Source organism: Athene noctua, chromosome 5 (genome assembly GCF_965140245.1).
Source record: "Athene noctua chromosome 5, bAthNoc1.hap1.1, whole genome shotgun sequence".
In the NCBI taxonomy this organism is placed as follows: domain Eukaryota; kingdom Metazoa; phylum Chordata; class Aves; order Strigiformes; family Strigidae; genus Athene; species Athene noctua.
In genome coordinates, this window is record NC_134041.1 from 50,705,084 (window position 1) to 51,281,799 (window position 576,716).

The 576,716-nt window shown below is 40.4% G+C and overlaps 12 protein-coding genes across 24 annotated transcripts in view; 6 read left to right on the forward strand and 6 right to left on the reverse strand.

Moving 5' to 3' along the window:
- Positions 1 to 2,681: 2,681 nt before the first annotated feature.
- LOC141961026 (adhesion G protein-coupled receptor A3-like) lies at positions 2,682 to 293,297 on the reverse strand. Of its 3 annotated transcripts, XM_074907509.1 has the most exons (20): positions 292,543 to 292,858; positions 249,359 to 249,430; positions 192,310 to 192,381; positions 188,400 to 188,471; positions 179,581 to 179,652; positions 178,681 to 178,844; positions 158,235 to 158,448; positions 145,739 to 145,903; positions 142,230 to 142,428; positions 140,710 to 140,859; positions 137,511 to 137,672; positions 132,544 to 132,741; positions 85,181 to 85,198; positions 56,919 to 57,126; positions 55,775 to 55,983; positions 46,348 to 46,475; positions 45,278 to 45,401; positions 37,647 to 37,792; positions 9,258 to 9,353; positions 2,682 to 6,090 (listed from the first exon to the last, which is right to left on the reverse strand). In XM_074907509.1, the coding sequence occupies exons 1-20, from the start codon at positions 292,761 to 292,763 to the stop codon at positions 4,869 to 4,871; spliced, it is 3,912 nt and encodes a 1,303-aa protein (XP_074763610.1). In that variant the 5' UTR covers positions 292,764 to 292,858; the 3' UTR covers positions 2,682 to 4,868. The 3 variants fall into 3 exon arrangements, with proteins under 3 accessions (XP_074763610.1, XP_074763611.1, XP_074763609.1); XM_074907510.1 differs by lacking the exons at positions 85,181 to 85,198; positions 292,543 to 292,858 and adding an exon at positions 293,289 to 293,297 and having other exon boundaries at positions 132,526 to 132,741; XM_074907508.1 differs by lacking the exon at positions 85,181 to 85,198 and having other exon boundaries at positions 132,526 to 132,741.
- A 63,118-nt stretch (positions 293,298 to 356,415) lies between these two features.
- On the reverse strand, positions 356,416 to 404,158 carry LOC141961474 (gamma-aminobutyric acid receptor subunit pi-like). The gene is made up of 10 exons (XM_074908403.1): positions 404,034 to 404,158; positions 395,806 to 395,886; positions 391,134 to 391,237; positions 381,783 to 381,850; positions 380,157 to 380,374; positions 379,421 to 379,503; positions 374,877 to 375,014; positions 364,624 to 364,776; positions 363,558 to 363,751; positions 356,416 to 357,974 (listed from the first exon to the last, which is right to left on the reverse strand). The coding sequence occupies exons 2-10, from the start codon at positions 395,859 to 395,861 to the stop codon at positions 357,663 to 357,665; spliced, it is 1,326 nt and encodes a 441-aa protein (XP_074764504.1). The 5' UTR covers positions 395,862 to 395,886; positions 404,034 to 404,158; the 3' UTR covers positions 356,416 to 357,662.
- A 27,257-nt stretch (positions 404,159 to 431,415) lies between these two features.
- ENTPD1 (ectonucleoside triphosphate diphosphohydrolase 1) lies at positions 431,416 to 466,922 on the forward strand. 2 transcript variants are annotated; one of them, XM_074907512.1, is made up of 10 exons: positions 431,416 to 431,491; positions 456,073 to 456,206; positions 456,589 to 456,706; positions 457,956 to 458,106; positions 458,996 to 459,155; positions 459,804 to 460,040; positions 460,419 to 460,679; positions 461,741 to 461,860; positions 462,059 to 462,196; positions 462,352 to 466,922. In XM_074907512.1, the coding sequence occupies exons 1-10, from the start codon at positions 431,476 to 431,478 to the stop codon at positions 462,556 to 462,558; spliced, it is 1,542 nt and encodes a 513-aa protein (XP_074763613.1). In that variant the 5' UTR covers positions 431,416 to 431,475; the 3' UTR covers positions 462,559 to 466,922. The 2 variants fall into 2 exon arrangements, with proteins under 2 accessions (XP_074763613.1, XP_074763614.1); XM_074907513.1 differs by lacking the exon at positions 431,416 to 431,491 and adding an exon at positions 441,612 to 441,802.
- Positions 466,923 to 470,716: 3,794 nt separating this feature from the next.
- On the forward strand, positions 470,717 to 482,923 carry CPN1 (carboxypeptidase N subunit 1). Its single transcript, XM_074908404.1, has 9 exons — positions 470,717 to 471,204; positions 474,213 to 474,409; positions 475,097 to 475,252; positions 475,738 to 475,920; positions 477,425 to 477,536; positions 478,255 to 478,394; positions 478,697 to 478,796; positions 480,703 to 480,821; positions 482,672 to 482,923. Exons 1-9 carry the CDS (start codon positions 470,982 to 470,984, stop codon positions 482,801 to 482,803), a joined length of 1,362 nt encoding a protein of 453 aa, XP_074764505.1. The 5' UTR covers positions 470,717 to 470,981; the 3' UTR covers positions 482,804 to 482,923.
- Positions 482,924 to 487,322: 4,399 nt separating this feature from the next.
- On the forward strand, positions 487,323 to 523,154 carry DNMBP (dynamin binding protein). 6 transcript variants are annotated; one of them, XM_074907515.1, is made up of 19 exons: positions 487,336 to 487,380; positions 494,138 to 494,357; positions 494,477 to 494,638; positions 496,116 to 496,294; positions 498,642 to 498,764; positions 499,293 to 501,218; positions 514,150 to 514,337; positions 514,910 to 515,009; positions 515,545 to 515,692; positions 516,221 to 516,238; positions 516,894 to 517,093; positions 518,507 to 518,637; positions 518,877 to 518,981; positions 519,195 to 519,323; positions 519,785 to 520,117; positions 520,574 to 520,756; positions 520,832 to 521,030; positions 521,121 to 521,575; positions 521,900 to 523,154. In XM_074907515.1, the coding sequence occupies exons 4-19, from the start codon at positions 496,150 to 496,152 to the stop codon at positions 522,083 to 522,085; spliced, it is 4,569 nt and encodes a 1,522-aa protein (XP_074763616.1). In that variant the 5' UTR covers positions 487,336 to 487,380; positions 494,138 to 494,357; positions 494,477 to 494,638; positions 496,116 to 496,149; the 3' UTR covers positions 522,086 to 523,154. The 6 variants fall into 6 exon arrangements, with proteins under 6 accessions (XP_074763618.1, XP_074763616.1, XP_074763617.1 ...); XM_074907516.1 differs by lacking the exon at positions 487,336 to 487,380 and adding an exon at positions 489,979 to 490,359; XM_074907517.1 differs by lacking the exons at positions 494,138 to 494,357; positions 494,477 to 494,638 and having other exon boundaries at positions 487,323 to 487,380.
- Positions 523,155 to 524,001: 847 nt separating this feature from the next.
- ABCC2 (ATP binding cassette subfamily C member 2) lies at positions 524,002 to 542,203 on the reverse strand. 2 transcript variants are annotated; one of them, XM_074907523.1, is made up of 33 exons: positions 541,675 to 542,203; positions 540,931 to 541,104; positions 540,322 to 540,447; positions 539,115 to 539,249; positions 538,594 to 538,716; positions 538,193 to 538,248; positions 537,713 to 537,944; positions 536,913 to 537,094; positions 536,171 to 536,348; positions 535,479 to 535,733; positions 534,926 to 534,991; positions 534,276 to 534,413; positions 533,785 to 533,931; positions 533,420 to 533,508; positions 533,267 to 533,329; positions 532,949 to 533,075; positions 532,607 to 532,783; positions 532,336 to 532,503; positions 531,855 to 532,041; positions 530,872 to 530,997; positions 530,744 to 530,765; positions 530,324 to 530,417; positions 529,827 to 530,046; positions 529,194 to 529,348; positions 528,082 to 528,237; positions 527,780 to 527,979; positions 527,025 to 527,151; positions 526,550 to 526,651; positions 526,311 to 526,454; positions 525,880 to 526,038; positions 525,448 to 525,614; positions 524,902 to 525,096; positions 524,002 to 524,466 (listed from the first exon to the last, which is right to left on the reverse strand). In XM_074907523.1, the coding sequence occupies exons 1-33, from the start codon at positions 541,714 to 541,716 to the stop codon at positions 524,337 to 524,339; spliced, it is 4,662 nt and encodes a 1,553-aa protein (XP_074763624.1). In that variant the 5' UTR covers positions 541,717 to 542,203; the 3' UTR covers positions 524,002 to 524,336. The 2 variants fall into 2 exon arrangements, with proteins under 2 accessions (XP_074763624.1, XP_074763623.1); XM_074907522.1 differs by lacking the exon at positions 530,744 to 530,765 and having other exon boundaries at positions 530,324 to 530,429; positions 530,865 to 530,997.
- A 2,660-nt stretch (positions 542,204 to 544,863) lies between these two features.
- Positions 544,864 to 549,875, reverse strand: CUTC (cutC copper transporter). 2 transcript variants are annotated; one of them, XM_074907525.1, is made up of 9 exons: positions 549,805 to 549,875; positions 549,419 to 549,490; positions 549,279 to 549,338; positions 548,837 to 549,046; positions 547,533 to 547,568; positions 546,979 to 547,112; positions 546,353 to 546,380; positions 545,850 to 545,955; positions 544,864 to 545,294 (listed from the first exon to the last, which is right to left on the reverse strand). In XM_074907525.1, the coding sequence occupies exons 2-9, from the start codon at positions 549,486 to 549,488 to the stop codon at positions 545,183 to 545,185; spliced, it is 756 nt and encodes a 251-aa protein (XP_074763626.1). In that variant the 5' UTR covers positions 549,489 to 549,490; positions 549,805 to 549,875; the 3' UTR covers positions 544,864 to 545,182. The 2 variants fall into 2 exon arrangements, with proteins under 2 accessions (XP_074763626.1, XP_074763627.1); XM_074907526.1 differs by lacking the exons at positions 549,279 to 549,338; positions 549,805 to 549,875 and having other exon boundaries at positions 549,419 to 549,583.
- Positions 549,837 to 554,311, forward strand: COX15 (cytochrome c oxidase assembly homolog COX15). Its single transcript, XM_074907524.1, has 8 exons — positions 549,837 to 550,206; positions 550,720 to 550,842; positions 551,087 to 551,273; positions 551,498 to 551,665; positions 552,182 to 552,263; positions 552,592 to 552,746; positions 553,622 to 553,735; positions 554,015 to 554,311. The coding sequence occupies exons 1-8, from the start codon at positions 549,863 to 549,865 to the stop codon at positions 554,144 to 554,146; spliced, it is 1,305 nt and encodes a 434-aa protein (XP_074763625.1). The 5' UTR covers positions 549,837 to 549,862; the 3' UTR covers positions 554,147 to 554,311.
- A 213-nt stretch (positions 554,312 to 554,524) lies between these two features.
- Positions 554,525 to 556,348, forward strand: LOC141961033 (V-type proton ATPase subunit e 2). Of its 2 annotated transcripts, none has more exons than XM_074907528.1 (4): positions 554,525 to 554,689; positions 554,776 to 554,823; positions 555,088 to 555,238; positions 555,507 to 556,348. In XM_074907528.1, exons 1-3 carry the CDS (start codon positions 554,586 to 554,588, stop codon positions 555,179 to 555,181), a joined length of 246 nt encoding a protein of 81 aa, XP_074763629.1. In that variant the 5' UTR covers positions 554,525 to 554,585; the 3' UTR covers positions 555,182 to 555,238; positions 555,507 to 556,348. The 2 variants fall into 2 exon arrangements, with proteins under 2 accessions (XP_074763629.1, XP_074763628.1); XM_074907527.1 differs by having other exon boundaries at positions 554,527 to 554,689; positions 555,088 to 555,234.
- A 694-nt stretch (positions 556,349 to 557,042) lies between these two features.
- Positions 557,043 to 562,446, reverse strand: ENTPD7 (ectonucleoside triphosphate diphosphohydrolase 7). The gene is made up of 12 exons (XM_074907529.1): positions 562,320 to 562,446; positions 562,069 to 562,242; positions 561,756 to 561,961; positions 561,499 to 561,649; positions 561,004 to 561,107; positions 560,874 to 560,930; positions 560,237 to 560,385; positions 559,987 to 560,153; positions 558,909 to 559,233; positions 558,719 to 558,804; positions 558,436 to 558,597; positions 557,043 to 558,270 (listed from the first exon to the last, which is right to left on the reverse strand). The coding sequence occupies exons 1-12, from the start codon at positions 562,325 to 562,327 to the stop codon at positions 558,042 to 558,044; spliced, it is 1,818 nt and encodes a 605-aa protein (XP_074763630.1). The 5' UTR covers positions 562,328 to 562,446; the 3' UTR covers positions 557,043 to 558,041.
- A 547-nt stretch (positions 562,447 to 562,993) lies between these two features.
- Positions 562,994 to 567,326, forward strand: SLC25A28 (solute carrier family 25 member 28). Its single transcript, XM_074907531.1, is given in 4 exon segments — positions 562,994 to 563,482; positions 563,639 to 563,867; positions 564,756 to 564,812; positions 566,210 to 567,326. Coding segments are annotated over 4 exon segments (1,293 nt in total). The 3' UTR covers positions 566,728 to 567,326.
- An 8,873-nt stretch (positions 567,327 to 576,199) lies between these two features.
- NKX2-3 (NK2 homeobox 3) overlaps positions 576,200 to 576,716 on the reverse strand; it is a 2,305-nt gene continuing 1,788 nt past the window's right edge. For both annotated transcript variants that reach the window (XM_074907533.1, XM_074907532.1), the window contains exon 2: positions 576,200 to 576,716. This exon is cut by the window's right edge. In XM_074907533.1, coding sequence (XP_074763634.1) covers positions 576,623 to 576,716 — 94 coding nt within the window. In that variant the 3' untranslated portion in view covers positions 576,200 to 576,622.

A 576,716-nucleotide genomic window follows, 5' to 3' on the forward strand; every position in this document is an offset into this window, starting at 1 on the left:
GCATGGCCAGCTGCACAGCCTTAAGGCAGGATATTTGTCTGAGGTTGAACTGCTCTAGAGCTTCCAAACCAAATTTCAATCCTCCTTGCAGAGAAGGGAACTCTATAATACTGTCCTGAATTCACTGATACTTGCTTGTTTGGCTTCTGAAAATCTCAGCTAATAAACTGGTAGGATAAGGGAATAGGGATTCACTTGCATCTTCACAGATCTAGTAACAGGGAACCAAAAAGCTAGGGTTTATATGGTCAAGGAAATTCATAGAATAAGTTTTCTTTTTAGCAATTCAATTGTTAATTAAAAAATGTGGTCAGATGGGCACAGCAAAAGAAAACAACCAACCAAACCAAAAGCTCCCTTCTCTGTAAACTAAGCAAGTAAAAGCTGCCTAGAGCACAAAGTTAAAACTGAAATTGCTTGACTGAAGTCAGCCAGCCGGACTTTAAACCCAGCTGATGGATCCTGATTGATCCAGCTGCCTCCTACAACTTCTTTCTGAATTAGTGGATACTGGTACAGAAACTTGAATTTATGTTATGGTAAGGAAGCTGCTGAGCTGCTAATGTCTTCATCAGCCTGACATTTCTTGTCATAGGCAACTAAAACTCAGTGAGAGTACAGGTGGTCTCCTTTACAGAGGACCATACTCACCTCCTTCTCTTCTGTTTCCAAGCAAAGAAAATTCTATGTTGAAAAGGTTACCGGCCTGATCCCAATGACAGATTTCTTCTTCCCAAATAGTCAAATGGACAAGCCTTGTCTGTTGGACAATCTCTTTTTTTGTGAAAAGGCATGTAATTTACAGCAGAAGCTACTTCCAAATTTGTGGAGTCATGGCCAGCTCTGTAAGCCTTAATAATGACTGCACAAGAATAATTTCAGACCTTCAGGGCATTCATGATTCTTAGACCCATGTCCCCAAATGTGATGAAGCAGCGTTGTGACAGAGCAACCAAAAAGGTTTCCTCCAGCTTGGGCTTTTCTGATCATAACTCTGTTGTGTTGTTTCACTCTCATTTCAGCTAACTAGGAATTTTAGGTAAGATGACTAATTCTTCCTGGATTTGTCTGGATACGTCAGATGTATGTAGGCAGCAGACCTACTATGCAGGTAGTTTTGGCAGAGAGCTGGAGGGAGGAGGAGTTATACTGCTTAAAGACACTTCCATTAGGTTTATCTCCCTTAAGCCCTTAGTGTTTGAGTGGAGGCAGCCCGATTGCCTGTGTTGTCTATCAAAGGTGGCCTTGACTTTACTTTAAGCACAGACTTTTGCTTTTGGTTTAGACAGCAAGACTGTTTTAGAGCTGCAGCGAAGGCTCCTTTGGTGGCTTAACATCTGGACAGGCTGCCTGCAGGGTAGCTGGAAGGCAGCTGTGCAGCCAAAGAGAACATGTGTTTATGGCCACTGACAGCAAGTGCTCAGCATATTAGTGCAGACACCACCCACAGACTTCTTGGGAACAACACTATGATCAGGCATAATGTGCAAAAATGTATGCTTTCTTTTTACACCAAAACTCTTTATATGAGGCTGGGTAGGAATTCTTCTGGTAAATAGTCTACGTGACATAAAATGGAGTCACTTACATGATCTGAAATTTAGTAATGAAAACTGGAATTTCTATATGCAGAGAAGAACAGTACAGCATCAGAGCATATTTTCATCCTGGTAGTACTGTAGTAACAACCCTTCAGATTTCTGTTGATTGCATCATTCTCCAAAAATTACCTCTTTTGGATGAAATTTCTCTTGCTTAGTCTCAGACAGAAAGTCAACACTAAAAATCTGTTCAGTCATTTTTATGTCATCAAAACTAATGGTGACTTTGAACCATGTTATATGTGTATGTCCATGAGGAACTTACTAGGACAATTTATCTCTTATACTCCAGTTATTTCATTGACTTTATTTTTATAAGAAAGAAGACCAGGTAAAATAGTAATGGTTCACTGACTATAATTGACCAAACCCCCACAACAAAACAAAGCCAGACTCCCAAAGCATTGAAATTATCTCATTTATCTTAAGGAAAAAAAAAAAAAGTCAAATCACAAAAAGCATTTTGGTCAAATTTGATGTTACAAAACATTTTTATATTTATTTAATATCACGTTCTCCTACTCTGTAGTTATACGGTATATTTTCTGAAAAAATAATATGCAAACAGATTATTGCATAACACATCTCTTCCAAATTAGCCCAGAAATATTCACTAAATTAATTTTTAACACAATAAGAAAAGTGTTTTAATATTTTACTTTTAAATTCCAGAGAGTTTTATCACATAAGATATTCTGTGGAAAGCAGCACCTATTTACTTCTTTGTAAGCCATTACGAAGATGGAACTGGCCTCTCAGACAAAATAACAGAGGTGATTAAAACACAAGCTGAATAAAGAAGCTCACCAAGTGGGTTCTTGCAGAGTGAGTATTTCACTTGGCTGTGCGTGTGGAATATTTTGCATAATGGTCTACAGACCTTCTAGGATTTTGCTATTACAGAATATACATATACATAGTGCTGAGACACAGAGAAGTGGTATTTCACATTATGTCTATGCTTGTTGAGGGCTCACTGTCTATGTGGAATGAGTAAAAGTAATATTAAAAGAAAATAATTATTAAACAGAAAATATTTCATTATGCAAACAAAGAGAAATACTGTATTTTAGTTTAGAGACAGTTCAAGCATGTACAGCATATACATAATAAAGCTCAGGCGTTTGGTTTTTTTTTTGTATTAGCTAAAGAAGCAGTCATGAAACTGTTGTATATTGGCTTAAAACTTGACAACCACCTAGTGCATTCTTCTTGCTCACCTTTTAAAAATACACAATCTGAGATGGATACATTGCACTGCTGGAGTTTACAATATATATTTCAAATTTACAAAAATACAGAAAAACAAGATTTCTTGCACTCAGATACTGAGCATTAACCCTTTGAGTACTAATTCCCACCTGCAACACTGCAGAACACATTCATCTGACTTACATGTTTTTATAACATTCTAACAATTATAATTGTCATCTTTATGTACACTATTAGGAAATGCATTCCTACATATTAAAAAAAAAAAAAGGTAGAGACTAATAAACTGCTAGTAACAGAAAAATAATGGGCTGAAGTATGTGAAGATTTTTTGCAACATATACACAGAGAATCGCAGGCTGATGATCTCTCAAGGGAATTTTCTATTTCCTCTCTGCAGCAATGTAGCAATTACATAAGCCTGTGTGAAGACATGACAGCAAACTTTCTCATGTGGCCATACAGAATTGTGCTTTTTCTCTTATTTATGGATGCACTGCTCGCTTTCCACTGTAGACATTTTTCTCACAGCTCTGTGCTCCTATTCGCTTTCTATGATCCCTTATTACTCTGCACCCTTCCTATTCGAAAAAAGGTTTATTTCATAGAGGGTTAATTATGATGTGGTTCTGTACTGTGAGTTGAAGCTTTGTGTCCAGATGTTCATGGAAACATGAAAAAATCTCTTGCCAAGAGCCTTGTTAATAGAGAATGGTGCTGACCCTGGAATGCCCTACAATTCCGCAGAAATCATGAACATAAAGAACTTCTCTGAAGGTCAAATTTGCATTCAAGGATGAAGACAATCTGAAATTTGCTAGGGGAGGAAATGGGTTTTCAGAAAGCAAGTGGTGAAAATAATAGATGGACTCTAAGAAGGTGTGTTTTTGGAAAATTACTGAACTTTCTCTTTCCTGACAACTCTGGACTACATTGATCATGTAACTAAATAGACAATATCATATATACAGTGTCTCTGAACTAGAATAAGCTACTTTAAGAAAATAATTGTAGTCCTCAAAGAGTTAATGATAAAACTGCTCTACCTTAACAGAGTGGAAAGGTTATCATGAAACAGCTTACAGATTTGTTCAAAAGGCATACTTTACAAAGAAGTGTAAAACTTGTTGAGACAATTGCTATTACACCGCACAGTGTCACATACAATGAGTAGTGCATGCTCTGTAAAGACATTAGAGTGGACCCTTATCAAAGCTATCATATAACCTTATACAAAGGATTGTGCCACTTAAACTAGTGCAGAGTGATTTTTTTTTTCTGTAGATTTATAATGCTCTAGATTAATATCAATAGGGTTTTTCACAGCCTTGTACAACACTCTTTTTTTTTGTTCTTTTTTTTAACACATGTAACACTAGAAAACAGCAAATGGTATACCCTGACATATGTCATGCAAAATACAACCAATACAGCACCATAGATGTAACAGAGACATTACCTAGCACTTCTCTCCAACAAGGAAAAGGACAGAACAGAGACTGTACATTACACGACTTTACAGGCCATATGCTACAGAAGATCTTTAGAGGCAGTATCACTTTTGTAGATCTAAAAAGCTGTAATTTTATAAAATACTGTTTATCAATTCTACCATAGTCACTTCTGATTAAAATCCATGGCACAGTAATAGTATTTTGCTACAAAAATAAATAAGTAAAAGTTTAAGATGCTGATATGTTTATAAAAACTGTCTGAAGTTACTACAGAACAAAAGTGAAAACAATGAATGAAAGTGATATATTTCTGAAGGAATGTTCTGTGTAACAAAAGGATATTGCCTCTCATATTCAATTGTCTAGACTTCATTTTCTGATTACCTTTCAGTATAATTTTATAACTTTCTTTTAAAAATAACTTTACTTTAAAACTGTCACTATCTCTCTCTTTTAGACTCTTATTAAGAAAATGGAAATAAAGATGGAAAAGCTGTACAGTTTACTGATGAGCTACACAAATATTTCATCTTACTTAGTTTGGAATGAAAACAAAGATAATGATGGCTAGGGGAAAGAACACATTATGAGGGCCCATGAACTACACAGTAGTTTCATTCTTCCAAGGGCCAGTTTTGATATTTCCTGTACTATCTGAGCTGTATATCATGGCTTCATGCACGTTTCCCTTGAGAATTCCATTGTGATTTGTCGTATTAAATGGCAATGACTGTGTCCGTGGGTGCATTTCAAAATGAGCTGGATGGTGCACAGTGTCACTTTCTGGCATTTTAGCACAACTATATATTACAGTACTTGCATCGCTACTTTCGGGCTGGTTGACAGTAGGATATGGATCGCTTTTTGAGCAGCAGGCCCGTCTGTGACCTGACTGGCTATCATGTGTACTGTGGGGACTGTCTGTATGTGAGCTGTGGATGCTGCCATCGATACTTGAAGGAATGTGATAGGCGTATTCTCTTTCACCTGCAGACCTATGCCGACTGAAATAACGTGGCTTAGTTCTGCTTTTCAGACATCTATGAATGTGCATATTGGGTCTGAAGGTTCCCTCGTTGTGGACGTGAATGTGAGCTTCGTCATCAAGTAGCTGATCACAGTGCATTTTTGCACAACATGGTGTCACAGGCGAAAGGCAGTTAACATGATTTTGAACTGCTTGTAGGTTAGTAAGTTTGCAGTGGCTAGCTGCTGGATGATTAAACACAGCTGATTTGTTGGGACATGGTGATTCCTGAAGACAAGGTGCATGAACTTGAGTGTCACCATTGACGTTAACCTTTGGGCGCACATTAACTTGGACAGAATAGGTATTTCTTCTAGATGGGCAACAGGACCACCAGCAATGCCACACATCATCTCGCTTTGCACAGTGATGGATCAGGATAAAAAGCCCCAAGGTTACACAGAAGGCTCCGTAAAGACAGCTAAATATCATATCCAAGAAATGACCTTGAGATACTGCAAGTGCTCCAAAGGTCCAAGTGGCAGTAAACAGAAACAAAGTGAATGCTGCAGCTCGAAGCTGAGCCTTAAATGAGTGCTCATTTTCCAACAAGGAAGAAGAAATCATGGAGCAGGTTGCCTGGGGAACAGACACAGAGTCTGTAATATGACCGTGGCTCACTTCAGTACTTGGCATTCTCTGCGGATCTTCTGTCTTTTCCTTTAATTCATACTTGCGTTCAGGATGGCGCTTCAGTTGCACATAAGTGCAGAGAAAGTAAACACAGGTGACTAGCACAATGAATGCTACTGGCCCATAAAAAGCACCGAGACTAGGCTCCCATGCCATCCAGCAACTGAAAACAACAAAAAAAGAGAGTCAAGAACATTTTATAGCCCACGTTAGACGTGATGAACAACTGACTGATGTGAAACTGGGCTTTCTAACTTGTATGACCCAACAGTGTCTCTGAAGTTCAGATATGTTCGTTGTAGAGAAAGGGAGTGCATCTTTAATAGCAATTAAGCTGACACATCACTTTCATATTTTTAATAGAATAAAATGTCTAATATACTTTACAGGATATAAAAGCTGAAAATTTCTAAGAAATGTGGGTCAGTTTATAATCTAGAATTGCAACAAAGTATAAGACCATTTATGTGAACACTTTTTTCTACTATTAAAAATGTCAGTGCTAATACTTTGATTTAAAAGGAAATGAGGCATATTTTATACAACCTGTATGAGCAATAGAAATGTACAGATTTCATTGGATTGTATTGATGAACATTGATATAAACTCTTAAGCCTGAAGATTGTTCCTACAGAATTTTCTTGTTGCCAAAGTAGAGAACAGCCTGAGTAATAAGAAAGGCTGAAAAAAGACTTCCAGTTGAACAGTCACAGTGTTCAACAATGTTCAGACCCAAAAGATAGATGCAATTTTTCTGTATACTCCACCGTTTCTGAAATTCCTGGGAGTTAATTTTCATCAATTTGAATGTCCTCAGAAAAATTAAGGAAATTGATGGTCTCTTTGTGATACACTAGTAGCATAGTATTTTTGTAGCATGGATCATTATTTGTTAGGCTTTAAATAATATAACCATAGCTGTTTTAAAGCAGCCTAAAGTAGTTCACAGGCCAGTACGAACTGAGTAAGTGTCAGTCAGCTGCATAATTCAGTAGCAGTCTAACAGGACTGCCCTGAGGATGAATTATCTAATCAAATAAACATGGGGGAAGAAAACACCTCTGGCTATTGAAATCCCAGATGGAAACTGGGACAATTTGGGTCAGGGGGAGAAGGAATATTTGCCTAGTTTTACTCTTCTCTATGATCTGTTTTTAGCCATGGTTACAGTCAGGGCACTGAGCTGGTGGCATAAGCTAGTACAGCTGTTATTAGGTTCTTATACTCTATATATAGCATGGATTTCTGGAAGGAGGAATAAGTTATTTTCCTTAGCTGTTGGACTAGGACAAGAGGCAATGGATTTAAACTGCAGCAAGAAAGGTTTAAATTAGATTTTTCAGAAAGTTTCCTAGCTGTTAAGACAATTAGGATAATGAGCTGTTGGAATAAAGTGTGGTCTATCCATTATCAGATCATTTAAAGCACCTCTGATAAGTGTCAGGAATGGTTTGGATATAGCTAATTTCCCACTGGGTCAGAAAGACATACCAGGTGATCTGTCAAAATCCATTCCAGCTCTAAAAGTGACACTGTGTGACACTTCATACTCATTTAGGTGTGTGTGATTGCAGTCCCTCCAATACAGGGAGAAACCATCTGATTCCATATTCTTGTCAAGCCAGGAATCATCTACCAGTTACTATAAAAAGGGCAAAATGAATTTTTCTCCCAGGCTGAAAACCTCTCAGCTAAAAAGAGACAGTACCACTGGGTATTTATCACAAGTAACTGCAGAATAACTACTTTTAAAATCTGAACTTTAAACAAAAACATACACACATTTATTAATGAACTTAGAGACACTCCAAGGAGTATATATTTTGCTGTTAGTTGTGCACATGAAAAGATTCCCTGAGAGATATCTGTGAAAAGATAGGTAAGTTACCACCTATATTTAACTGGATAAGCAGAGACCACAAAGCTACATGGATACTTCAAGTACATTTGAATGCTGCATATTTGATGCAAAGTGGTGAATGGAATGCTCCCTGGTGGAACAGTTTCTTAGAATGTTCTTATTTCACATGGAATGTCATCATGGATCACTTAAATCAGTTCTGTAATAAAAAGTTTGTGCATCTACATTTACTGTACTATTAAAAATGAATAAGACATATAACTCACTATGCTGCTGTTGAATTAGAAGCTGTCTTTTTATTCAGTCTTATAACCATCCCTCACCTGCGCCTTGTTTTTTGTTCAGACTGTGGTACCAGGTATTGGTTTGCTATGATTAATATGATTAAAGAAGTATAACCTCTGTAACTGTGCCAAAATGAAAAATGTCTCACATTTATGGACACAGATAATTGAGTCTTTTAATATACTGTTGATTATAAGTGATTGTCTAACTGGATAAGTTTGAATAAATATATGAATATGAATTGGGCCCTAGGCAGAGCAGTTAGCCATGGTATGTACTAATTTATACCCAGAATTCAAATTTCAGTTATCTATAAAAATGCCTTTAACGAGCCAAATGATCACTTACAAACAGTTGTCCTTTGTTTCTACTTTTCTTACCCAGAACATAACTAGTTTCAAACGTATTACAATAGATGCTCAAAGCAGTAAGAGAGTGATGTCCTCCAGAATACCAATGCTGGCAGAGTAGTAATATATCCATCAGTGTGCCAGTCATTGCCATGATGGTCATTTACATAGAACGTATTTAACTTTGGAGTCTGATTCGTTTTCTGCTATATTTTTATGGAAAGACTTATTGTACTTTATTGATCTCATGTTTCATGCCAAGAATTAACAATGTGATGCCCAGACAGCTTGTGAAGGTATACTGAACACTAAAACACTAGAGGGCTATATCAGGATTGCAAGACATTGTGACTGGAACATTTCCAGGTAGTTAAAATCCAAACTAATTGGTTTTTAAGGGAGGGATGGGGGTGGAGGAGGAGGGACTTATACTTGTCCTTTTTTCACATAATTATTTGTAAATTACTTTAAATAAATCACCTGAAGGATATCAATTCAAGGTAGATAACTAAAGTATTTAATTAATTAGTTGCTCCATTCACTATGCTGTCCGTTAGGTATTTTTAATATCTTTTCACTTATTTGGATGTAAATGAGGAGTAATTCTGTAAATGAAAAGTGATTCTATTGACCATAATGTAGTCAGATTCATAGAGCTGAAGCAGCAAGCCCCAGATTAAGACATTGCTCTTTCATAGCTATTTAATAAAATTTCATAATAAATATAAACCCAAATGGCACGTCTGTATCATTTATGAAGTCAGTTACATTTACTGGTGTAAGAAGGAGAGTATGTTTTCCTTAAAAGTTTTATGATAATAGTTTATACTTACTATGGTGCATTGCCTTCAATCCCATAATTATTGATATTGGTTGCTGCTGTAATTCCACATATAATAAAAGGAACTCCACCACTAATCAGGTAAAATCTGTTGAGAGATAATAACCAATATTTTAATTTGCATGACTTGTAGTTGAATACAAATAATTATACCTTCTTGAAGTATTTTGGGTATACAATATTCCTGAAATATTAAAGATGTCCCTAAAACCAGAAAAGCAATAGGTATTGTCACAATAAACACTGTACTTTATGAAGCAAACAGCAGAAAGCTTAATATTTAATATTTATATGGACCCACTTTTAACAATTGATTGACTTACATCTTTAGTAAATGTAGTTACTATTGCAGTCATATGAAGAACAAAACCTTGTCTAAGGAAAGAATCTACATCCCAAATAACATCATTCCACTCACCTAGATATTTATATTTAATATTTATTAAATTTATAACCATTACAAATTAAAAATATTCAGACAAAGCAGCTGTATTCACTTTAACCTGAAAATGTTCCCAGGGAAATTCGGTGAAATCACAGAAACACTTTCCTAACTCCTGCATGACAAAAGAAATGGAATTCAGTTAGGCAAAGAGAAAAGGGGCTATACACTTGGCAAAATGTTTTTGTTTATGTTTTTGGTTTTTTTTCCACAGAGGAGCAATATGGAGAAATCAGGAGGATTAAATAGCCCTTTGCATAGCCTAAATTTTTCTTCACTCGTTCCATACCCAGCCTTGCAAATGCATTAAAATGTGAGGGCCTCTAAGACTTCAGCAAGATTTCATAGATATCCAAGAAGAGTGTTTACCTAAGTGTTATTGTTTCTGTAAAGACTTGTATTCGAAGACCTAGAGCACATAGATTCACACCCCTTTACCCGGTTAAATGCCACCGAACTACTCAAAAGTAGCAGTCATTCCAATGTACAATCATTAGGCTAGATTAAAGTCCTAAGGGATGTCTCACTGAACTTGGCATCCTGCATCAAATTCAGCAAAATAAACCATCATCACATCTTCCATGTGTATAAGTAAAACACAAAGTTATGGATGGAGCACAGCACTTCCACCTCTGTGGTCTCTGAGGTGGAGGCCGTGCATGTGAGGTTGTAGCTGGAAGGAATGCTGCTCAGTGACAAAAGCGAAAATGTTCCACTGCACCGAGAAGCTTCAGCTGGTTCTCTGAACATCCTGACTCATTTCCTGGTTTAACCAATACTCTTCTGTCAGTAGACAAAATTAGTTTTATTTCAAGCCACTCCTCTAGTGCGGGAAACAGCATGCAGGGATACAAACGCTTCCCAACCGCTGCTATTATGTTGTCCATCAGGACTAAGAGGAACCTGATAATGTGTGGGACACATTCTGGCCACTCGTTTTCTACAATGTGTTATAAATATTGGGAAATTTCAGTCAGTGCAAGGCAAGATTTTTACAGAACAAAGTTACAGTAGGACTAAATAAATCAGCATTTAAATCAGACCCAAAATTAGTGTTAGAATTTCCTAACCTCTTTTCCCCACCTCCTTCTGAAGCAGAATTAGAGCCCAGGCCTCAGAAAATTTCATGTTAACATTTACAGTACCATCTTTGTCCTAACGGTCTAAGCTGTAAACAGAGCAGAGAAAATCATCTTCTACATTCATCAAAAAGCCCTTCAGATTTTATAACTTCAAAGTCATTAAGTATATATTTTTTCTTCAAACTGGGCTTATTCTGTGGAGCTCAACAAATTCCAATGAACAAGCTGCCTCCTTACAAAATCCATTCAATCACTGCAGTTTAATGATTGTACATATCTTTTGACTTGAGCATGTTGAATAAGCTAGCTTAATAGCTTATTATTAATTTTAACAAAGACATGTTCAATGACATTTCTGAAATTCAGGAAATTACTAGGGTAAGCAATGAGGCATAGAAAAGTTAATCCAAATTTATCTAAGAAATAGTAAGGAGCAGAAAAATAGGAATACAGAAGCAAGTATAGGAAACTGCACTTCAAACTCATCTGAAGTGATTACACCATAGAATTTACCTACAATACAACCTATAATTTCATTTTTTGCAGTGCCACCACTTTTTACAGATTGGATACACACATTTAAATCATATTCTTATCTCAAGTCTCAGACAAGTCAGTATTTGGGTGTTAGATAATCTACTTCATATCTCACACTTTCAGCAGGCTGCTGAAAACAACAGTAGCATCAGATGTTCTGGAAGCACTTAGCTACACGGTGCTTCAGAAATGTGGCAAAATCTAGCCAAATTCCTGTCCTGGCTCATTGCTAGAGAAAGAAAATATATTCTAGAAATAACATAACGTGAAGTCAGATGGTTTCAGTGTATTTGAGGGGCACTGTACTGATAACCAGCACAGCACACTGCCTGCCCTGTCTCACTGGAAAAAAAGAAAGTAAAATGGCAAACAGAAATGACAGTGTATACCAATGATTCTTCATTGGTGGACTTAGAATGTAGGGTGAAGGGAAAAGAAGTCTGCCAAATAGAAGAAAAGTCAGCAAGAGAGGAATGGGATGAAAATAGAATGAACAGAAAATATAATCAAAGAAATGGAAGTTCAATTGTAAGAGCAGGACTACATACTCTTGCCCATTTGTATGAGCTCATGTATACCTTAAACATCATACAAAGAAAAAAAGACCACACTGGAAGTTACCAAAGAGAAGAAACATTGTTCAAGAGGATCCATATACATGTTAATTGTGAGGAAGTACACTTAAAATTAAGAAATTTTGACCAGTCTCTCCAAACATTAGTTTCTATGCAATCATTAAGTTTTATTTTTTAAATTTCTTCTTTTTCACTTAGATGAGTTGATTAGGCCAAATAATTTTGAAGAAAAAGCTGAAGTAGAATTGATAGGGCATGAATAAAAAGTGAAGAAAATGCAAGTAAATAGCTATGCTTCATACTTCTAGAAAACCTTTTATCTAAGAGAATCAAAGTGCTTTATAACATTAATTAATTTAGCCTTACAGCCCCCTGTGTGGTTGATAAACATTATGATCCCTATTGTACAGATGAGTCAACAAGCAAGGAGAGATGAAGCATTCAAGGTCATGAAGAAAATCTGTTACAGAACAAGACTTCTTAATTCCCATTCTATGTTTAAACACAAGGCAGCTCGCTATTACTGTAAATGAAGGGACTGGGCAAATCATGGCACCTAAGAATTTGTCTCCAAGCCCAAGAAACATGATCCCCTCTGTGTAAATTCAAGCAGGAGCAAGAAGAATATAATCTTATGTGAAGGATCCCCTGGTTAGGGTGGCCCCTCCCAGTATTCACTAAGCCTTGCCAATGACTGTTACTCCTTGCAAAGCCTGACTTGTGGAGGAGGAGCCTGTGTGCACTCTTCCCTGTGCAGCCCTAATACTAACATCCACTGGTATTTCCTATAGCACTGCCTGGGCGTGTACACAGAACAGCTTTTCCAGACCAGTTAAAGTGGTCCAATAAGGGTTGTAACTGGAGAGACACTCACTTCTGCTGCTTTTGCTGCTGCAGCCAACTTTTGGTGACTTTCAGCCATACAAGAGCAAAAGTAAGGGGCAATACTCCTGTCCAGTAATCCTCATTTACAGAACAATATAATAAAGCAGTACTGGAAGGATGTACCTTGTAGACTACTGAGCAAGTACCTGCTTTCAACCATCTTTTTTCCCCACCTCAAGTATATTTTCGTATTTTGAAAATAATGATCAATCTTTTTCCTACACTGTTTGCCTAACTTACATTTACTATTTCCACATGACTATCTGTTGGTTTTAAACCTTTAAAGGTCTATCCTTTGGTTCAGTAACCGGCTTTTGTCTTCCAATTATGTTTTCTACTTTTGAGATCATTTTCCTCATTAAGCCAATGGGCTGTCTCCTCTTCACAAAAGAAGATGCAGTAACTCAGGACCCAGACCCAATTTCATGTACTTGTGTTACTCTTCTACCATTCAACAACGCAAACAGTGAGACTTCAGTGAGTCTTCTGTAAGAAGACAGAAGAATCCTGCTTTGACAGATGTGATTGTTACGATGGAGCCAGCTAACGCTGTAGTCAAGATAGCCATGCATGCAAATCTCTAAAGACTGGGAAATTACAGGGAGGAAATTAAAACTTTTTTCAGCCAAAATTTGATTTTGACAAGCAGTTAATTTATATGATATTTAAAAATTGTTTTACAGGGAAAACTGTAAACTATCTGTGGGATGATTTGGGGCTTTGAAGTAATTGCCAAGCTGTTGCTTCAATAGCCCTTGGGAAGAGATTTTAAAATTTTTACATTGTTGCTGCTGACCACCCAGGGATGTCCTGATGATTCCTAGCAGGGTTTTTCATCAGCATACATTTATTTACTGAAGCTCATTCTATCACATCCTCACTATTATTGTTATCCAAGCTAATTAGATTAAAGCTAGCCTGGTAGGCCTCAGCTGCACTTGCACCTCTTAGTTGCAGTGTAGGGAACACCTACAGCCTCAAAACCAGGCTATGCAGACATGCTCAAATGGTGTGCAGTGAATTGTGGGGGGAGGAATCATACACACTGAACATTAGAGGGTGTGAGAGACTGAAATGTCCTATGACTGTCTCAAAGCTTGCTTGTGTCTGTGCAAACCTCCAAGAGAAGCTGCTGTGGCCTGTGAATTGGTCTGGGGGATGCTGCCCAGAGAAGCGGGAGTGTATTGAAAGATGCTCTCTCCACTTCTTGGCAGTTGCATTGTCAGGACTCTTTACATAAGCCTCAAAAAGTCCAGACATGGACTGAGCTGGCCCCATCCTGGAGCCGTTTGTGGCTCTATTGTGTAGGGCAGACCCCGTGCATGCATTGCTAATGAACAGATAAGAGGCAAACGTTCCTGCCCTTGAAGCAGGATGCAACAAAACCTGTTGGACCAGAGGAAAAAAAACCTAAAGGCGAGCAGATCTGCTGATCAGCTGGTACGATTAACTTAAAAAGGCAGCAGAAAATCTTGCTCTTTGTGCATCTACCATTGAGGCCTGATCCGTGTGCACCCAACCACTGCACAACTGAAGGCTGAGGACCAACGGGACGACGCTGGATCCATGGTGGTGACTATTCTTGCAGCCCTAACCCGCGACCTGGCTTTATTTCTGCCTTTTCCTTCTATTCTGTCCTATTGCTACCCCTCTTCACTTTTTTTTTTTTTTTTAAATAATTAAAACCCCATTTTGGATATACAGCAGTTGATCTCGTTTGTGTCTTAATCTCACTCTTGGGATCATATCGAAACCTCCCCCGACATTGGATCGGGACAGAGGGAACCCCTAAGTTCCTGCTGCAGCTGCCGGAGACCAATAAGTAAAATATTTTTTATTACATACACTGACATAAACACAGAAAACCCCCAACAGAGCAGCAGACACTGCTTGCTTGACGTGATGTCCCTCTGTCGACATCATGGCCTACTCTTTTCCAGCTTCCTTTCAGCGACAATTCCTCTTGTAAGGCAAACCCAGCCACAGAATACTGCGAGCTCCATAGGAAATCTGATATCAACAGGATAAAGTCAGCAAAAATGACTGCAATAGCCTGCAGGCAGCATCTGTATCTTTATACTTAACATATAGTATATTCTTCTATTTCCATAAATATTACTCAGTAAGTCAGCAAGTACAAGGAAAGTTCTACGCAGTGATGAAATTCTTGCTTGAGTGTCTCGCTGTTCTCTAAACCAAAATTGTTTCCAGATTAACAACCCTGACTCTGGAATGAATTCTTCCAAAAAAGGACCAGACCTTGGCTTTATGGGTATAATGCAAGACTGATTTTAATCTTTTTTTTTTTTTTTTTTCCCTGCAGTGTGGCAGAATGGTGATGTACCGGTAAGTGATTAATAGCTTCAAATAGTCTTTATTGCAGACATTACTTGATTAAATGTATGTATATTTAAAAGTATTCCTCTCTGCATGCACAAGTCTAAAAAGGTACATGTTATATATATAAAGATACCAGTGAAACATTAATTTCTTTCATTTTCCTCAGCACAAAAAAGATTCATCTTTTTAGCTCTTCCTATATGAACTGTACCCTGGAAGTAGAGATGTCTATCTATTAACCACTTGCAAAACAAACATGAAAATAGGAGTCACAGAAAGATGATTTCACCTTTATTTTTCCTTGAGCTGGGTTTTGATTTTAACATCTTTGTGAAAATAAACCATATAGAAAATGGTCATTAATTTCTGAGCTAACCAGATGCCACAGTTCAAGTACCCGGCAGCCAGGCAGACATATAAGTAGCTGCTCTGTAGAAAGCTGAATTTATGAGACAGATTTTCAAATTATTCTTCCTGAATTTTAATGGTCCTTTTTCCTTGGAATTTTGATAAAATAAAAAGACTTTGTAAAAATGATGGGATTTTGAAAATATACTTCAAATTTAAGAAAAAAAATTGTCATTTTGAATCCTATTATGAACATATTTACAAATAACATGTTAGTTTTGCTTCATGGTCTTGCTGAAGAAATAGCTTATGTTTCTTAAGTGCTTCTTTCCTGTCTGCAAGCAGAATATAAACACAGAATACACTAAAAAAAAAGAAGAAAATCTACAAGAAATGCTAAACTTTAATATTTCGAGTCAAAATCTAAAAGGTAGATAATAGCGGAATTAAGAGTTGTGTGAAAACTCTTTAGCACCTTTATGTGGCAATATTGTTATTTTTTTTAACTGCCTGTTCACAGTCCATTTTTTTTTTCTGTAGGATGTTTCACTCATTCAGCATCAAAGGAACAAAGACACTGGGCAGGTAGTTATTAGTTTTTATATATATCCCTTCTTTCTGGATCTTATTGTAAATTAAGAGCTTCACAAACTTTAATTGATTAGTCTTCATAATGTCCTTGTGAGAATATGTATAATCTTCTCCATTTAGAGGCAGAGACTAAAACACAGAGAGATGAATGACAAAACCATTAAGAAAAGTCTCTGCAGATTTGTTTGCTCAACTTAAGATGTCCAGGCCTCCATTTGACAAAACCAGGCTCTAATTTTTTATTAAAATTAGCCATGAGATAGGAGTTTAAATACTTTGCTGGATCTGCCCTTAGAAATTCATAATATGGGAGGCTGGTCAATAAAGTGGAAGAATGTTAGTCAGTGTCAGAAGATACAAAACCTCACCTATCAAATAGCCTCAGAAATCACTTGCTGCTCTTCTGCAAGGCCACTACACTAGATATTCATATTGAGCTTCTCTTCCTTATCATTCATGCCAGATGATGTCTCGTGCACTGTTAGTTACGTAGTGTGAAAGTTAGGTGAGGCCCTGCTAGTGGAGGAAGCTAAGAGAGTGTGTTGAAGCTATTCAACTTCCTCGGTGAACACCCTTCATGGCTAGTGTAGCCATTCTGTCTACTTCGGTATTTTGCAGGTGGAAAGGAATTTATAGGCTGGCAGTATAGTTGCAGTTTGCTTTACCATGGACCTATAAGACGGTCTGAGCCAGCAGATATGACAGAGAAACAAAAATGAATAGACCAAAAAATTAAAAAAGAATTCAAGAAGTCAAAAAAATGCTTAGAGAAAATTCAGAAGTAGGAGAAGGGAGTTTTATTTACATAGAGATACTCTATTGTCTCTAGGTGAGCTAGATCAACCTGAAGAGAGACTTTGCCTCTTTTTTTTTTTTTCTATTTTATTGGAGAATGCCTCGGGGGCTGCTGGAAATCAAAGAGAGAGATGACTCTTACAGTGCATTCCATGCTGCAGTTTAGCTCTATTGACTTCTACTCCTGCTCAGACAATGAATAAATAACTTAAGTCAGGGTAAGGAGGTACTCATGATGAATGTACTTCTGAAGGAAAGAAGTAAGTAAAATATTAAGCAGCATGTTGATGAGAATGAAAACATATTCATTAGTATTTATTAAAGAATATATATTTTTAAAGGTTTAAAAAGATCACAGAGCTCACAGAGACAACTGATTACGTTAATGGTTGGAGAGAAATAATAGGTGGAGAAATAATACTCACATTTCGAGTATTTTCTATTTGCACAATCATTTTATCCCTAGGAAACACAACAGACCTTTCAATTCTGTTTCCACAGTTAATTTCTAGCAGTAAAATGGCTGATACTCTTGTTCGGAGCAATTCATTGCTACCTCATTTTTCCAGGCATTTGACTACTCTGGTGTAGAGCTGTTAGCTGAAATTATTTTGCCGTTCCAGCCTACTGAATCAAACACGACTGCTTCACTGAGCATTGCAGCACACCTTTAGAAAGTCAATTACCATCAGTATGTCCTTCTGCCTTTTGAAGAGGAGAAAAGAACCATTAACCTATCAACCCTCATCAAGACAAGAAATTCTGATAACAGCCTATATATGACAATGCCATTTTATATAATATGAAAGTGAAATGAAAAGTAAAGCATGCAAAGATAGGGATAATAAGTGCTGTACCCTTATATTGTCACATTTAATACTTGATTCACATTATATTAGTATCAATGTTTTACGACTGTCAGTAGAATCACCTTGAATTTTAAGTAGAAAATACAGATTTCTTTGGTTTTACTTGATGTAATATTTCATTAAGCCTGCCAAAAGAACCAAATTAAATGACTAGCAGGAGGAAATATATTTTAATTTGGATCAACTGTGAAAGTCACTGACACAGGGTTCTGGTCTACATTCTCCTATGACTAAATTTTGAAATAATATTTTTAAAAAGGAATTGATGTCAATACCATATTTTATTATGGTTGGCAGTCACCAACACAACTCTCTGAATCTCCCTGTCTTTCATGCATTGTTGAATTTGACACTTACTTGCTTTGTAGGCAAAATTTTTAAAATCAAGAATAATGCTTTTTCTTCAGTAGTAATTTTTAAAAATTTCAAACGGACCAGTCAAGTCCTTGTTTTGTAATTTTCCCATCACCTGAAAATACACTATTTCCAACTTTCTCAGGAGGAGAACCTTTTAAGAGTTTATTCAAATGTTATTTATTCACTACTTTGTATAGTCAGTTTCAGGTATGAAATCTATTTGTATTAAAAAGAGATATTCTGTAAACTTATTTTTTGTTATGAGCTATGTCACCAAGCTACAGCTGAAAAATTTTGATTGCATGAGTTTCACAGTAATAGGTGAAACTGTCCATTTTCCAGAGAATAATACTCTTAGTTTTATTTTCTGTTCTTTCACTATACATGCACAGAATGATTCAGAAGATATTCATGACCAAGCAATCAATGTCGTGAAGATAGGGACTTTACTGGTAGACCCAGGTGGCTTATTCTTAGATTTGCTAAGCTGAGCATTCAAGACAGATGTGTGCAAACAGACAAGGAAAAGAGAATACAGAAACTCCTGGGAAATATCTCTAGGGAGGATACATTAATTCTCTTATCCTAAATTTGTATCTTCTTTTCCTTTTTCTCTTCTATAAATCAATGATCTTATATGAAGGGCAAGATCTTTGCCCACAGTGCCAGAGGGAACTGAAATTGTTTAGAAGAGAAAAATACAAGAAATACTTCAGAGATGTGAATTTCCACAAAAACTATATTGTTAATGTCCACATTTTTTTGCAATCCTTGTATCTTTTGATGTAATATTAAGCCCCTGTTCCAGAGGGCAGGTGATAAAGAATCTGAGCTTTCTCTACTGAACTTTTTTGTGGGCACAGAAACAACTGAAATCTGATTTCCTACAGATTTTGTCTTATGATTGTCTTTGGTGTCTAAAAAGGTTCAAGGTCCTCTTGAGATCTTTCCCATAGCTGTGCCATCTCTCTACCAGTTCAGCCTTTTTTTAAGTTGAGATATTTGTCTTTGTTATTCACCTGCCCATCTAGTAATGTGAAACATACAGGAGCTTAATGATCTCTATCCATCTCAGGCTGACTACCCAAGTTATTAGACAGGAAAAGCCTCAACCACAGTCACATAATTCAACAAACTGTTTCCTGAAGGAGATCATAATATAAGTAAGAATAAATGCCTGTTTTTCCATGGCAGATAATTATAGGCAAAATGTAAAAACTGTGAACTTTAATGGGTCAAAAACTAGGAGGCAAACAGGAATCTTAAATTCACCGTTTTCAAAAACTATCCTGTTTTTTTACACTAACACCACAGTTTTTACTTTAGTTTACGATTCTTGAATGATGAATGATGGTGTTACTACTTACAGAGATAAAACAGTACCAAGAAATCTCCAACAAACTGAAAAGCATTTTTGTCTCTTCTGCTGGCCCTGAAACATTTCAAGCATCTTATAAAGCCTGTTTGATTGATACAGGCCATTAAAATAATGTGTTTAGGAAATCTAACGGTGCCCAATGAAATCTGCCATTACTAAAAAAAAAGCCTTCAACGAAAATGAGAATTACAGCTTCACACATAATTGTATGTAAAACTGCTGAATGCGTCCGCTGGTTTCTGTCACATAACAGTGATTGGGTGGTTACTGTTGTACAGACTACTCTCAGAAATACTTTAAAATGATACATGTTCTGGCCACATACTTTTAATATGTAATAGATTAATATTTAATATATTCATATGTCCTTATAAGGGCTTTCTTACAGAGTTTACAGGACAATAGTAAATTTCATCACTTTATCTAGATTTGTTCAGCATATCCTATGCATATTCTTCTTAAATGATACCCATCCACAATACTCAAGACATGGTTATACTGCCTGGGCATAGATAATATACCGAGGTAGCTCTATTGGCTTTTAAATATTAAAACTTCAAAGCATTAAAGCATTCTTACTGTTTCTGATGATTTTTACCAATAAGGTATTAAACCCCCCATATTTATAATATTGTTAAGGATTATGTGCTACATCCCCAAAATTAAACAGAATTAGTGTTTCAGGCTTCTGCATCTCTGGTTTTACAATTATGTGCTAATCACAATTTACTTCTACCTTCCATCTATTTAGGTAATTGGGTTTATTTTCAACTGCATGTATCTAAAATCTAATCACACAGCTAGAGCAAGATGTATCCTCAGGCAAAGTGAGAGAACAAACAGTCTTGTTTAAGACATGAAGAAACCACACACTAAATAAAAATAATATCATTTTGATTATTAAATTCTCTTGGTCTAAAAGAAGTATTCAGTCACAAACCCAGAGGGCCATTTAAAATCGAAAAGCATTTATGCCAAAGATCCATGGAAACCACAAAACACTTTCTGTTGAATCTTTCCAGCTACCAAGCTTTTGTCATTGACAAAACAAACCCACATTTTTAGAGAAAAGATTAAATACTTTCCTGAAAGGAACTGCTTCTAATGTGAAAGGCATACAAGCAAGTTTTGAATTCCCCTAAAGTCCATATTCAGCGCACAGTAAAGGAAGGGACTCTGTGTTTTCTTTTGGCTCTTATTTTAAAATATTTTGAATAATTTTTTGGGAATATTTCTAATATTTTTAGGATTTGCCACGGGTCATGAGTTAAGGAGGGGACATCCCTCAAAGTTAAGAAAAATTAGGAGCTCAAACATCAAAGACATGATTTTCATTCACACAGAATACTGCTTTCAATATAAAGAAAAACATACAGAAACACTTCCAGTTGAAGTTAGTACAAGGCACAGATGTCAACATCCTAAGATACATCCTAAATGACTTGACATATAGATTCTAAAGGCACTACATTTTTGCTTTATTTACCAAGACTGTATAATGAAAAATCAAAAAAAGAGAGTATTAACGTGTAAGATGCCTGTATAAGTTAAACTTGGGGCTCTTTCTTTTTTTGTATTTCTACCCTCGCATTTGTCTTTGTTCACAAATACTTGCTGAGAAAAAAATCTCAGTACTTATAAAGAGCAGCAGAACAGAATAGAGTGCTTGCCTCAAGAACTAACTTGCATGTCACAAAGGCTAGAGTTACTGAAAATTTATGCACCAGAAATCTAAAATGGGAAGCTGCAAAATATAGCTCAGGTAAAATCTCCAAACTATTAAAATAAAACATTTCAATTTTTTTCCAACCAAAAATTTTCCTGAATATCTATTACCTAATCACTTCTAAATATTGACTTTAATTTCCTTTTCACAGTAAGAAGATATATCAAAAATGTTGTCATCTCCCATGAATGATAATTCAGCTTTACAGCTGGCCACATTTGGAACATATATCTATAGTATATGCAACCACTACTTATACCACAACAGACTCATACAGAAAGAAAACATTAGAAATCCAAAACCTATTAATCTGATTAATTGTGAATAACTACTCTCCTTGACTTGGTAATTTGATGATATTCCAACATTTTTTAATGCACCGTTTATTACTTCCTGCCGTTTTTCACTTAGGAATCCTTAGTAATGACAGCTTCATTTTCATGTATTTCAATACTGAAACATATTTCTCAGTTTTGGCTATTTGAAAGAAAGCTGCGCTTCCTTTCTTTTGTGGCTTAAATATTAGCTGAACCAAGTAATTTTAAACCCATGTAGCAATGATTAATGTATTTAGATAGTTTTCTAGAACAATAACCAACAGCCTTCATATCACGGAATACATCACATTCTTGTCAGGGCATTATAAAGTTCCCTACCTTCTTAATGCTATACACATTGACTGGTTAGTGTACACTGACCAGGGTGAGAAAAAAAATACTATTGATAACAGCATGCCCTGAGCCAAGAAACAATTTTGAAATTTACTTTGGTACAGTGAACTATTATACCAAGTGAGCCTTCTCCTTTAAGTGATAGTGAGAGAAAACCATCTCTGAATACTCAATGATCAGGTGCCCGGACTTTCTTCTGTGATGTGGAAGACAGATTCTCTTTCCTTGAATTAGACGATTAAGGGTCAGCCATCACATCTGAGTGCTGTGAGCACTGGACATTCAGTATTCCAGTTTTAGCAGAAATGGTGCTACTTTCCTCATGAGGTAGGGATACTTTCAATTTACAGGGATGGAAAATTACTACCATCACAATTCTATTTTATTCTTATTTCTGAAGCTTTTTAGAAATTTGTTAAATTTCTGGAAAGGCTGAAAGAGTCGGGACTAGAGAATCAGCATCCTCATGGATTGTGGCAGAATGAGATGGCCACCACATGATGAGTTTCTTTTGCTATCCCTTATACGCTCTCATTAATAGTTTATATATACTATCTGCAATTTGATGGGAATTTCTTGTGTTTATAAACATGATATTTATATATTTTACATTATGTAGCCATGAACTTTAACTTTACATTATATACCTATGTACTTTAATGATGTTCTGTTAAACTCGATGGGTTTTGTTCATGGGATCAAGAGTGATGTTTCTGTGTTTTGTTTCAGACTATGTTACAGCCCTTACATTTCATGTTTGTGGTCCACTCAAGATGAAAGCTAAAAGGAAACAGAGCTAGGATGGGAAGAAGAAATAAGGTCCTTGGAGATTTCCAAAACGACTAGATGAGTCCCTGATCTAACTTTTACGTTGGATCTGCTTTGAGTGGAGAGTTAAACTAGATGACTTACAGATTTTTCTGCCAAACTTATTATTTTTATTATTCTACGATTCTTATTATTCATTGGCATTTTTTCCATCTTATGAGGGTCCATCCATACCAACTGTCAATGCTGAGAGACAGGCTCTTTAAACCTACTGCTTTTCTAGTTCATATCACTCTGTAAATTGAAACATACGCACTACTCAGAGTAGACTGATTCACAGGTGAGTGAGCATAGCTTGAAAATTCCTATAGTTAGAAGTCTATGTGCCTAGAGCCAGATAGAGTTCTTTATAAAAGTACAGTGCATTATTAAAATGTAACAGATAGGAAATGACTGAGGTCAGAAAGAGATACCACTTCCCATACCATCAACAATGCCTAACGCTGTGGCTCTAGCCAAGAATAGTTGTAACAAAAGAAAAAAATGCTATGTATAAAATCAATCATTTTATCAGATAAATTGTGTATCCATTATTTAGGTAAGTGTTCCTGCTTGCTTTGGTCAAGCTCCATGTGAGTGAGATGAGGCTTGATTTTGTACTACACAACTGCACTATTCTTTTGCAGAAGCTAACCTACCCTCTTAAGAATCTTAGTGAAGTTTCACCCTTACAGTTTGTGAAAAGGAAAAAAGCTTACTTTTTCATGAAGAAATTCTTATATTAGGATTTATGCAATGTTATCCACTTCTACAACTTTCAATTTATCATCTTGACAGATATCCAGGTATCCAAGAACTTAAATTCGCACCAAGTATGTGTTTTTAAATGTAAAAAGCAGTAGTAAAGCATTAAAGCACGATGGAAGTAACTTTCCCTCATGGTTTTACTTTCGTTTTCTTTCTGGAACACTTTCTCCTTTATATTCCATAAGAGGTCATTAAATCTGCTAATCTAGAGATAGCAAAAAGCATTATCTTCTAATGCTATACATAAAAGAATGATCATGGATTACCCTGATATTAAATCACAGACAAACTGTATTCAATTAAAGTCTTGACTCCACAAAACCATGGAGATTTAGATTTGTTGATAAAAAGTCAGGTTGACACTTTGTCCTTAATTCATCCTATTGAAAAGTAAGAACCAAAGGTACAATTGCATGAGTTCATGAGTGTCAACCCCAATTTTTAGCTTGAATATAGAGGTTTTTTGCCCTTGTCTGTTTTAGTCTAACTAAGTTGAGCTATGGGAAATATTATATATATATATATATATATATATGATGATGGCATGAATATTTATGTTTTCCTGTTGTTTAAGAACTGACATACACAGAAATTTATTTTTGGTGAGCCCTATCCCAGATTTTAACCAGAATCAAAACCAAAGCTTTTCCTACAAGACTCATATATAAAAAGGTCAAAGGGTAAGTTTCTAAAAAATCACAGGGCTTCTTGCAACACTCAGTCAGAAGTGATCATGAAACTTTAAAAGAAAAGGACAAGCAGAGAAAGAGGTGAATTATCTTTATAAATAATAATTGAGAAATATTAATCAAAAGCTAGAAATGACACGTCATTTCCAGAATGTTACTGTGTTAGTAATGTGGAAAAGGAGATCTGAAAAGGAATGAACAACAGTCATTGCCATCTTCAGAAAACTATAAGAGCATCTCATTGCTTTACTTTCCAGGTCAAAAGGCTGTCTGGCTTTGCTAGGTATGATGTTATCAGATTTGGCAATGCCAGAACCTCAGAAAGAAGTAAAGTGTTCTCTCTAGTTGGAAAACACTCTCTTAAATGCATGAAGAAGGAATACAGCTAATTGGTTGATTTTTCAGTATCACTAAGAGAGGACTAAGAGTCTGTATGAGTAGACAAGTTTAATGTCATTCTTATATGAGACAATGAGTATGATATGCCACATTAAATGGTCCAAAACGTCTTTCATATGAATTACAGACAGCATGGGGTAGCTATTCTGAAAATAGCAGTGGTAGTAATTTGCCCATGATTCCTGTTCCTTATCTTTTTGATTCATGAGAATGAGTTTTACTGACATCAGTAATCCCAGAAATCCAATTCCAAAGTGTTATGCATAAAATTTCTGGGAAATGAACTCTGCCTGTTTAGGTATTTTTTTTCTGAAGATGTCTGTAAACTCATGTAGTATGAAGCAACAAGATCCTATGAGTGACCATTCATGACTCATATAGTTAGCAAATACCACAAATTCAGGGACCATCTATGATCAACGTATAAACCAATGACAGTAAAAGACTGGGAGATAAACTAAAGCAATAAATATATCTGCAGAAGTTGTTATTTGCTCAGAGATTTCTAGGCATAAATTTGTGGATAATGTTCTTGGTGAATTACCTATATCTACTGATGTGACTAGTAATAAGCACAGCTACTCGTCAAGGCATGCTGGAACAGGGAACTAGTACTTACTTTTCATACATTTTCCACAAAAATCATATAGAATATTTGAAGATAAATCTCTGAAACCTCCAATTTCTTGGCATTGCTCATAAATATGGAGAGGCAAACAAAAATGATCTTCCATAATCATAGTTCTCCTACCTCCTAATCAATAGATAAAATAATAACTAGGTATCTTTCATAATCAATAGATAAATTAGTCAGGTATCTCAGGGGCTCAGGATTTCTTTCACAGAAAACCTAAGCCAATGTTCACTTTCAGATAAAAGAGTTAAAAACTTGAATGATTCCCAAGTATCAAGTGCGATCCAATAATAATGGCATCACCCCTTTATCTGCATGAGTACTCAATCAATATCAGCATAAAGTTTAATCTGGACATTCTATTTTGCTAAGGTATATTAAATATTATATATTTAAATTATTTTAATCTGTATTATTAAAATTAGTAATTAAAATTACTAAATTTTATTTGTAAGTAGCAATAAGCAATAATTTCTATCTATGAACCAAAATATTATTGTGATTAAATATGTGTAACTCTCAGTGATTCACTGAAACCCATTGTGGGTGTGGATGTTTCAGAGCAGAAGCTGGCCTAATTTTTGTTATGTTTTATATAGTAATGTGGTACCTGAATAAAAATACCTGGAGGATCAGCAGCCAGTTTCTACAAGACTCATAACATTTCCAAACACTGAAGGCATATTTGGAACACATTAGTTTCACAGTCTCTTCTGTCAGAATTTGCTTGAATAGTACCACAAGAATTGCATAAAAACACAAGAGTTTCTTACGAGACCAATAAGGCTATAGGAATTCAGCAGTAAATAAAGGTTTGAAAAATGAGAATACTGTTAGGAAAAATGCTTGTTTTAAGAGTGACAGAATTGTAGGGTGGGAATGAACATCAAGAGTTCATCTAGTCTACTCAGAAGCTCTGAGGCAGGGTCACATTAAGTATCTATCATGACTGGCTTGGCCTTACCTAATCTATGTTAACAAATATCTTAAAACAGTTTCCACAATCTCCCAGGTAAGCTGTTTTAACTGTCAACTATACTCATAGTTTAAAATCTTTTTCTAATACCAAGCCATTTACCCCTTACTACAATTTAAGCTTATTATTTATTGTCCTGCCTTCAAAAATTTCAGAGAATTTTGTTATTAATGCATTTTAAAACTCTTATCAAGGTTGTTATTAACACTCATAACTACCAGTGAGGGTCCACAACTTCAAAGTGATTTGAGTTCATGTATTCCCTCTTTTTTCATGTTTACAACTCTCATTGCAAATAGGGAGTCAGAAGCTTTTTAAAAAAAAGATTAGGATGAGGGTTTCAAACAAAATCACATGAGTCCAGAAAGTCAAGCTTTAAACAGAATATGAAACGTCATACTCTGATGGTACTGGACAGATAACTCTTTTTCCTTTTCCACCCTTTCAACTGTGTAACCTCTCAAGGGGCGTGTCTCACTGATAGGGAGGTGATTTACTATCCCATTAAAAAATATCAGGAATAGGATTTGAACAGAAATTACAGAAAATAGATAAGGATAGATATGGACTTCTAAAGTACATGATAAATTTTTTACCTAACTTGGGTTTGCTTGTCTCTTACCTTGCTGCAGGCCAGTGTTTTTCCATTTCCTTTATTAATATTATTGCCATCTCAGATATCCTCATGACTTCTCCTTTCCTGTGTTAGAGTCTGACTGATCTCTTTGAGACTTTCTATCATTCTGTCTGTATGTTGGTTTGCACGTTGTTTCAAGACTCTTTCTTTGCTTAGTTTTCTTTAAAGCTTTATTTGGACACTTTTTTGTGTCATTTTCAAACTAATGCTCTATTTTATTCTGAGTCAAAATCTCATCTCCTGGTGTACCTCTTGAACTCTTCTACTTCTCAGTTTCTATACTTTCAATCATTCCACTCAGTTTCTCTCAGTCACAATGTATGCTGTTCTGCACAGGCAATCGTTCAACTGCCTCTGTAAAACACAACACATACTCATACCACTTTGTAACAGTGCAAGACAAAGGTTTAAAAATCAGAAGATCAATAGTCATGAAATTCAGAATGCAAATTCTGAATACCTTGGCTGTACTGGAATTGTAATTTTTCCATGGAAAAATAGAATTTAAAGTGTTCTTGAGAAACAGCAGAGAAAAATACTACACATGTACAAGACCTGTTCTACAGAAAAGACTTGCCTTCCCTCTGCTATCATTTATGAATCATTGCAGGAACTCCACAGTAGGTAATTTTGGAGTACTTAATCCAGCAAATGTTACTCTAACCCCAACAGTCAATGGGTGGCTTTTAATCTAATGTATGAGAGCTCTATCTACTCTGGAAGTGATTCTTAGTACGTACTTTATTCAGAATACTAAAATTATAAAAGTTACATAGGAGAACTTTAATTTCCCAGCCTGAATTAACTTAGCTGCTGTGATTCACTTTTCTGCATATGTCAAAAGGAAAACTGATGATAAAAGCAAAAGGCACAACTCTGAGGCATTGCTGTATGAGATGTAGCTTTAAACAATGGTCTGCCTTTCACTCTACAACTTATGCTTGCTCCTGAAGACAATTTCACTACTTGCAGCCTTAACAGTTGAAGAACAACTAAACCGGCCTAAAGCCTGCTCAAAGTTCTAAACTGGTTTCCTTTTATAGCATTTTGAAAATCGAATTAAAAATACTCAGTCATACCCCAGGAGGATGCTAACTTTAAACATCCCTACTTCAAAACTGTAAAGACAACTGTGATATTGTCTTTAACATCTTCTCATTTTGAGTCTTTAATGACAACTGAACTGAAAAGAATCATCCACATTTCCAGTAATGGGCTTCAACTATTTAGGATGTGCAAGGTCAAGGAGATCAATAGAAGTATAAGTGTATTTTTCCATGCTCTCTTAACTCAAAACCAAGTGATTAAATCTAATGCAACTTTTTCTCCCAAGTCTTCTGAGCTCTCCTTCCAAACAGGCATAAAACAGAGATGATCACACATATTTGGGAGGAAGTATGCATGGAATGAGTCAGACCTGAAGCTGAATTTACAACAGTTACAGTTATATATGCTCCAGCATATTTAATATAATAGGCATATCTGTAGATTTCACCAGTCTTGTTTGTCCAAGGAACATATATTTATTTCCTTGAATTTTTCCATTCATTAATAAAATATTCTGAAATGTTACAATTAGGCATTTAAAACTATTATTGATAAAAACTTATATATGTGCATAAAAAGATATAGTTGTTTTTTATTGCTAGTTTACTTTTAAGATAAGTCATGTACTTTTTATTGTTTAGTATTTCCTCTTGTATTCTAATAATATCTTTAAGCCAAAATTACTTTATGGAGTAGTGTCAATGCCTTTGGTAAATGCAAGACCTAATAAGACCCATGCCAGCTATAATTTAAATGTTTAGTGATTGTACTGCTGTTATAGACTACTGAATAATTCTGTAGTACAGTAGTTGGTTGCCTGCAGTGTTCTAGTTTCTGTGACATTGCAGTTTATCAGTCTGCACAACATACTTCACAATTCTTCATGTCTTATGTTTTCTTGTAACATCATTGTTTTCATTACAGTTAAGCTGGAGGTATACAAACACCCACTTAAAAGAGAGGTGTGCTGTAACAAGCTTTAAGTTCCCTCTTTCTCACATTACAGTTCTCATAGGAAAGAATTTGTATCTAATTTGACTGCGGCTTTATTTAAGTAAAATACATTCTTAATTTTTAATTTTTCTTAATAATAAATAAATGAGTACAATCATTCACAATTAGAAGTCAGATAGCCTTTTCTGTAACTGTGGTGAATATTATTTCATGCAGAGGGGAATGCTTAGTTCTTTGTCCACACTGTGGCAATAAACACATTTGAAATTATCTTATGCATTTCCCTTTACAGCTTTTTTGCATAATCAAATTTAATCTATATGACACCAGAGAATCATCTGAGAAAATATTTAGCTCTTTCAAATCTGATAAAGTTTTCTACAAAGCCCCCACTGGAGTTTGAATATATTATCTTCAAGGATTTTTAGAACTTGCAAAATTTCCAATCAGCGTTTTACATTTTGCCTGGAGCAGCATATCAAAGCATGGAGCATTTTATCAAACTTACCCTACCTCTAACTTATCCTCTACAATTATGTATATGACTAGCCTGAATTCTAGAAAGTGTTGAGGCAAGGAACAGTGTGACAAGAATTCTGAATTTCCAGGAAATACCTAGAGGAGAACTCATGATAAAAGCCGCTGAAAATTCAACCTAATGCAGATCTGCAGATCAGCACGTGCAGTTACAGCCTTTCAAACTTGAAAATGTTAAAGAAATCATTATAAGTCTTCCTGAAGCTCACAGCTTTGAAATCTTGCAAACACCATAATGCATGTAGTGAAAATTTCTAATTCCCAAGATCATCATTCCCTCATTAAATGACCAGATAACATTCAGATGTCATTTTTGGGTTTTTTTTGGCTATGTTTTCAATAGCTTTAGAACTGCAGGGTTTCAGATGAATGGGTCTTGATATGTGACTTGCTATGCTGTTTAAGAGCTTGTTAACAAGTATTAAGTTGACATATATTTCTTTTGTAATAACCACAAACCATTTAATTTCATCTATACTAAGTAGCTCTGACACTGTTCTTTAGACAAAGAGGATAAAACTTCACCTTCTACCTCAACATCTCTTAAAGATTTGTTACTTTCTGATTTCTACTCTCTAAAGTGTCAACATTGTGTGTATCTGACCCATACCTTAGCTAATGAAGTTATGGCAGTAACAAAATCCTTTTTCTATTTTGATTGTAAAATGGTCTTGAAATAAGATCAAATCAAGGAGAAAGTTCCAGGCATCATTTACTTAAAGTATTTCAGAGTATATTCAGGTGAGATTTGAAGAATAACTTTGCCAAATAGGAAATTAGAACAAACTTTTGAAATACTTTCAGTTTGAGTCTTGATTCACAAGCCAGATGAAGTGAAACTAAAAGCAAAGCAGGTGGCTCTGTTGCCATCTTGGTCTTAGTAACACAATAATTCAGTCACCCTGAAGGTGTAGAATAGAGTTCTAATCACTCATCCGTTTTGATTCAGAGTAGGCAGGAAAGTACCTCCACACTATGACACTATACACTGGCAATCCAGTGCCATCTGCGATGAATATTTACATGGCCTATGCAAAGTGCCACAGCTTCCTCAGAGTACCACTGACAATATATTGCTACCAAGAATTTCCTTAATATTTTGATATTTTTGATATTTTGTTTTTACTGAAAATATTATTGTGTGGAACAATTAATTCTCAGCTTCAGGCTGAGATTGAATAAGAATTCATGAAAATGTTTCCCTTGTCACCATTTTATACCCTTTTCCACTGCAGATCTTTCAGCTACATTGCTAGCTAGCAATAAAATGGTTCTGGCTATAATCCGTTACTCCATCTGACCACATATCAGTCTTTTAAGAGTGATCATGTTAAATAGCTTGTAATATCAATATGTCCCTGAAGTATCAAACCAATTCCAAGCACCTTTAGGTTCTGCAATCCTCTCCCTCCAACTCATTCGTGATGAACAGACTTAATCTGCCTGTTTTGTACTTAGGCCTCTCTTTTTTGCTATTTCTAGCTGTTATGTCTCCCGTAGCAGAATCTTTCTGGTCATTCTGGCTAAGGTCCCAGCATTACAATTCTTTTATTTGTTGGTTTTGAGTTTTTTGAGAACTTGCTTAAATTGATGGGCAGATAAGGCACAGGTCAGTCTGACTGATAAAATCCTTCAGAATACAGCATTGTTCAAAAGATGAGCTCTATAATTAAACCAAACTAAAACTCTGAAATGGCTCTTATCCTTAGATTATTTTAATATCCAATATAATAATATACTAGCTTATTTTGATGTTGATTATAAGCCTTATCTTGGTGAATAAAACTAAAACATTAGCTGGAAGGAAAACATGGCTTTTCTTCCACTCGTTAGCAAATGCAAAAATTTTTTAAATGGTATTTCAGAAATATGGCCTTTCTCCTTCTTGGGAAATATGATAAATACTGAAACATGAAACATGAGAATAGAGATTTGCAGATATGTATGAAAGCAGCTGTTACACACTATGTCCTTTTTAGAAACTTACGGTATTGAGGCTATAAGTGGCCTTGAGAATACATGAGGATTGCATAAACTTCCATTGTTCAATAATGAATCAAACTAATTACAGCACAATTTGAAAATTATCTAAAAATATACATTGGAAAAGACATTTTTCTAGGCTTAATTTCCAATAACTAAAATAAGAAACGTTGATGATAATATCAGAGACTTCCTGATGACTGACCCTGCCCACATCAAAATATTCTGTCCTCTAAGCAAAGCATGCAATTGAGTATTTAAATTATACCCGAATTCCTTGAGCATGGAATAGCATATTTTCAGTGAGACTGTTGGCTTACCATACCATGGTTCATTCAACCAAACCCTTACTCACAGGGAGACATCACTTTCACTTACTCTTCAATGACAGAACTGCATTTATTCTAATAGTAAAGAGTGAACTACAGAGATCTCCTCAGGGCTTCCAAGAATTCTGTCCTGTGGCATTTCTCATTTATTTCAACATATGCAAACTACAGAGAGTTGTTAAGGAAAAGTCAGATAATCCCTTGGGATAATCAGGCCTAAATTTACATTTTATAGAGGACGTTTCGTATGTTCACTGTGGGAAGGAAAAATGGGTTTCCATGGATCAAGATTAGAGGAATTAATATTTAAGGGCATACCATAAAGAAGAAAACAATGGATTGTAATCGATGATTTTCATCTGACCTCTTTCTCTCTCCCTCTCTCTCAATCATTGTTTGATACTAGAAGACATGAATTCATGAGAGCCAGTGCTAAAGAAAAATGCACTAGAACTTAACTGCATTTTAGAGCTGATGGTGTCAAGGGGACAAGTAATGTCTGTACCTGTCAGAATGTAAATTAAGTCACTTCATATCATTCACACACTCAAGATCCAGAAAAGACCATGACAAAGGAAATGACATGACACATTTGGCAAACGATGTTTAATACAAATTTGTTATCATGATCAAATTTTGATCCCAAATTGCACTGCTATTATGCTGCAATAAATTATAGCCAACTTGTTTTAACTAATAGGGGAGATTTTCTAGACACTGGGAGTAACTAAGATATTTTCTGAAGACCCTTTCAACCTTGGGAACATCAGTTCTTTTTATTCTAGGGTTTTTCTCTGGTAAAGGATATAATTATTCTTTAAAAAACTAAATGTAAGTACTCTTTAGTCTTTATAACTGAGGTGTTTTTAGCACCTCCATTATGATGCAAAAACCTCATGGGCCTGTTTTCAATGACATCATGAATACTCTTTCGTGCAACTCAAATTCAGGAAATAGCCTGCTTTATTGATAACTTACGCAGTAAAAATTCCTACATCATCAATTTGTAATGGAAGTCACAACACTTCCAGCCAGGTTCTATTGGGACCTGCAGCTAGGCAAACGCAGCAGTACATAGCAGTAGATCCATTTGTGACCATGAGTTGGTTTCCAGCTTGTCATTAATTCAGATCAAGCACCTAAATGTTCATCCTAAAACAAGAAGGGTTAACAGGGTGAACAAAGCACTAAACAGATGCCATGACCCCTGTAGTATCATGCAAGTCTCCAAAATCTCACTGCAAGGCAAGAGGCTCATCACAGGATTGGTTGACACAAACTGAAGGGAAGTTTTTTCCTGGATTTGAAAGTTTAGCATGGTTTCTCCTTTTTGCAATAAAAGAATTTAACATAATTCAGTGTCACAAAGATAGTTACTGTTTAGCTGGATACTACTGATTAATGTTCAGGTAGCTGAGAGAAAAAATGAGCCAGGGACTGACTGTGAGGAGCTGATGCCACATTCACAGGAGAGGGGGAGGAGGCAAGTGGAGCACTATCGCATCTTGTGCTTGTGATGGGGGTGTAGATTAGTCATCGCTACACCAGAAACAGCCCACAAGGAAGACCTCTGTTGTTGCTACTTCCAAGATATCACTCAGTACTCCGGAAGTGTATGGATAATGTACATAAACTTGCCCATATATAAGCTCATATTGAACAGCAGACACACACACACACATATATATGCATGTACACATCCATTAGCAGGTATTACGGTTCAACTGAATCACTTCAGTTTTCAACTACTATTTCTAGGTCTGTTTTGTGTGCAAGTTAAAGGACAGTTTCAATAAATATATGAAATATGCAAACAGTTTTCTCATTCTGAAAATGATTCTTAACTTCTAAAATTATTTGAAGTTGAAAACAATAAGAGAATGGAATTGAAGCCAGTGGTATTGACTGTACGTGCTCTGAGTGTGCTGCTGAAAACTGATTTAATTTGCCTGAGTAATGATCCTCCCAAAATTTTCTATGTTCAGTTTTAATAGCCATAGTACTAGCCTTAGTACTTTGAATACAAAGGAAAGGACACCAAATCCATTCCTAAATTGCTACTATGGGTCCTTGCACAATTTTTCTAAGGTACTGCATGAGGTTCTTTTCCTAGAAGCCCCACAACTTTAGCAAGAACCTTTTAAAAAGCTTATCAAGATATATTACATAACAACAAAAAAAAAAGTTGTTCAGCAGAGCCAGTGACATCACCCATTATCTACTTTGTAGTTGATTCTGCAACCTTATTTATACACATTGATGTTTTTTCATGACAGATATAGGATATTGGACTGTCTGTAATCTGAAGTTTGCCATATTAGTTACCTTGCAAGATGTTCGTTGAATAGAAGGGAATGGAGGAAATTAGGAAACATATTTGCACCTAACCCTGAGATAAAAGGTAACTTAATTATCTGTCTCCTTAACACCAATCTCTGGCCCAGCTGGTAGCTTATTTATTTTTTATTTTAAATGTTTATAGGGCAATTGTGCTCAGTAGTTATCTTATTAAAAATTATAGAATCCTATTTTTTTTTCTTTCTGGAAAGGAGTTATTTTAACAGAGTATCTTTCAGGAATATTTTCTGCTTGGTCTGTACTCCTGTCTAATCTGTATGTGCAGAGAGTGTCACATGAAAAATGCGTACATGTATCAGGTATAAAAACTAATACTGCCTGTGCCTCAGCTTGGTCTGACAAGAAGTTTTGTACATTGCAAGTAATAGCTGAATCTTCCATGCCCCTTTGTCTTTGCTGGCAAAATCTAACTTCAGATGAGTCAGAAGCCAAACTCTGCCAGGTTTAACAAATGTCCACAGAGGATGAACAGATAGAATTATTTATTTCTATTAAGAATACCAGAGAGTATATTTTACAGGAAGTAATTTCATTACCTGTTGAAGTGCTAGGGTTCAGCATTTCAAGACACAAAATTCAATGATGCATTAATTTGATCCACCTCATTAGCATCCAGGCACATTTAGTGAAAAATGCCAGAATTGTTACAGTTGGTTCCAGTAATCAAAGTAATAGGCCCTGAGAGCTTTAACTCTATAATTAACGGATAATATATCTATATCATGTATAATATATATAAGAAAATATATATAGTGTATAACGTATAACATATATAAATGTATCATATAATATATGATTAATCTACAAGAAGAGGCAATATTCAAAATCATATTGCCATGAAGAACAAGTTTCAGTAAAATTACAGATTTCAAGTTTGATCACTGTATTTAGAACAGAGAACCACAATTTTACATAATAGGATACATACTTGAAGAAAACTAGGAGAAAAAGATCAAATGTGCCTCATTTGTCTTGCTTCTGCAAATGAATATGCAAATAGCAGGCAGAGGAACTGAAGCAACTGTTACAAGCAAACATCCTTTTCTACTAACAGTTAAGGTCTCCTTTTAGATATTTTGCTATTTATTTCCACTATTTCACCTACTTTTTAGACTGGATCAAGCTCCTTGAAAAAAAAGTGTTGAGAGAATTTTTATCATTTCTTGGTAATTTCCATGTCACAGATTTATGTATTGATTTTTGGCAGTAGTCCCTACTTACTGACTCACAAAAGATATCCTTATGTCTCACACAGCAAGTACATATACAAGGAATACAAAACTACTCATATGTGAAGTGGAAACCTAGTCTATCATATATATCCATTACCAAAAAAAAAAAAATGAAGAACAGCAAAGTGTATGGTTCTTGCCAAACACATTCATATATTTGTGTTCAACAAAACCTGAACAGAAGTCTATAGATAGGGATTTCTGACAAACTACTTCTTCTTTAAAAGTGTCTTGCAGATTGTATTACACGCTTCCTAGCACTGATGGTCCTGACATATAAAAAAGCTTAACTCCATTTGAACAAACTTTGTATCATTTCGCTGTCTACTGGGGTCAAATGGAAACAAAGATGAACATTCCCTCATCCAAACACGGACCCAGGCAAACTGCGATGTCATCTCTTACGTACCTGGGGCACAGTATGTATAAAGTCTGGCATCAGCTTACAGTCACAAGTGAAATGACTAACACTGAAATATAAGCATCTTAAATGGATTTTATGGAAATAGAATGATAAAAAATAATTCTGGTTTTAATTTTATTAAAACTGAGAAAGATGAGATGCCCATAAAAATGATCATTATTGCTCTAAAAGAACTACAATTACTAATTAGGAGTTTGGCATTTTCTTACTTAAAGCATTTTTTTATTTTCCATATACTATGCCCATTTTCTACATGAAATTGATCCTTACTACTCTGAATCTAATACTAACCATTATGAGATCACATTAGACATTTCAGTGCCTGTGTCTCTAGGACATATGGTACTGAGTGAGAAAAATAACAGAAGCATTTTACTTAGCTATTAAACAATTCTACTCATGTTCTCTTACAGCTAAAAGGAGGTTTGTAATTTCTGTTACTAAACTTAAAATATTACTGTTTATTTTTCATATCTGAGAGCCTCAACATGACAAAAATTCTAATTAGAGTAATCTTTCCTGTAACCTGATTGTCTATTGTTTTCCAACTCAAGATTTGAATTTGAAGAACATACACTATGCTGGGTCTATGTAACCTGTAACAATTTTCTACCTTAGTAGCCACGCTGCAGCCTTCGAAAACTAGCAATGATTAATTTTGCCATGAGCTAGTAACTGAAAGAGTGAAATTCTCATTTGTGAAGAATGGTATAGTAAATCACAGATTAGCAGTCAGGCACTCTCAGTGAAAGTATATCCTCTTGCTTACACCTAACAAAGCTTATGTTCAATATGGCTCTTTTCTATACAAATCTTGTGTTGACTTCAGAAAGAAAATGTTTTAAAACCAGAAAACTACTTATGTTAATAAAGATTTCACTCAGCAGAATCAGACAGCAAAACACAATCCATCTTCCTACAAACTTTTAACAATTGTGACAACCTCACACAGCTGTCTACAAATGCTATTTAATAAAAATATTGTCTGCTTAAAAGAATACACTAATCTAGATTTTTCAGAGTAAAGTAATGAAAAGTACAATTCACACTTCCTGTCCTTCCCTATAAAGCCGAGGTCTTTAGTCTAAATTGACCATTCAGGGTTTTTTTCATGATCTGTGGTGAAAGAGTGGCACCTCCATAAAATAATTTATCCTGTCCTCACACAAACATCCGAGACAGATGGGAGGAATTGTTCTTTGGAAGTCCCTCTCTGTCTCAGTCTCCCTCTAAAATCTATACAGCGACACTAGATAACTTTGGCTAATACCTAACTTTTTGATAGCTAAAGTCAAAAAAGATTAATCCATCTTCTCGTGCCCTTGGTCAGAAATCCTAGTTTGTGGTAAGTTGTTTGGTGGGGGTTTTTTTGGTTTGGGTTTGGGGTTTTTTTTGATGCAGACTGACTATTTTGAAGTTTCAGCATCTCATAGGCATCTGGTTAAAATTCTTACTGCATTACACCTGCCATGCTGTAAGAGACACATTAGTTAGTCTGCTCCATCTAGAAAGCTGATAGAGAGTCCAGACTTTCAGTTGCACCTGTAACAGCATCAGATCTCTGATGTGGAATGAGGAAGGTTGCTATCAAGTTACTAGGCAATCAATACAAGTGTGGGCAAGATTTACTGCAGAATAGATAAGGGTAAAGGGAGAATCATTATAGCGTAATTTCTGATGATTAAATAATGCCTTAACCTGGAAGCGAGCCACGTTTTTTTCCTCCATAAGAAACCAACAGAAATATTTGAATTGTTCCTGTTCAAATAAAGGTATCTGAACATAGCCAATACTAGTTCTGCATATTTCCATTTCCTGAGTAGAGATAACTATTTGCATACAATAAATATTCAGATTTTTATATATATCTACGTGACTCAATTCTTTATGGATCCCACTTATAGACTGTTAAAAGTAAAGAATATGGAAATAAAAGGGAGAGTTTGTTTAAAATTTATATGCTTTAGGAATACATTAAAAAAAAAAAATGAGTATAGCTAATATTCCATACCTGAGTAGTGGTTGCTTTGGATAAGAAGGTTGGTCAGTGTTCTGGCATGGCTGAGGTTTTTTTGTGACTTGCTTATAAATATTCCTGGCAGTTACTCCAATCCATAGCATAGTAGAGAGTGTAGAATAATGTAGTACTATGCCAACCTAAAAAGAGTGGACAGTTAAACATCAGTAAATGGATCCATAAAAGAAGAGTTTTAGAAAAATCTTACTGCATAAGTGTACAAACAAACAGATTTTTTTAACTGAATTTATAAGTGCATCATTTTTTTTTTCTTTCTCTCTAGTTATTACTAACCAGGGAAAACACTTTTAAAAAGGAGATGGACTCTGTTATTTAATCTATTAGAGATAATATCTGTGATACCAGATGGTATGTTATGAAACCAAGACTGTAAAGACATTTGTTTTCTAAGAACCTGATTAATGACAATTTTTTACACCTGAATTTAAAGTGACACAAAGCTTAGTTCGTGTTGTAAGCTTTGTTAGTTTATCATGACAATCCAATTTAAAAATTAATGAGAGGTCAGCATTTTTGCCTGCTATTACAATATTATTTCCTTTCATTTTTCAGGAATAACCTGCTGTAGTTCCCTCTCAGCTGCATATAGCTAAGGTTGATTTCTTGTAATGGGATCATTGCTATTTGCCTAAAACCACACATATTTTAAGGAGTTTATAAACTTGGACATACAATTTTTGAAATAAAATTAAGATCTTGTCATCCTCCCTTAAAAGGAAATACAAACTGTCATTAGTGTTATTAACATTTTGTCTCCAAGAAACTTGTATGTTTATCACTGAAAGTAAAATAAAGTACAAACACCTATAAAATACTAACATCTTTGTTATGACAGTAATTGTTATTCATTACTATGGAAACAGTAATTGGAATTTTATCCAATCCCCAATGCTTTATTGCATCAGCTAAGTCTCCATCTGATTATATAAAATGAGGTTACCTTTGAAGCAATAACCTGACATTTTGCAGTGACAAGTAAAATATTGCTATAATTGGAAAGCACATAAAAGTTTAAGGAATACAGAGAATTGCTGAATAAAACTAACACAAATCTATTATAATGATTTATTCGAACCAGTGTTCATTTTTGCTTGACTTAAAATAATTGATGGGTAAAGAAAAAAATTTAATTATTTTTGTTTATATTTAGTAATATAGCACAAAACTTGAAGATAGCAGCAAATATCATTAACAGAAAACCCTTTGTAATTTTCTCTGGGACTTGTCTCACACATTATACAAGGGAGTATAAAGCCTTTGTAGCTGTTGTTGCTTGAGGTAAAAGAAGCGGAAATAAAAGAATGAGACAACTATGTACCATTAGCTGGCAGACGTTGCCAGTTCACTGGCTAGTGCTGTCTGGACTTAGTTCATATGCAGCTTGCAGCATTTCTGTAGGGACGCAGTGAATATGACTATGAGCTGAGGGACAAGTGAAGGAGCAAGACAGGAGGGAAAAGAAGGGGAGGAGAAAGGGGGAGAAAAAGGAGGTAGGAACCATGAGAAAGAACTGGAAAAGTTCTAGTGATTTGGTTCATAACCTTTTTGTCATTTCAGCATAGCACTACTAATATATATTCTGTAATTATTCTACATAAGTATGCCAGAGTCCATAAGAATATGAACAGCAGGGATGAATTCCATGTGAGAAGGCACCTATATGTGAAATTTTGAAAACATAGATGGCCACATGTACAGAAATGATCAGACACTTAACTGAATGAGATTCTTTATAAAAGTACAATAAAACAGTGTTATTGAACTTTCAAGGAGGAAACTGAACTGAAAACATCATTGCCATGCCACACCTTAGTCACATTAGTTTTCTTCAGTGTGCTCATTTCAGCAACTTAGTTCCTTCTGGTAAATCAAACAAATACGGACAAGAGACAGAAATATTATAATCTTTTGTACTAACTCTTTAATAATATGCCTCTTTCTGTTGCCCAAAGAAACCCCCAACATTTGCATTTCTTGCTTAAAGGAAAAGAGGATATATCCTAAGGATACAGGACCTCCTCACAACTCACAGATTTAAAGGACAATGGTGACAATCTGGAGATAAAACATATGACACAACAATGTTGAATTTGGAAAGGTGTGTTGAGCTGTTGTACTAAATTCCAGAAGAAAGGATACCCTTTTCTCTGCGGGGTGATAATTTTGTTTCTCAAGTCTTACCATAAAATATGCTTTCTGGAGTAGAATTTTTGCTCTTATTCATACACCAGTAATAATTAGTGAAGAAATGATTGTCACATCTCATCTTGAAAATTCAGTGTTTCAAACTGGTGGGCTTTGCTCTCTGCCTCTTCCTTTTCCACATCTCCACAGTGACATCAGTCATGCCACGGAGATGCATTTTCCTTAGTGTTGCACTTAGGGGCTGTGGCTGCATGCTCTTTTGTCCCCTTCAGTGGGACCACCTCTTTCTAGCTTTCTTAAGCTAGGAAGACATCTGAGCCCTATGCTAGAAATACATGAGATATCAGCTCATGACATGGAAGGGGAAGACAAGGCTCAACAGAAAGGGGAACAGGTCAAGGATAGTTTCGTCCTCTAGACTCCCTTAACTCTTCTCACAAATGTAAACCTTAGGTTTATGCAATAAAGGTCCAGGGTACAAATTTATCTGTGTACATCTTGTTACTGGATTTGTGTCTCTGTAAAGCTTAAGAGGTCAATAAACAGATACAAATTAAATAACCAGGTTTTTAGTTTAAAACTATTTTCATTATAAGTAGAACTTCTGTATTTCATGTAAAATTGTGTGGGAAGGGTCAAGTTTTCCACACAGAACAAAGGATTATGACTGAATATATTAAAACGATGACCCTTATTTGTAAGAAGGTTGTCCACTGACAGGCCAAATGGTACAGAAAGAGCTGTCAGGACATACTCATTGAAGACAGCATTGGACCTAAAGTTATTCAATAACTGCAGTTATATGGTGAAAATTCTGTTGTTTCCTTGGACTCATTTTTCCCATGTCCTTTGTTCTTAGAACTCTTATCTTTGGGAATAAGCACCAGCCTACTGAATAGAAGATTACAGTTTCTTACGATAAGAAGATGATGCCTGTACATGCTCCTTCAACATATTTCAATACCTTAGGTGTAACTTAAGTTCCACACCATGCAGTTACCATGGTAATGACCAGAATACACATTTATGCAAAGCATTTTGGCACAAAAAGCTTTCTTGATCAGCTTTAGCTTGCAAACAAATGTCTTCGTTTTCCCCATGTTTTTAATTTAATTTTTTTTTTCAATTGTAATCATATTTCAGATAAGATTGTCCTTCTTCAGCCAGTTCTATTTAAAGGAGGATATGGATATGCACTGACGTTCTGGTTAAACTATTAATCCTGCATTGAAAGTGATTCTTTTCACTGGAATGAAGGGATTCAGGAACTTCTTTGCAGTCTATAACATCACTGGATGTGATTATTTAATGATCTTAAGACATTTAGCCTTAGAACAACCCCCTGCTCCCTTTACAGGTAGAAAAGAGCAAAAAGTTGAGACCCACAAATCAGATACCTGAGACCAGGAAGGACAATCTTCAGCATGCACATTTAACTCCACACTGTGAAAACTCTTTAGCTGTCATAGGTGCCTGCTAGTAAAGTTTCCAGCCACCTATGACTAGCTCTGTTTCTCATCTCAGCAGAGCTGAACAGTGCAGCACCTTTCTCACCAGACCAGTCAAGAGCTCTTAAAGAGCATTCTTTGCTTAAGGTATTCTAACTGACAAACTTGATCACTGTACATTAGTTTTACACCCATTCTTTCAAAGAAGTTATAGCTAGAGCAGAAAGAACTGCTCTTTTCCTCCTCTTTCTATAATATTTTTGTATCTACAGCTCCTACCCGAAATGTGGCACATAGCTCTAGGATGTCCTTAGTTTAACAGGACTCAAATCCAGATTTTAGACTTCCAAGGGTAGCATGCTGATTTCTAGGCTACTGGTTAGTATGGAATGGGCTTCGCCTTTCTTACTGAAGATTTACTGCCCTACAGAAAGGAATTCACAAGCAACTTCACATATAACACTTTTAGGGAGGAGAAAGATCAGAGGCTTGCCAAATTTTACATGGAAGCTTTTATTTGATGCAGGAGGTTTTTGGAGATGTGATCTAAGTGATCAAGCCACTCAATGACTGGCCACTAGGATGAAAAGTTATGACTTTGTCTCACCTTCTGACTTTTCTGTCTTCTGAATCTTGTGCCCCTAGGCCTATTCTTCATGCTTTGACATGTTGAACTGACGATTTCATCCCCTAGCATCCATAGCCTCATGGCTATCATAGTCTTCTGGAAAGTAGGGGCCATAAGACTGAAATGTTTTGGACGGAGAGTACAGAATCAATGCCTCCCACACATGGACAGTAATCCAGCTACAGTTGTGTCTCCTTCTGTCTCATTCCTTACATGAAAGGAATAAGCCTTCTTCTGTCCTTTAAAGGAAAATAATCTGAGACTCTAACTCTGGGAGATGGAAGGGGCTGACTACATCACCTATTGGCTGGCTCAAGCAGCTTTCTGGCCAGTGTACTGGCTCTGATTAATCCCATTTTGCTGTTCCTAACACAACCTTTGCCTTGCATGAAAAATTTAGCCATAAACTCAAGATTGTATTCTACATCAACAGCCAGCATTCAGACACCCAGAATCAAATTTGTGGGTAATCTAAATAGTCTGTAGATATAACCTCATTCACACAGGAAATCTGTGAAGAAGCAATCAACTCTTCCAGACCAGCACTGTAACATCAGTTTTCTCTGTAAATCATAAAAACCGCATAGCACATATGCAAGTGAGACTATACAAAATCCCCTCTGAAATAGGTATGCAGGTTTAAAAGGGAGTTTTAGATTTTCAGATTGTAGATAAAAATAAATAACTTACCATCTCTGAAAACAGATTTTTTTTGTGTGTGTAACTACTTTGCCTTCAAGGGGATATGAAGGTTCTTCTAGCTATCTACCACAGAAAATGGGTCCATTTCCATAGTATTAACTCCTGCAGCTTAAAGTTAGCCTGGGACACCTCATTTAGAGAGAGAAGGTGATCCAAATGAAGTTATTTTAGAACCACCATTTTTTTGGTTAATGATGAAGGATAAAAATTAACTCAGTCTATTATTCCACTTGGGTGAGGATGTTGCAGTGTAATTTGTGTGAAAGTTTTGGGGATAATTACAACAAGAAAGGTGGAGGTTCACTGGCTTTAACACTGCATTTCAGTGACTAGGACAAAAAATGCTTGCACTTAGAATCTTCCCCTGTGCACTGAGGAAACAAAAAGTGGAAATTACATTGCTGCACAGTGAAGCTGTGTTTTGAATTGTAGCAGATGGAAAGATACCTGTGCTATAGCAACACTGATGGTGCTACACATGGAGTATAACTAATATTTTAGTGCTGCTTGAAGCAGTAATATCCTAATACCAGTTTTTTTCCACAACTGGAAAAAAAAAAAAAGGGGGGGGGGGGGCAGGCAAGAGACAAAACTTAGACTTGAGGGACACACAAGCCCAAAACTGCTATATAACTATACCTTTCATTAGGCTGAGTGATTTAAAGAATTGCTATATTCCATACACAGGAAAAAAGGAGTGCTGTCCACCCCACCACCACTTATGCAAGCCACAGGAAATGTTCAAATATGTGAGCTTTTAGGGAAACCATTAGTAGGCCTGACCTCCCTACCTCCTAGCTTTGGCATCCGGAATATTAATTCACAGAGTAATTCTCTCAGGGTTATCACAGGAGGAGATAGGCACTGGGACTCACAGAATTTTGCTGTCAGTAGGCAAGAAAGGGTCTGTGGTGGCGTACAGTTTTCTGGGAGTGAACATTTGTTCGGCCTCTGTTACCAGCGTCCATTAGCCCTACCTAATTACATCAGGAACATTAGCCCATCCTAATTTCTACCAGGAACCAGAGGACTGTGTGTGTTGGGTGTCCTGTATCTTTCCTATATTTTAACTGCTGATGATATTGTCTGTTGATGTAGCATGGTGTCAGGTAAATAAATAATTCTATGAAGCTGGTTAGAAGGCATATGTGAATGGATCCATTCAGTTTCTCTAAATGTGCATGTTTCAGCAGCTCAGGATCTGGTCCTATACCATAGCTAGAAACCGCTGTCACTGATAATGCATTTTATGAAGATACCCCTGTAGTTTATGTAATACTCAAAACATTATTAATAACTCATTTATCTCAATCAATTTTTCATCATGGCTGTTAATGCTGCATTGTTACCATGCAATCTTCAAAGTAAATAACCAGACAATGATTGCAACAACAGATGGTCATCTGTGATCATGTAATTACACAGCCGTGGCTGCCCTACAAACTAATCTGCCACCCTCACTTGCAAACTGCAGATAGAGACAATGGTAAGTGATATTTCAATTTGCTAGAACTCACAGATTAATTATGACACAATACACCAGATATTGTGAGATATTTATCTCAGACTAATATAGTGGACAACTAAACTATTGTCATTTAAATGAATACCATATAATACACATAGGTAGACTTTGCACACAGAACGTTACAGGTGCTTACAGATCTATATATGCTGTTTATTGACGGTCATGCACAAGTACACATAAAAGGCTTCCAAAGCATCTCACTGAAAATTAGAATGATAACTCTCACACTAGCTATGCAAGTTTTGCAGTGACTAAGCTATTGGCTGGTGACTCTTGCTGTTTACACCCATTCAAACCAATCAGAAGAACCAGATTAGTGACAGGCAAAATATCTGGGAGAATGTAATAAAGTGCTTTACTACAGGTAAATGCCAACAACATTCATGAGATCTGGAGCACTTCTACAAAAATCTGAGAGGAAGAAATATTTAAGACAAAAAAATGGCAACAAGTCCTCATCAGGCATTCCAGATGACTGCAATGACTCTCTTTACACACTGTACAGACTCAGCTTCTATATTCAGAGCAGCTGAAGCCATGGCCTCTCTGTGGATCTCATGGCACTATACTCCCAGAAAGGATGAAGCAAGAGATGTGAAAAAGTCCAGCAGTGCAAAACACGGGTCCATAAATTGCAAGGTTACTGGTCTGCTTTGTCTCTTTATCTTGAGTTTTAATTAAAAGACATAATCATACTATAAATATTAAGCTGCCCAAGTGTGTATTTAGAGATCACTCAGTGAAGTCAGGGCCACCCTCAGGCAAATGGTATATGTATTACAAAATCACAGCATTGACCTTAGTTCCCCACATTTGATGGAAAGATCAGAAAGGACAGAAATATTTGGGAATCATAGTTTTCAGCTATTCTGTAAAAATAATAATATTTCTCTGTTCAGGGATTTTTTAAAATAAGGAAATCTGAGCTGCAGAGAAATTAATGCATTGGTCAGACTCTCACAGAAACTCAGGCGACAACCAAACACTGAACATTCCCAGTGCTGGCCTTTAAAAGACATAAAGATGACTTATTCTGAAGAATTTAAGATTGAGGAACAAAATATGAAAAGAAAGAGAACTATCAATATTGTGTTAAAAGATACAGTTTCAGGTTTTCATTCTATTAGTAAGAATTACTAAGGCAGATACTTACAGCTTGACATATAATTGGATATTTAATGCGATTGATTCCACCAGCAAAAACAGCAAACGTAAGAGCAGTATGAAAACAAAAGTTGAGAAGCATGTGCCATCCTTTTCTACTTATTCGGATTGTGCTGTTGAAAAATCACGTTTTAAAATTAGAAACTAACATATTTATTATGAAAATTACAATTTGGAAAAAATTTTTAATATGACAGAACTAAATTCTCTAATTCTTGAATACCTACTTAGAAATATACCTATAGGAAAGAGTCTGCTTTATACAGCACTGAAATCAATAGCAAAAAGGTAAAATCAATGGTAAAAATTGTAAAGACTCTAGTGACAAGGGTCTACTGACTTATAAGTTTCCTCCCTCAAATCAAGCATTTAAAGTAGAGTAATAAAAGCAAAAGGCTTATTGCATAGCTTCAGATATGCAGAACCTTAACAAGACATCTCTAAAGGATTAAATGGAAGCTGAAAATCAAAAGTCATTGCATTAAGTTCACTCAATATTTAGGAGCTTCTACAGTACAATACATTCCTACTCTTTTAAATTGCTAATAGTCTTTAACAGAAGTATGTAGTCAAAATGGCATTTATATAAATCCTTCATATAAAGGAAAACACAAGTTTCCTAAAATCAAGAAGATTTAGAAGTCAAAGGAAGTTTCTTTTATCCAATGATAGTTGCCAGGCTTTCAACCAAACTTGGTCTTAGAAGCCAATACCACCAGCATAGCTGTCCAGAGTGCTGCTCATCTGGAATTTGCCAGAAAGCAATTTGATAGTGCTCATGGTTTTATAGTGAATTGTCAAGTTAGAAATCTTAGAAACAGCACGTAGACCATTTAGAGATACATCTCTGGACAGACAGAGCTTGGGAACAGCTTGAGAAAGGTTGACATAAACTTTTTACCTTTTTTGATTTCTCTGGTGTAAATCACATTGCTGGTTTTACTATGCAATAGTTATTCTGATAATTTTAAGTGATCTTTTCAGTGAAGATTAGAAAAATTAAAGTGCCTCAGCGTAATGCTGACCATTTAACACAAGTGCTTAAAATTGAATTCTTACCTGTGATGGACAATGTAGGTGATAATAGAAGCAAACAGGCACAACAACATAACTGCAGTACATGCATATACCACAGGGTGCAGAAACTCCCCTGGGTACTGAGGGAAAGACAGCACTGTCTTAAAATCCTATGGAGAAAACAGAATGATTTAACATCATTAGGCATGTGTGAAACTTTGAGACTTCATTTCAGTATGTCTTGTCATTTCTAGCTGTTCCCTTTAAAGAGCAGGAAAATAAGATTATGAACTTTTTATGTAGATATAGTTCATGAATTTACAATAACATCAGACTGCTCTTTCCTCATCTGCATATACTTTGCAAGACAGAAATTAACCTTTTTTGTACAAGCAGACATATCTTAATTTAAAAAAAAGGTCTGAAAAAATACACAGAATATTACATTTTCCATGCATTAACAATATCTGTTTCTTCTGATAACATGAACTTGATGTGTATTTTACTAGGATATTAAGGACAAAATATCAAATTACCATAAAGGTCTCTAAATGGCATATACATGGTTGCAGAAGAACCACTCAAACAAACAAAAGCCATGAGAATACACCCAAAACATTGACTGACTTGCTCCTATATTCAAATATAATTCCCAGTTGATACACCTCCTCTGACCCAGTGACCTTTACACTTAGTTGTAAATATTCTACACTACCTACGTCAGTTCAAAAGCAGCTTGACAGCTACATTAACAGCAGAGTAAAGATCCATGCATTCCTTTTGGACCTGCTAGTGCCTACTGTCACAATTCTTCATGAAAAATATAATGAAAAACTATTAATATCTTTGTAAAATTAACAATATCAAATTCTCATTTTAAGTTACTGGATCTCACAAGTAAGAATTAATAAGGGAGCTAAATCTGCAGGTATGATGGATAGAAAGCAAAAGGAGCCCATTACAGAAAACAGTATGTCTTCAGACTGTTTGAATTAAACCAAACATTAGAGGTTCATTGTAATACATTAAGCCACGTCTATTTGTGACACTACACTTCTGCAAACAAGTAGTATAAATTGGACACATAAACTATCACCTGAGTGCAACGTGTTGTCTACATGCCAGTTTCCACGTGCAGTGGTACTTACTGATTGGACGTATATTCATTTTTGCGTGCATACAGAAAAAGCGAAAATCTGAAAACTATTGAATATGACAATCCAGCATACTCTAACACTGAAAATACTGGCACACATTTAAAAGTCTTTTCCTTTATTTGTCAGTTTTAGATTCCCCTGGATAACGAATCAATACATTATTTTCCTGAGGTGAAATCTACCCTTTGGAGACTGGGATTGTAATGCTAATACATTTTAAAAATTGCATTTGCATGCAGAGAGCTGATTTCCCACACCATTATTTATGTATATGATCTGTGCCATGTACAAGCAGCTAATGTTCATGAGTATATGCAATTATTAAATCATGGGGAAAGGTACTGTTCTGTTTACCTTCCAGAAAGGTCCTTACAAGTAACAGATGCCCTTAATAGTCATTATTTTTCTTCATACTAGCTTTAAAGTTCCTAAAATTGACTGTATCAGTTCCTCCAGATGCATATTAATGTCAGTTCTAAAACAGAGCAGCTTAAAACATACATAAAAATACCATCAAAATGAATAAATAACATATGAACAAGATGGCAAATACATGTCATCACACCCCATTTCTCTTCAAGTACTTCCTCAGCTTGTGTGTGTACCTCAGTTAAATATGCTTAGTCACCACTTGTCCCATACAAAAGTCCTCTCTCAGTCCTACTCAGTTCTCCAAGACTCAGCCAGAGGTGGAGTCACTTGTCACAGAGGTATGCTTATGGTGTCTTCTAACACCTCTTGCTTCTCTTGCCTCAACCACAAGTGGAATGGAAGAGGAAAAGAACTCTGTCTTTTGATGTGGTAGCTTTTTAATGTGACAGACCTATGCTCTTGAGGCCTTCTCTTGTTTTTTTTAGTATGCATGAATATACATTCAGGATATAATGAATTCACAAATTCAAATAATTCTTTAAAAGTCTACTGTCTCAGAACTGCCACTGAATCTTCATTCAAACATCCTTTCTTAATGACCATCTTTTTGCCCATGTTTTTATTTGCACCATCTCCCCATTAATTCTTTTACAGAGTAAATTTCTTGAGGTAGACTATTATTTAGCAGAGATGTTCAGTAAAATTTTGGCTCATATTACTACAGTAGTAATGTAAAGACTGTACAATTTAAATAGAAATACTTTGCTGAATATGATAAAATATTTACTTCTAGCTCTTACTATATATTTCAGTATACCAATAGTACACTTTGTCATAATTCTATGTACACACTTTCTTCATTTCTGTGCATTAAGAAAACTGTTACTGAAATTAATATAGTAGTAACAATGCAGCTGTTTAAAGAAATAAATATTTCAAATATTTCTGAAAAAAGTCTGAAAAGTTAAAAGTTGTATAAAAAGAAACACAGTGAGGCTACACATTTATGTAGCAACAATGAAAATGATTTTACTTGAGGTAGCATCATTCGGTGTACTAAAGGGCTAGCTTGCTTTTAATAGTGTAAATGCAAGGATCAACCAATCACTATGTTTGAACATCAATATAAAAGCAAATGCTGTATGTTCTACAGGAACAGAGCCATTTTGCCTGCAGAATAATCAAGAACAATCAGCACCTTAAAGTTAATTCAATTTTTAAAAGCTAATTTTTTATTATCTATTTTCTAATCTTGTACAGTAAATAACTGGGAAAACTTTTGAGTATCATAATGCATTATTGCCAAAGTAGAATATGTTTTTAAAGAGTTTTGTATATTGAAAATGGATTTCATTATAGATATATAATAAACTTATCTTGTCTGCTTTTTGACGATAATTAAACCTTATTGATCTCTCAACCTCCTCTGACTAATCCTCCAGGGAAGACAGCATGCAGAAAAAGTTATTTTTTTTAATGCTGTACGCAAAGTACCATAATTGTATGTTACATTTTAAAAAGGTGGGTTTGATTTTATTTCCTAGAGGAGATTCAAATTATGATGATATTGAAAAATGGCAGGAATTGTCTACAGGAAAATGAACACACACATACACACACACAAGACTTTGACCATTACAAACTACTATCTACAACTACAAGGCCAGTAAAATGTTGTCTAATGAGAATCTGTCATTCATTCACCCTTATAAGAAGGTGTGAAACCAGCTTCTTTCAGCTGTAAATGCCACCATAGTATATAAGGAACAATAGAATTTAGAGATGGAAATTAGTGACAGAAAATATTTTTTATCAGCTATTTCAACCAACAATCAGAATTATAAAAACATCAAACTACAAATGGGTCTGTTTCACTTTTACTGAAAACTTAATTCCAAAAATCGACTAAACAAGACACATCCACCATACTGATTAGTTAAAACTGAATATGAAAGTATGAAGAGAGTATAGACAAATTACATACAGAAGGTAGCCCTGAGACATCTAATAGCAGATGCTGAGAAAGTTGGGAAGAAACAGTGAACTAATACTAAATATCTAGTATTTTCACAAAATTACAGCTGCTAACAAGATCTAGTTTGTGCTCTATATTTTTGTAATCCATCTACTTATATTGGCAAATTAAACATTTATTTTCAATATATTGCTTGTAATAGTATGATGTTAGAAAGTATAGTCTAACTGATTTCTGTGTTTAAAGCAGGACACCTGAAATTGCATTTCCTGAAGAAGTGATATCCAAGCACCAGAGACTTAGAAACACAAGTGCATTTCAACAATCAGTTACGTTAAGTTTTAGATTCCTATTTGTATTTAGATTCCTCCCACTTAAACAAAACCAAACTTAAAGATTATGTGCCAAATATTAGGATGGTTAGGAGCAACAGAATATGGAAATTATCCATAGAGTTGGGTCTCTATGGAGAGCTGAAAACACTGCAATGCACACTGAGTGGAGCAGTTGACGTGCTGGAGAGAAGGACTGCTCTTTGGCAGGATTTCAACAGACTGGAGAAATGGGTTTATAAGGAAACTCATGAAGTTCAATGAAGACAAAGTTTCCTGTCTCTGGGACAGAGTAACCCTGACAGCAGAACAGGCTACGGGACAATGGACTGGCAAAAAACTTTGCAGAGGGTCCTGGTGGACAGTAAGTTGAAAGCAAGGCAGTGGTGAGCCCTTGTGGCACTTAAGGTGAACCACATATTGGGCCTTATTAACAAGAGGGAAGGCAGCAGGCTGAGGGAAGTGGTTATTCCCTTCTATTCACCACTTGTGAGACCAAATCTTGACTAGTGTGGCCAGTTTGGGGCACTTCAGTACAAGTAAGAGACTGATGAAATGGAAGGAGCCCAAGTGGAAGCCACCAAGACAGTAAGATGGATCAAGACCTAGATTCTAGGTCTTTAACTTACATGTCCTATCTCCCAAGTGTTGGCCCAATTTACTGAGCTCCTTTATAGTCTGGATTACTTTACCCTCTGGCTGAAGGTGTACCACAAAGAATGCAATATGTATTAAGCCAGTAGAAAGCAACAGCAAACAAAGAGCTTGAGCCAGAAGCTTGACTTGTATTAAAGTTAGTGCATTTTGAGGGAGACAAGCCTGGATTTTTGTCCTCAGTACCAAGCCAAATTTATGCATTTTACAGAGCAAACAATACATGTTATTAAGTGTAATTTAATAAAAAGCAGATGTAATCCAAGGAGAAAGGAATAAAATAGAGATCTTGATCTTATGAGTATTCTAATTCCAAGGCTTCATGCAAAATATTGGCATATTCAGGAATATTCTGAAAAAAATCCACCTCTTCTGGAAAGCTGGACTCAATACTGTCTATATGGGCTGGGCTAAGCATTCTCTGTTAGGTGAGCAGTACATATCAGCTGAGGACTCGGATGAAGAGTATGTGCCTCCATGCCAGACGTCTGAATGACAGCAGAGCTTAGAAATCTATCTGTTCACACTGGGAAGCATCTATGCACATGCAGAGAAATCTAATTCCAGGGAATTTTCCAGTCCCCACTACAACAAATGTTAATTTTGCAGATAGCAGGCAAACTTCCTGAATCACTTTCATAGTTTTTGTTGCTTAAACTCTGCTAAGGTCTATTCTGTAGGTGTAAAAGTAGGTGTTTAAACACACACAAAAAATTTGAAAGTTCATTCTGAAACCTCTCCTGGTAAAGAGTCTAATTTTTCAAAGTACTGAACCATGTTTCCACAGCCTGTTATGAGAAAACCCTGCGTTCTCTATGGGGAAAATGTCAAATACTGTAATTATGTCAACCTTCTAAATGACATCTCTGTAATACTTCCCCAACTCATGAATTAATTTCTCAAATGGCTTAGACAGGCTGTTTAATTTGGAGAAGATCTGAAACATGGAAGTTTAGAAGAATGTTTTCAGAATTCACAAATAGGTCTAAGAAATTCTGCAATTGTCTCCAGTCACACTGAAAACCTTGAAAACAGCTTTTGTGGTACTGTGATTCTACCAATTTGGAAAGACTTAAAAGATTCAGGGAATGCTTGTAAAACAACAGGAGAAAAATCCTGTAACTTTTAGCATGATCCATTCCTAGTATCTTGCCTCTCCTCAATTTCTCATTCACACAGTTTTCCAAGGTTTGCTTCCAGAATAGTTTCAAATTTGCTCTGTTTTTGCCAGCTGTCTCCTCAGCACTAATTATCTCCAATAGCCATCCACTGAATGTATGCTACTTTTGCAAATAATGACTCCTTACACTCACAGAGAAAAAAAAAAAAATCCAACAAAAAACCCGCCTATGTTGTTTAGAATAATGAGACACATTGTGACAAAACAGGAAAGGAGTTGTTTACGATTTTATGTTAATTTAACGTATCTTCAGGATTACAATTAAAACCACTAGCAATATTTATTAATCCATTTTATGTTAATTGAGAAGTAGCATGCTTAGATTTAAGAATTTTGCTCGTGTTTATTTGGCAGATTTGAGGAAATCGTTATTGACAAAGCAGTCTGAGGGGGGAAAAGGAAATGCTGTATACAATTACAGTAATATCCATCACTACTGAATTGCCATTCTGTTCTAAGAAAAGTGGAAGGAAGAACAAAGGACACCATATGCCAAAACATATTTAGCAAATTTTGAAATTCAATGTTGTTGTTGGATATTTTTGTTATCTCCTTGAAGAGTTTTTACTCAGAAACACTATGGCTAGAGGGCACTAGATTGGTCATAACATACACAAACACTGCCCTGAAAAATTACAATATTGATATACAGCTTATTTCACAGAAGAGCACAAATACAAAGTATTTATAGAGCAAATACTTAAATATACCAAAGCTTCAGAATATGTAAGTTCATAATTTTACTCTAAAACAGAAAATCATATTGCAGAGGTTCATAGTTCAAGACCCTAGAGGACACCTTCAAAAGAAACTTGAGTGTGACTGTCTCTCTTTCTCCTATAGATAAAAGAAGAAAAGACAAAATAGGGGACTGGTCTAAAAACAGAGTATATGAAGGGAAAGGCAGGAATATAACTCAGGAGTTTAGTTATCAGTATTTTACTCCCACCCCTAGGACATACCATTCAAATGCTGTATTACATCTGACACTACTAGTTTACTTCCATCCACATTGGCCCAACCCAGAGCAGAATGAAAGTGTGAGTGTGTGAGGAAAGAAGCTTGTAGCTCCTTTCCAACGCAACCTCCAAACTTTCTCTCTCTCTCAGATTACTTAAACGACTGTCACAGACAGAAATCAGATGGATCTACATGAATGCTCTCACTTGAAGTATGCTCATGCCTATTAATTATCAATCGTAGCTGATAAATCCTTGATTGCTGCCTTTCTAAAAAAGGACTCTATGAAACCTTTATTTTAACACTTTTATGGTACATAGGCAGAAACAACTTTTATAAAAGCAGTTCAGGGAACTTTGTTTTACTATTTTAAAAGATGACAATCAGAATATGTGTTGTACTAGCTATAAAATGGACATTTGAATTGAGACTTGTATTTCATCTTGTTCCACATCAGGATATAGATTATTCTAACGGTAATGTAAATCTTCATCACTGTTGCATTATTGCTGCTCTTCAGTTTACAGCTGCTACTTCAGTTTTCTGCTGTTACCCCAAAACATAATAATCAATTATGAATTTGTATGGTTTAATAGATTACAGAATCATAGATTAATAATATGTATCACGATATTGTAGATAATTTCATTGGCTGCATACCATATACTAGCTATTTTGAATTCACTGTCATTTTGATAGTATTTTAAAATTTATTAGACACTCAGGTGTGAATTAAGAAGATACACATAGCAATTTACATTGTTCACATTATAAATCAATAGCCAGGAAGAACAATGAAATATTTTTCATTTCTGGTATAAGAACTGAACTGCCTAGAAAAGTATAGCCTCTATCAAATAACTCTATCAAATGACTTTATGTCACAAAACACTGTTTAAGAAATAACGAATGGAAATGGTTGCACATAACAAAGCTACAAAAGTTTTCCAATAGCTGTTTAGAAAGACAGCTGTTGGAAGACATATGTGTGTGTGTGTATACATATATTAAAATGACTTATGGTCAGGCATCTTTTTCATTAAAAGTGACTGCAAAACATAAGCTAAGGAACACATCATATTGTTTGCTACCATATCAACTACAAAGCAAGGGTGAGTCTAAGATTCTATTTTCTTGTCTTGCACAGATAAAAATGGAAGACACACAGAGGAAAAAAAGCAAAGTTGGATAACCATAGCAAAAACCCCACAAGACCTAAACCAGAACTACATACCAAATCCAAAAGCTGCAGTAAAATGTGCCTCAGTTGCCTTTATGGTTGTAGAAAAAACAATATCCTACATCTCATCAAAGATAAATGGGCATTTATCTTTACAAACCAAAAATTAACTGTAGTCCTTGTGTCAGTATACAATTAACAAAATAGTAAACAAAATGAAACTGTGGAATTGGTTGTTTGCAAGCAATTAGTTAACATTTAGTAACTACTCAAAGTTTAACAAGACCAGGCTGAACCCAAGCAGTTGAAGGAGGAGGAAGCCATTTTGGGCGTGGCACCTGCAAAGTCAACAGGTGCATTCTTTGACGAATTTAGAAGAACATCCTCAAAGTAAAATGTTTCAGATTTTGGGAAAAAAGTGGCTGGGGGAAAAAAGGGAACTCACAGAAGCTGTAGAAAATGAGGTATATTTGAAGTCTTCAAGTCTTAGGAACAGCTCTTAAATTCTGAACAATTCTGGAATGGTGAAAAAATGTTCAAGTAACTCTGAGGGAAATCAGTTTTTACGAAGTGGACGATAATATCTGCATTTAACTCATGGGTGCCACAGCCTTGTGCTATGATTGGCTGCCATCTGGGCTCCATCTGACAGTAGCAGATTGGTATTCTCTGCACACGTCCTCGCAATTCCTGTCGCCTATGTTTGCTGTCCCTTACACATACACACAATACATTATTTACTCAACTATAAACATTTCTGCAATGTACACAAGCAGCATCTACAGTGCAATCATACACCAGCATCAGGATCAATCTCATATTAATAGTACACATCTGCCTAATCTTTTTACAACGTTTATAAGAAATATTTTTAATGGTATAAACATTTTCTCACCTACATATATTAGAAACCTCTGATTTTTTCTTTGCTTTCCTTTATTCCCTGGACAATAACAGGTCATTATTGCATGCATAATATTTTTGCTTTCATGAAGGTAACTTTCTGTTAAGCAGGATAGTTAAATAACTGCAATGGGAACTGTAAGTGTGACTGAGAACAGACCAAAGCAGGCTGATCTGTTAGCACTGCACAGAAATATTTTTCTTCACAAACAGCAATTTCGTAAGAGGGCTATCAGCATCGGTATACAAACCAAAACTCCTACAGAATCAACAAGGACAGCACTGTCCTTACTTAAAAGAGCAGAAGATGTTATTCCTCTCCATGTATTAAATGATTCAACATTGCGGTATGCCTGCAACTAATTAGTATGATCAACACAGTGCAGGGCAGGAACAAAAGCAGACCAGCCTCTGAGATGTGCTGATGTAAAGGCACACAGGAGTGTACATTTTTAAACCCTGTCCTATAATTTATAGCCATTACATACTAATTGTTCCTTGATGGAACTTTCATTTGTAAGACTGAATTTAATGTCATTTCTGATTAGGCCCGTCTCTGGATATTAAAACTGACCACCAGGTTTATTCACTTACTAGCAGTTAAATAACTCACTTTCTTTAAGACTGTCTTATAATAAACATTACAGAAAACAGAAGATCAGTTACTGACAAGTAAGAATGATACAGATGCACGTAAAAAGAACATATATGTATGGCAAAAGAGAGAGAAATATATTTGCTAAGTCATATACTTACCATTAGCACTGCAAAGTTACTGAAGTGTGTACTCTGAATGGTGGTAATATTGCCTGCAGAACTAATTATGTGGCACCCTTCTCCCCACCAGCCTCCATGTCCATCTAGAAGGTCAAAATCCCAGAAGGCTGCAATGGGGTCTATACCCCGTGCAAAGTGCCTCAACCCTATAGTAAGAGGGCTGGTGAGGTTTCCAAAACTGCACCCATCTGCAAAAGCAACAAACTGAATCAGAGCGATGGAGTGGAAAACCCTTTATTGATGAATGCTGTGTAAAGAGATCAGATACTCTCAACTATGGGGGGAAAAGCAATAGAGATACACCCTTAATGGTCAAAATCATAGGTAGTGCTCACATTCAGAGAAGTTTGCAATAGTATAAATAAATCTGAACATCTCAGTCCCATAACGTGTCCAAAAGATCTAATCATCCTTCACAAAGCAGATTTTTTTTTTTGTCTCAGAATCTTCAGTTACAGCCAGTGTTACACTGTTGCCCATGTAACTGCAGAAACGGCTCAGTTTCATGGTATGATTAATAGCTGAAACAATTCTGCACTTTGAAAGTCACACTTAAACATTTAAAAAATGTTAATAGAAATGAGAGCACTATTCAGTACCAAATAAAATAAGTAAAATTGCCTGGGTGAATAATTAATCAAAATAATGACTCACTAGCACATACAATATATCACATTTAGACAAAAGCCTTTAACAACACCTGTTTTACGTCCATCACATCAGAAAGTATACTGCTATCGATACATGCAACAGGGCACTATTCCCACTCCAAAAGCTTTATTTTTATCAGTGTCTGAGACATTAACATTGCAATTTTCAGTGTAAAGAGTAAAACAAGATTCTCTCGTATAGCACCATGCTTTAAGAAAAAGCATCTGTAACAACACTGTCAACAATCAGTAGTCCAAAATTTGCATTCTAGTCATACAGCAAGTGCATTTCTTTACTTGCAGGATAATTTCCATAAAATAATGCAGATAGGAACAATTGCAAACATATGTACTAAAGAAAGAGACTATTTCCAGCCTCTCGGCACATTGTACACTCTACTCCTCTATTCTCTACATAATCAAGTACATTGTAGCTTTTAGATTAAAGGAAATAATGCATAACAACTCCTCACCTATTTTAGCAAAAACAGCTGGTGTGGCAACCGTCCTACGTTTCCCATCATCTGCAAGATTTGATGAGTTTCCTGTGCTAGGAAAGAGTTTTCCATTCCGAAAGACAATAAACTGTAGCTTGCAAGTGGAGTTATCAACAGATTGCCAGGCTGAAGACTGAGAGAAGACAGACTGTGGCAAATGAACTGAAGCTACCGCTACAGCATTCTGTACAATGAGAAAAAAAAAGAAACATTTAAAATGCAAATCACAACAGGGTTGCTTTCATGATGTTTTAAACTCCTGTACAAGATATGTATGCTGCCTTCCTTTTCCAACAGACTGGAAGCAACCAAAGAAGCACGAGCTGTAACCATGGGAATAGGATTGGTACAGTGCATATTAAAAGGGAAAACGTTTTGATTGAATGTGAGAGTCTATATGGTCAAGCTCCCTGCTGCAGAGGTGAGAATGGTTCTTACCGTGCCTGCTAGAGGGTCCATCAACACTGCAGATCTGATTTAAAGAGACAACCTCTACCAGGTTTTCTCCTTCACTTAAAACAGAATCAGACAACTTACATTAAAACATTTCTCCAAAAGGGTACTTAAAGAGTATAAAAATCATTTTATTAAGACAAAAAATTAGATCAGCAGAGAATTGCAAGTGCAGTAAACAACACATTTTATGAATATGTTTTTCTTGCTTCATATAAGGAAAATCAGTTAACTGTGTTTTAGTAATGCAGGAATAAAAAATATTACAAGCACTAATGTAAAAGAAGAAAACAAGACAGCACTAGGAGAAAATGAATGAAGACTGTCAGATCACTATAATAGCTTTGAGTTGTGAGGGTGTTATACACCCGTTTACAAGCAGATAATTCCCTTACAGCAGAGCTATAAAATACACCAAACATTATGTTGAGGACTTCACTCATCAAGCACTTTTTTCCTGCCAAAGTAGCAAACTAATCATCAAAGACAGATATTTACAAGAAAAAAAAAAAAAAGATGAGCAATGGGAAAATAAACAGGGAGTCTGTCCTAAGCCTTGAAGTGAAAAGTGTACGTATTTAAAAACAAACTACAAAATGTTCTAATTTGCATTTCCCCCAAGGGCAAAGTGTAGCTTCTGTGTGCATAATTTACATAGATTATCACACAGTTTACTCATAGCACGTGTAAGCTACCTCTTTGAGAAGAAAAACAATAATCTTCACAATCACGTAAACAAACATGACACTAATAATGTCCATGTGTTGGGAGAAATATACATGAGTGATAAAAGGTACAACAGAGATCAGGGAACTAAAAGGAATATGAGAATCATCATCACGATAAATATGGGAGAAAAGCATGAGTAGTGTGTGATGTCACTGGGATGCTTAAATAAACAGATAAAGGCTTCTGTACAATCTTCTCTTTTATTATCATGTGTATTTTGTTAAGGTTTTGTGATTTTAACAACAAAACCACAAAAAATTCCTTTTAAAAACAAGTTTCAGTCTAGGTGATGTCACATTAAAAAGACTCAGGAAAAAGAGAACAAAGAGCAACAGGATATTTCTACATTAGATTTTAAAATTATTGTGAAGGCTTTAATTGGAATCAACTGAGCTAAATATCAAGCATTCGTCCTTAGATTGTTTCTACTGCATAATTCACTAAAGCTGTCATAATTGGCTTTATCTCACGCTTCTGAAAAAGACTTATTTTACTCTATGATACCCCAAAGTACCTCTATATGCTGAACCTCTGATGATACCATTTTGGCCATAAAATTGTTAATAAGTATGTACAGAAATTTTTAGAAGTGTCATTTGTCAAAACCAAGAGCACTGTTGAGGACTTACCTGGAGATGTACAGAAGTGTAAGAGAAGTTACGGTGTGATTACCTTTACATTTATATTGGATTTTTATTATTATTCTGTGCTAGAAAGAGCAACAACAATCACATCTTAAATTACACTAATTACTTATTATACACAAAATGAGAAAGCTAGAAGCATCTATGATAATGAAACCAACAGCTAAAGGCACTGGGATAAGCAACAATGTGCTATGACTTGACAAAAGCAATCCCACACAAGACACAGAAAACAACAGGTTTACATCACTTTTGCTAAGAGGGGAAATTGTTTAATTCATTGTGGTTCTCTAATTTATTCTCCATTGGGATTTATTGATACCAATGGGAAAAAGTAATACTGTAGACAGCTCGACTGTGAGACAGGAGGTGCAGAGAACGGGCTGCACACATCTGAAGCATAGAGAGCTGGTGTGCAGGTCTGATGACAGGTTGTACAGCTGGGTAAAGACCAAGGTGATGTCCACCCTTCTCCTCCTATCAACCTGTCTCTGCTCACACAGAGACCCTTCACTATGAGCATAAAAGAAAGGAACCCCATCGCGGTGCCCAAGGGGCAAAGTCAAATGCCGTGAAGAAAAGCTGTACACAGCCTACAAATGGATTTTAGTGTGCACTGGTTGCACTCCTCAGGCTGACTGAACAAATCTCACACATGCAGCAACATCAAATTACTTACATGACAAAAAGACACATTTACAGAAAATTATTTCCTTATTAGACTTCAGTGTTCTTCCCTATTTGTCTCCTCAAAATGTACCAAGAATATGAATACCCATAACATTAACTATTTAAAAATCTTCACTAAATAGTGTCTACAGACACTTTCTGGGATACAATTTAATTGTGAATACTGCATTATGTATACCTGTTATTTCAAACAATTTATTTGGAGAGCAGGCAGTCTGGTGGAGCAAAGGGCAAAGGGACAGGGCTGTTCCATGTCTGGACAAATGTGTGCATAAAGTCAAACTACTCACTGCACATAAAATATTTACTTTACGTAGACATTCCTCAAAATGGAACATCAAACTGTCTGCTACAGCAACATGCCTGCCAACAAGCTCTTGTGCGAGGATATTAATGAAAAATGAACACAGAGTGCCCACACATTGACAATGCTGTTTAAAAACATGAATAAATATTTGTGAACAAATTTTACATCTAAGATATGTGAGAAACTTCTTTTCATTAGCATTAGTCATTATTCACAGGAGAGGGATGATCTGAGCACTCAGGCAATCCCTTTTATTGTAGAGGATGGATGGACCCTTGACTGGAGGCTCAGTCTTGGATTATGCCAATCTTATATGTGGTGAAGAGTAAGTCCATTCCCCACTTTACCTCAGTTTCCCTCTCACTTGGTGAAATAAAAATGATGGTATTTCCTTTGCTCTGTATGGTACTCCAGAGTCCAGAGATGAAACACAGTATGGGAACAGATTATTACTACAACCAATGACGGTAACATCAAATTTTGAGTGAATGGCTGTGCTTCAGATGTTTCAAAATCCACATAAATAATTTCATTTTTTAAAATTTTATTTGGACACCATGTCACCACATCAGATAAGAACTGACATTTCCTATCGTGCTAGTGGCAGCATCTTGGGAAGATGTTCCACCTCTAAGAGGGAAGAAAAAGCACTAGACACAACCACCATCAAGTGTCCTGCACAGGGGCTGCAGCTTTGCAATGACACAGGTCAGCGCCAGCATCTCATATTTTCCCTGGAAAAGCTTAGAGTCTGTGTCAGCAATTTTCTAGTCAGGATTTAGATATTCTGTGAGCATTTTCAAAACAGAATGTCAATAATCCGTTCATGACTCCATTTCACTTTTAGTCCTATTAACTGGATTGTACTGGCATTGATTAGAAAAGAAATCCTGAACGTACTGTAGAATTTTCTAAGGAATATTTTTCTGCTGGAAAATGCCAGTATTTTAAATGTAATCTATCCACAGACATCTACCCATTTGAACATAAATATGACAGAAATTATGCAAATTTCAAAACCTCCCAGTTATCTTCCATTCATCTACCCAGATATTTGAAAATCTGCTGTATGACCTGCAGCCAGGGAAAGAGGGCTTATCAGCTCTAAAACAGCTCTGAGGATTTTCCAGAAGGGCTCCTAGGACTCCTGGCTCCCAAGACTTCTTGGAACCTGGGAAACTTTCCAAAAAGCCAAATGAAAGGATGGTTTAAACACTGAATCATAATTTGGTAAAGTACTTTTAAAGTTTCATTTTTTGTTTCCATTTCAGAGCTATTTTTTTGGTGTGTGGATTTTTTCAAAATATCTAAGGAATGGAAACAGCACAAATATATCCAACTGGATCCCTGAAGTTTTATTTTTGAAGGGAAAATCTCATTCTAAAGAGGAAATGGTCCTCAGGATATTGAGACCTACGGACTCTTGACATTTTTGCAGCTCATGCATGTGTGACCCTTATTAAAAATTTTTAAAGAGAAAAATGAAAGATTTAAAGTGAAGTTTTTCTCCAGGAAATTTTATTCTGGTCAGCAGTCATTTCCTTATAATCAATGCTAGAATTTACAAGGAGTTTTTAAGTGTTTAGGAAAGACATTCTCTTGCCCTAGATGTCTTTGTGATATGTTGGCCCTTCGACTTTCATGATTCTTTTAAGAGACCTGCTCCCATTTTCAACATTGCTTCCCCATAATCTCATTCTACTTGTCTAAAATTTAGAATAATATTGAGAGATACACCCACTGTCAGACAACCATTAGCAAGGAAGATACTTAGTAACCACTGTGGAATGACGTAAATCAAATTATTTTCTATAGCTCTTCCTTGCATATGCTTTGATATTAGATGGAGTTTGAGTTCAAGCACAGTATTTCTGTTTGAGATAAAATATATTTCATAGGAAAGCATCCAATTTTGAGTCCTATGAAGAGTCATCAGTTATATTTTTCCAGCTGGCAATTTCCTTGACTTAACAACAGGTCAGAAGAAAACTGGACAAAAGAAAAGGAATAAATGAAATAACCTGAACACCTGGCAGAGAACTGGAAAAGCAGTTCCACTGCTGCCAGGTTTTAAAGAACCTGATGAGGTGTTTTGTAGATTCAGATGCAAGACACCATATATTATATTATTAAAGGTACAAGGGTGTTGCCAAAATAGGCACAAGCTATATAAAGTTGCAGTAGCAGTAAACAAAAAGTAGAAACTAAGCTCTACAGGTAATAGCCTATATTACTAAATATGTACTGACTGAGTTAACAGTGTGGTCATCATAATAAAATCAAGCAAATACATTATTTATATATATATACAATAGATTTTATTTAGTCCGTCAAACAAGACAGCAGCTTTTTAGAAGCAACTGAAGATTTCAGTTTGGAGTTTATGTTAAAGGTTTGGCAGTTAACATACCAAAAAAGTGTAAAATTGTTTTGTCAGCTACCTCTCCTGGTATATATTTAAATAACACTCCTTTGGAATTATCTCAGAACATGATATGTGAGATAAGGACAGGCATTTGGCCCATCATTGTGAGGCTTTAGGTAGACTGTACATGAGTAGTGATCTCTTTTTCTGGTATGAAAAATATCAACAACCCCAAAAATTTAGACTATCTGGGAAAATGACAAATAAAGTTTCTGTGAAAGAATAGAAACAATGTCAGTTTGAAGAAATATGGCTATATGAGACATACTCAATGATAAACAATCTGAGAGGTCCTGAAAGAGGTAGGATAATCTTATTTTTTTTAATGGGAGGATACCAAGCAAGGGAAGTAGGCTGCGTTAATTTACCTACAGAACCTGATTTGTTGCAGTTTAACTACTCCTTTTAGACTGCTGTTTAAACACAAGTCTAGAAAGGGTCAGAGATGACTAGCAAGTGAAAAATAAAATTCATATAGATTCCCAGAGAGAAATGAAGAGCTACCTCCAAAAATGCAACACAAAATCACCTGGCTACTGAGATGAAATTACTAAACTTGTTAGGATTATTATGTGATGATAAAATCATTACATAGCAGTGCTGCAGTCCACATCCATCTCGGTATCTGGAAACCTAAGTACAGAGTTCAAGATATCTTTGTTCTAGCCAGGCATAAATGCTGGTTTAATGCATAGTGAAAATATGGTATCAACAAGAAATATATTCAAATTGTGTGAAAAGGTACAAACCCATCTTAATGTGTGCTTAAAGTTCTCACTAATTAATAATAAAGGTTTTCTAGAGTCATGATATAGAAATGCATCCAAGCACAGAGCATGGAAATTTTAGAAAAGCTGGTAATATAAAATAACCTTGTAAAACCCGATCATCAGTAACCCTTTTCTAATAAAAATAAAAACTAAATGTAGTCTCCACATTAGGATTTTGTATTTCAAATCTGAAAACATGGCAAACTCAGGAAATTAATTGATAAATGTTAATGAGACTTACAAGGATCAAGAATAGATAAACTGATCAAAAAGGACAATGAATATAATCAGAAAGCCAATGAAAAGGAAAAAAACCCCACTGATCAGTAAAACAAAATAGTATTTTAAGATTCAAGAAATGGAAGGATACAGTCATAATTGCCAAAAACATTTTACATACAGCAGTTAAGTTCTGCAGACCTATATTAAAAAATAGGACGAGGAAAGAAGTAGAGCTGCCATACAGAAAGATTCAAGAAATACATTTTTTATTTAACCTCAGTGAAAGTGTTGTTTACATGGAGACAATGTTAGGGTCAATAATGAGAACAAGAACATAAAAATTACCACAAATGTCAAAGCAAAATTCAATAAGAGCTGAATACTGTCATACAAATCTTTGAAAGAACTGACACAAGAAATCAAATTACAATTGTGATTTTTTTTTTTTCCTTAAGAATCTACCAAGTTGGCCATAAAGCACTGATGACTGCTCTGTAAAATGACCTGCAGTTAGGATGAATGAGTGAACCAAGTTTGGCATGTAAATAATGGTACAGACTTATGCATGAATGAACAACTTTATTGCACAGTTCACAACATAACTCACAGCTGCTGCTGCTGCTGTTTTAGTTTGCTTCTGTGTCCAAAGACAGGTTCCCATGTTCCCATGTGATGCACTGAAGTGCTTATGTATTTATGCATTATTCCTCCAAACCACAGGTTAGCATTTAGGACTTCACTGTTAATGCATCCATGAAAATACAGTCAGAAAATGTAATACTTTTTTCTAAGAGAAGGAAAATGTATGGAATTCTACAAGCAGCAACTGACCTGTTAATTTGATATCGTGAGGGAAAAAGAGAAAAAAAAAATCAAAGAAAAAGATAACACAAAGAGAGACAGATTAGGTTTACCAAAGTAAAAAATTACAGATCCACATGATAGGCCTCCTTGACAACTGTTTTTCTAGATAAGGCAATAAATCCAACTAATTCCTTTGGTCTTCAATAAAATATTGGATGCTACATAGAAAACTATTAGCTGAGACATTGAGAATTAGTAAGAAATAGTGTCAGGTGAATAAGGAAGAAGATAAAACAATAAAATTATTTAATTTGAAAGAGGAACGCAGGCTGGAGTGATTATATCTGAAATTTCTATGAAAATAATTTTAGAGACCTCTCATTTTTATTTGATGACCTTGAAACAAAGAGGAATGTCACCTAAGACAGTGTTCAAAATCATATATTTTACAGATTTATAATGAGAATTTCTATTATAAGCTGGTGAAATAGACCACTTTGGAAAGCAACAGACAAGGAAAAGGACCTGAGAGCACTGGTTGATCACAGGATGACTCAGAGCCACTATGCTTTAACAATTAAAAAAAAAGACAAATATAGTCCAGAACATACAAGATGATGAATTTCAATGGAAATACACTGATTTTAAAGGCCCAATCAGAAACATAGTACAGGCTTTTGATCAACTGGTCTCAAGAAAAATCAGTCCAGAATAGAGTGGGTGTAGGGGATGGTTAATAGGGTCACCATTAGAATGAATAATTTATTTCACAAGTGGAGAGTAAAAGAGTTTAGCTTTGTTAGCCTAGCAAAATGAAAGAACAGGTTGTGCCTGCTGTCTTTAAAAATACCAGAACAATAGCATCGAGGGAGGAAGAAGAGTCATGTGAACAAATAGCCAGCATGAGCACAAGGACAAACAGGACATTAGTCAAGAGCAAAAATGCAAACTTAAAAGTATGAAAATGTTTCCTAGACTTTTTAACAGAGGAGACTGGATAGTTTTCAAAGATTATGGACACACACACAAAATTATCTACTCTTGAGAGAGTATTTGAAAACCTTATGATAGAAATACACAAAGCAGTTAGAAAAGTTTTGGTTTACTTCTCTGTTTTACAAGAAGTGTCTAAAATTCCTTTTGAGAACTCATGAATTTCCAGAATAAAGGAATTTCTGAAGTTCCTACTTCTACTTACATCCCCAGTATGCAGTTAATAGATTTTGTAAAAATCTCACTAAGAAGAAAAAGAATTTAGAAAACTATACAGTTGTGGTAGAGTCAAGTGACTCACATCTGCAATAAAGAACATTGAGCCGAGAAATGATATTATCATCTTTTTGAGAAACAAGAAAAAATTCTGCACCCATGTAAGAGCTGCAGACAGCCAGGCAGTCAGCAAACTTGAAAACTGACCCATTTATTTAATGTAAACATCTATTTTAGAAAACTTAAAATAAGTATCTAAAAATAGAACAATTAAACACAGATCTTGCATGGAACAGTAAAAAATGAAGACAGAGGCTTATTTCTATTACTTGTCTTCCTACTATTTTACCTCAGAAGTGAAGAGATCTTTAGCACTTAAGTTACAAGAGCTCAGTCTCCCATAATGGATGATGGTTAAGACAGCAATATCTGTCACAGATAGCTATTAACACTCAGATGAAGATTCCTAATACAGAATCACAAAAATATGGAATCACCCTAATCACTACACTACCATTCTTAAACAGATTTACTCTGCCTGAAATAGAATATAAATGAAGATACCCTTCTTTGTGGTAGCACCAGTAGTAGCACTATTGCGTAACCTTGTGGTTCTGTATAAAAGACAAAATCCTTTCTTTACACTGCTCAAATGGCTAGCAGTCTCCCATACACTCAGATTGCATCTATAGGTAGGGCCATAATACTTAAATCCAATACTGTGGTGACTTCAAAGAAAGCCTTTGAAGCAACTCAAGTATCAACTGAAACAGGTGATTCTGCAAAAGCCTCAGAAAACAAAACGGATCTGCAGACAACCTCAAACATTATTGCTCCAATAGATACAATGCAAGAACAAGGATTAAGAACCACATTCGTAAATTTACTGCAGATAATTTGTTAGTATACTTTTTCTGTATTCAAAAATTCCACATCAGCAATCTGATTTTAAAATTTTGAAGTTTTACACAAGTTTTCAGCTTTTATGGTAATGTATCTTTTGGCCAAATATTGCCAACAGAAAAAACACCATAAAGCGCAAAAGAAGTCAATAATGAGTGAATAACATTATATCAATTGAACTTTATATAAGATACACAACACAATTTTGTTATAATGTTAATTATTATTTTTTATATTTAACCTAGATTCAGTTTTTATTTTAAGGATCTTTTTAGATTTTTCAAACAGCGCTACATGACTGCTTCAATTCAGGGTTCCTTTATTGTAAGTCAAGCAGAGTCCTCAATGGACTTGCCATAATGCAGAAAATGATGCCAGAGAATGCATAAAATTGGGTCTTCTCAGGAATGTAAGCAGTCTTAAGGGTGGTTTATAAGTTTTCACCTGGAATTTAAAAGGGGGCGGGGGGGGGGGGGGGGAAGAAGATCCTTGAAGTCTTAAGGAATTTTGGACACACCCCAGAATTCACACTGTAACTTTCCGTTGTTTTCCTCTGGACCTACAGAGACTCTCTGAGCTTCATTTTTAAAAAGGATGGCTTCTGGCAGTGCGCTCTACAGGAAGACTCACCCTATTAGGAGTTTGGTTCACTAGGCCCTTCAGGGATGCATTAGCTCCTAGAAATACTACATTTTCCTTTGAGCAGCCTGGGAGTATTTTCTTTTTATTTAGAAGCTCAGTTCACTTTCAGGCATTAAATATCTAAGATCTTTTTGGAAAGATGATAAGCATATTCGATTTTATTATTACATTGATGAGACTGTGGTTTTAATTGTTGCAGATGCAGCCAGAGGATGGGATGGGCATATGCAAAATTGTTAGAATTTTAAAATACAAAATCACAATAAATAATCTCATGAGCTGTCTAGGTGGAACATTCAGGTACATAATTGCAAAGCTATCACAATGGATCTTAGGAAGGGCATCATAATTATATAGAATACCTAACTAACCAAATATCTTTTACAGCTCATTGATCACGGAATTCAATTATACACATATATTACCAGTTTAGAAGAAGCAATCATGTGAATTCTAGCTTCAATATACCGGCATACATGAGTTCTTTTGCCATGACCACTTTTAATTTATTTTTTGAAGTAGGTGAATTGTGTTAATGTAGGGCTCATAAGTCTTACTTTCTGCATGGTCCATAGCTTAGTAATTATCATGTAGAAGAAACTGTTAGGAATGGGAACAAAGAGAATATTTCCCACTACTCAGACATAAAGTGTTAACAAAGATTTTTCTAAAGTTGGAGAAACACAATTTGATTAAAAGGAGAAGGGATATTATGTGGCTTATATATATAATAAAAACCACTCTAAACAATATTCATACGTATTTTAAAAGAGTACAGTACATACATTATGGATTTTATGATTTTTCTAAAGTCTTAGACAATTTGTGTATATCCACTTATTGAATATGAGTACACAGTGATGCAACCATTAGGTAATACAGTAATTCAAAAAGACTGAATATTGCAACTATTTAATCATACTAGATGATAGGATTTCTAATTTCACTGATGTAGTATTCACACTTAGTTAAACTAGATAAATAAAAAGTTCATTTAGTAACATACGTGAGAATGTAGTGAAAAAGATTAATTCAGAAATTTTTAATAAACTATTTTGATATAATTTTCCTGAGGCAAAGTGAGCTTCTACATTGCATATAATGTACAGAAATGTTTTTCTGGTGCTGCCTTTTCATAAAGATGACTGCAACGAAATGCTGACATTGCGGTTTGATGACTACTGAAACATTGCCCCTGTCTGATAATGGAGGAAAGCTGAAACTGCTGAAACTAATTTTAGCAATTTGGGTCTTTTAGGAAGTGAATTTAGAAGTTCTGCACCATGAAATGACTCTATATTCTGCAGATTTGAATCATTTTCGTATTATCCTCAGGAATGGTCCTTATTGCCTGTAGCCATTTAAACAATTCAGACCCAGTATTATTCTTGCAAGCCATAACTTCGGCAAGGCACACTTTTCTAGAAGAGGATATGGGATCACTACATTCTTCTGCTTTGCTATTTAGAGACAGTTAAGTATTTGAAAAAGAAAAGGGATAAGATTGCCTTTTCTTTAGTTCACGTATGCACAGTCACACCTTCCTTCACTCTATGATGAGATACAACTTCACTATCCTCACAATAGTCAAGAAAATATGACTCCACAAGAGGAGCAAATATGATTTTTTTCCTCCTCCTGTTCCCAAACTCAGTTTTCCATTTTGAAAAACTGATATATTTAGTCTCCAACTTGCCAAAATAATAATCTGCTTCCTGAATTTCAGTCACTCAGTCTATTAATTAGCTTCTACAGTACAGTCAGGAAGCATGTATTGTAAGAAGAAATGTAAAAAAATTAAGTATAGTTACACCAGCAAGAGAGAGGTTCTGAGTCACAGAAGTGTCCACATTTGAATTAAAGTACCCAATGTCTCCGGACCCTTGAGTGGCATGGTGGTAAAGTGGATGTATATCAATGATGGCATGTGACATTTTAAGAGAATTCTTATAACTGCGATGTTGAATATGAAGGATAAGACAGACACTCCACTACTGCTAGTCCCTGTAGGTTTTAGTAGTTGCTGCTCTCCTAAGCTCCCATGCAAAATCACCTACCCTGCACTGTAAGTCTCACACACATCTTCAGGATTCTGATGCACCCAGTGTGGACACAAAAGGCAAGATAGTGAGCTCAATATGACAATGAAATGGTAAAGTCAGAATTTCAGCTTTAAAATTCAGTTCTGGTCAAATGCAATGTTGAACACCTGGTTAGAGCAAAACCAAACATAGATTTGGTACGTATGTTTGTGTGTGAATGAAGAGACCATAGATATTAAAGGGATTTATCCAAGGTTACATTTACACAAGATAATTATCAGCACTAGTAGGTCCAAATTTGTGCCACAGTCACGATGCAAGCCTTTGTTTCTGTCTTACTTTCTTGACAACCAGACAGAAAAGGAGTCCATCTGGAAAGAAAGCTATCAGTTCATTAACAGCAGTAACCTCTTCCAAATCATTCTATTTTGGAGTTATATATAGAAAATTTATTTTTTCTAAGGAATAGTATATTTCCCCATTCCTTTTTAAAAGAAACAATATATAATTGTTCTTCTTGCAAGTAATGTATTTGCAGGTATGTTTTCACCAATAATCTAAACTAGAGTCATAAGGAAGCTTTGAAAATAAAACACTGCAGGATGCATACATAAGTACATTGTATGTATAGTTCATGTGAAAATCTGTTGTGTCGGTTCTTTGGTTCAGCCAGAAGGCATTCAGAGCCAAATGGAACACTTTTACCTCCAGCTGAATCACATGTACTCTCATTGTCCTCATCACAGATTATTAGTTTATCTGGACAGACTCCTTAGCCCAGAACCCATCTGTTCTAACAAGTGCTTAGGGACAATCTATCTTGATTCATTCTACTAAGTTTTTCTAAAGGATTTGTCACAGAGTTACGTGGACATCAAAAATATTTGCTAGCATTATCCACAAAATCCACAACTGCAATGGAAGTGAGGTCTGAGTGAACATTCCATCAGACCATGTCTTCACCAATCTAGTGATCACTTTATACAGTCCCGCTAGTTGAACAAGGTTGGACGAAACCTAATTCTTATTTCTTAACATTTCACAGATGCTATAAAACCACCTAGGCATGTATGCAAATTTTTCTTTGTTACTATAAAAATAGTCACTTGACATAGTCAGTGTTAGGCATTTCATTTATAAAAACTGACTGAATTCAAATCTTAATCCTTTAGACAAACCAAGTTTTATATCAGCTGCTATGAAACAGTGATGATGTTCTTATTAAGATTTTAAGATACTAACACACTTTATCAGTTCTTATCATCAGTCATCAGTACATGAAAACTCATAGCTTATATTGGGTGAGGATGGTTTTATATTTCTGGGACAGTATGCACTGTATTGACCACACTCAATCGAGCACCTTTGAGTTGAGATGCCAAAGGTCATTTGAGACTTCTTATACAGTGCATGAATCCAACTGAGGTCTGAAGTAACACCAGGAGGAGCATCCCCTCAATCCCATTCAATGACTGTTGGAATTAAGATTCCTAATATAATAGCTTTCTAACGTAATAGAATCCTTTAGCTAAAATTAGATGAGATGAAACTCATATAGTAATAAATGAAGACTGCAAAGTAAGAACTTATATCAGTCTTCCCTCCCCATTTCTTAGATCAAACAAAATGGAATAAAAATAATCTTAATTCTTCCAAATGCAAAGCTACTTTCAGTTTGTAATGTACTACAGGAGTGGATGAGAAAGCACAGCCTTTTTGTTTTGTTCATGGCTTTTGAATTAATACAAGTTTTCAAGTATTAGTGCTGCAGGGCCTGTCTACTGAAAAAGCAACAGCAATATGTTAATTAAAAATAGCGGTCTATATGCCAGAGTGTTCACTTTTAAAATCTTGTAAATTAGTTATATAATCAGCAAATCTGCAATTTAATATTTAGGAAATGAATTATTTTCATTGTTATTATAAGCAAGCATTTGCAACAGTTTGAATATTTTTGGTCTTCCCCTCTTGCTCTACTGATTTTCTAATCTTTTTCAGTAAAGGTCAATTCTTCTGGCATCAGTATATTTAATGTGTTCACAAATTTGTACCAAAGGCCTTTATTATAAATGGCTTAATTTTATCAGTTAGACACACCAACAGTGTACAATTCAGACTTTCTCAAAGGCTTCCACTGCCAAATTTAACTGATTTTTTTTTCCCAAGTGTGTTATCATTCTTGCTGAATCACTTCCAGTCTCCCATTAAACTTATATGCCTTTATTTTAGGCAGTAGCAGTGCTCACTTTCTAACACAAAAACGTAATATGTTAATGATTTCACTATCTTTTTCTTCTAGACTCCCCAGTTTGTGCATTAAATAGGATGGGAGTACTTTGCTGAATCCTGCACATGGATTTCTGGACTCTTACTACTGCTACTATCAGACGCTGATATGAGTACCTGAGTGTATGAATTAATCATTTAGGAGCGAGGATCTGAAAGAAACGTGCTCAAGGAGGGAAAAGGAAAGAAAATCAATACAGAAAAAAATTGAGTGTCTCATGCCAACTGAGGGACTAACATCATGTAGAAAATTAATAACTAACATTATTAGCTGAAAGACAGTGTATTTGAGAAAAACTGGCAGAGTCCCAAATTGTCTATCTCAACAATGAGCAAGACTTACATTTTTTTATCATCAGGCTTTGGAGTCCTGGAAGCTCTATATATGTACAAGGATATGAAAACACTGCTGCCGACGGCACAGACTCTACTAAAAACTGTATTCCCATTTTTCTCTGACTATTGTCTCACATAAGGAAGAAGCATTTTTATAGCAAGTATGAGGGCCTAGATAAAACTAGTGAAGACTAATTTAGCAAACTAATGATAGGATTTTTCATCCTATTTCCCCAACTACACCTAGACTTACTGTGTTTTGTTTATTTCATGCAGGACACATTACCTGAAAAGCAAAGGTCTTCTCTTGAAATCTGCATTAAGTAAATGTCTCATGAAAGAAATTCAGTTAACGTCCTATTTTCTTCCAGACATAAACACAAACATAAACATTGATTGGCCACTTTGTGCTCTTCTACCATTCTAAATTTTATATTACCACATTTCTTCAATAGATCTACATTAAAAACACAGCAACAAATACATTAATAAGAAAACAAAACTGTGTTCCGTAGTTATAAATACCTTACAGTTTGTCTCTTAGTTTTATCACCTTGTTTGGGCTCTTTGAGGGACACACCAAAACATTCTCTGTATAGTTTTGATATCCTCTAGCTTTTTAGATTTATTTTTTTAAATGTCTCTATTCAGAAGCAATAAGCCAAAAATTATGCAGTCTGAACAACAGCACTTTCTTGCTTTGTAGCCTTGACACAGAGAATGCAAGATACTTGTACTTGCTAAGCCATGGTCTATTCAGCATCATTGTGTTAGCATTACTCACCAAGTGGAATTAAAAACTGCACTACAGTTACCATGACAACCAGCTGTCTCCCACATACAGCATCAGTTTGAATTTGTGCAGAACATTTCTAACAATGATTTAAGTCAACAAATTCAGTATTACCGTAAGGTAAAAATCTGGTTTAAGAACAAATAAATATTTTCAGTTTCATAATACTACTTAGCTCAATACATTAATTCCAAGTATGACTTGGGAAATCTTCAGAGTGCTGCAGTGACTTTTCTTAGAAATTAAAGGCAAATGGTAATATTCTGGTCAATATACAGTTGAGGACCACTGAAATTCTTGACCCAATGAACATGTAAGAAGAATATAGAGAAGAGAAGAAGTAACATTCATAGAAGAGTTTGTGGGGAAAATGCATTAGAATATTTATTTAATCTTTTTCTAAAATTCACATGCTGTTGATTACCTTGGGTAGTATCACTAACATTATCAATGTATGCTCACTATACAGATTCTTATAGAAAATAAAGTCTAATCCACATTCATCCAAAAGGACCATCTAACATTTCTCCGTTGGTAAAATAAACTGAAACTTGGAATATAATTTCTGGGCCCAAGAATTCTGAAATAAGTTCCTTTTCTAGTAAACTTGCAGTGTTTCTTTTTTGTTTTGTATTTGTTTTTAATCATCAGTTTATATGCAAGGAGAAGTCCCAGTTGCTTTTGAACCAGCTGAACTATAAAGGAGAGAAGGAATAGGAGTATATAAAATTTATATCATATTTCCAATTCTGGTGAAACATCATAAAATTGCATGTCTGGTCACCAGTATGAAGTAGCCACCTGGCACTTTTCAGATCCTTTTGATCACCAAGCATTCTTTTAGTAGAGAATGGTCAGTTTTGATTGGGGTTGTTTAGCCTGCAGAAAAGCAGGCTCAGGGGAGACCTTATCACTCTCTACAACTACCTGAAAGGAGGTTGTAGCAAGGTGGGTGTCTCTTCTCCCAACTAACAAGTGATGCAACAAGAGGAAATGGCCTCAAATTGTGCCAGGAGAGGTTTAGATTGGATATTAGGAAAAATTTCTTCACCAAAAGGGCTGTCAAACATTGGAACAGGCTGCCCAGGGAAGTGGTGGAGTCACCATCCCTGGAGGTATTTAAAAGACACATAGATGTGGTGCTTAGGGACATGGTTTAGTGGTGGACTTGGCAGTGCTAGGTTAATAGTTGGACTGGATGATCTTCAAGGTCTTTTCCAACATAAATGATTCTATGATTGTCACTGCATAAACACATAATGGCAATGATGGCCAGGTCTACTTTCAGATGTACTGTTATGAAGAAAGGGAATGGCCAGGTCTACTTTCAGATGTACTGTTATGAAGAAAGGGAAAACAAGAACTTCCATAACAACATAAAAAACACATATCAATTGTGCATTTGTATACTGAGTGTGGGGAGAGGGATGAAAGTAAATGCTGAAAGAAGATGGTTAAGCTATTAAAAATGTAATGCATGGTCAAACTGAAGATAATAAAGTAATAACACTATTTTTTATGTAAGAAACTGTAAAAAAAATCAAAGACAGAAAACTTAAATAGAGTCTATACTTACTAAAAAACCTGCTAATGTTACAAACTGAACTATGTGCATATTAACAATACATCCTATTCTCACTCATATTTCTGGAAGAAGGTGCCACAACTAAACACTACTGCAAATTTCCCATTTAGTATATGGTATAGCACTTGTTGCATCACAGAACTTAAAAACAAATCAGAAAAGAAAAATAGACAAATAAGTGTAATGCATTTAAAATTAAAACATTCTGAGGCTGTAAGAAATCTGATGTTATTCTTCATAGTTTTAATGTGTGATTGAGATATACTGAATCCTAACCCTGAGGAAAATACATAATAATAAAAAAGTTTTAGTTTGAATATAATCCTTTCAGTTTTAAATAATTTCATTTATGTGGGAATGCTAGTCAGAGGACAAAGACATAAAAATAAGTATAATCACAGAATGATATCTAGAAGATTGAGGAAGGAAGTAGCACACAAATGCATTCAGTCCCGGACTGCTGTGGACACATTCCATATCAGTGACAGGCAATGTGAAATCAAGCACAAACTGAAATCAAACCCTTCTTTAAGGTTACACTAAACTGAACTGACAGGAACACAACATGCAAGAAAGAAAAGGAAATGGATTTCAATATAACACTTTGATATTCAACAATGGGAATGCATAATGTTTAAATGTTAAAACAGAAGAATTCAAGGCAGAAAAGAGGTAGAAAGCAAGAGAAGGAATAAAATATAACCTGGGGCTCTAAATCCACAAACTCAGACAGGAATAATTTTTTTGCCAGCAAAAAGGCTGCACAAAGGTAAATGACAATGAGAAAACAAATATGACAGTTACTGGAATTTAACAGATCTGTAACAATCCATTAACTCGTAGATTGAGCTGCAATGTAATATCATAAAATAAAATACAAATTAAAAGTAAATCAACATGACAATATAGGCTGATGTGAATAATTTTGCCCTGAGGCTGAATCTATACCCTTCTGTCAAAGATGCCGTACTGGAGTTAAAGTAGCATTGCTAACAATTAATGGATGTTTTCTGGTCACATTTCAAAAAGGTATTGACAACACCAATAAGAAAAAAGATGATAATTACTTATCCTAAAGCCAGGGAAAAGGTCTTTGAGATAGTTATTCAAAAAAATAGGAAAAAAAAAAGTACAGCTTCACCACCGCATTCCTCTAAAATAGGTCTCAACAAAATTTTCAAGTAAGTTTTTAAGAAGTATGAGATCCATACTTCTTGAGTACAGTAGACTTATGGGTGTGTCCATATTAACATTTCAGTTTAGATTTAGAATACTGGTCTGATATTCAAAGATTATTTTTGTCTTTTCACATTCATATGTGAATGTTAATTTTCAGACAAATTCCCTGATGGGATCTCTATTACCATGCTTTCACAAAGCACTCTCACAGTGCACAATGTGGATTCCATTTGGATATTAGTCACAAAAGGTAACTGATGAGTTACATGAGACCAGACTAGAGCTAATCTGGAAGACTCTTAAATACATAGAACGTTGATGATGGATTCTCAGTACCACTCGTTTTGCTCCACAGATTTGAACCTATTGCATTCCACTACTTACTAAAGTGGGATGAAACAATTATCACTTTTTACAGATTTCTTCTTCCCTTCTGTGACTCTGGTCTCTCCTGGTTCTCTTCCTCTTAGGGGCAATTGACCTGTCTTCTCCTAAGCCTTAAAACTAGCTAGAATGGAGATCTTGCTCTTCCCTACACCATAACCCTCTTCTTTTTTTCCTTCTTTCTAAAACTGTGGATAGGTGTGCAATCCACACAATAATTTCAACCTCCACATACAACAAGTAGAACCTCTGTAAACTCATTATTATAGCTTACAACAGGTAACCTCACCTGTTGTCTCATTCAAGGACAGCTAACTGAAATGGCTTTTCCAAATCAAAGGGAGTCAACAAACATGAGCTGAGATGAAAAGCTTAATCTCTAGACATTAATCTCTACTACTATATCTCCTGAAATAGATCTCCACTGGGCAAGTAAAACCTACTGAAAAAGACAGTAGGAGAAAGAAATGTGGAGAAACAGGAAACAAAAAATGTGTGGCTCCCCATATGGTATAGGGATAGCTGATTTGATCTGCCTGTGAGAATGATTTTATTAGGATAATAGCATTCTGACACAAAATCTTTTACCTTACATATTCAGGTGGCTAATACAATACGAGCTTGTTTAAGAAAACTGCCTTACCGAGCTCGTTTAAGCTCTCATGTCAGAACAAATTCAGCCCACTTTTGTGGGGCCCTGAAGTTAAGCAAATGTGTTGTAACTGCTACATTTAGCTTTAGGTGGAAGAACTCAGCTGGTGGAAGGGAAAGCAAGCTCAACACTCTCCAGAAGTAACACTATGGTCTGACTTAAAGAAATACGCAGGATAGTATTTGAAAAGGCCAGGTAAAAAGCTGGAGCAAAATCCCAAAAGTGGCTTTACCCTGTTACTCCTGATTTAGATCTGCAAAAAGCAAGAAAAAAGTCTCCCATTTCGCAGGATACATAGTTCAGTAAGAAGGAAATAACATTAGTTTATTAGAATGATAAGGAGAGGAAATCTACTGCTTGACATGCCAGCAGCCTTTCACCTTGTAGGAAAGTTCTAGATTTGTTTCTGAGGCTGAAACACACTCCAGCACCCCTTGCCAACCCAAAAGCTGAACAGACTTACAAGACTTTTCTGTCTTTACTCTATTCCCACTACTATTCTTATGGCAGTTTCAGCAACCAGAGATTTCAGTACCCCTCTTTTATCTACTGAGGCTGGCATTTCCTCCCCAAATATAAATATTCTAATAAAAATACACTGCTATTTTCATAGCTGATTAACTACTGAAGGTAGATAGAATGCCTCAATTCTACTGTCAGTCTCATAGTCCTTAAAAACACTAACCTTTTTAATGTTTTAAAGTATGTATTTATATGGTCACATTTTAATCTAATCCTGAAATACATTTTCATCTGAAGCAAGGGAATGATACATTTAGAAAGAAGTTGTGATGTCTGGCTAGTTAGTGGACTGAATCAATAAACAGAGTAAAACAAAAATGTTTGTTCTACTCTGATCAGTTAACCTCTTTTCAGATATACATAAAGAAATTGATACAATTTCAATTGGCACTTCATAGATTCACAGAATGGTTTGAGTTGGAAGGCACCTTAAAGATCATCTAGTTCCAACCCCCCTGCCATGGGCAGGGACACCTTCCACTAGATCAAGTTTCTCAAAGCCCCGTCCAACCTGGCCTTGAACACTGCCAGGGAGGGGGCATCAACAACTTCTTTGGGCAGCCTGGTCCAGTGTCTCACCACCCTAACAGTGAAGAACTTCTTTCTCACATCTAACCTAAATCTACCCTCTTGCAGTTTAAAGCCATTACCCCTTGGCCTGTCCCTACACTCCCTGATAAAGTGTCCCTCCCCGTATTTCCTGTAGGTCCCCTTTAAGTACTGGAAGGCTGCTATAGGGTCTCCCCAGAGTCTTCTCTTCTTTAGGTGAAATAACCCCACCTCTCTCAGACTATCTTCACAAGAGAGGTGCTCCAGACCCCTGATCACCTTCATGGCCCCCTCTGGATCTGCTCCAACAGGTCCATGTCTTTCCTATACTGGGGGCCCCAGAGCTGAACACACTACTCCAGGTGAGGTCTCACAAGAGTGGAGTAAAGGGGGAGGATCACTTCCCTCAAAAAACATATTTTATTAAATCTATGGTCTGATTAGAAACGAGACAAGCACCCACCATTGCACTTCTGCAGTGACCCTCTGCAAATCAAACATCTATCTACAGGGTAACAAACTACAATTTTAGACTTTTAAGACTGCATCATGGTGTTCAGGCCTACAGAATTTACAAACCAATGTGCTTCTCATTAATATAATTACTATATTATTCTGTGTTATTTAATTAATTTCTTGAAAAAGATTCATCTTTTCACATTCTTAAGTGTATATATGAATAATATGATGATATTTCTACTTAGATTGATTTCCATAATCATACTTGATAAGTATATATGTACAGTTTATACTAATAATTCCATGGTGCTTATTACAATAATTTTGACAACTGCAATAAACTTTATGCTTTCTTTTCACACAGTATTGCTCTTTGGAAATAATTCAGTGACTAAAATAATTAGTTATGAAGCTAACACAGAATTATTTAACAACAGACTTCTTCACCTGTAATTTTCAAAAATTGTTACATGTGAAGCCCTACTCTATCTTTTCAATATGCATATAGGTAAACATTTGTATAAAATAGCATATTAAGTACAAAACTGAAAGTTAAACAATAGAAAACCTGGAAAGAGTAATTTTTAAAATTGTAAAACAAATTATTGGAATAGCTGAAAAAGTACTTTTTCATACATACTCATACTGAATTAAAAAAAAGCAACAAAGGTCTTGTATATATAAGGCATGTGCAATACACATTTTGCAGTAACTTGATACCCTGCTCAAAATGTACCGTAAGCTTTAGTCAGATAATATAGCTGGATTTGCACCAAGCAAAAGTTTCAGCTAGAGGTAACTCTGGCAGAATCTGATTCACAAAAAACTATTTTTGCAGTATATTCTGTTGGGTGTGAGGGAGAGTTAGCAATTTCACACTGTGAACTTTAATTATCACTTGCCTCTATATGCCTTGTGGAAACAAAATCATCTAACAAAGCAAACAGAACGCATGCAAGTTAATATCTGCCCATTGTTTTAAAGAAAGAGGAAACATGCACTGTTCATCCATGAAATACTGATAAATGGCACCTATATAGTATTAACAGTTCAAGAAAGGATGCAGCAGATCATCAGCCACTCAAATCTACACTGCTATGCTGGTTTACAGCAGTTAAGAATTTGCTGCAGTCTCTTTCCTGCTTCTCAGTGAACATACAGGAGTTAGTAAAAATATTGCATGATTTCAAATCCAGGCTGTATTTTCACTTGCTGTAATTTTCAGCAACAAGTAGGTTCGTGCATCCTAAACATTGAGAGTCTTTCCAGCTTAATCAATGAGCAACTTCCACCGGTACTGAAAGAGGCAGAAGCACCAAGTGTAGGCCAAAGTTTGTGTAAGATAGAATTTTTGTTGTTGAAAACCAAATTTCTTTACTTTGGCAAAACAGTAATGGAGAGGATGGCTACATGGATTACGACAGGCTTAAGAACTGTTTTATTATATATGTTTCAATTCCAAAGAACCTCCAGCGTGCATCCTTTTGCTCACATAGTAAATGACCAATCGATTTTCTCATCTCCATTCAGCAATAAGTCACTTCACATACACTGCAAGGTAAGGTAGATATCCAGAAAGTCACAGTTTTGTACAGATGTTTGTGTTTGCCTCATAGTAACTAGGTGTTAAAGTCACATCATGAGCAGTTGAAACAAATCAGGAGTGTAGGCTTTCTCTCAGTACTGCAACGGGGTACAAAATGATATGAAATAAACTTGCCTTTGAAATTGTTTTTCCACAGATCTAAAAAGGTTGTAATTTTCATGCAGATACTTTCTAATGTATGATATACACATCTGCTAACCTCTTTACTGTCATTACATCAATTCATTACAAATCACACCAATGTATGTCCGGTATTACAGAGGTTCAGCCCCTTTCATATGCTCCGAAGCCCCCCATACTTTAGCTCCCACAAGCTAAACAACTGAAATTCATTAAAGAAAATGCCCAAACAACAAAAAAACCCCACAGACACTAAATTTGGGTGGAAAGTTCAAACCCACAATTTTAAAGACCTTTCTTAAAACCTATGACTCAGACAACAAACTGTACAGTTTACTAGCTCTTTAACAATGAAACAGTTAAAAGGAAAGACTGCTCCTATACTTGCATATTTTCTCACAATATTCTGATGTTCTGAAAACATGGATCAAAGGATCACCATTCTCATAGGAATACACAATATTGAAGCTCAAAATCATGGGGTAGATGTCAGAAAAGAATTTTGCCCACTGCTCTGTTAGAGTATTTAATGTGTTGAACAAAGGATTATATGACAAGAGATAAAAGAGAAGGATCATCTCTATGGAAACACTATGGTCTACTTCATCGATAATGGATAGCTCAGAAATGAACTACCCAAATGTTACAAGGCAGTCCGGTAATATAATGATTTGAAACTAGTGCCTACATAACCAAAATGGAGCTATAAAATGGTTCACACAAATTGCCTGGGAGATTTTACCAGCCATAAGCACCACAGAGTTGATTTTAATTGTTCTTTGGCCCTACAGTGCCTAAGTCCCCAAAGTTCCTTTCACTGTACTATCTGTTTCAAGAATTAGAAGTAAACTGTGATAGCATAATTTTTGACACATTAATTAATTTTACAGATTTAGTACAGTCTTAATAACTGACTAGCTAATTTCAGCTTTACATTATGAGTATTTGAAATGAAATTCCACTCAAAAAAAGGGCTATGCTAAAATGGCACTGTTTAAATCAACTGCTTGACTCTTAATCATGTTTATTCAGGATGCAATTTCTTAGTTTTGTGCCAAGGCATTATTTCTGATTTTGTATTTTTATCAGCCCAGATATAACACAGTAAAAGACAGAGCAAACTGGCTTCTGCTTCTTCTTGTGCATCATCAGACCTGTACAGTAGAGTCCAATAAGTTGAAACTACAAAAATCCATTTAAGACAGCGGTGTCAGTAGCGGCTTAATCTGTGCTGCTAAAAAAAGTTGGATTTTGATTTAAATATACAAACGCATACTTTAAAGTACTTCACAACTGGTAATAACTTAGTCCAGAAAAAGGTTTAATCATTGGTACAGATTCAACGTGCTGTACAAGAACACATTAACTGGTCCTTATTTTTATAAAGGATAGCTAACATATCTGAAGACTGGGATGAGTTAAAACAACAGAACTGGAAAAAGGACACCTGGAAGACAGAACCTGGACTAGGCGAAGTTCATAGAGAAAATAAGAGCTAGGAATAGACAAAGCATATTCAATTCAATTCTATTGCTGAATTAATTTTGGTCTTGTCCTCTGTATCTCTTCAATCTGTCTGCTGCACTCAGTGATAGATTCTATAACTGATATACTGCATACTGTTTTTATAGCTGCCAGCAAAGATGGTGATTATAGTGTGCACAATTATCTTCAATCTCAAATCCAAGATTTAACATGACTAAATTTTTCTTTAAATGTTAACTACATTACTCTCTTCCTTTTTAACTCATCAAATATTTTTACAGGTTTGCAGTTTAGGGATAATGCATGCAGATTACAACTATTTCTCCTACTTGTCTTGTATTTGTGTGGTGCATTTAAGGTTAACAAATTTATATAATAGATATAGCTAATATAATAAAAGAAGCATAGAAGAAGAAATCCTGGGTACACTGAAGTGTATTTTACTCTGTGTGAAAAGTGAATTTTACTTTGTCTTCAGTGAGACTAGTATTTAATCCATTCTTCTGTTTCTCAAGGTTTAAATATATTGTTGCATAGTTATTTTTCTTGGGTTCAAAATCAAATAGTTCATGTTTCAAAGTTTAGCTATCACTAAGAAACACATCTTTATTGTGTTCAATGATAATTTGGTATGAAAGTATTGGGAAATCATTCCTTAGTATGTAAAATAAGCATTTTTTCTGAAGATGTCTGAATGCCTCTATATTTATTGAGAGTGTGATGAAAGGTAAACTTGAGCTATCTCCACCTCAATACTGTTTCAATCTTTTGTACTATTTATTACAGCCTACATATGGGTTTTAGAACTCATATGCACATGAAGAACCAGCAGCTACGAATAAGTAGACTATGCCTTGAGGAAAATCATCCTGCTTGTACAACTGAAAATTTTCTTCTCAAATTAACAGTTTACAGTGCTTCCTTTCTAGGAATGTATAAGGAATTTTTTAAAAAATCTTATGAAACACACAACATTCAAGATCAGGAAAACAATGTCAGAGTGAAAACTAATCTTCAAGATCTTCCATTAAACTTAGTAATTAGGCCCATGAAATAAGTATGTAATTTCTTAAGAGAAAATCAGACTACTGACACAAAGTTAATAGTAGAAACCTTCACAAAGAGAGATATTTTCTGTTACACATGTGATCTGTACTTGGTATCCAAGGATTCTTACACTGAAACATATTTAGAAAGGGTATTTGGAGAAGTTCAGTTGCTCATGTTTTAACTGGAAAATTACAGACAAAAATGAAACTCTGCGCTGCAGTTGTATACCTTGTCTATGAGAAAATCCAAATTGATGGGCAATCCACACCCACATGGTTTTCTGGTACTTAAAAATTCAAAACTCTTAAAACAAATTCAATTTAAGGCCCACAGGAGTTCTTTGTGAGCTGCAGCTTGACTTTGCATCAGTGTGCCCATCACATTTACATCATGCCAAATTACTGAGCATACATTGGATTCAAAGCTTTGCAGATGCAGCTTTAGACCTATATTTATACTACAATTTTGAATATATCCAATAGGCTGTATGAAATAAACAGTAAGTTATGTTGGCAACTGGCACTTTTTAGGGTACATCTGGGTCAGAAAGAGTCATCTATGTGGCTTAATTATGCTTTTCACATGAGTTGCTTTCTTGGGAATTACAAAATGAAAACTGAATGCCATCAAACATTTTTGTTTCTATTACTTTTGCTGTTATTTACATACTTTTATTTTTGGTACAGTTTCTATGTATGTTATCTATTTGAACTTAGTCATTTTCATGAAGCATTCATAATTAAAGTACTCCTCAACTGTCTAAGAGATAACAGTTACAGCATCTACATCTAATTTTAACTAGGCAGGCTACTAGGTAGTCTGCTATGTGCTTGACCAATTATCCACTGCCTATGCCCATCTTAAGATGGAGGATCTGATTTCTAATTGAAACTCTATACCATATGGTTAAAATCATAGAAAACTGAGGACAACAAAGACAATCAGATTCCAACATTCTCAAACTCAGTGCTGTCAGCATACTACTTAACTGGTGAGCATTAAGACACCTGGGACAATTAGAAGATGCGATACTGAGTAATTCCTAATAAACTAAGCAGACCTTGCAAACACCTAGCATTTATAAAAAACCAAGAACATTCTGTATGTAGTCTTGCCTATGGTGAGTTCTGAAAGTATCTTGAGTGTGATACTCCTTCACAGAAGTCCAAACAGAACCATATGATACTTCTAAGTATAAACAGCATTAGTAAAGAAATCTGAGGATAGAAAGGTTAGTTGCACAAATGAGTTGCATATCAGAGAAGTACTGGAATGCCCCCAGTAAAACCATAATTGCTGGTCCTGACAATGCTTCAGTCAATCATGACATAAGACAAACAAGACGATTGCAGGTAGCTGGTATACAATGTGAGTAAACAGCCTGAAGCCATCTGTCTGCCATACTGACAGCAAAAGTCTTAATTCAATGTATGAATCTTCTTACCAGGCATTTGCAGACCTTGTGATAGATCCTTCCTCATTGGTACTATGGACAGGTGCAGTAAGTGATAGAACTGTTACAGTTTTCCACATTTACAAGGCAACACCAATAGAAGATACAAGATGGTACGGGAAACGTTTAATGTAAACTTTCACTTTGCAAATGCAGGTCACAAGAAACAAAAGCAGAGACAAATGTATATGAAGTCAAGGCTCATTAAGCCAAAGGATGTCAAGAAAAAGGGATCACAGAGTTAAGCCATGAACCACAGCTGAATACCTCTGCTTCCACATAACTGAAGACCACGAGTGTAAATTAAACTTCTCAAATCATCTCAAGAAGAAGCAGACATCTGAATTATTTGGCATAAAACCCCTGTCTTGAATGTTGAGTATGAAATGGTTCTAATAACTTCTGAAGACAGTGATTTCTTTGCACTTTGTCTTAAGTTCATTATTGACACATCTTGGTGAGAATATCACATAGTTATAACAGATAAATACAGAATACAGAGGCATACATATAGAAGCATATTCACTTGAGATGATGCATCACTGAGCACTGACTAGTCTGCACAGCTCTGGTACCCAACATTGTTAGTGCTTTTGCAGGTGAAAGAAAGCTGCAGGACTTAAAGTTGTGCAGGAAAAGTAGCAATATCAAACTTTTCCAAGCTTAAGCAAAGACGGAGGCCTTCACACATTGAAAAAATTCACATGACATTATATATATAGCCTTAGAAGACCAATAATTGATTTAAAAAAAAAAATTATTCTAGCTTATCTGTGCCAAAACATATTACTTCAGTCAGCATTTGTTAAGCAAAGACCAACTACTCCAACATGCACTATGTGCAAGCGGAATTCAAGATGAACTCACTCTACCGGATTAAAAAGTTAAAAGAATAAAAAGCTAAAAAGAACTCAGCATTTTATAGATAATTAGATGACCAGTACCCAAACCTGTCTTGAAGCATAATGAAGGCTAATTAGCTCATTCCTGAGAAGCAAAAATGTATGTATTATATTTAAAATGGAATTAAGTGCATAGACCTGATAATAATTGTGATGTTTGTCTAATATCTATGTGTCGCATTATAAGTGCCTTAAAACACCACTTGCATACTTTCATCAAGGAAAAGATTATCTTATTTGCCTGTGGTACATTTAGACAATGAATATAATTGTTAGTTCCTTGTTTATACTTCAGATCTCATTTTGAGGAATAAATACTTAAAGTTTACATTATTTAATACAAAATAAATTTATCACCAAATTAAAGAATGTTGTCATTACAATATTCAGCCATCATTCAGAAAAGTTTATCAGAGCTAAACAAATTCAGTAAACATAAATGTTTTCAAAAAGAATTTTCCACCCTACACAGTACCAGTAATTGAAATTTCTGATCTTGGCTTATTAGCTGCTAGTAACAGCAAGCCTACATCTAGAGTAATTAGTGTTAAAACAACCTTTTTATTTGATATGTGGCTGACAGATAAAAATCTAATTGTACATTCCAACATGTTCCACATTTCTCTTCATGCAACTTGATTCTGTGAAAGAGCATGGTATATAAATTACATTGGCTTTCAACATACTCCAGTAGCATTTCAGACACCATTTGAGTTAACTGATGAGTTGTAATTTATGCAAACTGACTGTAGATATTTTTCATCTGTTATCTAGATCATTACGTTATTCATAATAATAAAGATATTTATTATCTTTATAATGGAAGGCTCTAGAGCAGAAGTAATAATACTAATAAACACAAATACCAAAGAAAAGGAAAATAAGCCTTTTGTTCTTTTTTTTTTCAGAATTTATGCATATTATGAGAAATACTCTATCAGGTTTTGTTTGGTCAAAGCATTATTCTGTTGGGCATGATGGTGGATAACATGCGATGGCATGGCATGGCATGTAACATATAAAAAAAACCCAAACACCTTAAGAAAATAAGTATGCTACAGAGAATAAAATAAAAATCAATCATATAACCAGTTTGAAACACCATGCAGAGTCAACATAAAGAACAAAGGAAAGACACAGAGGGAGCATGGCAGATACATATTTTCCTTTGGATATCTTCCAGACTTGAACAATGCTTTGAACTAATTAAAAGGGTTTTAACCCAGAACTGCAAACTAGCTTAGAGTTACACATGATATAGTTTTGGTCAATACATCACCTGTGTGAAAGAAAATTACCTCAGTTTAATGTTGATTGTAACATACTTTTCTCAGTAATACAGAGAAACCCAGTAACCTACTGTAACTCAGTAAAAGATGAAAATACGTAGCTGTAAGTACAGAGATATGGATAGAAGACACTTCCTGACTGTTTCATGAAATCACAAACTACTTTTTGCAAATGAGTCCTCAAGATGGGAGGACAACAGCGAATATGTCAAGTCAGATATTCTGGAAGCTCATGTGCTCCATAGCAAAGAATGTGGTTTTTCCAATTTTTTTACATGGTTACGCTGGTGCATCCAATTACTCCTACAGAAGCAATAAAAATATGTGTAGTAATTAATCTTCATAGAAGAAGCTGTATTCATATCCTACAGATAATATCACAGTTGCGGAATTATGCTCTTTAAAATGTTAATAGAGAAATGACAGGTGAAACTAAGTGATTTGCTTAGCCAGCAATTCTGAACTTTGTATTTTAACAAAGGGAAAGTTAGAGATCAGAATATCAATTTCAAGCTGCAAATTTTGCTATGGTCTCTTCACTAGTGGGAAACAAAGCCAGTTAATTTTTGTAAATTTTACTTGCTGGATATTTTGGCATTTCAAAGATTTTTTTGATTCTCTTGTCATGGAAGTAATATTTTCTTCCTTCCTTAAGGATCAGCAAAACTACACAGTGGCCTAAGCAGCTATGAATGGTACAGAGATGATAAAAGATTCAGGACAAGATGCCGAAAAAGCACTGATTAAATGGTCACTCATGTGAAGACAAACGTACAGTTCAAATGTGGAGCTACTGAGGATTATATATTTGTGAAGAGGCAGAAAACCAATCTACATATAGATCTTTGTAATAGCAGTTTTGATCCTACTCCAAATCTGTAGTGCTCTCACTGAGTAGCTCTTACAAGAAATACATGAAGTCCTTGATGAAATCTCCCAAACAATTCTGAATGCTCAGAGGAAGAAGACAGAAGCCGAACCTCAGAATTTATATCATCATATCACTGTGTTCAACACTCTCATGGCTATAAGAGAACAAACTGTCCAACCTTTTCTGGGGGCAGGCAATTGGAGAAAAAGAATTAATCTCCTAGCAACACTTTAAAACCCCCATTTTTATTGCTCTAAGGTAGAACTCACTAGCATGAAAGTAGAATGTTGACAAAAGCCATTGAATTCATGTAGAAGACATCATATCTGTGGTTAATTAGAAACCCCCCAACTTCTATACATAAATAATGACAATTAACACACATTTGATTCCAAAGACACGACATGAACTTTTTCGGAAACTAGTAGCATGTATTGTAATATGAGAAAGGGGAGTTTATGCAATTTAAGACCCATTTACAAGATATCTGGATAAGTGTAACAAATCTGACTTCAAGATGCCAGATCTACAGTGCTGTTCAGTAGTCCTGAGGGTGGATTTGAGAATGGGTTTACAGTTTGTCTACACCATTTATTCATTAGAGCATTTTTGGGGCAAGCATTATAGGGACACTCAGCCAAGCTCCTGGGCCCTTGGCTAGGCAATATGCCTACCTGCCTCACCATATTCTGTCTATCTTTTTGCTGATAGTACAAGACTGATGTCACAGGCGGTGATTCTGGCACTGGCAGTCAGAGTAGACATAGCTAGAATAACACTGCTTTTACAAAACACAGGATAAGGAAGTCTGCACTTAAGAGAAATCTGTTGATCTTTCAAGCAGAAATATCCCCCAAATATGTTGTCTTCATATTGAAGACAAAAAAGCACAGGTTTAGAACAAGAGAAAAATAATCCTAAAGATCAGGGAAGATCACAAGCTCCGCATAGAGTTCCAACTGAGCAGGATGTACACAGTCTAATGTATGACCGTGCAGAGAAAATTCTCAAGTAACTATAAAATAATAATAATAATTATAATAATAATATTAATAGCATTCTGCTGAGTGAGGAGTATATTCTTCCAGTTCATACTTTTTACTGGAGAGAATTTGCAACTTGCAGTCTCATCTTAACTAATGCCAAGTAATTCACACCCCTATATCTTCCTATCTAAAGATAACCAATGGCAACAGTATTTATACAAAAGAAGAAAAAAAAAATCAGCCAATTTTAGCCCAGGACTAACAATTTAATGCAGTTCATATACTCTGGGAACAAGCGTAGCACAAATATAGACAGAAAACATTTCCTCACCTGACAAATAAACGATCAAATAGGAATGCAAAATTTCTATTACAGAACTTTTACATGTTTAATAACAAGCTTCCCTTGAAATCTTGCACTTGTCAGAAAGCATAAGTTTATGTCATTGTTTGAATTACTTTAGTTGCTCTTACAGTAAAGATAAGGAAGTTTGTATTGTATATTCTGAAGTTAAAATTATTTATATAGTTTGCAAGATTGGCAAGCATGACCTTGTAAATTGCTTTATTTAAATATTTAACTGTAATGAACTCATGGATTTGTCCCGCTTCTCAATGAATTAATTTGCAATCAAATGCAGTAAGAACTGAACATTGTAGCAAACTTCAGCAAAACAAAAATCTAATGTTAATAGAAGAACACCTTCCATCCCTATAGTGTATTCTATTCAAACATTTGAAAGTGCTTCATTAACATTTTACATAATCAAACAAGGTAGTAATTATCTCTTAATTGCTCAGGTTGTAGAACTGACTCTCAAATAATTCATGTGATTTAAGCATCATCATGCAGAAAATGGCGTGCAGGCAAAAAACACACCCCAACTTCCCATGTGCTAGTCTGAAGCCGTACCCAAAAGACCACATTTGTATTTATCTTGTGCCTTGTGTTAAACTAAACAATTGAGGTACTAAAAACTATCTAGCCCTAAAGTGAGCTATAGGTACCATTAGTACTGGTTTTCTGTCTTTTTCATGTCCGGTCCCTTATTCATCTTCGCAGCCCTTTACTGACCCAGTATATCCATATTCTTCTTGTACTGGAAAGCCAAGACCTGGAGTCAGCACTCCAGCTGTGGTCTTACTAGTACTGAGTAGATCATGTGATGCAGATAGTATCTAGCTGGGGCATTTATGGTCTCTCATACAGTCTAGTGATCCCAGTATTGTAAGAGTGTTGAGCACACTAAAAATACTTCTGCAAGCCTCATTAGGGAGATGGCTGACTAGACATAGGAAAATTTAAGAGGCAAATGCAACTTATGCTACAAAAAAGCTCTAGTATTCAAGCACTAAACTTCATACACTTTTCACAGAAAAGCACTGGAATAGGCCCGAGGGCTGGTTCTACTTGAAAGGCTGTAGACAAAACAATAAATTCCTACTCTTTTAGTTAAGTTGTCATAGTAGAATCACAGGATTTAGTGATATTTCTACCACTGATCTTTTAAATTATGAATGTACATCAAAGACCATCTTTAGTCCCCATACTCTGGAAGCTTAGAATAAATTTGCAATAACTATCAAATATGCACTCAGATCTGGAGAGAATTAGATGATGATGGATATACTAAATATAGGTTTTCACTCAGTTCCAGAAGTTTGAGAACATATCCCCTCACATCTTTTCATTGTTTATCAATGTCTACTCACTGTTCATGCTATTTATTAATGTGTTGCTTAAACGACAGTTGTACAATTAAAAAAAAAAAAGCATAATAAATGTAGTGGAAAAAAATCTGGATTTTTTTTAATAGATATTTTGAATATAAAGGAATTTAATGAATGTTGACATACTTTTTCATAATTATCTATGCCATACGATATTTTTCCCCAAAAGGCTTTAAGAAAAAAAAAATGCAAAATTTACCTGAGACTCTAGTCTGGAATTTTGATTGAAAAATTAATCTCTTTGAATATAGAAATAACTATGAACAGTCCTACTGAAGTCACTGGGTGGTATGGATTTGTAATGAAAATACAGGATGGCCACTAATGCAAAAGAAACAACGTAAAATTCCCCAGGATTGAAAAATATTTTTAATAAACTCCTGTAGATAAAAAACCAAGGAAGTGGAGAACAGTAGCAGTAAGGATACTCAAGTCTCCTATAAAATCAAAGTGTGTGCTTTATATTTACTATCCAAAAAGAGAACAGTAACCCAAAAATCTATATGGCTTTTCATCTGATAAGGTGTATTACATATTTATTATGTGATGCAGCATGTAAGTTATTATTCTTGAATAAAACATTTTGTGTAGTGAGATTTTCACAGACTGAGTAACAATATGAAGTAGTATACAGGTTATTATGTAAAAAGCCTCCAAACCCTTATTGTTAGAGAATTCTGAGAAAGCACTTCAGAAAAAGGTAATTGAAGGCAATAAAAAGTCAGTCTCTTCACCACAGTAAAAACGTACATATTGGTTTAAGAGAGATTAAATAAACCCAAATATAAACTGTAAGAGTCCCTTTATGACCTTATGAAACATGTTAACACTTCAAAGAATATTTGTGGAAAGAAACAAACATTGATATACACAAATCATAGCATGATTCATAGAATAGTTTGGGTTGGAAGGCATCTTAAAGATCATCTGGTTCCAGGCCCCCTGCCCTGGGCAGGGACACCTTCCACTAGATCAAGTTGCTCCAAGCCCCGTCCAACCTGGTCTTGAACACTGCCAGGGAGGGGGCATCAACAACTTCTTTGGGCAACCTGGTCCAGTGTCTCACCACCCTTACAGTGAAGAACTTCTTACTTTCTCACATCTAACCTAAATCTACACTCTTGCAGTTTAAAGCCATTACCCCTTGGCCTGTCCCTACACTCCCTGATAAAGTGTCCCTCCCCGTATTTCCTGTAGCCTCCTTTTAAGTTCTGGAAGATTGCTATAAGGTCTCCCTGGAGCCTTCTCTTCTCCAGGCTGAACAACCTTACTTCTCACAGACTGTCATCAAAGGAGAGGTGCTTCAGCCCCCTGATCATCTTTGTGACCCTCCTCTTGACTCGCTCCAACAGGTCCATGTCTTTCTTATACTGGGGTCCTCAGAGCTGGATGCAGTACTCCAGATGAGGTCTCACAAAAGAGGAGTAGAGGGAGACAATCACCTCTCTCACACACTTCACTTGATGCAGCCCAGGATAAGGTTGGCTTTCTGGGCTGCAAGCATACATTGCTAGCTCATAGTCAGCTCTTCACCCAATAGCCCCAAGTCCTTCTCTGCAGGGCTGCTCTCAATCCACTCTTTGCCCAGCCTGTAATTGTGCTTGTCATTGCCTTGAGCCATGCTCATGCACTTGGCCTTGTTGAACTTCATAAGGTTTGCATGTGTCCATCTCTAAATCCTGTTAAGGTCCCTCTGGATGGCACATCCCTTTCCTCCAGTGTGTTGATCGCACTGCACAGCTTGGGAAACTTGCTGAGGGTGCACTCAATCCCACTGTCCATGGTCCCAACAAAGATGTTAAACAGCACTGGTCCCAACACCGACCCCTGAGGAACACCACTCATCACTGGTTTCCACTTGGACATCAAGCTGTTGACTGCAATTCTCTGAGTGTGACCATCTGGCCAATTCCTTATCCGCCAAGTGTTGCATCCATCAAATCCACATCTGTCCAATTTAGAGGCAAGGACAGTGTCAAATGCTTTGCATAAGTCCAGGTAGATGACATCAGTTGCCCTTCCCTTACCCACCAACACTGTAAACCCATCATAGAAATGAGTGACTGGCCTGTAGTTTCTCAAGTCTTCCTTTCTTCCCTTTTTAAAAATGAGGATTGCATTTCCCCTTTTCCAGTCAGTGGGAACTTCGCTAGACTGCCACAACTTCTCAAATATGATGGATAGTGGCTTAGCCACTTCATCTACCAGTTCCCTTAAGACCTTCAGATACATCTCATCAGGTCCAATGGACTTGTGCACCTTCAGGTTCCTAAAACAGTCTCAAACCCGATCTTCTCCTACAGTGCGTGGTTCTTCATTCTCCCAGTTTCCGCCTTTGCCTTTTGCGACTTGGGCGATGCGGCTGGAGCACTTGCTGTTGAAGACTAAGATAAAAAAGTCGTTGAATACCTCAGCCTTCTTCATATTCCAGGTAATCAGGTCTCCTGTTTCCTTCACGAGAGGGCCCACATTTTCCCTAGTCTTCCTTTTATCACTGCTTTTCTTGTTGCCCTTGACATCCTTGGCAAGATTTAATTCTATCAGGGCTTTAGCTTTCCTAACCTGATCCCTGGCTTGTCAGATAACTTATCTGTATCATTCCCAGGCTACCTGCCCTTGCTTCCACCCTCTGTAGGCCTCCATTTCATGTTTGAACTTGTCCAGGAGCTCCTTGTCCATCCATGCAGGCATTCTGGCACTCTTACATGACTTCCTCTTTGTCAGGATGCATCACTCCTGAGCTTGGACAAGGTGATACTTGAATATTAACCAGCTTTCTTGGGCCCCTCTTCCCTCCAGGGCTTTATCCCATGCTACTCTATCAAGCAGATCCCTGAAGAGGCCAAAGTCTGCTCTCCTGAAGTCCAGGGTAATAAGTTTGCGGGGCACCCTCCTCACTGTCCTAAGGATCTTGAACTCCACCATTTCATGGTCACTGCAGTCAAGGCTGTCCTTGAGCTTCACACTCTGCATCAGCCCCTTCTTGTTGGTGAGAACAAGGTTCAGCATAACACCTCTCCTCACTATCTCCTCTATCATTCTGAGAAGTAAGTTATCATCAGCATACTCCAGGAATCTCCTGGATTGCTTATGACCTGTTGTATTGTCCCTCCAACAGATATTGGGATGGTTGAAGTGCCCCATGAGGACCAGGGCTTGTGAACATAAGACTGCTCCTATCTGTCTACAGAGGGCCTCATCCGCTTGGTCTTCCTGCTCAGGGGGCCTGTAGCAGACCTCCACTATAACATGACCTGTCCTTGTCCTCCCTTTAATCCTGACCCATAAGGTCTCGGTTGACTCCTCATCCATCCCCAGGCAAAGCTCCATGCACTCCAGCTGGTCCTTGATATAGAGGGTGACACCCTCACCTCATCTCCCCTGCCTGTTCTTAAAGAGCCTGTGTCCTTCCATTCCAACACTCCAGTCATAGCAGTCATCCCACCATATATCTCTGTGATTCCAGTAAGATTGTAGCTGTGCAGGCGTATGCTGCTCTTGTTTATTCCCCATGCTACATGCATTTGCATAGAGGCATTTAAGTTGGGCCCCCTGTGAAGCTGACTTACTGGCTGGAATTCCTTTGTGCTGCTCTTCACGTGCTCTCCTGCTGACCTGTGACTCCTTTCCAGGTTCTGGACATCTATTGCTGGCACCGGCATCAAGCTGGGAGGAGTGGGATAGATTGAGGTTCCCCTCCCCTGGCAACTTTAGTTTGAAGCCCTCTTCACCAGCTTAGCCAGCCTATGACTGAATAAATAATTTTTAATGGCTACAGCAAATATATCTGATATGTACATGACCATGTACAATTTCTGAGTTAATTTTCTATTCATAAGAGAAATTTCATTTTCAAGTATTTAGAAGCAAATTCTAGATAGCCTTGCAATCCAAGTAAATTAGCTCTACATAGTGCAGAGTAAAAGGAGAGAGCAAATTCCTCCCCTAGGCTTCATAGCACTAGAGCAGCTGTTCTGCAGTCATTACTGCAGTCCATAGGCAGCAGCAGCCACAGCTGTCACACATTACCCTAAACAGACATCTTGGCCAGCAGATTCATGTAATCACAAACTTAATGGTCATCTTCCCTCCCTCAGAACTCATTAACTCCTCCTGACTGTTACTGGGAGCAAGAACACAGAGATTTTCCTAATGTGAACAAGGAATGCAGAATTCCTGGTATGCTTTTGATGGCTTTCTCCTTAGCAAAATATTCCATATGTACTACCATGTGCATTGCACACAACAATGGAAATTTGCCTTCTAAGCAATATCTTTTATCTATATCATCTTCAGTTCCCCTTTATTCTTCTGTATAAACAGACTTGGTTTTTGAAGTGTACATACATTTTTTATTATATTCTGGACATGTATTTGAGATGTGCCTTTTAATCTGCTCAATAAATGTATAATTAGCCAATATTTATTGCTAATCTGCACATGTATTTCATACCAAATCCTATTTAAAATTTCTGTCAACAAAGCAATTCTCTTTCAGATTTCAATTCTATTTTTAAATTATTCATTATAATAGTCTCCAATAATTTAATGCCCCATATTCAGACTTGTTAGAATCCTTCTAGCTGATCTTACAATTTCTAAGCAGTATCTTGGTACATTTCCAGTTTACACCCTTTTCTCAGTATTGGACATGCCCTAAGAAGACTAATGATGTTCTCTTTTCTCATTCAGGCTTCTTTTCTCCTTTCTCCCTCCTGTCACAAATGCTGTACTCAATACATTGATCATGACATACTTCCCAGTCATTTAGCACAGTTCACTAAAGTCACCAGATTTCAGCTTATGAGCTCAGATTTTTTTCATGTAGATAAAATGTAATATTATTCTATCGGTATATTACTGTGATGCAGTGTCTCCTCAAGCTATAAATAAAACACTCCTAAGAAAGGACCACAAGTGAAAAATGGAGGCAGGGTTGCATCACATAGCTATAATAACTATATTTTCTCTGCTGTTTAAGAACAGGTGAGCTAAAAGAGACCTTTCAATAAAGATAATAGAGACCTTTGGATAAGGATAAAAAGGAAGGAAGACTGAACCAACCTCATAATAGGGATCAGTGATATATCAAACCCAGTCAGAGAGTGAAAAACACTTTTCCAGAGCAATTAACAGAAGCAATCAAAGGATAGGAAGTGGTGATGATGGCAAACTAACTACCATAAGTGTGCTAGGTAAGTCATGCTGGAAGATAGGAATTGTCTAACGAGTTCTTGGTATTTGCTGGAAATAGCCTCAGAGAGCTGAACAAGTAAGTAGGTGTGGGTAAGGACTGCTGTTTCAGTTCCTATTTATATAGAGAAGTTGGTCAAAAGTATAAGAGACCAGGTAGTTTGAGTGAAAGTTATCGTCAACCAGAGTTCTTATATTAGGAAAGGAAGGAATTGCCACAGTGCATTAATAACAATGACATCCCAAAAACAGACTTCAACAAACAGAGGAAACAAGAGATAGGATCTCTTGGGCAAACATTCAAAGTTTGGTTTGGTTTGTTTGTTTTTAAAAAAAGGTTCAGCAGAACATGAAGCTTTAAATAGAACAGTACTGGAGGCAGAAAAACAACTTATCCCAAACAGGAAAATAAAAAGGAAGTACCTGAGGAGACTTAAGAGTCTAAATGAAGATCTCTTGAATGATTCACATTCAAAAAAGAATAATACCAAGAGTGTAAACAAAATCACCTCTAAAGGAATAGTATCGATTTCTCAGGGAGGGTGGTGAATTAAGATTCTAATTAAGTAAGAATAGGTAAGGTGTCTTCAACCAACCAAGAAAATGTTATTAAAAACTGCAAGTAGAGAAAGCACAAAAGGGTCATTAAGAGGAAAAGGCCAAATCACTGAATTTTTATATATATCTGAGGATTCACAGACTAGTTGATTAAAATGGGATATCTGAATATTTACTAGAACAAATTATTCAAAAATCAGTTTCCAAGCACCTGGGGATATTAAGATAATAGACAACACAGATTTGTCAAGAACAAATCATATTAAACCAACCTAATTTAATTGGGTTTTTTGGTCAGAACAATTAGTCTAGTGGATAAGAAGGGAGAAATATTTGCAATATATCCTAATCTAAGCAAATAAGGGAAATACAGTCCAGCTGAAAGTGCCAAAATATAAGCACACATGAGGTAGAAATAAGGAATGCAAAAAGCAGGATTTGACACAAGATTACAGCAGAGAACATTTCCACTTAAATTCCAAAAGGCCTGTTTGGGTCAGTCACTGTTATTTGTTGTCATGAGTGATTTAGATATTGCATAGAAGACATCAACATTCTAAATAATTTAAGAATAGATTATTCTAAGAATATATAAAATTATCTTGATCAATTCTGGAACAAGTGAGAGATTTCATGAAAGCAAATGCAAACTATTACATTTTAAAAGAAAACTTTCCTAAACACAAAGGTGATATAACTGGTTAATTCAACAGAAACAGAAAATTCTAAGTCATCTAACTTTGATGCTCAAAAAATGGATATACTGTTCTGAAATAGGTGACATCAGGTAACCAAACTGTTATAAGAAAATGCAAAATGTAGCTTTCGCATTTTTTTTCAGGCCTCAGCTAGAGTCCATTGTCGGGCATGCCACTTCCAGAAGACAAATGATCAGATAAAATGGCTCTTGATGTGATTTGATTTGTTAAATCTAAAAAAGAGAAGGTTGAAAAGCAACATGATAATAAAGTGTGTTTCACATTGCACGTGATCAATCATTTTCACGATATGAAGGGAAAACTGGCTTATTTGCAACAAAGAAGATATGGTTCTGTTACCAGGAAAACCTTTTCAACTACCAGAAGAAGTAAGTTCACTACTAGTTGTGCAAGGCTGTGATCATCAATGGCTCTTATGAAAATAAATAAATTTGTGAGTACAGTCTACATATACTTGAGGTTGCCAAAAAAAAGGAATTATGTAGAGGTGATAGCTCTGAGGTCACTTGCCACTTTCTTTTTGTTTCTCTGTAGTTAAGCAGTTTGAAACTAATTTTGTTTGGTTTTAAGATTTTGCTTCAACAAAGAAGGAAATAACTTTTCTAGAAGAGCTTTGTACTTTCAAAGCCAACAAATACCACGGTCAATGGACAGGTCAACAGGCCAGAAAGGGAGGCGGAAAAAATTAGTTAGCTTTCAGGAAGAGAGGACTTCTTAGAAGAAGTAGTACTGCTGATGTGAGAAATACTACCAGATAGGAGTCCCATACTCCCCTCTCATTGTTCCCTCCTGCTACAGCATCTAGAACCACTGTACTGAGAGTCACTGAAGCTGAAACAAAGCCAAACTGCATAAGAAATCTGGTTATTCAGTCTATGAAATGAAATTTATACCATTTAACTGTAATTTTTTGAGTTGACATTTGGAATCAAGCCTCTTAAGAGGCTGCTAAAGCGCAGAGTACTTTGGTCATATAATGCACCTTTTTAGTTTATAAATAGATGATATGCTGCAAAACCACTAACAAAAATTCCAAATGCCCCAACTCCCAATTCAATGTCTGGAATTTTGTTGCAAATTGAAAGTTTAGAAAGGCACAATCCAATTCAGAGAAATACAGAGTACCTTACCACCTACCAATTAGTCAGCTCAGGTTATTGCTTGTTCAGCCAAAGTATGCTTAGATGATGGAACTAAAAAGACTGTCATGAAGAGCCTATCTTGTAGTCAAGTATGTATTCAAAGTATACATATTCATTAAAAAGAAACAAATTAAAACCAACAGGAACTTTGTTGATTCTGGGAGTGATTTTTGGTAACACTACTTAAAGATAGAAATATGGAGATTAGGGTATTTATACTGAGAAACTTTAGCACATGACAAAAGTTCCATGAAAAGAAAAAAAAAAGGTTTTCAAATTTAAAGCCTAAACTTTTGAATAAAGCAATAAAGCATATGCCTGGAATTTAAACAAATAGATCACCTTTGTCAGCTTTTGTTAATAAATTTGAAGGTCATCCTTTAAGAGATTGAAGAGGGCATGTGTCAGACTGAAACATTAAAAAGCCCTTGATTGTATTTACGTTTACTAGATAAACTGATGACAGCAAGGGATCTCAGCATCTTCACCTAAAACAGTAAAATCTTCATTAAAAGTGTTTAACTTAATTTTCAAAAGTTAATCAAATCATAAAATGCAGAATAAAGTCAAATTTTTAACACAAATAGTCTTACCATATAGCTATCCCTCTACTGCACAAATAAGTGCTGTGCTAACTACCATGGCAAACTCTTTGCTTTACAGTTTTTATCAGTGAAACTATCTGTATACTGACCATAAAGACTCCATCTTGTCCAAAAGTAAATTCAATTTATCCCAGCTACAGTGTGGGTGTTTAGGAATTTGTGCCAGCTTGTGCATAGGTCTTCACTGGAATAAAAAAACCTAACGCAATCAGAAGCAAAGATATTACAGATTTTGTTTCAATATTTTAATACAACAGTTACAGCTCATAAGAACATCTTAATGTTTTAAGAAGCATGTCCCCTATCATGTTGTATTGCCTGCACATGGGAAAAAGGTTTATACCACTTAGTTACTTTGCAAAAACCAGAGTGCTTTCAACACAATTCTAATGAAGACCTTTTATTCATATGAACTTTATGTATTTCCTGGTTACATTTTATAATCTTACAGGTCCCTCTTGCAAATGATTACTTAACACAAGTTAGTTTAGGCCTCTCTAAGTACACATTACTCAAACAAGAGGTGACAGCAGAGGAACCTTTATTATTACATGGTAATAACACCCCAATCAGCTATTTCTGCATAGCAGGTAAATGCATTTTATTTTAGAAGCTTTAATGATTCTTTTATTACAAACCATATATTTATCAAAAGCTAAAATACCAGTTTTTTAGAGGATAGCTTTTTTAAATTAAAGAAACCAGCATTTTTTAAACCTCTATACTTTAAAAAAGAATCTTTGTCTATTTTTCAAAATATCTTTGTAGGATTAACTGTGCATTACCTACATTTTGAGTTCTTAACCTATCCAAATTGTTGCTTGGTTCTTTGATTAGAAAGGTGGATTTGTTACAGTTCAGATAGGAGTAATCTCCTAAACATTTTGAGTTGTTCCAAGGCATCTTCATGCCTTACTGGTTTGGGATTATGTACCAAAACAATTTTTATTTTTTTTTAAAAACTATTTCAGCTGAAAAAAACCCATATTTTTCCTCTGGGTCCTTGCAACATGATATTTAGCTTTGGTGTTAAGTTTACTCAATGTTTATAATTAAAATGCAAACTCTGTGTTTGCATATATATATATTTTTAATAATTTGTATAGAAAAGGAGCACAAAATTCTTCTGATGGTACAGATACCTATGAACAATGAAGCAGAAGACCTAGATATTGCTAAAACATAGTCTTTCTATGTCAGTTAACAATCAAGTCTGTGTGATTAAGGAGAGTTCCACTGGAGGGATTGCAATTCACATATTACCGAAAAAGGCAATGGAATACAGAAATAAGTTACTTAACTTCAAATAACATCCATGCAAATGATAATTGAGAAGACACACTGCAACATCAACAACATTTGGCAGTTAGAGTACATTTTAACAAATCTTCAACTCAGACGATGTTCCCATCATACCATATGGATCTCATAGCTGGAAATTCATCAGCAGTGCCAACAGATGTCAAAAAGCTTTCAAGGCAACTGCCTTAGAAAAGATTATATGTATTAATTTAAACCCATCTATAAACATGCCAAAATTTCTCAGAGTTCATCAACCTTCTCTCCTCCATGTGCTTGCCCTGAAAGACCATGAAAATATTCTGAGACTCACATGAAGAATGAAGCCTGGGTATTTTCCATTGCAGGACCACAAAATGAAGATGCAATGGGCCAAATTAAATTCTCTCCAAATGAGAGTTCTTGGAATAAAGAACTGGATTTAGCAACACAGAAAAAAAATTCTCAACAGGACAGTGGTGGCATAACCTTATTAATGCCATAAGCAATATTTGATTCTGTGGAAAAGACTAAATGGAACAAAAATGTTTCACAAATACTGATGTTATGCTGGGGGAATCTGAACTTTTCAACCTTTGCAACAAAACTTTCTGAAGAAGGGTGTACACAGGCAGAGAAAAAAGCACCAATTTCTCTTTTTTGTCTAATACCCAAAAATGTTTCTCTGTTGCATATAAATGTTCCCTCCCTCCCATGCCATGCAGACAAGAAACTTTCTGACCAACTTAGTGGCCTCAGATGGAAGGGAATTATTTGACACCAACTGAGAGAAGATAGAAACACTCCCCTTCCCCAGCCTCTTCATTAAAATGTGGCTTGTTGGCTCATGCTATGAGAAAACATGGGAAGTTCTCCTGAAATATTATTAAGTATTTCTAAATATAATAGTTCTGTTTATTGCATAAGAATTTAAAGTAATCTTTGTATTTACTCTATGGCAATACTGAAGCCTGTTTTGCATCTCTTCTAAAAAGGAATTCTTAATAAATTCTGTGGAAGTGAAATATAACATTAAGATACAGTGGTGTGATCACATGGAACTTAACTGAATAATCTGAAGTCATTAATTCTTTGACATTTCTCTTTAGAATGAGATAGAATGAAAATTTACCTGTCATAATAAAACACAATAAAGGAAATACCCGCTAACACAGAGGTCATTGTAGTGGGCTTGGGTTTTGGGGTTTTTTTTCTGATAAAAGATCATATTCTCAAACAAATGAGATAAACACCAATATTAAGGGACTATTTTTTACAACTAATGGATGTCTTTTGTTAGCAGTCTTCTTTATATGGGACACTTGAGATTTACGATATGTCATTATTATAGTGGAAGACAACATTATGAGTAATTAAAGACTTCCAATATCAAAATACACATTTCACTCAAATAGCTGAAGTACTTATTCATTAAATAATGAATGATATAGAACTAATAACTAATGTGGATTTGTTAGGTTTTGTGGGTTTTTTTCCTTTTAAATATGTTAGAAGATTCACAAGATGACAATCAGAGAAGGCTAAGGATCTACTGCTACACAAAGCACAATTTCTAGTAACAATCTCTGGATAAGATTTTTATATATTGTTTACTGGGACACTTACTCTTCCTGGAGACAGAAGACCACTGTCAGGGTATTGTAACTCAATATATACAACTTATGGCCTACCAGAGTGAAATGCAGTATTTTGTAGTTGCCTATAAAATGAATTTGTCAAAGGGTATAAAGAAGAGTTTAGCCTATTTTTATAGAAGAGAGTTGTGTTTTATGATATGTTGAAGCAACCATCTATCTGATACAAAACATGTCAGTTTTATAAAAGGCGAGCTAGAAAACTAAAAGCACTCCACCTAAAAGTATGGAAAGCTTATAAAAGCTGATGTGTTAAAAGAAAGATATTGTAGCTGCTAGCCCAAGAAAAATAAAACATGAAGAGAGCTAATTTTGCCTCTTCCCTCTCTGAGCCTTCTTCACAGGCAAAAAGCCAATAACCTAAATGTCACTGCCTGGCTAGCTGATGAATTATGTCAACCGTATTTAGTCAACGGATTTCAACACATGGACCATGGATCCCCAAGATTCTGTGGACTAATTCTAAGAGGTCTATGAAAAAGTACTAAAAAGACCAAATTCACAGGTACTGTATATCAATCAATGGAAGTAAATTTTCTATTTGGTCTACACTACCAGTAAAACTATACAAATGTTCCAGGAACCAGAATGGCTAAATATCACTGGTACTCGATCCTGAAGGATCACATAGCATTGTATACATGATGCTTCTACATAGAATTAAAATTAATTTCCCAAAATAACAAATAGTAATGTAAATGTTAGTCTATGTTTTGCATTTCCTGATCTACTGAGAGAGCTCTAGTACAATCTTAAAGATTGTACAATCTCTAAAATGCTACCCAAATAAAATCTAGTCAGATTGCACTGAATGAATCCTCAGTTTAGCTGCCAACAAATCATACTGAAATATCAGTGGAGTAAGTGACAACTTCCACCGATAACAGACCATGATGACAATATTTCTTAAATCATGAAGCTATTCAGGAATGTATTTGTGAACAGTCAAGGATTAAGCATAAATTTTTATACTTTTGCTATTACCATACTTACATATATAGATATTTAAGTGTATATATATATATATATATATATATATATATATATACATTTTAAAAAGCCCTAAGTCAAAATTCTCCGTGACAGTTACAGAAAAGCAAGATAATTTCTGCAGAACTCGGGAAACAATGTATCACTGAATCTTTACTGTATATTGTATCAGAGAGTAAATTTAGTAACTTCAAAGCCAGTACAGCTATTCTGTAGTATTCGAAAGATTTTTTTTGGCTACTCATGTTAAGTAGTCACTTTAGGAGCCTACAAGAATGGCACAATTATATCTAATTTAATAATTAATATTTTAGTAATTAATTATTGAATTAATTTCTCAACATAGGAACACTATAAGCTTTCTTTACATCCTAAAATAATAAAAAGAAAGTACATATGAGAGGGAGCTCCTTTGACATAGTTCTGTCATGACCACTTACAGGCAAGACAGTTTATATCAGGCCTTTCAGACAAGTGGATCCGATCACACAAGATGCTGAATACTAGATCTTAAGTATACTATTTAGGCAGAATATGCATTATACAAAGTGCTGTAATTTTCATTAGTAACTGTAAGACTTTCAACAATCTCATTTTTTATTCAGAGAAAGTCTCTCAATTGTCATTTACTGAAACACAAACTTTATTACATATTTAGCATCTGACTTTAACTGAAGTCTAGTGCTCTACTCTGTTTTCTAGCTGAGCTGTACAAAAAAGTACAATAGTGTGCCTAACAGTCACAGACCAAATCCATGCTTCATCTGATGTTTAAAAGTTTATCCTAAATCACAATTCTGCCATTTTCTCTAAGAAAAAAGCCTCTAATAATAACAACTCATTATATGATATTTCCCTAGTCAAGACTGTGCAAGAAAACCCAGGGCTGCAAATCATGAAGGCTGGAGAAATGTTCAGGGACACTCTCTTCAGGCTAGCCCTGTTCTGACACCCTTCCCTAAGCACTTGCTTTTAGCTACTGACAAGGACTACATAACAAATTGATTATTATTTAGTCTGGGCCACTTGTATGTTCTTTACCGATGTATCCTAGGTTAAGCATCAGTTAAGAATGATACTTGTACAATCCAAACACCGTATCTTTACGGACGCCTTTTAAATTCATGTGCTCTATTCTACATGAAGAAATGAACACAGGCCACGTAGAAGACCTACCTTCTCCCATAGTATATGCATAGGTTCTGACTTCTCAAGGTCTTCAGGGGAACAGGAATAGGATATTCTGTTGTGAAAGAGCTGAGGTTATTTTCACTTCAGGCTGTTTTCACTGTCTGCACTGCCTGGTGCAGAAAGACATGTCCAAACCATTGCTGTGACACTCAGGCATGTTTGTAGTTCACAAGCATCATTACAGTGCTCTGAACTGTATTCAGGGAAGGATGTAGATGTAAACACAGTATTTGTTAAGTCATTTGAGGGAAATATGGGTATGAAAATCATATGCAAAAAATTGCAAAGGAACTAGCAGGTAGTTTTAATTTTGTGACGATAATTAATGCTGGTATATTTATGACATTAAACACAAAACTGTCTTTTACTTTTTTGCTTTTGTTCTTACTGACAGCCTGTTAACTGCTTTGAATAGTACCTCCTTCCTTAGACATAGAGACGCATGCTCCTGTCAGTAGTATTTTCACATAGGTGTTTAAAGGCCAGGAAAAAGTTTAACTTCTAGCTACATTTCAAGTGTGTGTACGCCTGTACTTGACTTTCTCAGCATTGACTTCTGCAGCTCTCTCTTTTGGAGACTTGAACAGTAAGATATAGTACGCATTTAAGTTCTTAACCATTCACATAACTGACTGAAGGTCAAGCCTATTAGACTCGCTTCAGCTCACATCAATTATCCCCACCATTGAAGGTGATGTAACTACGATTCCAGCTAATTAAGTCTGTAATAGTGAGATAGAGTGCTTAATAAGGCACAACATAGGAAAATCAAGTTAACTCTGTCAATCTTCTTTGTAATAATGCATTCTGTCATATAAAAAGTCCAACAGCCTAACATTTGTAGATTTGCATTTGGGTGCCTTTTTCTGATAGGCACAGGCAAATGTGTTCCTCTTGTGCAAAAATATCCTTCAACAGCATTCAATGGCATTGCACTAAATATGTCCTAATACTGAAAAAAGTAAAGTTTATTTTACATTCTAGGAATAATTTATCACCTGTAAATGAGAAAACCAGAGAAATACCCACCAAGCAGCATCTAGTTAATAACTGTAAACAGAGAAGTATCTATCAGTCATTCCTAGCAATCAGTATTAATTTTCACAGTCTTTGCATAACTGTAATCACATTCCTGTCAATTTACAGCAGTGTTCTAATTCCTAATTTAAAACTCTACTAAGATATGGTTTTAGCACCAACAATCATTTGACAATGTGTGAACTGGCAGAAGAATACTAGAAAGCCCAAGACCTAGATTTTGTCCAAGGGTAAATGTTCAAGGAAGAAAAGTATGGAAAATTCCTAAGGGGACATTCCTACTATGACCCCATTTGAGGGTGGCTGGTCATAGTCTAGCCCATGCATGTGGTTATACAGCACTCCTCCAACTCCTGGTCTCTGGTCACACCATGTGAAAGGATATAGATGCTGGAGTTCGGAAAAGCTGACACCACTTTTTCTTCCTTTCTGGTGAGGCTTGGGAAAATTCCTGCACTTTTCCTTTGTCCTAAAGCTCAGGAATTGGTGAAGACAACTAACTGAAGTAATTTACATGCAGACTCAGCTCTGCTTGAAATACATATCAGAGGTAAAGTGGACCACAATACTAATCTCTGACATATACGCACACCCAAAGTTTCAAAATTGGATTACACTGCATTGTAAATTATGGTTAAAGTTTCTTGAAATTGAAAGGGGAACAGTTTGAATCAGGAATCAAACCCAGAATAAACCTCAATTTAATATTGAGTGTAAATGTAGCGACTGCAGGTTTAGTCTTCATAGATGAAACTTCCACTGGTATAAACCAATTGACAATATATGTGAATTAAAGATGTGAATCTGAAAATTAACAGTGAAACAGGATCTTACACAGGAAATTCTACATATTCTATTGATGTCTTTACATAAAAAAAATTAAATTTAAAATCACTAGGACAAGTAACCTTATTTTCACATTTTTTCATGATCTGTGTACAATAGTATTAATGTTAAATGTTACTAAATCAGTAATTTATAATTGACAAGACAGGATTCCATGCTGTCTTACTCATTTGGGGTGTTATTTAGCTGATGCTTAACATGAAATAATAATTACATTTTCTAAACATAAATCTGCAGCTACAGTAGCACTCTGAAGTACAAGGAGTGCAAAACCCTTCTATCAAGCTTTCTATGACAAATTAGCATTCAACCCTTGCCACTAGGAGAGTGCCATTAATTATGCTTAGACAGCACAACAAAGACAACAGGTGCTTGTAGGAAGGTCATACAAAGGGCTTCACATGGAACTAAGAAGTGATTATGATAATGCAAAGCAATACACAGTGTGAAGAAGAATGTATTTCTTGAAAACTGTTAATGGTCCTAAACAAGGAAACATTAGCTAGTATCCCCCCAAAATACCCAGGCTTTTAGATTAAATGTAGTAATAAAAAAAAATATAAGCACAGATGTGCCAAGCTGATCCAGCTTGAGCAAATAAAACATTTAATTAAAGATGTCACAACTTCGTCTTCTTTAATTGGCTTTAACTACTTTTTTTTTTTTTTTTAATGTACAAAAGAAAGCCTTACACTATATAGGGACAAATAGCAGCTTTTATGATGTATTCTTCTGAACATGGTACTTATAAAAGTGATGAGTAGTACTTATCAGCAAGAAATAGGGGAGGCCTACTTCACTTCTAAATTTGTTACTAAAGATGAAATGATGAATTACTTCATCTGTCCATGGGACAAGAAAACTTAAAAAGAGGTTTGATGAATATGGCTGTATTTGTATAGCTGGGATAGACTCCTCATCAAAAGGCAGAAGAGACACCAGGAATATTATTAACGTGGCTACAGCTATATTTTGCAACTAGAAGTATTTGGCAGTCCTTCCCATTTTCATCTGTTCCACTTTATGGTAACAGATTTCTTCTACCCATCTCATGCCCATTGCAGAGACTTCTCTAATTTTCTTTTCCAAAAGATGCAGTACTAGACCTTTTTTCTAGTAGTTATAGAATTTGACTGTGTTGAACATTCCTGGACACCTAGAAGTAAAGAAAGGAATCTGCAGAACAGAAGTTTTCTGGGCAGTAATAGAAATGCAGCAACTATCTGTCCATCATTCAAACACAGTATTTTAAAAGGAAGCTCCTGATGCTTGAGCTCCTGTCCTGACCATTTTCTACAACTGTGATGAAACACAGCTCAAATACCATACTCACATTTAAAGCATTTTGTGTTGTCTGTTGTACAGACAATACAATGGCCATTCCCTGTAAAAACAAAAGGCAACTTCTCTCTTGCATCCCATTAACAGCCACACAGAGCTCATGATTATCCTGGTGATGCTAAGTCACAGAACTAATCTATATGATGGTATCTAGCAGTGGAGCATGATTCTGAACAACCAGCTACACCTTTGTAATAAAAGCTGAGTTGTACTTGGAATAGCCAAGATCATGTGTTTTGTAGCTCTACTTTATTAGTCCTCTCTGGTTTTTAGCAAGAAGAAAAAGATAACAGACCAAGAATGTTCTTTCCCTGTGTGACCCACACAAAAGACTACCCCTATCACCTCCATCTCTGACACCATGGGGGAGTGCACATCTCTGCCTGTGAATGAGCACGCCAACTTTATCTTAACTAAAGGAGAGTGCTTCCTTGATTTCCTAAGCAGTGAGATTGGCTATTATGATAGCACCAACTGGTACGTAATATGGGCTGCTAAAATCCTAACACTACCTCCACTTCTGATTTAAAAAAATATATATTGTTTTAAAACAAGTATTGAATATTCCTTAAAACTCTCTTTTATATACAGATTAACATATTTACAATTGTGAATCTGTTACCCTCCTCCAGGCAAAGCACTTCTAAAATCATTACTACTAAAGTGTGAAATACAGTTGAGTCGATATTTCAGCAGATGACTGAATTTTAAAAAATGAAATATACTTGTCCTATTTTAGATGAGCTTCAAAGTTTTAACAAAAGCATTACACATTTATTCAAGGTTTCTGGGACACCTGAGAGGGGAGAGCCACCAAAAAGAACTGCAAGTCTATCATGGGAAAAAAGTACAGACATCCTTACAAAGGATTCGTTATTAAGGTCTGGTAGACCCTTGTTCACTTGGAATTTTGTTCATTCTCTGAATAAATATGTGATACAAGCCATAGGAATGAAATCAAAGGAGCTGTGATGGTAGTAAAGGGAAAATATGGACTTGAGGAGTAGATGATGCGACCCAAGGTTCACATTATGTGTTAGCATTTTTCTTAAGTACTTTATCAAATGGTACAATCCCACTTTCTAAAAGATAATATTTAAGGTTCCTGTAGCTTAAACCAAGAATGCAAGCAAAGATCAACAGATCCCTAGACATTTCCGTGATTTATCTACTATACTATATAAGTTCTTGCTCTGGGCATTTACAATAACCACGATCAAGTCACGATCAATATATATATTTTCAACTTTCATGTCTGTATCAATATTAAACTTATGTTTTTATGCAGTGATAATAATCCCCAAAGTATTATTTTTTAGTCAACTATTAAGATAATTTTTAAAAATCAGTAACAAGACTGACATACAATATATATCATAAAAGATCCATAAAAACGTATTTAAGATTTCACTCTTTTTTCACTGGGATAGTAAATGGATAGTTCTGATATAGAGCAAAAGATGTGCAAGTTTAATGGAATGTATATTAAATATTCAATTTCTATAGAAGAGAGGTGAAAAATAACATCAGCATTTATAAATCGGTGTCTGTACACAGAAAAAAAAAAAAAAAAGCAATGATACTTGTAAGGACTACAAAGGCTATTTCAGCTGCTTATATTTGTTACCATCTCTTGTACTTCTATTACCTGTGATCATTCTCATCACTCTTTCAAATTTCTGATTTAAAAAAACCCCAACCTTCATCTTGGCCATAGCACTAGAGACATAGGAGGGAAGCGAATAATGTCCCCTCTGCTTGAGTATCTCTCATTTAGTCTTGACTGGAAAGCACTTGAACCCTTGAATACTTAAATCAATCCTCTTCATATCAAACAGGCTTCATCTTCTCAATTAAAAAAACCCAAGGATAAATAATACTTATTAGCCTCCTAGAGGTATTTTGAGACTAGCTGGTTAACCCTTACACAATACGTTAATAATTAATGTACTATTACATGTTCACTTACTATGTATAATCACCACCTACATTAGAGGTTTGCCCACTGGCAAAACAGAATTATTTCTAAGCTTAACAAAAGGTTAAATGAAAGCAAGAAAATGCATAAACAGCTACTTCACATATAAGAATTTAAAACAACTCTGATAAAGATTTGGACTGCAACTCAGTGATTCCCCCCACTTATTTAATTTCATTTTAATCCACTTTTAAAGCACATTCTACAAGAAAAGAAGCCCTTAGTCCTGTGGGAGATAAGAGTAAGAACAAAAATGGAACAGATCCTGGAAACATTAAAATTAATGATGTCTGAGAAATCATTATGGTTATAAACCTTGAGCCTGACAGTTTTAATTCAAGGCTCACAAAAACTGAGAAACAGTTAAATAAACTGAAGAACCAGATGGTCTCAGCCTTTGGGGAATTCATTACAGACAGATAAATTGGGAAACAGGAGTCAACAGTCAGAACCTAAAGATATTCTGAAGTGTTTTGAAGGGTCTGACTTCTGATGAAAAACTTGAGAAGATAATTTTTCTAGAGAAAACCTAAAAAGAAACAGTGTTCCTGAAGGCCATTTTCTGAGATTTTTCCACACTTACATGCCAAAAGGTTCAGATTTGGTATCTCTATCCCCAAGTTCAGATCCCTGAAAGGAGTTATTTTCATAAGAACAGGCATCGAGACTTACATCTGTCAAAGGAGAAGGAAAAATTCCTTCCTCTTTGGTTGGATTTGTAACTTTAACTTGTTAAATAACTCAAAGTGATTAATGACCAGGGTGCCAAGCAAGATTGAAACACTGAAGATTTAAATTAATTGCAGTATATTATTTCATTAAATTCAGTAGCTACAGTGAAGAACAAGCACAGAATTAGTTTTAATTACCCCAAACTCATTAGCTTTGTAAGGAAAATTTGTGTATTACCTTCTCTCTCCTATTTACTTTCCATCTGGATTAAAAAAACCAAACCAAACCAAACGAAAGGAAGGTTAAAAAAAAAAAAAAAGTCACATCTGCATGAAGGATTATTTACTTCGTGTTTGTGTTCTTAGAGCCATAGTCTACTGAAATTCTTCAGGTTGTATAATGCCATGGAAATTTAAGATTAAGGTAATAAACTAATTTCCTTGGTAAATATGACAGTTACCACTATCTTCTGAAAAAAAAAAAAAAAAGTTTACTTTTATTTCAAAAGTAGCTGAAAATTATTTGAAATTATCAAGTTTTACTTTTTTAATTTGAAAAGGGTATTCTGACAACAAAGTGGCATTAACTTACATTTTGTATGTCAGTGCACCTGAAGCTTTAAAACAAATTATTTCTAGAGCCTAGTCTGCAAGTAAGAATGTGACTTTCAGAGTGTAAGTAGCTATTCTGGTGTATCCTCTCATTAAGGGGGGAGCAGAAATTAGGGGAAGTGATAGCTTTTTTCAATATTTGTCTGCTAGAAATGGAATTATTCAGGAATTCTCATGTTTATACTACCAGACTGAATGTAGCTTTAAAGGTAGTAGTCAAACATCTCAATCACCTAGCCTGTTCTACATAAAATTACTTACTTACATGTTTTCTAACATTTTTAATTCTTACTGTTCATTTGTTCACACAGAAATAAAACATTATCACAACGGGATCTGGCAACCATACTGCCACTTTGTCAGAAAAAAAGATTAAATGGATACTAAAACTGAATTACCATTTCAGTTTTTAGGGGGCTCTCTTTAGGTCAAAACTCACATTTTAGTGACCGTGCTGGGAAGCATGTACTATCTAGGAGCTTGCCTGTGGCCTTTGCCTGTTCCTTATACATAGAAATGATTTTATTTTCTAGGACTTCAGTTGTGACAAGCATCTCTGCAGTTCAAATGTACCAACATAATTCATTCAACTTCTAGCATATATAATTATAAGCAAACACAATGTCTTTCAAGTCATTATAATCTGAAAAAATTATGGGAGACTGAAAATTACACTACATTTTCTTGATTAAAAGAAGAGAAATTTAGTTCAGATGTCTAAGATAACGTCATTAATGATGTGTAATGCATCAGTCACTCAAAAAAAGAGCCTTTTTTAGCAAATATTGACTCATCACTACACTCTGATGATATTGTCATTCTCATTAATATAAGTCAGTCAACAAGAATATCCATGCAATTTTGCTTCTAAATGATACAGACTGAAACAAATTCTAATGCATTCTTTTGTCTCTACTGAGAAGCAAACAAAACAATCTGTGCATTAAAACTTCCACTGTGTCTTGTGACTTATAAAACAGTGGAAGAAAAGTCAACTAGGATTAGAGCTAGTATTTTATCAATCAGATTCACAAGGAAGAGATTAGGATAATAAATTCTGCTATATATGTGATCATATTGTTTGAACTCCTCCTTTGGTATGACTGCGGTCTCTCTTTATCTTCCAACAGTTCAACAAGGTTATTTTCTGTTACATGGGGTAGGGTTTTTTGTTCGGTTTTGAAAATGCTATCCAACAGCTCAAAATTCACAAAATATCCACAACTGAGGAAAATAACTTCTGGTTAGTGGAATATAAGGTAAGAAAGAGGAAGTTTGGGAGGAGATTCACCAGTCCCTCCCTAATAGTTTGAGGTAACAACAAGAACAGACCAAGAAACAGCCAAGAATTCCTGCTACTTCTGCAGAGTTAGAGAAGTGTGGAAAGAAGTTCCCTATTAAAGGAAGCTACTGTATAGTGTGGTTTGTGACCAATAAGGGGAATAAGAAGTCAGAAAACAAAATTAAAGTATTGGAAGACTCACCCCAGTGATGGCCTGAGAAGTGTTATAAGGGTGGCACACGAGCCCAAATGGGTTCACCATCAAGAAAGATTAGCTACACCGTTCTGGAAGACATTAAAAATCAAAATGAAAGTACTCAACTGTTTATTTCAAAACTGGCAAAAAATTTGACCAGTTAGTGAGTAGGATAGATAATATCAAAATTCAAACATGGAAGGAAGAGAATGGCTTGCAACTACCTGCTAAAGAATATCCATGACTTTTACAAAAGAAAACCAACCACCAACCAAAACCCCAAGCACTGCAAACAAGACTAAAATTATATTAACCAAAGTCAAAGTGCAGAAAATCCAAATTAGGATAAACCTTTATTCTCGAATTTTTCTGTTGGCCAAAAGCAGATGATCCAGAAGATCCAGAGCAGTCCTTCACTATTCTATTTTGGGGTTGGTTTTTTTTGTTTGTTTGTGGGTTTGGTGGATTTTTATTTTTATTTTTAAAAAAGAAGATAATTTACCGGTAAGGTTATCTGTACTGAAAAGGAATGCAACAGCACTAGTGAGGTCACTTGGGTTCAGTATTGGCATCACTGACACTATGGGGCACAAAATTAATCAGAATTTATTTAAATTCCTGGAAGAGACTTTTCACCAAGAATTTCTCTCACACATACACACACATTTATATCCATTCTATAACACAAATCTAAATCATTCTACAAATGACATTTTTTCACTGCTTTCCCTTGTTTAGTATAACTGCAGGTAGACAAAACAGTTTATTCAGTTTTCAGTCCCTACATCCCTCGTTGTCATGTCTACAAATCTGTCTCTCTTAGAGGGAGATGAAATGACTTTTTTTTTTTCCCCCTGCTTGACTGACAAGTAAATAGATGCTGCCGTAAGATGCTAACTAAAAAAAATTCCATGTACACTGAAGAGTTTAGAGAAAATGACCCCCAAAATTTATAAATCACTTGTGGTACTTTCAGACTTTCATATCAAATAGATTTTGACAAAAGGGACTAATTTTTTCTTTTCTCAATGACTTTTAAGACAGAAGTTTTAATTTTAATATATTAAGACAGATAAGTAACTGCTTAAGTAACTCGTTCGTTCTCCTCTTATCCCAGTATGTTTCTCACAGCTTCTTTATATATTATAGTAAACCACAATGCATTAAAAAAATGAATTTGTTTCAAGCTTTCAAAAATATATGGAACTAATCTAAAAATGTGGAAGAAAGCAGCAGTAAAATTTCCTGCGCTATGAGATTGCTAGCTGCTCACCATGTGAAAATAGTTAGGGCATACTATAATTTGTATTATGTAAATATTTCACATCAAAACTATGCCAACTACAACAGTAAGGTAATCATTTACATAAAACTTAAGTCAAATTCTAATGCTTTTTTTCTGTGAATAGACTTCAATTTTATTTGCACATCAATTATGCACCCCTTTCAACGATGCATCATTTATAGGTTAAGTACTGCAAGCATATTTTAATACTTTCATCCCTATTTTCTGTTAGTGCAAACTAATTTTCTGTAAGTAATCTTGAAAACAGCCATCTGACATCAGACAGGCCTAAACCATGTATAGATATATATGATTTCACAATAACAGACCTGCTCACACCTGAGTCCATTGATTCTTAATATGGAGAGAAAGGTAGATATTTCTAGAGACAAAAGGCAGTGACAAATATCTCACTTCTAGAACTGTGGGTATCTAAAGCTCAGGTTTATTTCTCTGATAACAGTAATATTGAGGCTTTAAGAGAGATTATATTTTATTTCAGAGTATGATTTTGTCCATCACTTGGTTTTACTGTTACTAAATCTCTTTAATCCTGATAAGATCAGCACAGAATGCATCAGCCACACCAAGTAAATAATTATTTATTTCAGCTTCTCCATCCAAATTTGATGTAGTGAACATTTCAGAAAAAGAAGAAAACGTCAGACAACTTCTAACAAGATTAATGACACAACAGACCTCTATTTTCTACCACCTGCAGTGGTAAGAAAAACGGAAAGCACCAGCATAGAGTTATTTCTTGCTCTTCATCCTAACATCAACAATGCAAACAAACCAAGAGCAGACACTACCAGTGGGCACACCTTCCTTAATGACAGTCCTTTCAAGAAAAGGATCTGTAAATGTTGGTAATGTGAGTAATTTTTCCCCACACATTACCAGTAATCAGAAAAAGAAAAGATTTAATATTTCTCTTTGGCTGACTTGCATGAATATCTGACAGTTTAAAATTATTAGCCTGATATGAACTAACCTTTGTCAAAGAAAAGCAGAAAAATAAGCAAGTGATGATTAATATAAGTTACAACAATTATACAGAATTGTTGCAAATATTCAAAGAACCTACAGAAGAACCCTTAAATTACAAAATAACAAAAAGAAAGATATTCTATTGTTTAAATATAGGACCGTGGAAGATCTGACTGGCAGAATGACTGAATAGATGCTTTACAATAGCTGTACAACATGTCAACCCTTGTATTCTTGGTCAATTCTTGTTACCCACTCCAGAGGGCTTTTAGGACTACTTTCTAGTAAATCATGCATGGTAAATGCACTGTGAATGTGCACATCTTTTATCCTATTTCATTACAATAATACATCTATTTTGATTGATTTGTATATTTAGGACTGAAGCATGTTATTATAAAAAAACTCTGAAATATTCCTGAAGTTTTATCCAGCTTCTCTTAACTTATGTCAGTGGTAGTAGTTACTGTAATTTAGGTATTTATACAAGTTAATGGAGCAGCTGCTGAGCTGTTTTTACATGGTTTATATTGCACATATTTAAACACAAAAAATTTGCTAAGTAAAAAATTCTATAGCAATTCAACAATAAAAAGAACTTTTGGCTCAATGTGTAACTAATCTAGTTATTTTCTAATTATTTATCTAGGTGTTATTGAGATAGTCTCCAAGGAGACTAATGATCATACATTGAATTTCTTCAATTTGAAGAAAAATAATTAGTGTTTTCACAACGAAAACACCAGTGATGTGAAAGCAAACAGGTGAATACTAAACACATGAACTGAAGGCTGCTTCTTTAATGTTGTACATAACATAGGTGTAATATTTTGACTGGTTTTCCAGGTTTGCTGCAAAGATTTCACTGCAAGCTAAAGAATTTACCTGCAAAGTCTTAAAGTCTTATCTTTAAGACATCGTTATCTTGGTTGAACTGTTGGAAGATCATGGAAAAAAGAAAAAGAACAGATTCCCCAAAAGGAAACTGAGGAAAGATGTAAATGGTAAAATTTACAATTATTCTGATTGATCATTAGAATTTCAATCTCTGTCAAAATTCATGCTCTTTTTTTCCAAACGTGAAAGCTAAAATCAATTGCACATAATTTAATGTTATTAATTGTATTCTTTATTTCCTTTATTACTGAAATATACTTTGCATATGGCTCCTACTTCGCAAATTCTCCCAAAACATCTAGAAATACTACTTTGTATCCATTCAAGTTCCTCCCATGAACTCCTGGTAAGGTGTATTACTGGTATACAGCAACAACTATACTATCCCCTTTTTTCCCATTATACTAGACATGCATGATTACTCATAATACTGAGGCCACAGGTCAATCTTCATATAAAATTACTGGAGCAGTAAGTTAAACTCTGAACTATTTTGCTAAAAGGAGACTGTACCATGCCTCTCTCACAGACTTCTTGAATCAGAATGACATCTTACTTCCCTGAAAATGATGAGAATCCTTGCTATTCATTAAAAGGCAGATTTTAACCTGTAACTGTATTTTAAGAAACCTCATTAAACTATGTTTAATTTTTTGACAGAACATTATATGATAACCTAGACAGCTAATAAAATCCTCCTTCCTTTTTCAGAATGATGGGTGTTATTTGTCAAAAAAATTAAGTTGCATCTCCATTACTCCAAGCTTACCATATATTTACCAGAGGTAAAAATGGACTCATCCTCTTGAAGCAAGAAATTTCTCTTGTGTCCTCCAAGTGGCAGTAGTTTTTATCTCAGCATCAATCTGTTTTTAAAGCACTTGACAAAACCAGTTAAAATTTACACCTTTATCTATTTTACATGCATTATCCAGTGCATTTACAATTCTAAAAGCATACATATATTGCTGAATAGAATGCTAACAAACATATTGCTGTGTTCAGACAGAATCTGATTCTTTTTCTCAGTGTTACAGGGCATTTCTTGTTATACCTAACTTGGACGCTTTCAACATTTAAATAATTTTGTCAATGTTATACTGACCTTTGTCAATGTCTTATATTGGGCTACCTGTGAAATGTAATTCATGACAAGATTTTGTCCATAACAATGTGAATTAGGCTTTCATTGTATTAAAAAAAAAAACCAACAAAAAAAAAAACAAAACAAAAAAAAACAGAACAAAAACCAAAACCCAGCATCAATACTAAGTATAATGGAGGCTTCCCTAATTCCTGTTTTTTGAAAATTGAGATCAGAATCACCAGATAGTGAAACATATTCTGTCACCTGAGAAACCTTTGTTGACTTCTTTGAAGCCAAAGAAAAACATGGAAGTGTTTGGCCAATAAATTTGACCAAAAACTTCCCCTCAAACCTGTATGTTAATAGTTTTATCAAGTAGGTGCATAAGCTGCCATTATTATTGCAGTGACAAATGTAATTTGGGATCTTTGTAACAAACTGTATCTAAAGTGACATCATAAACATCATGGTAAAGGAAGGAGAAATAAAAACATCATGGAGGAGAGCGAAACAGTAGTGAGAAAGAAATGGGTGAAAACAATTCTGATTATCTTAATTTGTATTGATTATTCTGGATTTACTCAATCAATTAGCAAACTGCTCATGGCCAAGGCCTTAAAAGGTCTGACTTAAGTTCTAAGGAATTCTTAGGTAAGGTAAAAAAAAGAGCCACAGATTAAATTTTAAAAAGACTAATCCTTCCAAACATTGTGGGAAGTAGTATTTTAAAAAGAAAGAGGATGGCAGTGTGACTTGGTGTCAGAGTGCATGGATTTCATAGAGTAGCAGTTTTAAAACAAGTTGCAACTCCTTCATAAAAGATTCTTCTCTTGCCATGGATTTGTGTGTATCTAATGCTCTGAAAAGTCAACTAGGAAAGATGGCCTATCTATCCTATAGCAATAACCACTGAAGAAGGATTTATTACTGTAATGCTCCTGTACTTTGCCATGGATTAGATAACAGATAACAGTGGATTCACCACTCTAACTCTCCTCCTATTCTACAAGTCTCACAACCTGTAGGAATACAACAAATTTGAACAAATTTGTCTGAATACAGTTAGATATGATGAACCTGAAAATGCAGACACTTCTTTCAATTGGTATGAGATTTATGCCTCTTTAGAAAACAGCCACATAGCCAGCAAAGCTGTCTGTGATTAGGCAGGAAGGAACAGGATTTATTCCAACAAATAACAGTCTAACTGAATCAGCTCTAAGCATTTATCTTCCTCCTTAAGGTTTGTAATGTGCTTGTACTACAAAATAAGTACTTAGGAGTCAATACCATAGGAAAATATAAACAGATATAAGATGACAAAGCAGCTGGATATCTTGACACACGCTGCCAGAAGCATTATGAAAATTTTATGTACCTGAGGCTCCTCACCGATAAGTTTCCTTTCACTTAGCTCTGCAGACTTACGTGCTTGTTTACAGAGATAAAGTTTGAGGAATTAATATGTATTTTTATTAAATTTTATGCTGTGCTCTGCCTGGGTTGGCTGCATGACCATGTTATGACACAGAACTCCAGTAAATTTATATTTTCATTTTATTGCTGTTTATAGATCATAGCAAGGGACTGTAAAACAATTGCTAAGAAAGATACTATTATGTAACAGAATAAAAATTATGATAAAGGCATCTCAAAGATGTCACGGTCAAGCAAATTACCCTTAGTATGTGTTTAGACTCTGAAACCTTCCCAACAACTTCTGAACATTGTGTTTTGCAAATGTCCATTTCAGCTGTAAGGCAGCTTTTAGAGCTATAAGGATGCCATGTGATAAAAAGCATACAGCATTTTTCAGTATGTTGTTCCACAGTTAAAGTGATCTACCTTATTCCTTATTGGGATAATGAGAGGTCAGTCAGTTCTCCTGCATGGCTTAACTGAAGAAAACACTCAACCAGAATACAGTAACAAGGTGAAATGGAGAAAGAGGGAGAGGAGAAATATCTATGAAACAAAGTCAGAGCTGTTCTATGCATCAGAAGTATTATAGAATGAGCTTATTAGACTCCACAGGAACATTTTGAAAATCTGAGGAGTGTTCATGTGTTGAGAATGTATGCAAACAGTGATCAAGAAAAGTTAGAACAATTTGACATAGCGCTTAGGGATATAGTGTAGTTGGGAACTGTCAATGCTAGGTAAATGGTTGGACTGGATGATCTTCAAGGTCTTTTCCAACCTAGACAATTCTGTGATTCTGTGATTTATTAAAAGTCTTAAAGTAAATTAATAAACTGTACTTAGACATTTCTGTTGATACTTTCATTCATAACTGAGTGACCTAAATTCAATTTAGCTGAATTCATTTCCAAATTAATTCAATTCATCTGAACTGAATTAAAACTACTCTGATTCTGGATAAGGGTGCCTACTTAGGGTTTCACTTTAACACTTTCAAAAGACATTCAGATTAATTTTCCCCAGTGTCTGCATGTAGACAAAACACTTAAACTGATTACAAAGGAAAATGAAGAAATGATGCATGCAGTGCCACTAGAAACTGTTCTTTCTAAAATAGTATCTGCAGCAACTCAGAACTTATTAATTTTTAATGCATTTTTTATGCATTATTTCAAAGTTGATGCATTATTTCAATATATACATATTGAAACCTACAGCAGAGATAGGCTTGTGCTCTCTCTCAATCCCTTTCAACTGTTAAGTAAAATAGAGCTGTTATTATTTCTTTGCAATTCAGCATGCTTTCACACCCGCACAAGAGAACATACTAGCAAAGCTAATGACACAACATGAGAAAAAGTGTTCTAGTGCTAGAAAAGTTTTCCTACACCTTTTTCTTCTTCATAGTTGTGTGAATACATCACCATAGCTGTATGGGAAATCTGTAGCCTGTTCCCTTCTTCAGCTGCTGATGTTTAATTTAGTCTCAAAGTTGTGAACCTCACTCCAGTATTTGTTCACTGAGCTGAATAAACATCTCCTCCCTGACTCTTCAGGTTATGTAACAACTTAATGACACATCTGCACATTTTGCCTACAGAATGTATATTTCATTTTCTGATTCTCCTTTCCATATCCCAGATGCAGAAGACCCATTTAGTTTTAAAGGAAGCTTATTCTCAGATACTAATAATTGTTAAAAACTTTCATTATTTGGACTGAAATATAAGGTCAACCAATTTTACTATTGTACCACTTCGAAGGATACTGCAAAACCAGCAAATACATGGTAGCGTGTATCAACTGTATACATGTTCCTGAAAACAGAAGGCATATTGGAAAGAAAATAATTATTATGTAGATAACTTTTTCTTCCTAGTGGTAACAGTGTTTTAGAACAAATAGGATTGCCTGGGCATGTCTACTACTTAAGCAACTAGTAATAGCATAAGCCTGAACAAATACATTACCATCTATCAAGAATGAGCAGATAATCAGGAGAAGCAATTGGTTACCAGCTCATGCTTACAGTGTCTAAGTACTTAGCAAATTATCTTACTTTCACTGATGATTTAAGTTTGACATACATTAAAACATCCCTGACCCCAATGTCAAGAGAAAAAGATAACCTTTTAAAGTCGTAAAAATTAAGATATAAAATAGTGGTTTGCTTTTGCTTTTTTTTTTTTTTTTTTTTTTAAGTGATAACAAACTGGTTAAGGTATTTCCAGGGATTCACAGATCATTAGCCAAAATAAATACAGACTCTTTTCAGTGCAGTGATTCCACCGGGATTATACAATGGTAAATCAGGCCCAAATAATACAGCTGTAGGTTTTCAGAGTATTTATTGCAGATAGTGAGTTATCAGTAGACTTTAACATTCACTGCTAGTTTTCAATTATGTCTAGACTGATGTTCCACACTTTAATGAATCCCCAAGAAACAAAAAAAAAGAACCACTGTGGCAAAAGGTACCCAGTGAGTCTGATCCTCTTTGAAACTTCCTTCCTTAAAGAAATCCTAACAATTGCATTGTGGAGAAAATCAATGCTGAAGCTTGATTTTGCCATTTGATTTGATTTGGGTTTTTGACAGAATTAAACTAACTCTAAGGGTAAGATGCACTTTATTTCAAATACACTACATACATTCTGACATATACTTCATTAGACATTTACTTACTACAGACTTCACTTAAATCAGACATGAAATTTCTGAAAAGGAATGATTAAAATATAGATACCAAATCAATCAGGTACACTGAAAGCCCACAGAGACTGAAAATCATTGTTCCAGTTAACAGGAGCTGTTAACAAAAGAGTTTGGAATGCATATGTAATCCTATTTTACGTGGAAATTAAGAATACGCTCAGCACTGGTGAGGCCACACCTCAATTACTGTTCAGTTTTAGGCCCCTCACTACAAAAAGGACATTGAATTACTCGAGTGTGTCCAGAGAAGGGAAGCACATGTTGTACAAGAAGAGGCTGAGGGTACTGGGGGTGTTTAGTCTGGAGAGGAGGAGGCTGAGGGGAGACCTCATCGCCCTCTACAGCTCCCTGAAAGGAGGTTGCAGAGAGCTGGGGATGAGTCTCTTTAACCAAGTAATAAGCGATAGGACAAGAGGTAATGGCCTCAAGTTGCACCAGGGAAGCTTTAGACTGGATATTAGGAAGCATTTCTTTCCAGAACCGGTTGTTGGGCGTTGGAATGGGCTGCCCAGGGAGGTGGTGGAGTCCCCATCCCTGGAGGTGTTCAAGAGTCGGTTCAACATAGCGCTGAGGGATATGGTGTAGTTGGGAACTGTCAGTGTTAGGCTAATGGTTGGGCTAGATGATCTTCAAGGTATTTTCCAACCTAGATGATTCTGTGATTCTGTACGCATTTAAACGATCAGTACCACTTAAGTAGCATATTTGATGTTCTGTGGCATTTCTGTAGATGACTGCTATCATCAGAAGTGTGGTGATAAAGGCTGAAGAAACACAACATAGCTGTAAATAACTCTTCAGTTCAATGAGTCTGATAATTACATGCAACTTTGGTAGACTATATTTAGTAAGAGTTTCAAATCTGTTAGACACTTTAGACAGTACTGATCAAAGTCAGTTTATTAAATACAGGAGACTTTCTGTAATATAATGTCACAGCAATGTGATTTTTTTTTTTTTTTTTCTAAAAAGGTGTCAAGTTTTCTTTTAGAGTAGCAGCATATGCTGGTCAGTGAAGCATACACTACACAGCTGTTACATCTACTGTATGACCTGTACATACTGAATTAGCCATTGTTCTTTTCAATTCTGGTTCATCAGACTTTTGGTCTGAGGGGCTTTAATCTAAATTTAGCAAAAGAATACAATTCAGTGTTATCTTGTCTATTCATAATTCATAGCCTCCAGCCTGGTTTGCTCTAAAACAATTAGCCAACTTTTTTTGGTTGTCTTTTGAACATTAACACAGCATTTATGAAAAAATTCAGTACACGGATTAATGGCAGAAAACCTCCAGGACCGCAGTTTGGTAGTGTATGAATATCTATTTGCATGTACACAGAGACGCTTTTTAACAATCATCATCACTCCTCAAGTTTTTACATTTGCGTTCATGGTACTGAAATGCTAAGGCTTGGACAATAGGCCCAAGCCAGAGTTGACCTATAGATGGTAACTATAACTGATATTATAATGGTTATCATAACTGGTAACCATTATGCTAACAGGTATTATACCAAATTACAATAAACCACCTATTCTGATGTAAAAGGTGGAAGTGTTGAAGCCTGAGCAACAGGCCCTGAACTGAAACTGTTAACTCAGAATGTAAACCTTAATGAAATATGCATGGTGGATGTAGCTATGTTGAATGTATCTTTCCCTTCCTTTGTATGTGAATAGAACAGAGTCATGGAGGCAAGTGTCTGTCCCCAAGACCTGATGTGAGACCTTGCACATAATCCCATCAGATAAGCAGAGAAACTCCCTTAGCTTCTTCCTGAGCCCTGGCCAGGCTCTGCAGGGAACCTAATGTGAGATTGAAACCAGGTATTTCTGCTTAAAACAAAAGTGCAAGCTATTCTGGCTTGCTGATTTTGGAGTATATAATGCTGGGCCCGCTCACAGTGACTCTGGAAGCCTCACCTATGGGTGGATGCACTGTGCAGGATTTCCTACTTGCAGGGAAATGTTCTCCAAACCCTCACTGTAACCGGGGCTCCCCAGCGAATGCGGATCTGGATGATAGTAAAGTATGCCAGTGGTGATGTATCTTTTCTTAATCACTATTCTCTCTCTCTCTCAGGTAGTAATGATTTGATGCATTACCCTGTATTTTCCTATTTAAGTGCACTATTCTGTCTTTTCTTACTGTATGTTTTCTGTATCATTCTGTAATATTATTTAGTTATTTCTAGTAATATACACCCGCTCTTTTCACTCTGTTGTCTGAGTTTAATTGGTATCCCTAATCAGCAAAACAGGTACATTAAGAGAATTATTTCTACATCTAAGAATAAATATATTATAATTTAGTGAATAAATAAAAGTAAGTGTGCTGCTGTAAGACCTAAGATATTAAGATGTCTCAGAACTTCAGATAGTTTTTTTTCAAAGAAGGATACAGTATGTTGTTGAGGAAATCCACAGGGCATAAAAAGGTGGATATGAGAGAGAAATACCACTGCATTTCCTTTTCTCCATATATTTTTCTCCCACATCTAGCCTATCAGAATCCTACTAGAGGCAGGAAACATGGCTAAATTGAGATTTGGACTGACCGTTCAGGGCTCTGCTTATATCCCTAAATTCAACACTTTTTACTAACATTTGAAAGAACATTAGATTCAAGTTTCTTACTGAAGTACTGAATCTTTGTAGTTATTTTAAGTAAAACTGTAACTTCTGATTAGTATTTTTTTACTTTCTAGTCACTCATTGATTCCAATAGAAGAAAGTGGTACAATACCTGGATGAAGACTCATTTAAAACCATTTGTTTTTCTCAAGTTCATTAAAGAAATATAATTGTCTGTATTTCATCATGAAGTTCTCTCAGAAAGAAAGAAAAGCTGTATATGAGTTTTATTCCCTAAAAAAATGATTGTGAAGCAAATTAACTTCATTTAGAATGACTGTCTGTGTATAAAGTCATACAATGATTATCTATTTAGAATTCCTTTCTCTGTAAAACAGAGCATAAGTGCCTCATTAAAAACTAATCTGGCATTAAAACCAGTAAGTTTGTTCATTGACAGTTTAGAAACTCAATTAACACCTATAAGTTCCTTCACCGACAGTTTGGGAGTACTATAACAATAATTTAGAATAATGAATTAATTCTTCTGCAGAACTATGGAATTTTGAAGATGTGATTTTTATAACTCACAATCAGGAAGTTATGCTATGATCACATCTGTACTTTTCAGGTCTGTATGTACTATGTTCAACAACAGTCTGATTAACTTACAACCTTCCCTTGATATATTTAAAATATATATTATGTCAATCATACATAAATCAATAACGCAGGAAGAGCTCTCAGTATGAACATGAGTCACCATATCAACATTCATTTAGTTAAAAATCAATTTCTCATTGAGATGGGTTCAAGAAATACTACATACGTCTTCGTGAGATGCTGACTGGGACAGTAGTTTTGCATCCTATTTTAAAAGTGTAACACATGGCATTCAGTTTAAAATGGCCTACAAGAATGAATAATTACAGTCTCAGTCAACTCTCCTAATAATACAAGTCATGTCACAAAGTTGGAGTTTTTTTAAAACAAATAAGGAACTCTCTCCTTCTATCACCAAATCTCTTTCTCTCTTCCCACACCCTCCAACAATACACATTTTAACAGATCAGAGAACGATCTCAGGAGAACTGTAAACCTAGCAAACTGATTCTACTAAGTTAACTATTTATCCCTTCTCCTTCTCTCACTTTTTTTCTACTTAATTTTCCCTCCGTATTTTTTTAGAAGACATTCCCAAAGTTCAGAAAATAGGTCAAACTCAAATAGCCTACAGGCACCATAAACACATAATATTACTTGTCCATGTGTGCGTTATTCCTTACAGAATACCTGTTACTAACCCGATACACAGAGAAACCAGGACTCCAATCCTCAAAATCGTGAAACTTGCTTAAAAATTCCATAATAAAGTTATTTATATACACACAGGTATATGTATGCATGTGTGCTTGTAGGTGCGCACAAGTTTACCCTTCTTTATATAGTAAAGAATGCCAGAACTTTACCCTAATTTTTAAAACAAATTTAAAAAAATCTCACATCATTATTTCTTCTATATTTTTAGTGAATATCCCTGTATTATGTCAGCAACTACTGCAAGAAAATTTATTTCACAGAATTTTATATCTGTTTTTAGACTGATGAATCAGAATACGCTAAGTATTTCTGAATTCACCATGATAAAGAACATTTCTCAAGTTCTACAAAGTAATAACAGTCAATAAAATTTAAAAAAAAAAAAAATCCTTTAACCCAAAAAAAGAAACTTGACAGATGTCTACTAGTATCTCCATGCTTTTTTTTGAAGCAACAAAACAGTAACAAAAAAATCAGGGGGGAATTCCTTCTTCCAGCTAAGCTCACCAAAAGCACAGAAACAGCACGCTGCCCAATTAAATAATTTACTCATAAACAGCAAACAACAAGGCAATATTGGCAATAATACTTTTACTCAAATTTCACTTCCTGTGTCATGGAGACAGTTCTGAAGTCTTTTCATGAATCAACTCACTGGTACAGTAGTCTCTTCATAAGTCACTTTAAAAGAGATATTCTACAAAATTGCACCCTTAGGTCTACACTGTGCTTTAAATATAGAGGTAACATACCCAATTCCTGGACTGAAAACTTGCGTTCCATTGCTGACTTCCATTACATATTCAGTAATGGAGATATATATATATATATACACACACATATAGTGCTTCTGGAAAAGTCCCACAACATAAAAATTATAGTGTCCTAACCACATAGAAAAGCACACAGACTAATTCCTCTCCATCCACAAAACCAAAGACCACTCAAAAAATCTCTGATATGTGACCTCATACACTGTTGCATTTTCCCTGGGCAGATCAGATCCTTAAGAGGACCTCCAGCCAACACTGTCACTTTTCTAAGGAAAAAGACCATACCTTTCAGTGACCACCCTTATGCCTTGTGCAAGGTTTGAATCCTCCAAAAGAAACCTCCTCACCTCTGTACCATTTGCCATGTCCCCCTAATTATCACATACAGCTGGAGACTGGAAAGGCAGGAAACAATTAACAGTTTCTAGGAGAAGAATCCACGTTCAGAAAAAAAAATTCCAGCTATATCATCTACTGATCATCAAAGCAATCTATTGTAGTGAACTCTGTCATCACCAAAATATTTGTGGTCCTATCCAGAAAAGAACCCAACAAAAACTTTTAAACACACTTCTACAGTTACTAAAATTGCCCGTTTAAAAATTGGAAATGCCTCCTGTAACAGCAAAAATCGGTAACAATCGATTAGCTAAACAACCATGTAGAGAAAAAGGTTTTGAGAAATAAGAATTATTTATTGGATGCTGAAGTATGTTTTGTTTGATGGCATCAATCTTCCTCAGTGAAAGTAAAATAGGCATTAGAAAGAAGAATTTAGAAAAGAGTCATTGAAAATATTCAATTCACAGTTTTATAAAAAATGTAAAAAGTTGATTATTAGTATATTAAGAAAATTAGAGTTGGGCTATAATTCCTCAAATGTCAATGCAGAACTGGGAATTTCACTAGTACTCAGTATTCTACTTGTTCATTATTACCTTTGTACCATTAAGTTAACTTAAAATATGTTCTAACAACTAATGTACTGTGTTATTAACTGTTATAGTGTCAATGTGGTTTTGCTATGAGATTTATCTTAATTAGTATACAAACCATTATTTAACAGCAGAATGCACATGAAGGACTCTGATAGTTTATAATAAGAAAACTAATCTTACAACACCCTTTGGGAAATCGCAAAGAGAACTTTTCTATAACAAGAGCAATGGTGCAGAAAATCAGAAGAAAACAGTCTTTTACCCAACCATTGTGGATGAGATAGTGACAGCATATATCTCAGATATATATTGACAGCATACATAAAATCAATATGATTCATGCTTGTCCAGGAAAAGAAGCTTATTTCACAAAAAAAAAAAAAAAGCAAATGTGAGTTGAAATAACAGAATTTTATATCAAATACAAGTTGGTAATTTTCATGTCCTTTTGTCCTTGTATTTATTCTCTTCTAACTATTCAGATTTCTTTCACTTCTTCATATATAGAAGTTAGAAGTCCAAACTGTAGACAGCATTAAAGGAGAACCAGTTAAATAACTTCTAAGTTTTAAACATGATACATGTCTCTGAAACATCAATACCATGATCAGTGAAAATCAGAAAACACTTCCAGGTGGCTGATGTTATTTGCGGAATAAGCTTTTTATCTGCTAAAGGAGAAGTGGCAAAGTGCATGATAATAAGAAGGGACACAAGCTTGTAATTACACAATTTAAAGTTTGTTCTAAGCACCTATGAAACAGAAAAACGTAATACAATGAATTTTTCCTATTTTCAAAAAACAATGTATGTTATTTTTATATGTGAAAACATATGTTAAACAAATATAAGAATTGTAAAAACCTTTCTTTATATGTAAAATAATTGACATTTGCCACGCATGCATTAAGGTATTTTGGCACTGTTTTATTTTCTCAATGTTTAGAAAGATCTGCAAGAGCAGGATTGTCATCCACATTATAAAAGATCATGGAAGAATGTGGAGAGAAAAGAGGTATATTGACTATAGTATACCAAACTACAAATGTTGAAGATATCGTAGTAGGCATAAATGTATAATGACTTTGTTTGAGAAAGACTAGTAGTAAGAGGTAAAAACATACAAATGTATGATTTGAGCATTTTGGAAGAAGAAAAAGAGGGACAGTTTGTCTTACCTGTTTTTGATTTCAAAATTAAACCCATCTAATCAACTGAACGACAGACATTTCAGCTTTTTCCACAGCTAGTGCTCAGTGTACAATCCAAATGCAAGCAAATTAAAGCCCAGGCAGAAAATAATAGTTTATATATCATATTGCTGTAATTCAAAATAAGTGGAAATTCTTCCCAGATCTTTTCTTAGTACTAAATGCTTTTACTTAGTTTAGATTTTATTTTAAAACAAGGACTCAATGGCTGTAATAAGAGAGATATCAACAGCTACTTTTCTATACCTCCTAGATATTACGTCTAACAAAGAGGAATACAAAAAATTTCTTTTAAATGTAAAAAATGTTATGAATGTGATTATTCAGAATACTGAATAGATACTATATGTCTGGATAGAATCTAAAACATGATAAAAAGCACTGTATGATAAAATTTAGAACTATATTTTAAAGATAAAAATACATGTAGGACAAATATATTGGGATGAAGCAGCTAAAATATAATAAACTTTAAAATCCTTGCATCACATAAGATATCCCTTTGTGACAGTACCAACAACCTACCCACACAGAAAGAAGAAACAGATCTAGAATGTTTACTGTAAAAGCAATATGCAGAATTTACACCCAAGCAAACTTTCCCTTAAGTTCCCAGAGCAAATTCTCAAATTAGTATCAACGGCCAGTACAAGATGAGCAAAATGCTTTGGGCACTAAGACACACAAAGAAAAAAATAGGGAAGAGAGAAAAATGGGCAAAACTGGACAGTTCCCAAAATAAAAGGAACACGGAAAATTCTGATGTGTAACAAGAAATATCTTGATCTGGATGTTTAATCATGAAATATTTTAGAATACTTGAAGGAAAAACTATTTTAAAACCAAAATAAGTCATGATATTATGTATTCCAGCATTGAGCCCAGTGTCTCACTGCAACATGCCATGCATATAAAACTGAGAAAATAACTTTTGTTTGGTGGTGTCCTGCTTCACTTGGCAGTGTTTTCTTAATTGCATGTTTTCTCAAGTTGTAAAAACTAGATTCAGAAAAAAGAAAACTATAATCTTGTACTAATGATACAGACATACTCAAAGTTCATCATATCTGATGAGGAAAGTGCTGTAACACTCTCTGAGAAGCAATGTGCACTGGGAAATTAGAGGAAATCATGATAGAAATGATGATGCCAATGTAATTCATGTTACATTTATGACACCTATCAACTTACTACTTATTACACTCTAGGAAAAAAAATTACAAAATTACCCTGTGGCACACTGTAGTATAGTGGTATTGGGGGTGGGGGGGTTGGGGTGTTGGCTGTCATTTTGTTAATATGGTGTGTGTGGTTATGGAACATTTTCATGTGAATCTTCTCAACAAGAGACTGGAAAAAATCAGTCCAAATTTTTAGTGAAGAAGTGAATGAAAGAAGATCTGGATTGGGGAACATTTAGTCTGATAGACTAAACCATAATAATGAATCAAAAGTAGCCATCTTCAGTGCAAGTTGCAAGAAATATTTTCATATTGTATTATATTTTAATTGAGTTCACAAATTTTGTACCTTTGAATTCTAAGCTTCCTTAGCTGATCTTATTGTCTTGAAAACTTCTGTACACATGTATCCTGAATATGGAAAACGTATCTTAAATGGATAAGCAACCCAATGAAATTAGTAACATTAAGTACATGCTTAAATGAAAGCACCTTCCAAAACCAGGTTCACAGGTGATTAGAATATACATACCATTACAAATTGCCAGTGCAAGAGGAAGGTCCCTGTTAACGAAAATGTATGATCTAGAGAGCTAGAAAAGAAATTTTTTAATGCTGTTGCTTTTGTTTAAATGAAAGAGGATAAGGTATTGCTCAAATCTTAGTCAAAACTAATTGTTTTCGCAGAAGTACTGTAGAAAACCATTTTGGAACCTATAGCTGGCAATGCACATCTTACTCTCTGGATTCGATGCTTCCAACGTCAATTGTCATTCTTATTTATATAAGAATTAGTTTTTGCATTAATGAGAAAATTATTGCACACTCTGCTAAGCAGCTTTCAAATGGATATAATTAATTATCTATAAAGATACTGAACATATCACATACAGTAGATTGTAAGAAAAGTACTTTCATTGTAAGACCTATTTTCTGCACCTTCAAACTTTCCCCTTCACTATTCCTCCTTGGGTTTTTAATTCTGTGCTTTATCCTACTCCAAATGCCTTGTCACATGTTGGTGGAAATCTTTGTATTAAGTTGTTTTCTGTTCCCTTTCACATATAAGTTTACAATTATTTATATGTTGTTTGTATGATCTGACATTCAAAATTTATTTTATGCAAGAAAAAAAATTTCTTACATACTGATTGTATATTTTCCTGTAAGTATCTAAGACAAAAATATTTCTAAAATTGTGTGGTGTCTCAAAGTAATCATAGGATTTTGTCAAAGCAATTTAGAATTTTTTTTCATGGTTAGCTTGTTTAATACCAATCATAGTACAAATTTAACTTTTAACATTTTATCACACAGAAATCACCTGTAATACCACCTGAAAAATCAAAAGGTCAATCTGGCTCAGAGTATATAGGAATAAATAAAATTGAAAAATTAAATGGAACACATGGAGAATATTATGAGGAATTCAAATTTCAGAAGTCAGGGATTACATGTGAAAATACAGATTATTGAAATTTTGAGACTTAATCTTCTAATTCGTGTGTCAGAAAAATAATTAAAATGAGGAAAAGACTTTTACTTGGCAAGTGTTTTCAGTGAAGCTGGAACTGTAAATTATGTTAATAAAATACTTTCCTTAAAGTCCAAGCATGAATACTGAATTTACAGTCCCTTATACACTACACATTTGATTATTATAGTATAGGAGGTTTGAAAATTCATTTTATGTTGAAGTCATTTTAATGAGTCAGAGGAAGAGTTAACTGATTATCATTGTTCACGGGAGATAATTTACAGGATCAGGATGGAACAGAGATTAGGTTCCAAGTACACTTCAGGTCTGATATGAAATGGGAACCAGACACTATACTGAATAGCACCACAATTTCATAAGCTATTCTCACACTGCCTGAGTTCAGATGTTACAGCAGCCGTGTTGGTGTGTCATTATAGTGATATCCTTAGACCACAGGCAGGTCATGGGACAGAATTGTGCCTCGGGAGCATCACAGGCTGGGATGATGCTCTTAAACCTGCTTAAACAGAGATGAAAACAACCACTATGTCAAATACAAGTCTACTATCCGAAACTAGGAAGATATAGCTGACCCACTTTTTTCAACCAATAGAGCCCAGTCAGGCAGCAAAAGCTCCCTATTAAAAGCAGAAATGGGATCTAAAAGACAGCATCTGGGTCTAAATCCTACCAGAAGAAACTTTTGATCTGAAATAGTGATAAATGATTCTTTTCAACCTTTCAACTTGGTTACTGGATACAGAGTCACAATTAGATTTAAAGATAAAAATTTGTGTATCAAACTGTAATAATATTTAGGATATCTGGAAACACTTCACGTCAATCTATAAAATACCTACCACATATTTGAACCATAACTGCATATAGGTATATATTAAAAGTTATCTCCTGAACTTCTCTGAATGGTGGATCTCTTTTGGTGCCTTTTAAATTATTTAATTTTCAAAGTTTATTCTTTTTTCACCTGTTTGTTTTGTTGGGTTTTCAGGTTAAATTATGTACAGACAACAACTAACTACACGTGTATCAATTTTCTACCATTGCCAGGAAATATCACTATGGGTAAACCACAAAAACTTTGATTGTATTACGATAGTTTGTGATCATCTATTTCAGTCTTCTCCCATCAACTGCCCACAAATTGCTTCATAAGTATTCACTTTTTTAGATTATTAGTGCAATTGGTTAGTAACAGACAGATGGCATAAACAATTGTTTATGCTTAGTGAGCAGATGATTTGCATTTGAAGAGGGCTACACTTTCTAGCACAAAAATATATAAATATGCTCTCTTAATAAGCTTTTTAAAGACAAGTTTTCACATTTTTATTAGAAGTTAATTAAATTTGTAATTACCATTTGTACTTAGTGATTTTCATTAGATTTTTTTCTTCTTTATGATTAATCTTATGCTAAATAGAAGAAGATTCTAAGAATAATCTCAGCATCTCAGATAAACTTCTAAAGAGTCAGACATAATAATGAGTATTAGTTTAAAATATAGTGACTAAACACTGGTAACTAAAACAAGCAACTCCCACCCCATCACAAATTCTCTACTTTCCTGAACTTTGCATAGCACAATCGAGTAGGTTTTCTGTTTGCCTCCATTGAGCAAATACAGAAATAATTTTGCTAGTAGATGATGATAAAGAATCCCATTTTCTGTTATCAGTTACAATTCTACAGATCATTCCATTAATGTAGAAATGCAACTCATTTCAGAATGAACTGAAGGAGCATTTACCCTAAAAGTTTCAGAGAACAATGAATGAAAACATACTGCTTTTCAGGATTAAGTTAAAGGAATATATTCAGTCTGTTTATTCACGTAACACATTTTAAACCTGAGTATACCTTAGTGTTAAAACCTAAAGCCATGAAACTATCATTTAGGTGAATCTATAATCTCCTGTTCTGTGCTATTATATTTACAAATTCATATACAGGTGATAACTTGTTATCCACCCAATAAAGTCACTTCTGTCAGAATATATATCATATACTTCAAAATTGCTTTGCATGGTAATGTTTACTTTTGTTCTCCTAGCTTCTCTCTCTGTGTAGTCAGTAGAGTTTCCCTTCTGTATGTTGTATAAAGTCAGCTAGGTTCAAAATACAACAGGAAAGATTTTACTGGGATCTTTATATGGTGACATTCTGCCAACATTTTAGAAAGGGGCTTCAAATAAATATTCTAACTTACTCTGTGTATCTGACACATGAATGCTGATAGGAGAAATGCATTTATGGTAGAATTCTTTATAGCAGCAGAGAGACACCAGTGTTTGACCAATCAAGAGATTAATTTACTAGATATGTTGGTACTCAGTTTCTGAAGGAATACAAAATATATTGGTATTGCTGATAAAGAAAACTTTCCAATTAATGTAATCCCAGGTGTATTTCTATATCAATCATACTATCCCATACATTGCAGAGTGTTCCAGGGTTGCTTCTTGTATCTTGTATCTAATCTTGTATCTTTTAGATCTCTGACATTTGTTTTTCATCTTATGGATGTCAAACTCTTCTCTTTTCAGAGACAACTTTCTCCTTCATATAGATAGACATCTTATCAGTGTCCACAGAAGAAATGAACTCCATTGCAGGAAGCAGATTTAACCTGTTCTTCCATTATTAAGATGACTCCTTTTTAACAGAAGATCTTGAGAGCACAAACTACCATATCACTGACTGCATAGTCCACCAGAAGATTAAAATGCACCAAAGAGAAAATAACTTCAATCAAAATACTTTCAAAGTTCAATAAACTAGTAATATCGTCCAGAAAAGTATCCTTTTGTCATAGTAAGTATTTCAAGAAATAAGCCTATTAAGCTGAGATTCAGCTGAAGGATAACAAAAATTCAACTCTGCAATACTTAAATTTAATAACACGCTCAGCCAAATGCAAAATTCCATTTTCTGCTAGATCAAAATTTAATTGTTCCACTTCATTATTTGATAATAATGGTGCATTCTATTAAAAGGCTTATTTATTATTGTTTTTCTTGACTACTACTCAAAAACTCCAGTATAACACCCTTCCCCTCTTTAAAGTTCAGAAGATAGAGAATGTAATATTATTTAATAGATGTAAAGGTAATTCTCCTAAAAAACTCATTTTTGTAACATAAAATCACCTAACTAAAACAAATATTCCCAAATTACTTCAAAGAGATTGCTTACACATAGAAAGTTTGTAGAACTGGAGCCAGAGATAGGAAGATGACATTTACTTATTTCTGTTCACATCCTGCATTCCTGCATTCTACTGATTACATTAATGAAATATCTGTGTGAGAGACGACTTGTAACTCCCTGAAACAGGGCCTCAGAGAAACAGGACTGTGAGAAAAAACAGCCTGAAGAGATAAGGGATGGGGGGGAGTAGAGGCCCTCCGAGCCGAGGAACGTCTCAAACACTTGCAAGTAATGAAACTATCTATAGTCATGGATTGAATAGTGTGGAGTTTGGAGCTGATAAGGCTGCCTGGATAGCACAGGATGCAGCTGGAGGAGGGAGTCCTGTGAAGGCTCTGCACTGGTATATCTTATAAATTTTCAGTGGCCATCTGTCCAGTGAATGACCTTTTCTTCATCATTGGTGAAATACATATTAAAGTTGACACCCCCTTAATATACTAATAAAGATTAACAAGATTATGCTAATTACATCATCCCATGGAGCACCTTACCCCTCCCCATACATGGGATACATAGGTATGTTGGTTGACCTAGGGGATGGTGACAAGGGAAGTGTTTATAAATTGAGAGGGTCAAGGAGTGAAATATAGAAAGAAAAAAGAAGTGAAGAAGATGGATGCATCCCTGATGAACTCGGATGAGACCAAAACAGGAACCTGGACCGGTGATCTCTATTTCTCTCTCTCTCTCCTTTGCTTTTTCCCCTTTTCCCTCACTAACATTAAGTAATGCAAGGCACACTATATTGCTTGCCATAACTTGTTATATATGTAGCCAATTATTGTGTATCCAATTAGTGCATTGTGGGAAGTCAATAAATGTCTGGACTCTGAGAACTGTCTCACTGTTGTCCACTCCATTGGGAATGCACAAACTTAAGCCCCTTGACTTCCTTGTCCGAGTGGGATGTGACAATCTGTTAGCACAAGAAAATATGCTATGCCAAATAGACCAGTTTAAGACCACTTACATGTTGAAATTATTAACCAGTTTTCAATGCAAACAACACATAAAATACACATTTTCTAAATCAGTATTATGATTAAAGGTACTACTGAAAACACTGAAATAGGTAAGTTACACTCTTCATTGCAGTGACTTACCCTGGTAGAAGAATTCACCAAGGAACCATTCAGATTGCCAGTGTTGCACTTGAAATTCAAATGTTGATCAGGATGGTGATTTGCTTCCCAACTTCCCAAATCATGCACCACTGATTTGTCATAATTTGAAGACACTTTCTGGAAGGCAGTGCAAGTCATTCCTGTGAAACTAGATGGTTTGATCATAAAGGCCTCCAGAGCAATATTACGAGATACCTGTGAAAACATCAAGAAGCAGATGTGTTGCTAACTCATTAAGTGTAATTACATTATTATAAATGCATTGTATAGATATACATATATATATATGTACTACTGTATATACTTTATAAAGGATTGTGCATGCACACACTTCTATACATATTCATAGGGTAAGAAAGAAAATAGAACTTTTTTTAAAAAATGATCTAGAATTCTACAGTGGCATAGGGGGTTTCTTTGAATCTTCTTTAGGAATATATCAGTTTATATCATTATTGTATCAGTTTCGCAACTGTGTTACTATCAGCTTCAACGGAATGAATCCTGTTTTAAAGCAATACAGTTATAAAGTGAACTAGCAACAGCAGAAGTAGAAAAAGGATGTCCTTTGTACCTCTGAGATGAAACAGAAAGCTTCTTAACTACTCGGTGGATGGACTAGGTTTTTACAGACCTTGTTCAATTAGAATACTGAACATGACTACATGGTTCAATGCATCACCATGTCAAAGGTCTTTGGCCTACCCTTTAGTGAGGTGATGTCTCTAGATGGAGATTGTAGCACAGATACATGCATCTCTATCCTTGAACTAGTATGTTGATTTCAGCACAGTCCTGTGCATGAGATAAATAGCTCATGCATAATCAGGTTCCCTAGCTTAGACTAACACCACACTGATTGGACTATATGGTTTCTCCTTCCAGGCATGGATTGTTTAGTGACCTGTGAGTGTATGTATTTTGCACATTGATTGCAATGTAAAGGTAACTGAGTCAAGCCACAAACTAGCAGGTTTACCAGAAGGATAAATGTAAAAAATGGCAATTTTATATTACTGTACTTTGCTTCTGTTATGCAAGCTAGCAATACAGAAGTACGTTAAATCCACTTAGTAAAAATTGGTGTGAAATCCTCAGAATTTAGGGCATCCTTCTGAGAGGAAATTACTTCACTGAGGAAAATCACATTAATTCATACTAATAAATGAATCTAAAGAAAACATTTTGCATAGAAAAATAAAGGGTAGGATAGAGGGTAGCCTAACTGTGAAAAAGTCATGATACCAGAACAAATTAAATCTTAGCATGAAACACAGTGTATGACTTGCTGGTTCTCTTTTGAACCTATGAAATGGTTTTCAAATGTACCTTCTTCAACCACTGATGATTCTGCATATGTCCGGAATGAAAGTACTAAAGTCTCATTAAGCAATTTATTTTACTCTTTGTCAAAATTAGACAAAAAACAGAAGCTTTCAGTATATTTTTATATACTTTTTATGTAAGAGTAATATATATATTACTTTTAAAGTAGAAGTAGCCTAAAGATTCCTTTCAGTTTTTTCTAAATTTGTAAAGCATCCTTTTTTAGATTAGATTTCCACCTCTTCTGTCTTTGCCTGAAGATTTTTTTTCTACACTTCAATAAAAATGCCAAAGATCATTAAGAATCAACTATTTTTTATATTAAAAATCCAGTGGTTGTTTATTGAAAAGTCCTAAAACCAAAACCTAGGTTTATTTAGATAAATTTTTATACCAGCTGTAGATAGCCTTTCAAGGAACTAAAAAATTTACTGCTTGCAGAATACTATTATCCATATCACAGGAATCAAGCTACCTGACTCAGTTAAACTCCTGTGCGGTAACATGTTTTCTTTAATCTTGGGAAAAGCCATTTAATTATTTTCAGCTTCATGTTTCCTGCTGTCGAATGGGCATAACACTACTTCCCTCTTTCACATTTGTGAGGTGGTAGTGAATAAGACGTTTGTTAGATAATGTTGTAATGAGGATTCAAGTGATTTCACAACAGTGAGCCCTATTTTAAAAATTTTGATTATTAAAGTCTTTAAACACTTGGGGTTTTCCATTCCCAAAATATACCTGTAAAGGCTTGACAATGTTCAGTGTGAACATGCCACCCTCAGCATATAGAAACAGATGGGAAAATGCAAAGTAAAACAATGTTCATTATGTAGGATTTTAAAATGAACTACAAAATGGATACAGATGAACTCAGAGCAAAATTATCCATGGAAACAAGCCACAGTCAGGTGCATGTTATGAAAAACCACAACCTAATCTTGTCTCTCAGCAGTCCAGATACAGAAAATTTATAATTTGGTGTCCATTTCATAAACCTCAGATAAAGGTACCACTCAGCAGAAGGACCAGTGGGGATCACTACATGAGTAAACTGAGAGCAGTGCTGAAGGCTGCAAAGACTGAGAGCACAAACAAAAAGCCACCTTGCAATTAGCCTAAAATATTCAGACGGTCTCACTGGCTGAAGAATAAAATGAAAACTCTTCAGGGGTGGGTTTTAAAACTCTTGTACACACCTGAGACAGGACCACTGAGAAAAGATTTATCCTCAGCAGGAAGTTCTCCTTTTCAAACTGCACATCTGACATGTATACACAGACATAAAAGCAGGAGGGCAGCAGTGCCTCAGAACAATACTGAAGGGAAAATAATCTGGGGGTGCTGAGGCATCCACCCTGGGAGCTCTCAGTTGCCTCCACTTCTCTGGCTGCTCCCAGGGCCTCTGAGGGTCCAAGCGTCAAGCTGAGGCTCCTCCAAGGCCTCACTTGAATTCCCAGTGGCTGCGTCGGAGCCTGGCCACCAGCCCTGTTGCCACAGGCCCACCACTGACCTGGGGCCAATCTCCTCACCATGGCCTGGCCCGGCAACCACTGGGCTGCAGCTGGGCCCAGTTACCATCTCTGGGCTTGACCTTCACCCCGACCTGCAGCCTCGTGTTTCCTGCCTGGCCTCAATATCACCGATGATGTGCCCAGGGGTTGGGGCTGCCCCCAGCCACCCCGGCCTGGCCTACTCTCCAGCTGGGGGCAGTGGGGCAGGCCTTGGCTAGGGAGGCACTGGCCCTTGTGGCATCCTGACATGAACCTTATGTCTATATGACTTCTCTAAGAAACATTAAACTTTTTTTTTTTTTTTAATATAATTATCTAATATTTGAAAGTTGCTACTGGCAGTTCTTCTTGCAGCATGTTTGGTGTGCTATCTGACAGCAAGGGAGAACTAAGAAGATCAAAACAAAGGTATCCACCCTGGTGTTTTTCTGACCTTGAAATTAGTCATTCCACAGCCCCATGGAACTGGAAAAACATTTTTGTCTTACAAAAACGATGTAGGAGTAACAGTCATGGCTCCCAAGTAGCTTTTCAATGTACAGAGAACACAGTCATGCATATGTTCTATGACTGACAACAGTTTATAGAAGTTTTTTTCAGGAATTGTATTATAAGCTGGTGGCTATCTAAGCTTTGGAGGTTTTACTTGCTGTTGTTTAAAATAAAGAAAGCAGATGCAATTTCTGTGAGACAGTTTGTTGGCTGGTCTCCCAAAGGAACAGAAGTGTTTGGTATTTCATGAGATGACACCAGAAAAACTCCACAGCTTTGTTTATTTACAAATTGCACTCAACATTAAACTAATTCTCCTACAGAAAACTATAAGAAGCAAAAAGATAAAGCATGGCAAAAAGGTTACTGACACAGATCTACATTTGAGTACACAGAATTGCTGTTTACAATAATGTCAACAGCTTCCTGAAGAAGTAACAAGAAAAAAGAAAGACCTTTGGCGCCTGACATTTATAAGAAATTGAAGTATAAAGCAACAGAGCCTTCCTAGCTGTCACATTGCAAGATACTTCTAAAAGGCACATTATCGTCTCCATGTATTGAATACAAATAAATAAATATTTTTAACAAATTTGATTCTTTTATGTAAAAGGAAATAAAACAAAAAACTTCCTTTAGAAAAAGTCCAATGTATTTTTGTCTTTGTTTGAAATACTGCTTTTCTATAAAAATATACAGTGAAGGAACTAAGGCTATTATGCCTATAATTGAGCTCAGCCTATAATTCTTTTTTTTTTTCTTTTATACCTTATTGCTGTAATTGAACTCACTTTTAAATAGCATGTTCATATAAATGTAGTGGACAATTGAGAAATAATAAAGGTTGTTTAAAATCAAGTAAGCAAGCAAATGAGCCCAAGAAATGATAAGGCTTTAAAATATTTATCGAAGATTCAAAAAGGATGAGTTTCAAGTTTCTGATTTAGATGCATTTCTGCTACTTAGATGTTGAAACCAACAAAACCCCCAGTTTCTTAGTGACCAAAGGAAAATCCCTCTGTATTTAAGTGACAAATTCATGTAGGTAAAGGCCAACAAATAAGAATTATTTTATGCTGCTACAGTTTTCTTCTAAAAAACTAAAACTAACCACACACTAGTAATCTTTATGAGAAATACACCTTTTTTGATCAACTTCTAAATGCTTTAAGCAACTATTGTCTAGAATCCTCTCTGAAAGGCATATTAAAATCTTCAAGCAACAAGGGAGCACACGTTGCCTTTTCTCTTATTAAAAATTTCAGTCACTCACCTTGGGCCCTTCAAAATAAATCCATATACTATAGTGACAAGAACAACAGAAACTGACTGAATAGTAACACTAGAAAGGTAGTGTTGTGAGAATCCATTGTAAGAATAAATACAATAAATCAAAGTCAAGAAAAAACACTTTATAATACCATGAGTGATACTCAAAAAAATATTTTGGTCTTCCAAACAGAATCCAGGAGAAGAAAAAAAAAATCACAGAATCCAAGTATATCTACATAAATCAGCTATGCCGTGTAACTGGCTTACACAATCTCACTTCTCTATATACAAGGTGGTTGTAAAAATTGTAAAGAAAAATTGCATGTTTAAAATAAATTCTGACTACAAGCTTTGTAATACCTTTGATATAACTTGAATATTGCTGGTCAGTATTTGACTTGCAATGTGTTCCACACATCGTACAATCCTGGTGCAGGCTTTGTCTTCCTTTTGAGCCATCCACAACACATGGTCATCAACCAACATTATATTGCTGGCAATTTCAATAAGAGCATCGCCAATCTGGAAGAGAAAAAAACCCAACAAACCCAAATTGGTATTGTTTGGAAAACAAAAAAGAGAAGTGTACACGAGAGTATAAGTAAAACTAGGCACCTTACTTCTCTTGGTAATCATCATTCAAAGACAGTTTTTATTAAGAAGATTAAATGGACTGAAAAACAAAGACCAAGAAAAGAGAGGTGCAACTAACTTCAAGGAAAAGCTTTTTTTATTCACAGTTTTAAAGCTGAGTCTCTCACTGGGCAATAAATGGAATCCCAGAATTATCACCCTCTTTCTTAAACTAAAATTGTCCATGCCCCTCTAAAGAACTGCTTCATGTTTAATCAAAGGACCTTGGGGTGGAAAAAAAAAAAAAAAAAAAGAGAAAAAAAGGGAAAATATATTTGAAAGACATTTTTGTTACAGATATAGTGGGGTAAATATGATATATAACTCAGGTGCTGAAAGAAAACTGTATCATCTCATTGGTATACAGAAAGCATGGGCTTATAGCTTTGGAAGTTTTAACATTTAACATTCATTCTTGCGGATGATCACCCAAAGTGATAAACCTTTGATTTGCCAGATGACATTTTGCAGATTTTGGTAAGTATGACTATGTGTTTCAAATTTTTGTTAGTATATTACATTTAGAAAGAATAATCATCACTGTGAATAGTTTTTTGTGATTACTTCAAATTTAAATGCAAATACTTATTTTCTTAAATTCTAAAACTTGAGTGAGATTTAAAAATTAACATTACCACATTACTATTATTTTTGAAGGCAAAGGTATGCCAAAGATATACAAAGTTGCCATGAATAAACCTGAATATAAAGGTATATGGAAAAGAAAAAATGTCAGAAAGAAATATAGCTAAGGAAAAGTTCAAGAGACTAAGAAGGCAAACTAATAGAAACAGAAAAATAAGAAAAATACACAGATAATTCAGTGGGAAGGAAGAAAGAAATTCAGCAACAATGAGAAAGGTTTAAGGAACGATGGAGGTTATTAAGTTAGTTCTGTGTTTTTGATAAAAAAATACATAAATTTCACATGCATTGCAAGGGACACAGAAATAATGAGACTATATGTGAAATTTTATGTGACTGCTCCTGAAATATTTTATCTATTTTTGAGAACATAATTACTAGATAATTCTAGATGGCTTTTGACAATGTGACAGAGTTATTGATACAATGAATAATAATAAAACACATTAAGAGACTGGAGTGATTTATGAGAAACTATTAAAGCATACACCAGTCACCTAAGCAGTAACTTACTGAGTGCAGAACAATAGTCTATAAATATACAAAAGGAGAGAAATAAGAAAAGGAAGTAATCTATATTATAATTAAATGCATTAATGAAGAGTAAAGGCATGGCATTAAAAAATACAAAAATTTGGGCTAATATGTGTACGTCTTCCTGGCAAAAAGTTCCTGCAAAAATTTCAAATATGTCCCCAGTGCAGCTGCTGAAGATCTCTTGTTTGAGACATGCTCGACCAGATGGGACAAAGTACCACTAACTTGTATAAAAATGAATAATCCTGTGCTGACTGGGAGAGGCACTCCACAGAGAGGATGTACAGCGACTAGTTTAAAATGGTTTTAAAATTATTCTGATAAATCACAGAAAACCTCTGTGTACATATTTTCATTTATTTCTAATGGTTTTATATAACTGTAGTTTCAGCTGCTAGTCAATTCCAAACTAATATACCTTTCTTCATATGTTGCCTTGTACTAAGTAAAGGTCAATCCTATTTATAATTACATGACTGCAGCCTCGTGTGAAACTACTGACACTTTAACTTCATGTGTATTTTTGTACCTTATGAGTGACAGCTAGCACTATGGGAGTTAGCAAATAGCCCAATGAATGAGGAATCTACTTGGTGAACTTGAGAGAGAGGGAAGGTGTAAAGTTCAGAATAGAAGGAGGAAACAGACAAATTAAGAGAAATGTTCTAAATTATGAAAACAATAAGGGATTACAAAATAAGAGTTTGAGATAAGTGGTGGAGATGGAGATGTTTTGATACCAAAACTCAGAAAGGTGGAAAAAATCAGTTAAAAGATTACAGATGGTGCTCAGTTTTAATGGATAATGCATCAGCTGCTAATAAAAATAAAGAGGCTTTATGGTAAATCCAACAGTTTCTTTTGGATGGTAAACTTTTGTTTTGTCAGAAAGCAGTAAGACCTTATTAGGATTTTGAAATACAGTTGTAGCTTTGAAACATGATTCTTGGAGAACACTTAATAATACACTTTAGGTCTGGCATATAATGATGAAATTGAAGGTGAAGGCTTTCTCAAATTGGCACTAAAATGTTAACTGTTACAATCCCCAGAGCCAGAATGGAATGACTATTGCCAAACCAAAAGAAAACAAATGTTTTAACTATAGCTATTATATGTACAAAAATTATAGGTTATGAAATCTTTATGCAAGCAGTGACTCTGAAAAATAACAGTGAAAACTATGATGAACATTGCTGCTCTCTATAAAATCCTATTTTTCCCATAGGATTTGCATAACTTTCTGATCAGATTTCCCTGTAAAAATACATACATTATGCTAAAAGTTTCTGTAGAAAGTTGCACTTAAACACACATTATCCTCTCTTCACATAAAGTGATATATGCTTTCAAAACTCAGTGAAAACCTCCTGATGAAATGGAGAAAACAAAAGAAGCGTGTGTAACTTCAGTGGCCAGATGGAGAGGTACCTTCAGTTCATTCTAATATGTTTGACATAGTAGAAATTAAAATAAAAATGAACATTAAAGAAGTGGCTTGTTTTCAACAAATTTTTATTCCTAAACAGCAATGCTTTTGTCAGTCAGATGAGATGGCTTAGTTGTCCTTTCTGGCATAAAGAAACATATCACAGCATATTCAGAACATTTGCAATCAGAATACCAGCAAACAATTTTATAAGCTACAATTCAGTGTCTGCCTGCATACATTAAGAAAAGGGCCATATGTGAAGACTTCAATTCTAAGTGATAATTTTTTTTCAGCACAGAGAAGATATCTTACATCTTCAACTTCATCCACGAAGACAATTAACTTTTCCATTATATAAGCCAAATATATCACATCCATTTTATCTGTGAAGTGGGAAGCACCTCTCGTGTAGGCTGTCAGCTGGCGGGAAAATTCAAGCACGGTCGTCAAATTGATATGCATCTGAAAATATATCAGAATTGTTAGGCAAAATAAATCAGATCGCTTCATTCTCTTTTAAAAACTGGGTATCACATCCATTTGTATAATGCTTTCTATAATTTCACATGGATTTATGTGCATCAGTCGTACCACGGACATAAATTTCAGGAGCATATGAATGTATCTTTGGCATTAGGTCTTAGATTTCATTGCTGTTAACCTGAAGACACCACCACAACAGGCCAACAAATTTTGAAGATTTTTGACTACTTTTTCTAGACTGCAACTAAGCGGCCTCATAAAATATTATACCAAGCTACTAACCTTGCCTTGCCTATATCTTTAGATCATCATGACATCAACAGTATCAGTTAGGGTTCATATATACAGTGGTGCATGGTGGAAGAACAAGGCATACTGGTAGTAAGTTGAAAGAAGAGAAGTTTAGACTGTTTATGAAGAAAATCTTTCCTTGCTATAAGGAAACTATTTAAACTGGTATTTAAACAGGTTGCACCCAGAGGTTGTGCAGCCTCCATTCTCAGAGGTTTCAATGACCTGAGTGGTGAAAGCCCTGAGAAACCTGGCCTAACCTCATTGCTTACAGGAGAATGGACTGGATTCTAGAGACCTTCCAATTATTTTATAATCCTATAATTGCACTGGCTCTCTAATACAGTAATTACTCTTATTTAAGTATGAACACATCTGAAAACAAATGTTCTGTGGCTACCTAGTACTACTGATCGGTAAAAGATGATCAAGGAAACTGAAACTTGTAAAATTGTGGCAGTTACTACTACTGCTATGTAGTAGTAGTTACTACTACTACAGCTCTGTGCCACCCTCTATGTTGCTCCCTCTTACGCTCTTTTCTTCTCATTAATTTCTACCCATTTACTTTTTTATCTCATTCTCTCTTTTACTTATCCGTAAGAAACCATTTAAGCACTGCTTTTCTGTAAGACATCAAAAAGGCATTCCAAAGCAGGCTTCATTTCTGCACTCTTAAATATATTATGGACAATAGCAACGAGGAAAGGCACTTCAGCTGAAAAAACTCTGATAGAAGACTTCAAGAGAAATTAACATCTTTCTGGTAAAAATTCATGAGGGGAAGACAAAGAAGGAACTTAAGTAAAGCAATGATGACCCTGCCAACATTACTAATGGTCATTTAGACTCCAGGCACACAGAGAGGAAAAATATTAACATAAAGGCAATAAATGTTGTGCATTTGTTCCTACTATAACTTCCATTACCAAACAAACAGGTTGTCTTTCAAGTTAAAAATCCAGATATCCCAAAGCTGTGGCTAGGCAGACATTTCCTGCGAGCTAGTCAATAAAATCAGTACTAGAGAAGGGAAGCCCTTGATTTCATAACATTACCTGACTAAAAGCATGAAGAACTTGAGTTACTTCTTGTGAATAAGGACATGCAGAATAGTTTTCTTCATCCCAACGTCCAGTTCGATTACATTTACGCCATGCCTTAGACTCTTCTGCACCATTATGAAATGCAATGGAGTTAAATGAATACTGGAGACAGGGATGGTAAGCAGTTATGCCAGCCAAAGTTTTGGGCCATCTATGAACAACATGATAACAAAAAATTACAATATGAAACTTCTTATTTAAAGGCAATTTACTATATAGCAACAGTATGCAGAATATATGAGAAAAAAGGGCTATTTTAAATTTTACTTCATTAAGTTTTGTAATGAATTACTTTGTTTCCTTGGAATATGTCAAAATTATACAAGTTCAAGTCTGGCTGTTCACACATTAATTCTGCATTAATTCCAGGAAGGCATTTGATGTCAAGGGAAAAAGCATGGATGTAATTTTCTCTACATTCATCTTTGCAGACTGCACAAAGTAGATCAGTAAACTCCATAAAGCAAAAAAATCCAAAACACTATTACTAAATGCTGTAACAGGTAAATGCTCAAAATGTACCTGACAATCTTTACTTTTGATTTTGACTGAACACTAAAAAGCCCTCTCTGCCACAAAGCCCCAAAAAGTAAAAATCCCTGAATGTATCAGAAACCAATAAACAAGATTTCAGCAGAGATTATATCTCATGGAGGAGGAAGGAGCTAGCCCTCAAAACTTAACTATTTAGGTATACCCGATTTATGTAGTCTGATTCCAAAACAGTCTTTAAAACCAATATTTCTGTGTATCTGCTGCATTCTCTAAAACAGCACAACTGGGATTATTTTTTTTGGTACCAAATCCATTGTCATTTCCAGACTAGTATGGACATAGCAGGATCAGGTAATTGGGAGAAATCAAATAAAACCAGAAGCGTATCATCAGCAAGTCAGCATGTCTGGAAAGGATATGGTTCTTTAATTGCACTGATGTAATGACCAAACCCAATCAATCATAAAAATCTGCTTGCCAGTGAAGCCACACCTTGCCAATCAACCTTTGTTCAAATATACATACTAGCTCCTCTTAGTTAGACAATGCAGGTCTATTTGCACATTGTTGCATAATACATTGACAGGTTTTGGGCTATGTAAGTTTTCCTCATTTATAACAAAGAAAAGCTAAGAAGAAAAATGCTTTTATGTGTCATAGCTAACTATCAATGGAATAATTCATTTTGTGATGTGAAAACAGTTGATGCAACATGAACCATGAACGAAGCTTCACAAAAAATCAAAATACGTACGGTAGTATATTCTCCTTTTGCCTCTGGGCTGAAATATTATTTTTAGTAAAACACTTGCATTAATGCAATTGGGCCACACTGAGCAGCAACTTACCTCAAAAGTAAAACTAAAGAGATAATTCTGAGACTAGTATTAGCACAGTTAGTGGAATATGGCCTTCATGAATAGAAATGACAAGGCATAACAACATTACCATTTGCATTTCAGAATGATCGTACAGAGATATGGAAAACAAAATTGAGCAAAATATGGCCATCATGGAGAAAAACTCTTAGTACATAATGTCAGTTCATTCTGACTCACAGTGCCTAATTCTTAATGTAGTTGTGCAATTATAAATACCACCTAGGCTGGTCAACTGAAAGAACCACACTTCCCTAACAGTTGATGCTTTTCTTCTTTTTTTCCCAATAAAATAGTTTTTCTAGCTTTGCTTTTGTGGTTCAACTCTTTCTACTTGCTATGTTGCCAAAACTTAATAGACCTTTGTAAGAAAAATTATTGGTGTGATAGCTGAATCTCTGAGGATAAACCTTTGGAACAATTTCAAGTGCTAATGCTGAATGTGAGCCTGATAAATTCTCTGTAATTTAAATTAATTCCCTCAAATGCCAAAAGAACCTATGGACTCAGCATCCTTTTGATACACATTTAAAAAATAAATTTATATGGATTTCTAGAAGGATAATCAATAGGGAGAGAAATGTGCATTCCTGTTCTTTTGATTTATATAAAATAACAAAAATGCCCCTGGTGTTAGTTTGTGCAGTCTGTAGAATTTATATATACTTATTTACGAAAAAAAGGATATAATTTTATGGCATGAACATGAACTTCACGAAGCTGTCATCTAAAAGATTCAGTATGTGTTATCTGATAGGAACTATATATATTTTAAAAGACCTAATTAAAATACATATAAGCACATCCACTGAAAAAACACACAATGGCATTTTTTGTGATGACAAAAAAAAATCTATAAGATTGTCAAAGATCTATAATGGATTTTAATCCATATATATGGTTTAAATAGGTATATAAATATATGTTTAGTAAATGTGGCATACTCACTGAAACTGAGGTTAACACATAATAAAACAGCTTTGTAGTAAATGGAATACAGATTATATGAGTCAGTTTCTCCACTTCTTTCTAATTAATTCCTTTATTTTTATTCAAACACAAGAAACAGTAGTAAAAGTCCTTTAAAAATGTTTTAAAGGTAACTTAAAAATGAAGGGAGGCTTTAGGTCAGAAGTATTTGCAGAAAGTTCTGGCATTTAAGAGAAGCTTCCTCTGTCATCGACTTTTTCTTTCATTAACTATTCAAGCTGAATTCTTAATATAATTCACTTGGTAACAAATTACCTTCTTGATTTCTCAATGGAAATGCCATCATACATCAGTGTTATTGTCAAGCAGGTAATTATAGTTTGTTTAAGAGCTTTATGCATAACATTGAAGTATTTTAGAGCTAACTGAAAACAATACCAAATTCTATAGAATCCTTAAATTTTTCCAGTTTCTGAGGACTACAAATAAAGAAAAAAACCATCAGCATACATAGATAAAAGTAGAGATGAATCTAAAATTACATTTAGTCAACAAATTGTGCAGACTCTAAGATTCAGATAGCAGGACAGAAGTGTTTTCTAATCATGTGATATATTGGTGGAACTGTGTGTGTCAAGTTCACCTCAAATCATCTATTTGTTTTACTAAGTAGTTTTACTTGCTATTTTGATTCTCTTCAGTGAAGTATTTTACTAATAGTTTTATGTTATTTGTTACCTCTAATCTCAGCTGAACAAAACCAGCAGAACTGGAACAGATTAGAAAAGTAATGAAAATGTGATCTTCTAATGCTTTAATGCAGTGTTATCATATTCTATAATTTAGAAAAGACCAAGAACAATTTTGAACCCTCTCTCATTTAGCTGTAAAGAGCCTACATTCTTTGAAATTTTCCATTATCTCACACTGAGGAATTAGAAGATTCTCTGACTTTCACAAACCACTGCTGCTGTTGAAGCACTATCTGTCATTTCCCATAAAAATCATACAGTGCTCCTCTTTCCTACTATATTACATAAAAATGACAAGTAAAATAAGTGACATCTTCCTAACTGGCACTGAAGTATCATGTAAGCATGATTACGGTCCATATCTATGTTAATATATGAAACACACTCCAAAACCAGAAAATCGTACCTGAAATCTCCTTTGTTGTTAATAACTCTTTCTGCAGGGCAGTAGGGTGCAGCTGTTTCAAGTACCACAATTTCTACTTGTTTAGTGCTATTTCCATAGGAATTGTTGACTAGACACTCCCAGTCTCCAGTTGCATCAATGTCAATGCTGGATAGGATAAGTTCACTATAAAAATAAAGATTAATTATTTTATGTAATTAATTATATAGATATTTGCTTTCTGGCATTAATTTATTCTCAGAGATTTTCTATAAAAATATAAAACCAGGCTTCGCTCTATGTTATTATAGGGACAGACAATATGTGAATGATTGGTATTAAGATTTTAGCAGCACCAGTTTGGACTGACTCAGATTGTAACAGGCTATAACACAGATTACAAATCATCACAACAGAGTATCAATTATGCATCAATGCCCATTCTCCTTTCCCCAAATATTGTAAAATGTTGGTTTTGTTGCTTAAACAAATACTTGAAAGCCAGAAATGCATTTCAAGTTGACAATGCAAGCAACGAACAGAGAATGAGTCCCTTCAGCTGCAGTTTCAGCTCCTATGGCATCTCAACGGCAGAATCTGCTGCTCCTGTGGCAGCATAGGAAAAGTTTTCTAGAACAGCCATTGACTTTCGAAACCATACATAATTTTCCTGATGAATGCGAAATGAAATGTGGCAAATGCTGATATTTCGTTCAGTACTTTACTACTCACAAACTTCTTTCACACATTCTCCCACCAAATATGAAATGTAGTTATTAATATAAATAAAACATAGTTGCATTAACTCTTTATAATGAGTGTTAGACAAGTTAAATAGAGACCCTTTGTGGCTTTTCTTGCAATAAAACATTGTGCATGACTGCACCACCATGTATAATTAGAGAAGAGGGAAATAATTTCAGAAACATTTAAAATTGTCTAGAACTGTTCTGGCTAGTATTTTCTACATATCTTAAATCCACTGAGAAGCTTTAATTCATCTAATGGATGTAACCCAGGCTCTAATGCAGACAAATAAGTGTAGTTTTTCAATTGACTTCATCAGGGATAGGATTTTATCTGACTACTTTATAGATCTCTTAGACAAAAATAATGCTAACTACTGCATTTCAAGAAGGTAATATATTAGATCTTAAATCTGCTGTTGGGTTAGAAATAAATTTTACTACAGTTTTAAAGAAAGTACAGCTTTTCAAAGTAGTTGGGAGAGGAAAAAACAGTAATCTGAAATATTTACTTTGTTTTACACAAATGGCTCATCTTTGAATATGCCTTGTGGTTTAGACAATTAGAAATTACGTGGGAAGGAATGGAGTACAGTCAGAAAAACGGAGAAAGTACATTATAAAAACAGAAGCACAGAATTTTAAACTGATTTAAAATCTATATTTAAAACAAAATCTTAAAAAATTATGCTTGTGGCCTTTGGCACTTTTGTAAAGAGCCTGACATTTTGAAAGATATACACAGAATAATTATACATAATTTATTTTAAATTTTTTCCTCTTTTAAACTTTTCTAAAAATGTTGTTCTTTTTCAGTTTAAACCTTTGTATATTATACATGCACTTTTATTAACTTGGCTACAAGAAAGTATCAAATCTAATCTCCTTGTATATAGACTACTTCTGATACACATGAAAGGAGACCACAATCAAGGTAAGAAGTGATTAGACAGCTGCATATGTAATTTTCCCTCAACACATGCATACAATGAAAGATGATTTTCTCAAGTACTTACTACAGGACCATTACCCTGGTCCCCAGAAAACAAGCAAACCATGGTAAATAGCCTTTTATTTGAGATAAATTGCTTTAGAATTTTTGTGTAGTTCACCAGATATTCAGGCAAATTTATCATTAAACAGTCACTTTAAAAATCTCACTATTCCTATTTATCATGACTTTGAGCTCCAAGTACCTTGTAACCCCCCCCTATTTCATTTTTACAATGACTTCTAACATGTTTTTATTGCAGAAAATACAGAAAAAGCTTTACTACACATTCTCAGACAGAGCAGCTGAATATTTTCATGTCAAAAGAAGCAACTGTTCTTTTAAGAAGTTTCCGATGAGAAAGTCCAGTATCAGCAGCCTCTTAGCTAACTCTTAATTCATCTTTCTACATCCAGGTTGAAATACCTAAGTGAAATTAGCCAGTTGATAACAATTTCTTAATTAAATCTTGTATTTCAAATGTCACAACAATCTCACATCATCTTTATAGACAGCTGAAAAGGAATATATTCCTAGAGTTTATAAAAGCAATTATCCATAAAAGCTCTTTTTCAATGAAACAATAGGCAGCATAAATATTCACCTGTGGCATCAAGACCCAGAGACTTCCCAAGTGAACAGAATGTATGATAGATGTTCTGATTGCTGATCTTTTGATATATTTCCTATAAAATCTCTGTATCATTGTTAACAATAAAAATTTGATGAAACTGGGAACCATCGTGATTTTAGGTAAATACAATACTTGAGCATATTATCAGCTTTACAGGTAATCAATATGAAGATAAATAAATACCAAAAAAAAAAAAAGGGTACATTTTCCATTTATTTAAATTGCTGAAATGTGTTCCAATGCAAATTTATCCACCGCTAAAGAGATCTCCTGTCATTAGATGAAGTATCCCAGTTTCCCAGACAAATATTTACTGGTACATCAGTGTTGTTTCTGGTAAAAACACAATACTTGAACACTGGTTCAAGTTCTCTAAAATGATTAGTAAATCCTCACATTCACATTTCTAATCTTCTGTGGCCCTGGTGAACCAAAATAAACCAGAATAGGTTTATGCAATATAGAAGAAGCTGTATAATGACTAGAACATGGAATTGTCTTCTGAAATGCCATCTGGCCACTGTAAATGATGCATTAATTTATATTCCTCTAGGAATATTTTGGATAGCAAGCCCAATGGTGGAACTGTTCATTTACTTACCATCTGGATATGACAAATGATAAATTGATCTTATACCCCTGGAGAATTTGGGAGACTGGATTAAAAAAAAAACAACAGTTTTTTTAATTCTCAAAAAGAGCAGTCAACTTGATTCTTTAACATTTTCTGCACTTACAATCCTTGGCAACTTCACAGTCCTGGCAGACCAAAAGGAAAGGGTGGACCTGTATAGAATTCTAGACCTCTTCATGTAGCTTTCTAGTAGGCCAGTTACGTATTTTAAGCCTTGGCACTGTTACAATAGCACACCCAAAAGTTCCATTGTTTTTTTTACTCTTAGTAGAAAGGCATCCTTGATCTCTTGGCCATGGCAACAAGTCTCAATAAAAGTCAAGAGCTCTCCTGTGACCTGAGAACATGGCAGAACTCTCTGGTTTAGGAGTTTGACAAAAGCTCAACAGAATTAAGAGAGGACAGCACCTTTGGCCGTATAATTTCCTTGATTATCCTATGTCACAGAAGCTAATAAATGTCAGGTCACAAATGAAAAGATCTTGCCTCTACTGTGCAACTTTCCTAAGGATAGAGTATGAGTCAGAGAGAGTTCCTACTCCCTCTACATTAGTAATCATATCCCACTCCTCAGGGGTGTGGTAGCCACTACTTCTATGGAAATTTTTGACAAACCAAGACATAAAAGAAAGTCAGACATTCATGAGATGCTGTCAAGACAAACTGAATATGAAGACTGCTGCCTGATAAGAACAAAAATATGACTAGTAAATTTTTCTTAAGTTTTCTTTTTAAATTTACTAGTGGCCTTCTCACTGACCTTCAGAATATATACATGTTTCTTTTTTGCACTGGGAGATTTCATACATGGTTGGATTCCTTTTTCAAATGTGATGACTGACATATTGAAAAATTAATTAAAATGTACAGCTGATGCAATTTATGTAAAAGTTGTTATAATATTCAATAGAAGCCTGTGACATTTGTCATTACAAAGAGAGGAACCATAATACAGGCGGAAGCCATACTCATGTAATCAAGTAACCTATGACAATAGATTTCTATTTGAGGCATAGTTTTGCATTGCTACAGCTATGCATAACTAATTAGACAATCAGATGTAGGTCTCATTATTCAAATTATTCAACCATGTCCTGAAGTAATACCTTAGTGACATTTACTGTATGCCCCAGCAATCATTTGCATGCCAGGAAACAGAATAACGAATATAGAGGAGACTTTAACACCATATTTTGATTGGCTTTCCACAAGAAACATTTTAAAGTCTGACTTCAGTTCCTTTAAGACTTGGGAAGAACCAGCTACTCTTTCTGAAGAAAAATAAAAAATAATTACTTAAACACAGATAACATTTAGGTTTCCTCATATTCTTCTTCAGACAGATAAAAAGTGAATGCTTTTCTACAGTTCAGGCAGAAGGCCTGCATAACCTGCATCCAACCCATACCACCTTAAATTATTAATACTAACACAGAATTTTAAAAATGAGTGTTAGTCTCCAGAGTATACTCCTGCTTGGAATACAGCCTTTCACAGGGGATATAAGGTTAAAACATGGAAAATAAAGAGAGAATGTGTAAATCTAGGCACTTTAACTGAACTTAAATTGCTAGTCTGATCTCTCTGACAAAATTACTTATTTATCCATGAAAGAAACAGCTTTACAAGGCTGATGGCCTTTAAAGAAAGCTTGTGTCCAGGCAACATCAAGAGAAAAGGAAGATTAAAGTCGGTACTCATTTTATGCTAGATGACTAGCAAATATTTTCAGGTGGAATCAATCTGTCATACACATAGGAAATTCAATACACATTATTTTCTGGTTCTTCTGATTGAATATAAAACCAAAGGATAACATCATTTAATGCCATCTGTAGCTACCCAAGAAATGTAATGTGCCATAACATACATTTACTATCAATTATCTATCAGTTAATTTGTTTACATGCGTATGCCAGGACAACAGTTGGATTTAACTTCAGAGATGCTAACGGAAAGGACATAATTTTAATGATATATATTGACAGAAAAAACCCCAACCTACTTCCAAAATGGGAGAAAAGACCTGTCACAGTTAGTAAACCATCTCGCTTTATTTCCTTTGTATTGCTCAAATTACCTTGACTAAAATGGAAATGTTAAAAAATATTGTCACAGGCTAACATTATCCATTTGTTATGCAAACATCTGCTCAACAGAAAAATGTGGGTTTTATAGGTGGATGTCAAAGAACCTGTGACCTAACATTTTTATGTCATCAATTTGTTTCTTAAAATTGAGCACAACCGGTTCGGTTTGTTGTATCATCCTTTGCTCTCTCACTGAACTTCTCAGGTAGAGGCAGACTACCAGCTACTGTGCTGCATTGAAGGGTGTGCTTAAAGATGTTTGCATTCGTCTTCATACTCCCACAGTCCTAGAGTCAACACATGCCATTCTACCTAGCTGAGAACATAACGTGGGAAGCTCTAGAGCACTCAAAGCTTTCTCTTGCTGGAGAAACCTTCAGACAGCTGGCAGGTCTGTGATGGCCCAGTGCTATAAAGCTATCTGAAGAGAGTACACCTGAGCTGGGTCTTATTTAAAGTACTTCATGAATCAGCTTCTGTCATCGAGCTGCTTTGTCAGTTGGTGAAAGGTGTAGGGATGCTCAAATGTGCATGTTGTTATTAAGTTTGTTCTACTGGCAAACTGCTTGACGGCAGGATGTATATGACTGCGGTCTTCTGGGGAAATGGTGCTACACCTGCTGTATGCCTTTCATCTGCCCTCAAGTAGTCTATAGGCTGCAATGTTACATTCAGAAGAAGTTTATTTCGTTAGCATAACTCCTGTAATCTGTACACTATCAGAGGTTCTTAGACAAAAATAACACTATGACAATTGTTCCAATAGCCAAAATTGCATAAAAAGCTTTTAAAGTAAAGTATTTCCCAGACAATTGAGAAGTGTTAACCTACTTATGGCAATTCTTTATTATCTAATTATGTGCCATTGGGGTGAGCAGAAAAATACCCCAACAAAACCCTACACAAAAAACCCAAAGAACACACAATTCCCGCCCCCCCCCCCCCCAACTACACTATTTTTATAATTTCAAATTATTTATCAAATGAACACTAATTTGACAGAATCTCCCACTCTCCCTAGTCAGTGGTCATGGTACAAATGCAGCAATTAACTATTTAATGAATACTTCATGGGATAGAGTAATTGTATGTTCGGGATAGAATACTGACCTGCAAGACATTTGGGAAGATCTAAAAATGAGGTAAAACATAGCAGATTCCTAAATAAGAACTTCAAGAACTATCTCTATTCTTTCTCCACTATATAGTATATCTTCAACAGTGTAAACTTTATTTTGTGATAGGCAGAAGTCATCCAATCAAAATACCATAAACAATTAAAAATAGGGTTCATTTATCCTGAAGGGAGAAATAAGGGGAGGGGCTGGGACCTATTTTTATGGAATTCCAGTGCAGTGGAGTAAAGAAGCTTTTTTTATGTCCATAAGGAATATGTCCTACAACACATTCTCTGTGTTGAATAGATTGAAGTACATGAAAAATAAAAAGTAGTTCAGTTATTTGTTTTAATATTTTTAACATGTTTTGCTTTAAAGAAATGGTTTGTTTCACCAGTATCTGGGGTGACTGACCTATTAGGAGGAGTACATCAGTCTGGACATAAGTCAGAATTGCTCTCATAATTACAGCTGATGCACAGGGTTACAAACTACTGCCTAGACTGAGAGAAAAATGTATAATTATACCCTACTATGGTGTTGACAGGAAAAGTAATTTAAAAGAAGTCAGTCCTGAGATGTTCACTCCAAACTGCTGCTGCAGTGCAGCATCTCCTCAGCTGTATAGCAGCAGATGTTTGAAGGAACGCATTAAAATCATTCTAGCTCTAAAAAGTTGAAGCAAAACTCTATTGATTCCCCTCTGTGAGGGGGGAGAAAGTGCAAAATTTTGTTCTTAATAATGAGCTTAACATTTAATTTCAGTGGTGTGGCTGGATGGACCTCTACACAGCTGCAGGAAATAAGCAGAGATGGAAGTGAGAGGTCTAAATTTTGTGCAAGGCGTCTTCTTAATCTGGTCTCAACATTAAAAAAAGGATACTCTTAAAGTTCTTTGGGAAGGACTCCAAATTTTTTTTACAGCTCTGACACTGTCTTTCTAGGGATTTTTTCTTCTATCAGTTAAAAATAGGTATATTTTCTGTGAAAATATCTATTTCTCAATCTTATTTCAATAAGCACAACACAAATTAAGCCTACAGTTTTTATGGCACAGCACAATTCTTGCATAATAGTCTATTCTTTTAATGGTAGAGGGTATTGTCATTGCTACTTTTCCTTTTCATAGTATTAGTATATTTTTCCACAGGTTATATTTTAAATTATTCCCCAAACTGATTAGTAGTAAAACTGTCATTGAGTTTTATTCAGATAATTGAAAGACTTTTAGAGAAAAGGCCTAAATTTATTCTTCCAAATTAATTCACATGATTATCTTAAACTCAGATAATGAAACCCTTAGCCTGTGCATTTCATAATATTCTGCAATAATTTTAAATATTATCTTCCTGTCTGATATATGAGAATGTTTCTGGTAAAGATGCATCTGTCACTACTCCTTTGCTGCCTACAGTGCTTGAAGTAAGCTGTAGACCACTGACTACAGGGTTTAAAGTAATCTCAAAACAATACAGAAACATTGACTTACTATTTAAATTATTATTTTGCTTCATTTCTTTCCTAGCTGCTTGACAGCAAAGGGTCAGAGTCAATTAGGTGAATCAACAAAATACCAGCACTAAACAATTTCTGCTTTCCCTTGGCTTCTCAGCATGATCCTCATCTGCTCATGTCCAATTGCTCATGACAGGAGGACACAAAATTATTATAAAATATCTGCATTTCTGAATCAGAATCTTTGGAATTGTTCTAACATGTATGTTTGATAATCTTTTGTGGAATGAATCTTCAATATTTTGCCATGACTTGGCACATATCTGAACTTCCAATTGTATATGCAACCTAGCAACACACTCATCAGTGATACACCATTTTCAGACTGTTCTTAACCTAGTATCAGTGCAAACTGCTACCGCTTGCTTCATATCTTTTCCAGATGTATTCCTGACACAAACTGTTAAGAGAGTTCAGGGGTCATTTGGACGCCTTCCACAAAAAATAAAAACAACAAAAAAACAAATAGAATTTCTGCCTTTCTCCCAGTTCTGGAAGTGTTTTGTTCTTTCTTACACAGAATGTCTGTCTGGATCTCAAACTCGTCATGATACCACCTGTCTACTCCTGGAATCAATTTTATTTCAATAATCTTAAACAATCCTTATTCTTTTAGTGAAATTGTTTCAGCCAAATTCTAAATTCTTTACTAATAGCTGCAGATCATTTAAAACACTTCAAAATTATTAATTGGACTCAAACCCCCCTTTAGATTACAGAAAGTATGATGAAAATTTTTAATCCACATTTCATTTCTTTTTCTTTTTTTCTTAGTTTCTTCACTATTAACAGTACAAGTTGATCATGATTTGAAGACGGAAGTTGCAGATGGAAGTTTTGGAGATTTTCACATAATCATAGACCCCTAAAAGCAGCTTTCAGAAATTAATATATATATTTTATGTGTAAATCTTAAAATCAGTTTTCTTACTATTGACCTTATCCTTGTTACACCTAAAGGATTAGCTGTAGTTCCATATTCTCTTATCTCAAACATTACTACTTCTTTCATTATTTACTTTGACAACCCCATACTGTCATTGACTGCTGTCAAAATGTAAGGAAGCACTAGATGTTTTAAAAAAAGCCCAGATTCTTAATCTTACCTCTTTTTCAAAAAAAAAATTTAAAAACCCAAGCCTGTATTTAGCAGCCATATTTGGAAGACTGAAACGCTTAAGACAGAATTTAAGAGAAAAACACTATTTCTGCAGGATCACAGTTGAGACCTAATAGTCTGTATTTCCAGTTGCAAATCTATCTACGTAACTTAACAAAAATTACATGTGAAAAACACTTCTGATACTAGCACCTGCTATCCTAAGTTTAGCTGAGAGCATGTTAGTGTCTCCAATTGTAGCACTCCTTTTTATGGCTTCTTAACTTTCTGCACATTTTAATGTGTTCAGAAGGAGCACTTGTGAACTGTAACGGTCCCAGAGCAGCCATTACAGCTGTCAGAGGTGTAAGCACCGTTAAACACTCTACACAAGTATTTGCAGGATAGAACTAAAAAGACTTTAAAATTGTTACTATAGTCTGTGGTAAATAAGAAACTTCCTGAAGATTACAATCTCTCTACTACTGTGGAGTTGCTTTGTTCATAAAATGAAAGTATTTTCCTTTTTTAGTTTAATATTCTAATAGCTGTCCTGCTAGCCTCTCCCAACACTGAAAGGGAACAGTGGGGAAGCTGGGAAAGGTGCTGTGCTGCAGAGAATCATACATAATCTGCCTTCTGTGCAGCTTCAGGGATATGGATTGCTTCATTGCCACTTATTGTGATCAAACTGATAATCAAACATTCCAGGCTTCTGAAATTAGGCTGTCTTCATGGAAACACAAGTAACAATTTCAGCTAGATCCATTCACAGATGATAGGAAATTAGTTCCACATCACATTTACATTTTCATGTATGACTATGACATTTATACACAGGCATAATGACAGAAAATTCCACATAGGCAAAATCAAATATTATTATCATTGGCAAGAAATGATAAATGTGAGCTAGCAGCAGAATTGAAAACACCTTCTTGAGATCTCCTATAAGGGAATACTCTTTGCCAAGAAAAATGTCACAGGCCGGAATACAGTTCAAAACTAGTTTAATTATTGTAACAAAAACATTTAGTTTAGTTTATTCTGCTTTATCATAAGAGACAAAAAATACACATTTGGATATTTTATCCTTCTACTGTGCCAGTTAATAAAACAGAAGGGTTTAGTATGATATTTGTGTTGTAAATCCACGTCCAGAAATATCTGGAACTACCCAATAAAATAACCATCTAAAAATGTTTGAATAAGCAGCTTTTGGGACCGGAATACACCTCTTTGTTCAAAGCTAGCATCAGAAACCTTTAATTCGCTAAGCAGCACAAGTCAAAGACTGTCCTTTAGTTCAGTCACAGAAAGCCACAGACAATGCATATTTGCTGCAAAGAGTAGGTATAGGAAGGCAAAATATGACAGTGTAAGAACAGATTTTAAATCACCTTTATTTTTACTCCAAATCCTATACTTAAGATAACCTCAAGGAGGCATAGTCTTTCTGATGTTTCACAGTGCTTCATACAACTGTGATTTAGCCTTCAGAACTACCACAGATTAGTGTGTAATAACCAATTAATACATACTATTGCAACATGTAATGAGCATGTTATTACATATTGTTTTAACATGTAATAATAATTATATAAATGGATTTATAGTATACATGGTCATGATGATGGGATTAAAATTAAGACATGCTGAAGAGTTTTTACAATGATAACTAGGCCAATGTTTTCTCATTTGCAACATAAAGAGACAATACATCTCAATAATTTATATTTTAAAAAATTGACTTCAAAATAATATGGTTTTTAAAGCCACTTTCAAAAGTATAGGTCCCTCATACCTTTATTAAGTTATTTTTGGTCAGCACCTTGATCAAAGCAGAAGCATGTCTGCTTGTGGACGAGCATTTTGGACTGATAAGGACTATGCAGTACAGTAAACGCAGTGTTGATGCCCTACTATATTGTGAAGTGAAACATATAGTTCAAATAAATAAGCAATTAAAATGTTGGATGCCTTTAAATAACTGTTTAAAGATTTTAATTCAAAAAATATTTTGTCTGATTCTGACAGTCTGTATCGCATAACTTGGACAAATCAAAGTATTTTTCCAGCCTATAATAGCAAATATAATCACATATTTAGAGACTATTCTTTCTGAATACCTGGTCCCAGTACATACTGCAACATGAGCATCAAGGTCACCTATTTAATGGCACAGTAAATGAGGTAGGTAGCAGATCAACCATCCTTACCAAAATATTGCTATGGCAGACAATGATTTTTATTTTATAGTCTCGCAAAAATTAAGCAATATAAGGTAAAATTCAGTCAAGCTACTTCTAAACTACCTTTTTAAAAAGGACAGGTATTTTGAAAATGTTAACATTTTTAGACAATTTATTTCAGTTTATTACTATGCTCTACAAATTGCTTATATAGTGCAAAATATAATTCAGTTGAAAAATGTAATGAGGTAGTTAACTGCATGTCTTTTAATTCTGATATCATGGAAATAAGAAGAACATGCTTTAATTTAAGTGACTTGGCAGTTATATAATAGCTCGTGCACTTGGCATTACCATACTAATTGGTCTAATAGCCTTTTTCATTATCCACTATAGCCATACACATCAGTATCAGAAGAAAGCCAGTAGCCATGAGAATAGGTCAGATCTATGCCTCTAGATCTATAGGACTCCAAAAGGGGTCAAATAATCATTGAGTAGACGAAATTAAAATCAATAAAGCCAAAAGACCCCAGTGGAGAGGAATTAATTTGACTCCATAACTTTCATTTTATAGTTCAAGAAGCATTTCAGGTCAATTATATTAATAGAAACTGGTTGAGTGAAAAGATGTTAATGATGATCCAGAGGTAATTAGCATAGCTATTTTCACTCCATCTTCTGCAAAGAGAAAGGCAGAACATAGACACAGAATCAGCCTCTTTTTGATCAATGATGGAAATTGGCAGAGGACAAAAGGATGCGTGCAACAGCTTGGCAGCTTTTAGTGAAAAGCCAATACTCTATGATGAAAACCAAAAATAAACACAGAAATTTATAATAATTTATTAAATAATATTTAAAAGGGAAAACTGAAGCAAAACTGGAATGATATGGTCACTGCCAAATACTAGTTGTTACTTCTTTTATAGAAGTAGCTTCATTCCTCTTGCCTTTTTCACATCAGTCTCTCTCAAGCACACAGAGGCACACAGATTGTAAAAGCCATAGGAAGCTGAGAAATATTTTAATAAGAAACAAATATGGGATTACCTAACTAACTAATATAGGATCTGGTATATCAGAACCTACAGAAATTAATTCAAGCCTTTTAAACTGATAGTTCTTCACAGGTAGATCACAATACAAACTTCCAGATGGTGTCAGGAATTAGCACTCTGGCTGTTAAGTCACACCCATATGCTACTGAAGCGATTCTAGGTGTAGTTTCTTCTCATGGTTTACTGCATAAGAAACTGGTTTTTATGTTTCAAACCCCTAGTTGCTTAAATCTGGATCCTCAGACACAAGAAATATGATTTGGAACGAAGGCCATTCATAGCCATGAAAAATGTTTACCTGTGTGTGTTCAGATTCAAGCATGCAACTGAATTGTTTCAAACAAAACTCCTGATGCATGTTTTAAAAAGGCTTATTGCAAGTGTTGAATCTGTTTACCTTGCCTACAAATCTGACTATTACAAGGGGTATACATTACCGTGTAATTAAGCAGCAGTCATGAATGATACTGTCCTCCACAAATACACCACTCTCTTCATCTGTTTCAATCAGGCGACCAGCATGGTACCAATGTACTTGGGTGGTACTGTCAATGTATGTTGCAGTACACTGAAATGGCAAGCGGTCTCCATGAAAAACCACTTGTCTTTGTGATGGGATCAGCTCAAAAAGAGGAAGTTCCAGAGGCCCAGCTGCAGGGAAAACAAAACAAAACAAGACAAAAGGAAAAAGAAAGGTCACAATTAATTACTCTCTCATAAATATTGTAAAGTGAACTAACTGTACACAATTCTAGCTTCCTAGATCTTCACATTTAAAGCACTGATATAAAAGACTTGCACACAAAGTATCCACTTAAGTCTGATCATGTGGTCAGTTTTAGAGATCACATTTCTTTCATTGGTGTGAGCCCAGATAGCTACAGGATTACTAGAGTATCTACAGAAAATGGGTTTCACAGAATAGTTCACAGAACGTTTGAAGTTGGAAGGGAACATCTGAGATGCTCCAGACCAGCCTCCTTCTCAGTGCAGGATGCTTTACTACAGAGGTATACAAAAAAATATCCGTCTTCCAATAATAAGGCTAATAACAAAAGTTAAACTTTTCCCTGAAGTTCAACTGTCCCTATGATTTTTCATTTCCCTGTTCCTTCTACCTCTTCCACAAGTCGTATTTACTCTCTAGATGTCCAGTCAACATAATTATATTCATTCATTTACATTTCACATAATTTAATATTTTAATAATTATTTACATTTTACCATCATTTTAAAATGAATTTTCTCTCTCCTGTCTTTCCCCAAGAAATAACCCAATAACAGGAATATTGGATATTCTAGAGCAGAATATTACTAAAAGCAGCTGCAACAATTACACACTCAAATGCCTAAGCACAGTTAAAAAATACATATCATTGTAAATTTGGAAGGCATATGCATTTTTGGCACTGCTGAAAGTCTGCTAATTTCATACAGTTGACAGTGATTGAAGGCTATATCCTTCAATCCTACAGTCTCTATAGAGACTGAGTCTAGACAGTATTTGTTTTTTTCCATTTTTATTTCTATAACCCCAAACTACCTTAACACAACTTCTGTAAAATATTTTCTATACATTATGCGATTAATTCTATTTCTTTAAATCAGTAACAGAACATTGAAAAGGAGCATTTTAGGAAAAGTAATTGAAAGAGAGACTCTGCATCTATATAAAGAAGATAATCTTCTGTGGGATAGTAAGGAATAAAAGAAAAACTTTTTTTTTTTTCCTAATATAGTCTTCTTAGACAGGAGAAGAAAACTACTACCTCTGATACTTTGTTGTCATTGCACAAAATTCTAATGGTAATGAAAATACTAGAGACTCACAGATGTGATTGATGAACACACTACCATGAACATCCTGTACAACAGTTTCCAAAATACAACCTTTGCACCTCAGCATACAATGCCCGAACAATTGACTTTATGACTTCACTACTTCAATCTCATCTTAGACCAAATGTCTAGTCTTGCATTTTGGAAATCCTCTATCTTGATGAGAAAAGTGAACTTTTAAGATAGATCATCTCCCTTACTTTTCTTCTGTTTTCATGTAAAGGCCTCTCATCATTAATATCTATCCAGCTTACAGGATTATCAGTTGAAAGGTCACCCTTCCACATTTGCACCACTAGTAACTATCTCAAACATCTATTTTTCTGATAAGTACTCTAACATTTTTATTCCCATTTCACTGCTCACCATTTTATCTTCCTTAAACTTCCTCCTTAAAATCCTCCATTGCCCATAATAAATACAGATTAATTTAACCATGCCTAACCAGATTGCAAGCCATAATCACTGGTTCTACAATTGCTAAAATTTGTGGACAACCAATAGTGTTTGGTCTTCTCCTCTGGAACACTTAAATTGTGAGAAGCTGCATTTATAAATCTAGTTTGAGGCCTTCAATACTATTGGGTAATTTGAATGTTAAATACTATGTTCATCACCTGCTTTGAATAAACTGTGAGAGGGATGGATCACTTCTACTTTTTTACAAAGAATGCTGGCCAGCATAATAAGCAGGATTTGTACATGAGTGAATATGGGATCTTGCTGTCTGGGAGAAGCACACAGAGGATTAAGAAGCTAGGTATTATCTACTGAAATGTTGTAAGTCTGCTGCAACTATAAAGGGCAGGCTTCAGAAATCCCTCCTTACTTGGATATACTGGGGTATACGTCTTGTATACATCTTCTGGTTGAGCCTATTATTTGTGGACACGGATGTGTTACTAAAAATTCCTCGGAACATACCTAGTATGTTTATATGATCTTTGACTTCTAACTAAAAGAAGAGAAAGTAAATCAGATTAATACCTCATTCATAATAGTTGCAGGCTTGGTCTCAGTCATTTAGTTTTTACTAGGAGATGGAGAGAACCTCCCTCTGCAAAAGGCTGCAATCGTTGTATTGCGTTACTAAGTCAATTATGAAATATAAGGAAACATTATGTTACGGAAATGTAGCCATAAATTAATGGAATTATTATGAGAATGGAGTCCAGAAAAATTAAACATACAACAGCAATATATACCACTCACAGGAAAGAAAGTATTTCTCATGAATACAGTAATTTTTAACTGAGAATATTGTATCTTGACAAATGTTTTTGGTCATACAGTGAGTGACACATTGTGTCACCAGGCTATGAAATAGTAAGAGTGCGAATTATAGTATCAATATTTCTTAAGTCAAGCTAAATAACTTGCCTGGCATATGGATGTAGTGTAACACTATCACTTTGAATTTATCTCTGCCTTTTTAGCTGGTCTCTAAGGCTCTCCCATTATCACTTCTGTTGCTCAGTCTTGGGAACCATCATACCCAGAAACAGAGTGGGAATGAAGTGCTCTGTACAGATTTTGTCAATTAATGATCAGAAGTAAATGGAAGCTTTTTTTAATGCAGCATATCAATAAAGGAGAAGACGATCCTTTTGTTGACATCAGTCATATCAACGTACTTAGCTTCTTTTTCATTGCAAATCCCTCTAAGTGCCAACAAAGATGCAAAGTGAATGAAACGTATCTGGTTTACCACTGGGCTAGGATATCCTTCCAATCAACTGAACCCTTTGAGAATGTACCTGTTTGGGTTGGCAAAATTGACAACTAATGCTGCAAACTCATTTTCAAAGTGAAACTGGCAAGATTTCTATGGATTATAACATTTTCAGTCCACGGAAGGTACACTTAAGTACTTCTGCAAAGCATCTGCTTTTAATCTCAGTGATGTCTACAGAAAAATGATTACCAGAGCTAATCTTCAGTTGTTTTCTAAGGATAATAATAATTATTTAAATGACTGAGGCTGGTTCTTCAACTATTACTCATGCAAAAGTTCCAGCTGACTTCAGTGACACAGCTCACAGACGTAAGGATTAATTGCATCAATCAGAGTTTCAGGATTAGGGCCAATATCCTTTATCCCGAATGGCTATAAAATGATTGTATAGTTCCATCAGCATCAGATGGAAATACTTATTTTAAATCCAGAATCCAACATTCCTTCAAATACAGAATAGAAATGAAAGTATTTACTAATGCTGTACACACATTTGCAAGTTTGACTTTGCAAATAAGGTAAGAAGCAAGAAATTCTGAAAGTATTTTGAATTATTTTTGCATCAGCTTGACAGCAGTTGAAATATAACAGCTCTGGAAAGCATATCCCTACACAACAGAAATTTTCTCTTTGATTATGTGATTACTAAAGACCAAATAAATATATCATCGCTGATGCTCATATATATACATGTGTGTGTGTATGGCAGATACATCGGGCTTATAAGATTAAGAATAATTTAAAGTTTATTTTGTATCTTGGGAGAGGAGGCACTAAATTAAGATTTTATTTACTTAACTTTTACACATACAAAAAATATTCCAAGATTCTCCTGCCAAGATAATCCACTCTGCTTTCCTCGAGTTTGGAGCCAGCACCACCATCTGCAAGTGAGAGGTGTGACTCTCCTATAGGCACTTAGATCAACGGCTGCTGGAGTGTTTTATAGTCTTTACCTGTCTTGTCCCTCTAGTCAGCATTAAACCATGATTGCAGCAGAGCACCACAGGAATCACTGATTGCAGCATGAATCTAAAGGTCTAACCCATCATTACAGTAATTACATCTTTATCTTTCACTTCTCAGCAGAAAAAGGTTTTGTTGACTGAAGGCCAGAGTCTTTATGCGATCCAGTCTTGTATTTCAGATTAGCTTTAGACTAGAATGCTGAGGACATATGGAAGAGGAATCAGGTTACACAAAGACCACTGAATTAGAATATCACTTAAAAGTCCTTCTCACAGAAAGTATATCCCTGCACATTTTAATCCATGTAGTGCCCCAAGATGTATATAAAGTTGAAAAAGAAAATATAAATTATTTTAATAACAATTAGCTTAAAAACCAGCAAAGTGCACTGAAGCTCTAAGGAAATGTTCCAATGCGTATGCCCTTAGTATCTTTATAAAACAATTTATCTCACACACATACATACACATTAAATACCTTCTGTCTCTTACTTACAATTAAATTCTTGAGATTTTAAAGATAGTTCAACTTTCCATCTTTTTGGTTTACTGTTTTAAAAGATGGAAAGGAGAAAAATGTGAAGGAAATACTGCTGTCACTGGACATATATGGAATACAAATGCTTGTAAAAGACCTAACATAAAATGCATTTCTACCTGTATTTTAATCACATTTTAAATACAATATGATCACATTTAGAATGCATGCACTTCTAATGAATGGACACTACTGTTTACACATTTGCATTTCATCCAGAAAACACAAAAGCTGGCCCACACAATAGATTTGTCTAAACACCACAGAAAGTTGGCTAGTCATTGGCCAGCATGACCAGCACAAAGTATTGGAGACCTGATCAAAAAAAAAAGAAAGTACATCCTACCTCCAGCCACATTTGTTACATTTTCTGTTGCACAGCCTATACCCTGGGCAGCAGAACTCTCTACAGCTAAATAGCTACTAAGTGCATAATCCTGGTTACTACACAGTGCATTCTGCTGTTCAGTTTACCATAAACACAGTTTTCTGCTATACATTTTCTGGTCCTCATTAACTAGCTTTGTTTGATACTGGCAGCTTTTCACAGTCAGAAATAGGAAAATCCACAGGTTTCTCCAGGCTGCCCACACATCAGTGCAGTATTGTATCCTCATGTCTCAGGATACACCATTGACTTCTGTCTCTTGGTAGAAAATTCAGTTTGCTACAGTGAACAAGCTTTTGGGACAGAAAAAAGCCAGAGGCTGGCATTTTGCTTCTTGTTAATCACTTGATTTATTGTATTGCCAATGGGCTTTTTATTTGAACTGAGCGTGCCTACAGAGTGAGGCACATCCCACTGACAGAAGTGTGAGTTAGAGCTCTAATATTTGTATACAATCTCAGTGGGAAAGAAATGTGCATTGAAAGCACAGTAGGGGAAAGCTGGAAGTAAGGACAAAGTAAAGGAACTGGTCCAATAAAAAGGACAGATGAAAATGAGGAAAAACAAATTGAAAAACATTATTGTGTTTTTCAATAAAACCTTAAATTGCTGACACAGCAAATTATAGCTGTTGATATTTACTGAATGGAATTGAAGAAAAGAGAGTGATTTGAATTGTTCTGAAGGCCAGTTCTGCCAAGAAGGGAAGGTGCCAGTATACCAACTCCAGTTTCTGTACTGTAAAATTTGCTGACAATAACAAAAGGTTTGGTGTAGAAGGTCACAGACAGTGTCATATGCCAAGGAAGTCAAGAATGAATACAGAACTGGAGCCAAGCTTCAGTTTTAATAAAAGCTTTGCCTGGCTCCAATTTTAACATAATATCAAGGAAATACAGATGCCAACATGTATTAAACACATCAAAAAAAGTCTTTTGGGCTTGGGACAAGAAAGCTTTGTATCATATTCCTCCCTTACGAGGACAGGCTGAGAGAGTTGGGGCTGTTCAGCCTGGAGAAGAGAAGGCTCTGGGGAGACCTTAGTGTCCTTCCAGTACTTAAAGGGGGCTACGGGAAAGATGGGGAGGGACTCTTTATCAGGGAGTGTAGGGACAGGACAAAGGGTAACAGTTATAAACTGAAGAGGGTAGATTTAGATCAGATACAAAAAAGACATTCTTTACAGTGAGGGTGGTGAGACACTGGCACAGGTTGCCCAGAGGGGCTGTGGCTGCCCCCTCCCTGGCAGTGTTCAAGGCCAGGTTGGACGGGGCTTGGAGCAACCTGGTCTAGTGGAAGGTGTCCCTGCCCATGGCAGGGAGGGTGGAACTATATGATCAATAAGGTTCCTTCCAACACAAACCACTCTATGATTCCATGATTCTATGATATTCATCTGCCAGACATTGCATAAAAAGCAGAGCTTCTGTTTGTATAATAGCTTATTATTTCCACCAGCTTCATAATGCTGGCAGGGCAAAGCATATTCCACACTATTTTTTCAGTACCTTTCACTGTCATACATGCTTTTCAGACAGGAACATAAAGTTGATGTATTTTTTTTACAACATCACATAATTAAATCTCAGGTTTATATTTATTTTGTAATGCTAAGTGCTACACTGAAATGGTAGCTAGTAACCAAAGAGCAAGATTTCAGCATGTATGCTGTTTTACTTCAAATTACAAATTTTATATTGCATTTTACTCCTTCAAACTTCTGTAAAGCTGTCAAAGCTTAGAAAAAGAGAGAGAAAGGGTGTATGTCTCATGAGCAGGCATAGCGGAGTCAGTGGACAGATAAGAATGTAGATACTGCTGCAGGGAGCTGAACATAAGTAGCAATCCTAGGATTTATCCTGAGTTAGAAGTACAGCAAGCCCACACTGTCACAGTCCAATGCTACTGGTGCTTCAGTTATCTAGGTTAGCTAACCTCATGAATATATTCTATATCTACAAAACACAAGATTAAATTCAGTGCAGTTATGCTAAGAGCTACAATCAAAGCTTTGGATGATGGCCTCAGTGAGGAGCACTTGAATTCCGTAACTTCTCAGATTTATTAAATTAAACTAAGTTATACCTGTGTAGAAACTAAAGAAGGCTGAGCTGGAAAAAGAAGAATTCAAATTTAGTCACTTTCAGCAAATCCAAATCATGCAAGTTTCAGCCAGCACTCAGCAGGTGGATGACAAGTCCAGCCATGACAACGTTATTTAACCTGTCTTTTCCTACAGGAGTTTCCCCCAGATTTATAAGCCCAAGTGAAAGTAAATTATTATTATTTTTGCACTGGGTCTAGGGAATGATGCATGCTGTGTCCATTACAACCATTTTAAGTGATAGAGCAGTGGAAAAACACTTTCTTATTTACTAATGATAGCAGTGATTTACTTAGTAGGAAAGCAGAGGCCGAAAAATACAAAGGTAGCAGGTTTCACTTAATAGCATTTAGTATAAATGCCAAATATCATAACATTAATTTGTAAAATGGCAACAGTTACTTGAAAATCTCCACAACAGGAATTTCAAGGTTTCAGTCCAGTTAATCAATTACTCAGAAATGTTATCTGCATGCAGGCAAAATAAAGCTCCCATCTTGCATTGGCATATCTAGCAGAAATGTAAAAGAAAGGGCAAAACATTTTTTCAGCTCTGATTTCTTTCTTATCAAATAAAACTGCTGCCACTATTGTCAGATTGTCCCAGAAGCCTATTTTAGAAGCTGGGGAGCATTTCATTATTTGCCAAATCCTGAAGATCATGACATATTGACAGCTATGGTATTAGAAAATTTGTCAGCACAAACTTCTTCACTGGCAAAAATGTTAGAAGCCATTGCTAGAAAGCTAATTTTGATTACTCAAATTATCCTTATGGCAATCAAGCTGGCAGGCTCATGGCTATGCACACTCATTACAGCTTGTAGTTAATAAAAATGGCTGAGTGGTGGCAAGGTAAGGCACCTAGCTCTACAAAAAATATTGATTAGCTTTAACTGGGAAGTGCAGTGGTAACACTCATCTTTCCAAACCTTAACCACAACTAGCCACCTTCTTTTTATTTTCGTATCATCACTACACATTTAGACCATGGAAACACAGCAGCAGGCAGGTCCCAAGGGTGGCAGCTGATTGCCTCTAATTGCCCAGAGTCCAGCAGACTGCAAGAATGCCAAACAAAAAAGAAATGTAAAAGTCATAAAAGATGCTGGACAAGTGACAGTTCTGTTGAAGTAAGAACTTGTCCCAGTCATTGTATGACATTTTTCCATTCCAAACTCCTCTCAGGCCAGTTGACAGTGTCAGAAACTGCAGCTCTCAACAGCCATTTTTATACATAAAGAAAGTGCTATATGATAGAATGTGCTATAAAAAATGTGGAATACCACTATGTTATACTCCACTTAATTAGAACAGTGAATGTTAGGATGGAGGCTTTACAAGGAACTTTCCCATGAGAACAATGAAGATTAACTATAATAAACTAATAAGTGCTGTTAACTGGACAATATTAACATAGGTTTGGTTAAAGAATCTTATATAATTTTATCTAGAAATTACCAGTATAAAATTTAACCCTTTCAATGTACACTGTACTATGTTAAGAATAAAGAATATATCTTCCATGATACCCCATGGGCCTTAGTCAAGGCTGGCTGTCTTACCACTGCTTTGCTCATAGCAACTAGCTTTTGGAGATGGCCAGTCAATTCTCCAAGGCACAGGTTCTGAAGATTAAAGAGACTTAACTTTGCTGATATTCTCCTCACTACATCTTAGCTAAACCCTCCTTCAGTTATTTAGCATGGTTTTTGGAACAAGCAGGCAAATAAAATGTAGAAAATAAGACACAACTGTACATTAAAATCCTCTGATGTAGTTTAAGAGTAAGCTATGGTAAGAAAAACAAATTGGTTACATTTTCAGCATCACAGTCAGCAAGATTTCAGGGATGAAAAGTTCTGTTGAACTATATTTTCATGTGTGAGCATAGATGCAAGAAAATAGTGGTAAAACTTCATCCTTTAAATTTCTCAAATAACCATTTAAAATATTATTAATTTTGTGCCCCAAATCTTGCAGCAGTGATCTAAATTACCACTAAAGAAATTAGATAATAATGTTTAATACTAAATGTAGGCCAGCATATTCATTTTTTTCCCCAGTTTGAGACTGATCATATTAGAATGAGAAATCTAGAATTTGAAGCCAAAAGGTTAGAACATCATTACATTATTGTTAATTTTGATATACAAAATGGCCACTTAGCCTTGACAGAAAATGAATCTACCACACCTTTCTTTGAAAGATCAAAAATGTACAGTTACATTATTTGACTTATAGACATTCTGTTATTACATATGTTTTGATATTAGAGAAACTCTTGAATTGCTAACATTGTAAAATATAAATAATTGAAAGAGGATTTAACTACAGCTAATTGTCTCAATATCCATACCTTGCAAAACCTAATCATGTGAAAGGTTACCAATGTGAATATTCCTATTTCAATATAATTAGACCTATTCATACAATTAGGCAATCCCTGCAGGATTGGAGTTTAAGTCTTGATCCCACATATTCTTGAAGACAATGATGCTCTGCATGAATGCAGCAGGCTATCTGTAGGCTGCCAAGAAACTGCAGGATGGAATCTAAATCTGGATAATTAATCCATCATTCTTTGTACTTGAGATTTGAGTTTAGTCAGTTACCACATATTGAAAAAAATCTCACAGTTCAATATTTACATTGTGTTAATGTAGTAAGAATGACTTGTTAATGAAGAAAAAAAAAATGGTTGCAACAATGATGTCAAGGCCATCCTTAAATTTAAGTAAATAACAAATGAGACAAAAAAAATGTTTTGTGTACACTAAGAGAAATAAATGAAGAAAAAATGTTCATTGTTAACTGAGACAGTATTTATTACTAAAATATATTTTATGTGGGAAAGGAAACTTTCAAGAACAATCTTTGTACATATAAACAAAATTGTCATTTTAAGACTCAAATGGCAATGTAAGTATTTAATTTTTGTTACCATATGAAAAAAGAAACTTCAAATCTCATTTCTCACCCAATATCCCTAGCACAAAGTATTTGACAATACTCTTAAAAGCTGATGCAGAATAAGGCTGAATGCATTTAGCTGATTTCAGGCTTAAATTTAAATGTTGAAAAAGTCTTCAAAGATAAAACTTCCCAATATCAATCTATTTTTTCTAATTTTGGCATTTTAAAAGTACATAAGTGTTTCAGACTTCTTACTACCAGACAGTGGAAACAGACTTGCTCTGCTGGGGATGAAGGGCAAGTATATCAGGTAAAACTAGAAGTACATTTCAACATATATAGCATGTAAAATATCACTATTCCACCACTGCCGAGAAAGCATTTAAAGACACACTATGTTTTAAGAGTCTATGTCAAGAAAAAAAAAAAAAAAAAAGAAAGTACTTCATAAAGGAAGCATAGAAAATAAAATATTCTCCTTTTTCCCCAAAGGTATTACTCTAATTGATTTAAAATGCCTTGAATGTTCTGAATTTTTGTAGTATTTTCGGTAAGATTGAAAAAAAAAATTATCTGTGAAATTGGACTAGAGAGCAGCATGCAGCCCAAGAGAAATATGCCTTAATGTTCTGCTAAGCATGAGAAATGCAGATTAGAAAATGTGACAGTAGGTAAGTAATGATGAAAGTGCTTCATACCTTTGTATGTAAGAGATTAGATCTTAAATGGTCAAGATATCTCTAAGATCACAAGTAGAAAGAGTGCATAAAGAATATAAATGTGCTGTCTTCTTTTTTTGCTTTGCATCAGTTTCAATATGAATGAGTACAGTGCATCAGAGCAGAAAGTGCTTACATTTTAACCTCACTCTACCCCTTTAGAGAATGAATACTCTGATTCTCAGTGAAGTGAGGCAAACTACAAAAGACAAGGTGCTAGTTAAGTATAAACAAATCCCTAACAACTATGTCCCCTCCCTCCTGATATATTATTTACATTTTCTATTAAACATTTAATGAATTGTATTGCAGAGCACAGAAGCCAGAAAAGGATCTATTCCTTTAATTTGTATCCCTCCCATTGAAGTACTCTCCCTTCCTAAGTAGGAAGTCTATTATACCAAAAAAAGCGCATTTCAATAATATTTTACGAGTCACAACTTGCTAATTTCACTCATGAACTAATGTTTTAAACTAAGGTAGTTTACAGAATTCAGAGACTGAGTAATAATTCAAACACCGCTGGACACTGTGGTAGTGCAATTCTACACCCACCCCTCCCCACTGTCTACGTGCTGTGCTGCGCAGTGCTTGCTCTGACTCTATCCCTCTTATGGGTCATACCAACCTGGGGAAGTAAAGACTACCAATGGTTGGGAACCAGAATATTAAGACACCCCTTTGACGGGCCTGGCTGCTACTCTCTCTGAAGTGGTTGTAACAGTCCATCACCTTCTGACAGCTTAGTACATCTGTACCCGGATGTGGTTGAAGGAAAACAATAACAGAACTGCACATCCATCAAGCTGCTGTGTACCTGGTGAGAACACCAGAACAACCCATTGTCCAAGCTAGGCCAGAGTGATAAGCATCTGACAAAAGTCAATTATCTTGGACCCTATAAATTGCGATCCCACGTGAGACCGTTTGAGTTCTCCTGGATTGCAGAGGACCTGTGACCAGCATCACCCCTGAGCTGGTACGCCTCTCAGGTATCAACCCCTCGAGGTACTGTCTGCTGTCAGGGCCAACAGGAGGCCAGGGCAAAGTCGACCCACTTGAGTCTCAATTATTGCCAATTGAGGAATGCCAATGCATTGTGAGTATTCACTCCAATCTCTAGAAAAGGGAAATTTTAACTTTGAGCTAGCTTCTCTTTCACCCACTCTCTTGCTCTGCTTGCTAATGTGTTTGCACATACACAGTTATTTTCACTAGTATGAGTACTTACTTATTTTACTGGATCCAAGTATTTTTGCCTACCATTTTGTGTTTGTGAACATGCATGCACGTATATACTGATTTAGGGTATCATACAGTAAGCTAGAGTGAATCTTGTCATCCCTGAATCTGTAGTTAAGTCACCATATAACATATTTTACTGAATTATTCTGTAAATCTTTAAATTGGTTAATGATTACGTGCTGCTAGTTATTAATAAATCTTGATTTGCTGCTAAAACCATTACTGTGTTAATACTTTCATCCACAACACACACACAACTTGTAGCTATTATCTTCCATTCTTTCTCACCTCTATTTTCAGTAGGATGGATTTCTATTCTTCAGTGTCAACACTTTTCTCAGTAGACAGCCCCCCAAGGCATTCTAGAAACCTAATCATAGAGATTTCATACAGACAAAACTCTAGTTCTGTATTTTGAGTACTCATTTCCTGTCATCCACAGTGAAAGTCTTAATTGACTATTAAAGCTATATGTAAATTATGAACCAACCCAAACAAATTCTCACTACAAGTTTGATGCAAAAAGTTACAATTCTATTCATCACAACCACCTGGCACACTACCCATGAATAGAATACACTTTTTGTCATAATACATACTTTCAAAATAACAGACTGTAACAACCCCTCTAAGACATGTGAAGCACACTACGGTTGATTTTCATGAACATGGAGCACTTAGAGCAACAAGAGAATTCAAAAGCAGCTTCTGAACCCTCAAAGCCTCTGAAAAACAGGCTCCTGAGCCTAAGGAGGCCACCCTACTCCCCTTAAGGTAGATGAGACACTACATAAAACAGATGCTATCTCAGCCGCGTTAATACAAGAAAGGAAAAGGACTCAGCTACGATATTTTGTTTTGTATTTTGCCATTACTCTGTGCTTTGCAAGTTCTATTCCCACCATATTTTCTCCTGAGACTGCATCTTAAACCGAATGCATCTAACATTTGAGCTTATAACTATTTCCTCACTCTGGAGGTGTATAAGAAGGTGGAACTGAAGGTACTCTGAAGGTAGTATAGAAGAACATTCATTAATATTAGCTTTGCTAACTGTCTCTATTTGCCCTTGTTGTTTGTAATTATTGCAACAAGATGGGTTTTTCAGAGATGTGTACAATACAGGTGAATAAGTAATACTGTATCTTAGAACATCTTTTTAACTTCTGGTCCTATAATTCTATGTTGAAGCAGTTCGACATGCAAGGAGATTTTGCTCACATTCAATACCACACAGCAAATAAGGAAGCAGGAAACAGAAAAATTCACTGAAGAAGCATAATAAAGATACAAACAACCAATTAATTTATTCCAAGAAAAAGACTTGTGCATAGCTTTCCGTCAACAAAGATAAAGAAGGTAAACATAGTTTGGGGGGGATTACATTTAGCCGATTCCTCATGAAAAGAACTGAATCTATCCCCTCTCTGCACAGATAAATGCATAATTATAAGGAATAATAATGTAATTTATTATGTATAAATGCATTAAACTCTAAGCTAAAAAATATATTTCTTAATATCCTTTTATATTTTCTTACTTTTGAAGCAATTTCTTTTTTAATTAAAAAAGGTGATAGCATGGTCCCAATTACTTATTTAGAAACATTTGTATAGAAAATGTATATGCAAAAGCAATACTTTAATTCGTAGGAGACCTGCATGATAAACAGTGTTCTGACCCAGGAGAATTAGATAATTGTCTTTGTGGTGGAAATAAATAAATAATATCTTAAAGCACTATAAAATTATTTTTATACTTTCACCTTACCAATATTTTTTGTATAATTTCATAAATATTTAAATCATTTTAATCCGAATTGCAGGAGATATGGACATGCACACGACCCGTATGATCAAGCAATGCCAATTTATCGAAGGTAAACCAGCCCTTTTATAATGCTTTCTCCTGTGCATGCGAATGGTATGTGGTACAATCCTGATGATTGGATAGTTAGCTTTGTCCACATGCTTCAAGCCTTCTTGCGATTGGATAATAAGCGCCACACTCAATGTCTTTCTGGGCCCAACCCATCTCCTGGAGGTTTTTTTTGCTGAGTTCTTTGTTCTCCCTTCAGGGCTATGTCCATGTTATGTCCTTGCTGAGGCGTGCACACATGCAGGATTGCTCACATGTCCATTATCTCCCAACATATCCCTCTTTGTTTTTGAGCAATCCACATTCCTTGTGGGCTTTTTGGCAACGATTGTTTAATACAACAAACTAAGCATGGTAAAGTAATGACAAACATAACAATTACAGCAATTCCCCATTGTAACAACTTCAACTATCCTGTGAACATAGTTAACTTTCCTATGTAACACGGGCCCCCTACTGGTCTGGAAGGGATTTCAATAAACACGTTCAGAATGTATGAGCATTAATCACTGTCAGAACCATTGCAAGGCTTAGGATTGTAAGCTTGACCTTCTTTCCAAGGCCGCACCCAGCGAGATGGAACCCACCGTAAGCCATGATCTGTAAGCAAACATACATAACCCCTGCATGTTAATTGTACTTTAACAGGTCCTTCCCATTGCCCAGTATTTAAGTTTTTGAACATAACGGTTGCTGTGTGCCCATAGATTGTTCAGCATCACCTTTTATTGCTAAACTGTGAATCATCATTGGTGATTCTTGACGTTCTCCTGTAAGCCTGAAAAAATTCAAAACATATAAAACTTTGTTTAATCGTTCAGCTGGCATCATACCTGACATTCCCCCTTTTTGTTTTTGAAGCATTTGCTTCAGAGTTTGATGAGCCCGTTCGATGATTGCTTGTCCAGTGGGAGAGTGTGGAACTTCTGTGCAGTGTTGGATGCCCCATAAGATACAGAAGCATTGGAAGCGTCCAGAAATATATGCTGGATCATCGTCTGTTTTGATCTTTCTTGGCACCCCAAGTACAGCAAAAGAACTATATAAATGTTTTTCAACATGTTTAGCTGTTTCTCCAGCTTGAGCTGTAGCCCAAGTAGTCATGGAGAAGGTATCAATAACAACGTGTACATATTTTAACCTACCAAATTCTGCTATGTGAGTAACATCCATTTGCCATAATTGCAAAGAGGATAGGCCCCATGGGTTAACTCCTGTTTCCAGGCCAAACCCTATTTTTTGACAGGCAACAATGCCCTTTGCATCCGCAAAAGGAATTTTAAATTGTTTATGCAACGTTTTTGCTGACTGATGCAAAAAATTGTGAGATTCCCTAGCTTGTGCAAATAAATTTGGAGAGGGTCCAGACCAGGCTGGAGCAACTAATTGATCAGCTAGTTCATTTCCATACCCTAATCCTTCTTTGGATTGGTGACTTCTGATGTGAGTAATAAAGTAGACAATGCTTCTCTGATCAAGAGTGTGAACTAGTTGTTTCAACAGTTTCCCTAAGCGTTCATTTTTTATTTCTTTTACTTGTCCTCATTCAATCCTTTTTTACTACTCCTACTACATAGAGTGAATCAGACACTACATTTAATCCCAAAACTGGCCAGGACAAAAATGCCCACAAAACTGCTTGGAGTTCTAGCAAAGCAATTTCATGTTTACTATCATCTGGAACAGTAGCGTTCAATAACGGCATTAATGGTTTGAGATTATTATGGTTACATCCGCATTAGTATTTAAAATGCCCGTCAGTTCAACAGACTCTTTAGCTTTAGTGAGGACACCTTTTACTAGAGGTTAACCTTGTGTTACTGTTTGAGCTCAAAATATTTAAGGAGTACCTGTTGATCTAAATCCTAAGTCACTGCAGCTTCTTGGCATGCTATTAGCTGAGCAATTTTTGACCTTTTTGTTATTGAACACAGCCTCCTGCTAGAGGAGATATTTCACTTAAGACACTTAAAACACTTAGCCCGAACAAACAGCAGCACTGATGACCCAGCAGGCGGGTACTAGGGCCCTCTGCCACTTCCCTGGAGAGTCAGAGAACTCTGCACTCCACTGCAGCTGGGCTGCGTCTCACACACGAAAAACAATCACACAAAGAGGCCTCTTACACTTATTACTTACACAACATAAAATGACAAATATTACAAATATCAAAGCACCATTGGTCTGACTGGATTGGTAGTAGGTACTGGAACTGAATACTTAAGTGGTGGGTCAGGAGCAGATGGTTGCGGTTGCATGCTAGATGAAAAGGTATACGATTTGTGCTTCAACTTTTGCCCCTGTGTTGCAGCCAGTATTTCAAGCTTATCTACCAGTTGCAGGAGTAAGGTTTCTGTGTTTGAAAAGCCGACTTGCGAGGCAGGGCTCTGCTCTCCTTGCAGAGGCGGCGATACATCGGTTCCACCCATGTTCCCATCTGCGCTCCATCCACTGCTGGACTCCGGAGACTCCTCCAGTCTCTCCTCACTCTCCTCTCTGATGGTGCCAGGCGCAATTCTGGCATCTCCAGCTCCTGGTCTAGCCCCCGTTGCCCACCGTGGTCCCGCCAGCGCAACCGATGAAGCAAACGGGTTTTTCGGCTGACGTAACGCAATGAGATCTGCTAGCAGCACAGGCACTGGAGGCGGCATATCAGAGTTAGAAGTTGCTCCTACAGCTGCAAAGGCAGAAGCGACAGCCACGCGGTTGACAGCCAGGTGATCGCCACTCAGCTCCTCCATTGTCTCATGGATCAGCTTCCAGAGCATGAGATAGCTGCTCACTTCTGCTGACCTTCCCCCCTCACTGATTGAGTCCCAGAGCTGTTTTCCTATGGATTCCCAGGTAGATATCTCAAATGTGAGACCTGTACTGGAGATAAGTCCTCTTTCCTGGCTCCATTTAACCAAACCTTCCAGGGTGGACTTATCATATTTGATCCCTCTCACGGAGAGGATATTTTGGAGGACTTTCACCACTACTTGCTCGTCTTTATCGAGTGTAGACCCCATTCCTCCCCTGGCACCACTTCTTTTTGCCGATCTTCAACCCAAAGTACAGCGCGCTGCTTCTCATCTTCAGACTCCGGGGCAGAGTCTGGATCAGTTTCGGCCGGCTTTCCACCCTAGATTGCACCTCCACCGAGTCCTCATTGAAGACTTGTGCCAATCTTGAGGGTCCCTGTACGGATGCCACTTTGTGGAAGATATGGACACACATGCAACCAATATGATGAAGCAATGCCAATTTATTGAAGGTAAACAAGCCCTTTTATAGCTTTCTCCTGTGCACGTGAGCAGTACGTGGTACAATCCTTAGGATTGGATAGTTAGCTTTGTCCACGCGCTTCAAGCCTTCTTGCGATCTGATAATAAGCACCACACTCAATGTCTTTCTCCATCCAACCCATTTCCTGGAGTTGTTTGTTTGCTGAGTTCTTTGTTCTCCCTTCAGGGCTATGTCCTTGTCATGTCCTTGCCGAGGCGTGCACACATGCAGGATTGCTCACATGTCCATTATCTCCCAACGCCAAATCATTTATCTAAACATTATTGGTGTTATGTCAACTACTTTCTAAACTTTAAATAAAATCTAATTGGGAGTGACAACAAAGTCAGCACTCTTCCAAAGATCTGTTTTGATGAGTCATCATTTTCTAACAGAAAAAGGCTTCAGAGTTATTTGCAGAACAATTGAACTTTTACTACTTAGTGCTGTTAGTTCAACAGTATCAATAGAGCTTTGAGACTGAGAAACTAAATTCCAATATCTCATTCATCAATGTAAATAATCAAAACCCAGCTTTAAGAGCAATCTTTCATAATCCCCTTAAGGCAAAAACTAATACAAGTCTTTCCTGAGTGAAGAATTTGGCCTAAAGAATCCATTTCTGCTGATGATGTGCGCAAGGGAAAATCACAGACTCCTATCAGGTGGAATTTATGGCACTAGTATTCAGGAAAATGTAATCTTCCTCCTGTAAATTGAGTAAGTTTTATTTGGAGTCATGGAGAAACAGTAACAAGGCACTGCATAAAACCAATTTCACAATCCTTTTTCAGAAAGATACTCTATCCATGCCATTATGAATTCATTGCAGTCCCTCATAATTAAGGCAGAAGACAAAGGCAAAATTATCTTTTATCATCAAATTAACTTTTTAGGTTTCATTTCCAACATTGTCAAAAATTGTTTTATAGCTGAACATTTCTGAGAGTTAGAGACTTTTGTTAAAGAAGACTTAAGTAGCTCTTATAAGCTGTTAATGAAATATCCAAGTAGAAGTCTGTGAATTCCAAAATTGTGCAGTTACTTCAATTAACTCTTATAAAAATCCCAAAAGCAGGTTTTCAGCTGTGTTCAATGGGTAACTACTTTGGTACCGTGAGTTATCAGATGCATGAAAAGATTTGCCAGAAAGAAATTTGAAAGATGATTTCTTCTCCCATAAAAACACAAAATACATCTAAAAAGCTCACAGCAAACTGCTTCCTGTAGTTATTAAGAATTTTTTACTATCTAGTTTCCTCTCTACATACTTTGACTTTTTGGTTCATTCCCTAGCTTGCCTGAAAAGATCTTTACCATTTCCCTTCTATTTTTATTTTTTCCCTTCCATTGCTCTTTTCTTTGCTCATCTTGTGACTCTGATACCTCAGAACGTCTTCTAGCACGTAGAAGGAAGATCGTTAACTGTAAGTACAAATGTCCAACTCTATGGAAGATGTTCGCATGTAGGAGCTTTCAATTTTTAAATCACTTAATATTTTCTTTATGATATGCTGAATTTGATTAGCTCTATGCATATTTTGACACACGTTATTTTTAAAACATTCTCAATAGCTGTTACTAACTTGGTATCAGACACCCTTCTATTACGCCTAAATTCAAATTCAGTTACTGAAAATGAAATTGCTAAATGCTGTGAGCATTGTGAGCTGCCCAACAGATATTATGAGCACTGTGTAGTACCTGACAGACATTACAGAGCTGGTGGAAGGCTCAGCAAATATAACCACTGTGAAGCACTCTGTGGATATTAAAAGCAGTATCAAGCTATTTGCAGTCATTAAAAACCTTGTCAAGTGTTCTGTGGACATTATAAATAGCAGTGAGAACTAGATGGGCATTATAAATTCTGTATCAGACGTGTGGTAAGAAGTCGTATGAGGAATTAAAGTACAACATTCTGAGAAATTGCTTTCATTTCCTCTATAAAACTTACAGGCTCATATTCTTTGGCAACCTGGAAATACCAGTTCAGTCTTTAATCGACTGTTCTGATCATTCCAGCATTTTCAGAAGAAGGCCTTTTCCTCCTGGGAAATGGATCTCTATGAAGATGCCCATGCTGGGTCTCTATAAAATGGCACCTTGATATTTGAGAAGTATTATAGATTTTCAAATGTTCAGTAATACAGGCTACTGGAAAATTCTCTGCCTTTTGGATACAAGAGCTCATTCTTTATTTGCCTCCAGACAGATATCTGTTTTTCCTTAACAATTCAACCAATGGACCATCTGTAGCTGGTACTCACATCCTTTCACATCTCTCCCAACTTGTAAACATCTGTATTTGCTGTTAAAACCATATTTTTTATTGCTCCAGTCAACTCTGATCTCTCTTCTGCTATAAATGTGTCAGCAGCACACATCATTCCTCTCATGGTTATTAGGATAAAAGTGTGAATTTCCTTTTGTTTCCGCAAGACATTAGCAAAGTCACCATCCCAGCAATTTTCTGTCATTCAAGAAAGTCAAAGATTCAAAGATTCTGTGATTAATCAAGTATGTGTGAAATTATACTTCTGATTATGGAACCCATCAGCATCATTTTAGGCAATGATTTTTTTGTCTGCATTATGCGATACTTTTAAAATCCCTGTTTTAGCACTGCTCTTTGCTAGACAGTGTTCTGAGAGATGAATTTTCTTTACTCATTTGTCTTTTTTTTTTTTTGTTTCCTTCCCTAAACCATATCTGTCATGTTTGCTGTGGTGAAAAATCTTTTCTAAAGCAATTCACTTATAGATATTCAAACACTGATTTCACCTAACTGAAGCTCACTGTAAAAATTCTATTCATTCCCAGGAAGCAGTGCTAAAATATATAGTTAGAGGTTTATAAAAATTAAAAATACAAGAATGAAATCTGACACACTGTCACACTGTCAGAGATATAATTTTAAAGGAACATTCTATAAATCCCTGTAGGAATCCTCAGTTTCATGCAGTATACAATGTAAAGCTACCATCATGGATTAATGTTTTAAATCATAATTACATGCTACCTAATATATAGACAGGACAGCGGTGTTCTTGCAATATACACACAAACACAAAATATATATATAATTTTGTATGAAATAAGACACTTGTATTTTTTTCAATTCTCTTTCAATATTAATTGTATTTTCTGTGCCATATACCTGAATTTCTTGTGGCTATAAGGAAGTCAGATTTATTACTCTTTATTTTTTGGCATAATTTCTGGTTTTTCATATTTTCTCTGGATTCCACATCAATTTATATTGTTAAATGAAAGTACAGCTCACCACATATCAGCTGGTTTTCCTTCAGGTTACGAAATGACAGTCCTTGTAAAGCACTGGGGTAAGCACAAACTGTTTCCTCTGCTATTCGAACTGAAGCATTTCTGGCCCACTGCAAGACCCATTTTAGATTACAATCACAGATGAGTGAATCGGTGTTGAAATGTCTAGAAAGGCAAAGAAAGATCACAACTGATACACATGCAATTTTCATAAATATACATTCTTCTGTTCAATTCAAATTATCTAACTCCAAAGAGAGCTAATTCTAGACAGATGCATAAATGTGGATGTATAATTATAAAGTTATCCTGAGACAACTAATATACATTATCCCACTGTTAATGACTTCCAAGTCATTATGCCAAAAGTGTGGGTTTGGTTGCAGAACAGCAGCGCTGACTACTGAATTAAATTTGAGTACGTGCTACTGTAGAAAGTCATACTATAACATACTTTCACTTACTAAAAACTCTTTTAAGTAGAAACTTGACCATGGAAGCAGCCAGTATACTTTTAAATCTCAGAGAGGTACATTTAATACAAATAACTGGGAAATGTTATTATAATTGCAGGAAAAATATTTAACATGAGCAGTTTTTTGTATTTAGAGTTATAATATGATGTAAGGTGTGAAAACATGGAAACGTCTAAGATCATAAAGGACAAAACCCAGAATGGCTAGACAAGGCTAGTCAGGAACTGGGTCAAGTAGTCAGTATTATCTATTTCACTGGGACAGGTAGAAGATGGCAGCTCACCAATAGCGAGACAGACATTGATAACAAAATACTGCATATTCTACACCTGGAATTCATTGCTAGAAACAATCCTGTTTGAATTCATATTCAATTCTGCTATGTTTATTCTAATGTCTTCCTCAAATACAAGAGTGATACTTACAGTGCTTTAAGAGCTAGCAGCTCAGAAAAAAGTCCATTCATGAGACTTGAAAAAATATTCCCTGACAAATTCCTAGAAAAAAGCAATTTACAGTCAGGTGTAACAAATAAAAAAAACAAAGTTGTCAGAGTATAATTTTCCCAATGCTAATTAAGAAATTCTGCTTTCTTAACAATAAACAGGTATTTAAATTTGTACATTGCATTTTCATAAATGACAGTAATATTCAAATCAAATCATACACTTTTACTTCTTTTAATTTCAGAACAGGTATATATACAATTCGCTTGGGACTAATAAACAGGAATATTTCTACATATTTAATAGAATAGAATTCTAGAATTTAAGGGGAAAATATTAATACAATGATTAGTCAGTGAGACCTATGTTGTATTTTTATAGTACGTGTGGAATGCCACTTCAAGGTAAAGAAATGAAAACAGTATCTTTATTTAGTAATGCTCAGAATTCAAGCAATTCCTTAAACTAGTAATGAGTTTTCAAAGTAACTACACAAATAGTTTTATTCTAAAGGACTATAAAGCAGCTGATTTTTTCCATCTTTATATTAAGGACATTTACATTTTAGCTACTGTTTTCCTATTATTTACTTGATGGCTGTATGGATTAGGCTGAATACTTGCAGAAGCAATTTAATTTTGCCTAGTTTAACAGTATTGCTCTGCCAGTGCCTTAATAGTATAAAAGGTAAATGCTTAATTTCAAGTAATACTTTTCCTGTATTACTAAACTTAAAAATTAGTGCAGGATCCAAGATTAACATTCCACAGCATCTGAATTACCTACTTTTGAAATAGTGATACATGCTCCTTTCTGTCTAATGCCTGAAGTCTACATGTCTGAATTCAAGGATGGCTAAAAAATTTCAGCTATCAGTGAAATTTCAGATCTCTTCACTGGAGATTTGCTGTTACATATAGAAAAAAAAATGTACACTGGCAAAGAAAATGGTTTCATTACTTTTTCATTAAAAAGGGTGGTTTTATAATTATTGATTTTATTTCTCTTATGTCTAACAAAATAAAGGTATACTAAACTGAAGAGACAAGTTCAGATCAGGAGCAATGTCCTGACAGTGAGAAATATACCAAGGTACAGAAGATCTGAACCAGTTATATAAAGTAAACAAAATCCCAAGAACCATGCTTTCTACATAAACCTGTACAGCTACATATGGATGAATGAAATCAAGAAAGAAAATAAATATTGCTAATTTATAAATTAAGAAAGTGATGGATCATTCTTGAAACAATAACTAATCTTACTTTAGTACACATTTTTTCACCACTGAAATAATGAAAAAAAAAAAGCGTGGGTATGTCTAAAGGTGGAAATGAATGTTTGCTTTAGCTAACTATTTCTATACCTTTAATATTTTGCATATATCAACAGGAACTAAAAATACTGAGCATTTCAGAAAGACTCAGTTACCTCTTTACTTAAAATTAAATGGATTTACTCATGTGCTTATTGACAAGGCACATGCTGAAGCAGCTCAGTGAACTGGGACGTTAAACAGACTACATCAGGAACTGATAACCCTGACATTTACACTGAAGTAAATCAGAAGTGGTTGCACTAATATGAAAGCAGCTACAGTAGTATAAACTTACTGACAAGAGGACAATCATGCTGAACTGAAGGATGGAGAAAGCAATCTGTCTAGCTTTGCATGGATGGCAGCCAGGAGGCAGAAATACAAGGTTTTTCTTTGCCTTACCCCACTGCAGTATGACAACGTTGCCAAACTGATGCAAATCCTAGCTTTTCCCTTAAACAGCTAGCCCGGCTTCATATAGCAAAACTAACAGAACATCAAGTCTGAAGTTTAGTAATTAAATTTGGACCAAAGGAAGGCTTTATGTCTGATCAATATTTCAGGAAACAGAAAAACTAAGTCATTTCCACAGCTGATGTAGCAGGATTCAGCAAACGTATGGGCAGTGGTGCCCATTCTGTGTTTACCGAATCTATGCATTTTTTACAAGTCCTACCAAATCTACCAGGATACCTAGCCAGATCTCATTTACGCTGTGTTAACCCAAAAATCCCTGAGTCATGTTCCATTTACAGATTTTTGGTGTCTTTTTATCAGGACAGAGAAGTACGTAACCCTTTTCTTCAGGGTTTTGCCAAGCGCTGGAATAACTGATTTCCTGACAGTTCAAAAGTCAGCACAAAGCCAGCAAGCCAATTTTTCATATTCTTTCATATTCTTCTGGCAATGACATAGTTTGAAGTTTCCATATTACTGCTAATAATTCGCAAACTAGGATCATGTTCACAGGGCTGTATAAGTCATAAAGCAATAAATTTCTATCCCTAAGAAACACATATTTTCAATATCTGGATCTCCAACTGTGGGAATAGCTTTTCTAACAAAACTTTCATAAATCTACTCAAATCACCCCAATAACCCATGCATTTCTAAGCTAGATATCTGCAGCACCCTGCAAGTCCCTGGCTATGTCAGTTCACATCATTTATGTGAATATTAAACTATCTCCAAATGCACAGTGTTGTGAAATTCCACCATCTCAGATATCTTAAAAACCCACTTTAGCTTAATTTAAAAGGACATTTGTTCTAAAAACATCTGTATCACCTAGTTTGCAAACATTTCAAACGTAACAAATTAATGCACTCCAAAGCTGATAGCACTTACCATGCCATTAACTTACTCCATTAACAGAAATATGTTCTTTCTGTTATATTAGAGGTAAAACATTTTAGTCTTACGTATAAGGTCCTACACTTTTTTTCATATACCAAATACTCTTGTGCTTTCACAGAAATTAAAACGCTTTTGCCAAACGCTGTAACATAAATGACAAATGCCATAAAACAAAGGGAGTTATGTGTCTCAAAGGACCATTTTGAGGCAAAATACAGGTAGAAGCAGGAGTGTATGAATATGAAGGTTGTTTCACTCATGAGCAGTATCAAAAAGCAAAAGCTAAATGCAAGGGTGACAGATTGATCCTCTGTGCCAAAAGACTGGGACAGGAAGGGTAAAACCCAACAAATAAAGATATGGCAGGTTACAGCGTATTTTCTTGATGTTGCTAAAGTAGGGTCTGTTTGATTCACTATGTTACTGGTTTTGTGCTTTATTTCTGGCACCATACAAAGTGACAGCAAGAAAGTAACACAAGAATTTATGGTATAATAATATCATAAAGCTAACTGATTATGATGATTCAGAGGAAGGATGAAGAATAAATCAGATATACTTTAATAAATCAGATATATTTTAACCAAACAACCAAACAACTGGAAGTAAGGACAAAGTTCTGTTTCTAACTTCCAAAAAGAACATCGAGCAGCTCTAACAGGTTTAAGGCTACATTTCAGAGTCTGAAGAACTAACTTACGGGGGACTAAAGAAACAATATCTGGTATATCTGTACAGTGGCACCATCCCAGTACTCCACAGCTCTTGATATTTAGATTAAATATAAACAGAATTAATGTGGACGGCAGTTCTGTTACCCAGCAGAAATATATTTGCATGTATAATTCTGGAATAAAGCACTGAAACATGGCCACTGAGGGGCCAAAGGAGATTTGGAAGATTTGTTGCACTCAGTTAAGTCACTCCTAATTAGAATATGTGCACCTCATCACAGCATAAACATGGACAAAGGGTAATATATAAGCTAAAAATGTTAAGTTAAAATCTTAGAAGACATAATAAATCTTCTCTTATACTGTCTGAGGCACTGTCAGCAGCATCTGTCATACGATGTGAAAGCATTTTGGAATCATTTTCCAGAGTACAAATCATCAAATCCAAGAAGGTGTAAAAATTAGATCAGTCTCAAGGAACATAATCACAACTCACTGGCTGCAATAATTTCATGAGCTGTGTAAAATTTTAGATTTCATTAGTAACTTGAAATTCAATTCCTATTTAGCGAAATATACATCCTGACTGCAATTGGAGTAAAAGTCTTCTTTTCCACATTATCAAGAGACTTAGAATTTTTTGTGGTTTCTGTATGTATGCATGTTTTCACAAAAAAAAAAAAAAAATATACTAGTAATTAATTTTTTCTTAACTCAAGAATCCTGTAGGGTTTTCTGTTCTAAAATAGACTGCACAAAACCACCAAGACCTCTGGAGAGTGTTTGCATTATCCCTGAAAGCTCAGGAAGTTCTCATCCTGCATTTTAGTGAAGTATTTAAACATGCCTTTACCCTACTCGGTTTAGATACATGCATCACATCATTTGGTTAAACATTCTGTGTCAGTTCAGGCCTAGAGCTGATTTTTCAGCTCTATTTCCATTTTTTCAAACTGAATTAGACTCACAAGGTTGAGTGAAACACACTGTTATTTTGTTCCACCCGGTACTTGTGCTTGTAAACAGTATAAGAAAATCTCATCTCTACTTCACAGAAGGTGCATGAAAAGATTCATATCCTTTCCTCCTTCCAGTGGACTCACGGCTCTCCCTACTGGTTTTGATAACAGCCTGCAAAGATACTTTTGTACTTCATCTCTGCTAATGTAACACAAGACAGCTCTAATTACCACAGTCAACAACTGCATAAATCAATGCATATGTATATATCTTTATATTGCCCCTTCAATAATCTAAAGCAAATTTGATGGCTCTGAAACAAGTTCCACGTTTAAGAACTTGCCATCTTTTCCTTGGTAAAATTACATACGCTGATATTACACTACGTGTTTCAGTGAACAGTTTTCTCATATCCCTGAAATCACAAGTAAACACAATTCAGAGGTATCAGTAGTAACAGAAAGGTGACTTACTGCATTTCAAACAAGCTTAAAAGGTTTGATTCTGGGAAATTTGTATCAGCTTCCAAAGGGAAAAAGCTAGAAAGTGTTAGAAAAGTACCAGGTGGCATTAGCTTGCAGTCAACAATCATCAGTTCTTATACCGGAGGTAAACTGAGATACCAGCTCAATTACCGTCAGCATTACGTCATTATATGAGGTTTCTGAGATCAAGGAACAAATGACAGTATGAATGGCAGGGAACAGTTCCTCTTGATTGAGATTGTGGTTGTATTTCTTCACAAAATAATCGCTGACCCAAGAAGAGTAATGGTAATCTTGAATTTGGTTTGGTAAGGAAGACAGTCCCAACAAAAGAGAAAGTTGTAACTTTTGACATAGCAATCATGAACTGATTTACTTCAGATGAAAGGGGAATTTGGACTCATTTATTAATTTGACTCATCTATTAATTTAGACTCATCTATTAATTTGCCTCTAATTTCTTCTGACTTCTGAAATTAAAACAGAAATAAATAAGAAAAAATGGAAGATAGACTAAATGGATCGATAACCAAATCTTAAATGTTGAAAAATAATAAAGTTTTTAAAAAATCAAAGTAGTAGAGAGACTATAATGAACAGGAAAAGGTTAGCAGAAAGACAGGAAGCATTGAAAGGTGATGAGAATTACCAAAAATTAAGTTAAACTTTGTAAATTATACTGAAACAAGGTGCAAAAGACACTTTAACAATACACCTATAAGTAAGAAATTAAGAGTTGATATTATATATAACCTAAATATATCCCATTACTACTATTTTCTATTCTGTTCAGTAAGGTTGGTCATTTGGATTGCAGGTAATTATGGGAGAAGCATACACTAAATTCTGGAAATGATCTTTCCCAGGACCACCTACAGACTACTGATCTGCAGAACTAGTTAAAATCAAAAAAATACCTGAGCAACTAGGGGCCTTCTAGGCTAATTCCACTCACATGAAAACACTAGTATAGATGTTAATGGTTTTCTCCTGCTTACACAGTATCATGTTAGATGTACGAGAAAATTAGCGATCTTTTTATATGATTGTATGATACATCTTCAACAGATGCCTATTGATATTTTTCCCTATTCTGATTTGCCAACATTTTTTTCATTTTTGTTTCTTTCAAAACTCACTCGGTTATGGCATGAAATATTACCAGAATAATCATTTTTTCCACTGATGCATGGACATAACATCCATAAAATCATGAAGAACCTCGCATTATGTGCGTTTATTGTAAGACACTAAGACAATGGACAGGATAGAAAGAAAGGGAGTGAGACATTACTGGTGCTCTGCAAAAATGGTCTCATGACTGTATTTAGTGCTTTCACTAATGACTCTGGCTCAGAAAGGTAAGCATGTGAAAATGAAATCTGGTAATAACAAAACCAAGGGTTGGTCAATATTGAGAGAACTATCATACAAGAAGAGGTGAACATTCTTGAAGATGAAAGGTCTAGTAATTTCATTAAATAATATTATTCAAAGTGAAAAGTGTAACAAGAATATCACTTCAGAATTATACTTAAGACAGGTCTGGTACAAATTCCTGCTATAAAATGGGGCCTCAGAAAGCAGATGATACAGAAAGCCCTGGATCTACACCCACTTGGACATGAAAGTTAGCCCCATCTTGAGGAAAACATGAGTATTTATTTAAGATGCACAAAGGCTAGACGCAAGAAAATTCAGTGTTAATGATAGAGGAAACTGGTGAATCTTCCTCTGGATCTGCATGCTCAGAAAAGATTTGTCAACACTGGGACAGGTACACAGGTTACTAGAATGGATATGGCAAATCAGTTTTACAAAAGGAAATTGTAACGGTGTGGTTTGATCAGCCCAGTAACTATGGGCATTCAGCATGCATATTGTACCTTTTTCCGACAGCCACATTCTTTCCTGGTGTTCAGCAGAAAGGGATAGTACAGCCAAACACTGTCACATAACAAATGTTGTGCGCCCGCTGTGAATGGATTTCTGTTTCTTACAATCACTAGACTGAAGTTCTGTATTTGACTTCTAACTAGCCTTTAAGATGGAGTCTGGAAGATTTACGAATGGAGCGTTTAGACATGTTTTCCTGAGAGAGCAGGGTTTTGAACAGTTTTATTGCAGGTGTTCCTAGCATTGACAAGCACCTTCCATTTAATAAGGTGACTTCACTATTTTGAATTAAAGCTAGATCCTATGGTAATCTGGCTATACAGTCACAGTCATGTTCACTGTGCACAACAAAAGGAGACTCAGCAACCCTCAATAGGTGAGCTGGACTTGCCCAATTTAGCAATTCATCTGAGTAAGAAGAGGGGCAGTCTGCACCTGTTCATCAACATACTATTATATCAAAGCTCTTCCCAACACCTGTTCTCACTTGTTTCCATTAGAGAAGATCTGGCATAGCTACTCTCATTAATGCTATCAGTAAGCACGTCATATTTCAGCCTTTTCCCTGGTGTCATCTTGACCTCAGAGCAGATCTTTCCAGAAAGATTTCCCTATTTTTTTCAAGGAAATGCCAGACTGGCTGGAGAGGATGAAAATAAAGTACGAGATCTGTAACACACTATGATGCAGTATGGGAATTTATTTCCCATTCAGGAATAAAGACAGATGTGAATGAAGATACAGAAGCCCTTCTGGGTTTGGCCAAATGTCCATTTAAATCCAGATCCTTCCTGTGAATTGTCCATTTCCCAACCAGGAAAGTCACACACAATTTACTTATTCCTAGGAGCTGCCTAAGCTGTACCACATCTTTGGCCATTCCTTTTTGTCCTTTTCTGAACCTTTTCTAGTTTTGGTCATCTTTTTCAGATGAGGAGACTGGAACTGCCCACAGTATGAAAACTGAAGGTTCTTAGCTTTTTTTCCCATAGTACAATGCATATTCACAAATTTGTTCTCTCTTCCTTTAATAGTACTTCCTAACTTTTTTTTAATGATACTGAGCACTGAGCAGATTTTTTCATGGCATTATCCACTATAATCTCAAAACATCTTTCCTGTGTTTTAATGGTTAGCCTAGAACAGATGGCTTTTTCTCCCTTGCATGACTTAATATTTATGTACCTTAAATTTCATCTACCATTTTATTGCCCAGTCACAGACTCCTGTATATTACCTCTGTCCTTCAAAATCAACCCTTGTCTCCAATTCTCTGATTAACTTAGTACCTACTAGCAAACTTTGTCATCACATGTTTTATCTCTTCTTCCAGGTGATCTGATTCTCCCTAAAACTGAACAGCCTGGATGTACTATCATAACCTCATGCTTTCCGAGTGCTCTTTCTAGAACAGCTTGATAATCTATTGATCTCCCAGGTTCTCTGGCATGTTTGTGGATATGCAAGTTGATTGCTTTGCTCCCTATAGCATATTCCAGTGGAGTTGCATATGATAAACTAATGACTCAAAAAGTACTATGACAAAGTGTACAACACACCACCCTAAACAGACAGTCTAAAAGTCATATTTCTGAAGCAATTTGAACTACTCTGATATTTCAAGTTTACTTGATACTTCATAAATTTTTTTCTCAGTATGTGTTTACTTTTTTATGTAATACACTTCAGACAAAAAAATTATAAAAGTCTAATTGATCTGTAATGGATTGAAAGAGCAAAGTATCTTTTTTAACCAGTATAAGTCTTATTTGTGTGCTTGACCTTTAACTGCTTCTGAGAAATGCAAACAGAAATGCATTCAAACAGAAATGTCATGTTCAGCCTCTTTTCAATGTGAAAATGAAATTTAATTCCTTGAAGTTCTGATAGATTTTACAATTAGAAGTAACAGTAGTACTTCACTAGAAGTAAAGTAGAAACATCTTTAAAATATCAAGTCATCACAATCAAAGGCTCAGGAGAAGGGTTTTTTTAGTACAAAACCTATCATTTTCTCCTAATGAAAGTTTATTGCCAAGTGTACTCAGGTAAGCCATGTGACAGTTTGGATTTCTCCTGTTTAAAACAAAAGTGGTATTATATACTCACAGTTTGTGAAGACTGTTAAGTCCAACAAACATTTCTGGTATTAGGCAACCAATTCTGTTATTTGAAAGATCCCTGAAACAAACAAAAAAAAACCCAAACAAAAAGGTGAAACACTAGTTCTGTCTTACTCATATAAACACCTACATAATCACATACAGCCTCTTTATTTCTAACTCTTAAGGAGTTACAGACAAATGAGAAATAAAACCTTCTTTCATAATGTAATATCACTGAATTCAATAGATTTAACAACTTTTATATTAACATTATTGAGCAATATTCCACAATTAAACGTACCATACTGCAACTTATATCAATAAAATGATTTTATATATGTAGCAAATAAAAAAAAATTATTTCTAATATTAAGAATTTTCTTTATCAAAGTTACTAGCACCTGTTTATTTATGAAAAAATACTATGCATTTTGTTACATGCAATATTCAGCCAAAACTGAGATTTTTACTGTTTCCTAATGCCTCATCTCATTGACAGCACCCTTTCTTGCTGAAGAAATTTAGAAACCAGACAACAATTAAATTTTGAACTAGTAAGAAGGTCAGTCTTGATAAGCACTCAGCTAGCTGTTTTAAGAGCAATACTGTGGCTGTCTCAGGCCACAAACAGTACAAGGCATTATGATCCATAACTCTTGCCTGCAGAAAGGTGAATGGATGTTTTCTGTACAAGTCATACCTACAACATAATGTACAGAATACTAATAGGAATGAAACAAAAATATGTATGAACAATTATGTCGCGTAATATTGTCCCTTTGTGCATTCTGAACTGGTGTTTAATTTTTACATATTTGGTTTTCAACCTTGACTCCAAATTTCCTTCTTATCAAGTATTTTTTTAAAATAAATGCAGTAAAGTAAGGATTTTAAGTGATTATACATCCATTAAAATGTTAAAATCGATATGAATATATTTTTGTTTTAGAAACAGTGGTAGTCTTCTGATTCCTTTGCTACATCTTGCGGATTTCCTATTTATCTGTTGTTACGTGAGAACTCAAAGTAATCAAACAAGAGAATAAAGGTTGCAGTTTGACAAATCCAGTCATTGCTTTCATGGAGACATAACCAATTAGGTAGCATGTGAAGACAATTTCTTCAGAATTCACTACAAAGTCATCTTCTATCAGACGAGGAATATACTGTTGTACAATTAAATGATGAAACATCACATTAGAATGAAAATATTTCTTAAATGTTTTCAGGGATATTAAGTAGGCAACAGCTGAGAAAATAGGGTGAATAACAATATAGTGCAATATTTGCATGCTTGAACTATTCTTTAAGTTCTCCTAATGAAAGCTACATAGAAACTCTAAAAATGCAAGTTTAAGATAAACAAATATACATACATACATACATATATCTATACATTTTCCTATTAGAAGAGATAAACAGTAAACAAGAACCTACCCAGAATTCTTGTTTGGGTAATACTTTGCCTCTGTCTAAGCAAAGTCTGGATACTTATGGAAAAAATGCATCACTGTGGGGCATAATTTGGGCAGCATAAGTAAATTTCATCTAAACTAACCAAAACAAGCACATATTTCTCTAAGTGTGGTACACAGTAAAAGTGTATTTTTTAAAAAGTGAAAGGCTACATATCCTTTTCTCAAAGATTACTTCAGTGAGTGTTATTTTCACAATAAGATATATGGCAGCAGCTGAAATCTCTGTATTGTAAAACATGTTTTCTAAAAAAGCATTTGCAGAAATAAAAGACAGCTTGCCGCACAGTCCTCCATACTAATATATATTAGACATATTTCAGTTCATGATATGCAAAGCTGGTATTAATTTTCAGGAGTAAGACGTTTAACTTACTAATGCTGACTTCTAAAACTGATGTTAGAGAAAACAAAACAAAACTCCCCTTTGTGGAATAACCAAGCGCCATAATTTTAGTGCTTCAAGAATTTTCAATTTTCATCAATTTTGTGTGTACCTTTCTGAGTAAAACTTTTAAATAATTTAGTTTGTCATTCAAATACAAATTACAACAGTTCTCCAAATCATTCACAAAAAATCATTTTGATGTTGACAGCCTGCAGGTTGTCTTTGACTTGCCACAGCAGTATCTCTTGCAGTTGCCCATATTACATCAGTTTCTGCTTCTCACAGAATCATTTATATTTTACATGTGAAACAAGATGATATGAATGTAAAGTACCGTCTTAATCTAATTACTGTATTCAGCATTCAATAGGAGTTTATACTATTTATTCCTTTTGCTGAACCGCCTGCTACCGAACAATTACACAGTGAAGGAATCCAGAGATTTTGTTTACCATGAAACTACACTGATTCATATAAAAAATGTGGCAGTCTAGCAATTAATCAATTCCCTGTCTCTAGATTGCTCCCAGTGTTACTTGTTCATACCATCAACAAGATTGGTTTTGAGATCTAGCATGATAAATCTCAACGTTGCCATTCCTAATTTGCTGAAGAGTCTTCCCACTTTTCCCAGTGCCTAATGACCTCCTCTTCTTTGACTTGTCTGCTGGCTGACCTAAGGCTCCACCTGCACAGTCTTCAGATGTGCAGACCATGACTCGCACAGGTTTCCTGGTTTTCCCACAAGAGGTCAGGGTTGTGTTATTACAGTGTGCGGCCCAAGCAACAATTAGCACTCATTTTGTTCATTACATTGTATTGTTATCCTTGTATACAGAGTGAGCAAGAAAGTTTCAACCTAATGTTTTTCTTCACATTAAAAATGTATATGCCACTCCAACTTCATCGTTATTATGTCATCCAAACACACTAAAATTCAGTGGCTGGTGTTAAAAATACTGCTACCTGTATGATCAGAAATTGTAATCTTTTACTTGAGTTGTGTAGTATTCCCTGTACATACCAGTTGACAAATTTAACCTCAGAGCAAAAAAACAGAAGTATTTGTAAATTTCTTTTTCTGTGGATTTGCATTCCTTCTCGTCTAAATCTTCCCATTGCACGAAAGTAATTCCTGTTTTCTCATACGTTTTCTCATCACGCATAACACAGCACACACAAGGGCTAGGCAGATTTCTGGCGTGTGCTGATAGCCTGGTTAGCCAGTACACGGACATTTGGATGCTGTCCCTTGGAAAACTGTAGTTAAAAAAGGGTTCATCCCAATTTTCCTTTAGGCTGAGTAGAACTAAGGAGGGTCTGCAGTGCTTGTTAATTAAAAAGAAAAAGGCCCACTTGTAGTATCTTAGTAACTTAAGACATTTTTGCCCTCTACAAATGTAGGTTAAAAACCAGCCAGTGCTTTCAAAAGTACTATGAGACCATTTTCAAAAACAGGAATGCAAGAATGATGGACAGGGAATACATTGCATAAGTCTTGTTTCCTTAGAAAACCATGCTAAAATTAAAAAATATCAAGCATAGGAAATGTGAGAGGTATAAAAATGGTAGACAAATTCTAAAGCATGACAAAGTTTCCTTTCTAAAAATTTATTTTATAGACCTGGTCTATGGTAAGAGTAAAGTACACCTGACATGACGAGAAAACTTAGTGTAGTACAAAACATTGTTTACACATATTTAAACCACTCAGTTTTATTTCCAATTAATGTCTATAGTAATATATTGTCTGCTAGCTCATTAATTAGATGAGTTTTTTAACTTTGTAGATGCACTTGTTAGGACATTTATGGGTGAGTAAACAGCTAATTTTAAATTGGAAAAGGTTAGGAAGAAGAGGGAGATGGAAAACAAAGAAGGGAAAGAAGAAAAAAAGGCACGGTAAATTTAAAAAGCACAGGTGTGATTTTCTATTTTACAGCTGGTGTCCTTATGTGATTATTGCTTGGTGGCATATCTGAGTTGCCCAAGGATAGAAATGTCAATACAAACACAATTTTCAGAATAATTCAAATGGAATTACTACTCACAGGCGCTTCAGTTCTGAAAGTCCATGGAAGGCCCCTGGCTCAATTGTGCTGATCAAATTATTCTTCAGATCTCTAGAGAGACATAATAGAAGGAGCAATTAATTATCACTTTACCTGCTGTACTACTGTTATAGACAAGGAGTGTGAAACGCAATGCAGTTCTAACCTTTATTGGTCTTAGCTAAAACCAAGAATTAATTTCTTTTAGAGAGTAACATCAAAAACATTACCTCATTTGAAGTTTATAAAATTATATTTTCCCAAGATGGTTAAGATTAGATGTTAAAAAAAAAAAAATCTGCATGTTTTAATTCTTCTCCTATTTATACTTTTCAAAACAAGCTTTCCAGCCATTCTTGCCTCAGGAAAAATGTTTTAATCAATGAGTGAATAAAATAGTCAGCAAAGTAAGAACCTTTTAGTTTGCTTATTCATTGTGCTGTGCACTTTACACTTAATAAATTTCTCATTTCCACCTAATGTAGGCAAAGCAGCTGGCATGTGAGACATAAACAGATAGGTCAGGTTTCTGTCCTGAAATACAAGCATTTTCTCATATTTGGCAGACAGGTGCTTAATTTTGCACTTGGTGACAATCCAGAGGATTGGTTGTTGCATATAAAGACTATTTCACTGGCATTAGTAATCTCATCTGCTCTTGGCACAGTGCTTGGGGCCATGACATTGCTCTCAGCTCAGTCCCCATAGAGATTTACTGCTGAATTGTCTCAAGACTCTTGTGATGTGAACCCTGAGGAAATGCCTTCAGTACAATTAGTTAAACAGGCCTAGGAGATAAATGCTATAAATTCTTATAGAATCAGTGTTCATCTTCTGACAATCTGCAATTCATAGGAACAACTGGTACATGGTACTATCAGTGTTGTTTCCTAGACTGGCCACTTCCAGGATATTACAGCACATACACTGTTCAACTCTGCTGAAGTATGGATGTATCAACAGCCACAAGTCATCTTATTTATGACTTTTTATGTTACTGCAAATAAAATGCACACTAGGTGAAATCTTGGTTCCACTAGCTGCGATTGCCCTCAATAGAGCAAGAATTCATTCCAATGTTTAGATCACAGTAGGATGTATTTTAATTTCAAAGTCAAAATCATAAATAAGTATGTCTGTATTTTGGTAGTAATTTTTGCAGATCTTTCTAATACAATTCCATAAACTTGTGTGTCACACCCATTTAATTTTAGTGATGATGTTGATGAATGATCTGTCCCTAACAAAGATCTCAGACTCTTAGCAGTGAAGGTCAGCTTTCAGCTTGCAATATGGAACACTAAGGGTCCTTAAGAAGGTGATAAGAGATTCTGATTCCTTATGTACAAGATGCTTTGTCTTACATATAAGAAATGCAGAGCTATTAAATGCACAGCAGACCAAGACTTCAAGTTTGATGGAAAAAAAAAAAAGAACTGGAATATCAACTCAGTTTAGAAAATATAGATACTCAGTTGCTTAACTTGTAAAATCCTAACAGTAAACAGGATTTAAGATAATCACTTAGCATTTATTAAAGTCTACTCAGCTCAAAGAGGGACCTGGGGGTGTTGATTGACAGCCAGCTGAATATGAGCCAGCAGTGTGCTCAGGTGGCCAAGAAGGCCAATGGCATCCTGGCTTGTATCAGGATTAGTGTGGCCAGCAGGGACAGGGAAGGGATCTTCCCCTTGCACTTGGCGCCGGTGAGGCCGCACCTTGAATACTGTTCAGTTTTGGGCCCCTCACTACAAAAAGGACAGAGTTACTCGAACATGTCCAGAGAAGGGCTACAAAGCTGGTCAAGGAATTTAAGGAATTGATATCCCCATGGAACACATGTCCTATGAGGAGTGGCTAAGGGAACTTGGGGTGTTTAGTCTGGAGAAGACGAGGCTGAGGGGAGACCTCAACGCCCTCTACAGCTACCTGAGAGGAGGTTGCAGAGAGCTGGGTTTGAGCCTCTTTAGCCTAGTAGAAAGTGACAGGACAAGAGGTAATGGCCTCAAGTTGCGCCAGGGAAAGTTCAGACTAGATATTAGGAAGTATTTCTTTACAGAACGGGTTGTTAGGCGTTGGAATGGGCTGCCCAGGGAGGCGGTGGGCTCCCCATCCCTGGAGGTGTTCAGCCCTGTGCTCACCCCTGGAGTAGGGGCGATTTAGAGCTTAAGGATATGCTGTAGGTGGGAACTGTGCTAGGTGAACAGTTGGACTAGATGATCTCCAGGGTCATTTTCAACCTAGATGATTCTGTGATTCAAAGGTTATGCTGCATAATCAGCAAGGTATACTACACAGGTATAATATGTGGCAACATCACCTGGCCAATAATTTTAAATTACCATTCCTTTGTTCCAGCTTGATCTGCATAGTGTTTTTATCATGACTATGTGTTGCACCTGATTATGTGACATTATTGAAATAGGACTAGGAGAAAAGTAGGAAAATTTAAATCAAACAATACCTATGCTTTGAGTCTTTTTAGAATGTAAGTATTGCAAAGCATACAGGTTTACTTATTAGGAGTACCTGTGATTAAGTAACAACTGAAGTTACAAGCATTCACCAAACTGAAATATTGTGAAAATTTTTAGCCATGCATGTCTGAAAATCAGTGGTTTTGTTTCTTATTGTTTTTATCATAGCTTGTTTTAGATATTTCTGAGTTCCTTTTTCTCAGTTGCCTTTTTCATTAATAAACTATTATCTGTTCATTATGCAAATAAACTCACTAAAATATGCTAATCTCAGCACAAATACAGGGGATATTACACAAACATATTAAAAAATGCACCAGCTATTCCAGTTGTCCAGTACTGATGCAACATTTAAACAGTGATGCATGACTGTATGCATGTACAGATACTTCAAGCATATGCATTACATGGCGTAGGTTATTTCTACTTGGTGGAGCACCAGTGGTAATCCCTCGTTTGTTGCTAAGCTAGTATAAACCATAAAGCCCAGAAGTGCTTCTTTTTCCATGCTACTGTGCCGTACAGAGATAAGTATGCCTGTACTGCCTGGGAAAGGGAGTGAGTCAGACAGAGCCCATGAAATTCCCCATGAATTTCCTCAAGAAACCAGCAATATGAGCCAGAGGCAAGGGAAGCAAGGGTGCCACACAGGAGGGGAGGAAAAAATGGAAAATCAAGTTCAGTAGACAGGTAAATGTGCCAGAAAGGGGCAGAGCTTGGGCAAGGACCTTGATGGTGATTTGAGCATTCATAAGAAAGTGGCACAGTCTATGACTAATTTTAGGCATAGGTCTAAGCTCTTTCCTCTCTCCTGGAAATCACATAAGCAAAACAATGGCAGAAATTCAGATGTCAAGGTTGGTGCTTGCACTGATTCTTATCTGGCAAAGCACACAACCACCCCATGGACAGCAGCGAGGAATCAGAGTTTACAACCATCCTCTTGTGGGCATTCTGCCCTTCTCCCTATTCCCCAATCCAGGCAAAGCATTTTTCTTCCCTGCTTTGTCCCCTTCCCTTCCATTGGGTTTGGATAAAGGTGACTGTAGCTGATTTAATCACAAATGAAATGCAAGGGATGATGTTTGTTATCATGAAAACACTTTAAGAATTGGGAGAAACTTTAGGGTTGTTTTAATTTTTGTAGTCAAACATTTTCATCTTAGTTCCATGGTACCAGCAGTAGCGACTACATTCATCTATCTTCTGCCTTCATCTGCTCAAGGAGTTGTGCCAATTCCTTTGACTCCAAATTTTCCACACCTTCTCATAAACTGTTTGTACAAACTTCTGTAGTCTCTTCTACAGAGTCCCATCAACTTGCAAAGATAAGCCAGTATGTTTGGTAAAAGTTAATCTACATGAGTGTATTTTTCTTTTGATGGTTTAGGATTTTTGTTGTGTGGGTGAGCCAAAGCCACATTTTTTTCAGCCTTCAAATTTTCAATACTGAACAGTTTTGTCTACTCTGGTTCTGTTCACACCAAACATCAGGGCTTAGCTTTCTCTAGACAGCACTACTGACAATATCCTCATGAATGAAATGTACAGCCTTTTGCTTGTACAGTATGCTAAATATATACCTACTCAGGTTGAACAAGTTCTTTAACTTGCAGAAGTGAGTCCCCATGAAAAGACTGAAAGGACACAGTTCTCGTCACATGGACTTCTGTATTCTTAAAACTTGAAAGAAAAACCAAACCAAAACAAAAACCCCAAGCCAATACTATAAATCCTTTGGACATAAGATGATTTGTCTCAGGCTTTATACTGGCACACATTTCAAAACCACTTAGAGGCATAGTTCGGAGCAAATATCAATATTTGATGCAGGGGAAATTGACAGTTTTAATCATTAATCTTTGTATCAATTACAGACATTCTGTGTCAACTGACAACTCATCTAAATGCTCCACAAATTGTAATTAGGTGACATGATCATCTCATAGCCAACAGCGGTAGTGGCTCATAACAAGTATTAAAGAGTCACTGTGAGTGGCAAACTGTTGGCAGGTGAGTTTTAATGCCAGTCAAAATAACCAAATAGACAAAAGGTCTTCCATTTACTGAAATGTTCTAGTTCATGGAAACTTGTTTCCCCATAGCTTGTAACCACAGAGGGAAAAACAGCATAATCCTAAACTATCATCTACAGGAAGAAAAAAGGCCAGTTTAATGTTAGTAGAAGGCAGACCATTTCAAGGAAAAGTGTCTGCTGTCCCGAACAAGACATCTGTCCTAAACAAGACATCTGGTCTTCTTATTTTGAAAATTACACTTAAACTAGGTAAGTCATTTTAGAAGGATATTCTCAGAAAATTGTAGATGATTATACTACCCACAATCCTGGCACTTTCTTAGTGATCAGTATTATTCCATAATGTTTTCAAATACCTCTGGCCTAAAAAAATAGGTGTTTTACTTCTTGTAATCCCTGAAGATTAAAATGAATAAAAACTATCACAGCTGTTAATCACTTACAATTCTTACTCCTACATTAGGAGAATCTATCTGCTTGCCTCCCATTTGTATTTTTTACAAAATTACTTTTATTAAAATATTAAATTAGCTTCTTCCATTTTCTAATTTAGCAAGGAGTTTGTAATATTGATGCCTTATAGCAGTAAGTATCAACTTTCACTGAGCTAAATAAAGAAAGCAGAGTAAATTTGGTTGTATGTTTACATTTTTTCCCCAAGAGCTACTGCTGAGGTTTGGCAAAAGGTCATGATCCAAGCTGTGCCAAACAGCATCCCAGACTGGGCCACACACATGCACACATGCATACATACCATGCAAGCGATTTTATCATCAACCAAAAGTAAGAGAAAAGGGAAAGAATCCCATTATCATAATATTGAATGACCACAGCATGACCCAGTTAAAGTCCAAAAAGAAAGCATTTTCTAACTAACAGTTATGGTTTTGCATCATTTCTGATGCAGCATTCTAACTTTAAAGTATCTATTCTGAATCTGAATGACGTGTCATTAGTGGTGTGGGTGTATATATGTAGTGGCGTGACCTGAAAATAAATCAAAACCAAGTGCCTTGTACAAGTACAGATAGATGGAAGCTACATGAAGTTAGCTGTAGTTCTAACAACTGCAGCACTTAACATCAAGGCTGCAGAGCTGCACAAAAATAAAATACAATATTTATTGAAATATGTTTCCCCTAATTTTATTACAGTTGCCAGATGTACTTGCTGCATGGTACTCTGATCTTAACTAGACCTGAAAAGGTAAAAGAACAATATAGAATGGACCATGTTCTCATTAAAAAACAATCTCAAATGCTTACAGTAAGTTAACAGAGGAGAGTTTCCTTTTCACTTACAAGTCTGAACTTATATAAACTACATACAATAACCATTAAGCCCTGTTTTCCTACATGTATGTAAGTAATTTGTATGTATATGCAAATAGTAGTCCCACAGGTAAAAACGCTCAAGGATTCTTTTACTAAGTATCACAAGCTGCTGGGAGTTTATCATCTTACATGTTAATCTTTGAACTGATTTTCAGTTACTAAAGACATTTAAGAGGAGTTAACTAAAACAGCTGACTTAAGGAGGGGAAATCTGTGTTTGAAATATTCACTTCCTGATGGCTTAGCTGAGAGGTAAATGAAACAAGAGGAGAAGGCTGCTAATGGGACTTAGCAAGAACATTTATAGCTACTCCAGGCCTCTCAGCTATTAGACATCTTCTGTGGCCAAATCCTGGATTATCTAAATGTGTTCTTGAGACTCTTGATACTTCAAGTTCACAGTATGGACTTATATAGTATAAAATGTAGTGGGGGAAAAAAATCACTAAAATATAATACAGTCTATTAACAACAGAATCAATTTACCTTAAACTAACTTCTGACATCTTGGGCATTTAGTACCAACATCTATGCCTTTGGTCACTGCAGATTCTTCCCCCAACTTACAATATATGTACTGTAGATGTTTTGAATACACATTCATAACAAGAATGTTCAACTAATTCCAGTACTTCGTTCAAATTCCTGACATCAATACATCTTTCATAAAAAATTATAGGTTGTACCAAGAGGACATCTGTGTTTAGAAAGCTGTCATTATGGTGCTGCAAACTTTCCAAAAAAGCTCTGAGAAGAGCAATCAGTTGTTGAGCAGATGCCAAATACCAGTGAAATATGACTGACTTTCCACATTTTGCATATTACTATGAAACAATAACAACAACAGGAAAAAAAAAAGTCACATCTTCCACTTCTTTCTCATGTAAAATATTCCAGCTAAACTAAATGGCACTTTTGCCCAAGAAATGAATGCAGATTCAGGCCCCTTGAAGAAGATTCACTTTTGAAACATTATTATGATCAGGGTGGTAGGCAAGAGGCACAGCCAATGATGAAAGACAACATTTAGCACTTACCATGCACTCATGATAGTGACTGTCAGGGTTAGCAGTCCTGGATACAGGAACAAAGAATTACGTGATATTGGTAAAATGTGTTTATAGACATTTCAAACACATCCATCTGTGCAGTACCTATCAGGAGCCAGTCACTCATTATTACACTTTGATGGCCTGGATATTATCAAAACTTATTTTCATCTCCATTGTTGGTGAATGCATTGTCAGTCACACACTGTAGACTTAGAAATTGGCAGGTTAAGCAATATCTATTACCTGGTATCATCACCAATAACTAAAGCACTCACATGAAACTCCAGACCTCTTGGTTTTGGGGGATTTTTTAATGAGGAGAGAGGATATTTAATCTACTTACATAATCAGAAAAGTTATGGCTGCATTGCAGTTAACTTTCAAGACTAAAGATAAATCTTTTTTTGGATTATTGCCACAAGATAATAAACATAAACATGCAATAAACACGGACAGTAATTGTCCAACAATTGTCTGCCTTTGCAGACACAGAGGCTACAAGTCTTTTGTTTGTTTAGCATGTTGGTACATGTTGATTATGCATTTTCCTTTAGTTTTCTTTTTAATCCAAGTCATTACTGGTTGGATTACCTAAAACAATAGACCCTAAGGACTGGACAAAAAAATAACTGCTGCACGTTCAAGGTACTAATGACTGGAAATTTCAAACCAGTCACTTGATGGTAATAATGACATATAGAACAACAGAAAGGTCATCACATTTTTTTTTTTTAGTTTAAGAACGATGACTCATTCACATCAAATGTGCTGTGGTAATTTGGTAGTTATTCGTTATTTAGGAACACGCGTAAAAATGTTAAACAAAGTGCGAATAATGGCAGCTGAAACAAAACAGATACAGGCTTTATGGCAATTTGCTTGCTCAGAGAATCCCACTGTATCCCACAGAATGTTACAATGATGTATTTCATCTTAATGGTAATAATCACAGAGCAAGAATATAAGGCTCAGAGTATTTTAATTGAAGGAGCAGTATGTCAAATAAGGAAACGTGAATCAAAAGCTTGGTAAATCAGGATGAACTTTCATTACAAATTTTTTGTTGATACATTTTTCTACATGTATATGTTAGAAAATAACATTTTGAAGGATTAGTTTATCCAGTATAAACTCTAGTTTCATTCTAAATATAGCATCAATCAGAATCCGGGATGCGGGATGCAAAGATGTTTAATACCGGTCTTTAGTTTAGCATTTTGTTAGCTCAAAATGAAATGCATTTTCTAATAAAGAAAAATCTATGCTTTCCAGATTCTTTATCTTTGGCCTGTTTTCAAGAAGAAAATAATTCAGTAAAATATTCAAATTCCAAACATACACAACTGTTCCTAAATATGTTTTCTTTTCCTGAAAAATGCCACAAAAACAGATATATGTTAGGGTTATGTTAGGTCTGAAAGTTATTGGCTATGTAGGTGCAAAAGCACATGCTTGGCAGTTGTAACTTGGGGATTCAAGACAGAGTGGCTGTGCTGCCCAGCAGAAAGAGTCCCATGGATCAGTTCCACAGGGCTCAAGCAGGACTGAAAGGTCAGAAGCAATAAATGCCGAGGGAAGCACATAAAGTGGACTTCAGCGTACACAGCTTTGCAGGCAGTTCTGCAATGCCAGCAGGACATACCTCCATGAGTGTTAGCAGTCATGCCCTGGTGTACGGCGATAGATCTGGCAAAATGTTGATTATGATAGCAAAGCTTGTGTCTATCTATAACTATGTAGAGAAGTGATGAGCACGGAAGCCTTTGGTGGCTGAAAAGAGCCAGAGGCTTCCTTAATTTCTACATCCATTGGGACTTCTCTGTGTGTTCATGCCTAGAAGGCAGTTCAGCATGGGTTAGGTTCCTTCACACATGCCCCGCTCCTTTTGAAAAAAGGCTTACCACTGGGGAAAAAGAGAAGGGGGGGGGGGGGGGGGGGAAGGCAAGATATCAGTTCTGAGCTGAATTCCAACAGAAAACTGCTTGTAAAGGAAGTGGAAAAGTAGGGGAAAAAGTATCCTCAACTTTTTTAAAATGAAGTGCACAGACCAAAACAAAAAGTAAAACAGACACTTAGAAAATGAATGAAAAGTACTGTGTATTAAGTTATGTTTAAATTCCAGTGTAGGAATTGTTATTCCACTTTCTAAAACTGCACTTATTAGCTTGTTACAGATTTCCAGCAATGTGTATTCAATCTTCTTAGGTCAAATTTCAAACCCTGGAATCACAATTTAAAAGCATAATTACAATTCTGAAAATGAAACACTGGAAATTTATTCAGTATTTTCAGAAGTGCATCTGAATTATTTTTCCATAAGAAAACGGTGAGATTTCCATTTTTACACCAGAGGTATCAGGGTAATGAAAATGTGAGAACTATGAAATATACAAACAATTATATCATGGAATTTTGGGTGTTTGGGTGGTTTTTTTAAAGAAAATGTTTGATTCTTTTTCTGTTACTAAACCAATATTGACTTGGAAAAATACAAGCAGTTCTTTATTGAATTTCAATCTGAACTTCAGAGAAATATTTTCTTTCATGACTTAAACCATCCAAAGAAAAGAAGAAAAAATTCCACCCTGAACTGTAAAGGAAAAATAAGTACCTGCAGACAGCCCACAGATTAGTTTAGAGTAGTTCTGAGCCAAAAATTAGATAGTTCACTACTCAGTGTAAAATATGAATGATCTTTCCTATAATATTTATTTTATTGTGGTGTTTTCATAAGACAGAAGTAAAACACTTCTTAAAATAAGGTGATTCAATTATAAAATGTCAAGGAAGGACTCCATCTTTCTGCCTGCTTACTATTTCTAAGTAATCTCATTAAAAGGGTAAGAATCTTCATTAATGATATCACAAAGAACACAGTCATCGATCATATACTGAACCCCGAGGGACCTCATGATGGGAGATGGACAGGACATCACCACAATAACCACCCGCCTCCAGGAATGAGCATACTCCAAGCCATTCTTCCTATTTACCTGGGTCAGGGTAATGCCCAGATACACTCCAACATCACCTAGAGCAGGAAGCCTCTTCCAGAAAAGGAGTGGGAAAAAATTTGAACACTTAATTCAGCCAATGCTAGAGGGAATATTAATTACATAGAAATACTGTCAGTTTAAACTGTTGGTAAGAAGTGGCTTAAGGATAACAGGGGAGAATAGCCTACAAGCAGTTTATCTCAGAGGAATTAAATCTTGGCAAAAGACTGGTCTGGGAATTCTTCCCCAAAGCCTCTGTTTTCTATAAACTAGGGCCTTGGTAATAACTTAGACAAATTTAAGTAATTTAAAAAACAATCATGCATGCCAATAAGAATGCATGCAGAATTGTCTTCTGCAGAAATTAGTTAATGAGCATCCTCTTCAACTACTCTGGAGAATTTCCTCGAGTATTTTCACTGAACAGTTTTTACATTTGCACTTTTTTGTGGGTACTCACCAGAAATTTTAAAATACTTTTTGCTAAAATTTCATATGAAATACAGATGACTGATAGAGCAAACTAGGAGGCTGAAAAGTAAGGAGACTAGAGAATCTATATGAACGTGTAATTTCTACAGATTCTTTAAGCTCATCACCATATACTTTATATGCTATACAATGCATATGTTGTGAGATTTTCAAATAAAACTATTTTAAACAAACTAACAGATTATATTTCTTCTACCTCAACGCGTCCAACTGATACTAATTTCAAGCCAAAATCTCTCCTATTATAAATAATAAGTTGGCACATACTTTACAACTTATCCCCGTTGGTCCCATTTAAAATGTTCTTTTTCAATTATTTCCATGCTTTGTTGTTTTTCTCTTAGTGTTACAGGGTTTTTTAAAATAAATTCTTTTGTTTATATAAATATCTCAGTTATTCAGCTCTAGAATATGCAAAGATTATTAAAAAAACCACAAAAAACAACAAAAATCAACACAGCCATAATAACACACAATAGTAGCTGGGGTCACAGGAACACCCACTGGTCTTCAAGCCCTAAAAGTATATTAAAAAATGGAGGAAACGGGAAAGAAAGCACACAAAAAGGATGCAAGGAAAAAAGGAGTATGTTATTGTTGGAGGTAATTACTGTTGAACACTTAATATGTTTTGTTCAGTTAGGTATCACTTCCTTTTCTATCCTTCTCACCACAGAGTGATAAAACTTCTTTTCCTAGATTGTTTTTTCATACCTTCCTTCATGGCATCCCTTATCCTACCTTTTTGACTTTGTCTCTCCCTCAGCCCCTTAGAAATGGTGCTTTGTTTCCAGTCTCACTACGTAAGGCCAGGGACTCAGCTATTCACTCCCACAAATAAAACAGTTTATTTGTCAAAACCTCATTTAGACATGAAGGGGGCAGAAAAGCCCAAAGGTGCTTTGGGGAGCCACAACCCAATTTATCTGCTCCCTGCCTAGCCAGCTGTGCCATGCTGGTTTCCTAATGGCTTATTTTCAGTTAGTTGTAGAAGAAAATTAAACACTGTATTTCTCAGTAAAGCACACACGCTACACAGAGTAGAAGCATACAAACAGGGTATTAATCAGCAATGGATATCTCACTTTAAATCTCAAAATCATGCCTATATATGATAAATCCTAATGCAGCTATTTCCCTGTCAAAAAACCTGTTAATACCTTCCAGTGCTGGTAGAGCTAGAAGTATTAACAAAGAAACTTTGGTGTCAGCAAAGGTGCTTTATGGGTGGTTATTTTAACACATGTATTTATAGATCTGCACTTGATACATCTTCTTAAAGGATGACAGCATCTGACACAAATCATGTGACATCACTATATAAAATGTCAGATGAGTATATCATACAGCTGAGGTGGCTGACTGCACATCAGACTAACTGAACTTTTTGTGGTCCTAATGGGAAACAGAACCCTAGATGCTCATAAATTCAATTAACTGACTTCCTGAAATGTAGCTAAACTTCATGTTACATAAATTTAAAAAAAAAAGTTTTAAATTGTCCATAATTTAAACAGGTCTATTATATTCCTGTCATCTATGACTACTAATACTGACTTTTTATATAGAACACTTCCTGTATTTTTTCTAATGTGCAATGCCCTGATAAATCTATATGTGACTGTGCTACAGCAAAAAAAAAAATCTTGGTGTCTAATCAACCAGTTTGTTCAACTACACAAGTAACAATTTATATTGCAACAAGATGATGACTTAAGCAAGTGTCCAGGAAAAACTCCTAAGAAACACTGCAAAATGTTTCTACACACCTGCGTTTTAAGAGAAGTATAAAAATAATTCCTTTTAATAATAACTTTTACATCTGATAAACGTATCTAAATTAGTAGACTATTAGACTATTTTAGGTCAGGAATACAGCTACAGTTAACCCTGAGGAACTGGTGTTATTTCCCTGATTATATTTATTTGTTATTATTTCCCTGATTATATTTAATAAAAATATTTGTCTCATAATCATTCCTCCAACTTTGAAACATTTTTATCTTTTATATCTGGAAAGATACATACAGTATGTTTTGCCCTTTTAAAAATTGATTAATCCAGTACCCACTTATAAAACACATGACAGTACTAGACTGTGATCTAAATGTTTTTTCACAAAACAGTAAAATGAATTATTGAATTGTGGATTATGACCATCACTTGCAAACATAATTCTTACTAAACATCTATTAATCTTTTCTACATTCCTGTTATGAACTGCTTAGATACTAGGATAATTAATGTAATATAAATTACTATATTAAGGCAAAAATGTCTTGATTATATGAAAGACATAAAGAGCACAAAAATAATGACCACTGCACCAGTAAAATATGATGGCATGGAGAACTCTTCCAAGTATTTCAATTACATACTACATCCAATTTTAATAATTAAGAACTGATCAAGTCAAATTGTATTCCAAAAGCCTCCTGCATCTCTCCACAAAGGAAACTTTCACAGATAGGGCTTTACTAGCCTTCCTAAACTAAGCTTTATAGTACTGTGCATCAGTATGACTACACTTTTCTTATTCTTTCAAAGTTTTAAATAATAATATGACCAACAGAACAACATCTACCTACAGAAGGTTTAGAAAGCACTGTAACATTTATTATTTTACGTTGATTTAAATACAAAATTATATTCTTGTGTTTCAAAGAATATTTACCATTTAGTATGCAGTCTGCATCGCAATACATAAACCTGGCAACTGGCCTTCTACAAAAGCATTTCTTCTTAAAAGCTTCTTCACTTGTCAAGAAAACGAAACCTGACCCTGGACCCTGCTGTGTGTGTCTCATTCAAAAACACTAAAATATTTCTTCCTTTAGGAGAGATTTATTAATGGGGAAACAATGCTATTTCAAACTAGCATTTCCTTTCTCAGTTGCCAAGCAATCTCAAACCTTCTCAGCTGAAACCCAACTAACTCTCTGCTTCACACAGATTTCAGTTCTAGTTTTAGTTCTAGTGAATTAAAGCTCACTATAACTATTTGTGAACTAGCAGAATCTGACCTTTTTTATTAAAAGATGACTGTGAATCTCCCTAAGAGATGGCCTAATGTGAAACTGGTTTATTAGGGAGCAGGTCACTCTGACTTTTCTAAGATCAATTTTGAATTCATCCTTTTCCTGAGAACTCTGAAAATAGCAGCTCAACAGATCAGCAACAGTTGCCAGAGAGCTCAATGAATAATGCATATGTTGTTCTTTGGAGATTCTTCCATTTGTAGGTTATTTTGATTTAGCCAATATCGAGACATAAAAATTCTGTTCCATTTATACAAGCAGTATCAGTAAAGAATGCTGGGACATAGCTAGTCAAATCATGTAAAATATTCACAAACAGGAGTACAAGAATTGCTGAAACAAAAACCAGGACTGGATAATCTCTTCCTCAAATTAACTGACCTGAATGGCAGAAATAATTTTCAACATTTTCAAATACTCAAAGCATATCAAACTCAGAACCACAGCAATATAGACTGACCTCATGATGGGAAAAGTGTTGGCTCAGCTCCAAAAAAAGCACTTAGGCTAACTAAAATTAAGTGGAACATAGGTAGTAAGTCCCAGAGTGCAATTCACAGTCCCTTCTTCACCTCCTACATGTCTGAATGGCTATAGGTACCTTAGCCTTCACTTTTCAAGTTCCTGAAGCACAGAAATGGTGCCAGGCATGCCAAACACTTTGGAGTTGATCTTGTACAAAAGCTATTTTGGGCCATGCAGACAAGACCTGCCCACACCGAGAGTCTCTGTGAGGCCAGGCAGCCTAAAGCGATGCACTCAGCAAAACCACAAAAACAAAGCACAGCCAGCATCCCAGAGAACAGTGAAGGGGTGAGGAGTGTTGCCGTCCATTTTTTCTATGACAACCTAGCGATTAGAGCTGGGGAAATGAAAGACACTGTTTCAGTACTCTCCTTGCCCAGAAGGGATGTATACCTACATTTAAAACACACAGGAGCTGAAGAAACAGACATGAGTCTCTGTTCCCTAAAACAGTATTTCTGTTTTTATCAAATGAATGTTTATAGCAAAACCCATTTACTCCTTGTTGATGAAATACCCTTGGCACTTGACCACTTCTGTTTTTTCTTTCTGGCCCCATAAATCTTAAATGCTTGACTGCATATTGGCACAGCTCCACTTCAGCAAGACCTACATCTTGGTTAAGGCCTTTCCCACAGAGGTAGCAAAAGTGTGGTGGTCTCAGGCTGAAGAGGCTGAACCTGAGTCCTCTTCCCAAGCAGATACTCAAGCCAGTAGCTTAGTATAGAAGGAACAAAAGCATAATTGCTTTCTTTTATGACCAGGTTTCAAAAGAAAATATGGAGTCAGTTAAGCCTATAAAGTAGAATGGCTTCAGAAGTATTAGGCTGCAAATCCCAGTCCCACAAAGGCTTCTAACTTAGGGCTGCACAGGAAAAAATCATGTCAGGCTTCAGCATTTCTGTAAACCACTCGGTGCCTGTTTAGTCCCTCAGCATGATGGCTGGTTTGGATCCTCTTCTTAAACATCTAATTCTCCCTGTTCACTGTATAAAGAGCTTAGGCCTCCAAAGAATAGAGGAGAATTACATTTTGAAAGTAAGTATCTGTGCTACACATGACTGTGCTGAAAACCACTAAGTCTACTGTATCTTGTTGCTGATGGGAGCCTTAGCGACTTCCTCAGCTAGCAAGCTGCTAAATTTTCTGTTTAAGGGCTGTATGTATTATTTACTACCCATTTGCCTGGGGTTTTGTTTGGTTTTAGCTGGTTTCAGATGGCTTCAAAATAGGCCAAGACTAGAATCAACTTTCTCTTCAATCCAGCAAGCAAAACCCAAACAAGACAGTAGTAGCAAACCAGAGCAGAGGGCATAATTAATGTGACACGTGCTCCCTTCCAACGCAGAGAGCTAAGGTATGTGCTTGGGATTGCAACTCAAATCTCTAAGTAACAGCTCAGTGCAATAGCCCTAAGAAACACTGCAGGCAGTGCTTTGAAAACCCATCATTCTTTTTAATTTCAAAAAGACATGGAGCATACAGCTAAATATGAGTCTGCATTTCCTTTCCCATATAAAACATTCTAAAAATGGGTTAATTCTGGAGAAAAGTGTTTTCCTGTGGAACAATATACACTGTGCACATATTCCACTCTTATCCCTTCCCCTCCACTGATAAGTGGTGGGAAAGGGCAACTCAGAAAAAACATCATCCCATATCTGTCTCCCACTCAGCGTACACTAACCCAATTCTCCAAAATCTCATCACACTGTTCAGCTCATTACATTCAGCTGAAGGATGAGAACTGAGCTGCACCACTAAATGCGCACAGTTTGTGTTTACCCGCAAGAACACTGTATGTAGTGTTGCTTACAACATACCCCGTAATACGGAAGCATTCTTGTTGGCAGCTTTGACAATTTATCTATTCATATCAAAGTGAAACAGAGGCTGTTTTAAAACTGTTGCTCCTTGTCCTAATGGGAAAAGGAGAATATTAAAAACTATCATAGTGAAATCTCTGTTGTCATCAAAAGGTCGTTGATTCAACAGACAAGCAACCTAGTGTTAATGATTTAACAAAACATTTTTCACACAGATTACATGCTCATCCATCACTATATAATATTTTTCACATCAATAAAAGATATTTTTAAAAATTACAATTACAAATAATTGTGTGCAACTCAAATACAATGCTTAAGTAATTATGCTTTTACCTAAAGAAACACATTTAAAACACAACTAAAAAATAATGTTGCCATTGTTTGAATTTAGACTAATTAATGGGAGAACTGTCTTAAAAGAGGGCAAATTTGTTGTACAATTTGTTCAGCAGTCTCCTGATTTGACTAAAGCTATATGCAGACAAACACACAGGCCTGGATTTCTTCACTCCCTTGTCTCTTTTTGAGCAGGTAACGAGCATGAGGGAGAGAACGTAGAAGGCTATTCTTGACTTCATGACAGTAAGTATACCACCACACTCCTACCAAGTAGTATATGAAATAAACATGACACATTAACCATTCAAAATTTAAGAGAAATGAAACTCATACAATAACCAAAATAGTAAAAAGCAATTAAGACTGTTTAACTTAATTAGAAAATAAGTTTTTCAGCTCAAGAAAAGTATGTTAAGAATATCTTGATTTTGATATTGTCATCATAATATAAAAAACATATGCACATATCATTAAACATACAGAACCACAAAATGGGAAGCTTATCTCTTTCTCTAACTGGAAACCTTAAAACAAAATATCCCCCACGTTTTCTGAAAATTAAAAAAAGGTGTATTTATAAATGTGTGTTAATAACATAATCTCAAATACAAGCTCCATATTATTTGAAAGTTACATTGACAGTATCCTGCACTATTTCTGATAACTTAAAAAAATACTATATTGTTTTCAAGAAATTAAAATGTGAATGATTTATCAAAGCATATACAGTCAACGGTGAAAGTGATACTGGAAATGCTTTTATGCAGGCTTTGAAAATATTTTGTAGATAAAGTCAAAATCTACAAGGTAAAATCCAGCAAACCCCATCATCATTAGACAAATTTAGCAGTTTCAGTCACAACCATGTATGCATTCATCCATAACTGATGATGGCAACACACTTGTTTATTATGTATGAAATAAGATTTATAGTCTACCTAACCATTCGTTTTAGTGCTTTTAAGTGGTGGGTAAGTGACTGTTGCTATTAAAAAATTATGAGTGTTGAAAATGTTGACAGTTAGGTAAGGTTCTTCTTATTTGTATTGTTTTAAATGAAGGCTCCTTTCATATAGAGTATAGCTAAATATAGATAGTTGTTCTAACTTTGAGTCTACATAACATATAGGTGACTGATCCAAAACAATGTTATATAGGTGGTATAAATTTAAAATCATTCCCTGACATCCTACCTACAGGTGTAGAAAGCAACAAAATTAGGTAATTCAAAGAAGTAATTTCCATATACCAGTAGACACAGAGAGAGTATGAACTGAACTGTGCATGCATTTCAGTACAGGAATTAAATTGTCTCACGGCAAGATATTTGAAATAATACTTTTCTATCTGTGATTCATTTCCCAATTTTTAAATTTGATTGTATCTTCAGTGTGGGAGGTTTCAGAAGGTATAATACTGCAATTCTAGAAACTTTTGTCAACGTTTGTAGTAAGTTGTTACTATTTACTAACAGGTTGCAGTAGCACTAGTCTTGTACCAGGTAACAGTCTAAAAATCACAGGGCTAGACATGACTAAGCACTGCTACATTCTACTAAGCTGATAAATCTGGCCACTTATGTATTAAATAAAATACAGAGGCTGATAACCAGAATAATTTCAGCAGTTACATCAATAAGATCTGAACTACATGTATGCTTGTACTTCTGTATATTTTTGGCTCAGTGACTTGTTTCCAGGAACAACGACCAAGAAAACAGAATATTTTATATTTATCTTACAGATGCCTCCAGAAGGCGCCAGTCAGGGCTGGAGCTCTTTTGTGCTATGCAAACACATTTATTCCTATTCTGGATAGATACAGAATGACTGGACATAAGTTCACCCCTATACAATAATTTGCAGGATCAGCCACAGATGGTATGTTCTCTGCCCTAAAGGATCAGAATAAAATTCACAGGAGCTTTGTCAATGATCTCTGAGAGACCAGAAAGAAGTCAAAGAAATTCTTGTCTTACAACTATTTCAAATGTAACAGAAATATAAAGTAGCAGCTGAAAAAACTTAAATAAAGCGTGATTTAAACAAATGGCCCAGATTGCTCTGAAGTTGGTGGTGTTCATTTTAAGATAGTTATATAAACTATGAGCATTTGCCTGGGCACAGACTCTTCATGATACTGATTCTACCAAAAAGCTCCTTCCTAACCAATCTTTGCTCTTAGTTAATATATTTATGACAGCAGTATTTAAGGATCTGCACAAGATTTATAGGCCCATAGCATGAACTCTTGCCAGTAAAGTCTTAATTACTTTCAGAAAAATGGAGAATGCGATGACCATGTTTATTCTTATAACCTTTTTTTTTTTTTTTTTAACTAATCAAATATGGCTTAAATGATTCACTGGGAAGAAAAAAATATTCATAAAAGCTCTACAAGACAGTAATTACTGAAGTATGAGAAATCCGCAGCTTTCCCAGTAGCAGAAAATGCCTGTCCCATTTCTGAAAAAAAAAAAACAAAAAACAACAAACCAACTAAAAAAACCAACCTGGCATAGACCAACATTTCTGGCATTTATAAATGTCTGCAGTGTCACCCAGAAAACAGATAACTACTGTATAGTGTATTAAGATCCTTAGTCCAGCTGGTCCATTTTTTCTAAACTTTAAAAACCATTTCCAAAAATACAAAGCATTTTTAATGGATTTCAATGGTCTCTTTCTTCTTTTACATAAAATCACTCAGAAGAAGGATGTTTTCTTAAAAACAATCTGCTATCCAGGTCCACCCTCCCAGGCATGTCCCTTGGAGCTGTTCCCAAACTATCCCCAAAGCACTAGCGTTTCAGCAACTGGAATGACAACTTCTTTTTAATTGTTTGAGATCCTGCAGGCTTCTATCTGAGAACAAAGCGTGCACATAAAGCACATTCTATGGCTATGATTCAAGTTCTTTTGAAAATAAATGATATATTGAAACAATGCTATGTTATACAAAGCAGTCTATCTGACACTGGATGCTCAGCATTACCCCAAATCGTAGCCAAGTTCATTTCCCACCCATGCAATTGGACATACTAGAAGTGCAATAAAGCTTACATAAAGCAACTTTTTCATTATATGCTACCTAAAGCATTTGGTTGATGTTTGAAGAGACTTTACCATGAAGAAGAAAAGATGAAGTCTGTTTAGCAATGGACAAATAAAATAATGAATCCAACACAAAAGTCTATTTGATGATTAGTAGTGATACATTTTAATATGACAAGAACAAGGGAGTATTTAATGAAGTTCAAAAGCAATATATTTAAAGCTGATAGAAGGAAGTACTCTAACACAATATGTAATTAACCTACAGTCTCATTACTGAAACATATCATTGAGGTCAAGAGCTTAGTAGGATTCACTAAAAGAATTAGGAATTATAAGCCTAATGAGGACATTCACGTACACATCAGACAGGATTTCTGAGGACACATAAAAAGAGAAAGTTTCTCTTATAGATTGGTTATTCTTTAATTGTCTTTTCTGAAGATTTGACAATCTTATTATACATGTGAGCTGAAATCCTGACTCAACAACATGAGTAAAGAGCCACTAACTTTAGTGGAGTAGGATGCTTATCTCTGGCACTGGCAAGATACCAAAGAAATTGCACAAATGCTCTGATTTACAACATGATGATTTAAATTCCTCTAATTAAACCAGTAAAAGTCATAATGTAAATGCTTTTAGAGCACTTTAAATCTGCTTAACTACACATAACTTTGTTAGTAAATTACAGAATTAAGCTAAGCGAATTTAAACAATCTCTAAATGAAGTTTGTGTATTTATAAAGACACAGCATTACTTCCCCATAGCCCTTACAAAACAGCACTGAGGTACACCTCTTCCCTCATTTATCCCTCCTTAGTTCTTCTATTAATCTACCAATTATTAATATTTTTACAGGCCAAATGGCTCAGCTATAATGTAAACTTGGTGACAATTGATTTTGTAATCTAAAGGGTTTGGGCTTTTTTTCTTTTTTTCCTCAGAGTTGGCATGCATTTCCCAGGCAATATAGAGAACATCACATTTATTAAATTAAGCCTTGGGCTTTCAGAAGACTTTACAAAAGGTTATGTTTGTAATCTTCAGTGTTTATTTTACTATGAAACCAACACATTCAGCAATAAGTCAGATTTACTGTGAAAATAAACACATTAGGACCTTATAAATAGCTGTTAGAAAAGTTCCGTATGGTCTGCCAAAAGCCCCAAATGATTGGTTCATGAACTTTTCCTCTGTATGCTCTAATGGCTTGAAAAAATTGTTTATTTTTGACTGGTTATGAATAGATGAGGATTATATTTCATCTACAGTCTCCATTAGAGTATCAGGATTTAGAAAACTTCCAAACTTTTAAGAAACTCACATTAAAAAAAATAAACTGTTGACAGGAGCTATACATAATGGAATGGCAAAGTGAAGTGTTATTTTAAAGCTGCATTTACTCAATGAGTTTCTCAATTTACCTGATTATATCCCCTAAAAAAATATATATATATATATATATAACATTGCTCAAAGATACTGCAAGTCTAAATACCTATAGCAATTGCTGCAGCATGGGTTAATGCAAAGAACTGTCTCTGCTTCATCAAGAAGGATCTTACATTGCCTTATACTTGCAGCAAATATGCTTTAACAAGCGTAGGAGTCTTTTGGTGAGAGGTTGGACACATATCTAACTGCACATGACCCCTGCATCCTTTGGTATGCAATGCCCTCACAAATTGGCTCCCTGGGAATAGCAATGCTTTCCCCAGAATCAAGGAATCAGCTGTCATTTCCAAATCACTCAGATCTTTTCAGATCTTTCCAGCACACTGTCTTGCACACAGACCAAGATGCTACCTCCTAAAACCAGGATGGAGATTGTTCCTCTAAAATGCAGCCACCTTGCTACAGCTGTGCAGAAAGATCAAAGACCTCATCCTCAAACCTTTAACAGGTATCTGCAAAATTATATTCCAGTGTTTCTGCAAGTATGAAACCAGCTGTCACTACTTTAATAAAAGGCATATCTGCATGGAGACTGTATTAGGGAAAGGTTTCTCAATACTGCTGATACAGTAATAACAGAGAAAGACAGAAAACATTTTTATTTCATGAAAACTGGAGGCTTGGTATTATTTTCCTCATTCAACACTAGAAAAAGAAATCAGTTTCTCAATGTTTTTGAAGGAAATAGAAGAGATGGAGAACAGCTGAGAGCTCAGCAGGCAAGACATGCCTTGTGACAGGGAAGGGCCACCGTTGCCCACTGTGGAGCAAACATTTCAACCTAGCACTTTCCTGATACTAGGCAAATGCCTTGTCACTTTTAATTCTCAAAACTGTTTCTTTTTGTATGTATAAAATAAACGCAATCTGCATCAGACTGGTTCAACAGAAAACACTGCCAACTCACCTCAGGTACAGCAATGAGCCCCAGTAAGCCCCTGCAATTCCAGCCACCCCTCCCACAGAAAGTGTTACCAACACATTTATACAAAACTTTTCAGTTTTGAATCAGAGAAAATACCCCCTCCCCAGTTTTGAAAGCAAATGTATGACTCCAGTGTCACCTGATATGCATCAGAAATTAGATGACATTCCAACTATGGAAAAATCCATGCAGCAGAATTCCTCTTAAGTGAGCAGAATTACCTCCTCCAAAGTAAAAGGGTCTTGTCTTTTTTTTTTTCCCCCCAGTTACTTTCACATGCTACAGCAGATGTCCCACATTTTGTATTAGTTTCTGCTTGAATGAATAATGGAGACATGAGTACTTGTATAAACAGGGGAAGGTATTTAATGAACATATTGTACATACTAAAGAGTCTGCTTTCTGTTGGAAGAGTGTAGAATGCATTCTTCCAAGTGCATGAAAATCCCATATTAATGATGCATGAGTTTTATATGAATTGGGCCAGACAAACTGTCAACTGCATTTAAAACACAGAATCAAACCTGATAATTGCTCATTTCAACATTATAAAAAAAAAAAAGAAAAATCCAAACCCTCACAGAAAACAGAAGATGTCTAAAATGATAGTATTATTTTTACATATTTTTTCATTAGAGATCATTTGTTTGCATTTCTATTTTGAAAATTCAAGCCTCCTGGTCCCAGATGAATGTGTTCCTCTAGAACTAAAATTTGTTTCATTGTGTTTTCATTCATTTTCATTCTCTTCATGAGCAACAGTGACATTCGAAAAACCAAAAGAAAAGGACAGAGTAGTCAGAACCTCATATTTACAGCATATTTATAGCATTTGGCACATTGGACACAGTTTTCTGAAAGATATTATTAGATTTGTCAGTGAGTGTCCTGCTGCTTTTTCAGGACTCTGTGGGTTCAATCTACAAAGGCAAGTGCTGGGGCTCTGAATGCCTAGCTGCAGTCAGAGCCTCGAGTGAAGCACTGTGGCTTCCTACTCAATAGGAACTCAAGAACTACCAGACAGGATGAGACTAAAAGTCCATCCAGCCAAGAGTCCTGTATCCAACTGTGGCCAGTAGTGGAAACTCATAATAAATGCTTATGTGGTACAGAGTGATGCCTCCCTCGTGTACTGCTTTGAGTTGGACGCACCACATGTATTTCATCATCATTCAGACATGGAGAGGAGACAGCAGTGTGCCCTGATACAGGGATTACACAGACAGCTTGCTGACATGATGAAACAGAGCTGGCTGATGTAATGGGAGGTTGCTATGACTTTTCTCATGGCTACTGGGAGATCAGAAGTATGGCAACAAGAACAGTAGGTAAGAGCTACACTGTCCCACTCAAATGGTTACCAGCATTTCAGACCTCTCACAGTGCATGAATCTGTGCAAAGAACTTCTCCAGCTCTCAAGCGAGTTCATAGATAAGGGAAGCTGTACCAGTTTGAAGAAGGCATATTTTGCAAGCTACTAGCATGGGCTACCAAAACCAGTGACATAAATTTGGCTCAGTAGTTTGAGACTAGCAAGTCAAACAGCAGGTGTTGTGCTGACAGATATTTGGGTGACAATGACTTCTGGATTTCAATCATAGTGGAAGGTGAGGAAATACTAGAATTCACAGCTGGCACTCCCAAACTGTGCAAGATTCTCCCACAGTCTGCTCCCACAGAGTGCAAATTCTTTTGTTAATCAGAAATAAAACCACTCATCATTATGCAAACTTCCTTCACACTGGACTGCAGGGAAGGCACTTCCCCCATTCATGGCCTTTAATGCACAGCTTCTCTCAAAGGAAAGATGGTGACAGGGATCACAGCTGTCATCAACCTTCCAAATATTCCCCTCAACCAGGTATTTATGGACCTTCTTAATCCCTGACATTGAAGCTGTCCACTCTAGAACTCTTCATCAAATTAACAGTCACAACTATGTCGGTGACGCATTCAACAGCATTTCCTGACTTGCACACAACCACAAACTGAAGCCTTAAGGTTACCAATTGCCTCTGTCATGCAAAAGAGTACTTCTAAAACCAGCAAAAAAAAGCTCAGAGATAACTCAGCAATGTTGTATTGACCTTTTTTTTAAGCAAAGTATGTGACAAGAATGTTTACCTCACAGCAGACACTTCACCAACTGGCTAAACAATTCTGTATTTCATTTTATGTCTTCAAGTTGCAGAATTTGTAATTTGTAAATTTTTTTGTAACTACTAAGATTTCATTATAGACAGTTGAAGTTTCAACATTAAACCACGGTGTAATCTGCTGGTTAATAAACAAATGAAAAAAACAAGCAAAAAGTTGCTAGATAGACCTAAATCAGTGCATATCTGAATAAGAAAGCATAATCAAAAATATTTATACCAGGGGAGCTGCTATTGAATCTATATGTAATAAATAAATAAAAATTGTTTAGACTTGTAAATATTTTCTTAAGATGAGAAACTATTAAGTAGCTGCTTGACCAAACACTTCAGGAAGGTGGTAATTTGCCTTACCCATCAGTTAAGAAACTGAAAACATTTCATGGATATTCTCAACTAAGTAGCACATTTATGTAAGATAAAACACAAGTGAAAATACAAGGTTTTAGACACAGAAACTATAAATACATGATGTGGCTGATATTACTCAGCTATATAGATTCTTAAAATATGGTGTGGGTTTTTTTTCTTTTTCCTCCCAAAGAATACATTCAAATCCATCCATCTGTTCAAACAAATCTCACAAAATCAAAAAGCTCTTGTATCTCACTTCTAGCAGACAGACAAGTTAGTAGGATAGAAAAGTCTTTGAATTAACCTCTTGGTTTTGATGCTTGTACATAACAAACTTGCGCATGGTTTGGGAAAACTTACTGTTACCTAATACAACACATGCTGAAGAAACAAAAGCAATCAGACAGCAATGCTCCCTTCATGATTTCTTTTGCACAGGACTTTTCTGTTTCTTCCTAACCCCACTGTTCATTGCTTTTGTACAGAGACTTGTGTATCTATTTTAAAATCTATAAATATGAAGTATTTAAACAGCAGCCCTGTAACAGTTATTACTGTGACCTAGAAACAGAAGCAAACAGGTTCATCACAGTAATTAAAGGTCAGCAAATTATCTTTGTTTAATTCAGATGTTTTATTGGAAGGAGTAGGCTTCAGTGCCTCACTCATAGAGCAGCAATATCTAGGAACAAATTAATAGAGGCCAATCAATTAAAAAGTTATGAAAAGACAACATGACCTTTTATTTTCCAAGTATTTATAATTATTTTTTAAATACTGATTAATAGTATAATTATATACAAATATATAGAAACTATGATCAATTATACATACTTTATGACAATAGAGGAGTGACAGAAATGCTCTAAATTTTGTATTGCTGTCTTTCATAGCCAATTACGGGCTCTCATCTGAGTGAGTGACCATCGTCATTAACTGAATCCAATTTCACATTGATAAAATTTATCCTATTAAAATAAACCTACAAAAGGCAACTTTCATTGTTTCTTTCCAATCACCCATGAGGGAAGGGAAAGGGGGATCAATCTATTTCTACTTTAATCAGTAAGCTCTTTAAATGGCATCCACTGTGTTCCTCACCAATGCTGCCCTCTGAAGAGCCATTCTACAGTTTTACTCAGCCAGAGACAAAAAGAAAGCCAGTAGTTTTCTTTTACCACACAGAGCTGTATGCCTTTTCTGTGCACCATTCACTTAGACCTCACCACCATGAGCATTAACTAGACATAAGTAAAATCGTTTATACATCTCAACATTTTCTGTAAATAGTGATAGTAGTACATCTGTTCTGTTCAAACATACCAATAACATCAAAACAGATTTTAAACTTCAGCCAGTTAGGAGAGACTAAAGGTTAAATATTGATTGACAAACTATTAAATCAAAATGTTTTAATTGACAACGTCTTATATTTACAAGCTTAACAATCTTAAGTTATCCACTAATAAACAGTAATTCTACTGTGTCAGAAACCCTAGCAAACTGCAGATGAGGTCCCTAACAGGACCAGAAAGTGGTTTACTCAGCTGCTCCCTTTAGTGGCTCTGCCTAGGGAAGCACAGTTTAGGGCTTGGACTTCTTTTCTGGAATATTACATGATACTGCAGTACATCTGAGTGCAGTGTAAAACACTTTAAGAACCAAGTGCCCAAAACAAAAGGCTACACAAACAAATATAACAGTTTTATATATGCACAACTTCTCAATTTTACTTATTTTAAAAGAACCAACCAGGCTATTCTACAACGTAAAACTGAATATTTACATAGCAAGTTTGCCATACATCTATCGAATAGTTAGTGGGTGTTTTCACAGTAAAACTACTAAAAGTATTCAAAGTATTGTGGTTCCAGGCATTTTTGTAGACTTACATAAAAGAGAGGGTTACACCCCGCAGACCTCTGAAATTTGTACAGATGTTCTTACTTCTTTCTATTTAATCAGGCCATGCCTATTACTTAGCAGAAAATATAATTTGAGAGAAAGTATTTTCATGCCTTAATCACATTAGCTGAGTTCCAAATGAATTGCTACCTTTAGGCATTACTTTTAGTCCCAGACAAAAGGGTTGCTTGGCTTTTCTTTCTTTCTTTAACATGATCCAATCAGATGTATCAGAATACTAATGTATAAATAAAATTAATAATAAAGAACAAATAAAATATAAAGCACATGCTAAAAAATTTTTATAAATACATTTAAATCAGTAAACAGTTAAAATACAAAACTTTTTATAGTCAATAAGGAGTGGATATATGGCACATCTATTGTAATGTCTACCGTTGTCAAAGATACTGTGACAGATATATCACCCTAGTCACAGATATTTACAAATGTTACTGCTATTTTCTATCTCCATGGTGTTTCTCTGATTTTGTGATCTTAAGAATCTTCTATATTAACATACATTTTAATTGATGAATGATTTCTATATGCCATTTTCTCATTAAAAAGTCTCTATAATTTTAGACAGTAGAAAGATAGTATTTCTTTGGCCCTCTGAACACTGAAACCTTGCACAGAGTTAACTGACACATTTAGGATTCTACTGTAACTATTAATCAAAACAAAGCACTGGTAAAAGTTTCTTCATTGACTCCTGTTCAGCTGTGGCTGAACATGACAGACAAAGCAAGACATCTGTGGCATTCAGTGCAGGAAGAAACACTGCCCTTCATTTTGACCTTTTTTATCTCTGCTGTATTTACAGAAGGAACAAATTTCAAATGCAATTAATTTCTTAGTTTAGAAGAACCAAAGTCAAATTTTAAATCATAAGTCTAAAATGTGTTGTATGGATTAAAATATGTGGTGGTAGAAAAACTAATATTTAGTCAAGTTTTTAAAAAGAAGCAAATACAAAGCATGTTGCATAAACTGCTAGAGCGTGTACTTTGTATTATTTGAAAACCAGTGTGCTGAAGGTTATTAGAGCCAAGATGCAGAAACCATAACAATCTCCTTTGGAAGGCTACATATCAAGAAACTAGCTGCTGCCATTCAGTTTGCCTGAGAACATGTAGGTATAAAATCATTATGAAAATGAAAGGAGTTAAATCCAATTTTCAAAAAGAGGGGTGGGCTGGAAATGAAGGGTTTTCTAAGTAGAAGAATGTTTAGGAGGAGAAGGTAACTAAGAATTACCCAGCTAGCATCAGGTTGTCAACTGTGAATGCATTAAATCAGTGAGATGCAAAAAGTCTGAACCACAGTCAAAAGATGAAAATTCAATAGCTTGAAATATTCTGTATTTCTGTACAGCATAATGAATTTATATCTGTCACTACCAGGAAGTGGGATACAAAGTTGACATCAGGTGATAAAGGTCAGGAAATACAAATCAGTCTAATAGCACTTTTGTCATATTTTCCATATTACATACTATCAAGAATTATTTCCCACACAGTTTTGCTTCTTTACTTCAATATTCCATGTATACACAACTTCCTGCCCTAAAATCTAAAATCTGGCTTGACACAATGGAAAACCTGGCATCTACAATACCTCAATAAGATTAGCGTTAGTGAATGGCAAAAAAAAAAAAATGTTTCAAACTCTTACAGCAATTGTAAATAGAGTATAGGTCCAGAATAAATTTATAACTCTGTTTTAGATTTAGTGATAGCTGCCCTCAATGCACATACATGAGGTGCATTGCCACATTGAGTACTATATTTAAGGTCTGCTTCTACAAAATTTAATTTTCACTGTTCAGGGAATACGAATGGTAGTTAAAAATTGCATAAAGATGATAGAAGGCAAAGAACAAACACACCAATTATTTTAGCTTGACAGTGTCACTATCCAGAATATTCATCTGTCCAAAATTTTCAGACATCTTAGAGTGCACGTAACAGATCTGACACTTCAGGGACACACTGAACCCAGCAGTGTTTGGCTGGCACAAAGCTCAGCATATGCCCAGAAACTTGACCCATTGGATTTACTGCACGTACACAGATCAAAAACAAAGCACATGTTCATCTAGTTTATGGATTCATATTTTGCCTGAGGTTTTCCAGAAAAAAAATAGAGCCATGCTTTGTGGCTGTAGCAATGCATCTTCACCATACGGCTCGCTGGCACTTTGGTCAATTCTGGGTTCCTGTACAGCTATCAAACCCCCAGTTATGACATCTGTGGCAATGGTATTTGACATAACAATGAATATAGCAGTACTAAATGCAGTAAAACTATACTATAAATCAACCTGAATAAAACAAAATACTGACTGGATTTTACATACCAGGGGAGAAAAAAAAAGCAGCCCACAAAACACTTCTCACGGTTTTTTATGTTGACATTAATGCAAACTGTAAAAGCAATAGTGACCATAAAACAGGATATATAAACTAATCATAGCATTGTCTTCCCCTACTACATCTTTAAGAGTTTTAAAAGACTAATTTTATATAAATGCAATTACTTTTACTTTTTAAAGCTATCTTGTTAACTGCTCTCAAGAGCATGTTCCAACACGAGCTTTTTAAGGAGCAGCTAATTATGCATCTCCACTGCTTTATTACTTTGCATGTATGCACACCACATAGAAAATTGCTCACAACCCTACACCTTAACTAGTAACCTACTTGCTTTTCTCCTATTTGGGTCAACCATCACGAGTATTCAAGACTAAGTTTGAACTTGAATTACTGAAATACTTAAAGAAATATAGGAAACCCCTGTGTTTTAAACTGTGTGAAAGTTCATAGGCAGTAAAATCTGAAAAATTGTATACAAATGTTTGGAGAATACCAGAAATTCCATTCCATATGAAGAACAGAGACAAAATGTGAAATATTTTAGAAGTAAATTGAAGCTTGGTCTCACCAGGAGATCTACTGGGCAAACATTCATTAGAACTGAAAGACTTGCTATCAAGCAACATCATCTTATAGAAAAAATAAGCTTGATCAGGTTTCCACATCCCATCCTCTTTCCTGTAAATATCCATCTAACCACCGTGGGTCATCAATTTCAGTACAGTCTCTAATTTAGGGCAAAGCAAACTGCAGAGTCTACACAATGGAAACTTCAGTTAGTAAGTGAGATAACGTGTAGTTAATACAGAGAAATCCATTTCCATCAAGTTAGAACTCTTTGCAATATCACAGGATGCTGGTTTTCAGAAAGACTGAGGAGCCCACATGCAGCACTGTACTCATCCCTATGTGTATTTACTTTGCTGTCACTCACCTGAAAATTTATTAGCTCTGAATCACATTTCTGAGGGCTCCCAGGTCCAGCAGAGCTCCAGCACACATTTTGAGCTCCAACTTTGTGCCACACAAAATTGACGCTGCTTCTGAATTCACAGCTGTCAAAGCCACATAGCTACATACATACGCTTCTCTGCTCAAACTAATACATATTGCAGAAAGAATCTGCAACTCACATTATCTACTCATGGATAAATAAAAGCTGTCCATATTTAAATGAGAGGAGCACTTTCAGGGATCAGCAAAACACTCTACAGGAGTCCCAAACAAGGAAAAAGGAGCTTAATTGACAAAAATTTCATGAAAATAGTTAAAATGGAAAGGCTAAAGACAGAAACAACTATCTTCTCATTTACTGTACATTCATAGTATTCATTTGAAGTAGTATTTTCTGGAAATCCAGAAAGCAGAATATATCTTTTATGTTAAAATCAACACTTTCTATTATACATAAGACATCAGTCCAGTGAACAGGGTAATTGCTATACTGTCACGCTGTTTCATTATAGTAGTGGAGAAACTACCTTAAAGCAATATTTGGTTTCTTTTTTTTTTTCCTCTATGTACACTAATCATTTTCCCTAAAATGACTTTTTTTTTTTTCTTAGAGACAGTCTTCCCAAGGGATGGAAGTAAATAACATAGCAAAGGAGTTATTTCTTTAGGGGATAGAAGGTGGGGGGTTTCCCTCCCCATATCAAGGTAACATGACAGATTTCATAAATTGAGGAAATGAGCATAAAATTCAATCAGTTTTCCCATATAAAATACTATTAATGATATATTAACTTATATAACTGTGACCATCTCAAAAAAATTCCAATTATATGTTGGAAGTAATCTTTGAGATTGACATCATTAATACCAATGAAAATTAATGGGAATTCCGCAATGTTCTGCACATCAGCAGAAGAACATTCCCCGAGGGAATTATTAAGGAGTGCCTATATTTAGCAGTGATAGAAAAGAAAATTGTTAGAAAAAAGCTAGCACTTAAGCAGTCCTTATTGATACTAGAAGTTCACTTCCTCCATTTTTCTTTTAAGGTCTTGTAGAAGAAAGGCAAGGGATAATTTTTCATTTGTTAACATGACAACTAAAATCTGATTTGGAATACATGATTCTAGGAAAGTTGGCTATAACCAAAATGTAATCAGCAAAAGAACAGATGATACACAGTGCTTCAGTGAATAATGCTTTCCTGTGGTTTGAGTACAGCTGGAGTGGAAGAATCTTTCAGCAACTTATCTAAAACTGAATCTGCATTACATTCGTCACCCTGTTAATGACTACAGAGAAACAGGCACACACTTGTTCAGGTCCGAGGTTCTGCCTAGAGACTTTTTCCTTCCTTCTCTTTCCTAATTTAGGAAAGATTCTGTTTTCCATTACTTCCAAATTATTTGACCAGTAAAACAACAGAACACTGGGCAAAAGATCCCACAGTGCAAAATCTATCCAAAGTGGTAACTTGAACTATATATGAAATACCAGCAGATTTTCCCCATTTTCCAACTGTAAAACCTTTGGGTTTTGTAATCAGTCTTCTCCCCTGGGACTTCAGTAAGAAGGTGAGTGCATTGAGGGTTACGAGTGGGTGGCTGGGAGCACAAAGGTACTCACATATTTTTGCACACCCTCTGTTCCCGTGCACTTCCCCAACTACTTTCTTTTACGAGTCTGTATATATTAGCTAGCTAGGACTAATTTAAAATTCCTCACTTAGACAATGCATTCTTGCCCAAGTGGTACACAGCTGCTTCAGTCATGTGGAATATTTTGCAGGAGGCTGGTTCTTCTTACAAGTGGACATCTTCCCTGATATCTGCTATAAATTAGCCTCTGCATTCAAATAAAGAGAGTTTTATTGCATTGTTTGATGAGTTTCCTTGTGAGAAAATGTAAAAAAAAAAAAAAAAAAGGAAAATTATCCCAACAATACCATTCTGAGTGTATGTATTTCTGGGAATTGTATTTGCAAGCTTAATAACGAACAGCAGTCTTTTGTCAATGGAAATCTTGCTTCTGTTGGGAAACCAGGGAAAGGGAAATAGTAGGTGGGTGCATTTTATCTATAAAACCATAGTCTCATAGGTATCAATGGACATGGTTATATAACATTAATATATTGCATTATACATTATTTAATGCATTCTCTTAATAATATTATGTTTATTAGTGTAATATATGTGTAACTGAAAACTATAGCCAGGTGTTTTTAGTGTTCATATGATCAAAATTTATGTAATAAACTTTTAAAAACATATTTGCTTGCAATGTTTTGAACAGTTAAACAGCCGCTTGAATGGGAAAACATGTAACTTCCTGCTACAGTAGTGCATTTTAATTCACAAATTCCTGATTTTATTTCCTTTAATTCAGAGTACCACACTACATTAAAAAAAAAAAATCCAGAACTAAATAGTTTTTAAGACAAGGTCTTATTTTAAATTTCCACCTTATAAAACTTCATTGTAATATGAGCATATACACAGATGAGAAACTATTTAGGTCAGTTAACTGTCCAAATACATTTTTGCAAAGACAACAACAAAAGTGCTCAATACCATACCAATTAATACCAACATAGCTGTGCGGCTCATAACTAACAAAAAAATCAAATCAGATTTAAAGCCACCCACTGAGCTGAAAATATTTAGAATTACAACTGTAGCATGCTATAACGAAGGATTTCACAAGCTTTATATCCTTACTGCAGACAGCTCGTACATTAAACATTTGATGATGTGAGAAAAACAGAACACGCTGTCTGTGCAAAAACCTTCTGTCTAGTATAGAAACAAAAATAAATGTCATTGAAAAACCCTCAAACCTGTATGTGGAGCTACTTTTATTATACAGTATTGGCTTTATCTTCTGGGTGGCCAAGTACACACTAGGAAAAAGAAAATGAAGAAGTTTTGCGAAAGAAGAAACATTCTCATTCCTTTGTGTTGGACTACTTGGAATACTAAGTCTTCCCTTAAAAACTGGGTTATATTTCAGTATCTTGTAAAACCCTGCATACAACGTGGCACTATACACACCCAAGAAGGTTTGTCACACGCAAAACTCTGGCGTTTCAAAATATTTAAAAGGCAACCTACTGACATATGACAAATTTCCACAGACAGCAGCAGCTGCATGGCCTGGTGCTGTTGCCACTATTAACCTCAGCTACAATTTGATGGCTGAATTAAGTTGTCTGCCAGCAGTTCCAGCTGGCATAATACATTACTCTGTGGTGTCATGCTGTTTATCTATGGTCAGTGTTGTGACATGCTGAGCCCTATGTGTTTATCCTCTTTCTATAGATGAAGCTTAAATCCTGGAACCTCATGCAAAGTACCAATTTCTTTAAGTCATAGCCAATCCAAGCTTTATCAGTTCTAGTTTTATATAAATTTCATCAAAATAAAAGTTATAAACAAAATAAATTCTCTCATCTCTGCACACTGTGGTAACCAAACATGACAAGACTTGGGGAAAAGATGGTCCAAAGACATTGCTACATGACACCTTGTGGGCAAATAAAGTTTCGTATCCTTTATATTTCCTTGCTTTCAGATTTCTGCAGAGCTGAAACAGTCCCTGGAAGATCAGTACAAACTCAGGGTAACGTCCTGCAAGCTATTTTTGGGTGGCACCTAATCTTGATTCCACAAAGATGCACTAATTCCATCCCACCTCCAGCCTCCATGTGTCCTGGATTCTAAGTACATTATTTGAAGATTCATTTGCAGGACACCAAAATGAATATAATTTGGTCAGAGAGCTGCATATATGTAAAGTAACAATTGTTAATTGTTACTTTGCTAATGCTCACCCTTTTAAAGCAAAGGTGCCCAATTTATTGTCCACAGACACAAGCAATCCACCCCCGTGTCCTGTTTCTTGAGGTTGGTCGCTGCAGAGGGATCATGCTGCAGACCTCCTCATCCTATGGCCACTGTAAACAAAACCTAACCTGCTTTCCCCATTATCAGATATCGCTGTAGCAGAAATGGGAGAACTGTAAATCAGAGTGTGTTCATAAACTGTATTGCACTGAGTATTATATTTATTTCTAACACACTATGTTTGAAACTACATACAGCTATGACTTCAAACAGATTTCAGAATCTGATTTTAAGAATAGTGATAGAGAAGCAATTCCATTGTCAAGGATCATTTTGAGATGCTGGGAATACTTCACAGTGGTATTTTGACAAACAACTTGTTATTTGAGAAACAACTATTTCTTGTCCTCTCTGGGGGAAAAAATAAGTTTAAGGGACTTTTATATTGTATCATATATCCACCTTCACAAACACTATTATGTTTATTACTGGAAAGCCTTATTTAGGTCAAAAATCCCCACAAACTAAAACCTGCTTCTTGTTCCATTTCAAAGTGTATTAATTTCTCTATTCAGTCCCCTTTCCTTAAAAATGGAAATATATTTTAAGGTGGATAAACTTTTTAAAATGTAGACAACAAAGAAAGGACAACCTTCCTGAGCAAAGCAAATTAATAAAAAGAATGGGACTTTATACAGTCCTACAGTTGACTGCACTCACCACACAGTTCTGAAAACAATAAAGACAACCCTTTCATCAATAGTATACTGAACTCACAACTAAGCCACATTTAGTAGGTTTTGAGATTTTCCTGCAATATTAGTTTTTTACTTATACACTCTTGTTAATGGCATTGACCTTTATTATTTCCCATAGTGAATCAAAACATGGAGGCTGTTACTTGTAGTCCCATGTGGAGTCAACAGGAAGCATCCTCACGTCTGCCATTTCACTGACCTCTCATCTCAGGATGCGACCAGACTCACTGCTTTTGCTGGCTCTTAGACTGGACACACTTTTTCCCCCTTCCTAATACAGCAGCAACTTTAACTAAACATTATAACATTGCTAACTAGCTCCACCAAAACACAGGGCCTGATCACTTCTAAAAAGTTACCTTCTTTGAAGTTCCAGTAATTCTCTTTGAGCTGTTCCTCAATCCATACCAAAAGCTCAGAGAATAATCAAGAAATAAACTTTTTATATGCTTTTCTGAGATCAAAATTAGTTTTAAATAGAATTTTGGTTTTATTATGTGGAGATTTTGGGGAAGAAGGGGGTGATGTCTTTCAATTAACATGAAGGAGAGTTTCCCGAGCAAACAAAATGTGCAAGGAATGCAGAACGGAGCCCTTGAGGTATTTGGGGGATGGTGAGGGAAACAAAATTAAAAGTGGCTGAGGTGCCTCTGTTAAAACCATCTACTTTGTACGCACATGAACATTTCCTCATTAAAGATTCATAAGGACTTTATAGTTTTAATGCACATGTGGCCACTGTTACAGTTCAATAGCCAGAACTCTTAACAAGAGGAAAAAAAAAAGATACTTTACTGTTTTTTTACTGACTCCCTTTTCATAGGAGATAGAAACCTTTTTTAAACTCCAAAGCACAGTTGCTGCAAAAGCCTGCCATGCTAAGAAAAGTCTGAACAGATGAAAAACAAATCAGTATTTACATTGTAATTCATATTCACAACTGCTGCCCATTTCCTACTTCTGACTTTCTGCATTTTCTTGCCCCAACAAAGGACAAAATCATGTTCCTTAGTCACAAACTTTTTCTACAATCTGTCGGTGAGGAGCACCTTGAATGGCTCCTTAGCTGCAAAGGATAATAAGGCAAAAAAATGTATTAGGGAAAGGAAAGAAGAGCCCTTCCTATATTAAGTTGAAAGTTTGAACACAGAAGGCTCAGCACTGGATTTCTGTAGGTCAGTATAGGATAATTACAACTTCAGCAGAATCTACTCACTGTTTAAGAATGCACTGATTTATTTATTTTTTTTTAGCATTTTTTTCTGGCACAGATTATATTCCAGTTCTACTACACTCTGTTGTACTTCAAAAGTGGAGACATCTCTTAAAGAGCAGGCATAATGGGGATGTGTCTCACAAACTGAGTAACATTGAAGTCTCCCATCCTGGCACTTCATTTTTACTGGAAAGGCTTTCTGCTGCTCTTTATCCTTGTCATTTTCTTCTGTGGTTCAAATGACCCATTTAACTTTTCAGGGGTTCCTTTATTTTTCTCTTTGCCAAAGAGCTATCTGCACCTGATGAAAAGCACTGAATTTAGACAGCAGACAGGCAGGCAGCAGCAAATCCTCAACAAACTACCCAAGCGTGTATTAGGGACAGAGAGGACTGAGTAACATGTCATTAGATCGCTGGCATAGTTGTGCAAAGGAAAAGTTTTTCAATTTAAGCAAATAACTGTATAAAGATTGCCCTGCAGAGGGATTACAGGTTTTAACTTGGTTTTTTCCTCTCTCAGGACACTCCTAAATCATTTTTTCCAATGCAACACGGACCATTCACTCATTGGCTAGATCCCCCCTCAGGGCCCTGCAATGCATATGCAAAGCATACTATTTTTAAGCAATGTGAATTACTTCCTCCTCCTCCTTCACTGTGTGTAGCACGTGACTCCATCTGCAGTATTTGCCACTTATTCCAGGGATGAGGAAAACAAAACATCTAAACACAGGTTTCCAGCAATGTCCTAGGCCAGCAATTAAATTTTCAGCAGCTCTTTGGTATCCTCCCTTCTCACTGTGTTAGTATCAGCATCCTCTCACTCAGTCACAGGTGTCATGTATTTACCTCTTCCCAGGCTATCTTCACTGTGGTACCAACCTAAATTTTCCAACCCTGCTCTTACAACCTTGATATTTATTTAACCTCATACTCCATTTTTCCTGCTGCTATTTTTACCCTTCTCTCTTACCCTTTCCACTAATCTTAAAAGCAAAGGCCTTAGAGTGCATTAAGTCTTAATAACAATATTATCATCTATGAAGACCATCTTCATTTCCAGTTTGGTCGAGCACGAATGGTACCCTGATAGTGGTTAATGTGCTGTTTGGCTTAGTGCTGTGACACTTCAGTGCAGACAAGAAGCTCAAAAGGTATTGCTCTGCACTCCATCCAGGACATGTAAGTCCCTGATAAAATAGGCAGCCTTCCTACACACTAATTTCCAATTCTGTCTACCTTCCTGTTATAATAAATCAAATGCTAATGTCTCTATATTAGTAAACTATTTAGTGTTCTCTGACTTTCATTCCCAGAACCATTTGGCAAGAAAATTCTCTATATCCCAAGATAATTATCTCACTACTGGCTTCAGGAAGACGGAGTATTTTTGCAGCAAATGACCACATCTGTACCACATCAGGCTTCATTAGGGATTAATAATGGGTACTACTATTCTGCCTATGAATTTTCATGCTCACAATATCTTACAGATACATTAACAGTGACAGATCAGACAAAATACTTACAATAAATGTCAGTCACAAAAGCATGCAACTTAGCTGGTAGAAGCAACAAACTTTGGGGAAGACTGGAAAAATGTAAATTTGATCATTCTAAGTTTTTTCAATAATACTCCTCAAACTTTTGCTCAATATATGCTTACTTCATTATATATTCTTGTGATCATAGCATGTTTATTATTAATTATTCCATGGGATTATAAAAAATTTATTCATATGGTTATGCCCACATCTAACATAGGCAAAGAATAGTCAAGCTGACAACTAATACTGAAGGATATTGTAAACAGTAAGAACAGTTCCCACTATGACACCTGGATTTCTGAGAAAAAGAAAAGAGGATATTCGATACTTCTCAGCATCAGGTATTTGATACATCACCATGAGGAAAAATTCCAGGTTCCTTATGATGGTATTCTATAGCCTATAGCCAATGTGACCCTTAAAACATTATTAATAATCTTTTAACAAGTAAAATCAACATTAAAAGGCAGATAAATCTGTCGTCCAGTTGTCATTTCTTTTTAATCATTTTAGGCTTAGTATTTCTTAATTCATACCGCTAAAATCATCTAATCTGACTTGCCTGTAGCAAATAATTATTTTAGCAATTAATGCTTGTACTGCAAAGCTCTATTAGGTCGTTCAGAACTCTGAAACTGAAGTTTAGTCATACCGCAAGACCAAATTCTGACATATGGCAAACTTTTTTTTTTTAGGATTCTTTTTTTCTTCATTTTTAGAAACTTTAGAAGTAATTATTTTTTGTCTGATTAGCTGTGCTCAGAAGTTTACTGCCTATGCAAAATTTATCTTTTAAGTGACAATATGATATTAGCTTTTCAGGTAAGAAATTTCTTTTTTTATTAAATGTTTTGTAATCAGATATTAATTTATAAGGCATACTAAACCACTGATATTATAATCGTGTACAATGACTTGGTAATGAGAATTCTCACACTCCAGTCCCTAGTTAATGAGGTTACAATTTTTCCATCAATGCATTTCATTCACATGCATTGCATTCAATTAACACTGCTGTTAATTATAGTCTAGAACCCTGTACATATCTTTGAACCCCTTTCTCTTATTTTCTTTATGCACACAAATCTAACAAGTTACTGCAAGAACGACTTTTACTGGAAATATCCACAGTGTTGATACACAAACAGATTTAATGTACCAAGTGAATGTTGTTAGATCATTGATATAATTGTTCAATGTAAAACTTTGCACAAATATAATGTACATTGTTCAAAAACCTGCACCTCAGCCAAATGAAAACAGATTATTGACCTGTACAAGACCACATCTGAAAGACAGGGACAACTCTCTGCCAGATTACAAGTCTGAATATTTCAAATGTGAATGTAACAGTATTGAAGGAGGAGAAAGAAGCGGATAAAAATTTCAATTTTGTGCAATTTCTTTAAATCTCGGCCAAAACACTTTTCCATTTGTCCTCAGAAGGAACCCAGCTGCTTTTTAATGAACCTCTATAAGAAGTTAACCCCGACTTAATCTAAAATGAACCAAACAACAGTCAAAAGATCTGATTAAATTATTCACACTAGAGAGTAAAAATATAGCATTAGAACAAATCTGTACTAAGCTTTTGGAAGATACTTTTATACAGGGAAAGAGAACAAAGATCTCAAAATTAAAGTTTTAACCTTTTAAATGTTTCGCTGGAGAAATAAATCCACATTTTGGAAGATTTTAAAGGAAAGTTTTGTACAATCTATGTAATGTTACATTTGCCTAAAGGATGGCAACACTAATTTAATGACAGTATCTATTCCATTCTAGGAAAATACAATATAGAATACTATGAAACCATTATAAAAATAGTGCATAAAACACATTTAGAAAGCGTACTATGGTACAGTAAATTAGATGTTTTTCTCTAGAAAGGAATTGATGAACCATATTCATTATGTAACCAAGCAAACCAAGAATGGGTACTCAAACTCATGAGGGTTCAGATTATATACAAAAACCAAAGCATTGAGAAGTATGAGAGATGTGGAGAAACTGGACTGCTGAGCATTATTCTAAGTAAAAATCATGCAGATCAAATGATTCCTGATTTACTTGTTGCTAATGAAAATTGTGTTATGTCAGGAACAGACTGACCTCCAGCATCACTTCAGAGAGAGGTTGGTTTAGGTTAAAATAAATGATACTTCTTTGGCTCGGGTAAATAATCAATTTTGTGATGACAATCACTGATTAACTTTAAAAAAATCTTTCAATAAAGGTTACCTGCCAGTAATAGACAAAAGAACCTGGAAACAGGAAGCACAAATCATCAAGGGGAGGTGCATGTATGTATACAGTTATCTTCATTACCTGAACCATAACCTTCCTCTGAAAGGTGTGGCAAACTAAACACTTCCATTGCCTTCTCTCTGAGAGAAGAGGAAGAAGGAGCAAGGAGGGGTCAGCAGATAATGACCCGCGGCCATGCCTCCTATTGTGTTTCTATCAGCCAGTTCTTGCAAATAAGAAGCAAAACAGCCACTTTCAATTTAACTCTATAAAGCAGGTAGAGTAAAACTAAATGGATACACTTAGGCAAATATAATAGCAAAGTCCTTATTTTCAGCAATATAATAAAAAGAAATAAGATTAAGAAAATACAAGTGAATAAGCCAGGAAATAAAGCTTATACATTCCCAAACAACATACAGAAAATGCATAGAATAGCTGACTTGCAAGAGGAGACATGCCAGTAAAGAACAAAAAAACCTGGTTTGACTTTCAGCATTCTGGGATGTAGATAGCTTGCTGTGTAATTGGCCGATTGACTCTTCTGCTAACTTTCTGAGTGAGTTGTGGTGCAGGCAGGCTGCCTTCCTTCAGGCTCACTGCTGGCAAATTGGCCATAATATTAAACATACATGTGCATGCATTCTCTTTTTTAATTTCTCTGAATCCATGTCTCACACAGGAGCTTGAAACTTCAATGGGAAATGAAAGGTAATTGCATTTAGAACAAATATTGCCTAATTGGCAGAACGGTTCTGATCTATCAGTTCATACTCAGCTAACCTGGATTTATCCTAGCAACTGATGTAAACAGTACACTCCTGTGTAGCTCTAAGTTAGAAATTCATGATGATTTGTGCTATTCTTAATGTCAGAACATCGACTTATGAATTGGAGGTTATACTACCAAAATAATATTGCATATAAAAGGATTCTTCTCAAAGGCAAGATCGATACAAGTTTCCCAGCTCTACTTCTATCTCAATATTGAAACAAAAGAAGTACCATTTCTAGTTTTAGTTCAGCCTGTGGATTGAAGTAGGAAAGTCAGAAGCAGCTGTTCTCACAGATTACTCTTTTTACATTAGCCCATTACTAAATTTTGACACTAAAATCTGTAAGCCAGTATAAAAGGTTCTTTCAGTTACTGCAAGACTGATAATACATTGCATGATCCTGTCTGCTTTTTGCTGGCTCACCACACTTCATTAGGGTTTGTTTTTTGTATATCCCATATATCATCTTTTAAATGTTGTTGAACTACACAGTGACTTACATAGGTCAACAGAAAAGCTTTGGTTTCAGAAATTTTTCTCCATTTCATGGAATTCTGACTGTGGATTACAAAAAAGTTCACATGCTGTTTACCCTTCCTAGCTATTTTTTAAGTTTTAAGTTTTATGTAAATGCAGTTAATAAAAACAGTCTTCACATCTGCTTTTATATGTGACTAACTTACCAGGGAAATTGGGAAATCAATGGGATTTCTTCATAGTGTACAACCAGTGACTTCAATAGTGTACACTAAAGCAACACATTTACAATGTCTGAAACATGCAAGTATTTAAATAAAGTGCATAGCTAATACTCTACAGTTCATTAAAAATGCCAGAGTTTTACTCCACTGAACCTCAACCTCACTAAGATGCATCAAGTACGTAAATAAATGAATTTGCCAGGTTCACTTAGCAAAAGAAAGTGTGGCATACCTTGTGTTAGCGTGTTACACAAGTTGAAGCAATAGCAGCAACAATGACATGCCTATGCTGGCTTTTGCATACGTTGGCATGAGTCCAAAGTCCTGAAGAGTTCATGCTCAGGTTGCTGTGTCCACTTATACATCCTTCAGAAATTACGGTTCTATATTCTTTGTAGATTATCGAACAGAGTTTCACTTCCCAACCTGCACCTATCTTTTTTCCTAAAATTCTTGTTAATGAAATGGCTGCTCAGCAGCATGCCAGGAAACAGGCTGTTCCTGTGAAAAACCATGGAGTATTAGGGAATAACGCCTCTAACATGGAGGTGTGGAAAGCCACAAGGGCTACCGAGAGGCATTAGGTGGGCTGAAGAAATGAAACTTGGCTTAGCTCACTTACGTGAGAATTAAATCCTAATTCTTCTATTGAAGAATTGTCACATGAAAATGTTTTACTGGATTTGTGGGGGAAAGCGACCAAAAGTAAGTAAGAATGTAAGACTTCATGTACACTTATGGAATTAATTATATGGGTATAGAATACTACACATAAAAATGAAATACCTGTCTAGGCAGGTTATTTCAACACAGTAGGAATAAGCGGACAGAAAGATGTAAGAACACAAATACAATGACAAAGGACAGTTAGGGTTTTTTATGATGCTATATGAATCACATGAATAGGAAATTAGTATTTCACCTAAAATCAGAGAACTTTGGGGAAATTTCAGTGAGACCTGAAATGAGAAAACAAAACTTTAGGACATGCATCCATTAGCACAGCAACTCAAGACAGAGGTAGAAAGACCAGAAATTTCCTTATGTCAGTATGAATGAAAGAAGTCTGCTATTGCCAACCCTTACAAACACCTAGGTGCCTTCCCATGTGGCGCATGTGTCCTCAAACTCTCTGCTAATATTTATGATTTTATGATACCAGTTTTCTACTTTTCTTAAATGTTTTTCCTTTTCTCGTCACTCCTCAACATAAATTAGAACAAGACAAGCAGAAAAGTAGGAAGTGGCTGAATGAAGGAGAAACTATGTCAAAACTATTAGCTAAAATGAATTTTCTCTTCTTACAGCGAGACAGAAGCTGAATACATTGAGTAGATAGGTATATGAAACCAAGGAGCAGCTGCTGTGCAATGACATAGTCAATAAGGAAAAATAAGTGAAATGTCTTGTTTGGTTCTGAAGAAAGGCATTTGATTTATACAAACTACAAAGCAATCACAGACCACTACTGATACACCTGAATGCAAGGAAATCAGGAGAGAAGGCCTGTAACAAAAGGTCTGTATTTTACCCTCTATCTCTCTAAGATGACAGTTTGAATTAAAAAAAATAATAATCAATTTACTGAATTCTCAGTTCTAGAGAAGGCAAAAAGAAAAGAACCTTCCCCACCTATCCAGTAACGTTAGCATTCAACCTGAAAATAGGGACAACAAATAAAAATAGGAAGAAAAAAAGAAATCAATTCAGTGTCATCAGCAGGAAGCTTTAAAGTTTCACTGGGCTTTGCTAAGAGACAATTTGGTCAGCACTAGCTGGTTACACAAGAGCAGAGGAAGCAGCTTTATACAGGCTTCCTCAGACCTAAAGTCCCAGAGGATTTCCCGACGGGATTTACTGAATGTAGATGCTCCAGAGGGGTCTTCCTTGTATTCGGTTGTATGAGTTTTACAACATGAACATCACTCCTGAATATTAAACTAAGCCTGTTTTGTACTTATGTGAGTATTCAATAAACTGGATTCAAATCCAATTTTTAGACTATAAAAAAAGTACATTGTCATTACATACAAAATAAATCTTTGCAGATAATAATCTTTCTTTCAGATATGTTTCAGGCCTTGTGCCCATAGGTTTTTTTTTAAGGATATATACATTTCATGCTTATTTTCATGATGTCACTAAGAGATTATCATATTTTTGGCTTGCTTAGACAGGGAAAGTGACTATTACACCACTGTTTATAAATGGTGAACCCTACAAAGAGAAAAGGATTACTTTAAGTTGAAGGATAACAGTACTATAAAATCATATGGATAAAAATAGGCTATGAGTACATTTAGATCACAAATTAGAAAAAGCAGAAATTTTTAAAAGCTTAGCTATTACAGAAATAAAGATTTGAAGCAGCCTTTGAATTATTTGTTCAAAATGCAATTTGAAACTCTTACAGAATGGGGTTTAAGCCTGGACAGGGCTTACTAGAGTTAGAAATTGCAGTTTGTGACATGAATTTATACAGTTGAATCCTCTCCAGGCATCTGCAAGGACCAGTCACATTTTTCTATTTCTTGCTTGATGCAGAAGACAGCTTCAGGAGTTTTCCCCACTTCTCCCTTTTCACTAAAAATGGCTAAGAAGGAAGGTTGGATAATCAAGGCTAGTAACTTGCACTGGACCACTACTGAAAATTTTCAGGTGTCTGTGTTGGTGGTATACCTTGCTGGCATACTCACAGTTAAAGTAACTGTCAGATTTGGACTGATAAGGATTTATTAGTTACTGTGGCAAAGACACATAAAAAGAACGTTTTTTAAAAAAACCTCTGTGACACATTACAATTTCTTCTCCTCTGACACATCATAATTTTTAGGGACATTATTTTGAACTGAAGTTTCAGAGTTCTTAATGGAGTGCTGGAAAGCAATTAATGGAGTGGCTAGTTTATGGTGTATATGATGCGAGGAGAGTTGAACAAATTTCCTTTTTATCCCTCGAAACTCAGCCAGGCTGCAACTCATTCTGCTCTTACATTCCCAAATATTTTTGTAAGTTCACATAACTGTACAGTAGGAAAGCTTAATACAGTACTCAAACTTCACTCAAATGGGAGAATTGTCCCTTGTGAGGCACTTGCACTTCTCTGAAATACCTAAAAGCAATTAATGGTACAAAGGGGAAAAAAGCTATCAAATTCTCAACTTAGCTGCTGACACAGTACAGAAAACACTGTTTTGTTCTGAACACAATGTACTTTAAACTCCCATTTCAGCTGAAAAGCATGTCTTTAAGGTCTTTAAAAAAGCATTAACTTACTTTGCATTAAGAAACAAATGTGAATATTGAACATAAAAAAATGAAAAGAACACTTGGTGAAAATAACAAATGCACCATGTGTCTGGGGAACGTACATTAGCTGTAAAAGTTTCTTTCATTGGCCATTAATTATAGCATCATAGCAAAAGTGTTACAGTTATGCTTCTTAATAAATTTGTTTTCTGCAAGTACCTACAACTAAAATATTTCTTCCTGATTTAGCATCTTTCATATTTTTTCATAGACAGATATTAATTGATTTTAGGAAATTCATGCTTCCCCTTTGGCAGTTTTCTGGGTTATAACAGCATGATAAAAACATTTTATTTATGCTTCAATAAGTTTCTTGCATTATGTTAACTCAAGTGTCTTATTTTTAACTCAAACTGCTTATTTGTACAAGATTAAAATCGCTATTATTGCACAGAAAAATTTTAGTTTATTCTTTCAAGTTCACGAGCAAATAAAAATACACATTTTTATTTCAGCACAATGTTTCTCTCTGTATTCTCCTCAGCAAAACACTTTCTAAAGTAGAGTATAGAGGAATTTTGTAATTCTTTTTTTCACAGAATATGTGCATAGCTCAGACTATACAAACATCCTTTACAGCTCTCCCAGTCACTTTCCATTTCAAGAACGAGGCAATTTGTGTTAACACAAGACAGCTTATCATGTGCTAAGTCTGCATGCGATTTTCTCGTGAGAACAACCATTTTGTACCTACTTGACACACGCAGCACTATACTACACCCAACTAATCAATTCTGTCTATATTAAGAAGTGGGGAGAAAAAACAGCTGTTATATTACATCAGCTTTCCTAACTACTTCAGACAACTCATTTTGGGGATTTTTTTTTCTTTAAACTAAATTGGCATAAAACATAGCCCTTCTTTCTATTTCCTTTCAATTCTTTTTTTTTTTTTTTTTTTTTTTTTGCCTTCTCAGAGATTATTGGTGAAGTACAAGTGTCAGAGAACAAGCTATGCTTTCTGCAGGCATCCCCAGCAGTTTTGAGGGCAGCAAGCTCCCAGGGTCATTGGGTACCCTTGGAGGATTTATAGACTAGCATGATATGAATGAGTAACAGCATCAGAGACCTCACAGGCTAGTCTATAGGCATGAACTTTTGGAAGAGAATAAGTTATATACATAAAACTTTTTTTTCTTGTAAGTAAGCAAATGAGAAATGTCTATCAATTCACATCAAGTCAGAGACAGACACACAAAATAAAGGTATCAGTAGAGCCCAGAAAACTCTCTGGGAGGGAAGAATGGACTTTGGAGATTTTCTTATGATAATGACTTATACCCAACACCACCACGATATTGAGATGTTCCTATTCAGAACTTGGCCTCTCACATATTATGTATGGATACTACCAGATGAGGCACCAAACTCTGGTATTCTTAATGGTAAACATGCTGAACTCCACATTGCATATGAATACAAGAAATATTATCATATTTTCTTGAAATTTGGAAACATTATTCCAGCAATAGCCTACAGCTGAGGGATCACAATCACAAAATAATGAACACAAGGAGTCTACTAACAATTTACCTTGCAGCTCACTTCGCAAGATTAGCTCAATTATTGATCAACTAACACTAATTTTTATCAGCTTGGCTTCCTAGAGTGCTGCTTTGTGACTTCACACAAACTGCCCTTAAACCACATTTCTGTTTTTCCTACTTCTCCAACCAGTCCGCCATTTCTTGATAGAAAAGATGTACATCTTGCATCAGTCCTAATTGGTATCATTCAGCTTTATCATTCCAAAAAAGATTCTATATTACGTGAATACAAAACAGTTGAAATACTGCTATCTACAACAAAGATGTTCTTGAAACTGCTGTGTCCCCACACAAGATTTTTATTTTGCCACACTAACATTTCCAGCAGAAACCTGTTTTGTCAGGGGAAAAAAATGCAAATATATTCAAAAGCATAGTAATGCAACCTGCCGAACCAGAGACATCTTAAATATTGTTACTATACCACATACGTACCAGCAGTTGGCAACTTCATGCCCAAGCTGAAACCATAGTTTCACGCCAGAACTGGAGGGATGTAACCCCAGCAGCACATTCAGAACGAAGTAAACACCCATCAGTCACATCAGTGAGCGGCACCTGCGAGGGAATGCAGTGCTGGCAAGTCTTACATCTCATTATGAAGCATGGAATTAAGAGCAAAGACATGGCCTGGTAGCCCATACTGTTTCTATCAGAGTGAGAAAAATACCACAAGAACTCCAGAAATGAATGTGACAGTTTAGGAATCAAAAAACAGGCTTAAGGCAGAAAGAAAAGATGGAAAACACACTTGGTTCTGGGCCCTTGCGCTATAACTATGGGATTGATTTATTTTATTTTTCAGAGTTAATTACTGCTTTTTTTAAATAGCACTGTAATATCCAAAAGGAAACATCCTTTCTTTTTAGAATTACTGCTTTTTTGCTCATTATGGTGTAGTAGCTCTACACGAGTAGACATACAGGGCATTTTCCTGTTGACTCATCCTCTAAAATATAAATTATGTGATGTTTAATAGTCTGTCTTGTGACTTTGTATTGGCAAATAACAAATGACTAGACAAAAATATTTCTGTCGGTCTACAATACAAATGCTTTGATAGTTACTTCATAGTTGCAACACTCACAGTATGTTTGCCTATTAGAAATAGGGTAATGTAATTTTCCTTTTAGTTTCTAACTCCTCTGACATACTGACAAGAGTTTTATAATTCCCACTATAATGTAAATCTGTCTTTGATAGTGAACACTAGGACATAATAGGTTCTGGAGTTCAGAGAGTTTGGGGAGGTATTTTGTTTGCTTGGGTTTGGGTTGGGGTTTTTTTAGCAGGGAGAGGGGTCACAAACGCACATACTCAGCTTTTGCATTACTAAATAAGTAGCTTATTGTTACTCATAGGATGTGATCAAGAGATCCATAAAGGACCACAGAATCAAAATTAAAAGGTAATTTTTAATAAAGTTTTCCCAGTTTGACTTGTGACCCTGCCTCTGTTTCTCCTTCTCTGGATTCTCAAAATTTCTATGCAACAATTGCAAATTAGATATCATCCTTCTGTGCAATTCGTTAAAACACTGCCTGCAGCAAATAATAATTACTTTGAAATGCTTTTCACCCTGCACTCCTTTACTTCTACATGAGGACTAACAGTGGGTTTTCCAAGTCTAGATTTCTGTTCCGCGATGTTTTCAAAGGATCCTTCATGTTTTTTGTTGTGTCTCACTGTTTATGTAACCAGGCAGGTATTTCCATCAAGCTACAGTAGTCAGAGCATCCGTGGATCTCTCTCATTTTATACTTAAAACACTGAAGCCAGAAAATACACCTGCATATATTGGTTGTGATAATAGTACTACAAGAAGGGGAGTATCAATTCTGCAAACTCAAACTCCTAGTGCTGGGTCAGGATTTGGTTTGTTGCATTAACTCTTGCTTGGCATATTTCTAACTTTTTTTTTTTTTCTGTGAACAATATAACTAGAAGAATATATCAAATTTATGTTTGGACTAAAACTGAGACTAGAAGGCCTATGAAGAGGAGAACAAGAGGATGACTCCAGCCACATCCCCTGCAGCCCTGTTAGCATTTGTCACAGTTTTCTCAGGTACAGAGATATGCCAGCACTGCCTCAGTCTTGTCACTAAGACAGCCTTGTCACCAAAGATGACAGGTTGAGAGTGATCTCCATCCCCATCTAAGACTCATGCACTCTTCAGTCTACATCATGCTCAGATTGTCACCATGGGATTTAGTAAGAGTTACTTCAATTGTAGTCAAAGCTAAATTTTTTCTGATACAGGACAATTTTCTGCTATAGAACCTGACTTTTCACTGTTCACAAAAAAGTGAGGTTTACATTTACTACTAAACTTAGCGAACAACTGAATTCATGATGCATGGAGTTGCACAAAATACATCAACTGAGCATCAGTATGCTCTATCTGCACTTGTGTATTTGTGTCCATTAAGACTGCTTCCCAGCTAGGCTAGGAGTGCATCAAAAATAAATTAGTCTATATAAGGTAGAAATGTAAAATAATTGGTTTTACATAACCATCAGTGTATTTTCTCTTACAACATTTTCTCTCTCTAGATACATTGAGATTCCCCAGTATTACTAGATTTGGAGATATCAGATAAGCAATACTATTTCACAGATGAAAAACATAGAAGTAAAAAGAGATCAAGTGATGTGACAAAAATTGAATGAAAATTCACGGCAAAATTTAAAAGAAGAGAGCCCCTGTTTTACAATCATTTGTCTCAGATAAAAGTCTTTCTTTCCAAAGATTTTCCTCTTTCAGAAGACTCTTGTTTAACAATATATATTATATTACCTGACTGTTATGTATTTGCTACAGCTTGCATAAAATTTCCTATTTTCACAAACATCTTTATGATTAAGGATTAATGACCTTTAAGTAAAAAACCTAGTAGCTAAAAAGCTGTATTTTTAATTGAATACAATACCTAAAACGTAGCATCTTCCATGATCAGATGATGACAAAAGAAATCTGTCAATAAATACTGTCAATCAATAAAAAGTTGCCCAACTTAAACAGTTGGAAATTTATCCATTATGAATAACATAACTTTAGATAAATAAGGTGATAGAGGAAACTTCTCATTACAACATTACATTTTATTTGTAATAAATGAATTTTGGGGTTTGTATGATTTACAAGATATAATTCAAATGTTTTAAATGTTAATGAGGAACCCATATTTGATGCTAAAAAAATATCTTCAGAGTGAGGAACTGAAGATATTCTGGTGCTATAAGGACCATTTGTGTGTCTCCTTTCAGTCTGATACCAGACTCATACCAATCTCACCAATCCATGCCATTAAAATTGTAAGATATTAAAATTATTTTATAGAACTAAATGGATTTTGTGAAAAAAATACTTTTTCCTGACATGCATTTGACTATTTAGCAATAATTAAAATGTTACAATGTTACAAACAAAGAACACATTAAGTGGACATCTCTGTCTTCTGGCTGTATCAGAATGAATATGACATTGGGGTTACTGAGTAACTGTGCTGGGTCTGGCTGAGCAGGAACTGGATTTCCCCTACAGCAGCCCTCACGGTGCTGTGTGATGCCGGGAGCTGGCAGGGTGTTGGCAGCACCCTGGTGCTGTGGCTGCTGCTGAGCAGTGCTTACACAGCACCAAGGATCTTTCCGACATTTTCCCCCCACAGTGGGACGGGGTGGGCAAGATCTTGGGAGGGGACACAGCCAGGACAGCTGACCCGAACCGACCAAAGGGATATTCCAGACCATGTGACGTCTGCTCAGGATAAAGCTGGGAGAAAGGAGGAAGGGGGTGGGGTCACCCTTGGTCCTCCGAGGCAACCACTACGCGTATGGGACCCCTGCTCCTGAGAAGGCTCGACATCGCCTCTTCGTGGGAAGCAGAGAATAAATAGGTTTTCTTTCTTTTGCTTCCACGCGTGGACCTTTGCTTCGCTATGCTTGTATTGAAACTGCTTTTGTTTTACCCACAAGGGTTGGGTTGGGTTTTTTTCCCTATCTTATTTTCTTTTCCCTCTTTGCCCTGTTGAGGAAAATAAAGGGAAAGGAGGGGGAAGTGATAGATCAACTAGGTGGGTACCTGGATTTAGCCAAGGTCAAACCACCGCAGTAACGTGACCAAAATTATCACAATGGCAGAAGACCAAGCACCAAAGGGAAGCAACATGCAGGAACAACCAGGCTATTCCACCACAAAGGAAGACTACCCACAGCAGATGCTGAAGAAGCCCCAGGATGGTTAAGGAATCTGGTCATAACCCAGGAATATGGTGCAAGCCCAGACAAAAATATCTTCAGTGGGTAACCATGGCATTCATGATCAGTGAAAAAAATGACACGGCTAAGCAACTGTGTCTATTAAACTCTGCAAAATACAGTCAAATTTACTTTCTTAACACTCATTTTCTTGGTAGAAATTGGCTCTCTCCATGCTCCAGAATGAGTATTAAAAAAACATTAATTTCACAAAAAGCTATTCTGATTTTAGGTGATAAATAATTATTATATGGGCAAATATTTTCTTCCTCCCTTTTTGATCTGTCTGCGCCTGACATGTTTATATCTTCCCCCTCCCCCCCCCCCCCCCCCCCTTCCCGTATTTGTAAAGCTCTTTATTTTCTGAGTATCTCCAACCATTTAAAACTGTTATTTGCAATAGATATGTATCTGGAAGCGCAGTACTGAATATCTTGCAGGCAAGCACACTTAACATCGATTAAACTGCCAGCTATATTAGTTGCATCTAGAAGTGACAAAGCCAACTATCCTGCTTCATGCAAACACTAGCATCATCATAATCAGAAAGACAATCTCTTAGTCTGACACTAAAACCAAAAGTGTAACTCAAAATTCAATGAGCACCAAGAGAGATTAATTGTTTTCAGTCTACTTTAGAGTATGTGCACAAAGTACAGTCTTGCTCCAGAACAAAAAGCATTCTCCATGACTATTCCCATCCTTCCTCACCTACTGAAATATGCTCAATCACTTCAAAGAATAATTCAGCATTATGAGTTTTTTGTAAACAATTACAACAAGCCAACACAATAAGAAATTTTACATGAAAAATTGCTTCAATTTCCCCAGGACTCCTAGATATATTACTAGACAAGGAAAAATAATGATTGGAGCATTTGTATTTTTGTTCTGTGAGAATATTTAAGGTGAATTTAAAAAAAAAAGAAATTGTTTGTTATCATTATCAACTAGATCTAGAGAATTTACTAAATCCATGTGGGATTCGAAATAAAAGAAAAAGTGACAAGAAAATTTCAGATGCTTGAAAGGAGCTTGCACTGATTTTCCTTTCTCCATATTTCTCCAAATACAAAAACTAGATAAAACTTAACAGTTTTAATCATGCCATGACTACTTACACAACAAACAGCTCTAAGAAACAGGTTCTAAAATCGCCCTTTCCCTGAGTAACATCACAGTATTTCTCTAAACACGTCTAGATGGCATTTGAGATGAATTAATGTGGTTGTCTGATGTCACCAAGATTATGAATCTATTTTCTATTCAAAGCACATGTATGAAGTTAGGGGAACACTCCTTAGTTGCAAGATCTTCAAGAAAAAAAAGTGGATTCTATCAGTCTGAAATATTATTAATTTAGAATAACTAGTATTTTTCCTTTTTTACACAACAGTCAAAAAACCCCACATAATTCTAAATTTAATTTACGAAGTTTCTAACTTTAAAGTTGTCATACATATACGTTGAAAATAAAATTGTTTAACAATTTCTTTAAGCATATTTCCAATCCTTCACAGTGCCTAGAAAGAATATCTGTTTCTTCATGTGTGTGCCTGTGTGCGTGCATATGCACATTTCAAAAGTATAGACAAAGTGGCTAGTAATTTAAAGAATGTAAATTGAATGTTTAAAGAAGCACATCAGTATATCAAAATGTAAAGTCTCTGTATTTTATACCCTTTCATCACTTAAGTATTGCTAAAGAACATCTAACTATCATATTTTTATACCAGCTGTTTAACAACACTGGGTTTTTCCTATAGTCTTATTTGTTTTGCATGCCTTTCTTGCCCTTTCATTCCCTCAAGTTAATGTGTTATTACTTCAATTGCACAGCACAACATACAGTTGCAGAATGTCATACTGAAATCTACTGCAAGTAGGTTTTATGCAATCTTATCTGAGAATGGCACTGACATACAGGTGGTAACTTCACAATATAGCAACGTTTTAAAAAAATACACATAATCTAAGTGATACCTGGTTGAGTAAGACTGATCTATACAGCTAAAAAAATAAAATTAAAACAAAAACCAAATTCAATGCTAACTTTTTATAAATACTTCAGCATTATTTTTCTTTTTCTAGAAACATGTCTATGAGTATTATCAAAATGTAACAGCAAGTTTCTGTAAAATAGTCACTGTTGAAGTATTGGTGTGGCATGCTCTTCTTCTGGGTCAGCGGTGAAAAGTATGTGTAATCTTGCTTAGTGATATTTCATCCTGATTTCCCAAGGAAATACTGCTTATGCAACACGTATGTTGTTTATTTGCTGGTTCCCTCCAAAGAGCTTCTGAACCCATTAAAGAGTTTCAGCCACAGGGAACAAAGTAGCAGCAGTCTGGGAGGTAATTATGCTCCTATAAACTTAATGAAAAAGCACATTTAGTTATGGAACAGGGAGAGACTTCATACACCCATTTCAGAAAATGCCAAGTACAAGATCAATCCCATTAAGCACCAGGAAGTCCACAGTGGAGATGAACTCAAGACAAAATTGCCCCCAGTTACAGGTGACATGGGACACAGCACAAGACAGGGGCTATCCAGGCAACTGTGATGCAGTGGTTGCTGTGGAGGGCAAGAAAATTAGTAGTGTGAATAGCTCAGATACATACTGGTTTGTGCCAGCTGACATCAGTATGATGGTATAAATTTCCTAGTCTAGACCTTGACTTTGGGTCCAGCACAGCTGGAGCACCTGGCCCAACAACCTCAGTCCTCATCCCCAAAAGCATCACTTGGACTATGGCTGGCCAAATATTCTCAAGCATAAAAAGACTGGCCACAACCATTACTACTTTGCCACACACCGTTCAAAGACTGCAATGTCTTTGGAGCAGGGTCCATACCATATACTGCCATGATAAGGTGTCTGCTAGTAACTTGGACTAGCCTATGATTGTTTGGGTAATAGCAATGGTGAACTCCACTGCCCATAAATTAAATAAATAACAATAATTTTAAAGAAAAAAAAAATCAAACTGTAACTCACAGATTTTTCTAGTTAATATATTGTTCCAATTTATGGAATAACTATACCATCAAATTATACAGACTTGATTTTTCAGTTGTTCAGATCCTCCAAATTACTATTTTAACTAAATGAGAACTATCTCACCATTTCATGGATTTTAAATCCCACTTTTTCTTTTATGGTACCTAGAGCATAAGAAAAACTTATTTAAATGTCTACAATTACCAATGCTGTCCTGCTCAGATCAGTGTATCTCCCAGGAAGAGAGGACACTGACTACAGACAGGCAAGGCACTGGAAGTGAACCCGTTAAAAGCTGTCAAGTCTTTGCCCCAAGCTTCAGATACAAACGGAATTTACAGCATCCTGACTGTGATGCCATCTCCACAGGGTGTATCAAGAGAAATCCGTTCAAAGTGCTCACTCTCATCTGTAGAATTTATGGTCCATAGATCTCTTCCAGTTAAATTCCACAAAGTTCTTCATATTTTAACAGTTTCTTTACCACACTTGCTTCAAAAAAGTTTATTTATTTTCTTACCTACACTCCTGATTTTATTTCACATCAAAGCCTACATAACTGAGCCCCACATAAAACCTAAGTTCACAGAAAGTTTTTATTCTTGAACGGTATCTAAGTTTGTGCTACAAAGTAAGCCCAGCGGCACAGAGGTGCATCATGATCCAGATGCCGTAACACATTTGTGAGTCAGCCTTTCCAAATCAGCACAAGGCAGCAATTCTTAGTTTCAGAAAACTCAAACTAAGTGGAAAGTGTGCCATCTCTACAGATCACTCATGAGTCATTGTTTACACACATACAAAATACAGAAAAAGCACCTTTTGTGAGATGGTGTTTTTCAAAGCATTTATACAAACTGTCCAGTAAAAATACTAATACTTCATAAATATATTTTGACCACTATTACTTAAGTAGTTTTTATTAGAGACATTATTAAATGCTTAATTTTTAATATTAGTTATTAGTAAATATAGGATTAACTTTCTATTACTAAAAGGGAAGTAACTGTATCACCAAATGTATTTTTTCCTGGCTGGCTGGTTGTATCCCCTGAAAATCTAATATCAGATTTCCTTTTACAGCAGTAACACAATATAAGACAATCTGAAATAGAAACCTTGTCATACTCATGCTATGGTTTCTGAGAAGTCTGCAGATTCAAAAAAAACAGGGCTAACTATATTTTGAAAAAGTTGCATTTCATACATAATATAAGAGTTCTACAACAGTCTAAGCTTTAGAGAAATCAATTCTGTCTTTCTCTTAGAATGGACAGTTAAGGGGCAAACAAATAATGTTTCTCAGTTTGCTTGATTAAAATTGCATAAAATAAGGAGTCCTATTCGAGACAACTGCTCAGTGAGGTCTCTCACTTGTGCAACATGCTGTTGAGAAATCACCAGAACTTGGGAGGACTGACACTTCTGTAATCTAATTCCTGTTGTGACATGCATTGGATAACACACTAATAAGAGGAAAGTTGTCACTAGCTTATTGGAGTAGGGTTTCAAACTGTTCTCTACTCAAAAAGAGATTTTGAGTACTTCAGGATAGGAAAGCATCAGAATATACAAGTCACTCAGTCTGATCTAAAATTTTATTTCTCCTCTAAAATTATCAAGATTGACACTGAATGATTTCATTTTCCACAGAAGCTAACACTCTCCTGGCTCATGATCTCGTGGTAACCACAAAAGAATTACACACATACACGAGTCTCTATGGCATTCACATTCCTTTTTTGTTCTGAACAGGACCACAAGGAGTGCAAAGCCAAATTAAATGAGTAATCCTTAACTCCAGCACACCCGTGTTTCTAAGCACCTGATCTTGCAAAGTTAACATCATCTTAAAGGAAGATGGATTTTCCTGCTACTGTACTTCACAAGATTCTCTACCTCCCCTTCCAGGCAAGGAATAAAAGTTCCTGTTGGTCCGTTTTGATGAGCCATGAACATCAACAGCAGTTGCTGTCACAGTTCTCCATTTTAAGCACCTGAAGTACCACTCTGAATTAGCTTGTGTGGAAAAGACAAAACTGGAGAAACCTTTGTCCATGGGTTAGGAGCACTCATTCAGATGTAGTTCCTTCACACCCACCTCCCAGTAGACTATTCCAGCTGTTCTTACACCCCCAGATGAAACTGGGACTTTGCACATATTGGTAACAAGTGTATGGGGTTAGAGAACAAGAAACAGAGAATCCGAGTCTGATAAGAATGTCATCACCTGGATTCTAGTCTCTGCTCCAAGGACCACTTATGGATTTTGTATTAACTCATGGCCAAATAGCATTATATACAGAGGAGATGATGCGCCTTCATTTTATCTGTAATGTTGTGAAAAATCAATACAATAAAATTAAGAAGGTTTATATGGTGATGATACTTGAGGCTACACACCTAAGGCGTTTTTTTGTTTTCTCACTGTTCTCAATACTATTTACAAGTCTTTTCAGGCTGAAGTATTTTTCTTTAATTAGACAACTGTTCTGCCAATTATCAGGCCTAGCATAAAGGACACAGCCAGCATAATGATGAACCAATAACCAAATTGTATTTGATACAAAAGGGTCAGTACATGGGTGAGTGCTGGGGGGACAAACAAGTCAGTCAGATTATACATAATCAACATCAATCCCACTGACCCCAACAACAACACTGCACAACCAACAATGGGTGGAATAAATGGTGACATGCAGTCTCCCATAGAAGGGATGGGAGACAACCGAGTCAACAAACCAAATACATGAGACCAAGGAAGCCACATACTGAATCTCTACACAGCCCACGTTTACAAAAGCCAGACCTGACTGGAGCCCAGTCCCAGGGAGGCAGGAGGTCCTTCCCCAAGAGGGAACTCTGCACAGGGCATCCACCTCACACACAGACACTGCCCCTGCCTGCAATGGTCCCAGCTTTTATCCCCAAGTGGGACACCTGACCTTGGGTTACTTAATGCAGACACCTGGGGTCATTTACCCAATGGCTCTGTCTGCAAGGCCAGCCGCACCCTGGAGGGAAGCCTAAAGGCAAACTCACCCCCCTTTGGGAAGGGCTGTGGGAATCACCCATGTCAACCTTAATTTGAGGCTCGGGGTTGAAACCCCAGCATTTCAATAACTAAAAAACTTTTTAAAGTACATGCTCATTATCAATCCATAATGTAAATTAAACCTTAAAAAACCACAGAGGAAATGTTTTCCTCTATTTCTAAACACTAATGCTTTACTTGCAGCACATTAGAATTTACTATTTTCCCTTCTTGCAATAAATCTGTAATCCTATCCCCTATTCCAAATTGATTTGTCTAAAATATTTGTAAACTTTTATAAACCTCATATTGTTGCTACACCTAAGATTAAATCAGTAACACACAACTACTCTTCATCCCATACCATTTCATATTGTCAACATTAAAGTATTTGTTACAACTACATGCAGAGAAATTGCAGTATTCCTTTACATAACTGTTCAGCTAGCTTTATCCTAACCCTTCAAGGTGCTTACAGGATTGCTCCAGACCTTGAAACACATTGTTTATTTTTAAATTGCAGTTAAAATATTCAAATATCTCAGCATTATATACTTACCCACCTCATTACACAACCATGAACAGCATGTACATCACACACATACATAGCAAAATATTAGCTAAAGTTGATTTTAATATGTAATTTTTTTGCATATGGAAGCATTCATGCAACACAGACTACATTTATTAATGTAGCAACTACTTTATATCAACAGCTCTACATAATGAAGGTATTCTTACCAAGCAATATAAAAATAAATTAGCTTAAGCTGCAGGTGATACTGTAAGTTAGGCATAATATAATTATTTATTTTAGATGCACTGGCAAAGTTGCCTATAGATACAAAAAAAATAGCCTTTTAGACTTGCTTACATGATTATTCTCAAATGAGTAATCCATATATAGAGAAAGCAGTGTTATTATAGTATAGCTGTTACTGCTTATTTATTCCATTGAAGTTTCCAAATGTTTTCTTTCTAACTCATTAGTTGCTCCTGAGCTTCTCTTCCTCTTTCCAAATATTAGCTAGAAATGCACGGTCATTGAGCTTTATCAATGTCATTGTCTGCTCCAGTGATAAATGATGTCCAATTTCTTCAGAACAGAATTAAAATACAGAATAGAATTGAAATTAGAATGGAATTAAAATGGAACTATTGGAGACCAAGGAGTTAATCCAAACTGCATGTCAGGTATATTAGTGTTACCATTACATATACCAGTCTTCACTGCAACAGCGTACATAGCGTAGTACAAGTCTTTGACTGGATGTTTATTTTAGTTCCAAACTGATCGCAGTGCTTTCCTGTATTTTCCATGTCCATCCCTATTCACTCATTTTTATGCTGTTTCTTAACTTGATAACTGCCTAGAAACTCTACTGTGCAATACAGTTCAGAACATCTCACATTTCAAGTTCATTATCTGATGTTTGTTTCTATATTTAAAATACAAAAACTTTTTAACTGAAGGTGGAACGAGGCTGATCAGTTACTCACAGTCTCTCCAGAGATCTCAGTCCAAAGAAAGAGCCATTCTTCAACCCTAAGATCTTGTTGTTACTCAGAATCCTACAAGAAGTCAGGAAAGAATCTAGTTAATAGAACACCATAATTCCACTGATTAAAAACATGTAATTATAGTAAATGACTGCACTGTAAAATACTAATCACAAAATTCTCTGCTTCATTTGCATTTTCCCATCATAGCAGTAAATAAAGATTACCATTTCCTGAAGTGCATAGTTTTTTCTTTATTAAATAAAAGCACATTCAAGAAATATGTCAACAAAAGAATTTTGGCTCCAACTTGAAAATTGTAACACTGATAAATGCCCACGCTTCACAAGCAGATCCTAAATTACCACTGGCAAAGGTTCTTGCTGGGCTTCCCAGTCAGCAAAAAGACTGATGAAGCAAGGCATGTGTAAAGACTGTTCCAGTAGATTAGAGGACAATACTGCTATAGCAGGGATGTACAAAGAACGGTACTATCAATGGCTGATATATACAGAGAAAATATTTCATATTCCACAGGAGGGAAACAAAAACCCACACCTTTACCACAGAAACAGACTAGTCCAAAATTGGTTTCTTGTTGCAACCTCTGCATCATAGAAATTCAGTAATTAAGCTATGCCTGGCACCACCACCATCAAGTACACATGCAAACTATTCAAAAAGTTGTCTATTCTTCCTCTTCAAGTTAAACTACTGTCAATGTCACATGTAGATCTTCCTAGTTTAGCAATTTTTCATCGCTGTATTTTCCCAGCTATTTCAAAAGCAATATATATGAACATCCACTCATTTTGAAGCTGCTACCACTTAAAAACTTTGCAATATACTAAAGAAACACAACTTGTTTGAGAAGCTCAAGAAATTGTTTTTTTAAACAGATCTAATGATTATGCAATGAGCACAAGAACATTTGTCTCTGAAAAAATCTAATTCCAACTGCTTGAGAAATGAGTCTTTTAATGTAACATTTACAATAAATTATACTTCTCTAGTGCACAAAATTCCATGTCAAAATAAGAGACATAGCTTGCAGTAAAGATAGAAATAAAACAAATACAAATATTCAAAAGAATGCTCTTAACTAGCAAACTTGAGAGTTTGTGAATTGACTTTTTACTTTTGTAGTTTTAAAACAATCTGTTACACAGGACTATCTTAACTTGTCTCACTCTTAGCATTTCCCATTGTACGTGAATGATGGGAAGTCTAGGTGCAAAAGACAACACGTAACCCTGACCCATAGTGAAACAGAAAATAATTATTGATGTAGAAAAGTTAAAATACTGTAATATTAGTAAGATTTGGATATTTTTGCAAGTTATTTCTAGAATTCATCATTAAACATGTGTAAAGACATTTTGATGTGATTTGATGGCGCACCGTAAGATAACATGGAGTACTGAGCAGCTCGGATCTGACCTCTACGTTATTACACTATGTTATTACTGAATACACTTGCAGCAACATTACTTCTCACCCAGCAAGTGGCAATTTGGAATCAATCATGAATCCAGGCATCTGAAAGCACACAGAAGCCTCTATTTATGACAAAAATTAAACATGCTACAATATATACACAGTCTATTGCCATCAGCTAAGAAACTCCGTATCTCACAAGACTGGATTCTACTTCTCAGATTAAAAATCACATGCATGACATTAAGTATTTCTCTAATTTACCAACTCTTCACTACCATCTTAGCAATACATTTCAGCAGTGACATGATGAAAGACCACACACTGTTCCAATTTGTCTCATTTGACAGATTTTCTGAACTTTTTAGGTGCCCATAATTTGACCAAACTGGAAAATGGTTTTAAAATTCTGACTAGCTAAACTAGAAAATGTAAATACATGAAATGTTTTATTATTTGATTCAGTTCTTTTATTCACCTTCTCTTCTGAGGCCGCACAGAACTTGTGTCAGTCAAGAAACAATAAAGTCCAAAATTAAAATTGGCTGGGCTTGGAAAGACTAACATCATAAATTCTACTTCATGTTGGGTCATTTGGTTATATGCTGTGTTGCTGAGAGACCATCTTTGAGATCTATTACAATGACAGTAGATATAAATATTATATTTGGACTGTTCTGCATAGCCTGATTTGCAGACACATGCACTTCAAAACTCTCATCTGGCTTAGATACAAGTAGTTCTGTCTTTGAAAAATTTTCATGGTGCCAATTTGTTTTTCCAGTCTTCTATTCATTATGCCCAGAAAAAGAGGGCAGTCTGAACTTTGCTGGCAACTCCATGAAAATGCAGCACAAGTCAGCAGCACACGGGTCTCCTACTCTCTACCTCTGGGTTTCCTTCTGTATGGCCCTAACTGTGTAGGCTGAAACCAGTATCATCAATTGCCATAAAACAAACTCCTAGAACTTAAAGAGAACTATCTAACTAGTAATAAATCACAAGATTAAGCAGAACATTTAGTTCATAAATGGAACATTCAGTAAACACAGCTCACATTCCACAGTACTGCTATCTCATTTAGTCATTTGCTTTTATTCTTTTAAAAGATAAATGAGTCTTGAAAAATTCAACAGACACCACAAAATTTAAAATAATTAAAAAAAAATCATAGAGCTTTACTAGGTAAATTTGAGTTTCTAAATGAAGCCTTTCAAATCTCTGTACCAGACTTTCACAAGGAGATCAGATTTCAAAAATCAAGTTTCTTTCAGGGCCTTCTCTTCTCTACAGTGCCAACTAAAATTCAGGTTTTATAAACAAAGTAACACGGGTATTGTAGTTAAAACATGGGGTTTTTTCTGTTCAGAATCACAGGTTTAGAGAATCCTAGCATTCCAATAAGATCTGTGGGGAAAAAAAAAAATTCTTCTCTAATAATTAATACAAGTTATCTACATTTCATTCCCCTGGCTGGTACACTACATGTGAAGAATCCACCTGTTTTTAATTAAAGCTTTAGTGATGTCGAAGAACTTGCCATGGACTGTTATCAAGTAGGACTTGGTTTGCTCTGACAACCAATTCTGTGAATTCAATGAACGACTTCACTGGGAAACCTAAATCGCATTATTTTTCATACAGTCATGAATCACTTGTTAAACTTTTGATAGAACTCATTATTTCCTTCTGAGGACATTTGCTGTCAGAATGAGGCTAGAAGAGAGGAAAGTTTTGGCTAAACATTCAATATTCTAACTCAGAAATTAGACTTTTCAAGTAATCAATGCCTGGTCAAATTGTAGCTCTTACTCTTCATGCTGAAATTACACAGAATAATTTTGTGCATTCCTTCTTCAGAAAAGTAACAGAATGGACATGAAATGTATGAAGTATGGCTGAAATAGTTAGCTATCTCTTTTCCCTTGAATACAGTCACCTGCTTCCAGGGAGATGTTTGTAATTAGAGACCTGCAGAAATTTTACAGAAAAACAGAGATCAAGAGCATTCTTTTCTTGTACTTAACAGATGCAAAGGTTTGGTGGATAAATACATGGAAAAAGGTGCTATTCATGTATTTGGTTTTGGATAGCTTATAATTATAACTTTCAGATGTAACAGAAACTGAGTCACTGATTTTAATAAAAGATTAAATAATTTTTAATACAGATTTTTTTTAAAAATCACCACCATGCACCCACCATGATTAAGTATTTCTCACATTTTAATTATTCACAGCATTTTCACTTATCTATTGGGTATTTTCTGATGTGCTAGTGAATCACAGAAATAAATATTTTCACACATTGCAGCTAGGCAGCTGGTTTAAATGATTACCAGTTTCTAGTCATGTGCTAAGAATCTCACATTTTCAATATTTTATTCTGAGGAGAGGAACACATTTTATGTCAGTGAAACTATTTTCTAAAACCAAAATCCACTTAGAGCTTTACTTTTCTTTTTTTTTTAAAAAAAAAAAAAAAGGATCCTGAAGAATCCTTCTGACAAGTATTTCTTTTAAAGTTCAGTTTGCAAACTGTCTTTGCACTATATATAATGATCCAAACCCGAAGTAACTGGGAGTTTTGTGATGGAGATGTATTTCCCTGCAACACAGGCTGCGTGCTATTTCACTCATTTAGCACTGGAAACAAACCAACCAACCTCACATGTACACAAAATCATGACAAGGAGCATACTAACAACCGAGAAGCATTGGTGGTACACAAGCTACCGTTTCCACTCTCTCCTGGACCTCTTTCTTTAGCAGTACAGCCATACCTAAAAGGACGAATTGTTCTAATTGTTTACTACCCTTCCCCCTGATTTTCTAGTTCTTCCATTTGAATTAAACAAATCACAAATCACAGCCTGCCTAAATTGATGCTAAGATTTTTGTTTCTGTAAAACCATTAAAAGTACAAAAAGATGTAATCCTGTGCAACAAAGTCTCATTCAACTACAAAACATGCCCAGTATAAAACAATCTACTGTATTATTTAAAAAGTATCAAATAAAAAGCTCTCAATCATAATGCAAACAAACCAACTTCCTACAACCCCGCAAGCAGAGAGAAAGAATATTTTTACCATGCCTTCAAAGTCAATGGACTTGGGTTCACTTGACATTAGAGAGGAAACAAATTCCACAGCTGAGGCTTCTCCAGTGAGATGGTACTGCATCCCACCCAGTAAAACCTAAAGACTGTGAGTTTAAACAGCAGTGCGTCCACAGAGAAAGTATATCTCAGATAACCAAATCCAAGAAAGACATGACATTTAGATGAAGATTGCTATTCCCAAATGCATAGTGAACATAGAAGGAAGCATGACCCATTACTGAAAATATGTATTTCCTCTGACAATATTCACAAGGGAAAATAAACAAAATCATAAGCAAAGAAAATCCCACTCAAACTTCACAAAAACAGTAAAATGTCAACTTCCACCTGATCTTCCACTGGTCAGACCAGGACCTGGTTCAGACCAGGCCTGACCCAGTCCTGTGTCTCACTGATGGAGAAGATGAGCAACAAATGTCTAGAAAATTAATCCCTCTGAAATCCTTTCTTTAAGGCCCACACACTGAGACCAGCTGAAAGTACATTAAGTACTACAGGAGACACCAAACAGAAGACCAACCATACCTGCCCCTGCTCTGCAATTCCTCTTAATTCCTGTTTGTTTTCCACTTCTCAGGTAAAAAGGTGTGTTAGATGGATATCCAAGATAATATGACAAAAGATAGAAAGCTCAGTCCATTAAGATTGTACATCTGAGACCTGTGTGTTGGGGTTGTGTTAAGAAATTGTGTTTCAACTTCTGCAGTTTCTCTGACATACTAATTTCAGTTCAAGAAGAGGGGAATATGTTTTATTATATATTTTATTTTAAAATAAACATTTAAGTACTAATAGTAGTTAATCATTTTACATGGAAGCCTATGTATATAGAGACGTATAAAGCTATAAAATACAGGTTGTACTTTTGTTTTTTACCTCCTAACTGAAGACCACAGCTGAGCTATTACCTAGAGCTTCAACAGATAATATCAGAACCATACAGATAAACTGGGAAGAAGTCATAGAAAAATAAAAATTGATTGACAAGTGAAGAGAGCAAAATGACTGAAAACAGTATTGACAGCTCACTAGATGAATAGAGTAAGGCAGACACCTACATAGTTTGATAACCAGCTTGATATGAGAAATACTTATCGATTCATTTGTATATAGTATTTCATAGCACCTGATATCCTGAGAACATCAAAACTTAAAAAAGCATAAAGATAAGTTATCAGAATATTAAAGATGTATATAATGGTCTCAAGTGACACCTCTCTTCCCTAAGGAGATTGGGGGCCATTGTATTGTCTTTTCAAACTAAACAAAGTGTTTTGTCAACATTCTTAAAAGGAATCATACAAAAATCCTGAAGAAAGTAATAAAACCTAGTCACTTAGTAGCTCTAATTCCAGCTGGTTTTACCATTATCTTCAGTATATATCAGCTTTCGTTAAACCCATTCACTTGCAGCATAACCAATCCCAAGCATTAGTGATAACAGAAAAATACTCCAAAATTACCCTCTGCTGTAGACAGTGTGTTACATGTACTGAAAAACCTAAATAGCTATAGAAACAGTAACAGTGTATTAATTATCCTTCTAATTAGAACAGTACCAACAGAACAGATACTTAACAGATCTTGGCACTATTTGATGATATCAAAAGAAACAATGAAACTATAAGCACTTAGAAATTTCCTTGTAGGTAATAATTTATTTAAATGAAAGTCCATCCAAAAGTGCAAAAACCCACTAATAGTCTATCATACATTTAATGGAATATAGGAGAAAATGTAGCTGACCACTCATGTTATGGAAACACAATACTGCTTTTGTGGAAAATCACTGTTCAGTAGCCTCACTCTTAGTAATTCAAAGTATAAGGCAAAACACATTTTTGCTGCTTCAGTGTTCATACTGGTGGCTTTTCATTAATAGTCCTCTTGGGTGATATAAGAGACTGCTAGGTCACATTCAAAATAACAAAGCCAGAGAGTTCTTGCATAAATCATCACACCAACCGATTTAATTAACTAAAATCATATTCAAGAGCATTTTTGTGTAAGCAACATTACAATTCAAACAGTAAAACAAAATATTATCATCACTAACAGAACACACAACTCAGGTTTAGACTGGATATTAGGAAGCATTTCTTTCCAGAAGGGGTTGTTAGGTGTCGGAATGGGCTGCCCGTGGAAGTGGTGGAGTCCCCATCCCTGAAGGTGTTCAAGAGTAGGGTTGACATAGCGCTGAGGGATATGGTGTAGTTGAGAACAGTCAGTTTTAGGTTAATGGTTGGACTGGATGATCTTCAAGGTCTTTTCCAACCTAGATGATTCTGTGATTCATTTTTTCCCTAATATTGGTTCAGTGGTATTAACGTATTAACAAAAGGAAGCACCAAGGTCACTCTCAAATAGAAATCTTCATATGATTTCTTAACAGTGAGGGAGCTAAATTGATCCCAGATTTTGAAACAAGCCCCCTCCACTACAGGGTGATACTCACTAAGTGGAAAGGACAAGAAGCAGCAGGAATCAAAGCATTACTAACAGGAATGTAAGTACTTCAGAAAAGAAATGGGGTTGCCTCTTTTATGGCTCTTGTCAAGCACCAGCAAATTTCTGAACTAGATGATCTGCTTAAGTATAACATTTTTTTTCCACAAAAAATTTTAAGATCAGTGAAGACCCATACAGGATTCTATGCTCAAAGTTTAATCAATTGTATTCAATAAAGTCAGAACCTGGAAAATTTGTGTTATTCATGGATGATTGTAGAAAAAGTCTTGACAATATAAACAGCATGTAGAATAAAATTATGCAGTGCTATTTCCTGAAATCACAGAATACTAAACTGCTGAGAATATAAAAATGTGATGAATCATTAATATTTTACTACAATATATACATGTATTTATATCATTAAACTGTCTAGATAAATCTTGCTTTTAGAAGTTTTGAACTTGAGTACAGATAGCTTTTCCAAATGTAATCTAAAAAATCTAACACATGATCTTTTGATAAGACAGCATTTTCATTACATCTTTTGAAAGACAGATAATTTTAAGTGAACTTTTGGACTATGCCACTATACCTACCACGTGCATGGTCTTTAGTTGAGAGACAGTTACGTGTGTTTAATTTTGTGATAGGTCCGACTCAGTCTAGTAGAATTATTTACATGAATTAAATTTATCATGTGCATTAGTTTTGGGAGATCAAAGATTCTATTGTCAACATTTTCTTTGGAGAAAGGGAGGAATTGTTCAAAGCTCTCTTGACAATGAGAAGGAAATCCTTACATCTGAACTCTCAGTAAAACACCATTTCTAAAAGCATATGTTGGCAACTGGTGACAGCATGGGTCTGCATGACTTCTTGTTCCTGATTTTGCCTTTGACCCACTGTACAGCCTCCATTCAAATATATGTTTAAAATACATTTTTAGTGGGAAAAAATAGACTGATACAGAATATGAAAAAAATAACAAGTTCTTCACTGAGTAAGTTGGTATAATATGAAAACTAATTTAATTAGGTGATTGTTTATAGGAGAATTAACTTTTGATTTTCTTGTCATTCAATCCAGTTGACACCATGGGAAAATGACATTCTTTTATTTCTCATTCAAACTTTCACACAATTCACTGATAGCTATGGTGCATACAACACCAGGACGAGCAGAGCTGTTGAGTGAACAATACACAAGAACAATGTGCAGATTTGAGCATTTCAGTGTGCTTGGCACCACTTAGGGAGACAAGAGCCGAGAAGCATCTTTATCCTGTAGGACAGGAATTCTTACACTCATTTCAGTGAGACTAAGGAGTTCATTTAGGTTCCCCATTTCACAATGGTTATTGCAAGAAATTTGCCATGGTGCTTCATGCCAAGGTCAACATAACAGCATGCCCTTCCCTTGTCTTGAGCTTACACTCTACTGCTCAGCCAAATAATCACCAGCAACCCAATCTGCCTTGCAGCTCTTGCAGGTGGGCCAAACTTGTTGTTTACATTACCTATGATACATTCAGCTGGCTTTATTCTAAAAATAAAAATCTGAATCCTTACTTAAGTTCAAAAATTTTACTAAGATTAATCTAATTTATTTCATCAAATTTTTTTAAGAAATAATTCACTTTTCCTAATTTGGATTTTACTACACCTTTCATTCTTCTAAATCGCTTTGGAAAAGGATTAACAATTCCTGAGTCACCATTCCTTGTTTATTACACTATTTATATTACCTTTTACTTCCTTCATAAGATCTTTTCAGCATTACTGTTATTCAGCCCACTTTTTTTAAACCCTGAAACACCTTTTCTGCTTTTCCCAGTTTTCCTAATTTTGTATGCATTTCTAAACCAGTAAAGTTTCCATATTATTTCTGAAAAACATGCTCAGAATTGTCTTCAAAATACTCATGTGTCTCAGTTACTACAACAGATCAGCAGTAACAATTGCTGAATATTAATCCAGAAGAATTTTTCGCTGTACTAATTGATTTTGATTTCCCTCCAAATTGGTTTGCCTTTATAATGGTTATATTTTAACTCACAGGTTCTGCTGGGATTGTAATTGTGTTTCACAAAAGAGGTATCTGCAGTAGTAATTTTTTTAAACGATGATGTATATCATATGATAATTCAGTAAAATACAAACCTCATTTTGGATCCTTGGGGTAATATATCTGAAAACTGAAAGCCTGAAAACAAGACTGGCCTGACAACATGAAATAATTCCTGGCTGAATTTGAAGCTAAACTCTTTTCTCATAAGGAGACATTTTAAAGAGTTAGGTTATTAACTCTATATATTGTTTACTCTATTTTGCCTCAGCCAGTAGGACTGCATGTCAGAATGCTCCTCCTAGTCCTCCATTTCGATTCAAAGACTGAGAGGAACAGAAATTTAACTGCTAACAGGGAGTGACAAAAAAGTTTTTCTGAAGTACTTCAGACAACTACTGATATATTCTCTGGCAGAATGATATCTTGAAATTTGAAACAGTTGGTGATTCTCCATATCTAATTCAGAAAGCAAATGACCCTCGCATAATGCATACAGGCCATCGTATCAGTTTACAGTTCTTCTGGTGGTGCTGCAAGGTTTGAAAATGGTTTTAAAAACTGAGCTTCAGGATAGCATCCCGTTGAGGTAGAAAACGCAGGACCATAGTTAATTTACAGTCTCTGAATTACCTAGATTTGCAGGAACCTCCAGAGGACATCCAGTCCCATCTCCTGGCCAGAGCAGATCCAGTTAGATCAGAGTGCTGCTCAGAGTGAAGAAATGGTGACACTTTTTTGTAACAGAGACATTAGCTGTTGTGGATTATTTTGGCCTTAAGCACTATTTATAAAGTGGACTACAAGAGTTTAAACAATTCCTGAAAAACTTCAATTCAGAAGTTAGATCCAGACAACACAGAGGTACTCTGCTCTATACCTACTGCAGAGACCAGACACACACACAGCAAAAACCAGGACTGTCACAACAAGTATCAGACTGAGGAACCCTAAACATGAAGGATGCTTACCTTAAACTTCACCTGAATCTCCTCAGACATGGGTCTCTAACTGGATCAAGAATATCTGTACTACAGGTTATACAGCAAAATCACCAGTGTGTACCCTACAGGTTGGATGTGTTTTATTTCTGTGACAGTGCCTTCCTTTTAAGTAACTTTCTCAGGTTCTGTATGTCACAAGTGAGACCATGACAGCAACCTCTGTCGTATCAAATCCCAGTTCTGTATTGCCCACCCAAGTCACATTGGAAAACTATTAAAACGTAACAATTTTTGCAAATAATCTGTATAGAATTTCCATTGTTTCTAGGTCTAATTAATGTTATTAAAGGATTTACTTAAAAAATTCCCTATGTTATTATTACTGAATATATACACACAGAAAAAAACATTTTGTGTCTTCTAAAAATAACTAAGCTTTCAGCCAGATTTTTTTTTCCAATTTGAAAATATATTAAAGTGTGTCAAATCAGTACAGAGAATTAATAACCATTACAAGTAGAAGACTCAGTTTACTCAAAAGTACTAATTTTGAGCCTAAGCAATGTTCTTGTGTCTTACCTCAAAGAGATTTTGCATTGGTGAAGGACAACATGGTTACCATAAGAAAATGGGCTAAAAGATAAGATTCTTGTAAGACATTTGGAAAGGAAGTTCTCATCCCATGTAATGAAAGTAACACAGGAGCAATCATCTCCAAGTGCATCTACCTCTCAGCTTCCAAGCTAAAATGGTCAATGACTGTCTCACTTGTGATTTGTCTTTTTTTAATCTTAGCCTCAAATGCTATCTATCAGCTCAGGTAGTTAAAATTATCTTCCCAAGGCTGTGTTGTTCAATATTTGATGTTCTTTCCATTTTAGTTATATCCATAATTAAGCTTTCAGCACAACTGTTCAAAATACTGGTATAAATAATACAAAGAAACCTAACATTTGATCCAACTTCCAACAAACAACTAACTTCTTCCTACCTGATCTTTGTTTCTTTCATATTAGACAATAAATATTCAACCCATTCAACAACCTTTTGTTTGATACTTGGTTGCAAATATTCAGCTTTACCTCCGAGCATGCATTTCTGCCAAATGGCTCCTAAAACATTTAGCTGTACAATCACTGTAGCTGACTGCATTGCTTTTACAATAATAAGTTTTGGCAGCAATATCCACAAGGAATTCCAAAGCCTTTGTAGGGAATCATATCCTGAAGCTATCACAGCTATGTTAAACGAAGCTTGGTTATTCCTAATGGCTTCCCAATTCATTTATTATAGTGTTTTTTAAAGTTTTCCTAAAATAATGATGACAGAATAATTTATTCATTTTTCAGAAGTGTCTTCAGATCCTTGAATAAATAATGAGACAGAGAGCATCTTTCAGTGATGCCTGAAATGACATGAAAGGAGCTTGCTTAAGTGAGACCAGTTGCACTTATTTATTTTTTAAAACAGAGACTGCCTACAGGAAGAACAGAAGAAATAAAAGGCACTAAAGAAAAAATGTAGGGACAGGGAAGAAAGTACAGCTATAAGCACTAATGAAGAAAAACAACTAAAGGAAAGTAAGATAAAGATTGTCTCTTCTGGTACACATACAATTAATCAGCTATTTATTAAACTGGTCCACAAGTGATACACAACTTTTTTCCTTTAGGAAAGCAGCATGACCAGTTTGAAGTTCGGTAGAATGATAAAAAAGGAGCAGGTCCTTAAATAATTCCTAAAATAAATAGCTCAGACATTCATTCTTCAGCCAAGTCACTGTTAGAGTAATAGATAGTTGGGTGTATCAATATGGAAAATGAATCAAGAATACAAGTACAGAGCACAACAGACCGTTCTAATAATAGCCAAAATCAGCATGGGTACCCATCAGTTTCTTTTCCATTAAAATGCCGTTTTCTCATTTATAACTGTACTATGTGCAACAAACATAGTCATTATTTCTTTACTGATCACCCACACAAGTGACACATATCAGATCACCATTCTGGGCTTCCTGTGCAAGCATATGTGATGGCTAACATAGAGTATTTAAGGCAGTAAGTTGCTAGTACAGATAGTGTCATTATTGGATTTAGATCAAAACCATGTAATATTTCGTAAAGGCTGTCAAGTACTGGACAGATGATTAAAAAAAAGTCTGTAACATACATTCTTTGGATTACCAAATAACATTTTTAACATTAAGCCTAAATATTTCAATGCTGTTTCAATTAGTTTTCCCCTTGCACTATGCTATTACAACAACTAAAGAGAGAATAAATATAATTTTCCTTCAAATTTAATTTAAATATCCATTTATTCTGTGCTTCTTGTACTGAATTTAGCTAACTTTGTTATTCCTTACTAGTTAAGCCCCTTTCTCTAAAATTTGTTTACTTACCTTCCATGAGACTCTTAAGTTCTTATAGAGTATCAGAAAGGCACTTACAGAGATTGAGAGATTTGATGCCACAAATTAGCTTCAATAAAGCACCACAGAATAGTTAAAAGATATGAAAAGTCCTCCCCTACAGAGCTTTCTGGATGATGTATTAAAGATTAGGTAAAAGTGTGATTTTAATTTCCAAGAATAAATTCTTTCGAAATTGTAACACATGACCAAATATATACTTCAAAAATGGCTACTCATTCTAATCTTTGTATCAGGCATCTTTCTAAGTAAAAACATTCTCATACTAAGTCCTTCACAGAAGTCAAGTGATCATGAACTAATTGCTCCTGAGCAAAACCAGTTACATTCAGTATAGACTAGGGGAAAAAATTATTAAGAATAGCTCAATGTCTTAATTAGCTATGATTCTGGTCTAACCAATTTGAATATTTATGTAGAATAAGAGAAAATTACCTTAAAGCATTTATGGCAAGACAATCACACATTCTCATAAGCACGATATACCTGAAACTAAGCCTGACGCATCCATACAGCAATATTATTTATTCTGTTACACTCTGATTTTTTTTTCCATTCATTTTCAAAAACATTTCTACACATATAAAATACATCTTGTTTCAAGATGACAACTCTGGAAAGGAATTCGTTTTTCTGGGATTTGGCACTTTTTTAAATCTCCATCTCCAAGAAGTCTCTGGCTGTCAGCTTTCTTTAAAACAAGAAGTTTCCAAATATCAGGGATACAAAAAAAAAAAAAAAAAGCTGACCCAGGTGTACCATGCAAGTTCATCAGAGGAATCCTTAGGGAAAAAGGTCTTTTCCCACTCCCCCCCAAAACCCGATTCATGACTTCTGAGCACATGAATTTGACGGCAATCCTTCCTTCCCCACCCTTCAAACTCTAACACTAGAAGCACTTACTGAAACAGACCTTGAAATCCCCCAAAATAATATTTTTTCTGAAATAGCAGGGAGCTGCATACTTCCCTGCCACAGGAGGGCACAAGGCAGTTACCTCTGCAGTACGCTCCACTCATTTCCTCTGGAGCCCAGAGCAAACCTTCAGAATTGCCAACAACTGTGGAAGGAAGTTAAGTCAGGGCTCCCAGACTGGGCAAGCAGCGATGGTAGGACTCAGCACAGCCCCCATGAATACAGGACTGGAAAAGGATCAGGGAACTGCTGATGACTGAGCCCCCATCAATGGGATGTTCATGCTCACCCAGAGTTTTCTCCAGGTGAAAAAAGTCAGGAGAGTAAGAATTTGAGAATTTCATCAAGCAGCTTCATTTTGAGTGCCCATGGTCCCCTGAGGGCTCTTCTCACAGTGAAATATTCAGATTGTTAGCTCTGAAGCATTTCTTAACTAAAAGCTAACAAACTGATGCTGAATAATCTGATACAGGCATGACTTTAAATTCTTATACTAAATAAATAGAAAATAGGTTTTCTAGATGCTGTTTTTTACAGTTATATCTATAAAGACTCTATTTGTAAATTCACTTCATTTCAGAGTTATATGTGTTGGGGATGTACAACTCAGAAATGTTCCTTCATCAAGCAAATCGCTCCTAGAGAGGGGATGTTTTACCTTTCAGAGACTATTGTGTAGATATTCAGACATTATCTTGGGATTCAACAGAGCCAAGATAACTAGCTTTTTAAATTGCTTTTGATGTTTCTTACACCTACAGTAACAAATGACATAACAGCTATTTATTGTGATACATGTGCATCTGAAGACCATTATCATGCTGCATGTACTGGAAATTTTTTTGATATGTTGAAGTGCTAAACTAAACTAGCCAGGACCAAAGGGAGCTATAGAAAAGTAAAAGGCAGTATCTTCTTGTGTCCTTTTTTATCATTCTAATATGAATACTAGATGATATATAAACATACTTTTCAGAGTAAGGAATTATATTTTCCTTGGCCAACAGAATTTTCTCAACCTTCTATGAGGGAAAAGATTTTCAGATATTTAAAATAGCAAACTGTCCTATGAATGATGCTGAACATCACAAGTTGTTTTGCATTGCAAAGCCTTCTCTCACTGGTTTTAGCAGAATGGAACTAAGACTGTTTTTATTTTGCAATAATCTATCTGGATAAGAACACAGGACATGAATAAACAAAGGATTTCAAGCTCACTCCACTTCCAGTGCAAAATAACATAGGTATCGAGAACAGTTAGATCAAAAGCAAAGGAATAATGGAAATAAAAATATTTAAACTTTCGCACAGGCTTTATGATCAAAGACAAAATCCAGAAGCAAAAAAATGAGATTATCTTCATTAGGACCCTACCGCTGGAAGCTGTATTGTGCTTTGTTTTACAAAGCACATCTGAGCATTCTTTACCCTTAAAATTACACCCATTTATGTAAATATTATTTCACAGACAGTAAATCAAAGTACCAGGAACAGAATTATTTGTGCGGTTTTGGACTGGTGGCTGAGTTGGCAACAAAATCAAATTTCCGGTGTTTCAGGCTACAACTCTGAGCAAGCAACTCTCCTTCCCACTCCACTGATTTCAACCAGAGCATTAGGTTGAATGAGAATTATATAGCTGAGAATTACCACAGGAGCAAAAATTGTGAGTAAGAATTAGCTGAGATGCATGAGTCAACTTAAGAAAGCTTAAGACAACTCCAGCTGCACTTGTTTAGGCAAAGCTAATTTCACCCCTAAGACAGCTTCTTATTAAATCACTATGTACGAAGACCAACACACATACATATACTCATTTTACGGATTCCGTTAGACCAGTTACGTTTCTGTAAAGCACTAGCTCATCTCTCTGGGAAAGCTTCTTGGTGCTTTTCCTGTTAAGTGTGAAACAGCTGAAACACCAAGCTCGGCTATGAAACCTCTCTGAGCAGAAGGGAGTGAAAGCAGCGGTTCCTCCTGGGGACACCCACCAACCCAGTGATGGATGCAAAGGGGCTCTTCTGAGCAGAGACACAAAACCTCAAAGCAAAGACCAAGTTCATTTTGTCTGTATAACACCACCCGACATGAAAATTAACTACCTACCTTTGTAAGAGAGATGCTTAGGGATTTGCCCAGGTGATACACCTCAGAGAGTAATAGGCTGCAATAAAAACTGGCAGCATCATTTCAGCAAGAATCTGCAATCCTAGAGGGGATAATGGTCACCTCCAGCTTTGTCAGCATTAAGCTACATACAGATCACAGCAGTGAACTTAAAAACCATTATACACAAGGTAACATGCTAGATCGTATCTCTGTTAATGCCAGAGAAAGAGTATTTTGCAGGCCTCTTTGGAAAACAAGTATCTTCTCTGTGTTGCCAAACCCTAAGGAATATTTGATTGAGATTTAAAGTGACATTCACTAATTGTATGATTTGACAGAAATTCAGGGATAGCTTGACATGATTTGAACAGACAAGATTAAGAGGATGGGAATATATCACACAGTACAGACTTCGCAAAGTCAAGCTGCAAAGCCTGAAATCACTTCCACTTAGCAGATGCTGTGTACCAAAAGACTTGAAATCCAGTACAAGAAAATCTGACTGCTGATCCACACAGTTCATCATAAACTTAAAGACAGCAGCAAACAAATCCTTCCTGAGAACTCATCTACAGAACTCCATCAAGGTGTCAGATATCTGCTGCATTCTCAGCTCCCTGTTCAGTGTAGGAGATAAATAAAAAAGATTGCTGGACTTGATGACATCTTTACAGAGTGCTTTAAGTACTTGGGCTTGAAAGGAAGAGTTTGACTATCAAAATTTCTTTACATATACTCTCTACACATATTTGAAGGGCATGAGGCTGGAAAATTTATGGCCATTCTTGTAGATTAAGATGACAACTGAACCCAGCTGAGTGCTTTTGTTTAACAGATGACACAGCTCACAACAGTGACTGCATTTTGAATTGGTGCAGGAAGGGTTAAATAAATTGTCACTTGGTGAAATTCTGAGATTGACTTTTATGTAGCTACTTGGCTACCAAAAGCAATGAAAAACTGAGGTGGCATTCATTGACCTTTCAACCACACCTAATACTGTCTGACAGAAAGACTGTTAACTCAGTCAGTCAATTATAAATTGCCACTCTGCTCTCACTCTGATCAACTAAATCATCTGTGATATTAAAAACAAAACCTCTCTCTATACCTATCTTGGCAATAAGCCTCATGAAAACATTCACTGTTGGATAAGGTTTTGAGTTTGCACCAACCTTTTACAGCTGTGATAAATCACTGTTACCATGGTTTGTGTGACCACAAATTTATCTTAAATGTAGATGAAATTGCATTCACAGTTATGGCTTGTACTCCAAAACAAGATGGTTACTCCTGTAAACCTTTTAGAGACTATTCCTAATGTTGATTTCAGAACTTTAAGGACCTACTGCTAGCACTGGAGCCTGAAATCAGATACCTTCACAGCTAGAGCATTTATTCAAGTTCAACTACCAAGAAAGAGGGGAGGGGGGGAATAATAATAATAAAATAGCAAAATTAATGCATAAAAACCTCCTCAAATACCTTAGAGTTGAACTGAATAAAAGAGTCAAATACTAATCTCATTTGGAGAATGTCAACAAAATATAAAAACCATTTACAATACAGTTAACGCAACCTGCCCGAGCAATACAAGTACCTTCAAGATTTTATAGATGTCACCACAAACACTGATTCTGTCTATAATGCTTTTCAAAATGCCAAACTTGGAGAGAGTTACTTTTTTCTTCAATTTTATATTACGTATTTATAAAACTGGCGACATTATTATATAGCAAGCAATACAAGTTACAACTTTTGCTTGCACATGACTATAAAGCAACAATGGTGGGGCTGCTCTGTACCCTGTACTTTTTTATTTGCCATTTTGTTTAAGACATCTCTTAAGTATTATTTTTGGGTTTGTACCTTTACAGACTGAAAAGAATCCTTTTAAAAAAAGGTTTAAAAACTACAAGAACGACTTCATACCTGAGCCTGCCACTTTCAATCTTGTTAAATTATACTGATTTAATACTCGAGTCTGCCACTCAGATTGCGTATCACCAACTAGCTATGCAACTCTCACTGAAATCTAGAAGGTCAGTTTACAAATCTCTTTTTCACATTTCTAGGTAATTGCTCACCAAAATAAACTCTTTGCATCAAGCTAGAACATTCTCAGAGTACCCAATTTACCAATGCAGAGTATCAATGTATGTGTTTTAGAAACCATCATCAGAATAAGCACTTGTTCAGCACCTGAGGAAGTCTCTCACCACTTACAGTGAAATGTGGAAGAGAGAGACTACAGACAACTGCCAGAAATGGGCAAGGGGAGAAGACCCAGGACAGAAGTGAGGGAAATACTTAACTGGATCAGACTGAAGTTACAGAAGTGAATTCACTTTTAATCACTTTCTCACACTTCAGATTTCAGTATTCTCTTCAGAAATGCCCAAGAGATAGATGTTTCAATGAATGTCCCAGCAACTTTCCCCATATTCACCATACTCAAATAAAGAACAGATTTAGTAACCTAACCAGAGGTACCACACTTTAACTACTTGATCAACATTCTTCTAAAGCATCCATGGTTATAATTTTATCCAAATGATATAACAGAACTATAAAAAACTCATTGGCCTACAGTCTGGATCATCTCGCTCCCATCTGTAAGCCATCAGCTAACCACTGACTAGTCAGCAGTTACACATTTTAGGTAGCAATTTATTACATAATTTTTAAAAAATATATACAAAATCATTGTGGGCTTTAAGAGGCATGCAAGAGTAAGATTAACAGATCTTTTATTTAGCTTGAACATAAATGACATCGTCTGTATCAACAAGCTTATACAGTACATGTGATATTTCATTTGTATTTCTTTAAGCTTGCAACAAGATTTTAAGCTTGCAACAAGATTTTAAGCTGTATTATCCCAAAGCATGTAACATTCAGAAAATGAGTACAATTTCTAGCTGCATAGTTTATATTGCATAATTTTGTAGCTGCAGAGTTTCAGAAAGAATGAGCAGCAAAAATCAACTACAAACCACCACTAGCCTCATTCATTCCCAAATGAATTATCACTTAAAGAAGTGAAAATTCTAGTATCTTACTTTCCAACACGCAGGATGATTATAACAAAATACAGTAAGTTTGCTTTCCAACTGGACTCAGTACTTTACATTCACTTTGTTCCCCAGAGAAGGCTATTGAGCTCCTAATAGTTCCGTAAGTTCAAAATAAAAGTTGAGCTCTTGGCCATACTGCTTTGGAATGTTAAGTCTGTAAACTAGGCAAACTATTTTATATGCTTAGGGGTAGTTTTGAATCTATAACAAAAGGAATTTAAATTCCTAAATCCTACAATGTTATTATGAACCTTCAAGACAGTCTTCTAAACTTCAACAATATGCCTTTATCTTTCAATTCCTTCAGATTTCCTACTATGCTTAAAGAGAAAGAATTTTCATAAGGCTGATTATAATTTTCCTAAGCTATGTAGTTTCATAAATATGTTTTCATGAAGAAAGAAGAGCTCTTGAACTTGAGATGGGTAGCTTTTGAATCTAGAAATTAAATTTCCTTAGAGAATATGTGAAAGCCACATTACAGGAAGCTATGGTTCCTGACTTAAGGGAAGTGGAGGGAAGGAAAAAGTAAAATAACAAAATGTGCAGCTGACCGGAACCTGCCAAAAAATCAAAATAAATATTACCCTGCATATATTGTCCTGAGCACACGTTAAATTAAAATGGCAGCTGACATGCACCAAAAAATAAAAAGGGTATGAACTTTGTTCAATATGTCAACACTTAGCAAATTATCAAAACAAAAACAGCAGCATAAGCTAACTACTTTTATCAGCATTCATGAGGGTTTTCTTGCATTTTCCTAACATTTAAAATACATTTCTGATTGCTTTTGGTAGTAAACAACACAGAAATATAGGAATTATCTTACTGTTTGATATATTTTATTGTATACTGACAACCCTATTTGTGTATGAAGTACTGCACACTTCAAAGGAATGAGAAAAACCCCACATAGTTTAAAGTCTGTCCCCAACGAGCTTATTACTCCATAACATCAATTAATGTATGCCTGCAGCCCTTTTAATTTACTCCATTGTAAACAGATTTTCTCATTGTACATTTTCTTTTCCAACTTTCCTTTTAAAGCATCTTACCTGCTTTGACAGTTTCACTCCCTGCATTTAGATATAGTTTATATAAGTATTGGTTGGTTTCACAAGTTTTGCCTTTTGTATCAACTACATTTACTGCTTCATTTAGATATTTTTATTTCACATAACTTTGTCTCAGACTATTTAACTTGTTTTTATTTTTTATATTGCAGTGGTAAACTTTTTTGAAAATAATGCTGGTTTCATAAGTGATATTTGTTCCATACTTAAGTTTTACTTCCTTCACTTTCTACTTTACTTCCTTCGCTTTCTACTTTACTACCTTCACTTCACTTCCCCTCCAATTTCATTAAAAGCTCCCTCTTCAGTTTAGTGCTCACTATATCTTGTCAATGTACCCACGTCATTCACTCTTTGCTTACTGGGGATTATGTCTCTAATCACCCTCTGAAGTACAGTATTAAATTTTTCCAGCTTCGTTTGTGTCAAAAAGAGGTATGAAGCCCTGTAAGTAGATTTTGTACGGCCCAAGCGTAAAAATTTATCAGATGAGGCTTTTTGTTAAACCTCAAAAATATTATCACAGCATAGAAAAGGATAAATGGAAGTTTTGTCTTTTCTAGACTGATTTTAAAGAGAAACATATATTCCAAAATTAATGTAAAAAAAAAAAAAAAAAGTTAAAGTTAAAATTGTTTTTTTTAATCCAAGAGTGCTTAACAGGCAAATAGTTATTTTTCATTAGCACTCAGTAGATACAAGTGCAAAACATGAACAGTTTAAAAATATTAAGTGTAGACCAAATCCTGCCAGTCCTTATGCCTGGATAACATTTGGCCCTACCTCTTCTCTCCTGAGAAATCAAAAAAAACCTTTTACATTTTCTGGGTTCAATGCACAAGCATCTAATAAAACTACCAAAATAATGTATGACATATGATGATGACTTGTGTGTTAAGAAACAGCCCTGCCACTGAAGTATCTTAAAATACATCCTTTGTTTAATTCTCTTCTCTCCTAAAACAGACAGTCAAAATCCATGTTCTTATATCAAAATTAACTTGAATTTTATTATGATATATCAGGATCCACGAGGTCTCTTATTTCTTTATACTTGAAGTTTTTCTTTGAAGGTTAATTCATTGGAACTGCTGGCTTTCTTCTGGGAATCATTTTTTCTGGTGTTCAGACTTTCAAAATATTATTACTGTAATTAACATCTATTTGAAGACTTGATATTCCTGCATTGCCTTCAAAGTCTGCTGAATACCTTGTACCTATCAACTTATTCCTGTGATAAAATGACTGAGGCAACCTCAGAACCATATTGATCCAATACAGCAACCCAGCAGCTATCATATATAAATCCACCCAAAAAAAAGGTATGGTTTTGTTCCTCAGTAAGGACTGCTGACCTGATTCAGTACTTAAAAATCCTTTATAATTTTAGCAGATTTGCCTCCCCTTCTACTTCTCAGATGATTTATGAAATCCAGCACACCTTCACAGTACTTCATAAATAAACAGTACTAACGACTTTTCATGCAAAAAGTTGAACTGCCATAGAAAATTTGTTCACATCCATCACATTCTTATCTTTAACTGCACCTGTTATTTTTAATACATAACTGACCATATGAAGACATCACTGTCATGTCCTTTATGCTTATTTTCTCATCAGAATCTTTGTCTCCAGATCAACGCTTCAAATGCAGAGAGTGGCCACACAGAAGGAAGCTATTTTTCCCAGTTTGGATTCAGTCAGGAATTAACTTCAAAGCTGATCAAGGACGCAAAACCTTACTGAAATGGGATGTGATCCCAGATTCTTCAGAAGATGAGAACTACTGGCCAGCAAACACATGGACTGGATAAGAACTTCCCAAAAGGCAAAACAGTGCACAAGTGTTTTTCTTAAGTGTGTTACACATATTCTAATGTACAATTACTAGGTACTCCTGTGGCTTGCAGGTTTACTTTTAGACTTACTTTGCTGTAGGTAGTAGGCCAGACTTACACTGGCTGGCACCAGCTACAGCTAGAAGACCATCTAAAAGTGTTAAATAAGTTTCAACTAAAACCACTCCAGCAGCAAAGGAGAAGAAATGGGGAAAAAATAATTTTTTTAAAAAAAGTACTTTCCTACCATCTTCTGTGAAATACAATTCTTTTAGAAAGAGAGAAATATACCACTTCCCCTTCCTGGCTAATGAAATTTCACAAGAGAAGCAGCTTGTAACAACCTGAAAATGAAAGTATTTATTTAAAGATTGTCCACTTAGAAGGTGCAACCCTGAAAATAAAGGGCCTACTTCAAAGGTGCCCTACAGGGCTGGTTGAGAGGCAACAGTGACTTTTGAAACTCAAGTCTGAGACCCTATTCACGGCTTAAACAAACTAGGACAAATCTAATCCCCTGAATTCTGACCTGGACTAGTATAAAACTTTAATTCTCTGATTACATAATGCTGCTTACAATAACTTCTTTTTTTTAATAGAAGGATGTTTAACCTGTATGTGTCAGTTCACATACTCCATATATCTTGTATCTGGTATAGCATGATGTTGAAATTAAAATTCACTGTAGTAAATCAAGCTAATATGAATGAATCTGTCCTAAGAATCCATTAAATGTCAGAGACAGAAGTTTGTCAGCGGTCTTAAGTAACAGCTGTGATTAACCTGATTCCAAAAGTAAGTTAGCTGATTTTTAAAAACACTTCTGAATGCCTCTCAGTGCCACTATTTCATATTCTATTCAAGAAAACTTTCAGTGAACATTTCAGAACCGATCCTAGTAAATATATAAAATAATTTCATCCCAGGCACTTGCAAGGTGTATGATTAGTTTACTTTCATGAGCTCAGTCATGTCACACCATAAACCAGAGATGCACAATAATAAAATACTACAAAGGCTATCAAGAACACTGAGGAATTCTGTATACAGAAATAACATAGAATCCTGCTGAATTTCTGAACTAACATCTAACATATCAAACTGTGTCAAGTAATTTACAAGTATGTATGACAGGGCTGTGAGTTGGCCAGAGCTCTGAAGATCTGCCTAGTCCATTTGCTCCCCAAGGAGAACTCAAAGGTCTTTATACCATGGAAGGCAGAATAGAAATAAGAACAGGTTTAACTTAGCTTCCATACAGTTAGTTGGGGAATTCGGTGTTTGTTTTTTGGTTGTTGGGGTTTTTTCTTTACCCCTTGTTTGTTTGAGAATGGGTTTTTGGAAATTCATTGCATTTGTCTCCCATCAAAATCTGCACCATCCCTTCTGGTCTTTCAGCAAGCACCACGGCATCCCCATGCTGGTATCCTGTTAAGTTCAGGACACAAAATGCGCTTTGAGGGGAATCCTGCCTGTCACCACTTCTGTGCTCTGGTCTGCAGCACAGAACAGTGTCCAAGTGCAATGATGGGATTTCTTGTGGGTGAAATCAAGTTCAAGCTCTCTGCGCTTCACAAATTCACTTAACGTCTTTCAAAAGGAGAGGGGCACTCAGTCTGTGAGACCAGAATAGAACTAGTCCGAAATTAAATACAAGAACACAGTCCCCCTCATGCCCAAAGTATGTATAATAGAGTTCTACAGCAGCATTTAAACACTCCAAAGTAAGAACTGAAACCTCTCTTGGATGGACATCCAGTCCTCAGCACTAGCTCTTTCACACCATGGATCAACAGCTCTGCCTGCACTGGGGCCCTGCACAAACATCCTGGGCTGCCAGGCACCACTTACCATTACCTCTCCTGCCTAGCTGCTGGGCACTTGGAAATCCCAGGCAAACAGCCAGTTTTACCTCACTCAAAATTTCCAGAAAGATTAAGGCACCATACCTTCTCGCCCTCAAGCATCGTCACAGCAGCTTTTATTTTACGTAGTGATGAAGTAAATACTTCTTCTGGTCACCACCACCCCCATCCCAGGGGATGCCAAATGAAAGTACAGCAGATGCTTAATTAACTTACTTATATATTACTGAGCTTCCATGCTTGGCAGGAACTTCTCGGAAACACTGAAAACCTGTGACAACTGGCTTCCCCCAGATCCTTCCCTCACACCTCTGCCATGAGCCCTACATTCGTTCAGTCAGGCCTGGGAAAGCAATGAAGTAATGTTTTTGTTTATCATCAGGAGCTATTGCCATTTATTCACATTATCCATGACTTTTTATGCATAAAAAGAGTAAATTGTTTGGCCATTTCCCTTACAACATGTGCAAGAAATCCAGCATAATCATTCTTCTTTGTATTACTATAATGGAAGAAAATGGTAATAACATGGTACGTAGATGTGAAAATGCAATAGGACTGAAAGGAGGTGCAGATGAATCATTAAGCCTTCCCTCTGCAACTGAAGAAAATCCATTACTTACTTGAAGGATGACACTTCACTACACTGACAACAGTCATCTGAATCTGTATGATATTTAGCAGTTTACTGCTTTCCTGCAAGCTATGCATCACCACTGCTCCCTCACTTTTCTTTTTTTCCTATCATCTCAAAAATAATAATCCTGCAACCTAACACATACTCTTCAAATGACAGAATTTAGAGACATAGCACTTGCCTAGAGGATCATTGGTCTGACTCAGCAAGGTGTTTTGTTCTGTGGGGTTTTTTATTGTTCCTAAATATTGAATGTCATTTATTAACAAATTCAACATGTATCTTACCAGCACAAAAATGATACCATGAGCTTTCAAAATACAACATGAACTTTGATTTCACAAATCATTTGTATCATAAATATAACAAAATTTTCACTTGTTTTCACTACACACTCAGAACAATAAATATTACAGGTAAAACCAGCATAAATTTAGCTTGAGACCAGACTACAGATTCTGGTAAATGCTAAAATTAAGTCAACTTGCACATTGTCCAGGTACTCAAACCAAAAGACAAATACTGAAATATTGCCTTTTTGTCAGACTACACAAAACTCCTTATGGGTTACTTCAAATTTGTGTTTTGAGTATCTTCAAAAATAGCAAAGCAATGAACATTATTTTAGAAAATGGATCTTGACTTTGAATACTGGACCAATTACATAGAGCTGATTTCTCACTACAGAATGGGAATTCATCTCCCTCACACACATGATTAAAATGAATCAACTACCATGTTATCATCTTGCACTAAAGGATCTATTGATTTTTTTCTGTCAGACTGGTATGAGTAAGTTTCCCCTTTCTATATTCATTAAAGTAAAATAAGGTTTTATTCACCTTGAAAGAACACAGAACACGTTCTGCACTCTCTGTTCTTGACACAAGTCCCAAAACCTGCAGTTATCACTCTCATCAGGCTCATAATTTAAATGCCTAAATAAAATATTGTACAGAAGATGTGTCCTGGGAAGAATTAAATTCAGAAAAAGCTTGTTTTCAGTCGTTCAGTATCTTTTGATTTTACTGGAAATCCCTAGAGTGTAAGTTTTGCTACTCACGTGCTAGCTCCTGTTGTCAGTTTGTATTTTCACAGCTTGGCTGTTGTCAAGATTTATTGACAATAACATTTGGATATACACTCCATCAAAATGCTGTATAAATACGTATTGTATTAAATCAGACTACCGCTCTTTGATCATACATGCTGTACCATAAAACTGTCATATACAGACCTCATTAATGGTGCCATTAAACTGATGTGACTTTTTCTATGAAAATGCTACCTATTGCAGAAATGGGCAGTAATCATTTTTACCAACACTGAAATATCAGGATAGCATCTGAAGACACTACAGATGAAGTGAAGAGCTCCAAACAGAGCAAGGGAACAGCAGCTTCCTTTAATGCCTGCAACATGGATGCCATAAAAACATTTCAAGGTCCTGCTACTGAATGCTGGCAAAGGACTCTGCTCTGGAATACTTTTATAATAGTTTGCACATTGTCTAGAAAAGCCAGGCAGGCAGTTTTAAGTTACTGAGGAGAAAAAAGCTTGCTGGTTTTAAGTGTTTCAAGTATTCTGGGTTGTTTGGTTGGGGTTTTTTATTTATTTTTAAGCATAACCCCTCCCCTCCAGCAGCTATGCATCATATTCTAATTTAATTCCAAATGATTAGTGGTGATGTTTTACACAGCAGAAAACTGAAGGCTAGCTGCACTGTGAAACACCCTCCAAAAATATTTACTTTTAAAATTGAAGCAACAGAAATTTAACTGTCTAGAGAGCATTCATGACTAAAGAATTGTCAAGCATTAAGATTTCTCCTTTCCTCTAATACTCTGGATTACTCCTTTGGGTTTAGAATTTTGGTATAATATATTGTGTATACTTATACCTCTTACACAAGAGATTATTCAATAATACAAAAATGCTCCTAGATTACATAAGAATTTACTAGGCAATCCTCCGGGTGATTTCTTTCAAATAGTTGTCATTTCAGTAAGTAAAACATACTAATTTCACACACACACGTCATAGTTGTAGATTCTCCAACTAGCTGTAAACATGATTGAAAGCAATGTGAAAAGAGCAGACATCTAACCTGTTTAGCCTATCTTTATAAATTACAACATACTACTTTCATTGTATAAATAATTTAAAAAATACTAAGACGAAGAGGAAACCTTTTAGTATGGCTAAAAGGACACACTTCCTAGTACAGGAAAGAAACAGTGCCAAATTACAGAAATCACTGTGGGTTTTTTTTTAATTTAAAATACAGGGTACAGGGGAAGACTTTAAAAACAGTAGCTACTGAAACATTAAACTTAACGAGTAACTTAAAGATCAAAGGATGGTAATACTCAAATCACAAAGCTCTTCATGACTTTCATCTCTGCAATAAAGCTGCTATACACTGACTTAGAGCTATATGGGCTTTTAGTAGCATCCCTTTACCAACACCCACCACCCAATAAAAATCCTACTGGCAGCAACAGACAGGGAAAACTGAAATAAAGTTTATTAAAGCACACAGACACAGTCTGATTATTTTTTAACTGCAGCTTCTTATGCTAATTACCTACAAAATATTGACCAAAAAATATTAAATGGTGAGGATTAAATTTGAAGGAGAAATTGAATTAGTTGGGTAACATCAAGCAATAAACAAACACCATTAAAATCACTGGCTTTGACATCTCAAGGGTTAAATTCAAGTCAGAGTATTTGGCAGAAATCAAAGCAGAACTATTCACAGATGAAGTACACCTGGAGAACACGTTTGCCAGTGTCAAGCCAAGACACTTAGAAACTATCCAGTGTTGAGTATTTCCAAATACACAGTGTACTACTGTACAGTCAACAAAATTATTTTGATACTACCATGATTCTACTTCTTCATTAAAAAAATTAGTTACATTTTTGTAAGTATTCTACTAGATTAGGAGCATCTCCCATACAGAAAGAAACATTGCATAGATTTTCTTGATATTTCTAGGTCCATACCCAAAACACTTAAATCATGGTTTTGGTAGTGTAATACATAAGTGTGTGCGCATACATATTAGAAGATGATTTTCACCAGTTCATTTATTTTAATGCCCAGAAGAGATGTGACCATGTCACCTAATGCAAAGAACCTCTCCCAGTAAAAGCCACATCAAGCCACTAACTTCGTGCTGAGCTTTTACAATATTCAGTCTTCATTTAAGAAGGAAAGTATCCATTACAGTTCCCGTATCTTCCAAAGGTTAACTACTCTCACTTAGATTTCCACTGGCATTCTTATTCATTCTTATTCTGAATTCATTTGGTTTCAGCTCTCAATGACTGTATCTCATTATTTTCCAAATTAAAATATCTTTGCCATCTGACATCTTTTCTTCTGTGTACACACCTATGGGACATAATCAAATAAACTCTTAACCTCAGACAAGTAAAAGAGACTTATGAGAACATGTTTAAGGATACAGCACATATTTTCTAGTTCTTAAATCATCCTTGAAATTTTAAAAAATAACATCTTTTTCTAGTCATCTTTTTCTCAGTAGCAGCAAACAAAAGCAGTACTTACTCCTTAATTCTGCTTTTTATTCCCTGGTTTTGGATCCAAGTCAGTATTATCAGTGCACTTTTAGTAATATCACACCAAGAACAGATGTTTAACTGATTATGTACCATTATAATTAACTGCTTTTCAGTGACACAATTTTGGAACTGTTTTCTGGAACGTGCAAGTGCAAACTACTTTCTTTGTTCTGGATATATGACAATGTTCTGGGCCATGTTAAAATGAATGTTGATCTACTGAGTCCAGCTTGCCAAGTGATCCCAGTTACTCTACAGAGCTGCCCCAGGCTGTAATCATTCCTCTCGACTTTGCCTTCTGAGAACTTTATATTTTCCATCTGGATCATGAATAAATATACTGAACAGCAACAAGTCATCAGGAGCAGGTCAGACAGGAGTCTCTTTAGCTCACTGTCCTGTCTTTGACAGTGGTCAAGGGAAAATACATGAATATAAAAAATACAAGAAGCTCTGCAGCTAGCCTGCTTTTATTTCTTATGAAACTTCAATAATTTCTTGCCTCCTCAGTCCTATACTATGGAAAACAGTGAATAACCTTCCCCACTCATTTTTAACATACCATAGAGGTTTTGCAGGATATAACTCCCTCAGTTATTCATCATCCCTCACACAAAAGCTTCTTCATAACTCTGCACATTTCTGTACCTTTTCTTGTCCTTTTGGGGCCTTTTTGACATGGAAGAACCAGAAGTGTACACAATGTCCAAGATGCAGATGCACCACTGTGGACTTACACAGTGGGAACAAGATGTTTTGTTCCATTACTCGTGTATGACTACTGCTGAGCTGTCATTTTCTGAGGGCGTACCACAGCTCCAGAGTATAACATACAGATAACAAGTGCCTGGTTCAGAGTCAGTCCATGCACCCTTTTTCACTTAGGATTTACCAGTACTGAATTTTATCTTGATTTTATAGGAATCTTCTTTTTAATCACAGAAAAATCACAGGAAAGTAGAGGATGAAAAGACTAGCACAGCTCATGGAGTATTCATGAATTCAAGACACCAACTCATATGCTCACCCCAGCCCACCATTCATTATCCTTTTAAGCACTGGCAAGATCAAAGTGAGCAGCCATTTCCCTATAACCACAACCTCATTCAGGGCTGGGGAACACATCAGCATCCCACCTGGAGTCTCTGAGGCTGGGGGCCAGCCTTCAACTCTGACTCGCTGTCAGCAACTGACACGTTTCTCCAGACATGTGGAAAGTGCTTGGCAGAGCAGATACGTCTCTGATGACTGGGCAGAGGATCTCCTCTACAGGGTCTGTAAATCTTCAAATCATGCACACAGATCAATACAGGGAAGAAGTAATCTGAATTTTAAACATTTTGCCCTACTCTAAGAAGTACCAATCCAGTTGATGGTATCTTACAACTCTGTCTCTAATCATCTCTTCTTTCAGGGTCAATCTGGCAGACGTTAGGCATCTGAATGTCAAGGGTGGCAAAGACTTTCCTACTGAAGGCTCAAGGAGAGGACTTCCTGCTGGTCAGTTCCTAGAAGGTGCCTTCCATAATTTACAAGTCAGCAGTAAGGCAGGATATCAGGTAAATGGTGCCAGACAAAGTAACAAATAAAAGAAGAAAGCATAGCAGCCTGCCCTAAGCCCAGAGAAAGGGATAAAACACAGGTTTTGTGTTCAGTCTACACAAAACAATAGATGTTCAGAGAGCATCAGCCTCATGCATGTCCCACAGAGATAATGTGGAGAGACTATCTTGAGGAAGGAGCACTAAAGAAAGACGACTTCTAGAATGGCTAAAAAGAGTAATCCAGTTTAAAATAACACTGTCAATGTTTTTATCTTAGTTTCCCCACAATCAAAAAATTCAAGCTCAAAATGTGAATTTTTCCTCTTCTGGTTTCTTTTACCCATTTTCTTCCAGTTTCAGATGAATAGTGGTAACCCATGCTCAGTAAGTAACAAATCTACTAAACTATTGTTTGCATGTTTTAAGTCTTAGAACTAAGGAATACACAGAAAGATAAAACTGAAACTTTACTCAAATAGAGTGGCTATCAATCAGCAGAGCCATGCTGCACACTTTCTGAACAAATACACTATCAACACTAATCAAAATTATTGTTAAAAGATTTTTTAAAAAAGTAACAATCAACCAGCATTCTGAACCTTTTAAAGCCATTTACCTCCTCCAAAACCTTTTTTCACTAGCATGTTATTATTGCAATTTAATAGTTTTTTCTCTTGGTCAGACCTTCTCCCTCTCTCCTTTTCACTGTGCCAACAACTAAACGAAGCACAAAATATTGGCCTCAATACACAAGGAAAATGGAAGATGCACTTATTGTTCAGAAATACAGACAGAAGCAGGAAAATCTATCAATCTGCCATGAGAAAACTAGGCCAACCAATGAGAAAGCTGACTTCAAGCTTTTATTCTTTTTTCATTAATCCACAATGTTAAAAGCAGGAGCAGAGCTTCCTCTATTTTTTTTTTCCTAAATCAATGCATTTCCCTGTGGATTGAGTTAAATGTAATGATTTTGGTTCTAAAAAAACTATTATCACTGCCCTCTTTTCATAAAGTTAAACACAATGTTGACTACATACAAGAAAGCATACTATTAATTTTACTTCAAATTTCATCACCCCTTCGTCTTTCAGGTTACTGAGAGTGACTAATGGTAAGAGAAAAGCAGAGAGAAGGGTTTCCCCATTGAAGACAGAACCTGGTCCATTTTCCTGAGCTTGATAACCACATCAGCTCTGGCTGACAAAAATTAGAAAGTTTTGAACACTTGAAACTCAGAAATAAACAAAAGGAGAATGTTCCTTGCCAGCATGTGGTTGAGCTGTGGTACTTCTTGCCACAGGATGCTCCAAATGCAGGGAGCTGGTACAGGTTGGGGTGGGGGGAGAAGGGTGTGCTGTGCACAGGTACAGATCAGACTGTGGAAAACCAATACATTTTAGTAAATTAAATCCACAGGAACTACAACTCTGAGTTGGGATGGAGACTAGAAGATCCTTGTGGGAAATACCACACTGCTACTCTGTCCTAGGCACCTGCTTTTAAAGTGGAGACATTGTGCTGGCCTACATCATGGTCTGTTTGGTTTGGTCAAGGACAGCCACTCATATTTTTATTGATGGTCCAGATTGCAGAAAATGAAAAGCTGTGTAACCATACATATTTTTAAAGTCCACATATCATATTTTTACAGATCCCAAAACAGTATTAGTAACTGAAAATTCATACAAAACAGCAAAGTACCAAGTAAAAACAGATGGGAAACCCAGCTGCCCCAGTTCTTCAGCCTAAATCTTCTTCTGAAGCTCTATTAGCTATTCCAATTTCCAAAAGGAAACATCAGCCAACCGAAAAGGCTTATAGACTAACTAATCATATGGAACCACCGGCTCAACATATAATTCAATACCACCATTCTGACAGCTACATTCGGAGGGAAAAAAAAAACCAACACCAAACCACAACTTCACTGCTATTTAATAAATGATTACTTGAGGGATTTTATTTGTTTAAAACAATCACTCTGCCTCAGCTAAAGCAGTACTCTAGAAAGCTAGCATTAAAAAATTATTTGCTCTAATCTATTCCAAACTGGGGCTTGGCATCTAATCCCTGTTCGTTACCAAACAGATTGATAACCATGTATTCCATCTGTAAAGTAGCCGTACTAACGATACCAAATAGTTGAGCTGTGTTCTTCAAAGGTACCTACAGGAAATAAAAACTTAAACAACATTTAATTACAAGGAGATTCAGGCAACCAATTTCCTTAGTCTTATCAACAATACATGAAAAAACATGGAGGATATTTTCATTTAAAGTCATTTTGTCCAATTAGCAATACTGCTGCATTATTTATTCAAGAAATATGTCAGCCTAGTCAGCAATTTACTGTTTAACTGTGTAAAATTGTTATGAAGACCATTTTATGGACCAATTCGCTAATGGACTAGTTATTAAATGTAGGCACAAGTTAATTAATGAGAACTGTTTGAGAAAGAATAGTTTATTAGAAACAGATTTATCATGATAATCAATAAGCATGAAGTACTTCATAGCAGTAACTTCATTTGCTCTAAATGCAGAAATTAGAATTTATTACATTTAGCTCATGGTTATTTTTTGCTTCATCAGTCTATATTGTTGACTCTTTACATTTTTATTTAAAACATGTAATTATGCAGAAAGTAGACAGAATTATGAATAGCACAACAATAAATGACCATTAATATGGGGTCCAGTCACAAGTGGTGTTCCTCAGGGTTCAGTATTGGGACCATTTCTGTTCAACATCTTTATCGATGATCTTGATAAGGATGTAGAGTGTATCATCAGTAACTTTGCAGATGACACCAAGTTAAGCAGGAATGTCGATCTGCATGAGGATTGGGAGGCTCTACAGAGAGACTTGGATAGGCTGGATCTGTGGGCCAACGTTAACGGGATGAGTTTCAACAAGGCCAAGTGCCAGGTCCTGCACCCCCTGCATGGCTACAGGCTTGGGGAAGTGTAGCTGGAGAGCTGTCTGGATTTGACAAAACAGCCAAACATTAGCCAGCAGTGTGCCCAGGTGGCCAAGCAAGCCAACAGCATCCTGGCTTGTATTAGAAATAGCATGACCAGCAGAAGTAGGGAGGTGATAGTCCCCCTGTACTCTGCACTGGTGAGGCCACACCTGGAGTACTGTGTCCAGTTTTGGGCACCTCAATATGGGAGAGATATCGAGGTGCTGGAGCGAGTGCAGAGGAGGGCAACAACGCTGGTGAAGGGCCTGAAGCGATTGAAGGAGCTGGGAATGTTCAGTTTGAGGAGGAGAAGGCTAAGGGGACACCTCATCACTCTCTACAAGTACCTGAAAGGACACTGTAGAGAGGTTGGTGCTGGTCTCTTCTCACAGGTGATTAGTGATAGAATAAGAGGGAGTGGCTTTAAACTGCAAGAGGGGAGGTTCAGACTGGACATTAGGGAAAAAAATTTCACAGAAAGAGTGATCAGACAGTGGACTAGGCTGCCCAGCAAGGTGTTGGAGTCACCATCCCTGGATGTGTCTAAGGGTCGTTTGGATGAGAGGTTGGGGGATATGGTGTAGGGGAGAACTTTGTAGAGTAGGACTGATGGTTGGACTCAATGATCCCAAGGGTATTTTCCAACCTGAATGATTCTGTGATTCTGGGGGTTTTCCACATTTTAAGTGTTAGGCATTTCATCATTCATCCTTTTATTATAGAAGTAAAGAGAAAGATGAAGAAAAGTGTTAGAAAAATTACCTTCCCTTTTTCTGCAAATCTCATTGCGTTTTTTTCTGTTTAAAGTAAAGACATTAGAGCTAGAATATCTGCTATAGCTCAATGAGGACTAATAAGTATATGAATATGACAGGTAAGTCTGTCTTTAACATGAACAGCAATTGGCATTCATTTAATACACGTTAAATCATACAAATAGATAAATACCAAACATCTATGACTGACATCTTGTCATTTGCTGATGTTCATATCCCAAATGTTGTTCTCCCCTGCTTCTCCTCAGGTATGCTTAGGGTCCACAAAAACCAGATCCTCAAATTGTAAGAAATTAATGTGATCCTATCAGCACTGTTGCTAAAGAAATGAAAGAAAATGAAAGGAAAGCATGACCATCAGTAAAAACCCAACCCTAAAGATGGCTTCCTGCTTGCATTGGATGGACTTATATTCTTACCCAAAGTCTCCCAGCATTTAAGGAAAAGTATGGAACTTCCCTCCACAAAACTCATATTTGATATAAATAAGGGAAAGAGTAGATTGACTTTCTGAGAGCCTATTGTTACCAAACATGGAGGAAAAACTCCCGTAAAGAAACTAACTATAGACATTATTCTCACATGCACCAGTAGTTTAACAGCTACTTGAATATGTGGTGTCGTAACTCCCACAGCTTGACTCTCTTTTCTGAGCACCATGTAATCCAAATTCCTATAAACAATCATAATACCATACTTTGAAGAGTTACCTGAAGCATAATATGACAAAATTTTACCATTCTCCCTCTACAGATAATTACCTTGCTATAGATGAGATGATGGATGTCTCCACCGGGGACTCTAGTAATAAATGATAGTCTAACGATGAAAATGTTGGTACAATTCACAAGACGTGTGCCCAACACAAAAGCCTTATAATGATGACATTCATTACTGAGGGAATAACATACGATTTTTCTTCCAGTGGAATACATGCTTTGTTTTGTGCATTTTGACTGTGTTTCCTTTCCTGCATCCCATATGTAGTATGGATGGAAAATTTTGGCTTTTGCAAAATTAGCACGGATTTGTCAACTGCTACAGCCATAGCGGAAAACAGTTCATTAACCTGATCTAATTTAAGGTAGAGCTATACAATAAACTTAAAATGTGAATAATACTAGCTATATCACAGGAGAAAGGAATGCAGTCCCTTAAGCTTAGATTTGCCTACATATTGAAAAGTTTAGTTTTCTGGCTCAAGAACTGCAATGAGAACAACAGAACACATTAAGACTTCATCTTTATCACTAGAATTATTTGTTACACACATTTTGCAGTTTTAGAAGGACGGTTGCAATACTGCTTGAATGTTGTCACAGAGGTGTAGAGAAAAACGGAAATTAAGCTTTTCTTCTCTTCTAAACAATACACAATGCCGAAAACAAAGCAAATCATTGTGACTGTTCCCTCTGATCATCAGCAAAATGTTCGGTGCATCAATATAAAATCACTGCTTGACACAACTACGTTCAGACTACTTCTCTGCTCCATTGGCTGCAGTTTTAATGATAAACTCTGTAAGGAGTCAGAGCTAGAGAGTCAAACATTTTTCCTGTTTCTAAGTTGTGTAATAGAATCAACTCCATCTGCCTGGCCTCAATTCCAGACACCGCTGAACTCCAGGACTTAATTCAGACCTCTCTGAGGACGCATATCCAAACTTATTTCAGTTCCACTCAGTAAGTTCAGAAGAGAAGGATAAAATGAGTCAAAGATCAAAGGTGATGAGGGAAGACGTACTGGAGGGGTTTAGAAAAGGAGAAGGAACTGGAAAGTCATGTAAGACTAAAGAAGTGGTAGAGACTGTGAGCTGCAAGTTGAGGCTGCAGCACACAGCAGTGAAAGTGAAGAGGCTGGCAGAGAACTGGAACATGACAGAGGACCAAGAGCAGATCTGATGAGGAGGGAGATGTTTTTTTTCCTTTTTTAGAAATGCATTTGCAGTACATGTAAACAGTGAACAAAAATAAGAATCAGATGAAAATATGGGGAGAAGTATCAATGTAACAATAACAACAATAATAATAATAATTTGAAGGAAAGTGCGGAATTAAAAGGTTCTGGGAATAACAGCAGATGGGTCCAAGCACAGAGGACAGCCCATGGAAGACAAAGAGAATTAAGCATTTTTCTTAGCGTGCAAAGCTCACCAGATAGTATACATGTTAATGTGTAAAAATTCAGTTACTTAGGAGTACTGGTAAACTTGATTCCTCAAAACTGTAATAACTTTTGTTTCTCTTCTCCCTCTCTCTTAAATGCTGGTAGGTTTCCTGTTGCACCAGATTGTTAGCACATTCTAATAGAGGAACCTTTCCTAACACTTCAGTATACTTCCTCTGAAATGTCTATAAAACCTACTGTATGAATAAAGTTGCTCACAAACAGGTTATTCTCTTCTTTCACCCCTCTCCTCTCAAAATAATTAATACCATGCACATTAATTTGTAATGCAGATATCAAAATAACTGTTGCCAGGGAACTACTAACATATAATAATGTTAAGTGTTCAATTAATTCAGTAAATCTATGCTTTTCTTCAAATTTTCCAGGCCTGATTTGGTTCCTACTAGTTTTAACCTTATTTTCCACTCTATGATATAGTTTGTTTCTTCTCAAGTTAGAGTACCCATAAAACCTTTCCCCTCCCAGTTTATACTTCTGTATATAAAACATGCATTCTCTGGAACAGTCTATCCCATAACCTAAAGAGAAGGGGTTTATGGGGAGACATTGCCTTGATTGCTATTAGAAGGAAGAAATCACAATAATTCTTCAATAAACAAGGAGAATTATAAATGTCCACAATTTGGAATTTGGAGGCCTTGACTTACCAGGTTACTCAAAAACCATAATGACACCTTAATAACAGAAAATCCATTGAACTTCATTTTGTGTTATACAAAGCCTACAGTATATATGTTGAAAATGCATGCCAGTGCCTTTATACCTTCATGAGTTTTGATGAATAGCCATTTCAGAAGACAGCCACTCACCAAAGGAAAGTTTAAAATATAAGTTTAAAAGAACCTGCTTACTTATGCATAGCTATCAGGAAATCTAAATTCTGTATGATCTAGGAGTAAATCTCAGGTTTTTGCACAGATTTATACGTCTATGAGCATAATACCCATAAACCACTGTGTGCTTACTTTATTGGCAGAATAGTTGATACATTTGACATACTGCTGCTATTCAGATAAGATTATATCCAACCCAGTACAGAAAAGAAACTGTCAACAAGTCTGTAAGACTATAATAGAAACTGCGAAAGCAGAGTTTTCATATGACTAACCATACCTTCAGAGTACTCCCAAATCAGTCCCAGGCATGAAAACACAGTTGGAACTGATTATAAGAGAAGGGTTAAGAATGGCATGTTGCCACAAAAATTAGAACCAAGCCTCAACTGTGTGTTCCTTCTATTACATAATTGCCAAAGTAGAAGGAAAAAAAATGTTAATATTATAAATAATACAGAGCTTTTAGCCAGATTATATTTGGAAAGTCTAGAACTAGACAGCAAACTTATGATCGATCAAAGTTAATCACAGTTGATTAGAGAAGCACATACCCAACCTTTTCATGTTTTGTGTGCTTTTACTGCTGTGAGGGTTTGGATATTCTATTAGGAAGACAAAAAGGGAGGAAACTTAGAAATCAATAGGCAATTCTTCCTCAAAAATCTAAGTCAAATAGCATAAATAGGGATTCTTGGAAACATGCACAAATATTATTAAGTAGTGAAAACCAAGCTGGCACAAAGCCGATTCTCAGACATCCACGAGGGAAGTGTGTAAGTTTCATATATATGAATGTTTGTTTCCTGCTGGCTGTTACAGCAGAACCTCGGTAAAGATACTCTGCCCTTTAACTTTCAGATTTATGCCAGCTCTGTATTACAAAAGCAGGACAAAAGACAGCAGTGAGGAAAGTAGGTATGGATTATCTGGAACATGGTTGGATCCAACAGCTGCAAAATTTGTGATGACAGAAGGTCCCAAATAGGGAGAAACTTTGCACAGGAAAGCAGTGTTACTCTGGCTATTTTTGCGCAGAAAGCTTCTAGGTCTGCGTTAATGGCAAAGGAAAAAATGTGCTTCCAGAGTCACAAGGGTTAATATGACCCTGCTGTTGTACAGTATCAAACGATTAAATAAGATTTGTAATTTTAAACCTCTGAAGATGCAGAAAAAGAGAATGTATATAATATTAAATCTTTGGAATTTCATTTTAATAACATTCTTCAGACCCTTTCATTCTACCTATTCAGACCCGTTTTAAAAAAGTCCTTTCTCCTTCTTCACCTCTCTCCCCACCACTCCATCACAACCCTCCACCTTCACCTCACCCCTTATAATGTAGTCAGGATATTTAAAAGGGGGACAAAGAAATAAAAACGTATTTTGAGAAACTGTTTCAGTCTGCCTTCTTAAAAAAAAAAAAAAAAGAAGAGCTACATTTTCAAATCTTTAAAGATTTGGTCTTTGGTCCCAAGGGGGAGCAACTCATGCAGCTTCCTATAAAGGCAAATTCCACATATATAAATCACCTTCTCCCTCACCACTACCTCACTGCAACAGATGAGAATACCTACATGTCAGAAACAAATTTCTGTCGCACATATCTTCTGATAATTAACACTGAATAGGCCAACCTACAAAAAAAAAAAAAAAAAAGAGAGCCAGTGACATATACTAAATCTCTTCTTGCTTAAGGCAAACAAGGTCAGTAGCTAACCAACTGACAAATTATAGCATATCATAAAACCCCAACTTCATTTAGGACTTCTCAATAGGTATCAGATATACATTATATGATAAAACTCCCCACATGCATTACTACCCTCCCGTCTATCCTCACCAGTTTATTTTTACCTCTGAAATGAAACCGAGTGTAAGATCATAATACTGTAAATTTCCCAGTAAGCAGGAAAAAAAAAATGACTTGTTTTCGACATGAAACTACCAAATTAATGAACTCTTCAATACAGTAAAAAGAATTTTATCACTTTCCAAAAATTCTCATCCCATTCTCTTCCACAAACTGCTTCCTCAGAGCAAGTTAACTGAGGACTTAAAAGCACCAAAAGGATGATATATGGCACAGTTTTAATTTACAACATTGACAGACAGACAGACAAATTATTTCAGCATGATTTATATAACTTCAAAAAGTTCATCTGGTAACAAAGCAGCCTGTATTGTACTTTAGACATTATCTGCAAAGGGAGTTCTATTTTACTTAACAGAATTTTTTCACCCTCCTCTCATCTTAAAACTTCCAGTAATGCCAATGCATCAGTTTCATCCAAAAAAAGCTGTAATTTGGAAGCGGTCATAGTACTTCCTGTTATTGACAAGTAGACCAGAGACTTCAGGTACAGATATTCCCTTGTCAGAAACAGCATAAAGAAAAATAAAATATTTTCAGTTACAGTATTTTCTGGCCACTCTAGCTGAACCTATAACATGAAGTATCAGGGAAGACTGGACTAATATCTAAAGACTTCATCTCTAGGGTTTTCCTCTATTTTGCTCTCCCCAGCCATCTGTCCCAGGCCTTCCAAGTCTTTTGTGTATTTTATGTCAGTTCGCTTTATGTTTCTTTCACAACAATGAACTGTTGGGGTTTTTCTGAATTTTGGAGAAAGCATGTGTAAATATGTATACATGCATAAATAATGGATCAGGAAACCTGTTTTTTATTCTTTTTCTCTGCCACTTTGAATGAACACAATGTAACAATCTTTGTGAAAACCTTTATAATGAGAATTATCCTATCTTCTTTAATAATACTGTTATTTGCAAATTAGCAATGCTATATGAGATCTCAAAGAAAAATATGTGAGTTTTAAGATGGGGAAATGAAACTACTGAATATTTTTTGTTCATCCTTTCTTCAATTCTTGCTTTGTTTGCTTTGGCTAGCTTAAACTCTAAGCTCTTTGGGACATAAAGAACATTTTTGTATTTTTAGAGCAAGATGCTTATATTAAATAAAACATATTGATATATCCTAAACTGAATATAGGCATGTAAAAGACAAGACTGGACATGAAACAAATATAGTAATATAATAACTTTGAATAAATTCCGGCCGATAGGACATAAATGAATGTGACATAAAAATAATTTTCAGACAGAGAAAAGCAGGCCAATGCTGCTTTCAGAAGACTACTTAATGTTTGTGAAGTCCTTTGAAGATGAAAACCCTACATATGTATTATGGCTATGGATTACCACTGGAGTTATGTAGCCTCACGGTGAAATTGAGAATCTGAGAATTTTGAGACAACCGCTGATTCAAAGTCAGAAGAAATGCATAGATACAAAAAATATGACTAGTCCTGTATGATACGAAATTGCTATGAGTCATACACTACCTTAAATTTTCTTCATTTCTGTCATAACAGTTAAAACAGCAGACTTCCAGAGGGGTATCTGTGGTTAAAATTTGTAAAAATAACAACCTTCAATATAAATGTTGGACTTCTGAATTGAGGAGGAAAAACAAGTAGTGATACTACTAGGAAAAACTCATGGCATTTGTAACTTAAGGTATATTCTGCCAAGTGATAACAAGACATGTATTGAACTGATAACTTCCAAGACTAAAAGGATAAACTTTTTAACACCACTTGAAAGAAAAAAAAAGTGCAGAAAGTAAGTAGCCTACCAATATACTGTCCAGTTTACATGAAATAACTCAGAAGAGACTCTAATCTGCTAATTCCTGAAGTTTCAAATTGCAAAAAGCAGCAACACAATTTTACTGTTGTATTCCATATGGCCCAGATTTTAGCAAGTCAGTCAAAAGTTTAACAACTGAAACTCCCATTAGCATAAAAGAGAAAGAAAATTGCAAATAATCTTTTTTCTCTAGAGTTACACTTTAACAACATAATCACAGGATTGAAAAAAAAAAAAATTTCTTGGGAATTCTTACATTGAATCAATATTTTACCTTCAGCCATAAAGTCTAAACTGAGAAAACTATATTATCCTGAGGGATACGACTGCTCCTCCTTGTTGGGTCTACACTTCCATGCCTACTGACAGCAAAGTGGGGAGACCAGATCCCATAAATTAGTGATTCAATAGCTGTATTCTTCATGGGGAAAAAAAATAAATATTAACTCCCTTAATCCATCCCTGCCCCAAATATAAGGCACAGAAATACACACTGCAAATCAGTAAGGGCTAGAATTGCTTTTAACAAGATACATGCAAATACTTTGTGAAGCTACAGCTAAGATTTTTCTTCTGATTCACATCAAGCACTTGAATCCCATTTGCGAAGCAGTAAAATACTAAATAAAGACAGTGAAACAGAGTCCAGAACAAGTTTTTTTTGTTGGTTTGGGTTTTTAATATAAAATAAAGAGGAGGGGATAGTTGCTTTATCAGCTTATACTTCAGTTTTATTTCTAGAGTGATTGTTTATTATTGGGAGCATTCAGACAGTACTGAATAGCTCTAGTGTTCATATGATTTCAAAGAAACTATGCAAACTTCCCTACCTCATAAACTGGAAATAATTGGTCCGAACCTGTCAAGAATAAGCATTCTTTCACTGACTTCGCACTAGTATGTAATCACTGTGCACATTTGTGTCAGAAATATTTCAGTAATGATACTTTTAGTACATATATGCCATAAAAGGTCTAAATTGTCAAACTCAGCCAAGGTCCATGGTCACTTAAGTGAAAAAAACGTCAAACTAACAAATCATAACTTCTTAAATTTGCCAATAAGCAACATTACCTAGCATGTAACTGAAATGTTACACATCCACAGCTTCATCTCTTAATGGTTTAAGAGATACAGCAGAGGTAATTTCTGTCATCTTTGAAGAACATTTAAAAGAGTTTGGCTTTGATCCTCCCTTCCAAAAGAAAATAGCACTTGGGAAGCCGCATCTCTATATAATATATACATGAGATTACTTAATCTGCCCCAAAACCCCCAAACCATTTGCTATATTGTTTCATTACAGTGTTACTGCATCTGAATATAAATTCCTTTATTCACCTCTATATTTCTTAATTGTTAAAGCAATCCAAAAGGTTATGTTCCATATGTTAAAGCTCTCTTTCTCTCTGTGGGCCCATAAAGCTGAATGGAAGCAGGCAGAGTCTACTAGAATACTCTCTTTTGCCCGTCTTCCATGCAGCTACAAAAACAAATTTAAGAGCACTAGTGTTTGAGCTTCTTATCATTATTTTCTGCAGCTGGCCAAATCTCAAGTGTAATTTAATTCATCAAAAACAGTTTCTCCTAGAAAATCTTTGACACATTCAATCAAATCATCATCTGTATGTTTCAGCTACTGAAAATTATTATGTCCCTAACACAGATTTTAAACTTTTTTCCTTTTTACCTTCAAAATTTAGCCTTAAATCTACTTACTGAGACGAAAAAACCCTGAGAAGACAAACTGTAAGAGGAAGGGTATAAATTTAGGTGATAGATGGTACTGTACTTGTCCATATGAAATACAACAAAAAACAATGGTTTGTGTGTTTTATATCAACTAAGGACAGCTAATCAGCTCTCAGGTCAAGGGCTATTTGTAATTAGGTTTTAAAAGACTAACACAGTATCTTTCTAATGAGTATGAACAAGTGTTACCTGAAATGCGCATGTTTAGTATGATAGTATCGTTTGCTACTGGTGCCTTAAATCATATGTATAAGAGTGCAAATCCTCCCACCTACCACTTCAAATGCACTGCCTCCCCTGTTCATCTTTTCTCACTTCTGCTTCCAATTTGATTTCTTTTAATTACAATGAATACATACTTCTTTTCTTAAGGTCAGTTGGATTCATCTACTGGTACTTACCTCGTTAAAAGAAGTTTCTTTAAAAAAACACACTGAAGAAGACTCTGTAAATCAATGCTTAAGAGGAAAAACCTTTGCAGACACGCTGAGTGTGAGTGGTTCTACAGATCTTTAACCAATGGGAAAAAAAATAGTTTCTGCCTGCCCAAGATACCATCATTTCATACTTTTGGGGGAATACAAACTACAACTATACAGCCAGTCATATAAAATACAAAAGTGGCAGTGAATTTATCACTTAGGTCAAAACTTATGTTGATGTAATAACTTTATTCTAAACCAGCTATTAAAATTTAGCAGGAACTGTAGTTACCATGTCTTGTATATTAACAAGCAAAAGTTTCCCAAATGAATAATCAGCATACAGCTAATCAGCATCAAGTCACTCAACAGTTATAGCTAAAACTGAACTGAAGCGTACGCAGCACATCTGTATATTTACAAGCACAAGCTCCCCAGATGTTATAAATTACTATCTTTACCAGTTGTCTCTGAAAAGTGTTGACTTAAAGAAAATGTAGTGAACAGTGGAGATGTTCACAGCCGGAACTGTCAACAGAACTAAATTCAACAGTAAAAGATCTGTTGATACATGCATGATCTAAAGGGTAAATGTCACAGAGCTATTACTGCTTGGGTCCATTACAGGGATATTACTTTCATCTATACTTGATGATACAGTTACAAAATGTTCTACTACTTAACTTACAATACATACTGTTTACTCAAGTTTAGCTATGTGCAACAGGCAACAAAACATCATAACCTATTTTCAAGTCACTTGAGGGGCAAATAAAAAAAAGGCAAAACACAGAACTGAGTCATTTTCAATTACCAGACAACTGAGAACAATATTGGAGATTTGGTCCTTTCAAATGGTTGTGCACAAACTCTTGTTAAAAAGGAGACATCAAACTTTATTTAGAGGAGACGAGAGAGAAGGGGAAAACCAGCTAATTACACAGAACTCCACTAGGCAGGTTACCATGATCGATACCATTCATTTATTGCCCGCATAGTTAGAGCCCATCCCGTGGCCGGCGGAAAGGTGCACCAGCGAGCTCCATCAGTTCTGCTCGCACTGACATTTTCCAAACCACCACACAGAGCAGCATGCAATTTACATCAGGGTAAACCCAGCTTCCCCAGCTCGACCAAAACGCCAGCAAGAGTTTCCAAACTGAGAACAAAAACCAAAACAAAACAAAACAAAACAAACAACAACAACAAAAAAAAAAGGCACAGCCAACAAACTCTCACATACTTTTTTAAAAGCCGGGCCAGGATTGCAATGTGCACGGAGAGGTTTTGCTTGCCCCGGCGGTAGCGGGCCCGGCCGCGCCGAGGGGTCCCCCCGCGCCCAGCGCTGCGCGTCCCCCCCCGCCACTCCCGCGCCTGCGGGGCGCCTCCCGCGGGGGCATCCCGGGGCGGCCGCCGCCAGGTGCGCGCTGCCCCGCGGCCGCGCTGCCCCGCGGCCCGTACTCACAGGGACACGGTGCGGTTGGGCAGCACGGCGGGCTGCAAAGTTTCCACCAAGTCGCCGCCGCTGCAGACCACTTTGATGCGGAGGGCCGGGCGGCCGGGCCCCTTGGCGCGCTCGGCGGCGCAGAGGCAGCGGTCCACGATGAGGTCGGGGCAGTTCCTGCTGCCCCCGCACAGCCCCAGCACGGCGGCCACCAGGCAGAGGCGGCGGCACAGCCCGCGCATGCTGAGCCAGCGAGCGAGCCGCCAGCTGCCGCGCCCGCCGCTCCGCGCCGCGCATGGCACGCGCCCCTCCGCTCCGCTCCGCGGGTGCCGCGGTCCCCTCCACGCCTCCTGCGCCCACCCCGCCCCGCCTCGCCGCGCCTCTCGCTGCAGCCGGCTCCGCTCGGAGAGACCCCCCCCCTTCCTCCTCCTCCTCCTCCTCCTCCGAGGAGCCGCCGCTCCTTTCCTGCCGCAGCCCGAGCAGCGGCGGCGCTGGGCGGACCCCGCGGCGCGCAGCGGGCCCCCTCCTCCCGCCGCCGCCCGCCGCCCACCGGGCGCGGCCCCCCCAGGACCCGGGCCCCCCCCAGGACCCGGGGCCGCCCCCGCGCTCGCCGGGAGCTCCCTGCGGGTCCGCTACCTGCGCTGAGCCGCGCTGGGTGGCCGGTAACTGGGGAGGGGGGACACAGGCGCGCCAAGGACGAGCTGCAGTGGAAAGCGGGTGCGACCGGCCTAGGCACAGGCTGGAAAATCAGGAGCTGGAAAACTTACACGGGTTGGGAATCTAGTTTTGAAAATAGCCATCTCAGCTACCGCTCTTGGGAAACGCGTGTGCAAAGTGCGGTTCGCACCTGTGGTGCTGGGAGAAGAGATCCAGGCCCTGGGCAAAGGTCAGCGTGGACCAGCCAAGAGAAGGACAGGCCCCCAGCCAGCTCTGTGCGGAGCAGCCGCTGCCACCGGCGAGGGTCCAGGCCTTCAGCCGCCGGCAGACACCTCACATAGGTCATGTCCGCAGCATTAAGTCAAACGTTCCATCAGTAGTCAAAGACGGCTTCATCAGCCAGGTCAACGAGTAGATTTCTTTCTTTTCTACTTGTATTTGTGAGCTGTTTATGGCACTATGGCGTTTGAGCATTGTCAGTAGTACTTTGTGATACGATTAGTAACTCTCAGGGTAAATTTTCAGGATGAACTGCAAGCTACAGTGTTTTTTTGCCAAAAGTGAACCAAAAAAAAATCCAGTTTGTAACAGGGACTTCCATTTTTAATAGGCTTTTACAAAAAGAATGTGTTCCTTGCCTTCTCTTACTCAATCAAGACTCACAACGCACATTTTCATTGCAGGATCTAGGCCAAAGTTAGTAATACTCTGCCATGGCTGTAAAGCTATTTTAAGAAATTACTAGGGTTTTTTAAACAATATTGTTTCATAGTCCCTTGAGGAAGATTTGTCTTGCACATTTACAATGCCTGTTATCACTGTGTTCTAATACCTAATTGGAGCCTTTAGGCGCTAAGTTTATTAATAAGCGATAGCAGGACTACTGCCCTTGTGAAATTCCAGGCTAACAGGAACTTTCTCAGGAACAATCTTTTTCTGTGCAGTTGATGATTTAAAGAATCAAATATTACAGCCTCAATTCTTTTATTTTTAAAAGCAAAGTTGTGTAAGGTTTACTGGCAGACAGCAAAATGGACTGTTACATGAGACCACTCAACATTGTAATGGTTTCATGCTGTTCTTTATCATAAAGCAACCCTATGTAGCATTTAAATTTGCAAAGGCTTTTTTAGTTTTGAAAAATTCTGTCTCATCCATACTGGTATTGAAAGCACAAGTGGAGAATACACATTTATTGAGAGGTGGTATAGATTTCATTGTGTTAACCTTGCTGAGAAGCAATGAAATTTTTCAGTCAAACTCAGCCCTAAACCCATGCTAGCAGAATTTTAACATTTTTTCTAACTCATTGATCCTGAAAGGTTTTTTTAAAATATTGTTTTATTAAGGGGCAAGAAGGTTTACAGTCACATTGAAACCATCAATCAAGTCCTACGGTAAAGGTAGAAATGGAGTTACTCATAATATTAGATGTGAAAAATAAGGGGAGATTCCTCTCCTTTTCCCAACATATCCAACCCTTTTTTTCTTGCTTCATTACAAATAAAGAAATAAAATTCTGTCATCTTCCCCATCCTTCACTGTCTTCTTCAAATATGAAGACAGCAAATTTTTATGATGATTTGAAAGCACAGATGGTGGTTCACAGTCTGAACAGATCCAATTGAAAAAGGACTTGAGCACTTACAGAACTCAGTACTGCTTCAGATTGTCGCCAGCACAGCAGAACGTTTAGTGTTGGCAGTAGCTAACCATTTTCCTAGACTGTGGAAGACGCAACTTCAAACCACTCATGATATACAAACAACTGAATTTCCCGTGTCTTAGGAAGGCAGTATAATCCCAGATTTCCTTGTAAAATGGGAGGGAAAAAAAATTGTGGAAAAAAATTGTGTGCAAACAAAGCAGCTGACATTGCACTGCGTCTGGGTTTCAAAACTGCCAGTTTTAGTCAAACTGTATGCCTACAGCTTGGGTGCCTCTGGACACTTTATACAGCAGATACCATATGATGGGGCATGAGCTCCTTAGCTGAATTTTGGTGTGTGCAAAAAGAGAATTGTGGGTTTCTACTGTATGTTAAAGTCAAAGACACTTGAAAAATTTAGGTGCCTGTGCTGTTAAATAGAACTGAGTGAGGATTTTTTAAATTTATTGTTGACCTTGCACCTTCAATTTCTCTTAAATCTTTTTAAATGTAGCCCAAGGTTATTGCATATGTATATTGGAATAACACATTTTAGGATACCTCTCCTTACAGTTTTCTCTCTTGTTTGGTCAGCACCTAGAATGTGATGTGTGCTGGTCTCCTGTTGCCCACAGAGCGAGCAAGGAGAACTTAAACATTTAAGGCTTCCTAGAATGCCAAGTCGTGCTCAGATGAACTTCCTGGCAGACAGAAGCAAGACCAGAGATTCACTTGAAACAGGAAATATTTTCTAATTTTAATAATTCATTTACAGTTAAATTCTTGCTTTAGTTATTTGATTATATCACAGAAGTGAAGGATAAATTTTCTTAGATCAGGGAAATAAGAAAATTACTGTATATGACTATTTTTGCAATTTTATTTCTGTGCATCAAAATTCTTAAGGATTTTTAGTAAGTCTGTCCACGTATGCATACACTATGACCTTACAGCATTACTTGGGAGAGAAATTTTATCCTGTGCCTGAGTGTGTAAGTGTTAAAAAGGAATGTAAATAAATTTAGGAAGATAATCTTAAAATGGTATTAGATGGAAAGAATATGAGCAATATAAAAAGGAATCAGAGGTTAGAGATACAGGTGATTCATTAAACTACAGGTTTTCATTACATTTAGATCATGTTCCCAAGCACAAAACAGCAGCAGCACCTGCTTAGCATCACAGGACATTACACAGCAATTAAGTAACAAGAACGTGTTATACAATAATAGGAAATATGGGGATGCAGAATGTAAATAAGTCAATTTGAATTTTGTCAGGATTTCAAAATTTTATGTTAGTATTGGAACAGATCCATGGAAACTTTAATAACCACAAACAGGTTTTGGTCAGGGCTTTTGTTTTATTTCTTATCCAGAAGTTGGCACTCTATCAGCCCTCTAATTCCTTGAACATTGACCCTTTATTGACATTCACACCATTTCCCCCAGCACCTCGGTATCCCAACACTGTTATCCCATCATGACTGTATCTCATGCTACTTGTCACATCAGCATAGCACCACATTATGTCTGTAAGTCTTTGCAGTGAAATTATTTTAAAAAAAAAACAAAAACAAAAACAAAAACAAAAGCCTAGAGGAGATTTGGCCTAGAAAAGGGATAGGAAAAGTAACTGGGAGAAAAACAATCCAGAGCAGGTTTCCACTGGGACACTTGGAATTCTGTAAAAAGACATTATTTGAAAGGTGATAGAGGAGAAAAGCAGAACGGATGAAAATAGTCAGTACAGAATTCATGTAGAAAGGACCCAATAATTTTTAGCTTCAGACATAGTGAACTAATATGTCAGTATTAGAGGTAGGGTAGTCCTGGTCCATACAGAGCTCATATATGGCACTCATGATATCAAAACAATAAAAGCAAAATTGTTCAGAATTGTTGCCAATCCCTAGAATTTATTGGATAAAACTGAGTGCAGAAACAGACTCTCAGCAGAACAGTCCTGAACCTATTTAACAGACTAAATATTCTTTTAAGGAAATGCGGAAACTGAGTCATTCCAAACTGGAGTAATCAGAGCAGGGAGCCATGTGCCATAGGGAACAATGCTGTTTAAAAAGAACTGACAAAACAGGATTTGCGTTTCTGCTATTCTGCATCAGCACAATCAGAAACACCTCTGTACTGGGTTTATGTTAAGAAATTATAATGTAAGAAACCCTCAAATATCATTACATTGTTTTCTCTCCACTTACTATAATTACAACTCAGTATGGTGCAAAATGTATCTGAAATCAAAATGGGTTTGAACACTTCTGTCCTTGCAGGGTGACAGGTTTCCACTGAACTTTTCATTAAAATAAGGATGTTCTTAAAGTTAGAGACCTCTTATATAAAAAGATGTGGCTTTATTTGTTTCACAGAGCAGAGACCAGTGCAAAATTCTGTTAGAAACTGAAAATATAGCTCTGAAGTTATACACAAATAATGAGCTATCAGTGGAGAGTGGAATAAATATCACAAAATTATCAACAGTGAAATAAATAATATTTGGAGGAAAAAAATAGCGTTAGCTGTTTCTCAATGCTGAGATAAGTTCTTTCCCAATGAATACTTCAGCATTATTGCCAAATAATAATAATATAAACTCCCTTCCTCTCTCCCCGTCTCTGCCCCCCAATCATACCTACACAGGAGTATATGTCAGTGTAAATTTCTGATGACCACCAAATGCAACTCCAACTGTTACTGAGTCCCTCAGCTGCCTCAGAGATCAGATTGAAATTGTTCAGAAATGCTATTAATGGCACATTTTTTAATGTTCTGCCTTCAGTTCTTCATGTTGTTTTATCTACTTGCACAGTAGCAGAAGAGTAACACTTTTGCATGGTCAGCCAAAGAAGCAGCTTTTTTTTTAAACTTTATACCTTCTGAGGCCTCACATGGGGTAAGGTTCATTGACATTTGAAACACTGTCTTGAAGAAGGCAGAGAAGTACAGAGGGGATTGGTGGCTGCCTTCTGTCCCACAGACCCAGGCATATATTGGCTGCAGGAATGCAGGGCTTTGGGGAGAGCCACCCTCCTTCTCCCACACGTGACTTCCCTCACATTTTAAGATACACTGGGAGGACATTTTCAGATGTTGATGTACACGTGCCAGTGCTTCTCAGTGTTGTTCATTCCTAAAACACATGATAATTCTGACTTACCAGCATGCCTTGTATCAGAGAAAAAGGGAGAAAAACACACAGGAAAACCAAGTACCCTGAAAACTGAGTATTTTTGGGTAGAGAGCTATTTCAAGATTTATTTTCCTCTCATACAAAAATGCTTTTTCTCTCTGTCATGTCCCTGCATAAAGAAGGTCAAATGAGTCTTTTCCGCACCTGAGTTGTAAAGATCTGTTAATACTCTCCTTTGTACTTCTAGAGGTGGCAGGTTAGGTGCTCTCTTCATTGCAGAAGAGACATAAAATGGTAAGTGGAAATTCTAAGGTCAGGAGGGTGACGACGGTCATAGACATAAATAGCAGAGGCAACACCTATTGGTGGGACTTCATTAATGGACTTTAAATACACTTTACAGTAGTTGTTATTGGAGTTTGGGTTTGAAGCATGGTCAGAGAATGCCAGAATGATTTATGTCAGAAGGGAGCTCTGGACATCACCTGGTCTGAGCCCCCAGTTAAAACAGTGCCAGCTTCAAAAGTACATTTGGTTGCTTAGGGCTTTTTCAGTGACATTGTGAATCACTACAGACATGGGGATTTCACAGCCTCTGGGCCCTGCTCTACTATTTGGACATCCTTGCTGCAAAGATTTTTTTTTATCTTAGCTCTTAAAATAATTTCCCTTGCTGCAGATTGTATCTATTCCCTCTTTTTCTTTTGCTGTGTACCTCTGGAAAAAAAGTCTAGCTACCATCTACTCTTCAACTACCCATTCGATAATTGAAGACAGGATTAAGATCCTCCCTTTGCCTCCTTTTCTTCAGGCAGAACAAAACCCTGCTGTCTCCCTTACGTGTCAGGTGCTCTGGCCCTCCAGCAATCTGACGCTCCGACAATTAAAGACGGTTTATCAATGTCTTTTTTGTATGACTGTACTATCTTGTGAAAATATATGAATGGTGCAGAAGTAGTTATTACTCTATTATTCCCCTTCTTAATCATCTTAATGGCAAAGATATTCAGCAAATTTCTGCGTTACTTGCTATCATGCATCCAGTGAATTAAAATGACATATTAACCTAACCTGTATTTCACTGCTTGCTGTTTTATTCACTTGTAGCAGAAAAGGGAAAATAAAAATTTATAGTCTGAAAGATAATGATTAGAATAAGAATCTCATTATACAATAGATGCTTAAGATAGTTGCGTTGCCTGTTACGTTTAAGTCTTTGTTGCTCAGTTATGTGGAATCCTATCTGAATGCCAAGAGGAGTATTATAGGGAAGATTTCATGCATAGCTGGTGGTTCTAATAACCAATTTTTTTGTTTTTAAATGGCCAGTTGAAAACAGGGAAAACAAATTACAAAGACTAAATGAGAACTTTTACTTATACATGAACAGAGTTTTAAAAAAGAAACTATACCATGGCTTGAGCTAATTTTGTAGAGGATTTAAGTAGATTCATATTTTGTGGCTAAGTTAGAAAGTCCATTGATAGAAATCCTAACACGAAAAGCCAACAAATCCATTTACCACTAACAGCTGTGCAACATTTCTGCTAATATCAATAATCCTTCAGTCCAACCAAATTCTAACTCACTTCCATCTTTCTCTAAATTCCTTCTGTCAAAACAAATTTCTGTTCCTGTTGCCTTACAAGCAGAAAGTCACATCTATTATTTTCTGTCTGCATATTCCCATTCTCATTTCATTTCCCACTTCAAGCCACTTGAAATTGCATCAGTCACTATTACATATTATTTCTTTGAAGTTCCTTTGGAGAGCTCATGTCTTCCTCAACTTAAAGGTGTTTTATAACTGACCTTCTGTCAAGTAGATGCTTTCTTCCTTCTGTTTCAATTGTCTTTTAGATTTGTCAGTAATTTTTGAGTTTGCTTTTACACTTGGACCTGGAGTGTTGCCTTGGTCTCCTCATGCAAAAACACCAAGAATAACTAATCCCCTCCATAATATTTTAGTCACCATCCTGTTTTTCAAGAAGCACTGTGCCTTTTTATATTATTTGTCTTGGTACTTTTAGAAAGTAAAACCATCAGTGTTAAAAGAAATCAAAGTACTATAACTACAGTGCGATGTACAGTCACAGCAGCAAGTGTCAACCAAAAAAACCACTTAAAATAAGTAGTATTACAGGCATGTAAAATAAAAAGCATATGTATTTGCAAATCCTAATTGCTGTTAAGCATATCACAGATGATTCACAAAAGCATTGTCACTATTAAAGGGCCCCACCTACATCTGAATCTTATTGTATCAGGACTAGGTGCTGAGAATGTAGCTGTTGCCTTAAAACTAATATCCAAAAAGCCTACTGTGAAAATAATTTCACAAAAAAAAAAAAAAAAAAAGCGCCTCCTAAAGCTCTCTAAAATGGTGTGATAAAGAATATTAGAACTAGTTTAAAAATCTGTGATTAAAAACCCATAAATGTATTTCTTGGATAAGGATAATATTCAGGAAAATAAAATAACTGGCAAAGTTCACTGAAATAATTTCTGTTTCTCATTTGTAAAGCTCTGTGTAATACAGATATTTACTAGTATCAGACAGTAAACCTACAACAAAACAAACTGGTGAGGGCTGGTTTTTAAATTAAGACTTCTAGCTCCTGAGAATCACTAAAAAGCTATTATTCTTTATTCTTTTCTTGTAAAATGTACCATTTTCCCACTCTATTTCCTAACCTCCTCTCTTAATATGCAAGCTCATTTGGAATACTGAATCACACTCCAGAATGGCAGCAATTGGTATGCATACGGTGTTAATTGAGTCAGGAAACATTCCTTACCAGATGGATATGGATTTTTGTGAATGCATAATGGCCCTTTAAGAAGCTTAATAGAAAAGTATGAAACCTTTTACAAACAGCATTCCAAAGCAAGATTGCCAAAAGCAAGTGCACATAAATAGCTCAGATAATTGGAGCTGTATTCCTGCACCCATCCCCAGCAACAGAGAGGGGCTGCTGACCATGCACCATAGTTTGTATTAGCTTCCTGGTCTGGCTTGATCCTTAAATTGCCCCCATCTTCTTTCAAACACCAGAAATTTAGGGGTTGTGCCCTTTGACAGTGCTTTAGCACTGGTTAGTCACTCAACATAGCTTCCCACTTTCCACAGAGTAGGTTTTTAAATCCTGCACTTGTTACAGAAGCAGCTACAGGCTGGTACAAAGATCTGGACCCACCATGCTGTACACATGCCTTCTCCAGGCGCAGTGAGTCCTGTCCCCAAATCAAAAAAAAAAAAAAGGAGGAGGAGGAGATGAAATCCAGCAGGACAGTGGTAATGCAAGGAACAGGACACAGGCATCTCAATTCTACATTCTTCAATGGGCCAAGGGGCACAGCTGCTTTCTGATACTCCTGACGATTGTAATGGTACTTTTGAAGAGTCTCCTGTAAAGAGTCATCTACATAATACTATTCATTATCTGTTTTCTTTATCTACATTTTCAAAAACATGTGTATGGCATATGTTTCTCATCGTTGACTATGACCTTTGTTTATTTATAGTTTTAAAAACTCTGACTACTGCCAGACACTATTAAAAATAAACATTTTTAATTGTTTTCATGTTTTATCCTCCCCTCCCCTTTCCACCCAGGTCTGACAGGATGAAACATTGTTTTTGCTTGGGATATAACTTCTTCTGCTGCTAGAAGAAAGAAGGAAGTTGTATATACTTTATTAGAATAGTTTCATATTTAACAGTCTGGAAACAAAGCAAACTACCATCTCCCAGCCTCCTTTATTACAGGGCTCCCCATTTCCAGGCTCTGTCTTCAACTAAGGGGGCAGAAATAAGTACTGAATTGCTCTCCAGGCTTTGTCCAACCAAACCTAGCTCACTCTTCCCAACAACACAGCCTCAGCATGAGAGGCTGCCTTCATTTCCCATATAAAGAAATAGCTGGACTGTTCAGTGCAAGGTGGGTTTTTGTTCCCTCAGGCAGAGAAGCAGCCTTCTGCATCCAAAGTAAGTTGCTTTAACAATTAGAATAAATGATGTGAATGTCACAACTGTGCCATACCCCTTTCCACCTTCTATTCGTTATTTGTGGTTTTGTCTTTGGAAACAGACACTTTTTTTTTTTTTTTCTTCCATGGGTTTAAGAATCTGATTCCAGATCTAGGTAAAATGGGTACAAAATACCAGGGAAAAGTTAAAACACAACTTTATTCAGTCTTTCTGACCAACTGGCTTTTGTGTCTCATCACTCAGATCTGTCTTTTTTGCAAACCTGATTTTGGAGTACAATGCCATATTCAGGGAACTGGGATACCTCATTGGCACCATGGATATTACTGCATGAAATTCACCACCCTAATAGCATTGCAGAGCCTAAACCTCTTAGACAGTATGCTGGTGAACAGGGTAGAAATACATTAAATGTGCTCCTAAGTCTGCAGTATTATCTACAATTCTTGATGTACCTGCCGGAAGCAGTACCAGACTTTTTTGATACTCAACATACCTCCTTTTCTAAAGTAGACTTCTACTTTATTTCGTAGTCAATAGTAATGAAATGTTTTAGAGAAGCCACTAGGCTGAATCTGTTTCCCAGTGTGAACGGGGGTAGATTATACTGTGTGTCTCGATTTTGCTTTCTTCCATTATTCTTGCACTTGTCTTTTAAAAATCAAATCTTCATAGACAAAGCTATTCCTCATTAGGTCTTTGTACACAGCCTGGCACAAGAGACCCCAAGCAGAGTTGGAGCCCTTCAGCAGGTGCATTTTTTGCAAAGCAGTGTAGAAGCAGTATCATGTAACATGCTCTGAAGCTGAAAACAGAGGACCCCAGAGAACTCCCTCATCTTTGGGGTGAGAAAACAGAGAAAGAAAAGAAACAAGAGGGACAAAGGATTCAGGTGACCCTCATCCTTCATCCCTGTGAGGGTTCCCAGTTCTTCCTTCTTGTGCCTTGCAGCTGCATGGTGAGGTAAAATTTCCCTGGTCAAAGTACCAAGTGAAGGAAAACCAGCCATATGACTGGGATATTTAGGGACAGCCTGTCAGATAGTGAAGCAGTACAGTCCTGATGAAAAGAGGCTACTAATATGTATCTTCTCTGGAAAGATTACTCCCTTTCTTCTCAAAGAGGGGATAAAAATATTCTCAGCCCTTAGTAAGAATTATGAGTGAGTGTGTCTGTCTGGGGCAGTGGGGTTGTTCAAAGGGGAAATGGAAGCTTTTGCATTCCTCCTGACATGTCTGGGGAGCAGGTATAAAATAGAGAGGGAACAGTTAAAGACAAAGGAATTACATGTTTCTTTGCCCACTTTTATTTTGTTTGGATGATTACTGGTCTGCCTGTGAACACGAATTCCTTTTGAATATATTCATTTATTTCCTTGTTCCTTTTCTGCTCTCTATGTTGGACCCCTTCATACAAGAGGCTGCAAGTGGATTTTCTGATCTCTTCTCTTCTCCTCTGTCTTGAGATAGATCTTGACAACAGAAGTAAGTGAAATCAACCTTCCCTGCAGGTGGGAAAGTCAAAGTCCATGGCCTAAATCATTGATCCATGATTCAGAGCTTTGTTACTCCATCTTATCTCAGCAGGTGGCCGTACAGCAGGTGGTACAACACCAAAGTGCCAGTGTGAGCCTTGTTTCCTCCAGGGTTGTCAGTTGCAGAGTGTTGGACACTGCCTTGTCTATGCTGACTGGAAAGGTACAGGAAGAGTGATGGAAAATTTGACTACACAAATTTCCACTCTGTGGTGCCCTCAGTTCCATTGTGCTTGGGAACTGCTGCTATGCTGAGGTAACAGACAAGATCTGAATTTCCAGAGAAACTGCAAATATCAGGCACCTCTATCTGCTGATGTGGCCGTTCACACTTCCTGTCTCAAACACGCTGAATGGATGTTCTGGATCACCTACAGCTTGTGAACCATGGCCAGCAGCACGGCTGAATGCAGCCTCATGCTTCCCTGTTTGCAGAGGAGTAAAACCCAGCTTTCATCTCCTGACTATACCGTAATTTCAAAAATAGTAATTCATAATCCCAAATCATAATCCAGATTTATTATTGGGTATTTAGATCCTCCAGGCAAATAAAATATTTCTAAGTTATGGTATGATTTAAATTAGTCAGTATTTCCTCTGAACTCACACAGCCAGGCTTTTACTCTCTAAATCTTGCCAAAATAGCAGAACACATATCAGTAACCAGGGATTCCACTGATGCTCTGACAGCTTCATCTCCTGCATAGAAGAAACTCTAAGAGTTTCCTGAATTGTGTCCTAAAGAGAAATAAAATATAAATAACCATTTAGAAAAAGATATATCCAACTGTGATTTATGGATGACCGGTGAAGGGAAACCTACTGTAGTCTTTACTAAAATCAGCATAAAGCCTTATTACTGCCATTTCTACATAATCTGCACCTTGTCTCTGTATTTACTTAGCTTCTAACTGCAGACATTGAAATTTGTTCTATTATTAATTAATCGGTAAGAGTGTTATCTATTTTCAAGATCCTATTTCTTATAGATTGGAAAAAATACCTTTAGCCTACAGACAATAATGTAAATTGATTGAACTTCTTGAGTTTTTATATGAAGTTTCACATCCTCTTTTCATTCTTGTGATTCCTGTCTGACCATTCCAATATTTTCCTGTAGGAATCGGGAACCTGATATTTAGGCAGCTACGCACAGGCTGATACTGCTTCTCCTTGACACCACACATTTCCACTAACATACTAACTTTGGTGCAGGCTTGTAGCAAACTGGATTGAGTGATTAAGCAGATGTTCTAGAAATAAATATATTTTTAAAAAACCCTGAAAGTTTAAACCAAAATTAGACTATCGTAAAGGCACTTCATTGTTTTACTGAACAAGGTAGGCAAATGTTATTTTAGCTCACCCTATCAATACAAATATTGGGTTACATTAAGATATGATGTATTTTGGAAAAATTACCAAGTGGAAGAGAAAAGAAAGATCCCAAAAAATTGTTCAACTATAGAATAAAATAAATTTTACTTTTAAACCAAAATCTGATCTTCCTGTGGTACTTCCCTTGCAGGTAGAATTATAGAACTGAAGTAAGTCATTAGATACCCAGACTCTGTGCATTTGTGATTGAGAAGAATCTAATATTTGTCAGAAATCTCACAGAGTAACATTGGGTATATACTAATTCAATTCTCATTAGTTGCAAACAAATCAAATAGCTATGAACAGCTCTGGCTCTTCTTGTAAACAGCCTAGGAGTTACACATACTGATTTTTAGAGGCAGGGTAAAAGTTCCCAACTTTATTTATAGAGGTGGAGAGAGACAAGGATATCCTTTGGACTACTGCAGTTCAAAACTCAGAAAGAGTTTCCTGCTTCCAACTGTGTCACTAGGAAACAGGAAACACAAAAAAGAATATTTACCAAAAAATATTCCTCTAGTTTGTATATATTATATCAAACTGCTATTACTACTGGCCACGAGAAAAAAAGCTTAACATCTAGGCTTTCTTGACTTTAGGCTATTTATTATCATAGATTTACACTTCTGAAATCATAGTTAACAGCAGAGTTCCTCCATGTTCAGAGCACATTTATAGGCTAGGAATAGCTATTGCCAGAGGAAATAAGCAAGGGGGTCAGGGGACAAGCAAATTAAAAACAAACCCAAAATAACCCAAGGATGTACTGCTTTGGTAAATATAAACTTGTTTTAAATGCTCTTCTTGTAAAAAGGATATCTATATTGGATCAATAATAATATATTTATTGAAACTTACAGGAATCCGTGAGGTATTTATTTTCATGCGAAACACAGCCCTGAAATCTGTGAAGGTGACAAGGAAACTTAATAATGCATTCCCCACCCCCCAATGTGTGTTAATCCTGATTAATCCCAATTTTAATGATATTTTACAGCCTGAATTTTTTAAATTGTTACCACAACACACAGCAAAGTCTGCACGGCTTCCAAATTAATATAATCCTTTACTTTAAGTAAAACAAAATAAAAGTAGTATTCAATGTTTTCTTCCATTACAGGAGATAAACCTCCTATCTATCTTTTGCTGGAGATGCACAGCTACATTAAGGCTCATTAGAAGGATCGCGCACTTGCTTGTTTTTCATCATAGATCGTGCAAGTGATATCACACGGTTTTTAGAAACCGTTTCATTACGTCATTCCAAAAGATACCACAGTATAAGTAATCCTGGGTGTAGGTGAACTCAGTCCATATGGGAGACAAGTCTTATGATGAACTGTGTGAACTTGTGATTTTCTAAGGGGAAAAAAAACCAGCAAGAAGTAAATTAAACAAGATAAAAAAGCAATAACAAACCACAAACAAACCATCCCCCTAAAAACACAAACCAAAAACACAAAAACACCACCACACATAACACAAACAAAACCCCCTAATAGCTCACACCCACAAAAAATATCAGAATTATCATTTGTAGGAAGTCAGGTGCCAGGGAAAAAAAAAAAAATAATAATAATTTTGCTTAGCTGAGTGAGGCCTAATCTAGAAGCTTCAGAGAAAGTTTGAAAAAGTCATTATATAGAAACATGACAGTCAGATGACAGCTTTCTTGTATTTTCAATTTTAGAGACAAGTTCTCTGCCACTGCAAGAATGTCAGATAAGCTCATCTCAATTGGAAGTGCTGGACTGAGATTCAGTCACAACTTTACAGCTTTTCTGCAGTCTTCAGTTCCTTCTCTGTGGAGGTGTAACCTTTCACATTTCATACAGGTATTTGAAGGCATGTTACTACTGTCAGTATTTGGACCTGTGTTTATCCAAAAGGTTGATTCTCATGGCCAGGCTTTCAGTATGGTACAGTGAAGTATGCTCTAAAATAAGCCAAGTGATCCAACCTGAAGTAAAGAATATTTTCTTATCAGTCTATGCTAGATAAAGAACAAATTTGTTTGACATTTAAAATTATTCGATACCTAAATAAACTAATGGTTGGCTGTGAATACTGATCATAAGTTCAAATATTGTCATAGGTGATAAAACTTTTAGATGGTTGTATGGCCGAACTGTGTTACAATAACAGTTGACCTTAAAAAATAATACTTTTTAAAAATAATTTCTTCATCTACTCTCCATTTCGCCCTCAAAGTACTTGTATATTCCAGAGAATGGTTTAAGCATTAGGAATGTGTTTTGAAGCCAATTTTCTTGTCTTTATTTTCATACTGAAAAAAAAAATTCTACCACTTTTAAAGGGTACAACTTCAATGTATTATTTATCCTCTTGTACAATGGTCATTCTTACTGAAGAACTGAAAATCTTATCAAAGCACTGTCCCCCAATTTAAAACTTTTGTCTGGGTAGCTCCATCACTAACAATTTCAGTCACACCACCATCCTTACTGCCAAACATTTCATTATTTCATGGTAATGCAGAACATGAATGGAATACATTTTTGCAGGGGGAGCATGAAAGAGTCTGACATGTCTTCCCATCACACATTAGAGTCATCTGGTCATTTCTAAAAGTAGAAATAGGTGTGCCCTCTTTGCTTCTTTTCTTCCCCTCAACCGCTTTTTCCCCTTAATGATCAAGACAGTGGTGATTTTCTTGGTATATCAATAGCCTGACATGGGATAAACTCCAGAGCAGAGAAATATCTTCAAGGAGTGTTAGGTTCAAATGTAAGGTCTGTGCTGGCAAAGGCAACACGGCCCCCTGGGCAACACAGTGGGGCACCCTGTGTTTCAGCAGAGTTGTGCTGAAATGCAGACTGTGCAACAGCATCCTGGGTTTTTTTCAGCCTGTTTCCCAACATGAACCATAACTTCCAACATATCTAAGAATTTTCTTTAAGTCTAACAAGGGATGTTGAGAATTTAATACATTTTCACAGAAGGTCATAGGTGCATTTCCCCATACCACTCAGGAACAGATTAAAGAGTAGAATTTAAAATTAATCCAGCACTCAATTTAGAAGTCAATGAAATAAAATAGGAGATATATATTTTAAAACTTGCATATATTTCCTGAATGTTCCTGAAGCAGTTACAGTAGCAAGAATAAAACCATCAAGAGTGGTGATTAAGCATTACTTCTCCCTTTTATGTTATCTGTGATCATTTGGAGGAAAGGGTCCATAAAAATAATAAAGGTCTGCATAATGTGAACATCAGTTTTTACCTTATCTCACGTGATTTGAATAAAAGTTGGTTTTAATATTAAATAATCATAGAATCATAGAATGGTTTGGGTTGGAAGGGACCTTAAAGATCACCTTGTTCCAACCCCCCACTGCCATGGGCAGGGACACCTTCCACTAGACGAGGTTGCTCAAACCCCGACCAACCTGGCCTTGAACAGGGAGAAGGAATCCACAATTTCTCTGGGCAACCTGTGTCTCATCACCCTCACAGTGAAGAATTTCTTCCTTAGATCTAATCTAAATCTACCCTCTTTCAGTTTAAAACTGCTACCCTTCATCCTATCCCTACACTCCCTGATAAAGAGTCCCTCCCCATCTTTCCTGTATCCACCTTTAAGTACAGGAAGGCCACTATAAAGTCTTCCTGAAGCCTTCTCTTCTCCAGGCTGAACAACCCCAACTCTCTCAGCCTGTCCTTGTCAGGGAGCCCCCTGAGCATCTTCGTGGCCTCCTCTGCACCCACTCGAGCTGGTCCATGTCCTTCTTATACTGATACTGGGGGCCTCAGAGCTGGATACAACACTGCAGGGGGGGTCTCACAAGAGCAGAGTAGCGGGAGAGAATCAGCTCCCTCTACCTGCTGGCCACACTTCTCTTGATGCAGCCCAGAACACGGTTGACTTTCTGTGAATGCACATTGCTGGCTCATAGTTTTCCACCCACTGTTACTCTCAAGTCCTCTCCCACATGGCTGCTCTCAATCCTTTCTCTTCGCACAGCCTGTAATTGTGCTGGGCATTGCCTTGGCCCATGTGCAGGACCTTGCACTTGGCCTTGTTGAACTCCATGAGGTTTGCACAGCCCACCTCTCAAGCCTGTCCAGGTCCCTCTGGATGTCACATCCCTTCCCTCCAGTGTGTCGACCGCACCACACATCTTGGTGTTGTCAGTGAACTTGCTGAGGGTGCACTCAATCCCACTGTCCATGTTGCCAACAAAGTTGTTAAACAGCACTGGCCCCAACACTGACCCCTGAGGAACACCACTAGACATCAAGCCATTGACCACAACCCTTTGAGTACAATCATCAAGTCAATTCCTTATCCACCAAGTGGTCCATCCATCAGATCCATGTCACTCCAATTTAGAAACAAGGATACCATGTGGGACAGTGTCAAAAGCTTAGCACAAGTCCAGGTCCTGTGTACAACATGTATACCAAACACTTCCAACAGTCATCAGTATAGCAAGACTTTGCTGTCAAGTATCAAAATTCTGCAGTCTGGTTATAGAAGTTGGAGATAGCTGATGCTCCTGTTTGTAAGAATTTCTTCACAGTATTACTCAGAAACTAACTCAGAGAAGCCCAGACAGCCCTAGCATGTTTAAGATTCAGTCAGCAACTTTGTTAAGTTCCTGTCTAATGTCCCAAGGCAGCCTCGTGTTCTGCTGGTTACCAGAAATTTCTTTTAGAGAACAGAAGAAAAAAGTCTACACCATGAAAGACAGAAGCAAATGGAAGTGAGTGCTCACAGGGCTCTCAATGGGACTTAAAATAAATGTTCCATGTCACTCCACTTACAAGGAATAAGAGTCTGGAAGTAAATCAGCAATAAAACTTGTTCGTTGCCTATCTTTTTACTTATTTGCTCCTTCTCACCAAAATGAATGATTTCTGAGTATCTAAACTGGTCTGAAGAAAGAAGATATTTATAATACATGGAGTGATTATAATAAAAGAGGACTACTAAATACTTAAACATATAAATCATAAATGCACTGTAAACTGTGACACACGTGGTCTCCCATACTAAGATCCAGAGACTTCATCAGTACTGCACCAAGTCAGTTAAAGCAGATGCCTGCTGTCCCCATCACCTTTATTTACTAATGCAAACAGTATTAGACAACTTACCCATGTTTTAGTCTACTGTTAAGCAGCTTCATAAGTCCACTAGTCACACACAGATCATCATCTTAGAGTAGATTACATTAAAAACAGTTATTTCAGATGATCCAATTTATTTTTTTAATAGAGTAACCTTTTAAAGAAACTCAAATCAAGATTCTTCCAAAACAGCAGCAAGATCAAAATCTAGCCATTGTAATTTCAGTTCACATTACCTTCCCTATTATATCTGTTAGCATTAGGCTTCCTTGAATTTGTGCAGGATATAAAAAGGGAAAGCTTTATGGTACCACCTAGCAGTAGTTAACTCTTAGTGTAAGAAAATAAAATTTATTCCAAAATAAATTTAAGACTACTGATCAGCTGACTTCATACAGTTGCAGAATAACTGGGAAATCCAAAATGGTCAGACTAAGCTGTCTTCTCAACTTCTCCCCTACTTTCCATATCACCCACAGGATGTATATGCAATTGTATCAGACCAGTCTCTATTTTCCAATCCAGACTATTAACACTAACATAAAATATCATAAAGCCAGGAGTTATAACACTCTGTAAACACACTACCTTCAGATACATGATATTCTGCTCTAGAATATAATGATGAAAATACTTCACCAAGAAAAAATTGGCCAATTTAGATGTGTGAACTTCCACACTAAACCCTTCTTGAAATAGGTTAAGGCACTTGTTAAAGAAACGTAGGATGAAAAATAGAATTGCTTTGCTTTGTTAATTCTTTGCAGAAAATTACTTTGAGACACACACATTCAGATGTTTTACAGTTAAATGTATTAAAGCACCACAGCAAGACTTGAAAGAGCTGCAATCTATCCCTGGCTTACTAGGAAATCTTGCCACATAGCCTTCCATATCTATGATTTAGTTCCCCTACAGATCATTGTGCTTTGCAATTTACTAGCAAAAAGATATCCAAGAGTTATTATTTCTATTACATACTTTGTGATTTTAATGATAATCCTTCTTCCAGTTTGCATGTCAAAGTTCTCATTGATCTCAGCAGAAGCAGGATCAAGACTTCTGGCAACAATTTTGGGAAACTTAGGATCTTTCTGACACCGAGCTATAAGTTTCCAGCAGAGTTGAGGTAGGCCAGATTGGTATTTGTCAACAGTCTTTCAACATGAGTTGTATGATTGAGGCTAATGTATGGAGGGGGATGTTGTTTGGATTTGGTTTGGTTTGTATTTTAACACATTGCTCTCTATCTATAGAAGATGGACAGATGCACAGATTTTTATTTCTTCCAATCCAGTGTTCACCACCTGTAGAGGTAGCAACTACTTCAACTACTGCCCTTTAGCTTTCTGAAAAGTGCTATTATATATGTTGTCTCACAGCTAACCCAAACTTATTTTAAAGTGTATCCAGTGATTTCAGAAGCAGGCAATAGTGCTTTATTTTGGCTGTTCCTTCACTTTCTCAGACTTTATTCTGTCATTCAGTAATTGGTTGCAAGACCTGTTGTAACAAACTACAACTTGTCCTATACTGCAAAAATGGCATTACATTCCTTAATTTTGATCTAGTGTTTGCATTATATTCTGATGGAAATCCTAGCGCATTTATAAGGATGTCTGCCTGGAGCCACCACTTTCCTTCTCTGGTGTAGTACAATTGGTCCATTTTGATCCTCAGTGACAAAAACTGTAACTTTCCAAAAAATAAAGCCTACTTATAAATAAGTTCATTTCACAGTAGAATAATAAAACTTAAAGATGTAGGTGTAAAATATCTGAAAAATTAATATAGACTAAAATTAAGCAAACATTATTGGACATGTGTGTCTTCTAGGATATGCATGTATCCCCTGGCATTCGTTGGTAAAACTACAGATTAGGTGAAGTTGTTATAACACTTTGAAATGTCAACAACAGCCAGTTTCATAACTAAAACATAGGTGGGAAATGCAGGGTGGGGAAGAGAAATCGTTCAAACTTTTAAGCTACTGTCTACTCATTCCAGCAGCTCTCCCTGCTCACGACCCATAGATCTTTAAAATGCCTTGTTTAAATATCCTCAAATTTATTTCTCAAAAAAAAAAAAAATTGTCAGCTGGCCACAAACCACACATTCCAGAACTGAAGTAGAAAGGAATGTGAATGGGTGGGTGGGGGAGAGGAAGGAAATCAGATTTAGTATTGAAAACAAGACTAAACTGAGAAACAGCTGATGTGCACTCAAGTAGTTGCAGTGTGCAAGACTATTTTTGTTCATAGTACCTCATGTTCAGAAAACTAAGTGGTGAATAACCATTTACTCTTTTACTTTGAAGGTTTTATTATAACTTCATCAGTATAACATCATTTATGAGATACCAAAGACAAGAAGTAAATTCAGATAAGCTGTGGGCCATCTGCAGGTCAAAAAGATGGTTAATATTTCTTTATTCAGCATGAAGTAATATCCCAGGAGATACTGATAGATGAATTCATTTAACTAAAGGCTAAGCAAGTATAGACTCCCAAAGGCAATGAGAATCATAAAAGATTATGAAATAAACCAGTGAGTTTGAAGACGGAGACCAAAGGTTTGCACTACTGCCAATGTAAAACTATTGCAGGGACTTTTCCTTTTGGTGTTAGATTAACAAATCTAAACCAAATCTAATTTGGTGTGTCAGAAGAGTGAGGATGCCTAACTGAGCTACATTTAACACTAGCCGCCTTTGCCCTGGGAGAAGAAAGTAGTCAGGAAGAGTGTTATTAACTTTTTAGTCTTATGAGTATTTAGTCTAGAAATTTATTCTCTAGAAATTCTGCAGACGACATGGACATAAAAACACTTCTTGCTTTCTACCATTGCTTCTCAGAGTCTAAGTCAGGCTTTTCTCTATTCCTGGAATGATCTCAGTGGCAAGAGCCCAGTTGGTCTGTAGCAGAGTCAGAGAAGCCCAAAAGAAAAGATCTAGAAAGCTCTGCAAGAAGCAGCATAGGCAAAGAAATGGAGCCAGGAAATAGATAAATTAGAAGCATATATTGCTACTATGACTCTCAGGGTAGTTACTTGGATGACAAAAGAAGGAATTGGGATTATCAAAAGAAACACTATATTATCTTTTGTGCCAATGCGTTTTAAAAGATTTTCTGCCTGTTGTTTTTTTAAAGACTTCGGTGATGAAGTTGCTACTGTTTGTCCAACATCTGTGTTGGTTCAGCTGGTTCTAGGCCCTCATGCTGGAGTAAGACACATCACTCTGTATTGGAAGTTATTACACACTTCACTGTGGGAATAAAAGTGGGACAGAGCGGGCAGACATCCTGGGATGGGAAGATTTGGTTAAACTACTTTAAGGAGGAAGAAATGCAAGTATCTTCAGTAAAGTGAGGTGGTAGAGCAGCCCTCTGTCCCCAGAAGAGGAAAACTCTGCTTGAGTTACTGAATTCTGCTGCTGATCAAAGAGTCAGCTCTTTCGTGGATGTAATTCCCCCTGTTATTCAGCTGGCCAAGACATTCTTCCAAGAAGCCAGCACTTTGATCTGATCAAAGAACAGCCATCAATCTGATCAGCACTAGTTATATGAACTGAACTCTTGTCTTAGTAATGGGGAAAATAACATAAGCCTTCTTCACTGGCTAAACAACAGGTCCTGGAGGGAAGGCAGTCACACCAATTTGTCCCTGAAATGGTATTTCTGGGGAAGGGCTGATCCTAACTAACTACTCTGCATCTGAGCTTTCTGGTATCATCTTCCTCATCAATGGTTGTAGCTCCCTCTTCAGAAGCCTTTATAATAGTGACAGCATTATATTGTATAGCATTATATTATATAGACAGTACTACTCTTAAATGCTTCAGAAATTCCACGGTTAATGGAAGAGGGAATTCTTGTTTGTTTTTGCTGGCCCTGTTCCCTTTTGAAGAAAAAAAAATAATTATCAGCAAGGTTTGAATTTCGAGCAGGTTTATGTGAGTGTCACCACATTCATCATTTCAAGTTCCAAGATACAGCTTTTACATCTCCTTTCCTGCAAATCTCTAACACAAATATTTCTGGAAAAGGTTTCCAGAGGAGCCAAAATTTCCCTAATTATGTAAAAAGTAAACAACAAAAAACCCCTCCAAAACCAAAAAGGCAGAAGGAGTTGCCTTATTCAACTCTTCATGGATTGTTATAAAATGTTTCACAAAGACTCTTTTCTCCCCTCCTGGAATTTCTGTCAAACTTCGTCCCATCAGCAAAAAATCAAATACAGTGTTTAATTGACTGTATTAAATCCTACATGTAACTTACATAATGTGGGAAAAAAAAAAAGGTGAATCAAACATCAGACATACAGACCTCAGAGCTTATACACTCTGATTGTAGTTACAACAGTAAGTGCACTTTTGTACTTCTAGATATTTCTTATCAAATTTAGAATAAACATGTTTATATAAGGTAATAGGAAGTTAGTAACATCAAGCTAAAACAATAGGAAGCAAAATGATACTGAGGCAGCAGAGGAAATGTTTTACTCAAGAAAATATTTTGGTTTGCTACTATTTCCTGTGTATTGCTCTACTGTTTTCCTCAAAGATTATTCAGAAAGGCTATTCTACTGTTCCTTCATAAAAGTCTATTTAAAAAGGGGTTTTTTAGTCATTCCCTTTCCCCTCCTAATACAATTAATATAAAAATTATCAGATAATAGAATAAATAAAACAGGCTAAAGGGGAAAAATAGAAAATAAACTCACAATTAGAGTTGTGCAACACTGTCACCATTACACAGCATACTATCAATAACCCAAGATCTTACTCTAGCCTGGTTCTTGCCTAATAAAAGCTCCCTTCCCTGCTCCCAAATCAAACTTCAGCCTAATGCACCTGAGATTAATTTCCTAAAATGAGGAATACCTTTCATTTCTTTTCTATAGCACACAACTGTAGCAAGCTCATGCAATAATGTAGGAATGGAGTTAAATAAAGATGTCACTGTTAACAGTAGAGAAGCATTAGGCTTTGCAGAGTATAGGGAGCTAATAATTTAAAACCTCATTTTTGTTGCAAGGGTCTAGTACTATGGTTGTGTGATAACTTACTATCACGTGTGTGGTTTTATACTTTATAACAGGAGCCTCTTGCATGTATGCTCCTTATTCACCTGCAGGCTACGTCTATTCTTTTTGAAAGTCATCTTGCCCCTTATTTTAATTACTTTTAAATGATTCTACTTTTATCATAGCTATAACATATTTAACTGTAAAATTATACAATCTAAAACTACCTCTAATTGATTTTAATATAGATTTTAGTTAGCTTAAGAGAAAACAATATTAAAACTACTTAGAACTGATATGTTTTGATGATGAAATGTTTCTAACTGGGTCAACAAATCCAGGAAAGAAGATAACATAAACACAGAACATTCTATTAACACGTTGTAAGAGCTAATAAGACAAAAAACACAGTAAAAGAGTAGATATTATGCTTAAGTAGATAAAACTTCTGAATTTTTAAATGTTCCCTAAACAAAAGCCTTAAGGAGGCAAAACAATATAGCTAAGAAATCCTGTGATAGATTATTCATTGAAAGGAGGATCGAACACCACATATCCAGCTGTATCTTCACTTTCTAATTGGACAATTTCATCATGTGGTCGTGGGTCCAGTAGCTCTTAACTCAGTAGTATCATTAATGATCATTTGGTGCCTGCAGTCACCTGCATTGTTTTGTGCATGAGCCCTCTTGTAATTGAAACCAGTCAGCCTCCCATGTGGGCTGAAGGAATTAAAGGCTGAGAGTTTTCAAAGTAGTCTAAGGGATTTAATTTCAATAACCAATATGCATCTAAATCCCCTGGAGTGCTTTGAATAGTCTCAGCCCAAAATCCAAGCATGCTGAATCTCAGGTGAATCTATTAATTACATTGGTCTGTTTGCTTAAGGAAGGGGTATTTAGTTTATTACAAATAAATACTTTCTCAAGCTTTTTCCCCTGGGATTCTTCTTCATTTTAATTTTGGTACAGGGTCTTTGCGTGAATCAGATATTCAAAAGTTTCTAGAACATTAAACTTGAAATAAATTTAGATGGCAACTGTGATTTCCCACAATGATTACTAAAGCTGTATGAAATTCATTTTGTTCAGTTCTCTACAATTCAAGCTGAAGACAAGGTTAAAAGACAGCATCATAGGTTCAGCTGTTATCTTAGCTGTGATCATTTCTTCTGCTCAAGAAATGTAAGCAAATGTCACCGTTTTTTTTCTCCAAAGTGAATGTAACTGCCGTGGAGATTACCATTCAGTACACTGCATATCTCTTCTGTAATCTATACATTAAAGCAAAATCTAGAAAGTGTTACATAAAAATTTTCCAGTAGCGGCTGAATGCATATTAGATGCTGTTAAATGTCAGTTGGCAATATAATGTGCATTCTACTGCATGAGTGATCACTGGAGGCAATGCCTTTCACCATCAATCTAAAAATGGTTATAGTGATAAGATAAAGCTAATACACATGTAGGTCTGCAGACAGAGCTCCCTTTTATTTACATGGGGAAACAAATGATCTCAGAGAGTGTGTGTATTTCAGAAAAGCAGAGAGGAATCTCTTTTATAGTCCTTGCAATGAGACTGGTTTTTTTCACATTTAGAAATGACCCCACAACACATGCCAGTGAAATCACATTTATTTTTAATTCAGTAAAAAAGGAGGTACTTGTTTTTCAGAATGCAGATTTTTTTTGCGGTATGTTCTGATTGCAGACAGAGACTGGAATGGATTTGTTATCTACAGACTATGGAAAATTAAATGTCCTTTTAAAGTGTGAGTTAAGTATCGCAGAGGTTAGGAGAGCATGTAATGTAATGACACAGAGCTATTGCTTGTGATAACTCCACAGGGCCATTAGAAGAAGAGAAAACAAAGTTGACACTATTATGGCTTATTTTGAGAGGATGAAAATGCATATGTTCAGATTACTGTTATTATTACCATAACTATCGCCATAGGGCTGAGCAGGAATAACCTTTTTGTGCTAATCATTGTACAAAACACACACAAAAAAATCTTTAACCGAAGTGCAACAGTCTTAAGTAGAAGAAAAGAGACAAGTAAAAACGTTAAAAGCCGTGAAGCAGAAAGATGTAATGTACAAGGATGACAAGACAACTCAGCACTACAAGGTGATTGTTTCAGGACACCAACAGCATAATTATTTTCAAGTACCTTTTTTTTTTAAGACAAGTAGCAAATGACTTGTCACCTACACTACTTTACGGTAGAAATGGAGATGCTTAAGCCTCTTGTGAGACCTCCTCTAGAACTTGCAAAAGTTTCTTGTCACCAGTGTTTGAGATTATCCTGAGGATAATCAAGGGAAAAAGATCGCATTTTCGATCTTCGAGAACAGATTAAAAGATTTAGATCTTTGTTTGTTTTGCCTAATAAAATGTGGAGGATAGTATTGATGTCTATAAATATATCATGAATAAACACTGTAAGAGAGGGGAGAGTTTTACAATATTAGACACTGTTGGTATAGGAATAAATAGTTGCAGTGTTGCTGGGCAGTCTCTAGCCTTGAGTGAAGAAAAATTCTGGAACAGCTTCCCAAAAGTTTAGCTGGAGCCCGAATTAATTGTTTTTAAGATTGCATTCAATCCATTTTATATAATTTGACTTCCATAGCGGTTTGTTTGCCTATATTTAATAACCCAAAGAAAAGTGCCTTCCTTTCACCTTTTGTGGTTCGATTATTGGCCTGAAATTTAGTTGGCTGAAATTGGATGAAACAAAGTTCCTACTCTCTTCCTTATGTATACACAGTTTTATCATCATATCAGCAGTAGGAAAAGAGTACTGCAATTGGACGTGAGCAGGCATCAGCCACTAAAATCAGGGGGCTCCATGGGATGTAAATATCTGCTTATATGGATTAAAGTGTTATACAGGATTACAGGTTACAGTCTCTGACATGTTTAAAGGGGGAAAAAAAAAAAACTTGTAATATATCCTGCACTTCCATGGAATTAGTGAGGCTAATGTTAGGCTTCCACAGACAGTAATTCATCATTTTTCCTCATGAATGAATGGGTTGTATATGATTAATGAAGCATACAGATGACCTGTGATGCATGTTACATTAACACAAGGACTGGTACATTCACAGTGATTGACAAAATCAATCATTTTACTTACGCTTCATTACTGCTAATAGCCACCTTGAAAAAAAGTAGGTAGTTGTAAGGGATAACTTTTCAGCTTGATAAAATGGTTTATTAATTTAAGAATAAATATTTAGCCATACCCTCCAAGCTGTAATGTTTATCCTTTAGTCCATTTATTTGTGTATTTTCTCTGCCATATAATTTGTATACCCCAAGTTTTAGACTTTCTCCTAAATTCCTGTGAGCCTATAAACCATGAATAACAATGACATTTCAGGAACCATGCTGGATACCTTTACCATGAAAAAGTTTATTTTAAACAAATTCTTAAAAAAAAAAAAAAAAATCAGTTATCTAAATCGATTTTTTTAGCTTTTTGTTCAGCTTAGATATGTTACTTTCTGATTGTGTAACAGTAGGCATCTAACAAACTAAGAAGTGTAACAATGTAGTAGATATTTCTTCACAAGTTTTCAGCAGTAGAGAAGCAATCCTGTACTTTCTAATTACCTGAAATATGGTTTGCACTAAAATCCATGATTATTCCATAAAAATATTCATGACTGGGTTCAAAAAAATATTATATTTTTTAGATATGAGAGATTATTCAGATCAAAACAAATTATTTGCATTCAGGATGTTGATGTATTTTGTTCTTTTTTTTCATTTTAATTCTATATTCTATTCATGCCCAGATAGAGACAGTAAATTTCTGGTTTAGATGCTCCACTTACCAAGAACCCTTGCACATTTATACTGAAGCAACTAGGAGTTTTTCTTATGACTGTAGGATAAAAAGGAAGTGGCTACAGGGAAAAAAAAAAAAATACATTGAGTGGAAGGGGATATTTTGAAGAAAACACCAGATGATTCATTGGTGGTGCTCACTGCTTAATGTTCATTTCTGCAGTGGAGGCTGGCTCCCTACATCACTCACTGACTTAAATGGTTTCATTAGTTTGACATTTATGACACTGTGGCATTCAAAAGGCATGTTTTGATGTTGAACTCTCAGCTCCACATAATCACAGTGACCCAAATGACATCAGAGTTGACAGCTTATCCCCCTTGTCTCGTGTGTTACAAGGCCTCCATGAGTGGATTTTCAAGTTGATAAACGTAGCTGTCTTTTATGATTACTTATTTTTCCGTTGATTCATGTCTGAAATTTCTCCATGTGTTTCTCTACCAGACTGATTCATATTTTTTTTAAAAAGTGGTTTAGGTATCTGGGATTTCCCTAAAAACACTTTAAGTTTTAATTTAGTACTGGTTTCCCCTTCTTAACCTCAGTTTATTAGATATTTTTGAGATGTTTCAGGTCAATTCTGTTGCAGATTATGACTGGGTACATTCATTAAGTACAGAAGATGACCTTTAAATTAAACATTGAAGAATGTGTCTTTGGGTTCCCTCTCTGCAGGTGCCCTCTGTTGGCAGAGGTATTTTATTTCTGCATGGATTTTTGTTAATCATCCATTTTGATGTATACTTTTCAGATTGAAATTTAGAAGAGGAAGTTTGTTTGAGAGAAGGCATGATTCAACCCAAGTAATAAACTGAACGCAAAAAAGGATACTTCCTCCCTCTAAATTTTTTAATTAAAAGGTACAGCATACAATTGATGGAATTATTGACTAAGTGCAATAAGCCACAAAGAATGGCTCATAAAAAACCCCATGCAAAACCTTGGCTTTTATGTTGCCTCACTATTTTTCTAGGGGATACCAAATTTTCTTCCATGCTTTTCTTACGTATCTCTTTGTCCAAACCCTATTACCTGATCGATGTGTCTGTGACATTTGGTATAATGCTATATCAGTCAGAGAGAGCACCTCTGCACCAGTTCTCTAGCTGAACATAATACAGCTGAACATAGTTCAGTGTAATGGAGAGAAAGAAAAAGAAGAAAAAGGTAAGACTTAAATAATGTATGAGAAAACACTCCTTGAAGGATTTCTGAAATTATATTATAACAATATTGTCAAGGAATTTTGGGCATAATGGGTGGGTAATGGTTTATTACCTCTCTCTAACATATACAGTTTATTAGTTTAATGCTGTGCTTTGCTGACATTTTTAAAAACTCAGTGAGAAACTTCCAGAAAAATTCTCACCATTAGCAAGTGAGAGGTTGGAGGGGTGTCAATAGCAAACAGGCTTCCAGAGGTCACTTGTGTCTCCTGATCTCTGATAAACAGTCCGCAGCCAGCTCCTGGAGCCATTTCCAACAGTGTTTGCAGTAATGTCTATGCAAAACATTTAAAAACAGAGATAAGGAATTTTGAGTGCTAACACCAATCTGTTGAGTAAAAAAATGTGGGTTCTCAAGAGAGTACTAGAGCACTTGACAGAGTGAAGAATTTATTGATTAGTCTTATAATTTATCCACAATCTTTTGCATGCTACCATGGAAGTGGCATCTGGAAAATGAATATAGGTGTTACTTGCTGTCAGGAAGCCAAAGGACTACACAGAGCATGAAAGAAATGCTTTCCTTGAACACAGCACAGCCCAGGTACCTGGAGGATGCTATTAGATACTGCCGTGTTTTCCCTATATACACAGGATCCCTTTTATGTTTGGAATCTGTGCCCGTTTTTAAGAGAAAAATCAATCTTCATAAATCAACAATACAATTAAATACAGCAACAGGTAAAATTCATTGTAAGTAAATGGCAACAATCATCACTCATTTGCAAAATATCAGGAATCATACAATCCCATATAAAGTGCTGTTATAAATGGCTACGTGTCACAAAGGGCAAAACAGTCACTTTGCATTTACTGAGGAAACTGGCTTCCAAGTGGCAGAGGATGTGGGTGTCCTTCTGTACATGAAAATAAATTTAAAGAGTGGATCTCATATAGGAGAAGGCCAAGACAGCCATACAGCAAAGAATTTTATTGCAACGGTTGCAACTTGTGGTTTAACTGTGGTGTAATTGTATGTAATTTTGTTTGAGAGTTTGGTCTCTGGTGTCCTGTGTATACATGAGAGTCTCAACTCATTTTAACAGCAGTGCCTTGTCCTGATCTGAGCAGAATGAGGTTTGAAATTGCAGACTCCGAAAGTGCTGAGATAAGTCTTGAGGTAGGTACTGAGATCGTAAGAAAAAATTGTGAAACACATGTTAAGATATAATAATCAAACTACTTCTTTTTTGTATCAACTCATAATCATGAGCTTGATTAGTTTTGATTACTTTAGGTCTTAATAGAACTTAAGAGCTGATACTGAGCTGTAAGAAATGGCCTTCTGCCTATTATAATATTCAATACTGTTGAAAAAATAAACAAAATATATAGTTTTTACCATTAATCAACACAGATTAGATTTCTTTTCCTGAGGCAGAATGTAGTAAATCTCAGAGGATACCTACTCTGCTTGTTCTGGAGGGCTTACATGGTAATATAAGAAACTGGCTTTTACGTTTTAAACATCCCCTTTTTATTTTCATGGGAACTACAACACAGCTATGGTAATGCAAAAATGCTACTTCCTCAGAGATAGGAAGAATTGAGAAAAAGTAAATTGTCAGGCAAGATGCTGTCTCTAGCACTTATCCCTCACTGGGAGCTTTGCAGTTCCTTTTTTCACCTAACAGTGAATTAGAAGGTTAATTTGGTTGTTCAGACAGAAGTGCAGCTTTCTGCCTGGATATCCAAGATGCCACCATGTCCCTAAAGAGACTTTAGTTGATGTCTCCTTTTCTCAGATTTTTTTCTTTTGAAGTCTATGATTTACCAGCAAAAGGAAGCATAATACACTCATAGGAAATTACAGTATTTTATGAATCATTAAATGAAAATGGCAGAGATCGAGGTTTATTAACTGAGACAGCAAATGCCTTTGACAGTAAATATTTATGACTATACTGAGTTGCAACAAGCTGAAGGAAAAAATGGTGCAAATAAACTTCCGTCCATTTCTTGTAAGCAGAGATACCAGCCTAGCTTTAGTTTATGTGTCCTTCCTGAGCACATGCATGGAGATAAATAATCCTTTAGTACAAGTACATTAGAGGTGTCACTGGTCACAAGAGTAACTGGACAAAGTCAAGGCTTTTTTTCACATCCATACTGATTTGCAGAGTCAGAGCAGAGCTAAGGAGAAAAGCCTTCTCTCTCATACAGCTTTCTCCAGGCACTCTTGAAGGCACTATTAAGGTTTATTGCATGAACATTTAATTGCTAAATACTCATTTGGCTGGTCATTGTAAATTAAGACCACAGAACCCCTTTCAGACAATAATATATTTGACTTCTCATGAACAGATTTTAAATATGCACTTAGAAATAGTCTTTATTATTTAAGTTATCCATTCCTGCTCAGGAGAAAAACCCTCATTGCAAATACAACGGAAGCACATCAAACTGAATTTTACGGTCAGATTTGCTTAAAAAACATGTAAAGGATACCATAATTTTTAATATGATATTAACAGAAAATTTCAAAAGTCAAACACAACCAAAAATTGCTATAGAATTTCTAAGTTTGTATAACAAGACAATTTTCAATAATACAAAAATATTACTTTATTCTTACAGCCTCATCCATGAAGCAAAATCAGAACAAAAAACCCTGAGATTTATGTGCATGGTTTCCCACTGGGGGGATTGCTGCTATTTATTTTTAGTTATTCTGGAGTCAGAAAAGATTATTTAATTTTTTTTCTTGTGATAACCCCTTTAATGGTCAACTCTGTGAGAAAGCCAGATGGGTAATTTGAAACAGAGAAATTACAAAGAGGGCAAGATGAATGGCAAAATTGCTACAGATTGAAAGAAAAGTAGATTTTTGCATGCTGAGTGGTAATACAGGAGATTCTGTAGTAGATCCAGTGCCTATAGAAACGGGCCACAAAAAAGGGATCATGTTAACATCTTTTCTGAGTGTTAAAACCAGGCCACATAAAACTCATTGTATATGAAATCTTGTTACCAGATCTCAGAGGAGAGAAGGTGGCGAAACATGAGGTTTAATCTCCTTCAGTTTTGCTTTACGTGGGAGTCAACAATAAAGACAGATCTTTCTAAAACACTGTTTTGCCAATTATTAAGCCTAGCCTAAAGGATACAACCAGCATAAAGATGAACCAATAACCAAATTGTATTTGATACAAAAGGGTCAGTACATGGCTGAGCACTGGGGGGACAAATAAATCAGATTATACATAATCAACATCAATCCCACTGACCCCAACAACAACACTGCACAACCAACAATGGGTGGAATAAATGGTGACATGCAGTCTCCCATAGAAGGGACAGGAGACAACCGAGTCAACAAGCCAAATACATGAGACCAAGGAAGCCACATACTGAATCTCTACACAGCCCACGTTTACAAAAGCCAGACCTGACCGGAGCCCAGTCCCAGGGAGGCAGGAGGTCCTTCCCCAACAGGGAACTCTGCACAGGGCATCCACCTCACAGACAGACACTGCCCCTGCCTGCAATGGTCCCAGCTTTTATCCCCAAGTGGGACACCTGACCTTGGGTTACTTAATGCAGACACCTGGGGTCATTTACCCAATGGCTCTGTCTGCAAGGCCGGCCGCACCCTGGAGGGAAGCCTAAAGGCAAACTCACCCCCCTTTGGGAAGGGCTGTGGGAATCACCCATATGTCAACCTTAACTTGGGGCTTGGGGTTGAAACCCCAGCACTTCAAACACCCACAAAAGCCGATTGCTGTGCCTTTGTTTAAAACTTCCAAATAGCTCTTTAAATAATATTTTTCTCTATTGCCTTTTAAAGTTGATTGATGACATACAAGTCTAAACTTCTGATTAAGCACCAGAACAGATGATACACCAGGTGATTTGTTTAGTTTTTTATTAATTCAAACCCACCCAGTCTGCAAATGGAGCAGAGAGTAAAACTATAAGATTCAAAAACTTCTGGCTAATATAAAATTTTGAAAGCTAAACTTTAGGTATGCAGAATTTTAATTAACTGTTTTCTCCCAGACAGTGACAAAAATTTTGGACATTTTGTTTATGCCCTATAAGTTAAATTGTCCAAACTACCCTTAGTCATCTGAATTATATTGCCTAAGTGATTTAAGCACTTTTGGAACTTAGCCAGTAGGACTACAAGCTGTTTAGTGTCTATAATTTGCAAATACCAGAATACAGCCCAGAAGTTCAGACAATGAATGAGGATGAGATTAAGGAGCATGTACATTCTCACAAGTATCTTGAATTTACCAGCATTTTTTGTAAGCAGTGGACCTAGTGAAGCTCATCTTCTTCATGTCTTTCTGCCCTTTAGTCTTACACTTCCTGACCTTCCCAATAATTTCAGCTTGCCTTCTCATTTCTGCTGTAACATCACTTTCTGCAATATTCAACACCTCTCTGGAGGTACCCTAGCTCTCAGCACCTTTCTTGACTCTTATCTCCACAAGAAGCCATTTATGCTGCAGCTGTTTCTGAGTGATGAGTTGGTTTTTTGCCTCACTGATATGTGCCAGACAGAACAGAACGGTGCTAAACCTCACACTATTTGCTTTTCTTACATGGAGTTATTAACCCAAGTGTCCTTCCAATGCAGTATCTACTCAGTTTTCACAAAACTTACAGAAACTTTATATGTCTGAATGTTTTCTCCTTATCTTAAATTTGTTTGAAACTGGCCAACATATTGCAAGGTTGGTTAGGGAAATAGACAGGAGTAACAAATAAGGCATCATTCCATCCAGACACAAAACAGAAAAAAAAAAAAAAAAAAAAGAGTACTCAAATTTCTCCCTGCAAAACCCCATCAAAAGTTCTAATTTTTCCCCAGGAAGTATTATCTTGGTTTAATTCTTTTCTTTTTCTTTTTTTTTTTTTTTCATGGTCAAAACTGCAGTCTCTCCATGTAATCTATTACTGCTGTTCTACCACATTGTTTATTATGCTACCACATAAGGGAGGAGGTTTCAGAGCACACATGAAAATGCTACAGCCATGTTGGTGCAAGTTGGAGGTAGTCAAAACCAGGGATGTTCTTTGCAGACTCATTGTTCCATCCATCATTAGGTCAGAGCTTCATTCTGGACCTGAAAGAGAGAGGGAACAGTAAAGTAGGAGTGCTCTCACCTCCCACAAGCATCTTCAGATTGAGAGAGCTCAGTTCATTAGGATCAGGGCGATAAATAAGCATATATTATTTGGAAAGTGTTGTCAGTGAGATGAATAAGCAGTTCAGTGAGACTAATAAACATTTCATATCGTCATTTAGAGCTAAGTAAGACAGATGTCGATGGCACTGATGCTAGTTTTCAGTATATATTATGATTAATTAGGTAGACAACCTACTGGTGTAGGAGTGCTAACACATTCATAGTCAATGGTCATTTTTCAGGATTGTTTCCTAAGCCTTTGGCTTAGAAAAACTTCCAATAATTTCCATGGCAGTGTAAAGGAAGAACTGAATAAAGCATCATGAGATGCAAGTTTCCCTTCTCCTACTCATTGAGAGTGTATAAATCTTTAAGAAAGGGATATTCAAGAAGTCCATCATATTCTTGTTTCTCCTAAATCTATGAAAACCATTCTCTACGATGTCTGCACAGTTTGAAGAGGAAGAGCAAGAGCAGGAAAGGGATAAATTCTGGGGAGGAAAAAAAAGATGTTAATAATGTATAAAGACTTGTTAGTTGCCCAGTGGATCTCTGGATACAGGTTTCTCTGGAGACTTCTTGTATGGTGGTTACCACTGATTTGCGGAAAAAGACTCTACAACTCAAATAGAGTTATACAGCAGGTATGTTTACTCCGGTGCTGGGGTGCAAGGGGATCTCTCCACAAAGCTTGCACACCCACCGCACATTTTACCAAAAACTGATAGAGTGTGGATATCCATATTCATTGGATTACATAACACAAACATACATATGCATGAGTAAGGCTGGATTAGTTCGAAAGGCTGATGTCAGCAGTTCATGTCATCTTTGCACGTGCGCATTGCCTCCTGGTGGTGTCTTCAGGGGGTCTTTGGGAGGAAGGCTCGCAGTCTTTCTCACTTTGTTTTTTTCCCTGGAGCATCCGCAGATTCCCTTGGCCAATTTCTTGAATAACAAGAGTGTTTTTCAGCCGGTTTACTTTCTATCTTATCTAAAAGAACCAATAGAACTTCTACCATTCGTATATGGCTATCTTTACTCATTAGCAAAATTCCAGCTACTTAGAGCCACCTGTTACTCAAGGACAAAAGTATAATATTTTGCTGAACATTGTAATCCTTGGTAGATTTTCAGTGAACTGCTTTGTTTTGATGAACGGTAGTCCTTGGTAAATTTCCACAGAACAGTCTGGGTGCTAAGCAGTTTTCTATAAGTAAATAAGTAAATAAATCTCAAAACAAGTAATCCTTTCTCTGTATCACCTCAGGTAACCTTAACATTATAGTCCCATCCACCTAGATTGCCAAGCAGCTATGGTGGGCATGAGGAGCTGAGAAGAGAACTTTTCTGAGTGAACTGTGAACCTCCAGGTGTCCCCAGGCTTCAACAGGCATCAGAGGACAGAGAATTATGAAGGTTACACTTTTTCTCCTGCTTTGTTCTCTTGTCTAGAGATACAACACTTTCTTCTCTCTACATGTGTAGATTATTCCCATGTAGGAGGGGTCAGAACTATTTTTTCTGTCTGCTACTATATTAACTATGTGTAGGAGTTTTTGTTAAATTATAATTAAATGGAATAAAAAGGTTTGGAAGGGCTTATTTCAGAAAAAAATGTTGGATGTCCCCTCTGATAGAATGGCAGCATTTAATACCTCTACATACTGAGCAGGAATCAATATTTAATCATGTACTAAGCTAGTAAATACCGTTAAATTCCCTTACATTTACTATTTTATATACTCTTGATTGAAATGTCCCATGTTCTAAAATAGAAATCATTAGTGAACCTGTTAGTTCCTCTGACCTTAATAATGTGTAACCAGAATTAATTATCACATTGAAGCATTTGCTGTAACTTGTCATTATGTGATTATTGCAGAGCAAGAATGCAGAATCTCAGTGAATTAATCAGTGACCTATATTTTCTGGTGCTTCTGCTTAAATTTAGCCTTGGTCAGAATGACGGAAGATCTGTCCAATTGCATTCTTGTTAAATGTTCTCAACTGAATAAGTCTGGTTCCTGTCATTCAGTGAATAAATGAGTGCTTTCTTCACAGTGCGGTCACACATGGATTGGTATATTGATGGGAACTTTTAATTCATTCAGCTATGTCCACACCAGAGTCTCCCCAAACCCTGTGTAGGAAGCAGGACCCTGTTGTCCCTAAAGCAATGAGAGCTTTGCCACCGAGTATGCTGGAACCAAGTTTGAATAGCAAATTATTAATCCACTTTTACTTCAGAGTGTTCAGCAATGGAAAAAATGTTTCCCTGGGAGAAAACCCATTTGAATACTGTGATAGACACCAGTAATTCAGCAGTCTAGAATCAATGTGCTGCAGCAATTTACTTGTACCATAATGTATGCCCAGGAGGATGGAAAAAGTGATAACCTCATGGTAAATGACAGTTTCTGACAATAAACAAAAAGGTTATGGTTATTTTGAGAGAGGACTTTTTCCTCACCCATGTACAACCTATCATGAAAATAAATAAACTGTTTATTTATTTACATCAGAAACATCAGGAAAACAATTTTTAAATAAGAAACACTGCACTAGTATCATATTAATACTATATATCTCCCCCCAGCAGACAATATAAGGACCATCATCAATAATGAGGTACATTTTGAACACTGAAGTATAACATTTAAGACAACCATTTATTTGGATCCAGATTGTGTGTGAAGAGGAGAAAAGAAATGGGAAGATAGAACAGGTTGAGGCAGGCTATAAGAAGTGGAGACTACTAGCTAGGAGAGCAAATCTTAAAGATAAATATATACTGTTGGTTGTTTGACCAATAAAACTGCAGAGCTGCAGAAAAAGGGAAAACAGATTTGCATACTGCTGTCTTTTTTTTTTTTTTTTTAATATAGAGCCTAGATGCAAGGATCAAGAATAAAATGGATAGTTTGAGGTTTAAATGGAGAAGTTGAAGGTCAGGATTAGAGGTGCAAGAAACGTGATTTTTCTGCATCTTTCATTTTTTGATCTTGAAGGTAGAAAATACATAGGTGGGACTCATCTGACAAAGTGGGGTGAGATAATTTTTTCCAGTAGGCTTACTTAATGAGCATGGCTTTAAACCATAAAGTTTAAACCTAAAGTTTAGGTTTCTTTTTTTGGAGGGGGGATGGGGTGGAGATCTAAGTCTGGAGAGAAATGGAGAAATGGGACAAGGGGTGAGCAGGGGGACCACCCAGTGGGGGAGGCTGTCATACACCCCTGGAGACAGGATCAACTGAGGACCATTTTCAGGTCCCAGTACACACACACCCACAATGTTGGAAACAAACAGGAGACAGAAGTCTGTGCACAGCCACATAGCTCAGTATTTCAGGAATCAGAGGAATGCAGCACTGTGATGGAAAGACACAGGGTCTTTAGGTAGGACCTAAAGTTTAGTTGAGGATTCATCAAGGAAGTGGTAGACAAGATCTCTCGGGAGGCTGCCCTGAAGGGCAAAGAGCCCAGGAGATCTAGTTGATCTTTAAGAACAACTTCTTCAGAGCAGAACAGAGTGTCCTGATGGGCAGGAAGATGAGGATGCCTGACAGGAGAGAAGAGGAACTCCTAAAGGAGCTCCAACACAAAAGGAAGCATACAGGAGGTAAACATGGGGACAGACTACCCAGGAGGAGTACAGAAATATATCCTGGTCATGCAGGGCCAGAATCATGTATGCCAAACATCCACTGGGACAAAATTGGTGAGGAATGTGAAGGACAGGAAGGAACACTCCTACAGAGTCACTGGAGCAAGAGGAAGGCTAAAGAAAATGAGGCTGCTGTGTCCTAGTTGACAAAGGATATGAAAAGGCTGAATTGCTTAGTACCTTCTTTTTCTCAGTCTTTACTGACAAGGTTTTCTCTCAGACCTTCCAGCTCTAGCTGGCTTGTGGCAGAGTCCAGAGGATGAGTTCCTACCCACAGTAAACAAAAATTCAATTGTAGACCACTTAAGCAAACTAAACATAACACAAGTCTGCAGGACTGTGTAGGAAGCATCCAAGGTACTGAGGGAGCAGGCTGCCATTGTCACAGAGTGACTGTCATCTTTGACAGGTTGGGGCAGTCACTGAGATCCCTGGTAACTGCATAAAGAAAGATGTCACTCACATTCAAGAACGGAAAGAAGGAGAATCCAGGAAACTACAAGTTTGCTGTCCTATTACTTGTCCATTGTTGATGAGTAAAAATTCAATTTAAAATTTAATCAAACTAGCTTTGCTTTTTAAGGAGTTAAAATTAAATCAGTGTTTTCTTTAATAGACTGCAGGTGGAAAAACCCTGTTACCAACTAAATTCTGCCTTCAAAGTCTCAATAGAAACATTTCAATATTTTGCACATTAACACAAAATTCACAAATTTCTCCTGTGTTTATATACACCAGCCCAATATTTGTCCATCTTGCATACTGGAACACATACTAATTACACGACAAAGAGTCATCCTTTTACTACAGATACTGAAAGAAAACCTTATAAAATGAAACAGGGTGGAGAAAGAAGAAAGAAGCTTGCCTCCTCAGAGCACACAGTTTACATAATACAGATTTTTACTTTTTTCCCAGCAAGTCTGTTTCCTATTTCACTAAATACTTATCTGCCTTGTTGAAACAGCTGTATCTTCCCAGCACAGTATGAGCGAAGATCACAAATAATATTTGTACAGCAATTTTTAACTACTGTACAAACAGAAATAATCACTCTTTTAATTGTCCTTTTCTTTTTATACATACAGTACATTCTTTATTCTTGAAAGAGGTGATGACACTATGAAAGCCCACCAGAGTGAAAATGTACACCTTCTACTATTAATTATGTAAAGATTCTTATTTGCACTGATTTTTCTTGCAGTTAAAACTATAAGAAGCTTTTTTTGCTTTATAATAAAGAACCTATGCCCATATTTGCAAAAACGATGGTACCATCTACCACTTACTGGAGTACCTGGAACACAAGAGCAGCTGAGATGGATCAGACCAAAGACCCATCTAACACACAATCTTGTCTTTAGTAGTGGACACTACAGATGCTTAGGAAATGGTGCAAGTGTAGAGTGACTATTCTTGTGGTACATACTCCCAACTTTCATGTATCTATGGTTTAAAGACTTCTTGAGTTTGAGGTTGCGTCAGTATAATTCTACTTAATAGCTTTGGTGGGTCTTCCTTCATCACTGTATTAATTACCTCATGAACCCATTCATAATTTTGCATTTACTAAGTGGGGTGACAATGAGTTCCAAAGTTAAATTACGTGTTGTGAGAAACAGTGTTCCTTTTGTCTGTTTTGGGTCTGCTGCCAGAAAACTTTATTAGGCCTCCCTGATTGTCAAGATTTATTACTATTTTATGTTATTTTCTGCTCAAAGCGGTTCCATGGACACTGCAATCTGACAGCTCTCCAAACATATCCCCCTGTGATCAGAGCTTCCTCAAGCTCCTTTTTTCATAAACACCAATTCAAAAAGATTAATTTAGCTCTTTTGCTTTCACACCTTTTTTTTTTTTTTTTTTTTTTGTCCTCTTGAGATGTCTTTACATTCATTAATCTTTGCCATCCCTCCCACGTCTCCAGCAGGTGTGCTACCTTGTCATTCTAGCTGCCGGGTCACCATCCCCAGCCAGATCACATAGTACTGTTACTATATTTTTTCTATGTTGGTATGGAATTTCAGTCCATGAGGATGGTGCATAACTGATGCACAAAGTTTAGAGCCATGCCAATTTTGTTACTTTATACAGTACGTATACATCACAGACATTATCCATTCCTATTATAGTAATATACAGTCAACTTCCAGTGCATACAGTGTATCACACAGATGACAGAAGCCTACTTATCAAAATAATCTATCTGTTCTAAGTATGAAAACCCACTGTAAATCTATTTGCACATTTCCTGATAACATCAGTAAATTATGCACAGGAATAATTATTTTATAGCCTTTGATATAGAAACAGAGATAATTGCTTTCTTAGAGCAATTCAAAGCTTCTCTCTACTATTAAAGTAATGTAAGGTTGCACTTGGTAGAGTGAGAGAATAGTTGGCTCTTTGCAACCTCTAATGTAGAAGGAAATATTTTATATAGGTTGAAAGGGACTGGAGAAGTTAATGAAAGGGAAAAAGGAAAAAAAATTTAAAAGTCCATCAAAGATTACTAAACAGATAGAAACAATGTCTGGTTCAGAAAGGCCCTGAATTGCAAGTGTCTAGAGGCTCTCTGAGGGAAGTAACCTATATGCTTGCCCTGTCTGACATTATTTTCTGGACATCTGCTTTCTCTAGGCAGTGTGAGACAGACATGTAATTTTGATCTGACCTAATACAGCTGCTCTCATGTTCCTCTATTTAGTGATAACCTGAATATTAGAGACAACCAGTCTCTAAAATGCATACAGTTGTATAAAATATCGCTATACAGCAGGTATAACCTAAAGTGTATTGTTGTACAACTCTAAGTGGTAATTATATTTGCTTTGAGCTTGCAAATATATATGATTTACTTACAGATGTCTGATCATTTTTGCATCTTTCCATCTCAGCTTCATTTCACAGACTTCCATTGTCCTCTAACATCTTCCAGGAACATGATGCTTTTACAGTTGTAGAAAAAGAATTTACTGTTGGACTAATACCATATGGGGCCTGGAAAATCCTGATTCTTAAACATCTGCTCTTTTAAAGTAATACTGGGCACATTTTCAGCTTAATGAGTCTGATACATTTGTAATATCAGCTGAAAGTGGAGAGTATATCCTGCAGACAAGTGCTGGAACCCATAATCTTTTAGATTTCAAATCCTCATCAGAATAGAGGGAAAATATTTCCATCAAAACAGATGGAAAGATACCCATGAGGGAAGATAAAGCAATTAAAACTTGTTACCTTACTCCTAATTTATGCTACATATATCAAGGGGTTATATAAATATAAATCTCACAGAACCTAATGAACATGATTATATCTGTTCTACACATGGGTGGAAGGCTTGTACTGTGAGTAGGATGTATGTTAAAACTCCCAGCTGTTGCTTCTGTATTTCAGATGAGACTATAAAATCTTATAAAAAATAAGTCGGCTTTAGCTTCAGTGTGTATACATATTTGCTTTTCCTAAACAAAGGGTTATGTGACAGTTCAGTGCTCATTTTGTGGAAACCTGTGGCTGTAGCAGGAGGAAGCATTCAAAAATATTTTTTACAGAGCAGAGTAACTTACTACAGTTTAATTAAATTTGTTCCCCAGCTCATGTGTAAAAAAAAGGGATTGGATTCTAGAAGGGATGTGTAATCTCTGTTAATGATATCTGTGATATGTCACTTGTGTATACATCTATTTATTTGTGTAAACATTCATTCATTCGATTCAGCACTTCTTTGGACAAACATATGGTTCATCATACGTACTTACAGCCCTGTGTTTGCCTTAATGAATTCACACAGATTTCATTCTCTCTTTGAGCAAATAACTTTTGATGTTTCTAAGGAATGGCACATCTGCACTTGAGATTTGGAAATCACATAACAGGATGCAGTTTTTCACCAGGAGTGCAGCTGAGGGACTTGGTCCAAAATCTGATGAAAGTGTTAGCTGTAGAAATATATCTTTATAAGCTTCCTTTCATTACTTTTTTCCCCAAGTTCACTTGACATTTGTTACCTGATGGAGAAAGGTACAGTATTCCCAAATACTTAAAGCAAATGCTGTGCAAACATACTATACTTTGTAGCTACTTGTCAGCAGCACACAAGTGCCAGCTACAAAATAACTTTAATTTAGCTGACAAGAATCCACTCCAGAGCACTGTAATATATTGAAACAAAGCAGTTTTAAAACACACAGAGAACAAAACATACCTCTGTTAAGTGCCCCATACACACATTTTGAATTATTTTTCATGTAGGAATCGATTTCTCAGTTGCACTGGAAAATGCTATTCCAAATAAACACCAAAAAAACCCATGCTGCCCCAGAAATGCTTCGTTTGATATTTTAGACATGTATAAGGAAATTCAGGAGTACAAATCTCTTCATGCTATGCTGTACAAAATGTTACCCGGTTTGTGACTGAACCACAGAAGATATAACGGTCACATAGTTATTAGAGACACTAATATCCATGGATGTCAGGGCATTAGGTGCTACTGAAAGTGTAAGAAAGAGTAAGAAAGTGTCTGCACCTTTAGAAGCCTTTAAAAAATAACATCAACTTTCTGCTAAATTAATGTTATGCAATGGGCTAAAAAGGAGACAATTATAGATTATTTTAATAATTGTCCTTTTACAGGACTTTGAAGAGTTCTATCATTTCTTATAAAATATATAATCCTAGTGACAGGCTTTTGTCCTGAAAATGTAGCAGACAAAGCGATGCTCAAAAAAACTCAACATAAGAAGCCGCAGTAAAAATGGGGCAGATTCTGGGATGATTCACATTCTGAATTTTATTCACAATAGGCATATAAACTAAATTCTAAAATAAGCACAAATTAGCAATTAGGGTACCTCATTCGAGCTATAGAGAACATTCAAGCTGGTCTAAGCAACCAAGGAGAAATTCTCCCTGAACAATATTATAGGCCTATTCCACTTAGTGTCCAAGAACAAGAACATCTATTTGCATCTAGTTCGAAGAAGTTGCTGGAAAATTTGGAAAATTTATCTTTCTTTTCTGTTGTGAAGGAAAAATAAACAAGGGCCTCTATAGGTGTGTGCAACCTGTATAATCCCAGAGTACTCTCTAACTGTGGATACTGGCTTGTCTCTTGCTTTTGTGCTCTGATACCCCCAGCATGTGCTTTGCTCTCTGTGAAACCTGCTTTCCGTGCACAGGCAATCAAAGGAGTCAAGGTGCGTGTCCCTGTTAACAGACAATCAAGATGAAGATACAGCACACAGAGCACATCTGTTCTGCAGGTTAGATGCAGCCGATGGATATAGTAAGGCTCATATAAGTAGCCTGGCATGTTTCATAGAGTTTGTTCCTGCATGGTCTATACCCAGAATATCATAGAATCATAGAATGGTTTGGGTTGGAAGGGACCTCTAAGGGTCATGTAGTCCAACCTCTCTGCAGTGAACAGGGACATCTTCAATTAGATCAGGTTGCTCAAAAGCCCTGTCCGGCCTGACCTTGAATGTTTCAAGGCACGGGGCATCTACCACCTCTCTAGGCAACCAGTTCCAGTGTTTCACCACTCTCATCATAAAAGATTTCTTGCTTATGTCCAATCTAAATCTACACCCTCATAGTTTAAAACCATTACCCCTTGTCCTATCGCTACAGGCCCAGGTAAAAAGTCTGTCCCCATCTTTTTTATAAGCCCTCTAAGTATTGAAAGGCTGCAATAAGGTCACCACACAGCCTTCTCTTCTCCAGGCTGAGCAACCCCAGCTATCTAATTGCCTAAAAATCTAGGAAGGAAGATCTGATGGAAAGCTTTACTCCTCTGTCTCCATGCAACTCATCACCCTGAAGCTCAGGCTTTAGTCTTCTCCAAGGAAGAAAAGCCAGAGAGGAGTTACTCTGGACTGAAGGATAACTGCTCCCATGAAGGAAGGATGGTTCCAAGTGCAGAAAGCAGGTTGGAACATTTCTTTTGTGTCTGCTTCTGTAGTATAAATAAACAAACATAAACAGAGAAAATAACAACAAGAGGAAGTAAAACCAAAATGAGATGCTGTTACAAACTTTTCTTCCCCCAGGGAGGCCCTGAGTATACAAACAACATAATACAGATGTGGGGATCCTGGATCTTTTTTCCCCCTCAGTGTGGTTCTGAAAGGAGCTTCTAAAGTTGAGATCCCAAACATTATATAGGAAACTGGATAGAAAATAACAGAGGATAAACAGTTTCCTGCCTGTATGGCTGCATTTCACTGACAGTTTTGTACTAGACGGTTATGCACAGATGCTACAAGAATTTGGGCCTAAAACTGGTTGTTTGCCAGTTGTAACAACTGAAGAATTAGGTCAGCTTCTGTACAGTGCCATAAAATGAACAAAGACTGTTGTAATACCATATCTTACAGATTCTTCCATGTGTTCTTTTTTCTTTTTTGAATGATGAATGTAAATATTAAAATGCCATGATATTTTTAAACTTGGCTTTAGAATACTGGAGTGGCTCTGTGGGAAAATCATTTGTCCCTGGCTGTGTAACAATCACTTTCCACCAGTTAACATTCTGGCTACAATCTGTTTCTAATTAATCAGGAAGACAAGACAGGGCAAGTCTTGTACTGAGACAGTGTCATATATAGTGGACTCACTGTAAAACATGCCAGGCAAAGATGTGTTTAGTGCAGTAAAAGGAATATTCTAATTATCAGCTCAAGTTCATCAGTTATCAGTTCAAATTTTACATGATTTTGAAAAAAACAACTAACATTAAAGCATAGCATATAATCTGGATACAGTGAAAACATGTAATGTAAAATAGTAATGCCTAGGCCCAACTTGAATATTTAGAATTTTACCATAAAATTATTTAATTCTTCCAGAAGCCCCACAGAGTACAGCAAATCCAAAAATGCTGAAAATCTAGCTCCTTGCTCAAAACTAGGTCCTTGATTATTCACCTTCAATAGTTTTTAGAGCTGATAGAGCTGGAAGAGTTTTTACAGCTTGTAGAGTAGAAGATGTAATGCTCCAAAATATAATGAAAATATAATTTTTTTTTAAAATCACTTGTGAAAGCTACTTGTATTTTTTGGTCAACACTACTTCTTAGTTGCTGAACAGTGCTCTCTTGCAAACCTTACTAACACAGATAGTTCAGCTAAAGTAAGGGGAAGCATTCATTTATCAGCTATGTACAGGGACAGATCACAAGAGAGAAAAATTATTTACTTTAGGAAATGGGAGTAATGGAACGTCTGTCCATGTTCATTTTTATTTTGCTCTTGTTCCTTTTATTCCTGATGTGAGGAGCACTGTAGTGAGTGCTGCATGTCATTGCACTTTGGGATGCTAGAAATAGAATAGGAATTGCTCCAGCAACAAAGTTTAGCAATGATAGTCAGCGAGTGTGTTTGTGAAAGAGGAGTTATGTCTGTTTATTATTCTGTCTTCTTTTGAAGAAGACCAGAGCTGTCCTATAATCTCTTAAAATTAAACTCTTTTCAAGCTCTTTCCAGAAAACTATTTCTGATTTTATTGTAAATATGAATAGAAGTCCAGGGTACTCTTTCTGCAATTAAACCAAAATAATGGTCTGTTATTTCTAGATAGAGAAAGTAGTAAATAAACCTTAGGCTTGTTTAACTTCTGTTCATGCTATAGAAAACAAGTGACAGATAAAGCGATATTCTGAGTGCATTAATTCAGCTGAAGGGTTGATGTTATGCTGCAGATTAAAATCACAGATGATGGGAAGACCTACACATTGCTTTGTGTACCAGCAACAGTTAGAGATTTCAGCTGAGTTTTACATATGAAGTGGTTCTTGTGAGTGGGTGGGCTTTGTAGGCAGAAACTCTTCCAGGACCAAGATCTTACTTGATAGTCTTGCTCCGGATGTAAAAATGTTAGCCATTGGAAACATAATACAGCAAGGGCCTTCTTTGTTTCTTTCTAACCTTCCATTTATATAACACATACCCTTTTCCTCCCATCCTTCAACGTCTGCTTCGTTATCAGCAAAAACCCTAAAAATTATTTGTTACAGATTTTTTTTTTTCAAGATTTCTCATAATTGACACGAGCACATGAAAAATATATATCTTAATTAGACCACTCTGATCTCTTATAAATTTTTGTCTTCAATAACTTTCCCTGTTGCTGCACTCTGCCAAGAATTAGACTGTATGTTCTTTGGGGATAGGAATTTGTGTGAAAATCATAGTTGCAATGAATATAAAGATAGCTTTGCTCCATGAGATTTTACTACTTGTCCCTCTACCTGTAAAGCAAGGCACCTAGTCTGTCTTTGGGCTATAAAAACATTAATAATAATAGTAGTTCACAGAGGAAAAGTAATTGTATTTGAAAGGGGTGAGTAAAACCATAATAAAATCTACTGAGGCTAAACTAAATAATGAGTCATTTCTCAACAGGGACTATTTTGGTGACGTACACTAAGCAGGGGATGCTAGGGCCAAGAAAGAATGCTCATTGTGGGCACCTAGGCTCAGCATTGTTGCAAGACAAATAGAAAGTTTTAATAAATATACTGAGGGGTTTTTTTTTAAAAAAAAAAATCCACAACAGCTAAAATACACCCCACCACCATCAAGCAGAAAATAATTGAGAGGGACAATGACTGTTAGATACCTTTCATCAGGCATTCTCAGCTATGGCTGTGAATCGCCAGTGGCCTGAGAAGTCCTTCCTGGAGGTTATTGAAAATATTTTGGTCACCTGGGTTTTTGGTTTTCAGCTTCTAAACTCAATTAAAGCAGAACAAATTAGGAGGGAGTATCTCCCTGGCACTGTGATTCTGGCTGCTGATGACACAGCCAGCAGCCTGGAGGGAGACAGGAGCAGAGAGGTCACACCAGGTGATGTCAGACAGCCCTGCTCCATGGAGGGGTGCGGGGGCTCTGGCTTTCATCTGTAAGATTTAGGGGGCAGGGCCTTAGCTGAATGTGTTTGCTACCTCTGAGTAGCATGCCTGTTTCAAACAACTAATGGTATGAAGTGACAAGACGCTGTTCCAAGACAAAATATTTATGTCACTTTTGATGCTTTATACACAATTCCTAAAAAGATTTTTGTATGGCTGTTGTAACTAAATACAAATATAATAAATATTTTTCTTAATTTTAAGAGGATGATGGTTTTATCAGAATTACATCAGATTCTGATATATGTGCAATTATATTAAATGACGTTGGCTATGAAATCCATATTGATGGTAAAGTTTTCATACACAGAAACACAATCTATACCATTTCTCAATTAAGGAATAGTAGGAACTTAGCAAAATGTAGCGCATTTACAATGAAATCCTATCAAAACCATGATGTAAGCTTAAATAAAAAACTGTTCCTACCAAATCGTTTCACTTCTAATATCTCCACCTGGTGATTAAAAACATTGCAAATAAGCTAGACATTTTCTAACCATAGCAGACAGACTTGAATACTCTCATTTCCATTTCTAAAGTACACAGATATCATGGAAAGATTTTACCCAGACACAAAAGACTGGAACCATTCTTTTTACTGACATCTCTTTTGCCCCTTTCTCTTCTAAGGACTTTCTGACCCCATGGCAACTATTATCTCCTCTCCAATGCTTAATAAGCATATTTCAGATTAGATAAAGATATGCCAACTCAGTTGCTTCATTGTCTGTAACCTACGCATACTCTGTATTTGACAACTCTAACTTGTTTAATGTATTTTTTTAAAAAAAAAAATATCTCATGGAGGACATTTTATGTTTTTATATTTGAAAGAGGAATAGCACAATAAAAGAGGCAGTTCGCTGAATAATTAACAAGAATGTGAAAATACAATACCAAAGAAACAACCACCTCATAGAACTAACCCCTCCAAATAAAAAAAGCATGAAACTCTAATGCTATACAAGAAGTTCACTGTGTTAAAGATTGCTGTGGCTACTCTAGGAATTGAACTGAGCATCTGAGCCTTGAACTTTAGGTATATGTACAGCCAGTTCTCAAATAGCATTAACAGACAGTGCAGGGGGAGGGGACTGTAGGTAGGTTGGTTTGCGGGGTGACTTTTGATGGATTTATCATATTTATTGGATTTCTCTCTTTTGTTAAGGGAACAGAACTGAGGAAGTAAAATATAGGAGGGTGAACCGAACATGGGGACAAGTTATTTTATTCTTAGATTTATTGAGCATTTTCTGTGGTTCTCAGGGCATGACAAACTTCAGCAGCTCTGCTGTGACTGCCCAGTTATATGTCCTTACAGGGTAACAAACACAAAGTGATTTGAGATAGCGTGAAACCTGTTAAGAAAAGATAAACTGTGAAAGGTCTTCTTTCCACCTACATTAACTATACTACCACGTATGCCAACGTTGATAATTATGGTTGCCAAGTACTTCATGTTTGTTCCAGGTCTTAAGAATTCACAGTCACCTATCAACATTAAAACAAGTTTATACAAGTCCTTGAAATTAACCTTATCTTAAAATTTCTCAGTGGTATACTTAAAGACAAAGTGTTTTTTGTAAATTCATTAGGCTGTACTGGCAAGAGTACTATTGTGTCTGAAAAGAGATTTGATTGTTTATTTTTACTCTGCCCTTTAAAGCAGAAATAAAAGTAATCATTTTAGGAGTCCTGAAATTGCTCACTGAAGCCCAAAGACATTCTGTGATATGTTATCACAGACTTTCTTGAAAGTGGGAAAACCTATAGGACATTCTAGTATCTTCTCAATAAAGTTCCTGAGCAAGCATGCTAGGGAATCATTAATGCAAAAGGAAGATAATATGTCTGCAATTATTCTGAAATTAAGTAGTCAAGAGCATTATAAACTGAAGTCACACTTTTCAGTGTGAAACAATTGTACCTGCTCCTAAGCACTGTACATGACTGACCAATCAACATTTAAGCAGATCTTCAATAACATTTTCAGTCTGAAGCTTGTTTTCATCTGCAGTAGTCCAGCTAAAGAAGTGACATAACCCCTTAAGTCCTTCTAATATGCACACAACAATTAATTGCTTGAAGACTGATCTTTGAGCTAGATTCCTTCAAGCAATCTTGTATTGTTCACAGAGTGCCCATTGTGTACTCCTTCTCAAGAAAGTTGCATGGTGAATCAAAAACCCACAGACTAATGAGATAATTTCCTGTTAAATGAAATAATATCACAAACACAATCAATATCAAAACATCCTAAAGCCATCAAAATACTGTTAATATAGAAAAATGAGAGATTAGGTGATTCTGCTGAACTTTCATGAATTCTTATTCCTGATTATGAAAAGATACTAAAGAGGAAAATTTGAGTCTCTAAATTATTTCATGAAGATCATACATCTATGAAACATGCTGTAATTAGATATTCACACATAATTACAGAAGAGAAAGTGTGTTAAACCTATGGATGTGCAGACACTGGGACGAATGTCTTTAACTCATATGCCTTCACTTCTTGATGCAGGCTACCTGCATCAGCAAGTGTCACTGCATTATTGCTCATCCTTTGGAAATTCCAAAAGCTGAATCCAGGGAATTAATGTGAAATGTTGTCTTAATGATACTTCTGCCAGCATGAGCAGATCCAAGAAATTGAATGATTTTTTTGCTTCAAGCTGAAGCAGACAGGCACATGCATCCCCTCTAGATGCTCAGTTATAAGGCTTTTGCTTTATATTCAGTCATACATTAATAGTTACCCAAATGCTACTTCTCACTGTCTGTCAAGGTTGAAAAAAAATGCCTTGCAGCCTTAATTTCCTCAGTGAGTTCACTAGTGGGTTAATTAGCATTTGGAGACCAAGACATTTAGCAGTCAAACATACTATTAGGCATTAAGGGTAAAAAAAAACCCCAGATATCCATTTTAGCACAGAGGCAAAGAATGACAGAGAAATTGATTACACAAGCAGTATTTCTACTACTAATAATAAAATTGGGTAAAAGATAGACACAAGAGTTTCAGAACCAGTGGAATGTGTGGCACTAACTCTCATTGTCAATGCATTTGTGCGCACAGTAATTAAAAAGTGATAAACCAAGGTCTATGAAGCTTTCCATTGAGAATATTTCACATTAAGTGGTGCATTTTGAAAATAAATTCAGAGTAAGCCATGCATGTATGTCTTCGGGGCATGCAGAATTCTTTATAATATAACTCTCCTCATTTCAGTCTCTGCACATGAGCAAAAAAGGTGATAAGCCTATGTATGGAAGAAAAATCTTATCGTGCCACAGGCTTCCTCAGTTGTCTTTAGATGCAATTAGTAAGTGTTTCTCACTTGCCTAGTCTAGTGTTACAAATTTAGTTCCTATGACGATCTTTTTTAGTACAGAAAGAAAATGTTCTGCAAGTTTCACTCCTGGTTGCCATCATTTTTAACTCAATAAGCAAGTCACAAGAAGTGAAAAAATATCTCCTCTTATACTGAGAGCAGTTCAAATTTATGTTTTCATATCACTATTAGCCATCTAGAAAGCAAGTAAATTCTGATAATTCTCTCTTATCAGAAATATTTAATAACATCTGTTTGTTGCAGACATGTTTCAGACCTTAAACTTAAGTTCAAGTGAGAGCTTGCTCATTTACATTAACATACTCCTTCCACACAGGTTAATTTGCTTGGAGGCGTGAGTCTGATGAAACCTTAATTGAAGTCAAACAAAGATTTTCATTACCTCCGCTGGAAATTCAATCAGGCACTTGGTCTGCAAATAACATGGATCTACACATAATCAGTCGTATTTTTCTTTACATTACTATTTACCACATGTCCTGTGACTAACTTTTAAATTACTTGCATGAGAAACAATATTTGAAAAGATTGCAATATAAACAGCAAGACTATTGACATTTTTCTAGCATTTTGAATTCAGTGGTTTTCAATAAAGAGGATGATCTATATTAGCTCAGTAAATACACTGAATTACACAAGTTAGAAAATTATCTAAGTAAAATACAGTGAACACCCTATGTGAATGGTCTTATTAACACCAAGATGAGTTGCACACCAAGCTGGGTTGCAAAGATTTCAGTGCTTATCCTGTATACACCAAACACATACACACAAGCAAATAACAACAGTGACATATATCAGTGGTCCAAAACCTTCCCATGGCAGACTTTGCTGCAAATCCACCCCTTCTCCTCCTAAACTCCCTATGTAACTTGCTGGGCACCTTACCATTTCTCCCAATCCAAAAAAAAAAAAAAAAAAATATCCTGCACCCAGTGACAGAACAAAAAGAATTCAGTTCTTATCTTCAATAGCTCATTGGTATTTGGAAACTTCATTCATGAAGTGCTGGAGGAAATATGTCCTGTGCCTCATATGGCACAGGAAGAACAGAGGGAAGGGGAATGCGTATCTGACATTTAGTATAATAAATCTCTGCTACACAGGTCCTTCATTGACAGAAAGGCACCAAGCAGCTGCATCAATCCAAACAACCCTTATCTACTCTGCAGCACCAACCTGACCTCAGGTGCAAGGGAGAGCTGAGCCTGGGATTCCATCTTCAGAAACAAGAAATATCCAGAGAAGGAAGATGAGAAAGTAGTTTATGGGTATAATCACAAAACAACACTACTTTCTTTCCTGAGAAAAGGAAATGTTGTCTGTGTAAGAAACCTCCAAATTAAATTCACATTCACCACTGCAAGGGAAAGGGTAATATACCACTCCTTGTCCTTATCAGGACTATTTGAAGTCTGGACACCAGCAGAGAAAGACAGAGGTAGCATTCTTAAGGAACATCTGTTCTAGTTGACTGGGCTAGTTGAGTAGTGCAGCGCTTTTCCTAACAAGCTAGTTCAGTGTACCATGCATATCTCTCCAAACAGGCCCTACTAAATGGGATCAATTGCACCCAACCCCTGGTTGTTTTGTTGTTGATAGGAGGGCTTTTTTGTTGTTGCTTTAATAGTGTCAATTAGGTCATTAACAACAACAAAATATTAAACCATCATGTATTCCAAGTCAATATTGTAATTCAGAGAAAAATATTACCTGCTTCTGCAGCTTGTCATTTGGAAGAAATAATACATGATCCACTTATAAAGCAGCATAACCTGAATTATAAAACAGTAAGACTGAAATCCCACTGCATCACCTTTCTGTCAGCCTTTCCCCAAGACTCACAGAGTTGCAGGACATCTGCCAGAGCAGTAGCATGAAATGCTACAACACAGATAAATAAAATACAATTATACCATCTAAAAGTCCAAATATGTTTTTCCCCTTTCTAAAGTATTGTTCATATATATATATACACGCATATATCTTGGCTTAACATTTCTTAATCTCTCCATTCTGTGTCATCCTCCTGCTTCTTTTCTTTATCCAGCTATGCAAAGTTACAGGGAGTAAAAGGGAGTGTGCACCTCAGTCTCACACAGCAGGTATCCCATCAATATCTTTCACAGACCTTTTCTTAGGTTTCAGGTTCTGCTTCACACCTGATTACAACCAATTACAGTATTTCCATTCCTTTTTTTAAAAAAAAAAAGAAAAAGTGTTATTCTTCATTCTAATGGTTCATTTTCAGAAGTATCAAACTCATATGCAACTTGTATATCAGGGTAGAAGAAAGGAAGAGGAAGGAACTGTAGACTGTTAACCACTATACAGATATTTAAGGAAAAGCCTTTTTGCCATTTGTGCAAAGAATAAGTATGACTCAATCACTACAGCTTTATTTTGTAGGTCTTCAACAGTGATAACATCTGAATCTCTTCTGTTTAATCCCTTTAAATCCAAAATCTGTACTTCCAGAGGCATTATCAGTATTAAATACTGGTTTTACTAGTAAACTGACTTGTTGACAACAAGTCAACATTTGACTTCTTTCACCTGGCAATAGACTCAGACTCGGTTCTCTCACTGGCAGGATTTCAGGGGAAATACTTGCATATGGACAGTTATATTTTAAATTTACATTACTGATCATTTTCGAGCAAAGCATCTAAGCACAGAAATCAACCTTTAATCCTCTACTTTGAAAAAAATTCCCAGAGCGCATAACATAGAATTTTTAAGGTTTTGAAAAGTCAATGTTAAAGACATAGAGCTTAAACAGATCTCAAAAGTGAAAAAAGGACAGATGTATTGTTAAAAACGGGACTGTTAAAAAGTCTTCACAGATCAAATATCTTACTTGATGAAGAGATTCCCAAAACAATCCCATGAATAGATGAAATCACTGTCAGTATAGGGCAGAATTTTGCAAACCTCCATTCAGTCATTTATTCCCTATCCGCCAGCTGTGATAATTCTGAAAAGGATTGAATTCACATGGTACTGAATAGTTCTCTGTCCTATAGAGATGTCTGTGGGTTATCTGAAGCAATACAGTTATAGTCATTGCAGTGAGGAAATAACTTTGCGGTTCTTTATACATAAATGAATTTTAACTATAAAATATTCATTGTATTTTTTGTTGTTGTTGGAGAAAAGAAAATCAACTTGTACAAATGCCTGTTTTAAATCAAAACCCAACTGCTGCTCTTTTTAAGTTTCATTTTCTTCTATTTAAATAATCTGAGATGGATCCCCACAGACTTTACCAACAAGGGGCAAAGAGTGCAGAATCAGTCATATATTCTTTGATTTAGTTTTATTGCCAAAATCCATGCTGATTTTTTAAAATATATATTATATTATATTATGAAGTCTATTCAAAGATTTGTCCAGTTTTCTTGCTTGTATTTTCTTCAGACGTCCAAAATACCCCTGGTAAGGCCTCATGCTGGCTATTCAAAGGAGCAGGATACTTTCTAGATGTTCTGCTGATACCCCACCTGCAGTAAAGTGGTAGTCACTCAAAAGTGGGTGATTAAGAATTGATCCAAAAGTTGGATCCAGGAAATAAATACACTGGTGATCTATTTTTTTATGTAAAATCATTGCCAATCAATACAGTTAAGTCAGCTTAGTAACAGCTTTCAGACCATGGTTCTTTATGAACAGTAAAATATCTAGTAGTGAACAATAAAAGCTACACAAAAATTATGTGGGCTTAAATCATTAGCTGAATAGCAATAGGCAATAAATAGAGACCTACACTTGTACATGTAATCAGGTCAGGTTTTCAGGGACAGTCAAAAGAAGAATACAAGCAACAAATGTGAAGGTTTAAGAATATGCGCAGCCATGGCAATTTACAGCTTACTGCTCCCTCAAATATTGGGGCCAGAGGAGCAGCTATTCACAGCTCATTAGCACACTCTGAAAGTGCTGGTAGAAGTAGAGACAAATCAAGGCAGAGATACTGAATATAAATTCCTTGCTGTCACCTATAAAAAACAGCCCTTTGTCCTTAGATACTTTCAGTAGTGGCGTAAGTCAACTTGTTCTTTGCAGGCTGAGTCACCAAACATAGAAAATGCTAAAATGACTTCTTGTGAAAAGCAATTATCTTTTTCCACTGAACTAGAAAAACTGCAGAGTTATTTGAGACATTTTATTTAAACTTGACTTAAATACAAGGTAGATTTTTACTGCAAAATAGTTTGCAACTAGTGGTTTTACATATAGTATGTAAACGTTTTACCGTTTGTTGGTCTTCCACCTCCAAAAAGCTGTGATTCAGAGCTTATAATGATAAACTGAAGTATCTGCTTTTCATTAGCACTGTTTTCTGTTGAGAAATATTTCAAATCCAAATAGATATCTTTACCATATGACTTCTGACATGTCTTTGTGCCTTCACTTGCCCTGATAATAAAGATCATCACAGAGTCAGAGAAACGAGGACTGAAAGATACCCCAAGAGTCTGGTGCTTCTTCCTTTTTCCCAGTCCAGAAGATCAGGATGCTGAGTCCTGTGAAAAATCTGTTCTTTTATTTTGAGTAACGTATAGATGCTGATAGCTGTTTTCTCTATTAGACCAAGGACTTTTATGTGAAATGTTAGTAAGTGGGGAGGTTCCAGCTGAAAAGGACACCAACGGAGCTGGGACTAGCACTAAAGTCTTAGAAAATCTCAGTCCAGTGCTCTGTGAGGCTACAGTGCTCCTTATGCTGGTTTGTAAGTGGGAAGTAAAATCTGTCGAAAATCAAACCTTCAGACTTTTCTTTTGTTCAGCCTACATCTCATCAAATGCAAAGGTAATCAGACAGGGAAACTGTGCTGTTCTGGGACAGGATCATCTATCCCCTTCCTTATTACAGTAGCCCCATTTTGGGTGGAAAGTTATCTCAGAAATAGGTGAAATAGGCTGATACTTTCCAAAGTGTCATCTTATGGGGCTCTCATTACACCTCTGCTAGTTTTCTTCCAGGAATTTAGAAACTGAGTCACTGTTGCTAACATCATTGTAATCCCTTAGCTGAATCAGTCTGAATTTGCCAGGCAGCAATGCAGCAATGGAAGCAATGTGTTACCAGCCTTCAGGTCATGCTATACACACATTAGTATTTGTAATACTTGCAAGATCTTAAGGGCAAAACTCAGTTCTCCTGTCTGCAATGCAGTGTTTTAGCTGCAGTGCAGATCACTTATATCTATTCTCCCTGTCCAAGTATTGGAGAGGTCAGCTATGAGTTTGTGAACATCCCTCTGCAATTCTAATGTCTCTTTCACAGTCGGTGTGATTAGAGGGTATGTATTACCTTTCAACAGTGCTAGCTTATTGCTGGCCTGGTGGCTCAGTTCCTGCTTTTTCTTATGACTTTTTAAAGCACCGTTATTGCTGACCCTCCAGACATTCTCCAGCCTAAGTAGTTACAAGGGTGACCTGTGGTCTCTGACCTCCCTTCTTCAATATGTAGTGGATATCCAATAATTCATCTATTTTATTCCCTGATATGCCTTTGGGCAGAAATGAGCTTCTCTCCTGAAATTTGGGACAGTGCTGCCCAGCTACATGGTTCCTTCATTTTTAACCTGTCATGTTGAGGAGTGCAGGAACAGCAGGAACTTGGATGGAAATCATTAGAGTAGCAGTGACAGGTTACCTCCTTGTAATATGGTGCTTTCATACAAACATTTCATAGCGAAAATGGTCTTGGTTTTGTGTTTTCGTATTTTCATTCATTCCCTTTCTTCTGAAAAACAATAAAAGCATAAACCTACATCTAAAATTGTGGAAGACAGGTTTTACTTAATCAGAGTCCTGGCAAACATCAGTCACTTTCCCACAAATGTACACAGACTCAGTGAGGCAGGGAGTCTATTTTTTCTTCTGCTTGCTTTCTTAACTCTTTCCCAAAAGGCCACTCTGATGAGTAGCTCCTCTCTGCACATGGACCAGAAAGAACTCTGTTTATTACTTGATTTGATTTTTGACCTGACCGTTGATGCACATAATTGAAAACCAGTCTCTTAAGTGCAGAAGGAACCAACCCATAAAACCATGCTTTTTCAGGAAACATTTGTATGGATATATGTATAGACATATATAGATAATATATACATATGGACAGAGAGTGAGAATCCTTTTACAATCCCTTTCAATCACTGCTGTTGAATACAAGAAGCGTGAGCCTCCCCCTCCAGGCAGTTTTTTTTATGTGCCTGTAAAAGATGGCTACACAGTACTGTACACAAGTGTAAGTATTGCTAGAAAAAGTGAAATAGTGGGGAATCAGTCAAGGAGGTCTCTTCCATGAGCAGGCTAGACCAGAGCTGAATGCTGCATTGCACCAACTAAAAGAGAGTGTCTTCCTTCTACCTAAATTTACTCTCTGCTACACCACTTCAGACAACAAAACTGTGTGTGCAGAAGAATAGGCCATGACTTATTCTTGTATTCTAATGCTGTGTGCACAGGAAAATCTCATCACCTTAAAAGATGGACCCTCCAAAAAATGGAGAAGCTGCACACATATATCAACAAACTTCTAAAAGGCTTATCCATGGCATCAACACTGCTTTAACAAAACTTAGCAAATGTCATGTCTTTTCTGATGCACCACACTCCCTGAAGTGAACTCTGTGCTCAAATTCTTTGCTAAAAACTCATTATTGGCAGCACTAAGTTTTCATTAAACTCTTCTCTAAAGATCAATTTATCAATTGTTTGTGAATACTCAGATATGTGGGATATTTCAATAACTGGAAATTGATTACTGAAGCTATATGTTATTATTTCTTTTTCATGCCTGGATAAAAATGCAAATATTATTGGAATGAAATGTTGCTCTTGCAATTTTTAAAGCTTTCCATAGCACTCAGTCATGGGTGCTAGGAATTCAGTCCCTGTAAATATTAATGTCAACTGACTGGGACTGCATGAGAACATAAATAGAACATAGAGAATAATGTGAGCACAAAAAGCAAGTTCATTGTGAAATGCCTTATATTAATAGTGCAGAAAGCCTTCTAAAGCTTTTAGAAAAGTCTAGAATCAAAGACTTGAGCCTATATTTTACACATGGTGCAGTATAACGGGCAATCTCTTTAGTGAAAATTCCCAGAAAATATTTTACAAAAAGACATTTTATTAATCCCAACAGAGAATAGAAAATTCTGCAGACTTCCACCAAAATGTTCAAAACAAAACCAGAACAGCATAAGCTGAGAGCACCCTCTTCTGATCATTATTTTGTTTTTCAGGTCCTAGATAGAGTATCTTCTGCATATGTTGTAAAATTCCAGTGACCCGCTCTTTAATCAGGATTACAAATAAATAATCTGATCAGGATATAAATACAATAAATTTGTTTCAGCTACAAGCTAACATTTTTACTTTAGTTGTTCTTTTTTACAAAGGTGAAGCCACTTCTTCCAGTAGCTCTTTCCCCTTGTATCTTCTAGTTCAATTTCCATGAGGCCATCCAGGGCCAGAAGTGAAGGAGGCAGGCTGATTTTTTATTTAGCTAATGTCACCAAGAGAAAGCTTTAAATTCAGCTGGAAAAAATTGCTAGTCTAATGCTAAAGTTGTGTAGAAAGGTGAAAGAAGGAGGAAAGTGTAGGGAGAGAATGAGAGCAAAAGGAAGCTTAGGGACATAAATATTTTTTCTATAGCTATAGCAGCATCATTTGTACAGTATTCTCATGCAGGCCAAGCTGAAGACATAAAATCTAACTCCGACTGTAGCTCAGGAGAAAAGCAAAGAGTGCAGTGCCTCTGCACTTCTACCTCACTTTCAGTCTCGGAGGACCACAGAAAAGAAGTAGCTCATGAGTATTAGAGCTGATGAAGCCTGATCTTCTCCAAATTTGTGTTTTGGTGTTGATTGACTCTCATGTCTGGAAGATGTAAATTGTGACTGAAGCTTGTTCTGCATTTGAGGCACTTAGATGTGCTCTCTTCAGTGTTATACTCTGGGATTTAAAAAGAGTCAAAGCTCACACTTTAGTGTTTTTTCTCAGTGGGTAGCAGTCAGAGATGTCTCTGAACTGGACATCTATTTTTATAAAGCTTGTAGGAACATCCTATCTCTGAGACTTCTATTCCTTTATCATATTCCATAAAAATACAACAATGGGTTAAAAAATTAGGTAATGTGGACTAATAGGCAGATACATTAATACATCTAACATAATGCACCCTTCACCCTATCTTTTAGACTCCAGAGCTTTTTGCTAGCGAGCCCTTGATAGACAGAGGTGTGGGTAGAAGTTCTCCTTGGTGTAGGTAGTGATTCAAACCAAAAATGAAACCCAAAGAGACAAGAGGAACCAGCAGACATGGCCAATAGTCTCCTGCACTGCAGAAGAGACAGTACATTTTGGGGTGAGTAATCCCATCTCTCAGCAAGAGAGGCTTACATACCAGCATGCACTCTCAGCATCACGCACATTGAAAGCCAATAAAAATGAAATTGGAAGATACGGACAGAATCCTATTATGTGATAAGGAAGCCAGAGTGGATAGAGACAGCACAGAGATAAGAGGGTCATGAAAACTAACAGAGCAATTTGGATCTGAGAAAGTAGATGCACTATTCACCAGATGCACTCAGCTACACTGTATTGCCAGATGAGGCTTGTCCTTGTCAAAATATAATAAATTAGCCTCTTCAGCCCTCTCTACATTTAAGGTTCTGGCATGAACCATTTTAGACAAACATAGATTGATGGCTGCAGTGTACACAGGAATGACACCGGACCAGGATGATGCTAAAATATCATTAAAATTGATGATTTTTTGCTTGTCCCTCTGCCATCTTTAGTACAGCATGGCAGTGCATCTGGACACCTGACATTATCACAGAGCAATGTAGAACCTTCTGGGAAGGGAAATGCCAGAGTTAGAATACAGGTATATGCAGAGACGTAAAAGATACAGAAACAGTTTCTGGTTCTGCTGGTAAAGAGCTGCATGGTAATTCAAGAAATCTGACAGGAGAGAAATCCAATTCAGGCCATTACGTGCACTTCCTTACAGAAGTGGTAACCTGCAGTTGGGTTATAGAAACAAAGCTTCAGATACTGTTCAAAGACTTAAGGTAATGCATGGCAACCAAGGCAAATACAACTTTGGACTTATTGGCTCAGAAGTGGTAAATTAGAAATTAGGATTTTAGGATAATAAGGTAGAAATAAAGGAATTAGCTCTTTGTCATCTTGGGCTCTTATAGTATATGTGGTTGGAGGTGCGTAATGGGACTGATCAACCACGAAAAATCTTTACTGTTACAGCTGCCTTATCACCTTATTTTCCAAAACTTAGCAAGACTTTACCCAGTAGCTGGAATATCCTGGAAAGAACAGTCACAGAACAAGGAATTTGCATTTTTGAATCTTGTCATTTGTTCCACCTGAAATAAGACCCTTGCATCTGTAAGCATGTGGTTTGAAACGGTACAGGGTCAGCCATGCAGTTGGCATCCATATAGGATCCTGTATGGAAATGTATGGAAATCTCCAGAGCTATCAGTTCTTATTATCAGGCTTCACAAAATGTGGACCAGCAGTGCATGAAAAGGTTGTTCAGTAGAATTAAAATTATCCTGGGGCATAGGAAGCCTCAGACTTCAAAGGTTTTAGTTATTTTCACATCATACTTTAGTTTTTTCTTTTAAAGAAAAAAAAATGACAAGGATCTCTGAATCTTTCATTGTAAGAAAACTTCAAAAAGTACTAGGAATGATACTTGAGTGCAACACTTATACAAAGATAATAAAGAATGATGGAGAAAGATGATAAAATGATGCTCAATCTCTTATTCATCTTTCTGGGAAAGAGGTTGAGAACAAGGTTCAGTTTATATTTAGCTACTTACAAAATTTATTCAGACCTTAATCTGCTATATTATTATTCTGAAGATTGTGCCATTTTGAGAGGTCAAGACTGTCAGTTCTGTTCTCAGAAATGCACCAAAGGGTTGTCAAGGTAAGCCTTATAAAACTACGGCAAGGATTGGACCAAATCCCCGTGGCCAACTCATACACTGATAGTGTAGGGTATAAGCTTTTCCTATAGGTCTTATTTATTTCACAAGGATGGAAAATACTACAAAAAAGGACAGTTGTATTCATTATATATCATCAACATATTGCTGTGAATGGAAAGCACTTTGATTAGGACTAAATTAGCTACCTGCATAACATAGTTCAGCATGTGAGTCTAATGGACAAGCATTTAAAAGCATATAATTGAACAGATGGTTCCCTCAGAAGTGACTAATGCAGTGTTACGTGTTTCTTGTTTACCTTGTAGTGGCAGTCATCCAAAGCAGGTGCTCGATAAACCAAAACTGGATGTGGACTGAAATGAACAGGCTCCTAAAGAAACTGGGACATAGAAAAGGAGGAGACAATCCCTTCCCCTGCATCTTTCAAGAATATGTCAGTGGGTGCAATGCTAGCTTTCCCCACACTGGCAAATCTCACAAGTTTGTAACTGTTTCTGAGATTAAATGAATGTTGTTTGTAGCAACATCATTCACATCAGCATGAGGGCCAGGGGCATACAAGCTGAGAATGTCAATACGTAATTCAGGTTTGAAATCCATTTTATACTATCATGTTAACTTTTTTCTAACTTTGTCAGTTCATTCTGCTTCCAAAGCAGCTAAGCTCCAGCTAGAGCCAGAGCTGCTATTCTGGATTCATTTCTGACCTGCCTTTAAATGAGAAAAATTACATTCCTCTCCTTTCTGAGAAATCAGATAAAGCTGGTATCAAATCTTTTCACTATCTAGGTTCAAAAGTTACCTACCATAGCAACGGAAGCAACAGTGGTGCAGTTGTTTGTACATTAATACAGATGAAGTTATCCAGTGGTTAAATGTGGATTAAATTTAAATTCAGAGCAGAGTTTGAAAATGAATCAGGGTTATGGTTTATGTGCATATGTGATGGTGCTAAAATCTTATGGGGTTTTTTGTCTTCTGAAGTTTTGGCTGCGTTTGATCTGGAATGGGAAAATATGTCCATTCCAGTTTGAAAAGAAATCTAGAACTCAAATTATATGAGTAAACTCACAAAAAGAGACTGAAATGCTGCCCCCCCCCCCCCCCCCCCCCCCCAAGCCCTGTTATCCTTCTCTTTCTGAGGATGGAAAATTTGACTGTCAGATGGTACTGGGGAAGAAAGATGTCTCCAGATGGGAACTGATGAAAAGCTGAATTTGGCAGTATTGTTAAAGTGGACCTCTGGTTTTAATTATAAAGTTATGGAACAAGTAATGGCAAATCCATTACATACTTTGAAATCATGTCAAGCTTATCTGCTTTAAGTGCTGTCAAGCACCCACTTCTCTACAGTAAGCAGAATCCACTCCAATCTTCAGCTCTCAGGTTGAGATAGCTTGTTCTTGCAGCGACCTGTTTAATCAGCCCAGAAGGCTCCCACGGCTCAGTTTCCCACCATTTCAACAAACCCTATTTCAAGGGAAAGTTTTCCAAAAGATATGAACTGGCTTTTAAAATTAATTTGATCCTTGTGTCAGCAGTTAGCAGTGTGACAGTGAATTACCTGGGAACATTTATTTAGGATTCATAAATATTTATAGGAAAATTGTTGGTACAACCACTATTCTGCTTGCCTTGAAATGCTGAGATGCTGTAATACTTCGAAACATTATAACCTACAGGAGAAAATCTTGACATAAGGATAGAAAATTCAGGCTTTAAACACAAGGTATTGTGCTCATGAAGTTACTTTGCAGTCTGGCGAGTATGTTAATGGTTTCTAGCAGCTGAATTGATGGAAACAACAGTCTGGGTTCGAAAAGCCTGAACTATAGTGTGAAAAACAGAAGTCCACTTGACCATGCTGTTTTGTCTGATTTTAATTAATTTGTCACTACAAACATGACCTAGTTACCACAGTACAAATGTCAGCTTGTAATAGTTTTTCCCTAGAGTATTCCTTAACTAGCATTTGCCATTTACATTTGCTCATTCAGTCGTGAAGAGTAGTTAATTAGCTCCATCTACCGCTGCAGGGAGTGAATTGTACCAGCAGCGCCAGTTCTTCAGTAGCCTCTTCAGATTGCCCTCGTAGAGGTGTTTTAGGCACTGGTGCACCACGGCACTGGCAAGAGCTGTTAGCAGAAAGCAAAAGGTTTGCATCTTTCTGTTTCATCTTCTGTCATCAGTTTTACTGTTACATAGGTTTTCTTTAATCTCTAATCTTTTCGGTAATTTCTTTTTACATTGCAGGGTGACAATGTGGGGCATCATCTTTTTAAATACATTTTGCCATACCAAAAGACATATCGGTTTTCTTAAACTAATTACCACAAATCATGAAGAGACTTGCAAGGAAGGAAACGAAGCTCTTTAACTTACTGCTGCACTGCTAATAAAGCCACTGTGCTGAAAACGGGTACTCAGATCAACAGATGGATGCCCTTATCTTATGCTTGCCATATGTGTTGACTGGAGTATTCAGATGGCGTATTTAGTTGTTTATGTTTTAAAATAAATGTTCTGATATTAATTTAAAATGCCTTTGTAGTCTATGAGAACTGAATGCCTGTTCTAAAACATCATCTTTCTTAGTATTTCATTTTCGATTTAGGCGGAATATTTCAAATATTCTCAAAAGATCCCACCTAGCATGACAGTAAGTAGGCTGCACGAGATACTTACCTACAACAGAACTGAATCAGGGAAACACACCAGATTATTGCCAAAGTAGAAAGGTAGAAAGGGTTAATACTTTCAAATAATTAGCACAATTAGTAATGGACAGAAAGTAGTGGATGAAAAACTAGTAGTATTAGTAGATGGAAAATTAGTAGTAGTGGATGAAGTAGTAGTGGATGGAAAACCGTGAGCCAGCAATGTGCGCTTGCAGCCCAGAAAGCCAATCACATCCTGGGCTGCATAAAGAGAAGTGCAGCCAGCAGGCTGAGGGAGGTGTTTTTCCCCCTCTACTCTGCTCTCATGAAACTCCACCCGGACTACTCTGTCCAGCTATGGGACTCCTGATATAAGAAGGACATGGATCTGCTGGTCCAGAGGAGGCCACAAAGATGATCAGGGGCGGACAGGCTGAGAGAGTTGGGGTTGTTCAGCTTGGAGAAGTCTCCAGGGAGACTTCATAGCGGCTTTCCAGTATTTATAGGGGACTACTGAAAAGATTTATCAGGGTGTAGTGATAGGACAAGGGGTAAGGGTTTTCAACTGAAAGAGGGTAGTTTTAGATCAGATATAAGGAAGAAATTCTTCAATGTGAGGCTGGTGAGACACTGGCACAGGTTGCCCAGAGAGGCTGTGGCTGCCCCCTCCCTGGCAGTGTTCAAGGCCAGGTTGGACGGGGCTTTGGGCAACCTGGGCTAGTGGAAGGTGTCCCTGCCCATGACAGGGTGATCTTTAAGGTCTCTTCCAAACCTAAACATCTTATGATTCTATGAAATGTCTGAATGTCAAAAAAAAAAAAAAAAAAAAATTATTATTATATTTAAAGAAATAGCTCAACAAATTATTTTATTTTCATAATATTTTTCCATTAAGAAATACAATAATACCAAAGAGCTTATTAAGGTCAGAGATGTTTTTCTAGTCTGCACAATGCTTAGACACCTGCAAGATGGCCACTAAACCAAAAGACCAGGCTTGCAGGTATTCCACAGAGGGAGAAAATTTATTCCTTGTGCTGGTTGCTGCCTTCAGTTACATAAAAAGTAGTGCTAACAATAAAGTAAATCATATGAAGATGCATCCTCAGTTCACACCACTACCCTCCTTCACCTGCCTCAGGTCCCTAGTTGTACATCTGCCTCAAGTAGCCTCAAAATATCACAGGACATTTCTGAATTATGAGTCTGAGAAGGTCTCTGATTAGAAAACATTAAAATCAAAGTAAGCAATAAAAATAAATCTATCAAGCAGAAAATGACTGCAGAAAGTACAAGGTCTTTCCCCTTTTCTTTCCCCTTTTCTAGGTATGACAATACCATTTTCATTGCCAAGGCTCGCTTTGGGTGCCTCAGCCTCAACTTCAGCCTCTGCTCTTAGCTCTGAAACAGACTTCTCTAATTTACCTCTGAGTCTTAGTGTTCAATGCATTATTCCTGAATGCCACTTAATTACAAGCACCTTTCCAGCTAACTCGAAGGAATTTGGTAGTTTCTGGGAACAGTTTTGTATGTTTGAATGTGATAATTTAAATGCTGTTGTTCATTCTTCATACACCACGCTGAAAATCTGTTCCCCTGTCCCCTGGAGGGAACATCTTTTACTTACACAAATACATGTCAAACCAAGTTTTGTTTTCCAAATTAGTAATTAATGCAGAATTATGCAAAGCAGAATAATAAATAATCTGGCTGTGCAGTGTATTCTTTCACGAAAACATGGGGGATTTCAGTGTCTAACTCTGCTTACAATTAGCACATCAGTGGGAAAACAGAGCCTGTTACCAGTTAATGCACTGTAAATAAAGCTGTCCAAACTTTCAACAGCTTTCTAAAACAATATTTAAGGTGAATCATCTCCAAGTTAATTGGAAGCCACAAAACTAAATGTTTACTTTATGCTTGTAGTAAATGTAAATCCCAAATTTAGTATTAACACAATAGGCAACTTGCAATGTGTGGATAACTATTTGAAAATAATCAGGATTAATCTAAGCTTCAAATTTAAAAAACTAAATACAGAGCTTTACCATATGCCTTCTGTGAATTTTATGGGAGTAAGAACTGGAAAGAGATCTCAGAGCCCAGTTCCACACCTCATTTCCAAGAAAGAGCCTCATAGAAACTGCTCCTGAATAAAAGTTTTAAGGTGAAATCTGCACTAGCAGATGTTTATGTTAAATAAAAAATACAATTTTTTTGGCTTGTCCTTAACACAGGCAGTTTTGGTTTGATTTCTTGAAAGCATTTGCTTTTATATGAACATCAGAAGAGCCACAAGGTACCAAAAGCCACTAGACTCTTCTTGAAGACTCATTGCCTCAAAAAGCCTTGCAAGAGGCATTAATGATAACAGTAGAAAAACAAGCTTTCAGTACTCAACCCATTTAGAAAATATAAATACTGAGATGATTACATTGACCTAATACTTGTTTACCAGCGTGCAATGACTTTTATGGATTTAGTTCTGAGCAGGGGCAAATCTAATGCACACTGGTATTTTGCACTTTCTTCTCATGTAATGTTGTTCTTACAGGCAGCACACTGATAGAAAAGTGTATCAAAGAGTCTCAACATTGTGGGGGCTTTTTAATGCATTTCTATGTGTGCAGTGTGTCATATCATCATAAATGTTGAGGTACACAGTCTACAAAAGCACATATACAGATTTATACACATATACACAATCCACAGATACATTATTGTCAGGAAAAAGGTGTAAGTGCTTCTAAACTTCCAGGCTAATGTATAAGAAACAGTTTGCCATATCAATAACTTTTGTAATATCTGTCAGTGAGGTAACTACTCAGAAAGACCGTTACGTTTTTTCATCAAGTGTAACCATTCTCTCATGTGGGTCATAATTTCATCTGTGTAAAACTTCCCCTTTTTTCATCGAGTTATTGCATATCCAGGGTTTTCTTTTCAATTCAAGAAGTAAGCTTTTTCATCTCTGTGTGAAATTTTTAATGACAAGTGACTCAAGAGAAATTTGCTAAACTGAAAATTAAGCATATCAAATTTTTCCTCTGCATAATAGTTACCCAGGCAGTTGTGACTGAGCAGAGTACAGAGTATAAACATCAGAATAAATGGCTGTATTCCATTAAGGATTGGCCAACACCTGAGTATCTTATCACCTAAGAGAAACATCTCTCTGGATCTAAACCTTTTGGCCCCAGTCCATTTCTATATTCTGTCCTGCACTTATTCAGAAAAGCCATTGATGCCTATGGGAGTTCTGTCTAAAGATGTAGGGCAGAGTCTTGATAAACATCTGTGACCTTACAAAGATGAATATATTGTTTGGTTTGTGTTGGTAGTCCATGCCTTCAAAGCTATTTCTTCCTATGAAGCAAAACCACTTTGATCTGCAATTATACATTTTCTTACATAATCTGGAAAACTTATGCATTATTGACAGGGCTAGAAAGAACTGAATACTTAAAGCATAGCAGGAAAACAACACTTTGTTGATGGGGTTTTTTTAAATGTATTCAATGCAGTTCAGAAAGAAGTGTAATATAACTCTTATTTTACAAAGTTGACCATTAAAATATTAAAAAGGACTTACTGGCCTTTAATAAACAGTTTAACAGAGGACATGCATGCTAATAGGAAAGTCAGTTTTAATGACACTCATTTAACAGTGGAAAAGTGAGTTAACAAGAAACTTTGAAGAAATGCTTGAAAAGATGGCATGTCCTTTCATATCCCTTTATCCAAATGCAACTTCTTCATTTTTCTGCAACTTCCCTTCTCATATCCACTTTCTAAACTTTAAACCAATTTTACACATTAAAGTATTTACAAATACAAATAATAAACCCAATAAAATACATTAATTATGATGAATGATAACGGGAAAGAAAATCTGGCATAGTTGTCTATGTGATAAGGATTTTTAACATGGAAGCAATCAAAGATACAGAAAAGTCTTTTCATGACTGACATTGGTGAACTACACCTATTATGTTTACTTCTCTCCCTTTTCCCACTGATGCTGGTTTTGCTGTTCTTGTTTGAATTGATCTTGTTCTTATTCGCAGAGGCACTGCAACTGTTAGCAACTGCTGCCAGGACTCCATTCCTCTCTTCTTCAGCCTCTTCATCCTCATCCTGATAAGAAGCAAAAGGTACTTAAGTGCATATTTCATCATCTATTTACTTAAGAGCTGAAGCAAATAATAGGATTTTTCTTACGACTCCTCCTGTACCTCGTTCCTTGATTTCAAGGGAGAGAACCTACATGCACCAGACAGCTCCTTTCAGCTTTCAAAGCCTCCATTTACCGGAAAAACACTGACCTAAACAATATCTTACTGCAAAAGCTTTCACGGTACTGTCAAGCAAAGCTGGATTTGTTCAAATATGTCCCACTAAGCTTTACTGAAGACAGCAGCAAATCCATGAAATGCAAAACGTAAACCATCTTCTGCTCAGGGAAAATACTGGCAAAGGTCAGTGTCTACAGAGTGGGTAAAGCAAAGCCCCAGTCTGGAGATGAAGAAGGTGGAGGAGCTGCCAGACCAGCTCGTCAAGCTGATTGCACCCTAAATCAAGCACCCCACAGTACAAGACACTTTCCTTCTGTGCAGTTGGCTACCCTATTCCTGGTGCTTTGTGGTGATGAAAATCAAATTACTTTTTAAAAAAAAGGCACAAACAAAGAGGATCATAAAACAAGCCCCTAATTCAATACTAAATAGCTCATACCACTTTCTTTCAAGTCCTGAAACCCATGCTTTAAGTTCAAAGCTATGCTAAGGTTAAGCACATTTTTATGTGCTTCACTGCATCAAGACAGCTCTTTGGAGAATGTTGTATAAGCCTTCTGGTGGGTTTTGTTTCTTTGATTAGAAATGGCTCAGAGCCATGAAGTTCATGTATGAAATCTTCACCCTTTGAAGTCAGCGGGTTTTCTGTTACTGACTCAGAGGACACAGGATTAGACATCAGCTGCAGCTTCAGCTCTAAACAAAAACTTTTTTGACAGTTCTGTAATATTTAGTTTGGTTCAGGATACTGCAGAGATACCAGCAGATTCAAGCTACAAAGAGTGGCTCCAACTTTGTATCTAAACTAAACCTAAATTTGTATAGTTGGAGGAGAGGTCATTTTAATCCAGCCAGGTGTACACATAATTTTAGTTTTCTCCTGATGATTTTATTACCTTCCAAATCAGTGAGTGGCATACAAGCAAGAAAAGGCTAAGAATTTATTTGTGAAATGTAGAATGCAGAATCTCTTTCCTCTGGGCAATTTGCTTTTTCCATTTGCATCATGAGAAGAAATAGATTAGACAAGGACAAACTTTAGAAAAGTTAAAATGCACAGCCCTATGTGTAGCCACACAAAAAGCTCATTTAGAAATATCCCAGCTATTAAAGTCAAAGTAAGATCATTAAGCCACCTGAGCAATCGATCTCCATGCTGGTGGAGAGTTGCTCTTCTGCCCAGAGTACTTGTGGATGGCATGGTTCTTGAGCCTCTCTTCATCTAAAATTAGTAATGTCCTTGAAAATTAAAGTGGAGTCTGGACAATGTCCTCAGACTGCTGTGAATCAGTGAAGCAGAACAGATAGAGCTAGAAAAAGGGATTGTTACTTTTTTTTTCATTTTCAATGTGCCGAAAAGAATCCAGTATATTTTGAGAGATAAACGTATCTCAACACAACATGTCATCCTAAAAATACACTGACTACAAAACCTTGCTGATCCTCCACGTAGCCTCCTTTAGCTACATGAGAATTTTGAAACCAAAGGCCAGGATAAAAATCTGCCTACAAAGCATTAAGAGGATCAATCCATAAAATTCCAGTCTGAACCTTAAACAATCCCCAGGGTAGTACTAAAACTCAAACCTGGAGTTTTACTTGGGGCCTAACTCTGTTGTAAATACCTAGCTCTTCTACTTCAAAAAGTTCATATAGCCAAGGGAAGCACTGGGGGTGGCAGAGGAACCTTTGTCAGCAGTGTCTGGCACTTGAAACAAGGCACTGGAGCGACAGCCTAATGAATGCACTCAGCGCTTCAAAAGTTAATAAAATAAAGAAACCTGTCAGAAGAGTCCTGAGTTTTTTTCCCCTGCTCTAATTTTTTAGAAAGGAAAAAAAGAGCAAAACAGCATCTATACTTCAAAAATGGTAGGATTTGGGGCATTATTCAGTGTAAGAGTCTATTTGTCTCTCAGGTGTGGCTGGCTGAAGGTTGTACAGAATTAGTTATACTGCAGAGCATGAAAGGACATTGCGTACGTGCCATTCTTCTTTTCACACAACCACATGTGAACAATTCACAGGAGGTTGATGCTTTACTAAGCTGTTCTTAACTCCATTCTATGCCCCAAGAGGCAGTTATTACTTAAGCAGAAAATACCATACACAGTGCATATGTACTTGATTCTGTTTGCAGTGTTACAAAGCAGGCTCTCAGAGAACAGAGACAACTTTACAGCAAAGGTGCTGTATCACATTGCTTGAAAAGGAGAAAGCTAATCTAGAGGAGAATCACAACTGCTAGTTTATAAAAAAATGAAGTCTTATGAACTGGGAATGTCAAGGCATTTCCAACTTGCTATGGAGAACTGAATGTGATGAAAGACTACGCTGGTTTACATTATTAAAAAAAAAAAAAAAGTGTTGCAAGTGTTCAACTGTGGCTCTAATTTTAAATGTCATATTAAGTTTTCTCTGGATTACAGCTGTCAATGAGAAAATGGCAGCTGGCACTAAGAAGGGTTCTGTTTGGATTACAAAATCAATTGCATTCAGGAAAGGTACTGTACATCACCTGAAAAGCACTGTAAATGACACCTGCTACTGTGGCTGCTGTTTATTGCTGACATCTAATAGCCAACAGAATTGAGGAAAATTGTCACTTCCACTGAGTGAGAAAGATGGTCAAGATTAAATATATTTCAACCTAGTGTTGCACACCTAGAGCTTATACAGTGCTCATAAAGACTGCGCAATGCTTGCACACAAGCACCATGTAGGCTGAACACTGTCCTTGTAACCCTGTTAAGTTTTCAAACTTTTCTTCTTTCTAACCAAAAGGGAGGGGTTTAGGTGATAGACAGATGAAGTCCAAGGAGGAATTCTCTGTTTTATAGGAGGTCATAATTCATACCTTTCTATAAAAGAGAAGAAACTCAGGATTTTGGAGAGGCAACCTCTCCATTTAGGCAGTCTGTTACACAGCTGATGTGAATGGCACATTTTGCCTGACCTTCTTGCAGCAGGTGGTTCCTCTGCTTTTGCCGTTAGTTTTGAAGCTGTCTCTGTGAGTCCTGGTTCACGTGATGTGAGACACTGCAAGAGTGTGGATATGATGAGCTCTTTCACCAGTTTATATTCTAAACTGGAGATCCCAAGGGCTTCAAAAGGACGTGATATGCCAGTGCCCAACTGCTTTAAAGAGCAAATCAGAAACCAAACCAGTACAATGAATTCCTATACAAGGCAGAGGGTTACATTTTCATCTCACCTCCTACATTTATTTACATAATTCTGAGTGCAAATTTTGTATCAGCTCACATATGAGAATAACAAACTGGGAAGTGAGATTTCCAATTAACCTATGTCCACAGAATATGATAACGAGGACAACACATTTATGGTGCTGATACACAGAAATTGTTAACTACCTGCTAGACAGTGACACAAGATTTTAGCTGGTACTTCTGTCCTTGTGATATTTTGCTTTTTACACTGAGAAATGAGAAATACAAATGAGGTGTGCTCTCAATGGCACCCTGCCGAGTAAGCAGTGCTTGTCCTTGGCTACAGTAGGAAAAGGACATGACTGGCATTTTCCTTGTTCTACGGAGTCTTGAGTTGATCTAGGACCAACAACTGCCATTTCCTTATATGCTTGTGTTTGTGTGGGCAAGAAGTGAGTTGGACTGCCTTGCTCATTCCTGATGCACAGCAGAAGGAAACATGCCTAAAGTGACAAGATCATTCTTTTCAGTCATTAAGTCCATCACAAAACTGTACCGTAAGGTTTTTTTCCTTCCTCATTTTAGGGCTGTACCTCCACTTCCTTCCATGCAAGTCTTTCAAGTCCACGAGTTCCCATGTCTGCCTCATCTGCAAGCACTAGTACCTGTGCCCCAGATGAAAGGGAATCTGACACAGGCAAAGGTAAGGACAGTCATAAGTGCCCTTCACAGATCCAAAGATGCTTAATCATCCAAGCACTGAAACACTTTACTTTCTTATCCAAACCTCCAATAAGCTTGCTGCTTTTATTTTTTCTGCTCTATGAGCAAAATGACAACCACTTACTTCACAAGATGGATTTGCTCAGAGGGAATTGTCACTGATGCTACCTTGCCAAGAAAAAATTGCTTTCAGGCTTTCCACTCAAATCCTCATTCAAAAAAAGTGTTTGCCCATTTGCAGATATTCCCCCATTAGATGTCTTTTAAAAGCCACTGGGTGGCTCGGCTTTGTGTTCATTTTTCAGTCCTTCCCCACACACCTAGATCTAATGACAGCTTTGAACACATTCCTATGCATTTACAGAACCTATCTCTCATCCAAACAGTCAAAATCCCATATTAATTGTTGAACTGTCTAGGCATTAAAAAAAACCCATATCTTGGCTAATCTTCATTGGTTTTAACCTTCTCCACTTGACTCAGTATCCTGTTTCTTGAACCTTTCGAGGAGCTTTGCTTAGGCATTTGTGATGCTCTGTCCTAGTTTAGCTTATATAGTTAACAAACTTTCTTCTTCTGGTTGTTTATCACTACAGCACTAAACCAAACTTCTTCCTGGGGGTTTTTTCAGTTATTCTCACTCTCCATGTTTTACTTTTTTCTGTTTGTCCAGAAATTTCATAAGCTGCTTAAAATTTTCTTTTCTGTCATGCATATTAGATTCAGTTTCATAATTAAAAGCTGGAAGACAATCAGCTTCCAGCTTCCTTGTGATTTCTTTTTCACTGCTTATGAAAGCAGTGCTAAACACTGAAGATGGAAGATGTGACAAAACATCTTCACGCGCCTGTCCTGATTATTTCAGCAAGATGACAACTACCAGACTCAAAAATGCCTATGCTGATTTGATCCCTTTTTATTTTAAGTATATTTCACAGTATTTCAGAGCTGTGAGAAGCTCATTAGGGCAGCAATAAGTGTTGCTATAATAATGATGAACAGAAAGTGAATCCCAGTCTGAGCTTCAGCTGCAGCTGTTGAAAAAAAAATGTGCAAGTGGAAGTCTATAGGGGTCTGATACATGTAATACGTAAGGCTGTCTGATAGTAAACTGACTCAGATACCACGCAGAAATTTCATAAATGGAATGTGATAAAATCTTTTATTTTTTGCTGTATTGCAATATGTTCAAGTCACTGAGCTCAGTATAATTTTTGAACTGTAAGTAAGTGTATGCCATTGCTGGGGAGATGACAAGTGCCTATTATTTTTGTGAAAATGGCTGGCACATTGTTTGATAAATGGCCATAAAATCCATGCCAAAAGAGAGAATCATTATGGGAGGGTGCTTCAGTTTGTTTGATCTTTCCAGAAAGTTTCAGTTATACAAATAATTTTTCTTTTTCTCAAGGTTATTCTGTTTTCACTGTCCTTATTCTAAAATAGGAACTTCCTTAAATACATTTACCATTAGTGCTAAGATAACAGATATAATTGAGTCTGTTTTGTAAGACAACAATCAAAGAAGTAAATACCTTTGGAAGTTCTTTTGAACTGAGGCGATGAAGAGTGCAGAAATGAGCCACAGCATACTCTAACAGTGCTCCAAAGATGAAACTGAAGCAGATACCAAGGTACACATCAATTGCCTTAACAAAGCAGTTAGCATTCGGGAGTGACGTCCTGGCTCCCATCATCAGTGTTGTCATAGTAAGGACTGTGGTGACACCTGTGGAATGCAAAAATCTAAGTTCTGATAAAACACAGATAGCAATGAGAGCCTCTACTGCAAGGGCCCTACTACAAGACAGTGCTTCCTGGCTCTGTGAACTCCTAATATAACACGGCATATAATGTGCCTGGTTTTGGAAAGAAGACTTTCAAATGAACTTGAGATTCTGAAGTTAAATGCTTCAAAACACTCATGAAAAACGTTTGTAGAGTGAGAAGCCTGTAAATGAAAATGAGAGAGATTTTGGTGTCACAGAACGTGTATTTATGATTAACACATTATTATTGCAATACTATGCAAACACTCCCTTTAAAACATTCAGATACCATTTTGCTCAGTGCAGTTGCCCACTGGCCTCATTTGATGTGAAATCTTTCTTTCTTCCCTATTCTGTAGGAGTGTTTTTCCCAACCCACCTGCAGTCTGATCAGAACTGATTTGCATTCTTTTGCTTTCAGAATATCCTTTATTTCAAATTAATTATATTTGAGCTCTTATAATTCTCTTCTTATTAATGTGTTAATTAGTATGTATCATTAGACCTCACAAAAGCCTCACAATTCTCTGTGCATGCAGTGTGTTTGAATATGTTGAAATTATTTTCAAAATTACTTGAGTTTTTTCCTTTCATTTCAGCAGCCTCCCGTGCCCCCAAGTCTCCTGTAGCTCCCAAAAATGTTTTCTTAGTTAAAGAATAGCAAGGCTTTAATGAGAATCTGCATGATGTACTGTGGATGGCAAACCAGAAAAGTCATTCCATAAAACTCAGCAGTGTTTATAGCTTTTGGAAACAGATGGCATGTACATGCAATAAAGAAAGCACCTCACTGATCCAACTCTTGGTTTGGTTTGGTTTATTGACTTCTCACCTATGCAGATTCTGGCTGGAACTGATGACTGGCTTATCCAAAAAGATACCCATGACAGCACAACCAGTAAGATTGATGGTACATATGTCTCTAATATGAAATACAAGATGTTTCTCTTGAGTTTGAAATGAAACACTAATTTTGGGTAACGTCCTGTGGAAAGAGCAAGGAAAAAAATATTGTGAATGTGCAATTCATTAGAAGTTCTTTAAATTATCAATCTGTGTTACTTTTGTGCATTATAATGCAGGAAAAACTTAACAAACAAGCTTGAAGAAAATTAAACACTGCACTGAAAAACTCTATCATGAAGACTCTAAATTGAACTGAAGAAAAAAATCAAAATATGTAACACCCAGTTACCATATCCAAAGTTTCATTATAGACATCTTGAATTGGAAATTCAAGGAATCACTGAGGATTAGCGAAGGAAAAAATAAATCCATCAATGCGTGAAAAGGATGTTTCATTATATAACACAATGTAAGGAAATTTGAAATCACATGCATTTAACTGTGGCTATTCATAATTCATTACCACAATGAGCTACTATATAAACTAGCATAACAACAATTGTAATTTTATGACATTAGCTTGGGTCCTTATATTTAACTGCCTCAGATATCAGGTTTATTCTGCTTTTCTTTTCATTTACTCTTGCTCAAGATGTGGATCAAAGGTACCTTCTCTGATACTGCTGACCTATCTCTTCTATTACACCTAAAAGCAAGCAGTGTCTTTGCCTCTTCACTGGTTTTTGGGTTTTTTTTTACAATAGTGCATTACAATGTTGTGCTGTTCTGAGCAGTGTCACTATTGTGGCACAAATGGTTTGCTTCCAAATGAGTGATTTACAGAAGATGAAAGTTTGGGCCCACAGTCAAAGACAGAATTGGGTTTCATTAAGGAACAGCACACGGGTAAGCAGAGCCTGAATTTGATATCCAGCTCACTAACTAAGCAAAATTTGGCTGTTTGGGCAACAAAAGTCCAGGATCTGAAATTCTTACCAGTCCAACAGATTGAAGTAAGGCAAAAGCTTGCTTTTCACTAACTTAAATGTGCAGAACTGACTTTTTATTCTGAAATTCAAAGTTCAAAATTAAGTGTTAAATTATTTAATTTTTTGATACATTAATTTAACAAACTTCTTGAACCAGAACATCCATCAGGAAGTAATGCTTGAATATTCTGTGGTCAGATAGCTTTGGCTTCATCTATTTTAATCCAACAAATTATGATCTCCAGGACCTACGTTTGTTTCCAATGCTGAGTGCTGTGAGTCAGGACAGAACTACAAAAGAGTGAATGCACTTTAGCAGCAACAAAATACACATAGACAGTCTATTTCTGCATCTCTCAATGCGCCGTGAGACATGGAGTCAAAGAGTAATTTTAAACGCTTTAAGTGCAGGCAATGGATGCCAAGAAACATCTTCTTGCTCCCAGGCTAGAAAACGGATGGTTACATTTCCATGTTTAAAAGTATTGTATAAATCGCATCCAAAGAACAATAAGGTTTCACAAAACTCTGAAAATCAGAAAGAATCAGTAGATTATACAGTCTGACCCTAATAATAAATCATTAAATTTCCTCAGTTATCCCTTGCTTTGAATTCAACCACTTTGATTGGAATACAATCCACCTTTCATAAAGACATCCAGACTTGATCTGAGGATATCTAGACATGCAACATCCACTATTTCTCTCAGGAATCCATTACAATGGTTGCCTAATTTCTAATCTTAATCTGACTTCTGTTTCCTGCTATGTTGACTCTGCCTTTTCACCAGTAGACTAAATAATCCCTTGGTAGTCAGCAGTTTCTTCTCCTGAAGGTACAAATACACTGTACTTAGAGTTCTTCTTTGTAAGTTCAACATATCAAAATTGCTTTTAAGTATAAGCAGACCAAAGTAAAACACTCAAAAGTTAGGAAGTGTAAAATTTACAGTTGACTGTGTAACATTACTTCTTTTGTTTGCACTCACCCTTGCACTAAATCAGCACTAGTGCTATGGAAGAATACTGTCTATACAACAAAAGACTATACCATAAAGCATATTTAAGAAAAGGGAATTAAGGTTGTACAGGCAACTGTAAATCTGTGGCTTCCTAGTGTGCAAGAGCAAGCATTTAATACCTTAATAAAAACTGTTACGGATTTTATTAATTTTGCTTCTTGCAACCTTCTAGGCTGCCGTTTAACTAGAACTCAAAACACACACTTTTAAATAGAAAGACAAGATTTTTTCTACAGTGTTTGTACCCCAAACTATCACTACTATGGCATAGTGCAGCTAACACACAAAGGACAGTGGCAGTTATCGTGAGTGAGGGAAAGGTGTCAGCCCAGAGCTCATGTGAGAGTGCAGAGGGTGCAAACCATCAGTGGGAAACTGAATCCTCCACAAAAGATGTTTGTCTTGTGTTTCTGTGGTGACCAAAGGGAAATTACATGGTGCCATGTACCCAGCAAAGGGGAGTGAAGACACTGGACTATGCTTCCTACAGGGTAGCACAGGCACTTGGAGGTTCCCATGGTTCAGCCTTAGAGCTTGTCTTTAAGAAGGAAAGCTCTGAAATAGCCAATACATAATAACCATACAGCAACACCCTCCACTCCTTAGCACCCTACAACTGTATCTCTGTTCACCTTAGTATAGAAGCCAAGTGTGTACGCAGAAGGTTAGTTCTGAGTATCCAATGTGAAAGTCACACTTTGCCACTTTGCTGCAATTTCCAAGTGTAGACAAGCCCTTTGAACATTCCTGTGTTCTTTTGTGTTATTTTTCCTGATGCCACAAATTCTGAAGCAATGTGAACAACAAAGACAAATAAAGATGTAACAAGCTGAGTGGGTTTTGGGGAACAAACAAAAGGCATTTCTCTAACCTTAAGGCTTTCTGCTTGCCAAAATCCAAAGACACATCATGGACATGATAATAATAGTGTCAGCATTTCTCTAAAGAGTTCAGAAGAGCTTTTATAATGGAAATTTTTAAGCATTCATATGAGCTCTTCCTGTAATAACCTAAAGAAAGAAGTAGTCAAGAAAAGTATGCAATGCGTACTCATCATACTAAAGAAATGAGGAACAGGACAAAATAAAGATAGGGAAACAATACAGTCCTTTAATCTACAATCCACATGACCAGAAGTTATCATAAAATCCATAGAATGGTTTGGGTTGGAAGGGACCTTAAAGATCACCTCATTCCAACCCCCCTGCCACAGGCAGGGACACCTTCCACTAGCCCAGGTTGCTCCAAGCTCCATCCAGCCTGACCTTGAACACTGCCAGGGAGGGGGCAGCCACAGCCTCTCTCCGCAACCTGTTCCAGTGTCTCAACACACTCACAGTGAAGAATTTCTTCCTTATATCTGATCTAAAACTACCCTCTTTCAGTTGAAAACTGTTACCCCTCATCCTATCCCTACAATCCCTGTTAAAGAGTCCCTCTCATCTTTCCTGTAGCCCCCTTTAAATACTGGAAGGTTGCTATAAAGTCTCCCCAGAGCCTTCTCTTCTCCAGGATGAACAATTCCACCTCTCTCAGCCTGTCCTCACAGGGGAGGTGCTCCAGCCTCTGATCATCTTCATGGCCTCCTCTGGACTCACTCCAACAGATCCATGTCCTTCTTATATCAGGAGCCCCATAGCTGGACACAGTACTCCAGGTGGGGTTTCATGAGAGCAGAGTAGAGGGAGAGAATCACCTCCCCCAACTGCTGTCCACACTTCTCTTGAAGCAGCCCAGGATAAGGTTAGCTTCCTGGGCTGCAAGTGCACATTGCTGGCTCATAGTCAGTTTTCCATCCACTAAGAAACAGATTTACTACTCTTATTACATAAGTTGTATATGAGATGGTAATGATGTATCTCATTGCCTTTGATTTGCACATTTGAGGCTGTGGTGCCATCAGTTAGATCAAAAATGAAACAGGTTCACATAATCCTAGTCCTGGATTTACTACGGTTAACTCAAATACAGCTCAGGTGAACTCCTCAAAACTGTCAAGTTTGCCCCTTACTTGAATCTTACTGACAACAAAATATTTACATTAAGATGAGAAGATGCTCTTTCATTCGAGTTTCTGACCCATGATGGATGTCATCTCAGTGATCTAAATTTGATAATGTGATGGAAATAATCTCCATGCACATATCTAATTCTGCAGCAAAGGCATAGTGTTAGCACTTACAGAACTAGCAAATTGGTCTGTTTAACAGTTTCTCACATTAATCTGAACCTAAATGACTGTCAGTATACATACTCTAAACTCACCAGAAGGTGAGGTATTCTATTTAGGTCACCCCACAGAAAAAGAATATTAAGATGAGTTGTTTGAGCTTTATAGAATTTACTAGAGGGTAGAAGTACAAAACTAGACAGTAGCTTCAGCTTGTAGATGAAGAACAAATCTAGATATCAGACTATAATCTCCATACCTACTCTCACTACTGCTTAAAAAAAAAAAAAAATAGGAGATGAAAGAAATCAAATTTCAGTTGGTTCCACCTGACTACTTTTGTTTCCGTACCATAAAAATGTTACCAGTACAGACTCTTTCCCAGTAACTGAGCAGGTGTAAATCTAGGTCTAAGGCAGATCTTTCTGAAGGCAAGAAAAGCTAATTTATTCCTCTTTGTAATTTGTCTTTGAAGTTTGGCTTTTGACTTCTAAAAACAATATTCTAATGTGTAGCACTGTCTATCTAACACTTCATATAGATTTTGCCATAATACTGATGATTTTATCAACACTGACTATTGCTGCACTGCTTAAGAAGTAGATATAAACCTAAACAAACAGGCTCTTTATCACCTAGGTTTTCCATTTTTTGATGATCCCATTTTTCTGTGGTGTCTGTTCACAGCTGATGGCAGACCGCTCATTACTGTTCTTTCCTGCCACCCTCTGACCAGCAGACAGTCACAGCAGAAGCACCTGAAGGAAGGACTGATGCTCTACAAACACTGTCAGCAGTTCCTAACTTCCACTCTAGTGTTACAGGATCAGAGCATCTTCCCCACAAGCACTTTCTGTGGACTTTTTGATGAACTTTACTCCAGTAAAAGACTGCTCCACATCACTCTTTATGTAAGCAGCACTTTGGTATCCTTCACAGGGGTGTGCAGTCAGGCACAAAGAGCGCATTCTTCTCTATCATGAAATATGTATGCTAACCCCTTGGGTGCCAGCTAAAATGTGTGATGTACATCTCACACAAGCACGTCAGTATAACTCTAGCAATGCACCATTTTCCTCTCTTATTGCACCTTTTTGTGGCACAGTACAGGAAAAATTCAAACACAATTTTACTGCCTTAACTAAGTGCTGAAAATGTAGTTTTCAGTATGCAACTTTTTATTGCTTGTTTACAATGAACATATGCATTAAGGAATGTATAGTGTCCCCACTTTTACCCAACAAATAAGTTGTGCAACTGAAATGCAATTTTCTGACTGATGTAGGATGCTGAGAGTGTAAATATATATGGTTAATATGTTATTACAGTTCCTTTGTCCGTCACTCAGAGAACGATCAGTCTTCTGTTCTTCACTGTCAAGATCTTATAAACTGCCTCTTTTTCTACTTTTTCTTCAGAGGTGAACTAAAGGAAATGAAAGATCAAGCCAGGTTTCTCAACATGTGCTTCATTTTCTCAATAATGCTTTACAAAAAATGAGTTTGAAATTCATATTTCCTAAGAATTAAACGAACCCCTTCATGTAGTGTTTGTGTGCAGATATATTTATCCATTTAGCTTACCTGTAAAAAAAACTTAACAAGAAAATTATGCCACAGAAAATTTCCCAAGTGTTCATGTGTATTTCTGTCCATACTACAAAGAACTTCCCAGAAGTTAACAAAAAGAGCCTCTACTTAATATCCTCAATATTCATTCCATTCATTGCATTTCCAGATGTTTTCATGTTATTGTAACTTTTTCAGGGCATTTTCCAAAACTATTTTCTTTCTAAACTGTTCTGCATTGCAGAAGTATCACAAAAACCTGGCTTACAAAGAACGATTATATGAGCTCAGATTGGTAAATTGAACGTAACATGGTAACAGATGTATATGCATATGTAACTGCTTGAATCTTAGGTGAGGCTAACCAAAGAGTCACCAAAGATTATACTGAATACAGTTCTGAGACTGTAAACCTTGCATGGCAAAAAAGATGTTCCCAGAAATAAGTGGACAGCAATTACAGATTATAAGAGAACTGATAAAGGGAATTTTTAAAAGTGCACTCAGTGCACTGTAACTCAAAAAAGAATAACTGAAAATTGTAGAAAAGTTTGCTTAATTACGAAATCTCGTGAGCCTTGGGAAACTGCAGATGGACCTGTAGTATAAAGCAAGGTAATGCCTCTATTTTGAGAGAGGCTGACTGATGAACGTGCATTCTGTGGAGTAGTGTCATATTTATACATACTTATACAACCTTTATAAACTTTCTGATTTTCAGATAACTAATTATAAATAAAAGTAACTCATTACTGACTTAGTCCTGACCTCTCACCTGAGAAGCCAATAATGTAGACTGGCCAGGAGTCTGCAGCGTTTCAGCACTTCATAGCCAAACGAGGTCTGATGAGACCTCCAGCCCAAGGAGGCTAAAGCAGAATTTGTGATAGACATCAAGACCTTGGCAGTCACTGCAGACAAGGAACAGCAGCCAGCTCTCTTTGCAGTCTTTCTCAGGAAGGGCAAATATCTTGTCTTCGCGCATCAAGAAATGGAGACTGACTTTATGCTTTTGTCTCTTCTTTCCCTCTCTTCTGCCAAAATAATACCATTTGAATATGCCATTTTGCTGACTTCACAGTTTTCTAAGCAGGGAAGTGCACTGAGCCCTAACTGCCTAATATAACTCTCCCTGCCTCCTGGGCTCAGGCTGAAGACTCAGTGTTAGATTAGACCTGAGCAGGCTGAGCCTATTCATTCCTGCTGCTGCTGAAAACTTGGCAGGAGGGTTGCAGTAGTGAGAGCAAGACTTAAGGAAAATTGCCGACCAGAAGAAAAGCTATCAACAGCCAATTAGCCTCAAGAATGAAATGACAATTTTGCTTCTTTCTCCAATTAAAACTGCTAATTGAGATTAATTAGCTATCACTTGCTGTGAAAATAGAAACATATATTGAGTGGGAACATATGGGGTCTGTCCCATGCCCAGTACTTTAACAAACATTATGACATACCATGTGTCTTTTAAGAGAGGAGCTTTAGCACACTGAAGAACAGGATTAGAGTTCAAAACTATCTCAACAACTATAAGGCTGAGTAAAACAAGATGCAATTCAACAAAAGCAAGTACAAAGTCATACACTCAGATGGGAATTACTAGCTCCCTATACAGAGCACAGGGAATACATGGCTACAGAGCAATAAAGGAGGTGCAGTACTAGAAGGAATCACAAGCTGAACAAGGTCAAAAATACACAACCATTTTCTGCAAGAAAAGAAAGTATCGACCTGGAATGGATAAACAGCAGCAGAATTCATGAAATGCATTAAGTAAACCTTTGCCTCTGTGGAGGATATCTGATGGGAACAGGGTATCCAATGTTGGGTGCTGCACATCAGCAAATATATGAGAAATTAAATGGGAGAACAATAGCAGAGACAAGAGATCTAGGAAAGCTGTTTATATGAATTAAAAAGAGAGAAGGTGTTGGTCTGAGAAAAAATACAACTGTCCTGAAATAGTGAAAGAGCTGATGAAAAATAGCAGGAAATTTGTCTTCTATATCCACATAATAGGTTTGAAATGCAGCAAGGGAGATCAAGATTAGACATGAGAAAAATATGCATGTAATAATCAGCACCAAAAAAACCATCTAGGGAGCGTGAAGCAGACACTTAGAAGGCTTGTCTAACTCCTAGAAACATCTGTCAGGAAGTACGTTGTAGATAGAGATAAGTTTGCCTGGCAACATGAGAACAGATTAATTTAATTCTTGAAGTGTATTTCAGCCTTATTTCTATGATTATTTACACAAAAAGCTAGACTGTAACAGTCCTTCATTACTTTTATGTTTTTCCAATAAGAAAGACAAGCTTTTTATATCACTACTTATTACTCTGAGAACACAGGTGGTGTTAGCTAGACAGCTAAAATAAAAACCCAGCAGCCACTGCTGCACATACGTGGTATGGGACTCCAAGAATGCATCAGCGTATGCAGAATAAGGACTGTAGTTAAAAGACATGTAGGAAGTGGTTCTAGCAATTAATCTTCCTATGTCCAAATTAAATTGGTCTGTACCAAAACAAAATCAACACCAAACCCTCAGCAGCAGTCTAGCTAACATTATTCAAAATGACTTATTATTATATTATTATGTGTTTACAATAAAGTGCTCACAATTATGTGATACATGCTGTATCATGTATCACATAACTGTCATCCCATACATGTGATACATAAACAAGATTAATCCACAATGTCCTTTTCATCCACAGTGTCCTTTTCTTAAATTTACTGAAGTTACTTAGGCAGGAATTTTGCTGACCACATTTTAAATTTGGCTCTGACAGTGGCAGTACACGAGCTTGGGGTTTGCATTGTTGTACAATATTTCACTTGCACAACAGCTGTACTGTCTGTTCAAGTTCAGAGAGTATCAAATCCTGATTGCTTTTTTCGCTGTGTTAGGAAATACTACACATGGCTCTTCTCTCATATCTTTAGCTTTAGCCTTGTGAATAACTGTTATTTATAATGTAACTGTTATTTATAAAATACTCTCAGACATCTATTAATGGGGTTAATGGTGTTAAGGAATTCAAAATAATTTTTCATTTCTAAATTGATTACATAGTTTCATAATCTGTTTGACTTTTTCTTTTAATATGAGCTACAGTAGGCACTGCTTTCTCAAAAACAACCTGTAAAAACCAGCACCTAATTCATAATGACTCAATAGACAATTAAGAGCCTGTAGCATTCTTGAACAGGAGAACAGTCAGCTGTGGGATATTTTAACTGAATTAAGCAGGTTTCCTCTTCCTCTTTCCTATATGGTGAACAGGTCCTAATACCCTCCTGGTCAGAACAACAGTAGAGGATTATTCTTTGATTGAACCTGATGTTGCTTGCCCAGAATCTGTAAAGAGGCGGAAGGCAAACAGATGTCACTTACATAAGTAACAGGATACTTTGTGATCTTGCTAGTATGTATTTCATTTTTAGTTTTAAATCCATTTAGAGAACTTTGACTTTTACCTGAATTAATACCTGAAAATAGAGCATAAAATTTCTCTGTGTTGAATTATTAAAGCAGAAATATTCAACAATGGAATAGAGAAACTATATTTCTGTGATTCAGAATTGGTAATATATCCTCTGGTGAAACTACAGCCTTGAAGGATGTGTGTGTCTTCATTTAAAGACCACCCTTCTGGCTGGCATGTTGACTTGAGCAGAAGAGAAACTGAGTATGCAGGGAAGAACAGCAATGAAGGGCCTAAGTGTAAAGCAGGTTTGGCAGGTCTTGAACTCTCTAAAAGCCCTTTTTGAAATCTCTGGAAAATAAACAGAAGCAGACACTTTCCTGAGGTTAAGTCCTGCAGCTAGAGGAAACTTTCTACAGCAGTTTCCTAAAATCAGCAGAAGAGCAGGTCTGTGGAAATGCTCCTGACCCTTCCCCAGGCAGAGGAACCTCAGGCCAGGCAATCTGTGCTCTGCTGCCCACCAGGCTGGCCAGAGGCTGCTGCAGATGAAGAGCAACTCTGACAGGCACTAGTCATGAAACCCAGCTTCTTGCACTTGTAAAAGTACCCAGCATATTCACGGACATTTCCATGGCTGAATAGAGGCTTTTGACTTGCCTAATAGAGCCGGACTGGCTATTTCCAAGAAAGCTGGGAACTGGTCTGAGCTGGATACCTAGGGTCCCTGGTCTCTCTCCAATTTAAACACCCCATTTACAGGTTCTTCTTTCTTCACAAGAGCTCTTCCTGACATTAATGGAAGAAGTAGTACATCCCTTGTTTATCATTCTTTAGATAATGCAAAGCCTTGAAGAAAATGCTGAAAATCTCTCAACCTTTACATTAGCTGGGTCTCTGCTGGTAACATCTGGAAAAGTATATATAGTTTCAAGAATGTAATCTAGCAGAAAATGAAAACTGTCATCCTAAGATATAGCAATATGCTCAGATCCTTAATGCTGCTCTGTTTCCAGAGCCATATTCTGAACTGTACCTAGAAAGTGTTAGAAGGGTATTTTTACCTGTCTCATAGTTCGCTTCAGATACTGAGGTAAAGTGGTCTTCTACTGTGTATTGTGCCAGTCGGAGTGTATCCAAACCTCGAACTGAATCATTTCCTCTAGTCCAGTAAAACATTACGTCATTGATGTTATAACCCCCTGTAGTAATACACAAGCCAACAAAAGCATTTGTTTTACACAATAATTAATTTGTGTTGAGCATACTTATGGTTCAGCTGTTTCTTATTTGTCTGTCTGAAAGTACAATAAGACATAAACAATGATAGTTTTTGGCAGAACGTAATGCCTGTTCGCAACAGAACTCCCAATAACATGCAAAGTCACAATTTAAAAGCTGTCTTTTTTTGGCGGTGGTCTTAATTTATATCTTGTATTCTATTATAGATGACATAAACTAATAGAAGAGATTAGTACCACATGGCATTCTAAAGCTATTAAGCTTTAAAGAAAATACAGTTTTTATGAATTACAGCACTGCCAGCATTTGGACTAAACATTGTGTGCCCTTTGTTGCATCCCAGGCTGCTGTTTCTTGACACAGTGCCTTTGGTCCTCATCCCTGACAAAACAAAGGGGTGAGGAGAACAGCAGCGCTGCTGTGTGCTGGCGCTGTGCTCGGAGTTGGGCTTGGGTCATCACTCGGGATGACATTTTGGCTTAGGAGTTTGGATGCTTCCCAAGGACACCAGTTTAGATGCTGATGTTTCTGCAGGCTCAACAGCATGGTACGCTTCAGTGGCCCCAGGAGATTTCCTCTTAACCTTCAAGTAGTAATTAGGAGCTGAGATGGGACATGAATCATCTATCAGAAGGCAACTGTATTTTGCACACACTTGTCAATATGCAGCTCAATCATAGCTAAAATACCTCTGTAGATTTTTCCCATTATATTAAAAGGCAGGCAATTTTCAGGCTAGCGTATATGATTAATTCAAGATTATGTTAATGTAATTTACATGTTAACAGGGAGCATTTTAACATCTTTTCCTTTAGCTTACATAGATCAATCATTCTTGTATTTGACAGACTTACATTGTGCAAGTTAATAGCTAAGCTTAGGGGACAGAAACATGAGCAGATGATTATTTTTAGACTCCAGTGAATTGTAAGTAAATTATAGTGTGAGACAATAATGCAATACATTGCACAAGGATAAATGCTGCAAGAGGAATAAATCTCTAGAATCACAGAAAAAGACATGCATTAAAATAAAAAAGAGCATTAATGACCTTGGTTCTTGCAATGATAAAAAAGAACTGATTTCCTACAGTCATTTAATGTAAGAAAAACAACAGTTCAGAAATTTCATTTCAAGGAAACACTGTGCTGGTTACCAGTTAAAATGACAATTTAATCTGGAAATTCTCTCCCTGACCATTCTTTAAATGTAAATCTTGTTTTCACTATCACTGGCAATTTTCTAAAAGGATATCATGACCTGGAATCTCTCCTTACATTATAATGTTTATAACATTTAAAGCCAAAACATCGCTGTGTCAAAAGACTAAACCAAAAGCATATGCATACAAGCTAAGTTCTTGATTCTGTAAAACCACACGCTGGGAAATTTCACAGATTTGGGAGGTGAAGAATAAAAATAAAATTTCCTATAAACAAATGATGGTATCGCCCTCAGTCAAAACAAATCGGTTCATAGAAGTAGTTTTTACGCATGACTCCAGACATGGATTCATTTTACTTTCCTTCAGTATAAAGGAACTGCAGATATTTAAAGTCCAAAGAACTGTAGAATACCACAGTAAATTCTTATTTATTTTTTACAAGATATTGAGCCTTCCAAGTTGTATGAGATGGGAGAAATTCTCAATGCCTAGATGGATGATAACAGGCATATCTCCAAATGGAGATTGTTTTGCTTTAATAGAACCATTTCTGCTCCAAAGTATTTTCATTAGCTGAACAATTAGTAGGTTTTGGTGATCCTTCTATGAAAATTCTCTGAAAATACTAATTCCAAAACTCTATTTGTGAAGAATTTTCATGTGGAGAGTCTTCCCAATAGTCAGTAAAGTTAAATAGCACAGTGCTCTCTCTGTGCAGAGTTATTCTTTATTCAGGGGATTAATGTTTTGCTAATTATAAAATGTTTTAAAAGTTCATAGAGACAAACTCCTTAAACCATGTTGTTTGGCTTTTACAAGTAATCTCTATTACACTGAGTTTCATTCTAACTAATTCCTCAGCCCAAAATGTCTCATTCCTGTACTTCACTGATACAGTACAAGCAGCTAATGTGAACAGGGTTAACTACAGGAATAGTAAATTTGGAATTAAACATTTATAATGCCTAATACAAATTAGTTTCTTTACCTTTCTGTTGATAATTTTAATTTCCCCTGATTGTCAAGCACAAGTTAAGTGCCTTCACATGACTCTTCACTGAGTAAATGCTAAAGGACAAGTTCAAAAAGGAAATTAAATTTCAGAGATGGGCCCAAAACATGAATATATACTTGGACTGGAGACCTGAGGGGAAGCAAAAAAGCCCTCAGTCAGTGTGAATGAACGGTGATGTTCCCTACCACATGGCAGAGAGCATGAACCCCCCTGGGAGCACCAAGGAGTCCTCCAAGTCCCCAGATGCCACATCTGCCATATCAACAGAGACTCAGAGTGGCCATTCTCTGTCTCCTAACATATGCCTGTACTACCTTCTGAAGTGTTGCAAAAATAGGGGAAACAAACAAGGCTGAAATGTGTTTTGCTGTGTAGAAAGTATAAATCAATTAATGTTATTAACTACTAATAGCATAATAGCGTGTTGTAAAGGCCGCTAGGGTTGCTTTACTGTGTAAAGCCATTACTTGATAATGTTGACTGATTACATTAGTAATCACTTAATAAAAGGCCTAACACTTTGTTTCAGATCACATATTTGCATTTTATTTATACACATTGGTATTTGTGTGGATATATATGCATGCTTGCATTCACAATTCTTAATTCCAGGTAATGGCATTTGCAAGCAGTATTTTAGAATGTGTCATTATTCATCTGTAAATTGTCATAGATTATCTCATGAAGGGGTAAACACCTTTTCCAGCATACACAAAAGAAAGTATTACAGTGCACTGAAAAAAAAGGGCCACAGCTAAAGGCACACTCTTTCCTTTTGTACTTCTTTCTTTTAGCTGTTTTCTTTAAAACCAAACTCCAATGTCATGGGAGCATTTGTGATGACGTTACTGTTTTCCCCTTGGACAGCAGACGTTTGTGTGTTGTTGAAAAAGCAGATGGAATCATACTTAAAAATGCTTATTTTTAATTACATAGGGAATTTTCCTTTTTTTAATACTGTCAAATAAATTTAAGTACTTGGACTTATATTTCATTCTGGAACTAGAGAAAATATTAAATGACTCATTAGGCAATACTATTGATGTAAAAAACCATATGCATCGGCTTACCAATATGCTCTTCTAAACGAAAATAAACCAGAGATAAATCCAAATTCTATTTGAAATCACTATTTGTTAAACAGATTTTATAAAACTGCTGATTCTAGAGGGACTCCTGTGTAAGGAAGTTTTTGGGGTTGATTTCCTTTGTGGTTCTGTCTAAAATGAAACTTGCAGCAGTCTTCTAATTGGTCATTACCAACAGGAGATAAAGAACACACATACATGTCTGAAACGGTAAAGAATAAACTTGACAAGTACTGAAAAACCTTCCAAAAGATTTTGAATATGTATTGATATATATTTCAACATACATTTTCACCTTACAGGACTAGGTATCCTTTTACATTATCCCATGCAAAAATATTTTGATAGAGTCTTATCATATGAATAATAGCAAAAAGTTAACTATAAACATGCACATTTGTGTATTTGCAAAGCAACCATGTCTACAAAGTATTAGAGATCATATTTTAATGAAAATTATGAGGACATCAATTGACAAAATGAGAACCTATAAAGGTATATTTTGTCCTGGTCCACCAAATGATGACGTTTTTTTCCCAGGGCACTGGCATAGAGGCAATTAAATAAGTCATAGAAAGATCTACATATATCTATCTCAGAACAGAACTGCCTTATTTTTTCAGTATGAAGACAGTAAATTATGAGCTGCATGCGTTACAAATAAGCCTTATTGTAATGTCTTTCTTTCCTAAAGGAATTGTGCTTCAAGGGGAAAAAAATACGTACTATCTGACAGAGAAAAACAAATTAAAAAGTATTTTCTCAGCTGTGCTGGAAAATGTCTGCTCATAGAACTCCCCCTGAAGACCAACAGAATAACTGCAGGGTGCATGGCAAAATCAGGCTGATGATAATCTCCTGAGATTTTGTTTAATCATTAATAGCATGGCAGCATTTCAGCATTGCTATGCTATTTTCAGTGATGCATTGTGCATTTATCTTTGTATGCAGATACTACTGTGATTCAACAGAGACTAGTCACATACTATCCCTTAGCTTCTTTGAAAATTCCAGCCTCTTTGGTAGTAATATTTAGCAGCACTTGAAAAAGAACAGATATTTTTCTAATTGCATAAAAATAAGTAGTAGGCGTCTTACAGCTTTCCAGTTGCAAAGTACATGTCTGCTTATCCATTGGATATTTGGTCAGATCCATGCTGCAGGCAACAGTTGTGGTGATTCTTAAAAAAAAAAGAGTATTTCTGATTATTAATGGGATAAAATCATGCATCAGTAAAAATAAAAATAAGCCATGTATCCTTCTTGAACTAATATTTGCAGGCAAATATCTACTGTGAGGAAAAAATCTAGTATTTACTAGTATCTAAGGGGGAAGAATAAGAGCATCCCCAAGAAACCACTATAGAATAGCTGAGTTTAGTGGCAATCTAAAAATGCCACCTCTTGCTCCCTTTTCAGGTACAGTGTGCCTTTTCCTTTGTTGATATTTTACAATATCTTTTACAATTTTATTACATGTATCAAAATCTATTATAAAGGATAATCTGCAATAAATAATGCAAGTCAATCATCACAGCTTGCTTTCCTCTGTGATGACTTCACTGCAGAACAACTGGAATGGCAGAATGCAATTCATGTGTTTGGTCTGCATGAAAGCAAAAGGGTCTATTTAGGGAAGGAAAGAAGACCTATTATTAATTTAAGAATTTAATAATGTTGGTCAATAATATTACATATTTGTGAAACCACAAGATGATGCATATTCTACTTTTACAAATAGATCCATTTCTTAAGCATAAAATTTCACAAACCTGGAAAGTTTATAATATAAATAGAAGCTAAATGTAAAGGCTGGTATGTGGTATATACATACCGTAGAGCATACAAGACCGTTCCATTAGGGTATATTCTTATAAGACGATTGTCAACAGTGACATCATGCAGAAAAGACTTCTTTGAATCAACTATGAAGGTATCTGGTACCCAAAGCATTTCCACAAGCCGACCATCTAAGCTTAAACTCTTATTACCATCAAAACAAAGTCTCTCATCAGTCCATCGCTGCCTTAGAAATATGGTAGCCGTGTAGTCCTGAAAGAGAAAAAACAAAATTATCATGCAGAGCAAGTCTGCATTATATTCTGCTTTACAAAAGTATAAGGAAACATCTGTTGGGCACAAATAGCCTGTGACTCTCTCCCCATGTCCCATTCTTAAATGCTGGCACTCGATAGCAGTACTGGCTCTTGTTCTGCCAAATTTTCCATCACTTGATGTGAGGTTGACAACATAAAGAAATATTATCTTGAGTAGATTTTGTTCTTATGGTCACTGGAATTTTATAGTAAAAGCTGATGGCTAAGTCTAGAGCTATAAATCAGCTGAAATCATCAGTTTTGTAAGCAGATCATCTGGCTTTATAAATCTTTAAATTTTAGAATTATTTATACAAACACCAGTTTGTCCCCATAAACTATTAAATAATGCATTTTTTAAGAAAACTTTGAAAAAAGTATAAATTCAGATAGATAAAAGGACAAAAGATGTTAGAGAAATGGGAAGGGAATCACAATCTTTCAGCACAATTTATTCTTTCAGCATCACAAGAGAAACAGTGGTGCCAAATTTATCAAGACAAATATAGCTCTCAGCCCAATTCACCTTCAATTCAGATATGCCTTGCAGTCATACATTAAAATCACACTATTTCTTAGCACCTTTTCAACCAACTTTTGATTTTATGGTGTGTTTTTATCAGTATAAGTTCATCTGAAGTTCTGACCTTGCTTCCCCCTTTCTAAATACTAAGTACAGAGGGATTCTAATGTTCAGCTTCTGTGGAAGTCTGAGTAATGAAATGGTGAGGTACTTTCAAATATATACTTTTAATTTTTTAGATATATTGATTTATATGTGTACAGACTTTTATATATATATACACGCACACACAAATATATTCTAATATTGAATACCTGAATAATTAATTTTGCCTTTCATTTCTGTGTATCAGTGGAGGATCTTTAAGTAGAAAAGTATACTCCATTTCATAGTTTGTTCAAAAATAAATGATACAAATGTAATGAAACACAGCTGGAATAAATTAATGTGCAACAGTAAAAGAGAAAACCAATATGAATTCAGCTGTATCTAACCACAAGGAAAGGAAGTGGCTTCAAAATCACGTGATTATATCTTTAATTATCTTAAATGCATAAAGATTTAGACATTTCATCTGGAAAATAAATACTACTCTACATGCATATCACTAAGATTAATAGCAAATTTCTGGTTATATCTGTGAGAGGTGTGATTTACATCTGCATTTCTATACTTACTATAGAGCTATAACCACTATTGTAGTGAAAAATAAAATTCCACCTCCTAATACACACTGACTGCACAAGGAGAAAAGCCTCAAAGTCACATTGCCAGCAGCTGTAAACACAAGGCATTAGCTTATCAACAAGCAAAACAAAAAGGACTGCAAAAGCTACAATACCATATTTATTTCTGATATTGTATCAATGCTTGCAATATCCAGACTCATTCCAACTGACACAGGACCATCTGCAAAAAAGAGAAAGTCAGAATCTAGCACATGGTTCTTTATTACTCAGTGTTCAGGAAAACTGGCTACAGTTTTAATCTTCCACAATACAATCCATTTTTTTCTAAATGTTTTGTTGCTTTTCTAAAAGGAAATATTCCTCAAATTTAGATTATAAAATAATTTTAACATTTTCATAGCCAAAATATAATACTTCTAGACTAAAAGTATCTTGGTTTTAATGAACAAGCTTTATTTCCTAAATATTTCCTGGTTTGGTTATTTTCCAGGAAAAAAAGTGCAGGGGAAAATGTTCCACAACAAGGTGTGGAAGGTACAATTCCCATGGTACATCACACCCTTCTGCTCTGAGGTGCACAGCAGTGGAAAGAATTCTTCCAGTTGCAACATCTGGTCCATCAGATGTTAGTGAACTAAGGAGTTGCACCTGGCAGTGTCACATGGTTAATATCCCAGTGAGATAGCTGAGTGACTTTATTTATTGCTTATTTAAGAATATACTGTCCATATTGTGTCACTGCATTTTTATATCTTGCTTTTGAACATTAGCAGTTAACTTGTGATTTAAATACTTGCATATATAAAGGAAAACTCATCATTTTATTCTCCTTTTAATGTTAATATCAACTGAAGGTTTATTCCATATGATTAAATACCTTACCTAAGTAGTTGTCATTGTAATGTTAGTATGCTCAGATTCTTGTTTCCTTGTGAGTGTGCATTTCAGTATCAGAAGATCACCAGCTGTGCTTTTTAAATGCAGAGTTTGTGCAGCGCTTTCATGGAAACATGACATTATTCCTGCTTGAACATGTGCAGAATAATTAACAGAGTACATGTACAAGGAAATTCATATTAAAAACGTGCATATTTCCAAGTAATTGAGAAGAAGAGTACTGAGAAATGCAGAAATACTTTAGGTAAGATCTATGTAGCTGATGGTGCCAGTAAATCGCAGGCACACTGCTGAAACCCCACCTTGGCTCCTTGCAATGCATTATGTACATAGCTCTTATATGCCCCCAAATGGCATCTAGAGGAAGGTGGGATCCAACTCTACCTCACTGAGTAACAACAAAGACAAAAATGTGTCATCCTAAGTGGTATAAGTGTATTAGTATTTTTATTTTTTTTCAAAATAATTTACGTTTGTAACACATGTTCAGGTTGTTAAGTTTCTGGCACTCCTGATACAATCTGTAAATGCTTTGTTCTGGACTCAGTTGAACATTCAAATATAAAGCTCCAGCTTAAAGCAGGACTGTCGGCTTGCAGCATCCCCCGATGGCAATCTACATGTTTATTATATAGAACATATATCATATACTCCAAGAATACATTTATGTTTTAACCCTCTAGGGTTAAAAACTTGACCCTCTAGGAAGCTCAGCCCAACTTTCTAGGATGCAATAGCAAAAGAGTCAATTGATACTTATGCTTACCATTGTACTATATCATTGTTACAGGTACAGTATGGCCAGTCTCAAAAGATATATCAGACCCTCAAAAATCAGTGAACTTAAAAATGTGTGTTTTATAATCCATTTTATGATTTTTTTTGTCTTCCTTCCAATTCCCATGTATGACTAACAGAGCATATTATTGCCAACAGTCACACAGGAATTTGGGGGGAAGCTCACCGTGCAAGGCTTATGTTTAACAATGGATCATCCTAAGGAGATGACAATGCAGTGTTCAGCTGGCTATATGGGATTTGTGGCTGGGAATAATCAGACTCTCTCCTATTATATCAGATTTTATTAGTAGGAATAACACTTTATCTTTGCCTACTTAAGGTGATACAAATTAGGGAAAATGTTCATTAGCAGCATTTCAGTACCGTCAGTGCTTTTGTTACATATCTGAGAGGAAAAGCTGACTTTCCAAAATGATTACTGAAATAAAATTAGGTTTAATTTTTCTGGAACCACAGAAATGGGACTTTGTATATCTCTTCCTTCTTTCTTTCCTGTTGAGGTATTTTTCAAAATATTATTGAGCAACACAACAGAATTGTAGTGTTGGGTGACTCCCAAGAAACATTTAGCTTAGGTACTTCAAGCTCAAAAGGATTGTCCTAGCACAGACCTGCCTTGCAGATCAAATCCTAAGGAGTGGTAGCATAGTCAGGACAAAACCAGGCTCCTCTGCTAACCCTGACAGTCTTCGTAACACGAGTGCTTGTGCTGTGCAGCCAGCCTGTTGAGCCAAGCACCCAGGGAAACTCAGCAGAAAATCACATCCCCTCATATACAGCAACATGCCAGGGAGGAATTGTGCAGGGGAAAAAAAAAAATCAAAACCAATTACAACAAAAAAACCCAACCCCCCAAAAAAACAGTTACAGAAAGTGTCTTTATTAACACAATATAAGCTGCTGGGAATAGCTTTGCTTTAACAGTTAATTAAATCGGAACAGTATTAATAGTTCAAGTGCTAATTTATTTTTTGTGTATGAGGTTAAATACTATTTATGGTGCCTTACTAAATACGCACAGTATTAATAAGAGAATGAGTCTTCTCATAATTATCCACCAGGGTTTCCCCTGAACTTCCTCTGGAAGGTCTCTTGTTGACAGTGTCAAAAAGAGTGCAGTAGACCAGATGAGGCAGTCAGGTCCTCCTCTTCCATATGTTTGGCAGGAATTGTATGTATAATGACAACTTCAGAAGAAATCTACTGATCTTCAGAAGAAAGCTAAAGTCAGTCTGTCCTGCATCAGTGAAAGGAACCTTCAAAACATGGCAAAGAAACGCCAAAAGGCGTTACAGCACGTAGCGCCATTACACACACCCATTACAGCAATGGGTGCACAATCTAATTAAGATACTTTTTAACTTTTACTAAAATGTATGTACAAGACTTTCACTTTATGCCCTTTACAGACATTCACAGTAATCCCATACAGAAAAGCAGCCAGAAGAGTGGCAGATAGCATACTTAAAAATTAAGTTTGGATCACCGCAATCATCACAGTCTGTTAAACTTTGTACTGAAAGTAAACCACCACTGTGTCAGGTATGTATTTGTAACTCTGAAGATCTACTACTTAAAGCAGTCTGTACTATCATGAGCTGCCAGTGCTGAGCTGTTAGTACTAGCTCTTTTTCATTTAGTTTAAGAAAGCTTAAAACAATTCTGACATTCAGAAATGTCTCAAAAGGAATGGCTTTTTGAAAGAACACCTCACCCTTGCAGCAATACTGGATAAAATACTATGCAACTCCAACAGAGAATTAGAAAGAAAAGGATCGCTACAATAAATTTATAGTTTCATGAAAAATTGGGTTTTGTCTGCCCGATTAACAGCTTTGCTTTGTTTTAGAGTATTATGGGACTTTTACATGAAGTGATACATTATGCTTGGATTTTTTCAGTATATTTAACTTCCCACCACAAGACATCATTCTCGACAAATATACATTACATGAAGAGACAGGACAGATTACAATAGGCCTTCTGACAGATCTCAGCTGTAACTGTTGATACAAAGACATGAGCAGACAGACCCATTTCTAGCAGGGAATCGGCTTCAAATCCTATTTGTTCACATCAATGATCTTTAGACAGTGATGTAGCTTCACTAATACAGTTTGTGGACAAGACAAAAATTGGTGGGGATCATAATTATAACAGCTTGTTAAATCATTTATCAGAAAAATATACTTTAATACAGCCAAATGCAGGCAATTAATGCGGGGACAAATAATGCAGGCAGTATGTACAGAATAGGAAACTGTCTTGGCAAGCAGTGCCTTTGAGAAGGATTTAGAGGTTGTCACAGATAATCATTTCAACATGATCCTTCCATATTATGCTTTGGCAGAAGCACTATTGCAATGGGCAGCAATACACAGAATTAAGTTATCTTGCAATCTAGACTGTATTGGCAAGAATGTTATGAGATTACTGTGACAAGATTTGCTTTCCACATTTGAAAAAAAACACGCAAACAGCAGACAGAGTTCAACTGAGAGAGAGAAATATTCAAGAAGACAAAAAATTCTGGAAGCTTAATATCAAAGCTTGTAACATGAAAATTAAGTAACAGCATTTACTCAGCTCCTCAAAGAGAAGATGGAGAGGTGACTTGCCCAATGTCCGTAAGCGCACAGAAAAGGTATCCAGTAGTAGGTTGTACAAATTTTCTGACAAAGCAAAGCAAGATGGAAGCTAGAGACAACATGAAACTTCTAATACATTTTTTTTTTTCCCTAACTGAACTTAATCACTGTTCATCATTTAGAGTCTCCAGAAATCATCATTTAGGGGCGGGATGGGATGACAACACACGGGAAGGACACGGACGACTAAAACAAAACAAAAAAACAAAACAAACTGCCCTGCACGGAGGAAGCTGGGTTTGGTGGCAATGATAGTTTCATAGTGTCTCTTATTTCCATAGGAAAGGAAGGAAAATCTACATTACCATCTGTAAACTGAAGTTTGCAGTTTTGCACCAAGTCATTTACTTTTTTTTTTTTTCCAATATACAACTGGCCATGCACATTCTGGGCTTTTTGCCTTTCTCTGAAGGATTAGACATTGGCTAACTGGTACATAAAATTGACTTTAGATGATGATTATTCAGTATTTCTTTCTCATGTGCCCCGTGAGCTTGTGTCTCTAAATCAAAGGGTCTTAGACACAACTAACATTCTGGTACCTCCTGGTGTCTTTGGGTGGTAAACTGTAAACTTCTGAGGACTAAAATGCCTAAACTCATAGAACAACATTTGATGGGAAAAATAAATAAAAAAGGATGACTGATCTTACACAGAAGGTTGGACTTGAAGATTTAATTTACTTTCTTGATTTTAAACCTTAAGACCATGAAATATATTATTTATTACAAATCTAAGGAAAATAATCTTGTAAATGTGGTTTATAATAACTGATTTAAGCATGACACTTTTCTACACCACTTGAAAGCAGCTTCCATATTCAAATATACTCAGCTGTGACCTTTTCCTAGTCTCTCTTTTTAATTAGAACACTTAACACATTCAATCACAGAACAAAATCTATTTGTATAAAATTATTTACAAGATTTTATGCATCCTTTAACAACTCTATGAACCTGATCCAAGGCTCACTGAAGTCAGCAGGAATTGCTCATTAATTCAGAGAGGTTTGGCACAGCACCTAAAGTTATAAAACCAGTCTACACAGTTTCAGCAGAAAACCTGATGTTGAAATCAGCTTGTATTGCTGAGATAAAGTGTCAGGGTTATGTAGCACATTTAAGGGAAATAACTGTGCATTTTTAAATCCCTTATGTCAGCTTTTCTATAGAAGACTTTCACATCTATCTAAACATCTAGGATGGATATTATTACATTAAGGGGTATTATCTCCTAACAGTAGTAGAGAAATATTTCATATTCCAGTCCAAAGACTGGATAAAAATAATTCTAGATTATTAATTTTTTAATTCACTAATGGAACTTCACATGTCTATCTGCTCAGTTTATTAAGACTTTCTTGATGAAGCAGCTCAAAGAGGGTCATTAAAATGCTGTAGTTAAGGGAAGAGAACATTCTTAATACTAACATTCAGATGAGGACAAAGCCAAGTAACCAGTCCAGCTGGGAGTGCTCTGTACTAAACACTGTATAAGAGTACCCCCATAATTTGGTAATTGGTATGTGTCACCCACCATGGACAAATGTAAAACATTCAGTCAATTTTAATTGTCTGCAAACCTTTGACATACTGAGACTGGTTTCAACTAATTAACTTTAGGCACCTAATTTAGGTGCCTAGAGATGGGAATGACAGTCTGTATTGGGCATAAATAGCATTTCAGTAGCTAGAGGGGTGACCTGTGGAGAAGGAGATCACTAAAGTAAGGTGAGATTAATCCAGTCTTAAAAACTATAAATTTATTAGTTCCAATACATGCAAGGAGAAGAGAAGACAGTTTTTATGTTGTTATGCACAGTCACTGAATTCAATAGAAAAATACCTTGTTAATGACACTAGCTAAATTGTATCTGCTTAGGTATTTCCAGTAGCCTGCCAGTCCCAGTACAAGGACCAAACATAAACAAATAGGCAAATGGAGGTCTTATTAAACTAAGAACTCATAAGCTGCCATAAAATTTCCTTAACTAGTAAATATTTCTGTTTCTCCTGGCTTTAGGAAAAAGGAATGTTCATTTTATGATAATTTGTTTATATCTAATGCTTTCTTTTCGGGACAAGAAAACCATTCTGCTAAATATTAAGGAGTTCAGTGTCACTGATTCTGTAAGAGTATGATTGTATCTTGGCAGCAAGCATCACTTCAAAAATCCCCATTTCCTGCCTGAAGAAAAATTTCAAGGACAAATGACTTTGAATTACATTACTCTAAAATTCAGGCTAACCTCTAGCCCTCTCACACTTGATAAAAATCACATTTCAGTGTTCCATTATGACTAGCTCAAAGCACTGTAGATGCCAATAGATAATACCATCTAGTTTTATGTTAAATTTCTTAATGCATATTTATGAGTGCATATCTAACTGACCACACAAATAAACAGAAATACACATACTTTCGAAAGCAAAGGAATCTTGGCCAAAAACAAAAAGGAAGCCAAGTGTCTTAAAGAGGCTGACTTCAGGATATTATTTTTGGATATTTCTTGTATCAACATACACATACTAGGTTCCCATTTTATGCAAATCCTTCCATACACGTCAGACAGCAAACAAGAACTTGGGGTTAATATGCATATACATCCTTTTCTGTTCATGTTTCTAGAAGCTCAAGTTTCCTTCTCACAGTAAATCAGCAATGATAAGTTGACATCATTAGAACTGCGCAGGCATTTATAGTAGCTGATAATCTCCACCAGTTTCAAAATACCTCAGTTTATGGTTTTTCTCATACATTTGTTCATTAGCCTTCTCAAGTCTAACCAGCACTCTGATCTTAAAAAAACATTTTTGATTGGTCAGTCTCTTCCTATTAACACACAAACATCATACCAAAGAAATTAAAGACTTCAGAAGACAAGGAGGGTTAAAAGTAAGTCAGAGAAGAGGTATAAATGATTAAGCTGAGACTCTGGTGTGCTGTAGCCATTGATATACCTCTGAGTAAAGCCAATTATACTGAAATCTTTCTCACAAAGAATAGATACAAGGTACAAAAGCTGCAGGCAGATAATATCCATAGAAATAAGGAAAATATTACATGGAACAAAGCTAGGATAGCTGTGGTCACACAGATCAGTATAATTCACTGATTTGTTAAGCTGAGGATTTAGGCAATTTACTAGCTCTTCTTCTAAGAGCAATAGCTTCTCCTGGACCTAAATTTCATCCGAGCTGCAGCCCACCTTGCCAGTAATAGAGAGGGGACAGGGCTGGGCAGATGCTGCACCCCACCCCAAGCATACATGCCTCTGTTACATGGAAAATGATCCCAAATGATTTCGCAAAAAGCTGCAAGTCCAAAAATCAAAATGAATATTTTCTGGCTCAATGTAACCTGAATTACTCCCACAAAAAAAGCAATTTTTTTTCAAAACCACCAACTCTGCATTTAGAAATGCTATCAATAAAATTTATTTTTCAGAGTGTCATCCCATTCCTTCAGTAGTAGGGCTAATATAAATCCAAAGGTTTCTGAGACACGTTTGCAGGCCTGAGCTGTGGCAAGCATATCCAGTGATGCTGGCACTGTCTGTAAGTGCCGGACTGGTTCTACTTATGACATAGACTTGATCTGTGCTTGAGCTCCTCTGGGATTTCCAAGCAAACACAGAAAGTCCTTAGCACCCCTCTGAACAAAATTCCCAGGCAGAAAAAGAGCTACAGCTTTGCTGCATTACAACAGCTGGGAAGAAAGACTGGCTCACATTAGAAATGGGAGATTCATAACTTAGAAGTGCTTTACTGTTGGTCTTAACGGCTATCACAGGATTTTGCAATTAAATTCTGTTTGCTGCTTCCCAAAGCACATCAATCATGGCAGCGCCAATGTATGTCCAGTACTAGCATGAAATAATGAATGAAATATATTAATAGTCACTGAATATATAGTTATTTTCCATTATGGATCATCTCCAATGAGAAGGAGTTAGTTTATTTATTAGCATTATTTTTATTTCACTGAAAATCTTCTTAAACTATGTAAATACTTTATAGCAGTTGTATCAGCAGGTAAGATCATTACAATAAAAACAAACAGATGAAAGAGTTTTCCCTTTCTCCTAAACCTAAAATACATATTTGTCTTAATATTTTTATGAAATTGATTCAGAAATTGCACATGATGTGGAGTGTCCTTACTGAACAGGCTGGGAGTCTCACCAGGTATTTGGATGACAAGAGGTAACAGCGTGGTCTGAGAAACTCTTTAGTCAATCATTTTTAAGCAGGATATAAAGGGATATAAAGCCTTCATTTGAAACCTCTAACATTTCTGAATATCTAACTTAAGAACTACTGCCTAACATTTACTCTGTAAGCTTATTTTCTGACAGACAGGTGGTGCTGAGCATCTTTTCAACATGCAGAATATTTTTTTTCAGAGTTCTGCAGTTACTCCGAGCAGAGAGCTTCACCCTGCCTCATACCTCTACAGTATTTCTGATACATGCAATAGCCTGATTCAAGCAAGGACGATGTTTGTCACTGAGTTTTCAGGTGCCTAATGTTGACTGCACTACAGGGCAGTAAAATCAGCCTTGGTGCAGTAGGCTATGTGGGTCTTCCAACCTAGTGACTGTGGCTTTCTGACACAGGGAACTCACATTCTGGATTAATTTTCCCTCACAGTTCTGCAGTGAATCAGTTTAGTGACCTTTAAGACCTGAGACAAGAAGCATTTATTAAATAATTCTCTTGTAAACTTATAGCATATGCACAAAATACTTGCTATAGAAACAGCATTTGCCTGTGCTTTTATCAAAAGTTTGATATATAAACCTTTCTTATCTTTAATCAAACATTTTTTATATAGTTATTATTTAGGAAATTAGAGAAAACTATGCTTTTAAATAGGTAAGATATCACAGCTTATTTCACCGAGGACACATGAACATCAATAGCCAAGTTTCTAACAGAGTCTAGAAGTTTTGCTTGTGAACATCTGGAATATATAAGTTTCACCTTGGGCCACAAAAGCTATATCTTATTATAACACAGTGCATCATGTATAATCATATCACTGTCAAACACTGGAGAAAAAAAGTACAGTGAAAAAATGTTTGCTCTCATTGCTCAGTTTCAAACTCTACATTATGTTACAGCTCAATCTTATTAAAACAGCTTTTCTACTTACTATCAAAAAATGGGCGTAGATATTTGTTGTATCCTTTTATTATTTTTTGTATAGTTGGAGGTAGAATTTCACCTTTTCCTTCAGCTTCAGGAATCTGCATTGACCTAAAAGAAATGAAAAAAAAGTGAGGAAGTTTTAAAAGAACTATCATGAATTACAGCAGAGATTACATTCTAGTAAAATGCTGTATTAGTTTCAAGGTTTTTGACAATTACTGCCCATCAGATAAGATATGAAACATTTGTATGTTTGCATTTCACAGCACTGTAGAAGAGTAATGTTCTAGAAAATACTAATTTATATAATCTGTATTAGTCTCTTATTGGAAAAAATACCACTTTTATACCTTAAAGTCTATCATTTCTTATCACCTGAGAAAATAGTTCAGCCATCTTTAATATCTTCTCTGTAAATAGGGCATGCATAAAAGCACTTTCAAAATCCTGCTTTTGCAACACAATTTTTAAACAGGTTATAGAAATAATCCTGTTGGGCAAAACCAGTGAAGCATAATGACAATACAAACCACTCCTTTGTTCAGAAACAGCTACAAATACGATTCAAAAAAAGTCAAATATAAGTAAGCAATTATGAGCTCCATTTTTGCCCTGGGGCCCCTGCAATAATGTTATTGGAAGGATGAGTGAAAGTACTAGTGAAAATGCATACAGTAAACTGCCATTCATTATGCAGACTACCCCAGGATTAATTTTTATATATTCCCCCCTTCTCATTTTATGGGTCTTGATGAGCAGCAGCTGTAGGAGGGACACCTGGGGCCATTAAGGGCTGTTACACTCTAAATAGCTTTGCTCATCATTTCTGCCTAACCCCTAAAGCGAGCACCCCAAGAGTGCGGGTACACTTACCCATATAGATTCCTAGTCCTGTTAAATCCTCACTGACTTTCTTCTTCCCAGTTTCCCTATAGCTGCTCCTGCAAACTCTGCCTGCTCTTCCTTACGATATTTCTGGGCCTCCCGTAGCTTTCTAAAGCTTGTCCCTTTAATTTTGATTTTACTATTTTCTGAAATACATCTTAAATATTTGGCATGTATGGAAGTCCTTTCCTTAAGTCAACTGTGGTACCTTCTGTGGCAATGCCTGATTTCTCTCATTAATAAATGATGAGTAGCCTCATATTTTTGGTCTTTGATTTTTATGGTTAAGAACTTGTTGGCATGGGAAAGCTGTTGTGGGGTAATTGAGGCTGTGAGTTAATAGGGCACTGTCCCTCGTGTGCTATTTTGACATACAATCTTTGAGAAGCCCTACTATAGTAAGCTAATGTATCAGAGGAATGCGATGCCTTCTAAATGTGTGTGGCGTTACCATCCTGGAAACTGTGGGGATACTCAGAAACAGGTTGTCAGTGTGGAAAGGCAAGGAACTTACAGATGTTATGTGGCTTTGCTTATCTGCATCTTAAGGGAGGATGTCCGGTTTCCTTTAAAGTGTTCTTCAATTTATGTGCCCCATTCGTCACTAAGCAAGAGTGAGCTCACAGCTGCATTTATTCCTGTATTCTGTCATGCAGTAGGGATCACAAAGGATAAAAATAAAACCCGAGACTCATTCCTCTTATCCATGTACATCATCTCAGCTTCTCTTTTACCCAGTATTTGTGTTGTTTAACTAACTCTACATATGTTTTAGTTTCTCCATTTTCTGACTGTATTTTAAACACTTTGGCACGCATTGAAGTATGGAAATGCCTCAAAACAGCTGTTCCAGCCACTGAGTAGAGAGTAGGCTTTTACAGAAGAAAACTTAATGAATTGACAACCAGGAATATCTATCTGTTCTGGGCTGTCAATATATAATATGTGTGAACTCTTCTGGTTCAACAACCCATGCTTGCTTTTACAAAAGCTGAATTGCAATTATTTAATTTCCTTAGTTATTCTTATGGCTCAAAACTTAGTATTTTTACAGGCTAGGCTAAACTTGGAAGGTACACCAACTGCTTCTTATTTAAAGATACTAGTGTCTTAACAGAACTGGGAAACTGGAAGGGGAAAAGGGAACATCTGCCCTAAACAATAGTATATATCATCACTTAAAACAAAACTATCATCTAGACACATGTACAGGAGTATTTTTTTCTGGCTATTTTTTTTCAGAAGTTATGTATCATGAAAGAGGCAGAAACACCTTAGAACTGAGAGAAGAGAAAAACAAAATGCCAAACGCAGTCTGAGCAAGCTTTTGAAATAGCCCCCTCAGGAAAAGCTAGGGGAAAAAAAAGCTTTTTTCAAGCAACCCACTGACAGGCAAAAAATTTACAGATGCAAACAAAGGTGTTACTTCTTGTTTCATATCTGATGTGCTCAAGGATAGAGGCTTTTGTAAGATCTTTGTAGATAAATTGCAGCAGAATCGCCTACATAGCTGATTAATTCTCTGCTTCAAAACAGCCAGTACTGTCACAGGTTTTTGGTTAATTGGTGAGGTTGAAACATTAGTATTATGTTACCACTTACCAGATACAGGACCAAGTACTTAAATAATATAAGTACTCTTAAACTCAGGTAAAAAAAAAAATGTCCCACAGAATTTTCTGGATCTGCCCCTATAAACCCAGGCTAGCATTCTTTAATTTGAAAACACCCTTCCTGAAATAAATCGGGAGCCCTTCTTGGGATCAAATAGCCTATATTTACTTCATCTGATTTCTGATAATGATTTGAAGTGCAAATTCTATTGATTACTCAGATAAATTTGCCTCAATTTTTTCATTTCTACTTCTTAATAAAAGTATTTCTGGGAAAGTGACCATCCAGGCAACCCCCTGGATTTTAGTATGCATATATGTCTGTGATGTGATTTTTAATGTCATTTAATGTTAAGTGCTGAAAGTGAAGTTAAATGTCATTCAGGAAGGGAGAACTAGCAATGGAGGTGGAGTTTGATAGCCTGGTGTGACACTGTTAGCATATGTATTGTGACAGATTGTGTTCCCTGTATATGATAGGGAAGATGAGGCTCTGGCTGTCCCTAAACATTATTTTTTTTTTAAATACACACACACCATAATTGATTATAAAGTACTCAGTAGAGGAAACACTTCACACACTGGCCAGAGCTTATACAAGTGAGATATCTAAGGAGCCACTTAAGCAGCAATCATGACCCTTGCTTCAGTACACTTCAGTCCTTGGATATTGCCCAGAAATATTTCCATTTCAGTGCCAAGCAGGATAGCTTTTGTTCTAACCAGCACTTTCACCAAATCTCCCTGATTTGTACACTGGCAAAAGGCATTTGTGGACCTAAGCATCATCTTGGCTGTGAGCTAACCAAGGGGCAGAGCTTCTTCTCTGCCTGTGTTTGTATTTGGGTACAACATGACCAGATGCGCTCAATGCTATGCACCTGTGCCCAAGCTAAAGAGGTGCTGTGCAAGCACAGAACTCCCTTGGATACTATACAGGAATTAACTGTCTGTGCTTCTGGATACTCTTAGCCATGTGAAGCTGTATGAGAAGATTCATAAGGTCTACCTGTTAATAATGAAGGCAATTACACACCACAGGCTGAACATCTTCAGGTATTTTGCCTCCTTGTGACTTGCATACTTCTGAAATTTTCTTGGTCTCTTCGCAGTGTTTTATTACTGCAAAGCCATGAGTCATCCAGTGATTACAGAGTGTGGCAAGTCACAGCTGACAAGGAAGGTGGGATTAGAGTAAGTGTGTTTTCTGGACAAAGATCTCTTTATGGCACTGGAGAAGGTGGGGAAGACAGATGTTTTAAACTCCCTTTCAGGGGACTGTTCCACCTGCCCTCACAAGCAAGTGGAAGCTTTATCTAAATGTGTTTGCACACCCACTTGAACTAAGCTCAGGCAGAATCTTATCTTGAGGAATTTACTGGGAGACCAAATAGGTTAGGCAATTCTACACAGAGAATTGACTAATAGACTTTAAATATTTCAGCTAAAGGTGGTAGTGACAATGTTTAACCTGTCCATGCTTGCATTTTCTTATTAGAGTTACTTATAAAGAATAATTTTTTTCCCCATTTTTATAGAAGGAATTTATTTAAGTGCTCTATTTCTATCTTAAGTTTTTTTGTCATGGCAACTACACTGTTAGCAAGATTACTTGTACACAGAAGGGATCGGTTTCACCTTCCAGCTTAACACAACTCAGCTTTCCTAAAGACTTCATGATTTCCTCAACAGAGAATAGGAAGACAATGTTTTAACCCGGTAATTCTTTAAGACAGTCTCATTTAGTAACAAATGCACAATGATGACTTTAACTGCCTCAAGCTTACAATACATCTAGGTAGACTGTGTGCTTCTGTCCTTAGGCAAGGTACAACACTCTAGGCAAGGACCATGTGCCCTTCTAAATTGGCTAAGCATCTGATATTCACACTATCTGAAGGTTGGTTTGCTTAAGTTAAATACCTTTATTTATTTTCCCCCATTAGTTTTCTCAGTAAGAAATCTGTAAATCAAGGCAGCTGATTTATGAAGGAGTTCAGGCCTGTATTTCTGTTATTAATATCCAGGTTAGTCAATCTTTGTAAAAGACAAGATTTTACTGTCAAGCAGATTTAGCTTTGCTACCTGGTCAGATATATTTCTAAGTAAATTGATTATAAACCAACTGATACTATTATACATTGAAGAAATAATATTTTTTTACCAAATATTTCTTACCTACACAGCATCAACAGAAAAATTGCTCTGAGACTGCAGTATTTAAGACTGCACATTGTGAGGTGTGGTTTCTTCTAGGTCCTAAAAAAAGCACAGAGGTAATGTTTCACAACATGTTTACAGTTCAAATATACAAATTTCACAAAGTTTTCATTGTATCTTGAATAGCTGTTGCTATAAATGTATTAATAAACATCTACAGCAATAAAAAACCCTCAAAACTAAAAAAAGACATTCTATCAGCAATAACTTGTTACCAATAGAAGTGGCATTCCAGTATACTACAGCTCTTTCATTTTTGCAGCTGTCCTTTAAATATTAGGTAAAATAGTTTATTTGAAAAATAATTGTGTAGGAGAATCATAAACACTGAGTTTTGTCTCTGCTATTTGTGTAAATGAGTGCATCTCTGGCATATCAGCTCAGCCCTCTGAATGGAAAATACTGAACCTCATCTTAGAACACAGAGCTGTTCAAGAGCAACACCTCTGGTACAGGAGTAGTAACAATACCTATGATGCATATCTTTGGTAAACTCATTGTTAATGAGGAAAATTGAAATTACATGTTTCTACTCTTAAAAAAAAAAAAATCTTTGCCTGTACATAAATAATCATATATAACCATCCACATTGATCAAAATGTTTGTCTGAGACAAGATGTTTTCTTGTGAATGAGATTACTTTTGTCAGTATGATTCACATTCAAAATGCTTATTTTAAGTAATCTGTCAGCTCTGTAATCCATTTCTGGATGAAAACAGTTTAACGCAGTCACGCAACAGATCTGAAATTCACAGACTGTGAAAACTTTTGCTATATTTCATCAAAGCACTGAAATGTTATTTGTAAGACTTGCTTCAAAACTAAAAAAACCCACAAACCTATGTGACAGGAACACTACCTACCCAGAATCTGCAGAACAACTGTTAAATGTTAACAAATATGAATGAAACATTTGTTGTAGGTTTTAGGAAGGGATAATCAAATAATACTATTTTCAAAGTCCAGAGTTAATTTTGCAGGAGTCTCTTGCACTTTTATTTCACAATAAATTACTAACAGTAAATAATTTGACACTTCATAACTTGAAGCTTTGTTTTACCATCCTTTAGTGACCAATGCAAAAATGCTAGTGAACTTTTTTACCCCAAAGTAATTTTTCTTTCAGTCTATAGTTCCAGTAAGAGCAACGCTAGTGGTATTTACTTAAATTAATGCAGTGTGAATGGTATCTGACTTGGATGTAACAGTGGTGAAGTGACAAAATAAGTTGTTAATGTCTCCAAAGAAAAATGAAAGACATTTCAACAGCTTCTTAAACAAGTAGAAAGTCTCAGCCCCTTCAGCATCTTGGATACTTTAAGCATACACCAGCCTGGTAAATATTAATGTCAAAATAAATCGTACACTCCTACTGACTTCCACAGAAAATCATGCATGAAGACACTGAAAGCCTGTAATAGGAAGACACAGCACGAAGGAGCAGATGGCGTTGTCAGAACATTGCTCTCTAAATGCTGATTCTGTAACACTCCCGGTGCATATCGTGGGATCTTTTGCATATCTCATTTTCGGTTTGGATGCATACCTTCTACATTTGCTATCTTTATCTCACAGGAAAATATGCTAAAAATAAGTATTATCTTTCTGGTTTCCCAGAAAACCTCTTACTGACTTTATAACTACTTCTTAAATCTTCTTTTATATTTAGCTTTTGAATTGCTACTATGAGCTCCTAATGTGTCTGAAGATCCTTCATAAACAGATTAAGGAAACCTATGGATATTTCTGTACTTGTTTGGTTTTAGTTTTCACTGTACTGAAGATCAAAATGAATGGGTTGATTACTAATCTCTTAAGCAACTGGTTTACCTTCAAATCTTAACCAACATCCAATTTAGTAATTTTATGGGGGAGTGGGGTGGAGAATTTTAGTCTTTAACACATGAAAGGTTAAATCTATTCTATGGTATGTGGCTGAATTTTTTTATGCTCAGGCAGAGAGCATGGAAATAGCAGGAAGGAGAGGATCTTTTATTTCTGTATAAGAAATACTAATCAAGAGATCTAATTGCCATGTCAACGGACAGCCTGTCACACAAAAGGACACTGCATGCCAGCCAAGGAATAGAATTGGGTAGATACTGAAGTCTTAAGCAGTTTCACAGATAATACTTAAACTGGATATATAAATCACTGGTGCATGTGCCTACATGCTTGTATACACACACACATTTTTTTCTACTGTCCTTTCTATGGGGCTTACTGGGCTGGTTTGCTCCATTGAAAAGCCTGCTGCTTGGCATGTTTGCACATCTGGATCTTTTCTGTCATGCATTTTTTAATCAAATTCTATACACTCACAGCAGGATTCCTTCCTGCATATGTGGACCTTATAAACTACTGGTATCTAAACGTAGTTCAGCAGGGCCCTTAATATTTTCCTCTTTCCAAGAGCCTAGAAAAATATACATAACCTGTTCTCTGCATGGAATATCAAGCCATTTGGTTTTACCAGATAGACTACATGCTGTCCAGATTATTGCACACATATTGACACATCTTCATGTTCTAAACATAGCATTAAGTAATTGAGGCAAAGGTAACAAATATCTGTCCCGATTTCCCATATGATGAAACAACACTTTCTAATATGAATTAGATCAGATTAGGATTGTAATATAGTATCTGATGTTTTGGCATTTCTCCTCAGAATTCAGTATTTGTCTTCATCACGAGAGGAAAATTGCAAGTTTTACAAACCTCTGAGACTGAAATGGGATGTGGCAAAGAGCTGGCAGAGGTAGTATCAGTGTCTTAAAATTTCACTGGAAGTGAACTGTATGTGGATGAATAAAAGGATGACATGCTTGTTTTACTGCACTATCTTATTCACAAGTGGACACATGGAAAAGACTAAAAATTATTAGAGAAAGACACATTGTCATATAGTAGTGGCCATATGCCTGAATTCTCATGGCTGCTGTTGCAGGCATCTAAAAGTGTGTGTGGAATTATCTTAAAATATAAAGTCAGTAGTGGATTTATAGATAGTAAAAGCTGAATTAGTATTGCAGTTGCATTTGACTTCTGAATCCAAACTGTTGAATGACAGTGCCCTTAAGTGCTTGACTAAAAAGCAGCTAGAAATTCAGGAAGGATTCAGCCAGAATCCCAAAGTATAACTACCTCCCCTGCTCTGCATTGTTCTACTTACATTGTCCACTACAACTGCAGCATAGTCAATAAATCTATATATATACATTGCTTACTCCGTCCTCTGGTGGTTAGATCGACACGAACCAACTGGAGGGAAAATGAGGGAAAGCTGAACATACTGAAGATTCAATAGGAGAAAGGGAGTGAATATATGGAAGGCAGTCACAAGATAAGATTCAGAAGTAGAGGGGCAGAAAGATAAAAAGAACTCCGCCAGGATATGGCCCCAGAATGCCACTGGCACTTACAGATTCTTTATTCATTCTTCACTCCTGCCCTTACTTCTAGCAAATTGGCACCTGACACGCCATCTTCATTAGCTTCTCCAGTTCTGGGCAGTCTTCCTCACTTTTCTTATTTCCAAGATGCATAGGAAATAATTTTCTCCCTTCAGTTGTGCACAAGCAACAAGTGAAAATAAAGGGACAGCGAGTAACTTCTGCTCATCACTCGAAAAAGCCAACTGCATGCAACTGATTGACAGTAGTGGGTGATGGATGGCATTTTGTGGCATAAAGTGATATTCTATCTGTCTTTGTATTAATCTGGATCCCTGTCTATAATAGCCCTAGTTTTATGCTACTTTTTACATCTCCCTAAAATACATAGATCATGAAAGAGAAGAAAATGCAAAATTTTCACGTTAAAATTATTTTTCATGTTAAAATGGATTAATACTGCAGAGAGTGCGGCTTCAGTGAAAAGTAGCAAGAAATATTTTTTTTTAAGGCAAATTAGAAAGAAGGAATAAAACCCAGAAGCAGCAAAATTCTCAGACTAACTGGGGGATTGACTTATGAAGGGGCACCTTCTTATTTGACTGACAAGCTGGCCCTTGGTGTACCAGGTAGCTTGTTTTGAAACCCTAGGCGCATCTGATCTTGCCTAGCATGGACCTAAACCATGCAAAGCTTCGGTGGGCAAGTAAGCGAAGTTAGATTTACTCAGCCCATGGAAAGTAGCTGTCTTGTGTTTTCTTTGCAGAGACATCCAGTAGGAGGCCATCTGCGGTGACAGTGCTATGTTAGCAATTGGATAGATTTTAAGTTTCTGTTGGTGATATATGTAGCAACAGTTCAAAGTGAAATACTGGATTCCAGTTGAGTTCTGATGGTCTAATCAATATAGTTGTTGCATGTGCCAGGTAATACAAATAATAGCCAAAAATGTCACTTACTGAAACACTCAGCAAGTTGCTCCAATCTGTACAACATCTTTCTCAAGTTTTGCACTCTGAGATGTTTTTTTCAAAGATACTCTTCAATCGTATCAGAAGGTCATATTGTTAAAATAAGTAGAATGAATTTACAATTCACCAAAAATTAAAATCTGCTTCACTGGTGTAACAAAACAAGCTGTAAGTGAAACTTCACAATTAAACATTACTTATATCTGTATAGGGCACTGTATGAGAGTCTGTAAAATGATACTGAATAAATCTGTATGATAAGCAGGTTCATTTTTTTAAGTTTTAAATTAGCATGGCAAGATGTCAGACCGTGTCAGCAACAACTCAGTGATATATTTCAATATCCCAAATAATATACAAGTTAACATGTAAAATCACTGTCCTCAAAATACACTGGAAGATCTTAGGCTAGGTCAAAGAAATCCATTGTTGCAGTCATTTAATTTTTTTTTTTTAATATCAGTTTTTCTAACCACAACAGAATTAGGAACTAGCAGTACGCTGCTAATACAGTATTAAGTATACAAATACTGTCTAATTGTTAGAGACATTTGCTGTTCTAGATTGAGGTCCATATTTCTCACCAAGTTCTCTGCATTATTAATTTCATAAACATTGAAGCCTTAGAGTAATTTACATAATGTATAATAGGATTATTTTATATGTTTATCTGTTGTTATTTTCACTCTAAACATTTTAAATAGATTAGTATATATCTTGGGTTAGCTGGGAAATAAGTTAACTGGCTGACATATTGTTAATATTATACAGTTTTCCTGGAAAATTAATTTCAGATTTCTAACAACTGGGTGTTCTGGATGGCAATACAATTTTAGGAGTTATCTTCATGCAACTGGTGTCAGATGTCCAACTTCTAACCAGCATAATACTGAACTGAAAGGTTTTGAGAATGTACAGAAATTGATGTAGAAATAAACATCCATGGAATAGCTTTTAATAAAGGAATGAATGTGTTCATGTGACTGCTTAAATATAGCACTCATTACAAGCTCTACTCATGTCTATTGAAAAATCTATAGAAAGTGTGCCATGCAGGCTCTTTTCTGGTAAAAAAAGCAATGGATGAAATTTATGTCCACCTTGCTCCTAAATATACTTTTAGATAGCTGACTCTCAAAAGTCCGTGGCTTTTCACAGATCAGTGGCATTTGAGTCACAATTGATTGTTACTGTCATTTGTAATTATCCAAATTAGTCAGAAGTTTGTGGGGTTGTTAATGGTTGTTTATACGTGTATATAGGCTTTTTTTACTCTAAATATTTTGCTCTGTACATCCGAGTTCTGCTATCTGTGCAGCTGTAGCTCTACACACACCTGCAAACATTAGAGTCCTCTCATACCAAACTACAGGTCTCTAAAATCTGAGACATTTACTGACTTTCTAATGTGTGTGTCAACACTGCAAGATCCTCCCACACCCAGTCCCACAGACAGTCAGGGATCATCTTCTGCCACACCAGTCTGTTTGACAGTCGCAAGTAAGTCACAGCCCACCAGTGTGGCTACACCAGAGCAGCTAAGAGCAGAGAGGTGCTTGGTTTTCATGCAGTTTAAAGAATGAACGTGAGTCAAGTCAAAGAAGTAGGCAACCTTCAGAGGCTGCAAATGAATGAAACCTCAAAGGCACCTTAACAAAAGCTTTGACTTTGCAGGAAGGTACAAACAGTTTTCACTGCTGGCTTGGGTGGTCTCCCATCTCCCAGCTGAGACCTCACAGCTGCCTGGATCAGCACTTTAGGTCACCGAGTTTCTAAAGGGCACCCACAAGTGAGGGTTGAAAGCAGATACATTGCTACTGCAGCACTGATACCATACTTTACTAGTTAACACAGACCAGCCTAACTTGTTTCTTTAGCCTTGTAGCATAATGGAGCCACAGTTTTATTTGGGCACTATCAAAATAGATATGATTAATGAAAATAGTTAAAAAAACAGAAAGTTAGACAGAATATGCTGATTCAGATTAAGAAAGTAGCAACTTGATTTGAAAAGACAATTTGAAATCATGTCTTTCTGATGTCAGCTTAAATTACTGTTCCTTATGAAAGAGCTACAATCTTCTAGCTCTTAACCTGGAGGGGAGAGTCTCCCCACACAGACCCTGATGTCTGCACTTTGTTCAAGCATTCTCGTGTTGTAGAAACCATCCAGGACTCAACTAATCTGCCCACAGCTTGCTTCCATGCAGCCTCTGGCATGGAAGAATGAGGGACATCTCACTATATGTCACTGAACACATGCTGGAAGCTGTGAGGGGAAAAATAATAGCCCTGCAGTAGCAGATTAGGCTTAATCATATCCATCTTCTCTCCTCTTTGAGTATTTTGCAATGTGCCGCTGAGATTTACAACAGAGAATCAGCCCCTTGGTTTATATTTAATTTTGTTTGCAATTCCAAAGGCTTGTTTGGGGGAGAAAAAGGAAAGAAGGGAGGGAATATACCCCAGTGATGCCTTGTTTTCCATGCAAATTAATTTGAACCAGAGATTCTTCCTGTTTACATGCGTGCATAATAACATGCAAAACCTCCAGATAAAGTATTCTTTTTCGTGAGATACGTGGTCACCAAACAACTATGTGTCAGTTTGAGTCTGAGGTCTGTAATTCCTTGCTGAATTAATAAGTGTCCTGTAGAAACTAACCATTTTGAGCAATGCAACAGGATGAAATAGTAGGAGGGAAAAAATCAATTTTTAAAGCAGCTTAGTTTTTCTACAGTCTAGGAAGCTTTTGCATTTGAAACAAACTGCCACAAATTAATGTAAGTAAAATTACTCTGTATAAATACATATATTCACAGGAAGAAATGCTTTTAATTGTACAGCCACAGAAAAACGTGAATGTTCACTGTCCGGGGCTCAGCTTTGCCCTTTTGTACCTGCCAAGGGTGAAGTTGGAGTTATTCTGACAGATGTGGACCTGAGCTCAAAATCAGCAGGAATTCAGTCTAAGAGAAAATCACAAGAGGGGCTTTGAAAGTATGTAGCATTTTTCAATAAAACATGTATTTTGGATTTTTTTTTTTCCACTAATACCGATTTAACTAATCCTCCCATGTGGATAGGTGTGTGACTGTCTCAGGATCTTCCTTTTCTTTAAGCACAAACTGCTTTAGCTTTATTCTGTAACAGTCATTAGAATTACCTGGAGTTGTGTCATGAAGGGCAACCTTTAAGAACGCTATTTATAAAGTTTGAATAGACACTGAAATTATGTATACAGGCAGGTAATTTTTTTTCTTATAATTAGAAGGAAGCCTGCTAGAGAACTAAAAAGCTTTCATTTAATTCAAGCATTTTCTTTCATCATAACTCAATGCCCAACAAGAGGTTTAATCTATGCGATCTGTTTTCATTCAAATATTGTACATCTTTTTAAGTACTGGCACATTGTTCATCTATGTATTCATTTGAAGTAAGATGTGCAGATGGGGGGCGGGGGGGGGGGGGGGGGAAGAAATGCAAGCTGGCTCTTAAATTATCTTTCTGGGAGAAGTTTCTCCGTGTGCCATTCACTTTAAAAAGTTTTTGCAGGCTTTGCTGGGGTGAGCTCAATTCTCAGATTTTATTTATTCCATTAATAGCAATTTGAGTTATTCGGTGCTATTTTAATCCAGCAGAATGCATTTTAATAATGCCTTAGAGAGGAAAAAACGACTTCTTTTTTTTAAAAAACCAACTGAGCAGAGGGGTAGGAATGAGAAGGGGAGACAAGGGTACCCCCAGGAAAGGACCAGCGCTGGGGACAGGCTCCCGGTGGGAGGGTGCCGCGTTCCCCCGGGGCGGAGGCGCCTTACCTGCACCGGGGCCGCGGCCCCTCCGCGGCGGCGGGGCCCGGACGGAGCGCGGGGCCCGGACGGAGCGCGGCGGCCGCCTCTGAGCCGCCTCTGAGCCGCCTCGCAGCCGGCAGAGGACTGCGGGGGCCCGGGCCGCCGGTTCGAGCCCGCCCACGGCCGGGGGGGGCAGGGAGAAGGCTCCCACCCGCCATTGCTGGCTTAAGCCCCCATAGGTGGCTCTAAGCAGCGGTGTCCTTTCCCTGCCACTCCTCCCTTGCTTACTCTCGCTTACACCTCTTTTCAGTTTCCAGTGCGTTTGGGGGAAGCGGTGCTGGGAGAGAAGTGGCGAGGGATCCCTGCCAGACAAAGATCAGTGGCAGCACTTCCCACTGCTGCTTTTTTCGCTGTGCCTCTGGAACACAGCTTGCCTAAAACTTCCTACTTATTGACTTGTCTTTCTTGCAATTGTCGCATCCCAGCTACCTTGGGTAGAAATGTCCATCCTTGTTCTTCATTTGATCTACTGGACTTCTTTACACCGTTCAAGTCTTTCTAGGAGTCACTGGAAGGAAAATGCTGGTTTTGCAGATGTTACTTTCCTGTCTGACCTTTCACTTCAGGAGCTGTCTGCAGCTTGCAGATAGACAAAAGTACCGCTTTCTCTGGGGAAACAGCATTCCACACCACACATGATGAAGGAAACCACTTAAGGAATGTGATCCCCAACTCAGGCTGTTGGACAAAGCAACCAACTTCTGACAGAGTTTAAGATCTGCTGTCAGAAATCATTGCCTGTAGCTAGGCTATGAGGAAAAGGGAAGAAAAAAAAAAAAAAATACTTTGTGACAGGGCTACTATCACCAGTACTAAAATATGGTGTTTCTTGTCCAAGCTGTGGAGGTAATTTTGACTCCTTCAGTTTCAACTACTAGTGCTGGGATGAAAGTGTTGAGGAAGACAAAGGCTGAGGTCCCAACCCTGCATCTTCTACAGTACAGACACACAGATTTTGCTTCCTAGCACATGCTAGTCTCAGCTCATATCAGAAGTAGTTACTTATTGTTTGCTTTTTCTCAACTTTATCTTTAAATTAGTTACTGACATGTTTTTATAAGAGGCTGTCTTCACACCACGTGTCTGCTATCACTGCACTGTAAGCTCCCCCCAAGCTACAGAACATGGGAAGGTCTGAGGCCCAAAATAGGAGAGGAAAAACGTCTCCATGACAAAAAATGGAGCATGTTTCCCTACTGTTGTGTGCCTTTCTGTTATTGTTACTGCCTAAAGCTTTTATTTGTTATTGCATCTGTGGGCAGGAGAAATTAGAGAAATGTAAAATGCCATATTCCCTGCAAATGCTGAATGTTGATCCAGTTGATAAGTCAAGAATATGTGCTGAGTGTGCCTGCTCTGGGGTACCTCCCCCATATCTCATTTGAACAGTCTAACCATGTAACATGTATAGTGTTTATCTTTTATTCACCAGTCAAGCAGAAAGAAGCTTGAAACCCAGTGGAAAAAAATCCCTGATTGCTTCTATTGCAGAACAGCTGCAAGTTCGGTCTCATGTGGCATGTCATAGCATTAGAACTGAGAAAACAGCTTTAAAGACAGTTCTGTTACCAATTGGCATAGAAACAATTTTGATGTTTATTATAGTACTCCAAGTACAGGTTATAGCTAATGGATGGTATTAGAAATCCTTAAAAGTCTAGGGATCTCTTTCTACTACTTCTTAAGGCCTATTTCAAATTCCCACTAATTGCAGGTCATAATTTAATTAGGATGAAAATATTCTGTCTGAAAACTCAAAGTATCAATGTGCTGTTGCCTGTTTCAGTTCACAGTGCTCAAATGGAGAACTTTGAAAAATAGTATCTCAAGAAGGTGGGAATTCATCACCTGTCTGAATTTCAAGGCTCTAAGGCAGTGAGATGCATTTGAAAATCTTGGGCAAAATACATCCTTCTCTCTATAAAAGATCACTGGTCAGTGGGACTCCTGATCACCTGAAACAGTACCTGTCCCATGAGCAGTGTGGTAGTGTCTGTTGGAGACAAGCAAGTAAATTACAGCCCTAAAAATTAGTTACTGTGGCCTGAAATATTAAGGCTGTCAGTAAAACTTGTTAATATAAAATTAAAACTTATCCTGATTTCCTCTAAAGCTTATACTGGTCCTTCAGAGTACCTATGGTTCTCAGTTTATTCATTTTCTGTTGGAGCTATTGCACCCTTAGCACAAGGCTGTACTAGTTTAAGAGCAACTGGCTAACACAAGTCTGTGCCCGTGCACAGAAGTACACCTGCCCTGTCATCTCCAGAGCCAGCTCCTGCCAAGCCCTTGCGCCCTCTGCTCTCCCTGCAGCAGTGGGACCTCTAAGGCACCAACCTACCACCTCCCTTGAGCTAGTCCCAGAAGGGGACGGCTCAATTATTAACCCAAAGCTTAAGTCTTTGAATAGAGCCATTCATTGACTGGGAAAATCAGCTGACTCCATCCTCAGGCTGGTAAAGAGTAATGAAATTGTTTCAGAGAACAATTTGCAGAAAAGACTCCTTGAACACAAAAAATCTGGATGCCTGTCGTTAAGAAATTGTTTAACTCCTCTGTGCATTTAGCCCTCTGCATCTGTATTGGAGCCTATGTTGGGTAAGTTGGGGTTTTTTAGTAGATTTTCCTTATAGTTTGTTACCTCAGAGGGTTGTTGCAACATCCGCAGTACCGATGAAATAGCATTGTAATCTGTAATGACTTTCAATAGCTGTAATGCCAAGAATAATAGAAAACATATTGAACTTCTGGTATCCCAGGGATTCCTTGAGATATTCTAAATTCTGATCAGCAGACTGGCTGTGAGATTTTAGGTGCTTGAACTGCTTACCCAGTAACACATAACTCATATAAAAAAGCCAATATTATCATTATCACTTAAGTATCATATTGATACACAAAATACTTGGCAATGTGATGCATCATAAATCAAAATAGCCCATTTTTAATTTGATTACATTGACATTTAAGGGACATTATTTTGGATGTTTTAATATACATGCAAATGTTTGGAATACTGACAAAACATGTTCTGATTCAATGCAGTATACAGTGGGGACCTGAAAATGAGACCAAATAATACAATTTTGTATCTAAGCTAAATGCAAAGCAAAAAAGTTTAAAAATGCTATAGATTTGATTTAAATCTTCCCATTTTAATGAGGTGACAGGTAATACCAATGTTGAGGACTTTCAAAATCTCAAAATTGGGGAGTATCAATTTGAAGTTACTACAAACAATTTTATTTCATTATTCAGTGTCCCAGTGAATGTAATAGAAAAGATGAAAACAACAACATAAAATGTGCTCCATCTTTAGAATTCTTTATGAAAAAAAGTTTTCTGATTACTATAAATTGTGGGAGAAGTAAAAGATGAGTCAATTAGTGTTCTAATACCTGATAGTCTACTCTCAAATAGGAATGCTTGTCCATGAAAATCTACATTCTTATACCTACTACAGGCTGCATGAGCAGTTGCATTCTTAATTAATAATACTTAATAACTTGAGGGCTACATACTCTGCAACAATTCTGGATTATCTGGGCAGAAAATAATGAAAATATTAAATGACTCCAATTAAAGAGTTCATATCTTCCCTGTTTGTATCTTGTTGCCCCATCACAGAACAAAATTCTTTGAATGTTAACCATACCAAGAATCATGCTTACATAAAACACAACCATTTTTTATCAAGTGTTGGATGTCTTCATTTTGGTTTAGACCCATCTTGGGTTGAAATTTATCTCCATGATCAGCCTTTACTTGTCAATTGAACTTCTTATTTCACTACTTGCTGCTTTTTTTCATTGAAGTCACTGAGGTTTAATGGGTTACTTTAATGTTCATCTGACCTCTTGTAGGACTGCTCATATGCTGAAATCAAAGCATGTTCTTGCTGAAATTGGGGCCTCCTACCCTGCCTCTCAGTCTGGAGCACTATGGCTCTGTTACCTTGAGACAGGCTGTTATAGGCAGCCAGGATGCATCTTGCACCTGAATATCTTCAGCTCAGATCATGGCTTTTGGACACTGTGTTAACTTTTACCATGTAGTGACAAAGCACTCAGGGTGAAATCTTTCTAAGAACAAGGCACCTCCATCTGTAAGCCACTGTTCCTTTAAAGGTTGTTCTGAGAAGCACATATTTTTGGTTGTATCACTTGTCAGTTGATTCATAACAGCAAGGCTGAATTTGTCATAGCTTTATTAGCTCTTGCTACACTATTGAATATGTCCAGGTGCTGGCTTTAATGAAGTACTTACGTTTTCATTATGCCAGGAATAACATCAATACTCAAGAATTAGATTAAATGAATGAGAAAGCTGAGAGGAATACAGTGGATTTGATTATCTCAGGTAATTGATTTTCTTTGTATGATATTGTCAATGCCTGAAAGGCCAGCTGGATTAACTGATTCTGTCAAGAACAGGCAGGCTTGTGCTAGTCTCGCATCATATACAATTATCCAGTTTATTATCAGTAGGACAATGGAAATGTGTAACCTGTGTGTAAGCCTATATGTAAGCCTCTCCTGCTGTTTTGAAAGAGTTTGACAGAGGTTTTTTACTGGCCTGAAATGTTCACTTTTCATCATGTACCTGTTCAGCTACCAATAACTAGAAGCTTCCAACAAGTGTGCTATAAGACATCAAGAAGCAGTTTTCACAGTCCCCATTACTACAGGGAGCTGCACATACATTAATGATCTAGATTGTGAGTTCTCTTACCTGGCTATTACATGGGGTAAGAAATACGCTGGAGTACAGTTAGCAAGTCCCAGTTGTAAGCAGGACCAGGAAAAGCTGTGAGGCACCAGGTTCACTCTGACGGTCCAGCCAGACAAATTTGCTGAGTTGCTGTTGTGTAGTCCTAGAAGTAAAGCTGAATTGCTGGGAGAAGATTGACTTGTCTTCCCCAAATAGAAGCTGGAGTGGTTACTTGACCTTTCCTATGCTTTCTCATGAAAGAAGTGGTTGTTAGAGAAGTGCTACTTTCTCCTGTCCATGGTCAGCCTACCTAAAGATGACACCAACATCCATGAATGTAATGATCATCTTTCATCATCAACTCTGCATGAGATGTACTGAAATCTGTAAGAATCAGTACATCCAAGTTTTGTTTCTTAAGCCCTATCTTCTATGGGATCTGAGCAAGACTAAAAGAATTGATGACATAATACTGAAACTCTATCTGGCCCAAATAGGATTGCACTGTGCTGTGAATGTGTACCGCATGGCTTCATCTGCTTATGGTTTAGTTTATTCTGCTATACTCTCTATCAATTGCATGACATTAGAGAGCCAAAGCTTAGTGAGACCTTGTAAAACAAAACAAACAAAAAATGGTCTTTTGCTTGTAAAAGGAAATAACTTCTTTTGCTTCTTCCTTCATTTTCAGCACTGTGTATTTTACAGAAAAGAGTTCCTACTATTAATGTACTCTTCACAGTTTTAAAAGCATACTGAGGAAACTATTAAAACAAATTTTGTTTCTATCATTGGCTGTGCACTACCCCATAATCTAACTCCTACTTGCATTAAATGTAGACTTCAATGTGCTATTCATTAAGGCTTAGTTACTTATAAACACAAAAAGGATTCACCAGTATTTCTTTTAAAAATTAGTTATGAAGATGGAGAAAGTATTTCTAACAGGCACTTGTCAGGCTTTCACTTACTGTAAAATTATGCAAGGAGAATAATAGCAAGGCATAATAGCTTCTTAAATGTCACTTGAATTATGATCTCTTAAATTTATTGCATTAAAATGTAACGTTCACTTCTGTCTGCCTTATGAATATACTGTGTATGAACCCCCATTATGTAGAAATATGAACCCATAAGGAGTGAGTTAGACCAATAGCTGGTGAAGTTAAACTTTCGACAAGCTCATTTAAGTAGGTGATGACAACATTATTTTTTGATTGGGAATACCTCTTTGTAAGGCTGTCAGATTTATAGCAAAAATTCCTGAAGAAGAGGATTTTTTACTTTGAGTAACTATGCATTCAAAATAAGCTATGTGGCCTTTTCTAGGAGTTCTGTGAGGGGAAAATTGGAAATGTCCGGGCAAATGTGGTGACAGGCATATTTCACCAGCTGACTTGGTAGTCCTTTGGAGGACACAAGCAATCTATTCAGCATTAAATGGCTGCTATAATTTGCACTTAGCAGGGTGACGTATTCCAGGCAGGGTTAGAGGAACACAATGGTGGAAAAATCTCAGATGAGTCCCGTCTTCATAAGCCAAAATATCATAAGACTTTTTAAATTATTACCAGTGGTACATATTTAAATCCCTGCATTCCTGGAAGTATTTAGATTGATAATTTCAAGTTCCTGTAAAGAAATGGGGATCCTGACATTCTGACTTTGCTCAGGCTGACTCACTTGTGTAAACAGGTGGAGGTCATGTGACCCTTCCATGCCTGTGACTTTAAAATTGCAGATTATATAGCTAGTTGACAAGAGAACGGAATAAATACAGAATGTCGGACTAGGTTTCCAGTCCTAAACCTAAATATCCATGTTCTAAAACCTCTACAAGAGGCTGACAGATTGTTATCGTAGCTTAACATATCTGAACTTTGGGTCATGAAAAGGATTTCTTCATGTTCCTATTTAATTTGGGAGTAAAACTTTAATCTGAGTAACAATGGACCTTATTTTCACAGGAAAACTGTTATCTACATTATTCTGGAGGCTAAAGAGTTTTAAATTGCACAAAGACCACGTGAGAAGTGTGCCATTATGCTCAAACCGGTTTTCATTTTCCTCAGAAGCATATGGGGAGTTGTTTTAATTCAAAAGATATAACATCTGTCTGATCTATTAAACCAGAAGAAAAAGTAATTCAGAGAACAGAAAATGCCAAAGGCAATTTAAAGAGTTACAGATACATATGACATATAAAAATCTCCCAGTGAAAGTTAATGCAAGTCAATATCTACAGTGGTTTTAAATGCCACATTGATTCAAAATCACACAGTAATTGATGAAATGGGAATAAATGATCTCCAGTGTCTCTCTTAATGAACTCAGCAAAGAATTTGGTTCAAGCCAACTAAATGAACAGTTCTGTGGAATGTGAAGTGTTGAGGCTCAGAGCCTCAAAGTAACACTGTTTTTTAAAAGTTTGTGTGTTCTTAGTGTATTCCAAAAGCTAATCTTTTTTTACCTTGGTTTTTATAATTTTTGGTTTTGTTATTCTATAGCACTGCTTCTGTCCTACATTCTTCTTTTCTTCTGCTCTTTAAGTGTACTATACTGAAGGCTTGGAATTTAGATTAGAAATCATCTTTTAATACTTCAAGTTATGCAATTATTATTAAACTCCTGGTTAGGAGTTTACATTACTCTAATGGTTTACATTACTCTAAAGCAGACTAATAAAGTTGTATACAGTCAATTTTATCAATCTCATTTCCAGGCCATAGGAATACTATGGCTCTGCATTGAAGGGGGAACCTGGAAAACCAACATAGTTGAGCAAAATGTTGGGTTGACAGTAAACAGCTGAAAAATAGGAATTGTCTGTAATATTTAATTCATGAGGAATAAGATTATGAAAACAGAGTTTCTGTATTTGGCCTGTGGCTGCAGTCTCTGGTGTCTAAAAAGGTGTCTGAGCTAATGTTTCTCCTGTGATTGAGGTATCATCAACTCTTCTCTGGAGGTTAGACTCTTTAAGGACCAGATGAAGTTAAATTCAGAATTTTGCCTCTCTTCTGCGAAGAAGGGACATGATGTTAAAGGATTTCACCAGACTGTGGGTAACTCTAGGCTTACTTTATTAACAGCTTAGAGTTAGGCCATCACCTCAGTGAGTGGCAACAACTAACAAAAGGCACCCTCTCTCTCTATATATATATGATATAACATACAATACAAAGAGTCTTTGGTGATTTTTCCAGGAACTTTCAGTTCTCAATTCATCATCAATTTCAAAATTCCATTGTATTCCACAGTTTTGACTAGTTCTTACTGTTCTGTTCCAATTCCTCTTCAGATTATCACTATTCACTGATGCAGTCTTTGGTCATCATGGTTACTTATCTTCTGAAAAATCTTAAACTGTCAATATTGCTCCTCAACCACCTGTGCTCTATTAATTAAACCTAGAAAACAATATCTATTTATTAATTATTCCTGCTATTAATAATATCCTAAGAGAAAAGAGTTTTCTAAAGCTTGTTCCTTTTACAATGGCCTCATCTACACAGAAAGATACAATCTTCTCTCCATGTTTACTTGCATGAAACTTTGGATAATATTTGAGACTATCAGACCTGAGACAAATTAATAAATTCATTCAAAAGTAGTTAGTTGGGAACTTACAGGCTAACATATCAGCATATATGTGTTTATACATATGCCATACACTTCATTTCCCTAAGCAAATAGATTGAAAAAGAACTCAAAACTGCAGATAGTGACTTTTAACAGTGAAATAAAAGAGTTGTTTTTGTCAGCTATGTAATGACAATATGATTACACAGTGTCTAGTTTCTTGACAATGCAGAATTAATTGCAATAACTTGAATCGCTAATATGCTGACATTTTTGAAGAAGCATCAGGTTTATCTCTGAAGTAAAACAAAAATCTTCAGAAATTTGATTAAAAATGAAAACAAAGTAGAAAAAGTTACTACACTTTGTACAGCTAAAACTTAAAGGGTAACTTTTTTAGTTAATCAGTTCTGCAGTAGGTTGTTCTTCCATAGTTCAGTTACTGAAATATGTATCAACTAAAAATATTTTGGATAGCTGTGAACCTAGAAATTTAAAATTTTGCCTCCTGGAGGTGAATATGGAATACTGTCTGCTTTCTGAATTAATCTACTGCCATCACGTAAAACAGGGAAACACCATTTACAGTATAATACAAACATGAAATTGGAGGGGGTTGGCCCAAGCCTGCAATTCTAGTTTACTCTGTTCTGCCCATTTTCTGATTGGCTATTATTTTTCTAATCACTTTGTAAGACAGAAATACGTAAAGAAAATGAAAATTAGTTCAGATCAAAAAAATATTGTAATATCACACTATTATTCACAGATTACACTTCTTTGACACTGCTACATATCTGCCTATGTCTTACTGAAGAGTCTTTACTGTTCATTACAGAGCAAAGCAGACATGAACATGGATAGGAAATCAAGTCTGTACAGGCACTATTTTGTGCCCTGAAATTTAATAATTGATTAGAGAAATATGAAGACCGCAGGGAGGAAAAAAGGATCTGGGCTTGAAACAAGTGACAGCTATTACTTAACATTTCTGAAATTGCAGGGTTTGTACTTCTTTTACGTATGTGGCAACATATGTAGTGATTGAGAAATCACAGTTGATTCAAAGATGAATACTTTAATTAAAACATGCTCTGTTGAACTGATTCGTTATCTTAAAAGTAAGATTATATATAGTATTTAAAGCACAGAGGGTAATGATTTCTACGTGTACATTATGTCAGCAAAACATCTAGTGTAATATTTTAATATCAAATGTATACTATACAATATTGGTTTTCCTGGATGTATGTGCTTCTGTATGTTTATACAATGGAAAGAGAAGAATCGGTCAGTTCTGACTTGCTTTCAACCACTGTGTATCTATGAAAAAGTCATATCAAAGCTGTTCATTAGTAATTAAGACAGAGAGTACTTACCACTGTAGTTGCTCATCAGTTCATTGCTACCTATTTTCTTCCCATATTCACGAGGAGCCTTAACAGAGCACATAGACTTTACTGGCGCAGATACTCCACCTTTTTATTTCCTAAAAGTGCAATGCTGCTTACGTTAGTGACACACACAGTGGGTGGGAGAAGGGTTTATTCCTCACTGAAAGCAAATTCAAGATCATTTGAATCTTTCCCTTTTGAAAGGAGGAAAATGTTTGTGTTTATGATGATCTGCTGTTCCTGCTGAGGGTGGCAGTGTGGTACCATCCTCAAACCCAGAGAAAACGTCTTCTGCTTCAGCAGCCTTTCCGAATTTGCAGGGCAAATGTGCATTCATCCTGCAGTCTCCTAGCCTAGGTCGTGGGCTCACACTGATTACAGACCAATATATCAAGGCCTGATTCAGGTGATGTGCATACAGCAGTATAGGTAAATAACAATTTTTAAAAGTTATTCACGTGAAAGATTGACCAAGGCAAATTGTGTGGGGATTATCATTACAAGGGATTGTAATTCCAACCCCAGGAAAAGATCAATTGGTTTAGCTTTTAAGGAAAATGCCTTTCCTGAGGAGCTGGTGGATATAAGGATTTTGTTGACTTGGTAAACATGAAGAGTCTGAGGTCAGCATGCTGGCAGATGTAACCTGCATGTGTAACCAGCTCATGTAATCTATTTGGTTTATATAAAACATTTTATTTAAAATGGTTGCTATACCTACAGGAGCAGGACAGATGATGAGCTACTGACACAAAGTTGTTTAATAACTATGGACTGATGTTGAAAATATGGGGAGTAATGCAAAATTTGAATCTTTCTCTACAGTATTGACTGCTGATGAGTTCACTTTACAGCCAGTGTTACTTACAGGTGCAATGGCCTCAGTCAGGAGCTTTACGTAACTATAAATATTTCCTTGTAGCTCTGTTTCTGTATCTCTTATCTAATCACCTCTCTGCATTACATGAATAATTCTGCTGGCTTGAATGTTGGGGGTGTTGGGGTAGTTCAGAGTGGGATTTCTCTCTGTAAACACTACAGGAAACTCTTGACTTAGTTATGCAGTACAAGCAGTTAACAGGTTGTTAAAACATTCTTTAACTTTGAATGACAAAACTGAAATTAACCTTTCTGCCTGTATTAATGAAAAGACTCTGTAAACTATCGGGAAAGGTAATCCCATCATTCAGACTTTAGTGGATGTCACCTGAAATGAGACTACAGAAGCTCCACCACAAAACTCATTTTATAAGAGAGCAATTTCTTTCCATGAGAACCATCTCTATGATGTAATAAAATTTGGTTATTTTCTAATATATTCTTGTGAGCGTTCATATTGATTGAAATAGTGCATATGCACTTGTTTATTCTGAAGGGAACTAGACAAAGTTATTAATATTATAATTTGGAAAATTAGTGTAATATATTTGAATATGTAAAATACAACACACTGAGTATTCAGGGTCTTGTATAGACCACTTTTCTTCAATGATTCAATGTAAGTGAAAATTCAAAGTAACAGAACTACAGCCTGGAAATACACCAAGAAATTTAACCCTTGCAAGGAAAGTCAGAGGAGCTATTTATTTGCTTAAATACTCTCAATTAAATATGAAATGAATTTTAAACAACTACTGTTAAGCCTTAGAGAGATTTGCTTCAAGATACATAGATTTTATTTTTTTTAGACTTGGCAAACTGGTCTAGATTTGTTACTGTGATAAAGATTTTTCTAAATAGGAATTGAATTCAGACCCACAACCAGCATATTATTACTGTGTGTGAAGATAAACACAGCATACTGGCATAAAAGAACCTGGAAGCTGTATAGTAAAAACATTCACGGGCCAAAGGGAATAGACTAGGAATAATGTTAAGGTTAAAAAAAAAAAAAAAAAAGTACTTGTACTTGCATGTAATTAATATTTGTTTATATTGTTAGCTTTAAACCAGGTCTTAAGCAGTATTTCTACATTTGTACACCTCATAAGCGAAATGTTGCAAGTGTCAATGCTGTTTATGCTGGCCAAGTTGTATTTAAGCGGTGGAATTATTAATATACCACATGCAGTTAAGACACAGAAGATCTCAAAGCTTTCCCATCAGAGTACTGACAAAGCTATGTCCAGTGACACCATACTGGGAGAGTTCTCTCCTGGAGGTTGGAGGGTTGCTAGCACAGGAACGAGATTATAAAGTTACTTGCTATAGCAAATGTTTTGATAAAACCTTACATTAATTAAACTAAAATATCGATGAAACAATTTAATTTTTTTAAGCTAAAAAATTATGGCTGATGAACTAGTTTACATGGACTAGTTATTTTTAACTGACATGCCTGATGTCATTGCCTCAGTATTGACAGACTTACATGAACATCTCTGGAGACTCTTACTTTAAGTGAGCTGTGTTATTATATTAAATCAGCAATATTTATATTCTAGTCTCTAGAATGAAAAAAAGGTTGAACATTATGAACACTTATGTTCCTGTTTCTGCAGTGTGATATCAATGCATGTAATTCAGTTTTACTACTTTTTTTCATGGAGAATTAGTATTTTGGCATAATGCACATCAAAGAAATTTTGCATGTATAACAAATCTTGCAGCACATTGAATCGTAAATTAGTATTCAGCTACCATCGTATTTTTTTTTATATCTCAAAATGCTGGATTTCACTCTATTAGAAAATGTTTTATTTGGAAAACTTCCTGTTAATCATGTCTTTGAGCCCAACATCACCCCAGTTACTTAAGTTTGAAACTGCTTCCTGACCTATCCACCTGCAACAGGTTTTTGTTTACTTTTACCATCATTTCATTAGAGAAAATAGGATCATATTTGCAGTAAAATTCTTGAAATATTTCTAATTTGTTTGCATCTGCGGCTATATTTACTTTCCACTTGCTGTGAGAAGAGGGGTGAAAGCATCTACCACTTAGTTTCCTTTCAAATCAGACAGTGAGGCTTTAAGCTTAAGAAGTAGTTCTATTTTTATGAGGTACTTGGGGATAATACAGTAAATAAGTAATTCCCAGTCTGTGACATAAAAGCAATAAGCCTTTTAGGACCTATCAAATGCAGCTCTGAAATGTGATAATAATAGTGGAAAATTGTATTGCAAATAAAAAGATTTTACAAGGTAAACTTCATGTAATCCTTGCAGGTTGCTATCCACAAGTAAGTGAGAGAAAGCTCAAGCAAGTTTGTGTCTTGGTTCCCTTTAATTATACTGCTTCATTTCCACATTCAGAAAACACCAAACCCACTATCACCCCTCCAGTTGGCCTGTTTTAACCTAAATCAACTTTAAGCAATGAACTTAAAGTGTAGGTTATTGTAGTGAACTAGACTGAAGCAGCAGTGTTTTCCAAAGCTCCCACAAGGCCAAATTTAACTCAGAAAATGCATGTTAAGGGGCAAGAGTGTCATATCCTCTCTGATGCTGATGTGCTGGCGCTGAATGTAGCAACCAGCATGGAGGAAACTTGCTGCTTTGCCATGGAACTTACAACAAGAGCACATCAGATAGAGTTTACACATCAAAACATGTAAAGAATATTTATATGGGGCCGTTCCTTTAGAAGCAGGCAGTGTCACAAACTAAGAGACAAAATGTCTGGATAAAGCTCTCCCATGCATTTCTGACCATTCGCACCACTCACTTGGCCAGCCACAGGCAGCCTGCAGGGCAGCCCTCAGCCCAGGAGGGTTTTGCAGCATGGAGCTGCCCAAGGACATGGACCAAACCACTCCTGGGATTCTTTATGCTATGCCAAGTCCGGGACTATACCCACGCTGCAGAGAAATAGTGAACTGCAACTGTCTGTTAATCCACAGGTGCTCACTGACCAAGGGTGAGGTGTGACTACAGTCATTTGTTAGTGAGGGATACAGTGCTTGTGGTGGATGAGCTGTGCAAGAGTTGGCATGCCCTCATCCGTACGGCCCACATGGGTATGCCGCATCGCTGCACTTGCAGGTCTTTAGTGCAGATACTTGCACAGTCTTGGGCAAGCCCCTGTCTGAGTTTCCCTGAGAAGTGGTATAAATTCTGAAGGGACACTTGCTTCTTTCCAAGAAATAGCAAAAATGCCACTCTGATAAAAACAAAGACTATTTTAGTGATGGTGAGGCTTTAAACAGCTGTGAACAACTGAAGGAGGTACAGGCAATCCTGGAAAGCACTATGCTTTGGAGATGTTTCTCAAATACCATCCCACCTACTCAGTCTGGGAAAGACCATAGGACTGACAAAGGCATGTGGTCATGTCACAAGTAATCACAACATTCCCCTGCACCTTCTGGGCAATGATTTTGTTGCATTTATCATTTCTGCAGAGGAAGTAAGAAAGGCCTATAGACACCCTGAATTAGGAGACTAAAGAAACAGGCAAAGAACAGTTTAATACTCTTTCGGGGGTTTTTTGCTTTTGTTAATCTTGAACATTACAGCAGGATTTATTTTTTTTTTTTACATAAACTATCTCTTAATGAATCTTACAGCTTTTAAATGTTTGTTTCAACAGCAATCTGGGTTCACCCTCTTAGTCCCCAGTGGCCATGTGGCAGCACAGTTAATGAAGCCAGTGTCCTGCACAGTGGCACTGAAGGAGGTGACTTGGCTGCTATTTGTTTCAAGTTTCCAACTCCAGCCTGAATAACCAGTATTATTTTACTCTTGTGCTGGATTTTGGCTGAAGTCCCAAATTGCTCTTGAACTCAGATTTTTCTGAACTGTGGTTGAGGGAATAAGATCAGGACTCAATGAGAAGTGCCTGAGGGACAGTGTTTGGCTGGTTTGCATTAGGATTTTGTGTTGCAGGGGGATTTTTTGTTGCTTGTATTATTCCTGTTTTTTTCTTTTTATGGTCATGTTAACAGTTCCTTCGAGGGTAAGGTAGGTATATATATTTCCTTAATAAAAGGGTCATTAAGGGAAGGACTCAAGGAAGGTGGTTCATTCAAGAGTTGCTTGGCTGATGGATTCATGAGGATGCTAAAGGTACAGAAGACTACATGGGAGGCAATACTGAAATGAGAGCAAGAAGGTAAAAAACGGATAGTGAGCAGAACTGGGTGAGTCTGGAGAGGTGGTATTACCAACAAGGGGACCTGTGTTTCCCTCCTATAAATTAATGGTATGGTCCAGCTGTCTTTATTAAATCAAACTTAAGGGATGGATCATAAATATCCAACTTTCACTAGAAAGAGGTGATGAAAATTACCTGGAAGAATTCCAGTAGAATTCTCATTTACTAGGTGACTTGTACAGATGTAGGTTTAAATAAATAATTTTAATGTAAGTACTGCATTCCTGTACTTTGCCATTCCTGTGCCCCAGACAGTCAGATGGAAATAGGATCAATCTACAGAAATCTTGGATTCACACCTTGGGGTGAAAAAAGAATGAGGAAAAAAAAAAAAAGGGGGGGGGGAAGGGGGGAGATCAACAGCTGCAATTGTCTCAGTCAGATAAAGTATTCATTACTAGTGAGAATATGAATGTTATTCTGTATTTTAAACTAGTGCAGTTACTAGAACACTAGTACATACTCTAAAAACTAAAGACAATAATGCTAGCTTTCTGCTTTCTGCAGATGACCAGTAAAATCATTTAATCAAAGTAGCTTTTAAATGAATTTTTTAATCGTAAATTTTGCGATTTTAAGAACTGCAGGCAAACACTTTTCATAAATGAGTGCATTATGCAACAGATCTTCAGCTTGTCATAGTTGTCCATTGCTGCTATCATTATTATCTTTCAGAAGATAAGTGTATTAAATATGTGCAAAATGTTTACCATGTCTCAGTTATTGGCAATCATTTAGAGCAGTGATGATAGATTACTACATAAATTATGGAATAATCTGGTATACTGTTAAATGCTCTAATATTTGACTTAGTCTTATAGACTACATCTGGAAACAATTTAAAGCAATGTTATTACTGTTTTTTCTGAAGTAATACAAGTCTTCATGTTTTAAACTTAGTTTAGCAGCATTTCATTCAGAATTTCTTAGACATTAAAGCACACCAATTGTAACAAATGGAAGATGCATTAAATCCTCTCCAGAGATAAGAAACAGATTAAAAACTCAGATGAAAAAGTCTGATGTGAACATAGGAAAAGAGAAAATACTTTTTAAGAGGAAAGGACTACTAGGAGGTGAGAGAAGGGCATAGTTAAAAGGGAAAGGGCAACAAATAGATGGGGGAAAGGGAGCAAAGGAAAGTGAAACATTAGAAAATTAAAGAAAAATTAATGCTGAGGCAAGAGCTGAAGGATGGCAATGGGAACTTTGTAAGAAAAGACTAACAGCTTGAGGTTGGCAGTGTTTGTGTTTGTACATGCTAATGTAGCCCCCCTGACAGTTATTCCAGGAGCTTGGTAAATTTAAATGAGAGATGGCTTTGTGAAAATGCATTTTTCTATTCCATACTGCTAGGCAGGCCTGTGCCACAGTGGTAAGTAATGCTTTTCCCTGAATTCCAGACTGTTCTTTGACACACGGTGTAAAAAATAATAATGAAAAGCACTCAGAGCAAAAGAGAAGCAGAATAGACTGGGGCTAATCTGCCAGAACTCAGAGGAAAAAACATTTTTCCCTGCCACAAAGAACACTATTGTTCCTATGTTAAGTATTTATATTTGCCTACATTTAAACCAAGCTGTCTTAGTCTGTTTTCTTACAATGCGGAAGCATGTGCCAGTTACTGTGACAGTGTACAGTGGCACAGCTCCAGGGAGGAGCCCACCTTTGTGATTTCCAGGGCTCTTCGGTTTTTCTCAGCCTGCTTACACTGATTTTTTTGGTGATGGAGAGTGAGACCTGCCCTTTATGGTTGGGAAATCTCACCATCTGTTCAGAACATAAAAAGTTGGTGTTCCATAAGGGAAATAAGCCTGTGAGAAACCTGAGAATTCTGGGAAACATTGGTTATTAATGACTGATATCCACATATGTTCCTCTGGTAAACCTTATTAATGAATTTGGTGTATACACGTTCATATAGGCTTTGTCACTAAGTGTTGCAACTCAAAATTTCATTTGCTCTGAGCTAGGAAACTTTTGTGTGCGTCAGTTTCTTTTCATACCTAACAAAATTTAGCCAAGTATCTCTATGCAGTGCATTTCCGTGGTAGGCCATCAAGTCAGGGAGATTCTCTCTACCAATATTAGAAGAATTTCTCCTTTATTTAGCAGAAATGAAGCTGCTATTAATATAAGCAAGCTGTTATTAACAGATAACTACTCACACAGTACTTTCAATTATTTCCTCCTACAGTCACACGCATGCTTGCACTCGTTACGCAGTGAGGAGATGGAGAGGGCTGGCGTGCTAGTGTGTTTGCTCCAGCAGATCAGTTTGGAATATTTATAAGAGAAGAAACCAAGAGAAGAGCATGGGGGGATTGTCAGTACATAAATGTGACTTAACAGGACCAAATAACGTGGATTTTTGATGCCAAAGCACTCTTGCTGAGAATACTTCTGCCTGTGACCATGGCCTGATGACTTTAAATTATAAGGAGTGTACCAAAAACATGAGACCCCAGAAAAATTATTGTCATCTTCAATTCAAGTTCAAGCTGTCACTTGGAACTTCTGCCCTCAATATTGCAAATTAAATTTAAAGCAGTAGATGGTTATCTTGAAAGCAAGTGGAAAACTCCATTTTTTTTAAGCTGAGCTCAGTTTGTCATTATGGAATGCTTAAAGTTCCTGTACATCTTTGCATGTTCGTGTAATTTCTTTGGTCATACGCAGTATAAAGGGGGGAGGGGGGAAGAATTATTCCACATTAATATAGTTTAATAGTACTGTAATTTAGCCCATAAGAGGATGAAACATCTTAAATCTCCAAAGTGTACTGACCTGGTATATTTTTACACTGTGTGGTATTGTTGCTTGGAGAAGTTCCTTGATGCTAAAAATAATCATTTCTACACTGTTTTCTATCTCCAAGGTTACAAAATCTTTTTAACCTAAGCATAATTAAGATTATACCTACAGGATCTATTTTTAGCATGTTAGATTTTGTGATGTAATGTTCCAGTAGACACAGCTGATTTCAGAGCAAGTCTGCTCCATGTGAGAGTGAACAGAAGTGAAACCAGTAATTTCCATAGGCAGCTGTTCTTCACAGCTTTTAGCAGTGGTCCAAAACTTTTCCTTAATGACCCACAGGTCTTTAAAGACCAGCTATCAATTTAGAGAAAGAAGATCCATGTAAATCTTTAAGAAATTTGAAATCCAAGTTAAGAAGTTTGAAATTTGACATTTTGTAATGGGTTTGAAACTAGAATTATTAATTGAATTAACTTTTTACACTATTTTCTTGTTCCAAAGTCTTTTCAGAAATAGAGTGAAAATCATAAAATGAATTAAACTGATGTGCCTCCCAGTTCAGATTATTTTAGAGGGCTAAAACCATTATTTTTTTTCATGTTGCATTTTAATGTTTAATTAATTCCATAAGGGCTAGGTGAACATGAAGGCCTGGTGAAAGCTTGTGATCCAGATAACAGAACTGCTATCCTAACAGTTTGACAGCCAGACTGCCACATGTGTCAGATACTTGTCCTGCAGTTTTTAAATTAGTAACTGCTCACAAATTACTGCCTTTGACTGTCAGCTGTTACCCATCCCTTGCAGGGCCTTGCTGGGTGCAGTGGGGGCTTCAGCTGCCCAGGAGGGCTGAGCTGGGAGGTGGCAGCTGATGTCCTGCTCTCGCTCTGCATCCCTTCCTGAGCAGGGCTGGTCCTGCTCTAGCCGTGTCACCCTCCTTACCCAAGTGTCACCCGGGGCTGCCAGTGACGGTATAAGCTTTCTGCTTTGTGAATGCAATTGCTGCCATACAATGAAATATCTGCTGGAAATATCACCAGCAGGATCTGAATTGGTGGTTAATTCCTTATTCCAAGCGTGGTGATCATGCTTGGGAAAGGGTAGCACCATGAAAATGAAAGGGTCTTGTCTGCAAATGAGAACTGATTTCAGAGCCTGCTAATTTGTAACTAAGCTAGTTATGGTACCTTATTTCTGAGGCAAAAAATCCCCTGTGCTGGAGGAAAGTGGGTTGTGCAAGAGCTGTTGAAATGTGATAATTTCACTGGAAAAGAAACTCTCGTGCAGGAATTTCTTAAAAAGACAGTCAGCTGGGAATATTTTTTCAGACCTAAATCTTTCATTCTGCATACCTACTCAGAGAATTTCATCCCCCTTGTAACTTCCTCTTTCCAAAAGATGCTTGGGGGAAATACTGAAATAATAATTTCATATATACTGAAATAATACTGAAAATACTGAAATAAATTAAAAACTGAGATAACTATTGTACAAAATAGTTTATTAAATAAATCAAATATCTATTGGTACTCTCATAGACAGGCTGAAGGTTTGAAGAGTTAATGATTTTAATGACAGAATGATACTGAGATATTTAATTTCAGAAACGATACTTTCAATTTGAAGACACAGCCATCTGATGATGCTGAGAGATGTAGAAAGGCTATTTCTAGAACCAAGACTGTTGGATAAGAATATGCTTACACATTTAAGTAGGTGAAGATGCTGTTGAGATTATATGGGAAAATACCAACAATACAAATGACAGTTTAAACAGAATGCTAAATTGGGGTGTGTTAATGGAAAAAGAGGATGAAGGATGCTTCCTGCATGCTGAATGATTAAAGCATACATTTTGGTATAGAGAACCACTAAAGGAGAAAAAGGTAAATGAGATCTGAAATTACAGAGGTGTCTTTAGTAAGGCGGCAGATCTGTACTTTCATTACAGATATAGACTGAGTTGGTGCTGGAAAAGGGAAGTCCACTGAGAGAAACAGAGGACTGGAAAGCCATTTCTGTGATGCAGCTGATACATGTGAATCTATGGACACCAAACTGAATCTCCTTTGTTAATATATGCACAAATTATGTATTTTATAAAATGACAGGTTAGCGTCTCAATTTAGGACTGCGGATGCAGCTGGAAATAATCAAACCTAACCTTTTTACCGAATTTATAAATCAATGCAAATACGAAAAAAAAAAAAAAAATCCTTTGCTTTAAACATAGTTATTTAATTCTTTCTGCTATTTCAAAGAGAATTGAAATGTGGTGAAGAAGACTTTATATAAAGCAAAAATACTAGAAACCATGGAAGTAATAAATGTCAATGACCAGTAAACTAAGATATACCACTTTCTAAAATTCAGGTTGACTTTGAAAGTCTGTCCTTTTTCTCCCCACTTTTGTCAGTCTACTGAAGTACAAAACTGAAAAAGAGAGCATGAAACCTCCCAGACACTAAATAAAGATGACCACACTGAAATGCTTGTATCCAAAGTCATGTAAGGCATAGAGAAATTCACATGGAGAAAAGTCTCATAGTGAGAACCTGAAAGCAAGCCTGAAAATATCTGAAAACTAACATCTCTGTAGATAGTTCTCTGTGGTGCTCATGGACGTGCATAAACTCAGCACAGTTACGTACTGAAATGAGGTGGGGTGTAAAAAGAGCAGCAGGTTTTTACAGTGCAAAGATTAGCAGTTTCCATTTTGGTAAGGGGTAGTAAATAGTCCAACACAAAGTGGTGCTTAATTATTTCCCAAAGCAAAGCCTACTTTCTGTAGCTCTGTTGGAAGGGAAAACATGTTATGTTTCTAGAACATAGAGAAGCAGGTGGGCTGAATTATCATGGGTATATTTATGGCTATGGTTAACAAACATACGCAAATTCAAGATACTTGGGATTTTTAAGATCTCTCCCTTTTTGCCACTGTCTTCAGATAGTCCCTCGGGATGGATGCAGTCAACTTCCCTTCTAATATTGACTGAGTGACATCTGATGGACAATGTGTCTATGTGCTGCCACTGCTTTTTTCTCTGTGGATGCTCACTTATTAAAGAACAAATCACTTAACAGAGGGTGAGTGGGTAGTGGGTAGTCAGACATGGAAAAAAGTATTTATTTTAAAGTTATTCTTTTTCATTTTATGCATATTTTCCACATCCTGTCTACTTTTATCCTTTTGAAGAACTATTAAAATTGAGTGACTTAACCTGATCTAAATAAGTACAGTTATTTTTTGAAAGTAACTGCTTTGGGGTGATTAGTATATTTATTTTTGTCTTAGCTACCAGTGTGTTGCATGATAAATTAAGATTTAACAGGACAAAAATTAATTTTGGTCATAAAACCAGATAGAGAAGATAGTAATAAAACTGTCTCCTTCAGTCTTAAAACAGCAATTATTCAAGGCCTGTATGCATGTTGATAATTTATTTTTCTTATATCCTTTCTGTAATTCACTAAATTTGAGAGGTATTTTGAAGTTCTCATTATGAGACAGGGCAACTGGTACTCACTATCTTCCCTTATCAATTAATTCATGGTATGTTTACTACTGATCTTTCTGATAATTCTTTTTTTTTTTTCTTGTTCTAATCTCTTAGAGCTTTGAGGATTTTTTTTTTCTGTTTTTCTTCATTTTTCTCTCAGTGTAATCCCTTTTCATAAGCCCCACCTCTTTCACTTTACGGTGACCCCTTCTTTTCTTGGTATTGGTGGCCCCATAACATGAAAAGTGAGATTTTAAGAGATAAAGGTGGCTGTTAGCTGCTGCTGAGAGCTCTGTCCTGTGTAGCCAGGAAGGGTTCCCTGCTCTGTGGGAGCATCAGAAGTTGGGAATTTTTGCTGTGGTAAGCCATTATTAGGACTGCCACTCCTGTCAAATAAAACAATAGGAAGATATTAAAAGATGCAAACCATAAGAATAAAAGATCAAAGGAATCAGAAATACCACTAACACTAGTGTATTTGCTAAAAACCAATAGTAATAGTTTTGTCTAGCTTTATTCCCAGTTCTTGGAAGGAAAAAAAAGAGCTCTGTTGCCAGCAGGGGAGTACCAATGCACCGTGTAACTATGATGTATAAAAATTATCTGCGAAGCAGACTTCTAAGTCAGAGTGTTGCCCTATGTTTGTCACTGTGATGGTTTTATTAAAATTACCGAGCAAACTGAAGAGCCTCTAGAATTTGGTTTAGAATATTTACAGCTGACGTGGGTAAAACATCAGGTGCATGAAATAACCTGAGCAGAAAGAGCAACTGGTGTTTTGTTAATTAGAGGCTTGGATAATCAATGAGACATGTTAACTTTTTAGAATATACTTTTTTTTTTTACACTAAGTTGTAAAGTTTATGAAGATTAATTGGTTTCGCTTTTAGTATGTTAATGCATCTCTTTAAATAAAAGTAGTGATAGAATCTTTAACAATATTATGAGATAGTAGCACTGAAAGTATGTTGAACCTATAGAATACGGTATTGAAAGCCTGTTACCGAGTTACACCTAACAGATAATTTGCTAATGAGCATATAAACTAGGTTGGTATTTTAAGGTGTTAGAGAATGAGCTTTTAGTACTGCTTCTTTCAAATGACATTTCAGTGCTCATCGTTCACGTTTGCTTCTGTTAGTCTGAGGCTGAGTGTGGGAGCCTGTTTGCATGTTTTGCTGAAGTTTTGTGGATTTTTAACAATAAGGGTGTTAACTTGTTTCATTTGTTTTGTAAAAGCATAATTTGTCCTCAATAGCTGTGACTGTTTAGAGGAACAAACCTAACAAATTAACTAGAAAATTGATTCACCTCTACAAACAAACCCAGGAACTTCTTTTTTTTTTTTTTTTTTTTTTTTTTGTCAGCTTCAGTGAACATCATTACCTCTCTGTTATCAGTTTTGTAGCGGTCACACAAAACCAGTAAGTAGCTGACAGGTTGCTCTCTAGATATGTCATCTAAGTACTATGATCCCTATATTGCAAAAATGATAGAGATGGGCAAAGGCTATGAAACTTTAACATGAATGGAGAAGAAAATAGCCAGTAAATATGACAGGGTAATGGTTGAGTAACAGACAAGCTAGATGGTTTTATCTGTTTCTCTTTAAAACAAAACATCAAGATCTCTGAGGAAATTACATTAAAGTGGAAGAGGAACCAGCAATAGTTATATGGTCTGATGCAAGAAGCAGCAAAGAAATGAAAGGGGCTTGTATTGGAGCTGAATAATAGAGGAGATAGCAATGTTTACTGATGACTTTAAAAAGCTGAAGAAATGCAGTAAAAAAGGTGTTATCTTAGAGGTAATACGTGGGTTTGGGGTGACTAGATCTGTGAATATACGTATAGAGGCAGCACAGTGCATCTTCTGAGAAGAGGGTTACAAATACTTAAACTAAGACAAGGAAGTAAGACAAAGGATGGCAACTTAAGTAATTTTTATAGAGAATGCATTTCATAAGTTTAAGGCTAAGGTACAATACTTGTTTGTGGCAAGATGAAACTGAAGATCATCTCATCTTTTTACATAAATACCAAAAGTAATTTTTCGTTTTTCAGAGAATTGCAGTCTTTAAAAATAATGTTCAGTGCACTGAGACAAATACTGTAGAGTTTGCTGCTTGTTTGTCTGTTTCTTCATGAGTCACCCAAGAGGTTTGCTTTTCACAAAGTAAGTGTTTTGGGTATCTAAAATAAGCATTTGAATTTTAGCTGTTGCAGAGGAACATGGAGATGTGGAGGACTTGGCCTACTATGTTGTGAAAACTGTCAAGTCTGGGGCAATTGGAATGTAGGAGAGTGGACAAAGGACCTGAAAGCTGGAGGAAAAAAACCAAATCAAACCCACAAACAAAAACAAAAGATTGGCACTATTAGTGCTTTTGGCTATTTGTCTTTTTCTAATGTCTGATACCTCTTCCTTTCCAGAAGAAAGCTGTCCTAATTGCTTAAATCAGCCTCCCTTTGTAGGGAATTCTGCTCCCTCTGGTGCCCAGCAATTTAAAATGTTCATGGTCTTTCTGGGATGCTCACTGTGTACCATCTGTTGCAGAGATGCTGGGGATGGAGGGTTGTGTATCTGCTGCCCCCCTTTCCAGTGCTCCTGGCGGGTAGGTGGTGACATGAACCAGCACACTGGGACTATGTCTAGGAAAGCCTGAGGAATATTCAGCCTATCTCTGCTGTGTTTACACACAAAGTTTCCTGAAGCTGCCACTCCACTCTGTTGCTTAAACATAGAGTGTGATACCTTGTCATCTAAATACATACACCCAGGCCATGCCGCTAAGCAAACAGAGATATAATGACTTAGATATTGTTCTTGAGACTGGTGATAGGAGGACCTGTTTCTGTTTAAAGTATTTCAGATGTTTTCATACCAATTCTTTCTGTGGAAACAAGCTACTTACTCTTCTAATGCCTGTAAGTTTGTTCCCAGGCTCCCTGACCCTCTTTTCCTATGGCTGTTTCCTTCCCCCATCCCAAAGCTGAGAGGTTCTGGCCCTGGATTCCAGCACTAGGGCCTCCGTTCCTTCTGTCTCCTGTTTGCTGGAAATGGAGCTAACATGTCCCAGCGCTCACTCACTCTTGCTCCTTTTCTGAGTCCCAAGGGCACCATACCTTGTCTGCAAAACAGCAAATTCTAGACATCTGTGAAGTTTCATGTTTTTAGACACAAGCAAACTTGTGTAAACTTAGAGGAGTAAGATGATTGAGAGTAAGCTCTTACTACGGCTAGGAAGAAGATGGATATTTAAGACACATTTTGTTCCTCCGAAGCTGCACAGGATGCTTGGGTTTGTCCTAGGAGTAGAAAAGTATCATTCCTCTTGTTTTGCTATTCTTACCCCTCCTCTCAGTATGCATGGAAACTACATCCTGAGTTCTCTGGTTTCCTCTTTTTTTTTATTTCTGAGTTTTTGAGCTTCCTCCTCACACTGTCTGGAGCCTTATCAGAGTACAAATGCCTGCCTCCGGGGCTGCTTTTTTTCCCCTTGTTTTGTTTTCTTATGGAAATGACTGCAACACAATATCCACTATTGCAACCCACAGACCAGCAAAAGGCGGTCAGACCTTTGCTTAAAGGCAGGAGGATCAGCAGGCAGAACCAAACTGCTGTGGCAAATCTGGATCTGACCTTCTGCAGAAGAGGAAGTCTGCATCTCATGTCACATCAGGCTACGAAATCCACCCTTCCCCTCCCCTGTCATGGCCAAAGGGGGAAAGTTTGTTTCATCACTGTCTCTTACACCTAAACTGAATGGCTGCAGAATGTAGCTGTGGAAATATTATTTATGTGTTTATCATTCCATCACTTAATGTAGATCACCTTCAACTCCCTGCAGCTCTGTGAATGACCTGGATGTTTTCAGGTGTAGTAGACCATAACTATCAGTTCATAGCAACCCTTCCCTCAGGACCCTTGTGTTCCAGGTGACATCTTCCTCTTGTGTGAAAATGTTGTTTCATGTTTTATGGTCACCGACTAATGATGTCCCATCCTTCCTCATTAAGGTTTCATCTGTCTCAGTTCGAAGTTGAACTTCCTCGTTACTGGCAGACTTGTATAAAAGCTTATTGTAGTTTGTCAGGTACATACACAATTTTAGAAGACTTGAAATACATCAGTCTGAGCATCCACAAGCTGTGTTAGACATGGCATGGAGTCATGTCTATCTTTATCTGAGGGGTGGTCTGTAGATATCTCCCACTTCTGAAATTTGGACCCCTTAGCCCTTAGGCAAGCTCTTCACTAAGCTCAGCTAACAGTTTCTTGAGTTTCTACTTGTAAAGACAGTAAATATAAGCACAGCCATTTGAAAATCAGTCCCAAATTCCAACTGTATTTTCTGATACTACCTTTCAGTGGGGTTTAATTCATTTAATGTGTGGCATTTTATATATATATCTATTTTATTTTCTGTGATGACACTCTACCAGCAAGTGTTCTTTGCAAATGTCATTGTGTGACTGATACATAAGCACTCATAATTTTATCAGTCTTGTTAAAAAAAAAAAAGTCAGTAGTATTTCTCACTGATAAATCTATGCAGGTGATATTTATTACGGTGAAGATCTTAAGTTGCATTTATTAACTGAGCATTGTATCAACTATACTCTTATTTTTAAAAGATTGGGTGTTCAAGGTGGCTGAAAAAATTAATTCTGTCACGCTAAACCCTTTAAAAATGTTGCCCCATTATCACTGGAGGTAAGGTCAGTTCTCCCTTACTTGCAGCGCCCAGGCCAATTTTTCTGAATAAGATGACAAATACTTACAGTCCACTTTCAGCTTTGTCTGCCGAAGCATTACTCCTCAAGCTTTTGAACCAAAGCTGACAATAATTCAGAAAGAATTTAACTCACTAAAGCCCTATTATGTAGACTGTTTTATTTTGTAGATCTCTGTTTTCCTGTTCACAGAAAGATTATAAACAGGTGTGTCGTCTTTCCACTTTGCAGTAATATAGGCTAGGTCAATGTTTGTTTGTGAAGGAGAAAGAACTGGTCTTTGTTGGTGATGGGACTGCCATAATGGAAGGGATTTGAAACCCCATGTCAAGATGTGATTCTCGAGGTCCTCACATCAGGACCCTGCTCTTCCTGCCTCAGGGTGAGATCTCTGGAAATTGGTGGTGGGCACAGAGCTGGATGGTGTCCAGCTGCAGGGCAGTGTGTCCACTTGTCTGGCTCCAAAGAGACGCCCCAGGAGCAGGAGGGTGAGATAGTAAAAGTGACACCTGTAAGAGCAGAGTGGGCTCTGGCCCAGGCAGAGCATGGCAGCTGGGTGCTGGTGGCAGTGGCCTGTGCTCCAGTGACTTCACCCTCTGGGTGACCAGTGGAGAAGGTACATGGGGAGGGGGAAGAGCCCCAGAGGCTGGGAAGCTGGTGGCCACTGCTCTGAGAAGGAAGTGAAAGAGCCTGGGTGGTTGACAACTTCCTTTGGAGTTGGGAGGCAGGCAGATCAGTAGGCAGGAGCGGGGGAGCGCAAGTGGTCTGAATGTCAGAGACTATGCAGAAAAGTTGCTGAGAGTCCTCCAGCGCTGTCCTGTATTTCTTATTTGTGTGGAGTCAACCTGGGAGGTGTGAAGAGGTTCAGCGGGGATAAAAGGTGGGGGTAGGGGGTTCCCCTCAGGACTTCCTGGCAAGTAGTCAAAAACTGGCTCTTTCCTTAAGTTCCCCAGGAGATGCAGCCTAGAGGGCTGGTAGGTGCAGGAGGTGACTTGTCAGGAGTTACTGCAAATTTATCTCCTTTCATGGTTGGTTGGGTTGTTGGTTGGGGTTTTTTCCTATGGGCTGGACATCATATCTGGAAACAAGGAAGGTCATCTCTTCTCAGGACAGCTCTTTGTGTATCTCACTGGTGCAGAGGGTGTCTGCTCGGTCTTATGCAACAGAAAAAAAAACCAAAAAAACAAAAAACCAAAACCTAAACAACAACAAAACCAAAAAACTCGTAACAAAATCCTTTCTCTCTGCAGCCAAAATGACATCTCCCCCCCGGAGCCAGCGATGCAATCCTGCATCAGAGCAGGGCCCCAGCGGAGCCAGCAGCGGCCGTTCCCTCGCGTAGCCCCCCGGGCGCGCCCCGCTCCCCCCGGCCGTGCGGGACCCTCCGACCCGGCCGAGGAGCCCACCGGCTGGTAACGCGGCAAGTCTAAGGTAATCTGTGCTTCCAGGAAAGCAGGAGGTCAGCCTGCAAGTTAGGTGGATTGAGTCATGTAGAGTTAAACTAACCCCTCCCACAGCCATGGACCACTAAAGCGCCCATTTTCATGAGCACCTCTCACTAAGGCAGCTCAGAGCCGGCAGAGGCTGAGAGAGGAAGAGGGGGAGAGGGAGGAGGGAGCGAGCACCGGCACTGATGGACGAGCCAAAGGGTAAGGACCGAACGAACCGGTGATCTCCAAAAGCAGCCCCGACACCCGGCGAGGGGGGAGGCAGGGCTCGGCAGGCAGCCCCCGGGGTGGCGGCATCCCGCGGCCGGCGCTCGGGGGAGGCTCTGCACGTTCAGGAGGAGCTCCTGCAGATTTGCCACTCAGGAGGGAGCTGGGAGCTGCGGCTGCGGCATCCCCGCGCGGCGCGTCCCTCCCTCCGCGCCCGCGGAGCGCTGGCGGCGGTGGGCGAAGGCTCCGCGGCGGGGGGCTCGCCTGGGTGGGCGCAGCCTTGCCGCAGTCCTCCCCCGGCTGACATCATCTTCAAGCCTTCTGGAGTCCTGGCCGTTTCGGAAGGGGCAATGTCAACTTGTGCCCGGGGTGCCCGAGAAGGCAGGAGGCCGCGGCCGCTCGGGGGAAGCTGGAGGTGGCCGCGGGCTGCCGGGGCGGGCAGGAGCGGAGGCTGCGCGGCGGCGTCTGGCAGAAGTTTGGCCGCGTCAGTGCGAGGGATTTCCCTCCCTCGCTGCGCAGGGGAAGAGCCGGCGCTGCCTCCCCGGCTCAGCCCGCTCTGCCCGTGGGGCTGGTGCGGAGCTCCCGCGGCGCCGAGAACCGCACTGAAAGCACGCAGGGAAGGGGAAAAAAAAAGGGGGGGGGGGGGGCAAAACCAAAAACTCAGTGGAAGTATTGGCTGTTAGGAAACGGCAGTGGAAAGCGATAGCGCTGAGGTGGGAAGAACTCCTGTGCTGGGGTACGAGGGGCTCCCGGTGCGTGGGCTCGGGGCCAGAACCGGCTCGGTGGGGCGCAGGGGCGAGGGGGGCTCCCCGCGGGGCGCCCCGGCAAGTCCTGTCGCCTGCCCGGCGGTCCCAGGGGAGGACGCGGCCGGTGCTGGAGGTGCTCACTGCACAGTAATTTCTCTAGGAGATGCGTGTCTTGTACCAGGGTTTGCCTTTTGTAATCAGCTGGCATGCTGCACGTAGCAGCGCCAGTCACACTTAGCGTTTGACAGAAACATTTCCTAGTTTAGTATCAGCTTTTGTCTGTCTGGGTGTCCTACCCTCTGTTTACAGCAACTTCTGCAATACGGTCCGTCTTTCTCTACTGCTGACAGTACTGGACTCTGTGAGGCTTTTAAACACAGAGCAGGAACTTGGACAACTAGGCAAGAAGCAGTAAACTGGAAAAAGATCACAGGAGAAACTTAACATTTAAATTGAGTGAGAAGCTCAAGGATAATAGTTTACACTATTTTGACAGCTTCTTGTTCAGTACCAGGTGGAAGTCTCTCATTTGTCATTGTTATGACAACTGAGAATCAAAATGTGATTTATTTTTTTCTTAGAATAAATAAAATGTTAAACTAGCCTTCTCCAAGTTTTTAACTTCATAGAATGTAATGAATGGTGTTTGAGGGGAAGAAGCATTTTCTCAGTCTGACGTAGATCAAAATTTAAAGACTGGCAGAAGGAGAAGGTTTTGCTCATTAGTGTATGCAGTCATGAGTGAAGCTGAAAATATTTAGAAATAATTTGCCTCTGCTGAGGAGGGAGATAAGAATAGCTTTGAAACCAGTCTTTAAAAAGTTTCATTCCAAAAATGAAATGTAATGCATGAACGGAGATGCCTTTTCTAGTGAGGTGAGGAATCACAGGGAAGAAACTTAGATGATGAGAACTGATTTAGCAAAGAGGACCGAATGAGCCTTCTTTTAGAAAGTGGAATTTTAAAGAGACAGAAGGAAGCTGAAGAAAACTGACAGTGCTCGAGCTAATTGCAGAAGAGGTGGTGATGGTGTCAGAATGGTCTGACCTGCAGAATATGCGAGTCATCTTGCAAGAGCCTAATGAAAATGAGTGCGAGAAATAGCAAGAAACTGCCGGGGGGGGGACACGGACATGAAAAGACGAAGCAGTGTTTTTGAAAATGCCTCTCACAGTGTGTCTTCCAGAGGCAGCAATCAATACAATAGGTTCAACACGGGGAAGTCAAGGACAGGCAGTATCTTTCTGCTAGTAGGAAATTTTCCACCTTGAAATGAGGCGTGAATGCACACCGAGGGCACGTCCTTTCATCAGACAGGAATTACTAGGGAGTGTTTCAGTGAGAGACCTGTTTCCTGGCAGTCTTGCCACAGGGACTGCAACAAACAGGTTTGAAACGCTACTCTTCATTTTTAGGAAGCCTGTATTTTAAATACTGATACTGTCAGCTCGGCCTTAAAATTTGGATCAATACGCTAACACGACCAAGGAAGAAATTCTGTCTGGGGGTGCTACAGAGCAACAGATTATATCAGCGATCAGTATGAATGCCTTCTTGGGCAGAAAGTGTGACAGTCTGAAAAATATAGGGGGGGGGCTTCAGTCTAGGGAAAGCATGATACTGATCTCACGCAGACAGGAGTAAAAGCAGTAAGCCTTCTAAAATATATTGATTTTAACGTAAAGCACACAGAACTGAACAAGAGTTAGTAATTCTAGTTTGGAGCTCTATGTACATGATGAAGTAATCACTGCTGTCGGATGACTGCTCTCTATGGACCAGTGATTGTTCCAGTGTAGAACGGTAACAAAGCAAAATCTGATGGGGGAAAAAAGGACAGGACTGTGAATGAAGATTGCAAATTTAAAGACTATGTACTGACCAGCATTCCAAAAACAAGAACGAGGATGACTGGGTGGTTCGTTCAGCAGTGAAGGCAGCAGATAGAAGTTAACACAAGTAAATGTAAAGGAAGTGGAAAAAGAGGAAATGGAGAACATCTGGTAGAAAATAAAGGCTGTAAATTGCGGAAGATTATTTAGAGAAAGTAAAGATGTGAGGGGAAAATCTAAAGTTAGCAGGACAGCACAATTCAAAGGAGCGGTTCTGTGTGTCTTAGGAACAAAATAATGAATGTCTAGCAATTGCATAATCATTATGGAGGTGGAGAAGGCAAGATTTTAATGATGATGCAGAAAAAAACCCCACAGAAGTTTTGGTTAAATCCTTTTCCAAATTTTGGGGGAAGAATTCTGATCTGAAGGAATATTTCATGGTAGTAATATAACTAAGTAGCCTGCTTTGTAGATTAACATTTTGGGGGGAAATAAATTGTTATACGTTTATTGTTATAATAACAATTTAAAATTAAATGTGCCAAATACCTTCTGAGCAGAAGATCTATGCTCAATGATGTTAATTTTCAACAAACTAGAGTAGAACATGAAGGATATACCAGGCAATGGGAAGGATGTTATTGTTGACCCCATATCCCAGCAGTATGATGGTGGGTAGCCTAGAGAACTATTGCAAATTTAGTTTGACATCAGTTCTGTCTAAATTACTGGCTGGATCTCCCCGGTAATCAAGTTTTAATAGCCAGTTTGATCATATTCTTTTGGTTTTGTAAAGAATAAGACTTAACGAAGTAGCTTTCAGAATTATGTTGTAGAAATAGATAGCACTGTCAGAATGGATAATGGGAATGAATGCATCGAAAAGGAAATTATTCGTCCCTAATGGAAGCAAGCCTGTGAGTTCACATGGTCCCCTCAAGCAAGCATATTAATCTGCATCCTAGAACACAAATAGTCCCACCTGCAAGAGTCTGCAGGATAAACTTCAAGGAATCTGTTCCTTTTGGTTTGGAAACTCAGCTAAAGAATGCATTTATAAGGGAGGGTGGGGGGAATATTTATATCCTAATAAACCTTTTCATTTGTACTTGCTTCCTTGAAGGCTTTTTTTGTTTACAAACTAAGTCAGCTGACTTTACAAAATAGATGTCAAACAAGCCTGGTGTGATTCTCATCTGGAAAAAAAAAGATGCATTTTGTCTTATGCATGTTATCACTATTAACACTCTCTTCTTGATTTATTTCTTCAAATGAGGCTGGAGCCTTATCGAAGTCCTAGGGAAAAAAAGAGTGTTCTTAAAAGTTGAGTGAATATTGAATAAATCTGGGCTGTAAGTTAAGTGACTTCTAAAGCCTGGCTTCCCTGATGGTCAGGGATGACCTCACAAAAGGGGAACTGGAAGAACTAATCTCCCTGGTTGGTAGTTGATAGCCACAGAATGGATTATGAGTATAGGACTGGGAAGGCAACTGGTCCTTTATCTGATCTGTTTGCCAAATAATTATTTGCACTTGTTTTATTTTCCAGAGATGGCACACGTGGTTGAAAACAGTAAATATTAATATCTCCAATATTCAAACTTCTCCACAGCAATAGATGCATTTCTGATGTTGTTCTGATTGCGAAAGTCTCCCTATGACTCTCCAGCAAAGAATGAACTAATGGATTAAGACCTGGATAACAACAGACCTCAAAAATAGTTATCAAAGGAAATCATCATCAAACAGCTGTGTTTTCAGAGGTATTCTGCAAGAGGCCTGATGGCATTAGACATTTTCAATAATGATCTAAAAAAGTATAAAAATCACTGCTGATTTACAGATGGAGTTTGTCGGTGCTAGGAAGACCAGTACAAATACCAATTAAGTCAGAGGAAAAAGTCTAAGGAAGCCAAGAGTGGTTGGAAACATAAAGAGCAAATAATAGGCTTCAAGCCAAGCTTGTAAAAGCACAGCTAATGCAACTTTGGAAGGAAAATTGGACTTTCAAATCCTGAATAGGCTAGAAAGATTTCCAGACAGAAAGTTTTCCAGAAAAAATATGCAGAGGTGTGTGTGTATGTATGTGACAACCATAACTCACAGTTTATTTGCTTTATAAAGAATTTTTTTTTTTTTGTTTGGGAGAAAGTTGTCCTTCAGTCAACCTTATTGTGACCACTGCAATCTGTGTTTGGCTCTTGATTTGTAATTACCAGAAAATGTAGAAAATGCTAAAGGAATTTCTTGAGGAGAAAAAATAAATTTTAAGAGGCTGGACACGTGAGAAGGGAAGGGTTACAAAAGCTGTAATAACTGATGATCCTTTTGGCCTTTCCTAAGTTGTATAACTGGCTTTGTATGGTGCAAAATATCAAGCTTGGTCACATTCCTTATTTTCTAAGACATCTTTGCACCTTTAGCACCTCTGTGGTTGGGAGCAACTAGCAAACCGAACTTTGGCGTTAACACCCCCTGGCTATTTTGTACTTTTTACTAGCCCCATATTCAATGACAGTGTTCCATGGAGCTGGATTTGGTTTAAAGTGTGTTGAGATAGAAGCCAGGTTCTTAGCTTGGAAATTATCTGTTCAAGGTGGCTAGGATGTGGTTAAGGACAGAAGTGTTTAGGCTGAACTTGGGGTGAAGTGAATGATACTGAGATGACTTTAGGGAACCAACCCATAAGCGATTAGTATTGCTTGAGACTGATCAAACTTAAATTGTAAAATTCCAGATCATCTTCACAAGAGAGTCACCCCTCTTGGTCTTCTGAAAGATGAGTTAGATGGGACCATTTCCTAAATTGTATTTCCTTACCGTTTTGTCAGCTAGCTGTGAGAACTGGATTCATCTCTCAGCTGAATGGAAACATCCCTTCCTGAGCAGAGCTGGAGTTTTATTGTAGGCACTTAAGTAGGTGTTTCCTAGCTGTGGAGCTGTTGCCAGTATGCTTACTTGGGGAGCAGCAAAGGGTGCACTTCTACAGCCTGCGTAATTTCACATAAATCTGTGCTGCTGAAAGAGAAGAGAAAAGGCGCCTGTCCTTGTCCCTAGCCTTGTTCTTTTTTTTCTGCAATAACTTTCGGCTTGTCTAGCTTGAAAGCCAACACCAGCTGAAGTGAGAGAACAGAAGGAGGCAAGGGTAAAAGTCACTCAGATTAAAGTTATTGGGGAGGGCCTCACTGTAAGACAAGGAGAGACACAAAAACAGCCCTGTCCTCTGAAACAGTGCTGCATTAGCAGTACAAATTAAGAAATGAGTTAAGGGAAAAAGTGTGAGACCAGATGGAAGGGAACAGAGTCAGCTAAGTGTACACTGAACAAATTCATCTGCATGTGTCCTCTCGTGCATTCGCTCCCCGTAAGTGCAGCTGGAAAGAACAGTTTCCCAGCCTGCTCTTTGGGCTCCATGTCCCTCTGCTCCTTGTGCTGTGCTGGCTATTCATGTTCAAGGACATTGCAAGCAGTGTAGTGGTCACTGCTGTCACTACTTTGTCAGTGCTCAGCCACCAACAGCAATGCTACAACTGCCTGTGATAGTTCTTGTCTGAGCACTTTTGGGCTCTTACTGGGGTCCCTCCCAGCTTGGGAAGAGCTTTTCATGAGGATCTGCAGAACCATTTCACTGTTTGCCTTCACACCGCCTTTAAAATACCCCCTGTAACATGGGTACACCGCTTTTAAAATACCCCCTGGCATGAGGACACATGCCCATCAGTCTGACCCATGCTGTCCCATCCTCCCTTGTGACCTTCATCCAGCTGTACACTACATCTCTTTTGACCAGAAAGTAACGCTTATGGGATGGCTGGATGGTTTATAGGCTGGGACTCACACCTTTGAGCGAGTGTTTTTATTCTGCATAAGATAAAGGCTTTTACTTTGGTTTGTATTCTCCCCCTTTCTGATCCTTCTAAGAACCCTTATCATATAGGGTGGTGAATGCCAGATTTTTCTCTGGGGAAGAAAATGAAAACAGACCTATTTTTACAAAGGAATGAGAAATAGCTTGTTTTTTTCATTAACTATCTGCAATCTCTCAGCCAAAGCTCAAACTACAACCGACCTTTGAGCTCTGTGTGCTGCCTGGAGAAGGTGAATCAGCAGCTCAGGAGGTAGAAACCAACCCCTTGATCATTTCACAGCGCTTTTGCAGTCAGCTTGGAGGGCTCCTGAGACAGCAGAGCAGCAGCAACTGCCGGTACAGCTGCTGTGGTTTCTAACATTCACTAATAGTGACACACTGCAGCTGGGGGCAGGGGAGGCAGCCGCCTCTGCACCTTCCTTCCTGAGCTGTAGCAAGAAAGGGGAGACTTCTCAAAAAGGGAGGGATGGAGGGAACTTGGAGACTCGGCAGCATAGCTGATGGGATGGAAGGATCCGTGGTGCATGGCAAAGCCCAGGGAGCAGGCATGCAGCGGGAGGGAAGATGGAGTTCCTATATGGAGTATGGGGCTTGGTGGTAGGGACAGGTAATGGAGAGGGATTTGTTCCTCTGCTGAAAATTGTCCTTCCCTCCTACCTGCTCCTTGCCAGAATGACAGGGGGCAGCTCTTGCCAGGGAGAACATCTGCTCTTGGCCAAGATAAGCCCTGAGCTGTTGGCTCCAGCTGCGTTGTGTGAAACACACTGGAAATGTGCAATTTTGCCTTGAATTGAATGCGCCCAATAAGTTGATCTACAGCTTCTATATATTTAGTCTTGCTTTCCTGAAATAGTTTAGGAAGCTTACTGTTGAAGCTGAAAAGAACATTATTCTGGTAAAGCTAGCAGTCAGGTTCTTGTTTACAAGACTTAGAAATACTGTCATGACAAAAAACATCATAGCCATAAAGAAAAGAATATTCCAGCACTGTTGTTTAGGGTTTATTCTGTCGTTGGTCAGAGAAAATCACGACCTTATTTTGAAATGAATTGGTTGCAAGTTTAAAGATAAGTTTAGCAAGTGATTTTAACACATGAAGGGTTGAGCTGTGTCTACCCTGCCTGATTGAAAGTACAGTTAGACCACTGCTCCTTTCCTACACCCTGCCTGTAGCTGTGTCAGCCTGACCAGAGAACTTAACACATCTGAAGAGCAGCCTGGTAAAAAATAATTATTATATATATATATATATATAATATGTAAAAATTAGAAAAGGAATCTGTACTATGGCAAAAGACAGGGGTAGAATAGTCCCTTTTTGTGGCAGAGCAAACAGAGGAGCTAAGCCAGCTGTGAAGCTAAGCCGTTGCACTTCATCTTAAAAATAGTGTTTTACAACGGAACTTGGCCCTGTGCTATGAAGTCCTTGTTAAAGACAGTAATTTTACAGTTGCTTTTTAGGTTACAAAGCTTGTCTCATCTTCAGAGACTAGTAATTTCTCTGCAAATTTAAGGACCTTCTAGTGTTGTGGCTGCTTGGTGTCTGTGAGAATGCTAACTAGATCCCATAGCCTTGCTGGGAATAGATGTCCTTCTGTAGATAGGAATCTTGGAGAGCGTTTTTCTACCCATTTACTTCTCAGAAGTAAACCATAGCTAACCACATCTCAGGAACTTTTGGTGTAGTGTCGTGGTTAGTCTTTAGGTTTACTAGCATTTTGAAGAGATTATATATAATGCAGCAGGACTGCTGTTAGGTAGTCCCTAACACCTTTATAATGTAGTAAACAACTCTTAACTCTACTGGTTTCTTTTACCTCTGCCCCTGAAGTCAGACTGCGGGAAGGAAACACACGGAATAGTTTCTTTCCTGCTATGGGACTCTGCTGCCTGTGTTTCTCTTTTTCAGCATGTTTCTCCTAACCTAAATGACATTTTCAATTTTTTCTCATGTTTTTAAAGTTGTAGCACAACTACATAGATCTTGTAGTGTGAGTCATGTGTGTACTTTACTAGACCAATAATCTCCAGGTTGCTATTAGTTTGGCAGAACATGAGAGAATATGTAAAAATGACAGAAGATTAATTTAAGAGTAGGTGTAGCTGCAATGTGCTGCTCCTTCCCCTGGACCCTGGGAACTCTGCCTCTCTGTGGGAGGGAGCATGCTGTGAGCCCTGGTTCATGAGAGCTTCCCAGACAAGCAGATGAGGTGGTCCAGGGGATAGAGCATCAGGCTGGGTGTTTGCTGCTCCCTTGTGCTTTTTAATCATCTGGGGAAATGGGGCTAATTGTGCTGACCTCTGTAAACTCCTTGGCAGTTTATGAATGGAAAGCACTGTGACAAATTTAAATGTTAAAATTTGTTATTAGGGAAAGACTGAGGTTCAACAGACAGAAAAGTATGATGGTCGGCTCCAGCATTACCTGTTTGATATTAGCTCCCCATATGTTGTGGGCAGACAGCACTGCTGAGAGCTGGAGTCAGCTGTGAAAGTCACAGAGTTAAGGGGAGCCTGGGAATAGTGGGAAAGAAATGAGACAGCCGTGGCCTTGCTTGACATCGATGTGCTGAGAGAAGGCTTGACTCATGAGCATGAGAAAATGCATGCGCACAAAAGCTTCCTTGTGAGTCTTGTGGTTGTGCTATGGGATAATTGCAGCTATCCTGTCTCACCAGGAGCTCTATGGGGGAAGCTGAGGTTAGTGCCAGCCTTGGCCTCTGAGCCTGTGTATAGGAACACTACCAGGTCTGCACTACATTAGTGAAAATGATCTCGCCCCGCACTGTCAGAGAGAGCTGCTCCGCACATGGTAGGCTGAAAACAGCTCCAGCTCTAACATTGTCAGTGAGGTCTTAGATGTAAACTGTTTAAAATACCTTGTGATGAGTCTGATAGTGACACCCAAGGACAGGCTGCATTGTTCCTGTCTTGAATTTCAGCATCCTCTAACTTCCAAAAGGCTGCCACTGGTGCTGTGTTTGTGTGTGCTGTGCCAAAAGCTCCAAGCAGGACATCTGGCTACATCCTAGCAGCAGAGCTGTCAGCAGGAGCAGACCCCAGACCAGCCCTAAAATCTGCTTGCTTTGCTGTTATTAGTCTCCCATAACCTAAACAAGCTAAGAAGACCTTTTCACAGCTGCATTGATGGCCTGTGAAGGTCCAGGCACACCATGCATAAGGCAGGCATGTAGCTGAAGAAGCAGAAATACCACAACTGGCCTGAAGGAAGTGTGAACAGAAGTGTGTGTGTGTGTGTGTGAGAGAGAGAGAGAGATGACTAGAAGAAGTAACGAGCAAGGGTTAAAAGAATGGTCTGTGCTGATAACCAAGGATGTGACTGACTGCACTGAACTGGGTAAACACTGACAAATGTGGTGTTTGCGACAAGCCCAACTAGTCTGCACCCTGATAAGCCTCACATGATGGCTTGTCAGAAGGCATGGGTGCTGATAAAACCCCTGTACAGATGACTCCTTGGGGGAAAAAAAATGTGCTCCAATAACAGGATGACAGCAAGGTTGCAGCACATCCTGCGTGCAAGTCCTCCTCCTCCTCCTTTACCCGCAGGAAGGCAGACTGTGGGAGCTAAAGTACCCAAAATGAGAAAAAAAAAAAGGCACTGAGCAGCCACTTGTGCTAGGACACGTGGGGGATGAAGTAAGAGAGATTTCATGGCAAAGGGACCACACCATTGTAATCATTAGCTCCTAAAGATGGCAAAAGACCTGCTCAAAAATTTGTAGCTTGCCACTGAAGAGGAACCCAAGAGATGCACTGAGGTCTTGTCATCTGGCTCCCTTGGTCCCATCTCGCACAGGATCCTGCCAGAGCACTTGGGCAACCTCGGTGCCTGTGAGTACAAGGGGAGTGAGCGTGGGTGAGAAAATGAGTATGACTGAAATGCTCTTTGAAATTCCTATCATCTTCCTGCTCTGTAAGGTCTTGTGCCGTTGCTACATTAATTTCCTGTCTCGTAGCTACGTTAAAAACTACTCCATTCTTAAATGAGAAAAATATGTGAAACCTTTGTTTATAACTGGCAAAGTCAGCAGAGTTTAAGAAGTTTTTGTTATGGCATGATCAGTGGTACAAAAACAGTCCAAACTGAGCTGTGAGGAGCTCTGAGAACTGAAAATTGCTGGGCAAAAATATTGGACAATACAAAACAGGAGGGCAAGAAAAGTTGTTGGATGCTTGCAGTGATAGAAAGTGCAGTGCTGAAACTACTCACCAGCCTTTTGCCCTCACCATTTCTATCCAAAGTAAATTGACTTCCCGTGTGTCTGTGTAAAGGGTGAGCAGATTGTGGCCCAGGAGGAGACCTACTGCTGAGAGTCATCTGAACAAGAGTGGTGTGGGACCCCAGCCAGTTTATAAATGGATTTTAAAGCTGGGGCTCCCAAATCTGCTTTGAGAGACAGCCCCACAGTTTTCTCTTTGCAGAGTTACTATACTGCTATTTCTCCATCAGCTTTTTAGCCCTTATTTTCATACTTCACATCTCTTTAAGTGAGGCCCTATATCTGTGAGATCAAATCCTGCTTTTAGTGAGTGTTATTGTCCTTATGAATATCTAAAGTTTGGGTTTCTTTTCTCATGTTTGTCTTTTTCCAAGTTTTATTGTTTTTTGTGTATGATGATGGTTTCCATAGATACCTTGGACATTATTTATCTATCCTCCCTGGATGTGCAGTTCCTTCCAATGAATTACAGTGCAATCTACCACTTCTTGAGGCCTTTGCTCCTTCATCCGTATCAGTTCTATACTGTTCATTTTAATGCTGCTTTTCTAACATGTCTTGTCATCTTGATATGTTGCTTTGTGCTCTTACACAGCTTTCAATCCACGTGATAAAACTCCTATCCCAGTCAGTTTTAAATTAAAAAATGGTATATTGCATGTCTGTTTTAAGAGTTTATATTGATAATGGTTGGAAACTAGCTCAGCTTTTCTTTGCTATGGGTAACTTAAACAGAACAGTGTTTTGTTATTTTTGTTCTCCTTCTCCCCTTGAGAAATGAAATCAAAGGAAAAAGTCTGGCAAAGTATTCAGGATTGGTATGGTCCTATCTGAGAGCTCAGCCAGCACTGTCTAGTATTGTTTGAGATAGCTCTTGCATGAGTTTTCTCTGTTTATCATGCTTCTATCTTGTCCCAGAGGAAAGCATATGTTCTGGATTGCAGAGGTAGATGCTAATGTGAGTGACTGCTTGGTATTTAGTGGTAAGAAAGCTGACCGCTATCAGTCTTCCCAAATCCTAGCAGAAGCCAAGAAAAATCTGAACGCAGCAGAACTTAGCACTTTCTTCTTCAGGGCTATTCTGCCCTTATCAGGCTATTTACTGCACAAGTGGGGCTGTTCTGCTGATGCAGCATCACAAGAAGTGATGCCAGGGAAGCTCCAGACCACACTAAGGAATTACAAAGGAGACAGAGTCACAAGTTTTCTCTTTAGCTGATTTATAAATGGATTTGCTTTCTTTCTTGCTCCTTTGTCCCAGAGCTGTTAATAAATGACCTTTTCAATGCCTCCGCTCCTGCAGGAGTCATGAGGAAAGAAGCCTGTGCTCATGTGAACTTGCTGCAAGCACTGCAGCTGGGCTGGGGATCCTGCAGCTGGAAGGTGGGTTCTGGCTTGGGCTTGGGACCTCCTGTAGTGAGAGGGAGAATGGTTCTGAGAGGCTAGGAAATGCAGCACTGGCAGAGACGCAGCAGACCTGTAACTGCTTTCTTCATGGGCCCAGGTTTGCTGGGCCATGCCTGCTGCTGCTGAGGAGCTGTGCTCATCTTAACAGCCAGCGGGCAGCTCTTTTCCATGCTATAAATCTGTCTCCTTTGCTGGAGTGGCTATGTCACAAGTTTGTCACTTCTTAAGATGAAGTAACCTCTGTTTTGCTGGCTTTTGACAGTGGAGAGTGTTGATTTATCTGTCCCGGTAAGCATCTTCAGACACACAGGGTAGAACATGGAGCACAAAGTTGGAGGGAAGTGTTACAGAACAGCTTGGGACTTCCCTGCTTGTACCTCCTTGCTGGGAACAGAAAGCAGCTTGTGCTCTTGCTCTTCTAGGGGAGATGTGGTGAGATGTCAGAACTGTAATGTCTGTTTGCTGGGTGCAGTCTCTGCAGAAGCCATGGGGCTGCTCTGTCACACAGAGGTGGTGGTGGTGTAATGCCTCCACAGCAGCCCCTTGTGTGTAATGCACATAGACAGGGCAACTTGGGCACTTGTCAGAAGGATGGGTTGCTGTGACAGTCCCTTGTCCTTGTTACCACTGTGTGCCCATGCTGCCTTATCCAAAATACTTCATGTTTGTATTTTGAATTATTTGATGCAAGGACTTTGGGTGGGGTGGGAGGAGTAATGAAGACATAAAAATTACAGGTTAAACTACGGTTTGTTTATAAATGGATTTCCTTTCCTGAGCCTGATTCTCGCTGGGATTCACTGTGCATCCCAGTAATAAGTAATCTAAACTTTGGAAATTAATAACATCCTGTGCCAGCCTATTCATCCAGCAAAACTCCTTTGCTGTTTTGTTCCATGTCTGCATGAGGCTCCAGTCCTTGCAAGGTGCCCTTCTGACAATGAAAATTTAGAATCACATTTAACTTCTACTTTTCATTAGCTCTGCAACCTCTAAGAAGTATTTCTTCTTATACTCAGGCACTTTGTCGAGGCCTTTGCCCTGCAACAGACTTTGGTCCCATGTTTTTCCCATTGGTTGTCCTGAAAAATACCACAGGGTAATTTGTTTCCTGCTATTTCAAATGGAAATTGTAGTAGCATGAGGAACAGAACGTGATATTCATGCCAAATATCATGAGTTGAATTCTCCTCATGGTTTGTGGGAATCCTAGTTATTAAAGTTGACCTCTGAGAAATCAGTATATTTTTCCGCAAAGCCTAGACAGTGGATACACTTCTCAGCAGGAGACAGAAACTATCCCAGCTGTTCCCTGTCCTGTGCTCTGCAATGAGGAATGGAGATACCAGTGCTGACAGCTGGAGGTACGAGGGCAAATCTGAAAGTGTTAGACTAGAGAGCTATCTTTTTTATGTGTGAAGGCTTAACCCTGGCTTATCAAAAGGAGGCAGTGGGGCTGCTGCCCTGCCTGGATAGGAAGGGGCCTTTGACTTCATCTGCTAGAACTAGTTGCAGAGGAAAGGTCCTTACATTCTTCTCTGCTGCAGGTAGGCACCATGCATGTTAAGGGAGGAAAAACTCACTGGGTATCTTGCAGGCCTGAGATATGCTCCTCTAACAGAGCAAACACCTGTGCTGGAAATCAGACTTGCAAGGGGTGGCACAATCCAGGTGTAGGCAATGTCCCATGCACAGATGAGTGCTGCAGCCATCTCCAGCATATGCACTTGCACGTGGAGCTGACAGGGAATGGGCATCATCATCCAAGGGCTTTGCCAGTGGCTCTGCTAATGCTGCACCACCCTGGAGCAGTGTTTGTGCTTCTGTGGTTGGTCTCCAATGGTTTTCAGTCCTGAGTGGGAAGTGAAACTTTAGGAGAACCGCTGATTGCTTTGCTGTGCAGAAATCCTCGGGAAGCTCAGGTTCCCGCTGCCTGCAGCAGCACAGGCAGCTGCTCTGTTTGCTCACATGCAGCACTTTGGGCAGCCGTGTTGTTTTTTGGAAGCTGGGGGAAGTCAGCCCCTAAAAGCGGTAGTGTTGCTCAATGCACAAGGCGATCCCAGGAATCTGCAATTCAGAGAAAAACGTCCTCAAGACGTGGTGAGGGACTTGGTGGACTCAGCCCCTTTGAGGCAGGAGACGTTGTCAGTGGAAAGGGCATACAGAAAAACTGGTGGCTACTGGGAGGGTGTACTTTGACACCACTGTAAGCATCGGGTACAGAGCACGCTGTGGGTGGTGAGGGGTTTGGATGTATTTTCTCTGCGGTCATTCCCCCTTCCAGAACCTCCTGTTGGGGGTAGCAGTATTTACAGTGCTCAGGACTTTGTGTTTTCCAGGAAGTTTCTGAACTTGCTGACCCAACAGGCTATCAAAGGGGGGCAACGGTTGTTCTGGACGCTATTTCCTCTCTTTTGCCATGACAAATTCTACATCCCCTTGGTGTGGGTGGTTGATGGGGCACAGGGAAGGGTGGGCTGTACTGGGTTGGTGATGTGACTCACACATCACCAGTCTTCCTGTTAAAGTAGTGGCCCTGCTGTCTTTAATGGCAACAACAATAATTAAATACTTGTACACAATAGCTGTCTGGGGCTGAACTGGCAACAAGTGACCAAAGCAGGTGAAGTTTAGTGCCCATTACCAGCCAGGATGCCAGAGACAGAGAAGGGCCTGACTGTCTATAGAAGGATGAGGAAAGCTGATATGGTGGTGGATTTTAATGAATTATATGGTAATTCCTCAAAACCAAGGGTGACTATCTCATAAATTGCAATGCATTACTTCCAGCACAATGGCAATGTATATAGGCCCCAAACTTGATAGAGAAACACTGCTATGAGAGTTATGAATTATTATACAAGTAATGCACACTTATTATGTGTCAACAAATATCTAGTAGCTCATAAAAGAAGTGATTTCCCAAATTTAAAAATACTTGAGCTGAATCAGCAGAGTATTGAAAATAGACAAATAGGAATGCTAATCGGAAGCAGCCTATTCACTTCTTATTCTATTCCGCAAAAGCCTTAATCCAATAGTTGAAAGTTATGCTAATTTGAAAAATAACATCTCTAAAAGATGCATATTTAGGGGGCAAAAAAGCTGCAATTAATGCAGATTTAAAGTTAGAAAGTGTGAAGATGGTCAGAAGAGGCACAAATAAAAAATTACGGCCAGGGATTTAAGAAAAGCAAAGAAAAATTTAAGGATATTGAGCACAGAAGGAAGCCTAGCAGCACTGTTGGTCCATTCCAAGTCAACATATTAGGACTATCAATAATAACAAAACTGAAAATGTGTCAGTGCTTGATGCTTCTTTTTTCCCTGAAAGGAAAACATCTTCACATCATGTGATAGCCAAGTATATTCAAACAATAACTTAAGTGATAAACTTGTGGGGGGAAGCCATCTTGAACTCACTGGATATTTTCTGATGAAACTTCAGTCTTTGTGGGTAACAGCAACAAATCCTTCCTAGTTAAAATAGAGCTTTGATGGGCTGGTAGCAAATTAATACCAGAAGTTGCCTGATAGGAGGGCAGATGTAACTGACAGCAGTTGTTCTGATTTGAAAATGTCTTTGATGTATGAATCCTAAAGAAATTACTGTAAATAGGGTACAAGCTTAGAAGCCCAGTAAACCTCATATAAATGTGAAAATGATCTGTATAAAGGTCATTGTGTCAGTGGTATCCTGCCACTTGTTGGTTGTTATTTGAGAGTATTGAGTATCTTGGGTCTGACTGCTGGGATGTAAACCAGAAGAGTATCTTCTAACAACGGGGAGAGGGGCTGCAGTGAGGGGATGGGAGGTGGCGCGAGTGCCTTGCAGAGCAGCTGGGGAGGCTGCGCAGCGCACCCAGCACTGCTGGGCACCGTGGGAAGGTCTTCTGCAGGGGAATCCACTTTCTGCACAGGGTGAATGGGGGATTTGTTGGTGGGGCAGCCTGGGTCGCAGAGGCTCCTGCCCAGAACCCCCTGGACATCACCCCTCCGGCACTAAACCCGTGCTGCTGGGCTAACGTAAGCAGGGCCATGGGACTGCCCCGAGCACAAAGCCCCTCTGTGCGGCTGCCGGCTGCGCGGGCGGCTGCGGAAGGAGAGAAGGGGCCTGTGTGCTGCCTGCTCCTTTGTGTCTGTCTCTTGCTGCTGCTGCTCAGATTTTGCAGCCTCTAGCACCCACCAGCTCTCTAGGATTGCCACGTGCTTTTCTTTTTTCCAGGAAAACAGGGCTCCTCTAACGTGTTTTGTGCGGTTTCCCAGGGTCGTATCCCAGTCACAACTCTAAAGGCAGCAAAAGGATGAGGTGCTCCCACTCCAAGCAGTGTTGTACATATGGATAGCATATACCAGGGTGTTCGCCGTGTCTGAATTATGGTTGAATGCAACCCGGAGCTTTGTCGGGAGAAGGAGGGAACAGATTTATTCAAATGCATCTGTGTTTTATGAGGAGAGCATATGCATTGCATTGATCTTTGCTAACAGCATGGCTTATGAGTGCATCACCCTCTTTTTGCTAACTCCCTGCCTTCTGAACCAACAAGGAAAGAGAGCTGGGAGAAAGTCCAGGAGCCACCCCTGCCCTGAGGCAGGATCAACTACAACTGCGCTGGCAGATAGAGACTTCACTTGTCTGAAGACAGCTATTGTGTCTCTCTTGCTCTGCTCTTTCTAAACTAAACAACCCAATTCCTTCAATCTTTCTTCATAGGTCAAGGTTTCAGACTTCTGATCTTTCTACTGGTTTTCTTGTGGAGTTTCTTCAAGTGGTCTACATCTTCCCTGAAAGGCAGTGTCCGAAATAGGGCATAAAACTTCATAGGAGGCTCTACCAGTGTTAGATGGAGGGAAGGATTACTGCAAACTGCTATAGCTGCAGGAATGTTTTCTCTGGAAGTGCTACTTAACCAGTTGCTCACCACACTGTCTTTGGATGATGGCTATTTTCTAAATGTCATATTTGCTCATGTTCTTGCTCAAATGAGTTGGATGTTTTCCCCAGGCCCTCCCCTATTTATCAAATTTATTTTGAATTCCAGTCCTGTGTGTCAGTGTGCTTTTGCTCCCAGCTTGGTATTATCACAGATAAAGGCACACTCTTTACTCCATCTTCCAGCTCATTAACACACGTGTGTGTACATGGCACAGACTAGTTCAAGCACTCCACCTGGCTGCGGAGCTTAGATCCACAGGAGTCTCCTGGGGTTTGAGTCATGTAGGTCTCTGTGTGATTTCAAAGTATCAAATGTCTCTGAAAGACGGCATCCAAAAAAAAAAATTACATTGTTTGGATTACCCGTTCCACTGACATTTCAGTGTTTGTACTTCAGTGCTTATAAGTATTTACTCTGGAAAAACTTAATCCAGTAAATGTGTATTTACAATTGCACCAAAAGGAAGGCCGGAGATCACACCAGGATTTAGGCCACAGTTTTTGCCATATGAATAATTAAAACTTGGAGCAGAGCCTCCCACACTGTTCATGTAACAGCTGTAAAAAGTGATGCAAAATCCTGATCTGGAGCTTGAATTCAAATTTCAACATGTTCAGTGTCTTGCCCTGATATTTTGAAATAAATTCTCTTAAACCTAAGCAATTCACTTAACTGTATTTGCACTTGTGTGTATATTCTGAGACTCTCACCAGCCTAGGAAAAGACTATTCCAATATATTGCCCTGAAACAGGTGATTTACATTACTTTGCAGCAAAGTCTTCCTAGGTAACTTGGACAAGAGCATGTTTGAATGAAAAAGGCAGATGAAGAATGAGTAAGAAGTCGGATGGGGACAGAGAAAAATGCAGAAAAGTGTTAGTAAATGAAGCAGTGTGGCTCTTCTGAGCGTTTATGGACTCAGATGTTTAGTTGTGAGTCTGAAAGTCAGCAGTGCCTTTTAGGTAGTGTGCCTCAAAATCTGATGTGAGTTCAGGAATCTCACTGAGTGTGCAATTCAACATGATAAATCTTATGACTACCAAAATCTCATTTTCCCTCAGCAGGAGAATAACGTGCATCCTCCCTTATCCACCTTGAACAGCAGCACTGACTGCTCCCAGACCCTTTCCCTGTCATTACTGCTGGCAGAACTTTACAGACAGAGCCCCTGTGTACTGGGCTCTCAGATGACCTGCGAGCACCTGCCCTGACAGATGCTCCTTCTGCCCAAGCTGCCCACACCGTGCCACAGAGCCAGTCACAGGTGCTGGATGCATTCAGGCTTCTGAGGGATTCAGGCACCCTTCAGCCATGGGCTCCTGTGCTCTTTCAGCTGGCAGGCAGTCAGGCAAGTTGTTGCTCCTTGCTTTAAAAATACGGTGGCATCTGACTCATTTCAATCCATGCTGTTGCAAATTTCTCAGTCTTCAAGTAAGCCTGTGTCCCTTTGTGATGGGCCATAATTCAGTGACTTCTCAGCACTGCACTGTGTCTCGCTGATATGTTTAGGTTCAGGAGCTCCGCAGACTCTATTCCCATTTTCTGGGCTATGTGATTGGATGAGCATCCAGCAGCTCTCCCCCAAAGATTAGATGTGTGTTTAGGGAACCAGTTATTGGAGAGACTCCCAACAGACTGCAGCAGCAACGTGGGTGATCAGCAGCAGAGGCAGCTGCCAGCTGATGGGCAGGATTCATAAGACGCCATCTTATTCTCTGTCATCACTCCAGGCCCCATGGGTAGCAGGCAGTGTGTTTTGGAACTCCCTTTGCTCACAGCATGTAGCAGGGCTAATTTAATTAAATGTGATCATATGTGGGTTTGTTGGGATTGCATAGGAGAAGTGCTGGGTTAATTTAGCACTGTCCATGATGGTAGATCATTGTGTGTCTGAGGTAGTACAGGTCCCCACCTCATTTCATTTAGGCCGGGACTGTATTATCTCCTCGTGTAACAGGTACATTACTGTGCAAGGCTGGTCTCATTGCAGCTCTGGTCAGAATGCTTAAAAAAATTAAAGCAGATTATTCTGTATGTAGAGAAGGGTTTCTGGACCATTCAGGTAGATGGAGAAGGCTGGAAAAACAAAAATCCAGAAAGGATCATTGCTGGTAAGTTTCTTAAGAGAATAAATTCCATGAGGATTTGAGAGTTGCAGAAGTTTTGAGACAGAGGTGGAACAAAGACAGAAAGAATTGACTAGCAATAAATAAATGAGGGCTGAAATTAAGAATGTTTCTGAACATACAGAGGTGTGCTGAGAGCATGAAGGTGACAGTGGGAACTCTTGTCAGTGTCGCATTTGTGCAGGTGAAGAGTGATGGCCTTGCAGTACAGCCTCTTGTGGTCCCTTCCATAACAGACTGAGCGTGAGCATCCAAAGGAAAGAGCAAACATCAACTTTAGCTGTTGTGCTAAGCCAGAGCTTACAATGGTATTTGTATTTATTAGAGATGATGGGTCACAGTGAGGTTATCTGAACTGAGCGTGGCTTTGGACTATGCCCAGCTTCTCTCCTTTTCTTCTTGACAATCCTGATTTCAGTCCTTAAGCCAGCCATAGCCTCTCCTTATTGCATCTCTAAAAGCAGCTGGTTGCCTGATTCTTTCTAACATTTGTTGCTAAGCCTTGTTTGGTGAGAAGGGAGTTGGGACGTGGGCAGCCTTGGCTGTGAGTGACATCTCCTGGAGTGCAGAGCTGCCAGTGACTTAGTGTGATGTCAGCTGGAGGAGCAGTTTCCTATTTGTCTTGAGGCTCTGGAGGACACTGGGGACAATCCTGCTTCCTTGCCTTCACAAGAGCTGCCTCCCACGCTGGTGTGGTCCTTCCGGGGTTATTCACCGAAAGCAACAGGGTTTCTGCAAAAAACCTGCTGTTAGCTGGTGTGGCTGCCAGCATCATTCTCAGTATGATAGCTAACTCAGAGACAGGATATTAGATCTGTTTATGTTCTGAGACCTGCACCCATCACTGGATGAAACCAGTGGTAGCCCCTACAAAAAACCAAAGAGACTAAAATTAGAAACAGAGATGTCTGAGCAGCAGGGCTGTGCTCCAACATTTGGAGCAATGCCTCTGCAGGTAGGCATGGCTCTATTACCAGGCAGCTCTGAGCTTTGGGGTGGAGAAAAAGAAAAGCAGCATCATTTCTACATCTACTTATGGCCTTACGTGATGTTTTTTTCAACACTTACAGTGGGCAGTATGGGAGAAAGAGGAGAGATCTGTCTCTGTGTTCTGGCTGGGCACAGAGACAGAAAATCATACCTGCTTAATCTTAAGCTGAGGAAAACTGCTAGTGGAAGAAAACTCCTGGGGCCTGGCAGTCAGAGGTGCTACAGGGTCAAGTACTGCCCCAGCTGGTGGGGAAGTGTTTGCATGGCATTCAGTGACAGAGTGTGGGGTGCAAAGGAGCTGGAGAAGTCTAGTGAATAATTCTTTAGCCACTGCAGAACTGCAGTTATGCCTAGAGCTGATGGAGGTAACCAAGTGTGCAGAAAAGGGAACTTGTTCAGATACCTCATCTCTCTGAGCAAATGGCAGGTGAGTTTTATTTTAATTACATTGAATTCTTTATCTGGATTTGCAATGTTGTGGTTTGGTTTGTTGGTTGTTTTTTTTTTTTTTAAATCATCAGGTATTCAAGTCTGTACACTTTGACTGCTATTTGGAAGGTTATTGCTTTGCTAGGCCACCTTCTGGATTATTCTTACAATTTTGTACCTTTTCTTGTATGAAACATTTCAGCAAAACACTTGGTAGCACTGGAATTCACACAGATGGATGCTCCGGTATGGGATACAGCAGTAAAGTCACATATCTACAACGCCCAGAGTCCTGAAAAGTGCTCATGATACTGAGCTCTAAAAGTCATGTTCAGGGTTAAGGAAATAATGTGCCTTTGAAAAAAAATTACTAATCTTCAGGTTGCAGGTGGGATGCAGAGAGTTATCATTATGCCTCTGCCTACAGACAAGAAATTTCTACAGCTGTTTATTGAGATGGTCCGCAACAATGAGAAAATGGTTCCTGCTTTGCTGTTAATGCTGCTACTTTCACAGTGTGGCTGCTGAAAAGATACAGCAGACAGACAATACCCATCACAACAGGAAGTTTGAAAATCTCAGAAATGTTGCAGAGTCACCCATCCTTCGCTTCTATGACAGTAAACACCCAACAAAGGCGTTAGTGACTGCTTCTAGGCAAGATCTCAGAGTAAGGGTGTCAGGAATTACGTGGATGTGCTGTGCAACTGTCAGCAGCAATTTCAGTTTTCAAGCATGCTAGCTTCATATCTATACTGTGCAGCTAATTTTACATTATAGCATCTGTTTTTATTCATTTTTCTAGTGTTAAAATATTTTTTGTTCAACAGACATGCTTAGTGCTATCATAACCTGAGCCAACTACTCTCTCTCCAATAAGAAGAAAAGTCTCCTAGCTGTCATGATTTGCTGTTTCTAATCACTTCAAGCCATGAATTCCGGGGCCTTTTTGAATAAAGCTGTATAAAATGCATTCTTACCTCCTACTGTCTGGTATGTGCACTAGACTATTTTTTTAAGCTGCATTCTTGGAGATATTGGCAAGCATGCTGTGCCTCTAACAGGCACTCACAAAATGTGAGCAATAACAAGCTTCCACATTTTGCAGTTAGCCTCAGCAGATTTACACATGAGTGTGATGAGAGGGAGCACAGGCATCCATGTCAGCATTAGGTTTCCAATGGACTTGACTGCAGGGAGATCTTTAAAACAAGTTCTCTTGGCACTTTGAGGTTTCATTTTCTCTAGGTAGGAAGATGTCATTTGACTACAGTTAAGAGATTTCCAGAGGTGCGTTGCTGCTTTTCACTTGGGCTAACTTCTGAAAATAAATATAGGATTTGGATTCTAGGATTTGAAGTAATTTGTATAGTTCTGGTGCCTGGGACCACCTTTCATGTAAAACAACAGTGGTTAGAAGATGACCCTGTTCAGAATTTGAATGGTTTTCATATTTGCATATGTGACATGGGGTGCTAGGATGGATTTGGAGCAGTGACTCAGCATCACCTGAAGAATGAACTCTGGAACTCCAGTTCTGGCACACAGATACAGAGCAGGTTCTGTCACCATCTTGGAGAGTGAAGATAGTTGATGTGGTTGTCTGCACAGAGGTATTGTCACCCTGGATTACCTGTATTGTGCTTCTAAACATCTCCTAGAGTATTTGTATATAAGGAGAAGAGAAAATAGTACCCATCTGAGCAGTCAGACCATTGGTGCTTTCGAGTATGAAGCATCAGTGTGGGTAGAAATGTATGTCAGTGTTGTAGTGGGAGCAGGTATGTCCCCTAGAGTGCTGAAAGTATTGCAATATAAACATTGCATTTACAACTAGATTATAATCTGGAAAATACTTCTGCTAATGCCCTTTCTAGAGCTTTGTGTTGTAAAATGGTATTTTATTAAACAATATCAAAACTGTCTGAGCTTAAATTGTAAAGTGAGATTTCCACCATGGGATATATGTAGGAGAATCCAAAGCAGGAGAGTATAAAAGCCAGCATCATCCTAGCCACTAACAAATGCAGGTATATTTATATTGGTTCTGAAAGCTCAAATACCATATTGCTTGTGAATTATTTCCATCAGCCATAAATGGGGTTTTTTTAACAGAATTCCACTGCTAACTGTGTTTTTTTAGCCACAAAAATCTTAATTTGTTAGATGGGTCATACCAAATAGTAAGAGTTCAAGAATCAGGCTGGTACAAGTTTTGCAAAGTGTGTGATTTTTTAACCATGTTATGCCAATTCTGCAAATGCAGACTATTCATAATTCATACTGGTCTTGTAAGAAGTGGCATAAAAAATCTCCACTGGTTTCTTAAGTATCCTGTGGAGTGCAGATCCTATTTTCTCTATAGGGTTGCCAAAGTGTAGGACAGCATTGCTTGAACTGACTGACACGTACTGAAATGTTAGTGTTAGACTTCCTAAATGCATTACAAGTGATGAGGATGTTGTAAATTGTTATAAACGTTGCAAAAAAAATGAAGCACAAAGTATACTAGGACAAAATGTCACAGCTTTGGGTTCCACAAGGTTCTGCTGTTCATATATTAGCAGTCTGTTCTTTCAGTTTCTCAGGGATTATTAAGCCAAATGCAGAGTGTCGGTTTGAGCTCAGAGGGTACCTGAACACCACACAGCAGCTTACTCCCTTCCTTCCCCGCAGCACTGAGAAGGAGAAAATAAAGCAAAAGGCTCAGTGGTTTGAGTTTAGAGGGCAACTGAACACCAGACATTCGCTCACTTCCCCATTCCCCCTCAGTGCTGGGAAGGAGAAAGTAAAGCAAAAGGCTCAGGAATCAAGATAAGGACATCCATTACAGTGACAGGCAAAAGACAGACTCCTTAGGGGAAGAAAACAAGAACACTAATACAGACACTAACAACACTTAATAGACAGGACCATGAGAAGCACTATACATCTTGAAAACACCTTCCCCCATCCCTTCCTTCTTCCTGGGCTCAGCTTTGCTCCTGATATCTCTACTGTCTTTTCCCCAGCAGTGCAGGGCAGGGAATGGCGGTGTGCGTCAGTCCTGCCACTTCTTCCGCCTCAGGGAGGGGGGGAGGTGAGTAACTTCTGGCATTCTTCCCCTGATCCAGTGGTCCCCCTCTCACAGGAGACAGTCCTCTGCAAACTGTCTCTGACATGAGTCACTCTCACAGGCGCGTGGGTCACCACTGCCTGTTGTAGCCCTCACAGCTCCAAACTACAACAGCGGGACCTTCTTCCCATGGGGTCCCAGTGTTCTCAGGCACAGTCACCTGGGTCAGCATGGTGCCACCACAGGCCGCAAATCAGCATCTGCTCCACCAGTGACCTCCGTGAGTGTCAGGTGGGGTGGCCCTGCTGTCTCACCACAGGATACAGGGGAGTCTCTGCTCCAGCACACCTCCCCCGCTATCCCCCTCTCTTCCACTGACCCTGGTGTTCACACAGATGTTCTCACAACTCTCCTCACAACTCCAACTCATCCTCCCCAGCTTCCCTTCTTAAATACGTTACTGCAGAGGTGTGTCTGGCTGTGGTGCAGATGTAGGTCCAACTTGGAGCCGGGGGAGCTTCAAGAATCTTCTCCCCACTTCCTTACTACCAAAACCCTTCACCGCTCACTCAAACAGGACACAGAGCTATAGAAGAAGTTGGTATTTGCCCCATACAGATGCATTTGCTATACAGTTGCTCAGTCACCTGCAAGTATCTCAAGGACAGGCTAACCATAAGCTGCATCTTAAAGTTCTCCTTCATCACCACCTGGCACAGGGCAGCCCATGGACATGTAGCACCGCCCATGAGAGCAGATCTGCAGGACACCAGGGCTGAGTTCTGCCTCTAAGAAATCCTGCATGAGGACATGGAGCAGGGATGGGCAAAGGCAGATGCTTCATAGTAGAAAGCAACTGCAGGAACATGCCTGAAGACCTTTAGGGTGTGAGGTAAGATGGGCTACTGGGATACTAACATCCTTTTTCTTCTCTAGTCACAGGTACCAAACCAAAGATGTCCTGGACAAGAAAGATTCTACTCATCCTGGGATTCCTCTCTACTTTGGCTGCAATTGCTTTAATTGCTGTAGCAGTGACCCAAAACAAGCCACTTCCGAAGAATGTTAAGGTATTATGAGCCAAGAGTCTTACAGGAAAACAAGCCAAGCTGGAGGGTTAGTTATGCATACTGCTCCAGGACATGTTGCTGCCTTTGCTGGGTCTGGCTAACGCCACGCATCTCAACATCTTGTTTTACATCTTCATGCTAAAAACACCTGTGGCTTCACAGGGGATCATCTCTTAAGTAATCAGTCCCAGTTTTGCTGCTTCTCTGGAAGTTTCCTTTGGAAACTTTGCACTGAAGCACTACTGAGAAGAGTAATGACACAGCATGTTCCCGCAGCTGCCAGATAGGCTGTCCATTTCTGGTCTCCCTGCGTGTGGAGACCAGCACACGCGTTGTCTGGTTTGGTGCCTCAGGTGCAATGATGGCTCTGTTTTGCCCACAGTACGGGATTGTGCTGGATGCGGGGTCGTCCCACACTAACCTGTATGTGTACGAGTGGCCAGCAGAGAAGGAGAACAACACTGGGGTGGTGCAGCAGGTGGAGGTGTGTAAAGTTGAAGGTAAGAGGAGAAAAGGGAGCTGTGGAAGGAGTGTGGGATACAGAAGAGATAATGCAACCCAAGGGTGGGGGAGGAGAAACCTGGAGGAAGAGGCCAATAGTGAAAATGGTGTTAAGTCTGTGAACTAATGTATATCCCACTGCTTCCTACAGGAAGTTTGATGTACCTGACCTTCCTGGGAGGAAAGCTGGATCTGATTTTTCCTTTGCTTTTAGGATGCTTGGAAGTGCTTTTTGGAAAGAACTACACTAAAGAATGTACTCAAATAAATAAAATGTCTGCATGCACACTTGCTGAAATGCCGATGAATGTCAGGCAGCAAGAGGGAAGGGCATGGTTTGCTCTTTTTCAAGGCTTCTGTGTAAGCTAGGCACTGAGCTTGCAGGCAAAGGTTGCTCAACTTATGCATGTCATGGTTTATTTTTTATTCTGTTTAATTGCTGTGTAGATATTGTATGGTTTAGGAAGGCATAAATGAAGTCCAAGAATGCATGTGACAAGGAGCAGAGTAGACCACCATGGATCACTGCTCTGGGGAAAGGAGAGGTGTTGTCAGAGCCTGCCGAGGGTCTTTTCGGGCCTGTCTGCAGCACAGGGGAGGGTCATGCTGTTATCAGGCTGCTGTGATAGCTGCTCGGGGCTGCAGCACGCCATGCCATGAGCAGCACGCTGAGCATATGGCAACCTGAAGCAAACACAGAGTGGGTTTCACTGCTGCCCATGCAGGCTCTGGTGCTGGGGCAGTCCATTCACCAGGGGACACATGGCAGGGAGGGACAATGAATTTTTCTCTGGGTTAGCATGAAAAAGAGTAGCTGCAAAACACTCAGTGCTGCAGTGTGAGCGTACAATACACAAACAGATGACAGCATTTTCCCCTGGAGGACCCAGCATAGTGAAGGGTCAGGGATTTTCAGGCACAGATCCAGATTACAGCCAGGCAGAAGCAGCGATGAGTCTGCAGATGTCCAGAACATGCTAAGAAAATGATCTGTCCCACTTGCAGCCCTCATAGCTAGTTCATAGCGTGCTTCATGGAGAGCAGGTGGCAGATGCTGGCTGCTGTGGCTGTCCCCTCGTGCACTGGGCTTAGTTGGTGCTGCAGGATTTCTAAAAATCCTTAGAAATTGGGTGGTTGAATCTGATGTTGCTGCCCGTGATAGTGATACCATCAAACATAACTGCTCATGATAGCACTCTGGGGTTATGCTTGGGAGTTTGAGCAGTGAAATGTCCTCATTTCTTGCAGGCCCTGGGATCTCAGGTTACTCCCATGCCACAGAGAAGGCAGGTCCCTCTCTGGCACAGTGCCTACGACAAGCAGAAGAGGTGATTCCCTCAAAGCAGCACCAAGAGACACCCATCTACCTCGGAGCAACTGCCGGCATGCGGCTTCTCAGGTACTGCATGGCTTGTCCCCTTCTCCTGCAGCACTGCATCTGGGACACCATGGATGCTCAGTGGGGGCCTCTTGGGCAAAGTCCTTGGAAATGCTGCTAGCTCACGTTTTGCCCAGATACCTCCTTCTGCCTCTGGCCATGTCTCCCTGGGCTCTTCCCTTGCTTGCCCAGCAGGTCCACTTCCAATCACTCCAACCTTCCATCATCTCCAGTACCCACATGCAGCGCAGAGACACCAGGAGGGTAGCAGTGCCCAAGCTGATACTCAGGGGATGCTCAGACATCCCCCACATCAAGGGCATGCTCAGATATCCCCCACAGTCTGGTATTAGGCCTGACCCAGGATTTTTGAGCCCAACCACGTTGCAAGTCCCCACATACCCTGACTCATCCTAAGACCATCAGAGCTAAGGTAACTTAGTAATAATATCCTCCTTTAATTCCAACTAGTGATTTTCATGGGGGTGCCCCAGACCTCTTGCATGGGTGGGACAGGGAGCTGATCTTATGTATGTATTGCCTGGGAAATCTCCCTGGGAAGGAGGGTATGATGGATTTCTTCTGTAATGGTGATGGTGAATAGTAAGAGGTATCTCCATGGTACAATCCCTACCAGGGCATGTGCTTCAGGAGAACAAGAGAGCTCTGATCTCTGCTCCCGGTACCAACTCTCAGCCGTGGAGTCTGTAAGTGTCAGAGCTGGTGGCAGCTGTGCTGCCAAGGTGTGACAGAATGTGACGTGGCCAGTTAGAGCTGGATGTACCCATATGAAAGACTCTTCTGCTATAATTAATACTTGGTGGGGAGTTGCAGCCTGCCTACACATAGGCACATAGGCTGCAGAGAACTGTCACTCAAAGTGACTCCATCCTTTCTTCCATTCATCCAGCTTGGAGAATAAAAGTGCAGCTGACAAAGTCATGTCCTCAGTAGAGAAGACTCTCTGCTCAGCTCCTTTCAACTTCCAGGGTGCCAGAATCATCAGTGGTCAGGAAGAAGGAGCCTATGGATGGATCACCATTAACTACCTGCTGGGCAATTTCAAGCAGGTACTGTATGAACAGCAAGTCTGTATTTGAATCATCGGCTTGCGGAGCTTTGTAAATCATGCAGGAGGGTGTCATAGGCACTATCTTCCATTGTAGGCCATTTACCAGATATCAGGAAGCTGCATATCTTGCCTCAGCCACTACTGTGAGTACATCCTGATACCAGTAAGTATCAGGATGTACCACTGTAGTCAGGCTTAAAGCATTGAAATAAAACACTAGTGTCTTTGATAACTTTGCTTGGGTACAGCATCCTCCTCACTTCCTGACCTAAAATATTTCTGTGCCTGCAAAGTTTGACAATGATTCTTTACTACTGAGCTTATAAACCATCTGGGAACTAAAACAGTAAGTTGACTGTTTTTTATCATAACAATTGTATTAGTTTTCATATTCTTAGTCCTCTTGCAAACACTCAGACATGATCCATCTTCTGCTTTTCTGAGCCTGCATCTTTCTTGTGTCTTGTTCCAGCTCTCATCTTGTGTCACTCTTCAGGTCTGCCTGCCTTTCCTGTGTTCTGTGTTTCTGCTTCTCTCCTCATAGGTCTTCCTCTTTTGTTTTTTTTTCTCCCAAAGAAATCTCCATGCCTGATGAAGCTGTTTTGCTTTGTGGTTGTTTTTTTGTTTTTGTTTTTTGTTTTTAAAGTCTGGCTGGACAAAACTTCTACATTCACTGAAATCCATAAGTGAGACATCAGGAGCACTAGACCTCGGAGGAGCCTCAACACAGATTACCTTTGTACCAAATGAAGTCTATTCTGAGTCCCCGGAGAACCTGCTCTACTTCCGTCTCTATGGCAAGGATTACATAGTGTACACACATAGCTTCCTTTGCTATGGGAAGGACCAGGCTCTGCAGCAGAAACTGGCCAGGGACCTACAGGCAAGTATATTTGTAAAGTACTACCAGTTTCAGGTGCCTTAATTCTTACGCATGGGATAGCAGGAGTACTGTGCTTAACTGAAGTACTTGGGGGAGGCAATGTTTCACCATGTCTGAGAATCCCAAACCAACAGCAGCTTCACAAAATATGGCTGAAAGTAATTTGCCCAGGGTCATACAGGGAGGCTGTGGCAGTACCCACATTTCCCAGATCACAGCCAATGCCTTAAACCATCCTCATCACTTTGACCATCCTCATGTGTGTATCTTGGTGTGATGTACTGTGACAACTGCCTTGTGGTCACCCTTCCTTGTGGCTCTTTCCCAGGGTGTTACTCTGGAGTGAAGTGTAACAGCTTGGATTGATTTTACTTTCAGACCATGGAGAACAGCAGCCTCTTTGATCCGTGCTTTCACCAGGGGTATCAGAGGACAATAAATATAAGTGACCTCTTCAAAAACCCTTGTACATCAGCCAAGAAAAAGCAATTCCCTTTCAGCCAGCTGTACATACAGGGAGAGGGGGATTATCAAAAGTGCCGAAGAAGCATCCAGAAGCTCTTTAACAAAACCAATTGTCCTTACTCTAGTTGCTCCTTCAATGGGATATACCTACCTCCATTACAAGGGGATTTTGGGGTAAGTCTTCACATTCTTCAACTCTTTATAACTCAGAATATCAGAAGAGCAGAAACTCGGAGTAATGCTAGAGTGTATTCTCCATGGCTGGAGCAGGGAATCATTTACAAGATGGCTTTTTGGACATGTAACTAGAATAGTGCTGCACTTGCTGTGAGGACAGCACATGTAAGAGCTACCCCAATAAATACTGACCTAGTAGTACTGCACTGTTCCCATTCTAACGCATCTCCTGTAGGCATTTCCTTGGGGTGCTTCATTTACCGATTCATGTTTCTACCAGTCTTTCCTGATGGCCAGGCAGGAGAGCCTGCTGCAGACCATGCATGGTACACTACTCCTGCAAACCTTGTCTCCTGAGGTTAATGGTGGTACCAGATCTGAAATTCATCGAGAAGTGTGTGAGCACTACTGAATCCAATCAGTCAGCTCACCTATCTGCTTCCCAGATGTGATAAGAAGACAGTGCACGCTCTGAACACACATCATGGGTGACATCACACTAAACACCAGTCCTAGAGCTGCAAGACTGCAGTAGCTGTGAGGCTTTCTGGGGAAACTGTTAATACTCCCTTGCCCTGTTCATAAACTGCCCCCTACCTATCAGCTATTGGCTATGGTCAGAGATTGTTTTTCTGGATTTTGGATTATATGATGGGGCTGTGTAGAGTCCTTTCAGTCCATCACCTCTGCTGTCCATGGTAATATTGGCTGCATGCTCATCTCGTTCAGTTGCCAAAATGGGATCATGGTTGTGATGACAAACAGTGTTCACTGTGTGCCACTCTGGCACCAGAGCATAGAGGAGAGGGATATACTGAACATCTTCAGGATGTGGTCAGTGAAGTCCCTACCTCCACCTTCCTTTTGGGGTCCTTAATTCTCATCAGGTCTGAGAGATGCCTCGAAATGACACTGCCGTTGTAAATATACCTACTTTTGTTTGTGTGATGTTGCTTCTTTTATTCCTCTATCTAAATAAAACCATTTCCTTTTCTGAGATTTCTGTTGTCCTGCTCATGCTGAGGCCCAGTCAGGTTAAAATACTTTTTTTCCTTCAGGCTTTTTCTGCTTTCTACTTTGTGATGAACTTTTTGAACCTGAGCAGTGAACAAAGCCCTGTTCCCCTGGACAAAGTGGCCAGCACCATTGAGAGCTTCTGTGCCCGGCCTTGGCATGAGGTGAGCAGTGCTTGTGACAGTGGGCTGGGGCTGCTGGGTTGCAAAAGCTGCTGATATTTTTATGTAGGATAAGTAGGTGGGGTAGCTTCCAAGGCAAGAGGGGAAAGATCCCCTCAGCACCTGCAGAGTTTGCTTAGGCACAAGCTGGAGCAGCAGGAAGCTGTCTTTTAACAGTCTGGTGACTTCTTCCTTCCCTAGGTGAAGACAGCATATCACCAAATAAAAGAAAAATACCTAAGTGAATACTGCTTCTCTGGAGCCTACATCCTCTCTCTCCTGGAAAATGGCTATGAATTCACTGAAAAGAACTGGCAAAGGATCCACTTCCTTGGAAAGGTATGTTGGGGGGCGGGGCGGGGGCTCTGACCCAGCAGCTATCTGCAACCTCTGCTGCACAGCTCAGCCATTTTTCTCCAGGGGTGCCACTGCCCCGACAATGCCACAAGCAGCCCCTGCACCTCAGCACTGATTCTGCTCCTCTCCCATTTCAGATTGGCAGCAGTGATGCGGGCTGGACCCTGGGCTACATGCTGAACCTGACCAACATGATTTCTGCAGAGGACCCCGCTGTGCCCCCTCTTTCCCACGGCAGTTACGTGGGGCTGATGGTGCTGTGCTCCCTTGTGCTGGTGTCTGTGCTCCTGTTTGCCTGGCTTCTCTTCCACAAGCCCAAGTGCCTGCAGAAGGGGATTGTTTAGGAAGAGACCTGGGAGGAGAGGGGCCATGTCACACTGTCTGCTCAGGGCTAGGAGACCCCAGCAGAGCAGCTGTACTGCAGAGCCCCTCTCACCTCTCACTGAAGCCACTGACTCTGTACAACAAGGGCATTTATTTCTTCTGACTCACACTTGCACTGACAGACATTGGGACATCAGGCTCACCACCTCTCTCTGCCAAGGACAGACAAGCGGGTGTCCCCTTCTTGAATGGGTCGTACTTTCATTCAATGAAACTTTGCTGCTTGTTGTTTTTTTGCCTTGTGCACAGCATTATAAAGAGAAAAGTGGCAGCAATCTTTGGGAGCCAGTGCTCCTGCAAGGGTAATCTCAGGGTCACACATCCCACTGAGCTCTTGGGTGCGATCACACACAGGGTGATCCTGTTCCTCCTCTGCTGAAGCTGTTCCCGAGAGCCCTTTCCGCACCAGCACACCTCCGCTTGCCTCCCCGCACCCTGAGCCCTCACAGCCCTACAGCCGGGTATGGCCATCTGCACCTGGCCAGCCCCTGAAGGCTGGCCAGGCTCCCAAATGCCACTCTGGGAAAAGAAGGGATGAGGATGAAGAAACTGAGTGTGCTGGTGACCATCAGCCCTTAGCTGGGCTCTGGTGGCTGTCTGCTCCTTTTGCAGGTGGCAAGAAGCCTCTTTCCCATGTCTTCCTGATGATGTTGCTGGACCAAAGCTGGCTCACTGTTACACTGAGCCATTCTGATGTCCCGAGGGTATATCAAGACATGAGTTCCCAGCCAGGCATTGCTGATTTTTGTAGGAACAGCTCATACTGGCTGAGGATCCTTGACCAGCAGTGAGTGCTTATGCCTACAGGGACTCTGGTGTGATCAGCCTCCCCGCAGGTATACACCCACTGAAGCAATCCAGTGTGACTGTGCTGATCATACAGCAGCCTCTGATCTAGGGAAGATGTTTGTTAGGTCGTATTCCTTTATAAATAGACAGCTGGCAGCAGTTTTAACCAGCATGAGCATGCACAGTTTGAACTACTCTTTCCACCAGCAAAATCGTTGAAAATTTGCCTTTCTTTCCTCATGGCTTAGGCTTATCCCATGACCAGAAGACCCAGGGCTTGTGAGTGCACATGCTGCAGCCCATCTTCTAGCACACAACTAGGGTGATGCCACTGATCAGGTCTATGAATCACTTCCATTTTCCATTCCTTGGTCAAAAAAAAAAAAAAAAAAAAAAAGGTAAGTCAGAAATCCATTTTTATGAAAACACTTGGAAACCACTGGTGCCTGTCTACCTCCCACAAAATCTCGGAAATCTCTTCTCCTAATGACCTGTAAGTGCTGGAGGCCAAAAGAAAGCAGATGTTGTGGAGAGAAAGGCATGGCAAACACACACCTTCACCTGTTTCTCCAGGCAAAGCTGTAGAAGGCATTGAAGGGATCAGGATGTACAACCCCAATAAAGCCTTTTCCATTAGGTAAGCAGACACAGGGCTGGGGGTTTTCATGCTCTCCCAGCCTGTCCCTCTGTATAGTGCAGGCTGGAAAATGTCCCCCAGTTGTTTCTATTTCATGCCTGGAAATAGGAGCTGTAACATTCTGAAGGACCTGAAGGTAAGGGAAAAATCTACCCTGTCTTGTGGTAAGATCTTTGGGCAGTTCATTTGTTCTTCCAAAAATCTGTCTTATTTTTGCTCTGAATTAGCTGGCTTCAGCTTCTGCTGGATCTTGTTCTGCCCATTTCAGAAAAACTGAGTAACTCTCTGCTATCAAAATCCCTTTTTCCCTGTTGGTGCTTGCAAGTCATCATTGTATCATATTAAATAGATTGACCTTCAATCTGTAAAGTGCTCTGTGCTGACCTCACTTGTAGCTCTTCACTTTTTCGAAAATTTTTACATCTTTCTGAAATTTGGACACCAAAGTTTTCATCAGTGAGTGGTAGTAGACTTGCTAGTAGTGTAGCTAAAAGTAATATCCTCTGGTTTTGATCGATATTTTATGTTCCCCATTCATACATCTCAGGGCCAGGTTTGCTCACCTAAGAGAAAGTTCTAGGGCCACTTTGTCTCGTTGGACTATTGCAACTTGGGCTTTTTTCCCAGACATTGCAGTCCAGAATGGCCACTGTCTCACACCATACATCATGCCTCAACATCAGCCTCCTCACCTTCCACACGGCTCCACTGAAACATGTACTATTCAAAGGATATTCCCCCAAGCAAGTGATCCAGATCAACCCGCAGATGACGCTGCCACACACCATTTGTTTGTCCATTGACCAGTTTGGGTTTGTCTCCAAATACAATGAAATGTTGGAATTCATCTGGAGACAGAATCTTCCTTCTGTTGTTTTCAGCAAAGATAGGTAGATGAGAGATTAACAGTAGTTTTTGGTCACAGATGGAAGGCATGCAGGAGGAGCACGTGATCAGAGCCGCTTCAGCTCCCCATTCAGCCACGCTTGCAACACACCGCATCCTATGCCACCTTCCTTGCATACAGTCTTCATAGCAGAGCAGGTGCCCTGGAGAAGCTCCGCACATGAGCTTGTGCATCCTTCATTCTCATGGACAGTGTGGAAACCTGCAGAATGGTAATTTCTCTCCTGAGACCCCCTCAGGGATCTGGAAGCTGCTTAGTCGTGTCCGTGATACTAGAACTGGCAGATCCATTGGGACATTTCAGAAATGGATGTAGAAACTCCATGTGGAAGCTGGTGTGAAGAGAAAGCCTGTGCCAGTCTGCTCTTCTGGTCCCTGCTAAGGGTTTATGCCAAAGGAGAAGTTCAAATACAGAACCTGGGAGAAGAGCTTTAGCAATGTTTTATATATTTATTGCAAGTCCCGTAGTATTAATATTGTTAGCTCTTGATTTTGGAGCTGGTATCTTTGCTTACTCCAAACTGCCTGCCTTCCTTCTGTTTTTTGGTTTGGATTTTGTATTTTTTAAAGCTGTAACTGTGACTTGAGTGCAACCTAAAGGCCCCAAACTAAGATAAATACAAAGTATGTTACATTATGTTTAAACCTTAGGACTTTTAGACCACATTTATGAGTCAATGTCTCCAGAAATAGAATTTCAAAGATGACACCAGATATGTAATTTAAAAATCACTTGATCAGGCTGAGGCTCCAGGAACTGGTTGACTGAAGGCATCCTATCAGGGTGAGACCCTTGCATATCACTGGCTGTACTTGAACCTTCCCAGAAAAGCATATGATTTTTTTCTTCCCATTTCTCCTGCTGTTGCAGGACTTTATCCATGGAGGCTACTCAAAATCCTTGGTCAAAGAGTTCAAGTTTAATGAACATTCATTTCTTTGCTTGTGTGCTGCATCTGACCCAGCTGTATTCACAGTCAAATGCGTGTTCCAGAGACACCCGATGCATATGATAGTGGGGGGAATTTCCAAATGTGCCAGTAATAATATGGTATCACTTCTCTTGTTAATGCAGTTGATCTGCCTCACTGATAATTATCTGTGCCTTATTTCTAATTTGATAGATTCTGGCTTAATTTTCAGCCACTGGCTCCTGTACAGTTTTGCTCTTCTGGGTTAAAGCATCTTTTAACACCACGTGTTCTTGTCTTGCAAATATTTATTCACTGATCAGCTCTGCCAAGCTGCCAAGACTTCAGAGCTTGGTCTCTTCTGTTTTGCCACAGGAAGCCCTGAGATATGCTGCAGCAAGGTGGGATGAGTGTCTCTGGTTTGGGTTTAAATGTTGAGTGGTACATTTTTGGGAAGGTTTCCTGCAGAGGGATGGGATACTTTTGCAGGGTGAGGGAGCAGTCTGGTCTCTCTGGGACTGATGACTTCCATGAACTTCTCTCATGTTCTCCCAGGTGTCGTGTTTGAGGCAAAACTATCAGTGAAACTGAGATTTTCAGGGGTCAAAAGAGAAAGCCTGGGTGCCTGGTAGCACACTCGCCTCTTGCAGCAAACAACCAGTCCCCACCACAGGCTCTAAATACACTGCTCCCCTCCCTGACACAGCCAGCTCCCCTCTGTTCATGGGCTACAGCTGATTTCTCTGGCCCTACAGCAAAGCGCAGATGGAAGAAAGCTCTCAGAAGTGGGGCCATCACCTCTGTGGTGAGAGGCTGATTTGCAATGTTGGTGCTGGCCAGGGCTCCCCAGCTTCTCCAAGAGCAGCTCTCAGCTGGATGCATGCCCCCTCCTCGTGCATCCCAATTCTTCCCATGCTCTGTGCCAGGGGGAACGTGCAGGCGCTGTGGGGCTGCATCATCGGGCTCAACAGCCTGTTGAGGAGAGGCTGGGGGATACAGAACCAAGGACAGGAGTCTCAACCACCCGGGCCATGTGCTTTCTTTTTGCCCCTCAGCCCAGATAAATGGATCTTTGTTTTGATGCACGCACAGATCTCTGTATCCTTATCACAATAAAGACTTCTGAACTGATGTCAGAAAAGTTTTCCTGCTGTTTTCCAGAAGATGGGAACTCGCCAGTAGTGGAACAGAGCTTCTGGCACTAAACATGGAAAAGTCCTGAGATGGGATTTCCTCTCTTGCCAGTTCTCTGCTGTTCTTCTGGGTCAGATCTGACATTCCCGATGGATGGGCAGCATCCCCTCCTGGCAAGGAAAGGCACTGTGGTCCTTCCTAGACGCCAGGCACCTTACAAGGGTGGTCTCACTCCTGGGAAGGCTGCTAGTGCCTAAATCCCATCTTTCCTTGTTTTAGCTTCACCCTGATCTCCCCTAAGCCACTTGTTCTCCCCTGCCGTGTACTGGAAGTCTGCGGTCCTCTGTCCTCGTTTTACCTCTCCCTCCCCCAGGCAACACCATTGGCATCATGCTGGCACAGCACCCCCGCACCCCCACCCCACCCCCCCCAAAACAGGTGAAGGATGGGGGGCCCGTGCCCCTCGTTTGCGGGGCCATGTGGCTGCATGCCTCTGCGTGCAGCCACAGCTGTAGCTCAGCCAAGGCAAACATGCTTGTCACGGTTCATCATTTTTCTTTCAGCACACACTCTCCCTCGTTTGCTCATTCTTATGACTCTTAGCTTGAACTTTCCTCAAATTTTCCAGTCTTCTCCTGGAAACAATACAGCCAGAATTAAAACGAACACACCAGGTGGAGTCTTTCCACAGCAGGCTCCAGAGGGATCGGCTCCTTGCTGCCTGTGACCCTCAGCCGCACAGCGATGGGAGGGACAGGGCTCGCATTCGCATTCCTCTCACTCTCGCTGCTGTGGCACGGCGCGTTCCTGCTTGCCCTCCTTCTCCCACTGCCTCGAGGTCTCTCCAGCTTTGAACATCTGGGGTGGGGATGATCCGTCCCAGATGTATTAGCCGCATCTTCCAAATTAAGTCTTTGTTTACTTCCTGCACTGTTTCTAAGAGCTAATGTCCTATATTGTTTGTTTCTGCTTTCATCAGTGTTTTTTAACATGTCCAAAGTTATTAATTGCTCAAAGCTTCATTAGCATGTTGTTTTCCTAGAATGTAATAAGAGCCATGCTAGGTCAGATCAGACAGGCAGCACATTGGCGCTCGTCTCCAGCTGCACACTGGGTGACAATTTAGATGGACATTTAGGAAACAGGCATGATCCTTCTCTTCTAGCAATCAAAGGCATAGGAAATTTGTGATCAAGTGATTGCTTCTGGATCTGCATAATTAATAGCTGTGGATGCCCCAGCTCTTTATGAATTCATCCCATCCTCTTTTGCACTCATTTAACTTTCAGCTTTGACAAGGTAATTTCATTGTGCCTTGTGTGCAAAACTATTTCCTTTTGTTTGATTTAAACCTGCTGTCTGATAACAGGCTGCTTCTATCCCTATGCTATGGATAATGCTGACTAATTCTCCAGACCTAGTAGTGTGTGAGATGCGTTCTCCGCCCACCCCAGATTTTGCTCATGGCTCCTTTTTAGGATCTAACGGTCTGGCATTTCTTTTTTTTTCTGTTGTTTCTCACATCAGTGTTGCTTGTCTCCATAGGAAAGTAAGAGCTTTTCTCACGTGTCCCTTGGCAGCACTGCAGCTCCAACTCTGCCACTGCTGTCCCAGGCTACTGAAAACACCCTGGGAAGGGAAAAGGGAGGGGGGAGACAGACCAAACATGGGGTTTGTGCTATTTTACTATAGCCCTGCCTAGCGCTCTCTGGCTGCCAAGTAACACTGGCTAGCACTGGAAACCTGCCCACCTCTTTCCCATTGCCTTGGTTGCTGAAAGCTGGGAAGGGAGCAGCTCCACGGGAACCCAGCAGCCCTGGAAGCAGCAATGTAAAGGAGGCGAGGGTATCTCTTACCACTGAGTGAGCTGCCAGCTCCACAAAATACCACCAGACATGGCTTGCTGTAGAGATAAGAGCTGTCCTACCATACCCATGCTCACCATGCCCTACCACAGTCTCAGCTACTTTTCCTTGGTTTTCTACAAGTGCTGGGAGAAGCTGGCACCTCCAGCACTGTCTCTTGTTGCCTGATTAAAGATGGGTGCAATGCCATTCCTGATCCTGAATGTGTGTTGCTCTGAGACTGAGTGACAAATGGGGATGTGGTGGGATGGAGCTTAAGTGGTATTAATAAGATATTAATAAGATTACTGATATCTTTACATATGTATAACATTCTTTTTCTGGTCATGTCTTCAAAAGATATTTGTTCAAAACAAGACTTTACACTTTTTTTTTTTTTTTTTTTTTTAAATAGGCCATAATTGAGAGGAGGGTGCTGTGCAGATGGGGCAGAAGACCAACAAGGCACAGGGACAGGGAGAGAAAGGACCATGATGGTGGGGCTGGGGCAGAAGAAAGTTGTGAGAAAGTCTGAGTAAGCCAAGCCAGTATCAGGCAAGTCATTTGCTTTGCCCACCAACCAGCACTGTTTGCATTAGAGGCTATAAACAGGGGCTCATTGGTTTTACCACTGTTTTTCTTGGGAAATTGAGGCAGAAAGGCGGTTGCCGGCCCAGGTGGATGTGGAGGACAGGTAGGAAAGCGGTGGTGCTGGGCAGCACTGGTAGAGGATGCTTTGCTGGGGAAGAGGCAGCTATAGCAGCCCTTGTCACAGGCATTAGAGCAACATGGAATGGATCCACCTCAAGGTTGAAGGGAAGGCAGATGTTTAGCATGGTACTGAGTACCCTGAGAAGCCCACTGCTGATGTCAGGAGAAGCTCATTTCTAGCATGGCCAAAGGAACCTTTTTCTTGGCATGTCCAGCCGTGATGGTAAATCTTTTGGCTGTTTAGGCTCACGTTTGGGCTCTGTGTCAGGGATGTCCTAACAAAGATCTCTGTCAGAGCTGCTAAGGTGCTGGAGTTTTAGCCCCCGGGGGGTGAAGGCTGCAAAGCAAGGCTGCCTCCCACAGCTGTGCCTGTCTGCCCAGGGACCCTGAGGTGAGCGCTGCCCACCAGGCAAGCGTGTACGTGGCAGAGGGGTGGAGAAGAACCAGCTTCCCCCAAATCCAGAAACAGTCTACAACACTTTATTAACAGACAGCAGAGCATTTTCATCTGCCTTTAGGCTGTTGAGCTTTTTTCTGTTGCCAGTTGCCCAGTGCCTGCTGGAGTTCATCATCATGCCCACTCACTCCCAGAGCACAGCAGGGAGACACCAGACTCTGAGCTGAGCTCTCCCTGCTGGTACCTGCTCAGCAGACACCACCACCGTCAAACCCCACGTTGCCCTGTCCTCCCCCTGCAACGTCCTAGCTCGGCAGTTTGGGGGGGCAGCTGAGGGGAGGGCGATGCGGTCGCTGTCTCCGATTATCCCGGGAGGAGCGGGACTGCCAGGGCACAGGGGCCGGGGCAGAGGGGCCCGCGGAGCCTGCAGCCGCCTCTCCCTCCGCTTCCCCAGGAGATGGGGCGGGAGAGCAGGCGCGGCTCCAAGCTGGCGGCCGGGCCCCGGGGGGGAGCGGCGGGAGCTGCCCGCGCCGGGCAGGCCGGGGCCGGGCAGGGCTGTGGGAGCCGTGCGGGCACCGGCGCCATCCCCACCCCGCTCGGCTCTTGCCCCACGGAAGGGCCCGGCGACGGGCATCACCCCCCCCCTCCCGCCGCCGCCCCCCTCTCCTCTCCCCCGCCCCGCCGCTTGCCGTGCGCTTGGCAGCCCCGACGCCCTCCGCAGCCAGTTTTCCAGCCCTGCGCTTCTTCTGCAGTGACAGCCAGTGGCTGCGGGGGCCTGTTTACTGTCCGGTTAATAAGTGAGCTGGAGCGGGGGGAAACTTCTCCGACGGCGGAAAGAGGGCTCGCCGGCGGGCGGGCGGGCGGGGGGAGCATTCCTGCACCGCGGGGCCCCGGCGCGCCCCGCTCCCGCCGCCCCCCGCCGCCCCCCGCCCGCAGGTGCAGGGGGCTGGCACTCGGGAACTGGAAAGAGCTGGTTGGAGTTTGCACTTTAAGCTCCCGGCTGGGAGGGAGCCGGGGGCTCGGAGCTGGTGCGGGCGCCCGGCGCCGCGGGAGGATGGCTGGGTGGCTGCGGTCCCTCGTGGGAGCCCTGACTCTGCTCGAGGTGGCGGCCGCCCTCAGCTTTCTCCACCATCGCTACGAGGAGATGGTGCAGGCCCTGTTCCGCGTGCAGAGCCAGTGCCCCTACGTCACCCGCATCTACAGCATCGGCCGCAGTGTCGAGGGCCGACACCTCTACGTGCTGGAGTTCAGCGACTACCCGGGCATCCATGAGCCCCGTAAGTACGGGGGGGACGGGGACAGCGATTCGGAGAGGCCAGGCTTCGTCACCACACTCCTTGCCACGAGGGACTGTTGAGGCGTGAGGCGGGGGGTATCTCCCTTTCCAGGCAGGACTCCCAGCGATGCTTGGGTGTCAGGCAGTGCCGGCTCTGGCAGGGACCCCGCAGCCATCCCAGGGACATGCACGTAAAACACGCATGCATGCAGTGTGCTTGCGTGAGCTGCAGCATGGCCTGGGCACGTACTTTGAACGGAGCTCTGATTTTTCAGCGCAAGCTAACGTGAGAACGTGGGCAAGACCCTCCCACCCCACTTGCTCTGCCACCCTCTCTCTCCCAAAACAGCATTGTGCAGACAGGGAGAGGCAGCACCCACCCTCCACCCTTTGCTGCTGGATAGTGGCAGGAGGGAAGAGTTTGGCCTTTCTTCCTCCAGGCCCCAAAACCAGGGGGACAGCGAGCGAGGGATCCCATCAGAGTGGGCTGGGGGCTCCCACCACCCAGCCAACCCCGCAGGCTATGCAGTCCCAATGGCCGGCCGGCCTCAGAGATCCCTACCCGCTGCCACGTGGCCCTGTGGAGCCTTGGCAGCAATGGCCCCTTGAGCTGCTGCCTGTGCGGCACAGAGACACCGCAGAGCCAGACTTTGCTGGCAGCCAGGTGCCTCTGGGGAGCTGAGGGGACCAGCTGGCTCTCCAGGCTGGGGGAATGCACACAGGGCATCTTGTGCCCCTGGGCAGAAGATGCGGACAGAGCTCTGCCTGCTTTTTGCAGGACCTTTTGACTTTTCAAATCCTGGCTGGTGTGGTTAAACTCAGGGGCTGACAAGTCCAGGCAACCTAGTCACATGGAAAACTGCTGGCAGTGTGGCAGAGGTGAGTGGGACCCACACCTGTGCCCCCTCAGCAGAGCAGCTCCCCAAACCCCACAGCATCCCATGTCTGGCAGCAGCTTGTCCAAGGATATGCTGCTCTGGGGGCATGCTGCTCCCCTCCTGCGGCCCAGGGTATCGCCTTCAGGGGTGCTGTGAGGTGGGATGTGGGGCTTCCCGCCCTGACCATCTCCCACCAGCCCTGTTCGGCACAGGGAAGCCTACGCAGCGCTGAGGACACCTCAGGCACCTCCACAGCACATCAGGGGCTGATTCAGAGCAAGGAGTGAGCAAAGGGCACTGGCAATGCACCACTGGATTTTAGACTTGCAGAACCACAGAGAGCAGCTGGAAGGGCCACAGGAGGTGATGGAGATTTCCCCTGCCCCAGACAGGCAGCATGGACCTGCAGCCGTGCTTGTAGCATGGACCACCCTCAGGCTGGCACTTTCAGGGTGTAGCATGAGGACTTCAGGAAACTGATCTCCCTTGAAGGTCATGAAAAGTATCTCCAAAAAGCAAGCCTAGAGTCACTGGGCTTATGTGCAGTATTAGGGCTTGTGTGTCCACGTGGGTAATGTTTGAGGGTCTGCATATTGAGAAGGGCTGACAAGTCCTGCTGCAGATTTGAACAAAGCAGAGAAAGAGAAATCCCTGCCAAGACCTTATTTTTTTAAATAAAGGCTGAACACATCCCCAGGACTTTTTTATAGTTTTTATAACTGGATTACCTAATTAAATCAGTTCTCATGTCCCTGAAATCTAACCAGGCCAAAACACGTTGGCCACCTGTGGTGTCCTGTGCTGAGGCAAAGCAATCAAAAGATATGGAAAGCAAAATCTTTCGACAAAATTAGAATTTTTTTAGAATCTAACTTCAGCGTGTCTAGATGCGGTGTCTCCTCCCTACATGGCAAAGGTTCGGGGGATTTTGGAAGCAGCACATGGGGCTGTGGTGCCTTTTGCCCCAGGGATCCTGACAGACACTGTACATGGCAGCAGGACTGCACACTGCCACTGCGAATCTGATCACTGCTGGTGGCCAGAAAACTCACAGGGCAATGGGAGTCTCAAGCTCTGGCAAGATGACATTTGTAACAACACCCTATTTTTTCCTCACCCTTTTGTATGAAGGTCAGGCTCTCTCTTTAACTGAATTCCCCTGATGTCTCTCATCCATCCAGCCTGAAATGGGACATTTTGTTTTCCCACAAGTAGCTGCTTTAAAAAACTCTCTGGGAAAGCATAATCCGTCCCTCATGCGTGCTGCCTCTCCTTCAACAAAGCAGCAAGTCCTGTTCTGAATACTGTCTGCCTGTGGTCTCTGAGTCTGTATTTTGAGACCTCATTTTAGAAAAGTCAGTGGCAAAAGACCTTTTTGCTCATACTGGAGCTGCCCAAGGAACAGTTTGATCCATATTCAACTCAGACACTGAGGGTTTCTCCAGGCTCTCGTCCCTGTCCCTTTAGGGTGAGGAAGCACCTAAACCCTTTCCTTGGAGGCGGGTAAAGGGGAGGGAGGGAGGAAACTGCTGCTGCTTCCCACGAGCATGGAAGTGAGGGGCTGACAGCAGCAGCCAGAGGCAACTGTGCTCTTCCAGTGAAGGAGCATGGCTCTGCCTGAGACAGGGATTGATTTTATCCTGCAGAGTAATGAAAAGCTCCTTAAAGCATGCAGAGCCAGGAATGTGTTCTGCTGGTGATAGGCACTGAGAGCAAACTGCAAAGGGCAGAGGTGGGACAAATGGCCTGTCCCCCCCCCACTGCCACCCACCACAGAGCTGGGAGGCCCCAGCACCCCAGGGCTCAGGGTGGCAGCAATCCTGCCAGTGCTGCCTCTCCCCAGACCAAGACAAAACCTCCTCTAAATACATCCTCTTGTGTGCTCCAAAGGGAAGCAGCAACCCTGTGGAGAGCCTGAGCTGTTCCCAAAGATGCTGTGGCAAAATGGAGGGAGTCTATATGAGAAAGATGCCACTTTCCCTTATCGAGGTTTGCATTTTCCAAGGGTAGAGGCCATTTCACACCATTTATTGGAGGTTCCCTGGGCTTGCCCAGGCTCCCTGCAGTAGGAATTGGCCCTTCTGCCCTGTTCGAGCCCTGGCTGATGATGTCACTCTCTTGCTCTCTCCAGTGGAGCCAGAGTTCAAGTATGTTGGGAACATGCATGGGAACGAGGTGCTGGGCCGTGAGCTGCTGCTGCAGCTCTCTGAGTTCCTGTGCGAGGAGTACCGCCGGAGCAACGAGCGGATCACCCGCCTCATCCACGACACGCGCATCCACATCATGCCCTCCATGAACCCCGATGGGTACGAAGTGGCTGCCAAGCAGGTACCAGGCAGCGATCGCCTCCTTCAGCCGGGTAGGGGCAGGAAGCCCTTCAAATCCCTGCGGGATCCCCTTCACCATTGTGGCTATGGGGAGGGGGCATCCTTCCTTTTCATGCCCTGCCAAATTTGTCCCCCTCAACTGGTGTCACTGCTTCTCACCTCCCGTGCCCAGAGCTTGTGCTGTGTGTCCTGCCACAGGTGACCCTGGCAGGTGTTGAAGGAGGCTTTGTACACCTGTCTTACCTGCCCCAGACATTTTTTGTCACAGGAGGGTCACTGCAAATCCCCTGTCCTAGGCTGGGATAGTGGCAGCTGAATGCCACTATCATGAGCAGACAAGGGACATGAGGGATGGGGTGGGGGGAAGTCCTCTAATCCCCCCCTCCAAAAGGTCACCCTTTTCTTTCTACTGCTAGACCTCAGGGAGATATTTTATTCATGGCTCTTTCAGTTGAGGCAAATTGTTTATTTGGCTTGTGCCTTACTCTGTCACCCTGGAAAATGAAGATATTGTTACTGACTTCCCCTGTCAGTACCAATAATCTTTACTGTCCTGACAGCAATAACACACATGTTGCGATTCAGAGGCACCGAAGTGCCGTTACGACGGCCGGTCCCTGCCGCTCTGATACCCAGCCTGCCTGTGCCCACCCTGTATTCATCCCCGTGATGCACCTTTGCCCCACAGGGCCCGGACAGCAACGGGTACTTGACAGGGAGGAACAACGCCAATGGAGTGGACTTGAACCGCAACTTCCCTGACCTCAACACATTCATGTACTACAGTGGGGAAATCAGTGGGCCAAATCACCACATCCCACTGCCTGACAACTGGAAAAGCCAGGTACCAGTTTGGGATGCTGGAATCCTCTTAGAGTGGCTCAGCATGCACACAAATATACTGTCCTTTGGCTTGCACAGTGCTTGTGTCCTTCTCTATGCCTTCTGCATGCAGAGAGATGTGATATAATCCTGTCCCGTATCACAGTTCACACCTCTGCCAGGAGGAGATGCTGGCACCATGGCCAGCCTGGGGAGAAGATTGCAATGCATGGGACAGAAGACAGAAGAGGTGGCACATGCTGGCTAATGCCTGCACCTCAGGTTTTGGGGCTGCATCAGGACAGTTGTAGCAGGGTATGCACAGAAGGAGCCTGCTCTGTATATCAGGGCAGGTGGTGGAAAACGGAGGAGGCTGCAAGGAGTGAAGCAGGCCAATTGTGGGGCAGGGTCTGATGTGACTGATTATGCTGCAGCCTGTGTGGAGCGACGGCTGGCCCAGAGGTGGCTGAGCTCTTCTTCCTGTCCCCATCCCTCTTCTCCTCACAGGTGGAGCCAGAAACGTTGGCTGTGATCCAGTGGATCAGCAGCTACAACTTTGTGCTCTCGGCCAATCTGCATGGTGGAGCGGTGGTGGCAAATTACCCCTATGACAAATCTCAGGACCAGCGGTTCAGGAGCCACCGGCGCACGGTCAACACGCCTACCCCTGATGACAAATTGTTTCAGAAGGTGAGCCTGGCCCCAGCAGGCGAGGGCATTCCCGCAGCCCTGGCAGGGTGCAGTGTGCATGAGCTGGCTGGGAGTCTCTGGTCACTGCCTCATGCCGGAGCTGAGCCAAGAAACGTGTTGGAAGTAACTGTTAACAGACTACGGCATTTCTGCCAGCCACAGGCTCGTGAGCCAGGTCAGGGCAGTCCCACTGTGAGCCAGCCCCACCACACAAACAGGCCAGTCTTAACCTTTGGGAGCCCCTGCCTCGTCCATGCCCGTGCTTGGGTTCCCTGTAACCCCAGTACCACCAGTGTCTTCAGTACCACCCTGCTCTTCCAGAGCCAGAGCTTGCCCCCAGCTTTGCTGCACCATTGCAGGTTTTTGTTAGAGAGGTCTGCTGATTTAGCTGGAGGTCTGCTGAGAGCAGGATAAGGGAGGCGGGTGCCCAGGAGGGGCTTGCAGATGGTGAAGAGTAAGAAATACAACAAAAAGAGCACCAGGAGCATAGGCAGACATCAGGGAATGTATCAGTCCGTGCTGCTGATCCTGCTAGTACTAGCCTGTGGTTTTTCTCCATTGTTAAGATGTCCCAGAAAACAGTGCCTTCAGTCACTGCTTCCATTAGGAAACATCCAGCACAAGAATAAGCAAGTCTGCATTAGAACAGTTAATGAGAAAAATAAGTGTGAGCTGGACTTCAGCCTTCTCTGGAAGCAGAGGCTGTGTAGGAGCTTGCCAGGACCTGCTGGGAGCAGGGCTGTGCTCGTACCCAGATGTCGAGAGGCTGCAGTCTGGGGCGTAGGCTAATGATACCCATATCACCTCAGAAGTCAGAAATGTAGTGAAGTAACTGTTTTCCTGTTGACAGAATGAGATTACACCAGCATCTGAACCATAATACAAAGGTATAGAATTTGCATTAGAAAATGCAAACACTGGTCTCTCTTAAACTGTGTTTTACTTGTGTAAAAGGCCCAATTTTAGCCCTGCCTTCATGTCTAAAAATAAGCAGTAATCTTAATAAGGGCAATAAACAAGTTGTTGCTAGAACCAGAAGTTGCCCAAACTCTTTCCTAATCCAAATTCCCTTCATATATATGGTATTTGTGTCAGCACTGATACTGGTTAGTTTTTCTCACATCCCTTCTCCCCCTGTTAGTGCCTTTTGCTGTGTGTGAGGCAGCACCAATGGAGCTGGGTGACCCAGCATGGGCCCAGTGCCCTCTGCTCCCTCTTATCTCAGCAGGAGCAGAGCAGAAGCCACCTGTGCCATCAGTAAGCCTCCATCTTGCCAGATTTCTGCTCTTCCTCCTAAACTTTCATCTGCCTACATTTCATAGAGGTTCTGGACACCTCGTGTTGTATTCCAGAGCAGTAAAATGCAGGAGCTGTCTCCTGTCTGACTTCCCTCACAATTTCCCCAGTGAAGCCTGTGCAGGAGGGATGATGTTTTGCCCAGAGCCGGGCAGGGTCCCTAGCTGCATGGTGCTGGAGCAGTGACCACTGGCTGCTCTCTCTCTAGCTGGCCAAGACCTACTCATATGCCCACAGCTGGATGCACCGTGGCTGGAACTGCGGGGACTACTTTGCCGATGGGATCACAAATGGGGCATCCTGGTACTCGCTCAGCAAAGGTAAGGGCTGGGCAGGTGAGCACCACCCACAGCAAGGTGTTGAGCTGAGAAGAGGTGAAAGGATAGATGAGAAAACTCAGAACAAGATGGGTTGGAGAAGGGCTGCGGCGATAGCACTGTGCCTTTTACTAGACATCATTCTGGTGTCTGTATCTGAGACCAAGAAATGGCTTGGGAAGACTGGAAGTGGCTTGGGAAAGAACCACAGAAACAGCCAAGGTCTGCAGAGACCTACTGTGTGCTGCTGGACAAGGGAAGCATTAATCTGTTAGCGTATTTGAAAATGCTATGGCATAACTCCATCAAGACCCAAGACCAAAGGGAAGACATTTCTTATAGCTGTTGGCTCATGAAAAGTCTAATTAAAAAAGGCGTGTTGAGGAAACTGAAAGTCAGCAAATTAGACTAGAAGAAAAACTGAAGAGGAACTGGAAAGAGATATATAGCCCCTGTAGTACCCAACGTCCATGAGGTTCTGAAGGCAGAGTGGTGAATGATCCAGCTGAAGGACAGAGTCAGGCAGCCACAAGGGGAGGGGGCTGCATGGGGGGAGAAGGCTCTAGTTGTGCTGTCATGCAGGGAGGAGGCAGTACGTGCAAAGTGAAGAGGGAGAGTAGGACAGTTCTGGTGAAATACAAACAGGGGCCAGGATGCCTGGGCCACAAGAGTGGGGAGGGAAGGGGGGCCATTCCCCTGGCCACAAGGTCTTCTCTTCCAGGCATGCAGGACTTCAATTACCTCTACACCAACTGCTTTGAAATCACCCTGGAGCTGAGCTGCAATAAGTTCCCCCCTGAGGAGGACCTGGAACGGCAATGGATGGCCAACCGGGAGGCCCTTGTTGCTTTCATTGAAGAGGTAAGGGGCCAGTCCTGAGACCCACACCCTTCTCCTGCAGGCCACCATTGGCCCTGATGATAGGGGACCAGTAGGCACTAGGAGTGGAAGGGAGGTGGTCATGGAACTCACTGGGTGCTCTAGTTGGTGGCCTTTGAGAGGCTGTTGTGTCCTAGACTGGCTCTGCTGGGGGGAACCAGGAGAGCCAAGGATCTGGAGAAAGGTGGGTTTGTCCCCAGAGCTCTGCCCTCCTCCAGTGCTTGGCAATACCCTCGTGAGTGAAGGAGGGTCCTTGACCCAGCAGTCTGTCTCCCTCCCTGCAGGTTCACCAGGGCATCAAAGGGATGGTGTCAGACGAGAACAACAACGGCATTGCAGGAGCAGTGATTTCTGTCCAGGGAATCAGCCATGACATCACCTCTGGTGGGTTGTCAGTCCCCTTGCATGCTGTCCCTTTTGGATACAGCCTCTCAGAGGCTATCTGGGCATGTGGGAGGAGGTTAGCAGGCGAGGCTGTAATATGTGTGGCCAGCATGGTCTACTTCCCAAGAGAACTAACTGTGAGAAATGTGCCTGTGCATCCTGGCTCAGGGAGTGCTTAGGAAAGCTTATGAAAGAAAGATGTGAGAACTGGAACACAAACCTTATTGTAAAGTACTTCAGAGAGTCAGCTCCTGTTTTACCTGAAGGAAATACATTTGTATATAACCAAAGAAAAGATTGAGGGAAAAATCTACTCAAGTAGACAGTAGCTGGTAGTAAAGAGCACGATGGCAGAACAATGTGAAAGATTGAAAGTTCAAGCCAGACAAATTTAGCCTGAGAATGAAGTGCCACTTTAGTTTATCCAAGCTGTGGTGGTTTCTCATTTGCTGGCCAATTATAACCTCCTTTTCATAAACACCCTTCTCCAGCTGGACCAGACATTAGACTGGCTGCAGAAAACAGCTGATATTCCAGCTCTTTAGAGGTCAGACTATCAAATCATCAGAACTCCTTCTGGCCATAGGTCTGTGACTCAGTAACACTCTAATGTTTGGCACTTACTATGCCAACCTCTATAGGAAGGTGGAGTATGCAGGAGGTCACAATCAGAGTCACTGGCTGCAAAGGGCCCCCTGAGGTCTCCTGTCCAACCTCCTGCCTGGAGCAGGACTGTCCCCAACATTGGCTCTGATCAGCCATTGCTCCCTCCAGCTGATTCTCACTGATCCCCAAGGATGGAGATTTCACAGCCTCCCTGCTGTCCTGTGCCAGGGCTGCACCACCTTCACAGTAAAGCTGTGCTCCCTGATACAGCCTGAAACTCTCAAGCAGCCATCTGTGGCTGCTGCCCCTCCTTGTATTGTCTGGCACTGCTCCGAGGAGTTTGGTCCCATCACCTTTGTAGCTGCCCTTCAAGTAACTGTTGGCTGTGAGCGGATCCCCCTCAGCCTCCTCCCCGCCAGGCTGAGCCCACCCAGGTCCCCCAGCTCTTCCCGTGGGGGCTGAGCTCTCCCTGTGGGTCAAGAGCTGTGGTTCTCCCATATCTCTCTTGACCTGGGGGCACCAAAACTGGACACGGTATCCAAGTGCAGCCTCCCTGGGGCTGAGCAGAAGGAGAAAACTCTTCCCTTTGACCTGCCAACCACCCTCTCTGTTTTTCCCTTGGGAGCCCCTGACTCATGTGTCTCACTCATTCCAGTTAGCCCCACCTAAGCCAAAATAACACAGGCTGCCTATAATGATTACTCAAATTTGCAACACCCGTCCAGTTCCATAGATGGGAATATACTCAAATTATCAAAGTAATCCATAATGTGCTGCTGTCCCCTGTCCCCAACCACACCAGTACGGTCTATCAAAGGGCTCCTGGGGCTTCCTTTATACAGAGAGAATCGGAGCAGCTGAACTGATGAGCAATTAAAACACTGCTGATAACCCAAATGTAGCAAAATTGTATATGACAGGACTTAGAGAGTGCATTATGCATAAGGAGTCAGACTGGACCTGTAATTGCACTTAGATCTGCTGTCATCTGACTGGTGAGCGCTCAGATTTGCAGCCTCCCTGCACAGGCAGAGCCAACGCCACTGTACTGTCCCCTTTCATTTGACATTTACTTGCAGACTTACCTCTACTCTGTGGCACTAATGAGACATGACTTGCAGTGTACCAGTGTGAATCCAGCCTTGCAGTAGCCAGCAGATTTGGAAGGAAGGCCAAAAATTGCCTGGGTTTTGAAGGCTACACATCCTCGAGGAAGTACACTCAGCAAGACCTACTGCAATATCTTTTGCTCTGCTCCCTGTGCATCCCGAGTGCTTTCTCTTTCCACCTTGTGTTTCAGGTGATATGGGGGATTATTTCCGGCTGCTGCTGCCTGGCACTTACACTGTCACAGCCTCTGCAGAGGGGTACCAGCCCCAAACGGTGACAACAACAGTGGGCCCAGCTGCACCTTCACTGGTGAGTCAGGCTGCATAGTCATGACGGTGTCTCAAAATGTGGTCATCCCAGGTAGAAGAAATTCAGTGGCAGATGTCTAGTGAACAGTAGAGAAAGAAGATGAGATGTAGAGCATTGCCAGTGGTTACAGGCTCTCTGCTTTGGCAGACACAGCTCATAGAGAGGGACAGAGTAAGTCAATGCCCTGTGCCTCTTGATTCCTTACTGAGGGCTTGCAGCAGCACTGGGCTGCAGTGCCCACTCCTGTGTGTCCCTCTGCCTCTTGGCTAAGGGGAAAGCCCCTGGCTGGCTGGCTGGGGTTGCTGCTCTTTAGCTGTCCCTGTATCCTCCTCACTCTCCAGGACATGATGATGTGGAGACAGCATCTGTTCCCTGAGGCTCTGTTACCCCCTGGCTCTATGGGTTTCAGTGCTCTGCTATCATCTGCATCCTGCCTGGGAGCAAACACATTATCATACTTGTAGCAGGAGGCTGAAGTCTGCCTTTTTTTCTGCTGGGAGCACCCAAGGCATATGAGAACCGTGTGCCAACAAAGAATGGCCAAGTACCTTTGGGATATGAAGTACTCTGGATACCAGTGTGTCCCCTACAGCGCCTTTCTGAGGGCAAGGCTGGACAGCTAGAAATTGATTATAAAAACAGTGAGTGGTGATTCCTGCCCCTGCTGTTGCCTTGTGAACATGGTGGGACTGCAGATGCCACCTTCTTTAAGGACCAGCAAGAACCCCCTGGCTGCAACATCCTGGCACATCATTTGCTTCACTGCATGTACACTGGTCAGGCTCTGCCATAAATACACTGCGGTGGTTCTCCCACCCTCCTTCTCTTCATCCCACCCTACTGAGCCTCTGAAGTTCTTCCAGAGTTGCCCTTTTCTCAGGATTAGAAACCTTCTAATTTTCATCCTAAATTTATTTATGGTCAGTTTATCCCTATTTGTTCTTATGCCAGTGCTGTGCTTTAAATAGCTCCTCTTCTTCCCTGGTATTTATTCCCTGATGTATTTATAGAGAGCTGTCAAGCCCAGTCCTAGCCTTTGTTTTGCTCTTTGGCTTTCCTTTTTAAAATAGATTTTCCTTTTACCATGTTACTGTAGAAGACTGATTTGTTCCCTGATGGTCTGATTTTTGCAGATCTCCCCCCACAGCAGCCCTCCTGTCCCCATTTCCCTCTGCCCCTGCAGCACCTCCCATACCCACCGTTCACCCCATCCCTCCCCCAGAAAGTCCACACAGCCCCATTCCAGTTTGTGTTTTCTGTATGGCCTCCCCATTCCCCATTTCTCTGATGCTGTGTCCTGCATGCTTCTTGACCCCTTCTCCTTGTACCTGCTTGCATGGCTATAGTGGATGGTGGTTTCTTTCCTGGATTTTTTTTGGTCTGGATCTACTGAAAGCACTGGTTGCTGAAAGACTGCTTAAGCAGGATGCAGCTAACAAGATGCAATTGAAAAAGACTGGTTTAAACCATCCTGTGTATTAAATATTCACAGAGATGCAAAGCAATGCTATTTCTCTACTCTCTTGTGAGAAGAGATGAAGAAAGATCACAATTCAGTCCCTCGCCTTTCACAGCTCATTTTATAAGGACATCATATTGCCACAGGAGCAACTCTGCATAAGAAATGTAGCTGATTGTTGGTACAACAATTCCACAGGAAACAAAAAATAATGTTCCCAGCTCATTTAAGAACTGAGTTCCCATTGTATCGTAATACTAGCTAAGGCCTGTTATTGCTTGTCTTGGCCCAAGAGTCAGCTTTGAAGGCTAGCAGCAGAGGCATGTCCTGCAGACCCCTGAGCCAGCAGAGCATCCACCGTGTTACACGATTATTTTTGTTCTTTCTTCAGGTGCATTTCCGGCTCAAACAAGATGTGGTGAGGAAGCCCCTGGAGCGTAAAGCCTCAGGCACACGCATGAACAACAAAGCCCTTCAGAAGAAGGTAGTGCCAAGAGCCACCCGCCGGGGGACCCAAAGATGAGGACAGCTCACTTGGCTGAGAGCTGAGGGAAGCCATTTATACGAGGCCTGGCTGATGACTCCAGCCAGTGAACTTTCCAACAGTCCAGCATGAAGCTAGCCCAAATTATTAGGTTATTAAACGAGGAAGTATTTAATCCCTGAGAAAATCGTGAAGTCATTCACAACAAAATGTGCCTGGGCCGCAGTTCCCCAGGCAGTGTGTCTGTAGCTGCTGAGCTTTTCTCCTGCACTCACTCCATATTGGAGAGCTCTGCTCCCTTTACTCCTGGACTCAGTTGCTATAGCCCACATGAGATGCCCAGACGTAGTGCATACCAGGGAGAATGAATCCAGTCCCTAGTCTTTGGTTGCTGCACTCACAGGCTGGACACGTGAATCCTGGCACTGGTCCTCTGGGTGCCAATGCCATGCTTCTCCCTCAGATAAGGACGCTTGCTGCCTGTAGACCCTGAAGTTAGCAGGTCAGTGATGTGTCCAACTCTGAATACAGTTTGTACCCCCCCACAGCAGAGCTATTGCTGGTTGGTAACACCACAAGTAGGAATGCAGCACTGGGAGGGGGTGGTCCAAGGTCATCTCCTGGCTGATGTCACATTTGTCTTGATGTGCAGATGGGACTTTCTGGTAGCTGGTTTGGATTATTTGTAGTCAGACAGGCTCAAATGATACATACTGGTCAAAGCCAAGGATTATCCCATCTCCTTATGTCTTCAAACCCAAACCAGATGGCTCACTGCCTTCTGGTCTGCTTTAGCCAACACAAACTATTAGTCGGAGCACAGGAGCAACTAGGTGAGGTCTGACAACTGGTGATGCATAGTTGATTTGATGTTCCTTTGAGAGAAATACCCTGAACCTTGGTCTTGTCAATGTGCAACAGGGAGGTGGATGCTTGATGCCAGCAGTGTGTTGTGCAGGTGCAGCACAAGCCATGTGAGTTGTAATTGCATTAGGGAAAACATGATCCATAGTTCATTGAGGTGGGGTGCTAAAGGCTGGGCCTTAAAATGCTGCTTAGGCTGCCTGAGCAGGTTTGGAGTGGAAACAAGAGTAGAAACAAAGCTGGTTATTTACATGGTAAAAATATCTTAGGCAGGAAAAACCTTTCTAGCATTCTTCATAGAAAATAACTCCAGAGGGATAAACAGTCCCTCCAATGTGCTCTAGAGATTTTTTTTTGCTTGGCTGGTTATCCCAATCCCCCCCATACAGCCCTCCATAGTACTGGCTCTCTCCATGTCTCAAGCCTGTCTAGAAAGTGTCCACCAGATATCCCCTTTCTCCTCCTCTTTTGCAAACATCTCTTCATCTCTTGTGAGCAACCTCTGCCACCCTACTGCACAGGCAATATTCTGTACTTCATCCCTCACTGTCACCTCCTCCTCCATCTCTGCTACAAGATGCTAGTGGCATTTTCAGCCCTAGCATCACACACGCACTCTTGTAGCTCTGTCTGCTGACAGAAGCTGTTTCTCTGTCGTGCCTGTTCTTGTAAAGGCAGAGCAAATTGTCCCTTGCAGGGTATTTATACAGGCTATTGTAAAAAAAGTGCACACCAGGAATGGTAGTGCACTTAACCGTGGCTGTGGGTGATTTCAGTTTGCAGAGGCCAGTGTGGGCTGGAGGCACTGGCCAGTTCCACATTCACAACGAAAGCTGAATTCAGATTCTCTCATTTTTTATCATTCAGTGGCAGAAGGAAATGAAAAAAAGATGGTGAGACTAAGATGTTCAGACTCCTGTGTGTTTTAACACCTCTTCCCCTGGCCAAGCCCAGCAGCATCACTCCAGATGCTGGACCCTCCTGTTTGAAGCCACGTGTCAGTGCACATTCACCCAAAAGATTTCCTGGTGGATGTACAGGCAGGATGAGGGAGAGCATCCTGTGTCCCACAGCCTTGGCCCCAAGCAGCATGCAGAAGGGTCTGCTGTTACCATGTGTCTGACCCATATGCAAGAAGATACTGCTGCCCCCAAACACAGCACTAGCTCAGCTGGCTGAGCTAACCACTCACCTCTGAGGATGTGTATGAAGCTGAGAGCAACGAAAGGGCTCCCAAGGAGCAGCCTTCAATTGGCTAATTCAGCTAGGCAGTCCCTGGACTGGGTGATGCTCAGCCTGCACGGAGCTGCCTATGCCACCTGCACCCCAGGACTGTCACAGGTCCCCTTGCTGAGCCTACTGGCTGCAGGGTGCTCTCATGTTGCCCTCTTGTGGTCCTAGAAAATGTAGGACCATCTCAATTCCCCTTACTTTCCAGGGCAGAGTCAGAGGACCGGGATTTTTCTCTAGCACAAGACAGACAGCCCAGGAGGCCACATCACTCACCCTCACAGGCTGCTTATGGGGTTGGCAGTGCAGCAGCAAAATTAGAGTCTCGGTCACAAGCTTTTTCCCCTACAAGAGGAATCCTATGGCATGCAACTTTCTGGAAGAAGGGCTGGGATTTGTCCAGCTCATTCTCCTCCCAGCTCTGAATATTTTTGTGTTGAACAGTTTGGGAAAGCTCCACTTGGCCATGGCCAAGCTGTCCACGTGAAAATATGGTTACAAAATGTTTCTGAGGCAGCACTCTCTTAAGCACGTCTCTGAAAGGCTTGCCATGAACTTAGCCCCCAGTGTTGCAAGAAGTGTGGGCTAAAACCAGCAGTAAACCTTTGGACATAACATCTGCAGCACAGTGGTTTCATGTTCTTTTGAAGCTCCAGTCAAGGCAAAAGCAGCTGACAGGTTTGTGTCAGAAGACACAGCAAACCTCCCCATCCTCTCTGGGACACTCAAGATTTTGTAGGCCTCTTCCTCTATCCTATGTCCTCCTTCCAAGCTGAACAGTCCCTGCCTACACAGTTGTTCACTGTGCAGTCTGTTCCCATACCTCTGAGCATCCTTACTGCCTGCCTCCAAACCTTCTTCCATTCTTTTACCCTTTCTGAAATAAGGGGACCAGAACTGTATGCAGACACTGGAGAAACATGTAAACAAAGTGAAGCCAGGTCTGGAAGAATGAACCAAAACTCTTACAAGCAAAACTGTGAAGATCTTGGGATAAACAGAAACCCCGGTGAGGAGGGTAGATAGGACTCTGTGCATGCAATGCATGCTGCTTTCTGTGGCTGTCATGGAGGAGGCAGAAAAAGGGAAAACAGAAATAACTGAACTCAAATAATATTGAGGCAGCTTTCCTGGGGAAGTCAGCAGAGGAGAGCTGGTCATGGCAGTGACCTGAAAGGCTGTAGGAGGGATTGGGATGACGAAAAACGCTCAAAACCTGTCTTGGCAGCCAAGAACAGCAGAAATTTTGAGTCAGAGGACAACATCTAGAGCCCTGTGGCAGGGGTTGGCATACATTCTTCAGCTCCACCAAGCTGTATACAAGCATCTGTACCTGTGGAGAAGAGAGCCCCCAGCTCCCTGTGCAGGTTCAGGCCCTCTGTCGCAGGCATCGTGCCATACCAGCAGTGTGGGTCCCGGCCTCAGGAGAGCAGACAGGGAGTCAGCACCCAGCCAGTTCACCTACTGACAGGACTCCGACAGTGGCGCGTGCGACACGCTCTGCACACCCTGCTCCTGGCAAGCCACGCTGGGATCTGGGTGGTTGCTATGGAGAAGTATAGCTAAATGCACAAACAAGTGCCAAACGGTGGTGAGTGCTCTGGGGGCTGAGAGAGACGGCGCTTTACAGAGTGTTGCTGAGGGATGGTATCCCTTAGGGCATGGAGGCTTTTTTTGGATGTGATGCACAAACTGGCCCTCCCTGTCACGTTTTTCTGCCAGGGAGCTATTTGTTTTTCTCCATCTTGGTGCTCTGGCATGATCTTACAGTGTATCTAAGCAGCCAAGCCAGCTCCTAGCAGCAAAACTGAGACTGCACCAGATGGACAGCACAGATCCGCTCGTCAGCTGCTGCCAAAGCTGAAGCCCACGAGGCAGCGAGAGACTCCCAGGAGAAGGCAACAGCGGGGAAGGGGAGCCCCGGCGCTGCTCCTTCTGCGGGCTCAGCGCTCTGTAGGGAAGAAGCCGAAGAGGGTTTGCACGGGCAGCGCCTGTCCTGCTCCGCGCCGGGCTGTGGGTGCTCTGCCAGCACCCGCTCGCAGGGCTGCCCGGCGCGCAGCTGCCGTGCCCGGCCCGGTGGCTACGGGGGCGGCTGCACCCCACGTCCCCGCGCCTGGCACCCCACGCCGGCAGCGTGTCCGCGTGGGGGTGTCCCCGTGGGCCGCCGGCGGGGCCGCTCGCAGTCTGGGGGCCGAGCGGTGCTGCGAAGGGGGATGTCCCCGTGTCACCCGGGGGTCTCGGGGTCCCCAAGGCTGCGGGCCTGGCCCCGCGGAGCAGCTCTGGCCCGTCCCGCCGGCCCCGGCCGCGGCCTCCCAGCGGCACCACGCCGGGCCCGGCCGGGCCGTGCGGGGTCAGCCGGGCGGCGGGGCGGGCCGCAGGGCCGGGCGGGGCCCTGCGAGGCCGGGCGGGCGCTGGGGGCCGGGCCGGGGCCCGGGCGGGGCTGGGCGGCCGTGGGGGGCGGAGGCGGGAGCGACACCCGCAGGGCCGGAGCGGCTGCGGCGCCCGGAGCGGGCCGGGAGAAGGTAGGGACCCGCCGGAGCGGCCGGGGGCGGGGAGCCGGGCGCTCCCTGCCTGCCGCCGCCCGGCCTAGCCGCTGCTCCGCCGGCCGGCCGCCCGCCTCCCCGAGCCCCGCGCGCTCCCGCGGCCGCCCGGCCTGCGCCTCCGCCGGGGCCCCGGCGCGGCCCGGCCCCCCGCCTCTGCCACGGCCCCCGCCTCAGCCCGCCGCCTCCCGCCCCGCCCGGCCCCCGCTGCCCTCTCATCCCGTACCGGCACTCTTCCCCCAGCGCCACCCGGCTGAGGCCCTGCGTGTCCCGGGGTCTGACCCGGGCCTCGCTGGCCGGCCCGGGGGTGGTGGGTGCCCCTGGCTGGGGTGTTGCTAGCTCGGGGGGGGGGGGGGGGGGGGCGTGCTCTCCCTTGGTGCCAGCAGCCGGGCTGTGGCAGCGTGTGGCCTTCCAGCCCTGTGTGCCCAGCTGGGACGTTGCTGTGCCCCACCGGCTCCGTCCCACGCTGCCCTGGGAGCACTCTGGGCACCTCGGTGGCGTGGAGCAGCCGTGGGGTTACGGCAGGAGCTGCCCATCTACTCCCCAAGTCGCGTTCGTTGGGATTTCGGTCTCTTAAGCCGTGTCTGTTCAGCCGGTGGTGACGGAGGGTGGTCACCCACCAGGCATGCAGCTGGGGGTAGCTCGTGTTGCCTGGACGGCTTGTTGCAGGGGAACACCTGGCCCTGTGGAAACAATGCGGGTCTGGAGTGGTCCGGCGCCAGGAGCCTGGAGCAGTATCACTGGTGAAGGGTGGCACAGGGGGTTGCACACAGAGAGCTGAAGCTGCAGGCTGCAGCGCTGTGCTTTTGGCCAGTGCTCCTCTGAGAGCATCTGCTCTGCTTGAGCCAGCCTGAGGAGAGAAACTCACAAGAGTTCCCCATTTGTTTTCACTCCAGCAAATGCAGATTCCTCTGCATCGCTGCCAGCCTGACACCGTTGCCTTTAACGGAGGTGAACTGGAGGTGCCTCCTCCAGTGGCCTCACCAGGGTCTGGAAGCTTGGCTCACCCTCAGCACCTTCTGAGAGGCGACTGCTGCTCCTGTGCTGACCCTGAGTGGAGCCTCACCTGATCCTGTCCTTGACACAATTTGGCCTCCGAGTTCAAGCATCCCTGCTGCCATTCCTGGCATTTGAAGTACTCCCTACACCTCTGTCCTTTCACATCTCATTCTCCTTGCCATAATACCTAGGAAGCCTCTAGCTGTGTCTTAAGTGTTAACATCTGTTTTGAGGTTTGTCATGTTTCCATAAGTTTCAGTTTCTTCTGAAAGGCTCTCTCTCCCCTTGCCTATGCCATTCTCTCCTTTGCTTCCATTGTGATTCTATCTTTTCCTCTGCAAAAGGCCTGAAGGAGTTTATAGATACAGAATTTGCAGTTTTGCAGATGCTTTACCAAATACAGCCTCTGTACCGTGCTACAAGACGTCACCATCATCCCCCTCATCTTGACTCACTCCTCTGGCTGCGAGTCGTGCTGGGCATTGTGTCTAAATGTGTCCTTCTTGTTTGGGAGGCCGTCCATAGCACTACTGATGCCCACATCTCCGAGCTGGCTGCTTCTGCCATTCCATTCTTGAAATCCTCCCCTCTGCCAAGGCCAAAGGTTTCACTTCTCTCTCCAGCTGCTCCACTTAGGATTAGCAGTGACGTTAAAAACTAGTACAAAAATGCAATGATTTTAAAGAAATGTTAGCTTGGCAATGGGATGGGAGGAACTGAGCAGCAGGGGGGAGGAAAGAAGTGACGCTGGGAGCCTTGCAGAGCACCAGCTCTGCTAGCTGTCATGGGAAGCTTGGCTGGGTCTCAGGGCTCTACGTGTGGTTGAGGTGTCCCTGCGTGGGTGACTGTTCGGACAGACTTTGTGACAGTGGTGATGTGAGCTTGGGTAGGACAGCGTAAGTTGTGCTTACCTTAGCACTTTACTACCTTAATTGATAACTTTCCCTCTACCTCCAGCAGAAGTATTTCTCCAATCATGTTCTAAGGATTGCTCCACCCCACTTCTGAGTGACACAGCTTTTACTTTGTCTTATTTTTAGAACATTTTGGTTAGGAAATAAAATCTGTTGCTTCCTTCTCAGGAGCACCTAGGGCCTCTGAAAGGAAGAGGTCCATGTGATGCCAGGTATCAGCAGAGTCCCTGCTGGGGATTTAGGTTCTTTGAAGATAACAAACAGCACAGAGCAGGACCGAAGGTGAGCAAAGAGCAGTGCTTCCAAGTCAAACACAAGTAATTTCCAGAATTTCTGGATTCCCTGCCCAGCAGCCAAAGCATCGTAATGGTCTTCTGTCCAAAAGCTGTCTTGAAAAATATTGTTTGGGGTGCAAAGTCAAGTGCTTCAGTATTAAGGAATGTCCTTGTAGTCCCAGTTCAACCTGTTTTGGATATGTACTCGGTAATGACCGATTTTGTAATTGTATACTACTTACCCCCAGTAGCCCAGCCATGGGTACTGGCACAACAGAAGTGCTGCTGCTCTTGGGGTTTTGTTGGCTTCTTATTCTAAGTTGTATCATTTTAGTCTGTCTACAAAAATGGCAAGAGACAACCATATGCCTTGGGGTGGGAGAATACAGGTAACAGGTCTGTAAGGTGTGTGCAGCCACTCCATACAGAGTTTGGGAAACTCTTGTCTCCTAAACTGGTATACTGGCCTTTGCGTGCTTGGGTCCCCAGTGCCAGGGATTAAATATCCATCACAGTCTTCTAGCTCACATGTTGTGGCAAGGTGTTCTGCTTTGCATTAAAAATTGATACTGTGCTCTAGTTTCCAGATGACTTTCATTTGCTTGCCGTCTGGCCCAGCACGAGCTCCTCTTCCTTCCTCCCCAAGCTATGCTTACCCCACACAAATGCCACCAGCCTGCCCTGAGCCACGTCCTGCAACAGAGCAGGTGCAAGGACTGTGACAGCCAGGGCTCGACTGGAGAGAAGAACAAGTGGTTTGAATGACTTATATGGTATGTGGCAAAGCTCCTGTGACAAATACCCCAAACTGGTGCCCATGCTGGGGGGGAGGCTAGAGCCTGCTTAAGCAGCCTTTGTCCTTGGTCATCCTGGTTGTGGAGGACTTGATGATCCCACCTAAATTTATTAATTTCAGTGATTTTTGGTATATCAGGTCACAGACAAAGCAAAAGAAGCTATTTCTTTTAAAGTGAGGACATTCCTTTTCCTCCTGGGAGCCATATGGGGTTAGGAGGTGGAGTGCAGAAGGGGTGACCTCCTGTTTCCCACTGTGTGAAGCTCAGTGGGGGGGCTGTCTGGGATCCGCTGAAACAAGCAGCACATCCTAACAAGGGGCTGCAGCAGTCAGCATTTTCCTGGTGGGAGAAGGCTTCTCTTCTCCACACCATTAGTTGGGATTTTGCCCTGCTTTCTGTGTTGTCCGTTCTGTCGGGATTTATAGGGTCAGCTCTGCAGTTCGCCAGAGCTGCAGTCCCTGCATTGGCACTATCTCCAGCTGGGGCCCAGGCAGCCTGGCTCAGCGGGGTATTGTTTATCCCACCCAGGAATGTGCAGGCAAGCAAGGACCTCCGGGAGCTTACAGAGCAACATGTTCTGCTCTGAGCAGGGGGAGTAACTGCCGGTGGCGGCAGCTCTGAAGGCTGGCAGTCGGAGTGTGCTGGTGTGCAGGCAACGTCCTACCCTTGAAGTGTGGATAAGGACTGTGCAAGCTGAGCAGATACAGTGGGGTAAGGAGGAGGGAAGGAGGGCTGTCTAGATTCGGAGACCACAGGGGGGAACAGAGGAAAAGGATAAGAATGCTTTGGCATATAGTTAGTAAGTTCTTGACACAGTGGCATGAGAAGCCAAGCATCACTCCTGATTTCTTCCCACTGCATGTTACGTACTGATCCTGCAGCCTAGAGTGCAGAGAGCTGCAGCATATCTCTTGTCAAAGCCAGACCCAGCGGCTGGAGGGTGCACTGAACGGGGTCGAGAGGCATCTCCATCTCTGGGGGTGGATTATGTTTTCAGTGAACAGTCATTGAGCTATAATGAGTGGAAGGAGGCATGAAAAGACCTAAGTGAAATGCATGGCATTTTTCAATTTTTAAAAAAGATCACTGGCAGTATTTGTTTAATATTTTTAATATTAATTTCTTTAATCATTCTGTGGCAAACAGCTTTTGTACCTTTCTGGGAATCTGGCTCCTTCCTGGTCTACTGCTCAGGCAGGCTCTAAAGTTTTTATAGAGATTGAGACATCTGCTGCACAAGAATCCACTTGTCCCTCCTGTGCAAACCAATTGTGCCTGTGGAAGCCCACACTGCATGTTTTGATCTGATTGATAAAATGTTAGTTTTTCAGTTACGGTGCTGTCACGCTGACCGTAGCCTGTTCTAACAGTGCTACTTCTTGAGTGAGAAGCGGAAAAGCATTATTTAGAGGGAAACGAGTGGTGATAGCACCTGTGAATTTTGATTTTCTGGCTTCTAAATTTGTGGCATCCATACAATACTGCTTTTTATCTCATGATCTGATCAGCACTTTGGGTATACCACCAGATTAGCTGTCTGAAAACCCTTTGGGTCTCTCCTTTTACTGGGGCTGTTTGTTAATACTTTTTGTAGTCAACCTAAAATAATCTCTTCATGTTGCTGCCTTATCTCGTGAGTGCTTGAAATTCTTGCTTCAGCACCTTTCAGCAAAAGCAGGGAAGGCAGAACTCCCATTTCTAAGGTACAGAAACTCATCAGAGACTAATTTCCTCACCATTACCATCAAAAAGATGCAACAAGGACATTTATATCACCAGCTTCAGTAGGTCTACTTCCATCTCAATGATGGCACTTTGAGCAACTGCCTGACAGTTATTTGTGATACTGGTGAGTCCGTTATTTGAGACTTCTTACCCTGCCCAGTTTCAGCTGCAAAAAGAGAGGAGGAATATGAGAAGTCAGTCAGTGTGTAAATGCCTTCTTTTGGCTGCTGTGGCTTGATCCAGTCTGTGCTGAAGGTCTCAAAACAATATTGTAACAGAGTTAATAGCCGTCATTTCATTCTGGTCCCTCCTTTCATCAGCCCACGCTGGACCAGACACGCTTCAGAGCTCATGGCAAAATGGGATAGGCAGTCTTCCACGGAGGTAATGTTAATGTGTGCTGAGCATGCATGCAGGCAGGCTGAGGGGAGTGATTAATGCCCTGGGAATCCACTCTCTGCCTTGCTGCACAATGCTGTTGTGTCAGGCCTGGAGCTTGGCACCAGGGCGGGCTGCAGTCGAGTGCCAGGAACACGTACCTAGTTTGTGCAGAATCAGGCGATGAGACAGAGACAGCGTGTTCGCAGCAGGGCCAGTTCACTGCTGCACTGCAGCTTCATACTTGCACGGTGAGGCTTTCTTTGGATGTGGGTCTGCTGCTAGGCGGGGGCAGGAGTCCTGCAATTTGCAGTCCTGACCTCCGACAGTCTGAAGTCTCCGTGTTTGCTCATTTGTGGAGGAGCCCTCCCTCCCTCCCTCCCGCAGGCAGGGATCACCCATCCTTGAGGTGAGAGGGAATGGTGCTTGGCCAGCTGTCAGGAACTGTGACTCACTGGGGATCACAGGCAGAGCCCGGCTCTCCCTGCAATCTGCTCTTCCTGCTGGAACCTCTGCGTGAGCTGTTGCTGAATGTTTGTTTTCACCAGATCTAGGGTGGATCTGGGAGAAGCTTGGGTCCATCATTAAGCCTGAGGAGTTGGCCTCAGTAAGTTTCCAGTCTGGAAGATGCTGGGAGGCTTCCTTCTCTACGTAGGGGTTTGGAGAAAATGTTGGCAGGCAGCACTTCATGGAGTAAGACAAGGCCAGGGTCCTGGAAAACATAATGTTTTGTGTTGAATTCATGTTACGGAGTAAGCAAACCCCATAAGACCTATTCACTGCTTTTGAATGCAGGGGCATACTGTCTAGACTTGGAGTCAGGGAGTGATCCTGCTCTTCTCAGTACTGCTGAGGGAATGTGGGCTTTTGGCAGTTTCAGAAGTTACTTCATGCTTTCTTGCCTCATGGGCTGGCTCTCAGGGATTGCTTTTCACATGAATAAGTTAGTGCCCATGTTTTATTATAACCACAGTTAATATATACATGGCAGAACAATTACAATCCTGCCTGCCCCACTTGACCTGTCTCTTTGGGAAATCTTGTACATTTTAATGAATGAGTCTCCAGAGCTGCAGGTGAGCTAAGGAAGTGACACCACTGTTTTCATGGGCAGGATCTGAGCCCAGGGCAGTGAGAAGGCCGTATCCTCAGCCCCAGTGACTGCAGCAAAGCCAGGGTTTAGGTCTCCCGCACACATGCTGTAATTCTTATGCTCCTCAGCCCACTCTTACATTACACCTTTGACAGAAGAAATGCAAGAAATCTTACTGTACCATCATGTGCTCCTGGAGAAACTAACCTGAGACAGCAATTATGCCTGCAATATTTTTTCCATCTTTGTCCTGTGCGGCTGTGAGGTTTGCATATTCAGAGTATGGCAAGGATTCCTAGGACCATGAGCTCAGTTGGCAGCCTGCCTGTGGTGGAGGGCAGCCCTTAGTGCCTGCAAGGGGCTGCTACTGCTGTGCCTGTCACTGCTGCTCTCCTGTTTGTGTCAGAGCATGTAGCAGCATGTCCCAGCCACCCCACCTCAAACAGTGCAAGGCTCCTTCCTTGTCTTTAGTATTTCCAAGCTGATTGATGGCTCTTCCATCTTTTTGCCTGCTCCACATGGTCATGTTTTTAATAGTTACTCCTTCTGCCTCAGTAGGTTCCTGCTACCCTGAACTGCAGCTCTTTGTGCTCCTGATTCACTCCAGTCCATTCATCTCTTTTTGGTGGCAAAGTGCTGTCGGCTGCTGGATATAGGGCTCTTTGTTTGTACAGCCAGCACAACACTGGTGACAAAGAGACAGCCTGTGCCCCAAGGAGCCAACATGCTACGGGGAAGGCAGTGGAGAGCAATAGGAGTGATGAACAGGACGGCAGAGGTGAGGGTGGCTGGGGGCCGGGGCACAGCGTGCTGGCTGCAGCAGGAGCATGGCTGGGGGTGGGGAGGGACGTGCTGAGGAAGCTGTTCCTGCTGAGTACAAACCCGCTTTGTTCCCAGGAGGTGAGTCGGACTGGATAAACAGAGCGGTCCTGTCAGCAGAAAGCCTTTCCCTGGCTGGATCCCCACTGGCACTCGATGGAAGTTGGCTGCACCTCGTCAGTGGGGAGGTTTTTCTCTCCCTGTGTTAGCGTCCCCTCTTCCTGACTCTCCAGGGCTCAGGTGGGCTGTGCGCGGCCGTATGCAGAAATGGGAGCTCCAGGGGCCCTGTGTGTTTGCTGTGGGTGGTGGTGCGTGTTGTCACCATGCTCTCTCTGCTGTTAGCTAGGTGGGACGGTTTGACAAGCCATGCTGAGGACAGTATGGGTATTGCCAACGTGTGGCACTTGGAGGGTGACCATTTACCATTTATTGTGCATGTAGAGGCACTTTGGGAGGGGAGGAGGTTGGGTCCCATTGCAAGGAAGTTGTGTCTGACCGGATGGAGCAGGGACTCTACTTGTGATGTGGGAGGAAAGCAGCCTGTGAACAGGGGGCGGGGGCTGCTGGGGAGGATGCTGGCATCCCAGTGTTGCAGAGGGCAGGGCTCTGAAAGCACCTCGGAGAGGTGTCAGCGGTGCTGTGGTTTGCCTGTATTTGCAGTGGGACAGGAAGATGAAGGGAAGCACTCACCAGTCTGAGGTGCAGATGTTAAGGAATAACCTTAGGGTTCCTGATTGCCTTGGACGGATGCACCTTTCAGTTCCCACCCCAAGGGATCTGGGAAGAAGGGAAGGAACAGCTGAAGCTGCAGGACTGCTGCTGCTGTGGTGTGGTGTATTGCCTTAATAGTGAGGCTGCTTGGTACAAAGCAAAGATGATATAGAAAAGTGTCACAGGTCAGCAACTGCTTCCAGGGGAATGGGGAGTCCAGGACATAGCCCTTGATAAGAATGTCTTTGCCTGCCTTCAGGTCGTCTGCCAGGGGGAATTTCAGCCTTGGCTCCCAGAGCCTTGGACAGGGTCTGCACCCTCATCTCAGCCTGCTGCCAAGAGCAATGGTGAGGCCTTCCAGGGGATGGCTGAGCCTGGTATCTAGAAGGCAGAAGGGGCATTTCCAGCCAGGTCTGAGGATGGCCAGGATGGGTCAGCCCAGGCAGACTTTTAGTTTGCTACTGGGGAAGAAGATGGTGGGGTGAGCTTGCCTGAGTGTACTTTGTGCCTGTTCTCTGTGGGGTAGAAGTGTGACGCTGCTCCAGCAACGGCTCCTGTGGCCCTGAGCAGTGACATGGGGAGGGGGATGCCTGTGCCCATCCCCCCATATCATTCCTGGTGGGACTGTGAAAGTGAGTGGTGCTATCTGCCCGCCCTGCCCTGCATGTCAGGGAAGCACTGAACTTCCTCTCCTCCTCTTGCTTCCTTCCTGACAGTAATTAATTTCAAATTTTCTTGCTGCTTCTCCCCCCCTTGCAGCACAAACGTGTCCCCACAGAGATAGCCAGAGGTGCTGGACAAGGCAGGTTAGACCATGGGAGTGCGTTGCTGGAGACCCTTGGCTCCTGCAGCATGCTTCATGTTGCAAGGGGTTTCAGGGAGCTCAGGACAGGACCCTCTTGCACTGTTCCTGCCTCTTGTGCTCAGGAAGAGTTTTACTTTCTGAGCATATATGTGATAATTTCATGTGTTTCTGGCTGCTAACTGACTTCCCCCTGTGTCTCAGCCTTAGGTACTAATTTGCCTTCAGACCCTGCACAATGGAGGCTGGCTCCGTGGTACGAGCAGTCTTTGATTTCTGTCCCAGTGTCTCTGAAGAGCTGCCCCTCTTCGTGGGAGATGTCATTGAGGTGCTGGCAGTGGTGGATGAGTTCTGGCTCTTCGGGAAGAAGGAAGGTGTCACAGGTAAGAGCTGGAAGTCCCTGCACCTGGATCCCTAGGTGTTCCAGCTAAACATCCACTCCGTGAGCACACCTTCCCCTTGCCAGCACTGTGCAGAACCAGATTTGATTTACTAAATCTTTCTTGGGTCTTTTCTTGGGACTGAGGGTACAGGTTGCCCACCACTGGTCTCTTGCCAGCTTTGAGTCAACTATCCAGACCGTTTGTTTGTTGTTTTTTAAGAAAGCTTAGTGGAGGTTCAGTTCTCAAGGAGATGAGAGCTTCACAATACTAGTTGTTCCATCCTCTGTGGTGAGACAGCCCATTTCCTGGCTAGTTTATGTACTGACCTGCTGTAGCAGTGGAAGGGGAGAGAGGAAACAGATGCACCGAGAGTGGAAATGCATCAACATCCAAGTGACCTTGTCAGGTCAAGTCAGTGGAAGACACAGCGACAGAGTCCATGTCCCTCCAAGCCTTCTGACTCAGCCTCACTTCCTCCTTTCCACTTTAAATCATTTTCCTGCACAAGCTGCCATCAGTATCTGGGTACCTGAAGTAGTGTGCAAGTCCTAAACTTTTGGAGGGGTGTGAGCAACTTCTGAAGCAGCAAAATGCCCTTAGTGCAACAGTCTCATAGTCCCTGTTTAAGCAGCTCTTTCTCATTTTAATACTGATGTTGAGAGGATGTGTGAGCTCTCAGGGGTGTGAAAACCAGGCCACTTCAAAGCATAAGCCTGACTCTGTCTTCAGCATGAGGGTGGGACTGGAGTTTCATCCCTGGATGTGGAGATGGGGCTACTATTGCAGCAGCAGTCTGGACTTTGCTAACAGCCATGAACTGTCTCCTGGCTAAAACAAAGATGGAGAAGAACAAAGGTGGAGAGGAGGACTTCTCTCCTGTGCTCCACATAGCTGATGAATGGCATTGAATGAGTGCACACCTGATCCTGCGGCTGCTGAAGTCACTGGGCACAAACTACTTCTGCAGCTACTTCACCACAGCTTTGTCTCCCAGCATAACTGGTGCGCTTGTTCTCAGGAGGATGAAGCTATTAAGGAATAATAAATAGATGCGTGTCATAGCTCAAAGATAAAGAAATACACTGAAGTCAAACTGAATGCTTTTAATGACTTTTAGTTCAAAACCCACTTGCATTCCTTCTTTCCCTTGGAACAGCTGTTGTAGTTTTCTGCCCAATTTTCTAAGCTGAAGTTGTAGGGAATTGAAAAAGTGCTTTTGAATAGAAGCTGTGGAGGTGCAGCAGCCTACCAATAATAATACTCAGTACTCTGTGGGGAATAATAAATGTAACTTCCTTTCTAACAGCATTAGGTTGTTTCCGTGTACTAAGCAGGAAACTAAGGCATGGAAAAAGAAGTAGAGTTGGTTAAATCTGTGAAGGAAGCCACTGAGGCTAGCAGCCTGTGGGCTGCTAGTTGCATCTCAGGTTAATGACAGCAGATGCCAACTGCCTAAACCCAGTGCAAAGTTCTGGGTGTCTAGGATATTGTGTCTCCAGGTTTTATTGGAGAACGTGGATGCCATATTGGGTCATCAGGAGTGAATGCTAGAATTGCTACTAGCCCATACTCCCATCATATCTCCTTGCCACAGATTACAAAATATAGGACAGACATTTTTAGTGGGCTCCGCCACATCCTGTGCTCTCAGGACTGAAATTAAAAGCTGAGTAGTATCTTGTGATGGCCAGCAAGTGTGTGCTGGCCCATCTGGCAGTGGCCTGTTCAGAATAGCTGGGCATCCATCAGTGGTGCCATGGTGAAGTAGGTCTGCAGAGGTGATAAAGTGGGGAAGGTCCCTGGAGTCTCGGCAACACTGCAACTGTGACAGAGCTTGTGAGTCACAGACGTGGCCATCTGTAGTGTGGTGGCCTGGCTTCTGCAATGAGGCCATGGAGGGGCCAAGCCTTACAGAGTGAGGAGTACCAGGTGAAAGTGTCCAGTCACAAGACACTGGTCTCATGGTCCAGCAGTACTGGATCTCTCAGTCCTCATCATGGCTCTGAATCGGGAAGCAAGCAATGAAAGCAGAGAAGACCTAGTATGTCTGTTCCCAGAAACCATGCTGATGGCACAGTCCCAGTAACAAACACAGCCTGTTGATTGCCTGGAGTGGGCTGAGGGCAAAAAGCCTTTTGTTCACTGTTAGCTCTTAAGCATTTAAAACCTCAGGAATTCCTGACTCCCAAACTCATTCCTCTTCCACCATGCTATTGTAACACCCTGGGTAGCTGGTTATTTTCCTTTAGCAAGAGATGAATAAATTCCGAAATCTGGAAGAAGAGTGGAGGGAGGTGGTGGTGGGCTATGGGAAAGACTCCTTGCTGACAACTGCTTCTTGTTTTAGGGCAGTTTCCTAGCAGCTTTGTGGAACCTGTGGATATTCCACCTTTGAAGCAGGGAGAAAAACTGTTTGTTTGTACCAGTGACTTCACATCTCAAGAGCCAGGGAGTTTGTCATTGCAGAGAGGTAATCTCCATTGCCTTCCTTTGCTTTGCATCTCATAGCCCTCACCAGGAGCATGAACCTAGTAACAGCATCCTGCCTAGAGTGGCAGGAGAGACTGGGAATTTCCTAATACCTCATGATATGGGTCATGTCAAGTCCACCATGGATCTTTGGGCTTCTGCCACTCTGATACTGGTTTCTTATGATCTATTATTACTCTTGAAACTCCAATTATTGGAGTCATGTAATCATAATAAACTTACAGCTGCCCTTTAACTGCCCTCCAGTCCCCAAATCTTAGACTTGTATTTGGGGGAGGAGTCAAAGCTTTTGTGCACCTTCATGGCTTAGCAGTCAAAACTGTGTATCTTAGATATGTGTGTGCTTCATGCCTTACCTCCAGTGCTCTTGTGCATCCCCAGCACGCACTACGCTCTGCGCAGAGTACCAGACCTTGCCCACAGCCAGGAAGGACATGGGGAGGCAGGAATATGAGGTGGGAAGCAATCATGAGGGCAGTTTTGAACTGGTGTGTCTCATTCCCTACAGGAGACCTGGTGATCCTGGGGGGGTCCCTGGCCTCCAGCTGGCTCCAGGGCCGAAGCAGCTGGGGTTCCAAGGGCTTTTTCCCCTCATCATGTGTGCGAGAGCTGTGCCTTTCAGTTCGGAGCCGTCAGCTGTCCCAGAGTGCTCTCCTGGAGGTGCCTGCCTACTCACTGGGCCAAGCCCGGGCCCTGATGGACCTATCTGCTCAGCTGGAGGAGGAACTGGACTTCAGGGAAGGGGATGTGATCAACGTTGTTGGCATCCCAGAGCCTGGCTGGTTCGAAGGTGAGCTCAGAGGCCGCAGGGGCATCTTCCCAGAGGGTTTTGTGGAACTGCTTACTCCTCTGCGAGCATCAGGAACTTCAGTGGATCCAGAGCCCACTGGGACTTGTGACACCAATGGGACAGTGGAGATTCCCCCCAAGGAGGAGGAGGAGCCAGGGAGCACTTATGGTGTTGCCCTCTATCAGTTCCAAGCCCTGGAGTCGAAGGAACTGGATTTTGATGTGGGTGACAGGATTCGGATCATAGGCATTCTGGAGGATGGATGGCTGGAGGGGGAGCTGAGGGGAAAACGCGGCATCTTTCCACACAGATTTGTGAGGCTGGAAGCCTCTGAGGCTTGCAGGGAAAAGATGGGTGCTGGGGATCCCCAAGGTGGAGGCAGCTGTGGAGTCACCATTAATCAAGACACAGAAACCACCTGCTCTGAAGCTCTTCCTTTGCCAGGGAAAGATGGCAGAGAAAAGGATGACTTGGCAGCACACCCTGAGCATGACACCATTTTGTCTCATGCAGTCAGGAGAACAGAAGGTCATCTTGGCACAGATTTGAAACAGCATCAGGTTTCTGTCACAGGACACCAAGGGCCATGTCCCAAAAGCACAGCAGACTCCCTCCCCTTTGACCACACAAAGACAGTAAATGGCATTCTCCCCTCTGCTCAGCTGCCTCCCCCACAGGGCAGCAGGCCTGGCCAGGTAGGTGAGTTGGAGCCTGGGGGAACTGTTTCAGCCTCCCCGGGAAACTCAGAAACTCAAGCCCTGTCTGAGCATGATGGAGACAGTCCCACTGTGCCCCTGCAGGCTCCCTGTTGTCCCCCAGATCCTTGCAGGAGCCAGGCAAACATCTGGGCAGCATCCGAGCCCCAGGAGAGCCAGAGCAGCAGCCAGGACCTGGATGGTTGGGTGGACATTCAACAGGAGAAGTCCAAACCTTGTTCCTACAGCCTGGGAGGTGCCCAGGTGGGCGTGGACACATGGGCTGGGAACTGGGGGGAATGCTTCCCACTTGCCACGCAGGGGGATGGCTGCACAGACCTCGACTCCAAACTGACAGAGCAGCTGGCACAGTTTGAGAAGAGTCTGTCAAGTACTAGTGCTGAACAGGACAAAGTCTCCCGCCACTTCTCCATCTTAGACTACAGCTCTGAGAAGGACATTGTCCGTGGGTCTCCTGAGTGTACCCCCCATGCCAGGCAGCCAGAGAGGAGGAAGGCCCTCAGGCCACCCCCTCCTCGGCCCAGCAGCCTTGCAACAACCCCTGTGCACACACTGGGTGGCCAGGTGCCCAAAGGCAGGTCATTGTCCTTCTCAGTCAAGCCTTCTCGGCCTGCGCCCCGGCCTCCATCAAGCACCCAGCGGAAAAACGTGGCTTCTGCACAGCTTCAGCCCAGCACCCAGGAGCAGTGGGTGGAGGAGGGACGTGAGGACTTGACACAGGCAGGATCAGCTTCTCCCCACTCCATCCTGATGATGAGAATTGGAGAGGTGGAGCGAGATCTGGAGGCTTATGGCAAGACCCGCGCTGAGCTGAGCCTGATGCTGGAGGAGCAGCAGGATGAGCTGGTGAGAGCAGAGACCCTGGAAAACCTTGATTTCTGTGACTCCAACATCGAGAGCCTCAGTGTGGAGCTGCAGGAGCTGAGAGGTGAGTCTTCAGCAGCATGGGATGGGAGTGCTTCAGGGGGACAGCTGGCCCCTGTTGTGTACAGGCACTGTTAGAGCCAGTCGTTTATTTCCTTCTTTAATTCCTGATTTTGGTAATTTTGTAAGTGTTGCTGCAGTACAAATCATCACAATTTTGCCTCGGAGAACCACAGTGTCATTCTCTGGACATCCCTCAGCCCTGGCCTTCCCCTCACCCTTTTCCTTCCAAATCTCCCATCTCTTCTTCCAGCCCCACCCTACATCCAGAGCCCTCATCTCATCCATTCCCAGTGTGTCCTTGCTCTCAAGCAAAACCACAGCTGTTGCAGGTTCAACATCCCTGCCTCATCCCCTCTTAACTGTAGGGAAGTGAGCATCACCTTCAGGGTGGCTTTGCTAGTGGTTCTGCAGTTGAGATTTGAGTTGATGTCTGTGGTGCAACTGCCCTCAGCCTGTCAGGGCGCTGGGTGTCCTGTAGCTTCTGCTCTGGTGGTGATACAGACCTTTGGAGACTTGCCACTTAAATCAGAGGGGATGCACAGAAAGGTGCTGAACATGGCCTAGAAGTGGGGAGGGTTAGTGGGCAAAAAATAAAGCCCGCCCCTGTGCTCCTGCTGTCTCTGGAGTCCAGAATTTCAGGACAGGAAAATGACACTGCACTGTCAGTAACAGCAACAAAGAGCTTTAGACTGCAGCATGTCTGTAGCCAAAAAGATTACTTTTATCCTTGCAGCCCAGAAAAATTACTCAGGAAGGAGAGATTTGCCCTGTTTTTATCAGCACATTTGGGCTCCAAAACCCAAAGATGCCATATAAATATCAGTGCTGTTAATTATATCTGATATTACAGTAGACAAAGTGAAAAGACAGAACCACATACATCTCTCGCAGTCCCTTCCCCAGCTTCTTCCAGGAGCTCTGACACTGCAGTTCTGTTACCGAAACCCACGATGTGCAGGAAATGTGGGCACTGCACGCGGGAGGTGGAGTGAAATGCCAGCTCCTGCCTAGAGATTACTCACTCTGACTTCATTGCCTCCATCCTCCCACTGCTTAATCAGCGCTGGGGAGCCCAGGCACTTTGCTGAGGGTTGTGTCTGATGCAGAGCTCAAGGGAATGAAGGCTGATATGGGTGCACCAGGGAAACAAGGTGACAAACAGCCTTCACACCAGTGGCATGCAAGAGGGATGCTTGGAAGAAGGTTTAGAGGATTTGAAGCTAGATAAAATAACTTGAAGGTAGGAAGAGGAAAATTTAGCCTGGATCTCAAGGGAAATTTTTTGATGGGATGGATCTTGCTGAGAAACGTCTCTAACTGGCCCTGTGCTTCCTGTCAGAGGATGACAGATCCTGAGGAACCTGTGCCCTGTTTGTTACTGCAACTGTAAGTTTTAGGCAGGAACAAAAGCACTATCCTGAGACATCATACCTATCAAGTTATCCCCTTGGTAGTCCTAGGGGATTTTTCACCACTTCAAGAGACCTGAGGATTTATAAGTAGCCTGTCTGATCCTGTGATAAAGATGTGCCCTACCCAAGCTCTGTGGTAACCCTTCCTGCCACATCTGAGTGTGGCCAGAGAGCATGTCTCAGGCTTGGTAGCCTAGCTTTTGTGCAGTGGTCCAGATCAGTAATGCAGTGCTGCATCAGCTCAGCAAAACATGTTTGCACCATGCCTCAGGCATGGCCTCTGCCTTGCAGCCATTAGGGGTTCATGGAGGCATGCTGGAGGGAGGAAAGCTTACCCTAAGCATTGACCAGCAAAAAAAATTTGGGCTAGCATAGTCTTGGGGGAACAAAGCCCTTTTGTGTCCTTTGGGGAGCCAAAAGAAGAGCAGAAAGTATGTGGTTTTCTAAAATACATGTTTAAAATCTGCAGGTTGCTTCTTTAGCACGTCTTGGGTGCACACTGGGGGGTTCACCGATCACCAGGCTTGGGCAGGATTAGTGTTTTCCTTCCTGCAGTTGGAGTAGGAGGATCCATCAAATTTTTTTTGGTCTTCTACCAGCTAGTAGCATTGGCTGTGCTACAAATGCAACAGACTTGCAACAAATGTTGCAAGAACCTGAGATGTGGATGACATCCACTCTCTCCAGGGCGTGTTGTGGTCACCTCTTGGTTTCTCACAGGATCTCCTGCATTTGGCATGGAAAACGTTGCACCCTGCAGCAAGAGGAGTTACTTTCACCTCCTGGAAACTTATATTGTGTGTTGGCACTGCCTTCAGGGCTGTTCGTAACAGCGGGGGCACTAGCCATGCACCCTGGAGCAGGGAACCCGGCAGCTGTGGCTGCATGGCACTGTGCAGGGACCACTCAGGAATGCTCTGTCTGCAGGGAGCTGCTCATCTCTGACTCTTCCCAGAGATGAGCAGCTCTGTGGTGAGGGCTGGGAAAAGGATGGGCTCAGCATCAGCTTTGAGCCAGGGGCAGCATGATGATCTTGGTTTTCCCCTGTGAAGTGTGGAGCAGAGCCCAGCCTCTGCTAGACGGCATCATTTAGCCTCTGTGCTGGCAGGAGCGTTAAGACAGGGTAAGGAGATCTGATATCCCATCTCTGGTCTGTGGCTTCCCGCAGTCTCACACACAGTCTGTTTTCCTTCCCCGAGGATGTCGGTATTGGGGCAGGGCCTCCTCATGCTCCAGTGCCCTTCTTTTCCCTGCCTCTGAGCTGCCAGTGGAGAGGATTTGGCAAAGCAGTGGAGCCGGTTTGGGCGGTGAGAGCCTGCCCAGCCCCAATCTCCCTCCTCGGGGCTGGTTACTGATTACTTTGGGCAGCAGGTGGAGGAGGCCAGGGCTGGCAGTGATTGGGCCTGTGACTCTGCCTACCCTTGCTGGCTGGTTTCAGGAAGCGACGCCTGCGTTTCACTTGGGAGAGGAGAGCAGGAGCAGAGCAGAGAAACGGTGTCAGCCCAAGCTTGGGCTGGGGGAGCAGGTAGCAAAGGAAGTCAGCACCTGCACTGCACCCCAGCAGGACTATGTGCACTTACCCTGGAATGAAATGTGGTGTGGAAGATCCAAGACAGGAGCCGCGGCTCCTCAGCTGGGAATATGAGGACTGTTGTGCTGTGCGGAGAGAGGACGTGGCTGGGGTGGCTGCGCTGTGTGGTGAGGCTCACAGCAATGATAGATCCAGGGCGAGGAGGCAGCCCCTGGGCTGCCGGGGAGCAGACAGTGGCTGGGACAGTTACAGGAGAGGGGAGGGCATCTCCGTGGACAGACGGAGCATGAATGGAGACTGTGGAGGTTTTTGGAAGGGAGGTATCCAGTATGCAGGCTGCAGGAGAGCAGACGGTGCTTGGGAAAGAAGAAGCCAAGATACAGAGGGTAGAAACTCGAGGATGTATGAGAGGGAGGGTGTTCAATACAAAGACTGTGGGTCTGAGATAAGAGAAGGAAGGTACAGAGAGGACAGAGTACCTGGGCAGTATAGGGAGAAGGGAAGGCAGTATGGAAAGGTTAGAGGCCCTGGAGACTATCAGGAAGGGGGAAGGTGGTCTCAGGAGGACAGAAATCCTTGGGACTACAGTGAGGATGAACGACATTATGGGGAAAAGGAAAGGTGGTATAGGCAGGAGAGGGACTCTGGGGAGTGTAGAGAGGAGAGAAGGCAGTATAGAGAGGATGGAGGCAATCAAGTATATAAAGAAAGGGAAAAGTGGTATAGAGAGGATGGAGGCTCTGGGGCATATAGAGAGCAGGAAAGGTGGTATATAGGTGCCAGGGACCAAGAAGATCAAGAAGACTTTGAGCAGCGCAGGCAGCCCAAAGACCATGCCATGGACCACAGCAGTCTGGATGGAGATTGTGAAGCTCCTGCATTTGCAGTCTGGTCCTCAGGGGATGGTAGAGTGAGCCTGGGGTCAGGCATCTGCTACACACAGTCCAAGATGCAGGACATGGACTATGATGGCCATGGGGAGCTGGAAGAACCAGCCCCAGGGCCCAGGATGCCAGCCAGGAACAATGGCAGAGCAGAACGCTCAAGGGTACGCACAGGCCGGCCGGACTGGAGCCAAGTCTGGCAGGAGGAGGCCGAGGAAGCAAACAGTGTGGGCTCCATGCTGCAGCGAAACAGCTTCTACAGGCGGACGGCTCCCAGTGCCCTGCGGCACTCGGAGTTCGTGCAGACCAGAAAGGAGAAGCGAGGTATGTGGGGAAATGCTAGGCAGTTGCCTTGAGTGTGCCTTTGCCCTGCTCTGGCACCAGGGCAGTACCAGGACTCTGGTGCAGGCAGGTTCTCATGGGAAACCCTGGGGCTTGCTGAAAGGGGCATCATCATCGTTACTCTTCTGTACAGTCACCTACATGTTCTGCAAGGGCTCTTGCTCCCATTTTGCTGAGGTCCAGGTGGGAGGGAAGCCCGGGCAGCACAGACCCACAGCTCACTGATTGCTCCTCCATCTGTGGCTGGAGTGTTTTGTGTCCATGCCCAAACCTGTGGCCCTGATTTGTCTGCTCTCTCTGGGCCCAAAGATGTTTCTTATAGGATAAGGGTGAGGTGTTGGGGTTATTCCCACTGCCTTTTTACTTTCATAACCCACTGTGAACAGATTCTGTGTGTAGGAACCAATTACTGATCCTGTGGAAGGCGAGTATGTCAGCTGTTCACAGACAGCACGAAGCAGGAAATAGGAGAAGTTGTTGTAGCACTCAGACATATGCGGAGGGCAAGGACTTGTAGTTGTGTGATAACACACGGGCAGGATAGTGGGGCACCCTGGGTGTGCATCAGGGGGTGTCACAGATGGGAACTGTACCTCCTTCATTGCCAGCCCCTTGGTACCACAGTGGTCCCTTGCCTGTGCTACAGCAGTTGTGTGCCCTGGGTCCCCGAGGTGTCCCTGGGTCTCCAGTTCCATCAGCCAGCACCCTGGAGCTGGACTGATACCAAAGCTGGAGGACTCGGGCTGTCTGGCATGGGCAGAATCGTCCCATTGATGCTGTGGCTGGGACAGAGTTGGCTGCAGACAGCTTTGTGGCACTTGGCTCGTTGTTGCAAGAATTAGTGTGTGTTGGGAAAAGGGAAGAAAGGTGGTTGGGTCTGGGCAGAAGGACTGAAGGATCCCTTCCTGGTGGACTGGCTTGCCTGTTGGGCAGCTGTGTGTCTGAAAACCTGTTTGCTCCTGCACCTTTTCTGCCAGCATCTATGTTGAGCACCTGTGTGGGAACTGTGTGAAGGTGACAGAGCTGGAGGCTGTGGCTGCCTGTCAGCTTAAACAGCATGAAATCTGTCCTCTGGACAGATATTTGATTAAGCAGGCTTTGCTGGCTGCAGTTCTGTTGTGCTCTTGGGCCTCCCTGGTAGGGTGGGACTTTGCTCAGCTGTGTCCCTGGGGCGAAGGAAGGGAGAGGCTTTGCAGTGCCAGGATGTCCAAAGGGCAGTAGGGAAGCTAGGAGGGGAAGCTAGGAGGAGCCACGAGCAGAGCAAGGAGGTAAACAGCCCAAAAAGCCTTAGGAGGCTGGAGCAGTGCTGGCCTGGCCAGCTTTTACAAGAGTTGGGGGACAGACTGCAATGCTGGGCCAGAGCCTTTGCTCCTCTGATGTTAAATATGACTCTGCGTACACCCACACTTGCACTGGGAGGGGTTGTTGGTTTTTTTTTTTTCCCACTGTGGCAGGCTCAGGGGTGGGAGGTGTGTCACAGCAGGAAGGGGAGGAGGAAGGCTCCAGGTGTTTTGTAAGACTGTCCATCCCATGGCCCATCTCTGGCTGCAGTTCCCTGTTACATTACTCCTCTTGCTGGGCTGGAGCACAGTGCTTCAACAGCCCTCCTTGGCAAATATGCTTTGCTACATTAGCTGCCTCAGTGCAAGACCTTGCTGGCAGCAGCACCTCTTTGCCACCTCAGTGTAAGACCTCACCAGCATCTGGGAGCCTCCCCAAAAGCCCCCCATTGCACTTGGCAGTAGACACCCTCCTGCCCAGCTGGTAGGAAAAAGTAATCTCTGGTTTTCCCTCTGTGTGTGCTCCAGGCACCTTTTCTAATGTTGTCTACTTCTCTCACAGGTTCCTCCTCCTGTCCACAGAGTAACAGAATTTAGGACTTGAAAGCCCCAGTAGAGATGACATGGCCTGATCTTTTCAATAAGCAGGGTTATTACAATTCTTACAGATTTCTCTGCAGTACAGCCCAGTGACAACTACTTGGTTAGAGCATCTTTTCTGGGATGAGACTCAGATGTGTCTGCCTGCTACATCAACAGGAGAACCAGCCTGTCATAGCTTTGCTGCTTAGTCACCATCACTATTGTGTATTTTGCATGCTAATGCATTGCAATGCAGCTCTGAACCTCAACATTTTTCTACTGAATTAGAGCTTTTTAGTTGGTGGTATTTTCTTCTCAGGCAGGTACTGTAAGTAATTTTTCAGTCTTCAGTTCTCTGTAGTGAATAGAGTCTTAAAATACTCCTAGCAAAGACTCATAGGAAGACCTTTCAGTGTTTGTTTTTCCTGTCCTCACTCATTTTTCAGTTCAGACTCTTAAAATAGTGGAATCAGGGCTGCATGAGGTGTTCTGGGTAGGTGTCAGCACTTGCTTGCACAGAGGTATACCTTGCTGCATTCCTGTACCTTTGTTTGAGGACCCCAATCTGCCTGCAGCACTTGGGGAGCTCCTGCTGAGTTTTGGACCAAGCATTACAACCCAGAATACAGCCCTTCGTGTGGCTGCATTTCTTGTCCCCATTAATACAGTAATGCATTCATCTGCATTAAACCTGCTTTGTTTGAATAATTCCATCTCATTCAGAATACCTTGGGTCACTCTGACTCATATGCCTCATCTTTATTTGTGATCCTATTGAATCGATGTTCAATTTTCTACATGACAGCAGTGATTTTCCATTTACTTTAAAAATATTATATAGGATGGACTCAAAATATAGTCCCTGCAGAATCTGATTAGGAATGTCCTCTTTTCTGGATATTCTCCACTGTCAATGGGGTTTTAAGGTGCCAGTTAGCAAGGTCTTATTTCTGCTTTTTAGATGGAAAGAAACAGAATATTTATTGTATAATTCTGCCTCTGCCAAATTTACCAAGAATTTTACTATCTCTGCTTACTTGTGGGATTGCATCATTGAAAGGGTTTCTTTGTCCTGAATGGAAATAAAATTCTGTTATAAAGTAGCATTTTATTTCCTCATTAAAAAATAAAAAATGGACTCTTAAATTTGCCATCCATGGATTTTTCTTGATATCTATCTTTTCTCATTTTTCTGTACTTCAAAATTTCTGGTGTGTCTGTTGTCTATTGTCTGGTTTTCTGTATTCATTCATTTATTCATTTATATTTGCTGCCTTTATTGAAGCACAGACCCAAGACAGATTTTTATCTATATCATTCTCTTTCTTGATTGCATAACCATGTTTTTTGGATTACATATGTTTAAGATTCTCTTCTAGAACTTCCAGCTTCATTCTTTGTTCCATCAGTGTTTTTGCTCACGATCACTTTGTTGATGTTCTGCCTCAGCTTTGGAAGGTTAGCTCTTTGCAGACCATCATATTACTTCACTTTTTTCTGCGTCACAGGCTGGGACCATCTGCTGTTCACACTGAATGCAGCAGGGCTCTGCTGGGACAGTGGTTGTCATCTTACCTGACACAGAGATATCTCCACCAAGCAGGCTCTGCATGAGATGTCTTTGAGATGTCAAGCCATTCCTGAGGCACTGTAGAAGTGGCCCCAATCTGTTCCTGTTCAGCTCATTTTTGTCGTGTACCTAGATTTATCTCCTGCTTCTCAGTTTCAGGACTCTGCCAAGGCCGGTGGCTGAATCTGCTTCTGTGGGCTGAAGTCTTCTTTTGCCATGGCACCTCTCTGCTGCACCCCCCGCTTTCTCCCATGGAGCCGTGAGACACTGAATATATCCACTCTGTTGCTTTTGGAGCAGTGGTTATGTTCTGTTACAAGCTTGTTACTAATGTCTAGAGTGAGAGTTTTCACCCCAGCCAGATCCTGCTCCTGGCAGCAAGTTTAGCCTTTCACTCAGATTAATTATTCCCTGCCCTAGTTTCATCCCCTCTCTTCTCATGGTAGGCAGTGGCTCCTCCCCTCCTGGCGTCCACATACTTCAAATATTTGCAGCTGGTTTGTTTTGTCCTGAGTCACTGCTTGACTCTGCTGAGCTGTGAGCCTGGGGCTGGGCTCGCCTTGCAGGTGGGTGCAGCTGTTGGGGATTTGTGCTGGTGCAAGAAGTTGTCCTCAGCGCTAATGGGCAGCACGTTCCTCTTCAGATTGTGTTAGCAGCCTGGGTGCCCTGTGAGGATGTGCTGTGCCACGGGGGATGCTGAAAGGTGAGCCCTGATGAGGAGTTTGGGGGGCAATGCAGCCCTTTGGGTGAGCCCCCCAACCCGTGACATGATGGGCATGTATCCCATTGAATCTGGTCTTCATGGGTCAGCTCTGCTTCCAGAGTAGAGCAGGGAGAAAACCTCTAAATGCATGCATGCTACTGCTAGGAGGTTGGGTAGTAAGAATTACAAGTTTTCATTAATTGGAGGAAAATCAGTGAAAGTGGTGTTTCTGGGACAAACAGATGAACCGTGTGATTGCAATATTAAGTCTTGGCCTCCAAGGGAAAGGCAGAGGCGGGAGTGTGCTCCATCCTGATACTTTGCTGCCAGGGACTGGGTTACAAGTCAGTATTGAATCTCCCATGCATCAGCGGGCAAACTAGCAGAGCTCAAAAGCAGGCGCTCCTGGGAGGCTGTTGCAGACCACCAAACCAATCCAGAGAGCCAAGGACTTGTCACAAATATGCTGTGTGGGATAGAGAAAACAATGTTGTTAGAGGTTTTAGTTTAGAGAGGCAGATTGCAGAGCTCGTGCAACTTATGAGAGAACAAAATTTGAGTCTCTAAAAATTGTGATCGAGAGCACTGGTTTTGGAAATGCATTTCTGAATGGCATCTGTGTCATGGGTAAACACGAATTTGTCACCAGATTGGAATCTGGTGGCTTCATTAGAAATACCAGCTGCATTCCTTCAGGCTAATGGAGCCCCTTCCAGCTGTGGTGTAAGTCTTAGTGCTTCCAAAGTTGATGGGCATGATGACTCAGATTGAAAGGTAACATTTAAATAGAAAATCTGTGAAGTAAAATGGAGATCTGTTTAAAAAGCATTTACTAGATGACCAAAACCCATGGCTATAAAATGGGTGGGTTTAGTTAAATGATTAATAAATCTTATTTAGGGAAAGCTGCTTTGTCACACAAGAATGTATGACAAACAGGAAAAAATGAATTGATGGCAATCAACAGAGATGGTATGAAATACAAACAGTGAGAGTTTTTAGATGCATCAGAAACAAACCCTAAGTATCATACACATTAGATCAGATAGAAGAGCCAAATATTAAAAAACAAATCTGTATTTTAATTTTTTGAACTGCAAGTGTTTGGAAAGAGGCAGGATGACTTTTGAGTTAATTGCTGAAGAAGGATGCTGGACTAGTGGTAAACATCAAGAGTCCCAGGAGATTTGGCTGCAGCATAGCCTTGTTTTTAAACAAATCTTGAAATATTCTGAAAGAGCAAGAAGGCAGAAGAGAATTAATCTGTGTAAGTTTTCAAAATAATGCAAACACTGATACAGTATAAGTGGGTAGAACTGGTGGTCAGCATTGTGCCAGGTTAAGCAAACTGAGCTGATAACTACTATGAGCTTAAAACCTGCGCAGGAAAGGTTTTCATTCCCCTCCCATAGACAGGGATTTGAGACTCACAGAGGAACGGTACAGTGGAGCTGGCAGTCTCACAAGTGTCATTCGAAGCCTTGCCGCAGGGCACTCTCTGAAAGGGCTTGACCTAGATTTACTTGCCTGAGGTTTGCTTCGTGGAGCGTGGGGAGTTGCTGTGTTTGCCAGCAATACTGGGCATCCCCGTCTCTGTTTCAGTGAGCTGGAGGCAGGCACATCATGTGGCTGCAATTTATCTATGGCTAAAGCTGGGAGCACAACAGGATTGTTTGGTGGTACAGTAAACTCCCAAGATGTCCTGTATAAAGCTTCTTCTGGTGGCATTTTGCCCTGGGGATAAATGCAAAATCCTATTCTTTGACCAAAGCAAATGTAATCTTTTCCATTTGTCTTCCAAAGTGCTGCTGTGTGGGTCACTTCTGTCTGTTCGGGCTGGTTTTCATTTTCAGGATTCTTCCCAGGCCACCCCATGCTGCAGTATCAGCTCACCCACCCACCTCACCTGGGTTTCACACACCTGTTTGCATTTCAGATTAACACCTTTCTGCTTTTTCCATGTTGCCCTCCCACTTGAGCTTGCTCCCCTGCAAAACAAATGCCATTCCTTAAAAAAAAAAAATCCTTCTTTAAAATAACTCATTTGTTGTTACTTTCTTAACTCTTTGAGCTGTGAAAACCTGCTGGCTGTATTATCTTGGTGTTTCTTTGTCCCTTCCATGCATTTTTCTGTCTTGTGTCCCATTCAAGTTCCAGGTGTCTCAGGCAGGGTATCTCTGTTGGGTGTTTGTAAATGTCCTTGCACGACAGGGCCTGGTCTGCTACTGAAGCTTTGGAGATGCTGTGGAAATGCAAAGAGCAATTGTTGAACCCAGCAGCTGCTCCCAGGCCCTCCTTGGGGACTCCTGCTGCATTTGAGTTGATAAAGTTAATCACTGGGGGCTTCTCTGGTGGGAAGCCAAGCCAGCCATTGACTTAGTCAAAGCCAGCCTTTTCCCTTATGCAGGGTGGCTCTGGTGAGGTACTTTCAAGTCTGTTTGCCAGTAGGAGTCAGTGAACCTGCTCTTCCCAATATGCTGTAATTGCACATTAAATACAGTGCTGATTGTGCCACTAAATTCTCATCTGCAGAGCTGGCCCTTTTGGCTCTCTCCAGGCTCAGTTTCAAAGGAAGGCAGAGGAGATGCCTGCTTAGAGACCAGTATCTTCCCTCCCTTGTTGAGGGCATCTTCTGAGCAGGGTTTCAGCTGATTTGGAAGTGTGTGCAAGAGGCACACCAGTGTTTCAGCCTAGGAAGCTGTGGGAATTTGCTGTTTGATGCAGATGCTGCTGTTTTCCATTTGTTACTGCTGCTCTGCAATGGGAAAGGATGGAGAGTGGCACAGTTTTAGCTAGTTACAGCCAAGTTGGTGTTTTTTTCTCTTTCCTGGGCTGTTTCAGTGCAAATACCTGAGCCTGGCAGAGCAGCAAGCATGATACTTAGGCTGAGGCAACAACTTTCCATCCCACGTTTCACACTGCCACTCATTACTGCCATCACCCAGCAAGGCAAGGCTGGGGCCTGTGAGCAGGCAGGCAGGGCACGCTCAACACCTGGGCAGCAGCAGCTGGGAGCACGCTGGTCTCCTGGGGCTGTGCACGGTGGGTGCTGCAGTACCAGGATAAGTCTCAAGCCCTGCTGGGTGTTCTGCAGAGTCCAGCTGAGCCTGCTCTTAGAGCTGAAGCCAGTGGCAATGTTGTCTCCCCCAGGCTCAGATGCTGTTGCTGATAGCTGTAACTGAAGAGGTCAGGGAGGTAGAAGTGTCTGTCCTGCAAAAATATTTTCACAAATGTCTGAGCTGGGGCATGTCCACAACTAATAAAATCCCATTGAGAGCAGCTGGGGATCTGTGGGAGATGACTGGAGTGGATGGGCATCTGCCAAATCAGCAATTGGCCTTAAAATCAGGTACCTGAGGCAGGCTGGGGTGCTGCAAGGGCGTCAGGGGTGCTGCAGGACTCAGCTCTGCAAAGCAGCCATAAAATGGGGGAAACCTGAGTGTTTCTGGGCCAGACCCTACCTCAGAGGGGTGTCACTGGGAGGTGCTGGAGAGAGACTTTTCTGAACTTGGAGAAGGTGGGGGTGGAGGGTGTGTGTAGTGTTGCTGCGTTTCTGGCCAGAGGGCACATGCTTTTAAAAGCAGGCGGGTGGGGTAGAAAGTGTCTAGGGGAAGGAATCTGCTGGGGGATAAAATGTCTCAATGAAAACCGGAGGGGGCTGGGCCGGCCTGGGAGCCTCAGGTGGGACAGAAAACCAGGAGGAAAACCGGCTGGCGGGGGCCTAGGACAGGGAAGAGGAGGGTGGCCAGCTGCCTGCACGCCCCCAGGCCCTGCAGGCAGGGCAGCCGTGCTGCCGGTGCTGTGCCCTCGGCAGCCTGCCTGGGTAGGGCCAGGAGGCTGCCGGGGGTGAGAGTAGCCCGGGCACGCAGCAGGTCCCTGGGCTGTGCTGGTGGCTTGGGGGTCTCCCCGCCCCGGGGCTGCCCGCCGTGGCACCGTGGCCGCCCATGGCGGTGCCTCTGGCCACCCCAGGCCTCCGCCTTGCCGGGCCTCTGGGTGCCCAGCCCGGCCTCCCGGCCAAGGCCGCCGCCGCCCCGGCCTTCCCGGCCCTGCGCGGCTCGTCTAGGTCCAGCTCCGGGCTTTGCCGCCGGCAGCCCCATTGTGGGTGCCCGAGGCTTTTTTCGGCCATTCAGATGGAAATGCCCCGGGGCTGGAGAATGGGGACCCTGTTTCCAGCCTGAGAGGAGGGGGCAGCCGCCATTGCCCGGCTGGGAAGAGAGTGAGGAGGGGAGTGGGGCACCTCTCCGTGTCTGCTCAGCCCCGCGGAGTCTCCTGGAACGGCAGAGTTGGAGAGCGGGGGGTAGGAGAGGGGTCTGGACCAGGCCAGCACCAAGGGGGGACGGTCTGGAGCAGATTTGTGCTGCTTGGTGCCTGCAGCCCCAGTGCCAGAGGCACTGCAGTTGCTGGTGCTGCAAGGGCAGGCTGTGGGAGCAGACTGGGGCTCCCTGCTGCCCTGGCTGTGGGGGTGCCAGGAATGGCCTCTCTGGAAGGGTCCTTCAGTGGACTGTCTTGCTCTCTGACAGTCGTGTTTAGCAGTCTCACAGGTTGCATGTGCCACAGTTCAGGTGCTACTTGTCTCCTGTCCTTGGATCCTTGCTGGAGGATGCTGATCTTGCTTGTCTGTCTTGCAGAGATGACTCTCCTGTCCTCCCAGACACCATCCCTGGACACGTCCTCAGCTGCCACTGAGAGCCCAGAGCAAAGGATGCTGGAGAAGAGGTCCAAGGTTGTTGAGGAACTGCTCCAGACAGAGCGGGACTATATCAGAGACCTGGAGATGTGTGTGGAGAGGATCATGTTGCCCCTACAACAGGCACAGGTAGGCACAGAGGGGCAAGCTATGGTGCAGCACTGGTGGGATGGGGTGAGGATACTGAGTTCAGTTTGTTCTTGGAGGTGGCCAAGTAGCAGCATGGGAACCCACAGAGGAAATTCAGCTATGCTGAAGGAAGCAGGATGGTTCTCACTGCTACCTGCACTCATAGCAATAGTGTATCTGTTTTGGGATCCTGCTGAGCTCTCACCATTGAGAGCAAAAGACCTCGAAGCAAGTATCACCGATTTCTTTTCATTTGGTTTGTAGGTTAAATTCATTGTCAAGAGAAAGAAAATGTGATGTCTTGGCACAGGGACAGAGTTGTTGGGAAGAGAGGGAGAATTAGCAGGTGAACAGAGGCAAGGATGAAATGTGGTAGGACACATAAGGAGTGAGAGTTTCAGTGCACTGGGGGACAAAGGAGTGAGTACAGAAGTCAGGGATGGGAGGAGATCACACTGGGTGGCTGCTGTGAAGCTGAGATCTGGTGGGTTACAGGAGGGCAAGGTTGGGGGGCTCTTGGATCTGACTGAGCCATGTTCCCCATCCAAGACATCTCTCTTCCTATTCCTCAGATGCAGAATATAGACTTTGAGGGTCTTTTTGGAAACATCCACACAGTAATTAGCTTCTCTAAGCAGCTGCTGTCTACCTTGGAGGCTTCAGATGCCATTGGTATGAATTTTGCTGTTAACTTTTCTCATCTCTAGAATGGGCTTTGCTAGTGGTGGGGCAGAACAGTTTAAATGGTGGGAGATGATCACTGGGTCTGGGCTTCCTCCCTGCCTATCCCCGTCACCACTCACCACTCATCAGTCCAGCAACAAAGCCAGGGAGATCTGTGTTGCCTCACTGGTCGCTGTGCTCAGAAACATGGTGCCTGTGGCCCTCTGTGGCCTCTTGCCCTAAAGCAAGCCCCACTCCTTACTCCTGTGCTGCCAGCTTTTGCTGCTCAGGCCTGTGCCTTTGCTCTCTGTGGCTCCAGTGACCAGTGTCCCCGCTTTCACCCCTGGGAGACCTGGATTGATTGAGCTCTCTGTGCTAGTGGGTGATGAGGAGGCATCCTGGGATCTCTAGTTGTAACACTGCCTGCTTGAGCTGTGAGTGTGAAATGGGGACACTGGGCATCTCCACCATGAGTCACACCAGTGTTTCTAGAGGCGGCTGAGGACCAGGAGATGCTGAAGTCCTGCTTTGCTGCTGTCTGCAGGGCCAGTGTTCCTGGCACAGCGTGCGGAGCTGGAGAGCGTCTACAGGGTGTATTGCCAGAACCATGACGAGGCCATTGCACTGCTGGAAACCTATGAGAAGGATGAGAAGATGCAGAAACTACTCCTGGACCTGCTGGATAGCCTCAGGTTGGAGCCTCTGGCTGTGGTAGTCACAAGGTTGGGGTAGGGGGGGGTCAGTTTCCAACTTCCCTGCCCTTCTGCCAGCAGTGCTTGGACAGTTTGGGTGGTGACTGGAGAGGGGCTGGCTGTGTCGCTGCACAGTTGACCAGGCTCTGGGTTCAGATGGATCCCTACCCCAATGCACAGGTGCTGGGACACCTGTATCCCCCCCTTAAACTGAGCAGAAGCCACCAAGATACGGAGAAGGTGGTATGTCCTGGATTGAAAGCTCCTATTCCTCAAACCCTGCCCTGCCATGACCAGTGAGGAAAGCAGCCGCTTTGGCTGGCTCAGCGACTGCCAGAGCACCAGCTTGTGGAGATTAATGCCCATTGAGCCAGCAGCACTGGCTGCTGCTCCGGACGGACAGGGCTGCCCACTGCCTTGGCAGTATCACTGTGGGATGGGGCAAAGGTGCTGGCTGTGGGATTGCACACCTGCCGCCCCATTAACCCGTTGCTTTTCTTTGCTTTTTGGCACTCTCTGGGCCTGCAGGAGCCTGTACAGTGAGTGGTAAGTGCATCCTTCCTGTTAGTCCCTGCTTGTCCATCTGTCCTTGCCTGATTGCTCCCTTGTAACTAACCTCCTGCCCTAGCTGGGTGCATGTCATGGGCCCTTAATGGTGCCTCCCTCGTGGAGGCATGTCTGGGAGGAGCAGGGTGTCTGCTGTGATCACAACAGAGGTAATGGATGGGCTGCACAGGCAGGTGATGAGGTGAGGGGTGGTCTTGGGCAGGAAACAGGTTTTAGGAGTCATCAGCCCCAAGGAGCCAGGAGAGCCCTGTGCTGTCTGCAGTCTGAGCACAGTCAGCCTGTCCTGCAGTGGGGTTCAGATCTGGGCGGTTAGGTGGTGGGAAAGAGTCTGAGGCAAGTGGCACTCCGGTAAAGTTTGAGGCTGTGCCTGTGTGGGATTTTTCAGTGGATCATAATGGAAAGGATCCTGGCTGGGAAGGGTCACCTGGTGTGAGTGAGGTCTGGAAATGTGGGGTTGCTTTGAGATCAGTAGGGGTTCAGGAGTGCAGTGAGTTTGGAGGTAAGGGTGGTGTGACTTAGGGAGTTCAGTGGATTTAGAAGCACTGGTATTCTGGGTCTGGTTGGGGTTGGCTTGAGGGGCAGAATTTGTGTGGCAGAGCTGGACTGATGCATCTCCTTTGTCCCAACTTTCCAGGGGCTGCACAAACTACATTAACCTGGGCTCCTTCCTCATCAAGCCAGTGCAAAGGGTGATGCGGTACCCGCTGCTGCTGATGGAGCTGCTGAGTGCCACCCCCGATGGTCACCCTGACAAGGCACCGCTCACAGCTGCTGTCCTTGCAGTCAAAGAAATCAACGTCAACATCAATGAATACAAGCGCCGGAAGGACCTGGGTGAGTAACTGGGTAGTGCTGGGGAGAGAGAAACAGGAGTGGATGTGTTCAAGTTGTCTGTCAGCTCCTGAGCCTTAGCAGGCAACCACAGTCATGGAGGGAATCTGCTCTCAAAATCTGTGCCCTCACAGAAGGGCAGTAGAAGAGCTGCATTTAAAAAAATCTGAGTGTGAGGTTCAATACTTAAAGTAATACAGTATACATCTGACTTCAGTTGTTTCTTGTGGTACAGAGCTATGAAATGTATGCACTTGCTGACCACATGGCTATTAAATGAGAGCAAAAATAATGATAAGACAGAAGAATATATATTTAAAGTTGAAAAATACAACTTTAGACACACAAGTAGGGTATTAATCTGTGAGGGCTGAGATTTGGAGACTAAGTTTGAAGGCTCTATCTGTAGAGAGGACAGAGTCACTGGCTGCAAGAGCCCTCTGAGGTCTCCTGTCCAACCTCCTGCCTGGAGCAGGACTGTCCCCAACATTGGCTCTGATCAGCCATTGCTCCCTCCAGCTGATTCTCACTGATCCCCAAGGATGGAGATTTCACAGCCTCCCTGCTGTCCTGTGCCAGGGCTGCACCACCTTCACAGTAAAGCTGTGCTCCCTGATACAGCCTGAAACTCTCAAGCAGCCATCTGTGGCTGCTGCCCCTCCTTGTATTGTCTGGCACTGCTCCGAGGAGTTTGGTCCCATCACCTTTGTAGCTGCCCTTCAAGTAACTGTTGGCTGTGAGCGGATCCCCCTCAGCCTCCTCCCCGCCAGGCTGAGCCCACCCAGGTCCCCCAGCTCTTCCCGTGGGGGCTGAGCTCTCCCTGTGGGTCAAGAGCTGTGGTTCTCCCATATCTCTCTTGACCTGGGGGCACCAAAACTGGACACGGTATCCAAGTGCAGCCTCCCTGGGGCTGAACAGAAGGAGAAAACTCTTCCCTTTGACCTGCCAACCACCCTCTCTGTTTTTCCTTGGAAGCCCGTGACTCATGCAAGTCTTACGCTTTACTCTTTCCACATAGCCTCACTGAAGCTGAGATGACATAGGCTGCCTGTAACGATTGCTCGTATTTGCTAAAGAGGCAATATAAATACATTCCAGTGTACATCCAATGATTATTGTACACCATCTCCTATGTCATTTTATACTAACACTATGCGTAATCCTATGGAAGAGTTTTAATGGTGGGTCTACAAACTGTAGGGCATATCAAGAGCCAAATAGGAGATTACTGGTGGCGCAGTGCTGGATTTCAAGATGATGTATGGTATGGTACGGTACGGTATGGTGTATGTGGGGTACTTGGGACTGCAGAGGCTTAGGGAAGGGGAGAGCCAGCAAGGCGATTGTTGATGAGGCACTTGTAAGACATGGGTGTTGTGCTGACAAGGGTTCTGATTTCTCCATCAATCTCTTTAGTGCTAAAGTACCGGAAAGGAGATGAGGATAGCCTTATGGAGAAGATTTCCAAGCTCAACTTCCATTCTATCATCAAGAAATCCAACCGTGTGAGCAGCCACCTCAAGCATCTCACAGGCTTTGCGCCCCAGGTAACGTGCATCAGCTGCCAGGTGCACTTACACCCTGTGGTGCTTCTGTGGTGGTATATGCTGTTCCCTCACACCCCTTCCCTGATGAGTAGCAATGATCCAGGACAGCAAGGCAGAGGGAGCTTAGGGTCTGAACCACCCATCTCTGCTCTCTGGCTTGTGGGCAGGAGCCCCACATCTTACACTCTGGGAGGTGCTGGAGTCCTGCATTGCCTCCCTTGAAGCATTTTCTCTCACAGCTGAAGGATGAAGCCTTTGAAGAGACAGAAAAAAATTTCCGGATGCAGGAGCGGCTGATCAAGTCCTTCATCCGGGACCTTTCCCTCTACTTGCAGCACGTCCGGGTGAGTTAGTCTGGGTGTGATGCCTAAGCCATGGGGCTCGCCATGCACTGCTCCTCCTGCCTGCATGGTGTGCACCTGCAGTGCCTCTTGCCAGTGCTCCTCGCCTCAGCCCTGTCAGGGGGGTGGTCTCTGAGGGTCTGGTTCTTCCCTGGGAGGCCTCTTCTCTTTGCCCACAGCAAGCATGGCTGTGCTGACTGTGTGTCCCTGGTGCAGGAGTCGGCTTGCATGAAGGCACTGGCAGCAGTGAGCATGTGGGACCTGTGCACGGAGAAGGGCAGTGGTGACTTGGACCAGTTCCAGAAAGTGAATCGGCTCATCAGTGACCAGCTCTTCTCCAACTTCGTGAGTGAGGCTGTGCTCTTTCGTGCTGGGGATACCCCTCTGGGGCCCTCCCTGGGGGCCTGCTGCAGATGGGCAGTCCCTGGGAGACTGCAGGGAGGGTAACACAGCCTGGGAGAGGTGTGAGCACTCCTGTTAGGCTCTTCTTTCCTGAGAGCTTTGATGTCTGTGGGTTTGTGATGTGTATCGAGTGTGCCACTTCTTCCGCCCTACCTGAAACATTACAGCTCTCTATGTGAGTGGTTCAGGTACTTCCCATAGTGTGCCCACACTGGCACATTTATGTAAGATTATAGAATAATTCCTGTTGAAAGGGACCTCTGGAGCTCTGGTGGGTGCCATCAAGAAGATGGACCCTGTGCTGCCCCGGAGAGGTGGTGTGCTGAAAGGTGAGCTGCTGGTGTTCACGGCACAGTGGGAGAGAGCACCCTGTCTCACCTGCTCTCTGCATCTCTGCCCACCAGAAAGAGCGGACGGAGCGGCTGGTGAGCTCACCCCTGAACCAGCTGCTGAGCATGTTTGCGGGGCCCCACAAGCTGGTGCAGAAACGCTTTGACAAGCTCCTTGACTTCCACAACTGCACAGAGCGAGCGGAGAAGCTGAAGGACAAGCGAACGTTGGAAGAGCTGCAGTCAGCCCGCAACAACTATGAGGCCCTCAATGCTCAGCTGCTGGACGAGCTGCCCAAGTTCCTGCGCTTCGCCAAGGAGCTGTTTGCCAGCTGCGTGCGGGGCTATGCCGAGGCACACTGTGACTTTGTGCGCCTGGCCCTGGAGGAGCTGAGACCCCTGTTGTCGGTGGGTTTGCGGAGCAGAGCCAGCGCTCTGGGCTCAGTGCAGCACTAATCTCTGCGCCAGTCTTGTCCCTGAGCTTCTCTGGGACCCATCCTACTGCAGGGGAAGCTGCCGTTGCAGTTTCAGGCCTGGAGTGCCTTGGGGAGGGCTTCTGTGGGATGCTGTCAGGGCAGGGATTGTGGGGTCATGTTGTAATTGTGCATAGAGATGGTGAAGGCTCTGGCTGCTCCTGGAGCAGTGGCAGGAGAGCATTTGCCTGGGAGAATCTCAGCTCATGAGTGTGGGGACCACTCAGAGCTGGGTCCAGACACAACTGCAAATCTGGGCCCGATGGAAGTCACAGGCAGGGCTCAGAGCCCAGCTTGGCCTGGGAGCTGGCATGGTCTCTGCCGTAGCTCTTGGCCACTTTTCCCAGCAGCTGTCACCTAACGATGACCCCAAATTTTGCTCTGGTTCCAGTTGCTGAAGGTGTCCGGCAGGGAGGGGAACCTCATTGCCATCTTCCAGGATGAGCACAGTCGAGTCCTCCAGCAGCTCCAGGCCTTCACCTTCTTCCCAGAGTCCCAGGCACCTCCCAAGAAGCCTTTTGAAAGGAAGAGCATGGAGCGGCAGTCTGCCCGGCGGCAGCCCCTTGTCGGCTTGGTGAGTTCCCTTTGCCCCATGTCAGGGCTTGCAGAGCCTGGGACAGTCACTCATGCCTGCCTCGTTTCTCTGCAGCCTAGCTACCTCCTGCAGTCGGATGACATCCGAACTGCCCTCCTGGCCCGCTATCCCCCAGACAGTCTCTTCCAGGCAGACCGCAATTTCAATGCTGCCCAAGACCTGGATGTCTCACTGCTGGAAGGAGACATCGTGGGTGTCATCAAGAAGAAGGACCCCATGGGCAGCCAGAATCGCTGGCTCATAGACAATGGGGGTAGGTGGCTCTCCCTGCCACCTGCTGTGAGTGCCCTCCTCTGGTCCCCTGGTGCCCCAATCTGAGCTCCCTTCCTCTCCCTCTCTGCAGTGACCAAGGGCTTTGTGTACAGCTCCTTTCTGAAGCCCTACAACCCGCGCCGCAGCCAGTCAGATGTCTCTGTGGGCAGCCACTCTTCCAATGAGTCAGAGCACAGCAGCTCCTCTCCCCAAAGCAACACCACGCTGACCTTCAGCCCCAGCGGGGCAGCCGTCACCTTCACTCAGAAACCGCTGCAGGACTTGGCCTCCCCAGCAGACCCATACCAGTCCCCGCAGCCCCTCTCGGAGATGGACTCCCCCTCTCTGCCCCAGCCTGGCTCTGGTGACAGGACAGCCCCAATGGAGGCTGGTACAGTGACGTCTCAGCGCCACTACAGCCGCCCCGAGCTGGGGTGCAGCCCTAGCTCTCGCAACGGGCACCCTGCCAAAGCGCAGCTCAGGCCCACACCCTTGGTGGAGGACAGAGACTCTGGGCTGGAGAGCAGGGAGTCAGAGGGCAACCAGGTGAGTCCTCAGTGTCCCTGGGGGGGGCTGAGGATGCCAAGGGCTGACCCCCTCATTTCAGTTGGGGCTGAATCATTCTCCCTGGCAGTGATCAGGGACAGGTGGGAGGCAGAGGCTACTTTGTCCCAGAGGGCTGAGGTAGAGGATGAGATCTTTTCTCTCCAGGGCAGAGAACTAGACTGCAAAGGAGTGTGGATTGGTGGGGGCAGCTCTGTCAGAGGCCGGCATGGAGCTGGGCCTGTCACTGTTTGGGAAGAGAGGCAAAAGCCCACACATCCTGTGTAATGTGGCATCACCATCTGACTCTCTCCCTCTGTCTGGCAGGTCTATTACGCTCTCTACACTTTCAAAGGCCGAAACACCAATGAGCTGAGCGTGTCAGCTAACCAGAGACTCAGGATCCTGCAGTTTGAGGACATCACAGGCAATCGGGAGTGGTGGCTGGCAGAGGCACACGGGAAGCAGGGCTACGTGCCCTCCAGTTACATCCGGAAGACAGAGTACACGTGAGGCAGCGGGCAGTAGCCTGCACCCTCTGCCTTGTTCCTGCTGGGACGGTCAGGGGCCTGTCAGGGAGGCTGGCCAGCCCTGCAGTCCCCACTGCTGTCCCTGAGGCTGTGTCCCTCACAGCTGTGCAGCGCCCTACCATACTGGCTGCCACCTCCCCTTCTGGGGAAGAAGGGTGGGCTGGCAGGAGCAGGTGGCTTTTGTGAGGGCAGGCCTGAGTTCACCTGCGCTTTGGGAGCCTCCTGTGTCCAGCTGGGAACAGGGGAGCAAAGCTTGGGGCTGTGGCCCAGGAGGGTAAGGCTGGACAAAGGCTGAGGAGCTGCTGTGGGTTTAAATTGTGGAAAGCTAATTAATAACTGAGTTTCTGGAGTCCGTCTTTATCCGAGTAGTGTTAAAAGCAACCTGGGCTCTCTGAACATGCTCCCTGTGCCTTCTGAGTGGCAGGAACCTGGTCTCACCTGTCTGTGGAGGACCTCAGGGTGGGACATCTACACCCTGCCTGGGGAAGCAGCTCTGAGATTTGCTGGGAGTAGTTGAGCTCCAGGGCTGGGACAGGCCCAGCTCCTGAAAGCCCCCACAGCAGAGCCCCCAGCAGGTGCTTCATCCCTATGCTTGGTCTCCCAGGGGCTTGGCCTCTCCAAACTCTGCTGCTAGCAGCAGCCATTGGATTCTTGACTTTGAGGTGAGCTGGAGGTCCAAAAGCCATCTTCCCTTGTCAGTGTTGTATCTCCAGTGTCCAAGACCTGTCTTTGCACTGAGATACCCACCTGGCTGCTCTGGGCTGGGGCAGGGCAGAAAGCAAAGCACAGACTGATTTTTGGGGGCTCTGACCAGGATTGCCTCACCTGCATGACCCTGCAGACCCAGGGGAGATAGTGCTGACCTTCTGGGAGGGCAGGGCCCTCCCCAGGAGGGATGTGGTGCCCTTTGCCAGGGTGGTGTGCCTTGCCCACTGCTGCTGTGCCCTGAAGGAGGGAAGCTCCCTTCTCCTGGAGCGATGTTTATAGCCCCTGTACTGCTGCTCTGTAAATAAAGATTTTTCCCTTGTGTATAGAGGTGCCTGTGCAAGTGGTGGGAGAGCTGGGAGGAATGTCTAGCCAGTGCTGGGCTGGGGGACAAAGCCCAGAGCCTGCATGCAGACCCTGCAGGGTCAGGAAGAGCATTTAGCTGCATGCTTCTGCCTTGGTGTTTGAGCCAGCTGCAGCTCAGGCCCTCAGAAACCCTCACAAAGTTCTTCATTAAGATGATGTGATTGCACCAGTCTCTTCCCCTTGCTGGGGCTGTGGGTGGCTTGTGTCCCTCCCACCACCACGCTGGGGTGAGGGGGTTTGCCCAGCTGTGAGGGGTAGGCAGTGTGCACTGTGACCCAGCAGCCAGGGTCAGTGCTGCAGCTCCTAGCTTCCATGCCCAGGAACAAAGAAGAGTTTGTGAACAGTAACCACCCTTTTTGGTTTGTGTGCATGTCAGTGTAGCAGGCACATGTGCCTGCACCTCTCCAGCTTGACTCTACCACAATCAGGTTTGTAGTCTGGAGCCACAGCTCCAGACTGTCCCACTACCGGTTAGGGTAGCCCCAGGGACTGCCTCGTGTGTTTGCACTACAATCAAAGGGAGCAGTAGGGAAGGCAGGAAGGCCCTGGCTCCACCTCACAGCCAGAGAGTAGTGATCATGCCTGGGTATAGCTGTGCCATTCCATTTGGACTCTGTGCCTATGTGTGCCTGCATACCATGTGTTACCAGCTTCCCCCAACACTAACCAGGTTTAAAGCTAAATCAAGGCTGATTTAGCATGCCTTAAAGTCAGAGTTTTAGTTGGAAAATTAGAAACAGTTACAAAAAGTAAATAAATTACAACATTCACGCAGATTAAACTGTAATTTTCATTCCATAGTGCTAAGGCATCTCTCAGCTAGGCTCCCCTGACAAGGTGAACAAAACTTTGTACAAAAACTTAAGACCCCCTAAGGGGGTTATGGTCTCCTTGCCTGGCTGATAACTCTTCCTCTGTGCTGGAATAAATCAGCAGTTTCAGACCCTCGTGCACAGCAGGCAGGGCGTGGTAGCAGGGTTAACAGCTCACTCAAGTCTAGATCCTTGGTCCCTGACAGCCAGAGAAGCCACCCTTTCCTCTTCCTGGCTGCAGAGACACAAATTCCTGGGCAGCCTAGCTGCAGGGAGATGCCGGTGCCTGCTTGGTGAGTGCCAGTGGGAGGGAGGTGCCTGTGCACACACCTGCACGCTGCTCTGCTCCACCTACAGCATGGTGGTTTCTGTATTCACGATGCCAGCATCCTTTGCCATTGCAGAGAAGGTGCCCTGCTTCTTGAGCAGCTCCTCAGGGCTGTCGTATTCCACAATCCTCCCAGCCTGGAGCACCATCACCCTGGCAGCGGGGAATGAGAAGGCCTGAGCTCCCAGGATCTGAGCCGATAGCACTGCTGGTGCCAGCACTACAGCCCCACTGACCCTCAACTCCTACAGCCACATTATGCAGTTCACCTCCTCAGCACAGGGGTGAGGGCACAGCTCTCCTCCCTGTACTGGCAGGGTGGCACACAGAAGGTGTCAACAACACTCTCATGGCCTGTTGCTGTAAAGAAGGATCCATAAAAATGTATTTTCCCCCAAAGGCATAACTACTGCATGGCCATCCTTCCCCTCCCTCTATTCTCTCTCTTAGAACCTCTGTATATTGCTGTCCTGGGCACTGCAACCACCCCTGCCTCAGTCCCTGCATCCTTGCTTCTGCTGCTGGCCACCTTTCACCCCATCCCAGGAGTCCAGATCCCCCTTCCCCCACAGTACTGCCCCACAGAACCTGTTGCTGTCCATGATGGTGTGGAGGCGGTGGGCGATGGTGAGGACAGTGCAGTCAGCAAACTTGCTCCGGATTGTTGTCTGGATTAAATTATCAGTTTCCAGATCTACAGCTGCTGTTGCTTCATCCAGGATGAGGATCTTGGCTTTGCGGAGAACAGCCCGGGCCAGGCACACCAGCTGCCTCTGCCCAACACTGGCATGAGGCAGGGAATGTGAGTTACTAGGCAGACACCAGCAGGGCTTCTGCAAGCCTACCACCACACGGTGCCCTGACCCCAGCACCGTGCCTGCCCAGCCCTCCCTGGCCTTCCCCCAGCTGATCATCTGCCACACTGAGCAACACATCCCTCAGCATCTTGCTCTCTGGGCCACCAAGGAAGGGTTGGCTCATGCTGGATCCCTGACAGCCCTGACTCCTAACCATTTTTTTCCACCTTCACTCCCAGAAGCTTTTGTGCCCTCATCCCTGGACAGCCACTTTGCTAAAGACTGCTGGTCCCTGGGACCAGGGGAAGGGAGGGGAACAGGACATGCCTCTGCTTACCTCAGGTTCTCCCCTCCCTCGCTCACAAGATGCAGCAGCCCCTCAGGAAGGTCTTGCACGTATGTCTTCAGGTGGGCCAGCTCGAGGGCCTTCCAGACCTCCTCGTCTGTGTACTGGTCAAAGGGGTCCAGGTTCATTCGCAGGGTGCCAGTAAAGAGCACGGGGTCCTGCCAAAGACAGTACTGTATTCAGCCACACCATTTGGTGTTCAGCCACACCACACACATGGCCATTCACCCATGTAGCTGCTGCAGCTGCTCCAGCCCCACGAGTTTGGCCACAGCCTGCCCTGCTGCAGAGGGAGCAAAAGCATGCTTACAGGCCCTTGGACTCTGCAGCACCCGGGGATACACTAATGGCAAGGGGTGGCCCAGGGAACACAGCCTGGGGAGGATGTGCAGCAGTGAGACATGGAAGGTGGGGTCAGCACACCTGCGGGATGATGGTGAGGTTCTGCCGCAGGTCATGGAGGCCGATAGTCGCTATATCCACATCGTCGATGATGATGGACCCTCCAGCAGCCTCCAGCACCCGGAAGAGGCAGTTGGTGAGGGAAGATTTTCCAGCCCCTGTCCGGCCCACAACCCCAACCTGTGGAAGCAGCTATTTAGACCAGCTGACAGGGTTGAAGAAAACAAGGCAGATGCTCTCCGTCTTGGTCTGGTGGTTCTTCCTGCCCTGCATCTGCAATCACCATCTCCCAGACTGTCTCCTTTGGTCCCTGCCCTGCAGCTCGAGTCCCGAGGAGCTACATCGTGTCACCATCCCTCCCTAATCCACAGACTGAAGCCAAGAGGACAGAAATAACTTTAACAGTGTCACTTAGGAAACTGTAGTGAGGGCAGAGGCAGAGAGGTCCTCACCTTCTCAGTGCCCGCAATATTGCAGGAGATCCCCTGAAGAACCAGCTCCAGTTCAGGTCGGTAACGAACTTTATAGTCGACGAACTGGATCTCTCCTTTGCTGGGCCAGCCACGGGGTGGACGCTTTTCTGTCACCCACGGAGCCTGGGGGCACAGAAGCATTAGGGGGATTGCAACCTGGGATGCTGGCTAGAACCAAGCTGTGCAGCAGGTGTTTGCCTGAACCCTGGTCTCCTCACCTCATTCTTCACCTTCGTGTACTCATGTACCCGCTCCACAGCCACAATGTTTGTCTCCAGCTCTGAAGACATCCGCACCAGCCAATTCAGTGTCTGGGTCACCTGCATGGCAGAACCAGAGGTTGCAGAGCTCAGTGGGACCCAGGAACAACCACCTCCCACCTCAGCTCAGGGACTCAGCATGGGTACAAGGATCCCTGGCCTGGCCTCTAACTCTTCACTCTGCAGCCCCCTCTCTCAGCCCTTCAAAAGCTTTGCTGCAGCATCTCTGATCCACAGAGGGACCGTGCTCCTCCCCATGGCAGCAAGTATCCCCCTCACACTGGGATGCGTGCTCTCCTGGCTCCATAGCATTCCCCAGGTGATGGGACACCCTGGATAATCCCCTCCCCATGGATCAGAGCTGCCTGCAGCCAGCCCAGAGCTCCCAGGAACATTCCAGGACAGGGCTAAGAAAAAGCTTTTGTTGACTCACATTGAGGGCAGAGGAGACAGAAAGACCAACGATGCCACCCTCCAAAGTGCCCTTTGAAATCACTGCTAGAAGCGCAGAGAAGACGACCACCAGGCTCCCAACGAACTCCAGACGGATGGCCAGCCACCTGCACCAGGAGAGGATGTTTGAGGGGTGGTGGGAGAGGCATCTGTTTGCACCCAACAGCAGTAAGAGCAGCCTCCCACTAGCATCCCTGTGCAGCCAGCCCTGAGCCCAACACTGTATACATGGTACCTGCACCTACACAGCATGCAATGTGCTCAGTTCTGCAAGGAAGTTAATTTTATCTGTCAGTCCCTGGGTCTCAGATGTAACCTCCTGTGCTGGTAATGCCACATAGCAGAGGAGCTCCAGCTGTACAACCCTCACATACCCAAAGCATCTACCAGGAACACATCAACACTGGACAGTGGCCCCACGGCACTCCCAGCTGGCCTGGGGCATTGGCCTCTTCTCAGATCCCACAAAGGCATCCCAGCCCTTGACAGCACATCTCACCCTGCCTGAGCTCTGGATACTTTGTAAGAGGCCACACTCTGGCTTTCAAAATCACCCTAAAATGTCTCCTTCCCACAGATGGTATCCCTATCCCAAGCTCCCCCAGTTCCTACACAGACCCTCAGCCATGAGATCAAGAAGGAGGACTGCAGCATCTCAGGGACCTCCCTCAGGACCCAGAGGCCCCTGGGCAGAGGTGCTGCAGGCTGTGCTGTAGTGTAAGGAGTAAAGTTCACCTGTTTGAGACTACCCAGGAGTGAACACTTTTCTGATTTATGTCCATGGTGCTCTCATTTTGCTTCAGGAACCTTTGTTGGTGTCCATAGGCCCGGATCACAGAAAGGCCTGACACTGTCTCACCAAAGTGGGAGTAGATAGGAGACCTGGTGACTGAGTCCAGACGCCGTAGCTGGCGTGATGTGGAGACATAGAAGCGCTGAAATGAGGGACACAGCTTGGTTATCAACACAAAGCCTGGCAGCGCCAAAGATACTGCTCTAAGCAGGGAAGAAGCTCCTCTCAAGCCCTGGTTACTCACCAGCACAAAATAGTAGAAGATGCTCAAAGGAATGATAATGAGAGCAAAGAATGGGGTGGCCAGGGAGATCATGAGCAATGTGCTAATGATGGCCATGAAACAGGAGAGCCAGCTGCGGAAGGACATGGGAATGGTCTCATCTATTGTGAAGATGTCCTGGAGCATACAAAGAAGTGTGGAGAAGCAGTCAGTGACCCCAGAGAGAGTGAGAAAGCCCAAGGACCCACAAGTACAGGCTTGCTACACTTATGTGGTAACAGTGCCAGACACAAAAATATTGGATGACACTGAATTAGTGTTAGGGTCACAACTCCATTTAAGGCCACAGCTTTTAGCTTGTGAACAGCTGATTTAATAGAGAAGCTTTCTATAATATTCCCTTGTTGCACAAACCGGCTTTGGGAACTGCATCTTTGCCTGGACCCAGGATGCAGGAGCAGGAATTGAGGGACAGGGCTGAGTTCAGTTCCCTGCAGGTGCATCCAGGTCTCCATCTGGTCATTAGCTGTCTCCTAGCTGGGCACCACATACTCCCTCATCTCAGAGTAAACCCAGCAGGCCCATTGGCTTGATCCCAAAAGAGATTTTTATTCCCCAAAATCAAGAGATAGCACCAAAGAAAGAAATGGAATGGCAGCATGTATGAAACTACCTGTCTGTATTCTTCCATCTTTCTCATTTTCTCTTTGTTTTATTTACAGAGCAAAGACTGTATCTTTTAATGAGTTGTCCTTCTAGTTATGGACTCTCAGCAGGAGATGTGAGCTCTAGGTTCCTGCCTCTCTTGGTGATCTACTCTTGACCTTTTCAGTTTCTCCACATCCCACTTGACCAGGTGGCCCCAAAACACGACACGGTATCCAGGTGTGCCCTCCCTAGCACTGAGCAGAGGAGATGATAATTTTCTGTGATCTGCTGGCCACTCTCCTCCTAGTATAGCCCAGAATGTGATTTGCCTCACAGTCAGCCTTACATCCACCGTGCCCTTCTGGCCCCTTCCAGACCCTGGTCTGGTCTCATCTGTGCAGTGCTGAACAGCAACAGGGTTATGCCATCACTCAATGCCCTCCAGACCTTCTGGAACTTTCTCCATGTTGGGGCTGTTCTCTTACCTTGGCAAACCTATTCACAATACGGCCAGTCGGGGTTGTGTCAAAAAAGCTCATGGGCACACGCAGGATGTTGCTGAGCAGTTGTTGATGCATAACCCGGGAGGCTTGCATGGCACCACGAGCAGACAGGAGGGTGGCAAAGAGCAGGAAGAGAGCTGCAAGGAGAGCACAGGGCAGTCATCACCAGCTCATGTGTGACACTGGCCCCAGGCACCCTTTGGCTCAAGGGACACATCAAACAGCTCCAAGCCAGCAGCCCTGCAGTGAGCCACTGTGATAGTCCTGCATCCCACCTTCTTGGGAGGCACCAGTAACTGTGTCCCACCACAAGGGAAGAACACTAACCCTTTTGAAAAGCCTTGGGCCACCCTAGCACTACCTCCAAACTGATTAAGAACAGTGATCTTCAACCTAAAGGGGCAACACAGACTTCCTGGGGCAATTTATGTTGGCTTCAGACTGGTATCTCTCCCCAGTTCAGCCAAGATCCAGAATGAAGGCAGCAGCAGGCAAATGAACACAATGCTGGGTCCCCTGCTCCTTGCTGCCCTGCTGGCTTCAGGCTTTGCAAGCCATATCCCTTCTGGACCACACAGCTGAGGTGAGCAGGATCCCCTGTGCTTCCATATTCACCTTGTAACAACCCCAGAGCCCCAAAGACACCAATCCGCAGGTCTCGCTGCTCCACGGGATAGGTCTGGTTCAGGTAGCGCTCCGCATCGTTAGTCCAGGCGCTGAGCCACAGGTTGGTCCCCACAAAGGCAGCATACTGTCCAACATAGCCCACGGCAACCCAGAAAGAATACCACAAGCCAACAGCATGCAGGTACCGCAGGTACATGGAGAACTTCACCTGTGGATCAATTCAACCTATCACTGCTGCCCAGCAAACCATGGCAAATGACACCCAGCACAGCCTTGGGACCCCCGCCTTATTGCCCACAATGCTCCTCTCCACCACCTTGCCCAGGCAACTCTCTCTCCTTCAGTGTCTCTTGGCTGCAATGGGGCCACAGCCAGCCAGCACTAGCTTCTCTGAGCCACAGCCAGGCTCTTGTAGCACTGAGTCAGGGCAGCACAGTGCTCCATCCATCCATCCATCCATCCATCCATCCATCCATCCTCTTCACCTTGCCAGTTTCCACAGCTTCTTTCTCAATCAGTTGCTGTCCCTTCAGCTTCTTGTGGGACTCTTCCTGGGCCTTCTTCCAGGAATTTGTGCTGCTTTTACTGAGGCTGCAGGGAGGTGATGGGCACCATTAGTCATAGGGTGCTGGATGGGTCCTACTCTTCTGGGGGTCCATCCCTATGCTGCACTGGGACTCTAGTGCTGGAGCCCTCTGGGAAATAATGTCCTAACTAGGGCAGCTTTGAATGAGCCTTGTGGAAACCTAAGGTGTTTGCAGCCATGAAATCATAGCCCTCATCCCCAAAAAACTAACTAGCAGCAGGAGTTTCATAGAAGACCACAGAGTAGGGCTGTGACAAACTCTTGTGAGTAAAGGCAAGATCAGATGTTCCTGACCCAGCCCAGCTGGTGGTGGGAGTACATAGGGAGGCTCCCAGCCCCTTCTCTGCAAAAACCCCCCAGGGAAGCCCCCAAGGACCCTCTTTCCTAGGGAACAATGCAGGGCCCAGGGAGAGACCTGAGAGCTCAGGTTGAGTTCCCACCTGCGACTGAACTCTCTTTGACGGATGCTGGCCTCTCGCTTCAGGGTCATGGTCACCACATCATCAAGGCTCTCCTCCACAATAGGCTCAATGTCTTCATCATCCTGCTCTTCATCCCCAGGTAAAGCAGCAGCTACAAGGATGAGGGAAGGTAGGGTCAGGAACTGAGGAGAGAGCAGATCCCATGCACCACACCTCTGCTGCACTCAGTTCCACCCCACACCCCAGGCCCAGGCTGTGTCCTAGCACCACGTATCACACATTCCCCAACCGTGCTGCAAGCCCAGTACAGCAGGAGGAGGACAAAATCCATTGTGCTGGAGGGAGAACTGATAGGGGACGTAGGGCTAAAAGCCTGCATGGGGGCAGCCCCTGCTGCTGACTTATCCCAGTACCACTGGTGGGACTTCAAGCAGAGATTTGTGCTAGTTTAGCAGGTGCAAGATCTGGTAGATCATGTCACTCCAGTTCAGAAGCATCTATTTGAACAGGTGGAGATGGGTCCTGTGGGGATGGACTGGGAATAGCCAAGTTCCAGCTGGACAACCAGGCTGAGTCCAGGAAGTGTGAGCATCCACCTGACCTGACACCACTCCTCCCCATAACACTGTCAGATATGATAAAGATAAAATGTTATCCAGCAGCACATTTAGAATAAACCAAAGGATCTTTCTCACCCCAGCATCACTAAGGTATGGAGTCTGTTGCCACATAAGATTATGGGACCCATAATCAAATGAACTAAAAAGGGAATAAAAAAAATAGATAGGTTCTTCACTGGCTGTACAACACAATGCCTAGATGCAAATCTTAGGCAGAATGTCCTTATGCTGATGATTGCCAGAAGCTGGGAAGGATTCACAGCAGTCATCACTGGCACCTGGGCTGGATAAAGCCAGGTCAGACTGACTGATCAGGTCTCAGGGTTTTCATAACCCGAAGACATGCACAGCCCCTCTAACTGCAGCAGCCCCATTGTGTTCCCAGTACCTGTGGTATTTTTGTCTGAAGCATCCTCCTCCTGTCTGCCATACAAGTTCAGGAACTGGGCAAAGGCCCCCCTGTTTGCAAGTAGGGTGCTGTAGGAGCCATGCTCAGACACTGCTCCTGCCACTAGCACCACGATGTTATCAACCTGGGGCAGGAAACTGATACTGTGCGTCACCAAGATCCGTGTCTGCAACAAAGTGGTTGCAGGGTAGTGAGCATCAGAGCACACCTCACTCCCCAGCCATGGGCCTGCAGGCTCTCCATCCCCTACTTGGGGACCTCTTTGCTTATCACTGCCTGGCTACAGGGACATGAGGCACCCCTCTGGGAACCCATGAGGCCTCTCCTGCCTACTGCAGCCCCAGCCACAGGACCCCTTCCTGTCCCAAGCAAGCAACTTCTGACTTCCCTAGACGGTCAACACCATGTCAGTGCCATTCTTGCTTGGCCAGCTGGTGGGGAGTAAGGCATGGGTGCTCACCTTCTTTTGCAGCAGCCCTTTAGGCCCCAGCACATGCTTGAAGAGGTACTTGCCAACGTGAGCATCCACAGCAGACAATGGGTCATCCAGGACGTAGATGTCTGCGTTGCTGTACACTGCCCGGGCCAGGCTGACTCTCTGCTTCTGGCCTCCACTCAGGTTAATGCCCTGGAAGGGAAGGGACCTCCCTGAGCACTGGGCTCACACAGGGCAACAGCTCTGTCCTCTGCTGCAGGTGCTGTGGGAAACCCATAGTGCCCAGGGCTGATACCTTCTCTCCAATCTCTGTCTGGTCACCTGCAGGCAGCAATTCCAGGTCTGGAAGGAGGGCGCAGGCCTTGATGACCTGCTGATACCTGGCTTCATCCAGTTCTGACCCAAAAAGGATGTTGTCTTTCAGTGTGGCATTCTGGATCCAGGCCTGTTGGGGGACATAGGCCAGGGAGCCCTGGAAAGAGACAGCTACGTCATCAGAGCATCAGCCTGAGCACTGCCGCCTCCTGGAGCTTGTGCATGCCCTGAGACATCATTTGGCGAACAGTCCTGCCCTGCTGCCTCCCCACTGAGCTCCCAAGCATCCCCACAGCCCCCTGTGCTGGCCAGCTTCTCACACCTGGATGTTGATGTGTCCCTTGATATTCTCCATCTCCCCGAGCATGGCTGACACCAGTGATGATTTTCCTGAGCCCACAGCCCCCACCACGGCCACCAGGCTCCCAGGTGCGATGTCCAGGGTAACACTGCAAAGACATGAGGGCTGAAGAAGCAGCACTGCAGGTCACCTGCTGACTCCTGCAAGGGACCAGCACAGAGCAGTTGCTCCAGGGCACTTGCTTCTAGCAGCACTGAGAGAGGTGACTGCCATCCCCAAATAACAACATAGAAAGACTCTCCCCACCCATCTGCCCCCAACATGGCGCAGAGCACTCACTCTCTTATCGCAGCGTTGCCGTCCTGCTCCCAGGCAAAGGTGGCCTCCGAGAAAAGCACAGCACTGCCTGTCAGCAGAGAGACATCCTTCAGGGCTGGGAAAGCCCAGGGTTGGGGCATCCTGTGATCCACAGGGAGTAACCTGGAGGTTCACCTGCCTGCAATGGGGTTGTGGTGGATAGCTGAGGAGTCCAGATCTTCTCCGCCCAGGTAGCGCTCCAGCCTCACAGTTGACACATTGGTCTGACATGGCAGAAAAAGGATGGCATGTGGACATAAGGTGCAGCTGGGTGGGCTGGCCCACAACAGAGCACCCCATACAGACATCCCCCACCCAAGCACCAGCACCAACCTCTGAACCCCAAGCCTGTGTCATGTATGTGAATCCTGTCCCACCCCACTGCCAGCAGAGTCCTGGGTGCCCAAGGGCCAAGTCCATCACACACCTGAGGCCCATGCTGGTTTGGGCAGAGGTATCATAAGATCCCCCAGCACCCCCTGCTCTATGTGAGTGCTGACCTGCACCAGGGAAGAGAGGACCAAGGGTAGCATGGCCATGGGGAAGCGCAGCACATTGAAAAGGGAGATGGCAGTAAAGGCCTTCTGTGCATCCAGGATGTTGTTCTCATCCACCAGCACGTAGACAGCAAAGCTGGCCAAGGAGACCTAGGACAGAGAGCAGGGAAAGTTACCATTGGTGTGGTTGTGTGCAGCCCAGACCCTCATGCTCCCCAAAGGCCTCAGCAGCGCCTTCCTGCTGGGGACCTGTTCCCCTCCTGCTTCCCTTCTCCTTTGGGCTCCATCTCACCACTCTGATGGGATTCCTTTCCACCACAGATCTCCTGCCAGCAGCCAGGACCATACTCTGCAGCCCAGACATCTGTCAGCCAGCCCCTTCCTCGCTACGGAAGCGCTCCAGCCGAGGTTCACAATCTTTCCCACCCCCTTGGACATGGCCCAACCCTAGCTCTGAGGAAGGTGCAGCCCTCCCCAGACCTGTTGGCACTCACCAGAAAGGGGGCACACGTGAACACAAAGATAGAGATTGACTGCAGATAACTGAAGTTCACCAAGTTCTTGAGCTCACGTGCCCGGATCTCATTGACTCGCTTCTCAAATGAGGGCTCCCAGGCAAAAAGCTTCAGGATCTGTGAGATAAGCAGGGTGAGTGGTGTTGGCCTCATGGGGTTGCCCACCTCCACACTCAGTTCTCTAGTGGCTAGCACCTGCATCACCAGCTCCTGGCTTGCTCAAAAGCCTGCTTGGCCACTTCATCTCCCCTTTCCTGTCCTGTCCCATGCTTATGGCACTCCCCCACAGCATTCCTATTCCCTCATCCTTAGCTTGCAGGTCAGTGCCAGCCCCTCTGCCAGCATGGCAGCCTGCTCACCACCACAGCCATCCAGAAACCCCCAGAAAACCCTCTCTTGGCTCCAGAGTCTTAGTCCAGGTACCCAGAGCTCCTCCCCAGCCAACATTTCAAAGGGTGAAGAAGCCAAGGGAATTGCAGAGACTAAGGCTTGACTACCCCAGACACAGGAGCCCCAAACTAGACTATTACACTGGTGCTGTAGGGTTATACAGGTGTGCTGCCTCCTGATACAGTGCACCAGAAGAGGGGTGCAGCAGCTGCCCAGGGGGTCTCCACTCCACTTCTCACCTTGATTCCATTGAGGATTTCACTCATTATTTTCATGCGTTCATCCTTGTTCTTCATGTTCCTCACCTACAAACAGAAGAGCCAGAGGTCACCTCAGACAGACAGCAGATCACCCTTGGAAATACGTCTGGGCTGCCACAGGGGAAGGAATGGTGGGCTCCAGAGCCCAAAGAAGCCATCTCACAAAGCTGGACCTTAGTTCCCTGGGGCTCTAGACAACTTGGGAAAAATACAGCATCCTGTTGTCAGGCAGAAGCTAAAGCTTCATTTCATGGTTGGTAATATCTTGCTTTCAGTCCTCAGGGCTGCACCCAGCCCTGTTAAAGTTCAGCTGTGACAGTAGAACAGGTCTCACCTGCCTCCTGCTCATCTCAGCTGATCACCCCCCAGCTCAAGATGGAGATGTCCCCATCCCAAGTTAGATGAACTTCCCAGGCTGGGAAAGATCCGCAGCATAACAGGGAAGGGTAGGGGAGTGTGGAAAATGAATGAGGGGATTAACAGAGGGCCTCAGGAGCGGGAGGCCTGTGAGGATCTTGTACCCACCACTGACCTGGATGGTTTTGGACTTGGCAACCAGGAATGCATTTAGGGGGATCAGCAGCACCATGACTGCAATGCCAGCCAGGACAGAGGGGCCCAGCTCTCCCCAGAGGAAGACGATGGACAGGATAATTTGCAGGGGGGATGACCACAGCTGGTGAATGAAGTTGGCCATGTCCATGAACCTCTGGGCATCAGCTGACATCAGATTTACAGTCTCCCCCACAGTGGACTCCTTGCGGGTGGCACTGGACATGGTGAGTGCCTGGAAAGAGAAAGCATAGTCACCGAAAACCAGTCTGGGAGCAGCCTGGCTGCCAGAGTTGCCCCTCTGCTGGCCACAGGTGCTATCGTCACTGCCTGCACACCAGGAGAGACCAGATGCTAGGGGTAAAGAAACACATCCTCATGCAGGAACCCCAGTGACTGCTGCCCTAGGTGTTGCACTCCTCTGAAGAGAAATGTCCCTTGGCCCCTGCTAGCTGTCAAACATATGGCTGCAGCACCCAGGTCCCAGGCAGAACTAGCACCCACAGTGTCCCCAGTGCTGGGTGGGTGTCCCAGAAGCCAAGATCTCCCTGTGTCTTCCTGGGAAATAAAGGGCATACAGTTGCCCCGGGTTGATGGGGCAGGCAATGGATGCCAGTATCCCCACCCCAGCTTGGAGGAAGCCAGCGGGGATGATGACAGGGCCATACCAACCTTCTTGTAGATGGCAGCGATGAGACTCGCACGCACTTTTATACCAAGCTGGAAGCACAAGCTAAAGTACTGCTGCAGGCAGAGGGACTGGATCAGCGCCGTCAGGAAGAGCAGGATGGTGTACAGATAGCCTTGCCAGGCAAAGGACTCCTCATCTGACACAAAGGCGATCAGCAGCCTGAAGGGCAAAGCAGCCCATGGGACCCCCACCCTACTGAGACAGACCCAGGCAGGGTGCTCCAAACCAACACAGGGAGAGCATCCTCACAAGAGTAGTGACAGAGACACCACCCTGGCTCAACACTCAACAAGCTGGGGACCCCCACACCAGGGACACTGTATTTCACATACAGCAGTGGGTTGTCTGTGTCAGATCGTCCACAGAGATCTGTGCAGCCCTACAAAACAAACTGGGCAGGTCCTGCTGGGCTGAGCTGGACTGACCCAAGAAGGGCTCCAAAGAAGAGCCAGGACTGTCTCCAGGAAGGGAGCAGGACTGTATAACAAAGGACATAGGGAGCAAGATATCACCCATAAGAGCTGACAGCCAGCTCAGATCAGTTCTTCATTAAGCTAACCTAACACATTCTCACACCTTTGGTGAGGGCACAGAAAGTCCCCAGGGTGTGGGACTGGGAGAGGTACACATATGGAGGTGGTGGGGTTGGATACAGTGCACACAGAGAGGTGGTGGGGCTGGGTGCAAAGCCGGGACAGGGAGGGACAGAGAGCAAGAACTCACTTCAGCAGCTGGGGGCTGACAAACACAAGTCCATCATGCACCAGCTTGAAAGCCACCGACAGCAGGAGGTTCTGCCAGAAGGTCTTGCACAGAGTTTTCACCAACCAGCCCCTGGGCAAATCCTTGCGAGGGCCAGAGTCCCCTTTGTCCCCCTTCTTCTTCCTCTTTGGCTGTTTCTCCTCCTAGAGGAAAGCCCTCACAAAAGTAAAGGAGCTGGTTGTGCAGGTTTCCTGCACCTGGAAGGATTCTTTCAGGGCAGTGCCACAGCCCCACGACCAGGTATCCTGAATGAAGCCTTAGCTTTACCTCCTCTCATGTTCCCTCTCTCTGATCTGCTTGTGTCGTCATACACCCCCAGTACTAACACCTATCTTGCGTGCCAAAGAAAACCATTGCAAATCTCAGACCAGCCTGAACCTTTCATGCCAAAAATCAGACACCCCAGGAAGAATCTGAGTCCAAGGGTGATCATATAGTGATATTCAGTCTGACCTCATTGCTGGGAGGTATCTGGGGTAGAGGAAGACAGAGATAAGTGAGCTGCTTGTACTGCAGACTTGAGAGTGGTTCCTGTCTTTCTGTAAGGCAGAAGGATGGAGACTTTCTTGGTCTCTCAAAACATGGGGATCTGCTGAGGACAGGGAAGACCTTGTCATAGGTTCCCCCATCCTTGCCCATGGCCCTGCAGAAGAAGGGAAAACCCAGCAAAGGGGGCTGCAGAGAGGTGAGGTAACCCTACTCCCCAAGGCTGGACCTGGATCTCTTAGTCCCATGCAAGGCCAAGTGTAGGAAGGATTTACCAGCACCAGGATGTCTTGGCTCTGGGCTTTGCTCATGTTGTTCCCATGGTCTGGGTCAGCTTTCTGGTGTCTTTTCTTGTGTTTCCGTTTCTCCAGTTCTGCTTGGGCCTTTCTCACTGCAGTCTTCATGTTCTTCTCCCAAACAGTGTAAATAGCCTGTATCTTGTCTTCACCTTTCAATTCCCAGATATCCTCTATCTCCAAGGGTTTGCGATAGCCCTTGAAAACCATGCTGTGGGGCAGAGAAATCTCCCTCAGCAAGTTTCCCACTCTATACCTATTGGAGACTCCTTGCTGCAAATGTAGAGCCTTCACACCCAGCCTGGCCCTGAGCTCAGGCTGCAGAGACTGCATGGAACGCAGTGCCTCTTGTGACTAACTCCAAGCAGCCTGTGCTGCAGGCTCCCCCATACAGGACTGGGCCAACCATAAAGTCCCCCTCCATTTTGCCAGCCCAACCTCCCATGGAGCCCTGCTCACCTGGTGTACCATTCGAAGGTGATGGAGCTGAGGAAGGAGGCTGTCACCTCTGGGTTCTAGGGTACAAAGCAAAGTGGGTACCAAGAGATCATTGATACTGAGGGGTGGTGTTGACAAGAGTTGACTCAGCACTCCCAGCCATTAAGGAACCCCAGAGGTTTCAAACTGTGCCAGCTCCAGCCCCAGGAACCCCATTTTGCAGCCAGAAGCAGCCCTGCCTTGGACACACATGCAGATGCCCTGGGGCTGCAGGCTCCAGCTCTTGCTGTGCCCCTTGCTGAAGCCCCCAAGTCTTCCCTCCCACGGGGGCCAGGAGGAGTCTCTGTATGGAGCCCACCCTGCCCTGTGCAACACCAGATGGGATATGGTACCCCGAGCCCACTCCCACGTGGACCTCGCACCTTCTTCGTGATTTCCTTCGTTTCTGGGGCGATGTCTGAGAAGCCTGAGACAATGAAGAGCAGCAGCTGGAGCCCGTAGGAGATGAAGAACAGGACAAACCGTGGCACATCAGAGATTGGTGCCTACAGGAACAGAGAGCCCAAGGTGACTGTTGGGGCGCCACCTGGCACTGATTGAAGACCCATCCCCAGCACAGGGAAAAAGGCTTGGCCCAACGAGGCAGTGCAAAACTTGCTCTGGGTCCTGGCTCATCTTCCCTTCACTACCCCTCCCTGCTTATCCTTGACCTCCTCCCATAAGGGGAGAAACTGGTCCTGGAGAGCTTATGCCTCCCCAAAGAGACAGAATGAATTCAAAGAGCAATTCCTTCTCAGGTCTCTTCTGGTCACCCAAAGTCCCTAGGGCAGCTGGGACCCCAGTGATACCACTAATATCTTGCCAAGAGATGAAGTCTGAAGGGACTTTCTTTGTGGATCGGACAAGACCATAGGGAAGCACAGAGCTTCCTACCAAACCCAACCTGCAGGGCTCTCCGGAGGAGTGACTGAAATGGCAATATCCCACAGAGCAGGGACAGTGTCCAGAAGCAGAAAAGTATCCCTGAGTCTCTGCACAAGCAGAAGCGTCGGGCATCGTGGATCAGCAGGACCAGGAGCTGGGGGAAGGAAAATCAGAGGTTCAGGCAGGGCTGCAGGACTAGGTCTGTGGTCTAAACATGCCTTTGGATCATGTGTCCAGGACTCCAGTACATGTGATCTATGTGTGGGGATTCACTGCCTTGAAGAAACTAAGCTCTTAGTGCCTGATTCGCTGCCAACCCTACATAAGCTTTGGAGTTCATTGCACAGGGCAAAGGTTTATTTCAGGAAGACATACGATCAGGCTCCTGATAGGAAAAGCAAGGTCTGAAGACACCCTGACATGACAGCAAGGCACTATTTCTCTTTTCAGCTGTTCTCCCCCAGATTCTCAGATACACCCAGCTGAGAGGAGTCACACCCGCTCTCCTACAAATTGCCTCCAGACCTGGAACTAAGGCTGGATCAGAGATCCTGCAGCGCAGCCTCTCTGGGCAGTTCCCTTGACTTCTAACCTCACATGAACTCTGCATGTGAAACTAAATGACGTGACAAAATACAAAGGATAGCAAACGGGGGTGTTACTTTTGCTTTTAACTATAGCTCCTGAATATTATGGCTTTGTGAAGACTGTTACAATAACCTATGTCTCATATAAGATATCTGCAACTTCCATCAAGCAAATGGCCCCTATGTCCTCAGCTTTCTCCTCTGCCTGGGAATCCTGTGGCACTTCTCCACCCTTCACACAAAACTGAGCAGCAACCCATGCAAAGCTGTGAGACATCAGAGCAGCAAGCCGTGGTCTGATATTCACGCTGCGCAGTCAACCCTGTGAAACCCATACTGCTGCTACTAAGGCTTCTGCCAGAAAGCCCAGCTACACTCACAGGCATAGTATCTATCCCCGTTTTAAGCACAAAAGGAGGGAGCATTGTACAACCAGACACCTGTCCTCAACCTATTGCCCTTGTGTACACCCACACATGTTCAGGGCTAGTCCCAACCCATCCTCCAGGCTACACTTCCCTCATGGACATGGCTTCCCGCTGATCTCTGTGCTAAGGGAAGTTTTCTGCTGCTTGGCCCCGCCGTCGCACACCCTGTCTCTTTGGTGACACACAGCACATTTACCAGCTGATCCCTTACCCAGGTAGCGATGTACAGGCTGGGATTTGTGTACTGGACAGCTGGCAGGGGGTCCTGCTCTGTGTCCTCTACAAATGCCAGGGCCAACTCTGCCACTGCTGTCAGCATCAGCAAGGTAGCCAGCACCTGTGGGGAGAGGGGAGCAGCTGTGAGGGGAGACCCAGCCCATCATGGGCACTGAGAATCACTGGAAGACAACACAGTTGGGCATAAAACACTGTTCCATACAGCATTACACCCTTTCCAACCCAAACCTGGCCTGGGAGAGCTTTCTACAGCCCCATGAAGCTGCAGCACTTCCACAGGAGCACTGCCATCATTTGAAGCTTGGAGGGTAACAGCCCAGAAGATGAGAGGCCCCAGTACACACATCTGCCCTCCCTCCCAGTGCATCCCAGCCTTGTTACCCCCTTTGTTCCAGGTATGCCTCATCCTGGGCCCTCGATTACACTTCTGTCCCAGATGGTGCCCTAGCCCATTGCTCCTTCTGTCTTACACTTCTCATCTCTCCATCCCACACCTAACTTCAGCCCAGAGGGTTTCCACTCACTGCCCCTCCATCCCAGGCTGCTCCAGCCTGCCCTCTGTGCCCCCTCAGCCCCACTCTACCTGTTTGATGATGTAGAGTTTGGTCACAGATGATTTCTTGGCTCTGGATTTGCACATGGGCAGGAGCTGCCATGGAGCTAAAATCCAGAAGAAGCCAAGGGGGACCCAGACCAGCACAGTCTGCTGGAAGCACACAGGTAGGTCAGCATCCGGACGAGTGAGGTAGGAGGCATTCTGGGGGCAACAAGGACAGAAAGCCGAGTCACTCGGGATGGCTTGATCTTCACCTGGCTCACAGCACAAGAGCCAGCACTCCTACAGCTCCTGCCCACCCTGCTCCACCCCATCACAACCCCCTCCTCAACACCCACCTTCCTGACTGAGCATTTCAGCACTCAGCCAAGGTCCCAGGTGATGTTCCCCTACCTGTCTATATGCCTGAACCTGGGAGGGCCTTCCCCACAACCACCCCTTGCTGGAGCCAGGCCAGCTGCAGCAGCTGTACCCAAATCATTCCCCAAGAGGTTCACATAGGTTTTCCTATGTTCCCAGATGGGCTGTGGAGCTAAAACAGGACAGGACTCACTCAGGGAACTGTTATTTGCATCGTTGTCTTGTGGATACCACACACACAGTGCACCGTACTCAGTGCCATGGCAGTCCTGGATAAATACCAGAACCTCCAACCACTGGCACTTGGGTCCCACTGGTTAAAGAAGCTGTGGGCCTTGAGATCTACTGCTCTCCCCTTCCACTGAGAATCCTACCCCAAGAGTGGGCAATGGGGGTGATGCAGCCACTCACCCAAAAGATAGAACCACAGAACTCCTCCAGGGCTGCTGACATGGCTCAGGGGAGAAGAGATGGTGGATCCTTCCCTCGCTCTGCCTGGCTGTGAGAGTCCTGGGTGGCTGCTTGGGATAAAAGTCCCCACACACCCTCAAGTGGTGCTGGGACAAAATCCCTGATGACATGTAGTAGTTAATTGTTAACTTGGTGCTATTGCACAACACCACAAGCCAAAGTAGTGACCAAAAGGACTTCAGAAATTGCATGGGCTCTGGGGAAGGGAGAAGAGGAAGACCCAAGAAAGAGATCAAAAGGGAGATGCAGAGAAGCCACTGTCACAGTCACTGCAGGACACCACAGCCATTGCTCAGAAACCACAGCCTTCATCACTGCACACCAACAGACACAAGTTCATGTGGACCCACTAAAGACACTGCTTTGGTGCAGCAGACCTCTCCTGACAGAACAAGCCTGCTGAATGCTGCCAAAAAGTTCAGCAAAGGCTGTTTGTTCCCTCAGGAATCAAAGACAACAGTACCTTTTTTCGTGCACCACCCAGCAAGGAGGCCCAGGACACCAGCAGCACTCCAGGCCTTGGAACTTGCAGCATCTGGCAGCTGACCTGGCTGCACGCTGCAGTGGTCTTTCTGAATCCCCAGGATATGGGTTCCTTTCACCAACTTCTGACTTGCAGAGTTTGGAGACTTTCCCAGCTCTTCCTTTTGCTTCTTCCTTTCCCACATCTCTGCATTGTCTGCATGTTATTGCAGCTGGCTGACCACTAAACTCAAGAGACTTTGAATCTTATTTCAAAGGCAACCTTCAACATCTGAGACAGCCAGAGGACCATTCCTGAGGAGGGTGACTGCTACTAAATCATCACCTTGCTGCTTAGAAAGGTGGAGCTGTGGGGGCAGGTGGGGATGGTGGTACTGTAAGGCTGGAATTGAATTTGCTTTATCACATGCATGTCTTGGGGAGCAGTAGGTAAAAGGGGACAGTAGAGTGACTACAAGGATTCTGTCATCTCATTGTTCATGGAGTTAGTAAATAACTCAGAAGTCAAGGGTGATACATGAGTAATTGCTCAGGAACATCACCATCAATACCAAAGAAAAGTTCAATGTCCGACTCATTAGTTAATTATTACTGGCTTGTTTGATTAAATATACTTGTTTTTGTAAATAAAGCTACCCTTAGTTCTAGGTCCTCTGAGCCAGAACAAATACACTGCTGATGAGAGCAGCAATCTGATGCAATGGATAAGAAAATACTGAATGGAGCAGTCACTCTCTTATCCCATCTCCATCCAGAGTGCTCATGTGATTCTTCTTTCTGCTCGCTGGCACAGGTGTCCTCTGGCCTCGTTTGTACCCCCCTGGAGTGCTGCTGCCAAGGGTACCACTTGCCTGTGACCCCTTCCTATTCAACGCTCTGTCCCATCACGTGTCTTGGCTTTCAGTACATGTCACAGCTCCTCCTCAGCCTGCCTTTGGTCTGAGTTGAAGTGCTTTGCTCAGCACAGGATGCCAGTATTCAGAGCAAGCACACCCTCACTTTCTTTACCCACACACCTGGGGCATGTTCCTCCTAAAAACCCACAAAGCCACCTCACTGTCCTTCAGCTCCTTCCATAAAGCTTCCTGCACCACAATATCCAAAAAATATTCACTGGGACCAAGCTAACCAAAGCAGTAAGACCTCTTTGGCCAACAATACCACACCATTTCCCTGTGCTCCTCTGCCTACACCCATCTGTTGTCCACCATCTTATAACTTTTCAAAATTAGGCATTGTTTCATGCCAGCCTCACAGAGTCTGGCCCAGGACAGAGACTTCTGCAAGGCAATCTACAAATCAGTCCAGCCCTCACTGCTCATCTCTGTTTCTGAAGGGTTTGATTCTCTGCTTTGTTATGCTATAACCCCATGTGAGTTTGAAAGCTTTTCTTGCCTTTTTTTTTTTTTTTTTTGTAACTTTACACAGAGGGAAAGAACCAAACTCTGTGTTTATGATGCTGGGGGGGCTGTGTCAGCAGAATATTCATGTTAATTGAGCTACCGCTATCTTACTTATCACCATGACTCATGAAATCTCACAACATAAGCCATGAACCCTTAAATCAGGTATTCTGAACTATATTGCCTATAACCACAAATTTAATAATTTCTTCTGAGTTTAGATCCTTCCTACTGCTTGCCCGTCCACCCACCAGTGGTGAAGCAGGCTCTGACACCAGCACTAAGCAGCCACTCCTCTACCACATCCTATGTTGAGAACTATCACATACATTCCTGAGGTCTGTTTTGGGAGGCACTGATACCTCTGATGGATCCATGTCAAAAAGTGGATGTGCCCTTTGAGATGAAGACACGTAGTTAACCTTGGTTATAGATTTTCAATGACCTGATTTTGTTTGAAGTGACAGAAGGTGCTGCCACCCTGTCAAATAGCACATTTTGCTGTACATTCTCACAGGCTGGATGCTATTGACAAGCTGGGCAGACAGATCTGAACCCTGTTTTTTGCTTTCTAAGAAGGTCTGCTTTCTCTATTGTCAGGGGGATTCTCTTCAGCTTTGTGGATCTTGTAGAGAAGAGCAGGCTGCAAGAATAAAGGTGCTTTATCTCTGGGTCTCTACTCTCTTAATGGACTACTCCAACGCCTTTCAGATCTTTCACTGGGAATTTTGCAGGATAACTGAAAAGAGCCTAGGCCTTCAATTCTGACTAGGCAGCCATAACCCAACAGGCACATTCCCCCAGGCACTGTCTGGAGAACCAGCAGTTTGTGCTTCATGGTGGGAAAAGGACCTGGAAAGTCCCTTAGAAAAAGCACCTTGTCCTCCCAAGGAATCTCATCACAGGCCCACCCCACCTCAAGCCCTCACGGTCCACAGTCCAGGAGTAAGGGCACTTGTCCAACTACCTCACCTGATCAGTCATGTAGCTAGAAGCTGCTTCCCTTTTGAAGTTAATGCATTTATCACCTTTGCTTACCAGCGTGCTTCCTAGCAGCTGCTGCATTGCTAATCCCCAGCCATCCTACTGGCTGGCCACAGCTGGCCTTGTTTTCCAGCTGTGGCTATGACATTTCCTTCCCTGGCATTCTGGACATGATTGGATTAATTCAGGCTATGCGACACAGATCACAGTCTTACCTGCAAAATTGAAATAATTTTTTTAAAAAGCACAGCAAGAGGGGTGCAGCTGCAGTGTTTATTTGACAATCACATGCAGTGCTACACAATTCAGTCCCTCTACTTGCTCAGCTCCTTTCCTCCCGAATACTGCCAAACAGCTTGCTGCCGCAACATCTGGGAATGAGTCCTTTTATTTAAAATGGCCAACACAAGTTTCCAAGCCAGGGACTGGTCATTCAGGGGAAGCCAAAGAAGAGATATCAGGCTTCATCACCTAGTTCACATCCTCTGCAGCCTGCGGACGGAAGCAGTACCCATCTGTCCATGTGGCAGGGAAGACCCTGGAGCCTCAGCGCTCTTGTCCCAGCACAGTGCCATCCACTACAGAATGTTCTTTGCGATCGCGTTCAGGGTCCTCACTTTGGCCACATCTGCCACTTTTATGGAGTATTCAGGGGCAGAGAAAGACGCTCCCATGGCAACGTTCGGATTTCTGTAGGGAAAACAACTGGTTACTATCTGCAGGTGATACACATGAGTAAGACACACTAAGAAAAACCCACTATCTCCCCTAGTCTCAGCAGTGGCCAAAGAACCTGTTGGTGCTCCCTAAACCAAGGATGAGACAGTAATAGAAAGAAAAATAATCCAAAGGCAATAAACACTAGCATCAACAGAAAGCCAGTGCTGACCTGTGGACAAATGTGTGACAAATCTCCCAATCCTACATGCTTGTGTTAAAGGTCTAAGGCAGCTACACCAAAACCTGCCTTCCCAAGTGCCACACAAGAGCACTCACAAGCCCTAGGGCAGCAGTAGCAGAAGAAATGCCCCAAGGATCCAGTTCTGCATTGAGCCTGTGTCCAGATGATGAGCACCGCTGGATTCATACACTGCAGAACACAGCCAGGCATCATGATCCCAACCACAAGAGCGTAATTAGCACCCAGGAAGCTGTTTCAAATTTATGCCTGTTCTACAAACTCAGGTTCCCATTAATCCAGGTCTTCCCTTGTACAGTTTTGCTAAAAAATAATCAATCAATTACCTGAACTTCATCCCTGAGTCCCGGGCTGAGCGAGCAGAGCAGTGAAACTCAGAAGCGGTGGAGCCTTCCAGAATTCTCTGCAGGTTGCGCTCTGTGATGCCACCCCCTGGTGGGAAGCATCCCGATGTCACACACAGTGCAGATGGCACTGTCCCAGACCCAGCATCACCCCTGGGCCTACCCCCTGAGGGACAAGCACCATCTACACTGAAGGAAAAAGACAGCCCTTAGGACAACAGAGCCCCAGGCACGTGAAAAGAGATGGGAGAAGCCTTGCCTCATGTTCTCCCACAGATCTAGAGCTGTCCCCAAATCCTCCAGTGAGCAGCAGCCGCAGGACTCTGCTGTCCCCAGCTGGCTGCATGGCCTTTACTCAAACCAGGGTTCCTTCTCCTGGGAACCTGGCTCAGAAAGCCAGATCAGAGAGCACATCCCAGGGCAAGAGGCTAGGAAGCAGGGACTAGGAACTATAGGACCTGTTAAAGATGACTTAAAAACATTACCTGGCACCACCACAATTCTTCCCTTCGCCTGAAAGAAGAGTAAGATGTTAGTGACATTGCTCAGCACGACATCCACACACACATTTGTGGGGCAGTAAAGAAATCTTACGTGCAGCACCTTCCATAAGCTCATAGATGTCACCACGGCTTATGATTTGTGCACTCTCACCCATCTTTTTATACTATTCATGTTTCACACCGAAAAGTGGAAAAGAATTGGCAACTACAGCTAAGTCAACTTGTCACTGTTTCCTCCTACCTCTCTATCCCAGCTGGCTACCTCTCAGGTACACCTGTTGCATTTTCCTAACAGGAACTGAGAGACCCCCAGCAGGGACCTCACTCTGCTGTTTGTGTGGGCTAATCACACCAACTGCTGAAACCAACTCCTACCATCCTCCTCCCAGTCTGCAAGCAAGAACAACCCAACCAGTCTTTGCTGTGGATGACTCTGAGGTCCAGCGCATGTGGACTTGGGAAACCAGATTAAGGCCAAGCCAGAAAGGGAGGACAAGAACTCCTTGACAGAAGTTCACTTACAGAAATGAGGGCTACCATAAAGGAGCTGCCTCCAGCAATGCCCAGGAAGCAGCCACGTAACTCAGCGGAGCACAGGGAACACTTACCTGTTCTGCAAGCCTCTTAATTAAGGACAATCCTTCCAGTGCTGAGCTGTCACAGCCGCTCGTCAACACCCGTTCAAACCCCAGAGAAATCAGGGTCTCCAGTGCCACCAGAGGGTCGTGTACCATGTCGAAGGCTGAGTGACCAACATAACCGCTCAGAAATCACAGTTCATCGTGCTCAAGCCCTGTTCCCCAGCCAGTTCAGGAGCCCAGGAGACAACAACAGGAAGGGTCCTTCTCACAGCTGGCCACCCCCGTGGGGAGCCACACACAGCTCTGGACTATGACATCCCCCTCATAGCAGTGGCAGGGCCACCGTGCTCAGCTCCTCAGACACCTCCTCTCCACACAGAACAGTGACACAGCCCCCAAGCCCAGATCCCCTCCTGGAGGAACAGCACAACCACAGCCTGCTCTTGCACAGCAAGCAGAGCTTTTCCCCCCTCCAAACAACAACCAGAGTACACTAAGCTCAGCTCCCTCCCAGCCCCATCTTCCTGTGGCAGCGGCACAGAGGCTGATCCCTGCCAGGGCCACAGACCCAGGCAACTCACCTCGGTGAAATGTGACTGGCAGGGGACGGCACACCGCTGCAAAAAGAAAACATGGTCAGTCAGGGCTGGTACAGAGAGTCCCTTGGGCTAGAACGATAAAGCACGTGAGATGAAAGAGGGAGAAAGCTTCTTGGGCCATTCCTGGGAAGCTCAGAAGAGTCCAGCATTTACTGGGAAGAACACAGCTGCTGCTCCTTGGCCAGGCTCTTTGGCAGGGAAGAGTTATTCTGCTCTTTGAGGAAGCAACAAACTTTTGTTTTTACAAGTAACACCAAAATCCCCCATCTCATCCAGGTCATGCAAAACCCTCATTCTCAACACGGATGTCTTTCTCTGCAGGAAGGAAGCAGGGAAGTTGTATCATTCACCTGGAGAAGGGACAGGACAAGTGCTCTTTGAAAGCAGGAGAGCTGATTTTTGTGATTTCTTTCACCACCTACAACTTCTGCTCTCAGTCCACAGCAAACTTCACCAGTGGTCCTCTATATACTGGGCAAAGCTTATTTATTTTTATAAAAAGAAATCCAACTGCCTCCTGCCCTGGAAACATTGGCTCCAGCAGAGCACCTCATTGCTCTAGTGGAAGCAAATCCTGGCAAGACGCCTCTCTTTTGCTGCACACCCTACAGCATATTCACCTTCCTATGAGAAGCTCAGCACCACATCACCAGGGAAAGGCTCAGCCCTCTTTAGCTTTGGCTGTAGCTCACAAAAAATATGTGGAAACAAATTTTGTTTCTCTCTGTGTGTTAGGGGTCTAGACTAACAATTTCTCACTGCAGCTTCAGTAGCTTTTTATAAGGTTCCACCTCTCTCTCATTCTTTTGTCACTGGGTGTGTTAGATTAAAAAAATGAAGATGAGTTGCCAGCTACCCACAAGTCCAAGAGAGACATATCCTAGACACCTGTAGCAGGGATACAAGGCAAAAAACAAGGGCAAAGAAAATGAAGAAGGAAGAAAATCCAACAGTTTAATATTCTGATGCCCCCAAAGCAGCTCAACTAAGTCTCTCTCCTTCTTAGACCCTGCTATTATGTCCCAGGGGGCCTCAAACTGTGTGAACTGCTTGGGACAAGGCCCTTGGTCTGCAGAGGTTCCTACCTATTCAATGTCTCACAGGTACAACAATATATGAAACTAGGGAAGGTGGAGAGAGACGGCAAGAGCAGAGACAAGATGTGCAGACCAAAGCACCCTGACCAGTTCTTTCTACAGCATCGGACCAAGCAGCGTTGAACTCCTGCCACAGCACTGGTATCACACAGAGCTCGGCCCAGCACTTCTGACTGGAGACACTCTTACCCAGCAACGCTGTGCAGAGCTCTGTATCAATGCGCCCGTCCTCAGTGAGGGCCCCGAACACCAGTCCATCAGCCCCGTGCAGCTTGGCAAGGCGGATATCGGCTTTCATCACTTCCACCTCCCGGTCCGAGTAGAGGAAATCTCCGCCGCGAGGTCGGATCATCACGAAGACGGGGACCCGCACGCACTGCTTCACCACCTGCAGCAGTCCTGAGGGAAAAGGGAGAGGGGCAGATCAGCACCCAACCGCGGCAGCTCCAACCACCGGGGGAGGCATGATGAAGACAGCGAGGAGACGTACAGAGGGCAGTCGGGAGGAGGTCAAAGGAAGAGGGAAAAGGGAAGGAAGGCGCTCAGGAGGGTGCGCCGGGCACGCTGGCCCCCTACCCCTCGCGAGGGGGAGTACCCGGGCCGCCGCAGAGCGGGGGCGGGCGAGGCTCACCCATGCTCGGGGTGGTCCCTCCTTCCACGAGGCCCGCGCAGAGCTCGATCCGGCCGGCACCTGGGGAGAGGCACGTCAGAACCGGCCCCGCCGAGGCCCGCCGCGCTGCCGCCCCCCTCCCCGCCGCCCCCGGGCCTCACCTCCGCGCTCCGCGTTGACGGCGGACTCCACCGAGTCCACGCACACCTCCATGAGGAAGCCATCGTCCATACCTGGGGAAGAACGGCACCGTCAGCCCGACCCGCCCCATGGCGACCGCCCGGCTCCGCGCCACCGCCGGCCGCGGCTCCGCCCCCGGCCACTTCCGCCGCAGGCCCCGCCCCCTCGCTCTCGCTTCCGGCCTCGCCCCCTCGCGGCCCGGGCCCGCGCCACCCGCGGGCGCGAGGGCGGACGCGGGAGGGTGGAGATGGGGGGTGGGGGTGGAAAGCCGGCGCGCCTCGCTCGCGCGCTGCGGCGGAAGCCCCGCCCCCGGCGCCACAGCCCCGCCCCCGCCCGGGCCCCGCCCCCGCCCCGCACGCGCCCTCACCTGCGCTGGCGGCGCGCGGGGGTCGCTGCTGGCTCTCGGTCACGTGCCGGGGATTGTCATGGTGACGCCCAGGTGTGTCCGGAAGTGTTCGCTCTGCTTCCGGCGGCGCGCGCCACTTCCGGGGTCACTCGGGATGCTGCGGGCGGCGCGCGGCGGCGTCCGGCTCCTGCTGCCCGCGCGGGGCGGCGGCGCTGCTGAGGGGCGGGGGGGGCCGGTACCGGGCCTGGCCCCCGGCCTGGCCCCCGCTCCGCCGGCCCGCGTCTGTCTCTCTCCGCAGCGGTGTCTGCAGCGGCGGCTCCTGCAACAGGCGCCCCCGCCCGCCGCCCGTCCCGCCGTGGGGCGATGGCTCCTGGCCTGCAGCGGCGCCGTGGCCGGTGCCGTGGTGCTGGGCGGCGTCACCAGGTGAGCGCGGCGTGGCACGTCCCGCCCCGCTGGCACCGGTCCGCGCCCCTCAGCCGTGTCCGCGCCGGGGCCGTTGAAGGGGCTCAGAATGGAGGCGGCGGCCCCTGCCGCTCTTCCGTTCCCGCCGCCCTCCAGTCCCTGCCGCCGGTGACCCGCTTAGGCTGTCCATGCGGCCCGCAGCTGCCTCCCACGCCAGGGGCCCACCCCGAGTGCACCCCTGAGAGCTCCTCTTGTGTCTTTCCCCCTTCCTGGTCACAGAGGGGCACAGTGGGGTAGGGCTGGGAGTACCAGAGAGACACTGCCCATGGTGTGTTGGTGCCAGTGGGGGATAACTTTCTCACACGTTCTTTGGTAATTCTAAGTCTTTTTGGTCACTCGCTGACTCCCTGGTCTCCATCCTGTTTCTGGCTGTCAGATTAAGGGCTGTCTGGTGCAGCAAACAGCTCGTTTTGGTTCGGTAGATTTGCACGTTGCCAGGGAGTGAATTGTGACTGCTTGTGTCCCTGCTCCCAGGCTGACAGAATCGGGCCTTTCTATGGTTGACTGGCACCTGGTGAAAGAGATGAAGCCCCCGAGGACGCAGCAGGAGTGGGAAGCTGAGTTCCAGAAGTACCAGCAGTTCCCAGAGTTTAAAATGTGAGTGTGCTGAAGTGGAAGGAGGGTGGACTGGGAGCATCCCCTGCGACTGAGCCACTCAAGGAACAGTTGTAAGAAGGGAAAGGTTTTCTAACGTCATGCGGAAGGTACACAAAGCCTGTCTGATGGAGACTCCTTCACTGCCTCTTCCTTTCTCTGAGGAAGGTGATCCTATGCTGCACAAAGTATGGCACAAGACTGATGCATTACATGAAACAGTTCTTTGTTTTACTGTCTTTAACAGCCTGAATCATGACATGACGCTGACAGAGTTCAAGTTCATTTGGTACATGGAGTATTCGCACCGTATGTGGGGCCGTGTTGTGGGTTTGGCCTACATTCTGCCTGCCGCCTACTTCTGGAAAAAGGGCTGGCTCAGCCGCCCCATGAAGGGCTGCGTTCTTGCGCTCTGTGGGCTGGTCTGCTTCCAGGTTAGTGAGCTCTGTAGCTGCAGGGATTAGTGGCAGCATCTCTTGTGAATATCTTCTGATTGAGCGTAGTTGAGGCAGTGGGATTTGTGAAAGCTTGGGGAGCGTCAGTGCTGGTAGCTGGTTGAAGGTGGAAGAAACAAGTTGCTTTGCCCATGATGTTTATTTAGTCTTAGCAGTTGCTGCTGCTGCTCTGTCTGGCTCTAACCCCTCTCCTGTTTTGTCAGGGGCTGCTGGGATGGTACATGGTGAAGAGCGGGTTGGAAGAGAAGCCAGACTCTTATGACATTCCTCGGGTCAGTCAGTACCGTCTTGCAGCACATCTCGGCTCTGCACTGGTTCTGTACTCTGCTAGTCTGTGGACAGGGCTGTCTTTGCTGCTTCCGCGACACAAGGTACAGAGTGGTGTCAGGAGTCAAAAGCACAGGGTAGTGTCAGTTCACAGGGTTGGGGGTGTGATGTGAAGGGTGAGGAAAGGGTATGAAGGGTGATAGTGCTTCCGTTTTAGTCTGTTTCTGACTCTGATCTAATACTGTGTTACAAAATAAAATACCCTTTCTGTAAACTTCCTTTGACTCCTGCTGTTCCACTCAAAAGTGATTAGTCTCAGAGTTCCTGCAAGCTCAGACAGGGGTGTGCCTGGCTGGGCTAAGTGATTTGTGACAGTAACTGTCTCTGTGACGACTTCAGTTTCTGCAGGGGGGTGGAATTGATTAGTTGTGGTTTTGAGGAACCACTGAAGTGTGACTTTGTTGTGTGGTGTTCTCCAGATTCCCCCTGTAAAATACAGGCCAACCCCTTAGCCTGTATTTGCAGTGAAGGCTTTTCTTACCTGCTGCAAAGAGCACTGGGAATGCTTTGCTTTGATTTTTTTTTTGTTGGTTTTTTTTTGTTTTTTTTGTATTTTACAGTTACCTGAAACCCATCAGCTCCTTCGCTTGAGACAATATGCTCATGGCACTACAGCTCTCATTTTTCTTACTGCTCTTTCAGGTAAGACTGTTTCTTTCTGCTGTCCCATCTGCAGCTCATTCCTTTGCCCTGTTTTTTGTTCTGGTCTGGCAGAGACTGCCAGTAACCCCCGTCATGTTCTCTGGGAGAGCTTTACTGCTGTCAGGAACCTTACAGTCAAGAACCTCTCTTGCTGGTCTTTCCTGAGCATGTGGAGATGCACCTTCCAGCCTACCTGTTGCTGTGTGATATCTGTATATGTTTCTAAACAAAATTCGGGATCAAGCTGAGCTCTGGAATCAGAGCTGTGCAACCTGGACTGCCACTTTTGCCTACTCTGGTAGTCTCATTTTCTGCTCTGGAATTGCAGGTGCCTTTGTGGCAGGGCTGGATGCTGGCCTTGTGTACAATTCCTTCCCCAAAATGGGGGAGCGCTGGATCCCAGATGATCTCCTTGCCTTCTCCCCCATGCTGAGAAATATCTTTGAGAATCCTACAACTGTACAGTTTGATCACAGGATCTTGGTAAGTGCTGTCTTCCTGCTATGTCTGTGCTGCTTCTCAGCTGCCTCCTGCAGCCAAGCTGTCTTCTTTGGGCCATGGTTCTGTCAGCTTGAGTGATATCCAGGGTGTCCAAAGGTCCTGAGAGTGTTACCAATTTTCTGCTGCAGAAAGAGGAAGTTTAGCACTTATTTATTTTCAGTGTGGTCTCCTTCCTTAAGGACGTCTTCCTCCTGCACAAGTTACTTTGTTTCTTTGTGTCTCCTTTTCCATAACCTGAGCTACGGACCAGGGCAGCCCTCGCTGTTGAAATGTCTGGGCAAGCTGTGTGAAATAAAACTTGGCAATCCCGATATTGAGTGCTCCCTTCAGCATTTTTGAACTTGCTTTACACCAGTACACAATATCCCTGCTAGTTAGAGCAGTCCTCTGCTGGCACTGCTGTGGACTAAGCCATCACTAGGACTAAAAAGAATGATGTAGTGACTTATAAGAGGAGTCAGCTAGGGTGACCTGCACAGCAAGATTATGCTGGTGAACTACAGCTGGCTGGTAAAAGTCAGATCAGTTTTGCAGGTGACAGCTTCCACCTTTAGTTGTCAAGGTGACAGATGGGGAGAGGGCAGAAGTAATCCCTGATGACTTGAAAGAGAAAAAGCTATTGGAAAGTAAAGCATTAATTTGAAGAACAGAGGTATATAACTTTAGCTAAATTTCAGAGTTATTAACCTGGTGAGCATGGGAGCTCCCGGATTTGGTCATGGCCATTAACATGTTTCTACATTTAAATACTGCTCACAGAATTTCTTTTACTGTATGGAAGGCACAGCCAAAGGATGCTGCACCCATTTCCTTTGAACTTTTCTTGGAAAGGTGGTTGCTTCTCTTCCCTTCTGTAGGGAATCGCCTCGGTCACAGCAGTCACAGCATTATTCCTCTTCTCACGGAAGATCCCACTCCCTCGCAGGACCAGGATGGCAGTGACTTCCTTGTTGGCTGTGGCTTGCATGCAGGTACTGTCTTTTTTTTTCCCTTCCTATTTTTTTTCCCCCTCGTGCTTTGTAGCACGTTCACAAGACAGAGCTGTCCTATGCTTGGATCCGTGCTGGCCCCCAAGAGCCAGGAGCTGAGAGCTGGAGCTGCCTAGACCCGGGGTCTCACCCTGCCGCAACGCACGGTCTGAATTTGAGGGTGGGAGGTCTGGCTGTGGGCCTTCACATCATACTGCGTGCTGTTGCTGTGTGTCAGCGATGCATCCACAGCCGCTCTCACCGCTTCTCCCTCCTTGTCAGGTGGGCCTGGGCATCAGCACCCTGCTGCTCTACGTCCCCACGCCTCTGGCCGCCACGCACCAGTCGGGCTCCCTGGCGCTGCTCAGCGTGTCGCTCTGGCTCATGAGCGAGCTCCGGCGGGTCCCCAAGTAACCCGGCGGAGGGAGAGCCCTCCCGGGGAGCTGCGCCGCCGGGCCCGGCGACGGCAGAGACACCCCCCGCACACCCGGGTGTGCTGGGGCGGGCGGGCTATGTGCGCCCAGCCGGGCAGCGGCGGGTGTGAGTGCGAACTTTGTAACATAAAGGAGTTTTTACGGAGCGGCTGGTGTCTGGCTGGGTGCCTCCTTTCCGCAGCGAGGTGAGGAGGGGCGCGGGGGGGAAGCCGGGCCGCGCCACCGCGCCGGGGAGGGCCCGGGGGTCCCTTTGGCGCCCCCTGGCGTCGGCCGGCGTACGCTCGGCGGCGCGTCTCCGCCAATGGGAGGCGGCAGTGGCGGCCGCGCGCCGCGCTCCGCCCGCGGATTGGCCGCCGCGCGCGGCAGTGGCCCGGCGGCATCCGGTGCGGCGGCGGTGGGGCTGGCGGGGCGCGGCGGCCATGACGGCGCACAGCTTCGCGCTGCCGCTCGTCCTCTTCTCCGCCTTCTGGGGCCTCGTGGGCATCGCCGCCCCCTGGTTCGTGCCCAAGGGGCCGAACCGCGGGTGAGTGGGGGCTCCGGGGGGGAGGGATATCGGGGGCGGGTGGTCCGGGACGGGGCCTCATCGTCCTAACGCCGGTGTCTCGGCAGGGTCATCATCACGATGCTGGTCACCACCGCCGTGTGCTGCTACCTCTTGTGAGTACCTCGAACCGGGCCCCGATGCCCACACACACACACACCCCCATCTCCCGTGAGGTTTTACCGGGCCCAGTGGCTGCTGCCCAGCCTCCTGCCCCTGGATGAACGGGACAGCCCCTTGGCTGCGATCTGTCTCCCTCCCGGCACTTCACCCCCCGGCGCAGCACTCCCTCTGCCAGCCCCTCGAGGCAGCAGCATCCCGGGATCCTGGTCCCTGCTCCTGTATTATCGGGGCTGACGGCAGGTTGGGTCCCTTTGCAGCTGGCTCATCGCCATCCTGGCCCAGGCCAACCCCCTGTTCGGGCCGCAGCTGAAGAACGAGACCATCTGGTACGTGCGCTTTCTCTGGGAGTGAGCAGTCCCCAGGAGGCAGCGCCTGAATAGAGACCCACCCCCAGAATCGTCACCGTGAGTGAGCAGAAGACTGGGGTGGCAGAGATGTCCCTGCTTGTCTGCCTGTGTTTGGCTGGGGAGGGAGCTGCCACCTGGTCCTTGCTGGATGGGTGATGTTTGGCTTCTGTGCATTGTGGCTGTGGTGAGCTGGTTTCAGAGTGGGGCTGCTGGCTCTGCGCTGGGCCTGAGCAAACCGAGTGCTTTCCCCTCAGCCTGTGGTTCTCTAGGTTTTGTGGGGGCTCCCTTGTGGGTGCAGTTTGGTGCTAACTTCTCCTTTCTCCTCACAGCTCTTGCTGCTGTTCCAGCCTCTACTCTCCCATACCAGGCAGCCCCCAGAGGTGCTGGGACAGAGGCTGGACCCGCTGCCCCAGCACACCCTGAGCACTGCAACCTGGACTGAGGATGGCTGGGCTCCTGAGCATGGCAGGCAGCACCTCTGCCTGGGACAAGGGCCTGGTAAGCCCGGTCCTGGGAGCAGCCACGCTACCAGGGAGAGATTCCCTCAGCTGGCGGAGTGCTGCAGTGACTGACACTGAGCACCATCCTGGGAGAGATCTGTGTGTAGTGCCAGAAGGTCCTGTCCCTGCAGTGCTTGCCCTTCTCCCTCCAGTTCACTCAGCCCTAGACCCCCCAACTAAGTGAAACCCCTGCTCCCTAAGCTGCCCAACTAGTTACCATATCCGTGGTCATTTCAGGCACCAGCTGCCCCTCTGCCTGAGAAGGCAGGAGCCCATAGCATCCTCTGTTGTATGGTCAGTCCCCTGTGGTGAGGGTGGTCCTTGCTAAAACAGATTCTGGCTGTGGGTGTGAGAAGGGAGGGCTCACCCTGGAGGAGCATGCAGACCCCCTGGGTGTGATGAGGGAGGCACTGAGGTGCACGGTGGGGGGTTCTGCTTGACAGCCTGCTGTAGGGGATTAAGGGATGCTGTGTCTCCTTCCACCTCAGCAGTGAGGGTGCCGCAGTAGTGTCTAGGTATCACCAACCCCCAGCCTCTGTCCAGGTTCTGAGAACTGAGTAGGGCGTTGTGTTTTACATTTCCCCTTACTTATCAGATAATTTATCTGTATTTATTTGTCTGTGTTTGTTAAACTTGTGTTGTGGAAATAAAGTAAGTCCTTTTTCTAGTAAGTGATGTTGGAGGCACAGTCATTTGTTGTTTTGAGGCTGAGGAGCAGTCTTGGCCTTACTCAGACTTCTTCCCTTCCCCCTAAGCCTGCTCTTGCACCATGAGATCAGGGCTGGGATCCTCAGCTGCCGAAGCAGGGCAGGAGGTTGGCAGCATGCTCATGCATGGAAAGTTCTATCCTTGATGCCACCACCTGTGCACTCATCCTGTGGGACCAGGCTCACAGGTAGGAAACAGCATGTGCTAGAGGAAGAATGGGGAACCTGCCCAGCCCCTCTTTGTGGGAGGCAGCTGTGCTGGGGCCATCCCCATGACACTGCAGCAGCTGGAGGAGCTTGGTGGTCCCTTTCCCAGGCTGGGGTGGGGAATAAGGTAAAAAGCAGGGAGCAACATCATCCAGGGGCTGAGTGGGCAGGCTCAACTTCCTTGTCTTAGGAGGGGGTAGGAGGGCAGCAAAGGATGCTGTTTCCAGGGATCACAACAGTTCAGTTTGGATCAGAGCACTGAGTTGAGCTCAACGCTCCTTCTGCTGGACTCTCAGAGAACATCTGCTGGCAAGAAAGCAGTTCCATCATCCCACCACGGTGGCACAAAGCAATGTTGTGCAGACATGCACTGGCACCTACCATGGTGCCAGCCAGGAGCTGTCACTGCTGGGGAAGTTCTTCCTAGAAAACAAGACCGGTGCTGGATGGCTCATGGAGTTTCTTTATTGCTACAGGAATGGGAACGGCTGAGTTCAAGTAAAAAGTGACAAACTTCATTGGGTGATCAGGGGCTCCAGCCCCAGCGGGGGTGGGGGTGGTGGTGTGGTGTTAGGGAAAGGCTTGTGCTTGCGCACACAGCCACAGCCCCGTCCTGCCGTGGGGCAGTGAGCTGGGCCCGAGTGAAGTGGTTCCCCATGGACAGGCCCAGCCTGCGCTCACAGGGAGAGAACCACGGGTCCTGGTGCTAGTGCCTGATTAATGTGTGGGACACCACGGGGCAGATGTGCCCAGGAGGGAATGTACGAAAGCAAAGGCAGCCCACTTTGGTGGTGCCTTAGGAACTGAGCCTGAGCCCTCAGGGCTGAGCTTGGAATGGTGGCTAGGACCGTGGGAGGATTGTCCTAAGAGGGGACGACACGGCAAAGCGCAGGAGACCTCTTAAGGAATGCTCCAAGAGGGGCCGGGCTGGGCAGAGCAGCTCGGTGGAACTTGTGGCTCACCTGGTTCCTGCAGTAATTTTGCTGGTGACTGCTGTTCTCCAGCTGTGGGCTTGTAAGGGACTGCAGAGAGGCCACCCTGGGTGATGAACTACAGCACCTCACCAGCCTGCTCTGCAAACGGGTGGCTGAGTCATGGGGTGGCCCTGTGCTTCAGGCCACAGCCCTGGGTTGGCCACCTTGGTGATAACGTCCTGCTTATCTGAGGGACCTGCCAGGGCTATAGCCTTGAGCCTGCTAGCCACAGAGGACTTTGCTCTACACCACGTAGTGAGGCAAAGGCCGGAGGCCAAGGAATGTACAGATTCAGGCTGGGGTGAGGCAGAGAGGAAAGCACCGGTGTCCATAGCTGCCTCAACCCACAGACTCTGGTTCTGGTGATGGAGTGCAGAGTTGAGATGATCTTTAAGAAAGAGTCTAAGCCCTTGGAGCCCAGGCTGTCAGTCAGTCCTGGTTCTGCTGGTGCAACTGGATGGTGGGTACTGCTGGTGTCACGGCCCGTTTCCCTGACCTGGTGGCACCACCACTTTGTCCAGCCAGAGCAGGGTGAGCTGGGCCAAGCGCAGCTGCCGGCGGTGGATGCGGCGCAGCCGCAGGAGGTAGAGGACTATGGCCAGCACTACGACCAGGATGCAGGCGAAGAAGAGATAGTGGTTGTAGACAAAAGAGAGGCGCAGCCAGGAGGCGTGTGCTTGCCGGATGCTCTCCTGCCGGAGATCCCTGTGGAGAGGAGTGTCAGGACTGACTGTGAGATGCCATGGGTCCTACCAGGGTCCATGCCACTGCTCCCCTTGCGGGGGGGGCAAAGCCCTCACCCGGGGCGGTAACTCCTGCTCCTCCCCAACCACCCTTCCATGAGCAATGCCAACAGCACAGCAACGGTACCTGAGTGGCAGAAACCGCGTCTTGTAGAGGATGGCTCCCAGCGTCCACTGCACCTCCCGGTCATACACCAGCTGGGCCGTGCGCAGGCTGGGGTAGTCAAGGGGGAAATGGAAGCCCTGGTGAAGGACTTGGTACATCCAGGCCGATTTGAAGCACTGATACCTGCAGGTACGGCACACAGGAGCATCAGCCAGATGCTGCCACCTGTGCCAATGTACTTTACCACAGCAAAAGCCCCCCACAGGAGGTCCAGCCACGGCACCCCATCAGCAAAGCTGCTTACTTCAGGCGGTGCTGGTCAGCGTGTGGCGAGTACAGGCCACCGCGGAAACGCTGGGTCAGCACCTCCCATCGCTGGCTGCAGTACTCCTGGGGGACAGAGAAGTCAAGGCTCAGAGCAGAGAAACAGACCCCGCTCCATCCCAGCCCCAGGAGTAGCAGCTCCCCAGCCCCCAGGCTGGAGCAGCACCCACCCGGGCAGCAGAGGTGAAGGTGGGGGCACTGTAGTGGCCTCCCAGGCGCAGCACATCCTCGGTGCAGTAGAAAAATTCAGAGAAGCCATAAAACTCGCTGTTGCCAAAGTCAATGGGTGCTTTGTAGGCCCCCACCAGGGAGGCCTGGCTGCTGTTGGGCCCGGCCAGGAGGGGCTGTAGCAGCTCCACACAGGCCAGCCAGTCCCCTCGCCCCCGCACGTACAGGCTTTGGCTGCCCCTTGCCACCGTATCCTCCAGCCCCACGGGCAGGCAGGGGTCCAGGAAGGGCTTCTCGGGGCTCAGCCCTGTCTGCTGTCCATGGAGGCTGGAAAACAGGCCAGGAAAGAAAGGCAATTGCATGGGGGTTCCTGTACCATCACTAAAAGCCTAGTCTAGCACTGCCCCACATCCAGATACCCCTCACAGCAGACTGCGCATCCCCTTGTACCGTGCAGTGCTGGGGCCTGCCCTGCCACCTCCTGACAAGGCCAAACTTGCCAGATCTGTCATGTCCTGAGGCCACATGCCCTGAGCACCTGTGGGGTGCAATAAGGCACAGCCCACACCACCCACTCGTGGGGATCTGTAGCCCTGCACAGCCTCCAGAGGCCTGGAGGCAGGGTTTGCTCCTGGCACAAGAGTACCTGGGCACCAAGCCTCTCCACCTCTGGTGACAGCCTCACATAGCGTTCTGGGAAGGGGAGACAGGAGACAGAGAGCTCAAGGTGGGGATGCTGTGGAAATGTGTGCTGGGTGAATCGGTGCTGGAAAAGGAGGGAAAGTCAGAGCAGGAAAAGCCAAAAGTCACCAGAGGGGCCTCCCTGCAGCTTGCTGTGAGGGGAGGAGGAAGGGAGGGAGCTGCGGCACTGGTAACACCTGCTGGGCTCAGTGCCTGTGCACCTTGTGCCAGCCTGGGCATCTGCTGCTGCCACATGGTTGCTGCCAGCGTGGCTGTGGGAGCTGTTATCACCACAGGCGGCTCTTGGGGCAAATCCAATGGGGAGAGGTCAGCATGAAGGAACCAGCACTCTGTTTTGCAATACTCCAGCATGGGCACTGCTAGACAAGGCAGCAATACCGGTTGTGCACATAGGTCTGGTTCAGCACAAGCTCCTCATAGCGCTGCCGGGCAAAATTGCCCCCGAAGCCCAAGAAGGTGTTGACGTAGACACGGTACATGTGGCCAGTGTGCTGTACATCACAGCCCAGGTTGAATTCTGCCAGCAAGCTCTTAGCAGCCTCCTCCTGGGGATGCAGAGAGGTCCATGATCAGGAGCAACTCAGGGAAGGCAGGGGGTGCTTTCGGGGCCAGCCGGCCAGATACACACCTGCTGCGGAGAGGAGAAGGCTCCAGAGTCGGGCACTTCATAGGCGATCTGCAGGGAGGCGCCCCCCATGTCTAGGATCCCAACTGTTCGTTTCCGAACCAGGGACTCTCCCTGGTCCCCCAGCGCTACGGTGACCACGGCATCCTCCTCTGCAACCCCCGGCAGCATGTCACTGAGGGGCAAGGCCTGGGGCAGCACCTCCTCCCTTCCACTGTTACCCCCCCAGCAGCCTCATGGGGCTTCTCCACTCCTGCAAGCAGCCCCCGAGGATCATTGCAGGGCAGCAGGTCCTGACACTCAGGACTGGCCACCCCACAACTTCGTAGGTTCTCCCAAAGCATCCACTGCTGGAAGCCATTATAGGAACACTACTACAAACCCTCTCTTCCTGGTTCTTCTTCCAAAATGCTGCAGGTGCTCCCCTCACACAGGGACTTGTTCCTGTGACTGGGGCAGCTGCGCCTGCGGGTCCCAGGTCCAGGAGAGTTTCACACGCATGTCTGGGGTCAGGCATTGCCTGGCCAGAGGGGCAGATGCTGCCTGCTCCAGAGCTTGCTCTTAGCTCCAGTGTCAGGGCGAGCTCCAGCAGGGCTCTACTCAGACCCTCCCAGAGGCCTCTACAAGCAGCCAGACTCACCATCCTCATGATCAAACCGGCCCAGGACAAAGTTGATGCCGATCCAAGCATAGACACCTACATGAGACAGAAAGGGTCATTATGGCAATACACTAAAGGGAACCAAGCAGTGCTTTATGGCAGCTCCTACCTTCCTGTTTCCCTGAGATCACTTCTGCATGTGATTTGGAGAAGAGGAAATCAAACTCCAGGGGCACATTTCTCACTAAGTCCTCCAGGATTGCAGCTTGCTGCCTGCAAAGGCGCAGGAGAAGGACAAATGCTAAGGGATCTTCACTAGTAACGCTCCTTTGTGGGAGCACGAGACAGCAGGAATCCCGCTGCAATACACCCCACATCCAGCCCCATGAATCCTGCTGCACCCAGAGCACTTTAGATATGAGAAACTGAATTTATTCGAGACTTCAGTAAAAAGTGTCCTCTCAGCTGACTCACAGCATGCTCAAACCCTCCTTCTGCAGCCCACACCACTCACTCCAACAATGCACCCTTTCCTTTCTCAAATCCCCCCAGGATTCCTAATTCTCTCATCAGGCTTAAGATGATGCAGCTGTCTTCCCCCTTCTCGGGGCAGATTGATCACAGTGGGTCCCTGGCTCTCTCTGACAAGGGCTGATGAACTCACCTCTCGGGCAGCAGTCGCATGCCTGCTGTGCATAGGATGTAAAGTGGAGTTTCCTTGTGCTTCTGAGCGGGGACGTGGGCTGCCGCGAACTGAAGCAGAGGGCGCAGGTAGGGCGTAGCCTGCTCGGGGGCTGCCGCCGCCACAGAGATGCCTGCTCGGGGAAGGGATGCTGTGAACCAGCCAGCCCTGCCGTGGGCAGCGGCTGTATCCGTCCTGTGGGCAGGGGGGGCCTGGGGCCGGAGAGGGGTGGCACCGACCTGGTTTAATTTTCTTGACGACGGGGCGGCTGCTCCGGTCCCTCATCTGCTTGATGTCCAGTAGGTCGTGGGGGTTCCCGTTGTGTGGGGGCCAGAAGTAGACAAAGACCCGGGACCCGCTGCTCCCGCAGTCGACGACCACCCCGTAATTGAGGGCCGAGTCCTCGGTGTCAGTGGCTGTCAGCTCCTCCGCCTGCGCCAGGTACCTGGGGTCCGGGGAGGAGCCCCCCAAACGCCGAGGATAAACGGGGCGCCTCAGCACCGGCGGGCAACGGCAAGCCCCGGGCCCTCGGCTGCCCCGGTCCCCGCTCACCTCTCGTCGCGCCGAGCGGGGCGGGACGGCACGGCCCAGCGGCGGGGAACGGCGGCCGCCAGCAGCAGCAGCAGCAGCAGCCCCACGGCGAGGGTCAGTCCCAGCGCCGCCGGGCGCTGCCGCGGGCACGGGCAAGGTCCCGCCGAGCGCCACAACGGGCAGGAAACGCCGAACCTGAGGGCAGAGGCCCCAGATCAGCACCGGTCCCGGTCCTTGCCTTGGTCCCGGCCTCCCGGGCCAGACCCGCTCACCTGGCCATGTGCGTCCGCTGCTGCTGCCGCCCGCCCGCCCGCGCATCGCCCCGCTACCGGCACCCGCCGCCGGCACCGGTGGCCACGTCACCAGGCGCCCCCGGCGCGGCCAATAGGGGCCCCCGCAGCCGAGCCCCGCCGGGCGGTGCCCCGCCCCCCCGCGGCCGCGGAACACAATCGGCCCCGCCGCCTCACCCCGCCCCCGGCGGAGCCACGCCCACCCGGCCCGGTGACCAATCGGCTCGCGGCGAAACGGCGCCCCCAGGCGACCGAGGGCCGCGCCTGGCTTCGCCCTTGCTCCCGCGTCCCACCTTCGCCGGGTGACGTCACCCAGAGACTTCCTCCCGCGCGCCCTATCGCAGCCTTCCCACCGCCAGCGCCCAGCCAACCCCAGGCGCCCAAATAAACAACACGCGCCGAGAGCCGGAGTGGCGGGCGAGGCGGCCAATGGCGGCTCTCTAGCCCCGCCGAGAGGAACAAGCGAACGGGCCAAAGGTCGCGGGCTCGCTACCCAATGGGCTGCGCGGTGGGGCGGGCAGCGAAGTTGAGGCACCCAATGGGCTGCGCGGAACGGCGGGGCGGGGGAGTCTCGGCGGCCAACGGGTAGTGCGCCCGAGCGCGCCGGAGGGAGCGGCCAGCCAGTGGCGGCGTCCGAGTCGTGGCGGCGGCGGCCAATGAGCACGGTGCGCGGGGGTGGTGGGCGGCGGGTCGAGCCAGTGGGCGCGCGGCGGGGGCGGGTGGCGGGCGGTGGCGGCCAATGAGCGCGGCGGGGCGGGGCAGGAGCCAGGGGGCGGGGCGGCGCGGCGCGGGGCCGGGGCGGCGGCGGCGGCGGCGGCGGCGCCATGGAGCTGGGGGCGGGCGCGGGGGCGGGCGCGGGCCCCGGCGCGCGGGGCGGCGCGGAGTCGGGCCGCGTCCTGCTGCTGCTGATGGGCGGCGGCGGCGCGGGCCGAGCGCGGTGGGGCGGCGCGGAGGCGGAGGTGGGGCCGGGTCCCGGTGCCGGCCCGGGGGGGCCTGAGGCGGCGCGGGGCCCCGAGCCGCGCTCCCCGCCCGCCCCCGACTACGAAGCGTTACCGCAGGGTGCCGCCGTCTCCACGCACATGCTGGCGGGCGCCGTGGCGGGCGTCATGGAGCACTGCGTGATGTACCCCGTCGACTGCGTCAAGGTGCCGGCACCGGCGGCGGGAGCGGGGGGGGAGGGGAGGGGAGGGGAGGCGGGCGGCAAACCGCGGCGTACCGTGGAGGGAGGCGGGAGTTGCCCCGTCCAGGCCCCTGCGGGCCCGCGGGGGTGACGGGCCGCCCACCCGGGCCTTGTGTTCCAGACGCGGATGCAGAGCCTGCGGCCGGAGCCCGCCGCCCGCTACCGGAATGTGCTGGAGGCCCTGTGGCGCATTGCCCGCACCGAGGGCGTCTGGCGGCCCATGCGGGGCATGAACATCACCGCCACCGGCGCCGGCCCGGCCCACGCCCTCTACTTCGCCTGCTACGAAAAGTTAAAAAAGACGCTGAGCGACGTTATCCACGCAGGGGGCAATAGCCATGTGGCCAACGGTACTGCTCCCGATGACCCCACGGGGGGCCACGGGGGCCGGGGGCTACCCACCCACCCACCATGCCCGGGTGGGGAGTGGGGTGGGGAGAGAACGAGCTTTGGTGGTAGGGAGGTCTGGTCTGGCCCCGCTCAGCCGCGGGGCGTCAGCCACTGCGGGATCGGGGTGCTGTGGATGTCCTGAGGCCCCGTGCTCTCTCCAGCCGCCAGCTGGCTGCACGGTGCCATGCTGGCGTGGTGCCGGGCAGGGGGAAGCACCAGTCCTGCGCCTGCCGGAGCCGCTCCCAGGTGTCTGGGCTTGAAGCAGGTTAGTGGCCCTGGCTCAGAAGGATGCCGGTGGATGGGAGCTGCCTGCAGATGAGCCGGGACTGGCCGTGGCACCATGTGTTGGTGCCAGAGCTTGTTCCGGGAGTGCCACGTGGTTTCGGAGCCAGTCGTGCCGTGGTGCCTGTTACTTGTCTCAAGGAGCTGCGGCGGTGGGGAAAGCATGGGGCCGAGGGGAGAGCGGGGCACATTCAGCCCTCAGCACCCTTGTGCTGGAGTGCCATTGGGTTTCCACTTCGTGGGTCACAGGGACGCTCGCCGTCCTCTCGGCCCCTGCCAGCTGGTGACGTTGGCCTGTCCCCCAAGAGCTGGGCCCAAGTGAGTCCCACTCAGACCACGGGACTTGACAGCCTGTCGCAATCCTCTCCCTCTCTTTCTTGAGCTCTCTCTGGGTGGGAACTGCTGAGGACTGGCCAGCCTCTTGAAGGGGAGATGGAAGCCACCTTCGGATCTTGCCCTCTTCCAGGGGCCTCCTCCTGTGCTTTGACGGGGGACTCGGGGCTGTGGTGGAGCCTCAGGGTCCCTCGCCTTCCCCCCCCTCACATCTGGCAGTTCTTGTTTTGCAGGTGCAGCCGGGTGTGTAGCAACGTTGCTCCATGATGCAGCCATGAACCCTGCCGAAGGTAACCATGGTCCTGGCCTGCCGGGGAGGGGAGGATCGGGGGCTGCCCGCGGCGCTCATGTCCCCTCTGCCGCACAGAGGGTGATTTCCTCATTGCTCGCCTGACTGCAAGGATCCTTTGGGGGCCAGTGGCTGCAGCTCCAGTTAGGGAGCCCAGTGGCTGCGCGTTATGGAGGGGGTAGGTAGAAGAGATTAATTCTGGGGAGCGCAGCAAACCCCGGCTTAGGAGGAGCTGGGAGGGTACCGGCCTTTTGCCCGGGGTTTGACTGGTGGCAGTTACCTGAAGCAGGGAAGAAGGCAAGAGAGATGCGATCTGTACTGTTAAAGTCATTCCAAGTGTGTGGAAATTAGGCATTGCTGTGATGAGATCTTGCAAAGATGTGGTATGGTTCTGGGCCTCTGTTCAAGAAGAAAATTAGAATGGGGTACAAAAAGCATGCTAGAGAAGTCAGGAGAAGGGAGATTTTGTGGAATGTCTGGAAGATACTGATTTGAGCCTGGTATGTATGAAAAAGGAGAGTTTGTAATTAAAGTCTCTGAACATGGGGGGAGAAGAAGGAATAACGACGAAACATATTTTTTCCTTTTAAAACTGGAAGGGTCATGACGGTGCAGACTCCAGGTGATTTGGGCCCAGCAAGGCTCCTGCTTGCCCACTGCCTGGCTGGGACCCTGAGGAGCAGGTAGCTGTGTGGCCAGACAGTTGTCATCCCTTTCCTGGAGCATGTCATCACAACTGTAGTAGTTTTTGGTCACATCATTTTTAGCTCCTTGTCACATTGAGATGGGGGAGGTGGGACAGCAACAGGCTGTGCTGTAGTCTCCCCTGCCCCACTCTTGAATGTGTTGGAGGGGGGGTTTGGCATTTGGTTATTGCCCCAGGGTGGCTGTGTTTCGGCAGTGGCCACTAGCGATTCCTGACTGGTGGGCTCTGCAATGTGCTGTGGTTATTCTGGGTTGTAGTGGGGGTGGCTGGGGAGGGACAGGCTTACCCAGATCAAGAGCTGCCTGGAAACTAAGAGCATAGATGCAGGGGGGGGATTCTCCTGGCTGTGTGGTAGCTCTGCGATGGTGGATGGGGAGACATCAGCCTCTTGGGGGTGAGGGTGGATCTAGAGTATAAGCACTTGGGTATCAGGTTGTTCCCTGGGGCTGCAGCAGCTGCAGGTTTTGCAGGCAGTGATGTCTGTGCGACAGCAATGCCTCGGCAGATTTAAATGGCTGCAGTCCTGCCTGGGGACACATAGGGCACTGCTGGTCCGAGTTGTCCGTCATTGGCAGTGTGATCAAACTCCAGGCACTTGGAGAAGCCTGGCTTCGTGCTTACCCTTTCTCTCTTCTCTTCCCCTCTGCATCTGGGTCTGGCTCTGCTGCTGGCTGCCACCGTCTTGTCCCAAGTGGTCAAACAGAGGATGCAGATGTACAACTCGCCTTACCAGCGTGTGACAGACTGTGTGCGGACTGTGTGGCGTAACGAAGGGGCTGGAGCTTTCTACCGCAGCTACACCACCCAGCTCACCATGAACATCCCCTTCCAAGCCATTCACTTCATGACCTATGAGTTCTTGCAAGAGCAGCTCAACCCCCACAGACAGTACAACCCAGGCTCCCACGTGGTCTCCGGAGCCTGTGCGGGGGCTGTTGCTGCCGCTGCCACTACGCCTTTGGACGTTTGCAAAACGCTGCTCAACACCCAGGAGTCCCTGGCCTTGAGCTCCAACATCAGTGGACACATCACAGGCATGGCCAATGCCTTCAGGACGGTGTACCAAGTGGGCGGCGTGACTGCCTACTTCAGAGGGGTCCAGGCAAGAGTCATTTATCAGATGCCCTCAACGGCGATTGCCTGGTCTGTGTACGAGTTCTTCAAATACATTCTCACCAAGCGCCAGGAGGAGCGGCGGGCTGGGAAATGAGCCAGAGCCGAACGCTGTTCCAGACCTGCTTCACCTCCCCTCCTGGTTTGTCTTCTGACCCCTCTCCCTTTCAGTTTGGTTTGTGTTGAAGAGAGGAGGCAGCAAAGCCCTTCGGGGTTTAGCGATGCCATTTTTCACCTGTGGCTGCTGCAGCTCTGCTCAGGCTGCACAGCTTGCTCTCTCCCGGGGTCCTCTGAGATGTCCTGCTGGGAGCTGCAGCCCAGGTCATGTCCCCTGGCACTTCGGTGGAGCTGTGCTCCTGTCCTTCCCTTAACCAAAACTTCCTCTCATGCAAAGCTCACCCCTCTTCGGAGGGGAAGGTGAAGGTGAATGTCCTGCCCTGCCACTGGCAGGGCCAAGCTGAGCTCGCAGTCGCCAAGGAGGGGGCGGCGGCAGCACTGCCTGGGATGCTGGGGAGCTTTGTCTGGCTTTTGGCTGAAGCGAAGTGTAAGCCTTGCCGTTGTCTTGTAGCACGCACACATGATGCTGACTGCCCCGGTGGTGGTGGGCAGGGGGGAGGATGGCACTTGAGGAGGGGAGCCTGTAGGTTTGTTATTGTTCCTGCTCTTGACACCTCCAATAAAAACAGTTCTGCTCTATCCTCACAGCCCCTTCTTACTCCCGCATGGCTCAGCTCCCAGCACAGCAACCTTCCTGACTGTGCCCGGTGCTGAGCTCTTCTGATGGGTGCCAGAGGCACAAGGGAAATGGGGTCTGGGAGTGGCGGTGGGAGGAGGGGGCCTGCCTGGCCCAGCCACCCTGGCAGCATGCAAGGAGGAGGGTGGACCCCGTCCCCTTTGGCTCATGGCCCATCACCTGCTGCTGGCATGGGTTGTGGCCCCCTTGCAGAAGCTGAGATTCATACTCCTCAGCCAGGCAGTCCCGCACCCTCACTGTGACCAGGCATCTTCAGGATGCCTCCAAACCACTCTGAGCAGAGGTGATGGCAGGAGGGTCCTGGGTTATATGTGTTGGGGACAGCACAGGAATTTTGGCACCGGCTGAGGCTGGAGAGCTTTGTGCACCTCGCATAGTAGGTTTGGGGCTTGGCAGGGCTTTTGCCTCCTGATTTTGAGTAATTTAACTAGTTTGATACCTGAAGAGCATCTTAAAACTACCAACACACTTGCTCAAAGTGCTAACATTTTTTCCAATCTAATGATAATTAATAGAATAGCTTATTTTTTGACTGTTTAGTTAACTGTCTTGGTACCAACCTTCAGAGTCCTACCCAGCCCTGGACCTGTGAGCCAGCCTCCACAGATTGTGTGCTGAGCACTGAACTATCTCCTAGCTGTGCTGACTCTCCCAGACCAGAGCTCTGGGTTCCTCAAGCCAGGTGCCCATGGGTGATGCCTGGCTCTTGCAGGATGCTTCCATAGTGCCTGCAGGAGGGACATGCATCCCATAGTGCCATGCCCAAAGTAACTTCCTGGAGGAAATGTGTTCACAATCGTGATATGTGCTGCCAGCGAGCATCTGGGTCAGCTCAGGGCTGCTCCAGAGGTTCTGCTGGCCTGGCCTGCACAGAGGGCTGCCGGTGTGGTCTGTGGTGAGGGGAAAGAGGGGTCTTCCTGCAGCTGGAAAGGTTGCTGGGTTAGCAGGGAGGATGCACAGCCCTTGGGGGCATTGGGTCTCAGCACTGCTTGGGGGATGGAAGGCAGGGACCCCCACACTGCAGGGATGGGTGCTCGACACCCTGCCCAAGCCCAAGCCTAGCCCTTTCCTTAAGCGTCTCTCTGCCCTGGTTCCTGAGGGTGGGTGATGCATATCAAGTGACTGCCCATGGGATTTTTTTTATGTCTGCCAACATGTCTGGGTGTCCCTGGGCACAGAGCAGCCATGGCCATTCTCTGCAGCCCAGGTCCACCTGGGTTGTGTGCTGTCCCCATCCACTGCTCCCTGGTGTGGACCACAGGCTCCTGGTCCCTGCTTTTTTCTGCACAACCAGGAGGATGAGAAACTCCTTAAAGAAACAAAGGTTGCTGGAGGCTGGGAACCTCCAGTTTTCCCACCATTTCAGGAGCTGGGGCTTTAAGAAATAGCCTGAGTATTGCAAGATTTGGCAACCCTGCGGCTTCTCCACCCAAGAGGGAGAAATCTGAGAAGCAGAAATGGCTGGGAGAGACCAGGGGAGGATTAGCTTGGCGGGCAGGGTGTTAGACGGGAGTTTGCAGAAGATGGGTACGACTGGGCTGTGCCAGGATGGGTCTCCCTGCCCAAAGCTGAAAGCTGTTGGCAGCAGAGCTGCAGCTTTGCCTTTAGCCCTCACCACGCGCTGGGGCAATCTCAAACCCCAAGAGGGAAAGGCAAAAATACAGGCTGGGGGGAGATTCACACTATTAATCTATCAGCTGCTGGAAGAAGCTCTGTAAATGTCAGCGGGTGAAGGCATGACTGAAGGTGACCGCAGGATGTTTCCAGGAATAACTGACTGCAGAAATGCTGGGGGAGGGAGCAAGACCCTCAGGAACGGTAAGATAAGTCCACACAGCAGAGATGCTGCCATGTGAGCAACTGACCTAAGCACTCCTGGCAGGGGCGTGGCCTTTCTGGTCTCCCGGCGCTTTGCCACCTTACCCAGCAGCAGCTGATTGTTGCCCAGTGCAGGCAGCAGCAGGCAGCAGCAGCCCTGTGGATGCCTGTGAGGGGTCTGGTGCTGCAGGAGTGGCAGAGCCACCCAGAGGGTTTCCAGATATCCCTTGGGCCAGGCCATGAAAGACTGGAAAAATCCCCTGTCCTGCTGCCATCTCCATCCCCTGAACTGAACCTCTGCCTGAACAGACCTGCTGGCCATGGTGGTGTGCAGCTGCTCCCCAGCTCTGCCAGGGTGGGGGTTTCTCCTCACCAGCCAGCCTGGTTCTTGCAACTTTGGCGTGATGAGATGCCCAGAGGTAATGGAGTTATTAGCTGGTTCAGCTACAGCCACTGCTTTCCAAGGCCTGGTAACGCCTCAGTGAAGCCATGCTGCTCTGGGTTTGTCCTAGAGCCTCCTAGGTATTTGGCTGCACTTCGAGTGAGATCCCTCCTACAGCCTCTTCTGAGTAAAGAGACTATTTTTGGCTTCCCAGCAAGGAAGCCACGCTCAGCTCAGCAGAGTTTTGAAGACAACCCTTTTTCCTTTTGCCTCCCTGAAGGATCTCTGGCCACATCCAGCATGGGCAGGGATTTTCTGCCTTGTCTTCCCGTGTCCAAGTGCCCCCTCAATCCATGTCCTGGTGCTAGGGTGGTGAGCCCCACAACCCCTGAACAGGCAGAGCCGGGCAGTGCTGCCAGCCTTGCCCCGTTCAGGGTAATAGATCTGGGGCTGCCACAGCTCTGTCATGGCACAGGCCCAAGCTATTTCAAGAAGCCTGAGTCTGCAGTGCCGAGAGTGGTTCAGGAGTCCTCCACCACCTTCCTGGGGTAACTGGAGATGCCTCCCCTCCCACAGGTTAAGGGTAGCTGGGAAGGGTTCATCACCTCCAGAGCAAGGAGAGACCTTTCAGCGTGTCTGTCCTGTTCCTTCAGCCAGGGGCAGGTGGGTTCCCAAGCTCCTCCTGACTCGGGGACTCCAGGTAGCTGGGTCCCATTCTGCAGGCACTTTTGTCAGCCCAGCTCAGGGACAGAGTGGGGGACGAGGGTTCTGCCCTGCCAAACCACATCACTGCCCCTCCTCTGCTGGTGCCCTGGGCTACCCCAAGCTTTCCTGCCCCCCAGCCCCTCTGCAGCAGATGCCTGACAGCCCTGCTTGGTGGGACGAGGTGGGCTCCCAGCCTCCCTCCAGCCCTGACCCCCACTGGCTCTGGGATTCCTCAGGGCTCTGTCACACCCCAATAAAGTCGTGCAAGTTCTCATGACCCCACGGCCTTAGAGCGGTGGTAAATGCAGGTGCTGGGGCTGCCTGGACACAGAGCAGACATTGCCTCTGGTGGGCCCTGGGAAACCCTCTTCTGACCCATGTTGCTGCCTGGGTCAAACTGCTGAGAAACAACTCCTGGCTGGGCTGGTCCCAGCCTGCCTGGCTCCAGCTGAGCATCACGGTGCAAGAAGGCAGGGAATATAGCCTGAAAAGTAAAGCTGAGGCTGAAAACCTTTTTTCTTGGCTGTAAAGAGCCACCAGAGGAAGCAATCCCCGGGGCTGGGCTGGGACTGCTCTCAGCGTATCTGGTTTGATGGGGAGATATTGGTAATACCTGTCCTTAGTGCGGGGTTATGTGTCAAAGCCCTGCGACAAGGGGCTGCAAAGTGGCCTTGGGAAGACGCAACCTGTCTGGAGCTGGGATGTGGGCAGACGCCGTGTTGCTCTGGGTAGGTGGCGGAAGTGGGAGAAGAGCTATTCCTGGGCTGCATGGGCTGGCAGCAGGGGTCACTATCTCAAGGGCACACAGGTAAGGATGGTGGGAACAGCTTAAGCTTGTTGTGACACTAGAGCCTACTCTGGGATCAGTCTCAAAAGCAGCTGAAGCAAGGGCTATTCCCAGAGATGGAGAGTGGGGGCTCCAGCCCTTATCTCCCCAGCCTAGCACTCCTGTAGGTATTGCACTGCTGGTGGGACTAGCCCTGGAAAAACCCTGCAATCCCCCCTGGGACACCTGTGGCATGGGGGCTGACATACAAGCCATCTGGCAGGGCACAGATCATGCCTGGCATGTCTAGGTGCATGCCAGGAGAAATGCAAATCCAAGCAGCCTTCTCCTCTGTCCCCTGCACCTTTGGGTGCCATTAGACCTGAGCAGTATGTCACCTGGAGCTTTGCCAGGGGCTATGAAAAGAGGAGAGAGTAGGGAATTGGGCCAAAATTGGGCTGTGCCTCCACTGGGGACACAGCTCCCCCTGGTGAGAACACAGCTGTAACTGGCACCAGGCGCTGGACACCACAACCATCATAAATGTCCTTGGGCAAGGACTTGCAGGGGGTGAACGTGGTGGCTGGAAACTGTGGGCAGTGCCAGGGCATCAGGAGTTTTGGGGGGTGCTCCCAGCACTGGGAGAATTGCACCTCTTTGGGACAGAAAAGTTAAACAGAGCTGAAAACCTGCCGGGCCTCTCACAAAGACATGCTGGATGCTTGTGCTCAGTTAAAAAAAACCCAAAAAAACAGAGGGCAAAACATTGCTCACTAGAAAAGGACCTGCACGGGGGCTACAGGCCGGGAGGGGACACTGGCCCTGTCCCCAGCTCTCCCACTGCAGTGGGGGCATGTGTGGGTACTTCTCTTCGCTGTGTGTCCAAGCCCCAGTGATGCTGCCCGTTGTGGGTAAAGTCCCGGCAAAGCTCCCGCCTGGGTCAGGAGATCCCAGCTCCAGCAGAGCTCAGCCGTGGGCAGAGACCAGCCTGCCCAGAGCCAACCCAGCCAGCCCAGCCCTCCCGATGCCCAGCGTGTCCCACTTCTGTCCCCAGCGCCGGGGACGCGATGCCAGTGGGGGGAAGCAACCCTGCCCGGCTGCTCTGCAGCCCTCCAAACCTTGCAGGGACACTCGGGCACCCTCAAACCGAGGCACCAGACGCAGAGTCCCTGCGGCGTGGGGTGGCGGGGACAGAGGGGTACCTGTCGCTCCCTGTCCCCGGGTGCTGGCCGATAGATGGCGATGGCGTACCTCGCTTGGGGACAGGCCCCGGAGCAGTGTCCCTGCTGGCAGCCCGGGGGACCTGGGGTTCGCAGGCAGCACCCCGTCGGCAGCCGGGAACCCCCTCCGCCTGCAGCAGCCCCGGGCGCGGCAAAGGGTCTGTGGATTTTATTGCACAGGCAGGGGGAAGTGGCACAGTGCAACCGGGAAGGGCTCTGGCAGACCCAGGGGTGGCTCTGGCCTTCAGCAGAAGGGGTAAAGGTGCAGCCCCTGTCTCTGGATGGGCCACCTGAATCTCTTGTAGCAGCACTGGGCCCGGTCTTACCGCTGAAGGGAGAAGGAACAGTTAAAACACGCGAGTCCCCCCACCCCACTTAGTCAGGTGTAGTCATCTTGTGATGCACAGGACAGGCTGGAGGACTGGGGAGGGTCTGTGGCCAGCAGTGACTCATCCAAGGAAGGGAGGCAGGTCCCTGGCCCTCATGCTGGCAGGCAAGTAGTGGGAGAAACACTCGCTGGAGGCTCCACAGCACAAGTGGTGGTATTTTAATTTAATTACCTGATCCACACCTGACCACAACTTTCTTGGCACTGGAGAGAGCTTGTGTGACAAGCCTGCATTGCCATTGCCAGGAGGAGCTTCCAGCCTCTCCGAGCTCTAACAGCTCCGCAACAGTCCTGATGACCAGGCAGCCCCAGCAGCTCTCGGCTCACGGCACGGGGCAGCTGTGGTGGGAAGCGCAGCAGAGCAGGAGCTGCTGCTCCAACCTGGATTCCAACAAGGAGGGCCAAGAGCCAGGCACCACCTTGGCATGCAGCTGGGTCCCTGGAGCTCCCGGCCCCGAGGTAGCAGGAGGTGGCTGTACCCAGGTTGAAGTAGATGGGACCAGAACTCAGTGAGGTCTGCCCAGGTCCATGGGTGGCCTAGCAGGCATCTCGCTCCACACCTGGGCAAGCTCTTTGCTGATGGCAGCAAGTGGGTGGTGAAGAGAGAAGGATGAAAGGCATGAGGGGGAGGGATGACCACAGTGCAGGGTGAGGGAAGAATGGAAAAAGAGATTGTGAAGGAGAGGAAACCAGAGCACATCTGCAGTGCTGCAGAGGAACCAGCGTGGCTCTGCGTGATCCTGAGCATGACAGAGAGGCCACAGAAAATCAGACAGCACTGGGGTTTGGATAGAGCCTCCCTAGGAACCGCTGGACAGAGGCAAGTTCTACTCATGGGCTCCTCCTTGACCAGGAAACTTGAATGAAAACCAGAATGGGAGTCCATGCACAGAGTGGGCCTGAGGCCTGGTAATTAAAGCCTAGCTGCCCCAGCAGTCCCTCGTTTGCTTTAAGTCAGTGTGTTGTTTAAGAGAATCTCATCCCTGTCTAAAATCGATCAGCACCTTCCTGCCCTGACTCCCAAACAGCAGTAAATCCCCTGATCAATCAGGAAGAAACACATGCCCTCCACCCCTTGACCATGGCCCTCCCAATCCTTCCCTCCCTGAGGTCTCTCTGGCCATGCCACCGCCAACAGCAGGACTATGCCAGAGGGATTTCCACCAGCACCCCGCACCTCTTGCCTCTCATCCCACCGGCGGCACCCCACTTCACCCCAGGGCGTGGGGGACAGGGTGCGTCATGGGCGGGCGCTGCCTCCAGCGCGGCCACGCAGTGACTTCCCTCCATTGTGTCTCCCCTCCCTGGGCAGCCCGTCCAATCTGCGGTCTCCCAGCATCTCCCTCCCACTGGCCCCTGCCGGCTGTTCCTCCTCTTTGGAGAGCTTCACTTCCGCCGCCCTGCTCCAGGATCGCCGGCACCGCTGGTTCTTTGTGCGGCGCCGTTCTCCCTATCAGCTCAGGGCCTCTGGGCAAGAGTCTGCAGAGGGGTCCCTCCCACTAACCCCCTGCCCTTCCCCCCCATCTGAGCTGGTGGGACAGCTGGGATCTGTCCCAGGAATGGGGCTCGCTATGGTGGACATCTAGAAATTTCCACCACCATGGCACATCGGCCTGCAGCCAGGCCTCTCGGCATCCCCCGGCTGGGCGCTGCTCCAGCTCTGCACAGGGAGAGTGGGGCCAGGGAGCATGCACTGGTGTCACCAAGTGCAAGTGGGGGGAGCACAACACTGACCTCACGCCTACGGCAATGCTGGGTACTCTTGGTGCTTGATAGTGTGAGTACTGCCTGGCATCGCCTCCTGCAACACAGCCATGGGATCCCTGTGTGCCCCTTCACTTTACTTAACTGTCTGTGCTCCAGAGACTGTGGGCAGTGTGTCCCATGCCGGGGCTCTGCTCTCATCCAGAGCCTCTGGGTGCTGCTGGGGATGCAGTGGGTTTCTAACCAGCTGCCACACACTTGGAGGGCATGTGCCAAGCTGAGAGCTCCTTTCACACACTCTGACTTCAGAGGAGCTTGTATTGTGGTTGCAATTCCTCTGGATTGCACACCAAGACATGAACTCACACAGGTCCCCTATTTTTGCAGGCAGCAGTCTGGCAGAACATGGAGGAAAATGCAACTCTTTCCTATGGCAGAGACAAATCTCCCCAGCCTGACTGCTGCTGCTGTGAAGAGAATTACCTATCTTTGTTCTTAGCTATCCTGTTTCTACCCACGAGACCACAGGGCCTTAACCACTCATCTCCGAAAGCCAAGAGCGTGGCCTGGGCTTCCTCTCCCGTGACACCTTGCTGCCATCTAGCAAACAATCGGCTGGGTGTGCCGCATCCTCTCCCAGTGCCGGCCCCGCAAAGCCTGCGGGCCTTGGAGTGGCTCACAGGACAGCGGGGTGCTGTGCCGAGCCAAGGCTGGGAGCCGGGGCCTGCTGGTTGCCCGCTCTATCCCAGTACTGCAGTGGAAAGAATTTCTCCAGTTCCTTCCAAACAGTAAGCCCCAAGGCTGAGCGCTCAGCTTGCATGGTGGAAATGTGCAGCATAAAACCGGGTTTAGCAGCGTGAACGGTTGTTACCTGGTGCTTCTGCGACAGAAGGCTACAAAACCTGGTCCTCTGCTTGTGGCAGAGGGACCGTCCCATCACATGACACTCATGGGGAGGGCAGAGGGAGGACACGGTGGGCATCGCGGGGCAGGGGGGGGCATACCAAGCCCCTGGGTTGCATCCATCCCAGCGGCTCTGAGAAGGCTCTGCTGGAAACATCTTCGGGACCTCCAGTGTCACAGTCGCAGAGATGTGCGGGACAATGCAGGAGAGCTGCCGGCACCTACAGTCTCGGCTGCCAGCCGGGGCGAACCAGACAGGGCTCCGCGGGTGTCTGGCCCTCCCCGGGCGCAGCTCGGGCCCCGCCGGCACCGCTCGGCAGAACCCGCACGGCAAAGGCACAGCCGCGGTGGCGGGACCGGGCGCTCCGGGACGGGGCGGGCAGGGGGTGACCTCGCGGCCGGTCCCTCGGTCCTCGGGGGCCTCGGCCGCCCCCTCCCCCTGCAGCCGAGCGAAATGGCTGAACATGTAGCAATAATGCCCCGGCATTCAGGCTGCCCGGCCCGGCCGGCCCTAATCAGCGGCCCGCGGACCCCCCTCCTCTCCCCCTGCGCTCCCAGAAAGGGGAACAAAACCCAGCACGTTTCTGCAGCCCCCGCGCATAAAGCGCCGGGCCTGGGCCTCAGTGGGGGGCAAAGCGGCCCGTCAATCTCGGCGCCGGGGCCCCTTTGTCCCTCGCCTCCCTGCCACACCTTTTGTTCCCGAATCCAATAAGCGCCAATTCCCGCTACCTTCCTCGGCGGCTCCTTTCAGCGCCGGCCCGGCGGCCACAATGGGCCCGGCTCTGAGCTGCGCGGCCCCATTCAGCGCCCTTGGCACGCTCACAAGCCGGCCGGGCCGCCCTGCCCCGCGGGCACGCCGCTGCTACCACCCCGCCGCCGGGCACCGGCCCCGGCCCCGCCGCCGGGCACCGAAGGAGGAGCGGGCGGCGGATATTGCACCTGGTTTATTGACTGACTGGGCGAGCTGGCGCTGGCAGTAACCGATACAGAGTAGATAGAGGGGCCGCGTCACCCCCGGGCCCCGCCGTCGGCTTTTTACAAGCAAAGCTGCTCCGCTGGCGCGGCGCGATCGGCTCCGGCCCGCCCGGCCGTCGCGGCGGCTCCGCGGGGTGGCGGCGCTTCGCTGCGAGCTGGGGCGGCCCCGTCCCGTCCCGCCGCGCCGCTTCGCCCGCCGCCGGCTCTGCACCGCGGCCCGCCGGGGTCCCGCCGCGCCGTCCCGCCGCTGCCGTCGCTCCTCCGGTCCAGGGCGCGTGTTGCGCGGCGCGCAGCCAGGCTGCGGAGCGGGCGATAACGGGGCCCCGGAGCCGCCGGGCCGTCCTGCCGGTCCGCTCCCGGCCCTCAGTGCGTGCGGGCTACCAGGCCCGGATGCCCTGCAGTGCGCCCTGGCTGCAGGAGGGCCCCGCCGCCGCCTGGTGCAGAGGCTGCCCGCTGCCGCCGAAGCCCCCC

Coding starts and splice junctions, on each gene's coding strand:
- LOC141961026 (XM_074907509.1), bottom strand. CDS start 292,763: ATGCGCGGGCTGTGCCGCCGCCTCTGCCTGGTGGCCGCCGTGCTGGGG. Junction 192,382..249,358: donor CTGAGATCTCTGGAGAGACT/GTGAGTAACTGA, acceptor ATGTCTCTCTAG/AGATCTGAAGAATAATTTGA. Junction 45,402..46,347: donor ACCTACATTGTCCATCACAG/GTAAGAATTCAA, acceptor ATTTTTCAACAG/CACAATCCGAATAAGTAGAA.
- DNMBP (XM_074907517.1), top strand. CDS start 496,150: ATGGAGGCTGGCTCCGTGGTACGAGCAGTCTTTGATTTCTGTCCCAGT. Junction 514,338..514,909: donor TGCCCCTACAACAGGCACAG/GTAGGCACAGAG, acceptor CCTATTCCTCAG/ATGCAGAATATAGACTTTGA. Junction 520,118..520,573: donor AGCTGAGACCCCTGTTGTCG/GTGGGTTTGCGG, acceptor CTCTGGTTCCAG/TTGCTGAAGGTGTCCGGCAG.
- CUTC (XM_074907525.1), bottom strand. CDS start 549,488: ATGGACGATGGCTTCCTCATGGAGGTGTGCGTGGACTCGGTGGAGTCC. Junction 549,047..549,278: donor AGGGACCACCCCGAGCATGG/GTGAGCCTCGCC, acceptor CTTTTCCCTCAG/GACTGCTGCAGGTGGTGAAG. Junction 547,569..548,836: donor GCTCTGCACAGCGTTGCTGG/GTAAGAGTGTCT, acceptor TTCTTTTTGCAG/CGGTGTGCCGTCCCCTGCCA.
- LOC141961033 (XM_074907528.1), top strand. CDS start 554,586: ATGACGGCGCACAGCTTCGCGCTGCCGCTCGTCCTCTTCTCCGCCTTC. Junction 554,690..554,775: donor CCCAAGGGGCCGAACCGCGG/GTGAGTGGGGGC, acceptor GTGTCTCGGCAG/GGTCATCATCACGATGCTGG. Junction 554,824..555,087: donor GCCGTGTGCTGCTACCTCTT/GTGAGTACCTCG, acceptor GTCCCTTTGCAG/CTGGCTCATCGCCATCCTGG.
- ENTPD1 (XM_074907512.1), top strand. Junction 459,156..459,803: donor TGCTGGGCAATTTCAAGCAG/GTACTGTATGAA, acceptor TTGTTTTTAAAG/TCTGGCTGGACAAAACTTCT. Junction 462,197..462,351: donor GGATCCACTTCCTTGGAAAG/GTATGTTGGGGG, acceptor CTCCCATTTCAG/ATTGGCAGCAGTGATGCGGG.
- LOC141961474 (XM_074908403.1), bottom strand. CDS start 395,861: ATGTGCAGTCTTAAATACTGCAGTCTCAGAGCAATTTTTCTGTTGATG. Junction 391,238..395,805: donor TTTCTGTTGATGCTGTGTAG/GTAAGAAATATT, acceptor CATTTCTTTTAG/GTCAATGCAGATTCCTGAAG. Junction 379,504..380,156: donor ACGGTCTTGTATGCTCTACG/GTATGTATATAC, acceptor TTTTTTTTTAAG/AATCACCACAACTGTTGCCT.
- ABCC2 (XM_074907523.1), bottom strand. CDS start 541,716: ATGTCAGCAGCCCTGGAGGAGTTCTGTGGTTCTATCTTTTGG. Junction 534,414..534,925: donor AAATCCTCAATGGAATCAAG/GTGAGAAGTGGA, acceptor CTTATCTCACAG/ATCCTGAAGCTTTTTGCCTG. Junction 533,076..533,266: donor GGCAACGCTGCGATAAGAGA/GTGAGTGCTCTG, acceptor ATGTCTTTGCAG/TGTTACCCTGGACATCGCAC.
- CPN1 (XM_074908404.1), top strand. CDS start 470,982: ATGGCTGGGTGGCTGCGGTCCCTCGTGGGAGCCCTGACTCTGCTCGAG. Junction 474,410..475,096: donor ACGAAGTGGCTGCCAAGCAG/GTACCAGGCAGC, acceptor TTTGCCCCACAG/GGCCCGGACAGCAACGGGTA. Junction 477,537..478,254: donor CTGGTACTCGCTCAGCAAAG/GTAAGGGCTGGG, acceptor CTTCTCTTCCAG/GCATGCAGGACTTCAATTAC.
- COX15 (XM_074907524.1), top strand. CDS start 549,863: ATGGTGACGCCCAGGTGTGTCCGGAAGTGTTCGCTCTGCTTCCGGCGG. Junction 550,207..550,719: donor GTGCTGGGCGGCGTCACCAG/GTGAGCGCGGCG, acceptor CCCTGCTCCCAG/GCTGACAGAATCGGGCCTTT. Junction 550,843..551,086: donor CAGTTCCCAGAGTTTAAAAT/GTGAGTGTGCTG, acceptor TGTCTTTAACAG/CCTGAATCATGACATGACGC.
- ENTPD7 (XM_074907529.1), bottom strand. Junction 561,650..561,755: donor CGTCAAGAAAATTAAACCAG/GTCGGTGCCACC, acceptor TTCCCCGAGCAG/GCATCTCTGTGGCGGCGGCA. Junction 559,234..559,986: donor CAGACCTATGTGCACAACCG/GTATTGCTGCCT, acceptor CCTGTTTTCCAG/CCTCCATGGACAGCAGACAG.